The 576,716-nt window shown below is 38.5% G+C and overlaps 3 protein-coding genes, 2 long non-coding RNA genes and 1 pseudogene across 11 annotated transcripts, besides 10 other annotated features; 3 read left to right on the forward strand and 3 right to left on the reverse strand.

Moving 5' to 3' along the window:
- Nucleotides 1-290: 290 nt before the first annotated feature.
- MRPL13 (mitochondrial ribosomal protein L13) lies at nt 291-50,004 on the reverse strand. Its single transcript, NM_014078.6, has 7 exons — nt 49,922-50,004; nt 48,039-48,162; nt 36,884-36,977; nt 30,160-30,220; nt 24,706-24,792; nt 18,845-18,966; nt 291-979 (listed from the first exon to the last, which is right to left on the reverse strand). Exons 1-7 carry the CDS (start codon nt 49,946-49,948, stop codon nt 958-960), a joined length of 537 nt encoding a protein of 178 aa, NP_054797.2. The 5' UTR covers nt 49,949-50,004; the 3' UTR covers nt 291-957.
- Nucleotides 2,037-2,225: a silencer, noted in NCBI's record as "fragment chr8:121409422-121409610 (GRCh37/hg19 assembly coordinates)". NCBI's record gives its function as "represses an EF-1alpha promoter that drives an FKBP-Casp9 reporter gene in an ReSE screen in HepG2 liver carcinoma cells and K562 erythroleukemia cells {active_cell/tissue: HepG2 | K562}" and the evidence as "EXISTENCE:reporter gene assay evidence [ECO:0000049][PMID:32094911]".
- Nucleotides 2,250-2,749: an enhancer, noted in NCBI's record as "H3K27ac hESC enhancer chr8:121409635-121410134 (GRCh37/hg19 assembly coordinates)". NCBI's record gives its function as "activates a minimal SCP1, AML or CMV promoter by ChIP-STARR-seq in naive H9 embryonic stem cells {active_cell/tissue: H9 hESC(naive)}" and the evidence as "EXISTENCE:reporter gene assay evidence [ECO:0000049][PMID:30033119]".
- Nucleotides 49,732-49,911: an enhancer, noted in NCBI's record as "active region_27849". NCBI's record gives its function as "activates an Ori minimal core promoter by ATAC-STARR-seq in GM12878 lymphoblastoid cells {active_cell/tissue: GM12878}" and the evidence as "EXISTENCE:reporter gene assay evidence [ECO:0000049][PMID:35858748]".
- On the forward strand, nt 50,273-128,490 carry MTBP (MDM2 binding protein). Of its 4 annotated transcripts, NM_022045.5 has the most exons (22): nt 50,273-50,442; nt 51,287-51,367; nt 55,857-55,930; nt 56,025-56,176; nt 58,701-58,759; nt 60,289-60,433; nt 61,407-61,524; nt 64,069-64,203; nt 66,015-66,109; nt 68,546-68,615; nt 75,674-75,791; nt 93,013-93,186; nt 95,317-95,424; nt 102,247-102,408; nt 107,346-107,463; nt 111,560-111,715; nt 114,788-114,883; nt 120,779-121,045; nt 122,705-122,954; nt 123,558-123,671; nt 127,508-127,573; nt 128,152-128,490. In NM_022045.5, exons 1-22 carry the CDS (start codon nt 50,325-50,327, stop codon nt 128,188-128,190), a joined length of 2,715 nt encoding a protein of 904 aa, NP_071328.2. In that variant the 5' UTR covers nt 50,273-50,324; the 3' UTR covers nt 128,191-128,490. The 4 variants fall into 4 exon arrangements, 3 of the variants coding, with proteins under 3 accessions (NP_071328.2, XP_011515264.1, XP_011515265.1); XR_928318.3 differs by lacking the exons at nt 122,705-122,954; nt 123,558-123,671; nt 127,508-127,573; nt 128,152-128,490 and adding an exon at nt 120,157-120,284 and having other exon boundaries at nt 120,779-120,857; XM_011516962.3 differs by lacking the exons at nt 120,779-121,045; nt 122,705-122,954; nt 123,558-123,671; nt 127,508-127,573; nt 128,152-128,490 and adding an exon at nt 120,069-120,090.
- SNTB1 (syntrophin beta 1) lies at nt 140,610-416,900 on the reverse strand. 4 transcript variants are annotated; one of them, NM_021021.4, is made up of 7 exons: nt 416,127-416,900; nt 298,546-298,762; nt 237,298-237,505; nt 179,940-180,079; nt 153,616-153,812; nt 146,664-146,854; nt 140,610-143,823 (listed from the first exon to the last, which is right to left on the reverse strand). In NM_021021.4, exons 1-7 carry the CDS (start codon nt 416,695-416,697, stop codon nt 143,731-143,733), a joined length of 1,617 nt encoding a protein of 538 aa, NP_066301.1. In that variant the 5' UTR covers nt 416,698-416,900; the 3' UTR covers nt 140,610-143,730. The 4 variants fall into 4 exon arrangements, with proteins under 4 accessions (NP_066301.1, XP_047278082.1, XP_047278083.1 ...); XM_047422126.1 differs by lacking the exon at nt 416,127-416,900 and adding an exon at nt 407,638-408,286; XM_047422127.1 differs by lacking the exon at nt 416,127-416,900 and adding an exon at nt 320,728-384,937.
- Nucleotides 159,937-161,136: an enhancer, noted in NCBI's record as "CDK7 strongly-dependent group 2 enhancer chr8:121567323-121568522 (GRCh37/hg19 assembly coordinates)". NCBI's record gives its function as "activates an origin of replication core promoter dependent on BRD2, BRD4, P300/CBP, MED14 and CDK7 cofactors, with strong dependence on CDK7, by STARR-seq in HCT116 cells {active_cell/tissue: HCT116}" and the evidence as "EXISTENCE:reporter gene assay evidence [ECO:0000049][PMID:35650434]".
- Nucleotides 230,300-230,829: an enhancer, noted in NCBI's record as "OCT4-NANOG hESC enhancer chr8:121637686-121638215 (GRCh37/hg19 assembly coordinates)". NCBI's record gives its function as "activates a minimal SCP1, AML or CMV promoter by ChIP-STARR-seq in naive H9 embryonic stem cells {active_cell/tissue: H9 hESC(naive)}" and the evidence as "EXISTENCE:reporter gene assay evidence [ECO:0000049][PMID:30033119]".
- On the reverse strand, nt 240,338-243,014 carry NCAPGP1 (non-SMC condensin I complex subunit G pseudogene 1; annotated as a pseudogene).
- Nucleotides 290,136-290,683: an enhancer, noted in NCBI's record as "NANOG hESC enhancer chr8:121697522-121698069 (GRCh37/hg19 assembly coordinates)". NCBI's record gives its function as "activates a minimal SCP1, AML or CMV promoter by ChIP-STARR-seq in naive H9 embryonic stem cells {active_cell/tissue: H9 hESC(naive)}" and the evidence as "EXISTENCE:reporter gene assay evidence [ECO:0000049][PMID:30033119]".
- Nucleotides 366,107-381,686, forward strand: SNTB1-AS2 (SNTB1 antisense RNA 2). Its single transcript, NR_125419.1, has 5 exons — nt 366,107-366,226; nt 370,632-370,718; nt 373,513-374,552; nt 380,129-380,380; nt 381,213-381,686. It is a non-coding gene; the product is annotated as an SNTB1 antisense RNA 2 (long non-coding RNA).
- On the forward strand, nt 416,138-418,213 carry SNTB1-AS1 (SNTB1 antisense RNA 1). Its single transcript, NR_198992.1, has one exon. It is a non-coding gene; the product is annotated as an SNTB1 antisense RNA 1 (long non-coding RNA).
- Nucleotides 450,483-450,777: a silencer, noted in NCBI's record as "tiled region #2819; K562 Repressive non-DNase unmatched - State 24:Quies". NCBI's record gives its function as "represses a minimal TATA promoter and a strong SV40 promoter by Sharpr-MPRA in K562 cells {active_cell/tissue: K562}" and the evidence as "EXISTENCE:reporter gene assay evidence [ECO:0000049][PMID:27701403]".
- Nucleotides 503,429-503,530: a silencer, noted in NCBI's record as "fragment chr8:121910815-121910916 (GRCh37/hg19 assembly coordinates)". NCBI's record gives its function as "represses an EF-1alpha promoter that drives an FKBP-Casp9 reporter gene in an ReSE screen in phorbol 12-myristate 13-acetate-treated (for megakaryocytic differentiation) K562 erythroleukemia cells {active_cell/tissue: K562(+PMA)}" and the evidence as "EXISTENCE:reporter gene assay evidence [ECO:0000049][PMID:32094911]".
- Nucleotides 543,923-544,217: an enhancer, noted in NCBI's record as "tiled region #15420; HepG2 Activating DNase unmatched - State 12:CtcfO, and K562 Activating DNase unmatched - State 12:CtcfO". NCBI's record gives its function as "activates a minimal TATA promoter and a strong SV40 promoter by Sharpr-MPRA in HepG2 and K562 cells {active_cell/tissue: HepG2 | K562}" and the evidence as "EXISTENCE:reporter gene assay evidence [ECO:0000049][PMID:27701403]".
- Nucleotides 561,751-561,800: an enhancer, noted in NCBI's record as "active region_27850". NCBI's record gives its function as "activates an Ori minimal core promoter by ATAC-STARR-seq in GM12878 lymphoblastoid cells {active_cell/tissue: GM12878}" and the evidence as "EXISTENCE:reporter gene assay evidence [ECO:0000049][PMID:35858748]".

The raw sequence follows: 576,716 nt of genomic DNA on the forward strand, positions 1-576,716 counted from the left end.
TTCCTTCCCATCCTACAATAGACTCTTTGATGGGGCACGGAAGTGTTGGGGGCAACTTGTATGATTTCTGTTTTCCCAGGACCTAGCACTGTGCCTGGTATATAGCAGTACTGAATATATGTTTGCTGAATGAATGGGAAAGTTGGTCTGAAATTCATTCCTTGATTGGCTATGGCAAGAGATGAAAAAATACCACCATGAAAATGCTCAAATGCAGTGGCTCAGTATCTTAATTTCTAGAGAGCATATTTTACAAGCAATAGTCATCCCAGCACCCCAATCTAAGTGCCAGTACAGAGATGAATGGAAGCCAACAGGACAGATATGGGAAAACAGTGTGGAGAGTCTACAAACAGAATCACTGGCAGGGAAGAGGGATTTCTAACGAGCAGACAGGCATTATGTATTCTGGTGTCATTGTGGGGCCAAGAGGCTATATGGGACACAGAAAAAGATAGCAGTTTATAAATATTTCAGGGCAAACTTTACCCTACTAAGCTGCAAATATGAATTTAGATGGATGACAAGTTAGATAAAAAAAGCCACTGAAATGAAAAGTGAAGGTAGAGCTTGTTCACAAGGGACAAGAATAGTGACCTGCAAACTTGAGAAAATCTGCATGGAGAGGCATTTTTGGAATGTGTAACTGCAATTCTATACACAGGGTCTGTTTTTTATCATTAAATGCAACACTAAATAGTCAACCAAGTAAGTGATTTTATTATTATCAACTATAACATTCAAATCAGATTACATAAAAATGGTTCTATAAAATTATATTTTAATTACAATTTCCTATTGAAGGACTATACCTTCCTGACCTTTCCCCACAGTGATTCGGCACATAAAACAGGTGCTGAACTGTAGCAGTTGTTTTACTCCATCCTGTAGGTTAGAGAAACTCATCAGAAGAAAGTTTCAATCACTTCACTGTTATTTTCTGCAATTCTTATTCTCTTATAGCCGATAATCTTCAGGTCTGAAAGAAAAAATCAACATATTTCTTCATGAATCATTATTTTGTTTTCTCCTGACTGATGAGGATTATTTTTCCAATTTAAAATAAAAATAACTGTTCACCAAGAAATAGCTACAAACACTATATCTAAATTTTTGGTGAAAAAAAAACATTAACATCAAATCTTTATAAAGTAGAACAGTTAAGTGACAACTCCAAAGTCTTTTTGAAAGTATAAATATAAGCCACCTTGTGCCTATATAAGAATGTATTTAGTAACTTAATAATTTGAATTCAATTTCTCTGTTCCATTTTTAAACTTTTATAAAGTCCTTATTGAAAAGATTACTATAATCTTTAAGAGTTTAAAAATCATACGAAGACATGGATTTATAGTACAAATGCAAATTTTGAGTAAGTGATTTTTCCTATTTATATTATCATATGCTAAATTTAATTTTCATTATGATCCATATACAAAATAAGTGTATAAACATCAGTCCTTTAATATTTATTTACAAACATAACTGGTTTTCCTTATTTATGCAATTATAAGATTAACCACACCTGAGAGCTGCTTTCATTAGTCAATTAAAAAAATTTTTCAGAAGTATTAAATTATAACAATAGACAAAATTAAACATAGGAAATTATAAAATGCAAACAATTTGTCCTGTTATCTTTTCAAAAGTGTATTTGTAGGTGTTGGGTTTCCATATGGAATTTTCTGAAGGAAGTTGGTAACAAACTAAACAGATATTTTGGCAAAGATGACTGATTAGAAGCAGCTGTGGTCTGCAGTTCTCCCAGAGGAATGAAAATGGCAAGTGAATTCAGCACCTTCAACTGAAATATCCAGGTTTTCACATTGGGACTGACTAGGCGGACAACTCGACCCATGGAGAAAGAACTAAGGAAATCAGGATGGAGTGACTGCCCACCTGGGAGTGGCATGGAGCCAAAGAAACCCCCACTCCCAGCCACGGGAAGCAGTGAGTGATTGTGTGACCCCCACCTGGGAAACCACGTTTCTCTCACGGATCTTTGCAGCCTGTGGATCAGGAGATACCCTCGTGAGCCCACACCACCAGGGCCTTGGGTCCAATACACAGAGCTGTGCAGAGTCTTGGCAGAGCAGTTGCTCAGGCTCACACAGAGACCCAGGAGTTTAATAGACTCTAGCCCCAGGAATCCCGGTAAGGCAGGAGATCCATCCATAAATTCTCCAAGGAAGGGAGCTGAATCCAGGGAGCCAAGCGGTGTTGTTCTGCGGGCCCCACTTCCATGGCATCTCACAAGTTAAGCCTCACTGGATTGGAAATCCAGCCAACCAGTGCAACAGGCTGGAGACTGCCTGAGATGGACAAGTTCCTGGGGGGAGGGGCAGCTGCCATTTCTGTGGTTAGGTCGACTCAGCCATTCTAGTCTGCCAGCTCCAAGGAGTCCACTGGACAAGGAGGAGTCGCCCACAATGCAACACAGCTGCTGTGCCAGATCACAGCCACACTGCTTCTTTAAGTGGGACCCTAATCCATCCCTCCTCACTGGGTGGTGCCTCCCTGCAGGAATTTCAACAACTCTAGCCAGGGTTATATGAACAGGACTCTGATCTCTCCCTGGGATAGAGCCCTGGGGAGAGACGGCCCCTGTTTCTGCAGTTCATTTGACACAGCCATTCCAGCCTGCCAGCTCCAGGGAGTCCAGGCAGTCTAGACAAGGAGGAGTCTACCATAATGCAGCATAGCTGCTGTGCCAGATTGTGGCCAGACTTTTTCTTTAAGTGGGACCCCGATCCATCCCTCCTCACCAGTTGGTGCCAGTGAGCACCAGCAACTCCAGGAATTTCAGGAACTCCAGCCAGGGTTATACAGACAGATCTCTGATCCCTCCCAGGGATGGAGCCCCTGGCGGGAGGGGTGGCCAACATCTAAGCAGTTCAGTCGACACAGCCTTTCCAGACTGTTGGCTCTGGACAGTTGAAGCAGTCCGGATGGGGATGGGATCCCCACAGTGCAGCACACCTACTCTACCAAAAAGCAGCCAGACTGCTTTAAGCAGGTCCCTGATCCTGTCTCTCCTGACTGGGTGAGACCTCCCAACAGGGGTCTCTAGACAACTCCTACAGGAGTGTCTGGGCTGGCAACAGGTCAGTACCCCTCTAGGACAGAGCTCCCAAAGGAAGGAACAGGCTACCATCATTGCTGTTTTGCAGCCTTAACTGGTGATACCTCCAGGTAAGGTAAAAACTGAAACAACTAGGGTCTGGAGCAATCCCCCAGCAAACTGCAACAGTCCTACGGAAAAGTGGTCTGACTGTTAAAAGAAAAACAACAAACAAACAAAGTAACAACAACAACATCAACAAAAAAGACCCCACAAAACCCCACTGAAAGGTAAGCCACCTCAAAAATCTAAGACAGATAAGCCCACAAAGATGAGAAAGAATCAATGCAAAAACCTGGAAAACTCTAAAAGCCAGAGTGCTGCTTCTCCTCCAAATGACAGCAACACCTCTCCAGCAAGGGCACAGAACTGGGCTGAAGTTGAGATGGCTGAACTGACAGAAGTAGGCTTCAGAAGGTGAGTAATAATGAACTTCACTGAGCTAAAGGAGCATGCTGTAACCCAATGCAAATAAGTTAAGAATCATGATAAAACAATACAGGAGCCAACAGCCAGAATAGCCAGTTTAGAGAGGAGCATTACTGACCTGATGGAGCTGAAAAATACAACATGAGAAATACATAATGCAATCACAAGTATTAATAGCAGAATAGACCAAGTATCTTTCTCAAATAAGACAGGCAGACAATAATACACACACACACACAAACACACACACACACACACAGAATGAAAAGGAATGAACAAAACCTCCAAGAAATATGGGACTATGTAAAAACCTATGACTAATTGGGGTACCTGAAAAAGACAAGGAAAACAGAACCAAGTTGGAAAACATACTTCAAGATTATCATCCAGGAGAACTTCCCCAACCTAGCAAGACAGGCCAAAACTCAAATTCAGGAAATCCGGAGAACCCCAGTAAGGTACTCCATGAGAAAAGCAACTTCAAGACACATAATCTTCAGATTCTCCAAGGTCAAAATAAAAGAAAAAATGTTAAGGACAGCCAGAGAGAAAGGCCAGGTCACCTACGAAGAGAAACCAGTCAGACTAACAGTGGACCTCTCAGTAGAAACCCTACCAGCCAGAAGAGATTGGGGGCCAATTTTCAACATTCTTAAAGAAAAGAAATTCCAACCCAGAATTTCATGTCTGGCCAAACCAAGCTTCATAAGTGAAGAAGAAATAAGATCTTTTTCAGACAAACAAATACTGAGGGAATTCGTCACCACCAGGCCTGCCTTGCAAGAGCTCCTGAAGAAAGCATTAAATATGGAAAGGAACAACCATTACCAGCCACTACAAAAACACACTAAAGTACACAGACCAGTGATGCTATGAAGCAACCACATAAACAAGTCTGCAAAATAACCAGCTAGCATCATGACAGGATCAAATTCATACATAACAATATTAACCTTAAATGTAAATAGGCTAAATGACCCAATTAAAAGACACAGAATGGCAAACCGGATAAAGAGTTGAGACCCATCAGTATGCTGTCTTCAAGGGACCCATCTCATGAACAAAGACACACATAGGCTCGAAATAAAGGGATGGAGGAAAATTTACCAAGCAAATGGAAAACAGAAAAAAGCAGGGGCTACAATCCTAATTTCTTACAAAACAGACTTTAAACCAACCAAAATTAAAAAAGACAGAAGGGCATTGCATAATGGTAAAGGGTTCAATTCAAGAGTTAACTATCCTAAATATATATGCACCTAATTCAGGAGTACGCAGATTCATAAAGCAAGTTCTTAGAGACCTATAAAGAGACTTAGACTCCCACATGATAATTGTGGGAGACTTTAATGCCCCACTGACAATATTTGACAGATCATTGGGACAGAAAATTAACAAAGATATTCAGGACCTGAACTCAGCTCTGGATCAAACAGAACTGATAGATATCTACAGAACTCTGCACCCCAAAACAACAGAACATACATTCTTCTCATTGCCACATGGCATTTACTCTAAAACTGATCACAGTAAGGTAAAACACTTCTCAGCAAATGCAAAGAACTGAAATCATAACAGTCTCTCAGATCACAGTGCAATCAAATTAGAACTCAAGGCTAAGAAATTCACTCAAAACCACACAACTATATGGAAACCGAACAATCTGCTCCTGAATGACTCCTGGGTCAATAATGAAATTAAGGCAGAAATCAAGGAGTTCTTTGAAACTAATGAGAATGAAGAGACAACATATCAGAATCTCTGAGACGCAGCTAAAGCAGTGTTAAGAGGGAAATTTGTAGCACTAAATGCCCACGACAAAAAGCTACTTAGATCTCAAATTAACAACCTGATATTGCAACAAAAAGAACTAGAGTACCAAGAGCAAACACAGCTAGCAGAAGACAAGAAATAACCAAGATCAGAGTAGAACTGAAGGAGACAGAGACAAGAAAAATCCTTCAAAAAAAAATCAATGAATCCAGGAGCTGGTTTTTTGGAAAATAAATAAATAAATAAATAAATAAATAAATAAATAAATAAATAAAAAAAATAGACTGCTAGTTAGACTAATAAAGGAGAAGAGAGAGGAGAATCAGACACAATCAGAAATGATAAGGGGGTATCACTACTGATCCCACACAAATACAAACCACCATGCAAGGATACTATAAACAGCTCTATACACATAAAGTAGAAAATCTGGAAGAAATGGATAAATTCCTAGATACAAAAACCCTCCAAAGACTGACCCAAGAAGAAATTAAATCCCTGAATAGACCCATAATTCTGAAATCGAATCAGTAATAAATAGCTCACCAACCAAAAAACAAACCCACAACCAGACAGATTTAGAGCTGAATTTTACCAGAGGTATAAAGAAGAGCTGGTACCATGGCTACTGAAACTATTCTAAAAAATTCAAAAGAAGGGACTCCTCCCTAACTTATTTTATGAGGCCAGCATAATCCTAATACCAAAATCTAGCAGAGGTACAACAACATAAAGAAAACTTCAGGCCAATATGCCTGATGAACATCGATGCAAAAATCCTCAATAAAACACTGGCAAACTGAATCCAGCAGCACATCAAAAAGCTTATCCACCACAATCAAGTCAGGTTCATCCCCAGGATGCAAGGTTGGTTCAACATATGCAGATCAATAAATGTAATTCATCAACATAAAAAGAACGAAAGACATAACCATATGATCAGCTCAACAGACACAGAAAAAGCCTTTGATAAAATTCAACATCCTTTCATGTTAAAAACTCTCAATAAACTAGGTATTGAAGGAACATGCCTCAAAATAGTAAGGGCCATATGTGACAAACCTACAGCCAATATCATACTGAATGGCGAAAAGCTGGAAGCATTACCCTTGAAAACCAGCAAATGACAAGGATGCCCTTTTTCACCACCCCTGTTCAACACAGTACTGGAAGCTCTGGCCAGGGCAATCAGGCAAGAGAAATAAATAAAAGGTATTCAAATAGGGAGAGAAGTCAAATTACCTCTGTTTGCAGATGACATGACCCTATATCTAGAAAATCCCATCGTTTCATCCCAAAAGCTTCTTAAGCTGATAAGCAACTTCAGCAAAGTCTCAGGATACAAAATCAATGTGCAAAAATTGCTAGCATTCCTATACACCAACAACATGCAAGCAGAGAGCCAAATCATAAATCAACTCCCATTCACAATTGCTACAAAAGAATAAAATACCTAGGAATACAGCTAACAAGGGAAATTAAGGACCTCTTCAAGGAGAACTGCAAACCACTGCTCAAGGAAATCAGAGAGGACACAAACAAATGGGAAAAACATTCCATGCTCATGGATAGGAAGAATCAGTATTGTGAAAATGTCCATACTGCCCAAAGTAATTTACAGATTCAATGCTATTCCCATTAAGCTACCATTGACATTCTTCACAGAATTAGAATAAACTATTTTAAAATTCATATGGAACCAATAAAGAGCCCAAATAGCCAAGACAATCCTAAGCAAAAAGAACAAAGCTGAAGGCACTTCGCTACCCAACTTCAAACTATACTACAAAGCTACAGTAACCAAAATCGTGTGGTACTGGTACAAGAACAGACACATAGACCAATGGAACAGAATTGAGAACTCAGAAATAAGACCACATGCCTACAACTATCTGATCTTCGACAGACCTCACAAAAACAAGCAATGGGGAAAGGATTTTCTACTCAATAAATGGTGCTGGGAAAACTGGCTAGCCATATGTGGAAAACTGAAACTGGACCCCTTCCTTACACCTAATACAAAATTTAACTCAAGGTGAATTAAAGACTTAAATGTAAAACCCCAAACTATAAAACCCTAGAAGAAAATCTGGGCAATACCATTCAGGACATAGGCATGGGCAGATTTCATGACAAAAATTTCAAAAGCAATTACAACAAAAGCATAAATTGACAAATGGGATCTAATTAAACTAAAGAGCGTCTGTACAGCAAAATAAACTAGCATCAGAGTCAACAGGCAACTCACAGAATGGGAGAAAATGTTTGTAATCTATCCATCTGACAAAGGTCTAATATCCAGCATCTACAATGAACTTAGGCAAATTTAGAAGAAAAAATAACCCCATTAAAAAGCAGGCAGGCAAAGGACATGAACAGACACTTCTTAAAAGAAGACATTCATGAGGCCAACAAACATATGAAAAAAAGCTCAACATCACTGATCATTAGAGAAATGCAAATCAAAACCACAACTGAGATACCATCTCATGCCAGTCAGAATGGAAATTATTAAAAAGTCCAGAAACAACAGATGCTGGCAAAGTTGTGGAGAAAAAGAACACTTTTACACTGTTGGTGGGAGGGTAAATTAGTTCAACCATTGTGAAAGACAGTGTGGCAATTCCTCAAAGATCTAGAGGTAGAAATACCATTTGACCCAGCAATTCCATTTCTGGGTATATACCCAAAGGAATATAAATCATTCTATTATAAAGACAAACGCATGTGTATGTTCATTGCAGCACTATTCACAATAGCAAAGACATGGAATCAACCCAAATTCCCAGACTGGATAAAGAAAATGTGGTATATATACACCATGGAATACTATGCAGCCATAAAAAGAAATGAGATCACGTCCTTTGCAGGAACATGGATGGAGCTGGAAGCCATTATCCTCAGCAAACTAATGTAGGAACGGAAACCCAAACACCACATGTTCTCACGTATGGGAGCTGAAAGATGAGAATACATGGACACATGGGGTTGGGGGGAACAACGCACAATGCAGCCTGTTAGGAGGGGTTGGGGGAGGGAGACCGTCAGGAAGAATAGCGAATGGATGCTGGAGATGGGTTGATCTGTGCAGCAAACTACCATGGCACATGTTTACCTGTGTAACAAACCTGTACAACCTGCACGTGTACCCTGGAACTTAAAATAAATGTTCAAGAAAATAAATATTTTGAAAACACCTGTAAAAATATGTAATAGTTTGAGTTCCTTTAAAAAGTAGATGACTTTGTTTGCCCAAAAACAACTTAATCTACTAGTCCTTTTCTATATTTATAAATTTATAAATGTTTTCTGAAACTGAATACTCACAGGATACCCCATAGCCTACCTAAGAAGACTGACAGTCTACCAGCTGAGTAAAATAACTCTACTAGAATTTTAAATTGTTTATTATTAAACTCTGAGCAACAAAGGCACTGATCTGGGAAACTAGCCAGGTATGCTTTGCCATATCAGCCATCTATAACAATAAGAAGATAAACTGCAGAGTTTTGTCACTTTGTTTGTGAAATCTCTATCCAAACATAAAAACTGCATCCAAAGTCTGGGAAATAACAATCTGATGACAGCTACACGCGGCTCCAGAATATACCCTTTTCTCCTTTGGTATGTGACTCAATATACGCAAAGCAGTTCTTAGTAAAGAGACACCAGTACATTTTAAGAAACAATTTATTATCCTATCCAGCTGGTTCATATAATTACAAAAGAGGTGGTGGTAATGCAATTGGAAAGAAATCTAAGTTAATGCCCCACAAGAAGTCTGCAACTCCACTCAATAGAATTAAATGTGTTTAGTCACAGTCACCAGTTGTTTCCACACAAAAGGTTAATTTATTTAATTGAAATGAAATGACAATACCACCTTTCAGTGGAATTTAGAAGTAAAATTGAATGGTATAATCCACCACATAAAGGAATGTGGACATTGACCTCAAAGCAAATTTCCTCTTTGTCTTTTCTCTGCCTGGCAACCATGACTAATCTTTCAAAATCCACCTCAAACGTTACATTTTCTGTCAAGCTCTTCACAACAATTCCTTTCTAACACAGACTGGGCTCCTTTCTCTAGGATTGCCAGAAAGCTTAATGCATGCTTCTACTACAATGTTTCTCTAATCATACTGGCTCTTCCTTGTAAATAACACATGCTGAGTGCTCATTAGATGCCACAAAGTATAATAAAGACTTCACATGAATTATTTTATCCTCACAACTACTTTGTAAGAAAGACACTGTTATTAGTTTCATTCTACAGTGACAAAACTTAGGCTCAGAGTAGCTCAGTAACTTGGCTAAGGATACACAGCTAGGAGGTAGATGGCAGGGATCTGAGTGTAAACAATTTGACTCCGGTGCTTGCAAGCACCATTTTATTCTATATGATGCCTCTTAGGCTGCCAGTCCTTTGAAGGCAGGGCCCTGATATGATTATCTTATACTCCCAGCAGCCACGGTAATGCCTGATACACAGTGGATGCCTAGTATATCTGAGCACAGTACAGAGTACAGTGACCCCCTTGAAAATGCCACTTCATGTGCAAATTCATCTTTAAATAATCGGGATATTTTCCAGATGGTTAATTTGCTTCCAAAGGGGGAAAAGCAGTATCATGGCCAAAGACTAGATAGTTAAGATAGTGGCACAGCTGGAAACATCAACTCATACTGGAGGCAATTAATGATACACATTTTTCAGGAGGTTCCCCTGTGGGGAAAAGAGAGGTTTTTACACTAAATATGGTTTTACTTCTCTCTGTCTCAAACAGAAATGAAAACAAGCATACACACAACTTTTCTGTATTGCTTATTCCTTTCCACTAAAACAACGAAATTCAAGGTAATATAAGAAAGGGGAGGAGAGGGCTATTTATGTCTGTGTTTCTCAAACTTCAGCAGGCATACAAATTGCTTGGATTCTTATGAGAATGCAGGTCCTGATTTCACTTATTCTGTGGAGGGGCTCACGATTTGGCAATCCTAACAAGTTCCCACTTGATGCATTGCTGGTTTATGGACCACATTCTAATTAGCATGGGTTCCCCTTAGACCAAAGACAGAGCTATTTATAAGACAGAGGAGCACCTTCAGTAAGAAATTACTAATACTATCTAACAGAAGGTAACACACATACTTCTTCCTAAACTAGAGATGACTCCATTTGATACACAGTATCTTTCCTGGTTCTTTTCTCCCAAACTGTAGTTCAAGCAGCTTTAGTACTCAGCAAATGTATTTAGGTTCTTTAAAAGTTGGTAACCCATATATGGTAACATGCAAACTAGAATTGAATTCTCAGATTATGTTGCTTACATACCCTATTTTGTGCTGAGGTGACCTAATCTCTTCACTAGATTAAATAGTTTTTAAAAACAAGAAGGGTGGCATCTAGCACATTACTTTTCATACTATGAATGCTTAAATATTTGAAACTTAAATGAAACGGCTTAATCTTTTAAAAGAGGGATGATAGGTGAATGTATATTGTACATTAGCCCTACTTCTTTGTCACTGTTTCATTGGAAATAACAAATTATGTAGTTTTAAAATGTGCGTTAATGTTATATAAGGTTAATATATTTGTAAATAATAACAGTATTCTAAAATAATCACAGGAAATCTTTAGAGGGATATTTCAAATGCCATTTCTGAAAGCTAACACCTGTCAATTTTTTTCATATAAATTATACAAATTTACTCCTTGACAGAAATATAAGTTGTATTTTAATGAAATTACCATGATTGTTCTTTAGACATGTAATACAAAGTATCCAAAATTGTATATATTAGAGTTGCATTAAAGTAAGGCCTGTTAAGAAAAATGTCTATTTTAGTTATAGTTAGACAAGATTTAAGTAAGGAGCAAAACCCAAAACATGAATTTATCACACTTCATGAACTGAACATCAATTTCCCTTTCAGGGAGGATATGATTCCATTCATGCATTCATTTATTCAACAAATTGACTGGTCAGGTCCTGCTGTGGGCGCCGGGAATAAAGTAGTGAGCAGGACCCAGTCCTCATCTTTATAAAGCAGTTTCTAACAGTGGATTATATATGTGTGCATGTGTGTGTGTGTGTGTGTGTGTGTGTGTGTGTGTGTAATTGTTATCTAATACAGCTATGATATATATTTTATATACAATTTATATATAGTATACTTATATATAAAAATATATGAAACACACACAAGCTTTGATCTTTGAAGTGAAAGACGAAAGTTTTAAATTTTCATTTATGTGCTTAAAATATACTTGGGAGATTAATGAATCATCTAAGAAATAGCTAACATAAAACTTTCCTTAATTCATTCTCTAAATTGTGCTAAACTTTCCATAGCTATCAAATGTTCTGTAACAACTATCTATTTTGCAGATACTTGTCACTAGCAAAAACTGCCTTTATACAAAGTAACTTTCGAAAATAGTATTACATTTTGAGTGAGAAAACAGAACTTTAAAAAGCCTCATCTGAGTTGTAGAAAATATTCTCTGGTGCTTGTGACTGCTCAAAAACAGTTAAAATCACACCACATGCCACATCATTCTGTTTCCTATAGCAAATTCTTTACCATACGCATCCCTATGCAAAACACTGCCTGCTACTCATTAGATGAAACAAGCAAAATACTGCTACTCATTAGGATGAAATAAGCACATATCAAAAAAGCAGATTCAAATTCAGAATTCAGAAATGACAGAAGTCAAAACATTTATATTATCTTGAAAATGGAGTAATTTCTCACCTCTTAACATTAGGAAAAAACTTTTCGGAGATTTTAGTTTGTATTATAAAATGGTAGGAAAAATTTACTTGGTTGTGAATGAAACAAAACATCAAGTTATGAAGCACATGGTTTATGCTACATTAAGATAAGTGACACTTAACATTATTGGTCCTACTTCCCAGCACTTTGGGAGGCCGAGGTGGGCAGATCATGAGGTCAAGAGATCGAGACCATCCTGGCCAACATGGTGAAACCCAGTCTCTACAAAAAATACAAAAAATTAGCTGGGCGTGGTGGCGGGCTCCTGTAATCCCAGCTACTTGGGAGGATGAGGCAGGAGAATTGCTTGAACCCGGGAGGCAGAGGTTGCAGTGAGCCGAGATCGCGCCATTTCACCACCCCAGCCTGGGCAAAAAGAGCAAAACTCCATCTAAAACAAAACAAAACAAAACAAAACAAAACAAAACAAAACAAAACAAAAAATACATTATTGGTCCTACTAAGAATAATTTATTTTTCAAGTAAAAAAATTCCCTATTTCAGCTGTAAGTCCAGGAAATTGAGTGTAGCTTAAGTGTAATAAATCTCAAAAAAATTTTTTTCTTCAATAGGTTTTATGTCTTTTCACTCTTACATAATATTTCTTAGTATAATGCTTATTCTATGAAACATTTAAAAGACTAAAATAATATTTGGATGGTGAACTAATCTTAAAAGCGATAAAAGGTCAGTTTGAGTTTTAAGTCACTTCCATTGAATGAATGAAATTATTTAGAATAAACCATTTCAGGAAATCTGGTGACATCACATATTCTTTAAAGATGCTAGCTATACTGAGAGGTAAAGTAATGGTGCCTTAATACTAATTTTCCTAGGCACTGTAGCACCATCCTGATCCGAAAAAGCTCAACATACATTTAAATAAAATGTTTTTTTAAATCCTTTCTTGATTATTCTTTTTTGTTTCTTCCCTTTCAGATCCAGACCTACAGATCAACATACTTTTAAATAAACTAAACCTGTAAGATTGTTGAAAATTTTTGCCAAATGATTTTTTCAATTAAAATGAACAGAAATTGCCATTACATTCAACTGCACTTTTTTAGTCAAAATCTGTATCAGCTAGGACTTATAAATGATTTGGGTTTTGTTGTTTAAATAGAGACTACTTTTTTATTTTACTAGCCAGTCCTGATCTATTCACATCCAAAAGAACAGTACAGCTTAGAATGCCTAATTTGAGCAAAACCCAGGACTGGAAAGACTGAAGTCTATCATTGAAGTCAATGCTGAACTGGTTGAAATAGGTAGGAAAGTTGGAAAGTAACCTTAGTCCACAAGTCCAGCTAGTAACTGCTGACTGTGAAGAGCAGCAAATTAAGTTAAATTGTGTGGAGAAAATGCCACATGACTAGACTAGAAGAAAATTATGGAAAATCTTAAAGCTGTCCAGATCCCAGCAACTTATGGATTAGAAAAGGTAAAAATCCTTCTACATTGTCTTTAAGTCTCTGATCTGAAGCATGTTTTATAAAGGCATAGGTAAAAATAATCTTTTTCTGAGTATTAAGTAAATCTGAAAATGGGTAGTTTTTAGGATTAACAGCTTTCATATCAGAGAATATGCACTAAGCTTAAATCCGTGCTCTCTTCTAGAGCTATAGACTGAAGAGGATGCTCACCAATGCAGTGCTAATGTTCCCAGCATCTGGAATCCAGCTTTTCTTTTACAGAGCTGAATGGATCACATATTGAACTCCCTAATCCTCATCCTACTTTCGAAGAGACAGTTCTGCATCAGTAATGGTTGTCCTCATACTTCCTTGTCTTCATCCTTACCATCCATCTCTCCTTTGCAGGCACATTTCTAATAGCACACTCTAGAGTACTGAAACACCAGGAACACAGGTTTCTGTTATAAAAACCTGTGTTCAAGCATGTATTGATGCTGAAGCTTTCCATGGTTAGCTTCTCTACAAAGGTGAGAGTTTTGCTTAAAACAAGCATTTCTTACTGAATTAACATGTAAGGAAAAATAATGCAAAGCAATTCAAGTTGAATTTTTTCACATACGTAGTTTTCCTTAGGAAAAGCTCTCCTGCATCATTTTGCAAAACTTGAAAATAAAGTTTAAAATGATCCAAGTTTTATTTGTAGACTACATTTTGAAACATTTCCCTTACAATGAGCATGATTAATTTCCATGATTATTGGGGTTGTGAAATGTGTTGGCAAAACTGCAATAATCATGTAACAATTGATAGTATTAAAATAAATTGACCATTTTAAAGCTACAATCTTAAGCAACAGAATTGTGAAGAAAAGATAGTGCTATTTTTTTCCTTTAAAGAAAAAAGAAAAAAAATCTAAGTATAAACCCCACAGTCACCATTTGCACATTGCAAATACATATCTGCTTTGTACAGTCAAGAAATATAAAATAAACTTCCTAACATATTTTCACAAAATTTATGTATCCATGATTTATGTAAAATATACTAATACACCAAGAATATCCACTAACTTAAGAAGTGAGATGAATGGGCAATAGTACCCATAGTATATATAAAATGGCTTTTAGTTTTAAAAAAGTATAGTTTTGTCATAAATATCAATTTCATTCCTTATCTCCTACCATAGCTTAAAAATGACAATAACTAATGACTGAACAACAACTAGCAAAAGAAAACCTAATGTATGCTGAAACTAGGCCTGAAAGAATATAATCTTTGAAGATGATTTAAAATAATTTAAATAAAATCCCAACAATGCTAGCTTTTAATTAAGATTAAAGCAATTTTGTTAATCATCTACTGGGTTCAAAGCTCTTTGATAATTGTTTCTGCTGCTCAGAAGCTTTTAGTCTCTAATAGAAAAGTTAATAAACTTATATTTAACCAAATATTAATAATAGTTCAAATTATAAGATGTACATTCTAATATTATGAACATATTTTAAGTTTTATTACTAGGGCAGCAAACACCAGAGCAAGCTATTTTTGTGGCTATATACTTGTGGCGCAATGCAGGTACATTTGTTTCAGTCAAGTCTCTGCAGATTCACCATCAGATTTATCTTAAACAAATTCCAGTTACTACATTCCAAAGGAAAATTATATTCTTGGCTTAGCTATGTTGGGTAGAACAAAAGCATATCTTAAGCAAGGTCCTCTCCAAAAGGAGAAAAAAATTTTTTTCTAATAAAGGCAATCCTTTAATAATAAAAACCTCATGTTCCATGAATTGAACTGCATGGCATATCAAATATTTTAATTCTAATTCTAAAGTATATAATATTTAATAGAACTTTATAAAATGGCATAGTCCAATAACTAAAATAGCATAGTCCAATAATGTAGACACTAGCCATATGAAGGTAGCGTAATTTTATTCACTAACACGTAATTTTATTTACTAAAATTACATCAAATAAAAAATTCAGTTCCTTAGTCACATTAGCCACAGTGCAAGGGCTCAAGAGCCACACGTCAACAGTAGCTAATGTATTTGAAGCTCGAATAGAGAGTTACCTCCCTCCCTCCATCCCTCCCTCCTTCCTTCCTTTCTCTCTCTTTTTTTTTTGAGATGGAGTTTTGCTCTTGTCACGCAGGCTGGAGTGCAATGGTGCGATCTCGGCAACCTCCGCCTCCCGGGTTCAAGCAATTCTCCTGCCTCAGCCTCCAGAGTAGCTGGGATTACAGGTGCCCACCACCATATCCGGCTAGTTTTTTTTGTATTTTTATTAGAGATGGGGTTTCACCATGTTGGCCAGGCTGGTCTTGAACTACCAACCTTAGGTGATCCACCGCGCCAGGCTTCCCTCTCCCTCTCCTCCCTCTCCCACTCCCTCTCCCTCCCCTTCTCTCGACAAGTCTTGCTCTGTTGTTCAGGCTGGAGTGCAGTGGCATGATCATGGCTCACTGCAGCTGCAAACTCCTGGGCTCAAGAGATCCTCCTGCCTCAGACTACCAAGTAGCTGGGACTACAGGTGTGTGCTAACACACCTGGCTAATTTTTTTGTTTTTTGTTTTTGTAGAGACAGGGTCTTGCCATCTTGCCCAGGCCGGTCTTGAACTCCTGAACTCAAGAGGTACTCCTGCCTTGGCCTCCCAAAGTGCTAGGATTATAGGCATGAGCCACCATGCCTGGCTGAGAGTTGTTTTCATCATTGTAGAAAGTTCTACTCAAGAGCCTTGAAGTAAATGATCATCTATTTCTTAGATAAGCTTTTGGTTAATCCAAAAATGACTATATTTTTCCTGGTCACACACTTTTCACGTAATAAAGACTAACTGGACTTGATGTCAGCTCAAATGTGCAGGGAGAAAGAAATACAGAATGATTTATATTAAATGACTAGTACACCTATACTATCCATACGTTTCAGTAAACGTATACCTATTTTACTATTTTGAAAATACAAGTTAACATATGCGTGTGACTATTTATGAGGAAAAAATCACAACCTTAATAAAGCATAAAGGAAAACCTAGTGTCTAATGCATATTCCTGCCTCAGGGAAATCTGGAATGAAGAGAGAGGGCAGGAAAATCTATTCCCAGAGTAGTAACTAAAAAATGCATCTAGTGGCTCTAAGTTTCTCTAAAAATCTCCTTAAAAATAGCTATAGAAAAGCCCTTTCTAATTCTATTAATAAAATGAAGGCACTCAGGCACTTTCTAATTTGTTTCAAAAGAAAGCAGAAATCATTCAGCAGAATGAAAATTTTGGTCAGTACTCTGACTATAATAACACTAAATATAATTTGTGAATTATTATATTAGTGTGGTGCCAGTTTAACTGATTTAGAATACACTTTAGAATATTCATGAAATATGACTTCAAGTGTATAATATGTATTTGCACATACATGATTTAACAGCAACTTTATTATTTCTAATTTTAAAAAAAAGAGTACCACACCCCTCTTGGTCAGGAATATAAATTCATTTATGATGGTGTTTCTGTAAGAAAATCAGATACATATTTACAGAACTGTTATAGGAAGGTAACCTGTCAAAACTTCAAGGACAACTTAAAATGTTTTTAGTATATAACTTATCAAAGCTGAATATTTTCAAACTACATCAACTTAAGTACATTTACAATAAAACTCTACACTAGCAAGCATGTTAAAATGGTATAGAATTTGCAATAGCAAAAAAATTCTCCTATTAAAAACTTAGTCAACACTTCAAGTGTGCTAAGTTGCTCACTTACTCCTTCCAGCAATTCTCAGAAGTATGGAGTGGCTCTAATTTACAACTGAAGAAACTGAGTTGAGATGAAGAAACTAAGGCTCAAAATGAAAGATGACTTACTTAAGGTTATAGAGTCAGCTACTATAGAGGCAAGATTTGAACCTTGGTTTGGATTTTTCTAAAACTTAAGCTATTCATGAAAATTTCACAATTAATTTTTAGGGAAAGAGCTCATGTCTTCATTCTTTCCAAAACACTTACTGAGTGCCCATTATGCACCAAGTACTATTTCTAAGGGTTTCTAAGTATTTCTAAGATGTAAATGTTGAACCAGACAATGTCCCTGCCCCCTTGAAGCTGACATGCCAATGCAAGAAGGGGCATTCCAGCAGAGTTAGGAGCATGACCCAGCAGCTAGTCACTCAGGCTTGAATCCTTAATATACCATTTATAACTATGTGATATTAGTCAAGTTGCTTTATCTCTCTGTGCCCATATTTTCTCATTTAAAAAATAAAAATAAAAATAAAAATTGTACTGACTCACTAGATTGCTCTGAGGATTAGTAGATTAATACATGTAAAGCACACAATAAATGCTTTATTAGTGCTTGCTATTTTTATTATTGCCATGAGTGTAGAGAGACAAATAACAGACACACATATAAATGAGAGTACAGTAGATAGTGATAAATGCTGTGAAAAAAATGAAAAGTGGTCTTTGCTTCATATTTTCTAGAGATTCTTTCCTAAAGTCACTTATAAAAGCTGATAAAAGTCTTAATTAATTTATTCAATAAATACTGGCTGAGTGTCTATTTAATTTGTCCAGCACCATGCTCAGTGCTAAATAAGACAAACATGTAGCTCCCTCATGAAGTCTAGCAAGAAAGACAGATAGTAAACAGATAATCACACAAATATATAATTAGAGTAAATCAGTAAATGGAAGTGTACGATGAGAACCCATAATGAGAGCCTAACCCGGTTCAAAGATTACAGGAAGGACTGCCTGAGGAAGTTACACTTAAATGCTTCATCATCTGGATAGCCCTGGCAAAAAAGCCTAGAAACAACTAGATGGGAGAAAGAATGTTACATCTTAGCAGCTTTACGGCCTTAGGTAGAGGAAACTGTACAGAGGAGAGCAAAAAGTATTTTTTTATTTTGTTTTTCTTTTTGGACCAAGACAACAAGTATCCAAAATTAATGACTTTTCATTAGATAATATTTTTAACTTATGAAACAATGTGGAAAACTGAGAATCATTACGTTTTAGATTAATAACAATTCATATATCATTCCTAAAGACTACCATCAGCCCAAACAAAATACTTGATAATTATAGGAACCTATGAACATCCTCGCACTTATCTAGCAAGGTCTTAATGCTTAAAAATTTTTGGTTCTAATACCTACATCTAGAGTTTATTTGTAGGTAGTAGCTGCTGAGTTCCCAGGGGAGCAAAAAAATGAGTTCACTCTTCCCGCCCTCAAGGATCTTATTTAATCATATGGTTGAGGAAACAGAGGATATCAAAAGAAAAAAAAACAAGAAGAAGGGAAACACTTACGGAGTCCACAATCTTGGGAAGGCGTCTATTTCTTCTTGTGTGTACTCATCTAGACGTTTAGGTATTTTTCGTGGTTGAGGAAGCTCCTCTACTAAATTCTTAAGAATATCTTCTGGAATATACTACATTAAAAAAAAATTTAGACTTAATTTTCTTAAAATATCTTTCTTAGCAATAAATTACTAATACTTCATAAGTGTTAAAAAAATAAGCAAAAGAATGCTCGTAGAATAAGGAAAACATAAAATCTTTAAAATAAAAACCTTATAAAAATTCCCCAAAAGTACATTAGGTTAATAATACAAGTAATCCCATTATAATAAGATACCTATTTTTTAAAATGTGCTGTTTATTTCCCTCTTTTCAATTGCAAAAAGACACTGCTATGGCTCATTCTCATGCTTTCTCATCTGACAAGTATATGTACTGGGTCTACCGGGTTTAGTGCCACTACCTTTCAATCAGTGCTCCAACTGTGGCCAGAAAAAAATTTGAAAATGAAAATCTTTGAGTCATTTATTTATCTAAGAAACATTTATTGAACTTCTAAGAACCAAAAATTGTGCCAGGTGCTGGCCATATAAAGGAAAATAAAAAGATCAAGCCTTCTAAAGGCTTATAATTTTTAAAAAGTCACCTCTCAGCTTAAAATTTTTCAGGATAAAGCTCTAACTCCTTTGCTAAATTTGCTTAGCTAGACAGTGTCGTTACCACTAGTCCACCTCTCCAATGTCACTCTCCACAGACACAACCATGGTTTCTGTCTAATCAACCTCCTCAACCTTTCATGTGTTGCTCTAGACTCAAATCATGATATCTTTATTAATTGTATTCCCCTGACCAGGACCACTTTCCCCCTACTATGTATCCAATATTCAGAAAAATGAAGAGTTGGAAGATTGACCTGCCAACAGTAGACACAATGAACTGCAGTGGAGAAAAGCTGGAGACAAGAAGAGTTAAGTGGCTGTTTCAGTAATCAAGGTAAGATTTTTTAAAGTTTGAGTTTAGATACTGAAAGGCACACTAAAGAGTAAAGCACATATCTAAGACATTTTAAAAGAAGAAAGCATTGGAATTAGACAGACTAAGGAGGAATGATAAAATGAAGAGTGTGGGTAACCAAAAGAATGAACATTTATATTGTACTCATGATGCAGAAATAAGGCAGCTGGGAGAATGAACTGTATTGAGACTGGATGATAAATTGATTTTGGGAACTCTTTTTAAATAACGGTAAGATATCAGTATGGAAGTGTCTTATAGGCATTCTTATAAGGAGAGTAGATATAATTCCCTCTTCTCATTATAGTATGTGTACAGGAATTTTCGATAAAAGGATTATCACACAGTAAATTACAGCTCTCTGCAGAGCGCACTATTACAAGTGGGAATCCAATATCTGGCCAAGGACATGGCATCAAATAAGGCAGCACTTTGATCAATTCTTAAGACATGTTGTCTTAAGACATGTTGTCTTAAGAATCAGGATAAAATTTTATAACTTTAGGATCACAGAGCTCTACTGTCCTGTAAGCTTGTTCTAAAACCCAATATAGCAAAATATTTATAATATTTTAGGCAATTTAAATGAATTTTAAAAATTGTGGTTTGGATAGGCTGGGTCACTATCAACATACAGAAAACACAATAGATACTCTTGATAATGTGCTTCTTCACTGAAAAGCATTTAACAATATTTAACATCCTTTCTCCTATTGTTATCACTTTCTCAGTATATTCAAATCTGCACAATAATTACAGAGTCAGGGCAAGCAGAGGATGCCTGGACATATAAAAGATTGTTGGTGATACTTATTTTTTACTTATTGAAGGCGCCTACCTGTCAGATATTTCCAAAGATGTATAAATATTTCATACTTCTTTGGAAAGCCAGTATAAAATTCCCTAGATCAGTTGTAAAGACAATTTCAAAAAGCTGCTAAGTGCTCATTCAGCGTAGAGCATGTGGAACACAGTGGCTTCCTAGCTAATGTTTGCTGAATGGAATAGAATTTTGAATACAATGAGCCAAATTTCTTTACTATTAGAGGATTTTGCTGAATGGTTAAAATCAATGCAAAATGAGGAATCAAAGTTTTTGATTAGGTATTACACATGAAACCAGGAAGAGGGAGAAGTACCTCCTTTAATGTGCATACAGAGAAGGTAACCCATGAATGCTAACTAAATGTGTTTATGGAGATTTAAGAGTTCTCTTTGGCCGGGCACGGTGGCTCACGTCTGTAATCCCAGCACTTTGGGAGGCAGAGGCGGGTGGATCACGAGGTCAGGAGATCGAGACCATCCTGGCTAACACGGTGAAACCCCGTCTCTACTAAAAATACAAAAAATTAGCCGGGCGTGGTGGCGGGTGCCTGTAGTCCCAGCTACTTGGGAGGCTGAGGCAGGAGAATGGCGTGAACCTAGGAGGCGGAGCTTGCAGTGAGCCCAGATTGTGCCACTGCACTCCAGCCTGGGTGACAGAGCGAGACTCCGTCTCAAAATAAATAAATAAATAAATAAAAATAAAGAGTTCCCTTCACACAGAGGTGGTTAACCTAAGGGGAAATGAGGGAAAGAACCAGAGCAACAAACAGAAACAGGGGTCAAGTGATCACTTTTTTTGCAACTTTTTACTTTAGAAAAATTTAAATTTACACAAAAGTTGTGACAATATAATGAACATTAATCTAATCTTTACCTAAGTTCCCCAACTGTTAGCATGACATGTTTGCTTTCTCTTTTGGTCTGTCTATATACAAACACTTTTTGGATGAACCATTTTAGAGTAATTTGCAAAAACTTCAAACTAAATATTTCAGCATGTATCTCCTAGTCTCCCTATAGAACATTAAATTTTATGTTCAGGAAAATTAACATTGATGAAATACTTTTTATCTAATATACAGTACATATTCAAATTTCCCAAATAGGTCTAATATTGTCATATGTAACTTTTCCCAATTCAGGATCAGGTCAAGAATCACATGCATTTAGTTACTATATTATGTTGTTTACTCTGTAGTCTAGTCTCCTTTTATCGTAAGTTTCCTTGCCTTTTCTTTAATATTTCAAGAGTCCAGGCCAGTTATGTTGCAGAATTTCCTTTTATTTGGATTTATACTATTGTTGTTCCATGATTACATTCAGGTTAAGCATTACTGACAAGAGGCCATATAGTTTATGTTGAGTGTTCAGTGCTTCATAGCAGGAGGCACCTGATGTCAGTTTTTCCCACAGTGACCAAAGATTTGATCTCATGGTTACGGTGGTGTCCACCAGATTTTATTAATGTAAAAGCAATGGGAAGATTCCCATCACAAATAATTGAAAAGATGCCCTTTACAAATAATAAATACTCTGTATTGTGGTATTTGGAAACTATAAATATCCTGCTCCACAATAACCTTTTACCCAGTGGCCACAGAATACGCTGGTAATGATGGCTTTTCTAGTTCAGTATTCCTTCCATATTTTTTATATGATATTCTTCTATAGAGGGCTTTTCTATCCTCAGAAAGAAGGGACATCATAATAAATTAAAAATAATTTTTGGATGGTCACTGTAGCCGTATAGATTTTTGTTTTCTTATTCAGTGTAATCCCTTATTATTACCATGTGTTTTGAGGCTCACACAGTCCTGTATTTGGTCAGTGGGCACCACCTAAAGCTGGCTCCATGTTCCCTTGATATTGCTCCATTAGTTTTTGAGTATTGCCTTATTTTCTGTTACTTTCTATTATTTCACTATTATAAATCATGCAGAAATAATAGTCTTTTGCATGTGTATACCCTATAATAATTTAGTTCTCTCTCTGCTCCAGATCGTGAATCAATCAGTTCTCCAAGAACTAAGTTCCTTTTGGTAGGGAATAGCATGTGGAAAACAAGATTTGGGAACTAGTTGTGCTCACTTCTACTGTTGCTGTCATTTTATTTTTCTAATATATAAAATTTTAGCATGATTAACATAAAAAATAAATTTAAAGATAGTCTCTGAAAAAAATCTCATTCTTTCCCTATTCCTTTGTACCCATAGTCTAGTAGTTGCAACTTTCTCTTCCCGTGCTTTACGCAAAAAGTAGCGCACATAAATATATGCTTGTGTGTATGTAAACATACATAGGTATATATGCATACAAATGTAGTATGCCATCTACATTCTTTTTTACCTTGTTTGTTTTCACTTAACAATATATCCTGGAAAGTACAACTTACCAAGTCACAAAAATATCTGTCATTCTTTTTTTAAAAAATTGCACAATACTCGATAATTTATTTCCTATGAATAAGCATTATTTGTTTTTCTTATTGTACCATTATTGAATACAGTGAAAATAATCATGTGCATGTGTATCTTGAAGGTGTATTTTTATAAATGAGATTGCTGGATCAAGGATCAATCTCCTGATGTATGTATTTTCATTATATGTTACCTAATTAATTCCCAGGATTCCAGATGAGATGCACCATGTTGTGCTACCACCAACAATGTATAAGTGTGCCTGTTTCCCCCATCGGCTTGATAAAATGTACTGTCAAGCTTCTGAATACTTACCAATTCACTTTTGGGAACTAGGCTCATTTATTTTATAGTCTGAAATGAAATAATTTCCTATTTAACGGAACTATCGTGAATACTTAAAATATCTACACTCAAACGTATCTTGTAAATGAAATAAATATTATTTTTGTGTCTTTTAGAAATTATGGTTTCTAAAGAAAGTGACAATACAATCAGAAATAGGAGTTCTTAAATTCTTGCAATTTCATCATGAAGTGATCCTTGGATGATGATACTGCTCCCATACATGCTACCTTAGAGGTAAAGTGAATAGTGGGAAATTATTCTACTTATTCACTTATAGCGAAGACAATAAATCAATCATTTTGATAAAGCATGAATAACTTACTCATTATTAATAACTATTCATGTATTGTTTAAAGCTTAAACAGTAAGAGCACATAAATAGCTTGAAAAATCGTTATAACTTGATATTTTGGAATAAATTTCTACAGTATTCCTTCAGAAGGAACAAGAAGGACAATTATAACCATGGTAATGATAGCATCTAGCACTTATTGTGCCAGTTTCTGTTCTAAGCAATCTACAAGTGTATTTTATTTAATCCTTACAACAATCTTGTAAAATAGATACTATTATTATGTCAACTTCACAGATTAGAAAACAGAGATAAGTAACGAGCCCAAGTCCATGCAGTCAGTAAATAATGGGGCACAGATTCAAAGCCAGGCAGTCTGACTTGATAAAATATTATTTTATTATAGAAGCTTTAATATTTCATTACATCATATTAAGGAGAAAAGTTAAGTACTTAAAACAATATAATACTAATAAATAAAAATGTTTACACTCTTTTCCAAGTAATTTTTAGCTGAATCAACTATGAGTATGAACAAGTATTCTAAAGTTAAATCATGGGAAACAATAGCAACCAAAGTTAAGCTATTTATCCATGATTCACAGAAGTTTTGCTACTGGTCACATAAAAAGTGAACTAAATTAACACTTTTTCATAGTGAATGAAATTATCAACAAGTACCTCAATTTAACAGGGTTTCTGATCATAGCTCCTTGTTCAAAAGCAAGCAGTGATTAAAATTTTTTTTAAAAACTTACTTTTAATTTTTAGTCCAATGATGGTTCATTTTACATTTTAAAATATTAATAGAATTATCATTTTTTATACATACATATTCATTTAAAAATACAAAAATATTTCAGAAGTTGACATAAAATTTTTGAAAATAAGTCTGTGGCATTTATTTAAAAAGAAAATGAAACATTTAATTGAAAATTTTGGAAAAGCATTGTTACCAATGACCACTGACTTACCTCATCTGGAAAAAGATGCAACCTTTCCATCATTGTTCTTCTGTGAAGGTTTTTTGGCAGCATGCCATAAATAGCTAGTTTTACAATCTGAAAGATATACATAGGACACAATAAGAAAATTGTGACTTGCGATAGTAAGAAAGCAAACATAATTAGAGATGATGATGAAAATGAGGGGTTTAGATTCAACACGAATATAGGAAAGAAATAGACCTAAGTGGATATGTGGAAGCAACAGAAAAGAAACTTTTATTACTTTGTACATTACTATTTTCTTTTGGCTCCATTTATTGTTTATTTAGAAAAAGAAAAAAGATTAAAAGTAACCCGTATATGTGCCAATTTTAGATAGAATAATTATCATTTGCACTCATATTTCAATATAATTTGATGTGTGTTAAAGCTAAACCCACTAAAACAATACATGTTAGAATAGGGTTACTTTGTTAAGAGGCCTTCCTCTTTTATTCTCTCATCAAATCAGACCACAAAGCCTCATTACATGCAAAAGCTAATGGGTTACCATATACATTTTCCATCTATTTTCTATTAGTGTTAAGACTTTATGTTTTTGAGGTCATTTAATGTATGTAAATATATATAAACATATATATAAACATATATAAATATATATAAAATATATATAAATATATATATATTTATGTTGTTAAAATTAAAAGCAATTAAAAATTTAGTTCCTTAGTCATGAAAGCCACATTTCAAGTGGTCGGTTGACATGTAGCTAGTGGCTACCATGTTTGACAGTGCAGACACAGAACATTTCCATCACGGCAAAAATTTCTACTAGACAGCACTGATTTAGTTATTAGCACTGAAATTGTTCAATGTTTTAAAAGTTGTAAATTGAAACTGACAATGTTAAGACTATCTTTTCTGGATAAGCAAGTAATTATATCCTCTGAATATTATCATAAAGGCATTTTATTGTATTAATAGTGTTACACGGCATTTGATTTTCATGTTTCTAAAAAATTTAGTTGTATTTATTTGAATTACTAAGTTGGTATTTTAAAAATCTGCCCTATTAGAAAATGCAAACTCCACACTCAAATTTAAAAAGGCTAGAAAATGTGAAAAGATTATAAGCTAACAGGGAAGAAAAAAGACAGACATACAAATGTACGTAAACAAAGGTGAAACAACATGTACATGCAAAAAAGTAATTCTAGCTGTACAGACATTAAGTATAAGTTTTAAGAAATTCAGAAAGTAAAAAAAATAGAATAAGATAAAGTTAGTAAATATCAAAGACCTTCCTCATATAATCTATATCCCAGGGTACGTGCCATTTGTGCCATAGAAGTAACTTATTATTTATAGGAAGGGGAAAAATCAAATAGAGGAACCATGTTAGAAGAAAATATAAGGACATAGAACCTCTTAAAGAAGCTAAAACATACAACAGAGAGAAAAAGAACATAAGGAAAGGGCTAAATCGATATATTTATTTGAAATTAGAATAATCTACATCATTATGAAAAATTTTAAATATTTAACAAACTATTACCTATTTAACTATTAAATATTAATTAAGATATTTCACAAATAGTATTCCAATACTGTACTAATAATCAGAAAGCTGCATTGTGAAACAAATTCTCCGATAGGCCACACACAGTAAGAACTGATAAGCAAATTATGTCTACTGGCAGAGGCCTACTATTCCAGACAAAAACTTAGGATTTGAATTAAAAGTAAATAATAAATCTCTTCCTTGACGAGCCATTCTTTTTCAAAACATAGTAAAAATTAAGACTTAAAAAATTAAAATCCTTTAATGAGGTAATAATCCAAATGGATTTAACTCTGAAATATTTCCTAAGCCTTCCTCAAACATTTTACAATCCATTTCAATTATTGCTCATAAACAATAATTTGAAACAATTTCTACAAAAGTTACCTAAGACCAAATTTTTAACATGAAAGTTATACTATACTGCCTCCTAGTGTACAGTTAACATAAAATAGAAACTTTCATTTTAACATTTAAAATATTTATGAAGTATTAAAAGTATAATTTATTGTTAACAGCTGTGATATATATTATCAGGAGCCTTATAACTTTTAATGCTATTATATACAAAGCATATTAATATTCAAAATATAATATTTTGACCTGTAAGGCTTAAAAACACACTAGTTATGAAAAAAAAATTAAATATTTCCTAAGAAGCAAATTCTGAGCACAGTTTTATAAAACAGATATAAACAATACAAAATAAATAGTAAATCATGAAACTTTTAAATGGTATGTCAGGTCTTATTATAATAAAATATCCTTCCCCCCAACCTTACCAAGAAAATTTTAGGCAGTATTATACCAAACAAATGGTTGTATCCTGACAATAGATATTTATTTTTATTATTTTAGGGAAACAAAAAATGATATTTTTAGGTCTAGCACTTTGCTAATTTATTAATGTATTGCAGCAAAAAGATAAAATAGTCTCTAATAGGAAAAACATGCTATCTAACCTATGAGTAAAGTTGAAAGTTTAGGTCTATCAATAGCTAAAAGAAAAAACAACAGGAGACTTTGCCTTTAGCAATATTGGTGACTAATGTATGAATTAGAACTTCTCCCAGTATAATACACAAAGAAATAAACATTAATGAACCATATAAATTTTCCATCTGTTTTCTATTAGTGTTAAGACTTTATGTTTCTGAGAGGTCATTTAATATATGGAAATATATATATAAACATATATATAAACATATATAAACATATAAATATATATAAACTTATATATTTATGTAGTTAAAATTAAAAGTAATTAAAAATTTAGTTAATTCGTGAAGTTAATTAATATTGTTTATAAAAATATTTTTTAAAGTATGAAACAAAGCTGACCTCACAAGGCTTTGAGGCCCCAAATTCATCCTTCTTGTGGGGATCAAAATCCTGTAAGTCTAAAGTTCAGCTCAAAAAACTTAGGTTGTTATAGCCCAATTCACTTAGCCATAAGCTAAGTGAATCTTTTTTGAGGAAAGTCATTTTTAACACAGGTCTTAAAGAATTCCTGGAGATGAAGTTTCAAGGTACATGAGCCTACCAAGTAAGTACACTGAGCAGATATTATAAATTGCGGACCTACAAAGGCCACAAATATTAGAATCAGATCTAAACTCTAAGAATTATGTTTAGTATGCATAAAGAAATATAAGAGTGAACCAAAACATGATAAACAGAAGACTATTGAAACTGATCAACAAATTTGTAAAAGAACCAAATAATAAAACTTTAAGAAAGGGAAAAATGATAATTGAAATTAGCACCTCAGAAAAAGGTCAATCAGATTAGACACAGGTGAAAAGATACAGAACTGGAACACAGATCTGAAGAAATTACTGAGAATGCCCCACAGAGACAGTGAGACATGAAGTATGAAAGAGAGGTACTGAATCATGTACAATCAAATGCAACTGTCTACTCTTATTATAACCAGATTTCCAAAGGGAAGAAACAGAGAATAAAGAGACCCAATATTAGAAGATTTAAGAGCTAACACATTTCCAGAACTGAAGACACCAGTACTCAAACCAAATAAATAAGACTGTAGTAGGAAGATATGAAAACCAAAGACAATGAAAAGGTCTTAAAGGTATCCAGAAAAAAAAGACAAGAGTACACATAAAGAAACAATTAAATCGACATCTGATTCATAAAAGCAATAATACAAGCTAAATTCCAATTGAATAATAGCTTCAAAAAGCTGAGGGAAAAATAATGGAATAATTGTTATCTTAGAATTCCACATATAGCAAAACTATCTTTCAAGAATGAAAGCACAAAATAAAGAAAACAGTTGTAGACAAAAAAGGTGAGTTCAGTATTAAGAGAATGTGGCTTGAAGAATGCCAGCAAGAAGTACTTCAAGGAAAAGGAAATTGATACCAGAAGGCAGGCTGAGTCACAAGAAGGGATTGTAAGAAAAGAAAATTTAAAAAAATCAGTAACAGAATAAAACAATAACAAGAATGTTCAATTGGAAGAGTTTTTTTAAAAACCTGAACAAAGAAAGCTTGTAGATTGGGAGGGAGGGTGGTAGTTAAAAATCTTCTAAGGGCTTTCATTGATTTGGAAGTAAGGTAAAAATACTGATGAACCTTAGAGCTATAATAAATCAATTCAACCAATCCAAAAGGCAGCAAGAAAGGAGAGAAAAAAAAATCTAGTTACATGATGTTTACAATAAAAACATCTATAACAGAATAACTTAGTAAAGTGTAAAAAATGAAATATATGAGGCAAACACTAATCAAAAGTCAGCTAATGTAGCTATATTAATGTCAGAACAAATAGACCTCAAGGTAAAAAGCATTATTGGAGATTAAGAGGATCAGTACATATTGACCCTGATCAATTGTTTAGAAAGATTCCAATTCCAATCTTAAATTCATCTAACACTAAACCTTCAAAATATATAAGGCAAAAATTGACAGGAAAAAAAATAAAAAATAAATAAAACATAAACAAGCAGGGTGCCTATAGTCCCAGGTGTTTGGGAGGCCAAAATAGGAAGATTGCTTGAGCCCAGGAATTTGAGTCCAGCCTGGGCAACATAGCAAGATCCTGTCTTTAAAAACATAAATTAAAAACAGAGTAAAGTCTGAGTGTGGTGGCTCTCGCCTGTAATCCCAGCACTTGGGAGGCCGAGGTGGGAGGATGGCTTGAGCCCATGAGTTTGAGACAAGCTTGGGCAACATAGGAAAACCTGGTCTCCACAAAAAATAAAAAGTTTTAGCAGGGTGTGGTGGTGTGTACCTGTAGTCCCAGCTGCTTGAGAGGCTGAGGTGGGAAGATCCCTTGAGCCCAGGAGTTTGAGGCTGCAGTGAGCTATCATTGTGCCACTGTGCTCTAGCCTGGGTGACAGAGTGAGACCTTGTCTCCAGAAAAATAAATAAATAAATAATAAAATAAAATGAAAGTAGTTTTGTTTTTAAGAACTTTACTATTTTTTCCAGAATAAAATGGACAGACCTGTAAGAAGAAATTAATCTACAATTGAGATGTTAATAAACAAAAATAAACTCAGATAATACTCGAGTTAACAAAAAAGTTAGAATATAAGAAGAACACACTTAGCATGTTTGAAAATATATGTACACACATACATACATATATCTCTCTCCTTTCCAAGACATTTCAGCAAACTCATCATATACTAGGTGATTATGCAGGTATCAAAAATTAAAAAGAAAAACATCAGAATTCTTCGACTAAATGCAAAACATAATACATAGCAATTAGAAAATACATAGAGTTGAATATTAAAAATAATACTTATCAAAACGTGTGTGATACAGCTAAAGTGAAGAATTTATATCCTTGAATGCTAACTATATTAAAATAATGAGAAGGGAGACTGACAAAACAGTATCTGAATTGGTCTTTCCAAAGATGATTAATAAAAAATACAAGAAACTTACTGCCACTGGATCCCTCAGGTGAAGCTGAGCAGCTGTTACTTGTCTAAATCCACCTGGGTAGCTGTTAAAAGGAGAAAAGACATTAAAACTGGGCATAGGCTGATACTGTATTCTTAAACTGATCATTCTTTTATAAGAAAACTATTTTAATAAATTGTTTCTCGAAACTGCTTTTCATTAGTGTTTTCAAAATTAAGTAGTAATCTACGCTTTTTGAAATGCTATTCTCTTAAATGGTCAACTACCATTATATCATAAAAAGTTCTACTTCTTGGAAAAATTTATTGGCATAAGTATATTTCTATCTGAATTGTAAGTTATTAATTCACTCACTCATTATGGGGTATTTATTACTACTTGATTTAACAAAGAAATAGAAACAAGCCAGACTATTTCATGTTCCTTACCAAATTAGATAAACCGTATAAACTACGGGTTAGGTCTGGGGAAAATGTTGGTAGTCCACTTGGTTCTGAATTAAGTTCATACTCTAGACAGCCAGTAATCATGTTTCTTCTTAGCAGTTTGTAAAGGTCTCTAAGTGCTACATATTGGCTCTAAGTAATATAATATTTCATTGTGTTCAGATCGATTATTCTTTATAAAATGAAAAAAAGTGGCAATTACAAAATATACATTGAATAGTACTGGAGGCAGCTTAGCTTCCAGATACCCTAGATGCAGGTATGGAATCTAGGTTTTGTCAGTGACTCCCAGTGTAATATCAGGCAACTCATTTTACCTCTCTGCATATAATTTTACTCATATGAATAAATAATGCTATCTACCTCAAAAGATTTCTGGGTCAAATGAAAAAATATTTGTGAAAGGGATTGGGAAATTTAAAACAAAAATAATACATATATAGATGTAAGGTTCTATTTTCCTAAACAGATGAAGTCCAAACGATTTTCAAGAAAGGGGGAAGAAATTGGAAAGTCAGTGTGGAATCTGCAAAAAACCTTAAGATTACCTAAAGGTGATTTTTTCCATATGTTCCCTTCAATAAAATTTGAAAATATTTTAAAGATGATTTAAGAAAACACATTTTAGGAATAAAACTTGTCAAAGTTAGAAGTTTGCTGAGAAAGATGGGTAGTTTTAAAATTGATATTCTCTTTTTTCATGGAATTTCAGTTTTAGAAAAAGAAATGCCTGTCTAGACTTCTATTCCTGCATTCTTTCTCTCCATGGAAAAAAATATTTTACAATTTCTATGCTGAAAGATGATCTTTCTAGTTTGAAAATTGAGATGGCAAATTCTAAAACATACCATTTACAATATATTTCAGAAGTCTGGACTTTATTCTGACGTATTTGGAAAGCTAATGTAAAATTTTGAGTGGAGGATGACTTGAGTAATGCAACACTCAATTGATTTTTACTAGTAAGAAAATAACTCATTCTTTCCTCCAATATGGGATGGAGTAAGAGAACATTTGTTTTAAATGCTAGCCAAGGGTTTTTCATTGAAATTAATTCAATAAACACTTAAATGTGTATCATGCTGGAACTGGGGACACACAGATAAATATGACAAAATCCTGTCCTATTTAAAATTAAACAATTCTGTTGATACAACTAGTTGTTAAGTTGTATCTCTAACTCATGCCAATGTATTTTAGATGACTAAAGACTTAGATGTGAAAGTTCAAGGTGCACACACACCCAATTCAACCAACCCCTAAAAAATTAGAAGTAAATGTTTATGAAAATCTGAACAAGAAAGAATTTCTGAGACTGGAAAACAGAAGAAATTACAAAGGAAAAGGCATGTAATAATATAAAATTAAATAACTACAGTAAATGACATAAAAATTTTGTTAAAAGTAAAAAACAAAAGTGGATTAATAATCTTAATAGATAAAACGTCCATAGAAAGTGATAAAGTAACACTGAAACTTCATTATTAAGTAAATGTAAATATTCAGCTGCATATCAAAAGACAACAGCCTTATTTTTAAAGATAATACTGTGCCTGCACAGATTTGGGATAACAAACATTTGTATGCTCTTCTATGGATTAGAAAACTCATGATTGAAAATACCTATCAAAAGACCTATAAATGATCATTCCTTTGATATCAAAACACATTACACTTCCAGGGATTTATTTTAAATAATCCTACATATATGAAAAAAATCAATGGACAAAGACATCACAGGATACAAAATCAATGTGCAAAAATCACTAGCAAAAAGTCACTAACATTCCTAGACACCAGCAACAGTCAAGCGGAGAGTCAAATCAGGAATGTACTCCCATTCACAACTGCCACAAAAAGAATAAAATACTTAGGAATACAGCTAATTAGGGAGGTGAAAGATCTCTATAATGAGAACTACAAACTACTGCCCAAAGAAACCAGAGATGAAGGCTGGGTATGATGGCTCATGCCTGTAATCCCAGTACTGTGGAAGGCTGAGGTGTGAGGACTTCTTGAGCCCACAAGTTCAAGACCAGCCTGGGCAACACAGTGAGCCCCCATCTCAAAAGAAAAAAAACTTTAATAATAAAAAGCAATCAGAGATGACACAGACAAACGGAAAAACACTCCATGCTCATGGATAGGAAGAATCAGTATTGTTAAAATGGCCATACTGCCCAAAGCAATTTATAGATTCAATGCTATTCCTATTAAACTACCACTGAGACTCTTCACAGAACTAGAAAAAAATATTTCAAAATTCATATGAAACCAAAAAAGAGCCTGAATAGCCAAGGCGATCCTAAACAAAAAGAACAAAGCTGGAGGCATCACGCTACCCAGCTTCAAACTATACTACAGGGCTACAGTAACCAAAACAGCATGGTACTGATAAAAAAAAAAAAAAAAAAAAACCAGACACATACACCAGTGGAAAAAAACCCAGAAATAAGACCACACACCTACAACTATTTGATCTTTGACAAACCTGGCCAAAAAAGCAATGGAGAAAGGATTCCCTGTTCAATAAATGGTGCTGGGAGAACTGGCTAGCCATATGCAGAAGATTGAAACTGGACCCCTTCCTTATACCACATACAAAAATTAACTCAGGATGGATTCCAGACTTAACTGTAAAACCCAAAACTATAAAAACCCTGGAAGACAACCTAGGCAATATCATTAAGAACACAGGCATGGGCAAAGATTTCATGACAAAGATGCAAACTGCAATTGCAACAAAAGCATAAATTGACAGATGGGATGTAATTAAACTAAAGAGCTTCTGCACAACAAAAGAAACTAACAGAATAAACAGACACCTACAGAATGGGAGAAAATTTTTGCAAACTATGCATCTGACAAAGGTCTAATATCCAGCATCATAAGGAACTTAAATTTACAAGAAGAAAAAACAAACCCCATTAAAAAGTGGGCAAAGGACAGGAACATACCCTTTCCAAAAGAAGACGTACATATGGCCAACAATCATGAAAAAAAGCTCAAAATCACTGATCATTAGAGAAATGCAAATCAAAACCACAATGAGATGCCATCTCACACCAGTGAGAATGGCTACTATTAAAAAGTCAAAAAATAACAGATGCTGGCAAGGCTGTAGAGAAAAAGGAATGCTTTTACACTGTTGGTGGGAATTTTACACTGTTGGTGGGAGTGTTCAACCACTGTGGAAGACAGTGTGGCGATTCCTCAAAGTCCTACAGACAGAAATACCATTTGACCCAGCAATCCCATTCCTAGGTACATACCCTAAGAAATATAAATTGTTCTATTATGAAGACACATCCACATGTGTGTTCACTGCAGCACTATTCATTATAGTAAAGACATGGAATTAACCTACATGCCCATCAAAGGTAGATTGGATAAAGAAAATGTAGTACATATATACCATGAAATACTACATAGCCATAAAAAAAAGAACAAGATCATGTCCTTTGCAGCAACATGGATGCAGCTGGAGGCTATTATTCTAAGCAAACTAACACAAGAACAGAAAACCAAATACTGCATATTCTCACTTATAAGTGGAAGCTCAATGATGAAAACACAAGTACACATAGAGGGGAACAACACACACTGAGGCCTATTGGAGGGTGGAGGGTGGGAGTAGAGAGAGGAAAATAACTAATGGGTACTGGGCTTAATACCTGGGTGATGAAATAACCTGTACAACAAACCCCCATGATACAAGTTTACTTATGTAACAAACCTGCACATGTAACTGAACTTAAAAGTTAAAAAAAAAAAACAAAAAACAAGAATTGAAAAAAAAGATGTTTATCAGCCCCTTATAAAAGCCAAAATTTTCATTTCAAAAAACAGAACAATGATCAAGTATCGTAAATCATTTTGTGCACTACTACTTAGTAACCAAAAATAATACTTACAAAAAGGTTCTCTGAGAATTTTCTATTAAGTGAAAAAGGATATAAACTTGTATATACAGTTATCCCTCTCCATCTGTGGAGGACTAGTTCCAGGACCTCCTGAGCATACCAAATTCCAGGGATGTTCATATCCCTGATATAAAATGGCATAGTAATTGCATATAACCTACACACATCCTCTTGTATACTTCAAATCATCTCTAGATTACTTATAATACCCAATATAATGTAAATGCTATGTAAATAGTTGTTATACTATATTGTTTAGGGAATAATGACAAGAAAAACGTCTGTACATGTTCAGTATTGACACAATTAAATAGAAAAAAATTACACGCCGGGTGCAGTGGCTCACGCCTGTAATCACAGCACTTTGGGAGGCCAAGGCAGGCAGATCACCTGATGTCAGGAGTTCGAGACCAGTCTGGCCAACATGGAGAAACCCTGTCCCTACTAAAAATACAAAAATTAGCTGGGCATGGTGGTGCACACCTGTAGTCCCAGCTACTCAGGAGGCTGAGGCAGGAGAATTGCTTGAACCTGGGAGGCGGAGGTTGCAGTGAGCCAAGATCGTACCACTGCACTCCAGCCAGGATGACAGAGCAAGACTTCATCTCAAAAAACAAAACAAAATGAAAATTTTACATTTCCACAATGTGGAATCCATAGATATGGAGGGCTGACTGTATATTAAAATGGTAAGTCATGGGATCAGGAGTGAATTTTAATTCCCTCTTTAAACTTCTCTATATTTTCTAAAATTAGTATGTCCTAAAAATTTTACAACTAGCAAGCTAAATTTTGAATATGTAATTGTAATACAGTGTTATGAGCATAATAAAGTAGTATGTCCAAAGTGTAAGTGAAGAGTCAACAGAAACAAAAAGCAATCAACTCTTTGAGCGATGAGGAAATAGCAAAGGTATCCCAGAAACTGTGACATCTGAGTCAATTTTTAATGGATAAATAGGAGAATTCCTCACTGTCAGGGGAACAACACATGCAAAGGCAGAAAGGAATGAAATAGCAATATGTTGTCTAAGAAGAACTATGAAGCAGCAGTGGGAACTGGTTTCCAATGACTTGTAAAGGAGTTTGAATTTTCACCTATCAGTGAGAAAGCACTACTGACAGGGACACTACCAGCTGACGTACACATTATGGTAGCTGTTCACTACTGGCTGTGCTGTCATTTTCTTTCATTTGCAGTAATACTACATATTATTGCTATAGTAATTACCATAGCATTTTGTGTCAATACTTCCCTTTATGCTTTTATCACATTATGTTATTCTGATTTTTAATATTTCTTTCCCAATTACCTCTCAATTTTGTAGAACTTGGTTTATACATAGAGATCTGCCAATAGCTGAAATTACTAAAGACGGATGTAAATTCAGTTTTGTTAAATTATATAAAGATTTCATGAATGTATTTTAAGGGGAGGAATGGGCAAAGGCTGGCTCAAGGAAGCAAAACAGTTGTTCCAAATATTTAAGATGCACTTGGGGAAAGAGATGAAAAGTAACAAATGGGAACATCAAAGGCGAAGATGCAGTTGGAAATAAAATAGTGATTTTGATCAAGAATAAAAGATAACATTTCTAACCATAACTTGAGTAACAGTATAGAAAGTACACTTAATTAAATGTGCACATGACCTGAAGCTATGGGTTAACTAATACATGAGATGATAAAATCAGGATCTTAAAAGGCTGGAGATAAAATTTAACATGGAGTAAACTTAAGGTCTTGCAATTGAATTAAATTACAACTAAAGCACACAGGAAGGAGAAGACATGATTCAACAGGAATATACCTGAAAAAGACTTAGGAGTTTTAGCTGACAGTAAACTCAAATACAGAAATACTATGGCCTTGAAGAAAAGTTCTATTGCAACAGAAGATTGCCTAACTGAAAAATGGAGGAGAGTCACGTTGTATTTGGAAACCAGCAGAACACACCCAGGTGAGTGTATTTACTTAAGAGAGATACTGACAAACAAGATTTTATCTAGAGAAGAGTGACCATTCCTTAAACATCTTGTTAACTTTCAGATGGTTTGGGATGGTTCTGAAAACAGCAGTAAGATGAATTACAGGAAGCAGAAATACAAAGTAAAAGAGTGACTAAAACATGAGAATAATCTTGTCCACAGGTTATATGAAACACTTGTAGGATAAACAAATACTGTCAGGTAATAGCTATATTTGGTATAGTTGTGTGGTTTTTAAAAATTGAGTAAATTATATACATGGCATGAGTAAAATTAGTAATAAATGCTGATTTTTAAAAATATCTTTTTTCTTTTAAGTAAGAACAACTGTATTCTTAAAGTAATATATTTTAACTACCTAATTTCCCTGACAACAGCATTATCTTACCCAGTATGCGAAGAGTATACTTTTTGTTCCCATTTGTTTCCAGAAAATGCAATGTGTCTTGTGTTCATTATAACAACATGATCCCCACAGTCACCTACATTTTAAAAAGAAACAAGATTTTGTAAGAAAAATAAAAACCTTAAGAAAAAGTGGCCTTGGTTATTTATAAAGCTTATCAAAGTTCAAACAACATATTAAAAAATAAAAAGCAAGTTACAGTGCAACATCAAAAATCCTTGAATAGATTTCTGTTACTTTTTAATATAACATCTAAGTATAGAAAGAGTTGGCTGGCCATTTGGAAAATCTCAACACTGCAAAGTAAAAGAAATTTAATAAGGTTGCCAATAACAACAATACATCTTTTAAAGGCAAATTACTGTTATTCTTGTGACTTTTCCCATTAATAATTACACTTCAGTAAAAATGTTTGTATTAAGTGCCTTTAAATGTCTGATACAAAATTTCCCTGAAAAATAGCCAAGAAAATGAAAACAGTATGTATATAGATATAAAAAAGTATGTTTTACCTACAGGTAAATTGAAAACATATGTAAAACATTACAATTATTATTTTTTGCAAATTTAGGGAACAGACTGCTTTGATCTTATTAACTACCATGGAAAGGTTTCTTTCCAACCATGTTTATAGTAAATTTAAACTGCTACTCTCAACTATGACTACGTAAATATATTTGACAGGACAGATGACCTGAAAATCAAAATATGTGTATCTGCTTCATTTTCTATCCCTAAGTTTGGCTGTTCATCTAAAAACAAACTAAAAAGTTAACATGTACATTTTCAAATAACTGACTATACATAACAAAATCAAGTAATTAGAAACATTTATAAAATACCTATTTTACTAATAGAAAAAACAAACCAAGATATTCTAGAAGCTCAAGAAAAAAGTACTAAAAATAAGAAATACAAGTACAATATATATGAAAACTAAAGATTATAAGATTCTATGCAGAGCCCTAAATTTGAGTGGCAGAATTTTCACAGACGTTCATAGTCTATATAGGATAAGAATAAAGAAAAGAAGATAATGCAAGTGGGTTTTCATCACTAGAGTGAAAGGAAATTCAGAGGTATGAATGAAAGACCTGGGAAGCTTGCTGTTATTAGATGGAAAAGAATAGTCTGACAATGTTTAATTAAATGGTTGAAGTTCCTAAAAGTGACACCCTGTTGGCTACTGAGGCAGTTGGGCGAATGCAGCAGAACAGCAAATAAAGAAGGTGGGAAGATAACCAGACAACCTCAAAAAACACTGAAATTACTTTAGCTCACATTCAGACATTTACAGCAGAAGAAGATTAAGTGATTTGCAGAGGCTCACACGCTAAGTTACCTAACACCCGGTGTAGGCTCTTTCCATAACATCTATTTGGAGGAAAAAATGGAATCTTTAAACTTTCCATTAAAACTGAATTTATTTTTAAATTGTTAAGTTTTAAATATAGGTAAAGCATCTCGAGCCACTCAAAAAATATCTACAGAGAGCAAAAAAGATCTTCCAAGGGGCATTAGACAGATTGCCACAAAGCAACTGAAAATCATATTCTTTCAGTTCTAAGGTATCACATCTAATCTGGGAAAAATTGTTCTTCCTCAATAATATATGCCAAATCTCTAGTAAATTCATTCTAAGAAGCATTTCTCTACTAACTCTAAACAAAAACTAACCAGCAATTAAATACATGCTTTTAACTGTATTTCATTAACACTAAAGTCAGTATTACTGTAAGACTGTAACCCTGGATATAGCACAGTTGTTTCTGTCTAAATTTCTATTAAGTTAAATACATATAGTTTCATTTTATAATTTTTAATTTAAAACTGCACATTTAATATATATGTACCAAATGTAAATAAATCATAGCTCTAGTGCTTGATCAAGAGATGTTCTGAAGAGAAATTAAGTTGAAAAATAGTAAGCAATTTTTAGAAATAGGAATTGTGAGTTTATTTACAAAAATTCTAACCTTAAACTTCTAACTTTATCTGACTCCTCAGTATAATACTAGGTGCTCAATTAAATGGCCAAATAAATTCAAACTAATTCAGACAAAGTGAAAACTCAACAGCTTCATGTCAGGAAACCTAAGGTCTCAGATAGGTTACACCATCAGGGGCAGCTCTTAGTCCTACACCGCCTCAATGTTTTGGCCCACCTTCTCCCTTAAGCCAGAATGAAGTCATAATTTTTCCTCAAAATTGCCTGGGAGGAAAGGAAGTAATAATTATTCAACATCTTCTACATGCAAAGCACTGAGCTAGGCATTTTATACTCACTTTTAACACTTAAAGTCTCACAACTATCTTATTAGGTAAAGCTAACGTACTCCCTCTGCCTGCTACCACTTTTACTATTTAATAATGTTTACGGAGAAAACAGAGTCAGAGGTTCAACTCAGCTAAAATTATATGGCTAATAAGTGGTAAAGTTAAGTTTCAAATACAACTCCAGTAAAACTTCAAAGGCAGATCTTACCATTTCTACCACAACCAGATGGCAAAAAGTGGTAGTTAAAATGCCATAAGGAGACAATGATATCATTCACTAATTGATCACGTATTCTTTTCTGCTAAATTCTAAGATCTCAGAAGTCCTTCTCAGCAAACTGCTCACAGGTTACAGTTATTTGCCATCTTTGTACTTCCCCATGTACCAGCTCCTTGATTAGGGATTCAAGGAGACCTAGAGTATAGGATAACTTTTTGTAGCCTTATTTACCAGTTTTTCCAACACTACTGTCTGGGCCAGGTAAGCCATGCTATTTAGGTTGGTGCAAAACTATTTGCAGTTTTTGCCACTGAAATGGCAAACTCTACTTTGTTCTAGCATTTGTATAATTTTTTTGGTCCTAGATCCTTGCTGCAGACTCTTAATTATAGATCCCTCACATAGAGTTATCAGACACAATAAGTGTTTACAAAAATCCCTAGTGTTCATTTTTAACTATGTTTGAGATACTCAGATTCCATGCAAGGGCAGATTCAGATAGAGACACCAATTCAGCTTGCTGAGAGTCTCCAGCTCTTTTAAAATTTGCTTTATAATCCTTTTCCATTGATGAACAAATCCACTTGCTATGTATTACATACTTACTAATGCCATGTACCATTCTTGATGTTGGGAATACAGCAATGAATGTAACTGAAAAACCTCTATTTTTTTAAACTTTTATTTTAGGTTCAGGGGTAAATGTACAGGTGTGTTATATAGGTAAATTGCATGTCATGGGGGTTGAATATACAGATTATTTTGTCACCTAGGCAATAAGCATAGTACACAATAGGTAGTTTTTTGATCCTCACCCTCCTCCCACCCTCCACCCTCAAGTAGTTGTCTGTTGTTCCCTTCATGCCCAGGAGTACCCAATGTTTAACTCCCACTTATAAGTGAGAACATGCAGTATTTGGTTTTCTGTTCCTGTGTTAGTTTACTTAGGATTATGGCCTCCAGCTCCACCCATGTTGCTGCAAAGGACATGATCTCATTTTTTAATGGCTCTACAGTATTCTATGGTGTATATGTACCACATTTTCTTTATCCAGTCTACCACTGATGGGCACTTAGGTTGATGACGTATCTTTGCTATTATGAACAGTGCTAAAATGAACATATCTGCATGCTTTAAGTTCTTTCAGAAATCACCAAATTGCTTTCCAGAATGACTGAACTAATTTGCACTCCCACCAGCAGTGTAAAAGCATGCCCTTTTCTCCTCAGCCTTGCCAATGTCTATTATTTTTTGACCTTTTAATGATAGCCATTCTGACTGGTGTGAGATGGTATCTCATTGTGGTTTTGACTTACACTTCTCTAATCATTAGCGATATGGGCATCTTTTCATTTGCTTGTTGACTGTATGTAAGTCTTCTTTTGAAGTGTCTCTTTATGTATGTCCTTTGCCCACTTTTTTATAGGGTTGTTTTTTGCTTGTAAATTTGTTTAAGTTCCTTACAAAGAAATTCTTGTTAATCAATCTTATGCTCTAGTTGAAAAGCCAGACAATAAACAAACAAATAAATGAATATGCAATATGCCAGGAGCTGATGAACATGGGAAGATAAAGAGTAATAGGGTGAAGCGATTAATTGGTACAGGTTTTTCATGAACTTAATTTTCATTTCTCTGGGATAATGTCCAAGAGAAATGAAACTGCTGTGCTATACAGTAAGCTCATGTTTAGTTTTAGAAGAAACTGCCATATTCTTTTCCAGAGTTGCTGTACCATGTTACATTTCTACCAGCAATGCTGAGTAATCCAGTTTCTATGCATCCTCATCAGCATCTGTTGTCACTATTTTTTATTTTAGTTATTTTGATAGTTGTGTAGTATTATCTCACTGCGGTTTTAATTTGCATTTCCCTAATGGCTACTTATATTGAACATCTTTTCATGTACTTATCTGCCATCTGTTCATGTATTCTGCCCATAGCCTAATTAGATTGTTTGTTTTTTTACTGTTGAGTTTTGAAAGTTCTTTATAGTTTAGATATGTCTTTTGTTGATGATGTGGTTTGCAAATATTTTCTTCCAGTCTGTAGCTTGTTTTCTTCCCCTTTATAGGGTTGAATCCTTCCTTATAAGCTGTTTGATTTAGCATAGTGGTTTTTAAAGTGCAGGTGATTCAGTCTTAGGCTTCTAAAAGGTGACTCAAGGCACAAGGATCCAGGTTCTTTTTCCTTCAACTAGGACAGTACTGCTTTTATTTATTGGGTTTCCTTGAAGATTTAGTTTGAGAAATGTTTGAAAAATAGCTATTCTGAATTAGTGATAAACAACAAAGTTTGGCTTTGGCCTTTATGTTTGTTTCTAAGTTTGGAAGGACAAATGTCCAAATGGCTACTTCAGTGTTATTTTTGGCATCCCTGAACTTGTGCACAGCCAAGGTGATGAATGATCAGATAGGTTACCATAAAATCTGCTGAATGTATAGATACTGTAACATGCACCAAGGCATATTGTTTAATTTATTGACAATATCAATATAGTCACTTCCAAAGGAGATACGTATTCTAGATATAGCCTGAAGCAAAAATCTCCTTCAGTGCTTTGTAGGATGATATTCTAGGAGTGAGGTGAAGTATAAATGTACAATTTAGATTGCAAAATTAAAATGCTGTGATATTAACATTTGAAATACATTTTTACATTTAACTGAATAGTAAGAGAAAAATGTTAGCTAAGCAACTTTAAGAACAGCATCATAAACTTACAAGGCAGAATACTAGAGATCATAAATCTGATCTCTGTTGAATTGTTTGGTATGTTAGCATTCATAGCATTAATTTTTATAAACTGAGTGCAACTTTTGTTTCATTCAATGCAGAACAGAAATATTTTAACATAATCTAATTTTAGCAAAGCTAAAGAAAGGTTTTCCTCTGCTTCCTTTAAATACTCCTATAGTCCTCCTCAATGAATATTAATTCATTAATTCAGTTGGCAGTGAAAGGAGTAGAATCCTCATAAAGAATAAGTCATACTCCACTAATCACCATATATAACCTATTTTTTGATTTATCAGAAACACGTTCAAAAAGTTCTCAAGTCCCAAATTCAAGAGGGCAGCTCTAATTAGAAGGAGGGATTCCTTTACCAGTTCCACATCCTTTCTACCTTAACCCACATTTTCCATAAAAAATAACCTTATAATGAAAAGTCGGTTTCCACAACACTTCACAGACATCCATTTGACAAATAAGGTAGTTCAAATATTGTATACATTATGTTCAGTACATTATTTGTTAATTTTTACAACCATTTGTAGAACAATGATCATCATTTGTAATATTATTTTTCTGGGAAACTGTAGGTCAATTTTCAAAAAAAATATGTTTATAGTGATTATAAGCCCATAATATTTGCTCAATAAATGCTTATTAAACCACTAAATGTTAGAATGAACTCTTAAAACACAACATATTTATAAATTGAAAATTGTTTGCAATTTAAGTTTTGATTTTAGTGACATCTTCTGGACACGAGAAGTTTTGCTAATATGTTACATATTAAATACACTGAAACATGCCCAGGCAAGGTGGCTCACATCTGTAATTCCAGCACTTTGTGAGGCTGAGGTGAGTGGATCCCTTGAGCTCAGGAGTAAGACCGGCTTGTGCAACATTGTGAAACCATGTCTCTACGAAAACTACAAGAAACTTAGCTGGGTATGATGGTACACGCCTATAGTCCCAGCTACCTGGGAGGCTCAGAAGGTGGAGGCTGCACTGAGCTGTGATGGCTCCATTGCACTGCAGCCTGGATGGCAGAGTAAGACCCTGTCTCAAAACACATAGTGAAACAAAAATGCAATTCAGTCTTTAAAAAGTAAGTTTCTACTTTCACAGAAACCTAATAGGCAGCCACAACAGCTCTTCTGGTATCCTAGCCGAATGCCTATTCATCCATATCTAAGGTATGCTTTTGCAATGATGACCTGGTTATAAGGAAGCAGAACTTTGAGTGGACAGTTAGTGCTATATTTGGAGATGGAAATTAGGTGACTGCTACTAATTGCACTTTTCCTCAAATTTTGTATTATTTGCATTTCTGCAAAGACAACCTAAGAGATCTCATTTATTATCTGCTGATACCATTGCTAAGGAAAAAAGCAGCAGGAAAACTCAGTACAAGTGGTTAAGAATCACCAGACTGAAGTGGAATGGGGAATTTCCTACATAAGAAACAGGTGCCTAAGTTCTAGTCCCAGTTCTACTATAATATAGCTGAATAGCAATGAAATCCTGATTTTAGTTTACTCGACTGTCAATGAAGAGATGAGGTGGTTAAACAAAATATCTAAAGTCCTAAGGAATTAAACAACTCTATAAATCGGTAATTCTATGACTATTTTTCTGGTCTGCCAAAAAATATTTTTAAAGTAAACAGGTTTATAAGTGAAAGTGTAAGTCTCCTGATCACTATTTACTTTCAAAATACAGTTGATCTCTTTATTCATAGATTCCATATTTACAAATTTGCCTACTTGTTAAAATTTATTTGTTACCCCAAAATCAATACTCATAGTGCTTTTGCAGTCATTCATGGACATGCTCAGAGTGGAAATAAATTTGTGTTACTTGACGCACATGTTCCCAGCTGAGGCTGAACAAGGTGATGCTCTGCCTTCTTTCACCTTTCATACAACAAACAAGCATCCTTTTCATTTTCTATGTAGTGCTATGTTTCTGGCATCTGTGGACTTTTTCTTAGTGACTTCACTGTTTAAAATATCCCCCAAGCTTGGTATACTGAGTGCTATTTAGTGTTCCTAAATACAAGAAGGCTGTGTTGTTGCCTTATAGAGATAATATGTGTGTTAGATAAGCTTGTTATTATACTGCTGTTGGTCACAAGTTCAGTGTTAAGATATCTTTAAACAGAAACACACATAAAACAAGGTTATGTATTGATTGGTTGATGAAAATGCTGTGACCAGAGGTTCAGAGGAACCTAACTCCGTATTTCCCCCCAGAAGCAATGGTTCGGTATTCACTAATCCAGTGTTCACAGGATAACTACAGGGAACAAGAACAGGCTACTCACAAAACATCTGTTTGAAAGTGTCATTCTACAAATGATTTCTGGCAAGCATCTATTATGGGCCAGACATTGTACTGGGTGCTTGAAAAACAAAGATTAAAAAGACAAAACCTCAGATTCATATTCTATACTCACAGATTTCAGAGTATGGGTTTATTTTGATATCTTATTGAAATTTTCATTAGGTAGAGAAAAAAGGTTAGAGCAGCAAGTATAAGAAATTACAGAAAATCCTTGCTCTTGCTCAAATCAAATCATTTGGAATACTCTTCCTCTTAGCTCCATAGATCCAAAAATCTGACTTAGCTTCAATGCCAGAGCCCTGACTAAAAGTATTTTCTTCATTTTCACAACTGGAATTCATAAATGCCAGTATTCACTTAACAAACATTTCTTACATTCCAACTATGTGTGAAGCACTACTACAGGTACTGGGGATACAGCTGTGTACAAAACCGGCAAAATTTTATGTGCTCTTGGAACTTAGTCTAGTGAAAGAAGGTAGATAATAAACAGATACTTACATAACATTTCAGGTGATACATGAACACTATTTTTTTTAAAGCAAGGTAAAGGTATATAGAGTGAAAGGGTGAGCAGAGGAATCAGGCGAGGCCTCTCTCAGAATATAAATGCCTGAGCAGAAATCTGAAAGACATGAAGAAATAAGCTATGCAGATATCTGGTAAAGAATATCTAGGCAGAGGGAACAGTGTGTGAAAAGGGCCTAAGGGCTGGGCATGGTGGCTCACGCCTGTAAGCACTTTGGGAGGCCAAGGTGGGTGGATCACCTGCGGTCAGGAGTTCCAGACCAGCCTGGCAACATGGTGAAACCCTGTCTCTACTAAAAATACAAACTTAGTCAGGTGTGGTGGCATATGCCTGTAATCCCGGCTTCTCGGGAGGCTAAAGCAGGAGAAATGCTTGAACCCAGGAGGCGGAGGTTGCAGTGAGCCAAGATTGGGCCACTGCACTCTAGCCTGGGCAACAAAGTGAGACTCTCTCTCTCTCAAAAAAAAAAAAAAGGCATAAGGCAAAAATGTGCTCGGCAGGCAAGTTAATGGAACAGTATAGGTCTGAGTGGATTGACAGAAACAATTAATAGTAAAAAAATAAATAAAATAATAATAAATAAATAAATAAAGGAAAGAAAGTCAGAAAGGTAACAGGGACCATATTATTTAGGTTCTTGTAGGACACACAGAAATTTCATTTGGAAAAGATAACTGTAGTTGATCTACGGAGAAAGAATTACGTGGAGGCAATGGCAGAAGAAAACAGATCACAGTGAGGCAGTTTTTGGAATAAAACAGGATGGAGTACAGCAGCTTAAAATCAGAGTAGAGGGAGAGATGATGAGACGTGCCAGAGTTCAGATATACTTTTTTCTAATATATTTTTAAATATGTGTGTGTGTGTGTGTGAGTGTATATATATATGTACTTTTTTTATTTTTTTGGTTGAACAAAGAGGAGTCACAGATAAGGCAAAGCCTTCAAACCAGAGCAACAAAAAGAACAGTGATGCTATTAATTGAGACAGGGAAAACTGGGAAGGAACAGGTTGGTTTGGGTGAAGTAGATAAGAAGCAAGACATCTCCAAATGGACTTATTCATTGGAGATGTCTACTAGACAACAGATGAATTTGCTTAATAGAAATGTGTATATGTGAGTCTAGAATACAGGGAAGCAGTCAAAACTGGAGATTTAAATTTGGGAGGCATTAGCATATAGATGATTTTTAGATACATGAGACAAAATGCAATCATCTAAGGCATGAGAAGAGGTTCAAGGACTGGGCCCTGACGCACTTCCAATTTTTGGTGAGAAGAGCATTTGAGAGTTTAGAAGGCTGAGGATAGCCAAGGGTACTAAGAAAGGGAGAAGAAACAGGGAAACAAGTGAATCCAGGGAAACAAGTGAAGAATGTGTTTCAAGAAGAAAGTTCTCCAGATGAAAATTAGCCTGGACTCCTCAAAAGGTTAATGAGAAGAAAATAAAAGAAGGATTATTCTAGATTAAGAGATTAAAGGAACATAACAACTAAAGACAATACATAAACCTAGGTTGCATCCTGGTTCAAAAAAATAATAGCTGTAAGAAACATACTTGGGAAAACCAAAGAAATTTAAAAATGCACTGAACATGAGACCATCTAAATAAAGTACTGTTTCTTTTCTTACGTGTGTCAATGGCATTCTGGTTACATAGAGAGTATCTTTATTTTTAGGAGATGCATGCTGAAGTACTTTGGGGGAATTATAATGGCATCTGCAGCTTATTTTCAAATGGTTGAATAAAAAATATATGATAAAATGTTAACTGTATTTAGGTGGAGAGTATAAAGAAATTCATTGTACTATTCTTTGACCTTTTCTGATAGTTTGAAACCTTTTGTAATAAAAGTAAGAAAAAAGCAAAGGACAAACAACTCAGTGAAGAATTGACAAAAGACATGCACAGACATTTCACAGGACAGGAAGCTGTAAAGGCCAATAAGTGGTAAGATACTCAGCCAGCCATATTTGTCATCGAGAAAATGCAAATTGAAATCACAAAGCAAGCATTTTATTTCTACCAGAATAGTCAAAACTAAAAAGAACGAACATATCAAGTGTTATTGAAGATGAGGAGTAATGGAAACTCTTGCATGCTACTGGCATGATAAAGACTCAATAGTTGCTATGCACCTTAAAACCCAGTAATTCCTGTCTTTTGGGCATACCTTGGAAAAATTCTTCCATGTGTGCTAAGAAAATGGCACAAGAATATTGATAGCAACATTAATGTAATATAACATAATGCCAAAAAAATTGGAAACAAACCAATGCTGAGTATATTCATTTCACCATTATAATTGTTATGGTTAATTTTCTTTAAAATATCACATATTTTTATATATACATATTTGTATGTTTAATATATTGCACAATAAAAGCTAAATAAAAATGTGATCAATTGCAGCAAATGCTGTTGACAAGTCAACCAGTATGAGGACTAAAAACTGACATCTGGATCTGGCCATGAAGTGCTGGGGTAAATGAAGTCTATCAAAAACTATCTGTAAGCAGAAATCTTCTAGAACGAAAACAACTTTTTAATTTTATTTTGGAAAAAGGATACAGAAAAGCAAGTCTATTAGTCTTATTAGTGAAAATAAGCTTCCCATACCTAGCTAGCACCATATATTTTTCTAGGGGAAAAGATTTTTTAGAAGAGAGGGCAAAATTATTTCCCTTAAAAACTCTTTATATGGATGTCATCACGTGAAAAGACATATATAAAAGTGAAAGTTTAAGTCATGGGGCAAATCAGGTTATTTCTGAGTGTGAAAAGAAGGGCTACTAATAATTTCGCTGGGCAGTGGCATAAAATAGGCTTGTTCCGGGTAAACTGATCCATACGGTTTTCCAGTGAATAAGCCAAATTCAGTTTTGGGCGCTAGTATGGTTTCAGCAAGAATGGAATACAGGATCCTCAGGAAAAATAAAAAGGGCCCTTAAACTCAGCCCTGTTAAACTTCATCAAGATTCTATTCTGGCATGAAAACTACAGTGGTTAATGACAGGTCTAAAATAATACTTACTCAGTGCATGGTACACAGGTTTATGTAATCCCTGAAGTCTTATAGATGCCATAGCAGCAAGTTTGCCAGGTGGCTGCATTTTCCCATCTAAGAGATACCATATTCTAGCAAAAGTGGCCCATTGCTTGGGGGGGAAAAAAAAAAAAAAGAAGAGGAAAAAATAAAGATAATTATCATTAAAATGGAAATACAGTAATTAAATTTATTATCATATATCATCACGTTTCTACAATTAATGTCAACAATTTCTTTGAAAAATAACTCTATTGCTAAAGAATTTTTGTTTTCATTTCTATTTCTGGAAAAGGGTTGTTTTTTCTAATCATTCTGCAAAGACAAACACAGTAATTATTCCTTCCTGGTTTCCTGTTAGCAATATGACTTACGTTTTGTTATAAATATCCCAAAGATATATTTCCCTTTACGGTATGACTTTTTTTTTTTTTTTTGTATAACACATAATAGAATCTGGAGGGGCAATGAGAAGCTTGTAAGAAAGTAGAAGCTGTTTATGAAGGTCTTCAAAAACATTTAGAGATTATTAGGTACATTATATTGAAAGCTGAGTGGCCAACTGGAAACTGAAGACGATTCAGGAGTTCAATTCCTGGGGAGAGTTAAATAGAACAATGTAGTTGGGAAAGTACAGATGGGTGATGTGGAATAAATTTCAACTTTAAAAAGTTGCCTGAAATAGGTATCTTTAGGTTGCCTCAGGAATAGAGCATTGTTTTTACAGTCGTCATCAATGTATTCAAATTCTTAGAAAATTCTAGGCCAGAAAGATCTCCACCAGATGCTTTCTCTATGCATATACACAAGAGGCTAAACAATGCTGGAAAAATAGAACGAGGCTAGCTGGTCTTATTTTAAATTTACTTATCACAACCTCAAACTAGTCTACATATAAGAAAAAGGCCAGTTTTTGTCCCCATCCATTGTAGACTAATAGTTTGATACTTAGAAAAAAAAAATTTTTAATGAAAAAAATACAAATGCTGGGCGATGTCAGATTGCTGAAAAAGGTTTTAAAATTTTTATTTTACTTCCTGTATTTATCTCATCACAGACAGGCAACAAACAGCCCAAGGAAGGAACCATACTTGGAGCGGCACTGAGTTGAGAGTCATCTTAGACCGATATAACCCAAACTAACTCCTATTCTTCCACCTGAAACCTGGTTCAATCTCAGCCTTCCCTATCTCAGTTGATGACACACCCTCCAGTTGGACAAACCAAAAAACCTTGGGGTAATCCTTGTTTCTTCTTTTGCTGTTGGCCTATACTCAATATTCAGGAAGTCCTACTGGCTCCACCTTCAAACAAAACCTGACCACTTTCAACACACTCCATAGTATTTCTAGCGTGGCCTCTGCACCATCACGTCTCGCCTGGATTACTGTAACACCCTCCAAACATATTCTTTGCTTCTGTCCTCTACTAACCCCTATTTCTGAACAGTCTATTCTCGACCCAGCAGCCAGAGTGCTCCTTTTGACACCAGGTCAGATCCTGTTACTCCGTGGATCAAAACCCTCCAAAAGGTCCCCATTTTACTCAGTCAAAAAACAAATTATTGCAAGGGCCTACAATGCCCTATGTGATCCACCTTATTACCTCTCCGATCTGCTCTAATCCTCTTCCCCCCGCCCCCCCAAGAAAGACATGAAAAGGGCAGATTGAAAAGAAGAGGGGACGAGTAACAGACGAACGACATTAAGTGCTTGCCAGACTGACGACCCTCTTGTGCTTTCCCAAGTCACCTCTTGGCCGAGGGTCTCGGCTTCCCTGCCGCCCCAGCTTCACTACTTAATCTGCCGGAACCAACGCTCTCCTTCTGCCAGTATAATGAACCCCATCAAGCCATAAGAGTCCGAGCTCACCTGGGGCGCCCTAGAGAAACTCGACATATTCCTCTACTAGCAGGACCGTACGTCCTTCTCCTAGTAGCCACGCCGGGTCACTCAGCCTTACTGGCCCGGCGGGAAACGCTAACACCCAAGCAGGACAGTTCCTAGCCCGTCGAGCACTTGTCGGCTTCTCCCTCTTCCTCGAGTTTCCTCCAGTCTTCTCCACGGCAGCAATTTCGTCATGAAAGGAGCATATAATGCAGTTATTTAGGGAATAACTCCCAAAAATATCTCGCTTGGTGGAAAAACTGCGGAAAACCGACGGAGGACATAATTTCCAGCCGACCTAAACGAAGGGAACCGGAAATGCGTCATAGCGCGCGTCTGTTTGGATGTGGAAGCCGAGACCTAAAGTTGGGGGGTGATCTCTGAGGAGATGGATCGGTACCTGCTGCTGGTGATCTGGGGGGAAGGAAAATTCCCGTCGGCGGCCAGTAGGGAGGCAGAACATGGGCCAGAGGTGTCGTCGGGTGAGGGTACTGAGAATCAGCCGGGTAAGCGCTGGGATGAGAAAGAGCGGGAACGGCTTGTGGAGAGGGGAAGAAGTTTGAGTTTTGTGATCAAGTTCTGCTGAAGAGGGATCAATATGTAGTTGTCCCACGAAGCTGGGACTCTATCTGGGATAGAGTTAATGAGGGCTGCAAAAATAGCATCTTCATGGAAAAACAGGGACAAATTTGTGGATGCAAGATTCCAGCCCTTAGAAGTTCTTGGCATAGTAAATGTTTAACTTAATAAATTTTCTATGCCTTAGTAATGGAATTTCCTGCTTTTTGGAAATATATGCATTTATTATTTCTGCTCCTGTGTTTCACATGCAAATAATACGGAAAGGAGCAAGATGGACAAAGATCTTGCTGTCCTACAATTTACATCTAATGGGAGGAGACATCCCACATATAACCTAAGTTTTAAAAACAAATGATGAATTTTAAATGATTTTAATTGTTTGCGATTGCACTGCTTTTTGGTGCACCCGTCTAGATTCAATATTGCATTTTATGTGTTCATTTGTTTCGATCAAACAGGCATTTTGAGGAGTAAATGTATGTGGTTGTGTATAAGGTATTGTCACAGAATTTCCCTTCTCTTTAAAATTATTCTTTTGAGGGGAATTTTGCATTCGTGCTAACTGACTGGCATGTACAGATCGGGAGCCTTTTCTATTTTCTCTGATTGCTTTAGATTTTCTGTATCAAAACTTGAACAGATCTTGAGCAGCGTTTAGTACTTTTATGTACAACCTACTGGTCTTGAGAGTCTCTGATGGTGAAATTGGACTAAGTTAGATTATGTAAATCTAGAGCCCTTTGAGTTAGTCTATCTTTTCTTTTTCAGACTTCACAGCAGCAAATGTTTATCACCTCTTGAAAAGAAGCATTAGTGCTTCAATTAATCCAGAAGATAGTACTTTCCCTGGTAAGTATAATAAACTCCTCTTTTCTCTGGCACAGCATTTGTACTGGAAATTAACTTAATTAATTTGGACCCTAAGGAGTACAAGGAAATACTTCTTGACTGTGTACAAGGCACTGAGTTACAGAGATAACTAAGGGAGTACAAAACTGAAAAATAAATTACCCCTTTCTTCTAGATGCTTGAATATAGTAAAGTTATGAAAATTATTCTAGGTTCTCAGCTTGAATTTTGCTCCTTTTATGAAATTTTCTTGCCTATCTTAGTTCTGTATAACTAAGGGGAGTGTGGCTTTATGAGGATGATTTTATCATGAGTAAAAATATGTAAAGCTCCCACACGGATTTCCTTACCATTTATTTATTTATTTATTTCTGTTCTTAATTACCTATTTCTGTTCTGATTCTCTTAAAAGTACTTAATAATTACTAAACACGATGAGCTTTTCTCAGTTCTTATCTGCTTTGACTTTTTGAAGTATTTCGCTTTTTTGACCAACCGTACTTTGTAAAAATCTTTCCTCCTTTAGCTTCTACTGGCATTATACAAATGCATTTACTGACTTTGATAGTTATCTTTTCTTTTATTCCTGCTTCTTGTCCTTTACTGGAGAATGTCCTTTAAACGTTCTGAAAATGGAGATGCCAAAACAGACCAATACCTAAAAACTGAAGGAAGTTTCTTTCCATGCAAGGAAGGGTCTGCTCCTTTTGATAATTTTGTAGTTCCCGTGACTGTACAATCTGCACCTTTCTCTTCTTTCATTAGAGAACCTCTTGTCTCTCGGTGTCAAATAACACCATTGGGGAATGATTTCTAATATGTGTATGCTACTCTAGCTTGTTTTCCAAGGCCTAGTAATACTCATTAATTTTCAAGTTGGTATAATTTTAGTCAATACCACTATTATTGCAGGAAAGATTTTCTTTGATTTGTACCTCAAATGTATATGTAAAAGAGCTCTTGGGAGTATTCCAGGGGTTCTCATGATAAATTTTACTTCCCCCTTGCGTGTTTAGGGTTTCTTATACACACGGTCCTTGTTTTGTATGATAGTGTTGTTCTTTATAATTGATTGTGCAAAGCAATCCTAATATAATCAATGAGAAAAATTAGAATTGTCCCATGACCTTTAATATCTTTTGTCAAAACATTAAAAATTCTCTTACTGTTATAAAATTTTATGGAAATAAAAAAATAGTAAAAATAAAATTTATTTTGTACCCTGTAATTTTAAAACCTTAGGTACATTGAGAATTAAAGTGTTTTATTTCTTTGTAAAAACCTTACCAAGAGTAGTTTGAGCAGTGCTTGCCACCTTCACATCATCACGTAACTTATGATACAGAATGAACATCTTTTATTGGCGAATTATCATATTCCAGTTGTATCAACTTCCAATGTTTTATTCTTCGATTTTTTTTTTCTTTTTTTGAGACAGGGTCCCACTTTGTTGCTCAGGCTGGAGTCCAGTGGCTCAATCATGCTTCACTGCAGCCTCAACCTCCCCGGCTCAAGTGTCACTATCCTCCTACCTTAGCCTCCTGAGTAGCAGGGACTATAGGCATGAGCCACCACACCTGGCTAATTTTTTAACTTTTTGTAGAGACAGGGTTTCATTATGTTGCCCAGGCTGGTCTTGAACACCTGGGCTCAAGTAATCCACCTGTTTTGGCCTCCCAAAGTGCCGGGATTACAGATGTGAGCCACTGTGCCCGACCTGGACTTTCAATGTTGTGAAATATCTCTGAGTTCCTTTAATATTAAGGTTTTTGCTAGCCTCATTTTCTCTGGGACATCTTCACCTTTTTGATCAAAAGGTGTTTGTCACAGCAGCTATTTTTAGAACTCTATTTACATTAGCTTTGAAGATTGCTTTCAGTGTTAGCACTTTTTGTTTCTTTGGTGTTTCTTTATCTCTCTCTTTTTAAAAAATTCCCTCATCCATTTATCCATTTTTATAAAATATCACATGGGTTTACACTGGGAAACCAGAAGGCAACACAATTACATCCTTTGCTACCTGTGTGTGAACTGAATGGCACTTGCACAGTGACCAATCAATGACGTACTTTAAAAGTAGTAACATGATTGGTTACTGATCATGACACACATCTTTTATGTATACAGTGGTTTTGTAGACTGAGAAGCTTGCAATGAAGTCTTAAACTATGCAGTTATAGTTAGTGAATATACCATGGTAACTGAAATTTGAACCAGGTTGTTGGGGAACTGGTGTTGTTTAAGCTACAGTAACTGGAATTTGTGCATATCAGAACCATGCAAATGGAAACTGCCTGCGCTGAATTTCCTGCCATACTAGGATTATTGATTTCAGTAATATGGCAAGTTTGAGGGACGGAAAGTACAATATGATTATAATTGGGATAAGGGTGGAGAGGTAGGCATGGCTATTTAGAGGATTTTGTAAATAGTGTCAGGGTGTTTGGATTTTTTCCTAATGGTAATCAGCAGCCATTAAAAGCTTTAATTAAGGAGGAGACATGATCAGATCTGTGCTTTTGAGGTATTCTCCCTGCAGTATAGTAGATGGATTAGAGAAAAGTATAGCTATTTCTGTACTGGGGGATTCTGTAGAAGACCAAATGAGGAATGGGAGAGGCAGCCAGGGTGGAGGAAAGTGGATAGATCTGAAGGAAATTATGGGGGTAGAATTCACCTACCTTAGCGTTGAATTGGTATGATGTAGAAGAAGGAAAGGATGAGAAAAGAATCAAGGATGACATTAGGTTTCTGGTGTGGGTAATGGCATGATGGTGGCATTTAGTGAGAAAGAACCAGATTTGGAGGGAATATGACGTGTTCAGTTTGGAACCTGTTAATAGTTGCCTGTAAGATGCAAAGTAAGAAGTAAAAATGTAAAAATGTTTTACATGTTTACTAAAATAAAATGTAAAAATAAAGTAAAAATGTTTTATAAAAGTTGGATATTTGTGTCGGGAACTCAAGATGTAGGAGAGGGCTGGAGATATTAGGTTGGTGCAAAAATAATGGCAAAAAAACCCAATTATTTTTGCACCAATTAATACAAATTATAGAACCAATGTACAGATGTCAGGTGAAGGCATGAGAAAGGATGGGATTGCTTACGGATAGTAGGGAGAACAGAAAGCCTCAAACTGAATCCCAGTATTTAGAAGAACTGAACACCAGTTTTTAAAAAGAATAAGGAGCAGCCAGAAGGATGGGTGCCACAGAAGCCAAGTGTTTTAAAGAGAAAGTAGTAAAATGTGTCATCTTTGATTCTTCTCTTATGCTGAGAGGTCAAATAACAACAGAACTAAAAACCGCTAGATTTAGTAACAAGTCAGTTATTGGTGACTTTGGTGAGTGTTCTTTCAGTGGCATATTGGAGACAAAAAACAGATTGAAATGCATTTGGAAGGAAGTGGAAAAGTTGATGAGGAAATGGAGACAGTCAGGTGTGGACAGTACCTTCAGAAGTTTATCTTTGAGGAAGAGCTAAGAAAGTGAAGTGAAGATGAATTTAAAGGGACCCCTTTTTTTAAAAAAGAAATACTTTGAGAAACACTTGTGTGTATTTAAATGGCAATGACAAAGAACAGACAGAAGGGAGCAGACTGAAATGCAGGAAAGATGATCAGTGGACTAGATAATAGAATCAGTGGTCTCAGAGGAGGTGTGGGGGATAACATTGAATTAGAAGGACAGTGCTTCTTACACGTTAAAGGGGAGGAAAGAGGAAAGATTAATGGCAATACAAGTTGAGTTGTATCTTTCCTGAGAGGATGTTACAGGGATTATTACCTAATAGCTTCTATTTTGTTAAGGCAGAAGGAGTCTTCTGCTGAGATTGTTGGAAGAAAGTGGTAATAAGAATTTAGCATCTTACCTAGCTTCCTTCCATTAGTTAAGCCTCAGTTACCTTTCTTCTTCCTGTTTTGAGTCTAATTTCTATACATAGCTCTAAATTCTTTATGACTCCTTGACACATACCCTGGGGTGACCCTTAATTTTATATCCTCATATAATACTCCATTCTCCAAGAAGAGCATCTTCCTTATCTTTAGACTGGGTTTGCTCTTTAACGCCTCTGTCTCTAGTCAGGCTGAACCAACCTGCATAGTCTTTGGAGAGGGAATTGCTTTCACTAAAATGACTTACATGGTTTTGCTTTACTCAGTAGTAATTGAGTAGCTGTATTTTCAACATCTTTATGGTTGATTGTAATCTGTGTGAAATGATGATTAAAATAATAAAAAATAATAATACGAAATTCTGAATTGTGACAAATGAAAGGCAAGTATTTATTGTGAGTAAAGAATTTTGCTCTTTAGGTAGATTGTTGTATTTGAATTTTTAGTAGGGATTTTTAAAAGATCCACATATGTATGTTGGATAATTATGTAATATGTTTCAAAAGTTATGGTCTGTAAGTACGGTATATATGCTGTGTCATCTGCTTATTTATGGTATGCCTTTTTAATAATAATGTGGTTTTATTTTCAAGCCTGTTCAGTGGGAGGTATACCTGGTTCCAAGAAGTGGTTCTTTGCAGTGCAGGCAATATATGGATTTTATCAGGTAATATAAATTTAAAGATAGCTACTAATGAATGTCTTTACTAATATAAATAATTTCATGATCCATTATTTAATACAATCTTTTGATTTGTTAGTTTTGTAGTTCTGATTGGCAAGAGATACATTTTGATACAGAAAAAGATAAAATTGAAGATGTTCTTCAAACGAATATCGAAGAATGTTTGGGTGCTGTTGAGTGTTTTGAAGAAGAAGACAGTAATAGCAGGGAATCATTATCCTTGGCTGAGTATGCTTATATGGTTTTTGTATTATCATTAAAATACTTAATATTAGACAGTTATTTTAATCCATGAGAATGAAGATTATATATTTTAGCATCTTTACTGAAGAAACTCTAGTTAATTGAAATTTTTGACTCTCAATTTGGGCCTTTTATTTGAATAAAATTCTTTAAAATGCATGTTTCTTAAGCTTACATAATGTCAAGAATCATAAAAAGTGATATTTTAATAAACATGTTCCTTTCTTGAAGATAAATTCTGCCTAATATTTTATTTTATTTTTGAAACAGGGTCTTGCTGTGTCACCCAGGCTGCAGTGCAGTGGTGCAGTCACGGCTTGCTACAGCCTAGACCTGGGCTCAAGCGATCCTCCGACCTCAGCTTCCAGAGTAGCTGGAACTACAGGTGTGCACCACCACACCCAGCTAATTTTTGTATTTTTTTTTGTAGAAATATCATTTCGCCATGTTGTTCAGGCTGACCTCGAATTCCTGAGCTCAAGCAATCTGCCTGCCTTGGCCTCCCAAACTGCTGGGAGTACAGCTGTGAGCCACCGTGCCTGGCCAATAATGTATTTTAAAAGCTTGAATAGAAATGTTATTTAATGTTAATAGCTAGCATTCATACCAAAGTATCATTTTCATTTTGCTATTTGAGGCTGAAATATGTGACTTCTTTAATTTATGTGTATTTGCAGCATTTCAGGTACCTTTTAAAATCCATAGAGTTTGTGAGGATTATATGTACATGATTGAGTTCACTTTTAGGTTTTTTTCAATTGTGGTACAATATGTAAGTTGATCCAGGTGACATAAGTTGTGATAATAATTTTTCTCTTGATGAAATATCCCACCTCTTATAGTTAATACCTTTTATTTTAGTCTTTCATAACATTTCATGACAAAACTGCTCTTATTTTAGTATTCACATATTATATCTGTAAGTAGCTGTAGACTTAAAAATTTTCATTTTCCTTTTTCCAGATCATATTTGTTTGTACTGATTAATAAAAGGAGACCTTTCCAAACCAGAGAAATATCATTGAACCAGGGATTAGTAGAGGTAGACTTTATTTACACAATCTTAGGCCAGTCACGTAACTTCTCTGGTCGTTTGTTTTCTCATCCATAAAGTATTGAAGTACTTTTAGATAATTTCTTAGGTGCTTTCATTTACCCTTAAAAACTCTTATCATCCCATATGTTTTCCTACCACTGTTAAAGACAAGTATAGCCAGGCACAGTGGCTCACGCCTGTAATCCCAGCACTTTGGGAGGCCGAGGCGGGTGGGTCACAAGGTCAGGAGTTCAAGACCAGCCTGGCTAACATGGTGAAACCCCTTTTCTACTGAAAATAGAAAAAATTAGCCGGGCGTGGTGGCAGGTGTCTGTAATCTCAGCTACTCGGGAGCCTGAGGCTGGAGAATTGCTTGAACCCGGGAGGCGGAGGTTGCAGTGAGCTGAGATTCTGCCACTGTACTCCAGCCTGAGCGACAGAGCAACACTCCGTCTCAAAAAAAAAAAAAAAAAAAGAAAAGGCAAGTATAAAAGTTTCTGATAAGTGACCTAATAATTATTTCCACAAGGGGGAGCCTGAAAACTAGAGTTTACATAAGATGCCTTAAGTTTCTAAGACGGTGGGTTTATAGTAAAGGATTTAAGTACCTTTATGCTATATAATAAACTTTTTTGAGAAAAAAATTGCATCATATAGATAAAACTAATAAGTTTTGAAGAATCTGAAGAGGGCGTCATATTCTTTAGTCAAGACTGTTAAATACCATTCAGAGAAAAATCATGTCCTTTTTTATTAAACACTTAGCATTTTCTTACTTTTAAGATTCAGAAAAATGGCTGGGTGCAGTGGCTCATGCCTGTAATGCCAGCACTTTGGGAGGCTGAGGCAGACGGATAACCTGAGCCCAGGAGTTTGAGACCAGCTTGGGCAACATGGCAGAACCCCGTCTCTACATTAGCCAGGCATGGTGGTGTGTGCTTGTAGTCCCAGCTATCCCAGCTATGCAGGAGGCTGAGGTGGGAGGACCTCCTGAACCTGGGGGATTGAGGCTGCAGTGAGCTGTGATCATGCCACTGCACTCCAGCCTGCGTGACAGAGTCAGACCCTGTCTCAAAAGAAACCCAAAAACCAAAAATAAATAAATAAATAAAAGGTTCCAAAAAAAGTTTGGTCTGTTAGTTATGATTTATATTTAATATGCTAGTTATAATTTAGGGAGTTTTATTTCCTTTTTTTTGATTGTTTTTGGGGTGTGGGTAAGAACTTGTACTCAGGGTTTGAATCCTAGCTTCCATACATACTAATTATGTAACTTTAGGGAAGTTATTTACAGTTGAGATAATAGTATTATAGTAGTACCTCCTGGAATTGTCATAAAGATCAAATGAGATTATACATCTAACATGTTTAACAGTGTCTGTACAACAATCTTTTTAGTTAATATTACCTATTATGATTATATATAAATATATTTATGGGGTTTTCTTTCCCTAACTTACCCTTTTATTTTAGTCTCTATGAAGAAGCTGCAGAAAATTTGCATCAGCTGTCAGACAAGCTTCCTGCTCCTGGTAATATTTTATGACTGCTTTCAATAATTTGTATCTTATCTTATTACACTTTATGAATAAATGATAAATTTGTTCTTTATGTTAGTGTTCTCACTCTAATCTTTAAATTAAAAAATGCAAAACAATTTTTAATTGAAGTTGATACAGAATGTATCCATGGGAGTACATTACCGAGATGTAGCAGTTCTTTTCATTGTTTTCATTTAGTTAGGCAAAAATTAGAACTTTGGACATTAAATAACTATCTCTGTTTCTTTAGTTATTGCTGAAGAAGAATCTTCCTGCTACAGACTGTTGCTTTTCAGAGTATGTTCTATAGAAGACTAATCCTATAAACAGCTCTTTAAAAAGGAGATTATTTAGCCTTGATGATTTGGATAACATTCTTTTATGGTGAAGTTACTATATGCATTGTCAAATGGAATGTCATACCATAAAAGAAAGTGTTTCCTCAGCATTTTTTTATAGAACCTATTTTTTTCCCCATAGTGGAAAGAATACCTGTGACATACTGTATCATAATATTCCTAAAACTGGTTTTTTTCTTTTTTCCTTTGTGTTAATCAAGTAGCTGTCATCTAATATTTGGTACAGTTGGTATCCGCAAATACTTTGAAGAGTATTCTTTTCTGAATGCTTTATTGAAGGTCATTAGTAAGTAAATATTTGTACTAGGAGCCAAGTGTACCATGATGAATAAAGCATCTGTGATTAACATAAAGGAGCTTTTAGCTTATAGTCAGCCAGATCTCTATATTCAAGGAGATCATATATTAGTACAAAAAGCCCCACATAGAAAAATAACTGAATGAGTTGACAAACGTATCAACTTTTAAAATGAAATGTGTTGAGGTCAAAGTATGCACTGAAATATTACATAGTTGTTTTGGCAAATTAGAATACTTTCATTATCAAATTTATCTCCAGTTTGTTTCATTTTGATTTTTGTAGTCCTTCAGGAAATGTATAATTTTATAAAATTTAAAGTTTTGTGAAGTTATTTTTTCTCAGGATCCAATGATGATGTCAGTATAATTGGTTTTCAGAGTGTTTTATTGTCCTTTATAAAAGAGACATCATTTATTTGAACATTACAGTTTTGCACTTATTCATTCTCTTTTGGATAACAAAATTATGTTTAGAAAAATATAATGAAATTGCACAGGTTTTTTTTTTCTCTGTTGAGTACAATAGCATTGATGATCATGAGAGTGATGTGTGTAATTAACCACTGCTGCAGAATTGGCAAGTAATTATGATATAGTTTATTGTTTTCTAGTATATGCTAGCTATTTCAAGATAACATGGCTTTCAATAAATGATGAACATTTAAAAAGTTTGAATTCCTAAGGGCGTATATTGTTTTGGAGAATTTCAGAAATTAAAACTAAAAGCTTCCTTTGTCTTCTAAATAAATATAAAACTAATTTTTCTAAATAAACATAAAATTCAGTTCTTCAGGGTACTATTTTGAGACATTTCAGATCTAACTTTTTAAAAATTACAAAAATGCCTTTTTCTCTTTCTAGGTAGAGCAATGGTAGATATAATACTGTTGCTTTCTGACAAAGATCCTCCTAAATTGAAAGACTATTTACCTACTGTAGGAGCATTAAAACATTTGAGAGAATGGTATTCAGCAAAGATCACTATAGCAGGAAATCATTGTGAAATGTAAGCTTCTTTGTTCATATTTGATTATTGTCTGCCTTGTCTGTTTTCACAATTAACATACTATTCTCTTTTCAGACTCAGCGTTTGAAAATTATTTTAATATGACAACATAAAATTCTATGTTATACCATGATTGCAAATTTGTGTATTGAGAAGAATCTAGATGTTTCATATTTTATATTTATGTTTCTGAGATATTTAAGTTTTTAGTAAATATTATTGATGCTGTTTTACAACCATTATTGAGGATTAATTCTATAAGCACACTGTGTGCTTTTGAACATAGATACACTGGATTTGTCATGTTGTATTTGGTTTTCTGTTATGTGCCAATGTAGGAATAAATATACACTGTTGTGTTTTATGATATTCTAGCAAGGATTAATTGTATATTACAATTTTGATCCTTAAACATTCAGTTGGATTTAATAACTTCATGATTTGTTTTCATTCAACGAATGTTTATTGAGCAATACCTTTATGGCAAGCATAGCAATAGATGCTTGTAAGTTAAGAAAGTGAGAAGACATGATCTTTTTCATTGAAGTGCAGGGAGAAACAGGAATGCTAACAGTCAAGAAAGTCTGTGGTAAGTGCGTTACAGAATTCCATGCAAAGATGTATGGGAACAATATAGGAGAGCAGTTCTCTTTTTGAAGATAAGGAAGTGACATTGTGCCTGTGTGTGTGTTTATGTACATCTGACACCTTTAAGCCAATAGTAAGAGGAAAGTCTATTTCTTCATCCTTAGTACTAAAGATAATTACTCTAAATTTGTGAGGATGTTGGGACTAAATGAACATGTGTCAGCAATGCACTTAGAGACTGACTTAATGGGTGTTTCATATTAATAGGAAAAATACAGCAATATAAATTTTGCAATTTTGCCTCTTAGGCTTGTAGTTAACTATAATGATTAAATCAGTGAAATATAAAACCCTGTGTTTAATTGTTGTAATCTTTTTTTTATAGAAACTGTCAGAAAATTGCAGAATACCTTTCTGCTAATGTTGTATCTTTAGAAGATCTCAGAAATGTTATTGACTCAAAGGAATTATGGAGGGGGAAAATACAGATATGGGAAAGAAAGGTAAATGGATTATTCACAGTTTGCCAAGTAGGCCTTTCAATTTTATTTACAACACAGATATTTAAATAAATCTTAATGAAAATGTACCTTATAAAGATATTCTAGAATAGCACTAAGTAGAACTTTCTGCAATAATTAAATGTTCTATATCTGTGCTAATACACTAGCCTACAAACCACTTATTGCTACTGAGCACTTTATATGTGAGTAGTTCCACCAATGAACTGAATTTTTATTTGATTTTAATTAACTTTAATTTAATCACATAATAATGTGATTATATTCAAGTGCTGTTTCCAGAATGTAATGTTCTTTTAAAATATAGAATTTTTAATCGAGTTCATGTTGTTTATCCAAACTGCTTTATTTTATTGCATGTGTAAACTACTAGAAAAAACTACTTAGAGCATATTGTCTTCCCATAATACTACCTTAGGTGATCTTTGCTGTTTATTAACCAGCCCTCAGATTTTGAACAAATTTTTTTAACCTTACTGGACCCCAGATTTCTCAATTATAAGATGAGAATGTTGTATTAGGTGGACTCTTCTAATCCTGAATTTCTATGAAATTTCTATTTCATTTTGACGTCTCTTACTATGAAAGAATGTTTGTGGGTTTTGTAAGTTATGTCCATTTTGAAATAAGTGTTCATAGTAATTTATGTATTTTTGTAGATAGGCAAAACTAAACTAAGAAAGTTTCTTAATGTTTATTTAGGGTAGCATGGGAGCATGAGTAGACTTTTGAGTTCCTCTAAAGTTTTGTTACACTAGTTACTAGAAATTTTTCTTCCTTTTTAATTCACCCTTAATAATGGTTTAATAAAATCTCTGATTAGACAACAGGAATCAATGTGGCTGGATTTGTCTTGTTGATTTGCATGTTTGCTCATCCTAATCTCAGACAGGTTAAATCTGCAGGTGAACTTTCTCTGCAAATGTTTTAGTATAAAGAAATCCCACATAGGCTGGGCGCAGTGGGTGGCTCACGCCTATAATCTCAGCACTTTGGGAGGCCAAGGCGGGCAGATCACGAGGTCAGGAGATCGAGACCATCCTGGCTAACACGGTAAAACCTCGTCTCTACTAAAAATGTAAAAAATTAGCCGGGCGTGGTGGCAGGTGCCTGTAGTCCCAGCTACTCAAGAGGCTGGGACTCTTGAGGCAGGAGAATGAGGCAGGAGAATGGTGTGAACCCGGGAGGCGGAGGTTTCAGTGAGCTGAGATCGCGCCACTGCACTCCAGCCTGCGTGACAGAGTGAGACTCCGTCTCAAGAAAAAAAAAAAAAACCCAAAAAAACCCCACATAGCCAAGTGGAAGAGTGGAAGATACAGTTTGCTAGAATTGCTTTTGTATGTTTTCTGAAACTGCATGCTTACATACAGAGAGATAATGGCAGAGTTCTTTTCATGTGATTCTTTTATTCTCTTGAATAGGAAATTAAATGTTCGTATCTCCACTGGATGCATTTAAAACTTGAAATCACTTTTTTTGGTAGAGAACAGCTTTTTAGTCAAGAGGCATCATGGTGATTAAGGACATAGATTCTAGAGTTATATTGCCTACAATCAAATCCCAACTCTTTTTTCTTTCTAGTTTAACGTAGCATGTTGTGCAACACTTAGCCTCTTGGTGCTGCAGTTGTCTTCATCTGTAAGATGATGATAATAGTTCCTATCGCATAGATTTTTGTGAGAATTAAATTATTTAAAGCACAGAGTAACCACTCAGTAAGCATTAGCTATCACTGTTGTTGTGCCTACCATTACTATTATTAGCATCCTTACTATTACTACTTCTGCAGCAATTGATCTTATCAGCAACATTTATCAAAGACAAACTATGTGAGACACTGTGCTAAGGATCTAGTAAAGAATAAGATAGAGCCAGGTGCGGTGGCTCACACCTGTAATCCCAGCACTTTGGGAGGCTGAGGCAGGTGGATCACCCGAGGTCAGGAGTTCAAGACCAGCCTGGCCAACATGGTAAAACCCCATCTCTACTAAAAATACAAAAAATTAGCTGGGCATGGTGGCAGGTCCCTGTAATCCCAACTACTCAGGAGGCTGAGGCAGGAGAATCACTTGAACCCAGGAGGTGGAGATTGCAGTTAGGCAAGATTGCGCCACTGCACTCCAGCCTGGGCCACAAGAGTGAAACTCCATCTCAAAGCCAAAAAAAAAAAAAAAAAGGAACAAGACAGACAGCTTCTGTCTTTGCATAACTTACAGACTGGTAGGAAGCCAGATATTGAACAATGCAAAAGAGGTTGTTTGGTCCTGTGGCTGCATAGAATGAGCTTAACATACTCTTGCCAGCTGGTGAAGGACCAACGAGAGCTTTTCATGAAAACCTGAAAAATTGATGTCTAAGTTAAAACAGGATGTGTACCTAAATGTGAGAAGCACACTTTTGAGCTGAGGAATCAAAAATAAATTTATACATGGATTTCCCCTCAACTTTTACATTGTAATAAGATGTATTAATCTTTATAGCATTATTCATGATACTTGTAACTGTGTTTTCTTGGTCTCTTTTCAGTTTGGATTTGAAATTAGTTTTCCTGAATTTTGTTTAAAGGGAGTCACACTTAAGAATTTTAGTACTTCTAATTTAAATACTGACTTCCTTGCCAAAAAGATCATACCATCAAAGGATAAGAATATTTTGCCAAAGGTAATCGTGTTTAATTTTTTTGTGTGATCATTCATGTGTATTTTTGTTCCTATAAAATATGTTTGAATCTTGACTTAATATTACTAATATATGTGCTTAAGTGTGCTCACTAGCATAATTTTTAATATAATTAAGTACTTAAGTTATACTATGTCATCAACATTAAATTTTGGTGAAAGTGTCATTGTTTTAGATGTTTAAAAAAATGTAATGCTACTAAATGTGTATAGTCCTGAAACCACCTTTGGTTTGGACTTTACTATGTGACCTTTCTAAGACTCAGTTTGGAGAGAATATGACATAGAGAAAAGAGGATATGTTTTGATGTTAGGTAAACCTGGGTTTGGAACCTAACTGTGTCACCTATAAGTTGTTTATAACCTTGGGTAGATTGATTAACTCATTTGTGAAGTGGAGGCAATAGTAACACACTTATCTTACAAAGTTATGAGGATTAAATGAGGTGAGAGTTTAATATGTGACATAGTACCTGACATATGCTTAACTTATAGTGTAAGAAGTATCAGTTCTTGCCCTGTATCTCCTATACATTTATTCTTAAAATGCAAGTAATTATAAAATATAATAACTAGGAAAAGGCTTAGTTGGCTTTTTAACATTGGAAAAATAACCTAAGAAGAGATATTTATATGAAGGTACCTTAGAATTCACTTTAAAAGAACTAATTTAAGAACATGGAAAACAGTGGGCATGAAGTTAAAGGATGTCAAATTGATGGTTAATATTTTCTAATCAAAGGGTGGTACAAAAAGAGGGTATCATTTGATTTGAACTCATTTCTCAATATTTGTTTAGAATTGCTTACTTTAAGTAACTTACTATGGCCATCTTTCACAGGAATATTAAATTCTTTTCTAAAAATTAGAATCGTAAGATTCATGACCTCAACTTTTCTTCAAGTATGAATAATGTGTCCAAATTTTTGCTACTGTTGAAGAGAATCTTAGGGTACAACTTCTTCAATAATGTAAAATTCATATTCTCTCTCTGTATATGTATAGACACACACACTGTATAAACACATATGTTTATGATTATAGATATATATACACTTAATCATGTATGGTGAAATTACTCTGCTTTTTACAAGTCTAAAACTTTGTGTAACCTCTTCAAGAAGTGTGCTCTTTTCTTTGCCTTTCATGTGAAGCACCGTGGCTCCAACTACTGAAATAGCCTCCCTTCAGTAACAAACTCTAATTTGGTTTTAGGCTTTACCCAAGAAATACAGTACCGAAATTTTATTTTTTCTGAATGGAGCTTTCTATGTTAATTAGCACATGCTGGCTTCACTATCTCTCTCTGTAATTTATTTAGTCTTTTCACTAGAATTTTTTTTTTCTAAATGTCAGTGTACCACTCAGCCTAAGTTCATCCTGGAGTGTCTTTTCTTTCACTTTTTTAGTCTGCAGATTCCACCTGCAGAGGTAGGTTGCTAATTTGTTTCTTCAACACTATAGCCTATTGTATCACCTGTCTGTCTCGTTGAAGATAAACAGCAAAAGTTGAGAACGCTTGTCCTCTGTTGCTTACCTCTTCCCATACTTATTTTCTCCTGTGAAAGCTCTTCCTGGTTACTAAGTGATCTCCATGTCTGTTTCTGTACCCTGAAAGGTAGAATTGAAATTGAAGAAATTCTGGTCTGCTATAGAGGATTAAATGCTAGGCATGCTTAATGTGTAAAAAGTTGCTTTTTAAGATCCATTTTAAAGTTTTAAACCCTTAATCACTAATTTGTTTACTTTTGTTTATGGTATTTAAATATTACACAATTTTAATTTCTTTTCTAGGTTTTCCATTATTATGGCCCTGCTTTAGAATTTGTGCAGATGATAAAATTATCAGATCTACCCTCCTGCTATATGTCGGATATTGAATTTGAGTTGTATCCTTTCATTTACATGTTCATTTTAGATTACATTTTCTGTGTCAGGTAGAATGTTCTGGTATTGTCAGGTAAATATACATGTTAGGTATATCTTTTTCATTATATTCACTGTTTTAATGTTGATGTTCAAGTAGGCTGCTGGACTCCTTATTTTTGGAGTTGCTGGGGAAGGAAGTTCTTGCTTTTCCCACCACCTGGATCCTATACCTATTTTATCAGAAATCTTCCTCCCTATGCAAGCATCTTTATTTTTGTTCAGTATTGTTGAGACTTTTCTATGGATAGGGCTATGGAAATAATACAGAAGTGATTGAGCCTTGCTTCTTTAATGCAATTATAATGTTCTCTGCTTGAGCACAGGACTGATCTACTCTCACACCTAGCCTAGCATTAACTGCAACTTTGTCCTTCCCACCCACTGCCCAGACACCACCACGTATATATTTTATGTGCTTTTGTTAACTTTACTATTATTTTTTATAGTTTTAATGCTTTTTGGAAATAATTTCCCTTTTCCTGAAATCCAGGAATACATCTCCATGACTTCTGTGTTTTACTCAATATGTTTCTGCTGAAGAAGTCTGTAACTGCAATATATCATAGCATAGAGTAAGCACTCAATATTGTCAGATGAATGACTTTGGATTATGTCAGCCTAAATCAAAATACTCATTATTTTCTTATTGAAAGTTCTTTGCTGCAGAAAAGATAACATATACAAAGGTGTAGGAGAACGTTACCCAGCTGAGAACTGTTTGTAGTCTAGAATCATTAAAGAGTAGTGGTTTTTTGGCTTGGGGGTGTTGAGGGCAGTTGCTAAGTGATCAGATTGGAGAGCCTTTTCAGATTAATCAGGTCCTAAAAGACCTTACGTATCATGATTGGGGTTAAATTCTATCCTAAAGATAATGAGGAATCATACAAGGATTATAAGCCAGACATAGCTTAATGAAAAGTAAATTTTAGATCATGCTGGTAGGATTTTGGAAACCTGAGCAAAGCTCGAACTAAACAAGTGGCATTTGGAATGGAGAGCCAGGAAAAGTACACGATGTGTTAAAGATGTAAAATCAACACGGTATTATGATTTATTTATTACATGCGGAGAAAGTGAGAAGGCCAGAGAGTGTAGTTGATTCCCTATGTTGAAACTGGTGTCACTAGTTGAGATAACATGAGGTGAGCCATTTTCGCAGAGGAAAAGGAATTCAGGTTCGGGTAGTTGGAGTGGTAATGTACATTGTAGTAAAAAGCATAATAGGTAGTTTAAAAAATTTTTTATCCATTATACATTACTGTTGAGAACCATTTAGCCAGCATGCTACCTGGCAGTATAACTAGACGTTACTTTCAGATATAATCTATTATTAATACTTCTTTTCTCTGTCCTCATCTGTTAGCAGCTTGTAGGTCAGAAGCTATTTGATGTTTTTATCTTATATTAGATTCTTGTCTTAGACCAATGGTTTTCAAACTATCTTCCAAGGAAAGTCGAGGACTGAGTTCTTCAGATAATGGGATTGAAAGATAAGTTGAGTGGGCATGGCTCTTGGCCCCCTCCTACTGCAACCAGAGCAGCACCTGTTCTACCCTAAATATTGGGTTTCCATATAAAATGTCACTTGCAAAAAGTTGCTGCATTAAAAAGGTTTGCAAAGTGCACTGTAAACTGTTTTCATGGTACCACCCAACACTTAGATGTTTGGCCGTGTTTTTACATAATATTCAGTATACTTTTTGCTACCATTATGTTAAGAAAAGTTCTACAACTTGAAAAAAAAAATCTTCCCTCAAATACTGTATTTATGCTTTTAGAATAGGCAGAGGACTTCCTGGTATATGGTGTAGAGAGGAGGGAGAAATGTTAGGAATCTGTGGAAAATAAAACAAGTAATTTATAAACTTAAAAAATGTTTAAATGTTTCTCCTGCCATCAGCATGAAGAAACCTAAGAATCAGTCAGCTGATGTATCATTTTATGTATTTAAGTAAATATAAATGGTATCACATGTATCTGCAAATATATTCAACATATTTTAAACTCTCTTTTAAAAATATATAAGCATGTTTAGAAATACACCTAAGAACAGAACATTTTATATAAAAAGAAATTGTTATTGGCTGGAAATGAAACACTAGCATAGTGTTTTTGAATTTTTATTTAGGAGCTACAGTTTTTATAAATTTCTTGTTCTTATAGTTTATAGTAATGCTCTATATAGTAGCACTGTTTCTTAGCATATTTTCAGAATCAAACAAATAATTGGAAAAATACTTATCCTTAGGGAAAGGCGTAATTGTTAACTGCTACAGTTAAATTTTTTAATAGATGAATTTAAGCAACTGTGGAAGAATTGAAATAATGAAACTTATTTTAAGGAGTACATTGTTTCATGGGTACCATTACATCATTTCTTTAACTCCTTAGTACAGAGGATTGACAAACAGTACCAAACAGAATTCTGTGTTGCTGTTGGAGCAGATTTCTTCTCTGTGTAGCAAGGTATTGAGGGTTTCTTGGGGGTTTTTTGTTTGTTTGTTTTTATACTTGCCATTTAAGGATGTGTAAGAAAAGGGAATGTAACTTATTAATCTGTTTGCTTGATGACTTGGTTTCTTTAATGTAATATAGGATAATTTTGGTCCTAACTCATATTAAGATACTTTGGACTTTTCATAATAACTGTAAAAGTACTCTGCAAACATAAGTGACATTTTGTTTTTAGGAGATATTTTCAGAAATAAGCTTTATGACTGGTAATTGCTTTAAAGTTTTAAAATTTTATAACATGTTATTGTTAACCTACTTCTTCAACATGCGATTTCAATTTTATGAGAAGACATTCATATACTTGCATTCTTTTTCTCATTGTAGGGCAGGGGATGAAAGTGGAAAAAGCTAAAGTTCTACTAAATTGTCATTTGGGAGTTTTCAATTTTTCTTTCTAAATTCTGATGATGTTTAGGAGATTTATGGCTACTTTAACAGTTATTTTGTATATATAATGATGTAAAATTGGTATATTTTTAACTTTAAAAAAATTACAATATAAAGAATTTTAAGTGGACTCATCTATTTGAAATCAAATTCAGTTTCTAATAGGAAAAAGTGAAAGTTTGCTTTTTTTCTAGTTATTTATTCAACTGTTATGTTTCTGTGAAAACAATTTTTAATGCACAAAATCTTTATTGGCAGTACTTACATTACATTTTCTTATTGTTTTAATAACAAGTAGACTAGCAAATAGTCCTGCAGGGAGAAAGTGATTATTATAATTATAACAGTTTCCCTATGGTGCTAAAATCAAGTCTTGGTTATAATTCCTATAGAAAATCGATATAGTAAAGGAAAAATGATTTTGACCTTAAGATGTATATTTGACTATATAGTAACTTAAAATTTTGGCTTCTGGCCTCTTTTTCCATAAATTTAATAGTCCTTTGAATAGGACGACAAAGTATTTATTTGATGAAGTGGCCTTTACCAATATTAACCTGGCTTTCATCCTCTAAGAATAACTAATTTACTAAATTTTGAAATTTTAAAATTTATCTTTTATCATTTATCCAACATATATTCTACTGTGTATGAGGTACTATACTAGATTTCGGGAACCCAGTAATGAAGTGTACAGAAGAAGCTTCTGTATTTGTGGAACTTACATTTTAGGGGACCAACAGAAAATAAATAACTACAGACATAATAAGAATTATGAAGAAATAAACAGCCTGAGATAGGGAATAAGTCAAGAGACCCTAGTTTAGATAGAGATTAATAAGGCCATACATTTCTCCAAACTATTTGCAGAGACAGCTTATGAATTAGTATATATTTTTTAAGTGCACTGAGAATAAAAAATACCCTGCTTCTATTTTAATCCAGGTAGCCAAGTAGCTCTCTGTATATCCCTGTCCAGTCACCTAATTTTTTGGAGATGCTTCCTTGTATGGATTGAGAAAATTGTTATTTATCATTAATTATCTATATTGCCAAATAAGGGAGGAAAGGAATATAGATGGTATAGTAGAAAGTCTTAAATAGAAGAGCATGTTTTTTAGAAAACTTGACTTTAAGCCATAGCTATGCCACTCACTGGCTTACAGCTCTTAATATTGTAAACTGGAAATAATAATCCCTCTGTTACCTATTTCAGAGTTGTAATAAAAACCAAATTGAAATGTATTTTATAAACTACCAAGTATGATATAAATGATGGTTGCTAACTAATTTTTTATTGTCTTTGAAGTTTATGTGGCCCAAATGATGGACACACATATGTGAAGCAGTTTCCTTAAAAGTATAAAGCGCTAGATATTAGATATTCTCTAAGTAATTTGAAGGTATGATGAAATTTATAGAAATTTTACAGAGAAATTTGTAGAAATCTTATAGAGACTTTTTTTTTTTTTTTTTTTTTTGAGACGGAGTCTCGCTCTGTCACCCAGGCTGGAGAGCAGTGGCGCGATCTCAGCTCACCGCAACCTCTGCCTCCCGGGTTCAAGTGATTCTCCTGCCTCAGCCTCCCAAGTAGCTGGGATTACAGGCATGTGCCACCATGCCTGGCTAATTTATAGAGACTATTTCAAGTCAAAATGAGATCTGTACCTATAGTTTAACACAGGTGTAACATAAGCATTAGTCCATCTAGTTATTGAAGATAGGCAACACTAATCCTAGAAGCACCCTAAACTATTAATGTTTAATAATATATTTTCAGTTGTTTTGTTTTAAATTTGTTGTATTAGATTATCATTTTTTCTTCTCAAACCATGATTGTAAAATATTACAACATACTTTATTAGTAAGAAATAGAGACTTTATAACTATGTTCCCAGTTCAATGCAGCAAAAGGGATTATTTTTGAAGCCATATATTATGTAACTTAGAAAACAAATCTAAATATGAAGTAATTTATTTTTCTTAAACATTGAGTTATGATTTGTTTTTTACTCTTTTTTTTTTTTTTTTTTTAGACGGAGTCTCGCTCTATTGCCCAGGCTGGAGTGCAATGGTGTGATCTTGGCTCACTGCAACCTCCGTCTCCCGGGTTCAAGCAATTCTCCCGGCTCAGCCACTCAACTACCTAGAACTACAAGCATACACCACCATGGTTGGCTAATTTTTTTTTGTATATTTAGTGGAGACAGGGTTTCGTCATGTTGGCCAGGCTGGTCTTGAACTCCTGACCTCAAGTGACCCACCCACCTCGGCCTCCCAAAGTGCTGGCTTTACAGGTGTGAGCCACTGCACCTGGTCATTTTTCACATTTTTGAAAAAGTGTTTAATTACATACCAGTTCTTTGAAATCTAGTGCTTTATAACTTGGGTTTCAGCTGGGCGCGGTGGCTCACGCCTTTAATTCCAGCACTTTGGGAGGCCGAGGCAGGTGGATCACCTGAGGTCAAGAGTTTGAGACCAGCCTGGCCAACATGGTGAAACCCCATCTCTACTAAAAATACAAAAAATTAGCCGGGCAAGGAGGCGCTTGCCTGTAGTCCCAGCTATGCGGGAGGCTGAGGCAGGAGAATCACTTGTACCCAGGAGGTGGAGGTTGCAATGAGCCAAGATCACGCCACTGTACTCGAGCCTGGGCAACAGAGCGAGACTCCGTCTCAAAAAATAAATAAATAAATACCTTGGGTTTCATTTATTAAACAATTAATTTTTTTAAAAATGTTTTTACTGCTGCTATCTGCCAGATGCTTGTTTGTAATATTGGATAGAATAAGATGGACAGGCCCTTTCTCAAGAAACTTTCATGGTGCTTAAATTCTATTGCTTTGTGTGATCTTCAGTCAGCATCTTAGCTTAAACAAATTATTTATCTATGTAACTATGATTAGCCCCAGAATATAAGTAAAAACTTCTTGGAGTAAAGCTTATTTTACTAATAATTAAGCTAGATTAGGAAAAGACAAGATAGGATTGTTAGGGAGTTATGATGTTCACTAATCTTCTGGCTGGGAAATATTTCTTCAGAGAGAGGAATTTGCAAGCTAGAAACATGATTTCCACAATGACTGCTTGTTGGAGAGGACCTACTGAAAAGATTTAATCAAGATTTTGAAACTCAGGCCAGGTGCAGTGACTCACGCCTGTAATCCCACCACTTTGGGAGGCCAAGGCGGGTGGATCACTTGAGGTCAGGAGTCCAAGACCAGCCTGAGCAACATGGTGAAACCCCGCCTCTACTAAAACAATAGAAAATATTATCCAGGCGTGGTGGCATGCGCCTACTTGGGAGGCTGAGGCGGGAGAGTCACTTGAACCAGGGAGGCAGAGGTTGCAGTGAGCAGAGATCACACCACTGCACTCCAGCATGGGCAACAGGGTGAGATTGTCTCAAAAAAAAGATTTTGAAACTCAGATTTGAAATGTTATTTGGCGTTTATATTCTGGAGATAGAATGATAGCTTGAACAGATCATCCTCAAGTCTCTCAGAGGTTATCTAATGATTAGTGTATGGGTGAGAACAAGTTATCAGCACCTAAGTGTATTAAGAATGCATTATAAACAACTGACAATTTTATTTTGTAGGGAATTATAGTTTGTGTGATTTAGAAATACTTATTTTCATATTTGTAGCAAATGTCTAGTCAATTTCAGTCTGTCTCAAAAGTGTGGCCATTTCAGCTAATGGGTCCCACCACATTTATATTAGGTTATAAGTAATGCATTGAACTGCATTTAGCATCCCTAAAATGTTGAGAAAGCTATAACTGGGACTCAGTCTGGCATACTCACATTACAGCCTTGTCCACCTTTTTAACCGTACAGTCTGGTCACATTTTTTGGGTTATGAAGTCTTATGTATGCAAGAAAGAACTAGGATTTAGTGTCGAGAAAATTAGATATATTTTTTATATTTAATGATTATTTTCTATTGCTAAATATTTTTATTTTTAATTTCTAATTCTTAACTACATAAAATATATTTGACTTTAAAAAGATTATGGCTATAATAATAAAGAAAAATAAGCATATTTCTTTTAACCTTTCTTATTTTGTTCCTAACATATTAGGTTGGTGTAAAAGTAATTATGGTTTCAGACCATGAATTTTAAGTCATTATAACTAGGCTCAAACACATCTTTATGAATAAAAATAGAAACCATTACAATCAACACATTTTTGCCAATGATAATTAAGTTTTTTTATTCCTGTAGTATAAAAATCCATGCTTTGGAATTCTACGAACTCTTGGAAAGCGTTTTCTGCATCCTGCCTTGCCTGTGGAAGCATTTTCCCTGCAAAAAGTTGTTGAGATGCTTGAGGAAGTGGCAGTCAGTTGGTGAGAGGTCAGGTGAATATGATGGATGAGGCAAAACTTTGTAGCCCAGTTCATTCAACTTTTGAAGCATTCATTGTGTGACGTGTGGTCAGGCGTTGTCATGGAGAAGAATTGGGCCCTTTCTGTTGACCAATGCCGGCTACAGGTGTTGCAGTTTTTGGTGCATCTCATCGATTTGCTGAGCATAAGTCTTAGATGTAATGGTTTCACCAGGATTCAAAAAGCTGTCATGGATCAGAATGGCAGCAGACCAGGAAACAGTGACCATGACCTTTTTTTTAGTGCAAGTTTGGCTTTGGGAAGTGCTTTGGAGCTTCTTTTCGGTCCAACCACCAGGCTAGTCATCGCCCACTTTTCATCACACAATCTGATCGAGAAATTGTTCGTTGTTGTGTAGAATAAGGGAAGATGACACTTCAAAACAACAATTTTTTAAATTTTTGCTCAGCTTATGAGGCACCTACTTATTGAGCTTTTGGGGGTTTATTTATTTATTTTTTTGTTTTGTTTTTGAGATAGAGTCTCACTCTGTTGCCCAGGCTGGAGTGCAGTGGCTCAATCTGGGCTCATTGCAACCTCTGCCTCCCAGGTTCAAGCAATTCTCCTGCCTCAGCCTCCCAAGTATCTGGGACTACAGGCGTATGCCACCATGCCTGGCTAATTTTTGTATCTTTAGTAGAGACAAGGTTACACCATATTGGCCAGGGTGGTCTCGAACTCCTGACCTCAGGTGATCCACTTGCCTCGGCCTCCCAAAGTGCTGAGATTACAGGTATGAGCCACCATGCCTGGCCTTATTGAGCTTTCTAATTTGCTTCAAATGCCAAATGACCATAGAATGGTCGACAATGAGTTCTTCTGCAACTTCTTGTGTAGTTGCAAGAGGATCAGCTTCGATCATTGCTCTCAATTGGTTTTTGTCAGCTTCCTATGGCCGGCCGCTATACCACTCATCTTCAAGGCTCTCGTCTCCTTTGCAAAACTTTTTGAACCACCATTGCACTGCATGTTCGTTAGCAGTTCCTGGGCCAAATGCGTTGATGTTGCAAGTTGTCTCCACTGCTTTATGACCCATTTTGAACTCGAATAAGAAAATTACTCACATTTGTTTTTTGTCTAACATCATTTCCATAGTCTAAAATAAACATAAACAGCAAGTAATAAGTTATTAGCCAGAAAACATAAAGCGAGAAATGCTCATTAAAATGATGTATAACATAACCACACTTATTTAAGAACATATTCCAATATCAAACGGCAAATTTCAACAGTGCAAAAACCACAATTACGTTTGCACCAACCTTAATATTTATTTTTATATCTGTGAATTAAGAATGCATAAGTAAAAATAATAGCAACAAAACATTAAAATATTAGTGATCATGTATTTCATGTAACTAGTCCATCAATATAGGACAGTTAAAAGTGGTTTTGCACTAGCTTTAAGATCTTTGGCAAATGCTTTGCCTAAATTTTCCCAAAGTTTTAAAATGAAATACTTTTTACTGAGATGTGATTGATATAGCTGCATTTCTAAAATAACAGGAAAAATATAGCTTTCAGAACTGTGGTTTGTTTTATTCAGCCCTTAATAAACTGAGAATTTACCTAAATAGATTATGGTGATTTTGTTGAACCAATATTTAATAAGCATCTGTATCCCCAGCCCTGGCAATACAAAGATGAATAAGCAGAGTTTGCTCATAAATCAGTCAGAAGTTGCTGTATGTTTTCTAGCATATAATTCATTGTCTTCTCCTCAGTTTTTACCTATTAGCATTAAATCTCTGATTTCCAGGAACAAAGTTTCTGAGTTGCCTTCAAATGTATTTTAATTTTGAAACTAGAACAATAATACATCTAGTCAAGAAGTTATAAGATGATGGTTGAATATAACAAAATATTTTGGTGCTAGAACTCAGCCTTACACTGTTTTGTATATATACAAATAAATTATGTCCACAACCTGAACTTGAAGCAAATATTGTGTATTTTTCAGAGATGTATACCTCAGTGGAAAAGGGAAGCCTGTAGCTTTGAATGCCTTTGCTGTTTTTGTTTGTCTGCATTTTAGCTTTTATTTTGTTTTGTTTTGACAGAGGGTGGGCCATTGTTCTTACTTTTTAGTTTTTATAGTGGAGTTTTTGGGAGAGGGCATTACTAAATGCATGTTACATTGGTGAAATATGAGTGGAAAATTGTCAACTGGCACTATTCAAGAATGAATCTCAATGTGCAATCAATAAAAATATGGTCTGTTTTATTCAGGTTGGTGCTCTTTTTGTATTGCCATGTACCATTAGTAACATACTGATTCCACCTCCCAACCAACTCAGTTCAAGAAAATGGAAGGAATATATAGCTAAAAAGCCTAAAACAATCAGTGGTAAGTATTACATGTTTCGGTTGTTTTAATGATGCAGCATAGTTAATGTATGTATCAAATTTGAAGTGAAGATAACATTTCTATATGAGAAAACAGGATTTCATATTATTGCTACTGATTACCAGGAGTCCACATCATTTTAAGATTTTTAATTGCAACCTACTGTAACATAAAGTATCTCTAACCATATTCATTTAAAATGCTAGTGATCTAAAGGCAGAACTCTTGGTTCATTAGATAGCTAATTATACTGAACATGGGTTTTTTAGAGACATTTCAGGAATCAAATTTGTGAAAAGAGCAGTTCATTTATTATATGGTACATAAAAAACCTGTGATAATTTTTTGAAGAAATTAGTAGAAGTTATTTATTTATTTATTTAGAGATAGAGTCTCGCTTTGTCACCCAGGCTAGAGTGCGGTGGCACGATCTTGGTTCACTGCAACCTCCACCTCCTGGGTTCAAGTGATTCTCCTGCTTCAGCCTCCCAAGTATATGGGATTACAGGCACCCACCACCATGCCTGGCTAATTTTTATATTTTTAGTCGAGATGCGGTTTCACCATGTTGGCCAGGCTGGTCTCGAACTCCTGACCTCAAGTGATTCACCTGCCTCCGCCTCCCAGAGTGCTAGGATTACAGGCGTGGGCCACCGCACTTGACCTAAAGTTTTTTATTTAACAGTTTAACTGTATGTTACACAGTATTCCAAGTATTCTATTTTAGAAATATTGATTCATTTAATTTTTGTAATAACCCCATATACTTATTTTTATCCCCATTTTACAGATGAAGGAATTGGAGCTTAGAGAAGTGACAGAGCTGTTAATTGGCAGAACCTACGGCTCTGTCACTTCTCCAAGGGTTTGAATCTGTGCTCTTGTGCTCTTTACCACTACACTGTGTTTCCACTCTGTTCCTCTAGTATGTTCAAGATGTCTTTATCCAAATGAAAATTTCTGTTATAAAATCAGAGATTAAGTCCAAACCCTAGTATTTCATGAGGTGATTCTGGCTTAGAATGTTAAAATTGCTTTCCCAAAGTCACATTGGTGAAGTGTGTTCCATCATACTTTGGCCTTGATGTGTGTTTTTTAAATTGAACAAAAATTGTTTACTTTTTTTTTAGCTTATAGTTTTTGTGACCCATAATGTGATGGGACTAAGAACTGTAATTGAAACTATTATGAAGAAATCTGTAGAAATACTCCACAGCGCCCTTGAATTTTGAGGAATACAGTTTTAAAATCAGTAGCTTATACAGTACAGATTTTCTATTTTTCTGTATAAGAAACAGGAGAGATACTGAATTCTATTTTAGCAGATGTTGAATTTCAAATGTAGGTAAGATATCTATGTGGAAATTTAAATGTAGAGTTTGAAATTTAGATACAGATCTCTAGGTAATAGTCAGGGCTGGAGATCTAGATTTTGAGTTTTCCAGCAGTTTTGTTTATCTATTGCGTAATAAGCCACCCCGAAACTTAGTGGCTTGAAAGAGCAAACATTTTATTTGCTTATAGTTTGCAGTCTGAGCTGCCCTCAGCAGAGTAGTTCTACTGATCTCACGAGAAGTCATTGATGTGGGTGTTTTGAACTTGCAGATGATTTGGAGGCTGGGTTCAGTGGAGCTGGCTGGCTTTCTCTCTCCGTTTAGTCTTAGAGCCTTTTCCTTGCCACATGGTCTTCTCAGATGATCTCTCCTGCAAGTTAGCTGGAATTTTTCCATGGTGGCTCAGGACAAACATATAGAACTTGAAACTACCAAGACTTTTTAAGGCTTAATCCCAGGACTAGCCCAGTCTTACTTCTGTTACATTCCGTTATTTAGAGCTAGTTACAAGAATAGTCTAAATTCAAGGGGGAAGTACCTATCCAAAGGTGTGAATAATAGGAAGCCACCAATGTAAAAAGTCTACCATAGGTGCCTGTAAGTTAGGAATGTAGAATGTTAGTTAGGAATGGTTGAAAACAACAATACATAAAGAACATGGCTAGAGAAGAGAGCCAAGGATAGGGTCTTTAGAAATATAGTCATCCCTCAGTATCCACTGGGGATTGGTTCCAGGACCCCTGTGGATAACAAAATTCCTAGATGCTCAAACCCCTCATATAAAATGGAGTAGGAGTTGTATATAACTTCTGCACATCCTCCTGTATATTTTACATCATCTCTAGATTACTTATAATGCCTGATACAATGTAAATGCTATGTAAATACTTGTTATGCTATATTCTTTTTTTAAATTTGTATTCTTCTTGGTTATTAATTTGTTATTTTTAAATTTTTTTTGGAATATTTTCAATTCGTGGTTGGTTGAATCCACAGTGTGAAACCCATGGATGTAGAGGCAAATTGTACCTGCATGTAAGGTGAAAGTGGAGAAAAGTTAGGAAATGATATGGTAAATGGTCTTTGGAAGACCCTAGCAAGTTATCGTTAACATCAGCATTAAAATACCATTTATACAGAGCGTGGTGCAAAGTGTGGGAAATAAAGGAGCATCAAACTGGGTTTTTACACTTAAGGAAGTAGATTCATTGTCTTTTTCGCTGTGAAATTTATACTCAAGTGAGGAATGTACCTAGGACAATAATTATAAGTCTGTTTGGCCAACACTGTGAAGGCAAAATGGAAGGTACTTCCAGAGTGTATGACCTAACATAGCCTTAAGAGCTCAAGAAAAGTTTCCTATAGGAGGAGACATTATTACTGTAACTTACTGCACCATACTAATACATGAATAAGTGCAGCTTTTAACCCTTCTCATCTCACAGGGAACAAATATATATTTGGTAATTTTGGCACTTGCTAAAACAAAATCAGAAATAGATTTTCTGAGTGGCAATATAGTCAATTTCGCTTATTCTACATATAGTCATGGGATAATACTGATCCATTTCTCAGCTTTACATATGTCTAAAATTGATTAGACATATGTAGACATATGCAATCAGTTAATCATAATATTAACATCTCCTTAATAAACTTGAGTGTATTCTGGCAACCCATTCATTATTTATTTTTCCTCTCATAACTTTCTCCAACTTCAAACTACCATTATGTTGGAACTTCTGATTTTAAGGTAATTTACTCTTAACTTAGGCGTGGGGGTTTTTTTGGCCTGATTTCCATTGTAATTTTAAGAATATATCATGTGGCTTGATTTGATTTTTTAAAATTATCTCCTCTTGAAATCTGAGCATTAATATTGGTAACTTGTGAATAATAATAAGACACAGATCACATAATCTTTGAAACCAGATTGTTGATTACTGATTAGGCTGGATCATTAAGGGCTGATTAAGCTGACACTTAACAGTATTTAAAAAAAAAATCTTAGAAGTAGAAATAAAATCAAACTGGACAGTTGATTATTCAGTTCTATTCTACCCATAATCCTCTCTGTAGGATAAATTCTTACCCATTGATGGAACTTTTTTTTGTAAAAATAGAGAAGCTGAGTTTTAGTTAATGTAAAAGCTTCAATAACTCACACCTGGAAAACTTCCTATCCCTTCCTAGCATCACTAACAATACCCTTTCTCACTATCAGACTCTCAGATCATTCTCCTACACCATGACTCTGTTTCTCCACAATCTACTGAATTATGCCCAACTGTCCTCTATTGTTGCCACATATATTCCAGAATCTTCATTCTAACTTTGTACTGTTTCCTAAAAGTATTCCCTGATTTTATTCCTTTGTGACTTTATTATTCATTCATTCATCTAGTCAGTTATACCTTTTATTCATTTATTTGAATATACAGCAGATATTGTGTATCAAGCATGGTACTGTTATCTTGGGATTACTGATCCATGAGATAGACTTGAGTCTTCCTCTAATGGAATTTACACTGTACCACAGAAAATAGATATTCAGAAGTTATTATAACATTGTATTTAGTAGTCACTGACTAGAAAAAATCCCCAAGACATAATGAAAAAAGCAAGGTATGCAATAGTTATGGTATTAATGGTAAAAACAAGTTTGTGTGTATTTAGCATTTAAACATATTTGTATATGCATTAAGTATCTGCTTTTTCAACAGATATTTTTATCGAGCACTTACAATATATTAGGCACTGTTTTACATGCTGGACAAGCAGTAAATAGAACAAAATCCTTTCCCTAATGGAGCTTACTTTATGGTAGAGGTCACAGGTTTAGTTTTTCCCCCAGATAGCCATATGACTAGTTCCTAATTTTTTCAGGTCTTTACTCCAAAATCATTTTTCTCTTTTAGGACCTTTTTTGCCAGCCCATCTAAAGTTACAAACAGACTCTTCTCCTGACCTCTTATTCATCTTCCTAGCTTTATCTTTTTACCTTAGTACTCATGCTGTCTATTATACTAAATGTGTGTCTACCTGATGCTTAACAGTTACTCAAAAATATTTGTTAAATAATGAGTGAAGTATATATTTCTAGTTAGTAATAACTGTTCTCCAGACAGATAAAGAAAGACTTTGAATGGACTCCATCCATGTAGTGTGAACCAAAATTTGTGCTCCAATTTTTATCAGTTTCCTAGGTTTCATCCTTTGATGAAATAAAAAATATGTGTATTAATTTGAACCATCTGATGTTTTTTTATATATCAAAAATTGTTACTTATCAGCAATTTCACATAGTTTGAACTTAAATGGACAAACAATGCCCAATTTGAAGTATGGTTTAATTATAATAGTAAATGAATGCCTTTTAAAATTGGTATTCAATAAAATACCCAGAAATTATGATGATACAGGAAAAATGCAAAAGCACTGTACAAAAAAATGAAATTAAGTCAACCTTATTACATTTCAAAAGAAAAATGCCTATATGTAAAACTTTTATTGAGAAGACAGATGAATAGTGAAAAATGGCTGGCTTGCCGTGTTTACAGAGATATTTTATGAAATTGTCAAAAAATTGAATGATCATCTGCAACCTAAACAAATCATAGATAAGTAATAAAAAATTGTATCTCCCATTATTGAAAGCCTACTATGTGCCATATGCTGTGGATTCATTATCTTTAATTCTCGAAACAATACTGAGAAGTAGGTTTTTAAAAAAACCTTTATATTACAATTGAGAAAAATAAGGTAATCAAGGAAACCAAGAACCTTATCTAATGTCACAGGGTGGAATTAGAATTTCTACCTAATTTTGAATGTATCTAAAGGCCATGCATGATTTCTTTTGTCACATCATGTATACTTTTGTTGAAAATAATTTTTAGAACTTGGTCTTTTCGGCCTTCGATAAACTTAAACACCCCTTCATGCTAAAACTCTCAATAAGCTAGGTATTGATGGAACATATCTCAAAATAATAAGAGCTATTTATGACAAACCCGTAGCCAATATCATACTGAATGGGCAAAACCTGGAAGGATTCCCTTTGAAAACTGGCACAAGACAAAGATGCCGTCTCTCACCACTCCTATTCAACATAGTATTGGAAGTTCTGGCCAAGGTAATCAGGCAAGAGAAAGAAATAAAGGGTATTCAGATAGGAAGAGAGGAAGTCAAATTGTCTCTGTTTGCAGGCAACATGATTGTATATTTAGAAAACTCCATCGTCTCAGCCCAAAATCTCCTTAAGCTGATAAACAACTTCAGCAAAGTCTCAAGATACAAAATCAATGTGCAAAAATTACAAACATTCCTATACACCAATAATAGACAAAGAGCCAAATCATGAATGAACTCCAATTCACAATTGCTACAAAGAGAATAAAATACCTAGGAATACAACTTACAAGGGCTGTGAAGGACCTTTTCAAGGAGAACTACAAAGCACTGCTCAAGGAAATAAGAGAGGACACAAACAAATGGAAGACTATTTCATGCTCATAGATAGGTAGAATCAATACCGTGAAAATGGCCTTACTGCCCAAAGTAATTTATAGATGGAATGCTATCCCCATCAAGCTACCACTGACTTTCTTCACAGAATTAGAAAAACTACTTTAAATTTCATATGGAACCAAAAAAGAGCTCATATAGCCAAGACAATCCTAAGCAAAAAGAACAGAGCTGGAGGCATCACGCTACATGACTTCAAACTATGCTACAAGACTACAGTAACCAAAACAGCATGGTGCTGGTACCAAAACAGTTATATAGACCAATGGAACAGAACAGAAGCCTCAGAAATAACGCCACACATCTACAACCATCTGAACTTTGACAAACCTGACAGAAACAAACAATGGGGAAAGGATTCCATATTTAATAAATGGTGTTGGGAAAACTGGCTAGCCATATGCAGAAAGCTGAAACTGGACCCCTTCCTTACACCTTATACAAAAATTAACTCAAGATGGATTAAAGACTTACACATAAGACCTAAAACCATAAAAACCCTAGAAGAAAACTTAGGCAGTACCATTCAGGACATAGGCATGGGCAAAGACTTCATGAGTAAAACACTAAAAGCAATGGCAGCAAAAGCCAAAATTGACTAATAGGATCTAATTAAACTAAAGAGCTTCTTCACAGCAAAAGAAACTATCATCAGAGTGAACAGGCAACTTACAGAATGGGAGAAAATTTTTGCAATCTATCCATCTGACAAAGGGCTAATATCCAGAATCTACAAGGAACTTAAACAAATTTACAAGAAAAAAGCAAACAACCCCATCAAAAACTGGGCTAAGGATATGAACAGACACTTCTCAGAAAAAGACATTTATGCAGCCAATAAACATATGAAAAAAAGCTTATCCTCACTGGTCATTAGAGAAATGCAAATCAAAACCACAATGAGATACCATCCCATGCCAGTTAGAATGGCGATCATTAAAAAGTCAGGAAACAACAGATGCTGGAGAGGATCTGGAGAAATAGGAACACTTATACACTGTTGGTGGGAGTGTCAATTAGTTCAACCATTGTGGAAGACAGTGTGGCAATTCTTCAATGATCTAGAACCAGAAATACCATTTGACCCAGCCATCCCATTACTGGGCATATACCCAAAGGATTATAAATCATTCTACTATACAGACACATGCACATATATGCTTATTGCTGCACTATTCACAATAGCAAAGACTTGGAACCAACTCAAATGCCCATCAATGATAGACTGGATAAAGAAAATGTGGCACATATACACCATGGAATACTACGCAGCCATAAAAAAGAATGAGTTCATGTCCTTTGCACGGACATGGATGAAGCTGGAAACCGTCATTCTCATCAAACTAACACAAGAACAGAAAATCAAACACCACATGTTCTCACTCATAAGTGGGAGTTGAACAATGAGAACACATGGACACAGGGAGGGGAACATCACATACTGGGGCCTGTCAGGGTATGGGGGGCTAGGGGAGGGATAGCATTAGGAGAAATACCTAATGTAGATGGTTTGATGGGTGCAGCAAAGCACCATGGCACATGTATGCCTATGTAACAAACCTGCACATTCTGTACATGTATCCCAGAACTTAAAGTATAATAAAGAAAAAAAAAAACTTGGTCTTTTCAATTTTATGTCTTGATATTTGTGGAAATAATTTATCCTCATGTAGCAGAATAATAGTATCTGACAATTTTATAATTCTAGATGTTTGATAATTTTAGAACTCTAAACTCCAATATTGCCTTATATTTTTAAAATTGGAATTCTTTTGAAAAGAAACATGTTAAAGGCACTCTTGGAGAAAATCATATCTGATTGTTTTGTTGACTAACAATTCTTCTAATAAAAATATTTTTAGAGGGACTAGATAATGACTGATAAAATGTTTTGAAATGATGAAGCATGTGCCTTTTCCACATTCAAATCACCATGGTGAAAGTATTTCAAAATAGTGGGCTGACATCAACAGTGGATTGGATAAAGAAAATGTGGTACATATATACCAGGAATACTATGCAGCCATAGAAAAAGATCGTACACGTATGCTACGGAATACTATGCAGCCATAAAAAATGATCCATAAACACCATGGACTACTATGCAGCCATAAAAAGATGGTACATATACACCATGAAATACTGTGCAGCCATAAGAAATGTGGTACATGTACACCATGGAATACTGTGGAACCATGTCCTTTGCAACACCGTGGATGCAACTGGAGGCCATTATCCTAAACGAATTATCACAGAAACAGAAAATCAATATCACATTTTCTCACAAATGGAGGCTAAACCCTGGATATACACAAATATAAAGATGGGAACAGTAGGCACTGGGGACTCCAAAGGAGAGAAGTTGTGTACTATGTTCACTGTCTGGGTGATGGGATTAATAGAAGCACAAACCTCAACATCACACAATATACCCTCATGAGAAACCTGCATGTGTACCTCCTGAATCTACACTCAAAGTTCAAATAAAAAATAGTGGGCTGAAACAGATAAGGTTAAAATAGCACAGTACAAGTGATCTATAAATTTCATCTTGAGAAATAAAGGACTGATAGGATTTTGAAAGAAATTTTACTGACAGAGACAAAGTATTCTTTTAGTCAACAAATATTTTTCTGTGCCTGCTGTGTGCAAGGTATTACTGTGGTGCTAGGAATACAGTGGTAAACCTTTCAAGTAACTTGACTACCAACCTTTATTGTACACTTAACTTTATACTCATTCTTTTCAAGCACATATGAAACATGCTTCAGGACAGACCCGTATACATGCTAGTCCACTAAATGAATCTCAGTAAATTTAAAAGGATAGAAATAATACACACGATATCCTCCAATTTCAATGGAATTAAGTTAGAAATTGACAACAGAAAGAATCCTGAGAGATCTCTCAACTATTTGGGAATTAACACACTTCCAAATAACCTATAGGTCAAAGAAAAAATCAAAAAGGAAATTACAAAATAGTTTTAACTGAATGAAAATAAAAACAAAACATAAAATGAATGGAACACAGCTAAAGCAGTACTAAGAATATCTGAAATGCTTATCTTAGAATGGAAGGAAGATCAAGAATCAATAATTTAACCATCAACCTCAGTAAGCAAGAAGACCTAATCTAAATGAGTAGAAGGAAAGAAATAGACCAGAAATTAATGAATAAAATATTGAAGAATGTCTACCAAAAGAAGTAAAAGAAGTACACTGAAAACCCCAAAACATTACTGAGAGTAACTAAAGAAGATATAAGTAAATGGAGAGATGTACCATATTTAGAGTTTGGAAAACTCAGTATTATTAAGATAGAACTCCAAATTGAACCCAATGCCTATCAAAATTCCAGCAGGACTTTCTATAGAAATTGACAAACTGCAGGAGTTCAAGACCAGCCTGGCCAACATGGCGAAACCCCGTCTCTACAAAAAAAAAAAAACAAAAACAAAAATTAGCCAGGCGTGGTGGCAGGCACCTGTAATCCCAGCTGCTCTGGAGACTGAGGCAGGAGAATCGTTTGAACCTGGGAGGCAGAGGTTGCAGTGAGCCGAGATCACGCCACTGCACTCCAGCCTGGGCGACAGAGCGAGACTCCGTCTCAAAAAAAAAAGAAAAGAAATTGACAAACTGATCCTAAATTTATATGGAGTAGCAAAGCAACTAGAATGGCCAGAACAATTTTGAAAAGGAAAAACAACATTTGAGAACTTATGCTACCTGATCTCATGACTTATTATAAAGCCACAGTTATCAAGACATTGTGGTATTGGGCTAAGAATACATAGATCCATGGAACAGAATAGAGTCAGATGCCAATGGCGAAAGGACAGTTTCAACACACTGCTGGAAGAATTGGATATGCATATGTAAAAATTATGTATATATATTTATATATGTATTTAGACTTTTACTTTAAATGAAAATTAGCTCAAAATGGATCATATAACTTAATTCAAGAGCTAAAATTATAAAGCTTTTGTAAGATAACATAGATAACAAATCTATAAATTAGAAAAAGAAAACAAATTTATAAAGTAGAATTCACCAAGGTTCAAAATGCTTACTTTTTGATAAACACTATTAAGAACATTTAAAAACAATCTACTTAAAGAAAATAGTTCCAGTCGTATATCTGACAATGGACAGATAATATTTGAAAAATTCTCCCAATTTTATATATAATAAAACAACCCAGTTAATAAGTGAGTGAAATGCTTGAATAGACATTTCACCAAAGAAGATACACGAATAACTAGTAAACTCCACGAAAAGATGCCCAACATCATTAGTCTCTTGGGAGATGCAAATTACAACCAAAATGTGATTCTACAACACACTCACTAGAATGGCTGTAATTGAAAACAGTGACTATCAAATGTTGATGAGGATGTGGAGAAACTTCACATCTCACACATTGTTGCTGGGGATGTTCAATAGCACAGCTAGTAAGGAAAACAGTTTGACAGTTAAACTTGCACTTGGCTGTACAACCCAGCCCTTTCATTCCTAGATATTTACCCAGGAGAAATGAGAACGTATGTTTACACAAAGGCTTATATGCAGGTGTTTATAAAAGCATTATTTGTAATAGCCAACACTTGGAAACTATGCAAATATTTATCATCTGGTGAAGAGATCATTTTTTTTTGCATATAATGGAATACTGAGGAATGAGAAGGCATGAAAAGTTTGGAGTGTACCTGAAAAACATTGTGCTAAGTTTATAAATAAAGTCAGACAAGGTTAGATTATTTATTGTCAGATCATATATATGAAATTTCTTCAAAAGGCAGAAGGAGACAGAAAGCAGATCAATGGTTGTCTGAGGCCATGGGTAGAAGGGAGATTGACTGCAAAGGTGTGATGGAAGTTTCTCAAAACTGGATCATAGTGATGGATGCACAGTTGTTTACATTTCCCAAAATTTGTTAAAGTTAGACTTTAATATATATGTACATACGTAAATACATATGTAATTTTACATCATTAAAGGTTTTTGTTTTTTATAAGGATCACTTTTTGTAAGAATCATTCGGGTCCTTCAACCTAAATGCAGAGTTTTGTTTATCTCTCTAGTTTAATGATTCTTAACACCAGCTACAAATTAGAATCATTTTGACAGTTATTTAAAGAATCACTTTTTTTCTAAGAATCATTTAGGTCCTTCAATCTAAATGCAGAGTTTTGTTTCTCTCTCTAGTTCAATGATTCTTAACACCAGCTGCAAATTAGAATCACCTTGACAGTTATTTAAAAATGTCAAGCTGAGCTCCACCTGAAAATAATTCAACCCAAATCTCTGGGGTGGACCCAGGGTGTCAGTGGTTTGTTAGAGCATCCTTGGTGGTTCAAATGTATATCCAAGATTGAGAACCTCTGCCCTAGGTGGTGCTTTCCCCAACACGAGGTGAAATCACTGTCACTGAAGAATCCTTTAGATGCTTTGAGGCAGAAAAAAAATTGAGAATCACTACTTTAGGCCTTTAATTCCTTATCTAGAAAATGAGAGTACTACTACTTCCTTATTGTATCTCAAACTTGTTTGAATCAAATTGGTAATGAAGGTACACACTTTCTAAATTCTGCAGTAGCTTTTTGTTATTCGGTCCAATCTTCTATGCTTCTGTGTCTGTTGAACAATAAAGAAATCATTGCTGTTCATAATGAGTAAGATCTGGAAATATCTTCTGAATGGCTTCTCTATTCATTGTAGCTTTCAAATTGTGTATTTTATTATATAGTAATTGAGAGGAAATGTATATAGTTTATGATCCTAATATTACTTAATTGTTTAAAATAGTCATGGTGGAATTTATAAATCCTGTGTTTTTATAATTTTCACAGTAGTGAGTTATACACCTATTCAACAGTACTATTCTTCTTTTTTTTTTTCTTTCTTTCTTTTTTTGAGACGGAGTCTTGCTTTGTTGCCCAGGCTGGAATGCAGTAGCGTGATCTCGGCTCACTGCAACCTCCACCTCCTGGGTTCAAGCGATTCTCCTGCCTCAGCCTCCCGAGTAGCTAAGATTACAGGCACATGCCACCACGCCCAGCTAATTTTTTGTATTTTTAGTAGAGATGGGGTTTCACTGTGTTAGCCAGGATGGTCTTGATCTCCTGACCTCGTGATCCATCCACCTCAGCCTCCCAAAGTGCTGGGATTACAGGAATGAGCCACCGCACCCGGACAGTACTATCTTTTTTTTTTTTTTTAACTATTTTAGATTCTTTTTAAAATTGAGCCACAGTCATTTTCTTGAACAATTTCAGTGGCAGCCTAGTTTTACCCTAAATTGTTCAAAGCTTAGTCTGATGAATAGGGTGGGGTATCAGGCTAGGAAATACATTTTTGAAGATGATTTATGAATATAAAGTAATTAGATTTATTTTTTTTTTCTTCTGCCTCCCCAGCTGGCACTAAGGGCTGTTTCAAAAGTTGAGTCTAGAATTAAACAGTGATCTCATTGTTGAAAAGAGTATAGCCTCCTAAGATGCCTACATTGGAAACTAGATTTTGCTTTATTATTTCATTTTTGGAATGATTATTAAAATAATTGGTTATATTATTTTGCCATTTCTTTATGAACATATATAATAACTATCAGTAAGTCGGAATATTCACTTACCCAGAATATCCTGTTTCCCCCGTAGTCCTGGGATATATTTTTTCCTTCCATCATGTGGAATATTATTTATCCTTTAGATTATTATAATTTTGTTTACATATTAGCTGTTAAAAATGAGTATTATAAGGTTTTAAGAACAACTAAGAAACTTATTGACAAAGAATATAACTTGATTTTTGTTATATAAGAATTTTTTTTGCTAATACTAATAAAGACATAAGACTTTATTGTGGTTTATGTGTTATCTGTAAACTTTGATGCAACTAATAGACACTTGGTAGTTTCTGCTTCTCCCATTTTATCTGTATAGTATATCCAAAATATACGTATGCTTTTGGTGGAGAGGGGCATACAAGCCAACACCTTATCAAATAATAATGTAAGTAAACATAACAGTTGAAAATAGACAGACTTTTTTTTAGTAATCATTTTCCCTTATTACTTTAGGAAGAGTGATGAGGCTGGAATAACTACGCTAATTGTAAATCTGTTACTCTCTGTGGCATTTACATAAAAGTTATTTAATAAGTCTTCAATTAACACCTGCCAAATCTGGAGCAACATTTTTTAAATGACTGCAGAGTCATTATGGCTAAGAGAGTTGTTTACAGTAAATATTTTTCTTTTGAGGAAAATAAGATTGTTGTAATTACAAGCTTCAGTGATTAAAATGCAAATAAAGGTGATGAGATTTAAAATAAATGTGGAAAGAATGTCATAGATTGAAGATATATATATAAGTTGAATCAGCAAGCAGCTAAAATGGTAAATGAATTAAGGTCACTGTATCTTTTGGCAAACCTTAATTTCTAATAAAACTGGTAACAACAAGTGTTTTTCTTTTCTAATAACCTTTATTTAAATTCATGTTCTAAAACTGCAGTTTATGAGCAGAATTAATGTCACTCTAGCTATCTAATTGTAAAAATTGTTTTTGTTACTTCATCATTGTTTTTGGGAATAGACTATAACCCACGGTATCTTCCTATCTATGAAATAAACTGTAGCTATTGTAATAAAATTACAGTACTTTCTTAGTATTTTGGGATGTATATATATATATGTGTGTATATATTACATTCTATATACTACATAAAAGAATCTTTTATTTGCTGTGTGGTTGTCTATAAAGAACTGAAGTACTGTCAAGAACTTTCTTTTTGTGAGCAGAACTTTACATTCCTAAGATAATTTTTAAAAATACAGTTTTATTGAGATATAATGCATACCATACATTTTACCCTTTTAAAGTTTACAATTCAGTGGCTTTTAAAATATAATCACAGAATTGTGCAACTATCACCACAGTCAAGTTTAGGGCATCTTAATCTCCCCGGAAAGAAACCCCATACGTGTTAGCAATCATTGCGCATTTCCACCACCCATTCCTCCTCCCTACCCCTAAGCAATCTATTTTGGTCTGTATAGATTTGACTGTTCTGGACATGTCATGGAAGTGTAATCATATAGTATCTAGTTTTTAGTGACTGGCTTCTTGGACTTAGTATAATGTTTTCAAAGTTCATCCATGCTGTACATGCTGTAGCATATGCCAGGACATCATCCTCTTTATTGCTGAATAATATTTCATCACTTAGATATACCACATTTTATTTATCCACACATCAGTTGATGGACATTTGGGATGTTGACACTTTTAGGCTATTATGAATAATGCTGCTCTGAATATAAAGGTACAGGCTTAAAATTATTTTCAGTATAAATCTAGGAGTGGAATTGCTGGGCTTCGTCTTTTTTTCAGTGTCTTAAGGTAGAAGGTTAGCTTATTGATTGAGATCTTTAATACTACTTCAGCTATATTTGATAAATTTTATATCTTTCATTTATCTTAGAGTATTTTTAAATTTCCATTGTGATTTCATATTTGACCCATTGGTTATTTGTTGGTGTGTTGTTTAATTTCCACATATTTGTTAATTCCCCAAATTTCTTTGAATTATTAGTGTCTAAAAGGACTAATGATTTTACTCCTTTTAAGTTTATTGTACTTTTCCACTCCAGTGTTTCCATTGGGTTTTTATTTTATATCTTTTCATCTATGTTCTCTATTTGATGAGACATTGTCATCATACCTTTCATTTCTTCTTTAAGCATGGTTTCCTTTAGTTCTTTAAACGTATTTATAATGTTTGCTTTGAAGTCTTTGTTATATTTAACTTCTGGGACCTCTCACAAGTATTTTCTGTCACTTGCTTTTCCCCTTCTGTAGGTATTACACATTCCTGTTTCTTTGTATGTCTCATAATTTCTTGATAAAGATGACAATTTAGGTAATATATTGTAGCTATTGGTTAATAATTTATCTCCCCCCTTATTAGGTTTGTTTTCTTGTTTGCGTATTTATTTGTTGTATGAGTTGGCTAGGCAATTTTAATGAAGTCTGTTTGACTTCGGTGTCACTCTTCAGAGGGTGCGGCCTTCAGTGTGGCCACATTCACCCTGGGAATCCAGTGGTCTCAACCTGACTCACTTTGCCTTTCCCTGATACCTTCTTTGTCTGCCTCATTTGCTATCACATGTAGCTACTTTATACCTCACTAATTGCCATCTTCACTAATTGCTTTATTGTTTTTGACAATGCACTGGGGCTTAAATTGTTCCACATCCATTTAAATTTGATTCATTTTTGTGGCCATTCTTCGATTTGAATTCTGACACCAAGATGACACTTCTTAGCTGTCTCATTCCCAGGTTCTCTCTAATGAACTAGATCTTTTGCTTGTTTCTCTTAATTAAGTGAACTACCAGCCTCCTTTTATTTGCTTATTACCAAGTCTCCATAGTTTTTGAGACCACCTTTAGGCTCCAACTTACCCGCAATCTGAGTCAGATAAAGTCAGTTTCTTTGGGTAGTGCTTAGGGCCTTCTGTTTTAAGGTCTCTTCCCCTGGGCAAAATCTCTGAGCCACTACTTCGGTAGCTGGGCCGGCATGTAGCTTCTGGTCTTCTTTATATACCTCTCCCAGTGTAGAAACTGCCCTGTGAATGCGCTGAGGTGAAGACATTTGGGTGCCTATTTTCTCAGCTTTCCTATCCTGGGGTAGAACCTCTGCCTTATGAGTAGGGGCTAGGTGGAGAAAGGAAGTCCCTGAATTCTCATCATATGCGTCAGGAATTTAGTCTTTTCAACTCAGAATGAGGGGATGAGAAATTGCTGACAGCCTGCTCCTTCCCATGAGATGCTGTAACCCTTTATTGGAAGCCGAGGGAGGAGGGAGACCCATCTTTTTGGCCACAGCCGCTTGGATTGGAGTTTCTGTCCATCTGTGTTGGGAATGGGTGGGGAAAAGCAGGCTGCGGCTGAAGTGCTTCGGACTCTTAAAAACTAAGCCACAACCTGCTTCTTCCCAACCCATTCTCAACTCAATGGATAGAAGCTCCAATCTGTCCAACGTGCTTCTTCCCAATCCTAATCTTAGTATATTTTCCTGAATAAATGTTTCTTAATTTGGTATATACCCTTAGGATCATTTCACCGGTTGTGCTTGTATTGCTGGGGAGTGGGTCCACAGACTTTCTCACCCTGCCATCCTCATAGCCCCTAAAATAAACTTAAGGGAAATAGAGACATAGATAACTTTTTAAAGTGGTAAGCATTCACTTTGATTCCCTGATAATCAATCAACCCTTAACTCTGCCTTATATATCTCAAGCCAAAGACACTTTGTTTTACCCTCTCCAGAGAATAAGCCTCTAATCTTCTGACAGTCATTTGCCTGAATAGAATAAGGGATCAGAAGGCCTGTTTCTCAAGTTGACTTTCAAACTCTGTTCCTATTCCAGCTTCATTTTGCTTCCAGTGCCATCTGGGGTCACCATTCCAGAGCCTCTTGAGGACGCGTGTATAAATTGTGTTGCTTTGGGGCTTTCTCTGCTGTTTTTCTCAGCTCCTTAGCAGTGGAGAGATTGAAGTTTGTTACCAATTGTTCATATGCTTTTCTGCTTTCAAATTTTAGTTGTCGTTGTCTCTTCCAGATATTAGTTCTTGTAGATTTATGCTATTTTTAAGATTTCTTTATTCTCATTTAGTGGAATTTCAGGAGATAGTGAATATAAATGTTTATGTCCAACTCACCATCTTCAACAAAGAAAGATTCTACTTCTATTTTTAATCTCAAAGGCTTCACAGTTTTTCTTCAACCTTCACTATAACCCTCACTTGATTTGCTTTTAAAATATACTAGACGCTGTCTTAACTGACCTTCACATAACTGGCATGCCAGATTAATGAATGCTCTCCATTCCCTCTGTAAAATACATTATGGATGCCCACTGCAAGAAGCAAAAAGGGCAAGAAGCGAAAAGCTTCCCAGCTCCCAAGTATAGCTGTATCCTTCTGCTCCCACCAATTAAGTTGGTGTTTGTAGGAATCAGTTTATTCCTCTTTAAAGAAATGGAAGCTGTAAACATTATTGATGTGGTTATTTAAGAAATATACTGTAGATATGGTAAGCCATATCAAAAGTTAAAGAATGAGTACACATACTTTTAATTTAAAATAAAAGATTTATGCTTTGTAATTGTTATGATTTTTTGCTTTAACAGCTTTCTCAATTAAATGAACAACTACTAGCCCTGAATGTATTAACAGCTTGTTTTAAAATAACAAAAAATTTTATTATATCCTATGGATCAAATGTATGGTTCTGTTGTGTTGTGTGCTGAATTTTCACATACTTAACAAGATAATTGTTTTTGTTTAGTTCCAGATGTTGAAGTGAAAGGAGAGTGTTCTAGCTATTATCTCTTGTTACAAGGTAATGGCAATAGAAGATGTAAAGCCACATTGATTCACTCAGCCAACCAGATCAATGGCTCATTTGCACTCAATTTAATTCATGGAAAGATGAAAACAAAGACAGAAGAAGCCAAATTGAGTAAGTGTTAACTTCAGGTAGAAAAACATGTTTACATTGTTTGTGTGTGTGGTTAGCATATGTGGCTTTAAGTAGAAGAAATACTAAACATTTAATGAATTTATTTTCGCCAAACTCCATTCTCTTTCATTAATTTACCTTTTATTTAAAACATATTATGACATATTTTTACAATTTAATGTGCAAAGAGCAAATTGCTTTTACATTATACCTAGTAAAGTTTAGTAGATCAGCCTTCAATTCTAAAAATGAAATTTTTAGTATTTTCCACTTTAAATACATATATTTTGCTATATTTCCCATTTTCATTTATATCGTCTGAAGCCACATGTTCTATTTTATTGCCCATCTTTCCCTCTTCTTCCCAGGCTTTATTATTTAGGTTATTGATTGCTGCATGACAAACTACCCCAAATTTGGCTTAAAAATAGGAGTTTATTATTATCTCTCGTGGTCCTGTGGGTTGAATGAGCTCAGTTGGATGTTTCTATTTTGAGGTCCTCCATATGATTACAGTCACATACAACTGTGGCTCCAGTCATTTGAAGATTCCACAGGACTTGATGTCTAAGATAGTTTCTTCACACCCATGTTTGGTGCCTGGGCTAGGATGACTGGAACAGATGAGGTCTGATTTTCTCTTCACAGGCGCTTTCCTCACAGCTAGCTTGGGCTTCCTTACAATATCATGGTGTTAGGGCAGACTGACTTCTTTTTTTTTTTTTGAGACAGAGTCTTCCTCTGTCACCAGGCTAGAGTGCAGTGGTGCAATCTTCGCTCACTGCAACCTCTGCCTCCCAGGTTCGAGCAATTCTCCTGCCTCAGCCTCCCAAGTAGCTGGGACTACAGGTGTGCACCACCATGCCCAGCTAATTTGTGTATTTTTAGTAGAGACAGGGTTTCACCATGTTGGACAGGATGGTCTCGATCTCTTGACCTCGTGATCTGCCTGCCTCGGCCTCCCAAAGTGCTGGGATTACAGGCGTGATCCACTGCGCCCGGCCTAGGCTGACTTCTTATATGGTTGCTGACTTAGAGCAATTGTTCTGTGAAGCTACAAGGCTTTCTGTTTCCTAGCTAGAAGTCATTCAGTGTCACGTTTACGTTACATTATTTGTTACATAGTGTGAAGCATGTCCAATAATTAGCAGTCTTAAGGGAGGACTGCCACAGCGTGGAGAATAGGGAAGATCATCACTATGCCAGCCACCAGTAACGGGAGTCCAAATACATCTTTATGTTGCCCCATGGGCTACTATTTAGGTCCACCATGTACTGGTTACCAATTTGTCCTAGTCCGGTGTGACAGAACACACTCACATGCAAGTTATATGAAGCAGATTTATTACTTACAGATAGGCAGCAAGGAACAAAAGAAGCCTAGGATCTGTTGTGAGCCAGGCCCCCAAGGCTCACGAAAGCTTCCCAGGGCAGATGGTGTCTTGACTGCATGTACGCCATTTGCACCACAGCTAAGGGACCCCAAAAGGCAGCCTGACCTGGCTTCTATATTTCAGGGGCCATGTGACTCATTGGGCAACGCTTTGAAGGACATCCTGCTTTTAGGGGACAGAGGAAAAAAACCCAAGCTATCCTGGGCAGTTCCTCCCTATTTCAAGATAGTACATTTCCAGTGCATTCTGCAGTTATTCTGAGTAAAATGGGCATGAAGAATGGGGAGAGAGACACGGCTAAGGCTATCATGGGACCATCCAGCACATTTATCTAGGTTGGATTCATTGTGGAGGGGACTGCACAAAAAGGAATAACAGGAGATGTGGTTCATTCAATGGCTTTTGGGGGTATCTTTACAGACTAGCTACCATTCCCTATCTGTGATTTCTGATCAGGTAGAAGAAAATGTGATTCAGGGAATTCTACTTTGCTATCTAAATTCCCTCAATTTAAAAATCAGGTCAATGTTTAAAATGCAAAATAATTGAGTATGCTTATTTTCTGCTGCTTAATTATTATTATTATTTACTTTGAAATATGTAAGGTCGAGAGAGGTGAGTGATTGACTTTTATTTTTTGTTAAATCCTTGCTATAACACATTTCCCAGGAACTGAGTACTAATTGTTGGCAAAGGGCATCATTAATGTTGACCTTTTTTTTTTCTTATTTCTCAGGTTTTCCTTTTGACTTATTATCACTTCCACATTTTTCTGGGGAGCAGATTGTACAGAGAGAGAAACAGTTAGCTAATGTTCAAGTTTTAGCTTTGGAAGAATGCCTAAGTAAGTAACAATTTGTGTATTTTATCCTACCCTAAAAATGTTGACTTGTTTGGACATAAGCTACCTTTATTTGCACACTTTTTCATATATAGTTTATCTTTTAGTTATGCTACTTAATTATAGAACTATTTTTGAAAGCAATGATGTAGAGTAGAAGAGATATTTTCACTAGATTCAGAATATTTCTGTTTATTTGTACATCACTGTTAACATTTGTAAAAGTATTTCAACAGGCAAATTTTGTATTTCAAAATTTGTTTTTAATTGTATGCTAGAGAAGGTATGTAAGTTTTATTTTTCTATGTATAACTCTTGATAAAATATCTTTTTATATATTTTTGTAGCGGAAGTTGGGTGCTACAAATAGGAAAAAATGCAAGTCTTAGGGAAATTAATGTGTTACCTTGAGCATTGATTCTTAGAGTTTAATAATGATCATCAATAATAAGTAAGAACATTTCATGTACTAAGTGACATTGGCATAGATTTATCTTATTCAGAAAAGAGTCATAATTTCACATTTTTTCTCTTTTACAGTTAATTTGGCTATCAGTCTTATTTTTTAATACAAATTTTAAGCATTCATTTGTTGCCTAATTGAACTTATTTATGGTTATGTAATTTCTAAGAAATTGATTCAAATTGTGAGTTCTCCTTAGTTGTATGTAGAAAAAAAGTTATTCGAATTATATATTACATATATTATAAAATAAGAACTATCATTCTTTTCTTTAAAAACGTATTTAAAAATTGTGAATTCAGTAGCCTACCTATTCAATAGAAGATAATTTTAGAATAGTTGGTCTCAATTATTCATGTAAAGATTGCAAACTTTTTCAATTGTAAAAATCCAGGGTAATTGTTTAGTCTTGAGCTCCTCTAACCATTGGTGTGTTGTTTTTTTTAACCACGAAAATGATGTTTGCTCAAGGAAGGTGTAATTAGAAAGGCAAATCATTTTTAATAAAGTGTAGTACATGCTATAACCAACAAATACATAAATACATACACACACATATATACTGAAATACCAGTATTGTTATGGTTATAAAATGTTTATTTCAGACATCAGCCAGCTGTATTATTCATTTTTTAACTTTGCTCTATTCCTGCCAAAAACCCGTCAGGCCCTGATTTCCTTGCCATATGCCTCTGGCAGCTTTTTATAACTCAGTTCCTTCAACATCTCCATTGATTCATCTTCACCTCTGTTCCTCACCTTTCCAAACACAAAAACTATCAGAAGAGCAGGGACCTCTCTAAAGCTGGTGCATCTCTTCTTTGTGAAAGGAGAAGACTTAACCCCAAAAGGGCCATCCCTCCTGGTTGTGTGGGAAGGGAAATATGACAGCTATAACTAGGTTGCTGCCTAGAGGTGTGAGTGAAAAGTTCAACAGAGTTGGTGAGAGGGCAGGAGAGAGTACAGAAATGCTAAAAATAAAAAAAATTAAAAAAATAAAAAATCGCAGGGATGCCACTAGACTGGGCAAAGAGTAAGGTGGGAACCTGAAACTGAAGACAACCTTAGAGCTAGTTGCTGCTAGAGACACTGGCTCTGGGTATGTCCATGAAATGGCCAATTTGCGATCAGAAGCATTAAATCTTGATTCAGATAAATGATCCAGTTAATCTATTTATGATGAAAATACTTACTGAACAAATCTCTTCTCTACCCAGAGAGTTAATACTGGATTAAAAACTTGGAGACAAAGATGCATCTGTTTAGAATGCCTGTGTCTCAAAAGGCATTTGCAGAGGCATTTGCAGAGGCAAACGACAGCAAAAGAAAGTTTCCAATGTAAGCATGTCTTAAGTGTCTACTTCAGTGATTTGCAAATAAGTGAAGTGTGAATATAAAAGTACTTAAAGTAATGCAGTTAACTTATTTGTACATGATAAAAAGTAAAGAATATAATGGGAACAGCTCTCTTTGGAAAAAAAAATAGTGGTTCAATATCCATACAGAGATTATAGTGTTTACAGAAAAACAAAATTTGTTCAAAAAGATTTCCTCAAATTATCAACAAAACATGGGGTAGGCTTGTTACTCTTTTTCCACTATTTCTCTAATACTAAATTAGAAAGAATAGCTAGAAAAATTTGCACAAAAATTTACTCAAAAATGTACTCACTAATAACACTATTGAGGCACTTTGTTTTTTAAAATAACACGAAATAAAATTTGTTAGGGCTTATTTTTTAAAATTAGTTTATTTTCATTAATTTTATTTTGAAAATTACATCTAATACTATTTAATTAGAATGATATTTAAAATTTGTAAGCTTGTGACTTATATTTTACCAAATTTGTTGGTAATTTATGACTTTTTGTATTTGGAAATATTAAAAATCTTGTTTCACTGATTTTTCAAGAAAAGGCTGAAGAATGCTGAACAATTTTTAAATAAAAGACTGTTCAGTATGATGCAAGATAAGTATGAAAACAGCAGTATTATCATTTTGCTCCAGTATTGCAGTCTCTACTCTGAGCTCCCTACATCTTTGTTAAATTTATAAAACACAGTGCAAAGCTTATGCTTGACCTGCTGATTCCTTTGGATGTTCTGCTTCTACATTTTTCTTTAATAAATCCTTAGTTATTACTAGCTTTCTTAGGAAAATAGCATTCTTATGCTAACTCATTTTTAGACTTTAGTCCAATGTTTTTCTCTCAAATATTTATCTGCCACTTATATGCAAACTCATTTGTGTGAAGACTATGTTTTACCTAGGTAAATTATCCTGCTCATAACTTGTAAACTTTATCTGTTTTCTGTCTCCATTTCTTAATCATTAAGGTCAATATGGATTCTTACTCTCTTCTTCAAATTGTAATATAATTGACAGGTTTAATAAATATAGGTCAGGTTCAGGTTCAGATTTGAGTGTGTGTGTGTATGTGTGTGTGGGGGTGTATATATATAATTTTTTTTTTTTTGAGACAGAATTTTGCTCTGTCACCCAGGCTGGAGTGCAGTGGCATGATCTTGGCCCACTGCAACTTCCACCTCCCAAGTTCAAGTGATTCTTGTTCTTCAGCCTCCCAAGTAGCTAGCATTACAGGCATGTACCACCACGCCAGGCTAATTTTTGTATTTTTAGTAGAGATGAAGTTTCTTCATGTTGGCCAGGCTGGTCTCGAACTCTGGACCTCAGGTGATCCACCCGCTTCGGCCTCCCAAAGTGCTGGGATTACAGGAGTGAGCCAACACACCCGGCCAGATTTGAGTATATTTTTAACATTAATAAAAACATAGGGGCTAATTTCTGAAGCAGATTACTGCGTACATCTTCCAGATAAAACCAAACCATCGGTAACTTTTTGTCTTAGAATGGCTCCCAGCAGATTGTGCACAAAAAGACAATGAACCTTATGATTTTCTCACTAAGAGGATGTAATAGAGGCAGAATATATTACAGCTCTCATTTTACTGTTACTAATATTCTTGATTGTGGAAGGAATGTTAGTTATCTTGGGTCAGATTTGGAAGGACCCTACCAATGTCCACATTGGTGATGCAGGATTTTACAGAGGCTTGTATCATGAAGCTGATGTTCTAAAGTAGAACCTCGACATTGGTTGCCTCCTTCTTATTCTACTCCCTTGCATTATTTATGTGCTGACCTCAGGTAGTGTAATGTAATAATGCTTTAATCCTCTGTGTCTAAGGACACAGTACAGTGCTTTTTAGGCAGTAAGCTCTTAAAATTAATAAATGTGCGTTTTGTTGAATTCTCTATGAACTTCTAGGTTAGTATTTTATTGTGGAAGAAAATGTTACTAGTCTAGAAGTGTTTTAAAATGGACTATTTTTATCAAAGTGATACATGGATATAGTTTGAAAAATCAAGTGATACTGAAAAAGCTTCAAGTGGCAAACAGCAATGCACTACCCATGCCTCCCCATCTTTCAGTCCCTGTGTTTATAGACAGCTATCCTCAGCTCTTCCAGGTGGACCCCTATACAAATAATGTACGTATGCTGCTATTTCTTGATTTACTAGTTTCAGGCATTATCTTAACATCTAACTATGGAAGATAAAAACTTCACTTTCCCACATAATCCTCACTTTCTCTTTCTGCTTCTTCAAGTGAAGTCATGAATTTTGGTTAAATCAGTGGTTGGCTTTAATATTATTATAATTTTATAAATAAGTTTACTGTTGAGCCATGTAATAAATGATGATGATCAGATCTCTCTTATATAATTCTTTGTTTCTCTTATGGTTGATAATCACCTTATTTTAAATTTGCCTACTCTTCTGTATAGACAGAACATTGTTATGTTTTTCCAGAGGCTCCAACATTTCTGCTGCACTCCTATCATTAACATTCATTGTGTATTCAAATACATCAGTTCCTTTTTATTTCTCTATTGTTTTCTTTCCTGGAGTGTTTCATATTTTGCTCGACTATGGACTGATTGCTTATATCTTGCTAATATCTTGAAGATTTCCCTTTCCTCTTTTCTTCTTTCAGAATGTTCTTTTTCCTAGACCCCTTATTCTCCTTTTTCTTGGATTATGCCTTTGTTTGGTTGGTGCACTTCTTCCAGTCACTTTTTGAACAAAAGTTCATGGAGCATAAATTTTTTGAGTTCTTGCATGTCTGAAAATTTATTTACTTCACTAATAAAATTCTAGGTTAAAAATCATTTTCCCTCGGAATTTCAATGATACTACTTCATTGTCTTCTGCTTTGCTATGTTTCTGTTGCGAAGTCAAATATAATTCCTATTCTTTGTGGTAATCTAATTTTGGTTTGTTTGGTTTTTACCCACTTTCTGGAAACTTTGTCTCCAGAATCATTGTCTCTAGAAGGTTTACTCTGAGTCACACTGTGTTTATCTTTCCCATCTTCCCCACCAGCCCCATTTATTGAACTGTGTAGTTGATTGGCAATTTAAATGGGAGAGTCATATCTTGAAATCTGAATTTTTTTTTATCTTTTTAATAATTTTCTTCCTCCCATTCTCTCTCTCTCTTTCTCTCTCTGGAGCTCTGGAGCTCTTACTAGATATTGACTTTTCTGGACAGAATGCCTGATTTCCATTCCTAGTTTCATATTACTATGTTTTTGTTCTAGTTTTGGGGGGATATCTTCCATTTTATTTTACAGCTCTTCTATGGAATTTTTGAAATTTGATGTTTCGTGTGCTTAATTTTAGAGTCATTTTTTGTTCATTGATTTTTTTTTCTTTATCAAAGCATCCTGTACTTATTTCATGGGTGCAGTATCTTCTCATTTGTCTATGAGAAAATTATAGCAAACTTTGTTTAGCTTTCTACAATGCTTTTGTTTCTGCTGGACTCCCTTTTTTCTGTTTGTTTGCCTTAGTCTCTCTTTTGGATGCTTTTTAGTTTGGGATTCCAATGAATAATACCCACTTCTCCCCCCCAACATTTGAACCAACTGAAAAATAAGTGTAAGAAATATACAGATGGAGAGAAATTATAGATGAAAGCTGTACTAAAGGATATGGCTTTTTAGATCTATGGCCAAGTTGGCCTTCTTATACATACACCCAGCATCGAATTTTGCCACTGAATGGCTGTCAGAGCTAGGCAACTGCAGACCAACCCTGCAGCAGAAGTCTGCAGAGAAAATACATCCTGAAGACTTGCTCACTCAGATGAAAGTCAGAAGAATCTATCAGAGCATGCTTTGTTCATGACTAGCTCAGTGAGTGATGGGAAGGAAGAGGGGAGCTGAAAGTGTTAACTGAATCAAATCTTTGCACAGGGAAATAAAGAGCTGCCTCTCCCCCTCAACACCTTTCCTTAAATGTCTGGAGATTCTTTTGTTTCCATCCTATTTTGAAATGGAAGTTTTGTATGCTTACTTCTAAAGTAATATCTGTCAAGCTTCACTATAGTATGGTGAAGTGACAATTCAACATTTTGTTCATGAGCTTCTACCCCTAACTCCACCCCTTGCTATCTAGAGTTCTTTTCTCTGACAGCATTCAGTTTAACCAAAGGAGAATCCTCTGATATTTCCAGTGGGGCATTTGTGGATGTTCACTTTCTGGTATCAAAGCTTGGAGTCCAACCTTTCAATGAATAGATTTTTCCTTAATCCCTTGGTTTTAACACCAGCCTCAATACTATCTTTTCGTATACCTGATGTTCCATACAAAAAAAAAAAAAGAAAAAAAAATGCAAGCAGTGTTGCCTATCTAATAGGAATAGCTTGCATAGGGGAAGGACCTGCAGTTCTGACTTCTTGTGCTATATCCAGTCCTGTTTCAGTCCAGCATCTCACCACCAGCTCTTATACTCCTCGGTAGTGCCTCTCTACAGGCATCCAAGGTGGCTCTTCCTCTGCTTTGCAGACTCCGTTACCACTCGGTCATTTATGTCTTCCAAAATTTGTTGAAAAATGTCATTATTTATCATTCCTTCTTTTGTTCTCCCTTTTTATTTCTTTGCTGTGATTTTAGGTTTTGAGAAGAAGAAACAGAAGTGGCCAAGCTACCATATTTAACTGAAAGTCTAACAGGTTTTATTTCTACATAACCATGAACATAAGACCATTTTAATGCTCTGCAATATATTTCTGAAGGCTTTAGTAAACCTGCCTTTATCTGTTATCAACTTATAGTATCAATGAATTACTTCTGTTTATCTCACATAACTGGAAATTCTCCCATTATCTACAAATAGGATTAAAGTGAAAGAAGGCCTACAATCCTGAAAACAGGAATGTTGATTTACTAGAGAAATTCACTTGTTTTACTTCTGAAAATATTTTCCACAAAAGACTAGTAGATGAGCTCCAGAGAATACAAAATAAGTCAATTGTATTGATTTGTCTTATAGAAAGACGAAAGTTGGCAAAGCAGCCTGAAACAGTTTCTGTTGCTGAACTCAAAAGTCTGTTAGTACTCACAAGGAAACACTTTTTAGATTATTTTGATGCTGTGATTCCTAAAATGATTCTAAGAAAGATGGACAAAATTAAAACCTTCAATATATTAAATGGTAAGTTTTTTATTACTTTAAATTTTAGTTCGTGTGTGTGTGGCAACTATGACATTTATTATTAAAACTTATAAAATGTATTGGTCAAATCAAAATGTATTTCACAAATTTAAATAATAATAGATACTTATATAGATACAAGTATGTATGTATATGTGATGAACTGTATTACTCATTATTTAAACATTATAAATTTTCTAGTAACTTTTTTCATTAAGTATGTTCAGTGTAATTGTTTTTGGGCAGAGGAAGAAGCACTTTAAGATGATGCCTCTCTTTAGTCTTACTAAGCTGCTGAAATGTGTGAATTTCTATTAAGCTACATTTCCATAAAGTGTGGAAAGCAAAATCTACATAGTAAATTTAATAGAGGTAAAAGTCCATATGATAAGATGATGCATATTTAACATTCAATAGGGGAGGAACAGTCAGACTTCACTGAGACAGCTGGAAATCATTTCGTTATTTAGTTGTATTTCTTTCCGCTTTCCTGAGTTCCAGTGTTGTGATGAATTTGAATAACCTTGTTTAAGGACACAGGCTGTGGAGCTAAATGGTCAGGGTTCAAATCTCACTTTTGTTACTTGCTAACCAAATGTCTTTAGGCAAGTTATTCAACTCTTTGCCTGTTTCGTCATGTTTAAAATGGGAATAATAATATAACCCACTTACTAGGATTATTGTGAGGATTAGTAGGTTATTGTGAGGATTGAATGAGTTGATACCTGTAAAACACTTAGAACACAAGTACCAAAAAAGATGTTATTTGTTTTATCATTATCATCACCATCGCATATCAGTACCCAAGTTAAATAGCATACAGAGTTATCTGAAAGGTGCTGGAGACATTTTTAGATTACTTGTAAATGGGGCATGTGTTCAATAAGTGAGAGACCATAGCTCCATGGTTATAGCATGGACTCTGGAGCAAGACTAGCAGCTTACTTGCTGTGTGACCTTGGGCATGTTTTCTGATCTTTGTGCCTCTGCTTCTTTATCTTTAAATTAGGGATGACATAGGTAGTTATGAAGATTAAATTAATTATTCCTAAATTGCTTAGGCAGTTGCCTAGTATAAAGTAAGTGCTGGTTAAATAAATATGAATTTTGAGGAGAGAACTACAAGTAGGGTAGAATAGTCATGAAGGCTGATTAGGAGCCAAGGAAGTTGATGTAGGTCTTGAATGATGCATAAGATCTGGATAGAGGGAAGATAAGATTTGCCAGGTAGAAGCACCATATTCAGGGTCATGGAGGTAAGAAAAGGCAAACTGAGATCAAGAGAGAGATTGGCTTACCAGAGGATGTGTATGGGAGATAAGGGTTGAAAGATAGGAAGGGCTCAAATAATTGCTAGGGCTTTTATATAAGTTTAAGGGTATGTATCTTAGGGTTACCTGTACAAAGGATACTTGACACACTGAGCTGCAGGAGAGCTCATCTTAAAATCAAAAAGGTTTGAGCAAAGGATGAACACAATCTACAGTCAGATTATGTCACTCCTTTGCCCAGACCTTCTTGATTGCTTCTAATTGCACATAGAATGCATCATCCTTCATATGGTTTGTAAAAACCTTAAATGGTATCTGGCTTCATACTTATTCTAGTACCAGTACATTTCTGTTTCCTTTTTACCACAGGAAGTCCTTTCTTTCCTTGGACATGTTACATTTCTTTCTTTCTGCAGTGTCCTTTGCCTGGAATTCTTTTCTTCCAGCCTTTAGCTGATTAACTGACGATCGTTCTTCAGATCTTGATTTAAATGTAACTTTCTCAAAGAGGCTTTCCCAGACCTTCCCCAGTTTCAGTTGTTTTATGTTATACTTTCTCCCTGTAATTTTTTTTTCAAATTATTGGATCACATTTTAAGATTGCATTTATTGAATAAATGAAAGAAACTTGGAAGATTTTTAGAAACTGAACTGAAATTAGACAGGCTATGCATTTGAACATGACTCCTAAGAATGAAGTTGTGATTTTTAACATCTTTTGTTGCTTTGATTTGAAGAAATACATCTACTTGTAAATTACATAATGAAAGAAACACTAAGGCCAATTAGATATCATATTCTGACGACTCATTTGCAAGCATGCATATTAGGAGTTATTAATAATTAATAAAGTTATTTAATCTGCTTATTTTTTGGTAAAAACTCTAGCATGTATAACAAGTGACAAGACAGTATGTAGAAAATGGCTAATATAACGATTTATTTACACATTGTCACAAAGTTGCTAAAGACTTTGACAAAGTCAAATGTGATATCTGAACTCATAATACAATAACTACAATAACTGTCTCCTTTGCATGGGCCCATTGGACACATCAACACACTGCATAAGTAAGTTTTCCAGGTAATTCTATCAGATCGTTATTTTATTACTTCAAACACTTAAAAAGGATCTTCTGGCATTTATTTATAATTCTTGCTTTATTAATTTGCAATATAACATTTTCTTTGTGATTTATTCATATTTAAGTATGTAAGGTTATAATGGCCTCAATTCATTAACCACATAATGTCATCTCTTTTTGTTTGCTGTGATTTGTGATTTTATAGGTCAGTTTTCCCTATTTCCCTGTTGTGTTGGTTCTATTGTTCTATTTCTGTGTTTCCTGTAAAATGATTTTTTTTTTAAAGCAGTGTTCTTGGTTTCTCAGAGAGCCTTTGTGCTTTTTGGCTGTCAGCATAGCCCAGCGTTTTGACTGCCACATAAATGAAATGTGTTTTATTTTATTGTAAGAATTGTATTAAATGATTCCACAAAAGACATGAGACATATGAATGTTTTCCCACCTATTTCTTAATATTTAGCCTATGTAATTTATTTTTTAGGTTGTATATTATATTGTAATATTTAGGAACAATTTAATGTTTACTGTTATTTAAGATTGCTTATATTCTTTTATGAACTCATGGCATGAAGCTGTGCAGAAATGCAAGTGATTTTTTTCTTTATGCTTTTAGTGGAAAGCCGCATGAACATTCAGCAGCATGTTATTTTATTATAAAGCTCATTACTTTTTAAAATAGCATTTCACCACCTTTACTAAAAAATGTGAAGTGTTGTATTTGGATGGTTAGATAGGGCAGTTCAATATAGGTATTGAAAATATTTTAAACTATTCAAGGTTAAATAGTTTAATAAGTAAAAGGAAAATAAGATGCAGTTTGCATTAATTTTCATTTATGTTTCTTGTTTAAAAATTCCTTTAACAGGCCAGGCGTGGTGGCTCACGCCTATAATCCCAGCACTTTGGGAGGCCAAGGTGGATGGATCACTTGAGGCCAGATGTTCGAGACCAACCTGGCCAACATGGTGAACCCTTTTCTCTACTAAAAATACAAAAATAGGCCAGGCGCGGTGGCTCACACCTGTAATCCCAGCACTTTGGGAGGCCGAGGTGGGTGGATCACGAGGTCAGGAGATCGAGACCATCCTGGCCAACATGGTGAAACCCCGTCCCTACTGAAAATACAAAAAATTAGCCGGGCGTGGTGGTGCGTGCCTGTAGTCCCAGCTACTCTGGAGGCTGAGGCAGGAGAATGGCGTGAACCTGGGAGGCGGAGCTTGCAGTGAGCCGAGATTGCGCCACTGCACTCCAGCCTGGGTGACAGAGTGAAACTCCATCTCAAAAAAAAAAAAAAAAAAAAAATTAGCCGGGCGTGGTGGCGGGCACCTGTAGTCCCAGCTACTCGGGAGGCTGAGCCAGGAGAATGGCGTGAACCTGGGAGGCGGAGCTTGCAGTGAGCGGAGATTGGGCCAGTGCACTCCAGCCTGGGCGACAGCGAGACTCCGTCTCAAAAACATAAATAAATAAAAATAAAATAAAAATACAAAAATAAGCTGGGCATAGTGGCATGTACCTGTAATCCCAGCTACTTGGGAGCCTGAGGCAGGAGAATTGCTTGAACCCAGGAGGCAGAGGTTGCAGTGAGCTGAGATCACACCACTGCACTCCAGCCTGGGCGACAGAGTGAGACTCTTGTCTCTGGAAAAAGAAAAAAAAAAAAAAATTCCTTTACCAAATCATTACTTTCTCAGTCCTCTCAAAAATATAAAATGAATATTTTTGTTAATGTTGATAGTTAATCAAATAGCTAATGTTAATAATTTTCAATGAGTTTATTAGAACAATGTTCAAAACAATTCTAAAACCAGATAGTTTTGCAATCCAAAAAGTAGCACAGTTAGTAATTTTGCCAGTGTTAAAACAGTTTGAATATATTAATACTATTTATAATAATTTCTAATAAGAACAGAAACTGTCCCTTTAGGTTTTCATTGAAAATCCCAATATTAACAGCAATCTCAATATAGTTCACTGCAGTGTATTATCTAGAAAGATAAGCACACTCTTACACATAATATTTGATTAGTAGAAAATAACACTGCATGTTAGTGATTTGAAGGTGTGTATGTTTAACCATCTTGGTTTCTGCGAGAGAACATCAGAACATCATAACTTATCTATTATTATTGTAGTTTTGAGAATAAGGTAATCTCTTTTTAAACAATGTAATTTTTTGGTCTATTTGTGCTAATTCCTATTTCTAGTATGAAAATCACACAGAATATCCAATATATTCTCTACAGAGTTATCTTCTTTTCATTTAGAACTGTTTTCACCCAAAATAGCAAAGTTATGCTTTTATTCCATAGGAGTCCTAAATAGTGCTAATTCAATTTTGTGAATTTTAGCTTATGACATTTATTATGAAGTGATATTTTATTTTTATTTGCAACAAACATTTCTATGGCCTTTTGTACAGTTTAGGCCATCAGAGAGGTCTTTAATAAATGCCTAAGGTAAGTATGCCTTTATAGACACACATACACACACACGTATGTATGTGTCTGTAAATACACATTTTTATTAGCAAAATTCAGTATGATAATACTTTTCAGACTTATGTGTATTTCTTTCACTTTAGATTTTAGTCCAGTGGAACCTAATTCCTCAAGTCTAATGGAAACCAATCCTCTGGAATGGCCAGAAAGGCATGTTCTTCAAAATTTGGAAACTTTTGAAAAAACTAAACAAAAAATGAGGTAATATTTGAATCTGTAGTAAAGCATGTGATAGCTCAGTAATTTGAATGAATTTTTTAAAATAGTTAAATTATGTTTATGAGATTTAAGCAGTTTATTGTTTTATTATAAAAGAAATACATACTTACTGTGAATAGATAGTTAATCACTAGAGTAGTATATCAATTAAAAGGGAAGGGCTCATCTTGCTCTGCCCTGCACTTGTACTTTCTAGGTCTGTGTCATCACAGTGAACATTTTGGTATATAGCCTTTCAGACCATCTTCCATAGACATACACAGTATATGAAGATATAAGAAAATCTTACTACAAGAACATGTAAAACAAAGTAGAAGTACTTGCCTCATTTGAACCACTTTGATCTTTTCCTGTTTTACATTCATATATGTTTATACAGTGCCTATGAATGAACTGTATGAGGCAGGATTTTTTGTTTTATTTTGTTTTTGTTATTTTGGTTCAGTACATAGTAGGCCCTTAGTACATAATTGTTAAATGATGAAATAAAAGAGGAGAAGCTAAGCTCTCTTACATTACTTTTCTCCGAAATATTACAAATCACATTTTTATTTTTAGCTTCTCCATGGGTAGTATTTTATTACTTGCTATAGCTTTGTTTCATACACATGAAACAGGCATTTATTGAGTACCAACCATGTGTCAGGCGCTGGGAATATGAGGAATAACAAGCTGTGCACTGCCCCTCTCATCTAGAGCTTAGCTTTTAATGACAGCAGCAATCAAAACAAGTAACCAGACAAGTAAATGTAATAGTTGTAAATTATTCTGTGTGTAATGAATGAAATAAAAAGACTGGGGGAGAAAAATTTTATTTGTTGTGGGGAGGGAAGTGGTAGTACTCACTTAGATGAGGTGGATGGTCAGGGAGACCTCTTAGAGGACGTTACATTTGAGCTGAGACCTAACGGATAAATGGGTGAAGTACATTCAGTCACACAGGACCAAATAGGTCCTCATACACAGTTCAGATTTCATTTTAAGTGCATTGGTGGGAGGATTTCATATGAAAGAGTGATGGGATATGATTTTGCAAAAATTTTGCTTTCTTACGGCAAATAAATTGCAGGAGGGAGAGATTAGAGCAGAGAGACAGATGGCTCTATCTGTAGGCTAAGTGAGAGATGACTGTAATTTCAAACTAGAGCAGTAGTAGTGGAAATAAATTTGGGAGATAACGTTAGTGGTAAGCTGGTGAAAAGCTTCCTATGATGCATTAGATGTGGAATAGAGGGAAAGGAAATGTTGAAGATCATTTAGATTTCTGGCTTCAGTCGAGTGAGTGGTGTTCTTCTGGGGTAGATGGGTGGAAACTTAGGGTGAGGACAGCTTTGGGGAGAAAAAGTCAAGAATTCTTCTTTAGGGATGATACGTTTGATCTATCCAAGTGGAAATAACAAGTGGACTGTGGGGATATCTGGAACTCACTCAATTTGGAGTTATCATCAGTAGGGATTTCCAAATACATGATGGTTGATGAGTTACATGGTGAGACTATGAGGCAAAAAGAAATGGAGGCTAAGACCACTCCTTAAGAATCCCTGGTGTTTATAGGTTAGGCAGGAGAAGACAAGAAAGAAGAGTGAGAAAAGGACAGGTTCCCCATGAGAGAACCTCAATTTCTTGCCTACCAATTTTAGATGATATCTTATAACTTCCCACTGGGAAAGATGAGTAATTAACACCCTTATTTTTCTTCCCTTTTTATCTTCTATCTCTAAACCTTATGCTATTTGCAGTATACAAGTCTTAATTTTATTTTTCTTCTCTCTGAGTTCCTACTCTAACTTGGCTGACTCTACCTGCATATTTGTTATCCTGGTATTTCTTTTGATTACATTTTAGATTAGTTCTGTATTTTCTTGGATTTCATATATTAAAGAGAAGTCTGATGCCACATCGATTTTTGTTCCTCAATAAGTATTTTATTTTGTCTCTAAAACTTTTACAATTTTCTATTTTCTTTAATGTTCTGAAATTACAAGAGGCCATGGTATGAGATGTTTTAGATTCAAGTCTTTTGTCTTTTTGTGGCTCTGAGAAATATCTTATTATTTCTTCAATACTATTCTTCCCTTCATTTTCTTTTTTTCTTTCTCTCTGAAATACCTATTTTAATTAATATTAAACATTCTGGATTGATGTTTTTTAATTTGATTTTTTTCTTAATATTCTATCTCTAACTTTTCTGCTCTATGTTCTGGGGAATTTCCTTTACCTTTGGTTTCATCTTTTCTGTTAAAATTTTTGGTAGTCATATTTTAAATTTCTAATAGTTTGCTCTTGTTCTTCTGCTGTATTTTTTCTAGCAACCTATTCTTTTATTAATAAGACTTGAGATGATACTGTAAGGATATTAATTAGAATTTTCTTTAAATTTGTTTTATCTGTTTCTTGAATTATCTCATTTCCATTTGCAGCTGTTTTATTTGTTCTTCTGGTGTTTTTCTCTTATGTGTAATTTTTCTCCAGTGTCTGGTTGTCCTTGATTGTCTCTTCATAACTAGGAATATAGGGCCCTGTTGCTTTCTATAGGTAGTTGGCATGTATTTTCTTTCCATAGGTTTAGTCCTGTTCCCCACGTCTCTCACTTATATTAATGTTAGGAGAAGGGAGAGCCGGGGTAGAGAATGTTTGTCAGGCTTCACTTTAGGGCATACTTTAGGGTATCAGCAGGCAGGAAGCATTGGTGCTTCACCCAGCACTAAATTACAGGGGCTTTATTCTGGGCCATCACCACTGACACTGAGACAGGCACTGTATCTTTACAAATTAAAATCATTGTATAGCTCCCACCCTGCTGGAGTATGAAGTCCGGAGAGAATTTGAGTGTTTTGTTGACTGTTTTTATTAGATTAATATTTTCAGTTTAAAAACAAAGGAATAGGAAGAGGAAAGAGGCACTGTCAGTATTTTATTGACCCTTAATATACAGAAATATGTTTAAAACTGTAATGTCAACATTTTAATCATGTAATTATCAGTAATTATGCTTAATTTGAGTAATAATCAGGAAATAGTTGAGTTAATATGAAGTTAGGAAATTAATTTTCTGTGCAGACATTGAAATATTTTATTTATGCTATGGTAACAGAGCTAAGGTGATCTGATTCAGTGCATAGTGAAACCTCTAACTGAAACCTCTAACTGGAAACATCTAACTGAAACTACAGTGCTTTTCACTTGCCGGTATTTAAAACTTTCTGTGAGTTTTTTTTCATTTATAGGGTCATAGAGTAGAAATAATAACTAATTTGGAGTTAGTCTGGTTCTATCATTTTAAATAGCTGTATCACCCTGCGTCTGTAATGTAACCTTTTGTATGTTAGCATCTTTACTTGACAAGTCGGAATAATGATTGCTTTTTAAGCTTGGCATGCCGATTTTCACTTTACAAAGTACTTATTTTTAGTTATTATTTCATTTTGAGATAAGACCTATTCCATCTTTTTCAAGGAAACTTGTGAGGATTAAGAATATATTATATGTAAAGTAGTTTGAAAAATATAAAGTCCTGCATGTATTTCAGGTATATAATAATGATTCAGTGCTTATTCATAATGTCATCATCATGGCTACAAGAGACTTTGGGGAGATTTCTGATTATTGTCTCATTTCACGGTTGTGCTTCAAGTAATCTTTCCAGTTCATGGAAAATTGGAACATTCAGTCACTTCCCTCAAAAATTTATAGTATTGTGGGGTTTCAGAACATACAAGAGAATTTAGATTTAAGTTTTATAGAATTGGTAACTTCACACCACTGAATAATAGGCCATCATTAATAGATAATGTAATTATGTTTCTTTTAAGTAGTTAAAATACTACTTCTTGACATGATAACTGCAAGTTTTATTGTGACCTAAAGATTTTTTAAAACATAGTTAGAAACTAAGTTATTTGCAAATATTTTACTTTATTGTCTGTCCTAAATGTTTAATTCTCCCATGTTGCTGGTGTGTTTTTCTGGTTTCTGCTCACATCTTCTTTTCCCGACTGTGCTTTTTTTTTTTTTTGACTCTGGCTTCTCTCTGGATTGAATCCACTTTTAATAAATCTGCATAACATTATTTTCCCAGAACTGGTTCATTACCTCATTCATCTGAACAGTTGCTGGGCCACAAAGAGGGTCCTCGGGACTCAATCACATTGTTGGATGCTAAAGAATTGCTGAAGTACTTTACCTCAGATGGATTACCCATTGGAGATCTTCAACCTTTACCGATTCAAAAGGGGTAGGTTATAAACTTATAATTTCCAGTTAACTTTTTAAAAATTACTTTTAAATAAAATTGTGTCTCATTTCCTTATTAATTGATGTCCTATGCTACTCAGGGAAAATTTATAAGTTTGATCCCAATGTTTGTCTGTTGGCCTTAATCTTCACTTTTTACCTTATCAAAATATCCTACTGTTTTGTGGTATTGAATATAAGAGAAACAGGAATAAGAAAAGCAAACTCACCATATTCCCTGTAGAAGTCAGTAACTTCTATTTGGTATGCAAAGGACAATGCTTTCTAAAAAAAATAGGAATTTGACTTACAAAATTTTTTTTTTAGTTCTCTTTTCTGTGTTACTGTAGTGTTGATATTGCCACTACTCAGCATGAGCATTGTCAGGCATGCCTAATAGTAGCAAAAAGCATGGCCTTTCACCTGAAGAACAGGAAAATGTAATAAAAATGCTTTGGAAACTATGACATTGCCAAGTAAGAATTCAGTGTCTACGTGAATAAATTACAACTAATTTGACTTCCAAGACAGTTTTCACTAAGTTACTAGTTAATAAATGCTGCATGTTGCTGACTTTGACAAAATTGACTGTAAAATTGTGACATCAAATACCTGTGAGAATTGAATAATTTACTAATTACTCTAATGTCTTTTTAATTGTTAATTCATTACTTTGAAAACCTTCCAAAAGACCTTAAAAATTGTAGATCACTTTGATCACTTTTATAAGCTTAATCGGAATTATACTGTATAAATATTGCCTTTAAAGGTGAATTTTGCAAAGGAGTTATTTGAAGGCAGTTATATCTCAGAAATATTGCTGGAACATTATTGCTTTATGTGCATGTTCACTAGAGAGAGATAAAGAGCAACTGAAAATTTGAGAGTCTTAATGACTTAATGATTTTAATGACATAAAAATTATATAATTTTGGAGTAATTTTTTTCCCATAACTTTGAAAGATTGATAACCTTTTGTTGTGGGAATCAAGAAAGTAAAGAAATATACATGTTTTCATCTATTTAGTTATTGGATTACTGTCCTTTCAAATCATTAAGCACAAACTGGCAGAGTCAGTTGGTTTGCCTAAACTGAATTATTTATGTAAGTTGTACTCTTTTTACAGAATGTCTTTCTAGATGCATTGTAGGGGAGATAAAGTTAGTTCTTTCTGGAAACTAATTGTAGGTGATTTATTTAGGAAAATTTGATGTGATTCTTCAATGTTAGTAAAGAACTGCATGGCTATCAAATGTATCTTCTGTTAACATTAGAGTTGAAGGATGAGTTTTCATGGTAATAAATCAGGAACCTATATGCTCTTATTAAATGTTTACCTGCACAAGAAGCCATCCAAAATACTGTGTTAAACAAAGTACAAACATGACTCCTATGTATATACCAAGGAAATAATAAACATTGACAAAACACATATTTATCAACATGTTTATTTTAGAAAGAAAAACTTGTGAGTGAAATTAAACAAAAATAGGTAAGGTTGCTGAGGGCGATTGATATGAGAAATGAGAGACAATATGGTAAAGGAAAGAAGTAAAATGCTAGATAAAGATTTCCATTTTACAAAATTATTTTAATAATCATCGAAATACTGGGGTCATTGTAATTTACTAATGTTACTTTTTGTGGAATAATTTAAATGGATGCATTTGAATATAATGTCTGCTTTTTAGGATTCATTAATTGGCATGAATTTTACATTTTAATGTAATAATTTCGAATGCTTATCATAGTACCCTAGATAATTTTCAGTGGCAGGACAGTTTTCATTACCAATGCCATAGGGGGGAAAATGTGATAGCAAATTTATTCTTAGTACTCTACTATTTACTTACCCTTCTACATACCATTTCCAACTCTTCTGAACTCAAGCCCCTGGTATTTCATTTTACCTAGTAACTATTTAAAGACCACTGTTGCATAATTTCCCCATTTCCTGAACTTCTGAGCTTCAGGACCATGATCCATTACATTACAACAGTGGTTTCCAGCTCAGAGAAGGACGGCACCTATCGGAATAATCCAGAGAGCTTAATCTAATTGCAGTGACCCTCTTCTTTCCCAGATTTTGATATATCGCTGTAGTTCTAGGTGTGGAAAGGCTTGAACATGAATATTTTATGTAAACTCGACATATGATTAGTTCTAACATGCCAGTTGATTGAAAACCTACTTCAGAAAAAGAACTGAACTCAGCAGTTAGTCTCTATACCCTCTGATATTTAAAAAGTTGCTGACTCTTAAAGTAGGTGCCAGTGACTACATTCTCAAGCAAAGAAAGATCTGGGTCCCACGTGTTTTAGTAGGAAGTAAATACTTTTATTGTTACCAAAGATTCAAGTTGACTTTAATTATTCCCCTGCAGAAAAGGATTTAACTAAATGCCTAAACATTAGTTTACTCTACCAAGGAAAATCTTCCAGAAATAAGGCTGCCTCTTGGCTGGACGCAGTGGCTCATGCCAGTAATCCTAACACTTTGGGAGGCTGAGGCCGGCGGATCACTTGAGGTCAGGAGTTTGAGACCAGCCTGGCCAACATGGTGAAACCCTGTCTCTACTAAAAATACAAAAATTAGTTGGACATGGGAGCGGGTGCCTGTAATTCTAGCTACTCGGGAAGCTGAGGCAGGAGAATCGCTTGAACCTGGGAGGCAGAAGTTGCAGTGAGCTGAGATTACACCACTACACCCCAGCCTGGACGACAGAGTGAGACTCCGTCCCCACCGCCCCCCCAAAAAAAGAAAGAAATAATACTGCCTCTTGAATTTCCATTATAAATCATATTGCATTTTTGTTTTACCCATTTCTCAGAATAGTTTTGTGCAATAAATAACATCATAACTTATTGAGGTACAGAAAATTTAAGTAATGAAAGCCAAGGCCTAACCTTGCTTCATTTCCTTATTATACTTTCTGGTGTGCCTTAACCTTTGTCCCATATAAAATTCCAATTGTAGAGGAAAAAGTCAGATTTGTTTCATTAGATACTTTCTTTAACTTTCTTTTTGTCAGTAAATAAACTTTGAATACAAATGAAAAATTTTTTGTTTCAGGGAAAAGACTTTTGTTTTGACACCAGAACTTAGTCCTGGGAAACTTCAGGTCTTACCTTTTGAGAAAGCCTCAGTATGTCATTATCATGGAATTGAGTAAGTTTTTATTTGTACTTTACTCTTCTGTATGTTGTTGATACAGCCTGTCTTGTGTGAAGAGTGACTTTAATAAAATGATATAAATTGAGACAGAGACCAAGAGGATATGTCAAAAACCTCAAAAAGCAAAGTAGTGCATACAAAAATAATTTGTCTTCTGTTGAAGAAGTTATTTGATGATTAATCAGCTTAATAGCATTTAAGCATCCTATTATTAGTTACTATATATTTTAATCAAAATTGTTTTGGTCCCTATGTTATAAATGTATATTCACACTATGGGTCACATTAATATTTCCTGGTCACCAATTACATTGTAGTTGCTCAGAAATTGTTAGATAGGGCCCAGCATTTCAATACTAGATATTTTTCCAAGAGGAAGACTTATACAAGTATGCACATAATAGTTTAATTCTCAATATCCTCAAACTGGAAAGAGCCTAGGAGGATATCAATAGGAAAATAGATAAACTATGGTATATTTATATAAAGCAATACTATTCAACTATAACAAGGAATGAAATATCGATACATCCAGCAACATTAAATATCTGTCTGTGTGAAAAATACTTGAAATAAGGATTTGAGGCCAGACACGGTGGCTAACGCCTGTAATCCCAACACTTTGAGAAGCTGAGGCAGGTGGATCGCTTGAGCCCAGGAGTTTGAGACCAGCCTGGGCAACATGGTGAAACCCTGTCTCTACAAAAAAAATATAAAAATTAGCTGGGCATAGTGGTGTATGTGTGTGCCTGTAGTCCTAGCTACTCAGGATGCTGAGGCAGGAGGATCGATTGATATTGGGAGATTGAGGCTGCAGTGAGCCATGAACATGCCACTGCACTCCTGCTGGGTGACAGAATGAGACCCTGTCTCAAGAAAAAAAAAAAAAAAAAGAATTTGAAGACTTTGAAATTAGCAGTATGAAGTATAACATTCAATAGTGATTTATTTCTAAAAGAAATCCTGTATGAAATGCTAATTTGAATCTAAATGGTAAGATAAGATTTTTAAATTGTTTTGTGAACAACAGATCGGCAACTCGGAGATAGCTACTAAATTATAAAAAGATAAGATATGCCACCCGATCCATGTTTTTAGTTCTGCTATTTGACTAAAGGATTCCTTGTTTGAGAGGATTATTATTCTCCCTTTAACATGAAAAAGGTAGGGATGTTTCCCAAATAGCCTTAAATTTAGCTGAAGCTTTTACTTAAACTATATTTTTAGCCATATACCCTTCTGTGGATTGATTACAAAATTTTACTTCTCTTTTTTCTTTTCTAGACAGTCTCACTTTTTCACCCAGGCTGAGTGCAGTGGCACAATCTTGGCTCACTGCAACCTCCGTTTCCCGGGTTCAAGTGATTCTCATGCCTCAGCCTCCCAGGTAACTGGGATTACAGGCATGCACCACCACGCCTGGCTAATTTTTATATTTTTAGTAGAGACAGGGTTTAGCCATGTTGGCCAGGCGGTCTTGAACTCCTAACCTCAGGTGATCCACCTGCCTCAGCCTCAAAAAGTTCTGGGATTACAGGCATGAGCCACCGCACCCACCCCAAAATTTTACTTTTCATTTATACTAAGTTCATTAAATTTAAGTGGGAACATCTTGTTCTACTATATAAACATTTGATTAATAGGATATATTTTTCTGTTTTCCCCCTTCTGATTTTATTAAAGACTTAGAAATTAAACATTATAGAAAAGTTTATAATGAAAACCAACAATTCCTTTCCTTATTACTACCTAACTGCATCCCAGTTTTTAGAAAAAAACAATATATATATTATTTGTTTGGTTTAGTTTCCCTGGTGGTTATCTCTCATTTTAAAAAATACCCTTATGTCAATATTTTTAACTGTCACAATATAAAATATTGACTCTGCTATGAAGATTTGGTTCTTCTTCTCAAGTTGAGCTCTCCGCTATTTACTTTCATGTTTTTAAATATATACACATTTAAACTTCTCCTTCTTATTCCATCAGCTATAAAGCAGTATCTCCCCCACTTTGTTTGATAAGAATTTTAGGACCTGTTAATCTGTTAATCTGTTAAAGGAAACTAATTAAAAATTTTAGGTATTTTGTATTTAATTTGAATGTGAAAGTTGAAACCAGTCAACAGTGTTTATATTATTATTATGAAAAGTAGCGTTCACTGTTGAGAAAATGTGCTAGTATTAACATTTGCTTTGCTACATGGCCAGAATACCCCAGGACACATCTGTTTTTCTCTTCTTCAGCCCTATAAACACACTGAAGCACTGATTTGAATAAAATAAGCTACAATAATTACATTTTAACTGCTGACTAAAGTGTCCATCATATAATCTTATTTAGATTATTTCTCCCAAAATTTTAATTTAGTTTTGTTTATTCTGTGTCTCCATCTCGCTACTCTTTTTTTTCTGCTGTTTTTAATTTACTATAGAAGAAATCTTGATATATACAAATTTATAAAATTTGTCAAGGATATGTTCTTCATGATCATTTATCAAAATATTAAATTAAGATTTATTTGAGTACTGTGTCCTGAAGGGCTTAAATCTACACAGAGCTTTATTAACTTATACACATACAATGTTATGAAATTCTGATTCACTGTAAAAAGTATTTCTCTTCTCCACTACCTACCTACTCCCATAAACAAATAAACAAATCTATCTGTGACTCACTTTTTTTTACTGTAAATTTATGCTCATTAAACTGGGGACATTGAGACTAGGCTGACAAAGTTGTAGGAGGTGAGCACCATGAATTCAGAAACATGTTTTTTTCAAGAAGATTTGGGTGTATAGTATGAGAACCGATTTATGTTCAACATAGATTATGGTGTAGAAACAAAGTCAAGTAACATTTTAAAGTAAATATGAAACTACAAAGAAAGTTCTCTTACGTTATTGTGGGCCTTTAGAACCCTGGAGCTCTTTCTCTGATACAAAGGAATATTTGGAAAGAATGTGTTAATGGCATGGGAGCAAAACAATGTTTTTTAAGGCAAGTTAAAATATTAACCACTGTTGGCTTGTTTGTTTTTTCACTTATTTACCCTATCCTGGAATTTAAGATGCCATTAATTGTAAAATACACTGTTTTATTAAACAGCTAATTAAACTCTGCTGTCATACTCTGACAATCATTTGATCACACCAGGCTCTCATTGCTTTGAAACTTCCTTCATCTATTCCAAGAGATTTGGCAGTTCCTTCTGCCTTAATTGGTATTGGTTGGTTTGTGATAGGCAGTATTTTGTGTATTTCTTAGTTACAAAACAAAAACAGCTTCATTGTCTTATGGGTGTTTTTCTTTGTTAGGACCCATAAAGCATTTGCTTATTGTTTTGTAAGAAAATATGGAATTGTGGTCATTCATCCAACAATAAATTTTTACTTCACTAATATCAAATATACACCCTGCCCCTTGCCTCTCTGTTTCTTTTCTCTAATTTACAAAGTAAATTTTTGTTCCGATGGCAAATCATAGTATAATCATTTTAAAGATATTTTAAATGGCAATTAACATCAACATGTACAGTGTGCATAATTCAGTTGAAGCTATGACACTATGAACAGCTGTGATCAAGAGATGTTAAAACCGGAAGAAAAAAATCTGCATCTTAGAAATAAAATCTTAAGGTAGAAAGAAATATTCATCTTAGAATCAAAATATGCATCTTTTCTCTCAAAAATTTTCTGTATTCAAGCTCATCAGGCATTATATTGCCTCTTGCCAGACTCTTGAAATTCACATTTCCAATTTTACTCTAGATTCTACCAATTACCCATGATAGAAGTCGGACTCATCAGTAACCCTTAGGGTTGCTTCTGGTTTTTAATGAAATATGTTTCTTAAGCAACAGACTAGAGAAAGAATATTAGCTAGAGAGATGCCAAGACCTAGGTTCTACTCCCTACTCTGCCACCAACTCACATTCAGATTTAGAGATCAATTTTGTCACCGGTTAAATTAAACTGAGTAGATCAGAGATTTTTCAGTCCTAGTTATAATTTAGAATCATCTAAGTAGACTTTTTAAAAAGTGTGTATTTTTAATATTTAAATATAATTAATTTTAATATAATAAGATGTTTTGATGTACGTATGTATAGTGAAATGATCACTGTAGCCAGGCAAACTAACATAACCATCATCTCACATAGTTACCTCTTGTTTTGTGTGCCAAGAGCACCCAAAGTCTAGTCTCTTAGCAAATTTTCAATATACAGTACATATGATTAACTATAGTCCTTGTACTGTATGCTAGATTTCTAGATTTATTCATCCTACATAACTCTGCAACTTTGTACCCTTTAATCTACATCTTTCCATAACCTTCCCCATCCCCATAACCACTATTCTACTCTGTTTCTATGGATTTGAGTAGTTTTTTAAGAATCACCCAGGCAGATTTTTAAAACTGTCAAAGACAGAGTATTACCCTAGACCAATTAAATCAGAAACACTGAGCAAGTAGTATTTCTTGAAAGCTCTTCAGATGGTTCTAATGCTCAGCCATGTGTTGAACAGGAGTAAGATGATTCTTACACTTTACATAGAGATAGTATACCAAAATGGTTAAAGTCAGGCTCTGAAGTCACCAACCTGGGTTTACATTCTGGCTGTGCTACATATTGTCAGCATACTGCCAGCTTTACTGTGGTAGAAAATAAATCTAATGATGATGATAACAATAATAGTAACATACATTTCTTGACTGCCCTGTTTGCATGTTTCAGGCACTGATTCTAAGTGTTTATGTGTACAATTCAAGAAATTATCACAATAGCTTTTTCAGATAAGTACTATAATTCTCATTTTGCAGATGAAGCAACAGAATCATAGATAAAATTAAGTAATTTGGCCAAGTTCTCACAGCTAATAAGTAGAGGAGCCTGGATTTAAATCCATGGACTCTGACTCCGTAAGTCTGTATCAAATATGTAAGTGTCACAAGGGAAAGATAAGGTTCTTAAAACCTCCATCAAGCAGTCAGATGTTCAGGAAATGATAACACTCCTTGGGAGTTGAACTAAATCTTTTGGATACAAAAATCTGATTTTAGGCAGTATCTTAGAATTTTGCAGGTAAAAATGACAGGTCACAGAGAAAGGTTTTAATTTGTACAGTGCTACCATCACATATGTGAAGCCATTTGTGTTTTTTTAATGCTGTTGTAGATAAGGAAGAAAGTGAAGAGTTGTCCAAGGTCACACAGCTCCTAGGTGATCTTCCTGATATCCTTGTTTGTTGTACTTAACAACCTAGGATTTCTTTGAGTCCAGAAGCATTCACTGAGCTGACATTTCATTGATGCCCTGAATCAGATTCAGCTAGAAACCACATGCACAGACAGCCGAAGTGTTTGAAGGAAAATCTGTCAATTAGTTAATAAGGTGGGAACTGAGTTTCAAAGAAAAAATTCTAAATGTTCTAAGCTGTTTGGTGAGCCAGTTTAGAATGCCTTTATACCCTTTTAATCTTTGTGTTGAGAATAAACTTGCCCTTTCTAACAGAAGTCAGCAGTTCATGTTGTCATATATCAGCCATACTGAGAAATCAGGGGTTGGTAGAGTTTTAAAAAGCATTAAAACAGCAACTGTATTATTTTGAAAATAAGCCAAAGGATTAACTTAATCTGTTGCCCAGAAACACAAGTGAAAGAGAAACACAAGTGAAAGACATTTTTTAATCTTTTGCCATATCATATAGCAAACTAGAAGAAAACTGAACTTGGGAGGGAAATAGGCCAGCCACTCAACCTTCCAGCAATTATTAGGAAATTAAACAAGAACTCTTAAAGTAAATGTCCTGCTATTTTCTCATTGAAAGGGGAAAGTCTGTTGCTCTCATGGAGGTTTACATTTTAATGCTCTTTCACTCATTTTAGATATTGCTTGGATGACCGAAAAGCTTTGGAAAGAGATGGAGGATTTTCTGAACTTCAGTCTCGTCTTATTCGTTATGAAACTCAAACTACCTGCACCAGAGAAAGTTTTCCAGTACCTACTGTGTTGAGCCCTCTTCCATCTCCTGTAGTTTCGTCAGATCCTGGAAGTGTCCCTGACGGAGAAGTTTTACAAAATGAACTTCGAACTGAAGTATCCCGATTGAAACGGAGATCTAAAGATCTGAATTGCCTTTATCCCAGAAAAAGGTGATATATTACATGCACATAAATAGTATATTGACAGAAAGTATTTTAGTCTCGAGGATTTTTATTTTATTTTATATTAGTCTTTCAGGTTAATTTCTTCATGGCAAGAAGTTTGTTTTATGAGCTGTTGATAATTTTGCTTATAAGTTATAAAAATAAATGATTTGGGAAAAAAACACAGTTTCTTGCTTTATATGCTAATATACAGTCCATTAGCACAATGGATTGTAAAGTTTTTAAGCCATGGAACAGTGGAGATTTCACCCCATAGATTAAGCTGCTGAGCTGCCCTGTTGAAGAGACTGTTTGGGGATGGGAGTTCTCCCATTAGCTCTTCCTTTCCTTTCCCCTCAGTTTCCTGCCTGCATTGTTCCCTTGAGCAAGAGATTCCATGAGGTACCATTTTTAAAACACCTGTTACATATAAAATATAGCTTTAAACACTGCATAATGATAGAATATATGAAACTTTTCTGGATGCGTTAGTTTGCTAACTAAATGAAATATCCAGATACTTGATCAGAAGTTAGAAGTTTATGTAGTGAACACTAATTTTTATTGAATTTATGTTATCTTTAGAACCTTTGTCAAACTTAGGTTCTTGGCATCTAAAGCAAGGCTTGAATTCTTATTGTATTTAAACCTTGCAAAAAGTATGAACTATATGAAAACATAACTTTCAGATCTTTTTTTGAATAGTTAAGAAAGTTAGAATAAGGTTACCCTGATATGGAAGAACTCAGTCATTTTTATGAGGACTTTATAAATTCATGGTACTTTTTATACCTGATAAAATTAAAAAGCAGCAGTTACATTTGGGGTACTATATTTATAGCCATATTTCTTATTTCTGACCTATGGCTAATAAAAATATATGTGTTCCTAAAAGGAATGTATACTGTGGCTTCTGGGTCAGCAGAATTGAGGGCTATAAGACCCTATCTTGTAAAGGGAAAAATTTGGGCCTTGTCAGGAACAAATGTAAACATTTTAGGAAGATTGAAGTATGAACCAGTTTTATAGTTTATTTGTATTTGTTTTAACACTATGACTTATTTTGCAAGGGAGTTCCATGGGTATAAAAAGATACAGGTTGTGGTGTTTCTGTTCAAATTATCTTAACAGAAAAGTATAAATATTTAACAGATTAGTATTAAATCTATAAATAGCAGCACTCTTGGCATGCATAGCTGATTTATTTGAGAAATTGTAAATTGGAGGGATGGGAGAGAGTATAACAATATTGTTTGTTGCTTTCTCTATTAGCCAAAATCCTAGTTTGCTATTCATTACCTTCTATGTGTTAGTTACTCATCTGAAGAACTAAGGAACAACTTTATAATATGATGTTTATTGCTTACTTAAGGCAGTAATAGCAATAAATTTTGTTTGCTTTTCTTGAATTTATGTTATAATGGATATAGTGGTAACACTATAACATAGTGGTATAGTGTTATATATTATGTAATATATTATGTTATATATTATCTATTATGTAATAACAGTGGTATAATATAGTGGTAACACACTGGTAAGACAGAAAATGAACTTCGATGTTGATTCACTTAATGGATATAGTTGTAATATTTAAGACAGAAAATGAACTTCGATGTTGATTCGCTTAATCTACGTTCTTGATTTTTTTCCCCTGCTATATAGACTTGTGAAATCTGAAAGTTCAGAGTCTCTTCTTTCTCAGACAACTGGTAATAGTAATCACTATCATCATCATGTGACATCCAGAAAGCCACAAACAGAACGGTCCTTACCAGTGACTTGTCCATTGGTTCCAATTCCTAGCTGTGAAACTCCAAAACTTGCTACAAAGACCAGTTCAGGTCAAAAAAGTATGCATGAATCAAAAACATCAAGGCAAATTAAGGAATCAAGATCACAGAAACACACACGGGTAAAGATTTATTTCCCATTTTTCTTAGTTCTACATAGGAAGACTTTTTAAATTTGATTACTTTAAAATATATGTCTAAAAAATTTTATGAATGAAATGAAACGATGTCTAGAATTTACTGGTGTAAGAAGGATGATAGGAAAGTAGGTGGGGATATAATTGAAACAAGATTAGCCACAGATTAATCATACTTGAAGCTGGTTAAAAGATATATCAAGATAGAAATTTGTTATAAAATATTCTGTGCGTGTCAAATATTCTCTACTTTTCTATGCTTGAAATTTCCCATAATAAAAAATAAATATACACTTACATATCCCTGCTGTGTGTAACTTTAACACTCAGATTTCAATTCAGAACTCATGATTTGAGTTCCTTTCTTAAGACACTGTAGTCATTTCCTGCTAACATATTATTCCTGTGACACTTCTGACCATGTAAATGTTAGATCTTTTTTTTCTCAATCATTTTGTCTTAATGAACCTGTCTGTCTTTTAGCACAGCAAAATGAATGTGTAATTCACAGGATTGAACTCTAAAGCTGAAATAATAGGTTTGTGCCTTTTCCAAGAAATATTCGTCATATGTTATGTTCTGTTCAAGATACTGAAAGAAGTAGTTACTGAAACCCTGAAGAAACACAGTATTACCGAGACTCATGAATGTTTCACTGCATGCAGCCAGCGTCTCTTTGAAATCTCTAAGTTCTATCTAAAGGTACGGTATCTTCTCTACTAATGGCAAAATTTAGTTCATGTTCTAATGTTCCTGTTTGACATAAAAAAAAGTTTGAGTATTTTTTATACTGAGAGCGTATACTTGCTGCCAGATTTATTAAATGATGGAGATAGAAAAATTGAAGCCAAAATACTTTATATTTGATTTGATTTGAGTTCTCATATATAGAAAGCTACATTTTAACCAATATCCTATTTCCCCTAATGTGCATTTGACTTACAGGTAATAAGCTTCATAACATGTTTAATTATTAATTTTTTAATACAGTTGGCCCTCCATATCTGTGGGTTCTATATCCATGGGTTCTGCATCCATGGGTTAACTGCAAATTGAAAATGTTCTGAAAAAAAAAAAAAAAGGATGCTGCATCTGTACTGAACATGTACAGACTTTTTAAAAAGTATATGGGAAAATGTGCATAGGATATATGCAAATACTACACCATTTTATATAAGGGACTCGACTGTCAGTGGATTTTGGTATTCTCAGTGGGATCATGGAATCATCCTTCGCAGAGACCAAGGGATGACTGTGTAGTAAAAAGGCTACTGGACTAAATATCAAAACACCTAGTTTCTAATTTTGGATCCATTATCAGCTAGTTGTAAGACATTGGACAGGTCAGTCACTCAAGACGATGGTTTTCTAAAACTTAGACAATGTTAGATTATGTCCAGCCTTAGGAGTTTCTGACCTGAATCACAGTTATCTGTGGGTTTCTGGTTAAAACTGCAGATCTATCACATATCCAAGAGAAAGGACAAGAAAAAACTGGAAATGTTTTTAATACATATTGAACAATAACAAAAAAGCACATGGAAGTGTGGTGTAACAGAGTGAAAAGAGTTACAATTTAATTGGGTGCCTAGTGGAATACTAGTGAGAAGCATGTTAATTCCACAGAAGCTGAGGTGCTCAGGATTTGAAGACACCAGCTATCATGGAAAGCAGGGGCGAGGGTCCATGTAGAAAGCAGGGAAGTTTAAATAAAGATCTACAAAGTGACCTGGAGATTGTCCAACTTGCTTTGCATGCTCTTCTCCCCAAATGTTCACTACAAGGTCTATCATGCATAGGTTTTTCCACCCACCTCAGTGACACTGTAGGAAATAGTCGCTGGGGAAAATATTGGAAGCTGCAGTGGAAAAGCTAACTGGCCATCTTGTCACTCTACCTTGAAAAGAAACCAGTGACAATCTCTGCACAGAGTTTCCAGTCAGATTTTTAGTGTCTCACTTTTAAATATGACTAGACAGCCATGGATTAGCAGGCTTTGAGGAAAGCTTCTAACACAATTGATGCCAAAACATATAGGAATAAAGGGAACTCTGAAGAAGCAGGAAGTTGAAGAAAACTTCATAAAAACTATAATTCTCATAGAAAGAAGATAATCGCATCCATAAAACTAGAACAGGATGCTGTTTCCAAAAAAAGCATAAAACATGAAAGCTCCATAACTTTAAAAATATGATAAAGTCAATTAAATAGAAAGGCTGAACAGTTGAGATGAAAAAAATTTACCAGAAATTAGAATCAAATGACAAAAACATTAAATCCAGGCTAAGAAAATTGGAGGATTAATACAGAAGATCCAAAATGCTAATAATATGAATTTTGTATTTTTTGAACAATTTTCTCTCCTTTGTTCTCAAAGTTTAGAAGAGAGAAACTTGTTCAAAAATATAACAAAGTTTTCCAGGAGTGGACACAAGCGTCCTAGCTTGTCCAAGCCAATGAATGAAAATTCTTCAACGAGTCACATAATTATGGAATTTCACACCTCTTAGCATGGAGAGAACATTTTCTAAAAGCTTCCCAGGAAATAATCTAGTTTATATATAGTGAATCAATAATCAGAATGGCATTGGACTTCTCCACAGTAACACTGTATGCTAGAAGATAGTAGAAAAGTATCTTCAAATTCTGAGGGATGTGCATTTCTAGAATTAAAAAAAGAAAAAAGAAAAAAGAAAAGAAACTTCTGAGGGAAGGTGACTTACCTAGTATTCTATACCCAGTCTGGAATGCAGTCAGGTATGAGGATTTAATGAAGATACATTCAAACATGGAATATCTGAAAAAGAATTTATTTTACCCTTTTGAGGAATCTGCTAGAAGATGAAGTTCAACAGAACAAGGGACTAAATCAAGAAACAAAACAAAAACTAATCTAAAATGGAAAAGACAAGTCCTAATAGGACCAGGCCTAGGCAGCAACTAGAACAAATTAGAGGAGGCTATGGGAGAAAGATCTCCAGGTTTAAAAAATTTAATTAAAAAGACCAAAAGCAGAAAGGAAGCTGAACTGAGAGATTATCCTGTATACTTCAGGGCTTGAAAAAACTTTGCTGTACATTTAGCCCATTTATTGCCAGTATTTAGGAGTGAAAAACCCAGAATTATATACATGGAAAGCTGAGCAAATGAAAAAAGCTAACAGGTAGTTAACAGGATAAATAGAATATTGGAAGAAAGATAAATTATAACCATAATACATTAATTAGCACACAATTGAAAGTATTTACATAGATACAATAGTGTAAACACTGCCTATTTACAATCAAAAATTGTGGTACAACTGTTCTTCAAAGGAAGAGAAGGAAGGTTTTGTGTACGAGACCTGAATCCATCCATGACGTTCTCCCTAACATCAGTTCTCCCTAACATCAGTAGTCAGTGTCTAAAAGTGTTTAATCACCAAGTAGCAACATAAGCATAGTAGTTAGAAACATTAAGGTATAAATAAGGGAAAAACCTGAAAGAATTGAAAGTGGCTGCCTTTATGGAGCGTAACTTGGAAGTACAACAGATAACTGCTTCTTATCTTTTTAAATACAATTCCATTTCTTTTACTTTGTAATAATCACTAAATTTTTAAAAGTGAGACATCAGCTTCCTTTTGTATGTCATTCTTCTTTATGATGGAGTCAAATAGCCAAAATGAAGAAAAAATATCTTTTACCTGATAAATAAATACAAACCATATGTTTGTTTCTGGAGTAATGCAGCATTAGTGGATGCTCACGGTGGAGGATGGGAGAGTAATGCAGCATTAGTGGATGCTCACGGTGGAGGGTGGGAGAGTAATGCAGCATTAGTGGATGCTCACGGTGGAGGGTGGGAGAGTAATGCAGCATTAGTGGATGCTCACGGTGGAGGGTGGGAGAGTAATGCAGCATTAGTGGATGCTCACGGTGGAGGATGGGAGAGTAATGCAGCATTAGTGGATGCTCACGGTGGAGGGTGGGAGAGTAATGCAGCATTAGTGGATGCTCACGGTGGAGGGTGGGAGAGTAATGCAGCATTAGTGGATGCTCACGGTGGAGGGTGGGAGAGTAATGCAGCATTAGTGGATGCTCACGGTGGAGGATGGGAGAGTAATGCAGCATTAGTGGATGCTCACGGTGGAGGATGGGAGAGTAATGCAGCATTAGTGGATGCTCACGGTGGAGGATGGGAGAGTAATGCAGCATTAGTGGATGCTCACGGTGGAGGATGGGAGAGTAATGCAGCATTAGTGGATGCTCACGGTGGAGGGTGGAAGTTATTTTAGGTCAGCTCTATTGGGAATAGGAGAGGAGAGTGAGATGGACTTATGTATATGTGTATGTATTTTGGTTAGAGTATTTTGATATTTCAGAATGGAACTAAATTATAATCTAGTACTTAGATTTTTTTTGTTGTTGTAGTCTGTCCCTAATCACATTAATACGTGTAGAATGATTTAGAATAATCTCAAGTGTATTTAATAATAATGAGTTGTTCTTTGTAATTTAATGTGCAGATTGTAAAATGCTGTATTTTATTATGTTTAGGATCTTAAAACTTCAAGGGGTCTATTTGAAGAAATGAAGAAAACAGCAAACAACAATGCTGTACAGGTAAAGAAATTATTCCCAAGAAACTATATTCAATTAAATTGGTATTTTATTTCAGGGTTGCTCTGATGCCATTATATATGCAGCAGTAATCAGTTACTGGTCTTTTTCAACTCTGTCCCTATGAAAACTCTTTAAGAAACTTCATAGGCTTATTTAGGCTGAGTATTTCATAGTATTTAGTAGATTGCTCTGTCAGCAAAAGAGTTTCTAAAGTGACACTAAGAAAGCAAAAGAAAAAATAAATTAGCTGGAAAAACCAATCCATTTTGGTTAGCTGTTTTCAAAGTTTAGTTTAGTTTATTTGATTGACCATTTGAAACATATTTTCATATAAAGGTGAGAAAATGGAGCAGAATCTTCATTTCATCCAGTGAGAACATTATTGTACTCAGTATTGGAAGTCCAACAAAAATGTTCTTCCATTAGAAAATAAAATGTGTATTTAAGTATAAGATTTCAGTATCTTCCTTTTTATTTGAAATTTTCTACCATGTTCTTTTGAAGTTTTTACAATATATTTTTCTATTACTTGTGTTTTCAAGAGAAATCTTCTGTAATCATATTTTTTCTCCCCCTAGGTGATTGACTGGGTATTAGAAAAGACAAGCAAGAAATGATACATAATCATTCTCTTTAAGACAATTATAAATTGGATGGAGCTATTATTCACTACTTCTTTTCTTAGTTTGAAAATTATAAACAAATTTTAAGCTTTATTCAAAGAATAGATGTTATATTTCTAAAGAATTTCATGAATATATATTCTATATTTGTATAGTTTGAGGGATGCTATGTTAATGTATTTTTAATTAGATACATATTTTGTAAAGTGTTACTATATTTTAAAGTTATTTTTATATGTTTTAAAATGTTTACTCTTATTTAATTATTACAATAAACAGAATTTTTTTTTTTTACTTTTTGGATTTCATGTCTTTGTTGTTAGGTGTACTAAGTTAGGCCTGCCTTACATTTCTTAGACTTAAGTAAGATATTGCCAGTGGCTTTTCCCATGTGTTCCAACAACATAGTTTATTGGACTGCTCCCAATTTAGAGCGTATTGGCAAAAAAAATGCAAACAGGCCTCAGCCCTAGAGCCACCATTGTTGGGGCTATTAATGTTCATTTGGTATCAAAAATGAAGAAACAAGATAAATTGTGAAAATAAGACATAATGAAAATGACACTAAGTACAGTCTCCCAGGAAAAAAATTGTCTTTTCCCATGGTAGAAAATTTGGAAAATGCAGAAAATACAAGGAAGAATGAAAAAAAATTACCACATTCCCCCCTACTGTCTAGACATAACTGCTGTATTTTAAAAATATATGTAATTATTTTTAAATACTTTCAAAATTGGAATCATATAATATGTTGTTATGCATATGTGTGTATGTGTGTATTAATTAATAACCTGCTTTTCACATAACAATATGTTGTGAATTTTATGTCATTATTTTAATAACTGCCTAATGCAAATGAACCACAGTTTGTTTAATCACCCATTATTGGACATAAAGATTCTGTTTTTCCCTGTAACACATAACACTTTAATGAATCTTCCCAGTATGTCACTATTTTCCTAGTATGCTTTTTTAGGAGGGGAATTTTTGGGTCTTAAGCTTTTTTGTAAATGTTTTTAAATTGCCCTCCTGAAAGACCAATATGAACTCCCACCGGCAGAGTCCCCATTTCCCTTTTTGATGACTGAAAATAGTAAGGGTGAATTTTTTTAAAACATGTTGGCATCTCTGTAACTGTTTATTTCTAGCTTTTGCCCATTTTTCTTTTGAACTGTTTTTGACTTTTTCTTACTTGTTCATACATATTCTTATATATTAAGGATATTGGCCCTTTGTCTTTTTGTTTATAGTGTTCTGAAATTTTTCGTTTTTATGTAATCAAATCTACCATCTTTATAGTTTCTTCCAATTAAAGAAATTTGCTTATCACATATGCTTTGCTTGTCTATGTTGAATTCAAAGTGAATGCTTTCAAAAAGCATTTCTAGGGTTCCGTGGAATTGCTGATTTGAAATGCTCCTTTTTGTCTGAATTGTTCACTCTCATAGGAATTGCAAGAGTGAGCCAATATTTGAATACTCTATTAGGTTAGCAAAATTGTCTTTTGAAATGCTGTACCATGGCTGGGCATAGTGGCTCATACCTGTAATCCCAGCACTTTGGGAGGTTGAGAAAGGAGGATTGGTTGAGGCTAGGAGTTTGAGACCAGCCTTGGCAACATAGTGAGACCCCATCTCTAAAAAAATTTAATTAGCTGCACATGGTGGCACGTACCTGTAGCTATGTAGGAGGGGTCTTAAGCTACTTAGGAGGCTGAAGTGGGAGGATTGCTTGATCCTAGAAGGTCAAGGCTGCAGTGAGCCATGATTTCGCCACTGTTCTCCAACCTGTGAGAAAGATCGCGACCCTATCTCAAAAGGAAAAAAAAAAATGCTGTACCAATAGGCGTTTTTAAATGTAAATTTATTTAATCAGACTAATAAACATTTATAACATGAGAGGAGCCAGTTGGTTTTAAAGTACAACAGATTAGATCAGGCAATTTGAAAACATTCCTGGGAACAGAGTAATGGTCATAGGAAAGAAAAACTCTCATAACGTCCATTTGCTCTTCTAAAAATGGGGTAAACAATGCTGACTTCACAGGGATCATGAAAAGATGATAATCATGGCCAACATTTATTAAGCACTATATGACAGACATTATCTTAATCATTTTACATGATCTCACTGAAGCCATATTAAGTAGCTATTTCCCATTTTATAGGTAAGAAATTGAAGTATAGCAAGATTAAGTGTCATATCCAGGATCACATAGCTCAGCAATTACAGAGCCAGAATGAGAACTTACATTTGTTGAACCACACTGCTTCTCCAAACATAGGATCTCTGCAAGTGTTGGTGTATCCATTTTTTTATTTGTTTTTATTCCTTTCTTCCAAGGATCCTGGTTTTCTGCCGTACTTAATAATATACATGAAAACAAGTTTGAAGATAACCTGTAAGCCTGATACCATTTAAAATATTTCTTTTTGTGAACATGCTGGATAAACTTTTGTAATGTTGTTTGAAATTTAGCATATGTAAATTACATCAGTTAACCTGATTGAAAGCAAAAGTATAAATGAAAAAACTAAACTGATGTAATCACTTATTAAAAGGACATAGGATAGCCAAATAACTTTGTAACAAAAGAACAAAGTTGGGAGACTTGTTTCTTCACTTTAAGACTTACTATAAAGTTACAGTAATGAAGACAATTTGCTATTGGAATTAGAATAAGCATATAGGTCAGTGGAACAGAAGAAAAGCTTATAGGTATACCTATATATCAAACTTTTCATTGAAGTAAAAAAGGTCTTTTAAAAAATTGAACTTGAATAAGGGGATATCCATCCATATGGAAAAATAAGTTACCTTCAACCATAACCTCCTACCATTTGCAACTATTAATGTGATATGGATCATAATTTTATATTTAAAATCCAAAACCATAAAACCTACACAGGAAAACACAGAAAAATCTTCATCACTCTTGGAATAAAACAAGGATTCTTAGAAAGGACACAAAAAGTACAAACCATAAAATTAAAAAAAAATAAATTTTACTTCAAAATCTAAAAGCTCCTCTTGGAAAGGCACCACTAGGAGAGTGAAAATGTAACCCACAGACTGGGAGAAATTATTTGCAATGCATATATCTGACAAAGGACTTTTATCTAGAATATGTGAGACACTCTTAACAGCTTAATGATAAGACATAACCCAAATTTTTTAAATGGGCAAAATATTTGAAAAAAACATTTCATGAAAGAGGATATAGGAATGGCAATAAGCACGTGAAAAGATGCTCAACATCATCAGTCATCAAAGGAATGCAAATTAAAACCATAATAAGATGCCTCTAAACACCAACTAGAATGAATACAATTTTGAAACAGACTTTACCATGTCTTGATGACTATATGATGCATTTGGAAATCTCTTTTTATTGGTGGGTGGGGTTGGAAGAGGGTCTTGCTCTGTTGCCTAGGCTGGAGTGCAGTGGCAGGATCACAGCTCACTGCAGCCTTGACCTCCCTGGCTCAAACAATCCCAAGTAGCTTCCTGAGTAGCTGGGATTATAGGCAAGCACTGCCTTGCCTGGAATTTTTTTTTTTTTTTTTGTAGAGATGTGGTCTTGATATGTTGCCTAGGCTGGTCTTGAACTCCTGGCCTCAAGTGATCCTACTGCCTCAGCCTCCCAAAGTGCTGGAATTATAAACATTAACCACCTCAACCATTTGAGGCCATTTGTTTGGGAAACAGGGAGTCACTGGGCCCAAGTAGCTCAGATGTGTTACATAGTAGTGGTACATTTAGCAAACTGTTGCCTAAATAACCCAGAAAAGAGAAATTCTTCCTAATGAACTCATGGATCTAATTAGGGATATTCCCAGACAATGTTGGAAGTATCAATGGCCATTTATTTGTTTGTTTAGCTGAATATGATAAGGTATAGGAAAAGATAGATAAACAAATTCAAGAAATGTTCCATTTTCTGGCAGAATTTAGAGGAGATATGAAGGGCTTAGGATATTCTGGGTTGGAAAATAAAATGATTTTCCACTTTCAGTATCCCCAGTGGCAAAAAATTTTCTAAGTCAGAAATAGCCTCAGAAAAAGAATCAAGCCAGAGGTGTGGCTATATAATCCTTTATTAAGACATTTAAAATACTTAATGATTTAAAAGTAGACCCTCTCAGCTAGACAAAAGAGCTTTTAAGAATCTAAAGGGTAGTGTTTCACAGCACCCGACACTGTCAATAAAGAGAGACCTGTCATGAAAAGAATGGTGGGTATGGCTTTCATCAGTAGACTATAACTTGGTACACAGAAAGCCCACAAAGTCTCTTTTAGTTGAAATGTAATCATATACACTAGAATTCGTCCTTTAAAGTGTATAATTCAGTGGTTTTAGTCCATTCACAAAGTGTGCAATCATCACCCACATCTAATTCCAGAACATTTCATCACTCCAAATGGAAACCCCGTATCTGTTGGCAGTATTTATTATTTTTCTTTCCATCATTCCCTAGCAACCACTAATCTACATTTTTTTCTTCAGCTTTATTGAGGTATAATTAACAAATAAAAATTGTACATATTCAAGGTGTACAACATGATTATTTGATATACATATACATTGTGAAACGATTACCACAATCTGACGATTACCACATCACACATTGGTGTGTGTGTGTGTGTATGTGTGTGTGTGGTGAGGACATTGGTCATTAATCTGCTTTCTGTCCCTATGGATTTGCCTATTCTAGGATATTTCATATAAATTGACTCATACGGTATGTACAATATATGGCCTTTTGTGTCTGGCTTCTTTCCCTTAGCATAAGGTTTTCAAGGTTCATGTTGTAACATGTATCAGTTCTTCATCCCTTTTTATAGCTGAATAATGTATGAATCTGCTACATTTTGTTTATCCATTTATTAGTTGATGGGCATTTGGGTTGATTCCTTTTTTTGGTATTATTAATAGTGCTGCCATGGATATTTGTGTTCAAGTTTTGCACATGGGCAAATATTTTCTGTTATCTTGGGTTTATACGCCTAAGAGGGGAATTGCTGGGATATATGGTGACTCCACGGTTAAGTTTTTGAGAAAATGACAGACTGTTTTCCAAAGTAGCTATACCACTTGACATTCCCACCAGCAATGGATGAGGGTTCTGGTTTCTCCACATCTTGCCAACACTCGTTATTTGTCTTTTTTCACAAGACAATGATATGAAGTAGTATCTCATTGTGGTTTTGATTTGCATTTACCTGATAGCTAATGATGTTAAGCATCTTTTCATGTGTTTTCTGGCTGCTTACATATCTTATTTGAAGAAATGTTCACTCAGATCTTTTGACCATTTTTTATTTGGGTTATTTGTCTTTTGTTGAATTGTAAGACTTCTTTATATATTCTGGATTCTAGTTTCCAATCAGATATACAATTTGCAAATATTTACTCCCATTCTGTGAGTTTTTTACTTTATTGTTTAGTTCCTGAATTTAGGTCTATGACCCATTTTGACTTAATTTTTGTATAGACTTAATTTTGTGAAGGGATACAGCTTCATTCCTTTGCATACAGATATCCTGTTGTTCCAGCACTATTTAGTGAAAAGACTATTCTTTCCCCATTGACTTTTCTTGGCACCAGAAATCTCGTAAAATGGTAAGAAATTTGTATCAAACTGAAAAGAGGCCTCCAAATTTCAATGGACAGGAAGCAGGATAAGAAAACTCATCAGCTGCATCCTTGGACTACAGTAAATCCTCAAGTCATTGATAGGTTCTTGGAAACTGCAACTTTAAGCAAAACCACATACAGAAGATCTCGAATAAAGTCGTCCCTTCCTAGCTGGATTTCAGAATTACTGTGAACTAGTGACTAGTCCCATCTCTTGCAGTTATCCTATCTCTGCCTCACCATTGTATTTCGGATGTATGGAAGGCAGTTAACTTGGTTTTTGTAGGTCACAATATTGTAGATTTTAAGAAGCCACACCCTAAGAGAGTTATCCCTACCCAATGGTCATGAAATATTGGACTTCAGGCTGTATTAATTATTTTTCATGTGGAACAAATGAAAATAATTGTGTCCAAAGGGTAGAATATGGTCAAATATAGCCACAAAGCTTTGAGCTCCTCCCACCAAGAGATGGAATCTGTTCCCCTAGTCCTTGCATCTGAGCTGGCAATGTGACTTTCTTTGACCAGTAGAATGTGGCATAAATGACATGCTGTGAGCTGGAACCTAGGCCTTGAGGACCTTATAGCTTCTCTTTTGCTCTTGTAGAACCTTGTCCTGCATATAAGGGAGCCACATAAGAGAACTGGTCTAGCCTATTAGAAGGTGAGAGGCCATATGGAAGAGAACAGAGGTTCCCTGACAGCCACACCAGCTGGCAGGCATGTGAGTGAGGCATCTGGGATCTTCCAGCCTAGTGCATGCTCCAGACAAATACGGCCACATGAGTGAGCCCAGGCAAAACAGTAAAGAGCTGCCCAGCCAACCCTCAGAATAATGAGAAATAATATGTTGCAGTGTTCTAAGCCACTAGATTGTGAGGTAGCTTATTGTACATAAGCATTAACTTCCACTCACATCCAAAAATTCATTGAGAGGCCAAGTGCAAGAAAGAAAGTTTCAAAAACTTCATTTTTTAAGGCCTTAGTTTGAAGGCCGTAGTTGAAGATAAATGAAATTGCTTACTTTTTGGACTGCGTTTCCCTTTTTCATGAGACCCAGAAACTTGCAGAGGAAGAAGTTCCTTACTCTCTTGTGCGGCTGAGAATTAGGAAGCAGGGGAGCTACAATTCATTAATGAAGCATTATTCTTAGTGTTTCCTGGAACTGCCTTTGAGTTCTTGGGAGTAAATAGGCTTTATTCATCCAAAGAATTATACAGGAAAGTTGCTGAAAATATCACTGGCTTTGTTTCTTGAGAAGAACGTTTTCTTTCAACATTCCCAGGCCCTGGTCCAAGCCAAGGCAGAATCACAGCCATGAGGCCAAGCATGAGAGCAGGAGCGTCTCCACCTCTGAGATCAGAGTCAGCAGGAGGGGCTTTGTCCATGGGATGCCTTTTCCTGACCATGCTGCCAACAGGCAATGGATGGTCTGATTGTGTGTCAGTTTCCTATCCTGCCTCTTGTCTCCATAGGGCTTTCTTATTTTTCACCATCTCCCACCTCTGCCCAGCTCTTCTTGCTGTGACACTGTCTGAGCAATGTTCCCTCTATGGACTCTTACACTCTTCCAAGAAAAAGCCTCATTTATGTACAAGGAAAAAAATAATAGAGAATAAAAGGCCAAAAGAGAGGTTCCTGCGGCTTTTCTGTTATCATTCAAATGTGATTCCATACTCTCCTTGGACATGGTTTAGTCATTTTAATGAGGTATTAGACTTGCTTCCCCCAGTGAAATCAAATTTAGTGTAATTTAGAGGACTGTAGGTGACATGATAATTGATTTCTGGTCACACATTCAAATAGTTCTATTATTCAGGATTTTATAGACAGGCTAAATATATTATTCACCATATCAGAACATTAGCCATAAAAAAAGAACCTTTTTTAAAAGGGAATTTTGAAATGCACATTTAAGAAGTTCATGTAATCTAGAAGGGTATTAAGGTCATACCCATCATCCCTAGTCCCATTTCTCAGCAGTAACTGATAGTAAGAAGCCTTTTTACATTTTTTAAATGTATCCTTCCAGACATTTTAATACATGTACAAGCATATTATATGTGTCCATTGTTTCTCAACTTATCAGGCCCAAACACCCCTTCTATAAGCAGTACTTTTAATGTCTCCTTTGCCGTCACAAGGTGGAATTCATAAATAATGGTCTTAGGCCAAGTTTCCTAGAAAACAAAATCTGAGGCAAGGATTTGTGCTAATGCTTTATTTGGGAGACATGGAGATGATGAAAAAGGGGGAAAAAGGCAGGGAAGGCAGGAAAGCAAGGCAAGGTGACATTAGTGCTTCATGAGGCCCAGAGAGACACAGCCAACCACTAAGTAGGCATCTTCTCAGTCACATGGGATGTCTCTCAGGATAGAGGGTGTACAGAGAAATCATGCCTCACATAAGTACATAAAAAGAGGAAGAAGAGGCCGGGTGTGGTGGCTCACGCCTGTAATCTCATCACTTTGGGAGGCCGAGGGAGGCAAATCACTTGAGGTCAGGAGTTTGAGATCAGCCTGGCCAACATGGTGAAACCCCGTGTCTATTAAAAAAACACACACACAAAAATTAGGAGGGGGCGGGTGGTGGCGTGTGCCTGTAATCCCAGCTACTTGGGAGGCCGAGCAGGAGAATAGCTTGAACCCAAGAGGTGGAAGGGTGCAGTGAGCTGAGATTGCACCACTGCACTCCAGCCTGGGTGACAGAGTGAGACTATGGTCTCAAAAAAAAAAAAAGAGGAAGAAGAGGATTATTTATTTGCTCGGCTTCTCCTTGTTACTGACTCCTGTTTGGCCCCACAAAGATTTAAATCCCCTATAGTTCTGCCTTGCTCAGGTTATTACCCAGCAGCTGCTCTGGAATCCAGCTCCTGTGCCCTGCAGTGTGCTGTCCATCCAAGTCTGGAACTGATGATAGAACTCAGAAATTGAAGTATGTGTCTCCTCTGCCTGGCTGCCTGGCAGCCACCAAACAGAGATGGGAGGGGAGGCAACATTTCCAGGCAAGCAATTGGTTGGCTCTAAGTGGCTAAACAGTTAGGTCAAGCAGATCCAGCTATGGTGGTGCCTAAGGTTGGGTAAACAGCTGGAAGTTTAGGAGACGCCATGATGGCACTGAAGGAATCTGAGGATATACGTAGGATGTGTCCTATACAGTAATCTAACCTATACATACTTAGGCTCTTAAAAATTGCTATCTCTTAACCATAAGGTAAAATTTTTGGAAAAGCAAAGTAATTATAATAAAACAGTATGCATTTCAATATGGAGATGCTGGAGTATGATTACACTAAAAGACAAAATGAAGTAGTCAAATGTTTGACTTTTACACCAATTAGCCATGACTGAAGTGGTACTGAGTCAGTTGTTTGTAACTCAGGTACCACACAGACTTGTTTTTGTAAAATATTAATACCTTTTGATAATGCCCTGAGCAAAATGAAACACAATCTTTCATATACATGGTAGTTGCATATCTAGAAAATCAGAATATATTGAATCTGTCAAAATGTTTTCATATATAAAAGGTAGTCAAGGTCTAGACTCGGATTATCAAACAGGTTTTTCACCAACACAAATAACCCAGGACACTCAAAAATTGTGTGGGAAATGGTTCCATTGGATGTAGGGCTGTCATCAGCATTATATCTACCAACTCTGGGTCTTCTTCATTAAATGCCAATAATGTTCCCCCTTCCCCCAATTATTGTGACAACCAAAGAGCATTACCACAGATTTCCAAAATGCCCCCATGGAGTGTGTGGAGGGTGTAGTTTGACTATTCTGGAGAACCATTGAAAACAAACAAAAAACGGGAGATATGCACCTCACAGAGCTAGCACTTAGAGATTTTGCCCATATTAGCACTTAAAGATCGACCATTCTTTGTAACAGTTGCAGAATATTCAAGCATACCTCTGTACCAGGATTTATTTAGCTAGTGATGGTCACACTGACTTTTTCAATGGTCTTGTTGCAAGCAACGCTGCAGAGATGATCGTTAGACATTAGCCTTTGTGCACTCATACAGTTACATCTCTAGAATAAATTCCCACAAGTCAAGAGGTACATGTCTTTTTAAATTTGTATGGATATTGCCAAATTGCTCTCTCAATTATTGCCAGATATTTCACCACTAAGTATTGTAGAAGGTTTTAATCTTGGTAACTGTAGTTCTTTAAAGATGAAAATGAAGAATTTTAAATGCCCTATTGAAAGCCATTTTCAGATCACTTTACATTACTTAGTAGCGTCCAGCCTTGACTTGTCTTTTTATATAGGATATTCACGTGGACAGGAAATTGGACTTCCAATATTTTCTAGGGTAGAACCAGGGTCATGACTGAAAGTTAGGCAGACAGAAATTTGTTTTGTTTTGTTTTGTTTTAAAGATGCAGTCTCGCTATTTTGTCCAGGCTGGTCTCGAACTCTTGAACTCCTGGCCTCAAGTGATCCTCTGACCTTAGCCTCCCAAAGCATTGGGATTATAGTCGTGAGCCACCACATCCAGCCAGAAGTTTTGGCTCTAACAATGTAAGAACTTTCAAACATCTCTACCCATCCAGCAGCGGAATGACCTGCCTGGGAAGATGAGGTAATTCCCGCTCATATCTGGAAATTTTCAATTTCAGGCTGGATGAATAATTTCAAGAGATGTTCAGGAAAAGATTCCTGAGTTTTATGGAATATTATACAAGGTCAGTGTTTCCAAAGATGTAGTACCTGGGCCATGGTGTATGTGTGGGATGACTTTAAGTGCTACAAACTTTAAAAAGCTTTAATTGGTTTATATTTAAAAAGTTTTAATTGGTTTATATTCATTTTTATATGTGTATACAATGTTGCTATATTACTAGCAAATCATATACCTTAAGTTAGTACTGTTGAAATAATAGGGTAAAGAAAGCTTTTTACGGCTGTGCGCAGTGGCTCACACCTGTAATCCCAGCACTTTGGGAGGCAGAGGCAGGTGGATCACCTGAGGTCAGGAGTTTGAGACCAGCCTGGCTAACATGGTGAAACCTTGTCTCTACTAACAATTACAAAAATTAGCCAGGCCTGGTGGCAGGCGCCTGTAATCCCAGCTACTCAGGAGGCTGAGGCAGGAGAATCCCTTGAACCTGGGAGGTGGAGGTTGCAGTGAGCTGAGATCATGCCACTGCACTCTAGCCTGGGTGACAAAGTGAGACTACGTCTCAAAAAAAAAAAAGAAAGCTTTTTACAGTTCGAATCTTCTGGAAACCTCAGAGAAAGACTGTCCTTGCCATCCACACTACAACAAAACTTCAGGACCTTGAACTTTGGGTTCATGGTCTTGCAACTGAGAAGGGTCCCGCCACACTTTTGGAACTGTGCACCCATTGGAACCCCTAAGAGACCATCAAGCTTCAGGTGATCAGGCAACAAAGGCTCCAGCCAGTTCCAGGTGAAGACATCACCCCTGGCCATCAAGAAACTACCCTGCCTCCACTAGACAGAGCAGTGCGAGGGTTCCGTGATCCCCAATAGATAGAGACTATGCCTTAAGTCAGCATGAAACAGTTACGGAAAAAAAGACCATCGGTCCCTCTGCCTCCCGTAAAGATTTATGAGGATCACATCTCTAAGTGGAGAGATGAGGCAGGAAAATAGAGTCTGGAGTCAGGGAACATAAGGCTGATTCACACTTCAGCTATAACAGGAAATAGCCTCTCCATAGGGTGTACACCGAGTAAATGACTTTGTAACTTTACTTCATCCTCTTCATTTACATAGGGCGTACCCCAAGTAGAGGGTATTTAAACTCACAAAAACTCTGTAACAGGGCCTTTGACCCCCTATGCTCAGGCCCACATTGTGGAGTGTACTTTTGTTTTCAATAAAACCCTTCATTCCTTTAAAAAAAAAAAAGAAATAAATAATAAACTTTGGGCTAAAATATGGTTGATAGCCTCTAAGATCTCTTCAAAATTGTGATTCTATAGTTCTAAATTTAATCTTAATATTACTAAAGTTTCAACTAGTAAAAAGACTTTGAAACCCCAGTCCATGACATTTATTACAAGCAATTTAAACAAAACCAAATTCTAGTACAATAGATAATTTGTGTATTTGGAGCTTGGTGTATGTATCAAATCCCATGAAAAATTAGTTAAAAATGGGAGCCCTAAGCCCTAGGTGAAGACCCATCCTGAAACTATATTCAACTTCATAATTTGGGGACAATATTAATATTCTAGGGATCTGTTAAACTTTGCTGCAATGGGGAAAAAAAAAAACTTTTTTTTTTTTTTCGAGATGGAGTCTTGCTCTTGTCACCCAGGCTGGAGTGCAATGGCATGATCTCGGCTCACTGCAACCTCTGCTTCCTGGGTTCAAGCAATTCTCCTGCCTCAGCCTCCTGAGTAGCTGGGATTACAGGCACCTGCCACCAGGCCCGGCTAATTTTTGCATTTTTAGGAGAGACACGGTTTCGTCACGTTGGCCAGGCTGCTCTCGAACTCCTGACCTCAGGTGATCTGCCCGCCTCGGCCTCCCAAAGTCCTGGGAATACAGGTGCGAGCCACCGTGCCTGGCCAAACCCGTATATTTTTAAATGAGTTCAGAAAACCAAAAATAAGTGAACACACAAACATGTTGCTGGTGGCATCTCGTTTATCCATCAGCACTTCATGGAAGAGAATAGTAAGACTTGTCTTCATAGTCCCATGCTCTTCTATGAGTATTGTAAAACCACTGTCCAGGTCACCCTATTATATATTTAGAATATAATATAAACTTCTGCACTGGAAATCAGAGGTGAATATTTATTTAATTCATATATAAATTTTACATAATATTCATGGTGCTATAAATATAGGCACATTTTTTAAAAGTCCAGATACATCCAAAAATTACCCCCTCACTGTAGCCTACTCCAATCCCCTCAAGACGGAATATCTAACGTGTTTGGAAAACAGGGTCCAGAAAGGCCCTGCCCATTAATTTTAAAACTTTCTGACCATCAAGACCATTCTTTCCTGCTTCAACCAAGCAGAGTCAACAAGGATCATGTGTTTTCAGGGTTTTAATTGCACTAGTTGATGAATTAAGTAAATGCCTCTGCCTGGGTAGTTTGTAATAGGTTTATGGTTTGGTTTCTCCTACTTAGTTCAAGTCAGAGAAAGAAAAACCAATATCTATATTCCTATTGGCCTTCTTTAAATCCCTATGAGATGGCTTAAAAGGATGTCACTGCACCAGAGGACTCACTTAACCACATCTACTGACAAATAGGCAACTTCCCATAAAGTACAGATTAAAACATCATTCATTTATATTGGTTTTCATTTGGGGACAAACATTGTAAATTTAATAATTCATGGGATTGAGCACAGAGCAAATTGGACAAAAACAAATTCCTCAAAGTGACTCGGTTGATTCATTGACTGTACCCAAGCATGATCCAGACTTATGAGTTTGTGTCATACACACCAGCACACATCAGACAAGATTAAAATCTACAGTGTAAAGTCATTGTAACTTGAATTCAAAATAAGAAAGAAATGAGTATTGGAAATTGATTCATTAGAGCCTCTCTATTATGATACATTTTAACTTGGGGGAAAAATGATTCATATACACAATTATCTTAGTCAAATTTTCTATTTCTTGCTAATAACATTTTAATTTACTCTAGAAAATGCATTAATTTTATTCAAATATATTTTCCTAAAATATAAATAATTAAATTAAATGTTTATAAATGTAGAGAATGTAGTTTCCATTGACCCCCACACAGATATTAATCAGCCCAAAGCTTAAGTGATAAAGAAATCATATTTGTAATTATGATCATTTTAATTTGTCTATAAATATATAATAGAATCTTGGCAACTTAATTATGAGCAGTTAACTCATACTTCATGTAGAACCGAGCACCTTAGATTACATATTGTTGAATTTAACTATTGGCATTAATATATGTATTTTAATATGTTATTTACAATACACAATTATAATTCTCTTGTATAACAACATTCCAGTGATTTTGAAAATATATAGTGAAAGAGTGCAATATAATTTACAAATGCATCAAAGCTTTTCTATGGTATTCAAACTGGGACTTGACTTTTCAGCATTTGAAAATAGAAATAAACAAAAAGTCAATATCCTAAAGCTGTGTTTTCTAAAGCATTAAAAAAAAAAAACAAATAACAACAACAAAAAAACCCACTAGCTTCACAAGATGCTCCATTAGAAAAGAGTCCTGTAGGTAAGTGTGAGGAATGGTTCACCGGATTTCGCCTTGAAGAACCACAATGAACTTTAAAATCTTCAAGGAGGCAATCGTGAAATCTATTTAACATTTTTCAGCTCAGTATTTAGTAAAGTGTATTAACAAACCCCTGTCTCCCCCCAGCAAAACACCACTCAGTCAAGCCCCTTGGAACTAGCGTCATATGATATATTCTTTGGGGAAATGCTGATTTAAAATAAAACTTTGCAATTCAATAAACAAATATGTCTGAGTGAGAAAAATTGTGTTCCTTTAACACGGTTTCACTTTTTGAAGCTCTTTGCATGGGTATTTGTTAACATATGATTCTTTAAAAACACACAGGTCTAACAACAGATGTCTGTCTATGTAAACTACAGGAAAAGTGTTAGAAATGTTTATAGAGATCCTAGAGCTCATTTTCAAGGTTTGAGAAAAGTGACTTCAAAATCAATAGGTGTTATTTTTAGTGAATTTGTTTTGAAAGATAAAAGTAAAAGCATTAAATCAGTAATGTGCTATATAATGTCTGAAAATATTCCTGTAGAAAGATATCAGGTCGTTATATTATTTCCCTGGAATTCTGAAAGAACTGCAGATACTGTCAATAGATTTGATTATAGCATTCAGTCTATATGTAAAACCCAGCATTATCCAGAATTAAATGAGGCTGCTTTATTACTTGCTTGAAAATGCATGCATACAAGCACAGGCAAAAACAAGGGTCAGTAAGTTGCCACTGAAAACCATGAAATGGGGATAATTAGTTAACTCCAACAATGTGAGTTGTTTTATGTGTATATCAGATGACAATATTTTCTGAAAAAATACCCATAATTCACTCTCTATAAATAAAGCTGTAATTCTTGGCTATAAGACAGCAGACCTTGGTGTGAGTATAGTCCCAGAATTAATCATCCTTTGTGCATACAACTCTTTAGCAAAGCTTATCAATTTAAGCAGTCTACTTTGGCTCAGATTCTACCAGCTTACAGCTCAGATCAGTATCTGATGCTTTATTTAATTCCTGCTCAGTATATGCTAATGGAGACACTTTGGAATCATTCTACACCATTGAAAGATAATTCATTTTTTAAAAAGTAACAGCTGCTTCATACTTAAATAAAAGGTGGGTTTCTATTTGAAATATTTTTCTTTTCCTACAAGGGAAAGTCAACTCAGCAAGAATTAGGAAATAAATCACAATAAGAAAAGGGATCACTGTTACTGGGGATAGGGGGCTAGGAGGAGTAGGTAAGAATGTCCATTTCTCAACTATTCGGCCCTTGCGTACCTGGTGAACAAGTTGCCTAGGAACTGGGATGATTAAGATCTGCACATGCTGTTCTAATGGTCATGTCCTTGGTTGTCATTATTTCAAAGCTATGCTGTGTATTTCCCGTCACCTCACCTCTTTAACCTTGTACTGTTCTAGAAAGTTTTACTCTGATATTTCTCATGGTACTTTCGCAGGGTATCCCTTGTAGTTGCTGAAACTGACAGAGGAGTCTGGGACAGTTACATACGACTCTTGAGAGCTAAAGCTGACTGTAGCACGCTACATCTGGTGCGCTGCTCACTACAGATGGTGTCTGACATCACGTTCTCTGGTGGCATTGCAGCCCTTCTTTTCTCAAAGGCAAGTCACCCCTGTCTTCAGGCCACCAAGCCCAGTCTTGTAATCTTAGCTGACAGGAAGGAATGAATGATGAAAACAATTGGCTTGGGGCAGGAATGAAGGTCCAGTTGCTGAAATTTAAAAAGAAGAGAGCATGAGCGATTTTAAATTAATGCTTGATGTAGATGGGTGATTTGCACATCAAACGAATCTATATGCACTTCCTTCTTTTAAATGTTGACTGGAGCAATTATGCTCTAAAATCACTGCCCCTCAATGAGATAAAGGAACAACTCTTTGAACTTATTCCTTACATCTCATATATCTTTTTTCCGAAATAGTTCCTGTGAAATTTAGATATACCAACACCATAAATATTGATGTTGCCCTTCTTGACTGTCTAAGCCATTTATTTTTGGTACCACAATAGTGATATTTATTCATGTTGGATTTGACACAGTATGAAGCAGTACTAAATTTCACATCTGAAGATTAGGTTTGAATCCTGGTTCTGACGCTTTTTAGACGTACCATCTTGGATAAGTCTCTTAAAATTCTTCTCAGTCCTACTAATTCACAGAGTCATTAGAGGGTTAAAGGAGCTACTATATGTAAAACCTCCTCGTAAACTGTAAAACACAGAACGCATGCTAAGCAGCTGTGTTGTCACCATCCTCTAGTCTTGAACTGTTTAAGCACGTATGCCACATCTCTGGGAAGGCACCATCTGAAGTCTTATGCTTCTTGATGTGTTCCTTGAGAACCTGGCACATGCAAGACTTACAGTCTGAGCAGGAGAGTCCTTCAGAAGTTGAATTTTATCACCTGACCTAATTTAGGGAAATTGGGAGAGTTGTTCTCAATTCTCTTCTGCTGTCCCCAGTTTTGTTCTGATGATGACACTGTTGGAGAATCAGAACAACCCGAGCATATTATAGCTACCAAAGTTAAGGTGGTACTCATTATGAGCCAGGTACTGTACTAAATATCTTCTATCCACTATCTTATTTAATTCTCTCTTACAGCATCCCAATGAAGAAGCTATTGTTATTATCTCCATTTTTTTGTATAGGGAAACTAAGATTCAGGGAAGTTATGAAACTTTCTGAAATATAGATCTTACAGTAAATAAAAAGTGTGGACTCAAATGCAAGTCTGTCTAATGCCAGAGCCAGGGCTTAACCACAACATTCTATGTCACTAACACAGAAGGAAACTTTTGAAAAAGGGACATTAAAGATTAGCTACTTCAATCCGTGTATTTTATGGATGGGGAGACTGAGATAGAAAGAAACGAAAGGACTTCCCCAACAGAGTTGGTGAGTTTGTTGCAGACTCAGAAAGAGAACCCAGGTCTTGACCCTCAGTTTATTGCATTTCCTACAGCTCATCTCTGGTCCCTTCCCCCTCCACACTGGGAAGGTCTGTGGCCCACCTCCAGGATTGCTTAAACAGACATAGGGGGTAGAGGAGAAGGAGGCTGTGTCTGAATTTGAGCTCGTCAACTAAATGTACTGGCAGTAAAAATCAGTTCTTCCTAAATCTTCCAAGTCAGGCTGTAATTATAGGCAGAAAGGCTGAAATTTAGACATAAGTGATTTTCCTCATGGGCAAAAATAGCCTTGAATTTTTAAGCCAAGGATAAAGCAGGAGACTGATTCTTGTTCTTTTCCACTTTGCTAGAGAGTAGTCACCTTTAGGAAAAAGTACATGATGGGTGATTGATACAGCAGCAACTGAATTAGAAATAGTCTTAGTAAAATGGACTTTCGAGTCACTACTTTATTTCCAAGTGGATGCCTCACACTGAACCTACTGATTGAAACATACAAACAAAATTTGATAAAAATTCTGTAGATCCATTTTGAAAGTTAGAAAAATGCTTGGCTAGAAATAACTCTCAGAAAGTGAATGTCAGCAAACCAAGTGTCAGCCACGAGGAATGGCCTCCATCGTGGCTGCCTGTGGCGCTCATGGCAAGAAACCTGGTACTGTCTTGGTGCCAGAAGTATGGCATCATTTAGAAGAGTGGGGCTGCAATTCTGAGAGATAAAAAGTCCCTAGGGTCTGTTAGGTGTGTTCTGCCCTTTCCTTCCTGAAAGCCAACAAATCCATTGAGTAAGCCAGTGGCTAGGGAAGACCTAAACAGAGATTAGTCATTACGAAATCAAAGGCCTCTTTGAAGTTCTACATTTGACAGCTTAAATGAGATGCTATGTTTTCCTGAAATGCCAAGGATGACACTTGCTAGAGAGCATAAGAATGTGCAATTCTCACCCTTCTGTGCAAGTGAAGTCATATACTTTTTCATTATGGCAGGCAGAAACCATCTCAGGAAATTATGAATTTCAACACATGGACTACTTGCATTGAGACGAGACGTATGTTACTTTAACGGATAAATTTGCTAATTTTGTTGCATATTGTTTGACGTCAGTTCCATGCTTCTGTGCCCTCCTCTGGCCCTCTCTCCACTCCAGTGGAGTTGATCAGTTTCTTTTCATTTTCCTGCTGCCCTTTTGCTCTGCTCCTCATCTGGCCCCTCCTGTCTCTTTGCTCTCTGTCCTCTCCTCGGAGACTTCCCTGACGGTAGGGACCATGTCTTTTACTTTGCTGCATCCCTAACGTCTAGCACAATGCCAAGGTTATATGAGACGCTTGATACTTTTCAAAACTGCAGGGTACGTTTTTTAAGCTGGTGAGACCCTATTTGATAAGAATTTAATCTAACTTTGTAAAGGATTCTTTCCTTTGACTCAAATATTTATGTAGTCTTCTAATGGAAAATGAGACTGAAGAACAGAAGTTTGAAATAATTGAACCTAATCACCGTTTTTCAAGGATCAAATAAAACATGGGCTTGCAAGCACATCATTAGCAGTCAAATGCCGAATAAGAGTAAGGCAGCATTATGTTGCATAATGAAATATTAATATATGAAATCACACTGTCTAAAGAAAAGTACACTTACAATCTCTCCATCTTTGCCTCCAAAATCTAAATACAGCATCCTGATTCCATCATCTGAAGACATTTTGAGCTTTTCATAAGGAGACTGTATGATGGTCTTGGGAAAGGCACCCTCCTGTGGTTCAGTGGTAATAGAAAATCCATTCTCATAATGTATGGTCAAACGGCACTCCTGGTTTTTGTAGGTGCAAGCTGAGAGAGAAAGAGAGAGAAAAAGAGACAAGTATGAACCATGGCAATCAATCCATTTTCCCAATCACTCACTTCTTGCCTCCTCAGTCCCAGCGATCAGCTACGAATTTCTTGCTAAAATAAAAATATAGTCATTGTTCATGAAAATATTCTGTTTGGATTTATTTTGGTGTTGTAATTTTAAAAGCCCCATAGAACTAAGGAAAAATAATGGAAAGAAATTCCTTTTTCTAGGATCTACTGAATGTTATCTGGGTTCTAGTCCTTATCCAGCCATCTAACAACACACAGCTCTATAGGTGTACTTGCCTTCCAATGGCCCTGTGGGCCTTGTCTCAAGCCAGAAAAAACAGAACTTTGATTTAAATAAGGCCAGTGGGCATGCTGGCTCACACCTGTAATCCCAGCTTTTGGAGGCTGAGGTGGGCAGATCACTTGAGGTCAGGAGTTCGAGACCAGCCTGGCCAATATGGTGCAACCCCATCTCTACTAAAAATACAAATATTAGCCAGACATGGTGGTGTGTGCCTGTATTCCCAGCTACTCTGGAGGCTGAGGCAGGAGAATGGCTTGAACTTGGGAGGCAGAGGTTGCAGTGAGTCGAGATTGCTCCACTGTACTCCAGCCTGGGCGACAGAGCAAGACTCTGTCTCAAAAAAAATTTTTTTTTAAATAAATAAAGCCACCTTTGAATCACCAACCTTATCATCCACACACACACACACACACGCACACACACACAATTATATCTACCACTTGGTGAAAGAAGACAGCATACACCCATGACATCAAAATTAACTAACGTAAATACATAAGTCAGGAATGAGTAGTTTAAAAATAGTCTATTTTTTAATAGTATAAAAAATCTCTTTTTAGAAATTGAGAGGGGTGCTCTTTTAATTTTGCTGATGATTTTGGATCCTGGAAAAGCTGCTGTTGCTGACAGACCTCAGATGTGGCATCTTCCATGAGGAGCACCCTGAGTGCGGCATCCAGGAATCTCATGGGTGGTATCCACATGGTGCCCTCCCATCCAAAGAAACAAAGCAAAAACCTCTTGAGCAGGTGCGGTGCCAGCTTTTATCTGGGATTCTCACTATGTTTAGGAAAAGAGTCCTGCTCTTTAAGCTTATGAGCTGGGCAAGGGGACTGCCACAGCATCCTAATTCCTATTTAGGAAGACTTGTGAATGTTTAAAACTCTTGATCAAAGAGTTCTGAAAAAGGTTATTAAGGATCAGATTGGATTTTTTTGCTTCACAAAACACCACATTTAACAGACCTGACAAGTAAATTGGCTCAGGTTTTGATCTACATCTAAAAGTTATGTAGGGAAACCAGCACACTCACTGCTGGGGATGGGGCTTGGAGGCATAAGAGCAAGAGCTTTATTGATTCAGAACTTGCTGTACATCATCATTTACTCCACTCAGCTTTATAAACCACACACTTCTGAAGCTGGAACACGGCCCAATATTATAGGTGGAAAAAGGAAAGCTCAGAGAGGTGAACACATCACTACCCGGGTTGTTTGGCTTTCAAAATTCAAATTCTTTCCACTCTGTCCTGTGTCCCTTCTCATGCTCTGGCACTCAGGACAAGGAGGGATGTGGGGAGAGAGCTGGGCACAGAGTCGCTCAGCTTTCCTACCTCATGAATAATGACAGTAGGCGGGGAGGCCTCCAAAGTTTCCGGGAAGAAATAGAGATTTCTATTGTTCACAGAATGCGGTGGCTGTTAATCGAAGCTCTGATTAAAACATATGCCCCTTCTCCAGACTGACTTGCAGATATCTTTCGACTTGTAACTAGGGCTGATCTTTTCATCTAACAGGTCTATAACTCCTTCTGCGCACAGTCCCTGAACCCTGCCCTCCGCCAGCCCTCCCATTCAAGGATGTCTAAGGACAGTAGCATAGAGATTGTGCTGATAGCACTGCCTCCCTGTCTTGACCCCTCCATTTTTTTTTTTTTTGAGACAGGGGTCTACGCTATGTTACCCAGGTTGGTCTCAAACTTGGGGCTCAAAGGATCCTTCCGCCTCAGTCTCCTGAGTAGCTGGGATTACAGGCATGTGTCCCATGACTGACTCCATTTTGATACTCTTCATTTCTACAACCCGCAGACCATGTGGGTGAATGGGCTGTAAAAATGATGTTCTTTTCCCCAATGTTTAAATAAATGTTAAAGCTATACCTTCAGATATTCTGAATTAACTGATTGTGATTACTTTTAATTCTAGTTGACTTCAAATGGTATTTTTGGAGTATCTGACCTCAAATACTCTGGTTGACCTCAAATAGTATTTGGGGTATTTGTGATCCCATTCTACATAGGATGGAATCGGTTATCTGAATATGTTCTCAACCTATACAGAATAAATTGAATACATTATCAAGTTAATTGAAGCCCTGATTAAAACATAGACCTCTTTCCCCAACTCTCTGCAGGCATCTTTCAAATTATAACTGGATCACACTTTGGGTCATTTCCATACTTACTTCTCCACCACCCAGCTAGCTCACTTCACAGAATTATTTCCTATTCTCCACTGATTAGTCTATCAATAGCTCGTGTTTTCTTGTCAAAGCAGAGTTCAGCTTATTAGAGAAAGATTTTACAAAATTTGTAGAATGTAAATTAAGCCAAATCCCTTTGAGCATCTTCATTCTTTCCTACAACACTCCCCAAATGGTTGCACAGGGTCTGAACTTCTCTGTTATTACACATGTAACCTTATTAAACTTAGTATTCAGGTGGCTCAAGCTTCTTCCAACTCTCAAATTCAAAACTTTTTTTTTTTTTTTTTTTTTGCCATTCAGAGTAGGCATCAAAAATAAAAGCTTCCAAGATACTCCTACAAGACTTCAACAATGATGGGAAACATTTGAGGACACTAATTAGTTTCAGGATAATTACAAAAAGGCACTGATTATCTTGGATATGTTGCAATAGAAGTTCTGCAAAACATCTCATTTTTCATGATTGCATAAACAGAGGAAATTTGGAAAAACCCTACTACATGTTAACACATGCCACATCTTTCAGAATACTACTGGGTGGGACCAGATGCAGTGGCTCATGCCTGTAATCCCAGCACTTTGGGAGGCCGAGGTGGGTGGATCACTTGAGGTCAGGCGTTTGAGACCAGCGTGACCAACACGGTGAAACCCCATCTCTACTAAAAATACAAAAATTAGCCAGGCATGGTGGCAGGCATCTGTAATCCCAGCAACTCAGGAGGCTGAGGCAAGAGAATCCCTTGAACCTGGGAGGCGGAGGTTGCAGGGAGCCGAGATCATGCCATTGCACTCCAGCCTGGGCAACAAGAGTAAAACTCCGTTTCAAAACAAAAAAAGAGTACTCCTGGGTGACCAGGAAGTTGCACCCTGGCGTTATACGACTCAAAGAGTGTTCCCATGGGCCAGCAGCATCAGAACCACCTGGAATCTTGTTAAATGCAAATTCTCAGGCCCCACCCTAGAACTGCTGACTATGAATCTCTAGAGGTGGGACTGGGGGTTAGCAAATTGAGGCTTTTAAAAATGAAACAAAATAAAATTGTTATCATTGTTTCCAGTGCAGCTAAAGCTTGGAAGCATGGTTCTTAAGATGTCTTGTGGGAAATCCTGTTCCTCTAAAGCAGAGCCGTACAACAGGGCTTTCTACTGTGATGGAAATGTTCTAGATCTGTACTGTCCACTGCCCAGCGAAGTAGGCGTTAGGCCCATGTGGCTGCTGAACACTTAAAATGTGGCAAGCACGACTGAGGAACTAATTAAATTTTAATTAATTTAAATCACCACCTCTGATTAAAGCTAGCATATTGGGCAGCACAGGTCTAGGGATAATAATTACAAGAACAACAACTAATAATCGTACTTATTGACAACAACCCTGGGGTAGGTACTAGGTACTGTTATTCCTATTAAACCTATGAGGTAGGTCTTATTACTTTCTCCTTTTTGTAGATGAGGAAACTAACACATTCAGTAAGTGATTATGAAAGAAATAGAACTGGAATTTGAATCCAGGCCTATCTGACTTTAAAGCCCCTACTTGTGACTATAACTTTGTACTGCTTCCTCAGAGACAGAGAGAAATGAAAGAATAGGCAAGAAAGCATAATAGAAAAGGGAAAACAGCAACTATTATATGAAACTCAAAGTTAGATTTACTGGAAGACTTTTGTTGAGGGTACTAGCCACTATGACACCTGATGCCCTTTGATGAATGTCCGCAGGAGACCTGGAAGAGGTTGGCCTTAGAGCTCAGAACCAGAAAGAATTTGTCTTAGATTTCAGGATCAAGAACAATAACATTACAGACATTGTTAATTGTATAGTTTCCTGAGTGATGAAAAACACCGGGTTAAATATGGATGGAGTACAACTTAGCAAATGTGTAAGATTGCATGGTATGCGTTTACCTAGTAATGTTACCTAAGATTTGATATTACTTTTCCATTCTCTTTTTTTTGTTTTGTTTTGTTTTGAGATGCAGTCTCACTCTTTTCACTCAGTCTGGAGTGCAGTGGCATGATTTTGGCTCACTGCAACCTCTGCCTCCTGGGTTCAAGCGATTTTCCTGCCTCCCAAGTAGCTGGGATTACAGGCACATGCCACGGCACCTGGCTAATTTTTGTATTTTTAGTAGAGACGGGGTTTCACCATGTTGGCCGGGCTGATCTCGAACTCCTCACCTCAGCTGATCCATCCACCTCAGCCTCCCAAAGTGCTGGAATTACAGGCGTGAGCCACCACACCGGGTTTCCAGTCCCTTATTTAATCTTTGCCCAATTAAAAATTTTAAATTATCTATCTATATACCTATATATGTAAGTTTGGATGTCTATCATCATTTCTCTCTGTATGTTTTGGAGAGTGGCATGAAAGTTATTGATCACAGCAGCCTGAGCAGAACTGATTTTTGTTGGATCAGTGGCATAACTGTGGGAAGTTCCTTGTCTCTGTAGAAACTACAGTGGACAAAGAGTGGACTTCAGAGTGACACAACCTAGAGTTGAAGTCAGATCTGTCATTTATTAGTTGTGTGATCTCGTGCAAGTTATTTGACCTTTTTTGAGAATTTGCTTCCTGATTTGTCAGGTTGACAAGGGAAATGGAAGGATTGGATGAGATAGGCAAAGTATTGTGACACACATGGGGTACACACACAGTGCAATCAAAAGTTCTTCAAAACAATGAAACAATATTTACACCCATTATTCTATTCTACTTTATTTCATTTTTAAAATGCTGGTCTTGCCTGAATCAATTAATTGATTTTAGGACCCATAAAAAGTTTGTTTTTCAGGATGGGTGAGGTGGCTCATGCCTGTAATCCCAGCACTTTGGGAAGTCAAGGCACATAGATCACTTGAGGTCAGGAGTTCGAGACCAGCCTGGCCAACATGGTAAAACCCCATCTCTACTAAAAAATACAAAAATTAGCTGGGCATGGTGGCATGTGCCTGTAATTCCAGCTACTCAGGAGGCTGAGGCAGGAGAATTGCTTGAATCCGTGAGATGGAGGTCGCAGTGAGATCACGCTATTGTACTCCAGCCCAGGTGACAAGAGCAAAACACTGTCTCAAAAAAAAAAAAAAAAAAAAACAACTTTGTTTTTCAAAGTATGAAACTACTGACACATTAAATGACTGGCATATAGCAGGTCCTTAATACATACTGTACTATAGAAGGGTTCTTCCTTCTACACACATCTCCCATTTCTACCACCGACTTGCCCTTTCTAAGAGCTCTGTGTGAATGTGGCCTGTGCTCACTCAGCACTTCCATTCTGCCTCTGCCTCTTCATTCACACCAGGGCAGGGGCACTGGTCACTCTTCCCAGAACTGTCCCTTTGCTCCGCTTATCCCCAGCTCAATGCCTTTGGCTCCTGCTCTTTTTTACTGCCCTGGGTCTCTAGTTGATATAGTTTGGATGTTTTATCCCCTCCAAATCTCATGTTGAAATGTAATCCCCAGTATGGAGGTGGGGCTTGGTGGAAGGTGTTTGGGTCTTGGGGGCGGATCCTTCATGAATAGCTTGGTTCCCTCCTCCTTTCAGTAATGAGTGAGCCCTTGCTTTGAATTCATGAGAGACCTGGTTGTTTAAAATAGTGCGGCACTTTCCTCTCCTCTCTATCTCTCTCCCCTCTCCTATTGCCATGTGATATCCCATTTGCCTTCCATCATAATTGGAAGCTTCCTGAGGTCCTCACCAGAAGCAGATGCCAGGACCATGCTTCCTGTACAGTCTGCAGAACTGGGAGCCAAAGTAAACCTCTTTTCTTTATAAATTACCCAGCCTCAGGCATTTCTTTATAGCAGGCCTAAAAGACTCACACACCTGTTTTCTGATCAATCCTATTAACTGCCTAATATATTTCCAATAATTTTATTCTGTGATAGATTACTCGGAATCAGTTTCTGTTGTTTGTAACCAAGAGCACTACTCATTCATGCCTCAAAGTTCATTCCTCCAGGAAGCCACCCAGAGGTTACAGGTAGGAAAACTGTAACTGACTATCCAACTTACCAACTTTTCTTGAATGAAGGTAGGATAAGTCTTTCTATAATCAAAGCCTTAGGTTACATTTTAGTAGGGTATAGACCTCCTTAATTTAGAAGAATTTAAATTTGCTTCTGGAATTTTAACTATCCCCAGAGGCCAGTGATGAAAACTACTTTAAGGCCCCGGTGGAGTAGAGGGTTCATCTTCCCGTAACAATGTGTCCTTGGTAGCTCACTGCAGTACTCACCAGTGCTGATTTCAGCAATGAGTTCAGCAGAATTGTGGCAACCCTGTACTATGCTCCTTGTCCAGTGGGAGAGGTCCCTGCTGGTCTCTGCTCTGAAGAGATGTGTTTCAATCCCTTGCCTGGTACCAGTTCGCGTTGCAAAGGACAGATCCACACCAGCCTGGGGTGATCCCTTTCCTGGACCTGAATGGACCAGCCTGGAGAGAGAGAGAGAGAGACATCATCAAAATGGAGACTAGTTTATTCACCTGGCATATCACCTTGTATAAGACCCAAATTGGTGATCTGCTCTCATTTTTCTGGTCTGGAATCAAAGGGCTCCACTATACCCTGCTCTTCTGCCATCTCCTCTCCAATGAGGTTAAGATAGCACCCAAGAGCTGGGCATCTGGACAAATATGCAAGGGAGTTCAATAACATGACTTTAATTTGTGCAAATTCAACTATAAGAAAAATAAATAAATGTGACGGAGAAAAGAATTTAAATACTGTGTAAAATTCTCTCTGAATATTCCTTTCCTGAGCATCTATATGTCCCAGCACAAGCATGAAATAAGACTGAGAATCTATTATTTCCTGGGTTAGGCTTCACTCCCCTGTGTCTCTTGTAGTTTGAACATCTGGCTGCATTGAATGTACTTCTGGGTATGGAATTTTTCATGCACGTAGCCCCTAAATGCAAACAAACAAGCTGAAACTCAGTTGAAGCAATAGCCAGTGGTGTATCTGATAAAGCTCAAGGAAGAACTGGCAATGCTGGACTTCTTGAGAAGTGGTATGGAACTGCACTTTAGGGGAGATTTTCAAGAGAGATTTTTACCACACAAGATTTTCACACTGACTTTTGAACTTACACTCAGCATAAAATGTGACTTCCATAGTAAATATTTTCTGAAAGGCCAGACTTGAAAGAAGAAGAATCAAAGTGCTCTGAGGGCCACCTTCGGAGCAGGGGCTAGGTCCTACTTCTCATTCATTGCTTTTAAACACTGGGATCTTTCATGTCTCTCCTACTCCTCGATATCTCAATCTCCTTTTGGGAGAGACTTTTATATCAACCATTTGCAGGGTAGCATAAGTCTAATTTAGTAAATGTGACTTCTTTCTAGGGTATTTGCATTTTCAATCTTATCTTTTAATCCAGAAAGCAACACTTTACAATTTACTAGAGAAATGCCAGGTGTCTAAGCATATGGTGGATACAAGAGTTATTTTCTTAGGCAAAAGGCTTGTTACCCCTAGATAAAAATTGCACAGAGGAAATACAAAAGCTTATGTTCTCTTATAAACCTAAATACTGTAGGAACAAAATTATCAGTAGAATAAAGCATATTATTACCTGTTGAATTTCTGGCAACAAGCTTGTTGTATAACTTGGAGGAGCTTTCTTTTACTTACAAAGTTAAAATTAGGCAAGAGGGGCGGTTTGCAATGCCAACTCAAAGAAAAAGTGTATTTGAAAAGCCTTTAGGTTGGAAGAGTCATTAAAGATATGGAAGGCCAGGCATGGTGCCTCACACCTGTAATCCCAGCACTTTGGGAGGCCAAGGCGGGCAGATCACCTGAGGTCAGAAGTTTGAGACCAGCCTGGCCAACATGCGGAAACCCCGTCTCTACTAAAAATACAAAAATTAGCCTGGCATGGTGGCATGCACCTGTAGTCCCAGCTACTCGGCAGGCTGAAGCAGGAGAATGGCCTGAATCTGGGAGGCAGAGATTGCAGTGAGCTGAGATTGCACCACTGCACTCCAGCCTGGGCAACAGTGCGAGACTCTGTCTTTAAAAAAAAAAAAAAAAAAAAGAGAGATATGGAAGTTCTGTGAATCTCATTGAGAGTAGAGTCTAGGACAGTGTGAAGGGAAATGACTGCTGGCATGGGTGCCCACACAAGGGGATTTAACATGTAGAGATTAAGCTCAATTCATTCAGGAGGGAGGAGGGCATTTTATAATAAGTGAGCAAGAGTCACTGAGAAGCTGCTAGAGGATTCAAATGCAAGTGAGGCTAAAGAAAACAGAAAGCATTTCTCTGAAGCCTAGCATAGGCTTTAAAGGGAGTAAGGGTAAGGTAAAAATTCATTAAGAAAAGGTATCTACAAGGAGCAAAAATGTATACTGTGTTTTCTTATTTGCTCAAAAGTGTTTGTGTTTCAAAAAAAAGTTTTTAGACTTGAAAGTGTTTAAGCTTTAATTACTTTAAGAAATTAAATAGCTCGGCCAGGCGCGGTGGCTCACTCCTGTAATCCCAGCACTTTGGGAGGCCGAGGTGGATGTATCACGAGGTCAGGAGTTCAAGACAGCCTGGCCAAGATGGTGAAACCAACGTCTGTACTAAAAATACAAAAATTATCTGGACATGGTGGCACGCACCTGTAATTCCAGCTACTTGGGAGGCTGAGGCAGAAAACTGCTTGAACCTGGGAGGCGGAGGTTGCAGTGAGCCAAGATCGTGCCACTGCACTCCAGACTGGGTGACACAGTGAGACTCCATCTCAAAAAAAAAAAAAAAAAAGAAATTAAATAGGTCATGTGAGGTGCCATGGTGTAATGGTGAGCACTCTGTACTCTGAATCCAGAAATTAAATAGCTCACCCTGCCTTTTTAAAATTTTAACATCTGTATCAGTTGAGCACAGCTGTCAGACTGCATGTTAAACTGAAAAAGGACATGGTTTGGGAGGCATACAAAGCTGTATTAGAACCCCATTTTGTCTGACATTTGTTAAACTTTTTAAGAATCACTACTTCTTAAAAAGTAAGGTCGTGACCATCCTGGCTAACACAGTGAAACCCTATCTCTACTAAAAATGCAAAAAATCAGCTGGGCATGCTGGCATGTGCCTGTAATCCCAGCTACTTGGGAGGCTGAAGCAGGAGAATTGCTTGAACCCGGGAGGCAGAGGTTGCAGTGAGCCAAGATCGCACCACTGCACTCCAGCCTGAGCGACAGAGTGAGACTCCATCTCAAAAAAAAAAAAAAAAAAAAAAAAGTAAGGTTGTGTTGTGAAGATTAAACAACCAATGCACTGTACCTATCACAGAAACTAGCATATGGTTTGTGCTCCATTCTTACACCTACCCTTAGTTTCCTCATTTTAAAAATATAATACCTACCCCATAGGATTAGGATTAAATATAGTAAAATATACAGAGCACTTTGTTCAGTATTTAGTACATTATAGTCAGCATTCAATAAAAACTGGTTCCCTTCCTCCTTCCCTGGCCTAACATGCTCTCATTTTCCATACCCTAAATTTCCATCCAGAGGACATCAACTCTGTCACGATCCAGAGCCAGCATAAATATATTGTAGAGGCAGAAGCAAAGTGAGAAAAAGATATGCCACTCTCATGGAGAATCTTAGGAGTTTCTGTGAATTTCCTACCAATATTTATTTTTCTCCAGAGAGACTATAAAATTGAAGTAAATAATAACTGGGAAAATGCAATTTGTTAGAAAATACACATTTGGTAGCTCAGGGTATGAGGAATGGAATTACTAAGAGAAAGGAATGAGGTCTAAGAAAACCTGGAACCAAGCTGACCAATACCCTGAACAGGGAGAGCTTAATGGGGAAGTCCAGTGTGTTCGAGAAGTAATAATGAAGAAGGCTTTTATTTATTTATTTAGACAGAGTCACCCAGGCTGGAGTGCAGTGGTGTGATCTCAGCTCACTGCAACCTCCACCTCCTGGGTTCAAGCGATTCTCTGTCTCAGCCTCCCGAGTAGCTGGGATTACAGGTGTGCACCACCACACCCTGTTAATTTTTGTATTTTTAGTAGAGATGGGGTTTTGCCATGTTGGCCAGGCTGGTCTTGAACTCCTGCCTGCCTTGGCCTCCCAAAGTGCTGGGATTACAGGCATGAGCCGCTGCACCCGGCCAAAGGAAGCTTTTAGAGCAGCAGTGCCAATCTTTTTGGCACCAGGGACTGGTTTCCCCACCTTTTGGGATGAGATGGGGAATTGGGGATTGGTGGGAGATGGTTTTGGGATGATTCAAGCGCATTACATTTATTGTGCACTTTATTGCTATTATTATTACATTGTAATATATAATGAAATAATTATACAACTCACCATAATGTAGAATCAGTGGGAGCCCTGCGCTTGTTTTACTGCAACTAGATGGTCCCATCTGGGGGTGATGATGCCTTATGAGAATCATCAGGCATTAGATTCTCATAAGGAGCAATAGAGTTAGAACTCTTGCGAGAATCTAACGCTGCAGCTGATCTGACAGGAGGCAGAGCTCAGGCGGTAATGCGAGCAATGGGGAGCGCTGTAAATACAGATGAAGCTTTGCTTGCTAGCTGCTCACCTCCTGCTGTGCAGTCCCATTCCTAACAGGCCACAGACCGCTACAGGTCCATGGCCTGGGTCTTGGGGACTCCTGTTTTACAGGAAGGACTGTTGGTGTTCTGTATTATTCATCTCATCATAAAATTCTCATTGATTAATAAAAACAGAGAAGAGGAAAATTGATTTTTCAACTAACCAAGTGTAAATTCTCTAACATTTATATTAAAGAACCTTGATTTGCCATCTGAGGAACAGCAGACATGTTGAATTATGTGTCCTTTTGGATATGATGATATTGGCTTAATGAAACGTATAGTACTGTATGTAAACTCTGAGATAAAGCAAATTGTCTTTTCACTACCTGGTGGGTATGCTGTAATAAAAGGATACTTTTCCCAGATAAAACTCAAGTGAAATACATGAGCTATCTGCTGTATCCATGTGTGTGCATGTCCTCTGGATACAGCATTACACACCTTGAAATTATAAGTACTATGTGTAAATGTGGGAAAATGCATCTATATTCTGGAAAAGCTCTGTAAATGTAACTCAAGGATGTTAAAGAAAAGCTTGAAAACAAAACCATTAAAATGTAGAGCAATTTTATGGCTGATTTTATTTCTTCTTTTTAAAAAATTCTTAAAATTTTCTCTAAGAGGCTGGACAGGGTGGCTGAAGCATGTAATCTCAGCACTTTGGGAAGATGAGGCAGGTGGTCACGTGAAGTTAGGCGTTTGAGACCAGCCTGACTAATATGGTGAAACCACGTCTCTACTAAAAATATAAAACTTAGCCGGTTGTGGTGGCACGTGCCTGTAGTCCCAGCTACTCGGGAGGCTGAGGCAGGAGAATCGCTTGAACCCAGGAGGCAGAGGTTGCAGTGAGTTGAGATTGTGCCACTGGACTCCAGCCTGGGGAACAGAGCGAGACTCCGTCTCAAAGAAAAAAAAAATTCTATAAGAAACATATACATCAGGTCCTTAAATATTTTCATTCCATTCAACATCATTTTATTATGACATTAGTGAGAAAAGAAATCGATTCCCGGGGAGGTCCACTGCCTGTGTGGAGTTGGCACATTCTCCCCATGAGTGCCTGAGTTTTCTCTGGGATCTCCAGTTTCCTCCTGCATCCCAAAGATGTTCCCGTTCGGTGACAAGGCGTTTCTACATGGTCCTGGGGTAAGTGTGAATGTGGGTGTGAGCGTCTGTCTAGGGTTGGTTCCCGCTTTGTGCCCTGAGCTGCTGGGACAGGCTCCGTCTGGCCACCCTTGACTCTGAACTGGAATAAGTGAGTTGGAAAATGAGTGAAGAAATGCATACAAATTAGTATAAAAAATCATGACATCTACAATAATCATCCAGACGTAGGACAATGAGCGCTGACTGAAAGCGCTCAGCGAGCCTGCCTCATCTGTGATTGGTTTTGACCTGCGTGGTGGGCGGGGGGTGCTCCTTATAGTTTTCACTCGGCAAACATTAATTCTTTAATGAAACCACCACCACTACGACTGCTGTCACTGAGTCACCAAAAATTGGGTAAATAATTATTTTACTTGTTTTTATTCACCTTTCTTAAATGCATGAGAAACACATTTATTTCATTGTTTAATATTAGAAGTGTTTCGAGTCTAACACCTAATGCCCGCAGGCTATAGCTATGGAGTAGCCCTTCTCAGAATAAAGTTAACTGATCCACGTGGGATGAAACCTATACCTGTGGCCTCATTAATCCCTTACACTGACACACTGGCCTCCAGCAAAGCAGATAGCAAAGATGCTGAGACCCGCCAGTTGAAGTTATAGGATCTTTTTGGACTCAGGGGTACTCTCAGAGGTCACAGAGAAGCTTCTTGCTTTGTTCAAGTCCTTTCTCCCTTCCTTACAAAAGAACACCAAAAATCACTCGCTAATTCATTCATTCATTCAATCAATCAATAAAGATTTCTTCATTCACCAAGTGATATACTCAACAAATATTTATGGAGCACTGTTATGGACTGAATTGTGTCCTCATAAGATGCATATGTCAAAGCCCAATATGACAGTATTTGGAAATGGTGAAGTGGCTACCTTGCCTGGGGTATATCCCCGCCAGGAATATCCGGGGTTGTCCCGCGCCAGGAAAATTTAGAACACGGACATACACTAGGAGTTTAGGAGTGGAGGTTTAATAGGTAGAAGAGAAAGGGAAACAGCTTCTTCTATAGAGACAGGGGTCTCCGAGCAGAAAGGACCGGTTGGCAGCCAATGTGCTGAATTTTATAGTCCGGTTTGAGAAGGCGGTGTCTGATTTAGGCAGGACTCACAGATTGGTTCCATCAGGTATGACTTTTACATACTGCAGGGAAGGGCTGCTTGCCCTACCCTAATCTTCTTATGCAAATGGACTTTCCAGTTGATCTGTGCCATCTTGTCTGCTTCTTGCTGTACACGTGGCCGGCAGAGAAGGGAAGATAGAGCCGCCATCTTGAAAATGTCTAGTCCGTAGTTCCTGCCGGCATTCACCCCTGAAAGCTCCCAGCTTGCTTGTTTATGTCTGCAGTTCAACTTACAGGCTGCTCTTTGTTAGAAAATGATTTGGGGCAGCTTTTCATTAAAAAGAACAGCCTTACTGAGGACTCCCATGCCCTTGCTATCTGCCTAAATAATTCCTTCTTAACCCCTATAGCAATAGGACCTACAAGGAGGTAATAAAGGTTAACTGAGGGGGTCCTAAGAGTGGGGCATTAATCCAACGGAACCGTGTTCTTATAAGAAGAGGAAGAGAAGCCAAAAATCTCTCCCCCTCCCGTGCACTCACAGAGGAAAGACCACGTGAGGACACAGAAAGAGGGCAGCCATCCGCAAGCCAGGAAGACAGTCCTCACCAGAAATCAATCCTGACAGCACCGTGATCTTGGACTTCCAGCCTCCAGAACTGTGAAAACTAAATGTCTGTTGTTGGCACCACCCAGTCTGTGGTATTTTGTTATGGCCCCTCTAGTAGACTAATAAGCACCTACTCTACACAAACCCAAGTCTAGGTACGGTGTGAACAGAATAGGCATGGATTAAGCCTCAAGGAGACACAGCTTAAAAGGAGAAATACTGTCTCCCCTCCTAATTCCCATGGCCTGTTTACTCCAAGTTAAGCTCCAGTTTTGGGGAGACTCATTGCTGGATTATGGAAGAGAGTCGGAACCCGCTTCTGGTAGATGACAAGCAAAGAACATGAGCCTGGTAGGGTGGATGGGTGGAGAATTATTCCTCCTCACTGGAGCAACCCGATCATTATAAAGATCTTCCTCCAGAGAGGGAATCTGAACTTTCAGGAAAAGCAAAATGGAGATCAGTGATTATGGCACAAAGACAAAGAAGGAATCTCACATTTATCAACATATTTGTTATTTCATTCCTATTAAGGTGTTGGAAATAATAGATTTCACTTATTCTTTATATCATTCCCAATGAATTGCTTCTGATTATCAACAATAATAAGTTGGGGATGAAACATAGGAATGTGGACATTCATCACTATACTACCTTATAGTGACTGAACAGACAGCTGATTGCTGTACATATTATGGTATTGCAAAGATGAGTCAAGGCCATCAGACAAGATAAGATTAAGATCCTTTCTCTTTTGTTATGTGAGCCAGCAGGGCAATAGGAGTAGCGCCTCCAGAAAGAAATAGAGAAAACTAGTGGAATAATTCAATTTATAAATGCTCTGTGAAATCTTTCTCTTGAGATTAATTTGCATTGGCATATTACCAACTCCCAGCCAATAAATAATACTGGATATACAATGTTGGATACTGTCTATCTAACAGCCTGCTTACTGATCATCTCCACTCTGATGGCTCACAGGCATATTAGACTCCAGATAAGCTACAGTCATATTGCATAAGGCCTTTAAGATCTTAAGAACCCAATACTTGAGTTCTAAGTTAAGTAACACCAGGATTCCCAAAGGGCCATGTCTACTGCAAAGGAGAGGAAGTTTATACAGGGAGTCAAAACAGTATTCAAAAGAAATAGTCATTTAGATTGGAAATTGAGGGTCTATATACGGAAAGGTTTCCTAACAATGCCAAAGACAACATGAGTTTGTCTGGAAAAGAGAAGATTTTGTGTGAGGAATGGAAAAGAGGAAAGGGTAAGCATAAATGTTTGCATTATCTGTGGAAGTGTTCAAGCATGGGTTAGATATTGACTTCCCCAGGGATGTTAAGAATATTCTCCCCTCAAAAGCCCGTGTTTCCATCAAAGCCATCTCTGGACCTTGGCTAATCTAGGCGAGAAAACCATACTTGGAGCAGATGTCTTGCTTCTTGGAAGCCAAGATGAAGTAAGTGCCCTTCCAGCAAGTCTGAGGTTGCCTAAGCTGGCAGCCAACAGAGGTTCTTGGGTGCTTACTCTGTAGGGGTTGTTGCTTATGTATCAGAGTTGACAGCTCCTGGGTAAGAAGATAGATGTTGGGGAAAACAAACTTCTGTTGCCAGCAAAGTGATCTACTGGAGCTCAAGACCATTTGCCATCTGATCTCCTCTTTGATCTCTTTCTGGAGATAGGCATCCCTCCTCTGTATTCCCACACATCATTATCAATCCATTTACCTTACTGTTTCATAATCACCACCTGATCTCTCTTACTAGACCTTGCTGTCTTTCAGGGTAGGAGCCTGGTCTCCTCTCTCTTTAACTCCCTGGAATCTAGCACATGGTAGGTGTTCAATAAATGTTGGCTGGGTAACTGCATGAATACATGTTTTTCAAAAGGTTTTTAACATGTGAATTCAGTTTTGCAAAGGAAAGTATACACATACACAAACACACAACACAACACAATTCTGAAATATTCTGACATTCAGGGCCAGTGAATTGGCCTCCTAATGTGCTCTTTATTTGTAGATCATACTTGGAAACACATTACTGTAGCCAGATTCTGGGAACTAAATACCAAGTAAATGTCAGCTGGACATTGAGATTTCACAAATCGTCATTTGGACATTTGAAAAGGTAAGGCTAAAACCTGTCTGCCTGGCTTTTTCCCATTCTGCCAGGAACAGTCTTTTTACATTCCTTCCAAGATTCTTCCCAATGATCTGTCTTGATCTGCAGTCTCAGGGGGACTCTGAAATTGCTATTATTTATATTTCAATTAATTTACATTTTAAGCTATGTGTGTATCCTTAAAAATATGACCATCTGTCTCTTATATGTGGCAAGAACTATACTATAGTAACCAAGAAAATGCTGTCTCCCAAGAGAAGATAACTTTCTTACCCAGCCAGAAGAAAATACTGGCACCCTGGGACGGGGTTTGAAGCTGAATTTGAAGCTGAATTCACACCCAGTTTCTAAGTATTATCTGAAACTGCTTGAGAAACCCAAGGACATGCTTTGTTCTTCACAAAATTGATTAGTTACAAAATTCAGAAACACATTCCCATGGTTGGAAGCAAAGCTACAAATCCCAGAAAGATTTTACATTTCCTATTAGCCAGGGGTGTGAATAAGTGAAAAAATAAATAGGACCGTATAATATCAGAGAGGGGCAACAGAATGAAGCCATAGGTAGGAGGAGGTAAAGCAGAAATTCAGATACCTGGATTCAAATCCCAGCTCTACTACTCATTATGTGACCTTGGCAAGTTTCTTAAACTCTCCATGCCTTAGCTTCCTCAACTGCAAACTGGGGATAATAATATGGTCACCTCATGGTGGTGTTGTGAAAATTAAATAAATTAATAAATGAATATTGCATGGAGCAGTGTTTGGCACAGAATACATAGTAATAGTCATTATTGTCATTAGAACATAAGTTTGATCAAGGTAGAAATTTTTATTTGATTATTCCCTGCTGTATTCCTAGCACCTAGAACAGTTCTAGGCACATAGCAGGCACTCAGTATCTGTTAAATGAATGACTAAATGAATAACTAGAATATAAAGAGAACAATTTCCCAAGAAGTTTGTGATTAATGACTACTACATGACTCCTCTCCCACTCTCAGCCCTTCAACCAAACAAAGCAGTAACTAATGCTAAATCCAAAGAACTTGGGTTTATGTCCACTACATGCTAATTTCCAGATTAATTCAGCCCTGAAAAAAAGTGATCTTGAAAGGTAGCTGAGATTAGATGTTTTATGAGAACAGCCTAACATCCATTTCCTGCTTCTTCTTTTGAATCTATCTTTAGTGACTGGTGTTTTCGGTAGTAACTTGGTTGTTTAGGGAGGTAGAGTTACCTTCTTTTGGTCTGGGGGATAGAAGTTGCCTATTTTTTGAAAAAGTGAAAGTTGTTAAGATTTTACATTCATGGTCAGCATGGATCCAATTTGAAGACTTGTACATAAATGCGTCCCTAAGCAAGATAAAAATAATTTATAAAATGTCTTTAAATTACTTTAAATGCCCAATGTGATGAATTCCATGAGGCTTAAACTGGCTGCATGATAGGACCACTTGTGGGTCAAATCTTTATGACATTGGGGAACTCATTCCTGCAGGACATCAGGCCAAGTGTTTCTCTCTCCACTGACTACTGAGGTATCAGATTGCATATTGTTTCTGGATCTTCAAATATGCCCCCTTAGCCTGACTAGTTTTGAACAAAACAAAAAATCCCCAAAAACCTGTCTTTCAAGAAATGCTTTTGCATTAATTTAATTCTGGAGAAGTATCAGAGAATGTTGCATAAAATGTTCCATACAAAAGCATTATTATTAATATCCTTAATTAAAACACAAACAGTTACAGCACACAGATTCAGCCAAATTAGTAAAATTACATATTAGGTAACTGGGTTGCTAAGCAATATTACATCCTCATTTTACTTAATTGCTGTAATTAGCATCTCCCAGCAGATGCCACAATGCAAGCCACAAAAAAAAGAAAAAAAAAACAACTGGCCAGATTGCTTACATGGTTCTGGCGAGCTCAAATACTTTCATCCACTGGCCACCCCTAATGGAGTCTGGGCGTCAAGAGACCCTTCAGGAAAGAAATGAGGGTCAAAGAATCACTAACAAGTACCAAATTGTCAGGTGAGAGGGGTTTCCCAGGAACACTCTCTAACTCCCTGCATCATTTCCCCCAGCTAGGAGTAGCCAATCAATTGCCTCATTTATATCTTCTAACCTCCTTTCATCTGGGCCGGGTGCGGTGGCTCATGCGTGTAATCCCATCACTTTGGGAGGCCGAGTCAGGCAGATCACCTGAAGTCAGGAGTTCGAGACCAGCCTGGCCAACATGGCGAAACCCTGTCTCTACTAAAAATACAAAAATTAGTCAGGCTTGGTGGCGGGCACCTGTGATCTCAGCTACTCGGGAGGCTGAGGTAGGAGAATCGCTTGAACCCTGGAGGCAGAGGTTGCAGTGAGCCGAGATTGCGCCATTGCACTCCAGCCTGGGCGACAGAGCGAGACTTCGTCTCAAAATAAATAAATAAATAATAAATAAATAAATAAACTCCTTTAATCTGAATATGGTAGTGAAAGGCAAGATCCCATGTCTCAGAAAGTTGATATTGAGGGATATTGACTATAAGAAACGAACAACTTAGTACAGGTGAATAAGCAGCAAAACAGCTTGGAGTCAATTCCTGACTATTCAGTGGCATTATCCAGGTAGATTTCTGGAGACAAGTGACTGTCCTCCATACCTTTCTTTGTGCCCTTGTGACCTGCCACGACCATCTGCCAGTAGTATTATGGACAGAGAAAAGCGGATGTTCACCAGGTGAAAGGTTGTGTGGATGCATTATCTTGTTTAATTGCCGCAACGCTTCTTTGAAAGTGGTATTATGAGCTGCACTTTATAAACAAGGAATCCATGGTTCTATTGCAGTGAAATAACTGCTTAGGATCCCACAGTTAGTGTCGAGAATTTGAACCCACGGCTATATGACTACAGAGTCCATACTCTTTCTATCACACAAAAAAAGGGCCAAGCTCCAGCTCACCATCTATAGGTGGGGAAGGAAACAGAAGGGAAAGAGGCTGGGCGCAGTGGCTCATGCCTGTAATCCCAGCATTTGGGGAGGCTGAGATGAATGGATCACTTGAGGTCAGGAGTTCAAGACCAGCCTGACCAACATGGTGAAACCCCATCTCTACTAAAATACAAAAATTAGACGGGCATGGTAGCACATGCCTGTAATCCCAACTACTTAGGAGGCTGAGGATCGCTTGAACCCAGGAGGCGGAGGTTGGAGTGAGCCGAGATTGCACCACTGCACTCCAGCCTGGGTGACAGAGTGAAACTCCATCTCAAAAAAAAAAAAAAAAAAAAAGAAAAAAAGAAAAAAAAGAAACTTGAAAGGAAAGATTACAATGCAGACTTCAGGTCATCCATGGGTTTAATTTATCCCTGTGCTGCTCTTCTCCAGAGGTAAACAAGACTTATAATCTGATGGATATTCTCACGTCATGACAGTCCAACATCTTGGGAAATTTTTCCTTTGAAGTTAACTTTTTTTTAATTATTTAGCAGTCTTGGAGCTATACTTTTTAAATAATTTTTTGAATCTTTTAATTAACTCATATATTCTCTTGTCTAACTGTGCTTTAATTAGTTCAACGTATGTCCCATTGTGTGTGTAGAATACACAGTATAAAAAGATCTTTAGAAATGTCTCCATGTATGGTAATGACTAAAATCAGTCCTATTTTAATGGAAAATTGAAACCATGAACAAATAACCTGAACAATCAGCTCTTATAACACTCGGCTTTTCCTCTATTTCATACCGCCTCCAGATATTCTCCTACCATCAGCCCTGGCTACTATGTTGGCCACTAATAGGAGCCTATCAAGTTTCTCTAACTGAAATGAACATTCCTACCCCAAAGAGGAAGGCATCTGCAGGCCTCCTGTCTGTGGAGCTGTTACAAATAGCATTTAGAGATAGCTCTGTTGTGTGTGCCAAGGAGTTCCAGTCTCCCGACTCCATCCTACCCTCCCCAAACCCATCCAAACAGCCAACAAGTTCATTAACCTCAGTCCTTAGAGCTCGATTACTGTGATTTAAGACACTGGGATTCCCAGATAAAATGCAGAGTCAAATATGTCAAAGTACTTACTTTAATTTCAATTATTTTCTCTGGTCTTTAACAATTGCTAACATTTATCAATCACTTATGTTTCAGTCATATGCTTAATATTTACATATGCTATCTCAATCAGTCCTATCAATCACTGTATAAAATGGAAGATACTACCGCCCCCTTTGTTCAGATGAGGAGACTCTGATTCTGAGAGACTGGTATTTTGCCCAAGAGCGCATTGCAAGTAGAAGTCTCAGGATTCAATACCTGGTTTGTCTGATTTCAAAGTCCATGGACCTCCTCACTCTTCTTATATCCCACCCACCACTCCTGAGGGGCTCCTGGTTAGCAGAAGGGAGGGCCAGAGACCAGACACTGGAAGATCACTAGGTATATGGGGACAAATGGGATGGCTGGGTGTGGAAGGCAAACCCCACACTTTTCAGTTTGACAGCATGTAGATTATTGGGCATGTAAATTTCTTCATGTCACCCCAGGCAATGCCCATAGAATATGCCCCACATTTTCTACCAGTGAGGATGCCTCCCAGGGTTAGCATGGAAACCACAGGCTGATTGTAATTTAATGTTTGACAAATGCAATTGGCCAAACTTTCTAGTGAAAAGAATTCCTAAAATTTCTGAGGCTGGCCTGAGGCAGCTACTACTTTTAGCACTTAGAAACGGGTTAATTGTGGGCAACCTGGTTGGGTCCCCATCCACCCTTCCACGCTGTGGAAGCTTTGTTCTTTCACTCTTCACAATAACCCTTGCTACCGCTCAAAAAAAGAAAAAGAAAAAGAAAAAGAAAAAGAAACGGGTTAGTTGCTTAGGCACCAAGGATTACCCATCAGGTTTAGCAGAAATATTCAGCATGCCTGGTTCCCAAGCCATCTGGGAGTAGAGAAGTGCACATTCTTCAATTCCCCTTTCAAGGCAACCCCACACCCTTCCCTCAGGCCCATGGGACAATAAACTGGGCTCAGAGCAGTGTCGCCCTTTTTACAAGCTCTGTGTTCCCGAAACTCCCCACCAGCCACTGGGACTGGGTATGCAGAATTTCTGGGTTAAACCTCCTCTATAACTCCAGAAATAATGTGACCTTAATCCTCACTCTCTGTAGACCCATCTCATTTGCCAATTATGATGACAGTGACCAAAAAAACCAACACTCTTACTCCATACAAGTGAGCATACCTTTTTTTTTTTTAATGTTCAGCAATATCAAATAAACTTTGGCTAAGCAAAAAATGTTCTCCCAAGGACTCATAAAAAGCTGAGGAATGAGAATTGCTAAAATTACAACTTGTTTGCAAACTTCCTGAGCGCACTGCTATAAACTGTACCACCAATGGACTCATAGGGGCACCATTGAAGTTTGGCAGTGGAAGAGGAGAGATGACTGCTCGTAAACATCTCTGCATGGCAGTCGACACCAGGAACATGTTGTGAGCATTTCTGGTGCCACTTCTATGAAACACAATCAAATTTTCATCCTCCAGAAAAATATAAATTAGATGTGCCTGGGCCTAAAAAGAAAAATCCAAGCAAAGAAATGCATCAACTATGAACTCTTTGAGGGCATAACTTGATTTAGAAGAAAACTGTTTCCTACTGGCTATAGTCCTGGCCATTCCCTCTTGTGCTGAACGAAGCTCCCTAGCTCTGCTACAGGGAAGAGAAGGGGACTGACAGTCACCTGGCCCTACTACGTGTGTTTATGAAAAATAAGGCTGGCCGGGCATGGTGGCTCACGTCTGTAATCTCAGCACTTTGGGAGGCCAAGGCGAGTGGATCATTTGAGGTCAGTTCGAGACCAGTCTGACCAACATGGTGAAACCCCATTCTACTAAAAATACAAAAAAATTAGCCAGGCATGGAGGCTTACACCTGTAATCTCAGCTACTTGGGAGGCTGAGGCAGGAGAATCACCTGAACCTGGGAGGCGGAGGTTGCAGTGAGCAGATATTATGCCATTGCACTCCAACCTGGGCAATAAGAGCAAAACTCTGTCTCAAACAAAAAAAAAAAAAAAGAATTATGTACATAGGTCATTGAATGGCATTGTGCCTCTTTCCACCCAATTCATGTGTTGAAGCCCTAACCTCCAAGGTGACTGTATTTGAGATAGGGCCTAAGATGAGCTGGTTAAAGCTAAATGTGGGGCCCTGATATGATAGGATTAGCGTCCTCAAAATGCTAAGAGACAATAGAGAGCTTGCATTCTCCCTCCATGCACGCAGAAAGTACAGGTCATTTGAGAACATTAAAATAGGGCAGCCGTCCCAGGAAGATGGTCCTCACCAGAAACTGATCATGCTGGCACTTAATCTGGGGCTTCCAGCCTCTAGAATTGTGAGAAAATAAATACCTGTTGTTGAAGCCACCCAGTCTATAGTATTTTGTTATGGCTAATACATTCATCATATTTTAATTTTCATAACTGCCCTGCAATAGATACTATTATTCTGGTTTTTTTTTTTTTTTTTTTTTGAGACAGAGTTTTGCTCTTGTTGCCCAGGTTGGAGTGCAATGGCGTGATATCGGCTCACTGCAACCTCCGCCTCCCAGGTTCAGGTGATTCTCCTGCCTCAGCCTCCCAAGTAGCTGGGATTACAGGTGTGAGCCTCCATGCCTGGCTAATTTTTTTGTATTTTTAGTAGAGATGGGGTTTCACCACGTTGGTCAGGCTGGTCTCGAACTCCTGACCTCAGGTGATCCACCCGCCTCGGCCTCCCAAAGTGCTGGGATTACAGGTGTGAGCCACTGCGCCCAGCCTATGATTCTATTTTTTAGATGTGGAAACAGATCAGAGAGAAGACGTCACTTGCTTGTGGTCATAAACTGAGGCTTGCCTGGGCAAAACTGCAGTGTGCACCCAGGTCTGTCAAATCTGATATGATGAAACATTGTTTTCTCTCTCTACCAGCAAATCCAATGGTCTTCCATTTATTAAGGAGATATTTTTGGAGACATTTTGTTGGCTTATTTCTTAATTTTTTAGTTTCTGCTAACAGGATGGATTTTAAAAGTTTTTTTTTAGCAGGTGGTATAATGATGACCTGTGAATTTTAGTTGGTTACAAATTTTCAGTGTGATGGAGTTGTTTTAAAAATGTAGCCAATGTATTTATAAACCCGAAAATAGAAGAGGGGTTAACAAATTAGAAAATACTAAATTTATTTAGCACTTGCCATGTGTCAAGCACTATTCTAAGCAGTTTACATGATCTAGTGTAATCCTTATAACAACCCTATTAGGCACGTATAGATATTGGGCACATATTACTGATGAAGGACTTGAGGCAAAAAGAGATTACAAAACTCGCCCAAGGCTCCAAGGCTTGGTAAGTAGCAAGGCTGGGATTCGGAGCCAGGTTGTCAGTTTCCAGAACCCACGCTCTGGAGCATTCGTGTGATGGACACTATGCAGCCATGAAAATAAAGCTAGGAAAGAATGCAAAATACCAGGGAAAATGCTAGAAGGTCATCTAAGTGAAAAGGAAGGGCAGCAGCACATCACATTTTAGGAGCTGTTGATCACTCTGTGAGGGCCGGGACCCAGGACAGCCTTAGAACTGATCCACTGGTGGTCATCACAGCTTGTGGCCAAACAGCGCTTCTGAAGAACCACGGGGTAAGAAGAACCACATAGTTGCTGTGGAGTTCCCCACCCACCATGCTGTGGTTTGAACGTCTGTGTCCCCCCAAAATTCATGTTGAAACTGAAGCTCCAATGCAAACGTATTAAGAGGTAGGACCTTTAAGGAGGTGACTAGGTTATGAGGGCCCCACTCTCATGGATAGGATTAGTGCCTTATAAAAGGACTTGGGGAGCCAGGTGTGGTGGCTCACGCCTGTAATCTCAGCACTTTGGGAGGCTGAGGAAGGCGGATCACCTGAGGTCAGGAGTTCGAGACCAGCCTGGCCAACATGGTGGCCTATTAAAATACAAAAATTAGCCAGATGTGGTGTCTGTGTTAAATACAAAATTAGCCGGTGTCTCTATTAAATACAGAATAGAGACAGGTTGTGGTGTCCCTATTAAATACAAAAATTAGCCAGTGTCTTTATTAAAAATACAAAAATTAGCCAAGTGTGGTCATGGGTGCCTGTAGTCCTAGCTACTTGGGAGGCTAAGGCAGGAGAATCACTTGAACCCGGGAGGTGGAGGATGCAGTGAGCTGAGATTGCGCCATTGCACTCTAGCCTGGGCGACAAGAGCAAGACTCTGTCTCAAAAAAAAAAAAAAAAAAAAAAAAGGGTGGGGGAGGCTTGGGGAGTCTGTTAGTCCCTTTTTGCCCTTCCACCCACGTGAGAACACAGCAACAGGCTCCATCTATGGAACCGAGAACACGACTTCACCAGACAGCAAATCTGCTGGCACCTTGATCTTGGACTTCCCAGTCTCCAGAACTGTGAGAACATTTCTATTATTTATAAATTACCCAGGCTAAGGTATTTTGTTATAGCAGCCCCAAATGGACTCGGACACACCACAAACCCCTGAGAAGATGGGAGGCAGCAGCACACAATCTTCTAAATCAATAGTTCTCAAACTGTAGCCTGTGTCAGAAACACCTGGAGGCTTGTTAAAATCAAAGATGGACCGGGTCCCATCCCCAGAGTTTCTGATTCAGTTGGTCTGGGGTGGAGTTGAACATTTGCTTGTTTAACAGTCCCAGATGGTGTTCCCGCTGCTGGGCAAGCCAGAAACTCTAGGTCTCTGATTCTATCCACAACTCTGTCCTCACTTTGCATGATTAGGGGTAACAATTCCCTTGATTGTTAGCTGGAATAAGAGGCCACCTGTTGCATGATTTATTTGTCAGGAAAGAAAACTTTTATATATGATACACTCAGCCAATTCTAAGAGCCATGGAAACTCTAGGAAATAAGGACATGCTCTTAGGAAGCTGCATAGAATAGTGGATAAGAATCAAAAGGTAGAAACAGAATCTCAGGTCCATCTCTTACTGTTACTGTTGCATGACTGTGGTAAGTAACTTAACTACTCAGTTCCTCAGTTAACTGATCTGTGAAATAGGAATAAAACCTTAACCTTATGGGGTTGTGAGGGTTGAATGCGGTAACCCTGAGAAACATTTTCCTGATGTTTGTTAAAAGCACATTCTCCTGATCCCCAACCCCAGCCTAAGCCAGAATATCTAAGGCAGGGTTCTGAAGACCTGAATCTTAATAAACAGCCAGGTAATTCTCATATTGGGCAAGGTTTGCAAACCCTAATAGAATCCACCTAAAGCACGTAGCCTTGATCTATGCCAAATAAGGGCCAGCCACTACTTCATTACAGGGTTGAGCTCCTTTTTTTTTTTTTTTTTTAAAGAGACAGGGTCTTGCTCTGGACCCAGGCGCTGGAGTACAGTGGTGCCATCATAGCTCATTGCAACCTTGATCTCCTGGGATCAAGCAATTCTCCCACTTCAGCCTCTTAAGTCACTGGGACTACAGGTGTGCACCACCATGCATGGCTAATTGTTTTTTATTTTTTGTAGAGACGGATCCTCCATGTTGCCCAGGCTAGTCTTGAACTTCTGGGCTCAAGCAATCCTCCCACCTCAGCCTCCCAAAGTCCTGGGATTACAGCCCAGCTTGATCTATTTTGAAAATAATATTACCATGGCCTTCTTGATAATATTACCCAAGGTGATTAGTTAGTAGACACAGTATAATAAATTTTTTAAAAACATAGCTCTATATCCATAAGTAAAAATTACACCATACCTTTATGATTTGTGCATATTACTATTTATAAATTAGACCTCAATACAAGATTTTTAAAATAAATTTTTAAAAACAGGAATGGATCCTCTTCTTTAGAAATATACAAAGACAAATAATACTACTAGACAGATTACATACTTATGTGGTCATATATAAAGGACACGGTGCTGTATATGGCTGTATAGAATGCATCGGAAGTAAATGAAAGAGTCACTTGTTGAACTTAGATAAGTGGCTAAAAAAGCAGTCAATGGAAGTGCTGGGGTAACCTCTGCAATGGAAGGATTCTGTTTCCCTTTGAATGCTACCATTTCTGGCATGGACCATCCCCCACAACCCGCCAGAAACCAACAGCATCAGCCCAGCTTCCCACCTCAGAGAGCCACCTTTATCCACAAGGAGATAAGAGTTTCTATTTCAGCTGGGGTGGACCCTGCCTCCTACTGCAATTCATTGGGAAGCTCAGCCTGGAGCTGCAAAGGGGCTACATCTCCCTGGCATCATCCCACAGAGAAGGCAGGGGACATTTTTTTCCCATTGTTTGCTTTCTAAAAGTCTTTTTCTAGGTACATCCACAGGGTCTTGGAGAGAAGTTGATCAGGACTGATGCTCTGGTAGCTGATGCTCAAGCCAAAAGGTCAGTTAAAAATCTATTTTACCAAAGTATATTTTCCTTTGGCTTTGGAGACAATGGCATTCCAGTGAGTGTTTCACAGATAGGGATTCTGACAGAGGGAGCTGGGGTGATGAGGCTGGGGTTAAGCACTCTTCTGGAGGAAGGAAGACTAGAATGCAAACTCCCAGCTCTGCCATTTCCAGGCTGCCGCCCAGGAGCAGGCAAAAGCTCACCTACTACTTCGAGAGGATAGAGTGAGAATGAATAGCCAGTGCCACCTAAGATCCCGGACATACTCTGCCTCATGGGCTACCAGCCAGAGACCAGGGCAATCCTTACAGGCCTAATTGTATCATTCCTCATAGGGTTAATATCCACACAGAATAAGATTTCCTCTTGCAGTTCAGTGGTTAAGCTGGGTAATTTGGGAGAGGGACAGTGAGTTGAGGGGACAACTATTACAACTGGGTCTGCTTTATGGTTGCATCATAGACACTGATTTTTTTCTTTTTACTACATCTTCTGTTTTGTTTGCTTGTTTGTTTTTGAGATAGAGTCTTGCTCTGTTGCCCAGGCTGGAGTGCAGTGGCGCGATCTCGGCTCACTGCAATGCCGCCTCCCAGGTTCAAGCGATTCTCATGCCAAAGCCTCCAGAGTAGCTGGGATGACAGGCACCCACCACCATGCCTGGCTAATTTTTGTATTTTTAGTAGAGACGGGGTTTCACCATGTTGGCCAGCTGGCCTCGAACCCCTGACTTCAGGTGATCTGCCTACCTCGGCCTCCCAAAATGCCAGGATTACAGGTGTGAGCTACTGTGCCCAGCCCGCATCTTCTATTCTAAATGATCACAGTGATGCACTGAAGAGGTTTCCATTTCCTGTTTGCATATTGGATGCAGGCTTATGGGTTTAGGCTATTCATCTGCTTTACTCTCAGTTCAGACCTGGCACCCCTGTCACTTGTGAACCTGTAGCAGACACTTTCAGTGCTCCACTCAAACCTCTTCAGTTCCCATTTACTGTTTCTGCACATCCATCTCTCCTTCTGGGCCTTTGCTTTTAAGGAATCACACTTAGGACTTTCCTGCTTGTGCAGAAGCCTGAAGAGCCTGCGAGACGACATCCCTCCAGGCAGCCTCAGCTGTCCATGGACTGCTGTAGGAATGTACAGCTCCAGTCACTTGCCTGAGTCGGGACAAACTTGGAAGGAGTCATTTACATGCTCTAGGAAAGTGCTGTCTGATAGAATTTTGGTGGTGATGGGGATGTTCTAGATCTGTGCTGTTCGAAATGGTAGTCACTAGCCACAGGTGGCTATTGGACCCTTGAAATATGGCTAAGGAGGGTGAGGATCTGAATTGTTAATTTCACTTAAATTTAATTACTTTAAGTAGCCACATCTGGCTAGTGGCTACCATGCTAAGCAGTCTAGCTCTCAAGACCCCTGTAAGGTCAGGCTGAGGCTGAGACTTTGCCTGAAATCCTAGCCTCCTTGGCTCCTCTCTCTTTTTGTCCTTCCCCTCCTCCTTTCCAGGCTTCTCCTGGGAGCATTTGCTTAAGAACTCACTGCCACTTCAGTCCTTGTTGCCTTCTCTGCTTCTGAAGAACCAGACCAAAGGCAGAGCCTTTCTCAGTCTCCTCATCTTACCAGGGGGTTGAAGTCCCAGGGCTAAACCTGGTTACAGGATAGGAAAGCTGAGAAAAAACCAAAAGAGGGGAGACTCCTGGGGAGCAACTTATCTCTTCCTGTAGCTAAGTACTTTGTGTCCTCACAGAAATTTGGTTTTATTTTTATTTATTTATTTTTCTTTACAATGGAATCAGGATCACTGCAAAATTGGATTCAGCAGTCACTCCTTGGACATTTGTTATTTGACACCAAATATAAAAATATCTACCCAGATCACATCCATGACTCTTATCATCCCCAAAGACTCCTGCTGTTCCCCATGGTTCCAATTTCAAAAGGTAGAAAAGGATACGCTAGTGAAAAGTCTTCCTCCCCATCTCCCACCTCTGTGTCAACCCCCTGTGGTACCAAGGCACAGGTATGCAAGTGACACACAGTCCCGGAACTGGAATCCCACCTCCATCTCTCAGAAGCTACACCACCTGGGGTGATTCCTGAACTCTTTTGAGCCTCAGGTACCTAATCTGCAAAATGGGCACACTAATACCGGCCTTGCAGAATGGATACACACGTTGTAAGTGGTAACTTGTGTCAAGTGCTGGGTACTTAGTGAGTATCTGATTCATTTCCCCTCATTCCCCAGGGCCGTATGTGGTGCTCTAACTGGGCCATGCAGCAGTGCACGAGCTCTGTGCTTGGATCTTCCCTAAGTCTGGAATGCTCATGCCCCTCTCTGGGCTCCCTTCCCTTGTTCCTCTGGTGAGTTTTCCCTCAGGCTTCAATTCAACATGACTTCTACTGCAAGGAGTCCTCCACCACTGTCCAGGCAGAGTTTGGCATTTTTTGTTGTCTTTACTGCAAATGGTTCCTTATGTGTTCCTGCACATCAACACACTTTGTTCCAGATAATGCTAGGTTCACAAGTTTGAATTTTTTTCACCTCTTTATCCCTTGTCCCAATTATAACTCCTGGCACATAGTAGATGATTTATAAATGTTGACTGATGAATGAATGAATGAATGAAAAAGCAGTCCCCATTGTTCATAATGCCCAGAAACTGTGAGAACAAGGCTATGTACGAGGGTAAATTTTATTTTCATGTTGCCTGAGAGTTGCAGAAACTACCTTATTTCAACTTTTGTTTCTGAGAATCATTTCAAGATGCTTGGGTCCAACTTTGCTTCTTAGTAACTGGAATCCAGTGACTGTGGTCTAATCTTTCTTTGGTTTCTGTTGCGGGAATGTCTCAGAATCTGAAGATAATGTTCACGGATGAGGACTGTGGATGCAAAGTACAGAAAGCAATAGCGATTGGGCCGAATTCTCATGGACCCCAAGGCACAGCCTGAGTCTTTGTGTGCAGTTAAGGATGTTTACATTCTGACTATTGAGGGTTTTTTTTTTTTTTTTTTTTTTTTTTTTTTTTTTTTGAGACAGAGTCCCACTCTGTCACCCAGGCTGGAGTGCAGTGGTGTGATCTCAGCTCACTGCAACCTCTGCCTTCCAGGCTCTAGTGATTCTCCTGGCTCAGCCTCCTGAGCAGCTGGGAACCACAGTTGTGTGCCACCACACCAGGCTAATTTTTGTATTTTTAGTAGAGATGGGGTTTTGCCATGTTGGTCAGGCTGGTCTCGAACTCCTGATTTCAGGTGATCTGCCCTCCTCGGCCTCCCAGAGTGCTGGGATTACAGGCATGAGCCAGCATACCCGGCCATGATTACTGCAGTTTTATTACAAAGCTGTATTTTACTTTAGTAGCCATTCTGCCAAACATTTTGAAGCTTGAAAGCTTCAAATATTAAATTACTTTTAAATTTTATTTTTTAAAGGTGATCTAGGCCTGGTTCCTCACCCCTGAAAACCTCCTCTATTCACCTCTGGAGCCAATAATTTCCATCTTTAGCTCCCCACCTCCCCGGCCCCACCCCCGCTGCTGGTCTTCATTATCAATCATGACTGGAAGTAAGAAGGATTTTTCTGGAATTTCAGCTCTATTCACTACTGGCATTTTAATCTTGTGTTAATTCTTGCTCTGCTACTGGGTCTCATTCTCCTCCTTGCAGCCAGCTGACCCTTGACCATAACCTGTTTGGCAGCTCAGTCCTTCCTAGATGAAGAGCCCACCTTATTTCTGTCTACATCTTGCTCAGGTCAGATGCTCCAAAACCTCTGTCCACTACGCTTTGTCTCTTGGACCAAACTTCTTCCAGAGTTTGTCTCACATTGTTCAATAATTCATTCAACAGACATTCAAGGGCACAATATTGCCAGGCACTGTGCCAGGAAGGACACAAATATGACTTTATCATGCCTAGCTTGCAGGTAAAGAAACAGGTGTAGAAGGAATACAAACAGCTCACTGTCATAAAGCACAAACAAAAAGAGCTGGCAAGAGAAGTCAGGCCTGGGAAATGTCAGCTACTTGAAAGCAAGACTTGAGTTTGATTCATTTCTGTTTTTGGGATATAAGCTTTCAAAGAGGGGGACAAGGATACAACACATTAAAACTATTTCAGGCCAGGTGCAGTGGTTGAGAAGAACGTCCATAATCCCAGCACTATGGGAGGCCGAGGGAGGAAGATCACCTGAGGTCAGGAGTTCAAGACCAGCTTGGCCAACATGGTGAAACCCTGTCTCTACTAAAAAAACAAAACGAACAAAACAAACAAACAAACAAAAATTAGCCGGGCGTGGTGGTGGGCGCCTATAATCCCAGCTACTCAGGAGGCTGAGGTAGGAGAATCACTTGAACCCGGGAGGCAGAGGTTGCAGTGCGCCAAGATAGCACCATTGCACTCCAGACTGGGTGACAAGAGTGAAACTCTGTCTCAAAAATAAATAATTAAAAATCAAGCTGTATTTCATGTCTTGGTTGCTGTGAATAATGTTGCAATGAACATGGGAGCGTAACTACCTCTTTAAGACCTTAATTTCAGTTCTCTTGGATATAGACCCAGAAGTGGGATTGCTAGCTCACATTAGAATTCTGTTTTTAATTTTTGGAGAAATCTCCATACTGTTTTCCAGAGTGGCTGCACCATTTTACATTCCTATCAACAGTATACAAGGATTTCCTTTTCTCCATTTTACATTCCTAACAACAGTGTACAAGGGTTCACATTTATCAAATGATAAACAACACTCATTATCATTTGTCTTTTTGACAATAGCCATCCTAACACACATCCTAAGCACATCCTCACTGTGGTTTTGAATTGCATTTCTCAGATCATTAGTGACATTAAACACCTTTTGGACATCTGTATGTCTTCTTTGGAGAAATGTCTATTCAGGTTCTTTTTGAATCAGTTTTCTTTTTTTGCTATTGAAATGTAAATCTTTATATATTTTGGATATTAACCTTTAATTAGATATGAGGTCTCCCATTTTGTAAGTTGCCTTTCCATTTTGTTGATTGTTTCCTTTGCTATGCAGAAGCTTTCCAGTTTGATGTAGTTCCATTTATTTATTTATTTTTGCTTTTGTTGCCTGTGCTATAGGTGTCATATACAATAAATCATTGCCAAGGCCAATGTCAAGAATATTTTTCCCTATGTTTTCTTCTGGAAGTTTTACAGTTTCAGATCTTACCTTTAAGTCTTTTATCCATTTTGAGTTTATTTTTGTGTATGGTGTAAAATAGGGTTCATTGTTTTGCATATGAATATCCAGTTTTCCCAGCACCATTTATTGAAGAGAATATCCTTTCTCCATTGTGTATTCTTGGCACCCTTGTCAACAATCAGATGACCACAAATGGGTGAATTTATTTTTGGGCTCTCCAATCTGTTCTACTGGTCTCCGTGTTTTTATGCCAGTATCATAAGGTTTTGATTATTATAGGCTTGTAATACAGTTTGAAATCAGGAAGTGTGATGCCTCTAAAGGTCCGTCTATAGATGAACGGATAAAGAAAGTGTGGTATTTACATATAATTCAATATTATTCAGCCTTAAAAAAGAAATTCTCCCATATTTGACAACATGAATGAACCTGAAGAACATTATGCTAAGTGAAATATGCCAGACACACAAGGACAAACACTACAGGATCCCATTTATATGAGGAATCTAAAATGACGAAGCTCTTAAAGCAGAGAGTAGAATGGTGGTTTCCAGCGGGGAGAGGGAAATGGGGATGTGTTGGCCAAAGGGCACGAAATTTTTGTCATGCAAGTTGAATAAGTTCTAGAGATCTACTGTACAGCATAGCGCCTATAGCTAACAACATGGTATTATATACCTAAAACGTTGCTAAGAGGGTAGATCTTATGTTACATGTTGTTATCACAAAAAATAAAATATAGAGGAAGGAGGAAATTTTTGGAGGTGATGAGTATGTTTATGGTATAGACTATGATGATGGTTTCATAGGTGTATATTTATCTCCAAATTTATCAAATTGTATACATTAAATATGTACATAACTTTGTATGTCAATACCGTGATGAAGTGCTTTTTAAAGACATATTTCACATGAATAATAAATGTGCACTGAAGGACCTGAAAAACCGAGCCTGGCAGCCACCCTTCCACAGGAAGCGTCATGGAACTGAGAAATAACTTGTTATGAGATTTCCTGCTGAACAAGCCTTAAAAAGCACAGTGGAGCATTCCCACATAACATTCTTTTGTGCCACTAAGTGAAGACCCTTGCTTGGTGATTCTACTTGGACTTCAAGACTATAAACACATATGTCCAGTTCATTTCAAAGGGAATGAGATGGAGACCCAGGAAGGCGGCTAGATGAGGACCATCTCGCAGATGTCACTGTTTCTTGATGATGGACGGTATTTTGTTCTTTGTCTCTGTGTTGTTGCTTCATGTTTGGCCATAAATGATCATTAATCTATGTGGCTAAAAATGTGTGGCTATATTCTTAAGGAGCTCTCAGCCCCTGCTGCAATAGTGAGCAGTAATATAACGTATTGAGCTAATTGTAATTCATTAAATAGAATCCACCTGCAAACACATCATACCAAACACAAGGCCATGGCTACCTGGTGGCAAGAAGAGGGTATGTGTGAACTGGGCTGAACCAGGCTTCCTTCCTCCGTGGCATGCTGTCATAGATTAAAAGGTCTTTCTCAGTCAGCACAACCAGGGCTGGTTTCCACTGTTTCTTGCTCTCCCCTGGCACCTGAAAAAGAAAGCAGAGAACTGTCAAATGACAGCCTGAGGAAAGGATGATTATGAGAAGTTGGCATCCCCCTAATCAGAGGACTCAGCAATACATTGAGTGTCTTTTGGTTTGGTTGCAAAATCAAAATGGAAAGAACCTTGTCTTTATCCCATGCTTCCTGATCCTTGAAAATATCTGTTGTCTCAAGGGCCCTGAAATGTATAGTCAGGACAGCCAAGAAGCAGCCCAGCTGCCACACATCTGTCACTGTTTCTCACCTGCCAGTCAGCACTGAATCTTTATTTTATAGTGGGAGGCAAATGCCTGGGGGAATAAGTACTTCCAGCTGATTCACTGGTACAGTAGCATTTTTTTTTATTATGAAATGGTAAGGTCTAAAAAGTTTTTGAATAAATATCTAAAGGCTCTGAAAAATGTACTATGGTGGCAAATGTCTACCCAGACAGAGTGAGATATCACAGCCTCTTTCCCTAGTCTTTTGCTCTTAGATTGGTTCTGTGATTCAGGCATCATCTTGAAACTTCTCTGGTTCTGTTGAATGTCCAGTTCCATTCACCACCCATAATTTATTAACTCAAGGGTTGAGATGACCTGACAGGAATGTGAAAGGATTGTGATAGTCATCAGTAATGATTGGACCAGATGATCTCTGAAAACCCTTCTAATCTGGAGAATCTGTGTAGCTCAGCTCTTATCTCATGAGCCATCCCCTTGGCCTGGTGTTTGCCCTTCCCAAACTTCCTATATGTTCCTCTGTCTATAAAAATGCTCTCCTTCCCATTTGATGGGCCCTAGGATACATCTTTAAGCTCGGTTTAAAAACTCAGTGAATGCTCAATTCTTGCTACTCAAAATATGGACTATGTTCCAGTAGCATCAGCATCATTTGGGAGCTTGCTAGAGTCTCAGGCCCATCCAGATCTGTTGAATCAGAGTCCGCATTTTAACAAAATCTTCAGGTAATCCCTTGGCTCATTAAAGAAACACTGCTCCAGATGAGGTTAAGATTGCTTTTGACACTGACAACTATCAAAGATTTAATGTTGTCATAATAAGTCACAACTCAAAAATCTATTCAGAATCAAAGAAAATTAGACAGTAAGCTAAATAAGTGATAAAGCTAATTTCTTCCCTTTCTAGTCTTATTATTACTTTATCTTAAGTGACACAGTGGAATCCGTATAGAGATAGAAGCATGTGTGTAGCTCTTGCTTTAGGCTAACACCCTAGTATGAGGAATGAGTGATCAAAGTAGAGAAGATTTACAGAATGATGTACGACTTGAGTTCTGTAGGTCCTACATGTAGGCTGCCTAAATCTGAGTCTGTTATTTATTGCCTGTGTGACTCTGGTCAAGATATTCTCTGTGCTTCTATTTCCTTACTGATAAGGATAATATCATATACAACAGTGGTTTTGAGTGCTGACTCGGGAGCTAGCAGGCCTGAACACAAATTTGTGTTACCCAGTTTACTAGCTGTGGGGGTCTTGGGCAAGTCAACTAATTTCTTTGTATCTCAGTTTCTGGATCTGTAAAATGAGAAATAATAGTACCTATAGCAGAGGGTGGTTGTGAAGATTAAATGAGCTAAAATTTGTAGAAATGCTTAATACAGTGCAGAATAAGCATCATGTAAGTACCTGTTAAGTAAAGTAGCACTTACCTCATCATGCTATAGTGGGGATTGAGACAGTGTGTGTAATGTGTTTGGCATGGTAGCTGGCAGATGGTAACGCCCTCAGTAAAACACAGGATGGGGAAATTGTGTCAGACACCAATTTTTGAACATGTCAAAAATGGTGTCCTTTGGAAATGGCATCACTATGACAAGGCAATGACTTTCCTTGGGAAAAATTATAAGACAAGCCAAAAATAAGCTTGGTGCTAACAATTTCAATACCTTTTCTTCCCATCCTTTCCAAAGTTCTCCCAGGAAGAACTCATTGCTTGATGATCACCTTTATATTTTAATGCCTCCCTTCCAGCAATTCCAAACAAAAACTGTGCTTCTGAAGAAGTGCCCTCCCCGACTCCGCTGCTGTAAAGCTATTTATGCTGGAACATGAATGACTGTTGACATATTCCTCATTTTGTGTATTTTATGCATATTTTAAAAGCTAGCTTTAGCTTGTTGCTTTTGTAAAAGGACTTTTTCCAACAGAACAACAGCATCTTCAATAGATCAAAATGAATTGTTAGAGAAGGCAATGTACCAGACTCTGCAAGGTGAATAAAGTATGGTCTCAAGGCATAAAGTGTTTGGGGTAGGGGGAAGGGGGTTCAGAATAAATTTTTTCCAACTTCTACATTAAATTTAGTAAATTACTTTTCCAGCTCATTAAATAGGACTGGAGAAGCTACAAATGATCCTCCCAAAGTGACTAGCTTACTTACCTAGTCAGATGCAATCCATTAACTTTGACCAGAATCAGTCATTTAAATGTGACAGCAACTAAGCATCATTCTTCAAAAACAATATTAAGTTTGAAAATAAGACTCAACAGTAAATACCAACAGTATAATGCAGACTTCTCTACTGGTGGAATCACAAACTCACCCATGTGTCAAGTGGTATATGTAGGTTTAAATAGTCCCAAAGCCCTAAAACATTTTGCAGTCTATTGAAGAGCGCTGTGTGGATATGGTAAACTCTGCTGTGAGAATACTTGGAGTGGGCACATTCCACTATTCCTGTATGCAGAGCTGTTATTTTAATACTAATGTAAATGCTTAGAGGTAGAAGGCTGCCTATGGGGACAAACAACTTTCCAAAGGGGGGAAAAATCATGTGGAAGAACAGGGATTTGTTTGTTTTGTTTTTGAGATAGAGTCTTGCTTTGTCGCCCAGGCTGGAGTGCAGTGGTGCGATCTCGGTTCACTGCAAGCTCCGCCTCCTGGGGTTCACGCCATTCTCCTGCCTCAGCCTCCCAAGTAGCTGGGACTACAGGCGCCCGCCATCACGCCCGGCTAATTTTTTTTTTTTTGTATTTTTAGTAGAGATGGGATTTCACTGTGTTAGCCAGGATGGTCTCGATCTCCTGACCTCATGATCTGCCTGCCTCGGGAACAACAGGGTTTTAAAAGCCATACCTTGTGCTACATACGCTTCATTATTTCAAGCCTTTGAAGACCAGTTTTTGTCAGGCTCAAATATTGGTGCTATTGTTCTAGTGACAACGTGCATTACAAATCCAGCTTTCCTGGCACCCAAAGGTATTCTGATATGAATACGACAGTTTTGGAGATGTGTCTGCATTTTGTTAACACATGACTCCTGAAACAGATGTGATTTCCATCTCTGCCTGGCTTCCTGCCTTGAGTGCTGCAGTCAGTTTCTCAAGAACTGATCAGATTTCTAATGAAGAAGGTGAAGAAAGGCAACAGGGGAATAAAACATTCAATTCTGAAATTATTCTGAAGCACAACTTTGGTGAGCTGAGTTGTGTCCCTGTAATCACTTCCACAGAGCATGAGAGGAAAGGTTTACAAAATGGCAAGAATTTCAGAGCTGGTGGTAAGAAGTAATTGGTAACAATTATGGAAGTGTCCTTAATCTGAGACAGGTCTCCCAAATCATCTGGGTCAGTGGCTTCCAAACTCTTTAAATTCAATGATCTCTCTGTTCAGATTAAGTCACAAGTCCTAGAACAATATGTAAAAGAATTGGACGGGCGAGGTAGCTCAGGCCTATAATCCCAGCACTTTGGGAGGCCGAGGTGGGCAGATCACCTGAGGTTGGGAGTTTGAGACCAGGCTGGCCAGCATGGTGAAATGCCGTCTCTACTAAAAATACAAAAATTAGCCAGGTGTGGTGGCGGGTGCCTGTAATCCTAGCTACTCAGGAAGCTGAGCCAGGAGAATCACTTGAACCCGGGAGGCAGAGGTTGCAGTGAGCCAAGATCGCGCCATTGCACTCCAGCCTGGGCAACAGAGCGAGACTCTGTCTCAAAACAAACAAACAAACAAACAAACAAACAAACAAACAAAGAGCAAACAAACAATTGAAAGAGACTTTATACGGGGTTGCCTCCCAGTGGGGATCTTGGCCCCTCTGAGACTTTATGTCTTCATCCTAGCACCACCCATGCCTCTAAGTGGGGTTGCTACTAATCTTTGGAATATAGTTTGAAAACTGATCTTGTCTCTTCTAAAATATCTAGAATCTGGCAGGGCACAGTGGCTCATGCCTATACTCCCAGTGCTTTGGGAGACCAAGGTGGGTGGATCACTTAAGGCTGGGAATTCAAGACCAGCCTGGCCAACATGGTGGAAACTCTGTCTCTACTAGAAATACAAAAATTAGCTGGGCATGGTGGTGCATGCCCTGTAGCCCCCAGCTACTCGGAAGGCTGAGGTGCAACAATTGCTTGAGCCCAGGTGATGGAGTTGCAGTGAGTCAAGATTGCACCACTGCACTCCAGCCTGCGTGACAGAGTGAGACTCTGTGTCAAAAAAGAAAAGAAAACAAACAAACAAACAAACAAAAAACCTAGAATCTTCACATGATTTCCAAAGGGACAGTTTTACCAGAACTTTCAGTGCCTTTTTTGTGGGTTCTTCCAAAGAAAAGAATGATACTGTTGTCACTTAGGCAGAATTGTAAGGATTAAATGAATTCGTGCACATATAGGATTTACAAAGCTGTCTTACAGACAGTAAACAGGCAATCCTTAAAAATCATAGCTATTTTTTACTATTAAGGAGAGTGCACATCAGATTAAAGATCTGAGTGAGCTTGGGCAAGAATTACTTGCCTTTGCTGGGTCAAAATTTCCTCCTCTGCCAAATGATGGGGTGGGACTAAATTATTGCTAGCACCTCCTCAACTTCAAAATCCAATCATCTGTTAAAGTTTAAAGTTATCTGCTACTAGGCTGGAACTGCTTCAGCTACTGGGATTCTTGCTTTACAGCTCTTTGTTCAGTGCACTCTTTTCCTGAGGCAAAAAGCAATACGGGGGTCTCTTTTTCTCGCTTCATACCAACTCACTCTTCCTAACATATTTACTTTCCACCTTCTACTTGAGCACGCATGGCAGGAAGAGCTCACAGTCTTTAGAGCCGAACAGCATGTCTTCAAAATCTGGCTTTGCCACTTCCCAGCTGAGGGACGTGAACAGCTTACTTAAGTGCTCTAAGCACTTGTTCACTGATGTGTCACATGCTGAGGATGGCCTCCCATGCACGTGTCTTTGAGGATCAAATGAGACAATGTATATAAAACTTCCTACATGATGGGTACTCAAAATGGTAAACTGCCCCAGTTGCTCACCTCAAGACACTGTTTCCCCCAGCTCCCATGAGCAGGAAGGAAGGTCTAGATGTAAGGGACAGAGAACACAAAGTGAAAACGTTCACGAAGGAAGAAGGGCCATCATGGCTTTTGTATTGCAGATCGTGTTTATCTCGACAACTTTTTAATTGAAGTCTGTTTCGCCTCAGGTTGCTAGGTGTTTAGCACAAAGGACAAGCTATCGGTGTAATAATAATAATTAGCATTGATCAACTTCTAAATGCTTTACAAACATTAGATAATTAATCCCTGCATCAACTCTCAGGGAGGCTGATAAAGAAGAGAAACAGCATTTAAATGTGGCCACAGGCACATAGGGACAGGGCTAAGCAAGGCCACTCAAATCTCCAGCTCTCTTCTAGCTTGCCCTGAACAATCCCCAGGACCCAGGAATCAGGAGTCAGACAAGACGTCTAGAGCTGGTTGGCATGCTGGCTCACGTCTGTAACCCCAGCTACTTGAGAGGCTGAGGCCTGAGACTCATTTTAATCCAGGAGGTGGAGGTCACAGTGAGCTGAGATTGCACCACAACACTCCAGCCTGGGCAACAGAGTGAGACCCTGTCTCAAAAAAAAAAAAAAAAAAAGAGAAAGAAAAAGACATCTAGGACATCTAGAGCTGAATGCAAAGGAGAATGAAAAGGAAGAAAAGGCAAAGGAGAATGAGAAAAAAGGCCAGAAAAAGAAGAAAAGTGCTCTATGGGAGCCTCAGCTTTCTAGGACTAACTTCTCTCTTCTCACAAGCTGTCTAGTACCAGGATCACCTGCTGAATTCAAGATTGGTGTCAAGAGGGGAGCAGAGGCCAGGCACGGTGGCTCAGGCCTGTAATCCCAGCATTTTGGGAGGCCGAGGTGGGCAGATCCCCTGTGGCCAGGAGTTTGAGACCAGCCTGGCCAACATGGTGAAAACTCGTCTCTACTAAAAATACAAAAATTAGCGGGGCATGGTGGTGCACACCTGTAGTCCCAGCTACTCGGGAGGCTGAGGCATGAGAATCGCTTGAACCTGGGAGGCGGAGGTTGCAGTGAGCCGAGATTGCACCATTGCACTCCAGCCTCGGCAACAGAGTGAGACTCTGTCTCAAAAAAAAGGAGAAGAGCAGAATGAGTGATGTATCATGTGGATGGATGTTAAGATAATGATGAAAAATAAAGTGAGGTGAAAAGGATGGCAAGAAAAATATGGTCTGATCATGGGACACTAAAGAGCGTGTCATTTTAATTTTAATTTTATTTTTACTTATTTATTTTTTTAGACAGTGTCTTGCTCTGTCTTCCAGGCTGGAATGCAGTGGTGCCACCTTGGCTCACTGCAACCTTTGCCAGCCTGGCCAACAAGATGAAATCTCTAGTAAAAATATAAAATTAGCCAGGCATGGTGGCACATGCCTGTAATCCCAGCTATTTGGGAGGTTGAGGCAGGAGAATTGCTTGAACCCGGGAGGTGGAAGTTGCAGTGAGTCAAGACCATGCCATTGCACTCCAGCCTGGGCAACAAGAGTGAAACTCCATCTCAAAAAACAAAAATAAAAAACAAACAAAACAAAAAAACCATAGCAGAACACCCATTCATGTCAAGTACACATAGAATTAACAAGATAGACAGTACTCTGGGCATTAAATCTAGTTTCGATAAGTTTAAATGTATTCAAGTTAAACAATGTATGTTCTTTGACCAAAATGGAATTAAATTAGAAATCAATAATGGAGATCTATGGAAAATAAAAACACAACATATCAAAATCCTCAAGATGTTGCTACAGCAGGACTAAGAAGAAATGGGCAATTAATGCCAATATTAGAAAAGAAGAAAGGATTCAAGTCAATGGTCTCAGCTTTCACCTTAACAAACTAGAAATAGAAAAAAAAATTTAAAATCAAAATAAGCAGAAAATAGGAAATAATAAAGACCAGTGCAGAAATCAATGAAAATGGAAACATGAAAGCATCAGAAAGTTCAACAAAACCAAAATCTGTTTTTTTGAGATCATGATCAATAAACCTCTAGCCACCCAGACTGACCATGAAAATGAGAGAGAAGACACAAATTATGAATATCAGAAATGAAATGAGTTCATGTCCTTTGCAGGGACATGGATGAAGCTGGAAACCATCATTCTCAGCAAACTAACACAGGAACAGAAAACCAAACACTGCATGTTCTCACTCGTAAGTGGGAGTTGAACAATGAGAACACATGGACACAGGGAGGGGAATATCACACACTGGGGCCTGTCGGGGGATGGGGGACAAGGGGAGGGAGAGCATTAGGACAAATACCTAATGCATGCGGGGCTTAAAACCTAGATAATGGGTTGATAGGTGCAGCAAACCACCATGGCACATGTATACCTGTGTAACAAACCTGTTCATAGCATGTTCTGCACATGTATCCCAGAATTTAAAGTAAAATTAAAAAAAATGAAACAGGGGACATCACTACATAGTCTGCAGATATTAAATATAAGACTGGGTGTGGTTCTCTCATCTATAATCCCAGCGATTTCGTAGGCTGAAGTGGGAGAATTGCTTAAGGCCAGGTGTTTCAGAACAGCCTGGGAAACATAGTGAGATCCTCTTTATAAATAATAATATTAATAAATATAGCATTAAATGTACGATAATGGGATGTATGAAGAATTGACAAATTCATTGAAAGACAAACTACTAAAGCATATTCAAGAAGAAATACTGGAACAGCTGGGGATGGTTGCTCACGCCTGTAATCCTAGCATTTTGTGGGGAGGCCAAGGTCGGGGGGATCACCTGAGGTCAGGAGGTCAACACCAGCCTGGCCAACATGGTGAAACCCCATCTTTAACTAAAAATACAAAAATTAGCCAGGCGTGGTGGTGGGTGCCTATAATCCCAGCTACTCCTACTCAGGAGGGTGAAGCAGGAGAATTGCTTGAACCCAGGGGGTGGAGGTTGCAGTGAGCCAAAATCGAGACACTTCACTCCAGCCTGGGTGAAAGAGGGAAACTCCGTCTCAAAACACACACACACACACACACACACACACACACACACACACACACACAAAACTGGAACAGTACTATCTCTCTTAAAGAAACTGAATCGGTAGTTTAAAATGTTTCTCCCCAAAATACTGAAGGGCCAGATGACTTCACTGAGGAATTCTATCAAATAGTTAAGAAATAATACCAATTATATATAATTCTTTCAGAAAATGGAAGAGTAGGGATACTTCCAACCCATTCTATAGACTAGACTTACGCTGATCCAAAATAAGACAAATATATTACAAAAATAGAAAACTATAAACCAGTACGCCTCATGAACATAGATCCAAACTTTCTAAACAAAATTTTAGCAAATTGAGTCTGAAATTATATTTAAATGGTAATACATCATGACTAAGCAGGGATTAATCCAAAAAAGCATTACTGTAGCTATCTAATAACAAATTAAAAATCAATCAATACTTAAAATACTTTAAAAAGTAAGGACAAAACCCAACATCTCTTTCTGATTTTAAAAACACTCAGCAGGTCTGGCGTGGTGGCTCACGCTTGTAAGCCCAACACCTTGGGAGACCGAGGTAGGTGGATCACTTGAGGTCAAGACCAGCCTGGCCAACATGACAAAACGCTATCTCTACCGAAAATACAAAAATTAGGGCACGCACGGTGGCTCATGCCTGTAATCCCAGCACTTTGGGAGGCCGAGGCGGGCAGATCACCTGAGGTCAGGAGTTCGAGACCAGCCTGGCCAACACTGTGAAACCCTGTCTCTACTAAAAATACAAAAATTAGTTGGGCCTGGTGGTGGGTGCCTGTAGTCCCAACTACTTGGGAGGCTGAGGCAGAGTTGCTCGAACCCAGGAGGCAGAGGTTGCAGTGAGCTGAGATCGCACCACTGTACTCCAGCTTGGGTGACAGAGCGAAACTCCATCTCAAAAAAAAAAAAAAAAAAAAAAAGTGTAGTAATTTAGAAGGAGCAGTTAAGAGAAAAAAGTTTAGGGAAAATGTAATATATTTGATTTTGAGTCATTTAAAGCTGGTGGTTTAAAAATCTACGTGACAGGGAAAGAATTCTCTCTATCAAGGGAGGAAAGGGCTGAGGGAGTGAACATGTATGACAGTCTACTCTGATGAGCCTTATTGTGGGTTAAACTGTGTTCCCCCAAATTCATATGTTGAAGTCCTGACCCCAGTACCTCAGAATGTGACCTGATCTGGAAATAGGGTCGTCGCAGATGTAATCAGTTAAGTTGGGATGAGGTCATATTGGAATAGGTTGGACCCCTAATCCACCTTGACTGGTGTGCTAATAAAAGGGGAAAGGTGTACGCAGACGTGTACACAGGGAGGAGGCCACGTGAGCATGAAGGAAGAGACCAGGGTGATACGTTTCCATGCCAAGGAATGCCAGAGATTGCCAGCAATCTGGTGGTGACCTGAAACTAGGAGACAGGCATGGAACATATTCTTCCTTATGTCGTCAGAAGGAACCAATCCAGCTGACACCTTAATCTCCTAATTCTAGCCTCCAGAACTGTGAGACTATACATTTCTGTAGTGTAAGCCACCCAGTTTATGGTACTTTGTTATGGCAGCCCTAACAAGGGCATTCGAGCCCTATGCTGTAGTTCACCACTCTTAATCCTTTCAGCAACACTTTAAGGTATTTATTATTATCCCCATTTACAGAAGAAGAAACTGTGGTTCTGAGAGGTTATATCCTGGCTAAGCATAGGCAGTTAGAATCATAAAGCCACTCATGTGGCTCATGTGTGGAGCTCAGCTGGACTGTCTCCTCTCAGCTGGAGTGCACAGGCCCAGCTCAGTGCAACTGTGCAGCAGGCCATGCTTCTCTTTGGAGCTCTTCTTTCTGTCGTTCTTTCCTGCCTCCTGGCATGTGAGGCTTCACTCAGGCCAGATGTCAATATTTTGATCCAAATATCTAAATTTCCCTCTTAATAATCAAAACTCTTTATTCCCTAAGCCTCACATCTGCTTAAAGTAATTCAAGACTAAGGTGGAAATGAGTCATAACCGTTAATATGTTGTTCCAGTAAGAGACCTTTCTATTTATAACAAGTAGCTGGGGCAAAATTGGTCCCTTATGTTTACTCTTTATTGCACAATTGAAGGGCTAGTAAATGAAACATAGTCTGTTCTCTAAAGGAGGTGAAACATTTCCATCATTCTATCAATTCAGTTTGCATGATTCTGTTACTTTAGCAAATCCTGTTTTTTTTGCTGGTGTTTTTTGCTCACCCCAGGGCAGATGTTTGCAAGTTTCTAAAACAGTGAAGCCAATGTAATATGCTGTGCAGTTTAAAATCAAACATGTCATATGTTTAACAACATATAACATGAATACAGTGGGTTATGAAACAGCATTGGAATAACTACCAAAGTTAGGCTGTGAAACAGCATTTGCAACTCCCAAACTTTTCGAGATATTTGTAGTCTAGGAAGTTAAGTGGCTCTTGACCTTTCCAGCTCATGGGATAGAAAACACTGGACACAAAACACATCCCTTCAGCAGTGTTACACTAGCTACATTAACCACAGAACCTTCTAGAAAAGGAGTCATAAATTCATATTATTACAGAGGACCAGGTATACAAAGAGAAATCACCTCCATTTCACTTATGAGATAAACTCTTTTCAGGAATTAGCCAATTATTACCAAGAATGATTGTGGGCATGGCATCGCCAAATCTTCCAGTGTTTCAAGAGAAGCCAGGAATCCGAATGTTTTTATGTAAACTTTCCCTATATTTAAAAGCTAGTGTATTCGTTTCCTATTGGTGCTGCAAGAAGTTTCCACAAACTTGGTGGTATTTGCTATCCTATAGTGCTGGAAGTCAGACGTCCTGAAATTTTGGTGTTGGCAGGTCTGGTTCTTTCTGCAGGCCCTGGGGAGAACCCTCTTCCTTGCCTTTTCCTGCTTCCGGGTCCCCCACATTCCTTGGCTCTTGGCTCTGCATCATGTTACCTTTTCTCCTGCTGTTTCTGTCACCACGTCACCTTCCCTTGCTTCTGACCCTCCTGCCTCCCTCTTATAAGGACACTTGTGATGACACTGGGCCCATCTGGATGATCCGGGATCCTCTCTCCATCTCAAGATCCTAAACTTCATCGCATCTGCAGAGTTCCCTTTCCCAGGTAAGTCAACACATCACAGGTTCTGGGGGTTAGGATGTGGACATCCTTGTGGGGAACATTATTCTGCCTACCTCAGTTGGCAACGAGTTTAAGTTGAAAAATAACGTATGGAGCGAAATGACAGGAAATATGGAATTTGCTTTAAAATCCCTCCCTTGTCTCTTCTAAAAATGGGCAAATGGGGGAAAGAAGGTAGATAAAATAGTGACAATTGTTGAAACTGGAGGTTCATTATTGTTTTTTATTTTCCTCTAGGTAAGTTTTAAGAATCCCTAAATGGCTGAGTATGGTGGCTCACACCTATAATCCCAGCACTTTGGGAGGCCGAGGCGGGTGGATCACCTGAGGCCAGGAGCTCAAGACCAGCCTGGCCAACATGGTGAAACCCTGTCTCTACTAAAAATACAAAAATTAGCCGGGCGTGGTAGCGCGTGCCTGTAATTTCAGCTACTTGGGAGGTTGAGGCAGGAGAATCGCTTGAATCCAGGAGGTGGAGGTTGCGGTGAGCCGAGATCGCACCACTGCACTCCAGCCTGGGCAACGGAGCGAGACTCTGTCTCAAAAACAAAACAAAACAAAACAGACAAACAAACAAAAAAACCCAACAACAACAAAAAAGAAAACTAATGTTTTATGGGAGGAAATTTGTATGTGGCAGCTTTAAGAGTTCAGCACCTTTCAAAGTTATTGAGGCACAGTTCTTACAAATTATAAAGATCTCCACAATAATCCTCTGGCCCCAACCCACTACCCATTCCCCACTCCTTTACTAATTCCTTCTAGTTTTGAAAAATCAGCCTCTGGAAATTCTCACCTTGTGTGGGATGCCTGTCCTTTGTGTATCATGGTTCCATACTTTATATATCCTTAGACCCTGTGGAATGACTGGAGTACAGTGGTGTTCAACAGATTCTTGCTGAACTCTGAGCAACTAAAGTCACACCTAGTCAACTGTGCCTTAGGCTCCCCCAGTGAATGCTGTAAACCGTTTAAGCATCATTGTTTGAAGAGCTCAGAGGCCTGAGATCTATGTGCTCTCTCACGGACCTTCTTCGCTCACCCATGGCTCCAATTCCCATTTCCCTTCATTAGGTGTGAGCGGTCCATACTCAGCTTCCAGAAATGGATGAAAGGCTGCTTCTAATCTGTGAGCTCACAGATAATTAAATTAGCCTCCTCTCGATGTGGTGGGGGAAGCTATTTTACTTTCATTAACTCCAAAGGGCCATTTCAGTTAAAGTCTCTATTTGGTAAACAAGTTATCTTTGACTTACAGACTTTACTTCCTTAACTTTCAGGAAAGATGCCCTTTAAAGGGATGCTGATATGCAGAAATTGACAATTTTTTTAAAAAAGCTATCTTTTGAAAGGGAGATAACATTATTGCTAAATCCAAAAACAGCAGGCTCTTTGGGAAAAAAAAATGTATGCTTCAACATCCTGTGTTTTGTTTCCAAAGGATAAAAGGTGGGGTGTGTTTGTGGGCTTCCTTGTCTACTTTCTCATTTTATTGTTCCATCAAAAAAGAAAGCCAGAAGTTCTTTGAAGGAAGAAAATGTTAAAATGTAGGGAGTGTCTGGCCTCAACATCACACCAACATTTCCTAAACTCACGGCCTGGCATTATGGCTATTCAGTAATGTCAGACACCATAATACCATTTACCATATGAACAAAACATCAACATGCTTGCTTTCAGTGCGATCTACCAAAGCTTTATGACTAACCAACCAAACAAAAAAAAAAAAACAAGAATTGATTTTAGAGAAATTGTAAAACTGTGTTCCAAGGACCAAGTGAGAAACAAATTCTGAAGCCCACTTATCCTGCTTTAAACTCCTTCGTAAAACCTGCCCCAACTGGGAATAGCCATTTTTTTTTTTTCCTCTGACTTCCTGGCAGCAAGGAGGGAGTCTAGTAGTAAGGACATAAATCTTATCTGACACTTCTAGTTTGCAACTCAGCTTAGTTATTTTCACTGTGATCTTGAAGAAGTTACTTATCTTCTCCATGCTGCTGTTTCCACATCTGTAAAATGGGGATATTACTTCTTCTCTGAGACTGTTAGGAGGATGGAATTAGGTAATGTATTTCAAGGGTATTTCTCAAAATTTCATTGGTAGATTATCTGCTTCAGAATGAGTGGCGCTGCCAGTTACAAATTCAGAAGCCTGCTCCTCCTAGGATCCAATTATTCAAAAGTGCTGTGGGTGTCTCCCAGAAATCTAGATCTATAGGGAGGGGCCTGGGTAAGTCTTCTGCATACTATTGTTTGAGCATATCTGTCATAAGCATCGATTACCATCACTACCATCATAATGTATATACCACTCATTTTCTACCAGTGACCAGTCTCCTTGGATTCCGTGCCTTGTATCACTGGGTATTTGCTATAAATAGATTCTTGAATCCCTGATTCACTGAATCCTGGTATCCAGGAATTGAGACTACACATCTGTATTTATACACCCTCTTTTGAGGACTCTGATGTGCAGCCTGCTTTGGGAATCACTGACCCATGTAACTCATTCTGATACTGGATTATAGCCCTTTATTACTTAACCATTTAGCCAGTGTCTACAATACTATCATAAATGCTCGCTGAGATCGGTTGACCTGAATAAAGGTCCATCTGCCAAAGTAAACCTCCAAGCTATGATAAGCTCTGCTCAGGGATTTCCTCCTCCTCATTTCTTTCTAATGTTATATTTATGAACATTTGATTTCACTCACAGTAATTTTTCCAAACTCTAAGTCACTAATGTACCACTGTCATGATTTTTGTTGTATCCACTTGTACTGCTATGGGAATTGCCAATTGCCCATCCATCTTAGTCAATCCTGGCTGCTATAACAAATTACCATAGACTGAGTTGCTTAAACAACAACATTATTTCTCACAGTTCTGGAGTCTGGTAAGTACAAAATCAAGGGACTGGGAGACCTGCTGTCTGGTGAGGGCCCCCTTCCTGGTTTGTAGATGGCTATATTCTCATTGTATCCTCATATGGTGGAAGGAGCTAGCTAGCTCTCTTGCCTCTTCTAAGAGAGGGGCATTCATGATGGGATAGTTCCTGTCAGGACCTAATGACCCCTCATAACCTAATGACCCGCCCTCATGACATAATTACCCTTATGCCCCCTGAGGCCCTGCTTCCAAATATCACCACATTGGGATTAGCATTTCAATATATAAATTGTCATGCAGACACATTCAGTCCATTGTACTACCCAGAATTTACTCTTTCCTTCTATTTCCTAAAATAACTCCAAAATTATTAGAAGTGATAATATATCCAACCAGAAAATTCCATTTTCCAGCTCCATCTTATCTTGCACATTCACCCTCCTCTAACAATTCCAACACATCAGAGTCTTCCACCTCCACCCCATTAGCCTCAGTCAATATCCAAGTTCACATTCCTATGGACAGGCTCATCCTACACTGCAAAGAATCTGCTTCATGCAGCTGTCTTTATGGCAGCTGGCAAATTCTTTGTAGTTATCAAATAGGAAATGATATAAGTGTGATTTCCAAATAGAAAAGTAGCTGTGAAAATGTGGGGCGACATGCTTTGTTCCTCTCTCTCACTTTACTTTTCCCCCTCAAAATTCCCTTTTGCCATGAATGATACATAGGTGGCCAACATGCTCCTTGCTGGAGTTAAAGAATCATGAGGCTTCTTTCTTCTGTCTTTCAATTTCCTGCCAGTACCTAGTATCAGCCTGATTTAAGCAGATAACAGTATCTATTTCATAGGATTATTGTGACAATCAAATGAGTAACAGATGCAAAGTAGGAAGCACAGGAAACATTATATAGAGTACTTGCAAGAATGTGTGTTGTAAAAGTGCAGGCCATAATGATTAATGCTTTCTGGAATCCCCACACTCCCTGCTGGTCTTGCAGGGCCCATCACATATGAAAAGACATCCGCTATCTTATCAGCATATCCTTACACAAGTCTCATCTTTGCTTCTCCTGTGTTCATTATAGGTTTCTTTCTTTTGTTTTCTTTTCTTTTCTTTTTTTTTTTTTTTGAGACAGAGTCGCTCTGTAGTCTAGGCTGGAGTGCAGTGGCGCGATCTCGGCTCACTGCAACCTCCACCTCCTGGGTCCCGGTTCAAGCAATTCTCCTGCCTCAGGCTCCCGAGTAGCTGGTATTATAGGCATGCACCACCGTGCCTGGCTAATTTTTGTATTTTTAGTAGAGACGGGGTTTCACCATGTTGGCCAGGCTGGTCTTGAACTCCTGACCTCGTGATCCGCCGGCCTCGGCCTCCCAAAGTGCTGGAATTACCAACGTGAAACACTGTGCCCTGCCTCATTATAGGCTTCAACCTAACACATATCACTTTCATTCTCTGGAATGAAATACCTGCAAGGCATTAACATTTCCAAGAGAGAGCATCTGCAGAAGTAGGTACCACACAAAACATATACCCTAACCAGCCTAAAAGTCAGCATCGTGGATTCTCAGATGCTTCCCTCCTAGATTTTCCTCTGTCCTTGGATCATCAGCAAGTTCTGAAAATTAGCCACACCAAACTCCTCCTCAAGAACATGCTTTTTGTCTTTTCATATTTCACATCTAACAATTTACTTCTTCCTTCAGCATCTTCTTATGTGTTCCTCATTTACCAAGCTCTGTGAGATTTAGCCTACTTCATCCTGCCTTTTGACCCTTTGAAAATTGGTGACTTTTTCATTATAGTCACCTTTTTCCTCTATCCATGTTAAGATCTAAGGGTCAAAGGTGTACATGCTATTCTAGATAGATTTGTCAGAGATGCATAGCGACCCGGGACCTCCTTGCTTTCTGCCAGGAAGGAATGTCTGGCATAAAACTCTGGTTTTATACCTCAAAATGTGAGGAGTATGAGGTTTTGGACAGAAAACACGTTATCCATGACAATGCTATGGGTAGTAGATGTACTGCAGCTGGTATCAACAACTGCCCTTTTTTATGGCTCAGTAAATGCTTCTTTTGCACCTATTCTGGCATCTCTTCTTTTAGCCTCATACTAACCTCACCCCAACAAATTTCTGAGTCCTTTAGAGACTTGTTCCCCTGGGTGTCCTATGCAATCCTGTTCCATAAAAACTCAGTTCTCCTCTTTTCCTCACTGTGTGCAAAGAGTGTGATTTAGGATAAAGAAGGTGATTTCCTTGATATGCAAGCATTTCAGTCTCAGTGGCTACAAAGATCCATTTTCATTAAATTGCAAAAGGGACAGCTCAGTTAAAGATGATGATGATGATGATATCACAAATAAAAAATAGACCACTTCAGTTTAATTTTTTACTACTTTCTCATAAAGGGAATAGTAAGGGTCAAACTTTTCCTACTGCTTCTATTATGATAGTCACTAATTATATACAGTTGATCCCATTCATGAAGAAAGCTAAATCACCTATGAAAATAAATTTCATTTTATTAAAAAGTATGAAAAAGGCTAAAAGCTTTGATAGAAAGCTACTAAAAATATAAATTAGCAGTCCAATTTCAAGCTAATAAGCAGAATTTTTTTTTTTCCAAGAGAGAGGGCCTAGCTCTGTCACCCAGGCTGGAGTGCAGTGTCGTGATCACGGCATGCTGCAGCCTCAAACTCTTGGGGTCAAGGGATCCTCCTGCCTCAGCCTCCTTTAGCTGGAACTACAGGTGTGTGCCACCACACCAGGATAATTTTTTTTTCTTTTTTTTCTTTTGTAGAGTGAAGCTGTTGCTACATTGCCCAGGCTGGTCTCGAACTCCTGGCCTCCAGCAATCCTCCTACCTCAGTCTCCCAAAGTGCAGGTGTGATCCACTGTGCCTGGCCAAGCAGAGAATTTTTTAAAAAATTCATTTGTACCATTAGAACAGCCTATTCCAACTAAATGAGATAATATGTATTCTTTCATGCTATAAATATTTGTTAAGCACATGCTATGTGCCAGACACTGTGCTGGGAGCTAGGCACTTTGTGACAAGCAGAAGTAGACAAGCTTTCCCTCAGATGGAGCTTTTAGGCTGGCAGAGAGGACAGGCATTACATAAGCCGTCAAATAAATAAAGAAATATATCATAAATGGTGGTAACTGTTGGTATTCATCATGAGGCATATATAAGAGCTCTGTTGAGTCAGTTTCCCTTTCTCCTACTCTGGGGTCTCTGCAATTCCTAATTCTGAATAAGTGAATTAAATGCCACTGGGGAGGTAACAGGGCCGGTGAATCTGCTGTATACACCTGGAATAACGCTGCCGGCGTTCTGTAAATATTTCTGCAAACAGCAGATTCCTTTGCATATGATCCTTTCCCCACACCCCGTTCCCATGGCTTTTTTTGTTGTTGTTGGCTAAATGTTTACACAGCTGTTAAAAAGAAAAAGGGAGAATAAAACAACTTTGAGGACACAAAACAAAAACAAAAAAACTCAGACACTCCTATCTTGCTTTGATTTTCCATCTTCTCAAACTTAAAAAAAAATCAGTTGTAAAGTTTTGATTCACAGGGTAGATCATGAAGAGAACTATGAGGTCAGTAAAGTTTAATCGTGGTGCCAGGGACGATATTCAAAACATTTAACAACCGGCACAGACTCCCACTGAAGCAGGCACCGAAAGGAAAGATGCCCTGAGCCTAGGCAGTACACAGCAGCTGAAAAGCCATCCAGTGGCAGCCTCGCATGCTCACACCACATTTCTTCTGCCTTCCATTCTGTCTCAGCACCCTCGGGTCTCATGTCTGAGTCCATTATCTCAAGGTCTTGCAGCCAATCAAATACTAATTGAGTATATCCTGTGTCACTCCATCCCAGGAACTGGACAGTGAATAAGGCTCAAGTAGTCCTTTACCTAATGGGACTCAGAGTCTCTGTTGGTGATGGACAAAAGGAAGGAAACAAACAAATGATGAGATAAAGGAGAAAGAAGAAATGAGTCCATTTAATAAACTCATTCTTACAGGAGGGTTAGGGCTTTAAGAGTTAGTCTTATAAGCGGTATTTGCATCTTAAGAAGGGACAAATCATTAGGCCAAAGAAATGAATTGTTAATGATAGGATTTCAGCCATAAAAAGGCATAATGAGAAAATTGTTTGGGGAGATGGCACATTGGACAGAGGTTTTTCCTAATTGCATAAATCACCTCATCTGGAAAGCTATCTGGGGATTCTATTTTTAAAGCTGGCCCAAATTCACAAATACAAAAGGTCCTTGTCTGGAAGAGGGGACATACCAAACTCTTCAGGGGATCTTTCTTAAAATGGCATCAGGCAGGGGAGAGAGGAGGGACTTTCATTGTTCACTTCACTCAATTCAATTCTGTATTGTTTGAGATTTTATGGGCCTTTGATACTTTTGTTATGTATTATATATGTAACATATCTCTTCTAAGGAGCTCAGTACATGTCTTTATTTATTTATTTATTTATTTATTTTGAGACAGGGTCTTGCTCTGTCACCCAGGCTGAAGTGGGGTGGTGCAATCATGGGTCACTGCAGCCTTGACCTCCTGGGCTCAAGTGATCCTCCCCCCTCAGCCTCCTGAGTCGCTGGCACTACAGGGGCATCCCACCGCACTGAGCTATTATGTATGTATGTATGTATGTTTTGAGACAGAGTTTCTCTCTTGTTGCCCAGGCTGGAGTGCAATGGTGCAGTCTCAGCTCACTGCAACCTCCACCTCCCGGGTTCCAGTGATTCTCTTACCTCAGCCTCCCAAGTAGCTGGGATTACAGGCATGCGCCACCAAGCCCAGCTAATTTTTGTATTTTTAGTAGAGGTGGAGTTTCACCATGTTGGCCAGGCTGGTCTTGAACTCCTGACCTCAGGTGATCCACCTGCCTCGGCCTCCCAAAGTGCTGGGATTACAGGTGTGAGCCACCGCACTCAACCACTAATACTTATTGTTTGTAGAGACAGGGTCTTGCTATGTTGCTTAGGCTGGTCTGGAATTCCTGGCCTCAAGCGATCCTCCCACCTCAGCCTTCCAAAGTACTGGGATTACAGGTGAAAGCCATGGCAACCGGCTGCTCATGTCTTAATGTATAAATCTCAAATGATTTCAAGTGAATTATTTCAAACTTTGAGTTTCCTCGTGTGTTGTTTTAGCACCTCAGAGGGATATGTCTGCCCTTTCTATAGCTCATGTGCAAAAGTAAAGGCAAAAGAAGACAAGGGTAATGGGAATACTGTTTGATAGGTATGGAGTTTCAGTTTGGGAAGATGAAAAAGTGCTGTGGCTGGATGGTGGTGATGGTTGCACAACAATGCAAATGTACTTAATTGAACCATACAATAAAAAAAATAGTTAAAATGGTCAATTTTATGTTATGTATATTTTACCACGCATTCACAAAAAAAAGTGAAGGCAAGAGTCAAGCAGAAGGCCCAGAGGCTAAAATAAACCTCCTCAGATGTTAACTCTCCTTGGTCCTCCTTGAGGCTTGACTGCACAGGTTCCTGGGCTACATCGCTGTGCTTTGTCTCTGCGGTGGACTTGTCAGAGCTGTTTGAACCAGAGCAACTCCATCTTGAATAGGAGCTGGGTAAAATGAGGCTGAGTCCTACTGGGCTGCATTCCCAGATGGTTAAGGCATTCTAATTCACAGGATGAGACAGGAGGTCTGCACAAGATACAGGTCATAAAGACCTTGTGGATAAAACAGCTTGCAGTAAAGAAGCTGGCCAAAACCCACCAAAACCAAGGTGGCAACAAGAGTGACCTCTGGTCATTCCTCACTACTACACTCCCACCAGCGCCATGACAGTTTACAAATGCCATGGCAACATCAGGAAGTTACCCTATATGGTCTAAAAGGGGGAGGCATGAATAATCCACCCCTTGTTTAGCATATCATCAAGAAATAACCATAAAAATGGGCAACCAGGAGCCCTAGGGGCTGCTCTGTCTGTGAAGTGGTCATTTTTTTTTATTCCTCTAATTTCTTTTTTTTTTTAGACAGTGTTTCACTCTTGTTGCCCAGGCTGGAGTGCAATGGCTCAATCTCAGCTCACTGCAACCTCTGCCTCATGGGTTCAAGCAATTCTCCTGCCTCAGCCTCCCGAGTAGCTGGGATTCCAGGCATGCACTACCACGCCCGGCTAATTTTGTGTGTTTAGTAAAGATGGGGTTTCTCCATGTTGGTCAGGCTGGTCTCGAACTCCCGACCTCAGGTGATCTGCCCACCTTGGCCTCCCAAAGTGTTGGGATTCCTCTACTTTCTTAATAAACTTGCTTTCACTTTACTCTATGGACTCACCCTGAATTATTTCTTGCATGAGATCCAAGAATCCTCTCTTAGGGTCTGGATTGGGACCCCTTTCCTGTAATGGACTCACTTTCTTGATCAATATGTTGAGCTGCTTTTTCATGCATGTGTTTCTGTGTGTGTTCAATGACATACGTTCAATGCCCCTGCCCATGTTCAATGACATACGTATAATCACATACATCCATACCCCCCAGGGGTAGGGGATAAAGCAGAGGGATGTGGATGGTTTCACAAGCTTCTCTTCTTAAATTTTTCTATGCCTTTTAAGCTAAAAAAGCATTTTCCAGTGTCTCTCTACATAACATGCATACATTAAGGCACACATTCACAAAGGTCGACATTCACTAAACCAAAAATCTATCATGATATTTTCTCTAATCAGAGACCAGAATATCAACATTTATTAATTTTGAGTATATCTATATGTCTGTTATTTGATACCAAAAACTTTAATAAACTGAGACCTCCTCTGTTTATTAAACCCACTGTTTACAGTGGTGTGTTAATTTTCTATTGCTACAAACCAATCATGACCCAATGCAGATTTATAGCTGCACAGGTCAGAAGTCTGACAGAAGTCTGATCTGGCTGAAATCAAGATGTCAGCATGGCTGTGCTCCTGTCTGGAGGCCCTAGAGGAGAATCTGTTTCCTGGCTCATTTAGGTTGTTGGCTGAATTCAGTTCTTTTTGGTTATAATACCAAGGTCCCCATTTCCTTGCTATCAGCTGAGGGCCATTCCCAGTTTCTAGAGGTTGCCTGCATTCCTGGGCTCTTCTCCACCCTCCCTTCCACCTTCAAAGCCAGCAATGGTGGATAAACTCTCTCTCCTCCTTCACATCCCTCCTGTGTCTTTCTCTGTGCTCTCTCTGACCACAGTCAGGAAAGCGTCTTTTCTTTTAAGGGCTTATGTGATGAGACTGGGCACATCTGGATAATCCAGACTACTCTGTTCATTTCAAGGTCCATAACTTTAATTACATATGCAGAGGTTTGGTGCTTAATGCATAGACATCTGTGGTAGGCTGAACAGTGGTCCCCCCACAAATGATGTTCATGTCCCAATACCTGGAACCTGTGCTACCTTATATGGCAAAGACTTTGCAGAGGTCTCGAGATAGGGAGACTAGCCTGAGTTATCTGGATGAGCCCTAAATGCAATCACAAGCCCTAAATGCAATCACAAGAGGGACATTTCAGATAGATGAGCAGAAGGCAGTGGACCATAGAAACAGAGACTAGAGTGATGTGGCCACAAGCCAAGGATACCAGTGGCCATCAGAAGCTGGAAGATGCAAGAAATAGATTGTCCTTTAGAGCATCCAGAGGGCACGTGGCCCTACCAACACCTTGATTTTGGCCCAGTGATGCTGATTTTGGACTTCTGAATTCTAGGTCTATGAGAGAATAAATTTCTGTTTTAAGCCACTGGGTTTGTGATAATTTGCTATAGCAGCTATAGGAAACTAGCACAACATCCCCCAGGGAGCCATTAATCTGCCTCCTACAAGGGATGCGATGGATTTTTATAAGCACGTGTGATTTGCACACTCTTGTTCCATAGCCAGGGTTCCTGCTGAATTGGCATTTTCATAGGACAGCAGTTTTTAGGAGTAGCAGGACATCACATTAGTGAAAAATGAGTATCCTTTACAAGAAAACCACAAAGAAGGATCCTAATGCATGTGTTTGCTAATTGATTGCCATTTTGGCAAGCTCTTAATAAGGATATAAGTCATCAGGTAATTATACAAAGTAAGAATATGGGAGCAGCATTATGGAAGGAGGCGGAGCCAATGAATTTGCTGATCTGTGCATTGCAGACTGAATATGTTCCCCTAGAACTGAGTCACCCTGGCAGCATCAGGACACAGGCCCCGGCCAGGGATGAATCAGGCTTCTGGCTCATCCTGCTGCCCCAACGACTTACAATCTTAATCCTTCAGAGGCCTAAAGTCCTGGAAATGTTGCAGTTTTGGTGACTTACATATAATTCCAACAAAAATCAAGACAAATTTAAAACAGAACATACATTGTATGTGAAATTAAGAGTTTCTTGGTAGATTTTCCAACTACAAAAGTCTTCATTAATTCCTCAAGAGTAAACTTTTTTCTGTTTGGGGATGGGAAGATGCTTTGCTGGCGCTTATTCTGCTCACTGGGAAAACTATGTGCACACAAGTCCAGAGCCATCCAGCCTGAAGTCCCACTTCTGGCTCTCACACATCCCTTTCCATTCCAATCCATTGTTTTCCTCTTGGTTTTCAAAGTTCCCTCAATCTGGCCTTATGTCATCCCTCCAGGAAGAGTCTCAATTCTTCTCAAGGGAACTCAGGGCTTATCTGGTCATTTCTTCATTGGGTCTCCACATTTCCACATGACTTCTTCATCCTCATCTCTGCACATTTGCATATAACAGAGCCCCTATCTGTAACACCAGCCCCACTTCTTTATGCGAGGCCAAACTTTCTTCATCCTTTAGCATTCACAGACTTTCTCCAAACAACCTTCTCCTGAGTGTCATTTATGGCTGAATCACTTAGTATACATTTACTCTGTGCTAAGTACTGAACTGTGGATAGCAGTGAAGAAGTCAGACAAGGTCTCACCCCCAGGAGCTTAGAGTCTAGTGAGGGAGATGAGAATAAAAGCAGGGAAGCAAACAAAGCATTCAGATTGTAGCAGGCACCATGTTCATTTCCTATGCCCCTGTAACACATTACCATAAACCAGGTTGCTTAAAGCAATACGTATTTATTCCCTTATAGTTCTGGAGGCCAAAAGTCTGAAATTCGAATTAATGGGGGAAAGTCAAAGCATCCTCAGGGCTGCCCTCCCTCCTGATCCTCTAGGGGAGAGCCCTTTGCTTTGCTCTTCCTAGCTTCTAGAGCTGCATTTTTTTTCAGCCCTGCATCTTCAAAGCCAGAGCCATAGCATCTTCTCTCTCTGACTCTGCTTCCATCGCACGGCTCCTCCTCTGTGTGAAGTCTCCCTTGGCCTCCCTCTTATAAAGATACATGTGGTTACATGTAGGACCCAGTGAAATAATGCAGGCAGGATTATGTCTGCATGGCAAGGTCTTCAATATGTACAACTACCCTTTTTCCATATGGGGCAATGTTCACAGGTTCCAGGGCTTAGGATCTGGATATGTTTACAGGCCATTATTCGGGCTACCACAGGGCTCTGTAGAAAACAAGCCAGGCAGGAAGAAAGGTGCTACCTCTATATAAGGCGGCCAGGAAAGGTGAATGTCATCAGGGAACTTTAAGTCAAGATTTAAAGAGTGAGAACAAGCCTTGGTCCTTGATTATTCATCAGTGGCCGTAACAAAATAGAAATACACATTAAAAGTTAATAAAAATACCGCACAAATAATTTGTATTAACAGTGAGCTGTATAATTGTGTGATTTCTATCTCATCAGAACCTAATGATTACCTCCAGAAAATGTGAGGTTGACAAAATGACCTTGTGTGCACATGCAGATTTTTTTAAAATATTTCTGAAGCTAATTGCTGCTTGATGCTTTTGCTATAAATCCAGGTTTTATATTTATTCATGCCTCATTTCAAAATAAATCTGAAGAATTAAATATCGTTTTGACAATGATAAATGCTTAAATAAAGATATACACGATCAGTCAGTTCACCAAATATTCAGACTGGCCATTTCACTGTTGGAAAATCCCACTTCCATTCATTTGCTGGAGATTGTTGGAGATTAGCCAATTGAACCCTGAAATCTATAATTTGAAGAATAATTAAGAGTTATTTTATATATGTCAAAGAGATGTCGTAGTTGTAAAGAATAGAAGATTGGAAATAACTGTTTTTTTAAAATGATAGATGCTTCTCTTTAAATATTAAGTGCTTTTCTCTTTGCAAAAGTCATAGCTATTCAAGGTTTCTAAAATGCTGCTAAAGTTGTCTTTCTTAATGTGGATGCTAGTGACATGGATAGGTACAGTTTGTTAAAATTTATCAAGCTATACTTATAGCATTTGGATTATGCATAAGCTATACTTATTACATTTAAAAATAGCAATTTATTTGTTGTTAAAAACCAGAAAATGCCGGGAAGTAACAAGAAACACAGAAAACATGATCTAGCTCCTCAAAATTTTAGTTGGAATATTTCAGTTCACCTCTTCTTTATCTGTTTACCTGTCTGTGTGGCAGTTTAAGGAGGGCCACAAATCCATCAAGAAGTAGAGTCTCTTTCTCTCCTCTGGGCAGGCCCCATGACTTGTTTTGACTAACAGGATGCAGCAGAAGTGATGCTGTGCAACTTCTGAAGCTGGGTTTGAAGACATTCTGCACCTCCTGCTTTCATGCACTTGGAACACTGCGCCCCTGGGATCCAGCCACCATGCTGAGAGAGGCCCAAGCCATACAGACAGAGAACATGGAGAACAAAGGTGCTCCAGTTGACAATCCCAGCTGAGGTCCCAAATGACAACCAGGACCAATTATCAGCCATATGTGTGCACCATCTTGGATGGTACAGCTCAGTGCAGTTTCCAGATGACTGCAGGTCCTGCTGACAGAACATGGAGCAGAAGTTCTTTCCGGCTAAACCCAGTCAGCCCACAGAATTGTGAGAGATGTTAAATTGGCTGTTGCTTTTAAGCTGCTGCCCCAGTGAAAAGGCATTTAATTGAAGTAGCTATTACTCAGCAATAGGTAGCTGGAATTCCTTACTTGTCTTTTATTCCATGTATCAATTTGTCATTTAATTTATCTATAATCTATCTTGGTCAGCATAGTGTGGTAGCTCTACAGTCAGACATATAGTTTTGCAGTTCAGTTTGAGGCTGACCATAAGATGGGGCAGCAAGAGAAAGAGGGGAAACTGGGCTTAGTCCCAAGGGAATGGGATGAGGCACAGCTGCAGGGCTGTGGGGTGAAGGAAGCACAAGCAAAAGACACAGGGCAGGGCCATCCTGGGAAATATGAGTGAGGAGATGGGGCACAATGAGAGTCCAGCCCAGCCTTGCTCATCTTGACTCAGCCTGAGCACAGGGGAGTGGTTAGACTCTGATGGGAAGGAAAAGCAAACAGCTCATACAGAGGACAAAACACCACTTCCCCACACTCATGTAGGTGAAAGAGCTTGGTGCCCAGCAGACCCAGACAAAGAGGAAGGCAAGGCAGCTAGGCTGCCTGGAGTTATGTCAAGAGGTGCTGTCTGCTAGCGCTGCTGGGAATCTGGATGGGTCAGACACAATGAACACTTTCACTCTGCGGAATAATCCAAACCCCAGCAAAGAGATTTGCTATTCCTGGAGTCATCATCAGACTGATCTCTAGTGGGGAGGGGGAGTGGTCAGCATAGGGGGAGGGGAGGTATGCACGCATTACATACCTAAGGATGGTGAATTTAGATGGTAAAATTTAGATTTCGTTAGTCTCATGAGGATGAAAACATCTGATATTCTGAGACAGCTTACTTGGATGAGACCGTTTGAAATTATCTTCAAAAACAATTTAAACTGTGTTTTCCAAAAAATACCCCATGGACATCCTTACCCCGTACCTGAGCCTAACCCCATCTCTAATCCAGTTGAGAGTTTCACCATATCCTTCGTGCTAAAAAAATTCAAAGACACAGTTTTAAAGTCCTTTACAAAACAAAAAATACAGAGTAATGTGTATTGGAGACAACTTCATCTACCTCTTGTGTCTCACTCCATCCCTGACTCTCATTGTGTGCCCTGCTTGTGTCTGCAGTGGGAGGTCAGGACTGTCAGCTCTGCACCTGACTGGTTAAGAAATGGCAATATTTTTATGTCTTTGAAGCTGCCATGCCAAAACAGCCTCCTCCAAATAAATTGCTTGGTTGCAGGTTAATGAAACAGTGAGGCTTGGCTTAATCATCCCATTGTGTCTACAAGACGCGCATGCCAACCTACACGTGTTTTCCACTTGGTTCAGTCATCCCGGGCTTGGCTTTACAGCCCTCAGACAGTCACCAGCATATGGCTGTCTACGGTAATAAAGGTGAGAGCCACATAGCCAGATAAGGCTCCAGAAACCTTGAGACTACTTTCTTTCTACTAGGTCTTTAAGTTAGAGGCAAAACAAACAAAAAACAAAAACAAACAACAACAAAAAACTTGATTAAATTTCATTTAGTATGCTTTCACCAAAAGTACTAAAGCAGCCTTTTTGTTTGTTTTGTTTATTTCATAAAGTTTTTGGTACAGTCATCTGTCTGCATATGAAGATGGAAAGCAGAGGCTTTTGTATTTTTTAACCCATGACTCACAGTAATGAAGGCATTGAAAATCACAAGCCAGTTCACACACAGGTGAGTGTGCAAATGGAAACAAACTTTTCACAAAATGCTATTTTTACTCTGTGTGATGGTAAATTTTATGTGTCAACCTAGCTAGGCTATGGTATGCCACTGTTTGGTCAAATATCAGTCTAGGTGTTGCTGTGAATGTATTTTTTAGATGTGATTAACACTTAATCACATTGACTTTGAGTAAAGCAGATGACCTTCCATCAGGTGTGTGGGCCTTGTCCAATCAGTTGAAGACCTGAAAAGACCGAGGTTCCCCCGAAAGAAAGGAATTCTGCCTCTACACTGTCTTTGGACTCAAGACTTTAACTTCATCTGTTGCCACAATTTCCAGCCAGCTAGTCCACCCTGCAGATTTCAGATTTGCCAGCCCCTATAATCATGTGATTATCTTTCCCTGTGTTTCTATGTATCTATCTAGATCCCTCTCCATCTTACACACACATCCTATTGCTCCTGTTTCTCTGGAGAATCCTGATACACTACATAAACACAATCTAATATTTTCTATTCTATTTAATTAAGAGAAAAATATTGTTTGCAATCTATTAAATTAATTTTTAAAAATTATATATATAAATTATATAATAAAAAGCATTTAAAAGTCATTTTAAATGTCAATTCTGTGTATAAGCTATGTAACAAAGCTGTTTCAAAGTCATTAAACTTTTAAAAAGCGTTTAAACATTAATAGCTGTTTAAAAGTCATGTTAAGATGACTTTTACACAGATTTGCTATCATGTAATTTATATACCACCATATTATCTCATTTAAAATGTACAATTCAATTATTCTCAGTTATTTTTGTGGGGCTATCGCCATAATATAGTTTTAGAATATTTTCATCATCCACCCCCCTCAAAAAAGTCTCTAGATTTTTTTTTTTTTCTTTTTTTGAGACGGGGTTTCGCTCTGTCGCCCAGGCTGGAATGCAGTGGCGCGATCTTGGCTCACTGCAACCTCTCCTCCCGGGTTCAAGCAATTCTCCTGCCTCAGCCTCCCAAATAGCTGGGACTACAGGTGCGCCACCATGCCCGGGTAATTTTTGTATTTCTGGTAGAGATGGGGTTTCCCCATATTGGTCAGGCTGGTCTCGAACTCCTGGCCTCAAGTGATCCACCCGCCTTGGCCTCTGCAAAGTGCTGGGATTACAGGCGTGAGCCACCGCGCCCAGCTACCCTAGATTTTTAGTTGTCTTTCCACACTCGTCACTTTTCTTTTCCTTTCTTTTTTTGACAAGAATTGTTCTAAAGCAGTGCTTCTCAAAGTGTAATTCAGAACCAGAATCATCAGCATTGCCTGGGAACTTGTTAAAAATGCAAATTCTTGCATCACACCTCAAACCTACTGAATCAGAAACTCTTGCAGGGGAGTCCAGCAATCTATGTTCCAACAAGTCCTCCAGGCAATTCTGATGCATGCGAAAGTTGAAACAACACTGATCTGTAGGACACGACACTGTGCCCATATGCTTTCAGGATGAGAAGGGGAAACTGCTGGGTCCTATGTCACCCACAGGTCCTGTGGGATTCAAGTTTCATTCAGAAGTCACCTCAAAATGTTCAGACCTAATATTCAGTTCATGATCAATTCACTAATCAATCTTGGGAGGAATAAAGCTCTTTCTAATGGAATTGGAAAGTGGTTGAATGAAGTTTCCATCTCCCCAGAGGTACACTTTGACCAGGGATGATGAAGAAGAGGTGTCTGCAGCCCTTCTCAGTAGGGACTAAGAGACTTGTCAGGCCAAGGCTTTGTCAAAAGGAATCCTGCTCTTCCAGGGTTCCATACCCAGGTGTCTGCGAGTGAAAGGTGGCATTGGTCCAGATCCTCTGATTACAGAAAAGGAAAAATGACTGATATGGGCCCAAATAAAGAGGAAGGTGTAAGTTGAGGATGCCAAGGTCTCATGGAATGCACAGATCAAGAGAGAAACTGAGCCAGGCCTCCTGGGAATTGGAGAGCCATCAGAAACAGAATTAGTTATCTCTTCTTTTGATATCCCCTTGGCGTCTCTGTCAGTATAGTCATCTGTCTCTGCCTATGAATGTCCTCTGCTTTCTCATGGCTCATGGTGGTGCTCTGAATACCTGAATCTCCATCAAATGTCATTTCGGGTTCCACAGCTAAGTGGTCCACTCTTGCAGCCTTTCCATATATCAATTCTTCTCAGGTGGTTCATATCAAAGGCCACTAATTAGCCCATGGCTTGGAAGCCTATGGCTTTTGCTTCTTTTTTTTTTTTTTTTGAGACAGTTTCTCTCTGTCTCCCAGGCTGGAGTGAAGTGGTGTGATCTCGACTCACTGCAACCTCTGCCTCCCGGGTTCAGGCAATTCTGCCTCAGCCTCTCAGGTAGCTGGGATTACAGGTGCGCACCACCATGCCCAGCTAATTTTTGTATTTTTAGTAGAGACGGGGTTTCACCATGTTGGGCAGTCTTGTCTTGAACTCCTGACCTCAGGTGATCCACCCACCTCGGCCTCCCAAAGTGGTGGGATTGCAGGTGTGAATCGCCATGCCTGGCCAACTTTTGCATTTTAAATTCATACAGACAACTATTCCAAAAATAGAAGCATCAGACCTAAAGACTGAACTATATAGCTCAGTAACCATTCCTGGTAAAAAGATATAAACCAGAATTCAAAGCCAGGCAATTGTTTCCAGTAAGATGTGCTGCTTCTTCAAGCCATTGATGTTTCAGAGACTATTAATACTTATAGTATTTATAAGTCATTGCTGGATGAATGAAAATACTTGAAAAATCTCAGAAGTAGTAGCATCCTGAATCCCCAAGTAGAGGTCCATGTCATATTTTAATCTCCACTCTCCCATTACCAAGAGTGTGGTCCTGAATTGGTCACTGCATATTCCTACACCAATGTGCCTTTGTGTACGAGGAATGCCGAGTGGATGATGTATAAGCTTCCTTCCACTTTAATAATTTGATTCAGTGGTGCTGACTCTGCAGTCCCCTTTCTATAGGGCTTGGAGGAACAGCAAGAAATGGGCTTAGTCCTTTGCAGTGCATCAATGCACAGGACATTTATCTGCTTTCCAGAGTCATTGTGCTACTCCCATAATTCACAGCTTGTCTCTGAAAGGAGGTTTTACTTACTCCATTTCCTATGGAGACATCAAGCTCTCCAGAAGTAGCTACAAGGCTAACAGCTGGGAATCTGTAGTTTCCAGTGATATTACCACGTCTAACTGTGCTTTTTAAGAAAGTTTATTTGAGACAAGAGTAGTGTATGTTCACAAGCCCAGCCATGACACGTATCTTTGGTTAGTGTTTCTTAAGAAGCCATGCTAAGTTATGTGTTCACCTCTTTTTGTATCTACTGTGTATTAGTGACTCCTGCTTGGTAGGTGTCCAGTAGATGTTTGCTGTTGATGGTGATGAAGATGACATATGTCTCAAAACTGAGATTTATATAATGGGAACCTTCTGAAATGATGACCTCACATTTGTTAAAACAAAGTCCAGATAGGGCAAAGCCCCAGTGTAATATTAGTGTGAGGTTGCGCTCTGACTCCCGTGAGCTATGCACGGAATTATGCTTTAGGGAAGTCAGTGCAATCCATGGCCTGTGGTGTCAGCCTTATGGAATCTTTAAGTGAATGATGAAAAGGTGCCCCCTTCTGGGAAAATGCAGCCCTGCAGGTACAACATTTAGCTACAGACAAAAAGGGGCCTGTTCTGGTGAGCCATGACCCTGCCAAGGTGGGAGGCTTGGCAAGTAGAATGTCAATTAGATTTCGCCCCTACTCGTCCCTGCATCTGGGAACCTTTGTGGAATGCACAAACTGCACAGTCTTGCAGAGTGGCCCTTAGTGAATGCCACCAACTGTGTAAGTATAAATAGATCAGACTAGGGCTTTGCAGTGCTTTATGCAAACATCTTAAAGTAATAGCTATTACCCTAAAATTATATACTGATATGTGTATCTATATATATAATTATATATATCATATGTTATATGATATGGAATTATAATATAATATAATTATATATAATATAATAATATATAATTATTTATAACATAATTATATAATTATATATAATAATGGTAAAGTATATATAATACTATATATACTGTATCCTGTATAAATATGATATACTTTATAAATATAGTTGTATATTTATGTCAGTATAAAATACTATGTCAGTGCGTGTGTGTATATATGTGTGTGTGTGTGTGTGTGTGTGTATATACACACACTCCAAATCATTACACAGCTTCTTAAATTCTTCTCACTTGCTTTTTAGTAAAGAAGACAAGATTTGAGTTTCAGTAAGAAACAAACAATAGGAAGTTTGTGAATAGGCAGGTATTATCACTACATTTGGTAACCAAAAGTGGATAAAATTTCCACCCGCAGGTACAATTGAAGGTCATTATTCACTGAGGTAAAATTTTCAGTAAGTTGTCTTTAAAAGAAAATTGAGCAAGTTGGTTTTGGTCTCACAGAATCAAGTGGTGGTGAGAATTCAAACATGACCATGTAGAGAAAAGTGCTTTTAAATTCTAAAGACCTATACAAATGTCCATCACTTTAATTTGCAAGGTAGCCAATGTGAAGCTTAACAAGAAACCACAAAAAACATTATTGTTTCTTGACAACACAAGAAACGTTCCTGTTTAAGTTAGGGAAAATAAAAGAATACTCTTTATCCCCACAATTACATACCATTGTTAAGAAACATCAATCCAGCAAGAGAATTAAATGGAGACATAAAATATTAGATGAGAGGGGTAAAATTATCATAATCTTGAGATGAGAAGACTGTATCCCTGGAAAAGCCAAGAGAGGCAGTTGGAAAATTATCATAAATAAAGGAATCCAACAAGTAGGCACAGAATTAGTATACAGAAATTATAGCCTTTACATAAACAAAAAACATTTAGTAGAAGTTAAAATAATAAAGATTCCAAGTATAATAGTCAAAGGTAATAAAAGTGAATAGAAAATAAAATGAAGTACAAATTCACACAAGGAAAAATTTAAAAATCTTACAGAGGAACACAAAGAGTATCTAAACAAATATCCAGTTATTGAGAGGGAATATTCACTATTTTAAGGCTGGTGCGTCCACCTACATTAATCTATAAATTTAATGCAATCCCAATGAACTTGCCATTTAACTTTTCTTTTTTTTTCTTTTCTTTTTTGTGTCTGGCTTTTTTTAAAAAAGTATACTTTAAGTTTTAGGGTACATGTGCACAACGTGCAGGTTAGTTACATATGTATACATGTGCCATGTTGGTGTGCTGCACCCATTAACTCGTCATTTAACATTAGGTATATCTTCTAATGTTAAATGGCCATTTAACTTTTCATTCCAGCAATGAAAGACTTGTTATCTTGAAAACCCTTGTACTACAGATACCTAAAAATGAAGGATAACATCTAACTTACATCATTTTAAATGAGTAGCTGAAAGCCACTGATGCAAGAAAAAGAAAAAAGGGAGTGATGCAGTGTTGATGCTATGGCCCAGCTGGGGTAGAAAGTCTTGGGGAAAATGAAGATCTCCATAATCCCAGATAGGTTTCAGCATGACTTGTGAATAGCTGAGTGCTACAGAACTCCACAGGTGGTTCCTGCAAGGTGAAATGTTGTAACTGATGTCCACACTTAAGTCTGGACCCTTGAAAGAATGCACAGTTCGTGAAAGGATGAAAAGAAATGGCTTTATTGCCAACAGCTGTCATTTGGATAGGATAAAAGGTCTCTGATCATTTACAACCACAGGCTTCTGCCTCGTGAGGGTCTGGGGTTAGCACTTATATTGCCTACATGATCCAAGAAACCGCAAGCTTGGTAATTATCATAAACATTGAACAGCGTCTTTGAAACTGTGGCAGCACCTGGCAGATCCTTTGGGATAAAGCTGCTCTGTAGGAACCCACCTTTGACCCAGGTACACAGAATTCCCAAATTAAACACCCAATGAAGATGAGCTCACTGTCCAAAATTTCAAATTGCAAAAGATAAAAATTCTCCATGAGAACTAGTTAATGAACACATCATATAGGATTATTAGAAGAACATGAACAACAGTTATGGGTGAAATTGTCGCTCCCCACCCCAATTCACATGTAGAAGTCCTAACCCCCAGTTTCTCAGATGTGACTGTATATAGACACAGGGTCTTCAAAGAGGTATTTTAAGTAAAATAAAGTCATATGTTTGGGCCTTAATCCAATATGACTGGAGTCATCATTAGAAGGAAAGATTAGGGCACAGACACCCACAGAGGGAAGAACAGATGAAGACACAGAGAGAAGACGGCCATCTACAAGCCAGGGGGAGAGGCCTCTGAACAAACCAACCCTGCTGGCACCTTGATCTCAGACTTTCAGCCTCCAGAACTGAGAAAATAAATTTCTGTTATTTAACCCACTCAGTCTGCAGTACTTTGCTATGGCAGACTTAGCAAACTAATTCAGCTTCTATAATACAATAAAAGGATAGAGACGACACTAGAAATCTGTTTAAAATACTAGAAAAATACAGGAGAACACATTTTGGAAGAAAGAAAAGGACTCTTCTGAAAAAGAAAATTACTAAAAGGAGTACTTTATGAAGAAGGAAACTGAATTCCCAAGGAAGTAGTGGGACATAGAAAGCAAAGGTGAGCAAAGAAACCAACTTGTGTGTGAACCTAAGTGAGTATTAAATGGATTTTTAAAAAAGTAATTGCTACCTTGGGGAGTGTAAAATAAGATGATAAATAAGACACTGAACAAAATAACATGTTAAGATAGGAGTGCAGTAAAATCCTGCTGAGATCCTTAAATTTAGGGGGAATGAATTAGAGATATTAGTTCTGTTTAGATTTTAGGTCACATATGTGTCTAAACAAGTAAAGGATGACTACTAAAAGAGCAGATATAGACTGCATAGTAAGTCTTATTCCAAAATCCATAGAAAGGAAAATAAAACAAAGGAAAAGAACAAAGGAAAAGTAATAAATCTAGTTCCAGGCAAGAAAAAATATCTTAAAAACTAGACAAGCCAAAGATTCTGAGGTAGAAAGAGTTCAGTGTGGAATTGCCCCCTTCCCTCCTGTGTTAATGTTCTGTGTTCCTTAAACTGAAGACAACAATGAGTAGACCAGGCGTAGGTCCATACTAGAGTTTTTCTTTCATTGTCAACATATGCTGGGGATCAAATGACCACCTACCAGCAGTAATCCTGCCACCAGGCAGCAGGGGCTGGGGCAGGACACCCCGAGCCATCAGAAGAGACTGCTGCTGCTGGTGAAGTATGCAGTTCCCTCCCAACCTGCCACCTGAGGGTGTTGGAGAGCCCTGTCAATATGAGAGTATCTTTGGGGAGCGCTGCCAAGCCCTGCAGAACCACCTTTAAAAAATTTGTAATCACATTGAAAAAACAAATGGAAAATAGTTTTTACAATGAGTACAGATTACTTTTTAAAAGAAAATTAACATTTTAAAAAAACCAACAAAAACAAATAAAAAACAAACTGTGTCAAACCTCTCTTTCTGCCTGAGAGGGGGAGAAATGAGAGATGTCTCACTTTGTTATTACATATTACATGGCGGTACACACAAGTATTCCAGCAGTGTTGGCCACTGTTCTGTCTGATGTTTTCCAGGCTTTGTAAGAGACCGTGGCCCAACACTTCCTGGGAACCATAGCATAGACCTATTGCCTCATGAAAAGGTGCGCATGCAATTCCTAAGGGTACCACAGGTGAGATTTAATAAATTCATATTCTCCTCCCAAATCTTGTGCTTTGGGATCCATGAGGCTAGATCAATGTTCTTAATTCTCCTGATCTCACATTTTTCTAGTTAATCACATAAAGATATAGGCACTGGCTTAATCAGCAAAAGATTATTTTGCTTTGCACACACAGTTTCTTTATTATTCACTATTTGATTTTGAAACTTTTTTTTTTGAGATAGTCTCACTCTGTTGCCCAGGCAGGAGTGCAGTGGCGTGATCTCGGCTCACTGCAACCTCTGCCTCCCTGGTTAAAGCGATTCTCTTGCCTCAGCCTCCCAGGTAGCTCGGATTATAGGCACATACCACTGTGCCCAGCTAATTTTTGTATTTTTAGAAGAGACGGGGTTTCACCACGTTGGCCAGTCTGGTCTCGAACTCCTGACCTCAGATCCTCCCGCCTCAGCCTCCCAAAGTGCTGGGATTACGGGCGTGAGCCACTGCACCCGGCCCTGATTTTGAAACTTCTTAACTGATTGTTTCATTCATTAATCATCTTATAAACCTGGAGGATAGGGTCATGGTTTGCATTTGCAGCCCACTGAGCAGGACTAAAGTTTTTTGTTTGTTTGTTTGTTTTCCAGAGCAGGAGTGGAAGTTTATTAAAAAGCTTTAAAACAGTAAGGAAAGGAAGAAAAGTACACTTGGAAGAGGGCCAAGTGGGCAACTTGAGAAACCAAGGGCCCAGCTTTACCTCTTGATTTGGGGTTTTATACTTCGGCCTACTTCCGGGATCTCGCATTGCTTCTCCCTACTCCTGAGATCTTGTTGGGAAGCTGCTGATCAGTTTCAGGTGTTTTCTCTCTGTTAAGAGACTGCTTTTCCCTGGTGCCCGCTGTGATCAATTATTACTTTAGAGAGGCAATTAACAACGGCCTAACCATCACCTGATGATCAGCCAACACACCTGCTGTGTGTGGGTGGGGAGCCCGCTCCTGCCCTGCTCATACCTGACTACTACCTACTGTAACACTTCCCCCCTCAAGATTCCAAGACCCCAAAGATTTGGGGGAAAACAGACAAAGGTTAGTCTTCTGTAATTGCTTCCTGCTGACACAGAGGTGGTGGTGGCAGTGGTTCTGTGGGTCTTGACCTCTTGCTGGCCAAATAAGAGCCCTGAGCAGGTCTGACCCTAGAGCAAGCACCTAATCTAAATGTGCTGAATTTTCTTGATAACGCTAAACAGAGTGCATATGAAATTGATGCTGGTTGTTAGGCTTATCCACCCTTAAGCTTTGGATTCCTTAGATCTCTGTTCAGGGTCACTTTTGGCCAGCTGGTGGCCAGTTAAACCTTCCCCCAAGAGTGCAGAAGAGGGAGAAAAGGGAGAAGAAGCAAAATCAAAAGTTGGCAAATAGCAATTAGAAGCTCTGGAAAAAAAATCGTTAATAAGGAAACTGGGACTGTTATTTTAAATTATTTAAAAATATTTGTGGAGTTATATTGTCCACATTCCTTACAGCAGTCTGTGAAGAAAATTAAGTTGGAGAAAGAATAATTACCTCTGAGACGAGAGATAATGGGAAGTCATGCCACACAGCTATCAAGAAGGCAGTGCCAGGCCAGGTGCGGTAGCTCACGCCTGTAATCCCAGCACTTTGGGAGGCGAGGTGGGCAGATCACAAGGTCAGGAGATCGAGACCATCCTGGCTAACACGGTGAAACCCCATTACTACTAAAAATAGAAAAAATTAGCCGGGCGTGGTGGCGGGTGCCTGTAGTCCCAGCTACTCGGGAGGCTGAGGCAGGAGAATCGCTTGAACCCAGGAGGCAGAGGTTGCAGTGAGCCAAGATCATGCCACTGCACTCCAGCCTGGGTGACAGAGCGAGACTCTGTCTCGAAAAAAAAAAAAAAAAAAAAAAAGGCAGTGCCAGACGTGTGGCAAATTTCCTTTGGGTTTCCTGGAAGTACTCTCAGTATTACTTATTTTTCTGTGTATAGGTGAGGTTGGTTCTTACCTAGAAGACACCTACTTCAAGATCGGCTCACATGTCTTCTCTGGTGAGCCTTCCACAAGTCCCTCCAAACAGAGTGAGTCACTGAATTTCCATTTGATTTCATTCACGTCTCCCCTGTAGTGTACATCATGGTGCCTGCAATTAGCTGCTAAAATTTAACACTGGCACTGAACAGTGAGCCTTCGAGAAAGCCATCGTGTTTAACTGATATTTCCACTTTGCGTAGTGGTCCTTATAATAACAATAACAGTAGCCATTACTACGAATGAGATCTTATAATATCAGATGTTATAACAAGCACTTTGCATGTATTATATCATTTAATCTTCACAAAATATTTGCAAAGTAGTTATTACATCCCTTTCACAGATAAGAAAACTGGAGCTTAGAAACATTAAAGTAGCTTGCCCAGGTCACAAGGCTAGTAAGTCATAGAACCAAGGGGACTAACTCCATAGCATGTGGTGTTCCACAATGCAGTATACAGTGGTGGTTATTAAACACTGTTAGGCATCGGAATCTCCTGGGAGCTTGCTGAAAATATAGATTTCCAAGCCCTAGCCACTGGGGTGATTCTGAATTAGTGGGTTTAAGGTAGAGTCCCCAAATCTGCTTTTATTTTATTTTTTTGAGATGGAGTTTTGATCTTGTCACCCAAGCTGGAGTGCAATGGCTCGATCTCAACTCACTGCAACCTCCGCCTCCTGGGTTCAAGCGATTTTCCTGCCTCAGCCTCCCTAGTAGCTGGGATTACAGGTGCACACCACCATGCCTGGCTAATTTTGTATTTTTAGTAGAGACAAAAGTACAGCTGGCCATAATTTTTTTGTTGATACAGAATAATTATACATATTTGTGGCACACGTGGTATTTTGATAACATGCATGAAATGTGCAAAGATCAAATTAGGGTATTTAGGATAACCATCACCTCAAACATTTATCATATCTTTGTGTTGGGAACATTCCAAATCTTCTCTTCTAGCTATTTTGAAATATATAATATATTGTTAACTATAGTCACTCAGATGGAACTGGAGGTCATGATGTTAAGCGAAATAAGTCAGGCACAGGAAGAAAAATATTGCATTTTCTCACTCTTATGTGGGAACTAAAAAAGTTGATCTTGGCTGGGCATGGTGGCTCACATCTATAATCCCAGCACTTTGGGAGGCTGAGGCGGGTGGATCAGCTGAGGCCAGGAGTTCAAAACCAGCCTGGCCAACATGGTGAAACCCTGTGTCTACTAAGAATACAAAAAATTAGCCAGGCATGGTGGTGGGCGCCTATAATCCCAGCTACTTGGGAGGCTGAGGCAGGAGAATTGCTTGAACCCAGGAGGTGGAGGCTGCAGTGAGCCGGGATTGTGCCACTGCACTTTAGCCTGGGCAACAAGAGTGCAGCTCCATCTCAAAAAAAAAAAAGTTGATTGCATGGAGGTAGATAGTAGAATGGTAGTTACTAGAAGCTGGGAAAGATAGTAGAATGGTAGTTACTAGAGGCTGGGAAAGGTAAGTGAGGTATGAAGAGTGGTTTGTTAATGGGTACAAAATCTGCATTTTTAATTAACACCATCCCACCATCTCCTCTCCAGGCAACACTCTGGAGATCAACATTACAGTACTGCTAGTATACAGTAATGTCATGTACTACAATAATGTACCAGATGCTCAGTGACAGTGAATGAATAAATATAAGGTTTACTGACATTTATACAGGAAAAAGTACATGGCATTCTTTGTTTCTGTCTTTTTAAGGATAAAATGTAGAATTACCATGTATCCGGTAGTGGTTATTAATCTTTGTTGGGTATCAGAGTGGTGAGATTGATTTAGGATTCACTATATTAAACAAATTCAAATGTATTTGTTTGTATCAGGACATCTCACTTTTCAGTTATTTGATTGTGGACTCTTCGTTTTCTTTTTCTCATATAAACTGTAGTGACAGAGTTGGGGAAGCAGTGTCTTGGAAAATAATAATAAGAGCTTATCTTTATATGGGGATCTAAAGTTTATGCAGTGCTTTCACGTGCATTATTTACCATTTATGAGGCAGGATGCAGGAGCTCAGAGAGACTGTCAGTGGTTTGCCCAAGAAAAAACAGAAAGAGCAGTGAGGATGAGAATTGGTTCTTTAGGGCTCCATGCACACTGTTTATCCACAGCATTACAGCAGGCATCCTTCTTTCTCATATAACATACATTCTTAGGGAAATCAGTGCAATACAGTGCAAAGTTATTTATCCTTTCTGTGTCTCGGTTTTCTCATCTGTAATATGAGGCAGCTGAAACAAATTTAAGAGAGATACCCTGTCCAAAGTAAAACAGCTATCCTTAGTAGCCTGGTGGAGTGTATAATCAATTTTCATGACTCCTTAACCAGTTCAACCAATCTGTCTTAAACTAGTGGCCAGAAACACAGTGGTAGGCACTTCAGGTGCAGGAACAAATTAGACACAACTCCTTCTCTGGCATATTATGTCTTTCAGAGTGTGCTGGTAGAAATTCTTTACACCACTGCCTTTTGAAAACTTGTTTCCAAGGCCAGAGTAGCATGCCCTTCTATGCCTTAGCTCTGGCCTGCCAGCTCTTGAAGAAAACAGACAACACAGCACTGTCTTGAAATGTCACCAATGTGCCTGTGGTCAATGCCACATGGCCACGCCTGGAGGTCTTAAATCTACTGTTACTCAACAGCAGGGCTGGACATCAGTTTCCCCTTGGTAATAAAAGCCATTATCGGACTCTTCAAACATTTCAACTTTTCTCCCTATTTCACAGTTCGTAAAGCACCTCTCTGAGGTGGAGGGATTTTTTTTTAATTTGAGAGGAGAGATAAGACAGTATGTTTTTTCCACCTCTAGATTGCATATTACTTCCCATAAGCCATGAAACAGGCATTCTACCAACACGGCTCTTCTAATTGCTCACGTTTATTAAGATGATCCCAGCTCTTTGGGAGGCTGAGGCAGGTGGATCACGAGGTCAGGAGATTGAAACCATCCTGGCCAACATGGTGAAATCTCACCTCTACTAAAAAAAAAAAAAAAAAAAAAAAAATTAGCCTGGTGTGGTGGCACGCACCTGTAGTCCCAGCTACTCAGGAGGCTAAGGCAGGGGAATCACTTGAGCCCAGGAAGCGGAGGTTTCAGTGAGCCGAGATTGCGCCACTGCACTCCAGTGTGGTGACAGAGCGAGACTACATCTCAAAACAAAACAAAAAAAACAAAACAAAAAGATGCTAGTGCACTGGGCATCTTGCTTCCCTCCCCACAACTCCAACTCACTGTGCATCTGGCATTAGCGTCGCCAGAGCCGGGGTTAATATGTACACCATGAACTCATTAGCTGCCCATTAGTATCAGAGCCAAGAATCAACATGACGGATCCAACAATATGTCTGATCTTAGGTCAGATTCTCAGCTGAGGGCTCACCGAATGCAAAGGTCAGCAGCTTGGCATCAGCTCAACAGCACACACTGAGCACATCTTGCTCAAAGTAGCCATTGGGGAAGATGATGAATATGGGGCCTCATTAAAAACTGAGGGGAGGAAAAATCCCTTTGCAGAACCCACAGGGCTTCATGGTTGTCAATTTGCCTTTCTGCTTACATGAAGAATTTATTGGATTTACCACCAAAATAGGAGAAACTGAACGTGCAAATGGCATTATCATATTTCCAGGAACCAAATACCATTCATTAGATGGCCAAGTGAGCAGCCTCAAGGTCAGAGCTGAAAGTTTTAAAGCAAGTCTCTTTAAGTGCAAACGTTATTTCTGCCATCTGAATAACATAAGCCAGTTTGAATCGAACGGAGGTAAAAAGATTACAGCATGTCTTTCTCCTTCCTTAGTTTTCTTCCTTTCCTTTCATTTCCTTTCCTTCCTTTTATCTTTTCTTCTTTCTTTCCTACCAATTTCTCTCTTAACTGGATGTAGCTCTTTAAAAACTAACTGTTCTTCTCCCTTTATCTTTTCTTCTTTCTTTCCTACCAATTTTTTCCTTAACTGGATGTAACTCTTTAAAAGCTAACTATTCACCTCAGGGTGGGGCCTCCTAAATTATCCTCTGTAATTCATCATTCAGCACCCACATAGTGCCTACACACCTCTTATCACCTTTTCCTGGAGGACAACAAACTCTTGTAGGAGTGAAAAAATAATATTAGGAAAGGAAGCCTTCCTCACATCTCCAAGTCGGTAATGATTCAAGAATAATTATTTAATAGTACATTTTGGGTAGTATCATCAACTTTCCTTTTCTTTAAGGGTGGACCAATGAGGAAGAGATTACTAGCAGTTGGTGATTTTAGATTCGACTACTTGACTCAACACTGGTGCTTAAGATTAGCTTGATTTTTTTTTTTTTTTTTTTGAGACAGTGTCTCACTCTTTCACATGGCCTGGGGTACAGTGGTGTGATCATAGCTCACTGCAGCCTTGAATTCCTGGGCTTAAGTGATCTTCCTGCCTCAGCCTTCCCAGTAAGCTAGAACTACAGGGGCACACCACAACACCTGACTAACTAAAAAAAGTTTTTTTTTTTTTTTTGTAAAAATGGGGGGCTCTTGATACATTGCCCCAGGCTGGTCTCAAACTCCTGGCCTCAAGTGACCCTCTCAACTTGGCTTCCCAAAGTGCTGGGATTGCAGGCATAAGCCACCATGCCAGGCCTAGCTTGATTTTTGCAGTCCTGGTTTGAAAAAGAAAACCAAACAAATATAATATTATGTTTAAAATTACACAGCATGCAGCACTTCCATTTGCATAAAGCCACTTAAAAAATTAAAGGTCAAACTAATCATTTCAACACCAAGGATCAGCTTTCTTATTAGCACAATTCAAAGAGTAGTTTTTATTCTCAATGATCACATCTTTTCTGGCAGAATCCCAATAAGCACTTTGCACCATGACAACGAGGAGGTGCACACAACATTGCTGAAGATGCCTGTGCTCCTCCTGAAAGGGAACGTGGCTCCTGCAGAGCGAGGCCAGCAGCCTGGTGCACAGGCATATGCTCACTCATCAAATCATCTGCTCTGGCAGATAATGGTGTAGAACAAGCTTGTCCAACCCATGGCCCATGGGCCACATGTGGCCCGGGACAGCTTTGAATGAGGCCCAACACAAATTTGTGTTGAAAACATTATGAGTTTTTTTGCAATTTTAAAAAGCTCATTAGCTATCGTTAGTGTTAGTGTATTTTGTGTGTGGGCCAAGACAATTCTTCTTCTAATGTGGCCCAGGAAAGCCAAAAGATTGGACACCCCTGGTGTAGAATCAGTGAGCTCTTACCATGTTAAAGGCAGTAAGGAATATAAAATCACTCTATAAAGCCCCAAGCAAATATTTAATTTTGCTATTATAACTCATGTGGTTCTTAGAGTTGGGACACCAAGGAAGAATATTTTTGTGGAATGAGAAACTGGAGTGTTCACTTCTAAATCCACTTTGGTATCATACATAAAGCTCTAGGCTATATTTCACAAAAGCAATTTGCTACATCTGTCTAATTTTTTAAAAGAAAGATAATCCACAGATTTATAAATACTGGGTGAAGACTGAATTGATATGTAAAACTCACTAGAACGAGTGCTAAGGTAGAATAGAACACCTACCTGACCCAGTGGTGGGGACTCAAAAAATGCTGTTGAATTATTTTCCAAAGGAACTTACGGTATTGGGCTTCCTCGTGCATTTTGGATGAGGTGTTTTGTTGGTCAGCCTTGGTGGGCATAATAGCGTGTCCAACCTTGCTCCATACTCAGAACTCGCCTCCAGATCCCTAGCTCTGAGACCGGAGGTCTCCTTAGAATAGGTACAAGGTGATCAGTTAAGCCAAACAGGGTGAAAGTGAAGAAGAGAGAGAAAATACATTTGGACTAAGGGGGATGCCCATGTGACTGTAAAGTAGATTTTCATATACTGCCTTTGAAGGCGATTCCAAAGAAGAATTCTAAAAATGCAATACAGCAGCAAACGAGTGAAGGTACAACTGCCTAAGGGTGTTGCTAAGAAAGGCAGTATCACCTGAATATATGTATATATATATATATTTAGTGCTCTAGCCACCTAAGATTAATGGCTATTCTTAAACGAGGCCATGCATTTTGCGTCTTTATGCCTTTGCACATACTATTTCTGCAACCCGGAAAGTCTTTCTCTACCTGATTTTTAAGATTCAGTTTAAGAGCTTTCTTAACCTCTTAGTCCAAGTGAGCTGACTTCTTCCTTTGAGCCCCCACTGATTTAATATGGAAATAAATTATAGCATGCACAGGTCTGTATTTGAAATTCTTAGGTTCCATGTTTGTCTTCCTCATTTGTTTGTGAGTTCCCTGAGAATATCTTTGTATCTCCAGCTTACTGCCTCACCTATTATAAACAATTATCTAAAATTAATTTCCTTGTCCCTTACATTCATATTGCCCATTCTCTTTATCAGCACATATCACAATCTGAATTGTTTGTTTTCTTACAAATTATCTACCTCCCCTGCTGAAAGTAAGCTCCAGTGCAGCAAGGAACTTGTCTGACGTGTCACCATCATAGTCCCACTACTTTCACTTGCTTGGCATATTGTATGTGCTCAATAGTTACTTACAGAATGAATGAATTATAGGTGCTGAATAGTGTTTATCAAATGGATAAGAAAATGACTAGTCATATATTTGTTTGTTTAAAAAATCACTTGATTATTTATAAGCAAAAAGATGTTCAATCCCTAAAAGATGAGGGATAAATAAAAAATAGATTTCTGTGACAGTTCCATTCTGGTTTCTGGCTGTTGGACGCTGGATGAAATTACCTTTCAACCCAGTTATTATTCAAGTTAAAGCCTTGAAGCTTGGCAAGGAGGAGAAACAATATGGTAAAAGGGCAGAGGGTGGAAAATCTAGAGCTGGGAGAAGTTGGTTTCCACATTTCTGAGGCCCATTTTCTCAGAAAAATATCAAGGTTCATGGTTAAGCTTCCAGAAACCTGTCTTTTTCAAATGCACCATAATAACTAGCAATTATGTTTAAGGTTCTAGTTTGTTAGAAGTTTAAATAGAAAAATGAGAAAACAATAAAATCCATATCTATGGGTTAGTTTCTACTAAAGCCATCAAGAACCCTAAAATTCCTAAAAATACTTCTTCCTTCAATTTCTGGTATCTTGCAGTGAAAAGAAATACAGCAATTATGAATACATTATTTTATGCTTTTATTGAAAGATCATTTTTATACTAATTTAAAATTGCCTTTTAAAATCAATTTTATATAAACTTTAGAAAGGTGTTCTTATAATTTACAGTTCATTAAATATGGAGTTACTTCTACAAGATTCATAATGGGGTATTGGTGAAAATTATACATATATATATATAGAGAGAGAGAGAGAGAGAGAAAGAGACAGAGAGAGAGAAAGAGAGAGATTTCATTTTCAGGGAACTTGGAATTGATTTACGTTAACTCTGACTTATGACCTCTTTTCCAGACATGAAGTAATATGTTCTTTATTTCAGGACCTTGTGAAATTAGACAGCAGGTCATCTATGATCCATTTGAAGCTTTTAAATCTTTCCCCTTTTGAAGACTATTCAGCCTGATTTTTCCCATCAAGCTCTCTTTGGAAACCCCATTTCACACAGTGCATTCTGCCTCCCTAATTTTGTCAGCACTATTGTTAAGTATTGATTTTGATTCTTTATTAAGTTCAGTTTTTACTCTACCATTTACGGTAGATCTTTGGCCTTCATGATTTAATACAGTTTTTACTCTGTGTGACCTTGAATGCTGATGACTTGCACTAATTTGTCATTGTGTTAAGGGCCAGTTTTGAAGTGTGGTCTGACACTCAGACCTGGAGGAGGCCCAGATAACCCCCTCTCTAGGCATGTCAGCATGGCTCTGCTGTCCTACCCTTGCATGAAGGCATGAAAGACACACACATTTTTGTAAAATGGCCTAAAAAGCCAAACGATGGTGTTGATGGAAGTTCTGTGAAGATGATAGTTCTTTGCCAGAAAATAGAAGTTAGGGATAAATTAAAGAATAGAATATTGGATCAGTAGTTCTGAGCCATTTGGTAAATCAATATTTCAGTAAAAAAAGTCCAGTACAACTCATTTTTATTGCACTTAATAGAAGAAAGTGTGTGTGTGTGCACACACACACATATAGTAGCATTCACAAATTTGGAGATTTCTAGAGGCCTCTATACAAACTCCATTCCAAAAATACTCCAAAAGTAACTGCTACTTTTCTAATAAGACATGCAAGCTAGAGAGCTGACTGCCCTCATCTGCTGGATTACATTTATTGGATGCTATGTGCTGGCCCTGTGCCAGCCATTATACAAAAACAATTTCAATTAAGTTGTATAAATTATCTTTTGCAGTAGGTATTAATATCTTTTTTTTATAGACACAAAAAGTGAGGATTAAATATTTTTTAAAAACTTGTCAAAAGTCACTCAACCAGTAAGTAGCAAACTGGGGATTAAAATCCAGGTAGGTCTCCATGCAAAGCCCCTGCTCTTCCTTCTATAGTATGGTACTTCACTGCCCTTCCCTGCCTCCCACATATTCATTCGATAAGTTCTTATTGCACTTACTTGACCCCAATTTTATTTCTAGGTTCTCCAATTCACCTTAGCCAAAATGGTTGATGTTTGAATTCAACAGCTAATATACAGCCAGTTAAACTGTGCAGCACAACTCCCCCCACCCCCACCCCCACACACACCAGGGATATTCTTGTGTTTTCAGCACTGACACTATTGACTTCAGGTTATCTTATGGTGTGTTCAGAGATCCAGGCACACAAAAGTGAATGTCTGCCTGAAACTTTGTAAAATACACAAACATGCCTACTGATGGAATCCTCTAGCACACTTTTTTCCAATGCCTCTTATGAGAATCCAACTGGGTTAAAATGCATCTTCCTCCTCCCTCCCTCCCTCCCTTACCTCCATCCTTCCCTCTCTTCCTCCCTCCCTCTCTCTCTTCTTCCCTCTCTTTTCTTTTCTTTCTTTTTTCTTTCTTTCTCTCCCTCTCCCTCTCTCTCTACCTCCCCCAGGCTGGAGTACAGTGGTGCAGTCTCTGCTCACTGCAACCTCCACCTCCCGGGTTCAAGTGATTCTCCTGCCTCAGCCTCCCAAGTAGCTGGGATTACAGGCACCCGACACCATGCCCGGCTAATTTTTGTATTTTCAGTAGAGACGAGGTTTCACAGTGTTGGCCAGGGTGGTCTTGAACTCCTGACCTCAGGTGATCCACCCACCTTGGCCTCCCAAAGTTCTGGGATTATAGGCGTGAGCCACCATGCCCGGCCTTTATTCCCTCTTTCATGCCCACTGGTGGAGGTGCTACTGAGCAGGAAAGTGACCCTATAAGTGGACAGCTAACTAGGGAAAAGAAGATGCAGTAAAGTGTCTAGGGAACCTGCAACTGAGAAGATGCCAAGATTAGTTCAGGGAAGATTTAGTCTGTTTGTATACAGAGCAGAGAATAAAAGAACAAGAAGTGAGAAATGGGAAAGTGGAGGGGTAGGGAAGGGAGGTCAGAGAGTACAATGAACAGTACAGCCACATGTTTTGTGAGCCAAAATAAAGTAGTAGGTTGGTGCAAAAGTAATTGCATAATTAAAGTAATGGCAAAAATCACAATTACTTTCGCATCAACACAATAGATCAACAAACAAGTGTAGTAATAGGCATTATGAGTTATATTTCAGAAGCTTTTCAGAACAGAAGGAATGTGTCAATTCTACACAGGGCAAGAGAGAGCTTGGTCAATGGGTCACCGTGACCAGAAACCAACTATCATTCCATCTTCTTTCTCCTTTCATGCACCCCCAGGTTTCACTCTTTCATTCTCTTTCTCATTTTTCCAGAGATCTCCTCCACGTTTTGACTCAGACCAAGTGCCTGGGTTTCCCTCCCTCCTCCCCGATCCCCAGCAAAGCCACTTTGAACCAATAATGTGAATTGTACCTCATTCCCAGAGAAAATGTGTTGCAGTGTCTACTGCCAACAGGGAATCATTTTCTGGCTAACATCACTGGTCCACCATCTCATGCATTCAACAAACGTTAAGTTGACCCCTTACTATTCCCCAGACACTGTCTAGGCACTGGAACTGTAGAACTAAATAAGAAGCAGCCTCTTTTCTTGGCAGGGTTACAAGCTGCGGGGCCAAAACACATGGAGAAATATTTTAGGGCCTCTCTCTCTGAATCACTGTGATAAAGTGACTAACGTAATTCTGAGAGTCCTGCTTGGCCTCTCCAGCTCCGTAAAGATCTCTGTTTTCACCTTGATGCAGCCCATATGTAGATATGGATGTTCTTAAATCAGATTCTAGAATTACAGCTTCACCTATATTTCTAACCCTAATTATAAATAAAATCAATATTTTAAAAACTTCACACTGACTGACTTGCTAAACCAGAAAATGAATTCAGCTTACAAACCTGAAAATACCAACTTGAGAGAGTTTCAGGATGGAAAATGAAATGTGTTCATTTGCATTGCATAGCAGCCCAGTACTATTAGAAGTAATAAAAAGCCCAAACCAAACATATAAGGATGCAAAGAAACTCTGAAAATGATGTTTGAGAATTTCAAAGCATTAAAAAAAATAATTATTCCATGATGTGAGGGACAAGGGAGCAAGTAAATGCCAATGTGAGTTATCAGAATGTGAATACAGCTGTAAATAAAAGTAAACTTCTAGGTGGTGGCTATAACCTTCAACATGTCACAGTACTAGCCATTATATTTAAGTCTGTCCCACCTAAAGGTCCCATATACCTAAAGGAATCCCTGCTGGAATTCCTCCCCTCATGGGAACACACCAGTGATTATAGTAGATATTGTTGGTCCCCTGCCAAAATTCCCTTTGTTAGGCCAGTGCACTCTAGCCTTACCTGATGTGCATGTTGACTGGTCACAGCTTAACCTTTTCCTTCTCTAGAGAATTGCCCTTGGCTGATGGGAATGGCCACTCTTTACCTCTATGGGAGACCACAGCCAGTGGCTGCCTTATATGGGTGTACAAAGTCCTGGCTCCCTTGGCTTAAAGTGGGAGAACTCTGTGCTGCTATTCCTACTCCTGAGCTTCAGTGGGATCAGGCTGAAACTAGATTTCAGCTAATACTACATTTCTGTTTACCTTCCTCTGCAGCCTAGCCTGCTTCACTCACTTCCTTACAGGTTTCTCCTAAGAGCCTCACTCAGTTGATTGCTCCCCAAGAATCTCCGTCTCAGACTCTGCTTCTAAAGAATTTGGAGACATTGATCAATGTAAGGCCTCATGATCATTGTAAGGCTTAAAACTTCATGTGTTGCCTTGACATATTTGAGCCTCACATGTTTCCAAAAGCCTACTGGTGAGTTAACCTGGTTCCATTGATATGCCTGCCACCCAGCTAGTTCTCTTATCAGCTGGACCAGCTACACTGCACCTAGTCCTCAACCTAGTGGGTTTTATTTCCCTAACAGCCTGTGAAATTATTCAAAGAATCCAATCACATCCTCCCCTAGGAACCAGGGCACACCTCATCCTCCTATTACTGCAAAATATGCTTCCCAGTGCTTCTGCTGTGTCACTCTGCTCCCTAGTGCAACCCCAATGTGGTCCTGCACGGCGTGCAGTGTCCTTCTCCCAGGCTGTGAGTATATGTGACTAATAAACTGCTGCTAATCTCATCTGTCCAGTGCTGAGTAGAGTGCGTTCACCATCTCATCCTGTTTCAGGTAGGGAATATCTCCCTTACCAGTGGGGCAAAGAGGAGGTGACCAGAAAAATCAAATAATAGAAATTAATAGGAAAATCATTGTGTTTTGACCAAAGTCAGGCAGCTCTTCTGGAACACATCTATTTCATAAAGAAAGGGCAATCCACAATGCCCAATAAGATTAAAGTAGGTTCAACAGAGTCTGCTAGCCACGTGCATTAGTCTGTTTTGTGTTGCTGCAACAGAGTACCGTAGACTGGGTAATTTTTTGTTTGTTTGTTTGTTTTTTTGAGACAGAGTCTTGCTCTGTCACCCAGGCTGGAGTGCAGTGGTGCAATCTTGGCTCACTGCAACCTCTGCCTCCGGGGTTGAAGTGATGCTCCTGCCTCAGCCTCTTGATTAGCTGGGACTACAGGCATGTGCCAACACACCTGGCTAATTTTTGTATTTTTAGTAGACATGGGGTTTCACCATGTTGGCCAGGCTGGTCTCAAACTCCTGACCTCCAGTGATCCACCCATCTCAGCCTCCCAACATGCTGGGATTACAGGCATGAACCACCGCACCTGCCCGACTAGGTAATTTATAAAGGAAAGACATTTACGTCTTATAGTTCTGGAGGCTGGGAAGTCCAAGGATGAGGGGCCTGCACCTGGTGAGGACCTTCTTGCTGTGTCATCCCATGACAGAAGAAGCAAGGGCAAGAGAGCATGCACATGAGAGAATCTGGAAGGTGGTCAAGCATCCTTTTTATCAGGAGCCCAGTTCTGCAATAGCTAACTCACGCCCATGATAATGGCATTAATCCATTCATAAAGACACAGCCCCAATGACCTAATCATCTCTTAAAGGTCCCATCAATGGAACTCTGTTGCACTGTAGACTAAGTTTCTAACACATGAACTTTGGGGACATATTCAAACCACAGCATTCCACGCCTTCCCCCAAAAATTCATGTCCTCCTCACATGCAAAATATATTCATTCCATCCCAATAGTCCCAGAGTCTTAACTTGGTCCAGCACCAACTCAAAAGTCCAAAGTTCAGAGTCTCATCTACATCAGATATGAGACTCAAAATTACAATTCATACTGAGGCAAATTCCCTCCAGCTGTGAGTCTGTGAAATCAAAACAAGTTATCTACTTCTGAAATACAATGATAGGACAGGCATAGGATAGACATTCCTGTTCCAAAAGGGAGAAATAGGCAAGAAGAAAGGGGTACCTGGTCCCAGTTAAGTCCAAAACACAAAAGGGAAAACAACATTAAGACTTAATGACGGAGAATGATCTCCTTTGACTCCATGTCTCAAATCCTAGGCACAGTGGGACAGACATGGGGCCTCTAGTGCCTGAGGCAGCCCTGCTGTCTGCGTGTGAACTAACAGGAAGTGGGCTGAAGTCATCCTTTTTCTCAGGACCCCACTTCTGAAATAACTAATCCATTCCTGCGATAATGGCGTTAATCCATTCATGAAGGCAAAGCTCTCAAGACCTCATCACCTCTTAAAGGTCCCAACTCTGTTGCATTAAGGACTAAGTTTCCAACACATGAACACTGGGGGACACGTTCAAACCATAGCACCATGTGGCCAGGCACAGGGGGCTTTCTATCTCAAGTTCTATGGTTCTCTCCAAAGAGATTGAAGCAGGCCCATATGAAGTTGTATGAATCAGCCTACAAGAAATAAAATGTACACACCCCCCTGTCTTACATGGGCAGCTCTGATGTTTCCACTTTGGTGAGAACAATTCACTTTACTAAATTCAATTTACTAAATTCAGATGACTGTGAAGGCATGCAGAAAAGTGGGCATATTTCATACTGCCTCTGCCACCCACCTACTCACTCATCCCAATTTAAAATCTCTGATGTTTCATTTGAGAGAATAGATGATGGAGGCAATCTGAATGAAATTCATACTGGCACATTTAGTTTAAACACTTGTAGCAAAAGACTAATGGGAAGATTCCCAAGCTGCTGCCAGATTTTTTTCTTAGTCTTGCTCCATCTCAGAGGTGATTCACTCAGGAACTTGATGACTCTCTTTTAAAGCAACACAATAGGACTATTAGCACTTAATTGCATTAACAGCCTGTGTTTTCTACCATAACCAATAGTCTTGATTTAGGGATGATGCAAGCCAGGGTAGCTTGGACAGTAGTTCTATTTCTATCTCTTATCAGATGGGAGTTCCCTCAGGTCAGAGACTATTTTCTCCCTGGAAGAAGCAGTGAGAAATTCTGACTTAGGTAATTTTTTTAAGGCAGATGGTGGGGCTGATATATTTAGAGGCTCCAAAAATATCATTCTGTTAATTACACTGTCAAGATCTTGATTATAGCAGCCTGTTTTACTAGGGCCAGGGCTATTTTACATTCACACTGAGATTCTTCTAATGTAGGTGGGCAATGTAGCTAGAGAATGAAATCACTTGGTTGGTTCTAGTTACCTAGAATTGGGGGGGATGAGTAAATTGCTATTGTTGGAACTGAAAATTAATGGTGATCTAACAAATTATGTAAGAATATAGACTATAGTATGTATATATATATAGAGAGAGAGAGATCAATATAGTCACATAGATAAATAGGTAATTAGATAGGGATGAATAGATAGATACAGGGAGGTAGACAGATTGAGAAATCTCTCAGTTCTGCCTTTGCACAGTAGTGCTGGGTAATAAAAATGACTGTGAAAGCTGAAACCACACTAAGCAATCTTAATCAGTTGGAAAAATTAGGATCATTACATGACCTTTAAAATTTTTTATCAAAATGTTAAAAACTGCCTTACTGTCAATTATATATGCATAGGGAGATGAAAAATAGAGTAAATGTTTATTTAGTAATCTCTAATTTAAAACATTAGAAGAATTGAGGATTAAAGTGAAGAGTAGTTTGAATAGACCTTTTTGTCTTCTCCTCATCTAACTTATAATATAGAACAAGCTTTTTTTTTTAATGCTTTGACAAATTGTCATCATCCTTTCTAAGTTTGGATCAGCTAGCAACATTTTATCCTTTGCACTTTCAATGATGTGAGCTATCTTTGAGAGTTTCTTTAATGTGAAGTTTTCACAAGTGTCACCTCCTCTGGGGCATCTTCATCCTTCATCACAGCTACAGTCTTCACTTACAGGTTATAAGTTTACCTTCCCTAAGTTCTTCTGGTTGCTATCTTGAACAGTATCAGTGTGAACATTTCTAAGGGCAGCTATTTCTGCTATCATTCCATTTATGTTTGATGCAAATTTCATTTCCAGCATTACCACTTTTTGTACCTTTGCTGCACTGTCATCTTTGTGGGACAACTGCCTCTTTCTAGGATCCATTCTTGTGAAGTGTCATATGGATTTGTCACTGGGAGACAGGGAGGAAAGGGAGTTATCTCCTTTGCTGTCTGTGTGTGAACTGATTAACAGAGGTGCCATGGCCAATCACCCATAGATTTTGAAAGAAGCGATGTGATTGGTCACCAGTCAGGATGTACATCTGCTAATTACATGGTGGGATTTGTGAACTGAAGACTTAGCAATGAGGTCTGTACTTATGAAATTACTCACAGTTACTATGCCTTGGTAGCAGAAATTTGAACCGTTTTGTTGAGAGACTGGCGTATCTAATTAAATAATGATAACTGAAATTCATGGATATGTGTGTGTGTGTATGGGTATATACAAATTGCCTTCCCCTAATCTGCCCTATGAAATGTGATTGCAGTCTCTGTAGGACCTGTTCTTTGAAATTTTATAGTACAAAATTAGGAAGGAAGAGAAGGGAGGAGGATTACTCTGTGGAAGATAAAAGAAGGAACCTAACCAGAGAGGTTCAGCTGATTGACATAGTCAAGAATGGAAGAGAAGGACAGAAAGGAGAGAATGTCTTCTTGTTTTTCTTCTTTTAGAGTCATGAGAAGAATGGAAGCAGTTGAAGATATAGGATGGATATGGATAGGAGAGATGAGAAGATCTTGGTAAGTGTTGCCCGGCCTAGGTATACAAATTTCCCTTATTTTCATAATTTTAAAGGATTTGAATTACCTTGGTATGTCTCTTAGCTCTGAAGCTGTGCTTTTGGTCTGCGATACTGCTCTAGATGGGATTGTTGGAGGCATTACTCATAAGGACAGATGTTTCCTGGGCCCGTTTATTATCTCAGCTTAGTGGAAAGTGCTGGACTTTGGAGTTAGAAAGAGAAGCTCAAATTCTAAATCTACCACATACTAGAGGAGAGATCTTAGAAAAGTGACTCAAATACTACAAGTTTACCTCATTGGATTTGGATTATTTGAAGCATATTGCTCACAATAAGTATGAATTACCAACTTCCTTTTCTCCAGTAACACCATGGGGAGGCACAACTACATAAACGTTCCCATTTGAAAGAATACGAAATGGAAATGAATAAAGCTGATACCTGAACTTGCATCTCAGAGCTCCCAACTGGGCTTTTGTTTTGCTGTGTTGTGTTTTTGTGTATTTAATCTACAAGAAATAGTTTGCAAACCGAGATAACAAGGGAAAGCAAAGGGAATGCCTGATGAACTGAGCACAAAATATAACTCAACAATTCTGCTGTGTCCCTGTTTATTACTGTTTTTCTAAGTAGCAAGAGAGCTAGAACTTAGCTTGTTTTTCTCTTATCTGAAACGTAATGATAACTGTAAAAGGATTAGATGAACTAAGAAATAAAGATTGGGAAAAATGTGTTTGGGGCATGACACATTTTACAATTCACAGGAGTTAGTATTTATGGGTCATCTTGGGCCAGATGGGGGCTTGCAAGGAGTTAAAAGATGTGAGGCTGGCTGGGCATGGTGGCTCACGCCTGTAATCCCAGGACTTTGGGAGGCCGACGTGGCCAGATCACCTGAGGTCAGGAGTTCGAGACCATCCTGGCCAACAGAGCAAAACCCCATCTCTTCTAAAACTACAAAAATTAGCTGGGTGTGGTGGCATGCGCCTGTAATTTCAGCTACTTGGGAGGCTGAGGTAGGAGAATTGCTTGAATCCGGAGGCAGAGGTTGCAGTGAGCCAACATCACACCACTGCACTCCAGCCTGGGAGACAGAGCGAGACTCCATCTCAAAGAAAAAAAAAAGAAAGAGTTGAGGCTAATATGGTCATGGGAAAGGCTTTACATTGATGTGCATGACCCATCTACAGGTGACAGTGCTCACAGAGGAAAGCAGATTGTCCATAATTGATAGCCAGGTGCAGTGGCACACACTTGTAGTCCCAGTTACTTGGGAGGCTGAGGCAGGAGGATTGCTTGAGTCCAGGAGTTCCAGCCTGGGCAACATAGTGAGACCCTGTCTATTAAAAAAATAATCTTCCACAATCAAGTTCCAGTCGAGGTGTCAGGTCCGCTTGTCACTTTTCTCCAGGATGAACTCTCGCTTCACTTTAGATCAGTCTCTGGTCTTCCCCTGACTCCCCCAACAAGCTGTACTGACACAGGCCTTCCTTCTTTCTCCTCTCTTGGAGTGCAGGGAAATTTCTCCAGTCACTCAAATCCCTGTCATTTCTCAGAAGCCATTCTTCAAGTCTCCTGACTATCTCATGAAGAAAAATAATGTTAATATTAAACTTTCCTCCTGTGTAGTGTTGAGGAGGTTTTAGGATTTGCACTAAATGGAATTTTAAAAAGGAAGTTGTTGTTTCATATTGTTTGAGTTCATATAAATGCCGCTTTTAAAAATTTGAAATTAAATTAAATATAATCTGTACAACCTTGTCACAGAGTGACTGTGACAAATTTACAAAATCAAAATATAACAATATAGGAAAAGACAAAGAACATCAATTTAAGATCAATTACAGCTAGATATATACAGGGTCACATTTTATGTCTTTACAAATACCAAGCAAATTCATGATATTTGTGATACTATAAGAAAGGCATCGTATTAAGGATTTGCCATTCATTATAACATTTTGCTAAAAACCATTCATATATCTGCACACCAGGATTCAGTATTAAATATTTATTCAAAAAAATCTAGTTTGGATTTGTTCCCTTAAACTTGATCTATGGTAATCTTCTGAGAAGTGTGAAAATGAAGGCAATAAAAGACATTCTTGCTTCTCATAATTATCCATGATCATTATTGCTCTTACAGATTCTCTGCATAATACCCTTAAGGAGACCTCTGGAACGATGATCTGAAATTACACCATAAGAACAATCATATGCTAAAAACAGGAAGAGCTTTATATGCACATTTATTGCTGTTCCATGAGAATGTCTAATAATATGTCTGCTAATAATTTGGGATAAGCAAAAGGCATGAGACAAATTATAGGTGAGAAAGAGTAACTTTTGGAAGATTTTTTAATTTCATGAATAGTGGTAATGATTTTAAACATAGCTTGTGATTGAAGAGATGAGAGAAAAGTACCTTCAAGAATTAAGACCATCAACTTGGTAGATGCAGGGTTGCATGTGTTGGCCAGCCTCCCTTTGCCCCTTCAGATCCAGTCTCTACCTTTCCCATCCTTCTCTGTACCCTGGAAGACTCACTTTAAGAGTGCATCCGTGGGGCTTCTTACCTCTGGCTTCCAGCCAGCTTCAGCCCGTGGAAGACACTAGCAGGGGGTCAGTGGGCAGGGGTTGGCAGGGGCTGCATTTCTCTTCCAAAGACCACAGCTGGTAGTGGGTGGCACTTTTCTACAGCTACAAGCCTCCCTAGTCTCAGGTAACTGCTGCTTCTCCTTGCCCTTTCTGGTCAAGGGATGGTAGTGGCTTCTTACTACTGTTGGCCCTGGAGTTCTTCTCTATCTCTTATTGGTTTCCCAAACCTTGGCTATACCTTATAAATTATTCCTGCATTAAATCCTTTCCAATGATCCCTTTCGACCTTCCCATCCATCTCCTGCCAGGATCCTGAAATATGTGCTATACCTCCAAGTCCACTCAGAAACTTAACCAAGTGAGAGCATTTTTCATCCCAATCAGCTCCTTCTCTTCTACAGTAAATGTTTGCTTTTGCTTCCCTGGTATCCATTCATTCTTTTTCTTGCACAGCACCTGATTTTTTCCATTAGAGAACCACCCCTCCTCATCTTCACTGCAAATGACTTAGGTGAGGCTGATTTCAGCACTAAGACTGAACGGATTATCCAAGTTAACCCAATTAGACTTATAATCTCAGGACTTGCATTGAAACAATTGGGGCAAAGAGGCCTTTCTTCACTGAGACAACCAGGAGCAAAGAAAACATAAGCCTGGAACCCTCAGGCCAACTAGAGAGGAAGCCTGGTAATAAACTAATGAAAGGACAGGGAAAGAAAGAGATGGAGACTTAGACCTAATACATTATTTAAGTCCCTGGATCCCACCATGCCTGAAGCTTATCTTTGGACATTGCAGTTATCAGAACCCGGGCATGCTCATTTTGCTCAAGCTAAATTGAGTTGAGTTTTCTGCCACTTGTAATTGAAAGATCCTTGAGTATCAGGCCTTTTCCTAATAAAAACACATGCATTTGGAGAGAGTAGAAAGTGGGGAGTGATAGAGACGTGACTTTCAAAATTATATCAGCCATCCAGATTTATGCTCTTGTTTTCTTCAGGAACCCTAACACATAAACTCATGAGGGCTACGGGTGGTTTGTGTTTATTATGAATTTGGATGCTCCTACCACCAGCATTGTCCCTTTCGTTCTTTGAAATCTTTGAGAGATAGGACAATACCAAGCCCAACAACCCATTTGGTGTTAAATTTTTAGGCTAAGACCCGCGCATGATCTGCTGCAAACAAAGAACAATGGTGGAAAACCTGAGTATTATTTCGGGTGCCATTTGACTGGGCCTTCTCAGATGACAGGGTTCTTTGGCAGGAAAGGTGTTATTGTGACGTTCCCTATTCCCATTTACTGCCTATTAGAAAGTGAGTCACTGGGAGGTCAGATTATTCCCAAAGTCCAGTGTTCCTGAGCACTCCAGGTCAACTTCAAGGGACAGCAATCATGTGTAAGGACAATGGCAAAGGCTCGATCCTTTGAAATAGAGAGAAAGAGTAACTCCCAAGAGATGGCCACAGAGTGAGTTTTACTATCTTTAACATATCACATAACTTGGGAAAAAAAAATCAGGGACTGTGTTAATATGACCCAAAGTCTTTTCCACAGCAGCTGTCCTCTCTGAGACAGAGGCTAAGTCTTTATTATCTTTTCACTCCCTTCCCCACTCCTGCCTAGCACTGTGCCTCACAAAAGTAGGTGCTCTTTAATGATGACATTAAAGAGTGGCTGGCTTAAGAGCATAAATAAAATATAAGGTAACATAAGAAAAGAGCCAGCATATAGTAATTGCTCAAGTAATTCTTGCTGTTATTTGTAAATGTATAATTGAATCATCTCAATTCAAACAAACAGGCTCATCAAAACCCACACAAACCCTTTTTAAGCAATAATTTTGACTTCCTTGCCTCCCAAAGCAAGAGCTCTGTTCTGAGTTTGAGTTATTTTCCCTTCCCTTCATACATAGATGTTAAAATAGGATCAAACTATTCCTCGACTCACTCATTCATCCATCCAACAACCTGGACCCCGTGCAATTTGCCACATGTTTGACTAAGTGCAGGTAATCAAAGTTGATTAAGACAAAACCCATGTATAATGTAAAGGCCTGTAGCCTGCTGGAGAGGAATGAGAAATCCACACAGACTGTGAATGAGAGAATCAGCCTATGGGATGAGATAGTTTTAGTGGTTATGAGCGCTGGGGGAATCTCGGGGAGGACGACTATTACAGAGGAAGGTATTTTCCTTACCTTTTCTGCAAGCCAGCCAAGATGCCTAATCTCTCGGCTCCCAGCAATGCCTGTTTTCCCCAGCTGCTCTCTGACCTCAGCAATCACTCGGGTCAGCAGGTCATTAACGTTGGAATGGATGGCACTGAACCATGCCTGGGCCGTGGCTGAGTCCTTGCTCCTTAGGATCACCGTGTGCTTAGCATCTGGAGAGTGGATTTCAAGCTGCCTAGAGGAGCACAGAGAGAAGGGTTAGAAAGTTTCCTGGCAGGTCCTGCTTCGTCAAGATCTGGGTCACAAAGGTGAATTAATTCTTTACTCCTTCTTTTAGACTTTGTCAGTTTCTAACGGGATGCCTTAACAGTCCCGCCATCCATTCGTTCACTCATTAATTCATCCACGCATATTTACTGGGTTCCCAAGTACTGGTCTACATATTGGGAACACAGCTGTGCAACCACCAAATCACCTAAATTAAGGTTATCTGATTTTCTTGTTACTCAGCTGATTTGCTGATTAGTAGTATCATATGGAGACTTCCAAACTGTGAGCTGATACTAATTTGCTTTACTTCTTAATTCACAGAGGATTTTAATAATATACTCACACATCCTTGCTGCTGCTGGCAGGAAACAGATTGAAATATATCTAGCCACATGCTTAATCCTGCTGCTCAGTGTTAATCAATTAAGCCACATGCTTAATCCTGCTGCTCAGTGTTAATCAATTGAGAATATTTTAGAATCGAAGATGACCAAACTTTGCATCTTTTAGGAATTTTATCTGTAGCACATTTAGCTTCCACTTAATCCTCAAACCTGTGGTGTAAAGGCATGAATTGGCCTAGGAAGAGGTAACAATGGGGAGAGAGATGCACTAAATGTATTCTATTTAAAGTCCAGGCCCACCACGCTGGCTCATGACTGTAATCCCAGCACTTTGGAAGGCTGAGGTGGGCAGATCACCTGAGGTCAGGAGTTCAAGACCAGCCTAGCCAACATGGTGAAACCCCGTCTCTACAAAAATACAAAAATTAGCCGGGCATGATGGCGGGTGCCTGTAGCCCCAGCTACTTGGAAGGCTGAGACTGGAGAATTGCTTGAACCCGGGAGGCAGAAGTTGCAGTGAGCCGAGATCAAGCCATTGCACTCCAGCCTGGGTGACAGAGTAAGACTCGGTCTCAAATAAAATAAAATAAAATAAATTAAAATAAAAATAAAAGTCCAACACCAAAACTTAGGCCAGAACTGTAATTGGATTACTGGAGAAACAGAGAGAGAGAGATCTGTATACTGTAATTGTGGTAAAAGAAGGAAATTCTCAACAGATACTTTATGTCGTTAACTTCTTATTTTGAAGTAGTTGTAGATTAGCATGGAGTTGCACAAATAGTACAAAGAAGTCTGGGATGCCCTTCACCAGTTTCTCCCAATGGTTATATTTTACCTCCTATAGTACAGTATCAAAACTAGGAAACTGACATAGGTACAATGTGAATGTATAGTTCTATGCCATTTTTTTCACGTGTAGATTTGTATAAACCCCACTGCAATCACAATGCAGAACTACTCCATCACCACAAAGCAGAGATCTTTAATCTCCCCCGCAACTACCCCTTTTTAGTCATGTGTTCCCCCACACCCACCACTATCCCAAATCCCTAGGCAACAACTAACCTGTTCTCCGTATCTGTAAATTTTAGACAGATACTTTTTAATTGCATAAAGAAAAAAAACCCAATATTCATTCACGTATATATGCAATAAATATCATTTATTCATTCATGTTTACATTAGAAAGATACAGGGATTCGGAAATTCAAAGCTCAATAGAATTATCCATTTATTAACTTCCTTTCATCTCTTAATAATCATGATATTATTCACTGAGAATCTACTATGTGCCAGGCAAACTTTTAAATCATTTTATAGTATTACATATAATGCTTCTAATAGCCCTATGACTGATATTATTAACCCCCCTTAACAGAGGAAAAAATGGAACTTTGGAGAGAGAGAGAGGAAGAAGTAATTTACCCAAGGCCACACCGTTGGTGATGCTGGGATTCAAACCCATGTTAAATTGGCTCAAAAGCCTGTGAATTTAAATACTATACCACGATGCCTCTCCTTGAGATTGGACAATGTCTTATGGGGGGCACTCACTGTCTCCTGCAGTGATGTGAAGTGTAGTACTACTCATCATCAACAACTATGCCCAGTAATGTCCCACCTAGATCCTGAGTTTCAAAATAACAATTTTGCAGATGGCCTGAGAGTTAGAAGACCCAATGCAACTTGGCCTTGTTAACATTTGAAACCAAACTTTTACAGTGACTAAACCGTCTTACCACAAGCATTAAGTTGTAGAAGAGAGATGATTTGGAAAGTGAGATGTCACTAGGGGAACTTTAGCCATAATTAGTATTCATTTTTTTTTTTTTTTTTGAGACGGAGTCTCGCTCTGTCGCCCAGGCTGGAGTGCAGTGGTGCGACCTTGGCTCACTGCAAGCTCCGCCTCCCAGGTTCACGCCATTCTCCTGCCTCAGCCTCCCGAGTAGCTGGGACCACAGGCACCCGCCACCGCACCCAGCTAATTTTTTTGGTATTTTTAGTAGAGACGGGGTTTCTCCGTGTTAGCCAGAAAGTATTCTTTTTAAGGAATTTGCAAAGCCAGTCTCCCCAATAAGATACAAAAATTTTATGTGATGGAACAGGGAATTCTTTAGGTGACAACTGTCCTCGCGCAGAAGAAAAAAATCTCATGCCTCTTAGGCACTTTTCAAAAAAATGGGTAATAAATCTAAGGTGAGAGTTTCCATTCTCTCCCTAAGTTCTCACTCTTCAGTAAAGCTGCAGAGCAGAATACAAACTAGCATTCTCAAGAGCATTAATGAGAGCTCAACGTGTTTTTCTTCTATTTCTTGAAAACTTTATTTTTAATTGACAATGATGGTTATTAACTGGCTTTTCAAGTTATTCTGCCAATATTCATTATTCTAGGAATTTAAAACATACAAATACTTCATTTACAATATTTTCTTTTGAAGGCCTTTTTAAAAATTTTGACAAAGGTAACTTTATTAAAGCAAAGAACTGAAGATAATTTTAAAGAACTCTACCTCCACCATCTTTCCTAACTTCTATATTCATTGAGAAATTGTGCAAGATTAAGTTTACTTTTTTCCAGCACTGCTGTTTTGGCTTGTCTTGCTAGTTTCATCTTCATTTCTGATTCTGGTTCTAGAACTTCATGGTCACTTTCAGAGTCAGCCTCAGCAATGTGATGTCTCCTCTTCATCATAGTTGAAGCTATCACTTTTCTCTGTCCCCTGTTAGTCTTTTGTTGAGTAGATTTTGATGCCAGGGTTGCTTTTACATCCCTAAGAAGAGTCATATGTACTTCCTTATTCTTTTCATCTTCATTTTGAAAAATAGTTGTAGTCAAGCTGGCATCCTTTGCTGCTTCAGGCTGGTCACCAAATTCTTTATTTCCTTTTTGCTAACCGAATCTTGATTTTCTCCAAAGCTTTCAGATATGCCCTCTCCTTTACTTGCTCCAGAATCCCATTCAATAGAACCAGAAGATCTTTTGCAAGATGGCTACTGAGTTCTAAAGAACTCAAGGCTTTTTTTTTTATTATTTTAAAAAGGAATTTATTTCTTATAGTTATGAAGGCTGAGAAGTCCAGTGTTGAGGGGCTGAGTCTGGTGGGGTCCTTCTTGCTGATGCAGACTCTCTGCAGAGTTTCCAGGCAGCACAGGGCATCACATGGTGAGGGTGCTGGCTCAGCTTCCTCTTTCTTCTTCTTCTTTTTTTTTATTTTTTTATTATTATACTTTAAGTTTTAGGGTACATGTACACATTGTGCAGGTTAGTTACATATGTATACATGTGCCATGCTGGTGCGCTGCACCCACTAACTCGTCATCTAGCATTAGGTATATCTCCCGATGCTATCCCTCCCCCCTCCCCCCACCCCACAACAGTCCCCAGAGTGTGATGTTCCCCTTCCTGTGTCCATGTGATCTCATTGTTCAATTCCCACCTATGAGTGAGAATATGCGGTGTTTGGTTTTTTGTTCTTGCGATAGTTTACTGAGAATGATGATTTCCAATTTCATCCATGTCCCTACAAAGGACATGAACTCATCATTTTTTATGGCTGCATAGTATTCCATGGTGTATATGTGCCACATTTTCTTAATCCAGTCCATCATTGTTGGACATTTGGGTTGGTTCCAAGTCTTTGCTATTGTGAATAATGCCACAATAAACATACGTGTGCATGTGTCTTTATAGCAGCATGATTTATAATCCTTTGGGTATATACCCAGTAATGGGATGGCTGGGTCAAATGGTATTTCTAGTTCTAGATCCCTGAGGAATCGCCACACTGACTTCCACAATGGTTGAACTAGTTTACAGTCCCACCAACAGTGTAAAAGTAGAACTCAAGGCTTTTATAGAGACCCGAATTTCTGGTGAGCATGGACTTCTTAAGATCTCATTGCAAATTTTCATAGCCAAATTGTCATGTACTGTTAAGGCCTGATAATCTTAGGAATTCTTGGCCTGAGGATTTAATCTACTTGTTCTTGTCAAATCTATAAGTAACTGAACAACATTTCTGATATCAATTTCAGCTAAAGGAGAAGATGCAGGAGCATTGGCCAGTGTTTGCAGGCTTGGAAGAGAAACTTCTTTAAAGTATTCCTGATTAGTCCTGTTTGCATAAGCAAACATGGGGGAGAGCATGCCTAGGCAATGTCAAAGTCGAACATCCTCTTCAGTCACAGGATTCTACCATAACAAAATAAGATGGGAAAAAGTCTGCTGCTGACCAAAAGCCCAGAGAACATCAGCTTGGCTAGTCCTCCTGTGGCTCCTGTCCTAAGTGTAGATACCTCACTACCTAAGAAATCAGAAAGGAGTTTCAGAACATTCTTCGCTGTAAGGGCCTTTTCAACTTTTTATGACTGTTGCTCATAAATCACTGTTTATCTCTGTACCTTCATATTAAAAGGCTTTGATTTTTTAGGTTTAAGTGGTTCAACCTCAAACATTATCAGTTAGTCAAAGATTCACTTTAAAGTACTTATTTTTATTGTGACATCATCAATTTGCAAAACCTGCAATAATAACACAAAGTGTTATGTGCAAAATTCTGATTCTGTAGTCTGCAGCTCCCAAGCATAAAACAGCCAGGCTTCTTACTATAGGGTAAACATTTATTATTTTAGGAAGAATAAAAATTCTATGATCCCATTCATGGCTGCACTTATGCCTGTTGAAATGGACATCTGCTTCAACAGTTCACAGCATAAGATAAGACATTCTGTAATGTTTCTGCGTCATTCTTCTCTACATGGACTTCTTTGATTTCAAGTTGCTCTGTCTCTTGCAAAAGGTTTCTTTTGACATCTTCTAATACTCTTATTTCTTCTTTTAATTTTGATGCCGAGTTAAAATCCTGTAAGGTAATGTAATTTTCTAAAGCTTCTTTGGCTTCAATACGCTTAACTTTTATTTCAGCCATCTTGAGTCCTTCCTTTCTTGCATCAGCTGGGTCATTATTAACACCAACAGTAACAATGTATGCCCCAATCTCTGAGATAAATTCTGTTCTCTTATTATCATCTACAATAATGTGGGGCAGCCTTTCAATAAGAAAAGGAACCAGGGATATTGGGGTTTTGGGTAGAGTAGGAATCTCCTGTCAAATAGCCAGCATTTTTGTGTGTGTGTGTCTGGGTTACCAGACATCCCTTTTATCAATAAGAAAGGTTGGATTTTCATGGTTGGTGGATAGGCTGCCGCAAATCTGCCCTTTCCTACATCTTCAGTGTGGAAGAAGCGGGAAAACACAGTCTTCTCCACTCTCCCACTATCCGTCTCAGTGCCTCTCTGGACACTTCATACATCTTGATGGGTTAAGGCATGACTATGCTACAGAAAGAGGAATGAGTATTTTCTTTTTTTTTTCTTTTTTTATTATTATACTTCAAGTTCTAGGGTACATGTGCACAACATGCAGGTTTGTTACATGTGTATACATGTGCCATGTTGGTGTGCTGCACCCATTAACTCATCATTTACATTAGGTATATCTCCTAATGCTATCCCCTCCTCACTCCCCTCACCCCACGACAGGCCCCGGTGTGTGATGTTCCCCTTCCTGTGTCCAAGTGTTCTTATTGTTCAATTCCCACCTATGAGTGAGAACATGTGGTGTTTGGTTTTTTGTCCTTGTGATAGTTTGCTGAGAATGATGGTTTCCACTTCATTCATGTCCCTACAAAGGACATGAACTCATCTTTTTTATGGCTGCATAGTATTCCATGGTGTATATGTGCCACATTTTCTTTATCCAGTCTATCACTGATGGACATTTGGGTTGGTTCCAAGTCTTTGCTATTGTGAATAGTGCTGCAATAAACATACGTGTACATGTATCTTTATAGCAGCATGATTTATAATCCTTTGGGTATATACCCAGTAATGGGATGGATTTCTAGTTCTAGATCCTTGAGGAATCGCCACACTGTCTTCCACAATGGTTGAACTAGTTTACAGTCCTACCAACAGTATAAAAGTGTTCCTATTTCTCCACATCCTCTCCAGCACCTGTTGTTTCCTGACCTTTTTAATGATCGCCATTCTAACTGGTGTGAGATGGTATCTCTTTGTGGTTTTGATTTGCATTTCTCTGATGGCCAGTGATGATGAGCATTTTTTCATGTGTCTGTTGGCTGCATAAATATCTTCTTTTGAGAAGTGTCTGTTTATATCCTTTGCTCACTTTTTGATGGGGTTGTTTTTTTCTTGTAAATTTGTTTGAGTTCTTTGTAGATTCTAGATATTAGCCCTTTTTCAGAAGAGTAGATTGCAAAAATTTTCTCCCATTTTGTAGGTTGCCTGTTCACTCTGATGGTAGTTTCTTTTGCTGTGCAGAAGCTCTTTAGTTTAATTAGATGCCATTTGTCAATTTTGGCTTTTGTTGCCATTGCTTTTGTGTTTTAGACATGAACATGCCTGTGTCCTGAATGCTATTGCCTAGGTTTTCTTCTAGGGTTTTTATGGTTTTAGGTCTAACATTTAAGTCTTTAATCCATATTGAATTAATTTTTGTATAAGGTGTAAGGAAGGGATCCAGTTTCAGCTTTCTACATATGGCTAGCCAGTTTTTCCAGCACCATTTATTAAATAGGGAATCCTTTCCCCATTTCTTGTTTTTGTCAGGTTTGTCAAAGATCAGATGGTTGTAGATGTGTGGTATTATTTCTGAGGGCTCTGTTCTGTTCCATTGGTCTATATCTCTGTTTTAGTACCAGTACCATGCTGTTTTGGTTACTATAGCCTTGTAGTACAGTTTGAAGTCAGGTAGCATGATGCCTTCAGCTTTGCTCTCTTGACTTAGGATTGACTTGGCAATGTGGGCTCTTTTTTGTTCCATACGAACTTTAAAGTAGTTTTTTTCAATTCTGTGAAGAAAGTCATTGGTAGCTTGATGGGGATGGCATTGAATCTGTAAATTACGTTGGGCAGTATGGCCATTTTCACGATATTGATTCTTCCTATCCATGAGCATGGAATGTTCTTCCATTTGTTTGTATCCTCTTTTATTTCCTTGAGCAGTGGTTTGTAGTTCTCCTTGAAGAGGTCCTTCACATCCCTTGTAAGTTGGATTCCTAGGTATTTTATTCTCTTTGAAGCAATTGTGAATGGGAGTTCACTCATGATTTGGCTCTCTGTTTGTCTGTTATTGGTGTATAAGAATGCTTGTGATTTTTGCACATTGATTTTGTATCCTGAGACTTTGCTGAAGTTGCTTATCAGTTTAAGGAGATTTTGGGCTGAGACAATGGGGTTTTCTAAATATACAATCATGTCATCTGCAAACAGGGACAATTTGACTTCATCATTTCCTAATTGAATACCCTTTATTTCTTTCTCCTCCCTGATTGCCCTGGCCAGAAGTTCCAACACTATGTCGAATAGGAGTGATGAGAGAGGGCATCCCTGTCTTGTGCCAGTTTTCAGAGGGAATGCTTCCAGTTTTTGCCCATTCAGTATGATATTGGCTGTGGGTTTGTCATAAATAGCTCTTATTATTTTGAGATACATCCCATCAATACCTAATTTATTGAGAGTTTTTAGCATGAAGGACTGTTGAATTTTGCCAAAGGCCTTTTCTGCATCTATTGAGATAACCATGTGGTTTTTGTCTTTGGTTCTGTTTATATGCTGGATTACATTTATTGATTTGCGTATGTTGAACCAGCCTTGCATCCCAGGGATGAAGCCCACTTGATCATGGTGGATAAAATTTTGATGTGCTGCTGGATTCAGTTTGCCAGTATTTTATTGAGGATTTTTGCATCATTGTTCATCAGGGATATTGGTCTAAAATTCTTTTTTTTGTTGTGTCTGCCAGGCTTTGGTATCAGGATGATGCTAGCCTCATAAAATGAGTTAGGGAGAATTCCCTCTTTTTCTATTGATTGGAATAGTTTCAGAAGGAATGGTACCAACTCCTCCTTGTACCTCTGGTAGAATTCGGCTGTGAATCCATCTGGTCCTGGACTTTTTTTGGTTGGTAGGCCCAATAGCCAGCATTTTTTTTTCTTCCTCTTTCTTCATTCATAGCCAAAGACTTAATAATTACAATCAACTGTCAATCAAAAAAAAATCTCATGACTTTTAGGTTCTTTTCAAAGAAATGGGTAATAAATCTGGGGTGAGTTCATTGTCTCCCAAAGTTCTCACTGTTCAGTAAAGTTGCATAGCAGAACACAAACTAGGATTCTCAAAAGCATTAATGAGATCTCAGCTTGCTTTTCTTTCCTTTCTTTAAAACTTTATTTTTAATCAACAATGGTGGTTATCAACTGGCTTTTCAAGTTATTCTATCAATATCTATTATTCTAGGAATTTAAAGCATGCAAATACGTCATTTACAATGTTTTCTTTTGAAGGCTGGCATTTGTTTTCAAAGAAACGACATCTTGGGAAACAGCCACTCCACAGGTATTACACAAACAAAAGTGATGCCAGCAAAAATGAAAGAAAGAAAAAAGGGTATTTTCTTTGTTGGGTTGCCAGCATGGCCCTAGGATAAAGCAGACTTGCAAACAGAGGTACAGGTTGGTGTTGCAGAGGCCCATTTTCTCCAGGTTTTGACAGCGCTTATCATTATTATTAATTTTTAAGTAAACTTTAAAAGTGTAACATACAGACGGAAAAGTTCACAAATTGTAGGTGTCCACCTCAACTGTATTTTTGCAGAGAATATATTCGTGTCACTGTCACTCAGATCAAGAAATAGAATATTACAGTCATCCCAGAAATTCCTTTTGTATACCCTTTCCAGTTCCTGTCCTCTCATATAATCACTATTCAAATTTCTAACACTATGGATTACTTTTGCCTCAGGCAAAAATGGATGAATTTTTGTTTGCTTTCATTTTTTGTTGTTACCTGAAGTGTAGGGAGGATCTAGGACAATTTCTGAGGCAAAGTTGAAATACCAGGTCCCATACTTTTTGGCAGCGATTCTCAAGGCATGGCCACAGACCAGCAGTATTTGCATGCAAATTATAGGTTCCCATCTCAGGCCTACTTAACTAGGAACTCTGGGGGTGGGGTCCAGCAATCATCCTCCAGGAAAATCTGACTCTAGTCAAGTTTGAGAAGGGCTGCGCCATAGGTTCATTTAAAAAAAGGACTGAGCTTAGTTGTTTGCCAGGCTTCCCAATGGCTGAGAGGGACATGGAATGGTGAACTGAGCTTCCCCTGTCAGTTTTCAGAGAAAGAATACAAAAGACATAGAGCAGAGAGGCCTGTTGCTTTTTATCATCAAAAAGAACAGCAAGGTTCTCAACCAAAAGTATTCTTCAGATATCCTTTAATAGGCTTCTTTTTAAAAAATCATTCAGTTAAATATAAATGGTTGGACCCTGTCCCAGTCCTACTGAGTAAAAATCTCCAGAGATTGAAGCCTGGGCTTATGCTTTAAATGTTCCACAAATTATACAGATTGAAGACCACCACAGGCCTCTCTGAGGCTAAGCTGGAGCCCCTAAGGAGCTGAGCCTATTGATAGTTGTCCCCAGAAGGGCAATACAACAGGTGGCTTCTGGAGAGTATGTTAGTTATGGACTACTGACTAACAAATTCCCCCAGTTAAAATATGGCTTAAAATTCCAGGCCAGCCACAGTGACTCATGCCTGTGATCCCAGCACTTTGGGAGGCTGAAGTGGGAGGATTACTCGAGCTCAGGAGTTTGAGACCAGCCTGGGCAAGTAGGGAGGCCCCAACTCTACAAAAAATTTAAAAATTAGTCAGGCATGGTGGTGCACACCTGTAGTCCCAGCTACTCAGGAGGCTGAGGTGGGAGGATTGCTTGGGCCCAGGTCAAGGCTGCAGTAAAAGCCATGATTGCACTACTGCACTCCAGCCTGGGTGACAGAGCAAGACCCTTACTGAAAAACAAAAAAACAAAACAAAACAAAATTCCAAACATCTGTTATCTCACAGTATCTGTAGGTCATGAATTTGGGAATGGCTTAGCTGAGTGGTTCTGGCTCAGGAATTTGCAGTCAGGATGCTGACAGGGGTTGCAGGCATCTGAAGGCTTGACTGGGGTTGAGGATCCACTTCTAAGATGGCTCCCTCTTATGGCCATTGGCAGGAAGCCTCAGTTTCTTGCCATATGAGCCTTTCCAAAGGCTGCTTGAGTGTCCTCCTGACATGGCAGCTTGTTTCCTCCAAAGAAAAAAAGGAACTGCTATGCCTTTTCTGATCTGGTCTTCAAAGGCACACACCATGTTTGTTGTTATTGTTTCTCTGATTTTTAGATTTCAATAGTTTTGGGGGAACAGGTGGTTTTTGGTTACATGGATAAGTTCTTTAGTGGTGATGTCTGAGATTTTGGTGTACCCATCACCCGAGCAGTGTACACTGTACCCAATGTGCAGTCTTTTATCTCTCACCACCCTCCCACCCTTCCTCCTGAGTCCCCAGAGTGCATTATATCATTCTTCTGCCTTTGCATTCTCATAGCTTAGTTCCCATTTATAAGAACATGAGATATTTGGCTTTCCATTCCTGAGTTACTTCACTTAGAATAATAGTTTCCAACTTCATCCAGGTTGCTGCAAATGCCATTATTTTTTCTTTTATATGACTGAGTAGTATTCTGTGGTGTATGTATATCACATTTTTTTATCCACTCATTGGTTGATGGGCATTTAGGTTGTTTCCACATTTTTGCAGTTGTGAATTGTGTTGCTATAAACATGAATGTGAAAGTGTCTTTTTCATATAATGACTTCTTTTCCTCTGGGTAGAGACCCAGTCATGGGATTGCTGGATCAAATGGTAGTTCTACTTATAGTTCTTTAAGGAACCTCCATCCTGTTTTCCATAGTGGTTTTACTAGTTTACATTCCCACCAGCAGACACACCATGAGTTCTGGTTTATTCTTTTTGTTAGAAGTGAGTCACTAAGTCCAATACACATTCAAGAAAATGAGAATTAGGCTCCACTAGGATACAAGGAAGAGTACCAAAGCATCTGTAGACATATCTATATCTTAAAACCACCATAGAGAAGCTTTCAGATGAAGTAAAGTCCTGTAAAAAGCCTGTTAGCAAATGTAGAGGGAGAGTTTTTGAAGCTGTGTACCAGTAGCCTATGATGATCTTGCAGATCCAAGTAAAGAGGGAAATCATTCTTTTTTTTTTTTAATTATACTTTAAGTTTTACGGTACATGTGCACATTGTGCAGGTTAGTTACATATGTATACATGTGCCATGCTGGTGTGCTGCACCCACTAACTCGTCATCTAGCATTAGGTATATCTCCCGAAGCTATCCCTCCCCCCTCCCCCCACCCCACAACAGTCCCCAGAGTGTGATATTCCCCTTCCTGTGTCCATGTGATCTCATTGTTCAATTCCCACCTATGAGTGAGAATATGCGATGTTTGGTTTTTTGTTCTTGCGATAGTTTACTGAGAATGATGATTTCCAATTTCATCCATGTCCCTACAAAGGACATGAACTCATCATTTTTTATGGCTACATGGTATTCCATGGTGTATATGTGCCACATTTTCTTAACCCAGTCTATCATTGTTGGACATTTGGGTTGGTTCCAAGTCTTTGCTATTGTGAATAATGTCGCAATAAACATGCGTGTGCATGTGTCTTTATAGCAGCATGATTTATAGTCCTTTGGGTATATACCCAGTAATGGGATGGCTGGGTCAAATGGTATTTCCAGTTCTAGATCCCTGAGGAATCACCACACTGACTTCCACAATGGTTGAACTAGTTTACAGTTCCACCAACAGTGTAAAAGTGTTCCTGTTTCTCCACATCCTCTCCAGCACCTGTTGTTGCCTGACTTTTTAATGATTGCCATTCTAACTGGTGTGAGATGGTATCTCACTGTTGTTTTGATTTGCATTTCTCTGATGGCCAGTGATGATGAGCATTTTTTCATGTGTTTTTTGGCTGCATGAATGTCTTCTTTTGAGAAGTGTCTGTTCATGTCCTTCGCCCACTTTTTGATGGGGTTGTTTGTTTTTTTCTTGTAAATTTGTTTGAGTTCATTGTAGATTCTGGATATTAGCCCTTTGTCAGATGAGTAGGTTGCGAAAATTTTCTCCCATTTTGTAGGTTGCCTGTTCACTCTGATGGTAGTTTCTTTTGCTGTGCAGAAGCTCTTTAGTTTAATCAGATCCCATTTGTCAATTTTGGCTTTTGTTGCCATTGCTTTTGGTATTTTAGACATGAAATCCTTGCCCATGCCTATGTCCTGAATGGTAATGCCTAGGTTTTCTTCTAGGGTTTTTATGGTTTTAGGTCTAACGTTTAAGTCTTTAATCCATATTGAATTGATTTTTGTATAAGGTGTAAGGAAGGGATCCAGTTTCAGCTTTCTACATATGGCTAGCCAGTTTTCCCAGCACCATTTATTAAATAGGGAATCCTTTCCCCATTGCTTGTTTTTCTCAGGTTTGTCAAAGATCAGATAGTTGTAGACATGCGGCATTATTTCTGAGAGCTCTGTTCTGTTCCATTGATCTATATCTCTGTTTTGGTACCAGTACCATGCTGTTTTGGTTACTGTAGCCTTGTAGTATAGTTTGAAGTCAGGTAGTGTGATGCCTCCAGCTTTGTTCTTTTGGCTTAGGATTGACTTGGCAATGCGGGCTCTTTTTTGGTTCCATATGAACTTTAAAGTAGTTTTTTCCAATTCTGTGAAGCAAGTCATTGGTAGCTTGATGGGGATGGCATTGAATCTGTAAATTACCTTGGGCAGTATGGCCATTTTCACGATATTGATTCTTCCTACCCATGAGCATGGAATGTTCTTCCATTTGTTTGTATCCTCTTTTATTTCCTTGAGCAGTGGTTTGTAGTTCTCCTTGAAGAGGTCCTTCACATCCCTTGTAAGTTGGATTCCTAGGTATTTTATTCTCTTTGAAGCAATTGTGAATGGGAGTTCACTCATGATTTGGCTCTCTGTTTGTCTGTTGTTGGTGTATAAGAATGCTTGTGATTTTTACACATTGATTTTGTATCCTGAGACTTTGCTGAAGTTGCTTATCAGCTTAAGGAGATTTTGGGCTGAGACAGTGGGGTTTTCTAGATATACAATCATGTCGTCTGCAAACAGGGACAATTTGACTTCCTCTTTTCCTAATTGAATACCCTTTATTTCCTTCTCCTGCCTCATTGCCCTGGCCAGAACTTCCAACACTATGTTGAATAGGAGTGGTGAGAGAGGGCATCCCTGTCTTGTGCCAGTTTTCAAAGGGAATGCTTCCAGTTTTTGCCCATTCAGTATGATATTGGCTGTGGGTTTGTCATAGATAGCTCTTATTATTTTGAAATACGTCCCATCAATACCTAATTTATTGAGAGTTTTTAGCATGAAGGGTTGTTGAATTTTGTCAAAGGCTTTTTCTGCATCTATTGAGATAACCATGTGGTTTTTGTCTTTGGCTCTGTTTAAATGCTGGATTACATTTATTGATTTGCATATATTGAACCAGCCTTGCATCCCAGGGATGAAGCCCACTTGATCATGGTGGATAAGCTTTTTGATGTGCTGCTGGATTCGTTTTGCCAGTATTTTATTGAGGATTTTTGCATTAATGTTCATCAAGGATATTGGTCTAAAATTCTCTTTTTTTGTTGTGTCTCTGCCCGGCTTTGGTATCAGAATGATGCTGGCCTCATAAAATGAGTTAGGGAGGATTCCCTCTTTTTCTATTGATTGGAATAGTTTCAGAAGGAATGGTACCAGTTCCTCCTTGTACCTCTGGGAGAATTCGGCTGTGAATCCATCTGGTTCTGGACTCTTTTTGGTTGGTAAGCTATTGATTATTGCCACAACTTCAGCTCCTGTTATTGGTCTATTCAGAGATTCAACTTCTTCCTGGTTTAGTCTTGGGAGAGTGTATGTGTCCAGGAATTTATCCATTTCTTCTAGATTTTCTAGTTTATTTGCGTAGAGGTGTTTGTAGTATTCTCTGATGGTAGCTTGTATTTCTGTGGGATCGATGGTGATATCCCCTTTATCATTTTTTATTGCGTCTATTTGATTCTTCTCTCTTTTCTTCTTTATTAGTCTTGCTAGCGGTCTATCAATTTTGTTGATCCTTTCAAAAAACCAGCTCCTGGATTCATTAATTTTTTGAAGGGTTTTTTGTGTCTCTATTTCCTTCAGTTCTGCTCTGATTTTAGTTATTTCTTGACTTCTGCTAGCTTTTGAATGTGTTTGCTCTTGCTTTTCTAGTTCTTCTAATTGTGATGTTAGGGTGTCAATTTTGGATCTTTCCTGCTTTCTCTTGTGGGCATTTAGTGCTATAAATTTCCCTCTACACACTGCTTTGAATGCGTCCCAGAGATTCTGGTATGTTTTGTCTTTGTTCTCATTGGTTTCAAAGAACATCTTTATTTCTGCCTTCATTTCGTTATGTACCCAGTAGTCATTCAGGAGCAGGTTGTTCAGTTTCCATGTAGTTGAGCGGTTTTGAGTGAGTTTCTTAATCCTGAGTTCTAGTTTGATTGCACTGTGGTCTGAGAGATAGTTTGTTATAATTTCTGTTCTTTTAAATTTGCTGAGGAGAGCTTTACTTCCCAGTATGTGGTCAATTTTGGAATAGGTGTGGTGTGGTGCTGAAAAAAATGTATATTCTGTTGATTTGGGGTGGAGAGTTCTGTAGATGTCTATTAGGTCCACTTGGTGCAGAGCTGAGTTCAATTCCTGGGTATCCTTGTTGACTTTCTGTCTCGTTGATCTGTCTAATGTTGACAGTGGGGTGTTAAAGTCTCCCATTATTAATGTGTGGGAGTCTAAGTCTCTTTGTAGGTCACTCAGGACTTGCTTTATGAATCTTGGTGCTCCTGTATTGGGTGCATATATATTTAGGATAGTTAGCTCTTCTTGTTGAATTGATCCCTTTACCATTATGTAATGGCCTTCTTTGTCTCTTTTGATCTTTGTTGGTTTAAAGTCTGTTTTATCAGAGACTAGGATTGCAACCCCTGCCTTTTTTTGTTTTCCATTTGCTTGGTAGATCTTCCTCCATCCTTTTATTTTGAGCCTATGTGTGTCTCTGCACGTGAGATGGGTTTCCTGAATACAGCACACTGATGGGTCTTGACTCTTTATCCAATTTGCCAGTCTGTGTCTTTTAATTGGAGCATTTAGTCCATTTACATTTAAAGTTAATATTGTTATGTGTGAATTTGATCCTGTCATTATGATGTTAGCTGGTGATTTTGCTCGTTAGTTGATGCAGTTTCTTCCTAGTCTCGATGGTCTTTACATTTTGGCATGATTTTGCAGCGGCTGGTACCGGTTGTTCCTTTCCATGTTTAGTGCTTCCTTCAGGAGCTCTTGTAAGGCAGGCCTGGTGGTGACAAAATCTCTCAGCATTTGCTTGTTTGTAAAGTATTTTATTTCTCCTTCACTTATGAAGCTTAGTTTGGCTGGATATGAAATTCTGGGTTGAAAATTCTTTTCTTTAAGAATGTTGAATATTGGCCCCCACTCTCTTCTGGCTTGTAGGGTTTCTGCCGAGACATCTGCTGTTAGTCTGATGGGCTTCCCTTTGAGGGTAACCCGACCTTTCTCTCTGGCTGCCCTTAACATTTTTTCCTTCATTTCAACTTTGGTGAATCTGACAATTGTGTGTCTTGGAGTTGCTCTTCTCGAGGAGTATCTTTGTGGCGTTGTCTGTATTTCCTGAATCTGAACGTTGGCCTGCCTTGCTAGATTAGGGAAGTTCTCCTGGATAATATCTTGCAGAGTGTTTTCCAACTTGGTTCCATTCTCCCCATCACTTTCAGGTACACCAATCAGATGTAGATTTGGTCTTTTCAAATAGTCCCATATTTCTTGGAGGCTTTGTTCATTTCTTTTTATTCTTTTTTCTCTAAACTTCCCTTCTTGCTTCATTTCATTCATTTCATCTTCCATCGCTGATACCCTTTCTTCCAGTTGATCGCATCGGCTCCTGAGGCTTCTGCATTCTTCACGTAGTTCTCGAGCCTTGGTTTTCAGCTCCATCAGCTCCTTTAAGCACTTCTCTGTATTGGTTATTCTAGTTATACATTCTTCTAAATTTTTTTCAAAGTTTTCAACTTCTTTGCCTTTGGTTTGAATGTCCTCCTGTAGCTCAGAGTAATTTGATCGTCTGAAGCCTTCTTCTCTCAGCTCGTCAAAGTCATTCTCCATCCAGCTTTGTTCCGCTGCTGGTGAGGAACTGCGTTCCCTTGGAGGAGGAGAGGCGCTCTGCTTTTTAGAGTTTCCAGTTTTCCTGTTCTGTTTTTTCCCCATCTTTGTGGTTTTATCTACTTTTGGTCTTTGATGATGGTGATGTACAGATGGGTTTTTGGTGTGGATGTCCTTTCTGTTTGTTAGTTTTCCTTCTAACAGACAGGACCCTCAGCTGCAGGTCTGTTGGAGTACCCTGCCGTGTGAGGTGTCAGTGTGCCCCTGCTGGGGGGTGCCTCCCAGTTAGGCTGCTCGGGGGTCAGGGGTCAGGGACCCACTTGAGGAGGCAGTCTGCCCGTTCTCAGATCTCCAGCTGCGTGCTGGGAGAACCACTGCTCTCTTCAAAGCTGTCAGACAGGGACATTTAAGTCTGCAGAGGTTACTGCTGTCTTTTTGTTTGTCTGTGCCCTGCCCCCAGAGGTGGAGCCTACAGAGGCAGGCAGGCCTCCTTGAGCTGTGGTGGGCTCCACCCAGTTCGAGCTTCCCGGCTGCTTTGTTTACCTAATGAAGCCTGGGCAATGGCGGGCGCCCCTCCCCCAGCCTAGCTGCCACCTTGCAGTTGGATCTCAGACTGCTGTGCTAGCAATCAGCGAGACTCCGTGGGCGTAGGACCCTCTGAGCCAGGTGTGGGATATAATCTCGTGGTGTGCCATTTTTTAAGCCCCTCGGAAAAGCGCAGTATTCGGGTGGGAGTGACCCGATTTTCCAGGTGCTGTCCATCACCCCTTTCTTTGACTCAGAAAGGGAACTCCCTGACCCCTTGCACTTCCCAAGTGAGGCAATGCCTCGCCCTGCTTCGGCTCGCGCACGGTGCACGCACCCACTGACCTGCGCCCACTGTCTGGCACTCCCTAGTGAGATGAACCCAGTACCTCAGATGGAAATGCAGAAATCACCCATCTTCTGCATCGCTCACGCTGGGAGCTGTAGACCGGAGCTGTTCCTATTCGGCCATCTTGGCTCTGGTTCCCGGAAATCATCCTTTTTAACTAAGCTTTGGCTCTGGCTTATAAGATGAGACATATGTTAGACTTAAGATAGGAGTCAATGACAATAGGAGAGTTGAGAATGAGCCTCTCACTGACAACACGTGAGAGCAGCATGAAACCACTAAATATGATGGTGGGCTAAGAATTGTTGGGCTGATCTGACAAAACTTTGGCATGGAAAAAGTGCCAAATTATTTGTCAATTATTTGTGCACTGAGTAATTAAAAGAATTCAGCAACCTACCTTCCCCCTTTTTTTCCCTCACCCCCAACAAAACCCAAAGGGAGAGAAGAAAGGTCTACAAAATTCCTCTTTTAATATCAATGAGCTCTACTAGCTAAGGCAAACGATAGGTACTTGGTGTCCCTGAAGTCCTTCAAATCCCTGGGTGACAACTCAAGATTCTCAACAAGGTCATGGGGTGATTTTATACCTATATATCTCCATTGCCTGGCATTAACTGAACTTCAGATACACGCATTTTGACCTAATTTGTTATTTGACCTCATTTTACCAAAACGTGATCCAGTGTAATGCATGTTCCAGAAGAGAAAGTGATAGAGAGTAAAGACATTCCATTCCTGGCTGGCTGTGCAGTAGTTCTTTCAGCAGCCCATATTCTCACCAATTGAAAAGATGCATGCTGGAATGCACACTGGCTTTATGACTTTCAGATTGGCTTTATGACTTATTGGATTCAGATTGGCTTTATGACTTATTGGCTGTGAAGCATTAGGTAAGTTACTTAAACTCCCTAAGCCTCGATTTCTTTATCTGTAGAATGCCTCAATATACTTGTCTATTGAGATTATTGAAACGATGAAATGAAGTAACATGCATGAGATGTCACAGTGCCATGCTCATCTTGATGAGTCTTCCTAGTTTACAATGAACAGTCTTTCCAAATTTGTGCACAATAAAATTGTATTGTATTGGTCCAATGAAGCATGGAGAGTCCTCCAGGGCAGGTGGGCTATAGTCCAACTCCCTTCCAGAGTACTGGGATTTGCAGAAAAATGCAAGCCCCAGGAAAAACTAAAAGGTTATACAAAGGCTCTTTCTACTATCCTGGAATGGAAAATAAAATAACTTTAGGGAAAGATGCATGAGTCTTTTGCAAGATACTGAAAGATTTGGGGCAAACCTGATAACATGTCACCCTTTAACCCATCTACCTCTTTGTTCTAAAAACAAAAAAGAGCTATATGAGGTTCCTGTTAAGGGGCACAAGTTAATGAGAGTTGTGGCCGTAACTAGAGCTACAATTAGCTGTTGAAGTCTCTTTGCTTTCTCATAGCCTGAGCTAATCAGTGACTCTGTGGTGAAAAGAGATGAGAATGGTTTCATTTTTTTAGTAGGTTTTTGCTGATAACATACCCCAAAAGAACCATTTTGTAGGGTCAAATGTTTAGTATTATGTGTTTTTTTAAAAAGGTAGTTTCAACTTCAACAATTACATAATGAACATATGGAAGGAGGTAAAATGAGGAAATGCAGTAAGAAGAGGGTAGGGAGAAGGAGAGAAAAAGGAAAACGGAAAAAACTCAAGAGTGAAAACTAAGTGGTGTGTGAAAATGTCATTGTGCCTGGGTGGTTGAAGTCATTAAAGTCAGAGAGCCAAAAATACCTAACAGAGTGGAGCGAAAAAAGAGCCGGACAGAACAGTGAGAATAATATATCACTGATGTAAAAACAACTCATATGATGCTTGTAAATGTGGAAACTATAACTATCCCTGGAGGGGTATAGAGATGAGTTCAATTAGGAGGGAAACTGAGTGACAGGAGGACAAAATTGGAAGGGAGATTTTTACTGTATAACTTTGTATCTTTTAAATTTTGTTCCAGGCGCATTTATCATGTATTCAATGCATTTAAACAGAAGAGGAGAAGGACGGGCCATAGGATAGAACTATTGGTTAAAACCATCTTGTCTCAAGCCCAAGCTGTCATTTGTGAACTATGCTTCTTATGGATATCTGTTGTTTGTCTGCCATTTCCATACCCTGCTTTTCTGGTAACAGGCTTTATCCTCAATCTCATTCTAAGTGGTCTGGGGGATTTGATGGCTTGAGGGTTGTAGGTGTGAAACAATTTGGACCAAAGAGATCCAGGCCCAGAGTTTCTACTGAATGCAGTGTAATGCACATTCCAGAATAGAAAGTGATAGAGAGTAAAGAAATTCTATTCCAGGAATAATTGTTAAGGAGACTTTTTCCCCCTCATTGTAAATACTGGGGGGTTGGATGGAATCACGGATCTGTGATGACCACCTTGCCATCGAGAGGGAAGGACTTGGTCTGCTACATTCCTTTTTTTTTTTTCTTAAGCCAGTTCAAATTGGGCTACTTTCAAAATACAACCAAAAGTCCTGACTCATACACTGACCTCAAATAGGTCTTTTCATTTTTCTGAGCCTCAAATTTCTTCATCCCATGTAAAATTGAGATGGTTGTGGTAATGATCAAAGTGGTGATGATGATGATAATGAAGGTGATAACATTCACAGGGTTACTGGAGTATCAAATGAGATAATAATTATGGAAGTGCTTTGTGACCTGATGTTAGTAGTTGTCACTTATGTTTTTAGCATTTTAAGACTTTCTGTTGACTCAGTAAATGGGGGAAAAAACTACATTAGTGAACATAATGTTTTCCTATTATCTATAGCTATAGGTCTCTCTTAGAAATTCTATTAGTAAAGAGTCAAGGCATGCATATTGAAACAGAAAATCCCAGTAAATCTCTTGGGTTACAAAACGGAGTAAGAAACATGCAATGCTGTCACAGCTAATTAGCAAGTGTTCTAGAACACTGATGAGGTGTCTGGCGTGTGTCATGTGCTGTAGAGGCAACTGGAGTACATGGTCTCTGCCTCCAATTAACTCACCCTGTGCAGTGCATTGAATAGTATCCCTCCAAAATTCATGTTCCTGGGGAACCTCAGGATGTGACTTTATTTGGAAATAGGATCTTTGCAGATGTAATTAAGGGAAGGATTCAGATGAGATCCTTATCACATTATCTCATTATTCCACCCAGTGTATTAGGGTGGGTCCTAAATCCAATGAGAGTGCTATTATAAGAGACAGAAAAGACATAGAGACATGCAGAAAAGAAGGTGATGTGAAGGTGGAGGCAGAGTTTGGAGTGATGCAGCTGCAAGACAGGGAATGCCAATGAGGGCAGGCAACCACGAGAAGTTAGGAGAGAGGTATGAAATGGTTTCTCCCTGAAAACATCTGGAAGAAACCAACCCTGCTGACATTTTGATTGCAGACTTCTGGTCTACAAAGCTGAGCGAGGATAAATTTCTACTGTTTTAAGCCACCCAGTTTGTGGTACTTTGTTATGCCAATCCTAGAAAACTATTACACAAATACATCATGTAACTATCTTCCTGGGTATAGCAGAACCAGGACTGCACTACTATTTAAAATATATGGGCGCTTAAAGATATTCATAAGATGAATTTAGATCATTTAGAGCTGTGGAATCATGTGTCCATTTTAGCTCACTTTGGAGTTAAAAAGTTGTCTTCTTAGGGCCGGGTGCTGTGGCTCACGCCTGTAATCCCAGCACTTTGGGAGGCCGAGGCGGGCGGATCACAAGGTCAGGAGATCGAGACCATCCTGGCTAACACGGTGAAACCCCGTCTCTACTAAAAATACAAAAAATTAGCCGGGCATTGTGGTGGGTGCCTGTAGTCCCAGCTACTCGGGGGGTCTGAGGCAGGAGAATGGCGTGAACCCGGAAAGCGGAGCTTGCAGTGAGCCCAGATGGCGCCACTGCACTCCAGCCTGGGAGACAGAGCGAGACTCTGCCTCAAAAAAAAAAAAAAAAAAAAAAAAAAAAAAAAGTTGTCTTCTTGGCAATAAATCTTACTCCCACTAACATTCAGTTTTATAGCCCAGAAAGAAAACGGGGAACCATTCTGATGTAAGGAACATACATAAAGCATGCTGGCCCAGGGTAGGTCTCCACTCTGTAAAGGACAGTACCCTCGACTTCCTTCTTGGGGTAAAGAAAATCTAGACAACTTCCTTGCTGGCTGATGAGCCCTACATTTCTGGAACTAGGAAAAAAGAGGGAGGGAGGGAGTAAAGCAGCAATAAAGTCAGGATGGCTGATTGGAGCTATTTTCAGCAGGCCAGTCTTTTATAACTCCTATTTTGTTCCCCAGTTGAACTGACCACTGCTTGATGAATTGTGTTTATCTGTAGTTCAGCGATAAAGTTCTCTTTTAATTCCCTGCTGAATAGAAATATTTAGGGCAATGCCACAGCTGTGTTTATTCTCACCCTCCACCACAGTTATGTAAATACTGCCTATGGAACTATTTCTGATAACAGCCCATCCCAACCCCAAGGAATTATACGCTCACTCTCGATGTCTGCCAAGATGAGCCGTTTCGATCCAGCTTGGCACGGCGTATGAATGATATCACAGCTTCTCAGAGATCATTTGGCAAAACTCACAATAAAAGAGTAATTTTCTTCCCCTCTTGCTCTCTCAAAGGCTTTCATGGAGCCAAGTGATATTTCCCAGCATCCTCTACTTCCTCTGTTTAGAAACATGAGGCTAATACATAAAACTTGAAGCCTCCTACTACGAAATTAATAAATAAAACAAAACTCACAACCTGACAACAAAAGTTTCAAGTGACCTTTCCCCTCCAAGTGACTCTGGAGAAAACACAGATGAAACTAGTCAGGAGGATGAAGTCTTGCTGGCTTGCAGCAACTTCGGGGAATCCAGGAGAATTCAAACCACATGGTCATTATGGTCGCCTTCAGTTCCTCAAATCTGTGATTCCTATGGCTGATGAAAAATACTTCTCAACAGACAAATAAATAACAGTGGTTAACTCTAGATCATGACATTTTGGGGTGTTTTTATTTCCACCTTTCTGCTTTTCTGTAGTTTCTAGTTTTTTTCAGCGTAATCAGGAAAAAATTAGAAAACTTAAAAAAAAGAATACTTGTAAACCTTTTGCGATAATGTCATTGATGAAATGCTTCAGTAAAAAGAAGTATTCTTATGTGAAAAAGATAACATCAAAGCAAAAATTAGATTGTTTAAAAAATACTAAAATGGGTTGTAACTACAAGATGTAAAAGAAAGAGGTAAAAAGATTGGTAGTAATCACATTTGTAATAAGGATAAGTACTTGTTCCATGAAGAGGCAAACTCCACCACCATACTTGTTCACTTTTCTCATTTTATCCTCACACCATCCTATGAGGTGAATGGTATTAATGTGTCTATTTCACAGATAAGAAGATGGTGTCTTAGTGGGGTAGCCCATCCTGCCTCTTCCCATTAGTAAGAGGTAAAACTGGAACTAGAACCAAAGTTCATTGAACTCCAAAGCCCATGTCTTAATCATTATGCTCCATCTAGCAGGATGGTTATAAAATGTGGTGTTTTGAAAGCAGGGAACATATTTTATGTTGGTTGCTGTTCAATATCTTTTGAATACCCATCCTGTGTATTTGGAAAATTTTCCAAATTACATGTTGAGCTTCCCAAAGATAGAAGCCAGAATCCAAGTTCCCAGCCTTCCTTGTTGCTCAAGGACAGAACCACTCACACTGAATGGCAATTCTGAAGGAGGCAACATCAGGAAGTAAATGTGCATAGACATGCATAGACTCCATCATCTGGAAGGCAGGAAGGAGGAGGCACCCCACTTTTAGGTAGAGCTTGGCCAATCTCAGGTGTCATTGGTGTGGGCTTAGGCAGTGTGTGAGTTGTGAGACAGTTGTTAAGGAGGTGACAACAGGGGTATTTTCCCTAGAGCAGCATTCACAGTGTGGTTGGTGTTGAGCCTGTTTTTTTTGAAATTTTGAGGAAATCCGTGAACACCATAATATCCTTAACTAGAGTTGGAGTTGATTCTATTGCCTGAAACTACAATCCTCAGCTAAGAATGTGGATTTAGGAAGCAGGTTGCCATGATGGGGGCTAAGGAGATCATTTAAGGAATGTGTCAAGTGTGAGCAGTTAATGAAAAAGAAACCAGAAGAGGTGTTCTGCTATTTTTCACAAAATCCCATTTCAAAAACAGGTCATGCATGATATAGTATTCTGCTAAGCTCTGAGGGAAACTGACAATATCTCTTGTGTTGGCTAGATTTCAGTTTTTCAGTGACACATACATTTACAAAATATGTGGAGAATTTCAGCACTTTGACCTTTCCTGGGGAAATGATATCATTATTAGTTTTAGATGAAAAGTCAGCTAATGTCAAAACTAAAGAAAATATTTTGTTTTCTCACTATGCATATCATCTATACCTCCCAAAATATTCTGTGGTTTTATCTTGCTCAGCTGATTTAAAAAAATAATAAGGCATCTAAATAGACAAGGTGCTATGCAGGGCAAATAAATGTGCATTTGTCTTATAATCTTAGTACTTACATTGATAAATAATCTATCCTACAGCCCAATCTAGATCATAGCATTTAGAGTCTGAGGGCCTATTTTTGCTTCTTTTGAATTAGATTATTTTAAACTAGGGTTGCCAGAGTTAGCAAATAAAAATGTTTGATGCCCAGTTAAAATTGAGTTTCAGATAAACACGGAATAATTTTTTAGCATTAGTATGTCCCATGTAATATCTAGTGGTGGAGATGGCATAAAGTACATGAGTTAGAAAAAGGTATAGAAAATAAAACTGACAGGATGTTATGATAGATAAACTGTGAGGTGGCAGGGAAGAGAGAAGTGTCAAGGTGATGCCTAGGTTTTGAGCTTAGACAACTAAATTAATGACAGTGCTATTTACTACGATAAAAAACTGAAAATGATTCAGAGTTGGAAAGAAACATTGTGAGTTTGGTTAAATATCTCCATTTTCATTTGGATGTCTTTTTACAATCTCAGACTTATAGTATATACATGTACAAGCTACTCTTCAAGAGTCTGTTTATCCTATGGTTATTTTGTTTTAATGCAATCAATATCTTTCCAATAATTGAAGTTGGATGACCCAACATCCTTGATGCCTCTTGTCCTCTTCTCTAGGCCCCAGTGTACAATTTTATCAGTATTATCTTGGCAGTATCTCCCTTTCAGAAGAGCTAGCCAGACTGCAAGTTACCAAGTTTTCTCAGTGGAGTTGGGGCAATCACTAACCTAGGATGAGATGTAAGTTTTATTTTCTAGGCCAACTTTGATTAAATGGTAGCGGTTGCCTGAAATGATGTCTTGAAAGGAATCTGAGGCCTCATTCCAGGCTCATCTAGGATAAATGTCATAATCATTTATGGATGTTTGCTGTGGGCATGGAAATGGGAATTGGCAGCACTCATGCTGCCTACTTAACATTTCTAGAAAGCATTTTGACTTATACCTCTCCAAAAATAGGCCACTTTATCTCCTCATTGCCCCACTCTTGGATTGAGTCCTGGATTTTTTCATCTAATAATCTCTCTTTCAAGTACAATCTCTCATTATGTCAGAGTTTCATGTAAAATAATAAGATTTATCTGTCTGACCCATTTACAAAATTGTGAGAAAAATTCCTTTTCATTTATTGACTTATCAATTATTTTTTAGTGCCTAGTACTTGCCAGACATGCCAGGAGCCATGTGAAGAGAACTCAACACAGATATTGTTTCAATAATCACTGAGATTATACTCAAGCAATCTTGAACAAGCACACACTTTCTTAAATTTTCAAATAACTCAAGAAATTCCTAATGTGAGAGAATCATTTGTACCTATTTTAGGTGCAGAGAATCATCATTCTATTCTCAATAAATTATTAAAGCAGTTATTTAGTATGTGAAGTTAGCAGTGCTTCAACATAATAACAGTACTTCACCATTACCAAAATATCACTCATCCATTCAGTTGTAATTTCTACTAAATCTTTCCTTAGTGAGGGTACAGGAGGAGAAAATGGGAGAGGATACAGATAAAAGCATTGTGTCTCAGGCTTCTATATAAATAAAGATGTGTTACCTGTAGAAGGCAGTAAATCAAGCTATTAGTATCCAAGAACCTGTTAACAGGAACTATCAGTAGCTGCCACCCAGCAGAGAAGAGGGCCAAGAGAGTATGCTGAAGAGGAGATAGAAGCTGGATGGGACAGGAAGGATTTAAAGAGAATCTATCACATAAAGGGACTAGAGAGTAGCCAGGGAATTTGGGTTCAGGAAGTAGGAAACACCATAGGCAATTTAGTTAGTACAGGAGAACTAGATACAGACATAACTCAGAGATATCATGGGTTCAGTTCCAGACCACCACAATAAAGTAAATATGACCATACAGTGAATATCACAATAAAATGAGTCTCAGGAATTTTTTTGGTTTCCCAGTGCATGTAAGAGTTATGTTTATATCATACTGCAGTCTATTAAGCATGCAATGGCAATATATCTAAGAAAACAATGTACACACTTTAACTTAAAAATACTTTAATGCTAAAAATTGCTAATGATCATCTGAGCCTTGAGCGAGTTGTAATCTTTTTGCTGGTGGAGGGCCTTGCCTCAATGCTGATGGCTGCTGACTGATCAGGGTGGTGGGTTTTGAAGGCTGGCGTGGCTGTGTCATTTTCTTAAAATAAGACAAGGAAGTCTGCCACATCAATTGACTCTTCTTTTCGCAAAATATTTCTTTGCAGCATGTGATGCTATTTGATAGCATTTTACTGTCTGCAGAACTTTTATCAAAATTGGAGTCAATCCTCTCAAATCTTGCTGCTGCTTTATCAACAAAGTTTATGTGATATTCTTTTTTTTTTTCTTTTCCTGAGACAAAGTCTCACTCTGTCTCCCAGGCTGGATTACAGTGGCCCTATCTTGGCTCACTGCAACCTCCACCCCCTGGGTTTAAGTGATTCTCCTGCCTTAGCCTCCTAAGTAGCTGGGACTATAGGCGCACGCCACCATGTCTGGTTAATTTTTGTATTTTTAGTAGAGACAGGGTTTCACCATGTTGGGCAGGCTGGTCTCAAACTCCTGAACTCAAGCAATCCACCTGCTTCGGCCTCCCAAAGTGTTGAGATTACAGGTGTGAGCCATCATGCCTGGCTATTTTATGTAATATTCTAAATCCTTTCTTGTCATGTCACCAATTTTACAACATCTTCACCAGGAATAGATTCCATCTCAAGAAGCCACTTTTTTTTTGCTCATCCATAAGAAACGACGCCTGCATTTGTTCAAGTTTTATCATGGGATTGCAAAAATTCGGTCACATCTTCAGGTCCCACTTATAATTTTAGTTCTCTTGCTATTTCTACCACATCTGCAATTACTTCTTTCATTGAAGTCTTCAGAGTTACCCATGAGGGTTGGAATCAACTTCCAAACACCCATTAACATTGATATTTTGACCTCCTCCCATAAATCACACATGTTTTTAATGATATTTAGGATGGTATATCCTTTCCAGAAGGTTGTTAATTTACTTTGCTCAGATCCATCACAGGAATTACTATCTATGGCAGCTATAGCCTTATGAAACATATTTAAGAAATATATCTGCCTGTATCTAGTTCTCCTGTGCTAGAAATACATTTCATAAGGCTATATGATTCATGCCTTCACTCATGATCACATCTTAAATAATGAGACATAAGAGTTAAAATTACTCCTTGATCTATGGGCTACAGAATAGATTCTATGTTGGCAGACATGAAAACAACATTAATCTCCTTGTATATCTCCATCATAGCTCTTGGGTGACCAGTTACAGTGTCAATAAGCAGTAATATTTTGAAAGGGATCTTTTTTTGCTGAGTAGCAGGTCTCAACAGTGGTCTTAAAATACTCAGTAAACCATACTATAAACAGATGTGCAGTTACCCAGGCTTTGTTTTCCATCTATAGAACACAGGCAGAGAAGGTTCAGCATAATATCTTGTGGTCCTAGGATATTTAGAATGGCAAATAACCATTAGCTTCAACTTAAAGTTACGAACTATATTAGCCCTTAACAAGAGAGTCAGCCTGTCCTCTGAAGATGTGAAGACAATGACTTCTCTTCTCTAGCTATGAAAGTCCTAGATGGTGTCTTCTTCCAATTCTAGGCTGTTTCATCTACATTGAAAATCTACTGTTTAGTGAAGCCACCTTCATCAATGACCTTAGCTAGATCTTCTGGATAATTTGCTGCAGCTCCTACATCAGCACTTGTTTCACCTTGCACTATGTTACAGAGATGGCTTATTAAGCCTTATGAACTAACTTCTGCTAGCTTCACACTTTTCTTCTGCAGCATCTTCACCTCTCTTAGTCTTCAAAGAATTGAAGACAGTTAGGGCCTTGCTCTGGATTAGGCTTTAGCTTAAGGAAATGTGGTGGTTGGTTTGATCTTTTATCCAGCACACTAAAACCTTTTCCATATGAGCAAAAAAGCTGTTTTGCTTTCTTATCATTTGCATTCACTGGAGTAGCACTTTTGGTTTCCTTCAAAAACTTTCCCTTTGCATTCACAACTTGGCTAAGTGTTTGGCACAAGAAGCCTAACTTTCAGCCTATTTCAGCTTTTGACATGCCTTCCTCACTAAGCTTAATCATTTCCAGTTTTTGAATACAAGTGAGAGACGAGACGTGTGACTCTTCTTTTTACTTGAACACTTAGAAACCTTCAAAGAGGTATTCACTGGCCTAATTTCAAGATTGTTATGTCACAGGGAACACGGAGACCTGAGGAGAGGGAGAGAGATGGGAGCAAGGGAAGAACAGCCAATCGATGGAGCCGACAGGATACATACAACATTTATGCATTCAGTTATCTGACTTACATGGGTGTAGTTTGTGGTATCCTAAAACAATTACAACAGTAACATCAAAGTTACCGGTCACAGATCACCATAATAGATACAAAATAATGAGAATGTATGAATTACTGTGAGAATTACAAAAATGTGACACAGAGATACAAAGTGTGCACAATGTGTTGGAAAAATGGTGCCTGGAGACTTGCTCAAGGCAGGGTTGTCACAAACCTTCAATTTGTTAAAAAAAAAAAAGAGTATGTGCAAAGTACAATAAAGCAAAGTGCAACACAATGAAGTATGCATGTACAGAGGAAAAGCAGAAACCAAAGTTATCCTAGTTAAATGCATGAATGAATGAATGACCAAAGACAATTAATAAACTAAAAGGAATTTCGAGGCCATTTAAACAAATCACTCATTTCACAAGTGAAAAGCCTAACTTCCAGAGAAGAGAAATTATTTGCCCAAGGTCACACTTGCAGGTACTATTATTGAGCCTAGAGTCCAGATTTCTTTTTTTAATTATTTTTGATTTTTATTTTACTTTAAGTTCTAGGATACATGTGCTGAACATACAGGTTTGTTGCATAGGTATACATGTGCCATGGTTGTTTGCTGCACCTATCAACCCGTCATCTAGGTTTTAAGCCCCACGTGCATTAGGTATGTGTCCTAATGTTCTCCCTCCCCTTTCCCCACAACGCCCCATAGGTCATGGTATGTGATGTCCCCCTCCCTGTGTCCATGTGATCTCATTGTTCAACTCCCACTTATGAGTGAGAACATGCAGTGTTTGGTTTTCTGTTCCTGTGTTAGTTTGCTGGGGATGATGGCTTCCAGCTTCATCCATGTCCCTGCAAAGGACATGAACTCATTCTTTTTTATGGCTGCGAGTCCAGATTTCTTAACAACTAAGTTTATGTATGTTCAGAGAATGGGGAAGGAGTAGAAAATTCATGGTGTGCTGGAGGCAATTTTAACTTTTTAAATCATTTTCCAGAGAGCTGGTCCTAAATTTGTGACTAGTAGCTCTTTCTGTATTTTAAACACTCACTGTACTTTGTAGATATTTCACTGTCAAGGTCTTTATGGAAATGACAGCTTCATAATTATTTTCTCTGTGGAAGCCTTTGCTCAAAGACACTTTCACCTCTTTTGTAGATAGCAATAATCATTTTCATTACCTGACTGATTTAAACAAGCACAAACAAATAAATCAGCTACCCACAAAATTGCTATTTAAAAAAATCTATATCTAAACTATCTAGACAAGTTTTAAATTGTCATGCAATTCTGCAAAGAAGGACAAAAATCAGAATAATGCAAATGTTCAACTCAAGTTTTAAAAGGTCACACTACATGAAATTCAATCTTTCTCATCTTATAGTAAATGCCAAGGTGCCAGACAAGTTGGGAAGAAAGTCAGTCTCTCTGTGAGGCAGCAAAACTATGGGGTTAGACTTGTTTTGTTTCGACTTCATTAGTTCCTGTTTTTTAAGATAATGTGTATTAAAATAGTAGAACAGAAAAATTGTTACAGATGAAAGAAATTAACCCAAAACTTTCTACTTCTTGGCATCAAGGTGCATGGGGTGGGTTGGGAGGAGCAGGCAGTGGAGAGCGAGAGGAGAATGCTGTGTGTGCTGCCAGGGAGACCTTCTGAGCTCCTAGGTGGTCAGATGTCTGCCTCTGCCTCACAGCATTCCAAACATTTGTTCCCTCCAGATGTGTGAGTCAAGTGATTAAACTTTACATCCAGCAGTGTACCCTTGGGCAATTTGTATGAGGGGTGTTTATCAATTATCATGAAAGCATGGCCTGAAAGCAAGACTTAAATGTACCTTCTACAAAAACATAAACTGAAAGAGGTTAGATTTTTGGGTGCAGCAAGTACAAACAACCTTAATCATGTTTGAATCATTCATTCAAAAATATTCCTTGAATGTTTGTTTCCTGCTAGGCAGCCTGCTAGGTACTGGAGATACTGAGGCAGAAAACATAGCCATGGACTTCAAAGAGCTCACTGTCCACAGAGGCTGAAGTGTGTGTGTGGGGGTGGGGGGGCTGGTGGGGGGGGTATTTGGGTGGTGGCAGATACAGAACCCAATGACTGCCGTCTAGGAGAGGCCGCATAGCACAGAAGTTAGAATGTCGTTAACAGAGCCAGTTTGCCTAGGTCCAAGTACTGGCTATGAGCTAAGTGGCCCTGGAGAAAGAAATTACCTCTCTGCATCTGAGTTTCCTCATCTGCAGATAGAAATGGGCTGAATTACATGTATAATGACTAGAACAGTGATGACCCTAAAGCTTACTTTTGAATGAAGAGGAAAAGTTAACTAAGCCAAAAAGGAAGAGTAGAGGCCAAGGGGAGAGCATCCCAAGAAGAGCAGCAGCCTGAGGAAGAGACATAAGTATGAGAGTACATTGCACATGATGGAATGTGCAAGAAGTTCTTTTTCTCCTGCCTCAGCCTCCCGAGTAGCTGGGATCACAGGCATGCGCCACCATGCCCAGTTAATTTTAGTAGTTTTAGTAGGGATGGGGTTTCACCATGTTGACCAGGCTGGTCTCGAACTCCTGACCTCAAGTGATCCGCCTGCCTCGGCCTCCCAAAGTGCTGGGATTACAGGCATGAGCCACTGCACCCGGCCACAAGTAGTTCTTGAGTGGCTTAGAAGTGTAGGGGAAAGGTGGGCAAAAAAGCAAAGGGACAAACAGGAGGCAGCGTGAGGACCCATTGACAGAATTATTCAAGCAGAGTGACCTGATCAAGTTTGCATTTTAGTGATATCATGCTGGGGAAGACAGATTGGAGAAGACAGAGACGGGGCAAGGAGACCAGCCAGAATGTCTCTGCAGCTATAATGGGGGTGCAGAAGTGCAAAAGAGAGAATGCTTGAGATACTAAAGATCCGATTACAGCAGAGAAGGAGGGCATTCTATTATGACAGTTTTATTTCCAAATTAATGCTTGTATATTTAGGAAATTGCGTCCTCCAAATACTGAACTCAAAAATTACCCATCCATGGTTACAGAGTCTGCTAGGCATAGGAAGACAGGGGATACAAAGATAAATTAGATGTAATCTAAGCCATGTATAGCTTAGTGAGGCGGATGGTACCAAAATAATTATAATACATGGCAGAACAGGTGTGCCATTCAGGAAGCACAGCATATACAAGGAAGGAAAGCCATGATATGTGTAAGGATCAGGAAATACTTCAGGAAGATGAAAGCATTTGACATGGGGCATAAGGAATAACAGGATTTTGACAGGTGGAGAATGAAGAGTGGGTATTCCAGTCTGTGGGAACATGATGACCAAGGACAGAAATGTATGAAAGCTGAGGATGTTCAGGAATAGCAAATAGTCCAGTTTATCTGCAAGACTATTTCTATAACTGCATTTCTAATAGCTTTATTGAGGCATAATTGATATGCAATAAATTGGACATACTTTAAGTGCACAATAATTTTAGACATACATACCCCCCATGACAGTCCTTTCTCCATTTCTCTCATTATAAGATTAGTTTGCATTTTCTAGAATTTTAATAAATAAAATCATACAGTATGTCTTCCTTTTGTCTGGCTTATTTCACACAGCATAATTGTTTTAAGATTCATCCATGTTGTAGCATGTATCAATAGTTCATTTGTTTTATGGGTAAGTAATCCATTACGTGGATACAGCACTGTTTGTTTATTCACCCTTCGATGGGAAAGTGGGTTGTTTCTAGTTTTTGGTTATAGTAATAGCAGCAAATAATGCTGCTATGAACATTTATGGTTTTGTATAGACACATAATTTCATTTCTCTTGGGTTGATAGCTAGGAGAGGAATTGCTGGCTCATATGGTAGGTGTGCCTTTAACATTTTAAGGAATAGCCAAACTGTATCAGAGTGACTGTACCATTTTTCATTTTCAAACTGAAGTATATGAAGGTCTGAGTTCTTCCACATCCTCGCCAATACCTAATATAGTGATCATTTTTAATTTTAGCTAGATTCATATGAATGTAGCAGTATCTCACTGTGGTTTTAATTTGCATGTGTGCATTGACTAATGAAGTAGATCACCTTTTCCTGTGCTTATTTTCTATGCATCTATCTTCTAAGATCAAGTGTCTGTATACATTTTTGTCCTTTTAAAAATTGCATTGATTGCCTTTTTAGTATAAATTTAGAGATTTTTTAAATATATAGACTCTTGGCTGGGCATGGTGGCTTACACCTGTAATCCCAGTGCTTTGGGAGGCCGAGGTGGGTGGATCACTTGAGGTCAGGAGTTCAAGACCAGCCTGGCCAACATAGTGAAACCCCGTCTCTACTAAAAATACAAAAATTAGCCAGGCTTGGTGGCACGTGCCTATATTTCCAGCTACTCGGGAGGCTGAGGCAGGAGAATTGCTTGAACCTGGGAGGCGGAGTTTACAGTGAGCTGAGATCGTGCCACTCCAGCCTGGGCAATAGAGCAAGACTCCATCTCCAAATAAATAAATAAATAAATAAAATATATATGTTCTGGATACAAGTTATTTATCAATACACACTTAGCAAATATGTTCTCCCAATCTTTGGCTTGTGTTTTTATTCTCTCAATAATAGGTTTTTAGTTTTAATGAAATCCAATTTATCAATTTTTGCTTTAGTTATTGTGTTTTTGGTGTCTTATCTAGAACCTTTTCCAAACTCAAATTCAAAAATGTTTTGTTTTCTGCTAGAAGTTTTATAGTTGTATGCTTTACTTTGAGGTTGATGATACATTTGAAGGAATTTTTGTATACAGTGTAATATAAAGATTGAAGTACTTTTTGCATTTGGATATTCAATTTTTATATTTTTATAGCACTGTTTGCTTAAAATACTATTTTTCTTGAATTGCCTTTGTACTTCTCTTGAAAGTCAATTACCCATATATATGTGAGTCCACTTCTGGACTCCCTATTAGGTTTCATCAATCAATTCGTCTATCTTATTGTCAATACCCCACTGTTTTGATTGCTGTAACATTATAAAAAGACTAGAATGAAGTGGCGTTTGTCCTCTAGTATTGTCTTTTTTTAAGCTGTTTGGTCATTCTGAGTCCCTTGTATTTCTATATGAATTTTAGAATCAGTTTTCCAATTTCTATTAAAAGATCCACAGAGATTTTGATTAGTATGGCATTGGATTTACAAATCAATGAGGAAAGTGTTACCATCGTAACATTATGTAGTTATTCCTTTCCGCAGATACATATTTCTATTTGATGTAATTTTCTCTCTGCCTGAAGTCTTCCTGTAGTATTTCTTGTAGTGCAGGTATGCAGGTGATGCATTCTTTGAGCATTTGTATGTCTGAGTAAGTCTTCATTTCACCTTAATTTTTGAAGGATATTTTTGCTGGGTATAGAATACAACTTGGCAGTTATTTTTATTTCAGTACTTGGAAAATGTTGCTTAAATGCCTGCTCATTTGCATTGCTTCTAGTGAGAAATCAGCTGCCACCTCTTTGTTCCTCTTATTATAGATTAGTTTGCATGTGTAATGTGTCTTTTTTCTTCGGTGGCTTTTTAAAATTTTCTTTTTAATACTGGTGTTGAGCTTTGTGATTACAATGTACTTTGGTGTCATTAGTTTCATATTTCTTGCACGTATGGTTTATTGAGCTTCTGTGGACCTGGGGGTTTACAGTTTTTATCAAATTTGAGTAATTTTCAGCCATTATTTCTTCAAATGATTTTTGATTCCTTCTCCCCTTTGTGGACTCCAACTACAGGTGTATTAGGCTGCTTGAATTTGTAGCATAGCTCATTGATTCTCTGTTCATTTTTAAAAAATTATCTTTTCTATGTTTCATTAGGAATAGTTTCTATTACTAGGTATTTTTTGCTATGAATGCCATTTGGTATGTTTTCCATCCACACATTGTAGTTTCATATTCAGAAGTTTGATATTAATTTTTTTTTAAATTTCATGTTTTTACTTAACTTTTTGATCATAAGGAATACCATTATATTAACTATTTAAAGGTCCATGTTGGATAATTCTAACATCCATGTCAGTTCTGGGTCAGTTTCAATTGATCAGTTTTTCTCTACATCATGGGTCAGATTTGCTCCTTCTTTGCATGTTTGGTAATTCTCTCTCTCTCTCTCTTCTTTTTTTTTTTTAAGAGACAGGGTCTTGCTCTGTTACCCAGGCTTTGCTGCAGTGGGACCATCATAGTTCACTGCAGCGGCACCATCATAGTTCACTGCAGCCTCAAGCCTCTGGGCTCAAGCAGTTCTCCTACTTCAGCCTTCTAAGTAGCTGGTACTACAGCTGGCTCTAGTGTGCCACCACACTACAGCTCACACAGGTGAAAGCTGGCCCCTGGCTGCCCCTCCCCTGCCCAGTAATGTACCTGCCTCAATGGTTTTGTGGTCGTGGAAATGGAGAGAAGTGTTTGGAAATCCACATGTGAGGAAGAATAGACAGGACTCAAACAGTTTGTTTAGGACACAAAAAGATACAGGAGGAGAAAATTTCCCAGAGTCTTAGACTAATATGCAAGTTAAAATGTGCATCACACCTGGTTAATTATTTTATTTTATTTTATTTTTTGTAGAGCTGGGGCTCTTGCTTTGTTGCCCAGGCTGGTGTTTGGCCTTAAGCAATCCTCTTTCCTTGGCCTCCAAAGTGCTGGGATTACAGGAGTGAACAACTGCGTGTGGCCCTGGTAATTTTTTCATAGGTGCCAAACATTGTGAATTTTACCTTATTGAAGGTTGGATATTTTTATATTCCTAAAACTATTCATCAGTGTTTTTTTTTCTGGGACACAGTTATTTGGAAACCATTTGGTCTTTTCAGGTATTGCTATTAAGGTTTGTTAGGCAGGACTGGAGTGGTATTCCATCTGGGGCTAATTCTTTCCATAGAGGTGAGGCCCTTATGTGTGCTCTACCCAATGTCCCATGAATCATGACATTTTCCAGTCCCACTGGCAGGACAGGCATTATTTCTGGCCTTGTGTGAGTGCTCAGCACTATTTCTTCTCATCCTGTGGTGTAGTTTTTGCCTCAACTCTGTGTAGTCTCCTCATACACATACACTGATCGGTTCTCAGCTAAATGCTAGAGGACCCTTTTCAAAATCTCCAGGATTCTCTGTGTAGTTCTCTCCTTACTGGTATCTGCCTTGTGAACAGTGGCTGTTTCGGTCTTCCAGACTCTCAGCTCTGTCTTCCCAACCCAGGGAGTCTGTCAGGCTCTCCTGCGGTTCCCTCTCCCTGGGCCATGGCTTGAGAGATCAAGGCAGGGGCACTTCTCAGAGGGGCATCTCATTTGTTTCCCATCTCTCAGGAGTCATTGCCTGATGTCCAAGGTTTTGAGCATTGCAGTATCACACATTTTACCTGCTTTTTTGTTTGTTTCAGGAAGAAGGGTAAATATAGTTCCCGTTACTCCATCTTGGTCACAGTGGAAGTCTTCTACCATGCTTTTTCAGATAAATCTTTAAGATATTGTCTTTTCAGTGTGACAGTCTCTATTCTGAAGGCATTATGGCATTTCCTTTGATGTTCTAAGTGACAGATAATTAGATTGTATTTGCTTCAGGTTAGTTGAAAGGTATTTATTGGGCAGCTTCTATGTACCAGTTACTGTGTCTGTAAACAGGAATCAGTCCCAAAGGTTCTCTATATTCCTGGCATCAGTTTACAAATACAGATAATTGGAAGGGACCAATTATAGGGTCTGTATATTATCCATGCTTTTAGTACTCTCTCCTTTCTTCTGGCGCCTGCCAACATCACCACTAATTTTGCATCAAGAACAGCTGGAGAAAATAAGAAATTCAAACTAAATGATTTTACTAATTCTAATTAGCCTTAGTAAAAAGACTTAGGGGCAGAAGTTGAAACTCTGGGGAGAAATACTTTATGCCGATGAGCTGTTGCTTTCTCTGTTTCATGCTATTACTCTATTCCCATAACCATAATAGAAAGTTGGCTCAACTTCAGATAGGAGAAAATGAAGCTTCAAACGGCTCCACCTTAGAAGCTGAGGGGATGAATCAGGCTGGGACAAGGGCATAAGACTGATGACATCATGGGGTTGGACTGCATACAACCATCAACCATCTCCATGGGGGCTCCAGCTTTGAGATGAGCATTTCATAAAATGTTTGAGGCAATTCATTGACCTTTCATGAGTTGGAGCAGTTGACATTTTGCCTGGATCTGAGCCAGAGTGGGCGCTATTCTAAATGAGAAAACAGTTATCCCATCTGCACTAAAGGAACTTTTTCTGATCCTTTGTTCAAGCTTTATTTCCAAGGCACTGAGTGAATTTAATTAATTTCACTAGCACCATCCCCTCCTTAGTAAATTCCTCACACATGTGGATTCACTAAGAAATTGAATTTCATCTCTAGAAAATAACAAAAAAAGGACATTCAACTAAAGGATGAGAGATTAGTTTGGTGAAAGCTCAGTGATCTATTCAAAATGAAAATGCTTGTTTTTTTTTTTTTTTTTTTTGAGACGGAGTCTCGCTCTGTCGCCCAGGCCGGACTGCGGACTGCAGTGGCGCAATCTCGGCTCACTGCAAGCTCCGCTTCCCGGGTTCACGCCATTCTCCTGCCTCAGCCTCCCGAGTAGCTGGGACTACAGGCGCCTGCCACCGCGCCCGGCTAATTTTTTGTATTTTTAGTAGAGACGGGGTTTCACCGTGTTAGCCAGGATGGTCTCGATCTCCTGACCTCGTGATCCACCCGCCTTGGCCTCCCAAAGTGCTGGGATTACAGGCGTGAGCCACCGCGCCCGGCCGAAAATGCTTGTTAAACTGTAATGGGATGAATCATATTAAAATGCAGATTCTGATTCCACAGGCCTGGAGTGGGGTCTGAAACTCAGCATTTCTTACAAATCCCCAGGTGATGTGATGCTGCTGGTGTCCCTGTAATACACTTTGAGTAGCAAGAAGCTAGAAAACGACAAGACATCATTCATTGTCTCATTTTGATGCTAAGTCACTGTTGTAGCCTGGAATACCTTCTCAATTTGACTTTAGTATAAATTTTTCTCTAAGGTTCCTTTCAACTCATAAAAATGTATCATGTCCTAGAAAGTATAGGTCTAGCTTTCTTGTTATCCATACATTCCTCTAGTCTATTGTCAGACATTTGTTGAGCACCTATTATGTGCTTTAGGACACAAACGAAATATGGGATTGTGCTTCAGCATGGATAACAAGAAGGATTCATAGTTTGGTGGAGGAAATAGGCTTTCTTTCCCATAAGCCATACAATGTGGTTAGGGTAGCTTTGGAAGGGGTTTGAAGACAGTGTAATACGATGGTTCCATGACACATGGGCTTTGAAGTCAGAAAGGGCTAGCTCAAACCCAATTCTGTCACTTAATACCTTCGTCTTCATACGGCAAGGGCTGGAAAATTGATAGCCAGGGTTTCTCAGAAGAACAATATCAACAACTCTGGTCTTGAAGGAAGCAGACAGAAACGACTACTCAGAGTAGGTAATATCCGTATGAGGACTGAAGGATGACCACAGGCTTGTGAAGTAGATGTTAGGGGTTGGTGGGTAGGGAAGTGAGAGGATGATTGTAAGCAGAAGATGTCACTAAGGTGTCAAATAACCTATTTCTCTATTTACTTAGTATTTTGTAATAAGTGTGCAAATATTATAGCTTTGTAAGTAGATCAAATTAAAACTCTCCTGGGGGAACCTAGATCTTTAAATGAATCCTATGGACAATTCCTCTTTGAAGTCAAAAGGAGGGGCAAGATTTCAGTGGAAAGTGCATAGTGGACATGGACTCAGAAGCTCTGGGTTTGAGTCTCAGGTCTGCTCCTAGCAGCTCTTCATCATTCGGAGTAGATGGACACAATGTTCTTTCCATTTCTAGCAGCCCCATAATGTAGGTACCATTACTGTTACTACCATTCTATGAATTAAAAGACTGAAGCCCAGAGACATTAGGTAAAATGCTCAAAGTTATCAATTAGTAGAAGGCAGAGCAAATGTCTGACCTCAAGTCCACTGGATCAGGTTTTGTACTTTGGGATGTTTGCCTTTGTTTGATTATTTCAAAAGAGCATTTCTCATACTTCCCCAATGATTACACTTGCCTAGAAAACCTGCTGAAACTGCAGATTTCCAGGCCCCTTTTTTTGGAGGTTCCAATCCTGTGGATCTGGGATGGGGCCAGGAATCTATATTTTTATCCACTGATATTACCCCCATCTCCCTATATAAGTCTTATTTTTAGAGGAATTTGAGAAGCAGCATGGCCTGCAATAATGGGTTGAATAGTGTCCTCTCAAAGTTCATTTCTACCCAGAACCTCAGAATGCAACCTTATTTGGAAAAAAGATCTTTGCAATGTAATTAGTTGAGATGAAATCATATTATAATAGATTAGGTGGACTCTAAATCTAATGACTGTGTTCTTATAAGAAGAGGAGAGGACACACAATGATATACACATACAGAGAAGGCCAGTAAAGACTGAAGCGGAGATTGCAGGGATGCAGCTACAAGCCAAGAAATACCAAGGATTAAAATACCAAGCCAAGAAATACCAAGGACACTAGAAGAAGGCAAAGGCAAGGAAGGAGGATTCTTCTCTAGAGGCTTCGAAGTGGTACCTTGCGGTTTTGGCCATCAAGACATTGGCCCTACCAATGCCTTGATTTTGAACTCCTAGTGTCCAGAACTATGAGAGAATACATTTCTATTGTTTAAGACACCTGGTTTGTAGTAATTTGTTATGGAAGTCTAGAAAACTAATATACCTGCCATTTGGAAGATTGGGGAAATAATTACTGTCTTAAATTGACATTTTAACATAAAAAGCTGGCAACAGTATTGCTTCTTTGAGAGGAGAACCAAGTGGCCTGGATGTAGGACTTAAAGATAGACTTATTTTTCACTGCAAGTCCTCTGTACCTTTTGAATATTAAACCAAGTGCATGTACAGATGGTCCCCAACTTATAGTGGTTCGACTTAGGATTTTTCAACTTATGATGGTGCAAAAGCAATGTGCATTCAGTAGAAACTGTACTTCAAGTACCCGAACAACCTCCCTGCTTTTTCACTTTCAGTACAGCATTCAATAAATTACATGAGATATTCAATACTTTATTATGAAATAGTCTGTGTTAGATGATTTTGCTCAACTGTAGGCTAATGTAAGTGTTCTGAGCATGTTTAATACAGGCTAAGCTAAGCTATGACGTTCAGTAGGGTAGGTGTATTAAATGCATTTTTGACTCATGATGTTGTCAACTTATGATGGGCTTATCAGGATGTAACCCCATGTAAGTTGAGGAGCATCTGTGTTACTTATTGAAAATATAAACGAATAAATCATGAAATATTTTAAAGTGATACCCTAGAGCAACATGTAAGTTACTTGGGACCAGAAATCTGTATGTTTCTTGCACTCCACCAAAGAAATAAACAAATCACATTAAAGCCATTAAACATTATGGTCCCATTCCAAAGAATGACTTTCAAGGTCAATCCTGGGGGTGAGGATGATTTAACTCACTGATCAGAATCTTGTACAATGATAATAAAACCTCTGCAAGATGGCACAGAGCTCCTGAAAGACACCAAAGATCAGAATCCTCTACTAGTTAGGATAAGAATGGGGAACACATTTTTATCTCTAGTTTATGTCCAGAAATACACTCAAAGGCACGAAGTGACTTATTTCACATAACTGAGAGAGTTAAGTATCAGAGCCATTCAATCCATTCAGTGTAATATTTATTGAGAACGTATTGTGTACTAGGAAGTAAAGACATAGGGAAGAATCAGATGCCTTCCTGTTGCTGTCCTGGGACAGTTTGCCATCAAATCCATTCCTTGCACTTTTCCTGAGTTTGGTCAGTTATCACAGGGGGATGATTCCCTGAGGCTTCTGTGTCACATGGCTTCTGCCAAATAGGAGGCACTGAAGGAGACTGGAGGGCAGGAGGAAGGGAAAACCATAGTACCTCAGGTCCCCCACTTGACCTAGTGTGGAATCTCCAGCAGCAACAGTGTCTTCTCTGTGGCTCCACTAGCTGGCCAGGTCCACTGTGGTTCTGGCTTTTGCAAAGTGGCTCTGCACCCTGGATGCTGGTAGCATCTTCCCTCTTACTTTGCCCCTGTAGCCTAAGAGAGGTGGAGCTTCCTGTTATTGCTAACTTCTAAGTGGCCTCATCATTTCCTGCTGGATTCTCAGGTCCTTCATCAACAGTGAACCAATTGCCTGCATTCAATTCTCTGCTAAAATGCCCCAAAGTAGTCTGGACCCTGAAAGGCCTCTGCAGACTTTGTTTTCCCATGCTTTTTTCTTTCTTTTTTTTTTTTTTGAGACCAAATCTCACTCTGTCGCCCAGGCTGGAGTGTAGTGGTGTGGTCTCGGCTCACTGCAACCTCCGTCTCCTGGGTTCAAGCGGTTCTCCTGCCTTAGCCTCCCGAGTAGCTGGGATTACAAGCATGCATCACCATGCCCAGTTAATTTTTGTAGTTTTAGTAGAGGCAGGGTTTCACCATGTTGGCCAGGCTGGTCTCAAGCTCCTGACCTCAGGTGATCTGCCCACCTCAGCTTCCCAATATGCTGGGATTACAGGCGTAAGCTGCTGCACCCAGCTGATTTCCTGTGCTTTTAAGCCACCCTCTCTGCTTGGGCTATGATGGACAACGGAGCAGCAAAAACTGTCAGATTCCCAGAAGTGCCTGTTTCAGGGCCTCTTGCTCTACTATGACTGGTTGGCACCAGGGCCTCCTGGATGGGGAGGGACAATGTCCCTCCCAAAGGCCAACCCCCATGCCAACCTCTCCTCCCCAACAGCCCCTCTGGTTTAGAATTTAAGGGTCTTCAGGACAAGCAGTTCTAAGCTGAAAGGCTGCAACTGCAATTTAAAATATCTGCCACATGGAAGTAGGGAGTCGACCTAAGATAATCTTAAAGCTATGCAACTCTTACAAGTAGGCCTACAGAAGTCACAGTTCTGGTTATCGTGAAAAAAACAAATATGCTGTACAGTGGCCATAGTTGGAGAATATTTTCCCTCATAAGCAGAGCCTCATGGGTTTGGCAAACTGTTATACTGACCGAGGCAATCATTGTAAAGGAGAGTTTTTTTCATTTAGGGACCAGGACTTGGGAGTTCTTGGGGAATATCCAAGGCACCATTAAAAAATCATTGCTGAAGAAATTCTAAACATCTGTTTGACCTGGCCCATAGCAACATGTAGACTGCAGGAATGCTGAATGGGAAAACTGAGAAGCTCATCTCTATTTCCTGGGTCACCCTTGTGTTCCCTTTGCTTTATCCACTCATCAGTTCATCCAGCCATCTATCCATTCCTTCAGGGAGTATTTATTCACTGTCTACTCTGAGCCAGTCACTGGGTTGGACACTGGGAGATGGAATGAAGAGCAAAAGCAAACAAGGCTGCTTTACTCATGGAGCTGGTGAGGAAGACAGATGTTACTAAAAAGAAAAGATAAAATGAAATGTGAAACCACTACATGGTAACAGATATAAGGAGTTGAGGCATTGAGACTCAAGTTGGCAAAGCTCATAGCACACAGTTGCTGAACAGCAATAGGCTGTGGGTTTCTTATGGGCCTAGTGATGGGGCAAGGACGTCTTCAATGCGGTTTGTTTTTTTTCCTTACATTCTTATAGCATCATAGTTTATGAAATGCTTTAACACATATTGCCTCATTGGACTTTCACACCAATGCTGTAATGGCAAGATTGGAGAAAAAAAGAAGGTTGAGAATTACTGTAGCAGAAGTTAATTCAGATGAAAATATGACAGAAAGGGTACAGAAGTGAGGGCAAAAAGAGAACAAAGTGTTTTCAAGTCTCTATTCTTTATTTTTCAAAAATTAGCGGCCTTGTCTAAAAAAAATCCTAGTAATTATAAGCTAGGAAGGCAGAAGGAATGTCACAAACTTACATTCTAGCATTTTAGCTGTGGCAGAATTTGGTTATGCTACAGTTACACTTAGTTTTGCTGAGGCAAACAGAGACAAAGGTTCCTTTTCGAACAAAGGTATCTTTAGACCCAGAAGGAAAGAAAGTCAGCTGCAAATAGTAAAGGTCTCTAAAAGCAACAGCTAAAATTGCAGTAACAAATAACACTTTTCACATGTTTTAAGTGTGAAAAGGCCCAGTGGTCTTCATCTGGGACCTCTGGGTTACAATCATTCACTTGGATGGCTTCAAGTAAAAAGAAAGTAACATGGCAGCCTTTGGGGCTCTGTATTAAGAACTATATAAAGTGAGGAAGAGAAAGAAAAAATTTCATTTACAAAACAGGCTAAGCTTCCTGAGAATTACTGGTGTTTCTCAGAAAATATTAATCAGCTTGATGAACTCTTAGTACATTTACATGATGATCCTATTAGTTACAATAGGATAGATTTATACTGTGGTATAAAATGCTCCTGAAATCTCAGTCACTTAGTACAACAAAAGTTTATGAAAATAATATGCTGTATGTCCACAAAGGGTCCTATGTGTCAGAGTGGATACATGCTCCATTAGATCACTGGAGAAGCCAGGCTAAAGGGAAGCTCTGTCATTTTGTACTTGCACTTCCAGGAACACACATACTTATCATTGTCTCAGCCCAGAAGTGCACACATCACTTCCAGTCATATTTCATTAGCCAAAATTAGCCACAAGACCCAACATAATTGTGGGAAGGCCTGGAAATGCAGGGGAACAAAGGGACTATTTGGTGAGCACTACTCTCTCTGCCACAAGAACCTCTTTCCAGAATTCCACAAAACTGATCACAGGAGGTAAACTATCTTTGCCACAATTCCCCAAACCATAGTCAGGGCACAGAGTTTCCTTTAAAATCTTATTTTGAGTCTTTAGAAGAGATGAGAATTAGCATTTCTTGAGCTTCTACCATGTAGCCAACACTTTGTGCAATGGATACTGTGAACTTACTCAACCTCATTGCATCTTCTTTGTGATGTACCTTGCTGTACTACAGAGGATAGAATGCTTAAAGATATATCCACCTTCCCAGATTTCCTTGCAGTAAATCTTTCACTGAATCTGACTGTGATAACACTTGCTAAATATTGTTATATACATAAGTTCTTTTAACAACTTTCTGAGAACTCTTGATTGTTGAAATAAGTAAGCTTGTGACTATGGGTAGTTTAAGTTTGACCTTAAATAACTACAAGCATAAATTTGTTTGAAGTCTCATGTTGTACTTTGTCATAAAATGAACTCTACAATAAATTCTATCCTTCCAAAATTCAGAGTAAAATTCATGTTCCTAGAAGGTATACCTTTTCATTCAGTGCTTTATATATTCCCTGGTAAAACTCATCTTATTCAAGAAGTTATGCACTTGAGAGGCATGTAAACTGGCAATTCTGAAAAGTAGATCTTATTATGCCCATTTTACATATGGAATAACTGGGGCATAGAGAGGTAAAGTATTCGAGATCACAAAGAGACAGGATTCAAACCTAGGTCCATCTGATTACAAAGCCACATGCTCTTTCCACTACAACTTGCAGACTGCTATGAGAGCAGCAATTCATTAGTTCTCAGCTGCTATGAGCATTGGTTTTTAATGAAGTTTTCATTAGTTCATTTAGCTAAATGCTGGTATATAGCAGTTAGTTTTCTCTTCCACAGCTGAAAAAAGCTCAAAATGGTGTACTTCTCACCCTATGAAGGATTCCAAAAGAAAAGGTGGACAGAGCACAACAGAAATAGCTGGATAACTAGGAAAAAAATGACCAAGGTACATGTTCTAAATTGCTGGTGGCACAATTAAAACTAAACAGCTGGGCATGGTGGCTCACATCTGTAATATCAGCATTTTGGGAGGCTGAGGTAGGAGAATTGCCTGAGGCCAGGAGTTCAAGAGCAGCCTGGGCAACATAGTGAGACCCTGTCTCTACTACAAATAATTTCAAAAATTAGCTGGGCATGGTGGGTTTTGTGCACCTGCAGTCCCAGCTACTCAGGAGGCTGAAGTGGGAGAATCGCTGGAGCCCAGGAGGTCAAGGTTGCAGTGAGCTATGATCATGCCACTGCACTCCAGTCTGGGTGACAGAGTGAGACCCTATCTCAAAAAAAAAAAAAAAACTTTATACACAGAGATAATAATAGATTTGTAAAGGCTGGAAACCTGATGCATATGGAAGTCAACAGAACCTTGGGATTGCTCTGGTATCCACAGAAATATTTTGGTCCAAATTTCCACTCTGGCTCATGCACCTTGTTTTATTTGTCACTCTTCTTTTCTACATATCTGACAGCAGGCCAGAGAACTGTGCCATATAAATTTATTGGAATATTTCTATAAAGCCATACATGGCCTTGGAAAGCTTCTACACTTTCTTAGTGATTCAAGGCCTGTCTCTGTGTTTTCTGGAGAAATTAATCTAAGGATGCTATTTGCAAACTGACCTAGTTCTTCAAACTGTCAGCTACTACAGATGCAGGATTAGACAGAAGTATATAAAATCATGATGTGGTTTTCGTTTACCCAAACGGCTGTTTTATACTTTTCAACTGAAAATACGACTTTCCCAGGACTTAATAAAACCCTCTAAAAAATTCTTAACACATCTTCATGATACTGAAAGAATCCTTTGATAATCTTAGTAGGGCTGGATTTTTTTTTTAAGTGGGAGATTGGAGGATTTTACATTTGCTAAGTGTCTAGTATGTCCCAGGCATTAGGCAGATGTCAACTTATTTAATTCTAAAAATAGTATATTCATAGAGATACTATCATCCTCATTTCATATATTCAAAAAATTCAAAGAAGTTAAGTAAATTGCCAAAAGTCACCCAGATAATAAGTAGAAAAGATGGTAATGAAATCCAGGTTGGCCTGGTCTGAAAGTCAATTATCTTTTCAAGGCTGCACAACGGATTTGGTAAAAAATATTGATGGAGTGCTTGAGAAAATAGCTCCAAGAATTCTAACTTCTGGATCTAGGGTTTGGTTTCCAGGTAACATGAAGAAACATTTTCCGATTGTCTGAATGTTTAATAATACAGGCAGTGAAAAGAAATTGCACTGCTTGGCCTTTATTGTGTGTTTCATAACAGAGATCTGGGAGAGGGTTTTATTCTAGGGTGAAAAAAACACCACATTATAAGTGAAAGTGTGCGCATAAAGGGTAAGTGATTTGGCATTTTAAATGAAAGTAAATTAATGTTAAAAAACATTTTTGCAGCCTAGAGTTTTGACTTCCACTGAGAACAGTTACTGCTCAAATGTGCCCCCTTCCTCTCCTTATATCCCGTCTGTCTCTCTGCTGCCTTTTTATGGATATGTCACTATTAAAACCAGCTTGGCATTGTGACAACATTCTTACTGGTGCCTTCTCTAGTCTCCAGTTTTGTCATAATGGAAGAATATGGTCCCTGTAGACCTTGGCCACTTTCTGAGAAGAGTAAAAAACGAATGTCCAACCCTATTTCAGAGCTAAGCTGCCCTGTTCTCTCCCTGATACATGGCTCTTTTGCAACTTCCAGCTTGACCAAAACCAACTCTGTCTTCCTCTGAGCCTCTCAATTGTCACTTCCCTATCCAGCTCATATCACAGTGGCTAAAAGAAATCTTTATCAAAACTCTTTTATTAAACAACTTTTATTAAACAGGAAGCTATAAATACTGATTTGGGGCTGCCCAAGACATTTTTCTCCAACAGGGTCAGGAAATGAAGTATGTGGATTAACCACATTTTCTTATAACTAGTTATCACTTGTATTATACATATCAGACCTATTTTCAAAGAGGCAGAATGTAAATACAATTTTGTGACTTTTTTTTTTTGCCTCCAGATTCATTATTTGCCACTCTTTGCCTTGCTCTGTGCTCCAAGAGGTCAACCTCTATGGGCTAAATGGCATCACTCAGGCTCCTCCCTCACCTCTGGCTTCCAATTATGCATGGCCAACCAGAAGCCCCAAAGGGGATTCCATGGCGGAAGAAAAAGGTTGGGGTACTGACCTACCTCCAACCCCAGCTGGGCCACTGTTCCCCTCCCAGGGCTATAGTCCTCTCCAGGTGGTAGTAACTTGCTCTTTTTGCTCCTCAGACCCAAGGGTGGGTAAGAGCTTCCCACTGGGTGCTAGGTCCTGGGTGCTTCCCCACCACTTGTTGGTTCCCGAGACAGCCCCTTCCTCTGTCTATAGTTCCTGCATTATGCTCTTTAGCTGACATTTCAGGGATGACACCTGTCTCCTGACTGATACCACTCATTTATCCTTCTGTGTTTAGTGAGTGATTTCTATATACCATTCTAAAAATTGGCAAATACAAAAGAAAAACCATACATGCTGCTGTCCTTAACAAGCTTGGAAATCCAGTAAGGAACACAAAACTCTCAAAATGCAGTCGTACTCTAAGTCTCAATTTAGGCAATATCTCCAAAAGCCTAAACCTTTCCTCCACCTACCTCTGCCCTCCATCAAGACATACCTGACCTGAGTCCCATTGACTCAGGACCAGTGCAGTAAGCTAACTAATAGTGGCCAAGTGTGTGGCCGACTATGGCTCTGAGCAAAATTAATTCCGGAATACTTCTTTTTCCTCATCCCTCCAAGCCCATTTCATCACCAACTCCTGCCAATTCTATCTGTTTAAGTCTTTCAAATGTATCTAACTATTCTTCAGAATCACTGCCCTAACCTTATAAAAGAAGCCAGGATTAGTTCTCACCTAAATTTCTGCAACAGCATCCTAGCTAGTCTCCCAGCCTCTAGTCTTGCCTCCTATTGATCTATGCAGCCAGAGAGATCTTTGCTACATCACTCCATGGCTTCAGACCCCTCCTAGAAAAAAGTTCAAGTTATAAAGTGGCTTAGCTCTCATCATGATGACTTCTCCAGACTCATCTCTTGAGATATTTTTTTTTTTGCTTTCTTTTGAATTTTAATGTTTGTGGGTACACAGTAGGTATAGACACATTCTTCTTATGAATTGCTCCAAACAAACTAAACCTCCCATTCTTCAAGGAACTATAGAACTATATTTTTTCTTGCCTTAGTGTCTGTACTTACACTAGTTCCTTTGCTGAGAATACCCTCCCTGTCTTCCTATCTCAACCTTTGACCTGGCTAACACTTACTTTATTATTCAAGTCTAAGCATAGACATCACTCCCTGTTGACAACACCCAGCCTGCTTTAAAAACAGAACTTTGGATGCAGTGTCCTTCCTGCGAGGAAGACTCCATAGCATCCTGTACTTTCCTCATTGTCTTTCTATGATATTGTTTGCTTAATTACCAACTTACTTGTAGATATTCCCTACCTAATGGGAAGCTATGTCAGGGCAAGGACTCTGTCATTGATTGATGCAGCCTCAACATCCAGCAAAGAACCAAGACGACTGAAACTATCTATTGAAAAGTTGAAATTTAAGAAAGGGAGCAATATCTCAATTGCTAGTTCAACACACTAGCAATGTCAAAATTCCTGTTACAGTATTGTTTAGGATCAAAGGGAGTATCAGCCAATAGATACACACCTTATATGTCCACACAGGTCTTGTTTTAAGTGTATCTGCAGTGCTGTGTCCCAAACTCATTCTCCACTAAGGAAATCCAAATTTCACATGTGTCAAAAGAAGAAAGAGCAGGGGTGTCTTTGTGATGCCCCCATTTCCACTGTAGAATCTCCAGGCTAGGTGATGCCTGCTTGAATAGAGGATGCCTGCATGATAGCATTGGAGTTATTTTCAGAGGCATCATTATCTCTGCTTGAAAATCCTTGGGCAGCTTTTTGCAAACAAAATAGAGTTCAATTAATGTATCAAGAACAAAGGATCAAGACCTATATAGTGAGTCAAGATTAGCAAAAATCCTTCAGCACCCAGATGGTCAAGTTTAACCTCTCAGAGTGCACTTTGGAAACTAAAATTTTCCAGGAATGGTGCTGACAGGTACGGACATGGGCTAAAATGAACTCATAAAGAGCTCTGTATTGATGAAGTCATAGAACCATGCTTGGTGAACCCTCTCCTCAACTCTTTCTTAAGGTAAACTGGAGGTACTTAAATTCATTTTTTAACTAGCTTACCACTGCCAGTGAAACCTCATTAATTCATTCACACTGATTAAAAATGTATGATAATTAGGATGAATGCTGAAGTTTATCTAGGAAGAAAACAAATTTTCTTAAAAATAACAAGACTAGAAAAATATTTTTTAAGCTCATTAAAATGAATCTTTTGTGTACTCTGTTATATACCAATATGCAAATTATGCAAGGATTCTCTTCGGGAAAAACGGTGGTTTGGCTATTCATGTTGATCTCCTGCCTTTTGTAAGATCCAGTAAAAAGACAGTAAAGGAGGTCTAAACTCACAGGAGAACAAGACAGGCACAACATGTTTGGAGGACAGACAGCGATGGAGCTGGGTTACTGACTCTGCAGAGTGGAGGAAGAGTATAAAATGCTATAACCTAAAGGGCCACAAAGAGAATTCCATCCAGATGTGAGTCCCTTGGCTCTGCACAACCTGCATGGGCTCAGAACCTCCAGAGACAGGGTAGGGGGTGATATGGCCCTGAAAAGAGGGCCCTAAATGAAGTCTGTATGCTGAGTGTTGGGACTCTCAGAACAGTGGAAAGTGGGTATTCTCCCACTATCTACCCCCAATCCACACTCAAAAAGACAGAATGATTCTCCCATAAGTAACTGCACAGACCCAGGTAAAGCTTCTAAACACTGATATTTGCAGAATTGGGAAGGATCTCTTGGTAAGGCTTGGTTCACCAAGCAATAACTCTATGTGAATTCTCACCAGTTGACATCCCCCTCCCCACTCCCCACATAGGTTCCAACATGTTTTACTCAGTGCAAGAAATGAACAGATAGCAATGGATCACCAGACATTTGAGAAAACCTCCAGTAAAGAAGATGAAGATAAAAACAAACAAACAAACAAACAAACAGAAAACAGTAAATGGAGGAAAAAAGAACACAAAGAAAAGTAAAAAGAGAGAATATTCTCCAAGAATTAACGGAAAATATGACATCCAAAAAAGAACAAAATTCTATAAAAAAATTCAGAAAACAAAAAGCTAAAATATGACAGGTAAAAGGTGAACAAAATATATTCATGAGAAGGATTAAAAAATAAAGTAAAAAAAAAGGTAATGTAAGCAATAGAGAAAAAAACCTTACAACATCAATCTAGAAGCCTCAACATCCTTCTAACAAGACATGTGAAGAGAGATAACAAAAAAAGAGAGGAAGACATTATAAGATTAATAAATTCCCATTGCTTTAAAAAATAAATCTTTTAGATCTATTTGAGTTTTAAATTATCTGTCTTATCATTTTGATAACATTTAAAATTTCACTTAAAATAATTTTAAAAAGGGACTGTATGAGATCTATTTTGTTAGGTCTGTTATGAGTGCCACCAGGCAGTACTTCTTTACTTAGTCTCATTCACTATATATGCTTAAAAATAATACAACCATTTAGTACTTGTTTCCTATTTCAAATTTCTGACTAATTCAACCCAACCTCTCTGAACTTCTCCTTCCCAACCACCATTAAAACGATTGCTGAAATGTCAGTATGTATTCTACTTCCTAAATTTCTCAAATGCAGAGTGCCCACACTGTTGAATCTAAGGCTAACATCACCTCTTTTTGTATGTATACCCTTTCTACCATAACAAAGTATTTCACATGGGTTGCCTAAGTGAGAAGCAAATACTGACATGTATGTAGGTGGGTGGGTACGTAGGTAGATAGACGATAGATAGATAGATAGACAAATAGGTAGATACATAGATAGCTGAAAAAGCATGACCAAAATGGTGGTTCTGGTGGTAGAGGGCAGTCCATAATTTCAAATGAAGGAGGTAAATTATCCAAAAGATAATACTCATAGTTTTTTGTTTGTTTTTAGTTTTTTTTTTTTTTTTTTTGAGATGGGGACTCGCTCTTTCGCCCAGGCCAGACTGCAGTGGCGCTATCTCGGCTCACTGCAACCTCCGCCTCCTGGGTTCACGCCATTCTCCTGCCTCAGCCTCCCGAGTAGCTGGGACTACAGGCGCCCGCCACTGCGCCTGGCTAATTTTTTGTATTTTTAGTAGAGACGGGGTTTCACTGCGTTAGCCAGGATGGTCTCAATCTCCTGACCTCGTGATCCACCCACCTCGGCCTCCCAAAGTGCTGGGATTACAGGCGTGAGCCACCGCACCCGGCCTGTTTTTAGTTTTAAATTGAATGGTAAATGTTTAACTTCTTATGTTAAATTACACTTGAAAAAATAGAATATTGACTTTTGTTGATGATATACACAGCCGATTACAAGCAATTCCACTGCTGTGTTTCAGGAGGTTTCCAGTTCCAGCAAAACAATGATCTACATAAATTCAGGAATGCTTCTGCCACTGACACCTGGGTTTTCTAGATAAAGTATAATAAGAAAAATGTGCTTGTTTGTGTAATGCTGATCTTACAAGAAAGAAAAGGAAACTCCCAGGTGTCAAAAAAAGGGGGTGGGGGCGGCATTACAAATCAGAATGGTGAGTATTTAAGCTAATCATAAAGCATCCCTGGGAAAGTGGGTAGGGTGGTGTGGTGACTGCAGTGGGTCAGGTAGTGGTGGGTGAGTTGAGGACTTGGAATTTGACAAATAAAAGATAGTTAAGGTATTGAGAACCCATGAGTTGGGAAAATGGAACTGAGGTCCCTACAAAAAGCCAGAAATCTCAAAGGGCTTAAAAATGTCTGTGAAAGAATGTCTTACAAAATAATCTCTGCTTGACAGCTTGACCTTCCAGTTCTCTCTCCTGGACTCTGAGTACAGAGAGAAAAAAAAGTCCCCTTTTCTTGCACCCAGCAATGAGGATATTTTGACTGAAAGCTACATTTACCCCATAGTTATCCTGCCACCAATTAGAGGATGCCAACATTAAGTCATCTAATCATAATAATCAAACATGATTATATTATTGGCCACATTTTATAGATAATGTCTTAGTCTGTTAGGTAATGTCTTAGTCTGCTATAACAAAATACTTCTGACTGGGAAACTTATAAACAACATACATTTATTGATCACAGTTCTGGGGACTGGAAAGTCCAAGATCAAGACACTAGCAGATTTGGTGTCTGGTTAGAGCCTCACAGTGCCTATTATGTGTCCTTATGTAGCAGGAGGGGCACATAGGCACCCTTGGGCTCTTTTATAAAGGCACTAATCCTGTTCATGAGGATGGAGCCCTTATGACCTAATCATCTTCCACAGGCCCCATCTCTTAATACTATTACAATGGAGAGGAGTTTTCAACATATGAATTTTGGGGAGACACAAACATTCAGACCGTAACATTCTGTCCCTAGCATGCCCAAATTCATGTCTTTCTCACATGCAAAATACATTCATTCCATCACAATAGCCCCCAAAATTCTTAACTCATTCCAGCATCAACTCAAAAGTCTAAAATCTGAAGTCTCTCTAAATGTCGTCTAAATCACATGTAAGTGAGACTCAAAGATATGCTTCATCTTGAAGCAAATTTCCCTCCAGATGTAGGCCTGTGAAATCAGACAAGTTATGCATTTCAAAATGCAATGGTGGGACAGGCACAGAATAGGAGAGAAAGGGAAAAATAGGAAGAAAGAAAGGAATAACAGGTCTTGACCAAATCTATACCCAACAGGGCAAAAATTGAATTTTTTTTTTTTTTTTTGAGACTGAGTCTCATTCTGTTGCCCAGGCTGGAGTGCAATGGCATGATCTCGGCTCACTGCAACCTCTGCCTCCTGGGTTCAAGCAATTCTCCTGCCTCAGCCTCCCGAGTAGCTGGGATTACAGGCATCTGCCACCACACCCAGCTAATTTTTTGTATTTTTAGTAGAGATGGAGTTTCACCACGTTGGCCAGGCTGGTCTTGAACTCCTGACCTCAGTTACTCCACCCGCCTTGGCATCCCAAAGTGCTGGGATTACAGGTGTGAGCCACCATGCCCAGCAAAAATTGAATCTTAATTCTCCAGAATAATTTTCTTTGACTCAAAGTCCCACCTTCCAGACACACTGGGATGGGGGTTGGGCTCCCCAGGCTCCAGGTAGCCCTGCTCTTCATGGCTTTGATGGGCACAGCCAATGTGGCAGTTCTTATGGGTTGAAGTTGCATGCCTGCAACTCTCCCAGGCAGGAGTTGCACACTGATGGCTCTACTGGTGGGAGGTCTTGTCCCTGAGGTGGCTCTGCCCTTATGGCTCTGCTAGGCACTGCCTTAGTGGGGGCTCTCTGTGATGATGCTGGCCTCACAGCCCTAGTGGACATTGCCCTAGTGGGGGTTCTCTTTGGTGGTCCCACCTCTGTTCTCTTTCTGGGCCCCAAGGCCCCACACGGCGTCCTTTGAAATCTAGGTGGAGATAGCCATGTCCTCACTGCTTGTGCACCCTGTGTATTGGTGTAGTGGCACCTTGCAGATACTGCCAAGTTTTACTACCTGTGCCTTCCAGAGGGCAGCCTAAGCCATGCCTGGGGCCACTTGAGCCACAACTGGGGCAGCCAAGGATCAACATAACACAAGGCACAGAGCAGAGTCATTAAATTGTTCTGTTCCCAAGGCCCTGGCAGCCTTAAATCTCCAAATGCCTTCAGGGTCATTCTTCCATTGTCTTGATGAATAAATAGCATTGGGATTTCACCTACTCATCCTAATCTCTTTATCAAAGGTTACACTCTTTGTATTCTCTCCAGAACACATTTTTTTCATTATTTACAACAGGCTGGGAATTTTCCAGATCTTTAAGTGTTGCATCTCTTTTGATTATACATTCCATTTTTAATCATTTCTTTCTTCTTGCCTTTTACTGTAAGCAGTCAGGAGAAGCCATGCCACACCCTCAACACTTTGCTTAGATATTTCTTCCGTCAAATATTCTATTTTATTGTTCATAAGTTCCACCCTCCACAAAACTCTAGGACATGAACACAATTTAGCAAAGTTCTTTGCCACTTTATAATGAGGATGGCCTTTCCTCCATTGTCCAATACCATGTTCCACATTTCCATCTGAGACCTAATCAGAACTGCCTTTACCACCATATTTATACCAATATTCTGACCATGGCCACATAAGATAATTTCGAAGAAGACTGAGGCTTTCTCTACAGCTCTCCTCTTCTGAGACCTCACCAGAATTCTCCTTAAATCTCCTTTCACAGCATTGTACCTCAAAATTCTTCCAGCCTCTACCCATTACCCAGTTCCAAAACCACTTCTACATTTTTAGGTATTTGCTATAGCAACACCCCAATTCTGTATCAATTTCTTAGTCTATTCAGGCTGCTATAAAAAATATCTTAGATTGGGTAGTTTACAAACAATATAAATTTTTTTCTCACAATTCTGGAGACTGGACAGTCCAAGATTAAGGCACCACAGATTTGATGTCTGGTGAAGGTGTGTTCCTCATGGCTGGTACCTACTATATGTCCTTGCATGGTCTAAGGGGAAAACAGGCTCCCTTGAGCCTCTTTTATAAAAGGGCACTAATCCCATTCATGAAGTATTAACCTCATGACCTAACTGCCTCCCAAAGGTCTCATCTCTTAACATTATTACGTTAAAGATTAGGTTTCAATATGTGAATTTGGGGGGTGGGGGGACACAAACATTAAGACTATAGCAAAGAAGGAACCTGAAAATCAGAGAGATTGGATAATTTACTTAAAGTTAAAGGGAATAAGTAACAGACTTGGGATTTAAACCCATATTTTCCAGAATAACTGCAACTCTAGAGTTTTATTCACTGATACAAGCATGCAGTTAATCTGGACCTGTTTTTACATATGTAAAACATGCCCACTTATTACAGCACCATATACATATACTTTATATATATTTTTTTCTGTTTCCAAAATTTAATGACAATCATGAATTCTGGCAATAGTTTCCATTATGAAGCCACCATGACGTGCCCAACAAAGAATGAAGAAACTACATTCAGAAAATACATATTTTGTGGGCTTCTTAAAAAGAGATGTACTTTTCACAAACAAAGACTTACAGAGGAGAAAAGACAGGAAAAAGTACCTCATAAATCTTCATTCTCGATGCACTAAAGGAGGAAATGTTTCAATAGTATTCAAAGTTTAATAAATTTGAGAGTTCTATATAAAACATGAGGGGGCAATAATGTACCCCCAAACACTGGGAAAAAGAGGAGAAAGGCTGAACTGGTAAAATGATTCCTCCCTTGTTTGTAGCCACCAAAGACCATCTGTCTATGAATGTGTAACTAAAGTATTTGGAAACATCTAAAACTCAAAACAGGGTACTATGAGAACAACTTCAAGGAGCCTAGAATGAAAAGTGATTAAATTTGATAAGCAAAACCCAAATCCACTGTTTCGTACTCACAGGAAGAAAGAACCATGTTAACTGAAGAGGATAAATTAGCCATCAAAGGGCAGGGAAGGGCCACATGGGAAACCTCAGGCTATTTATGTACAGCTCAAAGGAGTGGGAGTGTTGGCAAAGCAGAAATTTACATAAGGGTTACCTCGGCAAGGCTCTCCCCATCCTGGAAAGGAGGGTTTTCAGCTTACTTGCCTAAAACATATTTCCTAAGGTCTATTAGCACACCTTCTATTGATTCCACACTCACCAAATCACTTTCATGACAATTTAATTTCTTGTGTAGCTTATCTACTCAGAAAGAGTGCATCACTATTCTTTGAAAGTCCACATTGTTTTGGGTTATTAATACTTAGTGTTCTGGCATTCTGCTCATATTCACATTTGTCTTCCAATACAGCCTGCTCACAATGAGAGGGTATATAAATCCTCCCACGTGGGCATTTCCATCTACTTGACAACTGTGTTGCTCATCATAAACAAATTTTGCCTATTTGGTTAATGTGAGTCAACCCCTTAGAGATGGATCTGCTAACACTATGCCCACTAAATCAAGTTTCTGATCTTCTGTGGCTGAAACTCAAGCACTGGATTGTGGTGACATCACTAAGGGTACCTTGTAGCAACATATCCAGGCATCTTACAGGACTTAACAGATGGCACCTCTCTGAATCACAGTGCAGCCTAGCACAGGTTTTCCATTAGAAACCAAGACAGCACTTTCTGTGAATGTTTCATTTGTGCACCATTAATAGAGATGTACACTGTTTCCCAAGAAAGATGATGTAAATCTTTCCATAATTTAACCATGAAAATCTACAGTGGACTCTGTTACGTAGCAGTACAGGGTCATGACTTAAAGCCTCATAAACTACCCATTGTAGCACAGCTGCTCACGATCCAGTGACACACTTGGTTAATGGATTGTCCTGGTTTCTTTAAGCTTCCTATGTCTGTCAGAAGAGAACTATGCTTTTATTTATTCCCTTATTCCCAAGACTATTTAGTGGAATATTTTTTCAAAAGACATTTTTAGAGAAGAATATGAAAAGCGAGCAGATAAATATACTATTTATCATTTATGAACGAAAATAGTTTTGAATGCCAAAGTTCTAGATATCTGGGGTAATAAAATAAAAATATGGAGTGTCTCAGAGCTCAAAAACCTTATGACTTAGGAACTGAGTAGGCATGTAAGAAAAAAATCACAAGTTATTATGAAGCATGCTATAATGAATTATTTGACACAGAAGGTATAACAAGACATTGATATCTGAGAAGACTGTTTACCCTGAGGCTTAAAGGGCAAGTAGGAAGTTGTCAGGAAGGCAATTGTAGGAAGTATACAAATTATTTAAGGGATGCTGGAACAGAAACGATGAGGTAAAGAGGAGCTGGACAATTACGGACTATTTAAAGCCTAAAGGGGTTTTTATGTAATACTGAGGAGTTTAGATATGAGTGCAGGTGACAGGGAGCCATTTTGACAGAAGGAGTAAATTTCAGATTCCCTTGGCTAGCTAGGTGTAGAGTAGACGGTGGGAAATGGGGAAAGAGCAAACCAGCAACAAAACACCCTGTAAGAAACATACCCAAATACTCTCAGGGACTAAGGATGTGGGCCTGGCTCAGGGCAGTGGCTGTGAAGGCAAAGAGCTGAATATGAAAAACAAGAGATATTTAAGAGGTAGAATAATAAAAATATATTGTAATTACTGACAGCCACTAGCATTGACATATTCTTGTGGATTCAATGCCTGCTGGGTGACCTTTTTCACAGAAAGAGCAGCAATCCTGCCTGCTGTTCTATGGCTGTTGTATTTGAGAAATTGAACATTAGAGTTTTTAATGCAGACTACAGGCACCTGTGTGTCACCAACTGAGGGGATTAGCCCCAAGATGCTGTGGCATTTGTCATTGGTTCTCAGGTTTTAGCTCCCAGGACACCATTAACTCCTGGCCAAGGTGCTTATAGTTCAGGCGAGCTGCTCTGCTAGGTGCTGAAGTTAGAGGCAGTGTGTGTGATGATTCAGAAATTGGGCTTGGGGTCAGCTAGGCTTGGGTTTGAATCCGAGATCTACCGTTTGCTTCAACTCTCATTTCTCAGCTAAGCATCACTGTCTATAAAGTAGAGAGGAGTTCCCGCTACCTATGATGGTTATTTGAATTAAATGAGATTCTTGCTTAAATTCACATATAAGGGGTAGAACTAAGATTCCACTGTGGGTCTAGCTGACTGCACACTCCACACTCTCTCTTTATCATTCCTTCTCTTCATATTTAATGGATGCATTATTTTCATTATTATTTATTTTTGAAGAAATGCAACAATGTCAGTTTATAGTTCCCTTTTGACCCAAGAGTTATTTTACAGAGAGCTTTAAAAAACCCATGAAAAAAAGGCTTTGTGTGGTTTGGTTTTGTTATTGATTTTCTAGTTTTATTCCACTGTCATCAGAGGCTGTTGTTTGTATTATTTGTACCTAATGGAACTTATTGCATTTTCTTTGTGACCTGATCTGTGGTTAATTTTGTCAGTGTTCTTTGTGGACTTGAAAAGTAAGTGTATTCTCTATTATCAGAGTAAAGAGTTCGCAATGTATTCAGATCTACTTTATTTATTTTGTTGTTTGGGTCTTCCATATAATTATAGTAAGTCGACCCTTACTTATGGTTCCACTTTCCATGGTTTCAGTTATCTGAGGTCAACTGCAGCCCAAAATAAGTACAATAAAATATTTTGAGAGACAGAGAGACCATATTCATATAACTTTTATTACAGTATATTGTTATAATTGTTCCATTTTATTAGTATTGTTGTTAATCTCTTACTGTGCCTACTTTATAAATTAAACTTTATCATAGTATGTATGTATAGGAAAAACACAGTTATAGAGGAGTCAGTACTATCCATGGTTTCAGGCATCTATTGGGGGTCCTGTTACATTCCTTCTATGAATAAGGGGGGATTACTGTATTTATCTGTGTCCTCTACTTGCCCTTACTTGGATGGAAAGTGGTATATGTTGAAATATCTAATATGAATATGTTTCTGTCTATTTCTTCTTGCATCTTCTGCAGTTTCCGCTATAAAAGTTGCTGTTTTGTTATGTGGTATGTATTCATAACTACTGGATGTTGCTTGTGAACTCTTGCCTTCAACATAAATCAGTCCTTCCTTGTGCTACTTTATGGACATTTTACCTTGGACATTTTTCAGCCTGCATTTTACCTTGTCTTATATCAAGATCAAAATCAATGCTTTCTGTTGTTATTTAATAGTTTGCATTTACCTTGTAAGCTTTTGCCCATCCTTGTATCTTTCACCTTTTAAAATCACTCTGTTAGATGTGTCTCTTGCATTCAGCATAGAGTTGGGTTTTGCAGATTCCACATTTCTGATGGTACACCATACCCTGCTCAGCCTGTACCTGGAGTTTCATAAAATATTTGTTTCCTTTTTATTTTCTTCTCTTCTTCTACCATGGGCAAGCCTCACCTAGGCCCCCAATCTTCTTGTTAGAAGCAGTTTGGGACCTGTCTGGACCTGAAGTCCCTTCGGAACCATCTGGCTTAGCTGGATTCTCATGTTTGATTCTGCCCTGCTGGTTCTCACACCACAGCAGAACAGGCTCTCCCTCTCCCACAGGGGAAGCCCTATGTATAATCGTCAATGGTGGACTTGACGAGCACCAATATAAAAGTTTGAAACTTATTCTCCTCTACTGGCTTGATATACAGACTGAAGTTTCCAATATCTAAATTAAGGTCTGATGTCTCCCAAAATATTCTTTAAAATATAATTAAATGACCTGGGAGTGCTGTTGTAGCATATAAGTCTACTTCTGGAAGAAACCCAAGAAATCATCTATTCAAATTTTCTCCCTAGTGTATGAATTGCTCCTACAATGTCTCAGTAAGCTTTTGTCTCAGTTTAGATTTTTCTGGAAATGATTAACTGACACTGTCACCCATTTTATAGGCATGAGTTTGAAGCCCAGCTAGACTATATAACAGCTATATAATGTTGAGAACTTACATAAACACTTTTTGTCTAAATTTTTTGTCTGTAGAATGGGGACAATGAAAGAAACTCAGAGAGCTGTTAAGAGGACTAAGCAGGGTTACAAATTCAAAGATTAGGCAGGTAATTAATTGTATTCCATAGTAGAAGGTAATAGAAATGATGAGGAGAGTTCATTCCCTTATCAAAGGAGAAAACTCTACTGAGCTCTGGTATATAACTGCCCTGCCTGCAACAATGTGGGCCCAATAACATCACCAGTTCTTCCCACTTTTCTAGAAAAGCAGAAACTGGCTTTTTAAATGTGAAGTTTTTCAGTTATTGAACATGGCAACTAATTCCAATTTATTTAAACACTTAGACTATTTAAAAAAAAACATATCTGTAGGCTGGGTATACCATAGGCTGCCACTTTGCAGTCTGTGGTCTACATTAATTAGCATAATGCACATGATAGGCACTCAATACTACATCATGAATTCATCACATCTGAAAACTTTGACATCAGATCATTGGGAGATGGGACTTGTTTGATTGGGTGGGTAAAAGCCCAGGGAAAAGGAGACTTAGAGTAACCAGGATATCGACTGCAGGCCCAGGAACTCTGCAGAAATTGTGGGGAACAAAACAGAGAACAGGGTGAGAGTGGACCAGCTATGAGCTCTGTGTCCTTCCCAGTCTGTCTGCTCTTACCCCTCTTGCCGATACTTGCTGGCTTTCTTGTACAACTGGCCAATCCCTGTACAGAAATAACTAATACAGGAGGAGTAGGGAGAGCGGGGTAGAAAGATCCTGCAGCTGGCCAGAGCCAGAAGGGCCCTGGCAGCGTCCTTAGAGTGAGCTAACTGAGATGAGAACAAAAAAGACATTGAGCTGGGAGCCAAGGAAGCAACTTTCTCCCTGCCCCTATTCCCGATGGCTTTTCCCCATGAGCAACTCTGAGCCTAGCCAAATACTTTCTATTCGGGTGGGTTGCAGCTGTCCCACACACATTCTAAATAAGGGCCAGTCGAGCGGTTCCTATTTTTAGCACTTTAATGTGGATGCAAAGGTCACTAAGATTCCCCATTTGCTGGCTCGATCCCTCGCTTTCTTTATTTCTCTTATTTTCCTCCTAAAATATATGTTTTCTCTTCTACTGAACTAAAGTAAGAATTCTGGGGGATGAGGGACCCTGAATTTTACTTCCTCTTGGCTGCATTCCTTATAATTGCCATGGGTTGGGTGATATATCTAGCCTGTGGCGTGCAAAGTCATGTACCGACTTTGGGAAACAGCATTCCAGACTTGGACCAAAGCCACTCCTTTTGCTCTCTTGAGCATAAAGAGATGCTTAAAGTAGAAAATAGCCTTAAAGCAACTCTCATCTAACCCTCCAAGTATACAGTTGACAGCACTGAGGCCTAGTAAGGTGAATTTGTTTATTACTATCTAACATTAATAAGAAATATTACTATTGCTTATATTCATGGAAGGTTTTCCTGTACTGAGCACCTTACATGGTGCATTGATTTATTTTGTGTTGCTCTAAAGGAATACCTGAGGCTAGGTAATTTAAGGAAAGAGGTTTATTTGGCTCACGGTTCTGCAAGTTGTACAGGAAGCATGGCACTGGCATCTGCTTCTGATGAGGGCTTCAGGGAGATTCCACTCATGGTGGAAGGGGCAGGGGGTGCCGACAAGTTACATGGGAAGAGAGGGAGCAAGAAAGAGCAGGGAGGTATTTCATGCTCTTTCAAATAACCAGCTCTCACTTGAACTAATAGAGCAAGAACTCACTCACTGCCTCGGGGCGGGCACCAAGCCATTCATGAGGGTTCTGCCCCCATGACCCAAACACCTCTCACTGGACCCCCATCTCCAACATTGGGGATCACATTTCAACATGAGATTTGGAGGGGACAAACATCCTAACTATATCACATGGATTTCCTAATTTAGTTCTCACAACCAAACAAGGCATCTATTTCAATTATTCCCATCTTAGAGATGACAAAACTGAGGTTAAGCGGTTTAAGAAATGTGGCCTAAGTCACATGGACTGGTAATGAGCCCTAAAGACATTTAGGATGCTGATTCCAGTTCTTTAACTCTTTCCAGAACCAGTGCTCAGTGTATAGATTCTCTCTCTCCTCTGTCTCTCTCTCTCTTTCACACACAGACACACACAATTCTCAGCATGGCCCTTTCATGCTTTTCTTTGGAAGCCATGATGTGTTTTCAGAACATGAGGGCAATCTCGTGAAAGCCCCCATTTAGCCTGAGAGGCCGAGGAGCTGCTTGATACAGTGGAGAGTTTTGACCCTATTTACCTGTTCTCAGGGTCGGCCAAGGCCATACTCCGAGTGACGTAGCACATTTTGAGGGGGATGCTTTTCCGGTCTCTGTGGAAGGAGAAGGACTGCGATGACGGGGGGTCTGAGGTGCTGCCCCCTAACCGAGGGGATTCAGGCGGAGGTGTTTCCCACCCAATCTCGGATACTGGGGATCCTTTCTTCACATAGGGCGTGGCTTCTCGCATGTACTTCACTGCAAGGAAAAAGACAACAAGTGCTTTTAATACATCACGGCTGAATTTCTGGGAAGTCTGATTGTGTTTCTGAAATAGACTTGCTTTGGATAAGCTCTTAATACTGAACTTCTTAAATTCTCAACGAGATTTTGAATTTTTGTTCCACTCAAGGTAATTATCTTATTATTTAAATTATATAGCTCTGTGCATCTTAGAACTTGCTGTTATGATGTCCTACAGTTGAGAATTGTGTCTAGCTTTTTTCAACTGTGACAACTTTTGCACTTTCTGATTTTAAGTTTTGCATTCTGGGAAAAAGGCTGAAAACATGGGCAGAGAGTGAGAAAGTATAACTTAGGCTAAAAGATACGTTATTCAATATAGATGTAAGGAATATGGCAGCCACATTCATTACACAGGATGCCATTTTTCTGTTGAGAAACAATCATAGGGTTTTCAATTTAATAGTGTCAAGGAAACACATACAAAGAAATATATATAAGAACACATTTTGTAGTGGCAAAAATGTGTAATAGCAAAAAAAATTATTTGTAAGAGCTGAAAAGTAGAAACAATGTAAATATCCATTAAAAAGGAACAGATTAAATAAATTGTAAGACATTTATATCATTTAAAAAATGATATATATATCATTAATTCTTAATATATATCATTAATTCTTTATATATATATCTCTTTCTCTCTCTCTATATATATAGATGTAGATGTGTTGATGTGGAAAGACCTGTAAGATCTATTATTAGTGGGGATAAAAGGAGAAAGCAAAGCATATACTATAATATCTTTGTATATAAATTCATAAATATATGTGCTTATATGCCTACAATTATTTCTGGGTAGAAATATAAGAAATTATTAACACTAGTTAGCTGTGGGAAGTGGAAATAAAAGCCATAATGATTAAGAAATAGGCTTTTACTATTTATTTATTACTCTTTCATATCATTTTCATGTTTAACCATATGTGTGTATTACTTTTATAAATCTTAAGAAAACAAAAATAACTTAAGAAAACAAAAATAGCTTAAGAGCCCAGTGAAGCAGACTGAAGTTCTGCTCTTTGATATATTTGCCTTGGTATCAAGAAGTATTTTTGCCTATTCTGAATTTGAGCATTTGGTCTTTAGGCAGCTTTTGGGTTAACAGGGCAACGAGATTCTTGGAACATGCAATGTAAACTTGCATATTCTTCTCTCTATCACCCACATACTCTGGTTCACTGCTGCCTCAGGAGATTGGGCTAAGTCCCTCACAGGTGTTTGTTATTACAAATGGCAGTGAATTGGAATGAGAGCCAACTAGGGGGCATTTCCTCCAGATCTTTGATGAATCGGTTCCACCAACTAGTGCCTTCCCTGTGCAAGACATCAACAGGATTATAGAGACTACAGAGATGAACAATACACTCCAAACTCAGAGTTACAAAATCATGGGTGACTACAGTGTATGCTGTTGGTGTCCCATCTGGGACCCTTTTCCTATAGCCTGGTTGCTGTGTGTTGGGTGAGAACAACTCATAGCTGCCCCACAAATCTTGGCCCAACAGAAGCCGCTAAGCTCAGGAGGCTGCAAAGTCACTACCCAATCCCCCAGACAGATGCTCTGCTTCTCAGAAACCCACCTAAGATAGGACATAAGACAAAGTACACAAACTACGGCACAAAGTAGAATGAGCTATGTTTTATAAAAGGAATAAAATACCTTGGAAGAACCCATTAAAAAAAGGATCTAGGAGCACGAAAGACAGTTCAGGTTCACAAAAATTTAATTAGCAGTTCAAATATACCCAGATGCATGTAATATGGACCTTTATTGAGGGACTCAATCATATCAAAAATAGCCATATTAATACAAGACAGAGGAGCAGTCATTTAACACCAACACATATTTTCAAGGAAGATTTCAGGGTTTTAGTTGAATATAAGTGCAATTAGAAGAAAAGAGCTCCATGGTTGCTCCAAACCTGTTAGCACAGGTTGCAGTTACAGAAGGAGAAATATTATTCATGGACTGTGTATTTTAATAACTATTATTTATTTCTGGGCAAAATATTTAAAGAGGAACACAGACATACTCATGAACAAATGCAGAAATTTAGGGGGACATATTGAAGCTGTCCGAGGCTGGAATAAATATACTTCTTTAGAAGATCCTAAACTTTTTCATCTGTGAAACCATTTTAGTAGAAGCTAGTACACTGCTTAGCTTTGTATATTGTAGAATTATACTCATGGAAATATAGAAAATTCAAGTATTAGCTGAGATGAATTGAAGATTTTCATTTGATTGCATTATTATCCTTCTGAGTGGAGTAGGGATGAGTGTTGCAGGAGTGAGAATCCAGGGATGCTTCATGGGGAAGGTGCCATTTGAACTTGGCCTTAAAGAGTAGCTAGGACTTTAAAAAGTAGAGATAAGAACAATAATCCTTCCTTTACGTAACATGCTCTGCTTTATAATTTTTATTGCAATTCCATAGAAAAGGTAAGTCAGGTCTCAATTTGGAAGAAGGATAGAGAAAGAACATTTACAATATACTTAATGATGTGCCAAGTATTGAATCAGGTGCTTTACATATCTACCCACATTAAGTTTCAAATGACCATTTAAGGTCTCATTTTATATACAAGGAAACTAAGGTCTAGAGAAGGTATGGATAAGGTATCTTTTATTTACCGAGCATCCATGTGTCCACGAGTTATACAAGAAAAATATTGCTATCTCTTTCAGACCTGCTAGAAAGAAATGCCTTGTAGGGCTATTCTTATTGAAGTGAACACTAGCAGCATGACATAGGTGATCCCTTGTAGGTTAGTATTATTGTACACATCAGCACACTGATGCTCAGAATTTTAGCTTATGTAAAGTTATATGGCTAGTAAGTGGTGTAGCTAGAATTTGATTTCCCAGAGATAATATTTTCTCATGAGATCTGGCCATACCACCTAGATGAAGGATGCAAATGACAAGCTAATAGGTTTGAGCTTTATTCTACAGGCAGTAGTGATAGTCGTGGTGATCTGTGAGTGAGAGAGTGGCAGAATCAAAGGTTAGCTTTAGAGAGAACTCCTGGAAGGTGAGACTGGGTGTACTTAAGAGAAAGGATTAGAAGTAGATCCACCATTTCCAGGGCCATAGGGGTTAATGTCAGAGATAACCCAAGTAACACTCTAAATCTCCACATAAGGGAAGAGTAATCCCAGAAATGTGTGGCTTTAGCCATTCCTGGGAAGAAGCATGGGGAGTATAGCAAGTCTTAGCCTAGAAACAAATATTTGCCAAATAACCCTTTCCTATGTGACACAGCACTAGGGGAATTTCCAAAGGACAGAAGACATGGCACTGCCTTGAAGAAGGGATATCCCATTGGGAGTAATATTCTGCATATAGTAATCCTTTTAACTGGCCAATTGCAAATAAAGACAGAAAAAAATAAGGTAGGTGTGATAATTTTAAAATTTCACTCATTCGGTCAAAACTTATCAGTCAATTTTCATGTGCTAAGAACAGTGCTGTCCATGAGGTATAATAAGAAATGGTCCATGATTAGAAGTTTAAGCCAGGAAAAAGGGAAGTATGTAAATGATATGAGTGCTTATGTTAAATCTCAAAACTGGATTAAGGAAATCTCAAGCTCGACAAATCTCTAGAGGCCTTGAAGAATCAAATGCAAGTCCTTTCTGGAGGAAGGCAACTTCATCCTAAGCTTCAAAGAATCCCCATGAATCATTTTAAAATGCAATGAGCAGGCATAAAAATCAAAGGAAATGTTGCATACAAGGAAACAACGTACCATGTGCAAGAACCAGCACTAAGGGCAGTAAGTCTCACGCATACTACAAAGCTATAGTATGTTTACAGAGACAAATGAAACCTTGAGAGAATCTTCCACAAATTCTTTAAAAGTGATTTAACATAGTGATAAAAAGAACCAAACAGAATGTTTAGTAATATTACCAGAATTGAAACTTCCATAGATAGACATGTCAGAAGAAGGAATTAGGGAGCTGTAGATAAGAAATTTTACAGAATGTAGCACAAATATACAAAAAGATGGAAAATATGGGATAGAGATGAACAGATGTGAAGGATAAAGTAAGAAAATCTAAATATGTTTAACTGGGCCCTTGGAAAGGTAAGGTATAGCGAATATGGCAGAGCCGAAGAATTTTCCCGATGCCAAGACACCAACCCAAAAATTCAAGAAACCTAATTTGGCTTTGCTGAACAATGCCTGTGAACTTCACCACCAAGAAAAATAGAAATAAGGTATGATTCTTCTTTATACTTTGGATGGGGTAATGGCTTAGGTTTTTCTGTGTTTCTTCTGAGAGCTTTAGATATCACCTCTGCTTTTCACTAGTATTGGGAGGAAATCTTAGCAAAATCCCTAAATGAGTCTTGAAATCTCCAGAAAATAAATTTTCAATTTCAAGGAATTAAATGAGGCTAAAAGACTATCGTCACTGTCCCTAAGGAAGATATACTGAGGTTCTGGTAGTTTTTTTCATATCTATCCTGAGGGAGAATAAGTAACATCCACACATCCGTTCTTAAAATCCCTTTGTCCATCCAGGAGTCCTGATTTTTTTTGATATGTATAGAAAATGAAGAAGTTTGTTATTGTGTATAATAAAAAAAAAAGCAAAAGAAGATTGCCATTGGATTTCTTCAAGAACCCATAATTTCTGGTACAGAGGAAGTAATAAAATGGTCAAGATGGTCCTTCTTGCTGGAAGAGACTCCAAGTCATTTTTACAAGGCTTGGCTATCAATTGTAGACATAATTGTACTGCCAAGCACTCCTGTCCCCAATCACCAGTTGAGGTCTGAGACTAAGCAGCCCCAGGCAGGGAGTGAAAGCAGGGTAGCCATGCTTGGGTGTGGTAAAGCAGTGGCTCTAATTGGAAATAGAGTGTGTGAAAACTTCATGGTTCTCTGTTCATTAGTGTCCTGAAATTTCTATACCTGGCAATCAAAATAGTTAGGATATCATCTAATTCAGGGAAGGGAAGGTGTTGCCTAAGAATAGATTTATCTATAATAGGCAGCCAACATTAGTGTATTAAGCAATACAGGAGTTTGTTATTCATTTGTCAAAAGTCTAGAGTGAAAGAAAAGGGCTGCTAGGGCAGCTCTGCTCCCTGAAGTTGTCAGGGACTCAGGCTTCTGCTTCCTGACTGCTCTGTATCCCTGGTGTGCTGTCTAATGATCCAATATGGCTGCTGAGTTCCAGCCATCACAACCAAATTCCCATTAGTAGGAAAGACGAAGAAGTGAAAAACACACCATCCTTCTTGCTTTAAGGCCACTTTTCAGATATTGACACGCTATTTCTGCTTACAACCTGATATGGTTTGAATATTTAGCCCCTCCAAATCTCATGTTGAAATGTAATCTCCATTGTTAGAGGTGGGCCTAGTGGAGGTATTGGATCATGAGGACAGATCCCTCATGAATGGCTTAGCGCCATCCCCTTGGTAATGAGTGAGTTCTCACCCAGTTGGTTCACTTGAGATCTGGTTGTTTAAAAGAGTCTGGGACCTCCCCCTTCTCTCTCCCTTTGTCCCATTCTTGCCATATGATGTGCTGCTCTCCCTTTGCTTTCCACCATGAGTAAAAGCTCCCTGGGGCATCACCAGAAGCCAAGCAGATGGTGGCGCCATGCTTCCTGTCCAGCCTGCAGCACCGTGAGCCAATTAAACCTCTTTCCTTTATAAATTACCCAAGCCCAGGTATTCCTTTATAGCGATGCAAAATGGATTAACACACAACCCATTGGCCAGAACTTACTCACATGGCCACTTCTAGGTGGAAAATAAATTTTTTCTTTATTCTTGACAGCTCTATGTCCACCTAGCTAAAAATGGTAGGGAGAGGTGGCTATTACTGGGGAAAATGAAGAGAATAAATATCTGGAGACAACAGAGGAATTCTCTCAGGACTTATTCTCTCAGGACTTAGCATAAATAGATTTTACAACACATAAATACAAAGAAATGTGTTAGAACAATCAATTAAAAAAACATGACTATGTTCCATATACTTTGCCAAGTGTTTTTTGTGTACTAACTCATTTGAACCTCACAACAATATAGGCATTATAATCATCCCCCTTTGGTCATTCGCCCAAAGTCAGTGTTGGAAAATGGCAGAAGCATGAGGTGAATCCGGGTAGACTGGCTCTACAGTCCTTAGGTTCAACCAGGAAGCAATACTGATTCTCGCTCTGAAAAAAAATTGCGTGTGTGTGTGTGTGTGTGTGTTTGTGTGTGTGTGCGTGTATTTAAGTCAATATTTTTATGTGCTGTGAGAAAACATCCAATTAAGAGGCTATTGCCTGTAACATGAGAGAGTTTGATTTTGTAAGCTTGAACTATTAAACTATGGCATTTCAATAAATGCCTTTTAAGACACTATAATATGTATTCATAATAGAGGGTTTAACCTGGCAGAACTGAACCACTAGTGTCTGCATAATTATACTTCCATGTGCTTACCGGCAGTAATTTCAGGCAAAGAGCTGTTGAAACTGATTTGAAGCAGCCAGGCCCAGGTTCAGGGTGCCTAGTAATCAGAACTAATTAATAAACCATGTCCTTTTTGGGCATCATGATTTAAAAGCTGTGCTTTAGAAATTAAAATTCCAATCTTCAGTTGTAAGAAAAGGGGCGGAGAGGAGTCAGAGGTGCTCTTCAAACCAATAATCCACCAAGCCACTTTCAATATGTTTGTGTTTTTCATTTGAAGGACAGGCAGTTGTGAATATTCCAAAAGAGCATTCAGTAAAGTACAAATTTGCTAAGGCTCCAAGTTGCCACAACTAAATCTTTGTTGGGTTGGCCAGATGACATTTGAAAGAAAAAGCACACAGGCTACTAATGAGGAAATGCTTTAGGCAAATCCAATCAACTCTCCTACCAGACTGGTTTCTAAGGAGCCGGAAAGTCCGTCTGATGTGTTCAAGTTTTCTTAAAAATAACAACAAACACAACAACAAAAAAAGAATTTCCAGATTACAGGAAGGAAAAAAAATTCATTGCTTTAGAGGATGTAAACACAAATGTGGAGTTTTAAAAATGTGATTAAGGAGAAAGGGGATTAGCTGGAGGCAAGAAACCTGGGTATTCAGACTTCTGGTGAAATGTTCAAGCTGGGGACAGGTTGGTGACAGTGGGAATTGCCAACAAAATGCAATATAAGATTTACCCTCAATGGCATTTTCCCAGGTCATCTTAGGGAGGAAAGATGCAGAGAGAGATCATCAATATTTTCAAAAAGACCAAGAAATGATGAAAGAGGTACTATGTTTCTCAGAAGTTATAGCTAATGTCTCGAGAGGCTGAATGATGCAGAGGAAGGAGAATTGGCCCTGGGAGTCTGAGACCTGGATTACAGTTCCAGCTCTGCCACTAACTAGCTCTCCAGCCCTGGGCAAGTCACTTCCCTTGCCTGGATCTCATTTTCTTCGCCTGTCAAAGGAGGGAAATAAGGTCCCTACCCTTCAAACATTCTCTGATTCCTTGGGAAGCTGCCTTTTCTGACAACATTAAAAAAAGAATGTGTTTTACCTCATCTTGCTACTTATGTCATCACCAAGAAATAGCCCTGTTCAAATGTGTGCCACATTCTAGACAGAGGCCTTAAGCAGATGTGTCTTCTCACTTTTTAACCAAAACCTACAGGCACCTGACAAATAGGAATATAAGCCCACATTGAGATTATGTTCTCAAGTTACTTTTTCTTAGGTTTGGCAGCATTATCTAGAAGAATCATTATTTTCATTCAGTTACCAATATTTATTTTACTTCCATTCTGCCAGCTGAATCCTGGCATAAATACATCTGGAAGGGAAGAAGCATTTGAAGGATGGCCAAAATGTTCTGAAGAAGTCATAGGACGTTCTTGGAGAGGGGATTGAGTTTTAAAATGTGGAGTTGAGAGTAAAATAAACTAGGTATGAATTTGTTAAGTAATCTTCCGCCTCCAAAGAAAAGATTATCTCAAAATTGTCCTATTTTAGACTAATCCACTCATTCAATGTGACCTACCTTGATTCTTCAACAAAGCAAGATAATTGATGCCAAAGTAAGGCAATGGACCCACAGAAAGTATCCTATCTCATGAGTAATCCTATCCATCCAGAGCACACTGATTGGTTTAGTTATTAATTAATTCAACAAATGTTTAATGAGCTCTTTCTGTAGGGAGGGCCCTGAGTATTGGAATAGTCACAGTGAATAAGACCGACTGGCTCCCTACCCTTAAGGTGCTTGCATTCCAGTACACATGTGCCTGTTGCGGCACAGGGTGGAGACATTAAACAAGCAGACAATATAGGGCATTGCTCAGAAAGTGACATGCACTAGAGGACAGGAGCCCGTCCCCTTTCACACAGAGCCACTCACCATCTGGCACCTGCCTACTTCCTGACCTAATCTTAGCTGACTTGTTCTGCACAGTTCACATGCAAGCCACAGAGAAGTACTGTTTAATTCGCTGAACATGCCATGTTCTCTCCTGCCTCTGTTCTTTGCACATGTGGTTTCCTCCACGTGGAAACCTTTCTGGAAAACTCCCTACATCCTTTAAACCTCATGCTGGGTAAGACCTCCTTTTCAAAGTGCTCCTGACACCTCAGGCATGCCTCCCTTAAACACCAGCTGTGCTTTGTAGCAGCTTCCACTGATATCAACAGCATCAGGACCATAAACATCGTGATGATGGCTTATTCCACGCCAGGCACTGGGCTGATCAGCTTACAAATATTTAAAAGAACCCTTATATTTATATGCAATTGTTTGCATAATAAGTCTTTCTAGTAAAACCATAAGGTCCTCAAAGTTGAATGACTACTTTACAAACTCTGGACTCCGGAGCCAGACTATACAGTTCACATCCCAGCTCTGTCACCTGCCAACTATGTAAGCTTGGGAAAATTTCCTTACCCTTTTGATACCTTCACTTTTCCATGTGAAAAATGAGGATGCATAGCCATTCTTACCTCAGAGAATTGTTATAAGGTTATGAGGATTAAATGACTTAATACACACAAAGGGCTTGGAAGAGTGTTTAGTACATAGAAAGTACTCATTACTGTCAGAAAAAATAAAAACTCAGGGACATGCAATTAGCACAACTGTCTGGCTACAAAACATGGAATTGTGAGCAAATGAACAACAAATAGAATCTCCACAACATAGTTTCTCATATTTTTTAATTTTTTTTGAGAGATGGAGTCTGGCTTTGTCGCCCAGGCTGGAGTGCAGTGGCATGATCTTGGCTCACTGCAACCTCCGCCTCCTGGGTTCAAGCGATTCTCCTGCCTCAGTCTCCTGAGTAGCTGGGATTATAGGTGCGCAGCACCACACCTGGCTGATTTTTGTATTTTTAGTAGATACGAGGTTGCACCATGTTGGCCAGGCTGGTCTCGAACTCCTGACCTCAAGTGATCCATCCGCCTTGGCCTCCCAAAGTGCTGGGATTACAGGCATGAGCCACCGTGTGTGGCCAGTTTCTCAGAGTTGTTCTCTAGGAGCAGTCTCATAACCAATCTTTATTACAGATCAAGTAGCAGAGGCCAGAGAGTATCAGTCACTTGCCTAAGGTTACAAGACCAAAGAGTCACAGATGAGGGTCAGGAACCCTGCACTCTATCCTGTAAAATGGAGGTAGGCAAGATTTTTCCTTAAAAAGCCAGAGAAAAAATGCTGAGGGCTTTGTGGACCTTAGAGTCTCTGTCATAACTTCATTTTGCCATCGTTGCACAAAGAGGTCACAGGCTGTATACAAATACACCAGTCTGGCAGCATTCCAACAACACTTCATTCACAAAAACAGGCAGAAGGCCAGGGTGGACCCACGGGCTGTAGTCTGCCAACTCCAGCTTTAAAACAATAACAACAACTAGCAATTATTGATTACTTACCACGTGTTGAACCTGGCTCTAAATGTGTAAAGTATGCTCATTAGGGAGCAATTCTATGAAGTAGGCATACTATTACGCCTACCTTATAAGAAAGAAAATTGTGGCATGGAGAACTGAAGTGACTTGCCCACAGTCACACAGTAGCAATTGGCAGTGCTGAGATTTGAATCGAGGGTGTCTAGCTCTACAGCCTCAACTTCCAATCACTTTACCATGCTTTTTTCTTGCATCCTGGATGCTGCCTCTAAACATATGCAAATGTTCATGTCTGAAACCTGTTTGTACAACGACAAAAATTTTCGAAGTCATGTTTCTAAAAACATCTTTTGGCTGAGCATGGTGGCTCACACCTGTAATTCCTGAACTTTGGGAGTATGAGGTGGGAGAATTGCTTGAGGCCAGGAGTTAGTGACTAGCCTGAGCAATACAGCATGACCTCATTTCTACAAAAATAAAAATTAAAAAATTATCCAGGCATGGTGGTGCACACCTGTAGCCCTACCTGCTCAGGAGGCTGAAGCAGGAGGATCACTTGAGCTCAGTAAGTTGAGGCTGCAGTGAGCTATGATCATGCCACTGCACTCCAGCCTGTGCAAAAGAACGAGACTTTGTGTCAAAAAAAAAAGAGAAAAAACAAAAAACGTTTAATCTGCAGTGTTTTCTTTTCATCATCTCATAAACTGATAAAATATCAGTGTTTGTGTTTTCATAAAGAAAAAAGATAAGCCAGGGTAAAAAGAGGCTGGAACTACCGAGATCTTGCTCATTTGACATCCAGATATTACAAAGCAGCTGGCCCACACTCCTTCAAAGCCTGAAGGTGGCGATGGCTGAATCTAATAGATGAGGTACATAATAGGTGTTGGTTTTATTACTTCAACTTACTAGATAGCTTCTAGGAGGGACACCTAATGCTTATGATGACAAAATTGAGATTTTAAGAGTTTCACACAGGCACTAAATAAAAAGATGAAATATAATAGGGATAAAGTAGAAAGTTCTGTCATTGCATATTCAAAATAAAAATCTCTGTAACATGTAGGACAGGGAGAACTGTGTTAAAAGCTGTTGATAAGAATACAGATTCTAGGGATTTTCATGGCTATGATTCCCATAAGAAAGTAATAGGATATTAGGCTCCACTGATAGAAGTATGCCGTTCAGAAAAGGAGAGAGAAGTCCTTCTCTTTGCCTCCTCGATCAGCCTATACCTGAAGTTCTAACAGGTTAGACGATGTTTAAATGAGGGTAAAGCAAATGATCAGCTTGTTGAAAGGCTCAGGAAATAATTAAACCATACATTAAATGACAGACATTAGCACAAAAGAGTGACGTGCATAAACTTTGGAGTCTGACCCTGGGGTCCAATTCCAAGCTCTTCTATTGCCTAGCTCTGTGGTCATGAGCAAATTACTTGGTTTCCCCAAATGCTTGTTCTTTCACTCACTCATAGAACTGTTGTGAGGATTCACTGAATCAATGTAAGTAAAAATCTACAAGAAACGGGATAGTAAACACTGAAAGGTACACTACAATTATTAGAAGTTATTCAACCTAGAAAAACAATGTACAGGACTTAATAACTGGGGATTTGGTTAACTTCACTTTGTGTATGTCTGCAGAATACAGCCATGATCAGTGAATACAATCAACAGGGGTAAGATTTGGGTTCAATATAAGAAAAGACTGGGAGGTGGTGACTTCCCTATGCTAGTGACGTTTCAAGCAGAAACTGGATGAGCTATCTCCCAGTCACATTGCAGAAAATAATTCTACTTTGTGGAAGAGTAGATTGTTTCTAAAATCTCTTCAAGTTGCCATATTCTGTGATTTCTGGAATGTGGTTAATTGAGATGCCTAATCCAAAGACTCCAATATAGTGAGATCGATTCACAGATACATTACCAAGCATAAAATTGTGCTGTACATTTCTTCATTATTATATGCTTATTAGCTACATATTAGTAGTGTGACAATGAGACAATCTGTTAAGCTATCTGGGTCTTAGAATCCTCATCTGTATAATGCGGAAAACAATGTCTTCCTTAGATAGGCAATACAATGTAGTGGTTTAAAATATGAGCTCTAGAGTCAGAGCATCTGGGTTGGAATCCCAAATCTTCCATTTACAAGGTGGACTTCTTTAAGAAGGTATGTAACCTCTGTGCCTCAGTTTCCTTACCTAATAATAACAGCACCTATCTCTTAGGATTGTTACAAGGATTAAATAATTTCAAAAAATGTATACAAAGCCCTTAGAACAGCATCTAGCACAAGCTTATCACTCAAATTTAAATATTACTATTATGTCATTGCTGTTATTGTTGCTATGAAATTTCAGTGAGAAAATGCATTGCAAGGATGTCTCTTTTCGGACTCTCAGAACTGTCAAAATAAAAAGTGCTTGAAAATATCATTTCTTTCATTCATTTCTTGCGCATAAATTAAGCACTTACTCTGTGCATTGTGTGGGACTAGACATTGCAGGATAGATAATCAACCGGATATACGAGTTACTGCTTCTGAGAATTTTATAATCATGCCAGGCAGAAAAGGCATAGAAACCTAAAATACCAAAATTTCTACAGAATATGATTCAATACACACGAAAAGTAGTCTAAAGTTTATTCATCAGATATTAATAAGTACTGAGAGGACCTGGATTAATTTGCCAGCAATTTGCCCTCACCACCAAAAATAATAATAATTTCTCTTCCCTGGGAAAATAAAGTAACTATTTTAACAGCTATACTCTAACATCTGAAGACAGGAAGTGAGTAACAGGCAGAAAGGATGTCTGAATGCTCAACTCCAAATATTGTTTTTACTCTTTGCTAGACAGAAGATCACATGTGAATGAAACTTTACGTCAAAAGCAGGAAGTGTGTCTCTCTCTTGCCCCTTACAGGTATCTCTGGAAGATAAAACTCTATTATTCCAGGTGTAGCTTCATAATAACATCCTGCAAATCAAACTTGGGGCTCAGTAAATTTGCAGTTATTTTTCAGTGACAGAAGCCCAGAGTCATAAAGCTTTTCCAAAGGAAACCACATTAAGTAAACTAAATATCATTACCAAGGGTAGAGTCAGGAAAGGAATGACATTTTTCCACCTTACTCCGAATATGCTGCAAATCTAAAGTACTTGTAGAGGCATCTGAAGGTAAGGTAGATGGTGACGGGTTCTTTGAAACATCAGAGTCTGGCAGACTAGACAATGCTATGGATACCTCCTATTTTGAAAGTGCTTTATAGCACCTCCTTGCACACAGCCTCATTGCATGCTTATTGTCACCCTCATCTGAAATATGCATAAGTTGCAGGGCCTTTTAGAATCTGACTATGCATCTATTTTTTTGAGACTTCCATGACCCAGAGAGTGAAAGCCTAACAACTTTCCCCATCAAATTTTACCTCCTCCCCCAAACATATGTGCACACACAAACACATCTTGCTCCGTAGAACTAATGCCTTTAGGACTCAGCTCAATGGGACTTCACTGCGCTTCTGCACTGGATTTTCTTCAAGAGGCCAAACTTAGCTTGGCCTTGCTTCATACTCTCTCAGGAGAGTAATTCCTAAGAATTACATCAGGATGACAGAGGAAAGGCCTAAGCAAGCTTTAAGGTTCTATCAGAGTCAGAAGAATAAAACCTCACAAGATTTAAGGCTAAACCTCTAGAAGGTTCACTTGAGGCATACCAGTCAAGATAGTTGGGCCTTTGTTGTTTTTTAAAAAGGTAGGAAAGGAATGATGGTGAGCATCAGTGAATGGATACAACTCTTTCAATAAATAAACCCATAGAAAAATTTAACAATAAAAAGGTAGGCAAATCGAGGTTCATAGAGTTTAAATATCTTACTGCAATAGATATTCCAAGCACCAGACCTGGAATTTGATCCCACATCTTATAAATCTAATTTGAAAATCCCTTTCACCATAATCACAGATGTAATAATACATCTACTTCAAGTAACATGAAGACATGAGCTAGATTATTGCAGTTAATGAGCAATGAATTGCTACTGATGCTGGGAAAATCTATGGATATTGGAAAAGGGGACTAAATTAATAAACATACTCTGTGACAATTACATCAGAATTGATGTTATCAAAATATTCCACATGTGCCATAAGAAAAAATCTAAAGGTCATATAGGAAATCCTAAAAAAACATACAAACTGTCACATTTGATGAAAATAAAAAAATTGACATAAAATTTGTATTATAAACAAAAGGGGAAATGACATCAGATATAATATATATTAAAATAATAAATAATCTCTAAAACATAAAAGAATACTTTTGACAGTTTTATGGTAATAAGTTTGAAAACCTGGAGTGCACAAATTCCTAGAAAAAAATAAACTTAACAAAACTGACCTAAGAAAATAGAGAGCATGGTTAGTCTTGTAACTCTTAAAGGAATGGGAAAATTCTTTAAAAATAATTTTAAAATTTATTCTTTAATTTTAAAGAAAATTTTTAAAAAGAAAATACTAGAACCAGAGCTTATTAGTGAATTCTACCAAATCGTTAAAGAACAGCTCATTCAAATCTTAATCAAACTATTCCAGAGACTAGACACAAAAAGAGTCTCCCCAAATTATTCCACGAAGCTAATATAACTTTAATAACAAAAGAAGTCATGGAAAATTTTTAAAAGGAAAATTGCCCATCCATTTTCCTAAATATAAACATAAATCCCAAATGCCAAACAAAATGTCAGTAAACCAAGTCCAACAATATATATAGAAGACAGTAGTACAGCATGACCAAGTTTGGACTGGTGAATAATCCAAGATTGATTCAATATTAGAAAATGTATTATTGGCATTCAATATATTAACAGATAAAAGGAGAAAAGTATATGACTACTTAAGTGAGGAAAATACATTTTATATTTTATAAACTTTAATAGACAGTTATAGGAAACAAAAGAAGCCCTTAGTAAACCAGAAATAGAAGGTAACTTCCTTAACTTCCTAAAGACTATCCACTAGAAATAAAACCAAATTGACATCAAGCATTCTGAATAAGGAAATGCTGTAAGCATCTCCTTGAAAATCAGGATGGAATTAACAATACCCTCCCATTACCCCTCTATATAATGTTGCACTGGAAGTCCTAAGCTGTGCTAAATGACAAGAAGAAGCAATTCAATGTATAAGGATTGGAAGGTTAAAAATGTTAAACAAATGAATGCATGAATGAATAAGTGAGAGAGTGAAAAAATGGAAGGAAGGGAGGAAAGGAAGGAGGGAGGGAGAAAGAGAGGGAGGGAAGGAGGAAGGCAAGAAAGTGTAGGATAAAGCACCTAGAACTTGTTATACCTGAATTTCCATCATGGCTGGGGTCCTAATTTTCTGAGTAGTTGTTAGCAAATCATTTAATCCTCTAGTGTTCTTAAATTTCCTATTCTATAAAATCAGGGAAACTACCTTGGTTAATTAATTCCATTAAAAAGGATAGAAAATATGGGAAGAAATACAGGCTTCTGGGATGAGAGTGAACTATTTCAGTTTTGGAGATGTGAGGTTTGAGCTGTGGACAGAACATCCATGAAGAGATAAAGGTCAACAGACAGCAGAATTATGAGTCTGAAGCTTTGAGAAATGGTCAGAGGTTCATCTCAGTTCCAGTGGAAGGAGATGTTTCATGACAATTGTAATGGTTAGCACTTATTGAGCACTAACTAAATGTCCAGGGTTTTACATAGATTACATCTTTTAATTTTCACAACCACCTTGTGAGATCATACTGTTATCATTAACAGTTTACAGATGAAGACACAGAAGTCAAATAACTTACCTAAGACCCTACAGCCTCAAAGTTGTGATTCAAGCCTGATTCCAAAGCTTTTCCTCTTTCCCACTGTGTTGGGAAAGTCTGCCTTTTGGAATCAGATCTGATTTAGAATCTTTTCTCCCCAAAGAGCCTTGAGATCTGGACAACTTGCTACAGTTCTCTAAGCCTGAGATTTCTTCTCTTGAAAAAGAAGAAAATAATACTAAAAGCATGGGGTTGTTGTGTATATTTTACCAGATGATATATGTAAAGTGTCTGGTATTTAAAAAAAAAAAGGTATGCCATAAATAGTAGTTCCCTTTACCCTTTCTGCCCAAGGCAAACCTCCCAGAAGCAAACTAGAGAACAAGGACAGAGGGAGATAGCAGGTATGTAACACCCTAGAGCCATTTTCTTATGTTCCAAGTTATCCATATCCTCACTATCCCCCCTCCGTTTCCGCAGACAGCCCAGGGGCAAGCAAAAGGGCAAAAGGCAGACATCAAAGCTCAAAAGGGAAATAGATGTTGAACTGAACAGATGACTTAAACCCTTCCTCCTATTCTAAAACACTATCTATGTTCCCTGATCTAATCTTGGAGCAGGGAAGAAGGGGGCGGAGGTTGTGGGTGTTGTGAAGGGAAAACTCAAACTAAACAACAGGAAGCTTATTGGCTTATTTGAGTACCAGTATAGTTGAGCTAAAAGATCACAGACTTTGAGTCAGATCAATCCAGCTTATGTGGCTGATAGCTGCACAAATGGCTATGAGGAACATTTCCTGACCTCTCTAAGCCTCACAGGGCCTGTTAACATGTAACGCACAAATTTGCTATTAAATTAGGTAACACTTGCTGTGGTTAGAATGCGTCCCCTCCAAAATTCATGTTGAAATTTCATCCTCATTATGATAGTATTGAGGTGGAACCTTTTGGGAAGTGATTAGGTCACGAGGGTTCTGCCCTCATGAATGGATTAGTGCCTTACCAAAGGGCAGGAGGGAACTAGCTTAGGCCCTTTTTGCCCTTCTGCCTTCTGCCATGTGAGAACACAGCATTCATTCCCTCTGGAGGACAAAGCAAGGTGCTCTCTTGACAGCAGGGAATGAGATCCTCCCCAGACACCAAACCTATTGCTGGCTCAGTCTTGGACTTCCCAGCCTCCAGAACCATAAGAAATAAATTTTTTTTTCTTTATAAATTACCCAGGCTCTGGTATTCTGTTACAGCAGTACAAATAGACTAAAACAATAAAAAATATTAAAGGATATTTAACACACATTCTGAAATGTGTTAAAACGCAACTCTTCCTGGGTACTGATATGAATCTCAAAACAATCACCAGAAAATATTTTAGGGCATATTGACCTGCACTTGGAGAAGAATCCAGAACAAAATCTTTTTGGCTTGTGCAAAAACCAAAAACCAAAACAAAACAAAACCCTACTTTTTGGTGTTGTCTGTGGTAGAACATTGAAACCCAGGTATTCACTGGCAGGAAACAAAACGAGAGTTTTAACAAGCCTGGGACAAGTAGCCTGAAAAAATCTCAAATCACTTCATGATTCATTTTGTTGTTTAAATGGTGATATGGTTAACTGAATCTAGGTATGAAACTTAAGTTTCCTCCAGGTTGAAAGTGGACTTGAAGTATTTCAATGTAAATAACACCTTTAAATATTACATAATTTAAAAAATCATTAAAAAAAATCTTTATACACTCTAAATTGTGTTGCCCTAAGGTAAAGTATACTCCACATTTCAAGGCCTCACAGCTCCCTGAGATCAAAGCTCTAGGTTAGCTAAATGGGAAATCCTGGCTGTGTGTTACAGATGAACACTCTTATTATCCATTGTCCTGGGCCTCCTCGCTTCCCTCCATGCAAGACTGTTTACTGTGTAAACAAACAGTAGCTGTGCAGGCCGTCAGGTGTTTTGCACCAAAGAATTCAACATATTTCTCCATGAAAAAATACAAGTGTTTTACTTTCTGTCAGAGTCTAAACTCTTCACTCCTTTTTCTTTTCTGTTCAACGGATAATTCATATTTAAGTATATGACCTCATTAGACAAGCCTACAAGTCATGCAGGATTTCTGATTCAAGCAGGCTCTGAGGACCCTAAAACATAATAAAGTACTTGTAGTCTAACATGCTATCAATTATAACAGGAGCAGAACCCAAAAAACAAACTTTTATCTTTAGAGTAGTATATATTGTTTGTCAATATAAAAAAGAAAACATTCATTTTCTTTTCTTTTTTAAATCCTTAGTAATATTCAAATATGTTTTAAATGGAAGCTTCTGCTTTAAGAAAGTCCACCCACATTATACACACTATAATATTCTAATTACTTCCAAGAAATGCTTCCTTCCAAGTTTGCAATCATTTACAAACATTAAGACATACTTCAGTGAATCACACTGAGAATTCATGGAATTGTAGATTTATAAGTGAATTACACTTGGAATAAATTTTCTTTCAGAACTTAGAAATATATGACAGGCCCGGCGTGGTGGCTCACGCCTGTAATCCCAGCACTTTGGGAGGATAAGCCAGGCGGATCAATGAGGTCAGGAGATCGAGACCATCCTGGCTAACACGGTGAAACCCCATCTCTACTAAAAATATAAAAAAATTAGCCAGGCGTGGTGGCGGGTGCCTGTAGTCCCGGCTACTCAGGAGGCTGAGGCAGGAGAATGGCATGAACCTGGGAGGCGCAGCTTGCAGTGAGCCGAGATCACACCACTGCACTCCAGCCCTGGTGACAGTGTGAGACTCCATCTCAAAAAAAAAAAAAAAAAAAGAAGAAATATATGACATTATTCATATAGTGAATGAGGTACACACCATCCTAAATTTTTCAACAATTCCTGTTACCAAACAAGGAGGTCAAGGATAGAAGCACTATTAAGTCCTAATTTTATATGCATTTTTTATATGATGATAAATTAATTATGTAGCAACTTAGAAAAGCTCAGTGCAGACGAAAATGTCACATTGTAAGCCACTGTAATAACATGGTAAACTTATTAATACCACAGGGGCTTTTATTTACCCTTTAACCAAAACTGTGAAGAAGCATCATAGCACTCATTCAGTGATAGTTCATAGGCAACTATGAACTGTCCATGAATGATCAGATTTATGCCTCACTACAGTTTATTTTCCATATGAAGAAGCTGAATCTCAGGCAGGTAGACTCACCCAACTTCTTATGCTGCACAGTAAGTGGCAGAGCGGGAATCTGAAGTCAGGCTTTATGATCCAGCCCTAGCATTACCCATTACACATGCCGCACACCTGTGACACCGTCTTCTCCTCGTTACTATTGCCAGTACCCCGTCATGTGGTTTCAGAGACCCATCTCTATTCCCAGGAAGAAAAGCATCTAAAATGCATTGACTCCATAGTGGAGTAATATAAATATTGTCATTCTTGGAAATTGTTTTAGAGTGGAAAAACCTGAGCTAAAGAGTTACGATCATCTGGGTTGAGGTTCAGTTCTCTTTCAGCTGCATGAGAATGGACAACTCATTTCATCTTTCTAAAGTTCAGCCTCCTCATCTATAGATACACCTGATAGAATATTTTTAAAAATTCAGGCATAATCTAAAACTTCACAGAGTGAAGTACTCAGACCTTACATGCATCTTTCAGTCTGGATGAACACATATTACATGCATTTCATAGGTTTCATTTTCATCTGTCTAGACATTACCCTCATGCACCTTTTCAGTCACCCCCACCCCGCAGAAAAGTAGCTGCTGATCTGTTTTCTGATTTGCTTTTTCTATATTTTTCTATAAATTGAATCATACAGGCTGGGCATGGTGGCTCATGCCTGTAATCCCAGGACTTTGGGAGGTCAAGGTGGGTGGATTGCGAGGTCAGGAGTTCAAGACCAGCCTGGCCAATATGGTGAAACCCCATCTCTACTAAAAATACAAAAATTAGCTGGGCACAGTGGCATGTGCCTGTAGTCCCAGCTACTTGGGAGGCTGAGGCAGAAGAATCGCTTGAACCTGGGAGGCGAAGCTTGCAGTGAGCCAAGACTGTGCCACTGCACTCCAGCCTGGGCAACAGAGAGAGACTCCATCTCAAAAAGAAAAAAATTGAATCATACAATATGTACTTTTTTGTGTATGTCTGGCTGCTTCTTTCACACTGTGTAACATGTTTAAGATTCACTTATGTTGTGGTGTGTAATTACAGTTCATTCCCATTAATAATAATTGGATGTAGGCATTAAAAGAGATAATGTACATTATTACCTGTAAAGGGCTCTATAAAAATACTCACAATTATTATTTAAAAGAGGAAGCCCAGGAACAAGAGAGTGTTAGAGCCAGGAAGAGGAATATCTAAGACTGTCATAGGCTAGAGTGTATTTGGAGTAAGGGGTTCATTAATTAGTGTCTGCCATATCACATTCTTTGTATGTTTAAGGTCATCCCATACCAGAAACATGTAAATTTGGCTTGTTTGGTCAAGCTGAGTTGGATTTAGTCTACCAGACCAGAATTTATTTTTCTGCTCAGCACAGACACCAAGAGTGCCTTCCACCTGTATTTCTGAAACACTCTCTTTTGCCCACCACAGAGACAGAACCCCTCCTCTGTTAGATTACATTTAAGAAAGCAGTGCGTGCAAGCCATCCATAATGCTGTCTTCAGAAACAGTCAAAACTTGTGGTGACAATTCCAGCCAGCTGTGAAATTCAGTTTTCCCAAGAGAACTTGAGGCTGGCCCTCATGAGTAGGATACAAATACTCCATTTCACAGAAGGTGATTTGGCCACAAAAAATAAATCCATACTCCAGAAAGAAATGGAATCATGGAGATATATAAAGTCCTTTTTTTTTTTTCTGGCAAAAACATTCTTCATTAGAAGCAGGATCTTCAAATCTAGACAGGAAGCAGGCACCATTCCCAAAGATTATTTGCAAGAATTACTCTAGAGGATGAGATATAAATATAAATGCTGAGTCCCCAAGCAAAAATCTCAGAAGCCTGTTAATTGAACTAACAGATGGGCTATGGAGACAGTCTCTTGTCAAGGTGGTAACTTGGGCAAGAATGATACCCTTAAAGGAAATATCAAGATATAGAAAGTTTATTAAAATATCACGGCGGAAGGTTTCAAGTCACATTTAGAGGAAGGTATAGAAGAAAGTCTCCTCAAAGTTGCAGCAAGCCAGTGGGTGTAAGTTTCCATCCTGCTTCCTGCAGAAACAACATCTGTTCTTACATTCAACACAGGCCACCTCTGATATTTATTGCATTTGCTGAATGCTGAAAGGATCTGAAATGTGAAACCTCTTGATCTGTCAGTAGTCTTGGATTTCTGTGAAAAGACGAGCTACATAATAGCACAAATTGGAGAAATTTCATTTATCTAAAAGACATAAATCTCCATCACAGTCGAATTCCCTTTCAATACACAACTGTAGAAGTTATAGCCAACCTTTGTCTTGTAACTTCCCCTTATTTTCATTCTCCTCTACATGCACAGCTCCATTTCCTTCAAAAAGATGCATTCCAGGTCATTCAGTCTTGACTTTAACCCATTCACTTGTCCAAAGCAAATTTAGCCTAAATGAGTGAAAGTCAAAACATGCGTTTTTTGGTCTCATTAAGCTCACAGTATCCTTGTGAGAGAAGAAGGAAATTTGGTTCATTAGCCTACCTGTGAATGAAGGATAACTTGCTTGTATTTCAGTGGAATTTATATTTTATTTTTATACAATGCTCAGGTTTCTTGGTTCTCATCAAAAAGTGAGGCTGGTTACTCAACAGAGCCCAGAAAACGATAGCAAATTTTAGTTGACATCACATGAGTTGTTTATCTGGGGAGCATAAATGGTTAAAAACAAAAAAAACAAACTTGGGTTTCATAATTTAAAGGTCTCTTTGAAAGAAGCAATAAATAAAAGAGGATGCCTAGAAGGTATTATAAACAAACAAAGTGGGTGAAAGGGTGGGAGACTCGATAAAGTTTCTGTGACGATTTCATGTGATGTCAACACTGAGACAGTTACTTAGCACAGACCAAAGGGTCCAATTGCCAGAGGTTAAAGTGACAGGCAATTAGAAGAGGTGGTATTCTTCTCCTTTCCTTTTTTTCCCCCTCCTTGTTTCATTTATTGAGTGCGCCCTTTATTCGTGATGCCGTCCCACTCACACAGCAGTGGAGAGACTGTTTTGAGAAAGTAATCCGAGTGAAGGTTAGTAAAAAAGCCAAACCTCTAACTCATCAGGGAACTGGAGATTCTGGAGGAGGCAATGAAGAGAACCAGCTGATATCAATCTGCGATGTCCCATTTACCCTGGGAAATTCCTTCTGAGTTAATCCAGGTGCACATCCTGAGTTCCACAGAACCCTTGGCATCTTTTCTCAGTGTCATAATGAGTGGTTTACATCATCATCTTTCCCACTAGATTCTGGGCTCCTTCTTAGGGGAAGAAACTCCAGTCTTTCATCCCGGTCGTTTTAGGGCTGAGCCCATAGTTGGTAGTCAATAAATATTTGATGAATGTATACATAAATGAATGAATGAATGCAGGCATAAATTTTTCTACCTCAAGCATGTCTGCCACAGACTGACTGCCTGAGAAGAATATATTCTGTGCAGAGTTCCATTATTATTATCATGATTATTGACAATTTTCACTTGAAATATACTTCAAAGTGTTTTCATGCATTAGTAACCTGAAATTTTTATCCCTATTGAAACTATTCACATAATAAAATGTTATTTTCTTCACACAGCCACACACAAAACAAAACTGATTCCTTAGCCAACATTCTAGGCAAAATATTCTATTTTTGTGAAGGTCAATTCTTGCAGTATGACATCTATTCCAGCAGCTGACTTTGCAAATACACATCCTCCCTCACTTGGGGAGGATGCTAGAGGTTAAGATATAGGTCTCTGTTTTTAGACACTTGATGTTCAGGATTTTGATACTAATGAGAACTTTTAGTAATCAGAAATGTCCACAGCTACAAGCAGTGAGTTCCCTCTCCTTGAAGGTGTCCCATGGAGGATGAAAGTCAGCTTGGCGGTGCCTTGCAGAGGAACTAAGCATCACACTGGTATTCAGTTTAGATGTCCTTGCTTTTCTCTTCAACCTAAACTTATCAAATTTCATGATTTAACATGGGAAATAGAAGATTTTTTTCTAGCAGTATTAGGTGGTTTGGGATCTGCAAAATAATTCACATGAGGGCAAAGGCTAAGACTAGAATCTTGGTCTCTCTGAACAGAAATTTCCTTACTGGTCTTTCAGCAGTTTTCATGGATTTTAGTACTCCAGCCAAATGAGCTACTCCTCTCTGCAGAAATCCTTAAGTTCCCCAGAAGTGATCCTTTTATTCATAGCACAAGGCCCTTTAACTTGTCACTGAATCTCTCCTTGGCTCATCACGCTCCAGGCATTCTTGCAGATCACTTTTCCCTTAAGAAAGGTGGTTCAGACTTCCTCTGCAAACTAATCATAGGCTTGTAGGAGGCTGCCCAGGAAAATATTAGGCAGACTGATTAGAATGCTCGGATTCTGATCCTCAGGCCACTACGGACCTCACTGATAATGGAAATGCAGCTTAATGTTCCTTTCAGTGCTGCCTAGGCGATATGAAATATCACCTGCTATCCCAGAGTCTGTGGTGCAGCCCATTGAACACCACTCAAATGGGCCGCTGTATATTAAGACTCTTCTCCCACTGCACGAGTCGAGAGCTAGAACACAGAGCCCTTTGCAGAGAGACAGCCCAAGCTGAAGGAATGCTTGGGTGACTCCAGTGGCCTAGGGAATGTGACAAAAACTCATGCTCATCAGTTGTTGTTTTGTTCCAACTTTGCCACAATGTACTCTATAATTTCAGTTTTCCTGATGGATTCTGGGGTGGGCAAATAGTGCTAAGCCTCCGAAGCACTGAGGTTGCCTTTCTTCATCACGGGGAAGCTTCCAGCCCTTGCAGCAGAGAACGGGCAGGAGTCCATACAGTTGATTTGTATTGACAGCTTCACCCCTCTCCTGGCACAGATGGGAAATGGCCAAGAATGATGTGCAGAGTGGAAGGCAGTCCAGGTCAAGGCAGATGTTCTATTGTGTTGCTCCAGATACAGAAACAGGGCCAGGGTCAGAAGCTGTTTGTTCAGTCCCCACACTGTTAAAGGAAGGATCTGCAGGGCATGTTTAGAGAAAGCAAAAATAAAATGAAAAACAAAGCCCTCTTTCCTCAAAAAAGAGCCATACAGTAGTGCCACGGACAGGCTTGAGATGGAAGAAAAGAGGTACTAGATGTGTCTCGTCCATCAGCCCTGAGCAGTCCTGCCCTTTGAACCAGGCTAGGGAGGCCTTTGTCCCTTTTATTCTTAGAGGGCTGTGCTCTGGTATTTTGCTGGCTGTCTTTCTTCCCATGTAAGGGAGAGTCCTCCAGGCCAAGGGGATAGGCCCAATTGGAGCCTACCTTCCCCTTCTGCACCCTGGAATTGTCTAATTGGTGTGATGGCTAATACTGAGTGTTGATTTGATTGGATTGAAGGATGCAAAGGCTCCAAGCTTGGGCCCAGGGCCTGTGAGCATCTGTCCTCCCTGTCTGTCCTCCTGAGGGTCACTGTGCCACTGCTTTCAGAAAACCTCTAGGCTCCAGGAGGGCAAAGGGAGCCACGTTTACAGGGGCAGGGCAAGGATAGAGCTTGCGAGCTGAGCTGTCCACACATGTGAGCAGGATTCATGTTTCAGTGCCTATGGAACCAGGGGTGGGAAGAGAAGAGGGGATGGGCTTCAGGCCAGGGCCACTTCTCCCCCTGGTCTCCTACCAACTTCTCTTCATTAGGCTCTGGCAAAGAAGGTGGCCAAATATATTTTATTACATGTTTGTAAATTTGATTGATAATGTTAACATATTTAGACCTATAGTATATGGACCTCCATTCATACTCATGTTTTGGGCTCTGAAAATATTAGAAGTGGGTCTGGTTCTGACCACACCCCCTTCCTCCTAACTGCTTCCGGAAGGGGAAGGGAAATAAGGACTTGGGGTGGTTTGACAGGTGGGAAGTGAGGGTGTTGGGGGGCTGAGTAGGAGGTACTTTGCTGCTACTGAACCAAACAAAAAGTTTAGAGAAAGTAAAACTACCAGGAAGAAATCAAAATAGAGTATGTTTTCTCTCTGTGGTTCCCTATAAACTCCAAATGTTACAAACACTAAGGCAAGAGTGTCAATTCTACACACACACAAAAAGGAAAGATGCTGTCTCTTGGCTTGACTTGGTAGGTTCAGAGCGACTGTGATACTGTGACTAGGAAAGTGTGGTGAAGGTCACTGATCAGCATCTGCTTCAAACCCAAACTCTCACTATCTCAGAAGCAAACAGCAAGGTAAAAGTTTTGTCCAACAGCAGAGGGACTGAATAGAGAAGGAACTCATTAACCTGGTGTGATGGCTAATATTGAGTGTCAATTTGATGGGATTGAAGGATGCAAAGTATTGATCCTGGGTGTGTCTGTGAGGGTGTTGCCAAAGAAGGTTAACATTTGAGTCAGTGGGCTGAGAAAGGCAGACCCACCCTTAATCTGGGTGGGCACCATCTAATCAGCTGCCAGTGTCGCTAGAATATAAAGCAGCCAGAGAAACATGAAAAGGTCAGACTGGCTTAGCCTCCCAGCTTACATCTATCTCCAGTGCTGGATGCTTCCTGCCCTAAAACATTGGACTTCAAGTTCTTCAGCTTTGGGACTTGGACTGGCTTCCTTGCTCCTCATCTTGCAGATGACCTGTTGTGGGACCTTGTGATTGAGTGAGTTAATACTATTGAATAAACTCCATTTTCTATTCAGGCACACTCCTAGTTTCTTAGAAGCATGGACAAGTGGTTGGTCTGAGTCTGTCTAGCTTGCCCAGGTTGAGATGGCTGATCTGATGGGTATCCTTGCCATCCATCATTGCTCCATGTAATTCTCCCCCAAAGCTATGACGTTCAGCTGAAGAAGGTTGAACTCGCTGTCTTAGTTTGGCTTCCCCCAAAAGCAGAACCCGAGACAAGGACTTGAGTGCAGGTGGTTTATTTGAGAGGTGAATCCAGGAAGCACAAACCAGGATGTAGGGAAAGAGAGACAGGGAAGACAGAAAAGCCAACATGGTGTGCTGGTGTCTGCTCTACTCACTACACTTACTCTCCCAGATTTCACCTTTGCTCACATCAGTCCTCATGCCATGGAATGAACCTAACCTTTCTGTCTCTCATGAAGAATTCCACTTACATGAATGGCGGGCAAGGCTCAAAAAGCCTCGCCTTCCTATTTGTAAAATGACTTCAAACTGTCTACATAGTTCAATTAAAATTTTATACTTCCTTCCAGGATTAGAACACAGCTTCCAAATTCTCTTAAATGCCTGGGCAGCCATCAAACCTTCCAGTGATCGGTGATGCAGTAAATACATGGGTTAGGGCAAAGGGGCTGGCAGCAAGATGAGGAAAAGCTCACTATCTAACATAAATAACCTATGTCATAAGACTGTGGAGAAAATTCCCATATGCACTTTGGGGCAGCCCAATCCTGAGCATATTAGACCTTCCCTGGCACCCCAGATGGTGAGGCTGTCCTCTCCCTCCAGCTCCCTCCTTGGCCCCTGTCTGAAGGCCCAGTATCCTCCCTGTTCTCACACGAGTCTAATGTGGGCCAGAAAGGATAGATTTACGTGCCTTCAGCACAATGCATGGCCAGTGAGTATCAAGTCCTCCTGACTCTCTGGCCCTATGACCCTATTCTGACAACTGAGTCTTTTCCGTATGCCTCAGATCTGCCTACCATCTCCTGTTTTCATCTGCCGCAAATGAATCCAACTCCCCAGACAACTATTGAACATTCAATTACTGGCTCAAGTGGACAACTCAAATTACCGGCTTTCCCTTTCTGCCTGACCCAGTGCAAAGACCTCTATCCTATACTGACTTATGGCGAGAAGTATTAGAGCTTCACATAAGTGCTATGAAGAGCATTGATCAGTATCTTTTGCAAACCCACACTGTAAAAATGTATCAAGCCAAATGTTTTCTATGCAGAGGTGACTTGCAGAAGTCATTACTGTTTTGGCAGGATGTTGGGCTAATCAGAAAATGATGCTGCCTAATCGTAGTAATCACAGTACCAAGTCAGGAGTGAGTGGGAGACTAGATCATATTTATTTGGTGAGAAGAAGAGTGGCCAACCACCTACCTTACCCTTCCACAGGAGCCTCCATCTGTCAGTCAACAAGTCTTTTCCAAGAGCCTTCTATATACTATGCTAAGCTTAGGCACCAGCTTAGGAAACTCAACTCAGGCATGAGAAGGAATTTTCTGACTATCATTAGGGGATTTAAATACTTGGGCGTATTCCTGAGACAGCCTGGGTAGCCTCCCTGTTTTGCAGCTTTTATTAATGTGTTAGACTTTTAGGGAAAGCTAAATCAGTGATTTCCTAGCTGAATTTCAGAAAACCCTAGGGTGTCATGGAACCCTAGACTTCTATAAAGTATGCTTTAAGGGATTATACACATATTTGGTTAAGATTTCACTTTTTAATGAGAATTTACTTTTGACTATTTAAAAAATGGTAAGAAAAAGTGGCACCCATGCATTTAAATGTGTCTTATATAAAACTTGGATATGTTGGAACACCAAAGTTTGGGTGCTGCTACAAGGTTAACTCATTTTTGTGCAGACTTGAAATCAAGCTTCTCCTGTGGCATGTATTTAGCTAATTGCAGGGGCATCTGTTAAACAATGATGTTACAAATACCTGTGTGGACCATGATCCCCTGACTCCTACACAATGAAAACAAGATACTGAGGCTTACATAAAACTTCAACTGTTATCCTAACTTCCAGTTAAAAATTGCTGCCTAGTTGAATGAGCCTTACTACTCTAATTGGCTGGCTTTTTAATGAGTAAATGTGACAAAGCTGTACTTACAAAATAAATTCATATAAATATAACCATAATGCCATTTTTTATTTATGCTAGCTATTGATGTTTTATATAGGTTTCCTTAGGGAAAAAAAATGAGTCATAGTTAAAAATAACTTTGAGACCATTAGTTTATTTTTTTCATTTTTAAATTATTTATTTATTATACTTTAAGTTCTAGGGTACATGTGCACAATGTGCAGGCTCGTTACATAGGTATACATGTGCCATGCTGGCCTGCTGCACCCATCGACCCGTCATTTACATTAGGTATTTCTCCCAATGCTATCCCCTCCCCCTGCCCCCCACCCCATGACATGCCCCAGTGTGTGATGTTCCCCACCCTGTGACCAAGTGTTCTCATTTTTCAATTCCCACCTATGAGTGAGAACATGCAGTGTTTGGTTTCCTGTCCTTGTGATAGTTTGCTGAGAATGATGGTTTCCAGCTTCATCCATGTCCCTGCAAAGGACATGAACTCATCCTTTTTTATGGCTGCATAGTATTCCATGGTGTATATGTGCCACATTTTCTTAATCCAGTCTATCATTGCTGGACATTTGGGTTGGTTCTGTGAATAGTGAATAGTGAACTGTGAATAGTGCCACAATAAACATACGTGCACATGTGTCTTTATAGTAGCATGATTTATAATCCTTTCGGTATATACCCAGTAATGGGATTGCTGGGTCAAATGATATTTCTAGCTCTAGATCCTTGAGGAATCGCCACACTGTCTTCCACAATGGTTGAACTAGTTTACACTCCCATCAACAGTGTAAAAGTGTTCCTATTTCTCCACATCCTCTCCAGCACCTGTTGTTTCCTGACTTTTTAATGATTGCCATTCTAACTGGTGTGAGATGGTATCTCAGTGTGGTTTTGATTTGCATTTCTCTGATGACCAGTGACGATGAGCATTTTTTCATGTGTCTTTCGGCTGCATAAATGTCTTCTTTTGAGAAGTGTCTGTTCATATCCGTTGCTCACTTTTTGATGGGGTTGTTTTTTTCTTGTAAGTTTGTTTAAGTTCTTTGTAGATTCTGGATATTAGCCCTTTGTCAGATGAGTAGATTGCAAAAATTTTCTCCCATTCTGTAGGTTACCTGTTCACTCTGACAGTAGTTTCTTTTGCTGTGCAGGAGCTCTTTAGTTTAATTAGATCCCATTTGTCAATTTTGGCTTTTGTTGCCATTGCTTTTGGTGTTTTAGACATGAAGTCCTTGCCCATGCCTATGTCCTGAATGGTATTGCCTAGGTTTTCTTCTAGAGTTTTTATGGTTTTAGGTCTAACATTTAAGTCTTTAATCCATCTTGAATTAATTTTTGTATAAGGTGTAAGGAAGGGTTTCTACATATGGCTTTCTTTCAGGTTTCAGGTTTCTACATATGGCTAGACAGTTTTCCCAGCATCATTTATTTAATAGGGAATACTTTCCTCATTTCTTGTTTTTGTCAGGTTTGTCAAAGATCAGATGGTTGTAGATGTGCGGTGTTATTTCTGAGTCCTCTGTTCTGTTCCAATGGAGACCATTAGTTTAGATAAAGGTGTGTAATGACTTCAAAATTCCCTTCCAATCTGATTATCTAATCACAACACTTGTTCTGACTATATTGCAGCAATGATACTTTTATTGGAAGAATACTCATGGTGTTATGTTGTTGCTATATGAACAAAGCAGGTTTAAAGGAGCTGTATATGACATATTATATATATATTGCATATTCATACGTACATATACACATATATACTACATACGATTTATACTTAGAAAAGACTAAAAGTAAATATGCCAATGCTACAAACTATACAAAAAGCCAATTAAAATTATTTTTTGAAGGCAAAAAACGTGGCATTTCTTCAGTGTAGATGGATGAGTGTGATTGGCATTATTTCCAAATGCACAAAGTAAATAAATGTGTGAGATGAGCCTAGAGTTTGCTAAGCCCACTCTGTATATCCCTTCATTCACTGCTAGTTGGTTTCTTGGCCAGGAGACACATATACTGAAGCAGTGAAGGGGCTGTACAGCTCACCAGTTAGGTGCACTGGTTCAGATAGATAGGCGACTGGGCCCAAATTCCTCTTCTGTCCTTCAAAAGCTGTATATCCCTGGGCATACTTGACCTCTCTCAAATTTTCTGATTTACAAAAGGGGATGATAATATCTGCCTAGCAAGACTACCATAAAGAACATGAAATGTGTTTAGAACCCCAGGACAATACCTAGCACATATTAAATGTCCAGTAAACGGCAGCTATTGTTATTGCTAGGAAGTGGCTCTTGCCACAGGGTGTTTCCAGTCTAGTGGGGAAGGCAGCAGACATTTGAACAGATGAATTATACTACATCCCAATTAGCAATGCTATTGAAGCAAAGACTGTGTTGGGAACTCAAGGGAGGCATGCTTAATGGAGTTAGAGCTAGAGAGTCTGAAACTCAGCTCCATGAAAGAAAAAGATTACTTCAGGCTCTGCCAAGATCTTTTCGGTCTCTGAAGCTACAGAAGAAACCTATGGAAGAGAGCAGAAGGCTTTGGAGGTGTGCCAGCCTTTTTGCTGTAGGTTCAAACTGGGTACTCTGCAAAGGAGCCCTGTTTCAGGGGACCTTGCCCAACACATGGGTAATATGGCCAGTCCCAGCTCTTGTACACTCTGACAAAGTTTGGGCTTTGAGATGAGTGAGAGCCATGGGCCCAGGCCTGCCTGCTTTAATTAGTTCCATTACATGCCTTCAGTGCTGCAAGAGAACACAGAGCCCTTCATCTTGTGTCACCTGCCAGGTAAGGGGTATGTGTCTCCTGAGACTGTCAGAATAAAGTTGTCTCCACGCATGCACAAGTTGAGCTCCTCAGCCCACACCACATTACTGCTTTCAAACACTGAAAGCTATTTTTAGTTGAGATTCCCTTTTAGGGAACATGGAGTGGGGAAGAAGGGTTGAGTAGTTTGATGGAAAGGAAGCACCAGATTTTAAAGATTCAGCTGCAAATTAGCCCACAAGGTTGTGTACAAATCTCTAATCTAATGTAACATTTGACCTTTGGAAACTACATTTGTTTTTGTTGTTTTAATGAAATGGAAAGCCAGATAAGAAAGATGAGGCTTCTAAACAAAGATGATTTTAGCTAGAGAGGAAGGAAGAAAAGCCAGGGTGGCAGAATTGCACCGTTGAACTAGGCATGCAGGAGGGAGATGGAGCTGGGGATGAGGAGAGAGGCAAGCTGACTTAGAGGGGCCATGGAAGACTGTGGGTGAAATGCACAAGGCAGAGTGTGAACAGGAGGGAAGTAGGCTAGGAGGTGGAGATGCAGGGTAGGGGAGTACAAGCAATTAAAAATGTGGCAGCTGCTCATGGGATTCCATGGCCCATGCCTTTGACCACTCCTGACTTGAACCACATCTTATTTTAGCTGCAGATGTGATGAGCAGTTCCTTTAACCAGTGAGGACTTCCTGTCTTAAGGCTCCTCAGCTCCTCTGCTTCAGAACTTTCTGCAAAACTGCAGAACCCACTTGGCCAAGTATGGAGGAATTAATGTGAGGCTGGGAAGAAGGAGGTAAGTGGAAAGAGGATGGGCGAGGTGAGGGGTTGTTGGATAATGCTCCAGCCTTCAAACCTATGGGAGGTGGGGGGCATCATTATTCTAAGTGCATTCTGAACAATTCTTCAAATTGTCCCCAGTCAGATTCCACCCCAGTTGCCCAAAGTGGTAACCAGCTCAGTATTCATTCTTTAAGGACTCTCCATTCTTCCCTGTATCAATCTCTCTGCCCTTCATTCCACTTCTTGAGATCACCTCCGAAATCAACTACCTGCACCTAGGTCCTTGTCTCAAATAGACTCTGCTTTTAGGGGAACCCAAACTTTGAGTAATTTGATGGAAAGGAAGCACGAGGTTTTAAAGATTCAGCTGCAAATTAGCTCACAATGTTGTGTACAAAGCTCTAATCTCCTGTGAGATTTCAGCTTTGGAAGCCACTTTCTTTGTTTGTTTGTTTTTGAAAGTAATGGCAAAAACCACAATTAATTAATTTTGCACCAACCTAATAAAAGAGGATTGAAGGAAATGAGTTGGTGGCAGCAGTATCTACAACAGAGAAAGGACAGATTAAATTATGCCCGTGGAAGTGTTCCACCATACACAATATTCCTCATCGTAACATAGGGCCGAAAGGACTTTTAAGATACTGTCTAATCTGTATTCTTACCTTAAGGCAACTCCTTCATCTCCCCAGACAGGAGAGCTTTCTTAAGAGTTGCTATTTGAAAATTTCTCAATATCATTAGCAAAATGTATGAAGTTGATAATTATCATTAGTACTGATAATAAATTAGAACACTGCCACCATAAACATAAAGTTATCACTGTTGACTTGTTACAAACCAATCTGATCAATCTGACAGATAACCATGTGGGAGGTAAGCCTGGGTGTTCAGTGCTCAATATATTGAAACGACTGCCTCTCTCCCTTCCCACCTCAATGAGGATTTCTGTTTCTCCCATGTATTCAACAGGAAATAAATTTTTCCCCATTTGCTGGTGCCGTATAAGCAAAACTATTTTCCTCATCATTGTTTAAGAACTATGTTTATTCAGTTTTGAAAAATCTATTTTTGTACACATACATTTCTGAAGAAATCCTTAGATACCATTTAAAAACCTGAATATTATTTTAGCACTAAGATTATCTTCTCCAGTTTCCTAGACATTCTCAGAGACATTGCTGACTGGAGAGGATACATTTTTTTTTTGGGATAAGGATTAAATTTGTTTCTCCACAAAAGAACCGCCTATTTCTGTAGCAATGCTATTTTCTTGACAAACTCAACCCTCTGTGGATTAAACTCCTCTTTCAACATTGACATCAAATATGTAATTCCCACAATTTTTCAAATGGCTAAACAAAATTATGAATGAATCTTCAGATAACATGTGAGATGAATGTGGACATTTTGAAATAGACTCCTGTTTAAATATCATTACCAGGAAAATTACTCTTCAGCAGAAAGAAAACAGTTCTGTTTTCATGGTACATGGGAAAAAAATACAAGATTTAAAAGGGAAATTTAGAGCCATTATCTGGACTATTTCTGCTAGTGCCATAGAATACAGAAAGCTATTAGAGATCTACAATGTAGGAAGTGCATGTAGCTGGTTGTAATCGACACTGAACTTCCAGTAGGGTTTTGAAGAGGCACATCCTGGCAATGTGGGAGAGTGTTGGTAATTAAACAGTCACAAAAATCTGAAACTGGAATGCTGACAAGAAAGCATCCTGGCATTACTAGCACTAATAGTCTAGTAGTGTCTAATAGTCAATCTGCAGTGCTCCTCTTCAGCTTAAATAATGTTTGCCAGAAATCTCAGTCAACACTTTTTTCCCTCCTTTCTTTTTGCATTATGCTGCAGGAATTATAGGAAGCCTGCTGTGATGGCAAGAGATTAGAAGGCAAGGATGTTCTCCAGGATAGGTTGGTTGGGAGACAGAAGTAAGAGAAACCAGAAAATGCACCTCAGTAAAAACTCTTGCCTGCTGGCCAATGCAGTAAAGAATAATACAGGATCTCTGACATGTGGGGTCAAAGGCTGCCTTGTCCTGTTATTTGTAGTTGTCATGCATTAAAAAGCTGCCTAAAGCTTTAGGGGTGTGTGCCAGAACTGAGCTGAGGTGGTAATAACTCCGTTTCTCTTCTGGGGTGTCCAAGGGTTATGTCTACAGAGAATAAGACCATTTGATGCAGACAAGAGGCAGGCAAGGACTGTGAGGAGCAGACACGTTGGGGTCAGCCAGATGAGAGTCTATTTACTTGAGGGAACAGTGAGCAAGTCATCTTATGTTTCTCTTCAGTTTCTGGCCTAAAGATAATAGCAAGAATAGTCACTACCTTGAAGGGTCGTGATGAGTATTAAATGTGATCACATTGGCGCAGTGCTTCGTACAGTGCCTAGCAATAGTAATACTCCATAAATGCTAGCCATTGCTTTCAGAGAAGAGGAAAACTACCACCAGGTGTTTTTTCATCATATGTAGACTATTGCAACAAGACCCAAGTTGAAATTTAGCCAAACTACTGTAGAGAAGATTCATGAAAGAGCAGAAGTTTTTATCATTCCTGTGTAAAATTTACCATGTGCTCAGCACCAGGCTGTGTGGTTGCCTATGAGAATTTTCAGTTCATTGATTGCTGGGCTAATAAATATGGAACACATTCTGTGTGAGTTTGACTCCAAGCCCTATGGTCTTTTTGCTATACCATATAGCTTCCTATCCTAGACCGGAAGAATTCACACAAGATTAGAACCCTGGCTTCCTAGGCAAGTCTTTCTGAGTGTAACTGTGGTACGGTATTACTATGCAGATATTCCTTCTCCCACCCTTTCCCTCTTGCACGTTGCCTTTGTGATTTATTTTGTATTTTTCATTTATTTATTATTTTTTCTTTTTTTCCTGAGATAGGGTCTTGCTCTGTCGCTCAGCCTGGAGTGCAGTGGCACGATCTTGGCTCACTGCAACCTCCACCTCCCAGGCTCAAGTGATTCTCCCACCCCAGCCTTCTGAGTAGCTGGGACTACAGGGGTGTATTTTTGATAGAGATGGGGTTTCACCACGGGCTGGTTTTGAACTCCTGAGCTCAAGTCATCTGCCCGCCTCTGCTTTCCAAAGTGCTGGGATTACAGGCATGAGCCACTGTGTCCGGCTGTGAAGTATTTTTTAAACAAAATATTTATTATTTTTTCTCCTTTTTCAAAATTTGTTTTATATTCAGGGGGTACACAGGCAGGCTTGTTACCTGGGTATATTGTGTGACGCTGAGGTTTGGGATATAAATGATCCTGTCACCCAGGTACTGAGCATAGTACCCAACAGTTGATTTCTCAACCCTTGTCCCCACTCCCTCCCTCCCACGGCTAGTAGTCCCCATTGTCTATTGTTGCCATCTTTATGTCCAAAATCACCCAATGTTTAGCTCCCGCTTATAAGTGAGAACATGCAGCATTTGGTTTTCTGTTCCTGCATTAATTCACTTAGGATAATGGCCTCTGGCTGCATCCATGTTGCTGCAAAGGACATGATTTCATTCTTTTTTATGACTGCATAGTATTCCATGATGTATATGTACCACATTTTCTTTATCCTGTCCACCGTTCATAGGCACCTAGGTTGATTCCATGTCTTAGTTATCGTGAATAATGCTGCAATGAACATATGAGTGCATGTGTCTTTTTGGTAGAACATTTTGTTTTCTAGGTCAAGTGGTAGTTCTATTTTAAGTTATTTAAGAAATCTCCAAACTACTTCCCACAGCAGCTGAACTAATTTACATTCCCACAAACCGTGTATAAATGTTACCTTTTCTCCATAGCCTCTCCAGCATCTGTTGTTTACTGACCTTTTTTTTTTTTTGAAATGGGGTCTCACCCTGTCCCCAGGCTGGAGTGCACTGGTGCTATCTTGCCTCACTGCAACTCTGCCTCATGGGCTCAAGTGATCCTCCCACCTCAGCCTTACAAGTAGCTGGGACTTCAGACACAAGCCATTAGGCCCGGCTAATTTTTGTATTTTGTTTCAGAGGCGTGGTTTCTACAGCCATGTTGCCCAGGCTGCTCTCTAACTCCTGGTCTCAAGTGATCCGCCCACCTTGGCCTCTCAAAGTGCTGGGATTACAGGCGTGAGCCACTGCACCTGGCCTGACGTTTTAATAATAGTCATTCTGACAGATGTGAGATGGTATTTCACTGTGGTTTTGACAAAATATTTATTAACAGGTCTGTATGTGCTGGACACTCTTTAAAGAAAATCTTATTTTCCAAGCAATGTACAGAATTGTTCAAATATGTTATTACTCCTTGTGAGAAAAAATAATGTACGAATATATATGTGCTTGTATATGTCTAGATATCTCTGAAATATTCTGGAAGAGACTGTCTGGGTGAATGGAAGTGAGGGCTGAGGGTGAGAGTTTTGGTACTTGTTGAATTCTCTACTCCATGCATGCATTGATTATTCAAAATTAACTTTAAAAATAATATTTCCCTATGTAGCTATAATTACAATTGCTGTCATTTTGATTAATAGCTCTATGCTCTGCCTACAAGAATCCAAGTTTGTCTAAGAGCCTGAAAATGAGAGTCCTGTTGCTTTCAGAGCAGCTGATAGAGCAGAAGAAGGACTATGCCTAATTTACCATCGACCTCACAGGATAGTGATGCCACTGAAAAACATGCCAAAAGGGACACTCAGTTTGTTAGATGCAGTCTTTCCACTAACATATTTTTAAGGACAGAGTGTGAGTTAGTGTACCAAGACTTTACCAGAACTGCCGCTCCTAAAGCCACCATGCACATGACTGTGGCATCAGGTCAACTGCAAACACAGAGCCTGCGAAAGCAGTTGTCTCACTCAACATACAACAGGTGCACTGATAATTCTGCCAACAACCCGTTAGTGATGTCCCACACATAAATCTCATTTTTATAAATCCAAGTATCTGTTCAACCAAATTAAGTACCCACCTATCCTATGCCAGGAACAGTTCTAATGAAATTTTATTTATTTTTTATTTTTATTATGATTATTTTTTTGAGACAGAGTCTTGCTCTGTCGCCTAGGCTGGAGTGCAGTGGCACAAATCTCAGCTCACTGCAACGTCAGCCTCCTGGGTTCAAGTGATTCTTCTGTCTCAGCCTCCCGAGTAGCTGGGATTTCAGGTGCACGCCACCATGCCCGGCTAATTTTTGCATTTTTAGTATTTTTGTAGAGTATTTTGTATTTTTAGTAGAGTAGGGTTTCGCCATGTTGGCCAGGCTGGTATCAAACTCCTGACCTCAGGTGATCCACCCTCCTCGGCCTCCCAAAGTGCTGGGATTACAGGTATGAGCCACTGTGCCAGGCCCAGTTCTAATGAAATTTAAATATTCAAGTGGTAAGCTTAAAACATACCTCAAAATGAGTTTGATTTTACAACAAACTGTTTTACAAATGAAAGCATTACACCTTCTTACGTCTCTTCAAAATGATTTAAACATATTGTGATTAGGATCTTTGGGATGAATCGGAATCTCAGGTCCATCGCTTAGTAACCCTAAGCAAGTCACTTAATATTTTTGAACTTTAATCTCATCTTCTGTAAAGTGGGAACAATAACACCTATTTTTCATGGTGATTTGAACCTTTTAAATAGTGTATCTTTAGGGAGAGAGTTTAGCACAGTGCCTGCCATGGGTTTGCTTAATAAATAATAGTGGCCGGGTGCAGTGGCTCACACCTATAATCCCAGCACTTTGGGAGGCCGAGACATGTGGATCAGTTGAGGTCAGGAGTTTGAGACTACCGTGGCCAACATGGTGAAACCCCGGTCTCTACTAAAAATACAAAAATTAGCCGGGTGTGGTGGCAAGCACCTGTAATTCCAGCTACTTGGGAGGCTGAGGCAGGAGAATTGCTTGAATTCAGAAGGTGGAGGTTGCCATGAGTCAAGATAGCACCACTGCACTCCAGCCTGGGCAACAGAGTGAGACTTTGTCTCAAAAAAGTATAATAATAAAAAATTAAACAAATAATAAATAATAGCTAAGAAGAAAAAGTACAAGTATTTTCAGTTAAATGAATAAACTGCCGTTTTATAAATCCAAGTTAAATTATACCCTGCCCATTTCAGCTTGCTCAAGAGGAAAGAAAAGAAAAAGAATTCTTAGCTCTCTTGTTTTTTCTTTCTTTTCACAAGTCAGAGCAAAGAAAGTATACAACCACAATATACAGGAAACACACGTGTTCTGTAAAAAGGGGCAGCAGCTCTTTACTTTCAGAGAGAGTGAAAGATGTGAAAGCTAGTCAATGGCGGAGCATTAGAAACAGGATCAATAGGAACAATATCACCTCTCTGGGTCAGCTGATGAAAGCCTGGAAGGACTGGGCTTGAAGAGATGACTTCCAAGGCGTCTAGTCCTGATTGCTTAATATTTCATTAGAAAAGGTTAGCTCCCCTGCCTTGCCCAGAGTCATAGGAAGTCAGTGCAGGAAAACATCTTGGTGATCATGCAGATATCAGGCTCATTTTACATGGCAGGGGCAGAAAACTGGGGCTCACTGAGAGAAGACTGGCCCTGAATCACCTAGCAAGTGAGTACCAGACCCAGAACCAGTAGCCAAACCTGCAGATGTCTACGGCAGAACTCGTTCCTCTCTATCACCCAGACCCCAGCTGTTGCTGTATACCATGGGCTTAATTCTGGGTTATGATTATGACTTGTTGAATTTTTAAGCTCTCTAAGATGAACTTCAACAGAAAACATTCAGTATTCCCGAATGCTATATAACTTCTGCAAAGGGGACTAGTATGACAATTTTATTTCATGGGAATGGGGGTAGTGTATAAGCAGTGAGCAGTGTTTCAAAACTGGAGCTTCCTTTGAAAGCCCTATAAGGCAATTGGGCTCTTTTGAGGATGCTTATCTCTCCATGAGGGTATGAAAATTAAAAGTTGGAGGCACAATACCTTTGTAAAGAGCTTTATGACTGACACTTTTAACAGGGTACTGTGGCAGTGTTTGTTTCTTCAAAGTGCTGATATGACTTGCGGGTAAATCGGCTACTTTTTCAAGTCTCTTTCTGTCATCAAATGCTTCCTACAACTTGTAGGTTAACTCGACTCATTTCTGCAATATTGAACAACCAAGAGGAAGCCAGCATTACAGTTTATGATTAAAATAAAGTGAAGGTGTCCAAAATAATGTTAGCTGTGCCTACCAGAGCTCATGCTTTAAAGTAGACTTTTCCAGTTAATACTCATGTTTAACCAGAAAAGCAGAAACCTCACTCTGAGGATGTGGGTTCTGCCTTCTTGAGCATGAAAAGTTTCCTTTCTGTTCTTCAGGTAATTATATCATTTACTTCAGTTAAGAGTTAATCATTTCTATTTTGAACAAAGAAATATTCTATAAATAGGTAATAAACATTTCTTTGAGACACTTGCAGGCGGCCACTCAATAGAAAGGGCATGATAGACTTTGGGAGGCCAAAGTAGGCAAGTCACTTGAGACCAGGAGTTTAAGACCAGCCTGGCCAACATGGGGAAACCTCGTCTCTATTAAACGTACAAAAATTTAGCTGGGCATGTTGGCGCATGCCTGTAATCCCAGCTACTTGGGAAGCTGAGGCAGGAGAATCATTTGAACCCACGAGGTGGAGGTTGCAGTGAGCTGAGATCACGCTGTGCACTCCAGCCCAGCCTGGGTGACAGAATGAGACACCATCTAAAAAACAAAAAGAAAGAAAAGAAAGAAAGGACATGATAGCTTACATAACAGGCATGAGCCAACTCTGCCTGTCTATGCTTTAAGGAGTTTATACTTTGGGATAAAACACATCTGTTGCAAGGAGCAATATTATTAGACCATTTTCATTAGAACTGTTGCTATTAGGTAGTATCCAGAATGCTAGTCCATGTAACAGACATCACAGGGATGATTGATAGAGGAAACTAATTTCATTCAACAGGCCCTGACTGGGAGTACAAATCGTGTATATGCCAAGTATGAGGTAGACAAATAGCCTTTCTAACAAACACGAAATGGTAAAATATTACAATAATTTATTTCAGAAGCATTGAGTAGTCTGTTTCTTTCCTCCTCCTAGAGTGAGTCATCACACTTGAGGTATCACTTTGTATGAATGAGAAGGTCTATCCATGTTAAAAATCTGGCTGTGGTTTTAAATTGAGGGCACCAAAAGGTATCCTTGGCTGGCAATTGGTGGTCCACGCATAGGCGTCTGTGTCATTTTCCTCCATACAACATTGGTTTTGTGTTCAGCACACTGCTCTGTGGAATTACAGGGCCCAGGCTCAATGATTCTGGAGCTCCAAGCAATAGATCTTTTCCAAACTCCAATTAAGCCAACCAAGTAATATTTGTCTTTCTTCAACTGCCTTTTATCAGGATGTTGTCTGAGATTTCCAAACTACTTGGTCCCTTCTAAAAGAAGGAATGAAGCATGAATATTTATCTCCTGCTTACAAAGTAATTACAAATAATTAGCTCTGACATAACAAACAACCATATCCCTTCCATTTGTTTCCATCTCTAAGATTTCAGGGTTTTCATTGATAAGACTCTTAAGGAATGCAAAAGTTGATTATATAATTTCACAACATGTAGTGCTTAGCAATAGTAAGGAAACTCTATTTAAATTCCAAGATCCAGTAATAACTATAGGAAAGTAGGTACTGCCTCAAGGAAGAGTAGGCTGCTATAATTATTGTATTATAATTATTAGTTTAACATAAGACTTTCTCACGGTATTGTAAGATCTGACAGGAGTGTATAATATCTGTCTTGTTCAAGGCTAAATTCTCAGGATTGTAAAGTTTTGTTAGTAATAATATCAGCCTTAAGGCTTATGGTGAGGAATTAAATAAGATCAACAAATGTAAAGAACTTAACGCAGTGCTTAGAAGATAACAGATATTCAATAAATATTTTGTTTAATGCAAATTATAGAGGAGCACAAACAGGAGAAGGAAAGCTTATGACCGAAGAAGTTCCTGCCTGTCACAAAGTTTTATTTGCAGGCCAGGCGCGATGGTTCATGCCTGTAATCCCAGCACTTTGGGAGGCCGAGGTGGGCAGATCACCTGAGGTCAGGAGGTGGAGACCAGCCTGGCCAATATGGTGAAAATCTGTCTCTACTAAAAATACAAAAAATTATAGCCAGGCATGGTGGCAGGCACCTGTAATCCCAGCTACTCAGGAAGCTGAGGCAGGAGGATTGCTTGAACCCGGGAGTCAGAGGTTGCAGTGAGCCAAGATTGCACCATTGCACTCCAGCCTGTGTGACAGAGCGAGATTCTGTCTCAAAAAAAAAAAAAAAGCTTTATTTGCAAAATTGTCACGAAAGCTAACATTTATTGAATGCTTGCTATGCGCCAGGCTTTATGCCACCTTACTTCATGTCTGACAGCAAGACTAAGAAGTAGGTGTCATTATCACCATTTTATAGATGAAGAGGATAAGACCGATGGAAATAATGCTCCTGGGTTATCGAACAATTAGATGGCAATTCTAGGGTTCAATCTAGGGTTTACCCCAGAACCAGAAGGATGAAGCCCTATGATGCATGCTGAAACACAGCTTGGTGGAACCTCCTCCAGAAAGAGAGCAAAATTGCAGCATCTATGTCATGTGGCCAGCACTAAACTGGATGATGGCTGCCTTTTAACTGTCTGCAAAGTCTTGAGAGGAAAAAGAGCCCTCCGGCTTAGAGATTTCTGAGAGGGTCCAGATGGTTAAAGGATGACTGGCTATAAGTGGATGAGAAAGCTTTGGAAGTGAACACATCTCAACTGTTTTTCAAACCAGCCCATAAAAGAACTTGTGAAGTTCTAAGAAGGAGAGGACATAAAATAGGAAGAATGAGTCAGGAAAAGCAGTCAAACTACTTAGGGGCACTTAAGAAAGAGAATACAAGTCTGTACATTTTGTGTCTTATGAAAAGTGTCATTGCTCTGGTGCAAGAGGGCTGTAGCACAAGTCAGCAGATGAGGCTATGGGCATGTGACAACCCGAGGTCAATGCCACAAAGTTTACACAAACCCCAAAGGCAGCTTGAATGTCAGCAAATTTTTGCAGGAGAATAGGAGAGTGGCTTGGAGGATGACACAAGGGACTTCCATAAGGGGACCTGGAGCCCTGAAGTGAGACCAGATGAATGGAAAACAAGACACCAAAGAAACCAAAAAGGGAGGCAGCAAGGCATGAAGGGAGCAAGGTGACAAGATGTTGTGGGCTGAGTTGTGCCACCTCTTACACAATTTATATGTTGAAGCCCTAACCCCCCAGGACCACAGAACTGTACTGTATTTGGAGATAGACAGCCTCTTTAAAGAGGTGATTAAGTTAAAACGAGGTCATTAGGGTGGTCCCTAATCTAATCTGCGTGGTTGGTGTCCTTATTATAAAGTGTTATTAGGACACACATAAAAGAAACACCAAGGTTATATGTACACAGAGAAAGGCCATGTGAAGACCCAGGAAGAAGGCAGCCGTCTGCAGCCAAGGAGAGAGGCCACAGAAGAAACCAAATCTTGACCTTGGACTTCTAGCCTCCAGAACCATGAGAAAATAAATGTCTGCTGGCCAAGCCATACAGACTGTGGTATTTTGTTTTGGTAGCCTTGGCAAACTAATACACCAGGGAACAAATGAGCCATCTTTGGATTCTCCTAGGAAGGAGGAAGAACAGGCAGGAGGCAGGAAGAGGTTGGTTCAAGCAGCACCATGGGTGGCTCACAATAGTTCACCAAGTATTTTTATTGTAAACTCTGTTCTTTTGAAAGTATCCCCTTCTATTAGTCTGTTTTCATACTGCTATAAAGAATTCCCCGAGACTGGGTAATTTCTAAAGGAAAGAGGTTTAATTGACTCACAGTTCAGCATGGCTGGAGAGGCCTCAGGAAATTTTCAATCATGGTGGAAGGCAAAGGGGAAGCAAGGCACCTTCTTCACAAGGCGGCAGGAAGGAGAAGTGCCGAGTGACAGTGGGAAGAACCTCTTATAAAAACCATCAGATCTTATGAGAACTCACTATCATGAGAACAGAACTGTCCCCATGATTCAATTACCCCTACCTTGCCTCTCCCTTGACACGTGGGGATTATGGGGATTACCATTCAAGATGCGATTTGGGTGGGGACACAAAGCCTACCCATATTACCCCTCAACTGGTGAATCATGGAAAATTGGAGAGATAATAGCTAAGGCCCAGGACAAAAGTTGATATTCTGAAGAGACCTTAGACAAACGTAAGACTCTGCAACAGGCAGGTATCAGTGAAGAGAACTAAAAGTATGGCAAGGAGGCCAAAAAGAATAACAAGGAGCCAATGACCATGAACCTGCTTACTGCCGAATTCTATCAAGAGCTGGTTTTGCTGGAGACCAAAGCTTCAGGTGCTGGAAATAACATTTCCGTGATGTATGCTGGGAGGTCAAGAAGCAAAGTGGATATAAAAAGGCTTCACAAATACCTTCAACTGAACCAGCTTGGATTTTATTGCAGAGGACCTCTCCCTCACCCTGGGCTCCCCAGGGATTGCCAACCGTCTATTAATATGCAAAGGCTGGTGTGGCAGAACTCAAACACTGAAGCCTTAGAAACAGGAAGCTGGAGGAAAATTAAATGCATTTCATTCCCACAGCCGTTTTGATTACATAACCACACCTGAGCCACAGGCACACATCATTTTTACGTGATATCCTAATCACACCTGGGGGAGGTATTCAACATGTCTTACCTGTGTCTTAGCCCATCAGTGTTCTTAAACTCCTCTCTCTCCATCTCTCTCTCTTTCCTTCTTTCTGTGTCTCACTTTCTTCCTCAAAAGTTTGTAACATGGAATTTAAACCTAAATATCAAATGGTTTGACTGTTCATCAACGTGATATATTAGCATGATGGAGCGGCAGTCCAAGTGATAGATCCATCTTCAACTTGTTGTGTGACCTTGAGCATATCACACATCCTTTGAAATTGTTTCTTCATCCATAAAATATGGGTATTAAAAATAAGACTTTTCTCTATGCCCAGGGGGTTGTGAAAAGTTATTTACAAATGTTGTCCCATTTAATCCTCTCAACCTTGCAAGGTAGGTATGTATTACCTTAATTTTCCTAAAAGTATTGGGGTTACCTACTTCATAGAGTTACTGCACTAAATAAATTATATACAGCATGAAAAAACACTTTGTCGACTATGAAGCACCAAAGAAATGAAAGACAGCTAGATATTTGTTCTCAGTTCAAAGAAATCTCATGACTGTATAGTGTATGTTACTTCTAAGGAACATACTAAGAGAGGAAGAAAAGTCATTTGTCATTTCTAAGAGAGGAAGAAAAGTAATTTGTGTCCAACTCTGACATATCTTATGAACTAGCAATTTTTGATAGAAGAAAATGAAAACCAAAACAAGCTCAGAGAGATCTAATCACAAGCAATATGCAGAGATTAGAGTTCAGGAGTCACTTAGGAGAACACAGCAGCTGTTGATTTGTATGGCTGAGGGCAAACCTGGGGCCAGCCATGTCAAGGTATGTCTTGGTGAAGTCTGGCTTCAGCATGCTCTCCACCTACCTTGCAATGCAAACCTCATTTCTTTTCTGTTATCCTCCAATTCAGAGCTTTTATCCACCCCTTTCAATTGTCATAATGTATAATCCCATTTTTCACTCTTCTTAGGTCTCCTAAGAAGGCAACATATAAGTGGCTGAGCCAATCCAGTTGATATGTCCATAAATGCTATAGAGTTAGTGTGTTATTTTCCCAAAGTGAGAACTTTATAGCACAGTAGGCCAGTGAATGAAACAATTTTGGGTGGACCAACTGCTATGGTCTGAATGTTTGTATCCTCCCCAAATTCACATATTGAAATCCTAACTCCCAGGGTGATAGCAGTAGGAGATGGGGTCCTTGGAGGGTTGACTAGGTCATAAGGACCTCATGAATGAGATTAGTATTCTTGTAAAAGAGGCCTGAGAGAGAGTGCTTCCCCCTTCTACTATGAGGACACAGCAAGAAGACACCTTCTATGAACCATAAGTGGGCCCTCACCAGACACCAAATCTGCCTTGGACTTCACAGCCTCCAGAATCATGAGAAACAAATTTTTGTTGTATATAAGCTACACAGTTTATGATATTTTGTTAGGGCAGCCTGAACAGATGAAGACATCAACTTTTCCTAAGTCATAATAATGTAACCAATAACACCCACTAAAGCTTCTAAAGTACTCTTTGGATGAAGCAATACTTTAATGTAGAGTCAGTCTACTGCAGGTGATCGAAGACCTTACGGGACAGATAGGGTAAGAGTTATTATTATCTTCATGTTTTAGAAAAGGAAAGCAAGTCTTAGAGAGGCTCATTGACCTTTTCTACCTACCTACCTCCCTTCCTTCCTTCTTTCCTTCCTTCCTTCCTTCCTTCCTTCCTTCCTTCCTTCCTTCTTAGTGTAACAATGTTCCTCCCTATAACTCACAATCATCCATCCTAGCACTATCTTCTACAGCTGTTACTGGAGGTTATCAACCAAAAACCTCAAAACAAGTACTTTAAAGCTGAGAAGAAAATGCACATAAAAGTCCTATGAAAATTGCAAAGCACACTACAAATACAAGCTATCTAGCCTCAGATTGCATGTATCACCATTAAGGTTTCTGGGGATTTTTCTTTTTAAGCAAAATGGCATGGTTTTTATTTCTATTTTTCACCATACACATGGCAGCCTCAAGAATTCCTGACTCTATTCTCTGCTCTGTTCCAATAAACAGTCACTAAAACAACTTCACTCATCAACCATGTCTGCAATTTAGAAATAAACTAAAACTGCAAAGCAAATCACTGTTAATAAGAATTGTTCTTCTGTTTGACAGTTGAAGTGGGTGTGAGATGGGCATAGCAATGAACAGTGGGAGCCAATGAGGTCCTCAGAATGCGGCAAACTCCTCTGTGAAAATGTATCCAGGCAAATGTTTACTGAAAATCTCTAGTAATTTCAAGAGAAAACAGAGTTGCTCTGGAAAAACCCCAATGCATTATTTAAAAGCCTTCTCTTTTTTACCTGTTTATTTATACTCAATTTACCTAGACCCCTCCTATCAATCAGCAAACCTTCCTCAGGGGAACAGGTGCAAAATCTGCTTAGTTTCAAGGGCCCAGTAGGGTTGTGAAGTTGAAAGAAAATTATTTGAGCCTTTCTGTGGAAACGAGCTAGCCTAATGAGAAGTGAGGACTTCCAACAATGGGGGTTGTTCTCAGACAATGGCATTCAGTCCTTTTCAAACACAAAGAGGTGTTTTTGTCAAAAAAGGGAATTTCCCAAGAAACCTAAGTTTTTCTGTACAAGCATTTAGGAACTCAAAGTGGAGAGCAGCCCATGCAGGATCCTAATAAACTAAAATTATCTTTTGTAGAGGAATTCGAATGAACTGTCATTTAATGGTAGATGGGAAATATTTGGGCATAGTAGAAGAAGAAAAATAAGACAAGGAGAAAGGGTCAGAAAAGTTCAGGGTTCTCTGTGTTTGGACTGGGGAATTAAACACATCTAAAGAGCTGTCATAACAAAAAGATTCATGTTGGGCTCCACATTCTCCTGACATTTACCTCAACTACTAAGTATTAAATATTTACAAAGCACTTGGGCTTGTCGAGTGCTTTTTAACTCTTCTTTACATTTTTGCCTTCTGCACAGGTGGGGAAGTGTCGCTATTACTCCCATTTTATTGGTGAGGAAGTGGAGGATCATAACTACCATGTGACATATTCAAATTACAAAGTTAATGGAAGAGTCAGAGCTGGCATGATTAAAAATGGCACAGCCATACATGACCCCATGTTCCTAGAGTAACCTGTCTATACCCAGGGGAAATCAGTCAATGGCCCTAAGAGAAATTCAGCAGGAAAGCAGTTACTTGCTTCTTTTCCATGATCTGTTTTTGCCAGAGGGTGGATACTTAGATTCTTTAAATTTAGTGACAGGAGGAGAGCTGGAAGAAAAGTGATGCACCTCTTATATATTTGGCTGAAGACAAGATGGTCCATAGCAGCTGCTGCCCTCATCACTTCCTCCACCTTCTGAGCCATGAAGCTGTCACAGTCAAGAACTTGGCACATGTTATATTTTATATAGAATGAAGCATCCAGGTTCAGATCCTCCATCACCTTGGCATCTTTCGTCTAGAGTATGATCTCTCAGAAGAAAATTATCCATTTCCTTTCATTGATTTTGCAGTAAAACAAAAAGAGTAATCACAATAATAATAACTAATATTTACGGAGCATTTCCATGTGTCAGACATATTTTAAGGACTTGAGGTAGAAGGAAAGAGGATGCCAGAAGAAATTTTAGCTCTGACATCTACAGTTACAGCAAACAATCAACACAACCTAACTCCTAGGCAAATAAAGAAAAAAGAGGTGGGGAACTGGAACTGGCTTACAGGCCATGGGTAATTAAGCCTTATGTTAAGCAGCTCCAGGCATTCCACAACAGTCTCCATAGCAGCAAATAGGAAGCTCTGGCCCAAATGGAAAAACTGATTTAGACTTTGTCCGGAAGAGAGAATGATGGGCGGCCTGTAGGCACATCCAAACACAGTTATTTTCTTTTCTTCTTCTTTTTTTTTTAATCACTTTTTGTTATTATTTTTTGCAGCACATAAAATTGAAAAAGAAAAAGAAAAAACTTTAACACATTCTATTACCCAAATGTATCAAGCATTTTTAATCTTCTCAACAGCACACAACCACTAGGAAGTGGTTACAATGATGACAGCCATTTCACAGATGTGGAAACTGAAGCCCAGAGAGCTTAAGACTGGTTACCTCCCAGCTAGTCAGTGGTTGAGCAAGGATTTGATCCCACAGCCTGTGACTTTAATCACTAGCACAATAACATCACATCAGTCCTGTCCACACGCTAATGTCAGGCAGTGCGTTTGCACAGAAGGATGCATCTTCTTGGTGTCCAGTGTATCCACTTCTACTTTATACAGCTCTCTTCCTTTTGGATGAGACATTAACCTCACATGATCATATTAGAGATTCATGTCCAAATTTACTAAGTCTTCATGGCAACGAGTCATTGATTTTCTTTCTTTGTTTTAAGCATTTCTAGGCAATTTTGATTCATGTTCTACGAATTCAGACTCAGATACATGTGGTTAGAAGTATAGTGTTTTACGGCCAGGCACGGTGGCTCACACCTGTAATCCCAACACTTTGGGAGGCCGAGGTGGGCAGATCACCTGGGGTTGGGAGTTTGAGACCAGCCTGGCCAACATGGCAAAATGCTGTCTCTACTAAAAATACAAAAATTAGCTGGGTCTGGTGGTGAGCCCCTGTAGTCCCAGCTACTCGGGTGGTTGAAGTGGGAGGATTGCTTGAACTTGGGAGGCGGAGGTTGCAGTGAGCCGAGGTCACGCCACTGCACTCCCACCTGGGTGATGTGACAGAGCCAGAGTCCCTCTCCAAACAAACAAACACACAAACAAAGAAACAAACACCCAAGAAGTATGGTATTTTACCCCCTCCTAATTTTTAAAAACATGAATCTAAGTGTCTTCTCCACTTTCATTTTTCTATATCAGTGGTCAGCAAACTATAGCCAATCTGGCTCTTGGTCTATTTTTGTAGGACCTACATGCTAAGAATAGTTTTTACATTTTTAAAGGTTGTAAAAAAGAAAAAGAAGGAGAAGAAGGAGAAATAGAGAAGGAAGAGGAGAAAGTGGGGAGAAGGAGGAGGTGGAGTATGCCATAAAGACTGTATGTGACATGCAAAGCCTTCAACTCTATTCTCCAAAGTATTCCAGGGTCAGTATTGAGTTAGGGTATGTGTAAGAGATACAGAAGTAGCCATATAAATATTGTGTTTTATAAACAAAGTTGAGGAAGTAAAAGTTTAATCCATAGGGGATGGGCAGGTAGAATACACAGGTGAATGGGCTGGATGAACAACTGTAGGAAATAATAGGGCCTCTGAAAACAGGAGAACAGAAGCAAAGACATTCAACTTAAAAAGAAAAATCAATTCCTCTGACAGCCAAGCAAAGCACTGCCTGCCATCTTATGGCCCCTGGCTTAAGTAAAACCATTTTGAGTTAGAAAGCTGTGCCTTTAAAAAAGATTTTCTTGATTCTCTTGGATGTTGTGTTCCATTGATTCTAAAAGCAATAAAAAGAATTTTCATGAGATATCAGTAAAAGTGTACCAACCCAGAATGACTAAGGGATAAGTTACTGAGGCAGGTGACTGGCTCGCCTGTTCTGGAGGATGTAAGCAACTGAAAGCATCACATTTGTCTGAGGTGATTTATTTCTGATTTATTTCTTACAGGAAGCAAAGGGATCGAGTCACAGGATGGCACCTGAGCATCCCTGTCTCAGCTCAGGACTCCTTGCTGAGCTTCCTCCTACAGCTGAAGGTACAGCATAAGTTCTCCACCTTTCTCACATTGGTGAACTCTTCTAAGTCATATGGGCAGTGTTTCATTCAGCTGTTCTTTTCAGGAGCTTTATTTAAATGGTGCCTTTACAGACTGGAGTAATGAATTTGCCTCTTACAGTAAGACATTTCCTTCCTTTTTCCAGAAATTAACAGACTGATAGGTATCTTTTAGATAGGGAACTTTACACAAAGAAGGTGCTAAACACTGCATGCATCTCTAAACACTAAACTAGGGCTCTCTTCTGGGTCTTGCAGAGAGTGGGGAGGACAGATCAACTCACACCTTGGGAGTGTTGGTGAGGAACAAGTGAAACCAACAGTGATCTCTGGGGACCAGCATAAAGCCAGATACGAATTTCAAAAATTCATATTTTTGAAAATGAGAAGAGGAGAGGTACAGAGACTTTCAAGTGTGCAGAAGTAAGATATTTAGAAAAAAGTAAAGTGAGGTAGGAGTCTACTGCAGGGAGCTCTCTGGAGGATCTTTAGAGGTCACCACAGGGACTACCATTTCTCTGAAAGCAAGTCAGTGACTGTACTATAGAACAGAAATTCTTCTTTATGGGTTTTTCTGCTCAATTGTTCCACAAGGAAACTTCTGATTAGTAGAGACCAAATATGTGAGGACAATCCTAGTGAAGTTTAATCTTCAAAGGACACAGATCTCATAGACTGGCTGACTGTGTAATTGGATGACTGTGTTTTATTATCATTTGGGGTCAGGAAATTGCACGTAGCACAGAGGTAATTATAAAACACGGTTTTGTAATTATAAAACACCCTTTCCTTTGTTTCTTGATTGACATTCTTGATATCTGGCCAGCATTACTCATGTTAACTGATATCCGCAATGCAGGCAGGAGTGATCGGACTGTATTAATGGAAAGTTGCATAAGGGGTCATGCAAAGACCTGTGTTTAAAGGGTTGTGCCTCAGTGAAGGAAGATGAAATTCTAATGGAGTTTGATTTGCAGCAAAGGTAGAAGTAGTAATTCCCTGTTTCCTGATAAAGTAAAACCCCCTTTCAATCTATGAATGAAACATTCAATAAAAAGCAGGTGGTCTAATGACAGAGGCACTTTTAGAGGTGTGGGGTTTTTCTGGGTGTCATCATTACAACGTTGGCAGGTGGCAATGAAATAGCCAAAATCTGTTCCTAAACTTGTGTATCTCACACTAAAGTACGGAGCCCACTACTATTATATCACAGGGTCCAATACAATAAAATGTCATTTCTTTATAAAAATTTAATTTGGGTCTGGGTGCAGTGGCCCATGCCTGTAATCCTAACAGTTTGGGAAGACAAGGCAGGAGGATCGCTTGAAGCCAGGAGTTCAAGACCAGCCTGGGTGACATAGTATACTTTGTCTCTACACAAAATAAAAATTAGTTAGCCGGCCATGGTGGCATATGCCTGTGGTCCCAGTTACTTGGGAGGCTGAGGCAGGAGGATCGCTTGAGCCTAGGAGTTTGAGGCTGCAGTGAGCTAAGATCGTGCCACTGCACTCAAGCCTGGGTGACCCTGTCTCAATTTTTTTTTTTTTTTGCAAGGGAATCCCTCATACAAGAAGGTAATGGGATGGGGAAATTCAGGTCTTCACTTCGATTTATTTCCAGTTCCATTGGGAAGAGAAGCTGATTAAATCAATGCTTGGAAGAGTACATCTACATCTCTTACTCTAAAAATTAACTAGCACCTCTCCTTTCCTTCTAAGAACTAATGCATCCATTTAAGCAAATGAAGATCAATGTTAGCAATGCAATTTGCTGCAACAGAAAAACGTACAAAGATTCCTTGAGCTACACAAGAAAACAATCATTTGTCTTAGCCCCTCTACCAACCCTGGAAGCTGACTCATCTGCAGAAGATGGATCATTCTCACCCCCTCAGAATACAAATGCAAACCTTTCAGTTACTCTTAGTATGTTTGAAGTGGCATAAATTCAACTTCATTTTTACCAGTAAATATAATATATTGCTATCATTGCAGGGGAACTCAGTGGGAATAATTTTTCCTTCTATTTTAATATTTTATTATTTTTTAGTGTTGGTAGGTTTTTTCTGGACAAAGGAAACTTTGAATAGATACTAAACATGGATTAAGTTGGAAAATATTTCAGACTCCTAAAACCAAAACAAGCAGCAACTGCAAATCACATTTGTATGATTTGTATTTGTATTGCTGTCTCTTCTTCTATGTCCAAAGCACCTAATATTGTTGTCACATTAAAAATAATAATACAATCATATATTACATGAAATAATATAATACCATAATTTGGTAGATTTTAAAAATATAGATATCCCAAGTTCCACAGCTTTCTTTTATTATCCAAATAAAATGGCTGGTTACTCTCCATGACAACTTCTTGCCCCCAAATCCATCGTCTTTCTTGATGTCCTGAGAGACTGACCTCTGTGGGCTTCATTAACCAGTCTTGCTTGTCCTCTGACTTCTATTTGGTGCAGACATTAGGACCATAGGCAGAAGAACAAATGTGGAAAAAAAGAGGTCTCGGTGGTTATTTTAACTGTCCTGCCCAACTAGGTTCCTCTCTGCTCTTGGCTGCACAGAGCCACAAGTGTTAGCAGTGGGGCAGAGTGGAGAGTCTTCCCTGACTGCAGCTTTCATCAGCCCCTGTTGATGCATCTCCCTCTCCAGCCTCCCATGCTTGGGGTGCTGATGGCTCCCCACTGTCACTAGTCCCTGACATCATCCCCATCGTGGTTGGTTACATAACCTGGGTCACACCTCTACTCCAGCATTCCATCCATTTCCTGCCAGGACCTTGCCCGATATAGCCCCATCCTACAGACGGAGAGAAGCCAGCATTCCCCAGGGGACTTCTGAAAATTCCAGAAGAGAAGCAGAATTACATTCTGCTGTCACAGTTTGTCTGGATTCCCTCACCTAGATTAATTCTCAGACACTCCATTCACCATGACACCTCCTGGGGATGTTTCTTTTTCCACCTACTCCTTGGGAGGAGCCCTTCCTAGCTCCCTCATTTGTCAGTAACATTTTACTGAAGGCTTTAGAAACATGGAGGAGAACTCTTATTTGGAGCAAAACAGGAAATATCTTAAAATTAATTTTAGACATGATGCAATTCCTCAGCTGAATTTCTTCAGCCACCCACCCAAACCATAGTGAATTTCTCTCTGGAAGGCTTTCTCTGTAATCCTTAACAGCTGCCATGACGCTGGACACTCTCTCTCACCCCAAAGTCTTGTCCCACTGCCCCCGTATCTTTACTGCCTCTAACTGCTGCCTCTCCTCCCAAGAGTTACTCCGTCATGCACCCTATTATTGCTCTGTTTTGGTCTGAATCTAATCCTTACAGACCATGCCCAAGGGTCTATCCCAGGGGTTGGTTCACCCCAGCTCTGTGGGTCCAATCCACCTGTGTTTGTAAATAAAGTTTTATTGGAACACAGTCACACTCATTATCCACGACAGTTTGGTGCCACTGCAGAGTTGAGCAGAGTTGAGCCTTGAACAACATAGGTTTGAACTGCATAGGTTCACTTATACTTGGACTTTCTTTCATCTCTGCCACCCCAATGCAGCAACACCAACCCCTCTTCTTCCTCCTCCTCCTCAGCCTACTCAACATGAAGATGATGAGGATGAAGACCTGTATGATGATCTACTTTCATTTAATGATAGTAAATATATTTTCTCTTCCGTATGATTTTCTTAATAACATTTTTTTCTCTAGCTTACTTCATTGTAAAAATACAGTACATAATATATATATAACATACATAATATATGTTAATTGATTATGCTATTGGTAAGACTTTGGTCAACAGTAGGGTATTAGTGGTTAAGTGAGTACAGAGTCAAAAGTTATATGTGAATTTTCAATAGCGCAGAGATTGCTGCCCCAAGCCCCGTGTTGTTCAAGGGTCAACTGTGGTTGCAACAGAGATCTTATAACCCACAAAGCCTAAAATATTTACTCTTTGGCTCTTTACAGAAAAAATTTACCTACCCCAGCTTTAGCTTTTCACATCTAAATAAACCAAGTGGTCATTTTTCTAAATAAAAGTTACAGTCTTTCCTTAAGATTAACTGTGCCGTTTACTATGATATCAAGATGAATAGACAGGCAGCTTTCAAAATAATGATTTCTTTCCGTTATTCAGTATAATAAACATTCAGTATTACTGGACATGGGAGAAATGGCATTTCCTATATTCAGGCTATAGACTGAAACCATGTTTCCAGGGACAGTTTAATCATCTTGAAAATGTGCATGGTGTTTAGTCCATTCATGCAACTTTAATTAATTTATCCTAAGGAAATCAGTAAGTATTGAACAAGGATTCAGTCAGTCACAAGGATGTCATCATGAATAGTTTGTAATAGGGAGCAACATGCACAGCAACAACTGTTGTAGATCTAGGCACGGAATACTCGGAAGCAATGAATTGTTTTTTCAGAGAAAAATGTCCATGGTGTATTTTTAAGTAAAAAAGAAAAAAAAAGGCAGGTTAAAATACAGAATATATCACATGGTCTTATTTATTATTTTTGTTTAAATAGGCATACCCCATATACACCATGGAATACTATGCAGCCATAAAAAAGAATGAGATCATGTCCCTTGCAGGGACATGGATGGAGTTGAAGGCCATTATCCTTAGCAAATTAATGCAGGAACAGAAAACCAAATACCACATGTTCTCACTTATTTATTGATTTATTTTTAAGACAGGGTCTTGGTCTGTCGCCCAGGCTGGAGTGCAGTGGCACAATCTTGGCTAGTTGTAACCACCATCTCCAGGGTTCAAGCGACTCTCATACCTCAGCCTCCTGAGTAGCTAGGACTACAGGCGTGCACCACCATGCCCGGCTCATTTTTGTATTTTTAGTAGAGATGGGGTTTTGCCATGTTGGCCAAGGTGGTCTCAAACTCCTGACCTCTATTGATCCGCCTGCCTCAGCCTCCGAAAGTGCGAGGATTACAGGCATGAGCCATCACACCAGGTCCATGTTCTCACTTATAAATGGGAACTAAATGATGAGAACACATGGACACATAGAGGAGAACAGCACATACTGGGGCCTTTCAGAGGGTGGAGAGTGGGAGGAAGGAGAGGATCAGAAAAAATAACTAATGGTTACTAGGCTTAATACCTGGGTGAAGAAATCTGTACAACAAATCACCATGACACAAGTTTACCTATATAACAAACCTGCACATGCACTCATGAACTTAACATAAATTTCAAATTAAAATATAAAAAAATAGGCAAACCCATACACACATATGTATATACACACAAAATAGTCTAGAACAATGTACTAATTTTTAAACATGGTTGTCTCTGGGTAGATATAAAATTATTATTTTTCTTCTTTCTTTCTTTACTCTTTCGCCATAGAAAAGATATATTATGCATTGCTAGTTATTTTCTGTGTGATGAGCTCTTGAATGGACTTGTTTGCCAGAGTTTAAGTGTTTGATGCCTGCTAAAGAATAACTGTTTGCTTTTCTAAATAACTCAAACTTTTCACTTCCCTTTCTCTTGTGCAACCAGGCATCCTCTCAGATAAATTAGTTTGACTCTACTCAAATAAGCTCTGTTGTGGCAACAGTGGACATCCTGTCCATTCTACTCATGGTAAAGTCTCCTGTATCCTCTGTATTAGATCAGGAAGTTGTTTGTTTTGGAGTGGGTTTTTTTTCCTCCCTCCTTTTTAACTTGTTCTAAATATATATCTATCCACATAAATAGAGATGACAAAATATAAAAAATTTGGTCGTCATCCTTCCGTAGTCTGGGAACTGCAGTGTGGAAATTCAATACAAAGGATCTGTTTTCTGAAGCATCTGGCTCACGCAGGAATTGTAAAGACTAGAGGGAAAGGGATGGTGAAGTGATTTGCTGTCTGGAAAAGTCAGATTCATGGATCAGGGGGACTTTGACTTCACAGGACCCATAATACAGTACATAACATACAAAATATGTATGTTATAAAGCTGCCCATAGAAGAAGAAATGTGTAAGCCCTTCAATTTACTATGAACCTTCAAGGCAGATAATTCCAAAGGAAAATAAAAAATGGAAATTTCTTCTAGGGGTTATGCTGTTAATGCTTCATTACCCAGCAAAAGACTAGAATGGCACTAAAGACATATCCTTGTTTTATTGTGTAGGGCAGCATTCTAGTTTCATTAAACATGGCATAGTAAGAAATAGCCCAGGCATTGCAGCCAGGCAGACTCAAGCATTTAAGTCCCTGGCCATGCAACTTCACAGCTGTGGGACTTCCAGTAAGTCATTTGCACTTGTCTGAGTCTAAATTTTTCTCTTCTACAAATTATAGGAAGAATACTACCAACCTTGTAGTGATTTTTGTTATTGTTACTGATTATACAGGCAACGGGTAGTATGACACCTGGCACCCAATAAGAACATAATACAAGTGAATCAGTAATCATATAAATCTAAATTATAAAAAATTATAATGACTTATAACAGTGGTTATAATAATAATCTTCTAGTTTGCCTGATTTTTCAAAATTGAATCAAAGGAAAGCCTGGAAAAGAACGAGAAGACGTCCTTCAACAGATTAGTTAGGAGGTCTCGGCTGTAGCCTATTTCTAGCTAGTTCTTCCAAAGACCCGTTTTCTCCAATTTTTAAAATTTGCTTGGGCAAACCACTGATTGCAGGAGGTAGTAAAAAGGAAAGGGAAAGCATTCTCTTTCTTCTGTACATGTTTGCAGAATCTAGTTGTGGCCAAGGCTAAATCTTAAATTATTCCTTTCACTGTACACTAGCAGTTGGCCAAACTGCTTACTGAAAAGTCAACTTATTTTAAGGAGGCTACTTAAATATATTGATTTTTCCATGTCTAGAAGTTGGATCAATATACTCTGCATAAACCACTACAGCCTCTCTATGTATCTACGTGATGTATCTTATTCTATTTTTTTCTGGTAGTATCTTGTGGCTGTCTGTATGCTGTGAAGAGGCCCTCTCTTGTGGTTGCCTGTTGAGTTTTTTGGTTATTGAGAAAGTCTTATGAACAACTGTTGATAAAGGTTTGCAAAAAAGGAAACTGAAACAGACTCAGGGGAAGTTAGAAGCCAAATATCTTTCTTGTCTTTACATTTCCGCTGCAAGTCTAGGTGTGGCTCAGCAACTGCAATATGTGGGTTGGCTTGAAACATTAGTACGGAAAGGTCTGTGCTGCTCTTGGAATTCCTGTCTGCTAATTCCTGTGAACTTACCTAACTCCTCATGAGTCTAGATTCTGTTTCTTTTTCAGGTGCAAAAACTGTCCAAGTCTTTGACTCAAAGCCATAACATGGTTCTTTCTAAGTTTTAAAGTTTTTGCTTTATAAACCTCTAGCAATCACAGAACATGAACAGAAATTTCCACCTGCAAATTTTTAGTCATATAGCCCAATTATTTTAATTATTAAGAAGTACTAAGAAAGCTTGGTTGAGCTTGCAAGGCCAGCCCTTCCTGTCAGAGACAAATTATTCAATTACTAAAGTGAATAATCCCTCCCTCCCTCCCTCCTTCCCTACGTCCCTCCTTCCCTCCCTCCCTTCCTTCCTTCATTCATTCCTTCCTTTTCACCATTGCCCGCTTCCTTTACTTATTCCCTTAAACCTTTGTATCTCCAGCACCCTGTGCCCAGGGTCTGGTGATAGCAAAAGCTCAACAAGTATCTTGAATTAGTGTATTTATACAATTAATCATTTTATGGAGAGTGTCTACAATGTGAAATGAATTGCTGAGCTCCTAACTGCCCCAACACCGATTGATTTGCCTGAAATTCCTTCATTGGTGATTTATTTGTTGAACTGGTTTCTCTAGGTTTCACCTTATGTTGATAACACACAAAATTCTTATCATTCATCAAAATCAAATTTGTCTTTTCATATTCACTGTCTCTTAAATCGCTGTCCTCAGATGCAGGTCACTGTGCTCTGACTTGTAATAATGTTGCCAATACAGTTTGTAAAGGGACCTCTGACTCTTGGGAGAAAGATGCTGCCGAAAAGGGAATTGATTATAAAATAATTGAATACACTGGGGTGTATCTGGCCTTCTGTTTAAATGAAATTGACTCACCAAGGGTCATGAATGCTCATTTGTTCAGAGAAGAAGGATGCTGAGAGATAAGAAAGAGAAGAGGAAGGGACATTTCCATCTATCATGAGGTGTCAGGTGGAAAATGAAAGGCTGGCTTCCCTCTTCCAAGCAGAATCAGCTTTATGCATTAGGAAGGAATTTAAGTATGGGGAAAAGCTCCTGCAGAATCTAAAAGAATCCCCCTTCCCCAAGCTACCCCCCATCTGGATATATTACAATTCAGATGTTGAAAACACATACAATCAGCCTGCTACTTAACTATTATGACGTTGTCTTCTAAGAAGCAGAAAAATCCTATTATCTATGGCTAAAGGATTCCATCTAATAACTGACCTATGATCACCCACTGTCAGCTTTAGAGAACAAGGTATCAAGGAACAGAGAGTCACAGAATGGAGAAGTTCTGATGGAGGAGAGATGATGAAGTGAGATTCAGTGCTTAAGTAAAAAGTGGAGTGAGGACGCTAAGTTATCTCAGGAGAGGGAAGAAGGGGGAGTAAATGTGAAAAGACAAACTGAATTTTGATGGAAATCTGATATGTGATGGATGTTGTCCACATTAAGATGACACCTAAAAAAACTATGCAAGGATATTAATTACTAAGGAAGGAATTTCTGACACGACAACTGGGTAGAGGATATCCTTTCAGACAGGAGGGTTTTGTGAAGGCTCTGAAGTTACTTATTCTATGTGTCTATTCCTACTTCTTTTTATTACTGCACATTCAAATAGCCATACGAATTAAATCTTAAAGGATACTTTTTTTTTGTGCAAGAAATCTGTCCCCATGATCATTTCTGCACCTGCTATGGTGACAATATTGTTATTGGCACTGGAAGTAAATGTCTGGTCTTACAACTGGCCCCCAATTTTTCTTTACCCATAAGCATTTGACTTATGTTGAAAGCTTCCTTCTAATGAACTATTATATATACATTTATATATAGAAATTCCTGACCACCAGCTCCATCACTTACTAGTTATATCTTCTCGAGTCACCTACTTAACCTCTATAGGCTTCCATTTATTTCTCTGCAAAATGGTGATAACAATAGTATGAGGTTTAAATGAAAAAAAATATGCAAGGACTGAGTACAGTGTCTGCACACAATGGGTGCCCAATAAATAGCAGTCATTATGATCAGGTCGCTTTTTCAACCCATTCTCACTTGTTCATCTTGTTCTGGCTGAAAGCAGTTAATGGAAAATGGTGCAACTCAGCACACAGCTCAGCATGTCATTTAAAATGTTGTAGACGATCTTGGCATTATAACCTGCTGCCAGTTGTTAGTGATCGTCTTATTTTTCTTCTTGCCCATAAACCTCTCCCAAACACTGGTTTGTCTCATTAAAAATGACATACACAGTGAGAAGAGAAGAACATCAAATTGAGAGAGATAATTAGCAAGAGCCAAGCCTAAGAGAAGGGCAGGTGTATGTGGTTCATTAGGCCAAAAGGGAATGAAAATCCAATTGGATCTCAGATCAGGCACCTTGGCTAAGTTAAAGCTCACAGAAATGCTGAAGTTAGCACATTATAATATATCTGTGTATATGTATATATGCATATATCATATATATTGTTTCATACCTATTATATATGTAATATTTAAAAAATCACATTTTTGTGTCTTAGCACATGAACATCAATTTCCTCTTCAGTAAAGTGAGAATAACTTCCCTGACCACCCTCATAAGAATTTGATCCATCAATCTCATTATTGAGTATATATCTAAAGGAAAATCAATCATTCTAGGAAAAAGACACACTCACAACTATGTTCATTGTAGCACCATTCACAGTAACAAAGAAATGAAATCAACCTAGAAACTCATCAATGGAAAACTGGACAAGAAAACTGTGATACAATGTTATTCCATACACACTACAGAATACTACACAGCCATAAAAAAGAATGAAATCATGTTCTTTGTAGCAACATGGATGCAGCTGGAGGCCATTATCCTAAGTTAATTAGGATATCCTAAGTTAATTAATGCAGGAACAGAAAACCAAATACCACAAGTTCTCACTTATAAGAGGGAGCTAAACACTGAGCACACATGGACATAAGTAAAGGAACAATAGGCACAGGGGCCTACTTGAGGATGGAGGGTGGGAGGAGGGTGAGGATTGGTAAACTACCTATTGGGTACTATACTCGCTACCTGGGTAATGAAATAATTTGTACACCAAACCCCAGCAACATGCAATTTACCCATGTAACAAACCTGGATATGCACTCCCTGAGCCTAAAACAAAAGCTGGAAGAAAAAAAAAAAAAAAAAAAAAGACTTGTTTTTACTGGAAAAGAAGCAATATGTGCTCCTTTCCAAGATTTTCCTTGGGGTTGCTAAGCCTGATGGCACAGGGTGTTTCAGAGGCCCTGGAGGAACATCACAGTTGGGCCATCACAGGCAGTTTGGGCATAGAAATCACCTGTGTCAATCCTGAGGCACCACATTAAACTACTGTTTGAAACTCATATAATACACACCAAGGAAAAATGGTTAAGTGTATCAGACCAGTCCACCCACATGCTAGGTTCCTTCCAGCATCATGCCTTCAAGATGGTTTGAAACATGGTAATGATATAATTGCGTAACTTTAAAAAGTTCTTCCTTTATGCTGTCTTTGGTCTTCCAATGCCCACTCCACCTCCCAGACTTGTAACCCCATCTCTTTACTCCACCAACAAAATCCAATCTCCAGTTCAAGTCCTTCACCTTCTCTGAAAAATCTACGCTAAATCCTCCTCTTAAGACCTGCCCTATTTCTCAATAGCACTACTGTGTAGCTCCAAACTGTCAAATAATCCCATGTGTATAATCTTGTCACCTCAACAAAATGGGAAGTTCCCTGAGGGCAGGAACAGAACTTCGGTCCCACAGTGCTTGGTACATTTTCCCTGTGAACAGTAAGGGGAGAATAAGCAAGGCAGAGAGTAGCAGCAGATAAGATCAGAGAAGCATCAGGTGTGTGCGGTCAGCAGAACAACGATCAGATCAAATTCTTCTGGGAAGCAAATAAATGCATACTAGAGGGACTTTAATGATGAAACAAGCCACACATTTAACATTTTAACCAGTGGATCCACACATGTGTCTTATCTTATGCCTTAGATATGTGCCTAAAAATTTGTGTATACAATGAATTTTTCCTAATCAAGCTGAAATATCAAAAGATAGGAGCGAATTATTCTATCAAGGAAACCCTGTGACTGATCCTGCAATCATAGATACATTCATTCTAATTTGTCTCATCAATCTAAATTTGGGAGTATGATGCCTACTTACATCAGGGACTAAAGTTTGTAAACTAATACCATGGATAAAAGAAATTTCCCAAAGTCTTCTACTTCTGGCCTGCTGATAGTAACTCACTTTCTATTTGAAACTATAAATACATGGCCAGAGGCTGCATCACAGAGAATAGAACCTGAAAAATTATCTCACTCTCACTCAGGTCCTGATGGAATCATATGGGGGAATAGTTAAGAAATATAGTTAAGAAATAAAGTTCTCCCAGCACTTTAGGAGACTGAGGCAGGTGGATTGCTTGAGTCCAGGAGTTGGAGACCAGCCTGGGCAACATGGTGAAAACAAGTGTCTACAAAAAAAATCAAGAAAAACATTAGCTGGGTGTGGTGGTGTATGCCTGTAGTACCAGCTCCTGGGGAGGCTGAGGTAGGAGAATTGCTTGAGCTATAGTGAGCTGTGATTGTGCCACTGCACTCCAACCTGGGCAACAGAGTGAGACCCTGTATCAAAAAAGAAAGAAGAAGAAGAAAAAGAAATCTAGTTCTGGGATTGAGATTCCTTGTCTAAGTCTCAATTTTCTTATCCCTAAAGTGGGGATAAGAATTGTTCCAAATTCAGAGGGTGATTCTGAAGATTAAATGACATCATGCATGTGAAGTGTAGATGTAGAGAGTATATGAAGGCAAAGCGAATGTGTAATAAATGTTACTCACTATTATCATGAGAAAAGCAATGGGAGAAGCTGGTTTGAAGGCCAGTCCTTCAGTGTACTGTCTGTGCCCAGGGCACAAACAAGATCATAAGCAAAGGCTACAGAAAGGTACATGAGTTTAAGAATTCAATTACTACTTTCCTTCCCTAATATTAGGCTGGGAACTTGCATCATTTAATACATTATGGACTGTAGAGTTGTAAATGAGGAGGAAAAGACGACAAGCAAGATTATGAGTCAGCAGGAACATTTAAAAAAGACACAATTTTGACTTGCACATGGAAGAAACTGGTATAATAAAAGATGCTCCAGTGAAATACAAGCAACCTTTGTATCCGAGGCAATGGTGTTGGTTCTCATGTCACCCAGTGTGGTTGCAGTGGCCTTCACACAGTAGTGACACAGTGGCCTTGACACAGTGCGTAAATGTTGAGTCTAAGCTATGCTGTGGTGTTGTGTGTGTGTGTGTGTGTGTGTGTGTGTGAGAGAGAGAGAGAGAGCGAGAGAGAGAGAAGAAAGAGAGAGAGAGGGTTCCATCCAAGGGGATTATAAAAAGAAAAGGTAGGACAATATCCTGCCCTAGAGCACTTATGTTCTGGGTGTAGATTGAACTAAACACTAACATAATAAGGCAATAGCTATCAGAACAATAAATGGTAAGGGCCAAGTGAGTGGTATTAACAGAAGTGGCTTGGGGATTTCAGAGGAGGAGGGTGTGCCATGGGCTGTCATGATCAGGGAGAGCCAAACTATATTGGGCTGGATGCTTAGCTCTGGAGGTTATGGTAGACAGGTCCATCTGGGACCACAAACTAAATATTTATGTGAAGTACATTTGAGTTCAATGTGAAAAGGGGCAATTTAATGAACAGACTGTCAAAAAAGGAAACTCATAAGACGAGGAACTTCCCATCTTAAAAGTCTTCTGTCACTAGAAAACAATAATAAAAATAACAATTATAATAGTAGTAGTGGTGGTGGTGGTAGTGATACCAGGAACTATGCCAAATGCATTTTCTCACCTATTACTTACGCTAACTCTATGAGGTAATAAAGGTAACAACAGGTAACACATAGTAAGTACTATGTTCCAAGTTATGTTCTAATAGCTTTACAGACATAACTTCATTTAATTCTCCCAACAACCAATAACTGGAAGAAATAGTGCTATTATAACCCCCATTTGCCAGATAAAGGATAAGAAGTCTCGAAGATGGTAAATAAGTCAACCAAGGTCACATTGTTGAGCTGAATTCCAGCAAGTGGTTGAGCTAGAATTCAAACCAAGGTCAATACAGCTCCAGGGTCTGTACTCTTAAGATCAACGGTGCATCATCTCCATGGATTGCTATCTTTCAGAGGTACTGTGAAAGAGATGCCTACATTGGAGCATTCTGGACAAGATGACCTTCCCTTCTGTGAACCATAATGAGCATATCCAACATAGTCAATCTCTACCCTTCTACCTCCAACATCATTTTCTCTTTCCTTATTTGTTTTAATTTTTAATACACTTAATACAACTGACATTAAAGCATCTATTTATATTTGTTGTCTGTTTCTTACACTGGAATGTACATTCCATGAGGCCAGGGACTTGGTCTTGTTTACATCTGTATCAATGCCTAAAATAGCAATTTTTTTCAATGGATGGATGGACAGGTGTAAAGCGATGGATGGACAGCTAAGGTGGTAAAGATGGGTAGGATTTAGTTTGATGCAGGACACTCACTGGGGTAACGATGTGATAAAATATTCAGAAGTGCTTATTCACAGAGTGGGCTTTGGGAGGGGGAATTAACCTGATCTGGATGGGTAGAAGGTGAGTACAACAGAGTAAGGAAAAGTAGACTACAGCCAAAATTTGGGGAACCTCAAATGCCAAGACATTTAGCCAGAGTAAGAATATAAAAACTATGTTTCTTCAATGGAGTTGAATGAGTTGAGCTACCACTTGCAGTAAAGCCCCCAGAGAAGAGTCATCTCTGCCTTTATACCCTCTAATAGCTGACCTGGATGGAATTAACGTTCTAATTCCCTAGCTTGGGATAATGGGGCTTTTTATATCCCTCAAGACAATTGGCTTAAAACTGGAGGTAGAAAACAAGAGAAAAGCCACTGCTACATTCCCAGTGGCCTAAGTGCTGGGATTGACATCTGAGGCTTGCAAGAAAAAGAAATTGAAGTCCCAAGGTCCAATTTTTGCCCATGTGGTCAAGTCACCTCTTCATGCTGGCTTTGCCAGGATAGGAAGAACCTGATCTTTTGCTCCATGGGCATGGGATGGAATATAAATTCTCTAACCACATTTTCCTTTCCTTTGGGGTGCCAGGAATTGATATAAGAATAATAATGACAGTAACCACAGTTACTGTTTATTGTACATCTACTATACGCCAGGCCTTGGGCTAAGGACTGTGCATAACTAATCCCTAATCCTTACAACAACACTGAAAGAGGCTGAGTCAATTTCTCAAGGTCATACTTTTACTCAGTAGGAGAGACACATGAATCAAAACAGATCTATCGGGTTTCCCAAACCTGTTTGCTGCTGAAAGGACTGCATTCCTACATGATACTGGGTGATTGGTCTGCAGTAACCAGGCCAGCTGAGCAATGATTAAGGGGAACTCTGTGGACTAAAGCAGGGTGAGAGATGGCAAGGTGATTACAGAGGTTAAAGAAAAGGAGGAAATAAGAAGTCTACAAGGGTCCTGTTAGAGCTGAAAACTGGAATAAAAGGTAACTCAGAGACAGGAGACCTGGGTCAGTAGAATGTTGTAATGTGCCAAGTAGTCAGACATGACAGCTGCATTTAAACATCTGAAAGGTCACAAATGAGAAAGAACTGATTCATTTCGTGTTTCAGGAGAAGATCAAAGTAGGAAGCACGAGTATTCAGTTTAAATTTATGAAAGCACTCCTAATCACCCCAGATGTCTCTAGCAGTTTCTAGTTGTGTCAGCTTAACAAGTCTTCCCTTCTTCTGTGAAAAACTTCCCTCTATTCCAACTGTAATGTTCTAGTGAGGGTATCTTTCCTTCCTGGCCACTGTGACCACAGAGGTATAGACACTGGATTAAAGTTAAGCTAATCAGATTTCTCCCTACCATGGGGAACTTAAGAAACAGAAAGAAGACATCCCAAATGTTTTCTAATTGTGAAGCAGGGACATGTGAGCTTGGAAGTTAGTGATGGCCATGTTTTTCGCTAAGTGGGAAAGACACTCTGAAAGATTAAAGGAGAAGAACAGAGAAAACTGGAAAGAAAAGTAGTAACAGCAGTGGTATTGGTGGTGATACCAGGAACCATGCTAAATGCATTATCTCATTTATCGCTTCTGCTAACCCTATGAAGTAATAAACGTAAAAACAAGTAACACATATTGGGCACTTACTATGTTCCAGGTGATGTTGTAATAGCTTTACATAGAGAAAAGGAAGGAGGGAAAAAGATGAAAAATTAATTATTGATTTCCAATATTTAAATCTTATTTATATTCACTCTTGAAATTTGCACTTCTCAAATTTTGTCAAGAGAGCTAATAAATATTGTTTTTGCTTAAACAAATTGATTGTGTCACTTGCAAACCCAAGATCCCTGACTAATGCAGTGTCTAACACTGACACACATGGGTTGAGGGGAGGATATGAGTTTCTCACCTCCAGACATATTCAATAAGGGCCTGGATGATGATAATAAGAGACAGATTTCATTAAGGTGACTTTACATTGAGTTAGAGGTCCTCATCAAATCTATACTCTGTGAGAGATTCAAGAGAGTCAATATCATGTTCCTTATTTGTGCTTTAGTTACTTTTGCATGGGTTATTTGCTTCACTATTTCTCCAGCTCCATTAATATGCAATGTAATATACTGATGGCCCATGGACAAGATCTGCTGGGTGGATTTCACAATCACTCTGATAAAAAATATAAGGTGGCAAGGGAATATACCTGTTTCCAGGCCAAACCACAACATAGTGTACAGTCAGAATTGCAATTTGGGGACACAGCCAGAGAGACTCAAGGACACTACTCAATTGCAGACTAGGCAAACCTTAATATACTGTGGCCTACACAGGGGGCCCAAGAGTGGTCACCTAACTTTCCTAAGGAATCTGGACCTCAGGGAAGTTGTGATTAATTAATAAAGAACTCCATATTGTATATTTCCTTGTTGTCTGCATCCATCCTATCATCTAAGTCCAGCATGGACCCTCCTTGGCAGCAACCCACTTATTTATTTATTTATTATTATTTTATAGAGACGGTGTCTTGCCATGTTGCCTAGGCTGGTCTTGAACTCCTGGGCTCAAGCAATCCTCCACCCTCAGCCTCCCAAAGTGCAAGGATTACAGGCATGAGCCACCTTGCCCAGCCCCAACCCACTTTAGCTAAGGAGGCATTTCTGACATCTTATAGCTGTTGTTAATAACAACAAGGACTGAAAGAATTTCCATCCAGGCCAGAGACAAAGTTCTGAAGTTCTCCTATTCTCCACAGAGATAATAACATACATGTATTATAGGACATACATGAGCTAAACAGTTTGTGGTTTATCTTTCCTTTTACTTGAAATACCTTCAGAGGGCAAAGCAAGTGGGTGAACACTGCTGGCAGAGTTCACGATCAACCTAGAAATGTCCAAGCATTCTACCCTTTATAAATGTTTAGGAAACTCTCACTGGTCTCTACTTTCTGAAATTAGGTTGATGGTTTGCTTTGAATACTTTTCTGATACATGAGTCCACTCTTTCCTTAAATTAGCATACTTCTTGATAACTGAAGAATAAAAAAAATCACAATGAACAAAGTATGCGTGTTTGAAAGTGGCATTACAGTACTGAAGTGGCCACAGCAGCCATAACTGTTGGAAGGATTGGAGCTGAAACTTCTCAGTTCTCAGGAAGCGCAATACATCAATGTCCACCTGAGCCTGGCACTCCTAAAAAGATCCAGCCCTTGGATCATCATCAAGAAGTTCCTGTTCTACCAAATAGGATGAGCTCCAATGACTTCCTGTGGCCCAAGACGAACTTCATAGCCTTTCATTCTGAACCACTCCGTTAAATTCTTATTTGGTTGGCCCTCTAGTGTTCCCCACAAGCCTAGAGTCTCCTTGAGAGAAGGCCTATGTCTTCACTCATCTCTAAATGTGAGGATCCTCTCCAGCCCTTGACAGGTGCCCATCATTTGATTTTCAACTCAAGCACAGTGTCAAGGGATTCAAACTTAACCAGGACCTATGTCTAGAGTGTACTAAAAAGCAGCCATTTCTGTAAAGGGCCAGATGATAAATAACTTAAGTTTTGTTGGCCATACAGTCTCTGTCACAAATACTCAATCTGCCATAGACTACATAAACAAATGAGAATGGCCATGTTTTAACAGAATTTTATGAACACAGTATTGAAGTTTGATATTGAATTTGATATAATTTTTACATGTCACAAAAAATTATTTAAAATTTTTTCAATCATTTGGTAATGCCTGAAAACATGCTTAGCTCACAAGCTATACAAACACAGGTGGTAGACTTTGGTTTCTGGTTCTGTAAATAAAGATCATGGTATTTGTCACTCCTGTCCTCACAATAAGAAACAAGCCAAAAAAAAAAAAAAAACCCTGAAAATCAACAATTCTTAGGTCTATCAGAGAAGTGAGGTTACAGATCAAATCACCACTGCTAAAACCGAAGAGGGGGTAGATACAAAGAATTATATCTTACTTGGGGCAGAAATCTCACTGGAGCCAACATTGGGTAGACATATTTAAAGGATAATTTACTAATTACTGGAGACCGAGCCTGGCCTAGCTTCAGAAATTAAAAACTCCTGGAGACCCAGCCTGAGAGAGGTGGGTGAGGCACATTTGTATGAGTTTTACCTGCTGAAGCTTAACCAGGTTTGCACTGTAAAGGTCAAAGAAAAATCCCCTCATCCTTCCTGCAGGGGAGGGGAAAAGTAACCATTTTTAAATACACCCAGACTGTTCTGTTCTCCTTAACACGACCTGTCTTTGAGGGAGACTATTTTACCAGAGCCTAACCTAGTAAGATTTTATCAGAAAGAGCCCATCTGACCTGGAAAAAGGGAAATACCCAACTCCAGCCCCATCTAGCCTTCCTGTCTCATTTACTAAGGGGTGAAAAAAACCCTGAAGACCTTGTGAATAATTTTATATAGTAAAATTTATTGATATTTAAAATTTTTTCTGCATGAAAAAATACCGTAAACAAAGTCAAAAGACAAATAGGAAACAGATTTACAACTAACAAGAGGCTAATTTCTTAAAACTATAAAGAACACACGCAAAAGTTAAGCAGTCCGACAGAAAAATGAGCAAAGACTATAAACAAGGAAAGGAATTAAAAGGTTCTTAAATCTATAATGATGGAGTCATTAAAGACTGAGAGCAAATCATAGGGTTATTGGGTGCTTCCCCATTACCACCACCTCCATTTTAGCGCCATATCAATAGGATTCCCGTATAACAGAGGATGATAGCTGAAAAGAACTGCAAGGCTCAGATTCTATTTATAAAGGAGTCTCCAGGGAAACCCAAGACAACAGGGACCCCCTAAAAACAAGGACACCAGCAGAAATTTTAGCCTCTGACACCTACAGTTACAGCAAACAATAAACACAGACTAACTTCTAGGCAAATAAACAAACAAGAGATGGTAAGCTGGAATTGACCCACAAGCCATAGTTAACTCCTATGTTAGCAGCTCCGAGCATTCAACACTAATCTCTATAGTTGCAAATAGGAAGCTCCGGCTCAAATGGAAAAATTGATCTAGACTTTGCCCAGAAGGGAGAATAATGGGTGGTCTGTAGACATACATACCTAACCACAGTTCTTTTATTTTTGATCATTTAAAATTATTCTATAGCACATAAAATTGAAAAAGAAAAAGAGAAAACTTGGAACACATTGTATTACCCAAATGTATCAAGTATTTTTAATAGGAGAGATCTCTTCCGCACCTTGACCATATACATATGGGGTGATCATCAGGTAGATGCCAGCTGGAAGAAAACTGCTTTTTTCAGTCATCACTTCCCAGACATTTTCTTACACTATGGTACAAGTTCTACGATTATAACATTGAATAGATATAGGATACTTGATGGGGCACCCAGAGACTTTTAATAGAAGTATTTCTTTTTTATTAAAATAGTAACTCAGACTAAGATGCAGGATTCACATCAAGGCTGGGTTCCAGCAGTCTGTGTATTTCAGCTCATGGATTTCTAGTTCTTAATAAAAATAAAGCCACTGGAAGAGGGCCAATATGATTCTTTACCAAAAATGTCTCTGATACATTTTCAAGAACAACCTGTTTTTCTTAACTTCTCAGTTTTCCATTTCTGGTGGGGCAATACCCACGTTTAGAAGCCACCATTGCAATGAATTCCAGAGGACTGAATTTGATTACTCATTATGTCCTGGCTTTCCTTTAAAGATTTATTACAGTATATTTCAAGACACACATAAAAGAGCACTAATAGCACCAGCTGGCACGGGGCATGAGACACACCAGCATTTTTATAAATGTCCTCCCTGTCACTACAGCTCTATTCACTGACAAAGGCCCTGCTGTTTTCAACCAACTGCAGGTCCAGCAAATTGCACTTAAATAGGGTGGCGGTTCTGCAAAGCAGGCAAAATGTTTACCAGGATGAGACCAGCCAGGAAACCCATTTCCTTTATCCTCTAATCAGAATGAAAAGCAGGACTGGGGCCATGAAAGGCTGTGCATTAGGACCTGATCCCTGTGCTGTCATCTCTTGTTACCTGATGAAAGAAGGGGATTGTTTGGGTTCGGAGGGTAGGGGAAAAGCTTCTCCTTGATTTTGCAATCCAGCTGCTATTCATTCATAGGCTCGTTGCCAACATGTTACTTTGCCATATGTGCCATTCATACTCTAGATTACAAATGCATGGTGCTTTGGGGCCTTATTGATTTAACAAGTAAATTTTATTAATATCTTGCCTCCATACCTCTGTAAAACCTAAGGCTATGGTCTTTGGGAACAGGTACCTTGTTTATTCTTGTTTATACCCCAGAATCCAGTACAGTGTTTAGTAGACAGTGTGCACTCAATAAATGCTTGCCGAAAGAAAAAAAATACTAGGCAATGGAATTGCATCCAAATAGAGTAACAACAAAATAACTAATATTTATCGAAAACTTAAACTTTCAAAAAATGCATAGAACTTTAAGACTTTTAAGAGTGCCTGTCAAGAATCCTATGTAGTAGGTAGTATTACTATCTCCATTTTAAAGATGGGGAAGCTGAGGCTCAGAGGTTCATAGCCAGGCACAGAATTGGATCTGAACTAGCCTTTCTGACTCACAAGCTCAGTCTCTCACCACTATACTGAACTATCTCAAAAAACTTCTTCCTCTAGAACAATTTATATGATTTCCATTAAATTTCTTTTGCTATTTATTAATAGATATCATGAATCTTATATATCGCATTACTATATGTGCTTATTTTCCAAGAACTGCCTGGTAATGATGCCCATTGTGAAAAGTAAATTTCTTCTTGGAAAGTAGATAGAGGACTGCAGAAATAAGAAATACAGGCTTCCTGGAATACTCTTAAAAATGGTTAGCTTACCAAACCCTGAAGAAAACTACAACAAGGGGTTGATTTCATTGTTAGACTAATTGTTAAAATGTTCTTTCTTCCAGGAGAAGCTGAAATTGGCTTCCTTGTAGCTTGTAGTTACACTGGTCTTTGTGCTACCCTTTGGAAAAACAAAACTAACTAGGAAAAAATTGACCTATTAAAACAATCTTAATGTGAGATATTAAACTTTCTACATATGACGTAAAATCTGCATGCCATTTAAAAGTCAATAAACTTGACTACATAACAGTTAAAAAATTTTTTCTGCATGAAAAATACCATAAACAAAGTAAAAACCAAATGGGAAACATTTGCAACTAATAAGAGGCTAATTTCCTTAAACTATAAAGACAACCTATAAGAATTAACCAACCCAAGAGAAAAATGGGCAAAGAATATAAATAGAAATTTTTTTTAGCTCTTAAATTTACAATATGATACTCAACCTATGATTTTTTTTTTGTTTATTATGTGAGCAAACACCAAAATATTTGTTTGTTTTATAGAGATGGGGTCTTGTTATGTTGTCCAGGCTGGTCTTGAACTCCTGGGGTCAAACGATTCTCCTGCCTTGGCCTTCCAAAGAAGACCAAGTGTTTGGTCACACAATGTAATGAGCAAAAATATATCATCAGAACACTGTTAGTGGAGTAAAAACTGCCATAATACTTATGGAGAGTAATTTGGCAATGTTCTCAAAGTCATAAGGTCAAATGCCTTTTGACTCAGAATAAATTCTAATTCTTGGAGTACTTTTACACAAACACAAAATGACATATTTCCAAGGTTATTCATTATAGTCTTACTTATAGCGCAAAATATTGGACTCTACAAAATGTTCAGCCAAATAAATTATGGTATATACAGTTCATCAAGAGAATAAATAATGGTATATCCATGCAATGATATACTAGCCAGCTGTTAAAAACAATGAGGCAGCTTCTCAAGTATGACTTGGAAAGATATCCAAGAAATACTCTTAAGTGAAATATTCCATGTGCAGAGAAGTATGTCTGATACGGTCTCATTTGCTTAAAAAAATAAACTAGATTACATACCCATATATGCATTATAAGCAGTGACTTTATCCAGAAGTCTACACAAAATTTAAATAGTGGGTAGTCACAGTGGTTACTTCTAAAGACAGGGGCTGAATAACTGAGAGCCAAGGGTGAAGAAAAAATTACTTTTTAGTTGTTTTTTCTTTTGCCCCTGTTGATTTTTCTAATGTTTGTATTACCAGTCAAATAAATTAATAAATACCCTTCAGTAATCCCTAGCCATTTTCAATTGCCCTACTTTCTAAATTCAACCTCTCAGAGAATATATAACAGATAAAACTCACAAAGGAAAGCTCCATCAGTTACTTTAGGACCCCACCCCAGGCCCTGCTCAGCTGAAGTAAACCCACTAGACATAAAATTATTAAATACATAAGTGTAGACTTTAATAAGTGATGCAAGAAGTTCCCATCCAAGAAAACCATCAATCATTTTGACAGATTCTTTGTTGCCTCCCTAATATCAATTCTCTCTTTCTTCACAAACATTAGAAACTCTATTTTATATGGAGTGGCTATTTTATATTCCAGTTTAAAAAAAAACTCACAGCTGGGGGCAGTGGCTCATGCCTGTAATCCTAGCACTCCAGGAGGCCGAGGTGGGCGGATCACCTGAGGTCAGGAGTTTGAGACCAGCCTGACCAACAAGGTGAAACCCCATCACTACTAAAAATAAAAATTTAGCCGGGCATGGCAGCAGGCACCTGTAGTCCCAGCTACTCAGGAAACTGAGGCATGAGATTTGCTTGGACCTGGGAGGCGGAGCTTGCAGTGAGCCAAGATCCTGCCACGGCACTCCAGCCTGGGTGACAGATCAAGACTCTGTCTCAAAAACAAAACAAAACCAAACCAAAAAAACTGAAAAACTCACATTTCTCTGTCTTCCTTATAGGGAGTAATGGATGGTATAAGAGATAAGTAGAATTTGTGGGTAGGGATTCCAGGAGAGTTTTTGAAGAGAGATAAGTGAAGTGGAAGAAATGTCCTTGACTGTTGCCCTTCCTCTTCCTATAACGTAGACTGTGGTTGTCTGAGTCCATTTTGTGCTTCTGTAAAAGTATATCACACGCTGGGTGACTTTTAAGAAAGGACACTTATTTTTCATGGTTCTGGAGGTTGAGAAGTCCAATATCAAGGTGCTGGCATCTGGTGAGGGCCTTTTTGCTGCATCATCCTATGGTGGGAGGCAGACAGGCAAAAAATGCATGCATGCAAGAGAGCAAGAAATGGAACTCACAGCCTCGAGCCCTTTAATAATTGGCATTAATGCATTTATGAGGATGAAGCCCTCATGACCTAAACACTACCCACTAGGTCCCACCTCCCAACACTGTTGCACTGGGTATTAAGTTTACAAAACACATTTTTTTTCTTTTTTTAAGGAGCACATTCAAGTCACAGCAGTGGCCATGATAGCTAGAGTTTCAGAAGCCATTCTGTGACCTGGAGCATGGAAAGAAAGTGCTAAGGTTGGTTGAACTGAAGGAGAGAAGGGGGTTGTGTCCTTCATAAATTCATGGAGCCACACCTGATCACCTATGTCTCAGCTTTATGTAAGAAAACAAACCCCTAATTTGTAAAGCCACTACAGTTAGATTTCTGTTTTTAAGCAAGGAAACAGTTTACGGCACTCTTCTTTTTAAAATTATTCAGTACTCAGCAGCCATTTGAATGTTTAATAGAACAAGGCATTATACTGGCACTAAAGAACTGTGAAAATGACAAGAAGAGGGTTCTCACTCTGGGGATATTTATTGACCAAATGCTGCATAACCACTGAGAACAGGATACATCTCTCCCTCCTTCACTTTTACCTACATTTCCTCACTTAATCCTCACAATGAGGTTAGTCTCATTTTTGTAGATGATGAAAATAAGATTCAGAAAGGATAAATAATTGGCCAAACTACTAAATATCAGAGCCATGATTCAAATCCAGGTATGACCGATTATAAAGCCCACACTCTTACCACCAATTTATCTTTGTATTTCCAATAGTTTTTGCCCCAAGTGGTTTATAGCAATGCTCTTTGGCACATAAAGTTTCCATTTCATTATGTCTTCACTATTGATTATACATTTATAATCACCCACTCTCCTATATATAATATTTTTTCTTTAAATACTATTTTCCTTATATTGTTATCCACTCACTTTCTAAAAATTCATTAAGTCATTTAACATAAATCTGAGCACCAATCATATGCCAATTATATATTGGCAATACCAAATTGAATAAGACATAGTGTATCTTCCAAGTAATTAGAGAAGATGTTAACCTACAAAATACTGTATAGCGCTATAATTGGCTAGAATATTTTTAGTCATTAGGTAATGAATGCAAATCACTGCATATCATTGTTAAATCTACTTTGGTATATTTTATGTTTTAATAGAAAAATGTAAAGCTATGTATTTGCCATGGAGCTTACACATTGGGGTTCATTGCTGTTGTTCATTTGTTTTCTTACTGTTTCTCTTCCACTATTTCTTTTCCTAAATAGGCTATGTTTTATATTCTATGCCCATTTAGAAGCCAGGCATCTTATTTCTAATTATATGAATGATTATCCCAGAGTTTTTTTCACAAACACAAAATATTTATGTAATCAAAACAAAGAGTTTAACTATGTTTTACAGATGGCCAGAAATCTAGTGCTTACACTTCTCTCATCCTACTCTCCTCCATTTTCCAGTCTTTATTAATTTATTTTGGTTCCCAAGCCTAGTCACTACCTTGTGTGTGTATGGTGAATTTCAGTTGTCTTTTTTTAATTCTCTCGTAAGAACCTTTTTTTGTCCTCTGTATTCTAGTTTGTTTCCATAGTTACAGCAATTATTAGCATCAGCGCTTATGTTGACCCTTAGTATTTTTATTCATCTGATTTTAAAGTTCAAGGAAAGCTGAATGATGATTCTCTGGGGACCCCTGCATTGGGTGGGAAGCTGAAATAAACTTCTAAACCCCCTCCCACTCCAAAGTACTTTATAATTGTACAACAGTGTATATAAAGTGTTCATACACACACCATGCATATATATTTCAATAACACAAAGAACTTGCAAGTTAGTTGGCTTGCTTATACACTCTTTAGACCTTGAAAATGTTAACAACAAAACACCAAAAAGGTAGTAGAAGGATCTAGTGGTATAGCTGTTTAGAACATAGGCTCTACAGCCAGACTGTCTTGGTTCAAATCTGGATTCTGACACTCATTACTGTGAGACCTTGGGCAAATCACTTAGCCTCTTTGTTCTTCTTCCTCCTCATCTGTGAAATGGAGATTATCGTTCCTTAGAGGATTGTTCTGAGCCTTAAATGCAATCAGACACCTAAAGCCATTGCAAGAGTGCCACAATCAAAAGTTCTTTCGATAGTAGTCTTTTATTATGCTCGGTTGTTTCTTCAGCACAGTGGCATTTTTATTAATATACTGGTAACTGCCATGTATACCTTTCTGCACATTCCAAGACTAACCCTCTCTCATTCTTGATAATTCCTAAATGATGATTCTGATGGATGAAATGGGAGATGCCACTTCTTTACTTCCCTCAAAAGTCCTGCAGGGATTATCCAGGGAAGATAGTCACAACCTAGCCAAGCAACAATATCTTTCTGTGGCTCAGATTTTAAAATTGCAACTGCATTCAATTGGTTTGTTGATCTGCCCAAGAGCCAGTTTTTTTGAGGTTCTAAGTGCACTGCTGGAAAGGCAGGCAGTTGATTCTGTCCACAAAACTTGTCACAGAAAACAGCAGCTAAGCCAGGAACATCTTACCTGGAAAAGAAACTTATCCCACCTGTACATGATGTTACCGCAGTCTCCTATGGAATGCATTGACCTCATGCTGTTCAAGTCCCAGCGAATCAACACCAGCACTAGAACTTCAGCCATGTGCGAGTACCCTACAGCCAGTAGTGATTGGTGCATGGCAGCCCATATCTTCAGAGCTTTATAAAGGGGACATTCTAAAGGCAGCAGGTATTAACTGAGTATTATTTGGTACACAATGGTAAATCGTGTGTGCAAATAACACTAGCTACATTGGTACCTCTTCCATATTCCAATGATATCATTTATATTTGATCCAATTACAGTGGGAGGAGGGGCAGACAGCAAACACATGAATGAGTACACATACACTATGCAAGATGCTAATGTAATAAGGGATATGGAGAGAAATAAGTAGGGGTGGGTCTTGGGAGTAGTGTGTTGGGGAGGTAGTAAGATTTGCCACACATATATTTGTTTGATTTTTGAGATGTTGAAAGAGAGAGAGGATGACGTCCTGTGAATGTGCTTCAAGTCCTTATCAGCTTGTTACTCTGGAAACGTGGTGAATCTATTCCGAGCCTCAGTTTTCTTCTCTGCAAAAGATGGCCAATAATCCTGGAGTTTTGGATGGTATGGGGAAGAAGAAAATGCCTGATGCATCCCTGCCCTCCTCACATTTTTAGAAGAGACAGAGACTTGATCTACTTCTTAGGAAAGGGCAAGACTGAAAGAAAATTCAGGTCCATCTCAGTGGCTCCCCACCACAGGTGGAGAGGCTACTACTAATCAGACTGATGCACACTACCAGTGGGTGCCTTAAAAGAACGACAGACTCCCAGCCTCTCTCTTGGCCTGTGGACATAGACCTGTTTGCCTCACCTGGCAGGTCCAGCCAGGCGTCTTCTCTCTCAGTTCCAGACAAGGCATCTGACGGTGTGGATCAGCCAGTTTAGACCCAGGGTCCCTCTATTTGAAATTCAGGGCAAAAGGGGTAGAACAAGCCCCCATTTCAGCTGGAGGAAGTGTGGCTTTTGGCACAGTTTTAGCACCAATAGAGTTGATTATTTTGATCATCATTTGGCAATAGTTCCTTATATCCTTTTTTCAAGCAGATTTCTGGACAAGAGGAACCCAGTCAGAACCTTTTCCAGAAGTATTAAGTAACATAGTAAATATGACCGCACCTGCTTTGACACTCCTCCTATTGACAAGTGAGTCAATTTCTCCTCTTCTTTAATCTGGAGGAGCTCTGAGACTGCTTTGACCAGTGGAGCACATGGCAGAAATGATGTTGCTCCAGTTTCTAGGCCCAGACTTTCAGAGACTAGCAGCTTCCACTTCCTGTCTCCTGGATGCTCATTCTGGGTTGGGGGGGCGGTGGTGCCAGCAGCTATGTAAGAAGTCTCACTATCTGAGATCACCATGCTGGAGGAAGCCCAGGTCAACCACATGGAGACACTGTACAGAGGGAGCTGCTCCAAGAATCCTCAACTGATCCAGCCATCTCAGCCTAGGGGTTGCAGTCAGGTGAGTAGAGCCTTCCAACGACTGACAATTTAATTGCAACCATACGGAGGTATCCCAAAAAGAGCTGCTCAGCTGTGCACATTAATCCCCAGAATGGTAAGAAAGAATACTTTTTTAAAGTTATGAAGCTTTGGATGGTTTCCTACACAATAGATGATCAGCATATACACAATGCCTAAAGAATGCTCACTGTATGCCCAATACATAATATTATTATGTGATTTACTCAAACTCAAAAACAAGTTTGCTGTTGGACAGGGTCAAGAACAAAAACAGGGTTGAACTCTTAGCTCAGAGTTCTCTCTGCTACACGTAGTTCTTCTCTTACTAATCAATGGGAGTTGCTTGTAACCAGCCACTATATTTTCTGGGAAACATTTGTATGCATCCTAGCTGTCTTTTCTATCAGGAAATGCATCTCTTCCTACCAGTTTATGCTGATAGCTACTTCAACATCTGACTCCACAGTAGTCATGACTGTGATGCCTTCTCCTATTTGTTGATCCTACATTGCCAGGTGGCTTTTCCTCCCAACAAATATTGATGCTGGTGGAGGAACTGATACAAAGTAACAAGAGAAACCACCACCATCCACTTTGCAGGAAGTGAGGTCAGTGTGGATCCTTTCCTTGGCTTCACATTCCCTACAGACGACATCCACCTCTCTCCTTAAGATATGAGCTAGGTCTAGTAATAAAGCATTTTTTTTTTTTTTGCCTTATTTCAAGTGCTTATCTGAAAACCAGATCTTACAGAAATTTGGTCTCCAATGTTAAAAAGGAGAATATAAATATGGTTTGAGAGAGGTATCTTTGAAAGTACACACCTTTACGCCGGGTGCAGTGGCTCACACCTGTAATCCCAGCACTTTGGGAGACCAGGGCGGGCAGATCATTTGAGGTCAGGAGTTTGAGACCAGCCTGGCCAACACTGGTGAAACCCTGTCTTTACTAAAAATACAAAAATTAGCTGGGTGTGATGGCAGGCGCCGGTAATCCTAGCTACTCAGGAGGCTGAGGCAGAAGAATCACTTGAACCCAGGAAGCAGAGGTTGCAGTGAGCCGAGATTGTGGCATTGCACTCCAGCCTGGGCAACAAGAGCAAAACTCTGTCTCAAAAAAAAATTTTTAAAAAGTACAGACCTTTAATGATGGAACCATCTAATTTCAATGGTCTGTGCTTATTTTCTTATGCAGTTTATGTCTGGTCCCATGTTTACAGACATTTTAATTAGGCTAGGGAATGGGTAGAGGTGTGAAATAATGATCTCAGAATACTATAGCAAGAAGAGTCGCTTTGGATCATCTATTTCCTGGATTGTCATTTTTTACCCAGGAGGTTGGTCACTCAATGGAAGGGTAAAATATCACTACGTGGGAGGAGATCAAAGAGACTTTAGAGATGCAGCAACACTGGATTTGTGGGCGGAACAGAATAAAACTAGCAGCTGTGTATCCCCAGGAAGGGAAACTGCTCTGTCCCAGAGGGAGGTGAACAAGGTTTTGGGAAAAGAGAAAGGTCCAGGTACCCAGACAATAATTAGAATCTCTGAATCCAGAGAATGAGATAAAAGATCCAAATTTATAAAATGGAAGAAAATGCTAGGTGGTGTGTTCTCTTTTCATTTCTACCATTTCTGTCATCTGAAGAGCAGAAAAATAATTATTCTGAAGAAAAATGCACCTGACAAATTTCTGTTTCCATGTGAAAATGAAGAAAAAGACAGATTTAGGAAAAACGTATAAAAAATTTCTGTTCCATTGCATCACAAGTGTTTAAATTTCTTCGCTAAGAAAACAAATGCATTAAGATTGTGAAATGCAAGTGTAGTACGTTTACAGCTTTCTTCTAGTAGTCACTCCATTTGGACTGGAGAAGCCCTTAATTGGTTTCTGTCTTCTCCCTAATCAAAAATCACTTCAGCTCGAGGGTGTGACATGAAGACAATAGAAAAACATGCTTAAAACAAAACGAAACCATGCCTCTTTTTTTTTTTTTGAAACTTAAACCCAAACAGAGAGCTTTAATTTACATCAAGCTCTCTGAGCCTCTTTATAATATAACTTAGCCCTACTAACTGAAATCTAAAATATACTGCTCTTAAGAATTCTGTTAACAGTGTTTCAACACATTTTGTATCTGTTTTATTTTATTTTATTTATTTATTATTTATGTATTTATTTGTTTTGAGACAAGGTTTCACTCCCCTTGCCCAGGCTGGAGTGCAGTGGCACGCACTTGGCTCACAACCACCTCCACCTCCCGGGCTCAAGCGACCCTCCTGCCTCAGCCTCCCAAGTAACTGGGTCTACAGGCATGTGCCACCACACCCGGCTAATTTTTGTATTTTTAGTAGAGACAAGGTTTCACCATGTTGGCCAGGCTGGTTCGAACTCCTGACCTCAAGTGATCCACCTGCCTCGGGTTCCCAAAGTGCTGGGATTACAGGCATGAGCCACTGCACCGACCTGTATCTGTTTTATATCTGTCCTCTCCAGAACCCTGTAGATTGTCTCTCACATATGGGGTTAGGGTCACACAATTTTTTCTTCTTTTTTTTTTTTTGAGACAGAGTCTCACTATGCCGCCTAGGCTGGAGTGCAGTGGCGTGATCTCGGCTCACTGCACCCTCTGCCTCCCAGGTTCAAAGCATTCTCTTGCCTCAGCCTCCTGAGTAACTAGGATTATAGGTGCGCACCACCACACCCAGCTAATTATTTCTATTTTTAGTAGAGACGGGGTTTTACCATGTTGGCCAGGCTAGTCTCAAACTCCTGACCTCAAGTGATCCACCCACCTAGGCCTCCAAAAGTGCTAGGATTACAGGTGTGAGCCACCATGCCCAGCCAGGGGCACACTTTTAAAATGTGTGTGTGTTTGTGTATGTGTGTAAAATAAACAAGCAAAGGAGGAGGATAAATGTTTCCTGGCATCCAATACCACTGGAGTCAACTAAGCTGAAATGAGAAGGGTGAGGAACAACCCACACTGTATATACCTGCCACAGATAGGAAAGAGGAGAGAACAGGTTTTAAATTGATGGACTCTGGCATCCAGGGCAGAAATGGAAGTTCCTCTAGTCTAAAACAGGGATCACAACACTCATTCAAGGCTGGAGGGGCCCTTGGAGAGAACAGAAAGAGAAGAAAAAGAAAAGAAGATGGGGAAAAAAGATGCTGCCATGAGAGGCAACCCGACCAGGTAACACACTATTCAATGAAAGCCCCCACAACAAGTGTGCTACTGTTGGTGGCAGCAAGATCACTCACAGATCACAGGAGGGAGGTAGTCCAGTCCCCTATCATTTACATGTCAACTATGTAGCCCCCAAAATTAAAATTAAAAATAAACAAATGAAATAATTTAAGAACTGAAAAAAAAGCCCACTGAGGACATACGTGTGAAATAATAATTTTAAAAAATCAGCAAGGCAACTGGAACTGAGATTTAAAAGAGAGCTCTGAATGAACTTGGGGTAATATGGAGGAAATCTTCTTAGAGAAGCCTATTTTGAAGTGGGTTTTAAAGAGAGATTGAGGCCGGGCATGATGGTTCATGTCTGTAATCTCAGCACTTTGGAAAGCTGAGGTAGGAAAAATTGTTTAAGCCCAGAGTTTGGGACCAGCCTGAGCAACACAGTGAGACCCCATCTCTATTACAAATAAATACATAAATAATAAAAATAAAGAGAGATTGGCATGGATGTGAGCATGGAGCAGTACCCTGGAAGAATTCCAGATTGTGTGGCTGACCACAGTCCAGAAGTGAAACTTCAGATGAAACGTACCAGGCCTTATCCATTTGAAGAAGTAACTTCCGAACATTTACACTGTGTTCCATGGTAGCCCCTGAGGATACAAGTATGAGTAAGGCACCATCTGGTCCTTTTAGGAATCCCTAAGTTAATAGGGAAAAAAATGTGTAAACAAATAATTATGATACAGCAGGGCAAGTATGGGAAAAAAAAGATTACCGCCCAAACCCACTGTGTGATTATTGTGTGCCAAATACAATAACCTTATATTTATCTCATTTAATATTCCCAAGCACCCTATCAAGTAGGTACTATTATTATAGAGATAAGGACATTGAAAGGAGAATAATTTGCTCAAGCAAATGTAATCGTTCAAGGTCACTCACATAAGTATGTGGTGGAGCTAGGCTTTAAAGCCACATCTTCTGGATTCAGGGCTATAGACTTTTAACCACCATGCAATTTTCTATGTAAAATTTGCTATAGAAAGGAAACTAATATTTATCGGAAACCAAGTGCTTCTTTGTTTAATTCCCTCAATAGTTCTGTGAAGCTGGCACTGTGTCTGTGTTATGGTTGAAGCAATGACATTCAGAGTGGAACAGGTTCTTAAGTTTTGTTTGTGAAACTCCAAAGCCGATGTTCCTTCCAGTAAATCAAATCCAAGTGGGAGGATGATGCAACCAACTACCTGAGAGGCCTTGGAAGACTTAAATGTGGAGAGAGTGAGCTGAATCTAGAAGAAAGAACAGAATGTGACCAGTTGAGAAAGAATATTGCAGGTGGTGTGATTAACTGGAGAAAAGATGCAGAGGCATTCATGAGCACACCCCATGAAGGTGTGGTCAGACATCCAGTGTGGCTGCAGCAGGGCTACCTCACTGAGCTGCAGCCAGGGCCATGTGGCTATCTCATGCTTAAGAGTGTGCATGTGTGACTCTGAGTCTAGGGAATGCACAGAGCTTTTTAAGGAGGAGGATGGTACTATCAGATTTGCATTTTAGACAGATCTCCCTGGCAGCTGTGTGGCATACGGAGTGGAGGGAAGGCAGTAATTGGATTCGTTTAGGTGGCAGAATTGACAGAATGTGGTGAATGAGAGAGGAGTGTAAGGTGAATTCAAGGTTTCTAGCTTGGGAGCCTGGTGGCAGATTACAAAAACCAAAGAAGAGGAGGGTTTGTTGGTTTGTTTGCTTGTTTGTTTGTTTGTTTGTTTGTTTTGAGATGGGTCTCGCTCTGTCACCCAGGCTGGAGTACAGTGGCACAACCTCGGCTCACTGTGACCTCTGCCTCTGGGTTCAAACCATTCTCCTGCCTCAACCTCCCAAGTAGCTGGAACTACAGGCACCCACCACCACGCCCTGCTAATTTTTGTATTTTTGGTAGAGATGGGGTTTCACCATGTTGGCCAGGCTGGTCTCAAACTCCTGACCTCAAGTGATCCACCTGCCTCAGCCTCCCCAAGTGCTGAGATTACAGGCATGAGCCACCACGCCCGGCCAGAAGAGCAGGTTTCTAGGGGAAAATGTTAAGTTCGGGCTTGTTTGAAGTCTTTGGCACATTGAGAAGTACTATCTATGAGGCGGCTCAAAGAATTTAGAGACTTCAGGGAAAATATGGAGTTAAATTTTTGTCATAACATACTTGTCTAAAACTCAAAGAAGAGGAATAAGAACAGGATGAAACAGGAAAATAGTCAATCTGGCCTAGTTTGTCTTCTTTGTGTTTTGAGGGGAGAAGGGAGATGCTTGCTTTGTATGGGTTTTTTCCCTCTCGCTCTCTTTCTCATATAGTTGGGACTTACCGAAAAAACTCATTGCAGGCTTTGAATCCCAGCGACATTCATTCCGCAACATACTAACCACATCCTGGTGATCCCAGCTTCAGAGAGGAGAACACGGGGACTTGAGTTCACTGTTGCGGTGAAGTCCTGCTCTGGCCCCAGGCAGAAGTCAAGATCAAAGCTCACACTGCAAATATTGTGCTGATTAAAACCAAACTTTCTGCTTTTGATGTGGGCCAACCTCCATTGCTGGTAGGAACAAAGGAGGAGTATAGCAAAAAGATACTAGCAGTAAGTATAAAACCAGGATGCACTCAATTTAAAAGACAGAGAAAGAAAAAAAGAGAGCGATGAGGATGGGGGTAGACAGAGAAAGGAAGAACGAAAGAAAGAATGAAAGAAGGAAGGAAGGAAAGAAAGGAAGGAAGTAAGGAGGGAGGGAGGAAGGAAGGAAGGAGGGAGGGAAGGAGACAAGGAAGGAAGGAAGGAAGGAAGGAAGGAAGGAAGGAAGGAAGGAAGGAAAGAAGGAAAGAAGGAAGGAACAGAAAGAAGCTGACATCAGCCCATGCCTAGGGAGTGGTGCAGAGGACCATGTAACAGGGTAAAGCACAGTCTAAGTGCCATTCTTTTGTCAAGGGCCCGGTTCTTTTTTTATTATTATTATTATACTTTAAGTTCTAGGGTACATGTGCACAACGTGCAGGTTTGCTACATAAAAATGTATACATGTGCCATGTTGGTGTGCTGCACCCATTAACTGTAAACTAGTTCAACCATTGTGGAAGACAGTGTGGCAATTCCTCAAAGATCTAGAACTAGAAATTCCATTTGACCCAGCCATCCCATTACTGGGTATATACCCAAAGGATTATAAATCATGCTGCTATAAAGACACATGCACATGTGTGTTTATCAAGGGCCCAATTCTATGGAAGAAACAGCAGAGCTCCTCAGATTACCAATCCTCCATTCTAGTCTCACTGTGCCGTGAACTGCCAGTGGGTCTTAGGGATGTCCCCCTGCACCTCTTTCAGGTCAGTTTCCTTGACTGACACATAAACACTGAAGGCTCTCTGTGGCTTCTTCCAGCTATCTAACATTTATATTCCATGGCTGCTTCCAGATGTTTTCTTATCCTGGGTTACCACCTACATTGTTTCTTGGGGAGAAGGATGCCTGACTCCTACAGAGTAATGAGACACAAGGAGGGTGCCTGAGCCATTTCTACAGACTCCAAGAGGTTCTAACCAGCCCAGGTCACTTCCACTTTTGAGACCTGTGGACACGTTATGATGTTATGAAATGCCAGAGCAGGATTACCAAAACTCTCACATATTTGTAAATGCTTGTATTTTGCAAATGACCCTTATTTACAACCAAAATAAAACTTCGTTTGGGAACAATGTCAAGAGTCTTAATGTGAGGCCTTTTATGAATACAAGGCCTCCTGCTAAATGGCCCACCTGCTTCCCCCTCATAAGCCTGGTCATATCAGTACCCCCAGGAGCTTGGCACATGGTTTTCACATGGTGAATAATGAAAAAGTACTTCCTAAATGAATAAGTGCACACATGGATGAATAAACAATCTACATGTCCTTGGGCTCTGCATACTTCATTGGGAAAATAATAAGGTGGCAACAGGGTTCTCTAAGAAGCGTGCAGATTAAAGTTCCCCTCTATGGTTGGCCAGAACCCAAAAAATCACCTCACCAATAGATCTAAGGAACAGAAATGAGGCCTTTTAATTAGAAGTAAGAATTAACATTCCAGTTTTAATAGTAAGCATCTAATACCAATCTTCAACTAGGATACATTTCTACCACTAGATTTAGAACGGGGAAGGACAGAACTTTCCAGGAGCCATAGACTGGGTCCTTTGAAAGAATTGCTACTATGGTTTCAACTGCTGTTGTGTACTTCATACATGTTTTTGCAAGGATTAGGAGGAAATAGTTGGTTAAACAAATCCTTACACCATGGATAAATAGGGGCCTCAAAAGACTGACAAACATGTTGAACTTGGAAAAATCCCAAGACCATGCATCACAATCTTGACACTACAAGTATCTGTTCCCCACCCAACTGAGCAGATGTTATTGCTCTCAAAGCTCCATTTTTCAGCCAATGCCTCCTGCTAGATTTACCCACTGAGGATTTCTGATTGATAGCTATAGAGAGGAGAGCCACCTTGAAGTTACAATTTTTAAAAAATCAGCCGCTAGATTTTGGGTTTGAACATCTCAAAACGATAGGCCCCTTTCTCCCAATTTGCCATGGATATGTCCCAAACAGTCTGTGCAAGTCTGTGCTTCAGATTCACAGCCCTTAGAAAGAGGAAAACATAACTTGACATCTACCTTCCTCACTGGCTTCATGAAGAGGATTAATGAGTTCATAAGCATTAAGTACTTTGCAAGCCACAGGTGACTGGAAAACATTATTAGGACCACATTTTTCCTAACAAAGTGGTTCAAGCTTTGAACAGAAGGTTAAATCCCAGGAGAAATATCTACTTTTAATACAGGAAGCTGGATGCCTACTGTCAGGTAATAGGATGCCTGTTAAAATGCCCTGGGTTATCCAGTCACTAGTGACAGGGACAGATTTAGACAATATGAGGGCAAGAGTATCCCCCAAAGCACTGTTGAAAGTAACTGAAGTAATAAGCAATTCCAATTAACAGTGGCATCTGCAGCAGCAGCAGAAACACTTTGGTTAGACTGATGTTTCTCTGAACTCACTCCCTTTCTCCAGTCTGAAAACCTTTGCTGTTTTGCAAACCACAGCTCTGTTAACAATGTCCAGTCATTTACTTCTGCCACATCCAAACTTTGTGTGTGCACAAACATGACCTAGTTGAACTGCAATAATTGTATTTATTTGATACAACCCAGGTGGGTTCCAAGACTCCTGTTAGCAGGGAAAACACAAAGTCATTAAGTTCACTTCGGGCTTAGATATGTCTCCTTCCTGTTCCCAGGAACATTTCTTCCTGAATCTATATTTACTCACAAAGTACAAATAATGTGAAATGGCTAAGCAGCTAAAAACTTACAGAAAGATCTCTACTACCCCCACAAAATGATATTCTATTTATTTCGCAACCCAGGGTGCCTAAAACTCTAAAACAACTTTAGTCACCAAAAAAGGTGGAAACTTCAGATGCATTTAGGAAGGCAATGACCTCTAAATCAGGAATCCTGACCTCTAATTTCATCAGTGCTCTGGCATTTCTGCAAACTTTTCATTTTCAGAACAAAAGGATTTGTCTAGTAGGACAATGAGGAGGAGATTTTAGGATGAGAATGGAGGTAGGGAAAACACTTATAAAGCTATTGCAGGACTTCAGGAAAGACATAATATGACTGAAAGAAATTAGTGGTGGTGGGAATTCAAACATGGATTGATTTCCGAAGAGCATCAGGCTTTTTGCTAGTAGCTGAGTCTTCATTGCCATCAAGAGTCCCTGTCTCTGTGAACACCCAACACACATATAAATAACCTTGACATATATTAACTGCTACAACTGTAGCATGAATAAAATGTCTCAGAATCACAAGTTGAGAAGCAATTGATTGAGACTGGAATAGTCTAAAAAAACTGAAAAAACAATGACATATTGAATAGGATTTCACCTATATCAGAAGGAGGGAAATAGCTTTCTTGGCAGCATGATGCATGCATCTGTTTGGCAGGCTCAATGCCTAGTGAGTCATTTATTCATTTATCCACTCCATCATTCATTTGTTTATTTATTCATTTATTTATCAGGCCTCTGCAGTATGTTAGGCTCCACGTGGGGCCCTGGATATATTATATTGAGTAAAGAGCAGTGGGCACAGATGAAAAAGTATTGGATGTCAGGCTATGAAGTTTCAGTCATATCCTGATAGTCATAGGATCTAATCAAGGATTTTTGAGCAGGCAAATGACATGATCACCACCTCTATTAAGTAAAATAGCTCTGGCCAAAAATAAACTGTAAGGCTGGGCGTGGTGGCTCATGCCTGTAATCCCAGCACTTTGGGAGGTCGAGGTAGGCAGATCACAAGGTCAGGAGATTGAGACCATACTGGCCAACATGGTGAAACCCCATTTCTGCTAAAAATACAAAAATTAGCTGAGCGTGGTGTTGTGTGCCTGTAGTCCCAGCTACTTGGGAGGCTGAGGCAGGAGAATCGCTTGAACCTGGGAGGCAGAGGCTGCAGTGAGCCCAGATTGTGCCACTGCATTCCAGCCTGGCAACAGAGTGAGACTCTGTCTCAAAATAAAATGAAATAAAATAAAATAAAATAAAATTGTAAAGTGGAGAGTTAGAAGCTGATGACTGAGAGCCCAACTGTAGAAGATATTGCTGTAATCTAGAAACAGGATAAGATCTGACTAGGACAAAGGAAGAGGGCATAAAAAGAGGAATAAAAATTTGCAAGCTGTGGGTAAAACGAACTTTGAGAGATAGGCAGGGACAGAGCCGGAGCGTTAGTTTTCTGGCTTGTGTTAATAGATAAAACATTCGTCTGTTACCTAGAAGGGAGTTTGACAGGAGAGTGAAAGATGATAGTTTTGGTTTGAGGTATGTCACGTTTGAGAAATTTCTGGGTCGTCCATGTAGGAACATCCAGTGGACATGCCTGAAGTTCGGGATAGAGGCAAAGGCTAGAGAAAGGGATTTGAGGGTTGTCTGCAAAAAACAATATAATATATCCACGTAGGGCTCTAGATATATTACATTGAGTAGAGACCGGTGGGGGCTGATGGAAAAGTGGTGGATGTGTTGCAAAAAAGTAACAGTGGATGACACCTGATTAAAAGCCTATTGATGACATATAAGGAATGATGATCTAGTTAAAAAAAAAAAAAAAAGATCCGTGTCAGAGCAGGAGAACCAGGAAAGAGTGCTATCACAAAGCCAACAAGGCAAGAAAGAATTTCCAGAAAGAGGGCTGGTATGCAGCAGAAAGTGCTGAAAACACAACTCCTTCTACATTTCTTTTCACCCCACCACCAAATTGGCTTGCCTCATTTGCAGACATATCCTTGAATATCTCTTCTTAAGCTATGCTTTAATATTTATCTGTGACTATTGCATATACAGTAGCTAAATATGAAACTCCATTAACATCAGTGTTTTCTGACTCCACTTTGGTGAGTCATTCAACGTAATCAGGACTTAGAAATGAGCAACAGATGTGTCACATTCTTTGAGCAGTGCTCAAAGAAACCCAAAATGGTCAACATGTAAACTTTTCTAAAATATGTTTTCCTGACATTATGGATGATAATGAGGTTTTCTAAATTATAAGTCAAAGCCATTTACTTTATAGCATTTCCAGAAAAATCTGAATTGCAGAAATGCCATGTTTCCAAGAAACAGTAATGGTTTCAACTCTGTTTTCTCTCTTATGTCTTACTCTTTGGATAACCAATAGCAAATTTCTGGAAGGGGAAAGCTGCAAAACCAAATCAAACTGGCACCACAAATGATCAACTGACATCTTCATAGCAGTTTAGTTCATGTTTAAAATTGAAGAATAAAGCACCATACCTGTTAACTATCTCTTAATAAGTGGTACTTCTTAAAGAAATGAGCTATCAGGGTAGATAATTTCCCTTTTTATAAAAGTAACATACAATATTTTAAGTTCACCTTTTGTTTTAATTTTATTTAAAATAAATGTGGTCAGACAGAAAAATATAAGAGTAAACTCATTACAACTCAGGCCCAATTTGACCTTGAGTAATTAAGCCAAACACCTTCTCATCCTGTGCTATGCCCCGTGATCATCTAATCCCTGGTTTCCTTAGAGTGAAGCAAAAGCTCTTTGCTCAAATTAGATCCATAGAGAATGAGACTCCAAAAGAGGTCTGTGGACCTACAGGCTATGGGGAATGTCTGCTGAATCAGTGATTCTAGTAGTAAGTGGTGGGGAGCAAAGAGATAATGTCTAGAGTTGATCATCAAGGAAATGTAACATAAGCATATTTTTAAAGTTAGGGTGGTAACCACTAAAAGAGCTAAATATGGAAACTGTTAAAAGTGGTTTCCTCTGGGAAGTAAGCTAGGCATTGAGGAGGATGGGGATGGCTGAAGCAGACACTGTGCTTTGCATTATAAGACATCCTGTATTTTGCCATTTTTTTTTAACCAAAGATATTTTTCACTTGGATAATGTATGAAAATGGTGAGAAAAAGAACCATGAAAACTATTAAGTGTTATTACTACATATTCACTTACTTTGGCTTATGTAATAAAGATATTTGAATTTAGACTCACAAAGTCACAAAAAGACTAACTTCTATCTTACAAATAAAAAGACTGAGACTCAGATAAGTTAAGTGGGTGACCCAAGGCCATGGAGCATAGAGTCAAAGCAAGAGCCCAGCATTCCTACTAGGTCTGTGTATTATACGTGTGTGGCCAACCTACCTCTTTTTATGAATTTCACAAAACAGAGAATGGACTCATTCTTATTCAGGAATTTTCAGATGATTCTATAGGTCCTCCTGGAAAATTATATCACAGCTCAACCTCAGTGGACATTAGAAATGTCTAATGTTAAAGAGAAGAACAAGAAAAGTCCTAGAAGCTGGGGCATGGAGTTGGAATTTCTAACATAAAGTCTGTCTCTAGCATGGGAGAGACCATATCATTCTGTGTGGCAGCCACTACTGACATATAGCCAGGTGTATTAGTTTGCTAGGGCTGTCATAACAAAGTATCACAAGCCAAGTGGCTTAAACAATGGAATTTTACTGTCTCATTATTCTGGAGACAAGAAGTCCAAAATCACAGTGTGAGCAGGGTTGGTTCCCTCTAAGGGGCTGTGAGAGAAGGAACTGTCCTGGGCCTCTCTCCATGGCTTGCTGGTAGATCACCTTCTTGCTGTGTCTCTTTACATGGTCTTCCCTCCATGCATGTCTGTGTGTTCAAATTTCCCCTTTTTATAAGAATACCAGTGATACTGGACTAGGGGCTAATCCTACTCCAATATAACCTCGTTTTAGCTAATCATATTTGCAACAATCCTATTTTCAAATGCAGTCACCTTTTGAGATACTGGAGTTAAGATTTCAATATATGAATTTTGAGGAGACACAATTCAACCCATGAAACCAGGAGAAAACAAAATCCTTGAAGCCTTCCCTCGAACATTTAGAGTTTCTTTTTTAAAAGAAACCTTTTTTTAAAAAAAGTTTTTTAAAAGTTAAAATCAACTGAAATACAACATTTATTGGTTAGAGATTTCCTGCACATTTACCTATTTTTAAAAACTCTATTAAATAAAATGGAGAACAGAAACCACATTATCTCCCAGAATGTAATAATAATTTAAATTAGGCATAAATATGTATACATACATACCTACACACACACACATATATATGTAAAATGTTATAGTATAAACGTAACAAATGTTATATAACAGAGTTACCATCCAATAATGTAAAAACATTCACCTAACAGATACACGAAAAAGTTCTACCCTCAAGTGGATACGTCACGTTTTAAGAGGTCTTGTCAATTATAACTGAACCACTAAATGAAATCTGAGCACCTCAAACTGGGAAAACACACATGAAAATTTAAAATCCAATTTACTTTTCCATTTGACCATGATATTTACCTTTTGCTTTTTCACTCAGAAAGAAAAACAAGGAAAACAAGTTTCTCTTTGATTTCCAGTCAACTCTTCATGCACTGGTCTTTATACTAAGAATATATCTCTTCACAGGAAGTTTAAGAGAGAAAAAGTTTCTCTTAATGAGTGTGTCTAATCAATAGTTGGTCTATAATATGCAATTGTATCCTAACCTAAAAAGCTTCTGCAAATATGTTTATCTAACTTGGCTTAACTATTCTGGTTAATTTTGAACACAAGTTCTGCTAGCAATCTAACAGAATAGCAAGTATTTCTCATGGAAGTAAATTATATAAATTATATATCACTGATATTTTCCAAATACACTACTTCTCACTCTCAGTTGGTTGGTTTTCACTAACTCATTTCACCTACTCACTCACTTTTACTGAATCATTCAACAATTGTGGGAAAATCTCAATCTAAATGTGGGTTGCTTTTTTAAAATTTATAATATTGCTGCTTGGACTTGGAATGCATTGTTTAAAATGAAAGTTATGTTATACATGTAGAATATGCACTGAATATTATACTGAATACACATGTGCATTCAATAAATGCATATTTAATCATGAGATGAAAAAAAATAATGTCAATACCCCTAACCAAAACCTAAAATAATATGAAATGTTTTCTTATGGAAAAAGTTTTCTCCTTATTTTTCATCTTTTTTCAAATTCTCCCTCCTCTTCCTCCAACTTGCCCTGATAGAGTCCTGGCTTTCCCCTGAAAATACCACTTTGTAACCCCTTTTAGTCCTTTCCAATTCTAGACACTGCTGCTTCAATCTCTGTCCAACTTCAAGGGCAAAGAAGAACAATCAGTAAACTCTTTGTTCCCTACTGCCCCTTCCAGATCCAGTTGGTCCTTCCTATCCGTAGGTTCTGCATCCGAGGATTCAACCAACCACAGATGGAAAATATTCGAAATAGATAAAACAAAAATTTTTTTACCAATAAAATTATTTTAAAATAACGCAAGTAAATAATAATACAGTATAAGAACAATTTACATAGCATTTAGATTGTACTAGGTATTATAAGTAATCTAGAAATGATTGAAAGTATATGGGAAAATGTGTGTAGGTTACATGCAAATACTCCAGTTTTGTTTTGTTTTGTTTTGTTTTTTTTGAGACAGAGTCTTGCTCTGTTGCCCAGGCTGGAGTGCAATGGCACGATTTCTGCTCACTGCAACCTCCACCTCCTGGGTTCAAGCAATTCTCCTGCCTCAGCTTCCCAAGTAGCTGGGATTACAGGCACCCACGATCACACCCAGCTAATTTTTGTATTTTTAGTAGAGACAGGGTTTCACCATGTTGGCCAGGCTGGTTTTGAACTCCTGACCTCAAATGATCCGCCTGCCTCGGCCTCCCAAAGTGCTGGGATTATAGGTGTGAGGTACTGTGCCCAGCCTGCACCATTTTTTTTAAAGGGATTTGAGTATCCAATGATTATGGTATCCAAGGGAGTCTTGGAACCAATCCACCTCAGATACAGAGGGATGACTATACTAGATCTCCTATAATATCTCAATAAATCGCATTTCATAAGCTACTCCACGATGTGGCAGGTCATAACCATGAGCCACTTCTCAGAAAGTGTGCTCAGAGTCCTGGCTGAGTGGGCATCTAGCCACATGGCCTGATTTCCTGGACACAGCTGTCCGGACAAAGGAGAGACACCTGACCCGAGCCACACTAATCAGATCCCTTCTCTCTCCAGAATTTGGAATTGGAATATTCTTGGTGTGGAATGCTGTGGAAAAATGATGTTAAAAATGGCAATGATAGCTTTTTCTTTCCAAGATGGTGGATTGGAGGCATTGTAAGCATGCCTCTTCCACTTGAAAAGACAAAATAGTGTATTGAGATTCATGCTGTAAACAGTTTTCCAAGAAGCAACACAGGAATTTAAAAGAAAAACGGAAAGAAATTGCTGACTCTTGGAAAGAAGCAGTGGGCAGCAGCCTACACTGTGAACCAGGAGAAAAACTGAGTCTGCAGAGTTTAAGGAGGGGAGAGACTGCCTCTATGACACAACCCCACACTGGGGAGTCCAGGACAAGGGGGAAGGCCTCAACCCTACTAAGTGCTGGAACTAATTTAGTGAGTGCTGGGGAATATATGAGAAGGAGTGGCATCAGGATGTCATCTGAGTGCACCCTCAGACTCCAGCAGGGATGGAGGGAAACCGTTCTTCATTCCACCTCACAGGGGACCTTGCAGAAGTCTGTCAGCTAATTCAGGCAGTGGTCACGGGTTTAGAGAAACCCCCAGCTGAGATTCATGATATAATCTTGAGTAGGAATGAAACCCTATGACCAGAACCATTGAGAGAGCAGGAAGTGTGCTACAGCCATGGGCACAGGAGTTGGCATTTCTGTTTCCTGGGTGGACCAGGAGGGGTATGGCCTGGAAACCATGATTTCTGTCTCAGTCAAGAAGGGTTATGGCCCGGGGCAGTTTTGGGTTCTGAGTACAGGCTGCCTGGAACCCAGCTAGCTGCTGCTAGCAGAACACTGTGGGTGTCAGACCTCCCTTGCCAAATGCGTGGGAGCTGAGTGCAGCTTACTGCCACCTGCTACTCCCCGATCCCCACGCAGATCATTTTGTGCAGTGGAGGCAGCTGTGCTCCTCACTGGAACATTACTGCAGCAGCCTGAGAACTGCCCTCTGATCCCCATTGGGGCTGCTGCTTGAGCCCGCACATGAGAAGCCAGTGCATGGACTTGTCTGACCTGGCCCCCATGTGGCTTTGCTCCTCCACCCACTCTGGTAGTGAAACACAATTAACAGGGAATTTTGGGTGCTCCATGGCCCCGCCCACTGCCTGAGACCCCAGAGTACCTACTCTGGGAAACACAAGGCAAACACAAATCCCACTGTTACTACCACAGCTGGAGCTCTTTTGCAAGCATCACCTCCTGGCTGGAAGCCAGCCATCCCAGCCCATTACAACATCTGCAGGCACAATAACACAGCACTCAGGAAGGAAAAACTTGCACAACCTCAGCTATTGCCATTGCCTGCATTACGCTGGCTAACCAGGAGGTCTTGAGTCTGTCCATGTGCCCAGTACATTACTACTACTGCTGGCATTTGAGAAATTTGAGAAAGCCAACACACTAAGGCTATTTATAACCAAGGAAATCTCACACAATCTACGTGACTTCCCTCCTACTCCCATCAGAGCTGACGCAGTACCTGCTGCTGGGAGACTAGAGGACAGGTTATACCACTGAACCGTCTGCAGATATTCCCCAGCAACAGTCTGGGGTGCGGAAGCCCCACTGGGTGGCTAGACTAAGAGGAGCAGAGGGATTTCCAGTAGTCTGGCCCTCAGGGATTGCTACTCCTAGGGAAGAAGGCATGCACCACATTAAGGGAGCACCCTGTGAGGCAAAGGAAATCAGGCTGCAGGCCTTGCACCCCTGCACTTTCTACTTGTGGGAAGTCTGTTTCAGCAGAGATACAGGTGCAGTGCTGGGTTCAGTGAGAAGAGTCTGGCGCTCTAGCCCAACGATCAGGCAGCCCTGGTGCTCATGAAGGGTCTTAGAGAAGGGACTTCTCCCCCTTGCCCACCACTGCAGACACAGCTGGGGCTTTTACCACAGGAGTTCAGCATGGGAACATCTGTAGACAGCCTTTCTGGAACACTTCAGGGTGACTGCATCCCTGTAGGAGGAGTACCCTCCAGGTTCAGGCTTGCATGAGAGGTAGAGTCACAATCCCTCCCTACACAGAACATCAGCATTCCTACAGATGAAAAGAGGTACTGGTCTGATCTGAATAGCCAGAATACCAGGTCAAGAGTGTGACTGGAAGGAGGACTGCTTTCCTGCTGGCTTGCAATGGAGGCTGTTGTGGCTCCTTCCCTTCCCCCTGAAATACCTCATTGCATTTCACTGAAAGCTTCCCCACCTACCTCTGTCAAGTCTGGGACCTTGGCACACTGTTAGGGTAATGTGTTTGTCCACCCGCTTTAGCCACTGCCAGATTTTACCCATAGCCATCTCCCACTCGCCTGAAGCCTGAACTGTTCAACCCAATGAAGAAAGTACTAGGGAAAAAACGTTTTTTAAATGCATACCACTGGGGAATAAGATAAGCTTCATGAGACCTCTGCCATTCCAGCCCAACAGGAGACAGTGAACCTGCTCACATACCTAACACATCACTATTACAAACAGCATCTGAGAAAGCCATTACACAAGGATTCTCTATAAACAAGAAACTCATACAGAGTATTCACCATGGAAAATACCCAGAGCTGAAGCTAGGTGACAATAACCTATAAACATTAAAGTCACATCCTCAAGAGAAAAATAATTTTTAAAAAAAGTTGAATCAAAAATAAATTTTAAAATAATTAGATGAAATAGTTTACCTAAAAAAGAAAAAAATGAGAAAAACAATTCACGCAATATGAAAAGAAAACAGCATTCTCTAATATCCCTAGAAGAGTATACTAACTCTACAGCAGTGGATTCAAACCCAAATGCAATCTTTGAAATAACCAGATAAAAAATTCAAAAGGTTGATTATTAAGTCACTAATGGAGATACAGAAGAAAGGTAAAAAAAACAACATAAATAAATTTCAAAAACAATTCAGGATATGAATGAAAAATTTTCTAAAGAGGTACATATTTTAAAGAAAAACCATCAGAATTACTGGAAATGAAAGACATATTTAGGTAACTATAAAATGCAGAAGAAAGCTTTAACAATAGACTAGATCAAGTAGAAGAATTTCAGAGCCTGAGGACAAGGCTTTTGAATTAACCAAATTAGACAAAAATTACAAAAAAATTAAAAGAAATGAATAAAGTCTCTAAGAAATATGGGATTATGTAAAATGGCCAAACCTATGAATCATAGGTGTTCCTGAGGAGAAGAAAAAGCAAAAAGTTTGGGAAACCTATTTGAGGGAATGATGAAGGAAAACTTCCCTGGCCTTGCTAGAGATTTAGACATCCAAATAAAAGATGATCAAATAATTCCTGGAAGATTCATTGCACAAAGAAAATCATCAAGACATATAGTCATCAGGCTATCTAAACTCAACCTGAAAGAAACAATTCTAACAGCAGTGAGACAAAAGCATCAGGTAACCTGTAAAGGAAAATCTATCAGACTAACAGGAGACTTCTGAGTAGAAACCTGACATCTAGAAGGGATTGGGGTCCTATCTTTAGTCTCCTTAAATAGAATAACTGTCAGCCAAGAATTCTGCATCCAGCAAAACTAAATTTTATAAATGAAGAAGAAATATAGTCTTTTTTAGGTGAGCAAATGCTGGGGGAATTTGTCAATTCTAGACCAGCCCTACAAGAAATACTAAAAGGAGTTCTAAATCTTGAAACAAAAGGCTGCTACACATTGGAATAGATACTCCTGAAAGCTTAAAATTAACAGGGCTTATAAAACAATAAGACAAGTAAGAAAACAAAGTCATTAGGTAACAATTAACATGATGACTGGAACAGTCATTCACATTCACATCTTCATATTAATGTTGAATGTAAATGGTCTAAATGGTCCAATTAAGATATACAGATTGGCATAACTGATTTAAAAATCATAAACCAAATATCTGCTGTCTTCAAGAGATACAACTAACATGTAAGGAATCTTATGGACCCAAGGTAAGGGGGTGGAAAAAGATATTTCATGCAAATGGAAACCAAAATCAAGCAGTAGTAACAATTCTTATATCAGATAAAACAGATGTTAAAGCAAAAACAGCACAAGGAAAAGACAAAGAAGGTCATTACATAATGATAAAATGATCAATTCAACAAGAAGATCTAGCAATTCTAAATACATATGCAACTAACTCTGACGCTCCAAGATTCATAAAGCAGTTACTATTAGATATATGAAAAGAAATAGTCAGCAGCACAATAATAGTGGAGGACTTCAACACTCCATTGACAGCACTAGACAGAACATTGAGGCAGAAAATCAACAAAGAAACACTGGACTTAAACTGTACTCTAGCTCAAATGGATCTAAAAGACCCTTACAAAACATACTACCCAAGAACTTCAGAATACACATTCTTCTCATCAGCACACAAAACATTCTCCAAGAGAGACTATATGATAGGCCACAAAACAAGCCTCAATAAATTTTAAATTATTGAAACAGTATCAAGTATCTTCTCAGAGCACAGCAGAATAAAATTAGAAATCAATTCCAAAAGTAACCTTCAAACCATACAAATACATAGTGATTAAACAAATCTGCTCCAGAATGATTTTTGTTTTAACAACGAAATAAAGATGAAAATTTAAGAATTTTCTGAAATGAATGATCACAGTGAAACAAATGATCAAAACCTCTGGGATATAGCAAAAGGCGTGCTAAGAAGAAAGTTTATAGCACAAAATGCCATCCAGAGAGTTTGAAAGATCAAAAATTGATAATCTAATGTCATGCCTCAAGGAAGTAGAAAAAAAAAGAACACACCAAACCCAAAGCTAGCAAGTAAAAAGAAATAAAAAGGATTAGAGCAGAATCTAATGAAATTGAAACCAAAAGAAAAAAAATCAATGAAACAAAAAGCTGGTTCTTTGAAGAGATTAATGAAATTGAAAAGCCACTTGCTAGATTAACCAAGAAGAGAAGAAATTCAGATAAACTCAATTAGAAGGGAAAATGGAGACATTACGACTGACACTACAGAAATACAGAAGATCATCTGAGACTACTATGAACACCTCTATGCACACAAACAAAAAAATCTAGAGAAATTGGATAAATTCCTGAAAACATATAACCCCCGACCTTGCTTGAATCAGGAAGAAATAGACATCCTGAACAGATCAATAAAAAGCAATGAGATTGACTCAGTAATTTTAAAAAAGCTGCCAACAAAAAAAGCCCAAGGCCAGACAGATTCTCAGCCAAATTCTACCAGACATTCAAAGGAGAATTGGTACCAATTATAATGAAACTATTCCAAAGATTGAGAAGGAGAGAATCCTTCCTAACTCATTCTACAAAGCCAGTATCACCCTGATACCAAAACCAGGAAAGAATATAACAAAAAAAGAGAAAGCTACAGACCAATGTATTTGATGAATATAGATACAAAAATCCTCTACAAAATTCTAGCCAACCAAATCCAACAGCACATCAAAAAAAGTAATTCACCATGATCAGGTGGGTTTTATTCCAGGGATGGAGGCCTGTTTCAACATGTGAAAGTCAATAAATGGGATTTATCACAAGAACAATTAAAAACAAAAGCCTTATGAACATTTCCATAGACACAGAAAAAGCATTCAATAAAATCCAGCATCCTTTTATGATACAAACCATCAAAAAACTAGACATACAAGGAATATACCTCAAATAATAAAATCCATATATGACAAACCCATAGCCAACATCATACTGAATGGGAAAAAATGGAAAGCATTGCCCCTAAGAACTGGAACAAGACAAGGATGCCCACTTTCACCACTCATATTCAACATAGTACTGGAAATCCTAGACAGAGCAATCAGGCAAGAGAAAGAAATAAAGGGCGTCCAAATTGGAAAAGAGGAAGTCAAATTTTCTGTTTGTCAATGACATAATCTTATAAGTAGAAATCCCTAAAAACTCTTCCGAGAGATTACTAGATCTGATAAATTAATTCAGTAAAGTCTCAGGTTACCAAATCAGTGTATACAAATCAGCAGCACTGCTATACACCAAAGACAACCAAGATGAGAATAAAACCAAGAACACAATTCCTTTTACAATAGCAAAAAATAAAATAAAATAAAATACTTAGGAATTTACTTAACCAAGGAGGCAAAAGATGTCTACCAGGAGAACTACAAAACACTACAGAAAGAAATCATAGATGATACAAACAAATGGAAATACATCTTGTGCTCATGGATTGGAAGAATCGGTATCATGAAAATGGACATACTGCCCAAAGCAATCTACAGATTCAATTCAATTTCTATCAAAATGTCAACATCATTTTTTAAAGAATTCGAAAAAAATCATCCTCAAATTCCTATGGAACTTAAAAAGAGCCCAAATAGCCAAGGCAATCCTAAGCAAAAAGAACAAATCTGGAGGCAACATATTACCTGACTTCAAATTATACTACTATAGTATATAGTACTATATACTATATACTATATATAGTTTTGGTTACATGTTTTGTAACCAAACATGTATACTATAGCAACCAAAACAGCATGGTGCTGGTATGAAAGTAGACACATAGACCATTGGAACAGACTACAGAACCCATAAATAAAGTCAAATACAACCAACTGGGCTTCAACAAAGCATACAAAAACATAAATTGGGGAAAGGAGGCAATAAATGTTGATAGGAAAATTGAATGGCCACATGTAGAAGAATGAATCCGGATCCTATTTCTCACCATATACAAAAATTAACTCAAGATGGATCAAAGACTTCAATCTAAGGCCTGAAACCATAATAATTCTAGAAGGAAAACTAAGGAAAACTCTTCTGGACATCAGCCTAGGCAAAGAATTTATGACTAAAACCCCGAAAGCAAATAAAACTTTACCAAGTAAATGAGACCTAATTCAACTGAAAAGCTTCTGCACAGCAAAAGAAATACTCATCAGAGTAAACAGATAACTTACAGAATGGGAGAACATATTTGCAAAATATGCATCTGACAAAAGACTAATATCCAGAATCTACAAGGAACTCAAACAAATCATCAAGAAAAAATCCAAATAATCCCATTAAAATGTGGGCAAATATCATGAATACTTGAAGCTATGAATTTCTCAAAAGAAGATATACAAATTCCAACAAACATGAAAAAATGCTCAACATCAATTATCAGGGAAATGCGAATTAAAATTACAATGAGATACTACCTTACCCCAATCAGAATAAACATTATTAAAAATTTTTTAAAACCCACACAACAGATGGTGGTGTGGATGTCATGAAAATGGAACACTTATACACTGCTGGTGGGAATGTAAATTAGTACACCTCTATGGAAAATGGTATGGAGATTTCTCAAAATAGATCTACCATTCGATCCAGCAATCCCACTACTGAGTATTTACCCAAAGGAAAACATTAACTATATTAAAATGACACCTGCATGGGTATGTTTATTACAGCATGATTCACAATTGTAAAGATATGGAAATGACTGAAATGCTCATCAACCGATGAGTGGGTACCACTCATATATATATGAGTACTAAAGAAGCACACACACACACACACACCCACACACACATACATACACCCACACACACCATGGAATACTACTCAGCCATAAAAAAGAACAAAATAATGTCATTTGCAGCAACTTGGATGAGACGAGAGGCCATTATTCTAAGTGAAGTAACTCAGGAACTGAAAACTAAATACTGTATGTTCTCATAAGTGGGGGCTAAGCTACAGGTACATAAATGCATACAGAGAGGGATAATGGATATTGGAGACTCAGAAAAGGGGAGGGTGGGTGGGGGTAAGTGATGAAAACCTGTCTATTGGGTACAATGTACACTAGTTGTGTGATGGGTGCACTAAAATCCCAGACTTCACCACTATAAAATTCATCCATATAACAAAAATCTACTTTATCCCTAAAGCTTTTAAATCTTTTTTAATTGCAATGGAAGAAGAAATAATTCATGTTAATTCATTCACTCATTCTTCTCCAAATATAAACTAGTTGCTTGCTGCTAGCCAAGTACCGTGGCAAGTCCTATATTTTACAGTGTTTTTAGATGGTAAATTGAATAATTTAGCTAAAGTATAGCGTTAACCTGGGAAATGGGAAAATTGGTTTGAAGCTAAAATTGTAGCAAGTTTTGATGGTATTTCAAAGGTTTGGGATTTTATTTTACGAAAAGGTAGCTGGTTGTACAGGATGTTGTACACTACCTGATTCACATAAGAAGTCCTCTGCTTCTCCATCATTTCCCTCTCAAGACTCATACTTTTAATGGAATCAACATTGCCTGAAATATAATTTCAACCCTTTTTGTTACTAAGATTGAAGTGTCTATTACACTATGGTTCTCCCTGACTCTAATTCAAGGCAAACTCCACTGGAAGAAAAGAAAAGAAGGTGGCCTCTCTATAGGTCTGTGTGTTGGTGCTTTGTTAATACGTTTCTATCTCTGGAATCTACTTTAGGGCTCCATACTAAGAGGTGCTCAATGTGTGCAAACCTGAAATGAATAAGAAACATGTATCATGAGCTTGGAGATGCAACTGGGATGGAATGAGTTAAAAAAAAATCACTCAGGATTTCTGAAGCAATACCTTGCTGGGTGTGGAGAGTAAGTCTGGGAAATGTGCCTTATTTGGCATAAGGAGAGGGTGGGGGAAAGAGAGGTGGAAGGAGAACCAAATACTTTCAAAGAACAACATTGCACCCTAAGAAGAGAGTGATTTAACGGTATGCAACACATCTGTGCTTGCCCAAAGGCACAGTGATGAAGAAATACTGTTATCGCCTTCAAAAGCAAGTTTTCTGAAACATTAAATACGATAACCTCCTGGTGGATTTTTCCACAGCAGTTGCAGTAACCACTTCTAATCATGCTGCTAAAAAGATAAAGCAAGTTGAGATGTAAGAGAGAGGACACAGGCTGCCCGTGAAGAAATGCTGTTCCCAAATGTGATCTATCAGGATACAATCTATGAAGTATTCCACTCAAGGAACCAGCTCCAGTTCAAAATCTTTTTTTCTTCCGGTGTCCTGGGTTTCTGAGAACCGGAATTATGAAGATTTGGGTGCTTAGGGTCTAAGGAGTTGTGTAACTGCAGATCAGCCTATTAAACTTAAAACTCTACATTGTTCTAACTAGTCAAATACAGGTCTTCCTAAAGTGATTTTAAAAATCCTATTTATTTAATACAAGATTCTAGAACACATTAACAATTAAAGAATTAATCTGAATTTTAATGTTGCTGCCAAAACCCCCCAAAATTATTAAGAGTTTTTGAAATGTTCATATATTTGTTATCTGAAGCATATGAAAGAACTTTTATAGTGTGACTAGCTCACAGTGTCTTTCTCAATGGTAAAATATGTCTCAGCTTATTTTTAATATAGATCAAGTGTGAATAAATGTTTTTATACTGTAGAAGGAAAAAAATCCTGCAATTGGTTTAGTTATGACAATAATAGGGTGAGATCAGGAAAATCAGGCTTTCTTTCCACATGGCTCCCTTCCCCTTCATGAACAAACTGAAGGAATGGGCAGAGATGGTGAATTCAGTATTAAGAAGGTAAGCTTCAATACCAGTCAGCAAGAAACTGGAGAGACTTCGAGAAGTCCTTTAGACCATACAATATTCTGAAGGATGACACAATCCAGTAACTTGGAATGGAGCACTGAAATTTTTTTAAGTGTATTTCCCTCTCTAAACTTCCCGTACCAGCATTCCCAGCTCCCATCAGCTCAAGTTAATTTATGACAGCATTAAATTTCTCAGACCTTCACATACAAAACTCAGAAGGTAAGCCCCTTCCTTCACTTCTTTCAAATGACTAACTAGAGGGACTTCTGTAAAGTCTGTGTTACTTAGAGAAAGCTATTCAATATATCAGTAGTGTATGTACTATTTTATATATATATATACACACACACACTCAAGTATATAAAAATATGTACTATGAGGTGCAAGGTAAATATATAAAGAGGGGCTGTTATTAATGATAATCTTGTTAATTAGTTTTACAACAGCATCAAGAGACCGATTCTTTGATTTTCACTTGGTAAGTGCTTTAGGTTATTTGGTAATATTAGTTTTTATTAGTAATTCAGTCAGTACTGATTGAAGATTTACTGCCATCTCATTCCTTATCCTTTTGCCCCATTTCTTAGTTGCTGCTCTAAGCTCTGGTTCCTCTAAAATTGGTGAGAGGAGCCAGGGCTTTAGAGAAGGAACCACACCTTCCATCAGCTGTTCTTCAGTCTTCTGAGAAGGACCATGGCCATACCTTCCCAAGAGCTTCTTGGTTTACCATTATCTTTACAAACCATTTTAAAACCATCTACTTTCTGGTCAGTCTATCTCTAGTGACTCCTGGTTTGCTGCAAACCAGAGTCTCAGACTGGCTGAAAGGCTATAATTTTGAAAGTCACATAAATAAAATTGCCAGATTCAGCAAAGAAAAACGCAGTTGAATTTAACTTTCAGATGAATGACAAATATTTTTCATCATAAGTATGTCCCATGCAATATTTGGGAAATACTTATACATTTAAAATTTATTTGTATCAAATAACTATTTTATTCAGCAATGATACGTGTAAAGATTTTAGCAAATCTATTAATTAGTTCAGTTGCATAGGTATCAGATTTTGACTCTTTTAGCAAGTGGAGAAGTTAAAAAAAAAAACAAAAAACAAAACAAAAAGAAAATGGAGAAGTTGCTCTCTGGTAACTGTACACATAGCAAGGCTGGCATGCATGAGAGCAAAATTTAGTGGTGCTGTATGTACCAGGGGACCTGGTCCCACCTATTTAATAAACACAAATTAATCTGAACAACCTTTGCCATTGCCCAGCTCTCTCTGTCCTGACCACACACCTAGAGGTGATCAAGAATTCATCTGAACACTTAGTAAAGACAGGTGGTGTCATTAGATATTTGACAAAGAGAAAAAATATCTAGAATGCTAGAATTTAGTTACTATTTACTCATTTCATACACTCCCTATTAACTTCTAATGAAATTTATTCTAAATCCTCCTACAGTGGGTGTTGGTTTCCTAGGCCTGCTATAACAAAGTACCACCAACTGGATGGCTTAGACAACAGGAGTTCATTGTCTCGCAGTTCTGAAGGCTAAAAGTTCAAGATCCAGGTGTCAGCAGGTTTGGTTCCTTCTGAAGACTGTGAGGGAGACTCTTCTGTGCCTTGCTCCTAGTTTCTGGTGTTTGTTGGCAATCCTTGGTGTTCCTTGGCTTGTAGATGCATCATCCCCATCCCTGCCTTCATGTTCATATGGCCCCTCCCTATGTGCATGAATGTTTCCAAATTTCCCCCTTTTTTATAAAGCCACCAGTCTTACTGGATTAGGGCCCACCCTAATGACCTCACTTTAACTTGATGACATAGTTTGAATCTGTGCCGCCGCCTAAATCTCATGTCAATTTGTAATCCCCCAGGTTGGACTAGGGTCCTGGTGGGAAGTGACTGGATAATGGGGGTAGATTTCCCCTTGCTGTTCTCATGATAGTGAGTGAGTTTTCAAGAGGTCATTTCAAAGTGTGTAGCACCTCCCCCTTAGCTCTCTCTCCTGCCACCGTGGTAAGACATGCCCGTTTCCCCTTCTCCTTCTGCCATAATTGTGAGTTTCCCAAGGCATCTCCAGCCAGGATTCCTGTACAGCCTGCAGAATCATGAGCCAATTAAACCTCTTTTCTTTATAAATTACCCAGTTTCAGGTATTTGTTTATAGCAGTGCGAGAGTGGACTAATACACTTGATTACTTCTATAAAGACCCTATCTCGAAATAAGATCGCATGTGAGGTACTGGCAGTTAGGACTTCAACCTATGAATTTTGGGGTGACACAGTCAATCCAAAAAATAGAGATTAAAAAATGCAAAAGTAGAAAGCCTGGAGAGGAGAGCCATAAATCAACAACACAGGTCTGGAGTTAAAAACTGAAAGAAAGCACATTTGAAGTGGGAGGTTCCCAGTGCCTGGGACGTGCTCCTGAGAGTCTAACTAATCCGAACTGGTGGGAAAGTGCTGATGAGGAGACTTATATTAAAGCTTCTTTTAGGGAAAGCATGCTGTTTTCACACAGCATGAAAATAGGCAGGGGCAGACAGGAATGAATTATTTTGCATCCACTTTCCGCCCTGGCTCTGCAAGAGAGCATTCCTTCCCATTCCTAAGTCTCAGGATTCTTCCCTCGGTCTATGTGTATAGCATTTCTATTTGAACACTCACGTGGCAAAGCTGTCATATAGTATTATGTGTGTTTTATATGTATGCTCTTTCTGTACACCTATAAAAGAAAAAGTTTCAACCTTCCCAAAGTATATTTTGTGTGCATGTTTTACATTATATGCACACAAATATTAATATATAAAGAGGTATACATTTTTTAAAAATACAGTAGCTGAGAATGGAATTTTACAAACCATTTTCTAAGATTCCTTCTTTAAAAAGTTTCTTTCAGATAGTTCTCCCAGGCCTATGGCCATTTTCAAGGAATATACGATTTAATTCAGTGTTTGGAATAGCTGTAGAAACTTATATTTATTTTTTCTCTGATAAATACAGAGTGATAAACACACCGTACAAAAACACGGTGTCCTGTCATTTCATATCTGAGGCAAAGATAAATTTGCAGAGAATACACGTTCTAACAAAATGAGAAATACTGATCCTGTGACGTTAAAATTTTAAATAAAGTGTACCTGTATAAAAATTGTGAAGTGTTTATAATATTTGAAAAGCAGTAAATCCATTTCAAAATTTTATTTTTCTACTTTAGAAGTAAGGATCGGGACAGCACATATGACTTTGTTATTCAGGGGTTGATATTCAATCAGGAGTTGACATAACAAAAGCCCATGGCCTGGCAACATTTTTGAGTAGTTGTTGACCCAAACTAATGCACATTATTTTACAGCCAGTAAATATCATTAACCAAAGCAACTTGTTTCTCTTTTTTTTTTTTTTTTTTTTTTTTTTTGTCCAAATCCTTCTATGTGAAGGCCATGGCTAATGACAAACAGAGAATGGGTTAATTTTGCTCAGTTCACTGAAGTTTTAAGATGGATAAGACCTGATCTCTTAGGAGCATACACTCAAGTGGAGGAAGACAAACAGTTCGTAATAAGAGTCAACACATGCTGACCTCTATGCGCCAGATACTGTACTAAGTTCTGTATTAACTCTTAATCGTCACCTCAGCCCTATAAAGAAAGCATCATTGCTATTCTTATGTTATCAATGAGAAAGTTGAGGCCAGGCAGGTGCAGTGATTGCACAAGGTCACAAAGCTGGTTTGTACACCTTTATTCCACGCCTAGCTTTTGATCGTCACTCTGTGGCTCAGTAGTTCTCTTGTCACACAAGAATAGTACTTGCCACACAAGAATAGTACTATTAAAAGAGAGGTGTGCTAAAAATGTCTTATGTTTGCTACAAAGCACGAAAAAAGAGAAATAAATCCGTAAGAAGAGAAGATCTCTTCTATATGGCAACAAGATGCCCAGTTTAACACAGGCCTCACCATATCTGATTGTCTTACACTCAGCAATTTGCTGCCCTACAGTTAATGACCAGCCTTGATTGTAGATTAGAACCACCTGGGGAACTTTTAAACCTTCTAAGGCCCCAGACTAATAAAATCAGGACCTCTTGGGGAAGGATCCAATCATGAGGGCTTTAAAAGCTTCCCAAGTGACCATAATATGTGGTCAAGCATGAGAACCAGAGCTGTAGGCTGTACACCAGTGCCTCTCAACTGGGGACTTTTTGCCCTCCAGAAAACACTTGTCAATGTCTGAAGACACTTTGGTTTAATACAACTAGAAGAAGATAATGCTACTTGCACCAAGTGAGTAGAGGCTAGAGATGCTGCTAAACATCCTATAATACAAAGGACAGCCTCCACAATGAAGAACTATCTGAACCAAAATGTCACTATCTCTGAAGTTGAGAAACCTTGATGTACACAATATCCCTTTTTAGTTCAATGAATCTAACTTGTACATAATCTACTCACAGGAACTGTGCAATCAGCAATCGGCTGGATTTCACAAACACTCTGCTAGCCATGCATTCCAAGAAGTTTTTAAAAATCTGGTATAGGTGGCCCAAAATATTGTCTTGCAAGTCTTCCCAAGGATAATATATTCAATCTTGATTGTGTCTGAACCAGCTTTTTATAAAAGATTTGAGATGAAAATGTGTCTAGGGCTGCGTGCAATACACCTTCCACCATGATTTCTTCTGAACTCTTTTAGAATAAGGAATGTGATTATGATGAAGCCTAATGTTAGTATATTATGTCTCCTCTGCATTCAACTCCACAGGCTGCAGGTTGCTTACAGAAAATACCTTCAGTTCTCTCCCTGAAGGCATCTTTTTGTTGGGAGTACACACAGCCCTCATAGAGATGCTGACCAGGGAGTTAATGTCCCAGAAGCAACCCTTAACGCAAAGATGGCTGGAGAGTTGGTAAATCCATTTTACCGGCTTTCTCACTCACTTTCAATTGGGACATGCTGAGCTCTAGAGGGACTGAGCAACTAACAGTACGGCCTTTATTGGTTCATTCCCTTCACTGTCTCATGTCTGCACTTTACTGCCAGTGTTTTCTAGAATTACATCCCAAATAAACTTCTTGCACTTAGATCCTCATTTCAGATTCTGTCTCTTGGGGTACACAAAGATGGAACAAATCTCAAAATAGATGAAATTATCAGATATGCATAGCACACTCAAAAACAAAGTAGAGAAAAAGGAACTTGGAGACATCTGAGTCAATACTGGTGCAAAATAGTCTTCAAAAAACTATTATAATATGCTCAGACAGACAAGCAAAGATAATGTGTCTACAAAACAACAAGAGGATGCTATATAAAAAAGGAACAATCAAAGAACAAGAAAATGGTTTGGGAACTTAGAGATATGATAGATGGAATGAAAAATCAATACAAGAGTTGTACATAAAAATCTAGTTCTCCAGAATGAAAAAAAAATGAATAAAAATGAAGGAAAAGTGGAGAAATAGCAACAAAAATCAGTTTATTAGTGGGTCAATATGGGGAGAGTCCAATGTTCAGTTAATAGGATTTCCGCATGCAGATAGTGTAAGAGTCTTCAGTTCAGAGGTCCCAATTTTCTGGGTAAACGGTGTCCTTAGTGACTTAGTGATTTTTTCATGACACACTTGGGGACCAAAGAAATACCTAACAAATCTATTTATTAAGTAATGAGGCCCAAACAACAGTAAGTATTTATGTCCTAAAAACTTGACACCTACTGGGCATTATGCAACTTTTCAAAACTTGAAATTATACTATAATAGATATTACCACTCTCATTTCCTGTTCCATACTAATTTTCATGACTTTTTGAAAAATCACAGCTACTGCAGAAAACTCACTTAAAAGATATCACATTATTGAAGGAATGTAGCAATCTTATGTTGAAACTCAAGTTATGATTTATCTGGTGTCCAAAAGATGTTACTACATCTTCCTTGAAATTGTAAAACATTCCCTGGCATCCTGGCAAGTTCCTTGGGGCACCCTATGTACCCAGGGGAACCTCCAAACATAGGTTAAGAGTCATGGCTTTAGCTTATTAGTACCTATCACATGCTTAGCAAATTGATTAACAAAAGCCCCACGCCAACTTTATATAACCTAGACAATTAGTGATTTAATAAAAGGTTATTAAAAGAGAATGAAAATGCCATACAATTTCTCACCAGTAACTCTGGAAAGTGCTGAAGGAAAGCAACAGCTAATTTAGGATATCATATTCAAATTATCCATCCAGTGAGAGATTAAAGACATTTTCAGATATTTACCTACCAAGCGTCTTTCTCAGGAAGCTACTGAAAAATGTGCTCCAGTGAAACTAGGGAGTAAATTCAGAGAAAAAGTAACAATGGATCCAGGAAAACAGACCCAGGAGAAAGTCAAGGACAGCCCAAGGAGGATGGTCATGCATCAGACCTAGATGGGACCAGTCCAGAGTAGCAGCGCTCCAGGAAAAAAATTATACAGAATGGGTGGATTGTTTGATATGCATCAGCATTGAAAAAGTAAAATCACTGCTGGAAATTTAATAAATCTATTGTTGTATTCGAAAGAAAAAAATTGGGATAAGTACAAAAAAACTAAGCAAACAGGAAAAACAGAAGTGGTTAATAACTCTAAGAAATCTAATCATAGATATTACTTGGCTAAAAAATGGAATGATACTGTCATGGTCATAATTTTGTAAACATAGCCTGATTTAGCTAATAATGCCTAGAATTGATATATCAAGAAAAAGCAGTATAAGCATATTACTTAGAATATTAAAATATATTCTAGTATGAATAGAGTTTAAAATATTAGAATATATGTTTTAATATTTGAATATACATTTTAATACTCTAAGTTTTGTATTCTGGGAAATATATAGTCTAATATCCTTGGCAGAAGAGGGTGTGGAGAAAGGTATGCAAAGAAATGCTGTAATCATATGTTATTTTGATTTAGAAAAATTCTAAAAATGAAGCAGAGAACAGAGGAAAATATAGGAATATTACAAGCAAGCAAGAAAATATCATTAACCTTGATTTTCATTGCAGATGAAAGAATGTTTCAGATGAAAGTATTTGAAATGCAAGGCCTCAAAGAACCAAATAATTACCTATATTTTAAGTTTCACTTTGCTAATGTAACTCTACTACATAAGTCACCTCTTCTGTGAAACATTCCATTCAATTTCAGATATCCGTAATGGCTTCTCTGGTCATTCTGTAAGTTCTGTGGCAACATTCACTCCTTTATAATTTATTATTGTTTTATAAAATCTATTTGTAACTTATATATATGTAATTTATTACTCTACACCTGTCTCTCCTCCAGACTGTTCTATTTTAGAAGGAAAGGAGTTTAATTTCATTCCTGTAATGGAATGAAAATTTTGCTTCAATCTATCAATAAGATCTCACCTAACAAATATTGTCAAAATTCATGATTTTAACAATATTGTATGACTATTATGCACTGTATTTAATCAATTCAAACTGTCCGATTTTTTCATATTTTATCATCTCTGATTTTGAGAATGTCCTTGAAAATTGCTGCCATCTTAAAATCCCTGGAGACTTGGATGGACATAGAGTTCTTCCAAAGAGTATTCACAGCTGCTCCTATCGTTTGTCCGGGGGCCTCCCCACCTGAGACCACTTTAAATTAAATTATCTATCTAAACTTTTTTAAAAAAATTCACAATGACATTGTAAAATCAAAATCTCAGGGAAGACATTTGTCCTTCCTTCTACTAGGACCAAATTCGAGACCTGCAAGTTCCTTTGTTGCAAGTTCCCTTTCTGAGTGATGGGTCTATTTCTCATTTTTCCCTGCATTGAAGAGATAACCCTTTGGTGTCCCAACTTTAAGCAATTATCTTATTAGACTCCCCATTGAAGACAGTTTTTTCTTTCTTAAAGATGAATAAACCATGATATATCTTCCACGGGATGGCCTCTGGGATTTCACGAAGCACAGGACTAAATAGAGAATAAAAAACTAAAGTATAGTGTTGGCTTAATAACAATTATGTTATTACATTTATGTAAACTTATAGAAAGAAGTTTTATAAATTAACAGTCAATAAAAGAAACATTTTGACTTTTTTCGGTTAATAATATTTCCACATTTCCATAATTACTGGAAGATTGAAGTAATTGAAAATTCAAACTTTCAAAGAAGTTTGAAGTTTGCTGTGTAGGTTAAATCTTTATGTATTGGCTTTCCCTTTACAAAACAGTTTCCTGCATGTTTCTGCACAACCAGCATTTTAATACAGATTTCATATTTGCCCACCAAAACCCACAGCAGCCTACACTGTGGTCTGGTTGATGGAAAACATCTGATGCTGCTTAAAAATCATCAAGGAAATACACCCGTGTGGAATCATAACTCTCACCTCACAAAGCAAACAACCTCGCCTTGGTCATTCGTTACACTGTTCCATTCCCTATATGGCAAATCACAAATTGTTCCTTGTACCCCTAAACAACTTTATATAACATATGATTAAAGCCTGTAACTGATACAATTGAATGCTATTGTATTATTGAACTCTAAGTATTATTGGGAAGTAATTATTGGGAAATAATACTTAGCTAAGCATGAAATGTGACATATTATATAATTTAGGACTTACCAAATTCCGGGCAATGAGTTAACTGTTTTACATACTTAGTCCCTTTACTCCTCAGAACAAACCTACAAAGAGGAAAGTTAATTTACTGATTAAGAAATTGAGAGTTGTAGTTAAGTAATTTGCACACAGTTAGAAATAAATGGAATAGGAATTGAAGCCCAGACGGAGTAAATCTAACACCCATCCTCTAAACCACTGCACTAACCTGCTTTGAGAAGAGAAAAAAACAAAAAACAACAAAAAAAAAACTGTGACAGGAAGAAACAATGGCAGTTTGAACAGCAATGCAAATAAATAGGATATGTCAAATGCAGTGATACTCACCAACCAGTCAGTTTAGATATATCTTTCCACACTCACCAACATGCAAAGAATGATGCTTCAAACCACAGGTAGATGTAGTCGTTTATAAAAAAGTACTGAGCTAAAAAGTATGGGTCATCATTTTAATTTCCAACATAATCACTATTAATCATAAGCTTTTCCATCTTGTCTTTCCCTGTTTGAGAGTGGCGCTCACTTGCATGAGTCTGTTAGGGCATTGATTTTGTGGTGGGTATTATATATTTTTGTCTTAAGTCTTAACTCTGCAGGCCAGAGCTAAAGGCAAGCATCATTATAGGTCAAGGCCAGTGAAGTGGGTAATGAGGTTTGGTATATAAAACACTTGGTATAAATGCAGGGGAACTTCTGGCTTTTAGAAAACATTAACAGCTTTGAAGTGCATCATTTGAAATGGAACGCTTAGTAGGCCAGTAGCTACCACAGAATAATTTTCCTTCACCAAACAGACCACTGGTAGATTCAGCTAGAAGCTTTTCACAAATATGGAGCCATGTGGAGTGAGTTATTTTTAATACACACTCCATGGGGTGACTGCTAAAATGCACCACTGAACATGAAGAGCATTTCCCAACCACAGCAGAAATAAGGAACTGAAGGGCTGTTCTGACCAGCTTCACGGAAGGAAAATGGTCTGAATTCTCACATTGCTACATATGCTTAAAAAAGAAGCAATTAAAATATCTAAGCAGACAGTTTTCATCTCCTCAGGTAGAAAGCGTTCTTACATATTCAGACTTGTAGGTCCCTGAGCCATAGGGGGTCAAAAGAAAGGTGGTTATGAATACCTGTATAACATTAAAAGGATAATTACACTACCTATACCTTTTGTAATCATGTCTGGCTCCTCTTTCGTCAACCATCTTTAAAGACTGGCTTAAATTAAATGTTTCCTAGGTCTATAAAGTCATTCTTTATTCCTCTACAGAACAAGGTATAGCTTTCATTATACCATGTCTAATGTTTACCACCACAGTCCAGTAGTATGAGTGGTGGATGATGTGAGTCATAAAACGGGCAACTAATCTTCCAATTCTTTCTCTCCCTTTCCTCCTTCTTTTCTTTCTCTCTTCCCCTTTCCTTTCCTTCCTTCCCTCCTTCCCTTTCTCCCTCCCTTTATTCCTTCCTCTTTCCTTCCACCCATCCATTCATCCACCCTTTAGCATTTTTTCCTTTCTAACACATTTTAACAGCCTAATATGTTCCAGGCACTGTGCTAAAGGCTAACTTGTATTGCTAATCACCGGCTCAAGTACTTCATAATCAGCCTCAAATACCCTACCTCCTCAATTACTTGAAGCTCCCTGAAATCAGAAGCCATGCCTTATACCGCTTTAACTTCCTTTTGTCCACCCACAGTGTCTTCAGTTTGTGTAGTATACAGCAGGATGGGCCTGATGAGGTGTTAGATCATCTGATTTCCAGCACCTGTTTGGAGAGTAGGAAGTCACCTACTCTCTGGCACTTCCATTTTACTAGAGCCTTACCAACCTCATGTTACTCTAGAGGGTGATCTACCTTAAATGCAAAACTGAGCATGACATTTCCCTGCTTAAAACTTTACCCTCAATCTGAAATTAATTCTGTAATACGCCCCCCCAAGGCATGGTCCTCAATTCCTTACTTTTTTTTCCCCACTCTTCCCCCTCAGTAGTCTGAAGGTCACATTCTGCCCTCTTAGCCACACTGAGCTACACATGAGGCCCAGACTCTTTCTTAGGCTACCTGAAGGCATTTGCCTTCTATAATGCCCTGTCCAAGAGCAGACCAGATACCCTTCCCATGGGCTACCACAGCATCTCATAATGCCCATAATGTAGCCATTTTTCCTCCCTCTTGTAGGTATCTGCATGGTACTTATCTGTATCTGTCAATAGAATGTTGCTTCTTTAGGGCAATGTTCTAGTAGAGTATAGTACATAAAAGACACTCAATAAATTAGTTGTTAAAAGAGCAAATATATAAATCGATGAGAAACTCTCTTGCAATGAGAGAGGAAGCGATTATTTATAAAGGTGCGGTTCATCATCTAATGACTACCCAGGACATTTCTTACCATTACAACTTCAGCAAACTAGATTTGGTAGGCAGAAGAATGCCCACCCTCTCCTCCAAACACACCCACGTCCTGGTCTTCTCCAGATCGTGTGAATATGTTAACTTACGTGGCAAAGGGGAATTAGGGTTGAAGATGGAATTAAGGTTGCTAATGAGATGACATTTAAATGGAGAATTATCCTGGTGTGTTTCTTAGTGACCAAAGTAATCACAAGGGTCCTTAAAAATGAAAGGGAAGCAGAAAAGAGACTGGAATGATTTGATGTGAGAAGGAATTAGACCGCCATTGCAGGCTTTCAAAATGGAATGGGACCAAAAGCCAAGGCATGTGGGTGGTCTCTAGCAGCTTCTGGAAAAGATTTAAAAATAAAAATTAAAAAAAAAAGGTTCTCCCCTAGACATCCAGAAAGGAATAAAACTTTGTTGATAATGTTAGTTCAGTGAGACCTGTGTCAGACTTCGGACTTTAAAAACTGTAATAAATGTGTGTTGTTTTAATTTACTAGGGTTTCTAGTAATTTGTTATAGCAGCAATAGAAAACTAGTACACCAGAAAAGAAAACAGAAGACCAATGCTGACAAATCATTCCAACCTTTGGAGCTTCACTTTCCTAATCAACAAATTGGGGATAAGCATCCCTTATCTACTTATCTCCTAGGGCCATTTATGAGCATTAAAAGCTATAAGGCCTGTGCTTGAATCTAAGACTCAGCACTTATTCACGGTGTGTTTTTGGCAAGTGACTTAAACTCTGTGCCTCAGTTTTCTTGTCTGTAAAATAGGGATACGAATAGCATTGGGATCCAGGGAGTTAATCCGTGTAAAGTGCTTAAAACAGCATGTGGCACAATGTTTTGCATGTGTTAGCTATTATTACATTCGAAAAAGAGTTTGCAAAAGGTTAGGCACTACAAAGTGACGAGGCAGAATTAGCATTCTTACAGGACACCAGTTCTCAAGAAGGTGGGGGGGTCCACACCTCCCTCCAGAATGGCAGTTCAGAAATTTATGAAGGCTTTTTAGCAACGAAGTGCAGAAGGGGTGTCACACTGCTGGCATTTAGTGAAGGAAGCCAGGGAACCTGGAGATCCTGGAACACCTGGGGTAGTCCTTCACAGTGAAAGGCTTGTCTAGCTCCTAAATGTAAATGATGCCACACAGCCCTACTCATCTTCATGTGCAGCCGTGCATTGGTAGTGATTTAACATAAAGGTGCGAGCATCTAACTCTTTCATTATGACCTCTGATGTAGTTGTGTCCATGCATTTATCTATTGAAACATGGTTTTTGTTTTAACAATTTATTTTATTTCTCCTTTATATTACTACTAGGGCGTTCTATTGATGTTTAAACTTAAAGTAGAGTTAGGCTATGTTATTTGTGAAATTCACTTTACAATAATAAAAGGGGTGTTAAAATTTTGTTATTAGTGATGTGCACTGGGTCTGAGTTTATAGGATTTAAGACAGAATAAGGTTAGAGATGGCTTAACCCAGCTCCCTATGCTTTCCAGTAAAGAAAACTAAGCCCTAAAAAGATGAAATTTCTTGTAAAAGTGAAACTAGTAGAAGATAAAAACCTAGGTTTCAAGACTTGAATCCCAGGGTATTGGGTATTCTTCAAGAATCTGTACATCCTAAATAAAATAAGATTCCTTAAAATTCAAATTTTCTTCCAATCCTGATATTTTATTCCAGAAAATCACTGCCCCTCCCTTGCTCCCATCTTCCTCCTCGATCATTCCCACTTCCACCCTTGGAGAAAGTGATTGTGACAGCGAGGTTCCAGACCATCTCAGGCAAACATTCCAGGGGAGCACTGCTGAAGGGGAAGCTCTAACGGACAGGGTTAATGTCAACAACTGTCCTTGACTTTCTTCTTTGAGTTTCCACTGTTTCCAGTTCAGTTCCATAGGAGACCTTTGGGATCAAAGGATTATTCAGTGCACTCCACCTCCATACTCCAACATGAGTCTTCCAGAAGATTCTGACTCCTTGATCTCAACAAAGTTATGGATAAATTAATTTCCTTGTAGCTTCAGTTACAAAAAAGTCGACCTATTTCAAATTACTATTTTACTATCAATCCAAGAGCAAAAAACTCCTCTGTCCCCCCTGACCTGGAGCTGCCAAGGACGTTTGTGCAGGTGCACTGTGCCCAGCTCCAGAGGGTGCGATTGACACTATGGTCTATGTGAATGCTGTTGCTGGAATTACAGGTCCAATACCTGCATGGCTGGATGCGCAGTCCCTGCCCCTACTCCTTAAAATGAGAAATGAGCTTGTGATGTGAAGATTCCTGATCTTAACTTTAATGAAAATTGTCTAAACACCGGCTTAACTGGCAGAGTTTATTCACGATATAAGTTTGGATTACATTTAGTCTCCTTGCTGGCCATGTGTTTAACCATGGTAGGGCTGGGCCATGTTACAGCAGCTTCGTTTTGACAGCAGACATTTAGTGCATTAGGTTTTTAAGACTCACTCCTCCTTCCCGTCCCTCCCTTTTGAGTGGCCCACACAATTGCTGTTTCCTGCTGATTTGTCCCCAGCACTTCAGGAGTGGGGCAGAAGAATGCTTTGAACCCAATAACTCCAACCAGTTCAAGTACACAGTTCCAAGTGGAAACTCAGAGCATCAGTATTGCCTAGAGGTTAAAAGTATAAGCTTTCATATCAGATAGATTTGGAATGCTCCTGGCTATGTTACATTATTTATATTTATATTTTTTATTTTTTTATTTTTTTTGAGATGGAGTCTTGCTCTATCGCCCAGGCTGGAGTGCAATGGCACAATCTCAGCTCACTGCCACCTACACCTTCTGGATTCAAGAGATTCTCCTGCCTCAGCCTCCCCAGTAGCTGAGGTTACAGGCATGGGGCACGATGCCTGGCTAATTTTTGTATTTTTAGTCAAGACAGGGTTTCACCATGTTGACCAGGCTGGTCTTGAACTCCTGACCTTGTGATCTGCCCACCTCAGCTTCCCAAAGTGCTGGGATTATAGGCGTGAGCTACCGTACCGGCCACTATGTTACTTTATGCAAAAAACTTAATGTCTGTAAGCTTTAATTTCCTCATCAGGAAAATGAATAATAACAACAGTACTGGCCTCAGTTACTGTTAAGTGTAACAGGTAAAGCCTGGCACATATTAAGTGCTCAATAAATGTTAGCTATTGTTATGATTCTCTTTCTCCAGGTTCTGTTTAACTCCTCTGGTCTCACAGGAATGGTCTCCCAGCATTACACCATAGTACAAAAAAAGTGTTATAAAAATGAGAAATATAAACTCCAGTAAAGGAAAAAGATAGAACTGTCCTTGAGAAGGGATAGTTTCATGTTCATTTCATTTGAATTGTAAAACTAACTACTTCCAGCGGATATTTGATATACGCCTTTCATTCTCATTGTGTTCTTCCATACAGCAGCCCTGTAAAGTAAGCAGGTCCAGCAGATTTCCTTATTCCCATCTCGCGGATGAAGACACTGAGACTCAGGGAGGTTATGTTAATTCTGTGGCGGAATCTATGCCTAGAATGCAGGCATTGAAACTTTTCCAGGGTTTCACTTTACAGGGTGTTCCACTTGTAGAGGTAGTAACTCTCCACCAGGGGGCGCATGTCATGCGGTGGGGTGCATACAGGCGGTGGTTGGAGTACTAAACTAATCTCCATTTACTCCCCCAATAAACAAACAAAAAGGAATCTAGGTTTTTTTAAAAAAAAGGGTGCACTTGCTATATAAATGTACCTTTAAAACATCTCCCTTTGCCCTGCCATACAACCAGATTACATTTTCAAAGCCTCTCCTATGTAGAAACTCTGGAATCCACACTGCATTTCAGAATACGAAGAAGTAGGTATGTCTTCTTAAAAAGCCCTTGAGGTGATCCTAATAAGCCCCCTCAAATGGGAATCCCTGTATTAGACTAAGCTACAAAAGAGAGGATTGTGATATTTGACTTGATGGTATTTGATGACTACCATTGCATTGAGAATGAACACTTTGGCTCAGAATAAGAGACGCTGTTTTGAGCAGGGCCTCCGCTTCTCTCATTAGCAGCTGATTTTGAAAAACTTGGGCTGAGGATAAGGCTGCTACACTGAGCCAAAAAGGTTCATATCTCAGAGACCCACAGGGTTTCTCCAGAGGTCCTGCCTGTGACAAACCACAAAGTGTTCTAAGAATGTCATATTAGAGGTTTTTACAAAACTCACTTTTCAGTTTCTGTTTCAAGAAAGTCACATAACTGCTTGATTTTTTTTCTTTCTCTAAGTTTATTTTCAATTGCAGAGAAATTTCTTCCTCTTTTTGGGTGAGAGATATTTTTTACCTCTTTGCCAAGTCATTATTCATTAAAAGAGGAAGAAAAGAAGGGACATTATAAAGTATGGTACCTAAAATAAAATGACCCGCCTTCCGCCCCACCCCAACCCCTCCTCCAGTATTTACAGTAAGTATTGCAAACCGAGCAGGTGCCCAACAGTTTATAGTCCAAATAACACTTGCCCCAGATCCCACCTGCCCCTTGTCACACAAACCAACACACACTTGAGTCAAGCAAACTTTTTTTCTGTTATGTTAATCATCAAGCCAAAGCAAACAGCTTTCCACTTTCTGGGTCCAGGGTGGCAATTGACTATGAAGACATCGCAAATCCTCTAGACAAACAAGGTTGGTGGGGGAGGATTTCTCTGCATTGTGGGCCAGGAGGTGGACCGTGACATACCAGGGAGTTGCATCAGCTGTCACACACTAGTGATGCTGGCACCCTTACTTTAAACTTTCTCAGTTTCACACACTAGTGCCACGACTCGGTAAGCAGGAAATTGACTTAAGTCCTTAGTTTAGGGCTTAAATCAATCACCATATTACAAGGTCTCAGCTGAAACAGTCTATTTCAATAGCTACGGGCTCATTTATTCATTTACTCAGCATGCATGTCATGGAGCAACTAAGCTCAAGAGAGACTCACCACTAAATAAAAGACTCCAGATACCGCAATCTACAGCTAGGCTAGGCTGAGTAAATAGATAAAATAATTACACGTTATTAGTGCTGACAGAGGTATGTACACAGCACTAAAGAGAAGAGAAACAAGTGAGAAATGCAGCTGTAGGCAGACAGGAGAATTCAGTTTACTACCATATGCCCTTCTCCCCCACATAACTCAACATAGCCATGAACAGTGCAAAACGGTGGTTCCTATTCTATTCACATTCAACAATGAGGGGACTGGGGACATCAGATCTCAAGAGAGAGAGTAGTTTCTAGGCTCTTCGCACGCAGGGGAAACTGTTTACAAATGCAAAGTTGTTTCCACACCACTCAGAAAGGGCTCCAGAAAACGCAGACAGAAAAATCACTTCACCAGCTCTCAACCCAGAGGAACCTGGAATCCAGACTGACCGGCCAGATGCCCGGCAGGGAGAGCGAATTTTTCCCAAAACTGCAACATATTCCCCGGCCCCTGACATAACTCTCCAGGCATAACCCTAGTCCCCCATTTGCAGGGGGAACGTCCAGAAGGATAGTCGGAGTTTTAGCATTCACAATATTGCCACCTCTCTCTCACCCCTTTATGAGTCAACCCTCTTCTGCTGGGCTGCCCAGGCTTTGGAGTGGGAAATTTTGCCAAAGCGGAAAACTATGAGTTGCAATTACGCAGTAGCCCTGCTTGGCAACGTTGGATGTAGGAATATTCTAAGTTCACCCTTCATTCTCAATTCCATATCCCAGTCCCTACACTCTACCAGGATTATCCGCAGATAAAAATGAAACAACGTATACTAAGCAGGCAATCCGGCTGGGAAACCCTGCTAGCCTCGCTTTTCCATACACCCCTCCTGGATTAAAGCCTGGAAAGACTGCGGGCTGGAGACAAATTGCCCCCAGGGTGGGTAAAAGTTGACAAAACTCTATGCTGCCACCCCCTGCGCCACCCTTCCCCCCCCCCCAACACACACACACCCGGCCCCCTGGGGTGTGTCCGCATGTGGCCGAGTGAGTGTGAGTGTGAGCGTGCGGGTGGGAAGCCGAGCAGGTGTGTGCGCGCCCGGCGCGGCCCGCGCGCTGTTAACCCCTTACCTTCCAGCAGCACTTCCTTGCCCGCGCGCTTCAACGCCTGCACCGCCTCGTCGTGGGTGGCGTCCCGCAGGTCGGCTCCGTTCACGGACAGGATGGCGTCGCCCACGTACAGGGCTTGGGTCTGGTCCGCCGCCAGCCCCTTGAAGATCTTGCTGATGAGGATGGGCATCTTGTTCTCCTTGCCCCCCTTGATGCTGATCCCCAGCCCGCCCAGCTCCTGCTTCAGCACCTTCACGCCACGCTTCTGGTTCGAGATGGACTCGGGCACCTGCTCGGGCAGGTCGGTGAAAGCGGTGCGGACCCCGGCGGGCGAGTCCGGGGGCTGCGCGCCGCCCGCGCCCGGGTGCCCAGCCCCGGCGCCCCTGCAGAACGAGCCATTGGTGGCGGTCCCGATGCCGTTGTACGCCGCAGCGCCCTCCTCGCTGCTCAGAACCAGGGCGTCCTCGCTCAAGTTCACCAGAACTTTGTGCCAGCGATCCCGCACCAAAACTTCCAGCAGCCCGCTCCGCTGCGCCCGGCCGCCTCCCGCGCCAGCCGGCCCAGCCGCCGCCGCCGCCGCCGCTACCGCCATCTTTCCGGCATTCTTAAAATGCCATGTGATTGGAAAAGGGGGGAAAAGTGGGGAAGGGTGGCCGGGGGGAGGACGCGGGGCCCGGGGGAGCGAGGAGAGTGCGTCCCGCGGGGAGGTGGCGGCACGCGGGACTCCGCTCCGGGAGTTCGCAGACGCACTCGGCGGGAGTTGGCAGCTGCACTCAGGCTGGTTCCCCCTCGCCTGATCCTGACCGGGGTGGAGCAACCTAAAAGAAGAAGGAGAGACCGAGACAGGGGAGGGGAAAAAAGCCAGCAGCCAGTTGCAAAACCCCAAAGCAAGGGGAGCCGCGGAGCAGCTCAGCGCTGGAGAGAGTCCGTGGGAGGAGGCACGCTGGCGGTGAAGGGCGGGGACCCACAACCCAGCGGCCGCTCACCTGTTCCAGCCGCCGCAGCCTCGGCGGTCACACGCCACCCGCCCGCCCAGACCTCCCCTCCTCTGTCCCCAGAGCGCACGACGCCGCGGGGACAGCTTCCCGAGCGCCTTCCCCGTCCCGCTTCTCTCCAGCCCACCGCAGCCCCCTTTCTTCCCAGCTCCCCCACTCCGTGGGCGCCCACACTGCACCTTCGCCGGGTGCGTGCGTCCCGCCTCGGTGCCCTCACTCGGTCCTCCTGAGCCGACTTCCCTTTCATACCCAGCCCGTAGAATTGTCCCTGGGTCTTAACAACTCATTTGTAACTGATCCAGGTCTCCTCCCTCTGCTTCCTCAAACCCAGGCTTCGCTGCCTCTGCGGAGTTCTTACCTGTCTCTCCTTTCCACCCGGGTTCCCTGGAGGAAGCTAAACTCAGACCAAGGCCCTGGGCTCCCCAGGAGTTAAAAGGGAATACGCTGTCCCAAGATTCTAGAATGAAGAGTCAACGTAGCCCGAGTGGCTTAAACCTCCTGTCCTTAAATGCAAGAAATGTTTTCTATCGAGCCCTGGACAGGTGTCTCTGCTGGCCTGGGGTTTTCAACAGGTCATGCCTGCCTCAGACCCCAGGGACAAATGTTCTTCCAGCTCTAACTCATTCTATGCTTTAAGCTTTTGACCTATCTTTGTTTTCCCAGTGCCACACCAAATGCTGCCTGGGGATCTCTCTTTCTTCCTGAGTTCCCATATAAGAAGCCCCCCATTTAAGAATTCAGTTGGAATGGGTTGTATTTCAAAAGTTGCTTTGCAAGTTAGTTATTTGGATTTCAAGTTGCATTTTACCAGGGTAACAATATTATAATGATTGTTTACCTTCCCAGAGCAATCCAGAAATGCCCACATAACCCATGTCACACCTGAACCACCCTGAGTTCTTCTATCCTTGAACCTCTCAAGCTTTCCCCTAACTCTAAGCAGGTCTCATGGTCCACTCAAGGTGTTTCATGCTTCTCAGTTACGTCCCCTTCCCACTGCTGTCTACCCTCTCTCCAAACACAACACAAAACAAACCCACAACAGTTCTGTTAATTCCTGAAGTAAACCCAACCCAGCAAGGTGTTGAGAGGAAATAAATCTTATTGAACACATTCCCATTGATGTGTATCATCGTTGAAAGTTCTCTAAGTCTTTTAGAATGACTCACACTTTTAATCAAGGAGGCTTAAAGGCTCAGATGACTCCCTAAAGAGCGGAGTCCCAGCCAGGTCAAGGAATGAAATGAAAACATTTGGACATTTTCTTGAGAAGGCGGAGTCACTGCAGGTGAGAGGGTGCCCTGGGTTAATGCTTCTGCTTGTAGCTCTCCCTTTTCGTATATTTTTAACTCACCCATTTTCCAAAAACTCTTTACTCTTTCATGCAAAGATGGCCAGAGCAGGGATGGCAGTCTCAGGGGCTCTCCAGCCCTTTGTGATGTGCAGAATCAGACAAGGAGCTAATATAGATGGTACCACCATCCACTCTCAGGATGGAAAAGCAGCTGAGGCTGGCCCCTTGCTTTAGAGACTGAGGACTCACGTGCATCATTCTTCAGTGAAACCAGAGCCTGAGTATCTGCGTTGAAATCCAGATACACTAAGGTTGAGATAGGCACCAGAGTGCCAGTGTGAAGATTTACAAATCAAAACAGATCCACTCCTGGAACAGAAATCCTGCATCAACATCATGCCTGCATCTTGCCTCTGTGGACAAGCAATGTGGGAGGCCCAGGCACAACCACAGATTATGTATCGATTTGCCATAAGAAATTGTAGGCTCTGGGATGAGAATTTCTCAGAATCTCTGTGATAAGCACATTTTTTTTCTATGTAAGCAAACCTACATGGGAAGGAGTATGTTGCTTTTTGAAAGTTGCATCGGAATGAGAGGAGACAATTATTCAGCCTGAGGCATGTATGTTAGCCAGAGATGGCTTTGCCACTGGAATCATAATTACAGCCCCTATTCTAAATGCTTTACACATATTAACTTAATCCTCCCAGCAATTCTTGAGGATATTTACTATTACCGTCATTCCCATTTCACAGGTGAAGAAGGGGACTAAGTTAATAAGTTGCCCCTGTCATGTAATTAGTAAATGGCAGAGTCAGGATTTAAAGCCAGCTGTGAGAGTCTAGACTCTAAACTGTTGCTCTTACACTCTTGAAAATCCTCAAAGCCTGTTAGCTACAGCCCCTGTGTTCATCTGCACACTGAAGCCAGCCTTTCCACTGGGAGGGAGACACTGAGGAGGAAGGCCCTTCCCCTAGACCATATGGAGAAGGGTGGAACCAGCTGATGCCTCTGGCCTTTCCTTCTTTCCAAGGTTGGAGAACACCCTGCCCTCCCCAAGTCGACACATTTTTTTTCTATAGACATGTTAACAAGTTGAAACTGGTGACTTATGGTCTTATTATACTTCGCCTGTCTTTTTTTTTTTTTTTTTAAAAACTTATGGCTAGGCGCAGTGGCTCACGCCTGTAATTCCAGCACTTTGGGAGGCCCAGGTGGGCGGATCACCTGAGGTCAGGAGTTCAAGACCAGCCTGGCCAAGATAGTGAAACTCCGTCTCTACTAAAAATACAAACATTAGCCAGGTGTGGTGGCGGGCACCTGTAGTCCCAGCTACTTGGGAGATGGAGGCAGGAGAGTTGCTTGAACTCGGGAGGCAGAGGTTGCAGTGAGCAGAGATTGTGCCAGTGCACTCCAGCCTGGGTGACAGAGCGAGACTCCGTCTCAAAAAACCCCAAAAAACAAAAAAAAACTTTTTAATTTTAGGTTCAGGGGTACATGTACAGGTGTTTTATATAGGTAAATTGCATGTCACAGGGTTTGGTGTAATAACTCATATAATAAGCATAGTACCTTATAGGTAGTTTTTCAATCCTCACCCTCCTCCCGTCCTGCACCCTCAAGCAGGCCTGGGCGTTTGTTTTTCCCATCTCAGACAACTCCACATATCTGGCCTCTGATTGTTAATGCTGACTCTCAAAGGCGTACCTTATTGACCTCATTTTTCAGTTCAGTAAGGCTGGGACAACTGCACTGCAGCCCCATACTGTGTATAATTAGGAAAGCATGTACTCTCTTAGGTGTCCCCTTTCAGAGAATGGTCACTGGAATGGTCTGAAGCGACCTCCAGCTTGCTTACTCATAGATGTGGCATTTGAAGCTCAGAGCAGAGCAAGGAAGGATTCAAGGCCACACTGTAAGTTTGTGTCAAAGCTGAGTCTAGGAACAGTCCAACTTCAGGATTCAGGAAATTATACCTAAAGCCCCCTTTTTACCAGATTTCTTTCACTGAGCTCTCTTTCCCCTGTTCTGTATCCTCTTCCAGTCCTAACTCTGATTTCCATTTCCCACCCAGCCCAAACTGGGATCCTTCTGTTGCTCTTTCCCATGAGATAGCATTTTCCTACAGATATTTGGATGGATTTAGCCTTGTAAGAGTAGGTCACACAATCTTCAGCCGCACAGTAGCCACAGATACATAACAGAACAGTATCATGTGGGGAAAGAACCATCTTCTGTTTATTCCATAAAATTTTGTTGTGCCCCTACCATGTCCCAGGCACTCTTCTTGGTGCTGGGATACGGGAGTGGACAAACCAGCAAAGACTCTCTCTGTGAAGCTTGCATTGTAGGGTAGGGTGGAAGTGGAGATGGACTATAAGCACATCAGATACTTTCATGTAGAAGTAAATGCTAGGAAGAAAAAACAGTCATAAAATTGAGAGCTGCTGAGGACCAGGGGCTACTGGAGATGTTGGCTATTAAGGAAAGCCTTTGTGAAAAGGTGACATTTAGACTGAGACATGAATAATAAGAGGCAAGCCTTGTAAAGAGCTAGGAAAGAGGGTCCCAGGGAGAAGGAAAATCCAGTGCAAAGCACCCGAGACAGAACCAAGCTGGTCTGATTCAAAAGACCCAAAGGAGGTCAATGTGGCTGGGGCAGCCCATGGGAGGAAAAAAGAGGTAAGAGAGGAGATCAGAGAGATAGGTTTGACCAGGCCACAGCTTGAGGCCTTGGAGGATCATAACACAGACCATCTTCCTTGTCCTCTTTGAGTTTCAACAACCATATGTTTTGGGTTTTGAAGAACAGTGCTGTTTTCAAAAATTACTTTCAATTACCTGCTAAGTAAATTTCTACTGATTAGAATATGTGCTCCAATATTTCAGTTTGGAAAATATGATCACTGTGCTTTTGATAGTGTTTTGTGAATAACAGATTGAGCATCTTTAAGGGGATTTTTCCAGTGCATATAGAATGGAGAGTGGATACAGTGTGAATACTGGAGAAGAGGAAATGGAGAGCTCTTTGATATCTATGGGTATGTTAGAGACCAGAATGAAAGCGGAGCAGGAGGGGTTCTTGAGATGCAAAACTCCCAAGATGAGGCCTGCCTATTTAAACAGGTATCAACCCACACTTTCTGAGCATATACTTTGGTAAATAACTTAGGCAGGTGCTGGAGACAGGCACACCCAGGGATGCAAAGATGATCAAGACAGGAAGACAGACATGTACACAAAGAGCCCACAGGGAGAATTAGGTAGCTGCAGTGCTGAGAGTGAAATGAGTCTGGAAGCAGCCAGCCTCCAGATTCCAAATCCCAATGCTAGATTAGTGATTCTTATTTTAAAGGTAAAGCACTGAGAATGGGGGATGGCACATAATTAGAAGGCTGAGTGGTTTCTTTCGTCTCTGGTGTGCCCCAGTTGGCTAGCAGGTATGTCACCATTTTAAAAGGATTGGGAAACTCTCCCTATTGCATATACCTGCATAGACCTGGGCAAGTCCTTGGTAAACTAGATAGACCATCACCCAGACTCTCAGCCAACCAGTCAGTCAAGTGAGAGTTATTTGACTGCTCACTATGTTTAGAATTTGATTGTGGGGATGTTTTCAGGCTTAACCTAAGGCAGAGTTGTAAAGTAATTAGTTGTTTATCCTTCATCGTCTGTTATTGATTTCTACTCTTTTTACTTCTCTTCTATAACAATCACTGTTGAAACAAACTTTGTACTAGTATTTTGATATCTATGGTATAAATTTGTCATTTTTCCTCAGGGATTATACATTTGAAACTGTGGAATTGTAGATTCCATTTGGCAGACATGTCAAACATAACAGATCTGTGAAATCCTAATAGAAATCTATCTCACTACATACTAGAAACTTCAGCAAATGGGCCTAAGTAGGTATATCAGATGTGGAAAGTAAAAAGGAATAAGAAATCAAAGTTTCACCCATATGCATCTTTAAAATAATATGAAAAGAAATTTGAAATAACTATTTCAGGGCCTTGCTAAACTATTATTACTCTTCAGATTGCAAAGGAGATTGGTTATTAAATTACTAGGAGAACATTTGCCATCGGGGTCTATATGTGAGGAGACCTCTGCATCCTTTCTCTACCATCTCTACTTCCTTTATGGAGTCATTTCTGTGTCTCTCCCTTGATTCATGAGAAAGGGCAAATTTCTTTTCTTACTCTGTATCATAACCTGCTGGCTCAGTTTTGTTTATAACTCACCTGACCCACTCCTCTCTGCTCCAGCAGTTTCCTTCCAGACACCCCCGCCCCATCCCTGGTTACCTCTTTGTACTGGACTCTTAGTCCATCAGTATGACTAGCACGAATTCTCTTATATCCTAAATGGATATCTCTGCCTTCTGTTTCTTAACTATAACTGAAACTTGGAATAGTCCCCAAATACCACATCCTTATCCCACTGCCTTCTCTGGCAAGGGCCTCAAGTTCTTCTACTGCTCTGGGAATCTCTTAAAGGTAAACCAAGACTTTTGCTGCCTAGGAATATTTCCAGATCATGGAATGTTTAGGGCCTTTCATTTTTCATCACTGAACGAACTGTAGCACTTTCTTTAAATTATTTTTTGTCTTTCCCCCTACTCTTCTAACAACATAGACATTTTGCAGTGACTTAAGGTACTGGCTCATGCTTTTCCTTTTCAGTGCATTCTTCACTATTATCAGTCAGACGTGAGTATCTTTAAGTAAATTGTAATGCATTTTACCTGAAGTGGTTTTGTGATTTGGAACTATCTCTTCACTTCTGGACTTTGGTTTCTTGCCTATAAAATGATAGAATTTGATTTGATGGTTTCATTGAGCCCATAATTTTGATTCTAATTTGGTAGAAAGGAAAGACATAGCAAGAATTAATGACCTAATAATTAGAAATAATATGAGATGATTTCAGTACTTTCAGGCTTTAGAATCTAAACTTTAGATGTCCAGCTTGTGCTTATGGCAAACAAATTGAGTTTCATGGAAAAGGTAGGCTTTGAGTTGAGTCTTAAATAAATTACAGCCTTGGAGCATAACAGAAAACATTCCTAGTAGGGAGACCAACTTGGTCAAAGGCAAGAAGAAAAAGGATGTGTGTTTTCTTCATTGAGCAGTGGGTTGACCAGCTTGGATGGGTTTGGGAAAGAAATAAGACAGTGATCTGGTGAAAAGATAGTGTTATTAGTCAGAATACTTGGCTCCAAATGATGGAATTTCAACTGACACTAAATGCCAATGGGAAATGCATTGGTTCACATAGCCAATCTGCTAGAAGATCAAGGGAAAAACGAGCCTCAAGTACAGCTAGAACGTGATACCAGCACACTGCATTTTCTTAGGCTGTACAAGGCTAAACCATGGCCACTGGCAGCTTCCAGGTTCATGGTACTCAGCTTGGCTTCCAGGAAGGAAAGGACCCTTTTCTCCTAATCTCAATTCGAGAAAACTTTCATGAAAAGAGAGGAGTTAGGTGACTCAGCTTGGGTTACGTGTCTATCCTTCTGAACACAGAGAACATGATTGACAGCCAAAGCCTCATGGCTAGAGTGGGGGCAATAAGCAATTCACCAAAAGAAAGCTATGTGTTTACCAGAACACATCTGGAAGCAGACTGGGCCAGATTAAATGATAGTTCTTCACTATGGATATGTTGGAACCTTACTGTAGAATTTATTTAAAAGCACTGAGAAGCCATTCATTCCTACTAATCAAAAGAGAGGTGTTATCAAAACAGATACTTGTGACAGATTGAGGAATACGTAGTTGGGAAAGACTGAGATGCTTTAGCATGATTCCTTGCACACAATAGGAATACAAGCCTTTGGCAAACTGAAGCAGGAAAACTACTTAAGGAGATTGTTCAATGGCCTAGGCAGGATGGCTAAAAATCAGTATTTGTGTGGAAATAAAAGAGATGGTTTTAAAAAAAGATTGAACAGCTCGTGATGATTTATTTGATAGAGAACTAGGAAAAGGAGAAGAAGCCAATGAAATAATAATTAGTTTTTATTAAACCTTTACACTGTGTTAGACTCTGTGTGTACTTAACATATACCATTGATTCCAGACAGAAATTATTTGAGGTAGGTAATATCATCCCCATATTACAGATGAGAATGTTGCACTCAACAAGTTCACACTTCCTATAAGCATTGGAGTTGGGGTTCAAACCTAGTCTAACTTACATCTGTTCTCCTCCAAAGCTTATGCTCATAACTGTTACAATATACTAGGCATGAACTTAGGTAGTCAGAAAGAGTGTGACAGAACTTGTCAGGAGATGATGTGAGTTCATTTTAGATTTGTCAAGTTTGAGGGAATAGTGGAACATGAAACAGGTCATGGCCTAACGGCATTATAGTCGAGGGCCTAGATAAGGGCATTTAGGTATTTGTTATGGTTTGAATGTATGTGTTCCCCCAAAACTCATGTCAGAATGTAAGACCCAATATGATAGTATTAAGAGGTGGGGCCTTTGGGAGTTGATTAAGTCATGAGAGTAGAGCCCTCATAATGCAACTGGCGACATTATGAAAGGGCTGGAAATAACTAGGTAGCCCCTTTTGCCTTTCTATCTCTTCTGCCATGTGAGGACACAACATTTGTCCCTTCTGGAAGATTCAGCAACAAGGTGCCATCTTGGAAGAAGAGACCAGTCCCTCACTAGGTGCCAAACCTGCCAGTGCCTTGATCTTGGACTTCCCAGCCTCTAGAGCTGTGAAAAATACATTTCTGTTGTTTATAAATTAGGCAGTCTGAAGTATTTTGTTCTAGCAGCACAAACAGATTAAGACAGTATCATTTACTTAGATGTAAAACTTGGAGGCCAGGAGGAAGAACACACATTTAAAGGCAAAATGCAATTGCTGTACTTCACTTCTGAAATGAAAATTCAAGCCCTTTGAGGTATCACAAAACACTGCATTTACATACAGTGTCCACTGAACTAAACTCCAAAAAGGCAACTGGATGTCTGAAAGTTCTCATCTGCCTGGTGAAGGGACAAAGAAAACCAAAGCAAGCAAAAGGCAGAGCTTGGAGACAGTCTAAGGCAGCTGCCTCCTTTTCCCATCTCCATGAGTATAAATATTTTGCACCACAGAGGAAGGAAATTGTAGTGGAAGTAGAGAGGGGAAAGAATTCTCCCAGGAACATACTACAATAGAATGGCAAATTTCAGGAATAGCCAGACTGACCAGTATAGAGAAGAGTGAAGAAAAATGCTTTCAGAAGTAATTTAAAGGAGAAAACAAATTATCATTGGCTAACTAGAATCTCTGTTTTTCATATGTTTATGTTGAATATTATTTATGCAGGGAAGGAACTATGTTTAAAGTTTTATGGCTATTATAGAATTAAAGAGCTTCAAGGTAACATCTAGAAGTTGTTCCCAAACTTTGGAGGGAATCAGAACCACATGGGGAGCATGTTAAAAATGTGAGTAACATATCTAATAATTCCTTCTACATTTATCAGCAGACATACTTCTGTAATGAAGAGCTTTCTCCCATATACAGCTATTTTTGTTGCCGTCGTTTTTACATTTCACTTCAACATAGATTCTTCCTTAATGTGCCATATTCATTACTATCATTCTGTTTGTTGTTTTGATATCCAAAATTTGGCCACTATGAGCCTCTTCAAGCTGACTCCTATATTCTTTTGACAGGTCCCCTTTGTCCTTAAGCATTTTTTGTTTGTTTGTTTTTTGCCTTCTGGCAGGATTAACTTATATTTTATCTGCCTAGTCCTGGTATCAGCCATTCCTTTAAAGATCCCTGATTCCTTTTAGTAAGAAAGGTCACATAGGAACCAAGATCTGGAGAACAAGTAAGAAAGGTCACATAGGAACCAGGTAAGCTTATTGCTACTAAGGAAGACAGAAGGCGTTCATACTTATATCACCAATTCAAACCTAACATCATAAGGTACTTCCTTACCTTTCCTTATTCACATTTGTATCTCCCAATAAGTGAGAAATTTGGTTTTCAAAAATACCAATAGATTAATTCAGTTTTCTGCGTTCTACAGTATAAAAGGAAATTGTTTCAGAATTATTGTTTCAATAGCAATACCAACAACAAAACTACCGAACAAGTTCAAAATTTCTTTGCAGTTTGTTTTGTTCTTATATATCCCAGTAAAAGTGCACAAAGTACCACATAGATGCTTGATCTAATCTACCATCTAAATACAGGCAAACAGGCAGATTCAGACTATGGGATATTCAAAAAAGCAAGTGGCTTGGGTTCTTCAAAAATGTCAAGTTATGGAAGACAAGAAGCAGGGTGGAATTGCTTCAAATGAAAGAAAACTAAAGCAACATGAATACCAAATAAAAGGCAAAATCTTGGATTAAATCATCAAAGAGGAACTACAAGGACTTTTGTGTGTGATGAAGAAATTTAAATATAGATTATATTTGAAAATATAATTGCATCAAAGTGAATTAAATTTCTTAAGTGTGATAATAGTATTGTGGTTGTGAAATGTCTTTGCTCTTAAAGTATATGTGCTGATGTGTTTAGGGGTGACATGATGTCAATAACTGACTTTCAAATGGAGAAAGAAAATAACTCTCTAGGAAATATGGTAAACTATAAACTAACTTTTAAATATAGAGACAGAAACAAAGAGGATGTAACAGCAAGAGAAAGAGATCCAAATGTGGAAAAATTAGCAGTAAGAGAATCTAGTAATGAATAAATGGGTTTATGCTGTATGATTCAACTTTTTGTAGGTTAAATTTTTTTTTTCAAAATAGAGTTGGGGATAATAATGCAGAAACCTGAGCCCCACCTCAAAACATTCTGATGATTGCGATCTTAGTGTCTGAAAATGTAAATTTTATCAACAGGATTCTGATGCAGATAAGATAGCATTTTAAGAAAGATTAAGAAGATACATCATGGAAACTCAAGGCCAAAGACTCTTCAGGATCATATATCCTTGGCTAAAGAAACAATTTCTTTTGCCAAGCCAACACTGAAATTTCCTCTACCAAGGAATCAGTGGTTCTAGATCAGTCAAACCCAAGAAGATAGAGGGTACTCAACAAATATTTAATAAATGGTTGGGCATGTTGTCTCATGTCTGTAATCCCAGCATTTTGGGAGGCCAAGGCGGGATGATTACTTGAGGTCAGAAGTTCAAGACCAGCCTGGGCAACATAGCAAAACCCTGTCTCTACAAAAATAAAATAAAATAAATAAACATTAGCTGGGTGTGGTGGCACAAACCTGTAGTCACAGCTACTTGGGAGGCTGAGTAGAAAGGATCACTTGAGCCCAAGATGTCCAGGCTGCAGTTAGCCATGATCACACCACTGCACTCCAGTCTGGGTGACAGAGTGAGACCCTGTCTCTTAAAAAAAAATATTGCTGGATAATTGTGAATGCTTAGTAGACTAGAAAAACAGAAAGGAACTGATTTAGTGCCCCATGATTGTTACTCAGGTATTTTCAGATACTTTCTCTGTTGTAGTCTTTCCAAGAAACCAGTAAGATATAGAATGATAATTTATTTTTATGTATAATAAAACTCAGGTTGAACAACTGTGAAGTCAAACTACCTAGATATAAATTCCAGTTACTTAATTTACTGACTCTGTAATACTAGGAAAAGTAACTTTTCTAAGCTTCCATTTACTTGGCTTTAAAATAGTGTTTCCAAATTATTTTTATCTCATAGGATTATTTTAAAGATTAAATAAAATCGTGCATGTAAGGCACTTGACACAGGACTTACCTAGAGTAAGTGATCAATAAATATTAACTAGTCTTACTATGTCTGAGATCACTGAGCTAATAAGTGGTAAACAGCCTAAAGTAAATAGCTTAAGACAAGTGGAAAGATTATTTTCTCTATATTTAGTTAAAATAATAGTGTAATGAATATAAATTCACATTGAATTCTTCAGCTATTTCTTTTCTCCCTTTTCCCTTGCCTCCCTCTCTTTCCTAAAACAAACTGAAATTTTTATCCTAAGGCATTACAGTTTCAATGTGTACAGGATGCTGAAGTTTCATAGTAAAGTGCAAAGACTGGCAAACTATTTTCCATGGACTAGCTACTTGATTTCATAAAGTTTCATTGGAACACAACCACACACATTCGTTTACATGTTGTCTATGGCTACCATTCATGCTACAATGGCAGGCAGGGTTGAGTAATCCTGACAGAGACCATAAGGCCTGCAAAGCTTAAAATATTTGTAACTTGACCATTTACAAAAAAAGAATAACACCTGCTCCAATGTCTTAAAATGCTTAGAAAAGGACTGGAGCAACTTTAAAAGCAGGTAAATCTGGAAGTTAGGGTAAGGGGCGCCAGTCTGGCAAATACAGTCAGGTATCACTTAATGATGGGGATATGTATTAAGAAATACATTGTTAGGCAATTTCTTGTGCAAATAGCATAGAAGGTACTTAAACAAATCTAGATGCTGTAGCCTACCACACACCTAGGCTATGGACTAATTCCTAGACTACAAAATTGTATAGCATGTTAGACAATTATAACACAATTGTACGGGATCACTGTCATGTATGTGGTCCTTCCTTGACTGAAACGTCATTAGATGGCTCATAAATGTAATAGACATTCCAGTCTATGCTATGGTGGCTATCATAATTATAAACAAAGGAAATAAAAAAGAGAATCTGAACCAACATTTGAGAGGGCCTGCAATTAACCAGTTTGCCATATCTTCTCATGCAAGCCTCATATCAACTCTGTAAAGCAGAAGTCATCCCAGTTTCATAAATGGAGACTTGGAACACAGAGAGATGAAGAAACCTGCTCAAGGTCACATTAAGTGTGAGTGGAAGGATTGGAATTCAGACTTAAGTTTGACAGAGTCCACATCTTGTCCCCTTTCCACTGGGCTTCAGTCAATTGAAACTCAAATTTTACATTCCTGATTCTCTGAGTCAGGGCCTTTAAAATTATTTTTAAAGGGAAGCCCCCAAGAGGATTAACTTCTCTTCTGAAGAGTGAGTCTGTCAGCCTTACATGGCTATGCTTTAAATTCTGTCCTTTAGGCTTCCTGAAAGGTTAAAAAATTGTGGCTGTTCCTCTTAGTCACCAACCCCAATGCCCCCAAGTCCGATCAGTGTTACATTGCAGTAGAAATTTCAGTAAGATTGCAAAACCTTTTACTGCCTTTTACTTTCTTTCCAGAAAGTTAACCAACTGAAAAATTTGTTTGGGGATATTGGGGATCCCTTCCTTCCTACTCCTCTCTCTCCTTTCTTTTCTTCATTCTCTCTTTTTTTTTAAGGGAGTGTTTCGTTTTGTATTTTCTACAATAAAATCCACTTAGAGTGAACTTAGATTTTGTCACAAAACATCCTTTAAAACCAGTGAGTTCTGAAATTCTTTCAAGGCAAAAATTATTATGATTCTTTGGCAAATGTGGAAGCTTGTAACCGAAGGAGAATGACGGTAGGTACATATTATATTTACATACATCACATATGTGATTATATCAGAATTTTGTTATTTATTTATTTATATTTTTTGAGACAGTGTCTCATTCTGTCACCCAGGCCAGAGTGCAGTGGTGTGATCACGGCTCACTGAGGCCTCTACCTCCTGGGCTCAAGCGATCCTCCCCACTCAGCCTCTTGAGTACCGAGGACTACAGGTGCATGCCACCATGCCCAGCTATTTTTTGTATTTTTTGTATAGATGGGGTTTTGCCAGGTTTCCCAGGCTGGTCTCAAATGCCTGGACTCAAGCAATCTGCTTGCCCCGGCCTCCCAAAGTGCTGAGTTTATAAGCATGAGCCACTGCACCTGGCCAGAATGTTTATTCTTTGCCTTCAAAAGGAAACATGTCCTCTTTCAATTTTCTTGAAACAATCTTCCCTCTAGCCTTCTATTCAGTTTTCCAAATTTTGATAGAGTCATAACTATAGGAGAGATATGTCTCTATTACAAGAAAACAATGCAAGTACCATAACAAATGGCCCCATGTTTGGGGAATAATCAGAAATGGTGAGAGAGATGTGCAAAACTAGGGAGTACAAACTTCACATAAAGGGGCAGCACTGCTTAGCTCCAGCCAGCAATTGCTGCCATTCAGGAAAGCACAGGGTTCAGATCTTCCAATTTTCTATGATTGTCAAGAAATATACTTTTAATTGATTTTTAAAAATTGCTCAAATTGTAAAAAATATCATTTGGCCCCACAAATAAAATAAAAGGCAAGCAAACCAAAAAGACTCTTGCAGACTGGATTTGGTCTTCAGATCATGAATCTGTACCTCCCAATTTAAGTAAGTGAATTGGAGGTCTGGATTTCTGTATGAGTCTCCAGGCTGTTTGCATAGGGCAAGTCTTGCCTCAACACTGTCATCCAGTCTCATGTTCTGATAGAGTGAAGGCCCTGAGTTCCAAGGACCACCCGCCCCTGCTCATACAATTAATGCAACCCTGCAACCCTGCAAAAGAGGCTTCTTGGCAGTGAGCCAATTGGCCTTCCTTCTGCTTCATAGCATGCTCCATTGACCTGCACCAGTGCTCCAACGCTCGGCAGAAATAAGGATGGCAGACACTTTGTTTTCTGCTGTATGATTCCACGTGAGACTAACTGCTTTTATATTAGGTTCTTTCAAAAAGGCAAGAAACAACTATCAGATAGTAATTTTCCACCTTTTTCTGAACTCCCAGTTGTCAAGTGACGAAGACTTCCACAGACTAGCAGTAGAATCAAATGTAAAAAAAACAAAACAACATTATGGAAAAAGCTTTAAAAATGGCACTTGGATAGAGACGAAGTTTGGGTTTACTTTAATCTATAGGGATGCTGGAATTCTCCTGATTTGGTTTGGCCATGTCCCCACCCAACTCTCATCTTGAACTGTAGCTCCCACAATTCCCATGTGTCATGGGAGAGACCTGGTGGGAGGTAATTGAATCATGGGGGCGAGTCTTTCCTGTGCTGTTCTTGTGATAGTGAATAAGTCTCAAGAGATCTGATGGTTTTACAATGGGGAGTTTCCCTGCACAAACTCTCTTCTGCCACCATGAAAGTCAGGCTTTTGTTCTTCCCTCACCTTCTGCCATGATTGTGAGGCCTCCCCAGCCACGTGGAACTGTGAGTTCATTAAACCTCTTTTTCTTTGTAAATTACCCAGTATCAGGCATGTCCTTTTCAGCAGCATGAAAAGGGACTAATACATCTATGCACTTTTAATTTTCTGTAAACATAGTCAACCCAGAGAAAAACATTTCTGGTTAAGCACCTGGCTTTGCTCCCAGAAGTGTTCCTAGTATTCTAGAAATTAACTTTAGCCACAGCAGGCTTAAGACAGGTGCAGGGGTTGAGTTTGGGAAGCAAGAAGACCTGGCTCATAGTAGCCTTGGGAAGTGCAGCTTGACCTCTGGTCATCCTGGAGAGGATGAAATTATGTCTGCATTTCAAGGCTTCAAATCCTAACAATGCTGGGAAACTGGGAAGTTTCCAGGAGAAACAGCCTGCCTCTTTCTTCCTTTCCTAGGTAATTACAAGAAGTGTAAGTTATCCAGCCATTCTCTGGTCTTTTGTTTTTATATTAATTTCTGTTTGAAAATGTTTTCACTTCAAATAGTAATATGATGATGGCCATTGATCTTTAACAATTCTTGGAAATGCAGGCAGGTCAGGTGGTTTTCTAACGAGGACATAAAAGCTTAGCAGAAGGTGTTGGACTTTACCAAGGGTACTATAACTCAGTTTTTCTGAGTCGAACTTCGGTGTTTTTTTTTTTTTTTTTTTTTTCAGTGTCTGGAGAATCACCATTTTACACAATACTGCACCAATTCTGTTGAGGCCATCAACTTTTAAACTTGATTCATAGGTCTGTCATGACTTTGACCTCAATATTATATAAACGTTCCAGTAATTTCAGAAACAATTATTGACTAGTCCATAAACAGCCTGTACTAGACACTTTTCTGGGATTAAAAAATAGGTCTCAGTTTCTGTTGTTAAGAAATGGGCAATTTGCAGTTTAAAAGAAAATATTTAGGTGAAACTCCCAGGAAACAGAGGTAAAACTGAGAAAGTAGGTCTCATAGCATGTGTCAAATGGAGAACTAAGTACTTTATATATGCCATCTGATGTAATCCTTGCAACAACCCTCCCAGGCCACTGTGATTATTCACCTGACAGTGGAAGAAACTATTGAGTAACTTGCCCTAATGATAGAGCTGAGATTCAACCCCACTTCAACCAGAGGTCAAAGTTCTGGAGAGTGTCACTGTGCTATTCTGACTCACCAAACACACACAGAAGCCCATTGTGCTGGGGACTGAACACTTAAATGTCCAGAAAAATGTGGAAGTTGGGCATTCTTAGGGAAGTGCAGGTCCGGAGGAGTGAGCTGTTGAGTTAGATCTTGAAAGCAATGGTGGGCATGGATTGGTGAAGATTGGGTGGTGGTGAGAAGGTCAAGGATGGATGGGAAAAGCATGAGGAATTATGGAAGAGTAGGTTGGTACTGTGTAATGCAGTTGTTCTCAGAGGTCAGATGGCTTATCTGGTGGAGATCTATAGGGATAGCACAGTGGTGAGCTCTTGAAGCTGGATTTATAACTGTGCTCTTTGTTCTGAAGGAGAATGTGTTGCTTTTGCCAAATGCCCTCATTTCCTGAGATCAGGTACTTCCTGGGGTAGATGAAAAGCAAGGTTTTGCAAGATCTATGGGAGGACAGTGAAGGGGCTCACCTGAGTAAGGAAGAGTGGGCTGAACCATGCCTTTTCTTGAGAATTGTGAAGGCAAGTTTAAAGGGCCTCTTGAGGGTGTTACACACACTTGTTTCACAACACAAAGCTTTGTACACATTCTTGAAAGAGTGATTCAAATTTTGTACCTTTCAGAATCATGGCCCACAGATATATTTTATTTGATTGGCATATTTTGAGGAACTGGGAAATTTCATCTAAAAATTAATTGTTTAGTTTCTCTTGGAAAAAAAATCAGATGCTTGTCAACACTGAGTCCATATTCACTTATAATAATTGCTATATGTATGCAGTGCCTACTATGTTCCAGGCACTGTTTTGATGATATTAGTTTTCTTAAAAATTACATATGGTAGTATTGATGGTTGTCCCCATTTTTCAGATTGGAAAACTGAGGCAGAGGGAGCAGACTAACTCAACTGCAGTGATCAAGCTAGGATTTGAACCCAGGTAGTGTGGCTCTAACGTCCGAGCATTCATCAAGAATTGTACTACATTTCATGCCAGCTTGCGCTAGAGCTGATCTGCTCTTTTGTATGTGGCCAATTTTAAAACTGGCCTTTAAATTAGCCACAGATTGTTTGCTGCTCCTCCATAAAGAGGTGGAGGTCCATGTTCCCTCCTGTTCAGAAAAGAAGGTCTAAGGAGAAACCTTAGTGGTACTACTATAAAGGTATCTTAGAGATGCTCCAAGAAGGTCAGAGAGAAAACCAAGTGGCATTCAGTTTATATGTTCATCCATTCAGGCATTCAATTAGTCATTCAACAAGCATTAAGCATTTGTTCAGGCAAAGACACTGGGCCGGGCCCTCGTTAATATATAGGTGCATAGGATACAGTCCTTCCCCTCCAAAAGTGCTCCTGAGGGACCACCATGGAACTTCTTCTGCCTTTGAAAGCTATTGCTATAGAGGAGTAAAGAACTACTTCTCTACTATTACCGCTACTGGTAGGACAATTACTACTATTAACAATAATAACATATAATAGCTATAAACATAATTGTACAGCCCTTTACAGTTTATAAAATATTTTTACAATATACACTCTCATTTGATCTCCACAATAACTCTTCTGAGTAGAAAGGACAAATCTTTCCTCATTCACAGATGAAGAAGTAGAAGATGAGAGAATTTAAGCCCAAAGTCTTAAATTCCAGTGCCAAAGTGTGACACTAACAGGTGGTGGAGCTGGAGCTGGTTTCCTGACCTCCACTTTCTCTACTACATCCTCAGTATTTTGGAGCTGCAGTTGCTGCTAGAAGGTGATTCCCATCTTGTGAACTAAGCATGGCCCCACGCTTGGGAGACCTTATTTCCTGGAGGACTTTGGCCCGCTCAACCATTCCCAAAGGGATTCAATTCTGACATGGCATGACGGTAGAATGGTAGGACTTATTGGGCTTTCTGTGTAGTCCTCACTAAAGAGCAAGCATTTCTCTCCAGGATATGTTGTGCTGTTGGAGACGCAGGACCTTTGGGTGAGGACTCGTGGCAGCTTAGAGAGGCCTAGAGCCACATAACTGATCCTCTCACCTCATGGATGAGCCAAAGCTTTGGAAAAGAGGAGCTACGATGTTTTGTGCTGTTGCTTAGAGATCCCAGATTGGTGTGTCTAAATCTGCCCCCTCAATTCCCTCCCTGACCCATTTAGGACAGGGCATTTGGAGCCAGGACTCTCAGGCCAAGATGACAACTGAATGGCCAATGTCAGAAACCAGAAATGCAGCAGGAGTCTCTATGTGAGGCTGCCCAGAGCACAGAAACCCAGAGTCCTTGAGGAAATGGCAAGATTCAAATACGGGAAAAACATAAATCAAACACATTCCATAAAAAAAGAAATAAAACTGATAATAAATTTTCAGAAAGGTTCTCAGCTTCATTTGTAATAAAAATTAAAACAATGAAAACATTATTTTTCATCTCTTAGGTTGGCAACCATTTAAGAAATTTGAAAACATCCAATCTTAAAGATAGAGTGGGGAGACAGAACTCCAATTCCCTATCAGTGGACTGCACACTTCTTTTGGAGAGCTTTATAGCAACATCTATGATGAACATACACTTTGACCCAGCTACTCTATTTTGGGGAATTTTTCTGACAGATGTACTCATACAAGTGCACAAAGATACTGTGCAAGGAAGTACATTGTAACAATTTTTTAATAATAGTAAGAGTATGGAAACAATTATGATGCATATGGTATTCCCTAATACCAGGGGAACATTTTCTAAAATGTCCAAATGATATTGAGCAAAAAAAGCAAAAAGTAGAATAGCACATATGCTAGGAACTTTTTTGGTATAAAACAACAAAAAGACATATCTTACTCAAAGGAATTTTCCTCTCTCTCTCTCTCTCTCCATGTCTCTGTGTGATTCTTCATGGATGAAACATATCTGAAAGGATACATGTGCAAGAGTTAACAGTGGTTGCCAATGGGAGTGAGAGTGGGAAGACCAGTGTAGGAAGGGGTTTTAGTTTTTACTTTATTGACTTATACCCAACTTGAATATTTTTAACAGTTAATGTTTATTTTTTATAGTTCAAATAATATTTTAAATAAACTACTAAAGGGGTAAAATAAACAAGAAAAGCTGGCCGGGCACGGTGGGTCACGCTTGTAATCCGAGCAATTTAAGAGGCCAAGATGGGTGGATTGCCCGAGGTCAGGAATCCAAGACCAGCCTGGCCAACATGGCAAAACCCCATCTCTACTAAAGAAGTATAAAAATTAGCCAGATGTGGTGGCACACGCCTGCAAGCCCAGCTACTTGGGAGGCTGAGGCATGAGAATAGCTTGAACCCAGGAGGTGGAGGTTGCAGTGAGCGAAAATTGTGCCACTGCACTCTAGTCTGGCGACAGAGTGAGACTCTGTCTCAAAAAGACAAATAAACAAACAAACAAAACAAAACCCTGTAGTAGGAATATCAACTGTTATCAACATCAAGGCCAAATTGTCAAAGGTACTAATGATAATAACATGAATAATAATAGCACACACTTAGGGAGCATCTCTTTGTGCTAGATGATGTTTTATAATAAGCATGTTATATACATTTACTTATTTAAGACTTACAATAATCCTATGAGGTAGTTACTATTCATGTCATCTTTTTTATGCTGGGGAACTCAGGCATAAAGAGGTTAGAACTAATATACTCTAAGACACACAGCTGGGAAGTGGTTAAGCAGGTATGGGCGAGGGAAGTCTAGAGTTTGTGCCCTTGACCTTTATCCTACCTTGTCTCTCTAGGTAAGATAAAGACCCCTAAGTCCAGAATTGAGCTGAGGATTGACCTGGAACTGACAAGTAAGAGCCAGGAAATTGCTGTAACAGCCTTGGAGGTTTCTGTGCTCATATTTACCAGCCGCTGAGTACCTCATGGTATATAAGTTAAACTGCCTCAAAAAGCCAGAGAGATAATATTTCTTCCCACATGGGTTTGCCTAATTTGATTATTGTATCAAATTAGAGTTAGAGTTAGGTGGAGCCATATAATAGGAACCCTCTGCAAATTGCTTAAATAAGATAAAGGTTTATCTTTATGTTTTTGCCCATATAAAAGAAATCTAGAGTAGTCCAGAGCTAACTTGTGGCTGTATGAAATCAGACCAACTTTCCTTCCAGCTCTCCATCCACCATCCCTTGCATCCGTCCTTCATATTCACGGTCACAATGGCTATTGGGAGCTTCAGCCACAGCATCCATACTCCAGGAAGAATGGGGCAAAAAGAGAGGAAAGAGGGGCTGCATACCAGATATCTAAATATGCTTCTTGAAAGCTGCTAAACAGAAGTTTCCCTTAAATGTCATTGTTTAGAACTTAATCATTTGCTCACAGCTAAGGAATCTCACAGGTAAGGATGCTGGGAAAGTATATTTCAGACAGTCACTTGCCTGGGTAACAATGTAAGCTTCTATTACTAAAAAAAAGGGGGGAGAAGGGATTTTAGAGTAGGCAACTAGCAGTTCTGTCAGAAATGACCCATTCCTGGATGTTAAGACAGCGTTCTCATCCCACAGATTTGAAAGACAGAATACTATTCTGCTTATGACTTTGATCTAAGTAGCTGACAAAGGGTGCTTTGAGGACACTGGGCACCTAAGGGTGCAGAGTGGGTAGGCAGATATTGAGCAGGCATAGGGACTCTAGGCAAGGATGGAAAGTGCTGAGAAAATAAGTTCCACTCCCTCCACAATTTTTACAAGGGTCAAACTTGAGCTTTGACAATTTTACTTTATTAGAGCCTTTCCTACAAGAGGGCTTCCGTGCCACAGTTTCTACAAGGGCTTTTAACTTCTCATCTTTGGGAAACTAAGGAATGTTCTCATGTTCACTGCACTTCCATATGGTATGAAACTGAAGGGTCATTTTCTGAAGTCATCATTTTACTTATTGGTTTTCTCATCTGTACCTATAAAGGAATGGCTTTCTTAGAGGGATGTGCTGGAGAATAGTGAGGGGAAAACCAAACGGAAACCAAACAAAGTTCAAGGCTGAAAGAACAAGAGGTAAAGTTTTCCCAAATATTTCAGATTAATGGCAGGGCAGACCTACTGTAATGAGTTCTAATTGGCACCCCCATAAGCTATAACATTCTTACTTTGAGCTAAGTGCAGTCTAGGAAGACAAATTATTTTCTACCTTAGAAGACATCGAAGAAAATCCAGTAACTTATACTTTAGTAAAAACAAAGACAACAAAGATCTCAACCGTCACAATTGAGGAGAAAAACTGCAGGAAAGAATCAGATACTTGGGCATAAAATGACTCAAGGCAAAGACAGAGAATCACTGGCTCATGGGCCAAATCTGACCTGCTACCTGTTGGTATATAGCCTGCTTTTGTACAGTTGAGAATGGCTTTTACCTTTTTAAATAGTTGGAAAAAGTCAGAAGAAGAAGATTTCAGGAAGACACTGGAAAATAATAGGAAATTCAAATTGAAATTATCTGTAAATAAAGTATTATTGGAACACAGCAATACTTATTGATTTATGTATAGTTTATGGCTATTTCCACACCACAGCATCAGAATTATGAGTAGTTGCAGCAAAGACCGCATAACCTACAGAGCCCCAAATATTTATTATCTGACCTTTTATAGAAAAAGTTTGCCAGATCCTGATTTTAAGCACCAAAAAAATGCATGCCTCCATCGTCATCACTTAAAAGTTGTGTGACTCGAAAAATAATTTTTAAGTCTTCATTTTCCCATTGTTCTGATGCAAGTAAGAACGTATTTTACAGACTGTTGTGAGGATTCATTGAGCTAGGTTATGTAAAGTGACGTACCATGCATCCTGGAACATGGTAATTGGTCAATAAATGGCAGTTGCTGTTTACTATTTTGGTGGCTAACTTTTAATTATCACTGAACACTCAGCTTGCTGCTTGTGCATTCCCTGACCTCCCCAAGCTGGATCAGGTGACTTTCTCCTGTGCTTGCACAGTGCCCATGCTTATTTCAATCATTACTCACCACATTATGTTGTAATTATATATTCATGTGTCTGGCCCCTACTGCGAACCATGAGTTTCTTGAGGGAGGAGACCATATGGCTGTCGCAGTGAACATGATGTAGCAGGGCTGGAGTTTTAGGGGGTCCCACAGGTTGAGGATGTTGCTTCCTAATGTTGAACTCCGGAATTAGATACAACTTCCCACTCAGTCACAGGTACTACTGGGGCAAGACAGGCCTCCCCCAACAGCAGAGCTTGCCCCGTAGCTGTTAAGGAATAGAATAGGCTTGTGCCTTCTCCCAGACTGCTCAGTTAGACACATCACTTCTTTCCTGGGGAGGAGGTTGCAGGGTGGGGAAGGCGGCCAGGAGGGTGACTTTAGTGTTTCTAGTGGGAAACATGAAATAGTGGAGAATAGTGCTCCCTCTTAGCAAGTAGTCACTCCTTATATAAAAACCAAATGAATGACTCTTATGGGGTATGTTTCAACATTATCTTACTGTCTTTTCACTGTGCCTTAGAATTTGCCATCGTTGCCATGTGAAAATCAGTGGTACCTTTAGGCTGTCTCCTAGCTATATGGTTCTATGGGAAATACTGGGAAAGGCTTCATGTCATTCTATATTATCCCGATATTTATCTTTTCAAAGGCCAGAGCTTTGCTTAACATAAATGAATATATGTCACACATACACACACAGACATATTTTAAAAGACACTTCCTTCTGTGCTGCATATATTTTTCTTCTTTTACTTTTTTTCTTAAAATTTTTTTACTCTCATGATATCTTTTTAAAAGGCAAATAAAGGGAATTTTCTAGATTCTTGTGTTCATTCCTCTTCAGTTCACTTCAACAAATCTTGATTGGAAACTCTACTGCTGTGTAAGTGCTGGGTCCTGACCAGACCACATAGAGTTAAGAGCAGAAAGTCTTTCCTTTTCCATGGATGCTCCCTGCCCATGCAAGTGTCAGTGAAGAACAATAAAAGAAGAAAAGAGATAGAAGTTCTGATTAAAGGGATGGAATGCTCCTTCCTTTAATCAGAAGGAAAGATTAAATTTAGGGACATTCAGAAAATTTTTCCCACTCCAAGTGATGTCTGAGCAGGGTTTCAAAAGTAAATGGAGTAATAATCGTGGGGCAAGACAGGGAAGGGCATTTATTACAAAAGTCAGATTGCCGATGACATGGAAGCAAGAAGCAGCCAGGTGAGTTCTGGGTGTTCCAGATAACTTGTCCTGGCTGGCAGTAGACTCTAAGGGGTATGCTGTTAGAGGATGCAGGATAGACAGGTGGGGCCTGTGTGCCATTTCAGTGTAACCCACATCCTTCCAGGCCTCATCCCAAACAAGCATAAAAACAGTTACATTGTAATTAAAACCCACATTTCCTGGTCATGACACCCCTTTGCAATTCTGTGGTACCTCAGGTCTGTGCTCCAAGTGACATAGTCTAAGACTCCCCACAATGTCTCACAAGAGATGAACCTGTCACGTTCTGCCTCTCCATCTTCTATGTCTATGTGCACTCATCATGATAATGCTGCTTCCTTGCTCGCCTAACATCTTGGGGCATCCCTGAAGCTATGCAGTACCCATTGACAACATACTCCTCACTGTCCTCAGGCCACAGCATATCCCTTGAAGAAATGGAAAGACTGCCTATTTTCCTAACCCAGGAACATCATTTCTCTAGTGGGCACCAAACTGGTTGTGCCTGAGGTTTAACAAAAATCTGATAAAACTTCTTTAATTTTCATTTATAGCCCCCTTTTTCTTTGTGCTCAGGCCAAAGGCCTGGTGTTGGATTGGATTTCCGAAAGCTCATTGTCCCTTCCGTTGTCTTCTTCCCTGGACACACCCTCTTGTATATATTTTTCCTTAAATATCCCTGACTCCCAAAGAGAATAAATTCATGTTATTTGAGTTATGTGTCCAGGTGAGAGTTCAATCTAAATAAGTAGATTAGATTCTGGAGAGAACATGTAGCTACAGTAGAGAAAAAAGTAGTGAATAAAATCTTGGTGTTATGGACTGGATTGTGTCCTCTGCAAATGCGTATAACGAAGCCTTAATGCTCAGCACCTCAGCATCTGACTATATTTGGAGCTAGGGTCTTTAAAGTGTAAGTAAGTGAAAATGATGCCATTAGGGTGATCTGTAACCCAATATGACTGATGTCCTTAATGGAAGAGGAAGAGTTGCCAAGGATGTGCAAGCACAGAGAGAAGGCCATGTGAGGACACTGCAAGAAGGCAGCCACCTGCAAGCTGAAGAGAGAACCTTTGGGAGAAACCAAACCGAATTTTGGAAACCTTGCCCTTGGACTTCCAGTCTCCAGAATTGTGAGACAGTAAATTTCTATGCTTGAAGCCACCCAGTCTGTGGTATTTTGTTATGGTAGCCTTGGCATGTATATGGAGAACACCAATGATAAAGAAATGGATGTTGAGGGGGACAGAGGGTGGGGTGAGGGCAGAGCCTCCTTCACCCTGACTCATATTTCCACACTGAGGGACTTGCAGGACTTCTGTTGGAGTAACAAGCCTGACCTCTCATTGCCCTGTCAATTAGAGGGCAGAGGAGTTGCTTATCAGTTTGGTGCCTTTGAAAGGAGGAACTGTCCTTTCAAAGCTGGGAAGGCTCAATCCTTTCTTCCCCATCCCATTTGGCATCTGCCTCCCTATAAAGAGCTCTTTGAGAAGCAATTAAAAATTTTCTGCCCCCATAAGGAGGCCTATGAGGGTTTACCACTGCCTGCAACTCAGTAAACATGTCTACTCTTGAGTTTCAGTTTTAGGAAATTCATTATCGTTGCACAACTAAACCACATCTCCAATATAGCTTTCATCAGTAAATATAGCTTACATTTTTATCTCCACTTGCCTGACTTTCCTGTCTGTCTTCCAGTTGCAAGAAAAGAAGGTATTATTTATTGGGCCCCCACAAACCCACAACAGGAGGAAACACAGTTTCCAAAGGATACTTAGAGTTTGCATCCATAAAAATAGGAAGCAAGCCAGGAGAGCATGTATTAAAGTCACTAGGAGTGATAGCCTCAGCAGTGGTCAACAGCACTTCATCTTGGCAAAGAGGTCAAGGAAGATAAAGACTGAAAAAGTGCTCCCTGGACTTAGCAACTAGGAGAGTATTGGTTACCTAGGCAACAGCCACTTCAGGGTTTTGTGGGTAGGGTGGGAAATGCCACAATGCAGTGTGCTGAAGAGGGAAGAGAGATGGGAGACTTTGATTGCTCTTAAAAGAATCTTGAGGGGGGAAAGAGGAGTAACTGGATAATAGAGGGAACTTGAATTTGAAGGATTAATTGTTGTTTATTTTAGTGTAAAAGTCCCAAGCTTGCTTACATATGGAGGGAAGAGAGTGACGCGAGAGACAAGTTGGAGATACAACATAGAGAATACCGTTGATGGATGGGGATTCCAGAAGAAGCAAGATGGATCCTATGGCAAATTGCATTATTATGCAAAATTAAGAGGATTATATATCTCCATCCCATTGACTTTGGGCTTGGCCATTTGACATGCTTTACTCAGAAGAATATGAGTGGACTTGACATACATCATCAGTTCTCTTATTCTTCCCTTTTACTGTGAAGATGATGTGTTCTACCTGGGGTCTGCTTTCTCTGCCTGCATCCTGGAATGAGAAGACTTGTGCAGTAGAACTGTAATCTAGAGGAAGTCATAGCTGTCCCACCGATGACACACATACAACAAAGAAGTACAACTTTAAAATTGTAGGTCACTAAGATTTTGGGGTTTGACATTATAGGAAAACTAACTAATACAGATCCCAAACAGAGAAGAGCTTGCTTTCACAAACGGGGAATCAGAACCAGAGGAAAGGTTTAAAACAAACAAAAAAAGAACAAAAAGGGAGGAAACATTTCTTATATGGAAGAGGGATTGAAGGAGGGAAGGATAGTAATGAGTGCAGATCATTTTTTAGTGGGTAAGGCAAAAATTGAGTCCTGTCAATCTGAGGACATGTTGAAGGCATCAGAGCCTCACTCACACTCTCTCTTATCTTTTCATTTATTTTTCTCTACATGGAAGCTGATTTTGCAGGGGCTTTTGGCCTAGCAGTCATTTGCAGACTCTTTTCATATTAAAATTGGAAGGAGATTTACCAGTTTTGCCAACAAAGTTCCTCATGCAAAAATGGAAAGACAAGAGGCCCACAAACTTTTTGCTTGTTGAAGACGTTTGAAATGTCTGAGATTGCATCTTGCTAGTCTGACACGTGCACCACTGAAGGTTCAGACCGTAACAACAAGGTCTATTTCTTTTATATTGAGATAGTTGCCACATTGATAGACCAAATTAGGTGGGCATCCTGAGAAAATGATGGAGATAGCTTAAATTTGATATGCCTTAGGAAAGGTGGGTCAATATAAATCTCATTGAATATTCATTCACTCATTCAATTATTCATTTATACAATCTGTGTTTGTTGAGCCAAGTACTACACTAGCTATTGGAGATAGGGTAAAAAAACAAAGAAGCCATTGTCTAAATCTGTGGTTTTTTTATAGTGCTTCTTTCAGCTTCATTGGTTAAAACATCCATTTATGCTTTTTTTCTCCTTGTATTTTCTATTCTTACCTCTTGTACCATATCTTGCTTCCGGTATCTGGTAGAAGCCAGAGCCTTAGTAAAAGCAACCTCGAGTCAATAACTCTTTTTGTCTTTTGTGAAATCCTATGTGTATTTAAAAAGATCATGTCCCAGAGAGAGAGATGAAACAGTGAAGTCTTTGAGGGCAAAGAAATGGAGAGAAATTCCTTTGAATGGAAAAGAGGAGAAAGATTTATGTGTTTCCAGACTAGCATAGATGTGTATACTATATACTGCTATGTGGCTCCCTGTATCCTGAAGAGGATACAGAACTCAGAAGTTAAGACTATAATGAGTGCCTGGGGAGGTGGGACCTGTATCATGAAGGTATCCAGCCTTAGAAAGTGTTTCCTGACACTTGAGTGGCACAGGAGTTAATAAACATGAGAGGCTGGAGCTCAGAGGCTTGGACTCTGAGATATCAATGGTCATCACATAAAGATTAGAAGGCCATATCTTTTCTTTTTTTTAAAAGATATTGTTTATGTATTTTATATCCTGATGGAAACCTGGGAGACAGGAGACCCATATAATGTCCGAGATTGAATATTCTGCCAGCCTGGTTGAATGGAGTAGAGAATCAGAATTAAATTGAATTTAAAAAAGACAAGGGAAGTTATGTTTCTTATAGTTTTTAGTTTATGCATTTCACATGATGTGAATCTTCTTCCTCAGCATCCCACTCTTCTGACCAGAAATCAGGTTACTTTTTAGATTCTCAATAACTCTCCAAAGCTCCTAACCACCATGAATTTTGGGCATAAACTTTTCTGCCTTCTTGTAGGGAGTATGAAAATGTTATCTGTGGCATCCCCAGATCAATGGGAACCAATGCCCATTTCATTAGGAATGATTCACACTTCTCAAAGGCAAAGTGCTCAAAGCAATAAAGTCTTCTTGGCCTAACACCTTATGTTTCTGTGGGTACAATTTAGAATTTGCTAAGAAGGCCAAGAGGCCAAAATTAGGGTATGATTCCCTTACCCAAGGCCAGAAGGGGAAGACAATCAAGATCTAGAGTAGCATCAAACATCAAGGTTAGCAAAGCTAAATATTGACTTCTGTCCAAAGGGCAGAAGATCCCAAACAAGGCAGGCAATCAAAGGTCAGAAGCTGAGAGCCAACTGGACTGAAATGGAAGAGGTTTAGAAATAAGTTGTAGAAGGACCCGGAATACTGCTTCTGAAGAAGCTCCCGATGTTTGATAGAGGGGGGCTATTTTCCATTTTTCTTATTGACTATGCTTCTTATTTACTTTATTTTATGAAGGTTTAATAAAAATTCATGGGCAAAAAATACTAGTTAAAGAAAATCTAGCCAGGTGCGGTGGCTCATGCCTGTAATTCCAGCACTTTGGGAGGCCGAGGTGGGCAGATCATGAGGTCAGGAGATCGAGACCACCCTGGCTAACGCGGTGAAAGCCTGTCTCTACTAAAAATACAAAAAAAAAAAAAAAAAAAAAAGAAAAGAAAGAAAATCCTTTTATTGACACCCCCACCACCCGCCAAAACTGAGAAAAGATGACTATTATTATCTTTCAGTAGCGGATCACACCATATCAGTCCAAGAACACCACTGTTGAGTGAGAAATCATTTGATAACAACTGCCTTCACTGTGTTACAGAATCTTCCACAGCTCTTCTGTTTCCTTCTGTTGTTTCTTGATGAGTGTGGTATTAAACTATGTGACAGGAACCATATTAGGCACAGAAGGTGCAGAAACGAGAAGCCCATAGTCTAGAGTGCTGCCCAATAAAAATATATAAATATATAATACAACCCCCAAGTGGGAGCCACATGAAACAGGTGAAATTAATTGTAATGATATATATTTATTTGTATATTTGTGATTCAACTCAATGTATCAAACCATTATTTTTATTTGTTCATTTTTTAAAAATGACTGAAATACTAAAGTGTAAATACACGCACATGTGTGTCTTTGGAACCTTAATTCACACCACCTCCTTCAGTACACTTAACGCTCCAATCCTACTGAAAGTACACAGTTCCCTCAAACTGCCATTATATTTCACGTCTCTGCTGGGACTCCCCTTGTCCTTCTTGTCTGTGGAGAGAACTCCTACTCATCTTTCAATCTTGGTGCAAACATCTCCTCTGGAAGTCTTCTCGGGGCTTCCCAAGTGGAGTTGATGACTCCTTTCTTTCTGCCATTAAGGCACTTGGAAGAGTGTCCTGTCATTGCACTTGTTATGCTGCTTTATAACTGCAGATTCACATCCGCCTCTCCTCAGACCTGGGACTATTGAGAGCAGAGGGCATGTCACATTCACCTCTTCCTTACTCCAAGTCTTAAATTACAGACATACGTGAAGCCCCCTAAAATACTTCTAAATACCTTCCTTGATGGTAGAGAGTTTCTTTGCCCAGCTATTATAAATTTCTTATTTAGACATAGTGGATAAACTATGGATAATAGGATTGTATAAAAACTAGTAAACCAACCTGTTTTATTTTCAAAATTAAGAAATAAGACTGCTTTAGAAGCCAGATTCTCCACATTATATATCATCAGACTTTCAAAGATTTCAGTTAGACTCATTCTATGTATGAACCAGATAGATTAGCCTGAGATAGAATCTGGTTGAGAATAATAATTTAGGTGCTTTTCAGTGCTCCCTTGGCTCTTCTGACTCTGGGGTGTCATTTTACTGAATGAGTATTTCAGTTTATTCAAGGGTACCTTGGTCCACAAGAGAAGTAACCCAGAATCCCCAAATGTTTGCAACTAGTGAATTGCACATGTATCGGGCCATCTATTATGGAACAAAGGCTTCGAAACTAATTTTTAAAAAAGAGGCATTTGAATTAAATTTATTTCTGTAACTCACTTTTCAAGCAAGTGTCATGAACATTTTACTTTTAGATTTAAAGCTTAAACAGCTGTGGAATACTTGGTGTTCTATGATAGTTTTTTTATAGATCTCTCTGTTTTCTCAGATGACAGGGCTATTAATGTTGACTTCCAAATAGTTTTGATTCTGTAAGAAAAATTTATAAAAAATAATTTTAGTTCCTGGGAAAAAAATTAACTCATTTCAAATGCCCTATCAAACATCTGATATCCAAAAAAATACAGCATGGATAAAAATATAATTTAGAAAAAATGCCAAAGAATATTTGGGTAATGTTACAGAGAACATAATATTTTCTCTTTGCATGTTATGGAAACGAACCTGAGAGAAATCTTTTCATTACTGTTCAGATTGCTAAATACTTACGTTCTTTAAGTCTGGCTTTTGATATTATTTTTGAATTTGTGTTTTTATTAGATGGGTGCAAAAGTTATGGAAATTTTGGCCATTTCTTTTAATGGAAACGACTGCAATTACTTTTGCATCAACCTGATACGATCCAGGTTTTATTTAAATGCTAAAAATACAAACAACTCTTTCCCATCTATAAAAATAGAATAGAAATGGCATAAAGCAATATTCATAGGACAGTTGTTGAGATTGGACTACTTCAATAAGGTCTACTCTGCTGAGAAATATGGAAATATTTCTCATATATTTAGAAACAATGATATGGAAACAATGAGAATAATGGGTTTTCCCTTGTGGCACCCACATAAGCAACATTCTGTTTTCAGGAGGTACACAGCGTTGACAAAATGCCCTCCTTCATTGCAGTGAATTTTCATTGCTATTATAACAGTAAAAGTGTATATTTCTTGCCTATGAAGTTTTAACTTGTGAATTAATAAATAGGATGCCTAGGTATGTTGTCTCTAGTCATTAAATGCAAAGGTGAAGTTGTTCTTTCATGGCAGGTGGGCCAATTAGCATCTTTAAAAGGTGCTATCATTATGATAACAAAAAAAACCCCCAGGTTTGCTGATGAATAAAGATTTCATCTCAAAAAGCATTTTGAAAACATGGACTAATTAATCTGACTCAGAATGCTCAAATAAAAATATGTTCTCTGCTCTTAGACCTCTAGCTTAACAGAAGTACATTGAGAAACAAAGAGGGATAAACAGGAAAATTATATTTCCCCTTTGCCAGTTGTCATCCAGTTGCAATACAGCTTTTCAATGGCTATTTGTGTCAGAAAGAAGACAACCTATATTTTACCATGGAAAACATATTTTTTTTTTTTTTTTTTTTTTTTTTTGAGACGGAGTCTCGCTCTGTCGCCCAGGCTGGAGTGCAGTGGCGGGATCTCGGCTCACTGCAAGCTCCGCCTCCCGGGTTCACGCCATTCTCCTGCCTCAGCCTCCCAAGTAGCTGGGACTACAGGCGCCCGCCACTACACCCGGCTAATTTTTTGTATTTTTAGTAGAGACGGGGTTTCACCGTTTTAGCTGGGATGGTCTCGATCTCCTGACCTCGTGATCCGCCCGCCTCGGCCTCCCAAAGTGCTGGGATTACAGGCGTGAGCCACCGCACCCGGCCGGAAAACATATTTTTTAAAAAAATAGTTACACTTTTATATCTGGAAACATCGTCAAATAGACAACCTGAAACTCTCCTAACAAAAACACCTCATAGTGCTAGTTATATCTTTTGAAAGCATAACTTAGATTATCAGTAAATAAGGGAAGACACTGGATGCCCAGAGAGCTATAAAAGAGTGTGTCAATATCGTCAAACTGTGCAAGTCCTAGAGTGGGTGCTTCTTGCCTTGGTAACCTAGGGTGCTAGGCTTACACACTGGCTCAGGAGAAAATGGGCTCGTATGAAACAAAAGATTGTAGCTGAGACCATTGTGTAAAGCCTGAACCCTTCAAAAAAACCTTAAAACTTCAGAAGGTTTCTAGCTTCAGGAGGGCTAAATCCAGTTGTGCAAATAATGCCGTCAGGAAATTGCCTAGTTCTCTCTCTTTCTCAGCTCTGTCTTCCTCACTTTGGGATTTACTCTCAGGAAACCATTTCTAATTGATGGTTAACATGGTCACCAGAATTTCCAGGTTTACCTCACTCTCACAGATAGAGATCACAATCACAGAGAACATAAATTCCTTTTTCCTGAGAGTTTCAGCAAACGTTGACATTCTCTGACCTGCTGACATCAAGTGTTGATCCCTCAGCTGATCCTGTGACCCAAGGATGGAGTTCTCTTCCTGTGTGTCCTCCCTGATCCAAGGGGATGAAGTTCTATCAAACCGTATGAACCAAGAGTTAAGGAAATAAGGAAAGGCATGGTTCTAAAACAAAACAAAAAAAAAAAAAAAAGAAAAAGAAAGGCTGGGAGGCAAACAACAGATACTATTTCCTAAAAACATTGCCACTTTAGTAAAAATGATGTAGAGATTACCAGATGATTTTTTTTCACCTGGCTTTATTCTTAATCAGGGAAACCAGATCTAGCAATGTTTATGATATAAAGTAGTAGAAGATGACTACTCTTTTGTCTCTATCTCTTGTCCAGTAGCAGGAGTGAAACTGAGACGTTAATCTAACTTGGATTTACCTTTATACATAGTCCTAGTTTGTTGTTTTTTCCTCCCAGCATTTCCAATCATGCTGCATTCTCAATAAACATACATTGAACTAATAACTAGCTGCACTCCTAGCACTCCCCGTACTCCCCTTACTTAGGATCCTAGTGGAAGAGGAAAAACTGCAAGACCTGTGTGGAGTCTAGAATGGAGGTGGCTTTCCCTTCAGCCCTGTATCCAGTCTTTAAGAAAAAGGAGAAAAAGTAGGAATGGAAAGAATGAGAAAAATTGAGGGGAGACCGAGAAAGGATTCTGCTGTTTTTTACATAGCTCATGAGCTACTTTAACTGAGAACCACATGGAATTAGGTAAAATTCAAAGGACAGTGAGACTAAAACATCATACATTGAGATTGTATCAGTGAAGTATTTGATTAACTGTAAGTTACTACATAAATGTGAGAAATTCAACTGCATTTTGTCCCAAGTTCTTGTCTTTTTTGTTTCTTTGCAGATGTAATTGAGCAAACTGTGTTCTATAGAACATTCTGTGAAATAGATTCTGAGAAAATGTTTCCACAGTCATATCCATTTGGTAAATCCAACATATCTGTAGTCGTCTTGTCTATCCATTCTTATTCACATATTAAAGGTCATATATATAGAAATTCTTAAATTTTATTTAGTCCAGTATTGACCATTGGACCTTCCAACCCCCTCTCTCTCTCCTGTCCCACTCCCCTTTTTTTCTTTTTCTTTTTCTTTTCCTTTTTTTTTTTTTTTTTTGAGACCAGGTCTCATTCTGTCTGCCAGGCTGGAGTGCAGTGGCGAGATCATGGCTCATTGCAGCCTTGACCTCCCCAGGCTCGAGGGATCTTTCCACCTCAGCCTCCCTAGTAGCTAGGACTACAGGCATGCACCACCATGCCTGGGTAACTTTTTTTTTGTGGAGATGGGGTTTGGCCACATTGCTCAGGCTGTTTCAAACTCCTGGGCTCAAGCAACTGCCCACTTTGGCCTCCCAAAGTGCTAGGATTATAGGTCCCATTTTTTTTTCTAGTAACACTTGTTAATATCTGGCAGAACTAGCATGTCTTTCTGCATATCCTAAGAAAGACTAATTTTTTTCTCCTCTAGGAGGAACTACATGTGGAAATCAGTAATTGACTTACAGACACATTTTTGTAGGTTTCCCATGCTACTGCTTCTCCTTCTTCTTCTCCTATCTCTCTACATCTCCCACTTCCCCACCCACTGACCTTTGCTAATGATATTAATCATAAAAATGCTGATTGTTTTCAGACACAGTCTTATTCAGCCTTTACATTAAGGCAACTGGGTATGTTTCTTCACTTCCTGAACGAAGAATATGGGGGTCAGAAGCTTGCTTGGGGCCATGTGATTAAAGACATCAGTTAAGACTTAGCATTGTTGCTGACAACAACAACAAAAAACAGTAGTTGGATTGTAAGGGAGTTGAAAAAAATGGTGGCTTGCTGGAACCAAGGGGGTGAAACTGCTGTCACTTCCCTTTTACAGGCTCCCCGGGAGTCATTCTCATACATGGAACTCTGCTCAGCTTTTCATTTACCCCAAACATTGTTTCCTTAAATCATTGTTCTCAAGGTTACTTAGAGACAAAGAATACTTAAGTGATTATGACAGTCACAGTTATGGTACAAATTATGTGTACCGCACTATTGAACAGCATACACATTTATTCACAATAGCCAGCAAAATACCTGTAGTAGCTAAGATGTAGGATAAGATCAGGTTTTGGGTAAGATGAAATGGAGCTAAAATTTCAAGTTTGACACAGGTCACGTTTGGGATTATTGTTTTTGGATTATTGGAAAAGAAGTAGTACCACAGATTTGCCAGAACCTAATGTCTGCCTGGCTTAATTCAAACAGTTGGTAGTTATTGATTGCTGGGGAAAAGTGGAGAATAGAGGAATGGAAAAAGAGAGGAAGGAAAAGTAGGTGGTAAGTACAAGGTCCACTCAGCTACAGAGTCCATCTTCTTCCTGTAACACCTCACTGAACCTACTAGCCTTTATCATGCAAGTCATTGAATCTCTTGAATCTTATTAATAGTTTTTTATCTGTAAAATGGGAGTGATGGTATCTTTTTCAGCTACTTTGCAAGGTTGTTTTAAGGCTAAACAGAAAAAGATAGAACATATACAGGGTTCACTATGAGTAAGAAGTAATATAAATGTCTTTACACATTTCACAACACAGTAATGAACATGTATAAATCCAACTTGGGACTATGTGACATGATAAGTATGACACACATGCTGCATATGTGGGGGCCAAGTGAGCTGCATATGTTCAGTGAGCCTGAATGAGGCTCTCTGCAGTTTGGCAGATGGACTACACAAAGCAAAGAAAAAAAATCTGAAAAATAGAAATGGCATAATTGAATTATTCTAATGAATTAAATCAAAGTCACTCTCAGAATTGGGAAAGAGTGTCGTTAACACTGGTTCTGAACAGTTATTTGGAACCGAGTTCAACTATTGCTCTGTGGCCTTGGCCCTTTGCTTCAGTCTTTGTTTGCTTTTTTGCTCTTTTCAGTTGGTGTGTTCCTAACTTGATGACCTTGTTTCAGGCTCCGGGAAAATGCCAGTGGCCAGAAAATCACATTTGAGGGGTTGATTTGTCTCCCTTAACCTCTCTCTGCTACCTAAGACGTAATGGAACTAACATTTCAAGGTGGCCCCAGGTTAGGATTTAGATTATTACTTGGGAACAAGAGTATGGCCACGAATTTGTCAGGCAAGTACTGAACAAAATGTCCTACTCACTTAAAAGTCAAAGGTGCTTGAGAGGTTGATTTCAGCTTTTGCACGTAGGACCACTGATTTACCTTAAAAAAAAAGGAGAAAACCCCAGAAAGTTTTGGGTCCTCATATTCTTCTTGGATGTTTAATATTCTAAAGAAATTATTGAATTTGAAATTTTGTTAGTGTTTCAGGCTTTTGTTTTCATTTTTTTGCTTTTGATAGAAAAAAAATACAAGTGTCTAGGCCTGAAAATAGGGTCAATTCCTGAAATTCTTTGTAGGAGCCTCAGGTAAACTTTATTTATCTGAGTTTATCATGCTAAAATGTCCTGGCCCTAGACAAAAAATTCTTTTTGATAGTAGAGACCAAACATGTCTTGATAAAGCTGTCAAATTTGTAGACTGATTGACCTGGAGATATGATTTCCATTATTGCTTTTGATGGTTCTGGAATTTATATCAAGAGATAAGGCATTTGGCCTTGGGAGACAATTTCTATTGCTGGGGGCAGGGGATGTACATCATTGTAAGTGCATGAAATTTTATGAACCAGTTGGGTTAGTTTACTCCAAGAGTTTCATAGCCATTTATTCCCTCCTGCTCAGTGGTAGTCAGGACTGTTTTGTAGAAGTCATATATGTATGACTTTCCCACTAGAGCCTTCAGAGTCAACAGTGAACAGACATGACTTGATTCCCAGATCCTCTGTCTCCTAGCGTTAGGAATTTGGGCAAACACTTTCCCTTGGTACATCTCAGTTACTGCTGGTTTTATGAAAATAATATTGCCTACCTGGGAGGATTCAGGAAGGCATAAATGATCCTAGTGTGCCCCCCAAATTTATATGTTGAAGCCCTAAACCCCAGTGTGATAGTATTTGGAAGTGATGTCCTTGAGAGGTAATTAAGTTTAGATGAGGTGGTGAGGGTGGGGATAGGATTAATGTCCTCATTCGAAGACAAAGAGAGACCCCTGCTCTCTCGCTTTCTTCACCATATGAAGACACAGAAAGAAGCTGGCCTTTTATAAGCCAGGAGGAGATCCCTAACCAGGAGTCAAATTGGTTGCCACCTTGATGTTGAGCTTTGCAGACTCCAGATTAGAAATAAATGTCTATTATTTAAGCCACCCAGTCTGAGGCATTTTATTACAGTAGTGCGAGCTGAGACACTAGTACAAGTGCCTGGCACTTTACTATTATTTATAAACATCCTCCAAAAGGATTGATTATACAGTATTTACAAATCTTTGTTTTGATTTGAAACTTTTACAGTTTGTAAAGTATTAACATTTTGTGTGTTAAGATCTCGAGGCAAGTATTAAAATTTCTCACTTTAAAGATGAGGAAACTGAAGCAAAGAGATAGAAAATGAATTTTTCAAAAGTCACACTGTAAATCATGGCAAAACTGGAAATCTATTTTAGCTGAAGATTATTCCTTATTGCCTAGTATAGGGCTTGGCTTTTAGTAGGTCTTAATGTTTTTGTTGAATAAATGACTGAATGGAAGTCCTTAAAAACAAAAATTATCTACATTTCAAGTTCATTGCAATTTTTTATGTGCTAAAGCTTCCTGTCTAAACCAGGGTCATGTTTACCGGTAATCACAGCAGAATTATGGGCATTTAGATAAAGTAGAGTTTGCTTAATCTAAGTGGGGACTGAATCATGCTTTTATTTTCCAGATTGTTAGAGGAATTCTCTTTAATTTTTTTTTCTTTTATAGAGCCAGAGTCTTGCTAAGTTGCCCAGGCTGTTCTTGAACTCCTGGACTCAAGAGATCCTCCCACCTCAGCCTCCCAAAGTGCTGGGATTACGGGTGTGAGGCACCAGGCCTGGACTGGGATCTTCTTTTAAAAAGAGGCTTATTGTGTGTGCAGTCTTCAGGGCACTTCATTCAGATGGCTGAAGCACCCTCAGCTATCTGGAAGGAGTGATTTACCAGCAACAAACTGCTCATCAGGTTACCTGAAAAGGATGAACTCATGAATCTTTAGTCTTGAGACCTAAAGTCCACATAAGCCACAGAACATGCTCCACCAGGAAACATGCCTCCAACTAAAGGAATACATTCCTTTGATTTCCCCTAGGCTGTCCAGTGTAGGACATCCCTTGCTTGAGTGGAAAAGGTAGTGTTGATTCAGTGAGGAGAAGGCCATGAGAAATCTTCCTAGATTTCATGTTTGAGCAGTAAGAAAATTTGCTGGAGGAAGATACTTACTTGGCACTCATTCATGGCAAAGAAAATTTGATGGTGAATTACAGATATTGCTAACAAATATTTCTGATGGCACAGCCTGCTATAGTGGAAAGAAAGCAGGATGGAGATGGAAGAGACTGGGTCTTAGTTCCAACTCTGCCATTCAGCAGCAGTGTTGCTGTTACCAAGTGTCTCAGCCTCCTGGGCTGCATTCTCTTCTACACATGAGTTGGTTAAATAAATAATATCAAAAGTTCCTGGCAATTTTAAAATTCTGAATCTGTATTTTCATGAGAAATGTTTTTGGTCCACTATAATTAAAATTAAAACCCCTCCTTCATTTTTCTAAAAGGAGCTGGGTGACAATCAACATTGAAAGAGAAATTAATTTCATTAGCATTTTGAAAATCTCAATGGCAATATTTCTCGAACAACGACTCCCACTGATGGCTTGAGTGGGCCATTGTGCCTTCTGCCAGTTAAACAGACACCACTTTATTCTTAGCAGCTGTGATCCCTAATTGGAAAGGGGACTGGTCCAAAAATGTAAAAGGAAAATCACATCACAGCAAGGAAATCTGTGTGGAGCTCAAGGTCTTCGGCCACCCTGGTCACTGTTCCTCCCTTGAGCTTCTTGTTGAGGAATTTGCCCTTTGGAGACCAAAGCCCCACAATAGCTTAACTTTTAGTTTTGGGGTATTTGTTTGAAAAGGTTCCCTTTCCTGTCTTTATTGGTTAAAAAAAAAAGGGTAAAGAAGAGTCTTATTGGTAGAACCAATTCCTCATCAAAGCAGTATTCCCCATGCTCCATTCTACTTGGAATTAAACAAGCTCCATTTTCCATTTCCAAAGCATTTTGAAATAGAGCAAAGCAGAAGGAAATACATAGATTCTTTAATCAAGTTATGAGAATAGCTGATTCTCTAGATTTACTGAAAATATTGGCCATCAGTGCTGCTGTTCCCTGTGCTTGGGAAGCTCTCTAACCAGATGTCCATGGCTCTTGCCCTTCTCCACTTCAGGGCTGTGCTGCAATTTATCTTCAGTGAGGCCTTCTTGTCCAAGCATGGGCACTACCACGCCTTCCCCCAACCTCGTTTCTTATTCCACACCCCCAATGTATTTTTCATCACAGAATGTTTCTTCCTAGAACCCTGTGAAAAATAGAATCTTTCTGGATTTTGTTTACTATTAGATCTCAAGCACCTAGAATGGTGCCTGATACACAGTATATTCCTCATACATATTTGTTGAATGACCGACTGTTGAATAGCCCTCTAATTTCATGAATGGATTAATGAATTATTAAGAAAGAAAGTTCTTTGAATTTCTGCTGGTCCTTTCGTTTCTATTCTGGCAGAGCACAAAAGTAAATTGGCTGACCATTTGATGCAGTTCTTCTGGAAGTCACGTATATCTAAAATGTTTCCTTACTGTTGGGGGAGACGATTACACCCTCCCCAGGAGAGGAAGGCTAGCAAATACCAAGGAGAAAAGCTAGATTTGCTCTGGTGCCCTCTAGCTTTCTTACATACCACTCAGTCTTCTCTTGGTTTCTCCTGGGTGTTTTTTCTTTTGTCTTGTCTTCTCTAGTAATCTCTTATCTCATATTCAGACCGCTAAGCAAGTTAGATGTGGGAAGGACCATATAGGCTAGTCTAGTGACTCCTAAGCCTGGCTGCACCATTATAATCACTTGGAGAACTTTTATAAATACTGATACTCAGGCCTCACCCCAGAGTATTAAATCAGAGTCTCTGGAAGTGGCCCCTATCAGAATATTTCATAAGCTCTCCCACTGAGTCTCTTGTGTATACAGAGTTGAGAATTACTGATCTGTTCTCCCTTTCACCTCCAATTCAGAAAATGGGAAACTTGGACTCAAAAGTATGTATTAGTTTCCCAGGGCTGCTATAACAAATTACCACAAACTTAAAACAACAGAAATGTATTCTCTCACAGTTCTGGAGGCCAGAAGTATGAAATCAGCAGAACTGGGCCAAAATCAAGGCATTTACACAGCTACACTCCCTCTGGATGCTCTAGGGGACAACTTGGGTCCTTGCCTTTTCCAGCTTCTGCTGGCTGTGAGCATTCCTACTGTTGATTGTCTCATGGCCCCTTCCTTCATCTCATGGCCAGCAGTGTAAGCATCTTTGAGTCACTTTCTGCTCCATTTTCACATCATTGTCTTCTCTCCATGTGTCTGAAATCTCCCTCTGCCTCTGTTTCATAAAGATATGTGTTGCTATGGTTTGTGTCTCCTAAAATTCATATGTTAAAACTTAATCAAACCCATGTGATATATTAAGATGTGGAACCTTTAGCAGGTGATTAAGTCATGAGGGCAGAGCCTTCATGGATGGGGTAAGGGCCCTTATAAAAGGGCTTTAGGGAGTGGGTACACACCTGTCCATTCCTTCTACCATGTGAGGATACAGCATTTGTCCCCTCTGGAGGTTGCAGCAACAGGCACTATCTTGAAGGCAGAGAGCAGCCCTCATCAGACATCAAACCTGCCAACACTTTTATCAAGGACTTTCAATCCTCTATAAATATGAGAAATAAAATTCTGTTCTTTATAAATTACCCAGTCTCCTCACAAATGGACTAAGACACTTGTGATTGCATTTAGGGTCCTCCTAGATAATCCAAGATAAACTCCTCATCTCGAGAACTTCAATATAATCATACCTACAAAAATCCTTTTTTCATATAAGGTAACACTTATGGATTCAAGAGATTAGGACCTGATATCTTAGGGGGCTATTATTCAGCCACCTACTGGTGTTCAGGGATCAGCCCCAGATTACACAGCTGATACTAGCAGGGCAAGATGGTACCAGGTTTCTGCTCCCCACTGGAGCCTCTGTGACTAATTTTACATTAAATGACCTACACAGAGTGAGTTTCACCTTGTGATTTTTGCCTTATAATGTAGCAAAAGTTTCTCCACTATGAATTAAGTATCGACCAGAACTTCAAGTAGTTATAATACTTTGAAGTGTCAACATATATGTTTCCCTCAGTCCATTTCCCTTGAACCTGAGGTCTGAAGCCCTTCCTGTTACCAGGCATCTAAATGTGCATTATCCATTAACTCGAGGAATGTCAACACAGAGGGTCAGAGAAGAGCGCACTCAAACTCTTGACTCTTTAGCTTTGAAAACTTGGAAATAACTGGAAGATTATTTGGTCCAGTGTAACTTCTCCAGGCCTTCCCTGCTTGAGAATAGATGAAGATTCCATAGTATAGAAGAAAGACGAGGGAGGAGTGGCATGGATAAATTAAAGTAACAATGCAGGCCTGAGCAAGGAACATCTAGAGTTTGCATCAGGAAGCAGGATGGGGACCAGTCACTGTTCCCAGACCATCTACTCTGGACAGGTTCTCCCATCCTCAGCCTTCTCTACTCATACTGGTCATCCAGTAGAATGTGACCTAAGTGTGCCTCACATTTAGTCAGTCTTCCTCTTACCCACTCTATGTGGACAACACAGTTTCCATGAGAAGGATATGGAGGAATAGAGGAGAGTGCGCAGAACGCCTAAATGGTTGGAGGCAGTGACAGGGCTAGAAGTGGTAGCTAAAGTGCCCAGTGGGAGAGTGGTGAAATATACTTCCCGTTACACGAAGAACTAGTATTTGTATACTGCTTTACAATTTATAAAATGTTTTATATGCATTTTGATGAGTCCCATTATATTATGAGATTATGTTATTAAATCTGAGATATTACTTACAGCTAGTACATGGCCAAGTGGAGCCTGTGATTTTTGGTTTTACCTACCAACTCTCTGGTTTGCCCCTGTGGAAGTGCAGAGATTTCATCAGCTAGATGCCTGGGATAATCCTGTGACTCTGAGGAATTCAGAGCTTGAAGTCCAGGGTCAACAGCCTTTCAATTTGTCTCCAAGAAGACTCGGAACCCAGGGTCAATTTCTGTTAAGGGTTTATCTTGTTCTTCAGACCAAATACAATGACAAAGGATCAAGTTGGAATTTTTATAGGCAGAGAAAGCAGGCAAGACTGAGTAGCTTTTAAATATTCAGTTTACATGGGAATTAGAGTAATGGTAATAAAGACATCTTTAGAAAAATAAATCATGTATGCAGAAGAAGCAATAAAATATAGTCTTGGAATAAAATCAGTGTCCTTGACAGTAGGATACTTTGAAACTAGCATTGGTAACTGATATGGTTTGGCTGTGTCCCCACCCAAATCATATCTTGAATTGTAGTTCCCATAATCCCCATGTGTTGTGGGAGGGACCCAGTGTGAGGTAATTAAATCATGGAGGCAGTTTCCCCCATGCTATTCTCATGATAGTGAATGAGTTCTCATGAGAGCTGATGGTTTTATAAGGGGCTCCCCACTTTGCTTGGTCCTCATTCTTCTCCTTCCTGCTGCCATGTGAAAAAGGACATGTTTGCTTCCCCTTCTGCCATGATCGGAGGTTTCCTGAGGCTTCCACAGCCATGCTGAACTGTGAGTCAATGAAACCTCTTTCCTTGATAAATTACCCAGTCTTGGATATGTCTTTATTAGCAGCATGAGAATGAACTAATACATTACATATCTCCTGTCCTCATATTTCAAAACACAACCGTACCTTCCCAACAGTCCCTCAAAGTCTTAACTCATTCCAGCATTAACCCAAAAGTCCAAGTCCAAAGTCTCATTTGAGACAAGGTGTATTAGTCAGGGTTCTCTAGCAGGACTGAACTAATAGGAAAGATGTGTATATAAGGGGAGTTTATTAAGGTGTATTGACTCACACAATCACAATGTGAGGTCCCACAATAAACCATCTGCAAGCTGAGGAGCAAGGAAGCCAGTCCGAGTCTCAAAGCTGAAGAACTTTGAGTCCGATGTTCAAGAGCAGGAAGCATCTAGCACAGGAGAAAGATGTAGGCCAGAAGACTAAACCAGTCTAGTCTTCCCACATTCTTCGGCCTGTTTTTATTCTGGCTGCACTGGCAGCTGATTAGATTGTGCCCATCCAGATTGAGGGTGGGTCTGCCTTTCCCAGTCCACTGACTCAAATGTTCATCTCCGTTGGTAACACCCTCACAGACATTCCCAGGAACAATACTTTGCATTCTTCAATCCAATCAAGTTGACACTCAGTATTAACTTTCCACCTATGAGCCTATACAAACACAGTTGTGAATTTAGGAATATCACTTATGTTCTCTCTGCTCTTCTTACCTCACATCTATAAAATGGAAATGATACATAATCTACCAGGAAAATATATAAAGAATATAGAAAAGGATACTAGTATGATGTGAATGCGATGTAGCAGTATATTTTAAAATGAAGGAATCTGGAATATATGTATGATGGGTTGAATTATGTCCCCCACCCCCAAGTATATATATTGAAGTCTTAAATCCCCAGCACCTCAGAATATGACCTTATCTGAAAGAGTCATTTGGAAACAGGGTCTCTGCAGATGTAGTTAGTTAAGATGGGGTCCTGCTGGGATAAGGTGAGCCCCTAATCAAATATGACTAGTGTCCTCATAAAAAGGGGGAAATTTGGACACAAACACACACACAAGAAGAAAGCTTTGTAAGGTTGGATTTATGCTGCCATAAGGCAAGGAACTACCAGACACTAGAAAACAGGACTGCAGAAAATCATTTCCTAGATCCTGCACAAAGAGCATGGCCTCGACAATACTTGACCTTGGGCTTCTACACTCCAAATGTATAAGACAATAAATTCCTACTGTTGAAGCCACTCATTTTGCAGACCTTTGTTACGGCAACCCTAACAAACTAATATATAGTGTCCCTGAAATGGTGTTCCTGTAATGAGGAATACCTGGATGTACCATTTTTGTCGTCATTTCACGAGGGAGGTTCGATAATTCTGTTAAAAATCTAGATAGTGAACATATAAACATCCTAGTAAAGATCAGGAAGAAAGCTTCTTTTTTTTAATATGCAAACTTCTTAATTTTTACAGATGAAATTAAATATTCGGGATGTAATATCATTTTTCAAGGTCCTCTAAGGACTATAGTTAAATGTGTCAAATTATTGGGCCCCAAAGAGTAGTTGACTGAAAGCCTCTTCTATTGTCAGGGGTAAGTGGCATATAGATATGTGCCTTGTTCATTCATTCAATTATTACTTATCGAAGTTTTTGAACATATTGATTTTGTAAGGTCTTGCCTCCTCTTCAGAATAGTGAACCTTTTAATGGTAAGAAATTTGTAGTCAGAAGCTGCCAACTATCATTTATTCCCACATTTGGGCATCCTGAGTACAGACAGTAAGGAGGAGGGCAGGATAAATCACTGTATCCTACTTCCTTTCCTCTTCTCCTTACTTCCTTTTTAAATTCAAGATTTTTTTTTTTCCCCACATATCTTACCCTAGATTTGGATAAGAGAGACCGTGGTGATAGGACTCCATTTCAGAAAGTTTCACCTAGCACAAAAACAGTTCAGGCCCCAGCCAAACACTTCTCCATATCTCAGTCCTGGGTGGGATAATATTGGAGATGGATATTAGAATATGGAAAGAAATTGACTGGTAGAATTCTTATGTAAGAATAAGATAAATTAATGAGCTTTATAGATAGCATGAAGTCAATAGATTTTGCATAGTGAAACATGGTTTCCAAGTAGGGACAAGGCAGAATTCAGAAATTCTTACAATATTGGCAACATTGGGATAAGTTCAGAGAAATATTTTGCAATATGATAAATTCATATTACTTTTAAATATATTCAAATGTAAGTTGAGATCTCTGCTGTCCAATATAGTAGCCACTAGTCAAAAGTGTCTAATTAAATTTAAATTAACTAAAATTAAACAAAATAAAACATTTAGGTCCTCAGTCATACCACATTTCTAATGCTTAACTGCCGCATGTGGAGAGAAGCTACTGTATTAGACAGTTCACATATAGAACATTTCCATCACTGAAGAAAATTTTACTGGACAACACTGATCTGGATGTAACAAGTGTGAAGCATGATACCAATTCTTTACATCAGCCATTACACTGGTACTAAAGCTGAAATTGTAAATAATTTTATTTTCACAAAAATATTCAATATAATTTAACAAATTCTCAAAAAACTAAATAAAAAATATTCAACTTTATTGAAGGGATTAAGAGACCACTGACAGCAGGCCTAGGATAATGGCACAAACTTGGTAGTTTAAAAAGATTGTCACAGTAGAATGTTGGCTGAAATACAAAAACATTTTCTGTACTCTGAAGGATACATATTTTCAATTCATTTTCTCAACTATGCCTATAGAAATGACATTGGGATCAATTCAGAGATCGTATTTTTTTTTCTGGATTTAGGAAAAGGAGAGATGTCTTAATGAAACATGTCAAGTCTGACATAATAACCACTCTCAGATACCCACTGAGAATACTGACTAAATGCCATCAACTAAATTAAGTTCCTACAGGACACTAGAAGAGAAAAATGAAACACATTTATCTTAAGAAATACTATAGAATTTGAATATTTTCTAAAGAGGTGATAAAATTAAAATGCAATTGTGCCTTATTTATGTGATAAATTAAGATTTGTAATGACATTTCTGTGGTTACAGTTTGTGACCTCATTAAAATGTTTTAACATGATATGTAAAATAATAATTAATTTCTGAATCTAAATATTGTTTAAAGAGTTTGTTGACAATTCCAATTGCTTATTGCCTCAGAATTTCTCCTAATTGAAATTAATTTTTAAAAACTAAGAACTACAATGACTCAAGAGAAGTGTATGTAATTTGGCTTTACTCTCGGTAGCACACAAATTATGAGAGGCTCTTTAACAACATAGTTATGCACTGAAATAAATGAAAGAAAATATTTATGTGGATGGAATATATAATAGTTAAAAATTTTTATGTCTTTAGAACTCATCCTAACATTGACATCTTTCCAATAGAACACCCCAACTTGAATTAAATTTCAGTTTTCATGTTTTCATTGATATTATGCTGGCTTCCAGTCCTTTAAAATAAATGATATTAGAAATATTTTCCAAATTTTGTCATTATGAAGGTATACTTTTCAAGGAAGGACAACAGAACATATTTCAATGAGCAGTGTGTTAGCTTGGTTTATTCCTTTAAAATACATGGTAAACTATTTAAAATATGATAAATGGGCCTCAATTTGTCACCTTTGGTCTAGGAACGAAAAGAGTAGGCCTGACCTGGGTATCCTTCTAGAGGAAGTAAACATTACTTTTTACACAGGGTAGTTAGAGTCTCCTATTTCTGGCCCTCAGGGAGTCCACTGAGATGAATGCGTGGATTCTAGTTCAACTTTACGGCTCGCTCACCACAGCCACATAGTCCCAGACATTTGAGAGTTGGAATTATTTAGAGAAGGGAAGACTGTGTTTGCAATGTGTTATACTGTAATTTAGTGGATACTGACCTGTCTCACAACATCTCTACAAATACAGAACAAGAGAAGGAGGGACCATTAAGCTGTGGTTTGAGGGATTTCATTGACACACCAGGGAACATGTGTTTGGCAGCAGATTATTCTTAAACCTTGCAATGGTTGATTGAGGAAAATAGTGAGAGCCTCTGCCTTCTCTTCCTTTGGGCTACAGCTGGATTTCTCCAATATGAATGTAATGACCCAGGTGTAGTGTAGCCTTGTCTGAAAGCGGAGGAGTGGGGCATACAATGATATATAGTCCTTAGAGCTCTAGAAGGTTAGGATTTCATGGCCTGCTGTTTAATCATTACACAATCAAACATAACTGCAGCTCAAAGGCAGGAAATGAGTTTTACCACAATTTCCAAGCAAGTAAGGAAATGGTCTGCATGGGCTGCAATGAACTGTGCTCTTGCTGTTTTGCATTCTTGCTGAATGCCTAAGGGAGCCCTCTCACGCATGGACCTCTGGTAGAGGAGGAGGGGGGCTTTGAATTCTGTTTTGCCAGTGACACACTCCATTGTATATGACCACTAAAAGGGCCAGACTGAATTATGCTCATACAGGATGAAGCTGCAACATGTTGTAGTAAGGAGCAGCTTCCTGAGTCATGTGTCCTAAGTGAAAGCCACCCTCATCCTGGGCTGACTGTCCATCCCAGGCCCAGCCTGTACCAGCAGTCACAGGGGAGGGTCATTCATGGAGCAGTCTGCTTGAAAGGGCTCCTGGCTCAGGTTTCCCAACAGCAGCTGCTTGTCATGTAGGCATGTGAAACCTTTGAATAGAGTATGTGAGATGTCTGTCTGACTTACAAGAAAAGCTCTGCAGCTCTGAACTCAGGGAATGAAATGGCTTTGGAAGGGAGCAAGAAATGGCAGAGGCCACTAGATAGAAGGAGCAGGCATCTGTGGGCTGAGATAACAGAAAGAGGACCACACTTTTTTTAATAGAACCACTTCAAATTAGTATTAAATATATATATATTTATATATAAATATATAAATAAATTATATTTATATATAAATAATGTTTATATATAAATATATAAATATGTAATATATAAATATATATATAATATATAAATATATATTACATATTTACATATATTTATATTTATATATAAATATATGTAGATACACACACACATATATATATATACATATATATATATATATATATATATATATATATATACATATATATATATATATATATAGCTGGGGGAAATGCTTGCAATGATGGCTGTCCAAAATGAAGGTCTGGAGCCCCTTAGGATGTGAGCTACATGAAGGAAAAGCTTTTTCATTCCTGCAATGCCAGGGCCTATAAGATTGCTGGGTATGTAGGTGGTACTCATTAAGTATTGTTGAATTAACCAATCAGTGGATGGCTCAATACATCTATAAATTTCACGACAGGCCACATGGCCTAAGTGGAAAGAGCTCGAAGGCTGGAAACAGACATTTACAAATTTGAGATTAGCTCCCTCTCTTTGTGCGTGATCTCAAAGCTATTAGCCTCAATTTTAAAAATATTTTAGATGTGTTTAATAATAACCACCTTGTTTGGTTGGGTAAGAATCAAATGAAGTATCATATTGCAGTTCCAGGTATATGTTTACATTGAGGACTTGATTCTCTTAAGTTCTTTATTTCTTTTCCTGGAGTTGGGGAAGTGTAGTTGCAAAAGAACAACCCACAGAATCTGCTTCTTATTCCCCAAATTATTCAATACTTAGAAACAAGGCAAAGACAGTTGTGTGTCCTTTCAGTGTCATTCTGAAGCACTGTATAACAGACTTACCCAAAGACTACTTAATAATTGAGGCAAATATGTCTGTGTTTGCTATCCTATTTATTAGATAGCAAATCAGAGCCCTGACTTTGTAATGCCACATTTTAACTTGTAGGTTTTTGTCCAGTAGAGATGCAAATAATTTCTATCTAGTAGAAAATGTAACTGCAGAGGACAGCTTACTAGTTTTATATAGAATATTTTATTTGAATATTCTTTCTTTATTCCCTTCTTTCTTTCCAGAAATTTTACTTGAATATTCTTTCTTTAATCCTTATAAATTCTCTGTTGCTTAAATGCTCTTTGATAATATTTTATGATTTCACTGATTCCTTCTGAAGTTAATATAAATTAATCATTATATATTGTATGTGAGTCATGTTTTTGTCTTTTTGAATATTATACTTTGCTAGTACTTAGCGATTTCCATTTTTTGCTAGCAATACCTATACATATTAGATACTCAACTTCAAAAAGTTTGTTGAAAAAAATGAGCAAATGAATACATGAAAGCATGAGCCGCAAAAGGAAGGCTAAGTGAGCCCTGAGTACTGTTAGCTTTGGACCCCACCTCCTCTCTAGAAGCTTCACTGGCAACTTCAGACCCAGCCTTTCCACTTCATACCAGCTGCACAGAAAGTTTGGTTTAAAACTAAATGTTATGTCACTATGAAGGGAAGTTGGGTGCGCTCTACACAGTGGAGTGTACTATCAGCAGAGTTCATGCTGTTTTACGATGTTTAGCTTGGATGGGAAGCCTCCATCTGCCCTTGGATGCGGCCGCTGATGTTAATTCAGTCTAGGCATTGATGGCTGAAGCTCTGTGTTTTCAACTATTTAATACCTAGCACCTGGTCCATCTCTTCACCACTCTTCATTCTGATTCATGATTTCCTCATATCTCTACTTTTTGCTCTATGTTTCCACCTTGGAGGGTATCCTACGTGCTTCTTTGGACAATTCCTAGTGCCTACATTTGAGCATCTAAACTCTTTACTTGACACTCTCATAATTTCTTCATGTATAGCCACATTTTCAATTTTTTATTTTTATGTTTTTAAAAAAGATATGGTTGTATCAATGATTCATTAGGGATTGTGTTCTGCTCCATGTCATGAGAACTTGAAAAAATGGTTCCTTAATAATTCAGGGATCTGTTTCTCTTTCCTATAAATAGAAGTGCTGAGAGGGGCAGTTCGGACTTCATTTTGTAGCTGAACAACACTCCCAGTAACCCAGGTTTCTTCTGTGTTTCCATGGAGACTCCATTGGCATGGGGTTTTTATTTTCAAAAATGTTTGGTGATTGCAAAATGAAAGCCCCTTTTCCAGTGTCAAGTTCACAATCTACATAGAATAAGGGACAGAGGTGAAGGGCACAGCACTTATTTTAGTTAAGTGTGTCTTTTTTTTATGGAACTTTCCCTGAATCCCTCCTAGTGATATCCAGTTACATCTCGTCAGCCACACTATGTGATGTAGCTACCCTTAGCCACAGTGGAAGCTGAGACAAAGCCAGCTACCCTGAACCAAACCTTGGTTCTCTTACTAAGGAAAAAGGGGAAACTAAATATAGGGTGCACTTTAAGTCCAGTGATTCTTTGTTGACTTTTTGCCTCGATGATCTGTCTAGTTCAATCAGTGGAGTGCTGAAGTTTCCCACTATTGTTGTGTTACTGTATATCTCTTTTCTTAGGTCTAGTACTAACTGCTTTATGAATCTGAGAGCTCTGGAGTTAGGTACATATATATTTAGGATTGTAATTTTTCTTTACTTTTTTCTGATTGGGTTAATTTGAAAGCCTTGTCTTTGAAGTCTGAAGTTCGTTCTTCTACTTGGTCTAGTCTATTGTTAAACTTTTACACTGCATATTTTAATTCCCTAAATATGTCTTTCATTTCCAGAAATACTGATTGATTTTTCTTTAAAATATCTCTTTATCTCGTTTAATTTTTTTTTCATTCATATCCTCCATTTGTTCCCTTCTCCAAGACCCTTCATGAGTGGGAGGGCTGCCTGACTGTCGGGGTAGATCTGAGACTAGACTTTCCCCAGTGAGCCTAGCAGTGTGCCTATGCCTCTGCTGAAAGAAACTGCCCACAAGTGGAAAGCTCGGGGACTCAGGGCTTGCAGCCTGATTTCTTTTGTCTCATGGGATGCTCCCTTGAGATGTCCCATGAGACATCCCATCAGATGTCCATGGCGCATTCCCTCTACCCTAGGAGTAGCAGTCCCTGCGGGGGCAAGACTACTGTGAATCCTGCTGCTCCTCTGGGTCTAGCCACCCAGTGGGGCTGCTGTACTCCAGTCTGGTGCTGGGGAATGTCTGCAGGGGATCCAGTGATGTGATGTTCCTAGTAGTGGGTAACAGCATCATTCCTGATGGGGGTCAGAGGGTAGTGCCATAGACTCTGGGATTTCCTGGATATAAATAGGCTTGTCATAGTAATATACTAAATACGTGGATAGACTCAAGGCCTCCTGGTTAGCCTGGATGATGCAAGCAATTGTGATCGCTGAGGTTACATAAAAGTATTCTCCTTCCTGAGTGCTGTGTTATTGTGCCTGCAGATGTTGCAATGGGCTGTGCCAGCTGGCCTCCAGCCAGGAGGTGGTGCTTGCCAAAGAGCACCAGCTGCAGTGGTAGCAGTGGAATTTGTGCTCGCCTTATGTTACCCACTGCAGGTACTCTGGTATCTCAGGTGATGGGTAAGGCCATGGAGCTTCCAAATATTCCTCTCCATTGTGTTACACTACCAGGGTAGGTGGAAGGGCAGAGCCTGGTAGGGCCTAGGTCAGGCAAGTTTGTACTCTGGCTTCCCAAGTGTGGACACAAGCAGTGGCCCCACTGAAGATCAGACAGCTGTTCCCTGGCTGCTGGGAGGAGCACAGCTGCCTCTGCTGCACAAAAAGATCCACGCAGGAAGCAGGGGATAGCAGGTGGCAATAAGCCCCACTCAGCTACTCAGCTCCTACTTATCTGGCAATACAGGTCTCACACTTGGGTTCCAGGCAGCCTGTACTCAGAACTCAAAACTGCCCCAGGCTCTAGGCCTACCCAACTGAGACAGAAACAGTGGCTTTCAGGTTATACCCCTTCCAGTCCATCCACAAAGCAGGCACCCAGCTCCTGTGCCCATTTCTTAGCACACTTCCTGCTCTCCCCTTGGTTCTGGGCATCAGGTTTCATCCCCCTTGAGATTATATCACAAATATCAATTCGGAGCTTCTGTCAACCTGTGACCACTGCCTGAGTTAGCTGGCAGACTTCTGTAAGGTCCCCTGAGACAGGATCAGGAATGGCTTCCCTCCACCCCGCTGGAGTCTGGGACTGCACACAAAGCATATCTTCATGCTGCTCCTTCTTACATACTCCCCACCACTCATTAAATCAGCTCCAGCACTGGGTAGAGTCACAACTTTTCTCCAGGGCCTGGACTGCCTGGCTCCCCAGTGGGAGTGTGTCACAGAGGCAGTCTCTCCCCTTCTCACACTATGCAAACCCCCAGTTTTTTACCTGGTTCGTGGTGGAGGCTACTTCCTCCTGCTTCTTTCCAAGAGTCTGTAGCTCCTTTCGGTTTTTCTATTAAGTTCCCGTGTTGCTTCTTGGAAAAAATTTCAGAGTGAGAATCTCGACACACTATTTTGTCTTTCCAAGTGGGAGAGGCATGCTAAAAATGCCTCCAATCTATCACCTTGAAAAAAAGAAAAACCCATTTACTTTTTAAGAAGAAAACATTTTTATTTGTATAAGTTGCCAAATTTCATACATGCTTACCTCAGCTTCTGACTATAATGGGGTAACCGTGATGGGACTTAATCCTCTCATAGTAAACAACTGGATAACTGGATGAAATACACAAGGCAACTATTTCTGGACAGTAGACAACAGGCAGTGCAGGGCTGTAATTTATGAGAGAAGGGAAATAAGCAAGGTGAATGCATTAGTTCCTTCTCACACTTCTATGAAGAAATACCCAAGATTGGGTAATTTATAAAGAAAAGAGGTTTAATTGACTCACAGTTCTGCAGAGCTGGGGAGGCCTCAGGAAACTTACAATCATAGCAGAAGGGGAAGCAAACACATCCTTCTTTACATGGTGGTAGGAAGGAGCATAATGATAACTGAGTGAAGGGGGAAGCCCCTTGTAAAACCATCAGATTTTGTGAGAACTTACTCACTATCCCGAGAATAGTACGAGGGAAACCGCCACCATGATTCAATTACCTCCCACCGGTTTCTCTCATGACACGTGGGGATTATGGGAACAACAATTCAAGATGGTATTTGAGTGGGGACCCAGCTGAACCAAATCAGTGAACATTATGTTCATCTGACTTTCTGTCCAGAAGCACTTTCCAGATAGCACGTAGAAGGAGAGCAATTGGAATTTAGAAAGAGTGAGACATCTGGAATTTAACGAGTAAAACCAGAGATTGAGGAGCTGCCCAGAGAAAGAGCTCCAAAATCTGTATGAAGACCCCCTTGAATACTAAACCACAGTTGTGAAGGGTGAGACTACATGAGACTGGGTAAAGAACAAACAAGAAATCGTAAGTTGAAGAGTTTCTAGAGTACACGCAGGGCTAGGAGATGTTTGTGTTCTGGTCAACCATAGTAAGGAGCCCTTGTTAAAGCTTTGAGGTATTCAGGGGGAAACACTAGAGGGTCATGCCTTTCAAGAGTGAAAATCTAGTTCTACAGTAAAGGACACTTGAAACCTGCTGTAACAAAGCTTATAGGAAAAGTTTGAAAAGCTCAAGCTGATCAACAAGTAACTTAAAAGTTTGCTAGAATAAAAAAAAAGGAACATTTGATGTGTGTGTGTGTGTGTGTGTGTGTGTGTGTGTGTGTGTAGGGAATCCAGGGATGTGATGTTCCCTCTAGGCTCTTAGTAGTGGGTACCAGCGTCAGTTCTGATGCAGGTTAGAGGGTAGTGCCGCAGACTCTGAGATTTCTTGGTGATAAATAGGATTGTAGTAGTAATGCACTGGATATGTGGACAGACTCAAGACTTCCTTGTTAGCCAGGGTAATGCAGGCAATGGTGATATCTGAGGTTGTGCAAACGTATTCTTAGCAGTGTAACATGTACAATGTCCAGAATCTAATTAAGAATAGTAAGCATTTGAAGAAGTAGAACAACTCAATTGATTACAGAAGCATCACAATTTATATTATAATAAAATAACAAATATTATATTATATATTATACAAATATATTTAATTAAAATGTAAATTAAAGTCTATTCTATTACAAAAAGCATCAGTCACCAGAAACAGATTTTAAAAACTGGCAAAGGCAATGGAATTGACAGAAAAGAACCTTAAAAGAGCTTTACAAATACCTTTAAAATTTAAAGGGAAACATAGCCTAACAAGGAGTGGGATGAAGGATTAAAACTGGAACTTCTAGAAATGGGATAATACATGAATGGAAAATTTCACTGGAGGAGATTAACAACTGATTAACACCAAGAATGCAAGAAAAAAAATTACTGAATTTGAAAGCATAGCAATAGAAACCATGCAAACTGAAGCACAGAGGGAGAAAAAATTGAACAAAATAAACAGAGCCTTAGTGACTCAGGGGACAACATTGAATGTCAACGTATGTGTGATTTAAGCTTAATAAAAGGGGAAAGATAAGTTCACACATAAAATTATTTGAAGAAATACTGGCAAAAATTTTTGCAAATTTGTTGAAAATGGTAAATCTATATATCCAAGATGCTCAACAGAACCTTAAGCAGGATAAACACAATGAAAACCATATCAAGGCATATTATAATAAAATTGTTGGAAGCCTATGATAAAAAATAAATCTTGAAAGCAGCCAGACACTGTATACAGAGTAAATCATAATAATAGGCAGACTTCTAGTCTGACACATTGTAGGCCAGAAGACAATAGAATGGCGTCTTTAAAGCCCTGAAAGAAAAAATAAAAAAGCTATCAGCCTAAAATTCTTTTTTTATTTATGATGGTGATGATGATGATGATGATTATTATTATTATTTTGAGGTGGAGTCTCGCTCTGTCACCCAGGCTGGAGTGCAGTGGCGTGATCTCGGCTCATCGCAACCTCCACCTCCCAGGTTCAAGGGATTCTCCTGCCTCAGCCTCTTGAGTAGCTGGGATTACAGGTGCGCGTCACCACGCCCAGCTAATTTTTGTATTTTTAGTAGATACAATGTTTCACCATGTTGGTCAGGCTGGTCTCTATCTCCTGACCTCGTGATCAGCCCACCGCGGCCTCCCAAAGTGCTGGAATTACAGGTGTGAGCCACTGTGCCTGGCCCAACCTAGAATTCTCTATTCAGTGGAAATAGCTTTAAAAACAAAGGCAAAATAGACTTTTTCAAATGAGCAAAAGCTAAGAGAATTCATTGACAGCAGACTTGCACTATAAAAGATATTAAAAGAAGTTTTTCATCTGGAAGGAAAACAATACCAGCTGAAAACTTGAAATTAAGAGAATAAAGAACAGTGGAAATGGTAAATATGCTGTTTTATATATTATCACTGTTTTCTTTACCAACATGTAATAAATATATAAAAATATTTGGCCGGGAGCGGTGGCTCACGCCTGTAATCCCAGCACTTTGGGAGGCTGAGGCGGGTGGATCACGAGGTCAGGAGATCGAGACCATCCTGGCTAACATGGTGAAACCCCGTCTCTACTAAAAATACAAAAAAAAAAAAAAAAAAAATTAGCCGGCGTCGTGGCGGGCGTCTGTAGTCCTCGCTACTTGGGAGGCTGAGGCAGGAGAATGGCATGAACCCGGGAGGCGGAGGTTGCAGTGGGCTGAGATCGCACCACTGCACTCCAGCCTGGGAGACAGCGAGACACCATCTCAAAAAAAAAAAAAAAAAAATTATGAGGTCTTTTACACTCTGTTTTTCCTATTAAATTTTTTAAATCCATGTGTTTTACACTTATATCACTTTTCAGTTTGAACTAGCCACATTTTAAGTATTCAGTAGCCATATGTAGCTAAGGGATTAGTCATCTGAAAATAATGTGTTTGTATTTGCGTTATTTACTTTGTCTTACTCTACTAGAATGCAAGCTCTGAAACAGCAATTACGTTTTCTTGTGCACACCTGTAGCCTCTGTAGCTGGAACAGAATCTAGGACATGGTAGGTACTATTATTTATTTCTTGGATTAAAAACGTTTCAAGGAAGAAGACATGGATACTGTATACAGCAGATAGAAATTATATGTGTTTTGGGAGCTAAAATGGTTCTTAAAGGAGGTTTAGTCAGTATAGACTTTCACATTTGATGGCTGTAGGTTTAAATCTCAGCTCTATCACCTGCAGTTGTGTGGCCTTAGGCAAATGTTTTAACCTTGATTCGGGGTTGTCAAAAGTGGATAGGACCTGAAAGCAATTGGTCCCAGGAGGGTTTTTTTTCTTAATCTCTGACATTGTTTTGAGTTGCTGGAGCATGATGATAATAAAAAGTCTCGCTGTTATTATTTTAAAAATTCCCAACAGACAATGCACCCCCACCCCTTGTCTGTGCTTGAGTGTACCACTGTCATTGCCTCATCCTTGATATGCTACTGCCTCCGTGGGCTTGCATTTTCTCACCTTTAAAATTATTTTTGTCATTTTACCTAGAAAATATTTTATTGCCCTTATTACATGCCAGGAAATTCTCAATGATACACACACACACACATACAGACACAGACACACAAACATATGTGTGTGTGTCTATATCTATCTATATATCTATCTATATATCTATCTCTATTTCTATCTCTGTTTAATTCTAGCAACAATTCTGGGAGAAAAGCAATTTTTCTATTCCCATTTTACAGATGAGGAAACAGAGGCCCAAGTTTACATAGCTGGGAAGAAGCAGAGCCAGGTTTTTAACTCAGGAAGTCTGACTCCAGAGAACACACTCTTATATTGCCTCTCCATAATCAGACCTACCAAATAAAGTTGGAGATACTGAATGGAAAGTAGCCAGCATAGCGTCCAGCCCACAATAGGTATTAAGTGGACAGGAGCTATTCTTATTATAACTATTAATAATGTTTTTATTGGCTGAGAATCTGAAATCACAGGGAGGGTAACTAGCACCCCAAGTGTACACCACTATTCAGAAGCAGACAGGGCTTAAAGTGTATTACCTGCTGATTTCCAGTCATGCCACGTCTGTCCACTGTTAACCCTTATGGGAAACTCAGAAGGGAGGAGTAAAGAAGAAGTGTCGACATTTTAATTAAATACACGGAGAGTTTGTTTTTTTCTTGTGTGGTTTGAAGTCTTATTCTAGCTGATCCTGGGAATTCGCTCATACACTCCACAAGGATTTTTATAAAGAGAATATTCTAAAAGCATCCTTTCCCTGCCCCAGCTTCTTACCCACAGAGCAAGAATAGTATTCAATATTCTAAGGCTATTATATGTCATGATCTTTTAATCTTTATTTACACTTAAATGTTTCTATACATTTTTAAAGCATGATTTAAACTTTCAAAAATTTAAAAATTATGGTGAAATTTACATAAAGTGCACCAATTTTAAGTGTGCAATTCAATGGATTTACAGAAAAAATGTGTATGCAGCCATGTTACTACCACCCACATCAAGATAGAATATTTGCATGGTGCAGTGACTTGTGCCTGTAGTCCCAGTTACTAAGGAGGCTGAGGCGGGAGGATCACTGGAGCCCAGGAATTGGAGGTGGCAGTAAGCTATGATCACACCACTGCACTCCAGTCCGGGAGACATAGCAAGACCTTATCTCAAAAAGAAAAAAAAGAAAAAACAGAAAGATTTAGAATATTTCCAGCACTTCACAAGGCTGTCTCATGTCCCTTCCTTGACAATACTCCCACCAAAAATAACACCATTCTGACTTCTATCAACTTAGATTCATTTTACCTATTCTTTGAAAGGAATTTAGGGTCTGGCTTTTTGTTGTTGTTGTTTATTTAACATGATGTCTACAAAGTTCATCTGTATTGTTGTGGGTAGCAGTAGTTAGTTTTTTATTGTTGAACAGTATATTTTGTGACTATACCACAATTGATTTCTCCATTTTTTTGTTTTTGGACACTTATTAGTTTCCGGTTGGAAGTATTCTAAATAAGGCACCTATGAAGTTCTTATATATTTTATTTAATGGACACAAGACCTTATTTTTATTGGATACATACTCACTCATGGAACTGCTGTGTCACAGGGTATGTATATGATTAGGATTAAAAGTTAATGCAAGGAGTTTTTCAAAGAACTTGTACTAATTTACAGTTCTTCAGTGTGTATAAAGGTTTTAGCTGCTTTATGTCCTCAACAGTTGGCATTGCTATCATAACTCTTCAGAATAGTCTGTATTTTGAATATTCTGTTTCATTTTTATACCATGTGTTAGATTATATGTAATTAATTAGCAAAAGATTAAATTCTTATAGTTTAAGAAATTCCCACTGACAATTACAGCATTAGGGCCGTAGGCGTTTTTGTCTGTAGTGTAATTTTAAAATCAGCATTGTTAAAGTAAAATTCACACACAACAAAATACGCCCATTTTCAGTGCAATAATTTGTTGTGTTTTGATAATTGTATATGGATATGCAACTGTATAAAATTACCAATTGTGTCGTCTCCATAGTAATCATAAAATGGAATATTTTCATCATCCTAAGAAGTTCCTTATGTCTCTTTAAGTTGTTAAAAGAAAAACTTCGGCGGAATTAAACTCAGAGTTCAGCTGAGCAGCGAACTATTCGGGAAACGGGCCGCCCCCAGAATCACAGCAGATTCAGAGAGACTCCAGCGCAGCCACGTGGTGGAAGATTTACAGACAAACAAAAGAAGAAGAAAAAAAAAAAGGAACTGAGGTACAGAAATCGGAAGTGAGGTACAGAAATAGCTTTATTGGTTACAGGTTGGCGTTTGCCCCATTCAAACACTCCGCGGTGTATGAGTGGTTGATGGATGGCTGCTGGGATTGGCCAAGACTCAGCTATTGTTACACACTCCTAAATTAGGTTTACAAGTTTGTCTGCCTATTAAGTTAGGTTGCAGTTTCTCTACAAGGACTCAAATACAGAAATACGGAGTCCTTCTCAGGCCATAGTTAGTTAGCTTTAACAAAGTCAGTACCCTCTCCCCAACTCCAGATTTTTGGAAAATATTGATCTGCTTTTTAATTTTTATTTATTTATTTATTTATTTATTTATTTATTTATTTATTTTACTTTTAAATAATTTTCCATGAATGAAATCACATGGTATGCAGTCTTTTCCTTCACTTAGCAAAATGTTCTTGATATTATTCACGTTATTGCTTTTATAGTGGTTTATTCCTTTTTATTGCTGAGTTGTATTTCATTGTATGTGCATACCACATTTTGTTAAACCATTCAGATGTTGATGGAAATTTGAATTCTTTCAAATTTGAGGCTATTATGAATAAATCTGTTTTTTGAGTACAAGTGTGTACTAATATTTCCATAACTTGGATGAATACCTAAGAATGGAATTTCAGGGTATATGGTTAAAGTATATGTACAACTTATATAGAAATTACCACTGTTTTTAAGTGTGTATTCTCACTAGCAATGAAAGAAAGCTCTGGTTGTTCCATTACTTGTTGATAATTGCTATTGCCAATCTTTTTAATTCTAGCTATTCTAATGGATGCATAACGGTATCTCATGGTTTTAGTGTGGATACATATATAGGCAATGTATATACACATGCATATATATACACATATGCATATATATATATATATTAGGTCATTGCCCCATTATTGTATTGTGCGATTCCTTGTATATTTTAGATGAAAATATTTTATTAGCTACATGCATTGTGAATATTTTCTGTCATTTGTGATTATCTTTTTATTAAGTGTCTTTTGAAGAGCAAAAGCTAAAATTTTAATGAAGTCATATTTGTCCATTTTTTTCTTTTATATTCCATTCTTTTGGGTTCTACTTAATTCTACTTAATCCTTACTAAATTCAGAATCACTGATATTTTTATGTTTTTTTCTTGTGGCTTGTTTTGGCTCTTATGCTTAGGTCTACGATCTGAATTAAAAGTTAAAAATGATATAATGTAAGGTTCAGGGTTTTTTTTTGAATTTGGATATTCAATTATTCAAAAATTATTTCTTGAAAAATATTATCTTTCCCCACTCAATTGCCTTAGCTACTTTGTTAAAAATCAGTTGACTATATATGTGTGTGTCTATTTCTGAGGTCTCCTATTTAATTGATCTGTGTATCTATTTGGCCCCAACACCGCACTGCTTTGATTACTGTGCCTTAGGAGTAACATTTAAAGTCAAGCAGAGTAAATCCTCTGACTTTGTCCATCTTTGTCAGTGTCGTGAATTATACTAATTCCTTTGTCATTTCATGTACATTTTAGAATAAACTTGCCAGTTTTTACGAAAGTGTTGAAATTTTGGATAAGATTGCAACAAATTTATAGATCAGTTAGGGGACAATCGACACCTCAACAATAATTAGTTTTCTATATCTTTCCATTTATGTAGATCTTTAATTTTTCTCAGCAATATTTTACCATTTTATATTAAAAGGCTAGCCTTTTTAAAAAATTTTTTTCTAATTATTTTAAATTATGCTTTTGCAAATAGCCCATTTTAAACTTTTCAATGTCGAAAGAATATAGGATATGTAATTGATTTTTCTTTACTGAGTTTGTTATCTACAACCTTACTAAACTCACTTGTTAGTTTTAACATATTCTTTTGGAATATTCTACATAGACAATCATGTGTTCTGCAAATTAAAAAAAATTACTCCTTCCTTTCCAATTTGTAAGCATTTTATTTTTATTTCTCGTTTTATTGCATAAGCAGGCATCACCATTACATGTAGAATTGATATAGTGAGAGAAGGCATTTTTGTCTTGCTCTAATCTTCAGGGTAAAGTATCTGTCCTTTACCATGAATGATGATGTTAGTTTTAGGTGTTTTGTAGGTACTCATTATGAGTTTGAGAATGCTTCCCTCTATTCCTAGTTTGCTGAATTTATTTTTATTTTTATTATGAATTTGTGTTGAATTTTATCCAATGCTTTTTCTGCATATATTGAGAGGATGTGCTTTTCTTTTTTAGTCTAGTCATAGGATAAATTATATTCATTGATTTTCAAATAGTAAATCAACTTTGCATTCCTGGAATAAATACTAGGCCATGATGTATTATGTTTTTCATATGTTGCTGAATTCTACTTGCTAAAATTTTTAAAAGAATATTCACATCACTATTCTTAAAGGGTATTGATACCTAGTTTTCTTATAGTGTTTCTGTCTGATTTTATTTTTGGGGTAATGCTGACCTCATAGAATGAGTTGGGAAATGTTCCTTTCTTATCTTATAAAAGATCGTGTAGAATTGTTATTATTTCTTCCTTAAGAGTTAGTAGAATTCTTCAGTGAAGCCACGTAGAGCTGGATAATTTTGTATGAAAAGTTTCTGAAGAAGAAATTTAATTTTTTGAATATAAGGTATTTGAGTTATCAATTTCTTTTGGGTAGTATGTGTATTTCAATTCATTTTCCTGTTTCATCTAAATTGTTAAATTTACTAGCATAAAGATGTTCACAGTTTTCACTTATTTTTAAATATCTGTAGGGTCTTTTGTGATGTTCTCGCTTCTATTACTGATATTGGCAAATTGTGTCTTCTCTCTCTCTGTCTCTCTCTCTTTTTTTTTTTTTTATCAATCTGGCCAGAGATTTATCAATTTCATTTATCCTATCAAAGAACCAGTTCTTGGTTTCATTGATGTACTCTATTATTTTTATATTTTATATTTCAATAATTTAAACATTCCCTTTATTATTTATTTCTCTGTTTAATTTACGATTTTTTTTTCATTTTCTAGTTTCTTAAGGTGGAAACTTACATCATGATTTGAGATCTTTCCTCTTTTCTAATATAAGCATTTAAAGTTATAAACTTCCCTCTAAGCACTGTCTTAGCTATATCCACACATTCTTATGTGTTGTATTTTTATTTTTATTCAGTTCAAGGTACTTTCTTATGTTCTTTTTGATCCATAGTTTATTAGGAAGTGTGTTGCTTGATTTCAAATAATAGAGACTTTTCAGATATCTTTCAATTATTGATTTCAAATTTAATTTGTTATAATCAGAAAACATAATTTACATGATTTGAATTATTATTAATCTGTTGAGATTTCTTTTCTGGTTCAGCATACGATATACATTGGTTAGTGTTTCATATGTACTTACGAAGAATGTGTCCTATGCTTTTATTGGGTGGAGTGTTGGAGAAATTCCAGTTAAGACCAATATACTGTACAGGTCTTCTAAATCCTTATAATTTCCTGCATATTTGCTCTATCAAATATTGAATGAAATATCTCAAAATTTCCAACTGTAATTGTGGATTTGTCTATTTATACTTTTGGTCTAACAACCTTTCTTTGTGTATATTGCACCTGTTATTAGGTGTATACACATTTAGAATTGTTATGCCTTCTTAATGAATTTGTTAATTTATCATTAGATAACATCATTTTATATTCCTGGTAATAGTTCTTGTCCTGAAATATTAATATAGCCACTTCAGCTTTCTTAATCAGTGTTTATATAACATATCTTTTTCATTCTTTTACTCTTTTTACCTATGTTTAAAGAGTATTAGTTATAGATAACATAGAGTTGGATTGTCATTTTTAATTTTTAAACACAATCTGACAATCTTCCTTTTTTGAGGGGCAGTGTTTACATATTGCGTGATTTTTAATTTAAATCTGCCGTGTTAATATTTTTCTCCTCATTCTATCCATTCCATGTTTTTTTTTTTACTCTCTTCTCGCCTTCTTTTGGAGTGATTACATGTTTCATAATTTTATCATATTTCCACCATTGGCTTATTAGGTGTGCTCTTTGTTTTGTATCTTTATTAGTATTCTTATTAGTAGGCTACTTTTCTGATAGTTGAGAATGAGTATGAAGGCAATATGTAAGGGCTGCAGGTTTATGGATCAAATTCTTTTTCAATGTAATTATAATATGTGTGTTTGGAGACAATTAAGACAATCATAAATAATAATATTATGTTAGTACCTAAGCAATGGAAAAAATGGCACCCAGCAGTAATGTCAGTATGGTTTAATGGGAAAGACAGTGGACTGGTAGCTCTCCTTATAGCTATATTTTTGTCCTAATCATGCTTTATGAATGTGTCTTTAGCTTTACTTTAGCATTGCTTCTCTCGGCCTCAGTTTACTCATTCACAAAATGAGAAATTGTAGGCGAATATTTCAGTGGAGAAAAGGTTCCAGTTTAATATCTCCTTGGTTTTGCTCCTGTTCCCTTAACATCTTCAGATCATCCAGTCTCTGAGATGTTTCTGCTTAACAATTATTCCCAAACACAGATTGTACTTGCATTTCACTCTTCCAATAGCCATTTGGAGTTAATGGTAGACATCATCTTTCCATGGAAAACTTGTTATCTTACCAGTCTCTACCAAAATCCAGAAGGACAGCCTTTGGCCTTCCTGCTTTAAATTTGATATTCTTTTTGGAACAAATCCAAATTTGTTTCCATTCAGATGACATCTCTAGCCCTCCAAACATTTGCAGTGAAAATACGGCTAATGTATTCTGTCCCATTCCCCCAAATCCTTTACTTGACTTTGACAGGCTGCTCTTTAGAACACTAGTCAAGGCTGAGGTCATCCTTTGGCCATCACCAAAACCTACTTGGTTTTCTTTAAACCTACTCTCAACTCACTATTTTCATTAAACTGTCTTCAGTTAAACTTTTTGAGCCTGCCTGTCCATTGACTGATACAATCAACGTAATCAAATATCAGTGAGGATTCAAGACTTACTATGCTATAGTTATTATCTAAATCTGTTCATTAAAAAATACTCAAGTTATCTGGTCTTAAGGGATAGGTGGATACTTCTAAATACTACTTTTTACCTCTGCCTTTATACTCAAGCATAGATTTTGTCGAGCAAAACCTGCAATTTGCTTCCTCTTCCCCAGCCCCCTATACGATTTGAGCAAAGAGAGAATTTAGAAATTTGGACTAATTGGAGTGTTATTCAACCTTTCTTTGCCTCTGTATTTCTCTATAGTATAATGGAAAGGGTTGTTTGTGGGCATTAAGTGAGAGAACATTTGAAATGCATTTGCTATAATGTCTAGAATATGACTATTGTCATTTAGAGAACCTTTTAGTTCAAAAGCCTGATGATTTTATTCTAGTCTCTCTTGACCTTCATTTAGTTTAGGTTAGATCCTTTTACTTTTTTTCTTCTAAATTGTTTCTGTAATCAGATAGCTTGTTTGCACACATAATCTTTAGATGTGCCTTAATGAACCTAAAACTTCTCTGCTTTGGGAAATAATGCAAAGTGTTCAATAGTGTATGTTTTCTAATTTTCTCCTCCCTCTGCTTGTTCATTTATTCCTATAATACAGTATTAAAGCAAGTGTCCACTGTGCTTTTGGGAAGTGTTGTCTGAGTACTTTTGATTAAAAGAGAGGGGTAATTATTACAGACTATATTTTTTTAATTTAGTTACATAAATCAGTCCTTGAGACTATTATCTGCTATTGAATCTGAGTTCACCCTGCTTAAATACGCAGGTCTGCTTTATTTTGTAATTTTTCTTGGTCATCATCTTCAGTAATTTTGTATTCCTTTCATTATGGTTGAACACATACACGTATTTAAATTTCTTTTGCATTTCAGCTCTTAAATGTTTAAAGCAGAAATACAAGCAAAATTATAGGGAAAACTTAGTGCCATGAAATCTGTGGAAATAAACTATAAATTACAAGATGACATCAATGGCTGAATTAGGTTTGTTTGTTTGTTTGTTTGTTTATTTTTGAGACAGAGTCACGCTCTGTAGCCCAGGCTGGAGTGCAGTGGCGCCATCTCAGCTCACTCCAACCTCTGCCTCCTAGGTTCAAGTGATTCTTGTGCCTCAGCCTCCTGAGTAGCTGGGACTACAGGCATGAACCACCACACCTGGCTAATTTTTGTATTTTTAGTAGAGCTAGGGTTTCGCCATGGTGGTCAGGCTGGTGTTGAACTCCTGACCTCAGGTGATCTGCCCTCCTTGGCCTCCCAAAGTTCTGGGATTACAAGCATGAGCCACTGCGCCCAGCCCTGAATTAGGTTTTAAGAGAATAAAGCTTCAGAATCACTTCATACTTTCAGAAAGTGAGACATATAGTTCAAAATTAATTTTTTCTTTTCTTTTCTTTCTTTCTTTTTTTTTTTTGAGACTGAGTCTCGCTCTGTCGCCCAGGCTGGAGTGCAGTGGTGTGATCTCGGCTCACTGCAAGCTCCGCCTCCCAGGTTCACACCATTCTCCTGCCTCAGCCTCCCGAGTAGCTGGAACTACAGGCACCCGCCACCACGCCCGGCTACTTTTTTGTATTTTTAGTAGGGATGGGGTTTCACCATGTTAGCCAGGATGGTCTCAATCTCCTGACCTCGTGATCCGCCCGCCTCGGACTCACAGAGTGCTGGGATTACAGGGGTGAGCCACCGCACCCCGCCAATTTTTTCTTATTATAAGGATCATATATACATATATACGTATATTGCGGAAAAGATTTTTAAAATACTCATACATAAAGGAGATAAACTCATAAATAAGAGTTTTATTTTTACTAAAAATATTCAACATTTATCTTAAAATGTATATGTAGACATGTCATTTTGCAACAATTTATAAATGTGGTCAAATCACATCTATACATTCTTTAGTGTTGTTTTTGCCTTTGGGCCCTTTCTCCCTCTCTCCTTTCCCCATAAAACCACTGAAATAATCTCTGCTCTTTCAAAAAATTATTATTTTTATTTAATTTTATTTTTTAACAAATTATAACAGTATATTATTATGGGATACACAGTGATGTTACATGTATATACTGTAGAATAATTGAATCAAACTAATTAACCTATCCATCACTTTAAATACTTATCATTTATTCCTCTTAACTGCAACTTTGTACTCTTTGAAAAACATCTTCCGATTTCTCCTACCCTGCAGCCTATGGTAACTACCATTATACTCTCTGCTTCTATGAATTCGATTTTCTTAGATTCTACATATGAGTGAGAACATACGATATTTATCTCTCCATTCCTGGCTTCTTTCATGCAACATTTCCTTCAGATTCATCCATGTTGTTGCAAATGACAATATTCCTTTTTTTTTTTAAGATTGACTAGTATTCCATTGTGTATATATACCACATTTTCTTTATCCGTTCATCCATTGATGGGCTTAAGTTGATTCCATAAGTTGGCTGTTTTAAGTAATGCTGTAATCAATATGGGAATGTAGATACCTCTTTGACATACCTATCTCATTTCCTTAGGATATATACCCAGAAATGGAACTGCTGGATCATATGGTAGTTCTGTTATTAGTTTCTTGAAAACCCTTCGTACAGTTTTCCATAATGGCTATACTAATTTACATTTCCATCAACAGTGTACAAGGATTGCCTTTTCACTAGATGCTTGCCAAGACTTATCTTTTGTGATTTTGATAATAGTCATTGTAACTGGTATAAGCTGATATCTCATTGTGGTTTTAATTTGCATTTCTGTAATAACTGGTGTGATGTTTAGCATTTTTTTTCATATATCTGTTGCCCATTTGTATGTCTTGAGAAATGTCTATTCAGATACTTTTCACATTTTAAAATCAAGGGGTTTTTTTTTGATATTGAGTTCTTTTTTGAGTTTTTCTTGTGTGTGTTTTGGCTATCAATACCTTATCAGATTATTGATTGCAAATATTTTCTCTCAATCTATAGGTTTCTTCACTCTATTAATTGTTCCCTCCACTGTGTAGAAGCCTTTCAGTTTGAAATAATCCCATTTGTCTATTTTTGCTTTTATTGCCTGAGCTTTGAGTGCCAAATCCAAAAAACCATTGCTCAGATCAACATTGTGTAGTTTTTCTCCTATTTTTTCCAGTCTTTTTATAGTTTCAGGTCTTATATTTAAGTCTTTAATATGTTTTGAGTTGATTTTTATATACAGTATGAGATAAAAGATCCAATTTCATTCTTCTTCATATGAATATCCAGTTTTTCCAACATCATTTATTGAATAGAGTGTTCTTTTCCCACTGTATGCTCTTAGCACCTTTACAAAATCAATTAACTGTAAATGTGTGGGTTCATTTCTGGGCTATTTTGTTCGTTGGTGGATGTTTCAATTTATATGCCTATACATGCTGTTTTAATTGCTACAGCTTTGTAATAATTTAAAGTCAGGTCGTGTGTTGCCTCCAACTTTGTTCTTTTTGATGAAGAGTGCCTTTGCTATTCAGATTTTTTGTGGTTCCATATTTATTTTGGATTGTTTTTCTATTTCTGTTAAAATGTCATTAGAATTTTGGTAAGGATTACATTGAATCTGTAGATAGCTTTGAGTAGTATGAAAATTTTAACATTGATTATTTCAATCCATGAACACAGGATGTCTTTCCATTTATTTGTATCTTTTTCAATTTTTTTTATTGTTTTATATTTTTCAGTGTACAGAACTTTTACCTCCTTAATCTCTATTATGGCTAAAGTTAGGATTCCTAACCTTTCTTCATGCTTGTGTAATAATAATATAGAACAGTTATATACATATTTTAAAAGCTCACATATATTCAACATTTACAGTATATTAAGTATTGTGATAAATGCTTTATATCAATTTTTATATTTCATTTCCATAAAAATGCCCTATGACATTTGTGTTATATTTCTGCTCCCTCCCCTGCCTCCATTACATGGATGAAGAAATTTAGTCACATAGAAATTAAATTATTTGGCTGGGTACAGTGGCTCATGACTGTAATCCCAACACTTTGGAAGGCTGAGGCAGGTGGGTCACTTGAGCCCAGGAGTTTGAGATCAGCCTGGGCAACATAGCAAGACCCTGTCTCTAAAAAAAAAAAAAAAAAAAAAATTAGCTGGGTGTGGTGGCCCATGCCTATAGTCCCAGCTACTAGGAAGGCTGAGGTGGGAGAATGACTTGAGCCCAGGAGTTCAAGGTAGCAGTGAGCTATAATCGCACCACTGCACTCTAGTCTGTGTGATAGAGCAAGACCCTGTTTATAAAAAATAAAATAAAATAAAATAAATTATAAAAACAAAATAAATTAAGTTACTTGATCAAAGTTACTCAGTAAGTGTAAGAACTGAAATTTGTAACTTAGTCCATAGGTATATATTTTTAGGAATCAAAATATTATACACTACATAGTGATATTTAATTAAATAGATATTTGTTATAATGCTACTAAATCCCTACTGCTCTAGGGAATTTCTCCTTAACTACTACATCAATCCATCACTAAGTACTATTAATTTTATCTCTTAAATATCTCCCAAATTCTTCCCTTTCTCTCCTTGTCCAATGGCACCAACCTAGTCCAAATCACTATCATCTGCCATTGAGATGATGGCAGCAGTCTCCTCACAGATATACAAACATTCATTTCTGGGTCCACCCAATCCATTGTCTGCTCTGCAGTCAGAGTGATTTGTTTCAGAGCAAATACCTGCTTATATCATATTTTTGTGTGAAATCCTTCAAAGACTGTAGAATAAGTATTCAAATCTGAATGTCTGGACTTTTAGCTACTTGTACAGTCTGCAGTTAATCTCCTAATTTTTTTCTCTTAGTGCTTCAATCACATTGAATCTCTTTCAGTTCCTTTAATCTCTTCTAGAGCTTTGACACAGGCTGTTCCTTAAACTGGAGCATATCCCTTTCTTTCTGTCCTTTAATTACCTTCGGTGTCAGATCTCCTATTAGTTATCACATCTTCCAGAAGCAAGGAAGCCTTCTTTGCCCTGGCTGTCTTGAATAAGTCAATCCCTTCATTGCAGGCTCTCATAAAACCTAACTTTCCTTTGTGGCATTTGCCAGAGTTAATTTTATGCATGATCATTTGATTAATGTCTGCTGTTTTTCAATTAGCTGTAAGAAATATGAATGAACCTACATGTCTGTTTTTCCTCACCATTGCAATTCTAGAATTAGTATTGCAATACTATTTGTTGAATCAATAAATGATGAACATTGACACAATATCTGTCCTCAAGAATTTTATAATGCAGGATACAGGCAAGTAACAGAAATTACAATGTCTTAGGTTAGGTGTTACAATAGGGTTACTAGATGCTGTGAGATCAAAGAAGGGCACTCAAAGTGGACTTGTAGGCATGAGAAGGATACCTGAATGAATCAATGTCTAATCTAATATCTGAGGTATGAGTAGACATTAGCCAGGTGTGATTGACAGGTATGAGAGTGTGGTCTTGGAGAAAAGGAGAATGTTACAGGTAAGGTGAACAGAGTAAGCAAAGACCAAGCAATGTGAAATAGAAGGTTCACTTGATGAAAGCAGAGATTTTCAGGATGGCAAGGGCATACAGAAGGAAGACAGGTAGCATGTAAGAGACAAAAATCATGGAGCTAAGCAGATATTATAGCAATCTGGAATGGGGAGTTCATTATAATATTGTAGTTTATTCTGAGGGCAATGGCATAGCACTGAGTTTTCAGTAGGGACATAATCTTCCCCAGAGCATTGACACAGGCTCTGTATCTATCTAATACGCACTAAAAACACAGTGTATTTTAGAAATGACATGGTTGTTGTAATCTAGGGAAAGATTAGAGTGCAGCATGACTGAGGCAGGAAAAATGAGTTGTGAGATTGTTTCAGAAATCCTGGCAAGAGGTGATAGTGGCCTGGAGTAGGGTAGTGTCAGTGGACCTGGAGAGAAGTTGGTAAACCTGAGAAATATTGGAAAGTGGATTCTACGTGATAAGGTGACTGGGTGGATGTGGAAGGTGAGGAGAGGGAGGTAATAAGAATGCCATCTGAGTTTTTTACTTGGATGGCGGTGGGGCTGTCCAATGAGAAAGGAAGCAGAAGAGGAGAATGCTGGGTGTGGTAGAATGGAGCACTTCAGAAAAATGCTGGGAAATGGTGCCTGCAGGACAGCCTAATGGAGATGCCTGTGAAGAAGTAGGGTGTGTGAGATGGGAGCTGAGGAGAGTGATCTGGGTAGAAACCATAGGTCCCACCTGTGAGTCATCAGCACCAGGATGGTAATTGAAGTTACAGTGGATGCAAATGTTCATAAGTAATGTTTTGAATGAGAAGAGAAGAGGACCTAGATGCAGCCTCTGAGAAATACGTAAATTTAATGGATGTCAGAGGAGGGGAAGCTCACAAGGGGGAACCAAGGAAGACAGAAGCAAAGCCATGTGAAGTGCAGTTGACAACGGGAGAAAAATGTACTGTAAAGAGGAGCTTTGTCCAAATGATCAAGCAACTGCTTAAAGGTTGAAGTACTCAAAGGCTCTAGTGAGAAGTAGATAAGTGATGATTTTGATGAATTATTGTCATTATTTTTATTTGGTGGTGGAGAAGGAAGCTAGATTTCAGTGTTAAGGGAATGCACAGTAGATGAAATTCAGGGAACAGAGAGAGAACTGGCCCCATCAGGTTTTTTATGCACAGGATCCAGCGTCATGTGAGGTGATTATTTTTTTAAGTACAAATACATGAACACTTAAAAATGCCCTTGGGAAGGACTCAATAGAGAGGAAGTGACTGAAGATAAAGAAATTTGAAGGAGTAATCAATACAGCAAGGGTAGAAGAAGAAAGACAGTGGGGGATAACACTGAGCACATGGAGGGAAATTAGTCTTAAAGCAAGATGAGTAAAACCTCTTTCAGGGTAACTGTATGGAAGGACTGGATGGATACACACACAGATGAGTTTGTATGCTTCGTGTTAAAAAGTTTTGTTTTAAAAAAACCTAAATCTGGTTGTTTTATCTGCTCTGTGAATTAGGAGGTAAAGTCATCTGCTGAGAGTAAAAAGAAACATGAGTTTGGGGGTTTGAGATGATATAAGCAGCTTGAAACAGCTACTAAGGAGAAAAGAAGAGTGACAGCCTGGAAATCTCTTCTAAGTCACCATTTTTCATGGCTGCATAGTATTCTATTTTGTGGATGTAAAATAATTATTTCAGCCATGATTTGTTAGTGGACCTCCAGGCTGAGTTTGCTTAGCTATTATCATTCATTGCAATGGCTAGTATCAATACATTTATTTAAAATGTTTATTAATTGTCTTCTATGTATAATATAGAGGCTACAGTGATAAGTAAGACATTATTAAAGTAATGAGCTTCAAATATAATAGAATATGTGACATTATTGTCTCTGAAATAAGAATGTGAAACGTTTCTAAAGAGAGGATCAAAACCAAAGTGTTACAGGAACACAGAGGAAGAAGACTGTGATTATGGTTTTGGAGGTCCTCCAGCGGCTTAGTAGACAGGATAGCCTCTGATAATGACACCAAAGAATGGGTATCATTTTAAAGAAAAGAGTTTGAAGAAGGGCATTCATGTAGAGGGGTTGCCCGAGGCAATGCATTCCAACAAGAATGTGCTGACTTCATATCATAATGGGGCATAACATGGCTGGATTGTCATAGAGAGAAATGAAAGAGAAAGGTGGGGATGGGGCTGGAAAGATAGGTTGTTACAACATCATGGAGGGAGAAGACTCAGATCTTTATTTTATAGACAAAGGTGTGCCATCATTCAAGTCCTCAAGAGACATAGGCTCTTGTTGGAAGAAAGAACATAACGGATATTTGATTACATAATAAGGAAAAATATGTCACCAGTCAATAAGTACCAATCCTTCGCTTTGACCCATCACAGTTACACAGTGAATTCTTGTTGAATGAATAAAGGTCAAAGGTAGAAATTGTGAATGTAACTCTTATTCGGAATAGGAAGAGCTTGGCTACAATAACTAAGAAAAACTTCCCAAGTCACTTTTTCATATCTTTAAGGGAGTGGCTTGACATATTAATCCCTTCCACTCTTGTTTTCTTTCCCTTAAAATGCAAGCTGGCCACTGAAGATTGTTTTCTTCATTTTCGGAGACTTTATAACCATGATATACTTATCATTACTGATGGACACATGTAGATGCTAACAAAAGGGTCTTTCTTTCTTTCTTACTTTTTCTTTCTTTCTTTCTCTTTCTTTCTTTCTTTCTTTCTTTTTTTCTTTCTTTTTTTCTTTCTTTCTTTCTTTCTCTTTCGTCTTTTTCTTTCCTTCCTTCCTTTTCTCCTTTCTTTCTTTCTTTTCTTTCTTTCTTTCTCTTTCTTTCTTTTTCTTTCCTTCCTTCCTTCCTTCCTTCCTTCCTTTCTTTCTTTCTTTCTTTCTTTCTTTCTTTCTTTCTTTCTTTCTTTCTTTCTTTCTTTCTTTCTTTCTTTCTTTCTTTCTTTCTTTCTTTCTCTTTCTTTCTTCCTGGAAGTTGATATAAGGAAACTTGACAATAGAACCCAAGGGTCTTTTCATAGGTGAAATAGTAGGAGAAAAGCTGTTCTTTCTCATCCAAACACCTTCTTCCTGAGAGGCTGTATATCATAGTGATAAGAAGGGTTTATTTGTATTGGACCAGTATAAAATGAGTAGTCATGCAGTAATGATACATAAATATATAGTATGATTAGGACTTGATTCAGTCAAACATTTCACTGGCATTTATGCCAGAAAATTCTAGCTGGAATTTGGCCTGTCTTGAAATGTCCCTCTGTCTTACTTATGTCTAGCATCTCCAATGATGTTTTTGATATCTCCCTGGAATTTAGTAGATGTGTGTGACATCTGCTACTGAGGTCAAAACGTCCACATTGAAGTCAAAGAAATTACTCTGGAGCCTGTGTTTCTGTTTATTATGGTCCAGCCAACTCCTACCATTATAATGAATGTTGCTTTGTAGGAGAGTGGAGGTCCATACTGGAATATGTGCATTTGCCACAATGAATTAACCAGTAGTTGAGGTAATTGTGCATTCTGAAGTTTAATTCATTTCACGGAGAAGTAATACTTTGATGTTTCACTCAGTTTGACTTTTATTTTCATTAAATCAGATTGTAGGATTGGGTTTGGGAGTCCTTTCTCCCTTTGTGTTAATAGTCTGAAAAGATATCATCTACCTTTTTTTTTTTTAACAAAAGGGAAAGCAGACTAAAGATGGTCAGAGAACAGCTTGCCAGGTAGCAAATTGGAGAAGATGAAAATTATGTCAGACTTCTGTGAAGCTTTTGCTGCTCTGGCCTTAAAATCCCTCATCACCTCAGGGCCCTCCACTTTTCTGTTATGGCCAAGTGTACATCCATAGTTAGACCCAATTAGCTCCCAGAGAGGACAGATTTTGTCTCTCTTACCCATTCATATAGCTCCCCAACCCAAGATGAGTAGAGTTGACCCACTCCCCTCTGACACTTGTTTCCATGGAAACCCAACAGGGAACAGGAAGAAGAGTCCAAAATTATGCCTCTTTCAGGGGGCAGAATCCATTAGGCCTGCACATGTGACTGTGGGTTCCTTCACATGGTTATTTTAAAGTAATGAACCTAAGCCTTTCCTGGGTCTGATTCATGCTTTTAAAAGGTAATGAGAGAACGCTTTCTGAGAAAGAGGTTACCCTTAGTCTATGTTCATCACTAAAGGTAGACTTTCAGATCATGCACTGCTAGATGAGGCCCTGTCATTCTGCTGTCATGTGAAAGCTGATGTCAACTTAAGGCTTTGGTTTTACAGGATAAATGCAGAGATGCTGCCAGAGTTTCAGAGGCTTCTAAGTTTTCTGCCTGATTTATTCTCCTTCCCAAGATTCTTCTCCATCCTTGTTCTTGGAGCCAAATCATGTTAGATATAGAATAGTGTGTAGTAGTGTCACATACAGAAAACGTTGTATAGGCAAGAAGGTGACCAGTATTATCTGAAGATCTACTATTTCCCAGGCCTTCTGACAGGGATACACACACACACACACACACACACACACACACACACACAAATTGAATCCTGACAGTAACATTTTGAAGTAGATATTATCTCTGGACAGAGCTAATATTTTTGGTATATGTACTAATAATTGTCTGGTATATGTACTTCTAAAGTATCTCTTTCTGTTTTTTTTTTGTGTGTGTGTACAGGTATGTTGAAAAATATTTGCAAAATTTGCATGAATTGGATTATATTGTAAAATATTTCTGCTTAAAAAATGGCATCATAGTGTTTCATCATCGTAACCCACCAAAGTTTATTTTCCAATCTTATATTGTGGTTATTTAGGTTACTTCCAATCTTATATTCTTGGTTATTTAGGTTGGAAAATATTCCATCATATGTGCTATCACTGATTAATTTAACCACAGCTTTTTTTATATTTAGTAATATCCTTTTATTCCAACTCAAATAATGTTGTGACAAACACTATTGTGGTCACTTTTTGTATGTATTTGATAATTTTCTTATGGTAAATTACTAGAAGTAAAATTACTAGATTAAAAGGCAAGAATATTTTTAATGATACTTAATACATATTTCCAAGTTGGCCTGAAGAAGAATTATTAATGCCTTACATCTGCCCTAGAAGTATACGAGATGGTCCCTTTCCCACACCCTTGCTAAACTAGGTACTTTCAATCCTAATTTATTAACCTGATGGGCAAAAGATAATATTTCATTTTAAGTTGAATTTTCTGACTAGAGTTTATCCCAAGTAAACTTTATTGGTCGAGAACAACAGAACTAATTTCTACTAAAATAAGAAAAGTTAAGGATTGTCATGTTAGTACCTAGGATGTATTTTGAAACAATTAAAAACTCAAGTGAGTTGATTAGAACTTTATTTTGGCTGTTCATGGTATTTAGGGACTCTTTTTCCCTATTGAATCATACTGTGTATAATTGCATAAAAACACAGCAGGAGATAGATGTTTTTGAAAAAAATTCAGAAGCCAAATTGGAAAGGCAGCCCTCATGATTCACATCCTTCTGACTTTATCAGTAATTATTTTGCAAGCATTTCCACTCAGTTTGAAACTTCATAGAAGTCACCATTTTTTTTTCTGGGTATCATAGAACTATGCACTGGAAAATATGAATGGAGGAGGATTTTTGAGTTGTTGCATAAAAATTGGAAGATTATGAGACCTGAAAATATCCCTTTTTAGTTTACAATCGTCTATTTGCTTCTACATTAAAAAAAAACTTAGGATGTAATATGTACACAATTTGGATAATGGTATACAATGAAAAAAGTACTATACTACCTGGAAGGAAATTTGAGTTTTAACCCAAGATTTATTCAATAGGAAGCTGTGTAACTTTAGCTAGATTATATTACTTCTCTGGTCTTCAATATCACAATGCACAAAATGAAAGAGATGGAATAGACAGTGTTTATAGCCCTTTTCCAAACCCAATATTTAGCTCTATTATTTTCTGGGTGGGAAGAGAGATATCTTAGTGATTAATTTTTGCATAAGTAACCAAATTAACAACAAATCTGGCATTTTCCATTGAATATTCATGAATAACAGGAGGTATTGGGCAGAGAGATAATATCTTTTACTGTCTATCTACTGTTCTATATTTTTGACTTAAAGAGAGGAAGGAAAATGTCCTGAATTTTCATGTTGACTCTTAGGCTGGAGGTGTATACTTCATGTATCAGGTGGCTGAAATTTTAGTTGTGCATGAAAAATGCATTCCATTTCTTGAATGTTTAATATCATTTTCATAGCCAACAAGCAGAATGGACTATGACAGCTATTTTTCTCTGCTCAGCATATTTTGTAGCCCTGTTTCTGGTTTCTGGAGGAAATCCTAACCCACTACTTGTAGTTCTGATGGAGCTGTCAATCATAGTGTCTGCTCCCCTACCTAAATCCACGCATTGAAAAGCAGGTGACTGAGCTAGGCCAGTTAAAGCCCACTCTGGGACAAAATTTTCTGCTGCAGTTGGAGGGAAAGATTCTCTCTTCCCTTTGAATCTCAAGTTAAAATTTGTAGAGCTGACCTTGCCAGTGGCCATCATTCCCAGCAGGTGGAAGTATCTTGCCTGCAAGAAGACGGAGTCAGGCAGACCAAGAAAGAGAATTATGGCTAGCCAGTTTTCCCAGCACCATTTATTAAATAGGGAATCCTTTCCCCATTGCTTGTTTTTGTCAGGTTTGTCAAAGATCAGATAGTTGTAGATATGCGGCGTTATTTCTGAGGGCTCTGTTATGTTCCATTGATCTATATCTCTGTTTTGGTACCAGTACCATGCTATTTTGGTTACTGTAGCCTTGTAGTATAGTTTGAAGTCAGGTAGCGTGATGCCTCCAGCTTTGTTCTTTTGGCTTAGGATTGACTTGGCGATGCAGGCTCTTTTTTGGTTCCATATGAACTTGAAAGTAGTTTTTTCCAATTCTGTGAAGAAAGTCATTGGTAGCTTGATGGGGATGGCATTGAATCTATAAATTACCTTGGGCAGTATGGCCATTTTCACGATATTGATTCTTCCTACCCATGAGCATGGAATGTTCTTCCATTTGTTTGTATCCTCTTTTATTTCCTTGAGCAGTGGTTTGTAGTTCTCCTTGAAGAGGTCCTTCACGTCCCTTGTAAGTTGGATTCCTAGGTATTTTATTCTCTTTGAAGCAATTGTGAATGGGAGTTCACTCATGATTTGGCTCTCTGTTTGTCTGTTATTGGTGTATAAGAATGCTTGTGATTTTTGTACATTTATTTTGTATCCTGAGACTTTGCTGAAGTTGCTTATCAGCTTAAGGAGATTTTGGGCTGAGACAATGGGGTTTTCTAGATATACTATCATGTCATCTGCAAACAGGGACAGTTTGACTTCCTCTTTTCCTAATTGAATACCCTTTATTTCCTTCTCCTGCCTAATTGCCCTGGCCAGAAGTTCCAACACTATGTTGAATAGGAGTGGTGAGAGAGGGCATCCCTGTCTTGTGCCAGTTTTCAAAGGGAATGCTTCCAGTTTTTGCCCATTCAGTATGATATTGGCTGTGGGTTTGTCATAGATAGCTCTTACTATTTTGAGATATGTCCCATCAATACCCAATTTATTGAAAGTTTTTAGCATGAACCATTGTTGAATTTTGTCAAAGGCCTTTTCTGCATCTATTGAGATAATCATGTGGTTTTTGTCTTTAGTTCTGTTTATATGCTGGATTACATTTATTGATTTGCATATATGGAACCAGCCTTGCATCCCAGGGATGAAGCCCACTTGATCATGGTGGATAAACTTTTTGATGTGCTGCTGGATTCGGTTTGCCAGTATTTTATTTAGGACAGCTGAAACTGGATCCCTTCCTTACACCTTATACAAAAATTAATTCAAGATGGATTAAAGACTTAAACGTTAGACCTAAAACTATAAAAACCCTAGAAGAAAACCTAGGCGTTACCATTCAGGACATAGGCATGGACAAGGACTTCATGTCTAAAACACCAAAAGCAATGGCAACAAAAGCCAAAATTGACAAATGGGATCTAATTAAACTAAAGAGCTTCTGCACAGCAAAAGAAACTACCATCAGAGTGAACAGGCAACCTACAAAATGGGAGAAAATTTTCACAACCTACTCATCTGACAAAGGGCTAATATCCGGAATCTACAATGAACTCAAACAAATTTACAAGAAAAAAACAAACAACCCCATCAAAAAGTGGGCAAAGGACATGAACAAACACTTCTCAAAAGAAGACATTTACGCAGCCAAAAAACACATGAAAAAATGCTCACCATCACTGGCCATCAGAGAAATGCAAATCAAAACCACAATGAGATACCATCTCACACCAGTTAGAATGGCAATCATTAAAAAGTCAGGAAACAACAAGTGCTGGAGAGGATGTGGAGAAATAGGAACACTTTACACTGTTGGTGGGACCGTAAACTAGTTCAACCATTGTGGAAGTCAGTGTGGCGATTCCTCAGGGATCTAGAACTAGAAATACCATTTGACCCAGCCATCCCATTACTGGGTACATACCCAAAGGACTATAAATCATGCTGCTATAAAGACACATGCACACGTATGTTTATTGTGGCACTATTCACAATAGCAAAGACTTGGAACCAAGCCAAATGTCCAACAATGATAGACTAGATTAAGAAAATGTGGCACATATACACCATGGAATACTATGCAGCCATAAAAAATGATGAGTTCATGTCCTTTGTAGGGACATGGATGAAATTGGAAATCATCATTCTCAGTAAACTATTGCAAGGACAAAAAACCAAACACTGCATGTTCTCACTCATAGGTGGGAATTGAACAATGAGATCACATGGACACAGGAAGGGGAACATCACACTCTGGGAACTATTGTGGGGTGGGAGGAGGGGGGAGGGATAGCATTAGGAGATATATCTAATGCTAAATGACGAGTTAATGGATGCAGCACACCAGCATGGCACACATATACATATGTAACTAACCTGCACAATGTGCACATGTACCCTAAAACTTAAAGTATAATAATAATAAAATAAAATAAAATAAAGATATATTTTGCTCTCTCACACATACACATACAATTGAGCATGAACTGTTTATAGCTTTCTGAATCTAGATGGGACAGCACTGTGATGAGAGCTCAGGTGCTGTGGCTAGATTGTCTGGGTGTGAGTCAGGGCTCCATCACTTTCCCATTACCTGAGCCTAGATAAGTTGATTTAAACACTCTGTGCCTCAATTTTCTCACCTATAAAATAAAGATAATAGTATCTAAAAAAAAAGAGAGAGAATTAAAAGTGGATAGACATGAATAACTCTGATGATACTGGTTGTATCCCTGAATCCTGCAATATACACATGATTCAATGATCCCATTTTGAAAATTAAGCTTTTTGAATTGTTTTCCAATGTTAGCAATTGAAATGATCCTAATATAGCAAATAAAAGGGAAGTTAAAACCAAAAGCAAAACTGTCTCCAAATACTTCTTTTTGGAGGCTTGTTCAGTGCATACATGCATTCTGATGAATATTGAAAAATAATTATAATGATAGTAGTTCAAACAAAGAGCTCTGGGTTCTTAGTTTGGACTAGAGGCATGCTTATCAAATATGTACTTCTTGGGTCAAAACTACCAACAAAATATGAGACATTATTTTAAAGCCATAGATAAGTAAAAACTGCTTGGAAAAATTGCACATTTGTAACAGATTTTAGCATGTGCACATTTGAAATAATGGTACTGTTGGTAAGAATACTGAAAAGAAAATTAAGAGAACTGGGCTGAAGTCCCAGTTTTATATTTAAAGGTGTGCTGCCATGGGTAGGTGGCTTTACCCTGGGACTTAGTGTCCTCTTCTGTGAAATGAGGTGTTTGGGATTTGTTGCCCTATGGGTCTTTTCAATTCAGAAGCTCTCTCTTCTCCTCTCATCCCCTCTCCTCTCATCTCTGCTTTTTCTTCCACTATGGTGTGTAATTCTGATATCTCAAGTCGTGAGAGGCATAACTGAGCTGGAGAATTTACAAGGAAGGGTGGTGAAGTAATCAAGGTAAGAAAAACACAAAAGCAAAGGATTCTTCAAATTGGAAAATAGTTTGAGAAGGACCAGATCAATAAGATTAAATGTACTTTGTGGTTCACCAAACCATTTTCCCTTTTGCTTCTGAGCACATACCATATTATATTATATTATATTATATTATATTATATTATATTATATTATATTAATTATATTAATTATATTATATATATATACTAGATTGCAGTGACGTGTGGCCTTGTGACTGAGATATTGCTGATAAGATATTAGAATAAATGATGTACACCACCTGTAGGTCTGGACCCTAAACTTCCCACTAAGTCCTCTACATTCATTCATTTCTTTTCTCTACTGATTGAATGCAGAGGATCCAGTGGTGGACTCCAAAGGCTCTCAGGATAGATGGAAAGAGCCTTGGTCCATGAATGACTGCATGGAGCAAAGCCATGAGTCTTTTTCTTTATTGATTTATGTATCCTTCCTTACCTCACTTATTTATTCATTTATGTAACATGGGCCAACATTACCTTTCATCAAAATACCTTTAATAGCACTGCCAAGGACAGAATGCTCAGCTGAATAGACTTTGACCCTGACTCATTGTCTTATTTTTATTTTTTTCTATTTAAATAAAATGTAACTGATTTTTTCATTCTGTACCCAGACATTTAGCATTATGTACCTGTTACAGCCTGATATGGTGTGTATCTGTATCCCTGCCCAAATCTCATGTGAATTTGTAATCCCCAATGTTGGACATGGGGCCTGGTGGGAGACAATTGGATCACGGGGGCTGAGTTCTTATGAATGGGTTAGCATCATCCCCTCAGTGCTGTTCTTGTGATAGTGAGTGAGTTATTGCAAGATCTGGTTGTTTAAAAGTGTGCAGCACCTCCCTCTTCTCTCTCGGTCCTGCTCCTGCCAAGTAAGATGCCTGCTCCCACATTATCTGCCATGATTGTAAATTTCCTGAGGCCTCCTCAGAAGCAGAAGCCACTATACTTTCTGTACAGCCTGCAGAACCGGGAGCCAATTAAACCTTTTTTCTTTGTAAACTACCCAGTCTCAGATATTTCTTCATAGCAGTGTGTGAATGGACTATTACACAGCCATTGCAAGTTTCAGCAACTCAACACCTCTTTATTTGTTTTATCCATCATTATGGTTCTGATGCCTGTTGTGCCTTTCTTAATCTTCCTAAAGAGAGCTCCCAGAGTCTGTGATCGCCTCCTGAAAACTTCGTTGACTCTTTTGTCTTCACTCTGCAGCAAGAGGATAAATGTTCTCTTGAATAGCAGGGATTATTTATGGCAAAGGTTTCCTCAATGTCAATTTGTCCACAGAGGGAAGTACAACTCCAAGGGCATGTTCTTCTCTGGATGCCAGATTCAACTCCCACTAGCACTAACGAGCACTACATGTGTGACTGTTGCCGTTTCTGGGCCACTGCAGCATAGAGAGAAGCCTTTTCTCATCCATCACATCACCATCAACCCTTGCTCACTCACTTCCTTCTTTTCTAAGTAGCTTTCCAAACGAGAAAGTGGAAACACTCCATTATTTATCTCTGACCAAAATGTTCTTTTCAATAACAGTGATAAGGTCTTCCAAAGTCCAGCACCATCCTGTGTCCTGTGCTCTCCCTGGACACAGGACCGTGCTAAAGGACTTGGCCTCATTGAAAGGTCAAATCTTGATTATTTATAGGGCTGATTGTAACCTCTTGAAGCTGAGGAACTCTGACTTCTTTGGATCTAACACAGTACTTGGCATCCTGCTAGGTGAGCAGCAGATGTTCCATAACCGTAGCCGGGTACTTGCTATGGCCTTACAGCTGTGGTGGAGGCAAGACTGCCCATGAGTAGCAGAGGTGATATAGACATATCTGGCCCTGGCCAGGGATGCTGTGAGACATTCTACAGTGCTCAGAGCAGCCCGTGTCACAAAGGAGTCTATCCCAAAGTGTCAACAGTTGGGAGGCTGAGAAATCCTATACTAGAGTCAGTTTCTATGGCTCATAATTAATAACTTTTCTAAAATAGGTGATATTATTAACCCTATTTTACAATGAGGGAAGAGATTGAATTAGATTAAATAAAATGTTTAGGAATAAATACTAAAGATAGCCTGGTAAAGGAGAGATTCATGTTAGTCCAGATTTTAATGATCTTTTGTTAGGGAAACTATTGGTGGTTTTTGACAAAAAGCACAATTTGACTTTGTGGTGGCTTTGTAACATGTCAACTTGGCTACAGTGACCTACATTTTCCCCAAATCCCTATTTTTTGCATGTTTCTGGATAGGATTGAACAAAAGAGATATTTTTGGGTGAGATGTGGGGCAGACGTGATGCAGCTGCCGTTTTGTAGTTCACACATATTGTCACTGACTTGCAGGCTCACCTTTGGTGTGAGGCCGGAGACAGCCCACAACCATTTCACTTTCCCTTGGATCTGCCTCCAATTCTTGCAACTCTTGGGTCAGATGTGTGTGTAGTTCTGTGAGGGAAATGCCTAGCTTCTGTAGGACACCCACTGTAAGAAGAACAGACGGGGGTTTCTGTCTGTGCTTGTGGGCTCCGGCTTGTGACTGTGGTTCTAGCTTGATCTTGCTTACTCCCACATAACATTCATCTTCTCTTCCCGACTGTCTGCCCTCTGGACTTGAAGTTTCACCACCAGACAGGATGACAACCATCCCACAGTGACTGCTTAAGCAGCTCTCACAATTGTAGAAAGTCAAATCGCTGTAGCAAATATATGTGTGTGTGTGCATATAGACAGACACACAGATACAGACACACACACCCCCACATATATATGTGGTTTTGCTTCTCTGATTGCACCTTGATATAACTGGTAACATTTTTGATAAAAGTTATTATTATGAGAAAGTCATAAATTAATAACTACATAAAAAGTTTTGAATAAAGTAAAAAAGCCACTTATAATCCCCTCATCTTAAAATAACTACTATTCAGTTCTGTAATCACCTTCCTCTTTCCACAGGTATACACTAAAACAAAAAAGCAATTGTCGTATAAATGAAAACGTGTGCATCTCTAGGTATCAATTTATTTGTTGCCTTAGCTTCCTCACTTCTATCATATTCATATCCAGTGTTCTCTGCTGCCAATGAGGTGGACATTGGTATCTCTATTCCTCGCTTTAACATCTAACATTGAAATAGGGAAAATACTTCTTACACACTCTTGTACTATGCTCTGTTATAGCATCTTGTGCTGTACTATGTTATAGAAAAAACATAACATTCCTTGGGATCTCAATTTATTAGTGATATATATTTTTAATTTTTAAATGTATTTGTGTAATATTTTCAACAGCTTGGAGGACATCATGAGGTATAGGATGAAAGGCAATTTGAGAAGTCCAGTGCCTCTTGTCCTCAAATTTACTCTTTCCCTGCTTTAATGATTCATAACCCTTTGCAAAGGGAATGGGCCTTCATCCTCTCTTTCCTTAGGGTAAAGTTTCTTTCCATGAGGAGGATGGCAATATAATTTGTTGTCCATTCTAGGACCTTCTTGAGAGAAGAGGGAGTATGACTAACAATTATGCTGGGACAGTAGGCACGGATATTATCTTACTTATGAGGCTGTCTGGCCTGTCTTGAAACAGACCATTCTTATGTCAAACCCATCTTACCTGGGACAGAGGCATTTTAACCTATTTATAGTCATACTCTATTTGCACTATTTTACAGACCACCAACAATGTATGAGTTCCAATTTCACTACATTCTCACTAACACTTGTTATTTTCCATTTAAATAGAAAATTCTAGCCATAATAATGGGTGCAATATGACATCTCATTATGGTTGTAATTTGCATTTCCCTAATGACAATGATGTTGAGGATATTTTCATGTCCTTATTGACTAATTATTTATCTACTTTAGGGAAATGTCTGTTTAGGTTCTGTATCCAAGTTTTAATAGGGTTATTGGGTTTTTGTTGTTGAGTTCTTTATATATTCTTTATACTAGGCCCTATGGTTTGCAAAAATTTTCTCCCATTATGTAAATTGTCTTTTCACTTTCTTCGTAGTGTCCTTTAATGTACATAAGTTTTTATTTTTGATGAAGTTGAATTTATCCTTTTATTTTGTTGCTTGTGTTCTTGGTGTCATTTTTAAGAAACACTATCTAACCTTAGGTTAAAAATATTTAACCCATATTTTCTTCCAAGAGTTTGAGTTTATCTCTTAAATTTAGGCTTTTGATTCTTTTTGGGTTAATATTCGTATATGACATGTGGTTGTAGTCTAAATTCATTCTTTTGTATGTAGATATCCAGTTGTTGAAAAGACCATTCTTTTCCCATTGAATGTATCGGTGCCTCTGTCAAAACCCAACTGACCCTAGAGCTATGAGTTTATTTTTGGTCTCCCAATTCTGTTTCATTGATCTATATATCTATCCTTATGCCAGTAACATACTGTCTTGACTATTGTGACTTTGTAATAAGTTTTGGAGTTGGGCAACGTATATCTTTCAACTTAGTTCCTTTTTTATAATTCATTTGGCTATTCAAGCGCTCTTGCAATTCCATATGAATTTTTGTTTCAGCTTGTCCATTTTCATGTCATTCATATGTAGATAGAGCTAGTCTTAATTTCTTCCTTTCCCATTTAGGTTCTTACCCTGCCCGCCAACCTACCTTCCCTCCTTCCTCCCTGCCCCCAATTACCCTGACTGGAACTGTCAGTAAAATGTTGAACAGAAATGGGGAGAGTGGACATCCTTGTCTTGTTCTTGATTTTAGGACCAAAGTTTTTAACATTAAGTATGACGTCAGCTGGTGGTTTTTCATAGATGTCTTTTATCAGGTTGAAGAAGTTCATTTCTGTTCCTAGTTAGTTGAATGTTTTTTATTATGAAAGGATTTTGGTTTTTGTCAAATGCTTTTTCTCTATTTTCTGAGATAATTATATGGATTTTGCTTTTATTCTATTGACATGGAGTATTAATTTATTTTTAGATGTTAAACCAACTTTGCATTCTCACTGAGTCATGATTTGTAATCATTTCAATATGCTGCTGAATTTTGTTTGCTCATATTTTGTTGAAGACTTTTGCATCTATATTCATATGAGATATTAATTGGTGGTTTCCTTTTCTTGCAGTGTTTTTGTCTGGCTTTGGTATTAATAGTAGCCTGATATAATAAGTGAGAAAGTGTTTCTTCCACTTCCATTTTTTTAGAAGAATTTGTGAAGGATTAGTTTTAATTCTTCTTTCTGTGTTTGGTGAAATTTACCAGTGACTCCATCTTCACTGGGATTTCCAGTGATAAATGGAAATTTTGATTACTAATTCAATCTTTTTGTTGTCATTATAGGTCTATTTATATTTTCTATTTCTTTTTGAGTCTGTTTTGGCAGTTTGTGTGTTTCTAGGATTTGCCAATATCATTTAGTTTATTCAATTTCTTATTATTTTTTCATTTCTGTAAGGTCTGTAGTAATGTCCCCACTTGCATTCCTAATTTTAGGAATTTGAGTATTCTCTTTTTTTCTTGGTCAATTTAGGTAAAGCTTTGTTAATTCTGTTGATGTTTGGAAAGAACTAAATTTTTGTTTTGTTGATTCTCTATTCTTTCTTACTCTTTATTTTGTTTATCTCCACTGTAATCTTTATTATTTCCTTCTTTATGCTGGGTTTGGGCTTACTTTGCTATTGCTTTTCTAGTTTCTTAAGGTAGAAGGCTAGGCTATTGACTTCAAATCTTCTTTTTAAATTGAGTCATTTATAGTTACATATTTCTCTCTGAGCACTACTTTCACTGCATTCCAGTTTTTGTATGCTGTGTTTTTATTTTCATATATTTGAAATTTTCCTTTGATTTCTTCTTTGACACATTGGTTGATTAAGAATGTGTTGTTTAATTTTTGTATATTCATAAATTTTCCGGATTTTATTTTGTTATTCATTTTTAACTGCATTCCATTGTCATTAAAGAAGGCTTCATATTATTTCAATCTTTTAAAATTTATTGAGACTAATTTTATTGCCTAAAATATAGTCTTTCCTGGTGAATTCTCCATGTGCATTTGGGAAGAAGAGTGAATTAAGAAAGCATAAGGAGAAAGCCACAATGTCTTTTGTGACCCAGCCTTGAAGTTATTTTTCCATAATTTTTGTAATCTTCTATTGGTTACACGACCCATCCTTATTCAGTGTGGTAAGGATTGTATAAATGCATGAACACTACAAGGTAATAATCATTCAGGGTCATGTCAAAGCCTGACAACCATAGTCTTCATTCTGGTTCCCAGTGATTCACAACCCTCACACGTGCAAAATATACTCACCCTCTTACAAGTCTCCAAAAAATCTCACCCTACTACAATATTACACAAAGTCCAGAATCTCCTTATCATTTAAATGGTCCAGACATGAATGGGGCTTCTAGGGTAATCCTTAAGAACATTTCCTTGCATATGGTTTCTCTCAAGCCGAAGACCTGTGAACTAAAACTTAAGTTATTTCTTCTACTCACACCCAAATAGAATCATGGCATTCCCATAAGATAGTAGCTATAAAATCTCCTGTTCAGGGGCAAGAAGCCTGGCCAGAACCAGGGGAAGGGGGCAAATCAAATCAGACATGCAGATTTCACAGGCTGGGGAAGAACTAAAGCCCTTTTTTCTCACAACTGGGAGTCAGATAGCCTCAGGCAAGTTTCTAAGTCCATCACCCTCCACCTGGAAGCAGACTCCGGGCTGTTGGTAAGGGGCACAGTGTAAGTAAGAAAGGCCTTTTGGATTGCATGGGAGCTGGGTGAGGCCTGTGACTGCAGCTTTCCCCCACTTCCCTCACAACCTGCATGACTCAGCAAAGACAACCATAATCCTCCCCTACACAACTCCAGTGACCTGGGAATCTTACCCCCATACCCCACAGCAGCCTCAGCCAGACATGCCCAAGGAGAGTCAGAGCTCAGACACGCCTAGCCCCATCCCCACCTGATGGTCTTTCCCTATCCACCCTGGTAGTGAAAGATAAACGGCGTATAATCTTGGGAGTTCTAGGGCCCTGCACACCACCAGTCCTTCTCCACACTACTACAGCTGATGCTTTCTGGAAAGTACCACCTCCTGGCAGGAGACCAACCAGCACAAAAATGGAACATTAAACCATCAAAGCTAAGGGCCTTCCCAGAATCCATTGCACCCTCTGCCACCTCCACTGGAAAGGAGCTGGTATCCATGTCTGAGAGACACATAGACAGTTCACATCACAGGAATTGTGCAGACAACCCCCAGTACCAGCCCAGAGCCAGGGAGACATGCTGGGTGGCTAGATACAGAAGCGAGACAACAATCACTGCAGTTTGGCTCACAGGAAGCCACATCCATAGGAAAAGGGGGAGAGTACTACATGAAGGGAACACCCCATGGGCCAAAAGAATCTGAACAACAGCCTTCAGCCCTAGATGTTCCCTCTGACAGAACCTACCCAAATAAGAAGGAACCAGAAAACCAACCCTGGTAATACAACAAAACAAGGCTCTTCAGCACCCTGCCAAAAATTACACTAGTTCACCACCAATGGATCCAAACCCAGAAGAAATCCCTGATCTACCAGAAAAAGAATTCAGGAGGTTAGTTATTAAGATAATAAGGGAGGGACCAGAGACAGGCAAAGCCCAATGCAAAGAAATCCAAAAAATGATACAAGAAGTGAGGGGAGAAATATTCATGGAAATAGATATCTTAAAGAAAAAATGATCAAAAATTCAGGAAACTTTGGACACACTTTTAGAAATGCAAACTGCTCTGGAAAGTCTCAGCAATAGAATTGAATAACTAGAAGAAAGAAAATCGAGCTCAAAGACAAGGTCTTCTAATTAAACCAATCCAACAAAGACAAAGAAAAAAGAATAAGAAAATATGAACAAAGCCACAAAGAAGTCTGGGATTATGCTAAACCACCAAACCTAAGAATAATCTTCTTCTGAGGAAGAAGATAATTCTAAAAGCTTGGAGAAACATATTTGGGGGAATAATCAAGGAAAACTTCCCCAGCCTTGTGAGAGACCTAGACTTCCAAATACAAGAAGGATAAAAAACACCTGGGAAATTCATCGCAAAAAGATCTTTGCCTAGGCACATTGTCATCAGGTTATCCAAAGTCAAGACAAAGGAAAGAATCTTATAAGCTGTGAGACAGAAACACCAGGTAACTAACTTATAAAGGAAAACCTATCAGATTAACAGCAAATTTCTCAGCAGAAACCCTACAAGCTTGAAGCGATTCGGGACCTATCTTCAGTGTCCTCAAACAAAACAATTATCAGCCAAGAATTTTGTATCCAGCGTAACTAAGCATCATATATGAAGGAAAGATACAGTTGTTTTCAGAAAAACAAATGCTGAAAGAATTCACCATTACCAAACCACCACTACAAGAACTGCTAAAAGGAGCTCTAAATCTTGAAACAAATCCTGGAAACATGAAAACAGAGCCTCTTTAAAGCATAAATCACACAGGACCTATAAAACAAAAATACAAGTTAAAAAGCAAAAACGAACAACAACAAAAAAAAACAAAACCAAAGTACACAGGCAACAAAGAGCATGGTGGAAGCAACAGTACCTCACATTTCAATACTAACGTTGAATGTAAATGGCCTAAATGTGCCACTTAAAAGATACAGAACTGCAGAATGGAGAAGAACTCACCAACCGACTCTCCGCTGCCTTCAGGAGACTCACATAACACATAAGGACTCACATAAAGTAAAGGGGTGAAAATGGACACCAAAAGCGAGCAGGGGTACCTATTCTTATATCAGACAAAACAAACTTTAAAGCAAGAGCAGTTAAAAGAGACAAAGAGGGACAGACAGTATATAATAGTAAAACGTCTTGTCCGACAAAAAAATACCACAATCCTAAACATATATGCACCTAACACTGGAGCTCCCAAATTGATAAAACAATTACTTATAGACCTAAGAAATGAGATAGACAGCAACACTGTAATAGTGGGGGACTTCAATACTTCACTGACAGCACTAGACAGGTCATCAAGACAGAAAGTCAACAAAGAAACAATGGATTTAAACTATACCTTGGAACAAATTGACTTAACAGATATATATAGAGCCTTTCATCTAACAACCCCAGAATACACATTCTATTCAACAGCACATGGAACTTTCTCCAAGATAGACCATATGATAGGCCATAAAACGAGCCTCAGTAAATTTAAGAAAATTGATATTATATCAAGCACTCTCTCAGACCACAGTGGAATAAAACTGGAAATCAACTCTGAAAGGAACCTTCAAAACCATGCAAATACATGGAAATTAAATAACTTGCTCCTGAATGAGCATTGGGTCAAAAATAAAATCAAGATGGAAATTAAAAAATTCTTTGGACTGAATGACAATAATGACACAACCTATCAAAACCTTTGGGATATAGCAAAGGCGGTGCCAAGAGGAAAGTTCATAACCCTAAATGTCTACATCAAAAAGTCTGAAAGAGCACAAACAGACAATCTAAGGTCATACCTCAAGGAACTAGAGAAACAAGAACAAACCAAACTCAAATCCAGCAGAAGAAAGGAAATAACCAAGATCAGAGCAGAACTAAATGAAATTGAAACAAAAAAAATACAAAATATAAAAGAAACAAAACCGATTCTTTAAAAAGATAAATAAAATTGATAGACTATGAGCAAAATTAACCAAGAAAAGCAAAGAGAAAATCCAAATAACCTCACTAAGAAATGAAACAGGAGATATTACAACTGACAGCACTGAAATACAAAAGATCATTTGAGCCTACTATGAACACCTTTATGCACATAAACTAGAAAACCTAGAAGAGATGGATAAATTCCTGGAAAGATAAAACCCTGCTAGCTTAAATCAGGAAGAATTAAATAACCTGAACAGACCAATAACAAGTTAGTGAGATTGAAATGGTAATTTAAAAATTACCAACAAAAAAAGTCCAGGACCAGACAGATTCACAGCAGAAATCTAACAGACATTCAAAGAATTGGTACCAATCCTTTTGACACTATTCCACAAGATAGAGAAAGAAGGAACCCTCTCTAATTCATTCTATGAAGCCAGCATGACCATAATACCAAAACCAGGAAAGGGCATAACCAAAAGAGAAAACTACACACCAATATCCTTGATGAATATAGATGCTAAAATCTTTAACAAAATACTAGCTAACCGAATCCAACAACATATCAAAACGGTAATCCACCATGATCAAGTGGGTTTCATACCAGGGATGCAGGGATGGTTTAACATATGCAAGTCAATAAATGTGACACACCACATAAACAGAATTAAAAACAAAAATCACATGATCATCTCAATAGATGGAGAAAAAACATTGGACAAAATCCAGCATTGCTTTATGATTAAAACTCTCAGAAAAATCGGCATACAAGGGACATACCTGAATGTAATAAAAGCCATCTGTGACAAACCCACAGCCAACATAATACTGAATGGGGAAGAGTTGAAAGCATTCCCTCTGAGAACTGGAACAAGACAAGGATGCCCACTCTCACCACTCCTCTTCAACATAGTACTGGAAGTCCTAGCCAGAATAATCAGATAAGAGAAAGAAATAAAGGACATCCAAATTGGTAAAGAGGAAGTCAAACTGTCACTGTTTGCTGACAATATGATCGTTTACCTTGAAAACCCTAAAGACTTCTCTAGAAAGCTCCCAGGACTGATAAAAGAATTCAGCAAAGTTTCTGGACACGAGATTAATGTACACGTATCAGTAATTCTTCTATACACCAACAGCGACCAAGCAGTGAATCAAATCAAGAACTCAACCACTTTTACAATAGCTGCAAAAAAGAAAAAGAAAAAGAAAAAAAATACGTAGGAATATACTTAACAAAGGAGTCAAAAGACCTCTACAAGGAAAACTACAAATCATATTCTTTTCACGACACAAACAAATGGAAACACATCCCATGCTCATGGATGGGTAGAATCAATATTGTGAAAATGACCATACTGCTAAAAGCAATCTACAGATTCAATGAGATTCCCAACCAAATACCACGATCATTCTTCACAGACTTAGAAAAAACAATTATAAAATTCACATCTTTCCAAAAAACAGCCTCAATGGCCAAAGCAAGACTAAGCAAAAAGCATAAATTTGGAGGCATCACTCTACCTGATTTCAAATTATAGTTTAATGCCATAGTCACCAGAACAGCAAGGTACTGGTATAAAAATAGGCACATAGACCAATGGAACAGAAAAGAGAACCCAGAAATAAACCTAAATACTTACAACCAACTGATCTTCAACAAAGCAAACAAAAACATAAAGTGGGGAAAGAATACCCTTTTCAATAAATGGTGCTGGGATAATTGGCTAGCCACATGTAGGAGAATAAAACCGGATCCTCATCTCTCACCTTATACAAAAATCAACTCGAGATAGATTAAGGACTTAAAACCTGAAACTATAAAAATTCTAGAAGATAACCTTGGAAAAACCCTTCTAGACATTGGCTTAGGCAAGGATTTCATGACCAAGAACCCAAAGCAAATGCAATAAAAACAAAGATACATAGCTAGGACCTAATTAAACTAAAGAGCTTTTCCATAGCAAAAGGAACAGTCAGCAGAGTAAACAGACAACCCACAGAGTGGGAGAAAGTCTTCACAATCTATATATCTGACAAAAGACTAACATCCAGGATTTACAACAAGCCCAAACAAATCAGTAAGAAAAAAAAAATCCCATCGAAATGTGGGCTAAGGACATGAATAGACAATTCTCAAAAGAAGATATGCAAATGACCAACAAACATATGAAAAACTGTTCAACATCACTAATGATCAGGGAAATGCAAATCAAAACCACAATTCAAAACCACCTTTTCCCTGTGAGAATGGCCATAATCAAAAAATCAAAAAACAGTAGATGTTGGTGTGGATGCAGTGAACAGGGAACACTTCTACACTGCTGGTGAGAATGTAAGCTAGTACAGCCATTATGGAAAACAGTGTGGAGATTCCTTAAAGAACTAAAAGTAGAACTACTATTTGATCCAGCAATCCCACTACTGGTTATCTACCTAGAGGAAAAAAAAAGTCATTATTCGAAAAAGACACTTGCACATGCAGGTTTATAGCAGCAAAATTCACAATTGCTAAATTGTGGAACCAACACAAATGCCCATCAATCAATGAAGTGGATAACGAAACTGTGATATATATATATATATATATCACATATATATGTGAAATATATCACATATATATGATGAAATATATGTATATCACATATATATGATGAAATATATATATATATATGATGAAATACTACTCAGCCATAAAAAAGAGCGAATTAACATTTGCAGTGACCTGGATGAGATTGGAGACTATTATTCTAAGTGAAGTAACTCAGGAATGGAAAACCAAACATTGCATGTTCTCACTGATATGTGGGAGCTAAGCTATGAGAACGTAAAGGCATAAGAATGACACAATGAACTTTGGAGATTTCGGGGAAAAAGTGGGAGGGGGCAAGAGATAAAAGACTACAAATATGGTGCAGTGTATACTGCTTGGGTGATGGGTTCACCAAAATCTCACAAATCACCACTGAAAAAGTTACTCATGTAACCAAATACCACCTGTACCCCAATACCCCAATAACTTATGGAAAAAAAATCTCCCGTTCAAAAAGGGAGAAATAGAAGGTATATAGGAATCATTAGTCCATAGCCATTCTGAAAATTATCAAGGCACAGGTAGTAGTTTCTTAAATAGGACTAAAGACTTGAGAGTAATTCCTTATGGCTGTTGACTCTGCCTTCTAGGCTCTTGTCTCTATTCTCTGTCTCTGAGTTATTTTCATTTTTATTTTTTTGTAAAAAGTAGCCATATTTTCAGGTGTGCAGTTTTCTCAGGGATGCCAAAGACCTCTTTTCATTTTATCTGTATCTGTTCCTTTCAATCCAAGCTAGTGGCATTTCTGCTAATTCATTTTTCTTAAAAACCTTTGTGACTGTCCTGGGAATTTTACTGGGGTTCATTTCACTAGACAAAAGTTATCTCTATGAATCTCTTTAAGATAACATCTTTTTTTTTCCTGTAAGCTTCTGCTGAGACTATCATAGAACAACATTCTTCAGTTCCTTTGAAGCTCTAATATTTTACTGGATGAAATTACCTTAGATCTGTATGGAGTCTTAATCAAAGGAAAGAAGCATGCACAAAAAGCAGCATCTTAGAATCCAGTAAGAGGCTGGGGGATGAGGAGGGTCTATCCTTTGAATAAATCAGAACTATAGGGTCTCTGGTTTCTACCACACATAACTTATGAGGCTTAATTAGTCCTGCTGCTGCCAAAATAGAGAGGTTCCCCAAGTGGAAAAGAGAAAAGGGCCTCCTTGTTAGCACCCACCTATCTTAGTTGAATGTTGTTTTGATTCACATGTTCAGGCATAGCTGAAAATTTGTTGAAATTCTAAAAATTGAATAATGTATGATACATGCTGTGTCCCAGGATTTGCTTTATTATCTAAATTTTGCACACTTTAATATGCCTCCCAAGAAGGTGTCTTGTTTATTAAGTATCACAATAAAACAAAAGAGATACAAGAACTGCAGAGAAGAGAAAATGATTTTGCCAAATTATTTCAATGCTTTGGTACATGAATTTAAATTAGTAACTGAATCTATTTCTGTATAAATTTTATTTAAAGACAAATGTTTTTTTCCTTCCCAATGAAATGAATATCAGACATTAGTGTGAAATAGCACCCAATTATTAGCTACTGAGAGGACCTGATTGTCATGGTGTGAACCTGCATAAAAATCAAATAAATAAGCAATGAAACAATGGAACAAAATATTGTGGACTTGGTCCTATACATTGGGTGAATTATAAATCACGCCTACATGGCTAGGGTCCCTGAGAGCAAAGACCACACTTAAGACTTCATTTTAAAAAACTGTTTGCTATGGACTGAATGTTTGTGTGCACCCAAAATTCATATGTGGAAATCCTAACCCCACTGTGATAGTATTAGCAAGTGGGGCTTTTGTTGGTAATTAGATTATGAGATGGGAGCCCTCATGATGGTATGGATGCTCATGAAAGAAGAGACACAAGTGAACTTATATGCCCTCTCTCTCTGCTCTTTGCTCTGTGAGAAAACAAGAAGACAGCTGTCTGCAAACCAAGATGGATGCCCACACCAGACATCACATCTGCCTGCACCTTGACCTTGGAATTCCCAGTCTCCAGAACTCTAAGAAATAAATGTTTGTTGTTTGAGCCACCAGGTCTATGGTATTCTGATATAGCATCCCAAACTGACTTAGGCACTGTTTCTCCTCTTCATGTGAACACATGAAAGGATTGTGTGTTTGTTTGTGTTTCCAAGAAGAAAACAGGTTTTCAAATAAAATTACTCATCCATTTATTTTGTCTTTTTATTAATTTAAGAATAGTTATTTATATACCTCTGATGTACATAATTATCCTAACCAGTTGCGAATTTTACCTTTGAAAAAGAAATGGCTTATATAGTCATATACTTTCAAAAATTAATTGAGAATCTTTTATATACCAGGTTTTATGTTAACTGCTGAGTATACACAGATGAATAAGGGACACTCTCAGCTCCTTAGAGAACACATGGTAGAGTTTAGGAGACAATTTCAATATAATACAAAATTTGCTAATGGGTAAGATGGGTGTTGGGGCACAAGAAATCATGAATGTGATGCCTGGTTCAAATGCTTCATTCAGCAAAGTACTAAGCGAAATTTGTCACCAGGTCATACCCCATGGCCATTAATATCTCCCAAAGTTCAATTCATACACATTAGGTTACTTTAAAGACCATATTTAATAAATAATTGGATAACCCAGTAGGTGACTAATAGCTTTTTGCTTACTTTGGGATAAGCCCTGTGTGATTCTCAGAAATCTCTTAATTGTTTGATTATTTAACAAAAGGTTCCTGCTTCTTAAGACTTCAAAACCCATTAAAGTCATAGTAAGAATTAGTTTTGCATGCTCCCAGTCATAGGGTGCTCATTTCCCCCTTGTTCCCAAGAGGGGTGATAAGATAGGTTTGTTTTCAAGGTAGCCATTAATAAGCGAGATGGTGCCTGGTCTAACTAGGCCCTCAATCTAAAGCAGGACATTATCTCCCTTAATCTGTGTTCTAGTTATTCCAAATAGGGTCACAGTGATTATTAGCTCAGTAGGTGATCAATAAAGGTTTGTGGAATGAATGAATGAGTCATTTGCTGTGGTTCAATTTCCAAAGTTGATTATCTGATTCTGTTACATTCCCAGTGCTATAGCTGCACATCTTATTCAGTATGCCATGCAGTTTAGTTTTCGTTTTCAAGGACATAAGTGCTGTGCTTTTGCCAATGACTCACCTAGTGCTGTGATGCAGAGGTAGGTATTATCTTGAAATGATACATTTCTATATTCCACAAGGTACAGTCCTAATCATTAGGTGACACACTGTGAAGATGAATCTTTCTTCTAAATAACCAGCCATTGGAGTAAGCAGAAGACCTTGCCACTGAATGACATAAGACTCTTTTGCACTTGTGGTTTACTTTTTATTTAACATTCCACACTTCATACTCTTTGTGCATCAGATTATCCACAGTTTACAGTATCTGGAAACCAAATCAAACCCTTCTAACTCCATCTGTCATCAGTCTCTTTAGCAATAATAGTTGATAAGTGCCCTGTTGATCACCTTTTTGGAGAAGTTCTGAGAACCGTATATTTTTGCTTTTTGAGAAAATAGTTCAAACATCCTTCTGCTTATAGCTTAAAAATGGATTATAAAAGGTATATTAGCTTGTCAATTTCAACTAATACAAGAGATGGAGACAATTACTGTTACTTAAATCTAATTGGACACCTTATCAGTGACTATAAAATAGACGTATATTTGCCTACCATATTGAGAGAGCAGCAGCTGAAATGGCCTGGTAGGGTAGCTGGCCTCTACCTTGAATAATCATTGTTCTTCCCACCGTGTCCTAAAGCCAGTCAAGGAGGTATATTGCCAACTGCAAACTTGATTGTTACTTCTATATCTTAATAGAGAACATTACTCCTATCAAAGGTGCTTAAAGGAAAACTATAGATTCTTGTTCCAAGCAAGCAAAGTTCTTACATGCAAAAACTTTGGAGACACAATGACCGAGGCTCTAATCCTATCTCAAAATTTGGGGCAATTGTAACCTCTCTAAATCTTAGTTCCTCATCCTAATGTGAAGCTAAACATAACTTGCAAATAAATAACTCATTATATAACTGATATCTTCTCCTCCATCCCTGCCTTGGTCAAGGATTGGCTCACTCAACACAGATTCTCAAATACCTTCTTTGCTTTTCTCTAACATAGGGGATAGAGGATGAAGTACTCATTTTTCTCAGAAGCAGCCTAGCCAGCAGTGGTGATATGCCACAGCTCTGCCCAGTGATATATAAGCTTACTTCTGATGAGAGGAGTTTTCATTAAGTATAAGGGTTTGGACCCTCCTCCCTTCCTCTTGCTTGAAAAGCAAGTGTGATAATTAAAGGTGCAATAGATCTCCAGCCACCGTGAAGAAAAAGTCATGTGATAGGATGGTGGGGCAAGAAGATAGAAAGAGCCTGGCCCCTGACCACATCATTGAGTAGACATTCAAAGGTATTGGGCAGGAAAAAAATAAAGCAACAACTTTAATTCAGGAAAACTTTTCTCATCTTTCAGAAATTAGTTTTCTTCCTATTAACATGACATTGAATTCATTTCTTATAAAATAGTAATCTAGTTTTGCTATCCTACGAAAGAATGTGCTCTCTAATTGCCTTGAGTGAATTATATTTCAGGATGATTTAATGCTAGAAGTATCATGTGGTTCAACTTTAAGTATTTAACAGAGTCAATACTCAGACTCAAGTCTTTCTGATTCTGATGCCCCTGTCACTAATCACTGCACTCACGTGGTGCCCCAATGCCAGCTACTCAGCAAAAGCTTAAAGAAAGTAAAAGTTGTTGATTGATTAATTAAATAGCCCCTCTCTACTTATACATTAAAACTCCTCTTTCAACACAATCTCATACTGACACTGAAATTAAAGGTTTCCATTAGCTGACTTTCCTCTCTATAGACGTGAGAACTGAATGGAGAGATAGTTGAAATAAATTTTGTGTGGCATTGGCCTTGAAGGGACTGATAAAGGGCGCATACTGAAGTTCTTTGGCTGGGCCCTGTGGGATGCACACTTGTGGCCTTGGAGGCATGGCACTGCAGAAGCACTTAGAGGAAACTGCCAAGTGCACGTGCAGCAGGAATGAGCCTGCGCCTCTGATCGTCACGCTTAGCTTCATGTTTGCAGTCCTTTTAGGGGGATGCTAGCAGAGACAGCAAATTCCACATTAATCCACTATTTAAGAACAGAACAGATATTGTTTGGCATTAGCCAATAAGATCTGGTGACTCATAAATGGGTCACAGACATTGCCTTTTGCCCAAGTTCATGGCCAAAAACATACTGGGCATTGTGTCCAAAATGTGATTAAACTAGTACCAGCTCAGATAGCTTACAACCTAGATTAAATGGCTTAGTAAAACACTGTTCACTGGAAACAGAATCTAGGCTTCCCCCTGAAGTACTTGTTTCAGACATGGAATGTTTGGGACAGCTATTCATTTTCTGTTAAATGCTCTGTTGCCTATTTCCAATAACATAATGAAGAAAGCCCCAAGAAGGCATTACTGGTTGTAATTTGAAAATCAAGATAATATTATGTACTCATGGTTAAAATTTATAGAGTATTCAAAGATGAAAAGCAAAAAATAAAATTCCCCTGATCTCATAGTCTAACACCCTAGAAGGTGTCACTGTTTATATTTTCTTGACTACTGTGCAGAAATCTTCTGTGAATGACAAACATATTGTATGGGTTGAATTGTGTCCCCACAAACGATGTGTTGAAGCCCTAACCCCTAGTACCTTAGCATGTGACCTTATTTGGAAATAAGGTCTTTACAGAGATAATTTAAAATGAGCTCATTAGGGTGAATTCTAATCCACTATAATGAGTATTCTTATAAAAAGGGGCAATTTGAACATAGAGACAAACACACCCAGGGAGAATGCCATGTGAACATGAAGGCAGAGATTGCGATGATGCTCCTATAAGCCACGGAATGCCAAAGACTGCCAGCAAACTACCAGAAGCCAGGAGGGAGGCGTGGAACAGTTTCTCCCTCACAGTCCTCAGAAGGAAACAACCCTGCCAATATCTTGATTTTGGATTTCTAGCCTCAGGAACTGTGAGACGATAGATTTCTGTTGCTTAAGTCACCAGTTGATGATGTTGTTACAGAAGCCCTAACAAATGAGTGCACATATATTGATATTGATATACAGATCCAGGTATACACATAACATTGTCTTATTTTTCCATTTCATTTCTGTGTAGAATCACAACTCATTCTGGTCCTTCCTTGCGTCTGTCTGGTTTTAGTAGCTCTGTGCTGGATTTTTTCCCAGTTTAATGACAGTTAAGATTTCATAAGTGCTGCTATCCTCATAAATCTTTCACACTGATTAGCATACATGTCTTTCGGTCTGAAATGTATGGTCACTATTTCATAGTTTTTCATAAAGTGCTAGATGGCCAGTAGGCACTAAGCATTGGGTGAGGTTTATGAAGATGCAGAAATAAGGAGACAGTGTGTTGGACCTCTGCTTGAAGGTAAAGAGATCACAGCAAAAGAGCATGCCCAGGATAAAATACCATATTTATGATCCAAGTGTCTGGTGCCAGCTCTTTTTAAGGTGACATACTAGATCAAGAAGGTAGAAAGATGTATATATCTACCCAGCAGATAATAAAATTATTATTGAGATCATCAGATTCTCTTTTCTCTGGTTTTATATGCAACATGCAAACTTTTTTATTTTTATCAAGTTCCCATAGAGACTTTTCCATTAAAGAGGCTTGCCTGATCATGATATGATAGATTTACTTACCACTGTATCCCCCATGCTAAGTTCAGTGCCTGGATCACAGCGTATGCTCATTAAATATTTGTTGAGTTGACTAAATATTATGCATAGTCAGCAAATATGGTTGCATGCCTACTGTGAGTCAGAAATTAGGCTAAGCATTTTTGAGTGCTAAAAGTTAAGTTTTCTCAATGTAAATTAGTAATTTGACACTGATTAATTAATCATTGATTAATTGATTAATCATTGATTTATGAGTCAGGTTAATATGGGTTTAGACCCTCACATCTCATCACTCCATGTAAAATGTAGTTCTTGAATATGTAAGCCCAAATTTGGACACTTCTGTAAGTCTTTAAGCACTTTGAAAAGCCCTATTGACTTGGCAAAGATTTCATGATGAAGATGCCAAAAGCAATTGCGACAAAAACAAAAATTAACAAATGGGACATAATTAAACTAAAGAGCTTCTGCATAGTAAAAGAAAGTATCAACAGAGTAAACAGTCTACAGATGGGAGGAAATATCTGCAAACCTTACATCTGACAAAGGTCTAATAATCAGAATCAACAAGGAATTTGAACAAATTAACAAGAAAAAACAAACAACTCCATTAAAAAGTGGGCAAAGAATATGAATATACCCCTTTCAAAAGAGGACATACATACAACCAACAAGCATATGAAAAAATGCTCAACCTCACTAATCATTAGAGAAATTCAAATCAAAACCACAATGAGATACCATCTCACACCAGTCAGAATGACTATTATTAAAAAGTCATCAAGTAGCAGATGCTGGTGAGCTTGCAAAGAAAAGGGAACACTTATACACTGCTGGTGGGAGTGTAAATTAGTTCAGCCATTGTGGAAAGCAGTTTGGCAATTTCTCAAAGGACTCAAAACAGAATTACCATTCAACTCAGCAATCCCATGATTGAGTATATACCCGAAGAACTATAAATCATTCTATCATAAAGAACATGCATCTCATGTTCATCACAGCACTATTTACAATAACAAAGACATTGAATCAACCTAAATGCCTCTCAACGGTAGACTGGATAAAGCAAATATGGTATGTATACACTATGGAATATTATGCAGCCATAAAAAAGAATAAGATCATGTCCTTTGCAGCAACAAGGATGCAGCTGGAGACTATTATCCTAAGGAACAGAAAATCAAATAGTTTATACTCTCATTTATAAGTGGGAGCTAAACATTGAGTACACATGGACACAAAGAAGAGAACAATAGACACCAAGACCTACTTGATGGTGGAAGGTGAGAGGGGGTGAAGATAGAAACACTACCTATCAGTTACTACGCTTATTACCTGTGTGATGAAATAATCTGTATCCTAAATCCCTGTGACACGCAATTTACCAATATAACAAACCTGCAGATGTACTCTTGAACATAAAAGTAAAATCATGAAAAGCCCTATTGAACTGTCCTTCAGACTCTTATTTATTCATCATTCAATTATTCATTTGGTTATTTTTTCAAATCTTCCCTTCATTTGATTTTTCTATTATTCTTTTGATTAATGATTATCAATACCTACAATGTGTCAGAAGTTATGCTTGGTATCGAGTGGAGATTTAAAAATATTAAGACAAGGCCGGGCATGGTGGCTCACACCTGTAATCCTAGCACTTTGGGAGGCCGAGGCGGGTGGATCACCTGAGATCAGGAGTTCAAGACCAGCCTGGCCAACATGGTAAAACCCCGTCTCTACTAAAAATACAAAAAAAATTAGCCAGGTCTGGTGGTGGGCACCTGTAATCCCAGCTACTTGGGAGGCTGAGGCAGGAGAATTGCTTGAACCTGGGAGGTGGAGGTTGTGGTGAGCCGAGATCATGCCACTGCACTCCAGCCTGGGTGACAGAGTAAAACTCCATCTCAAAAAAAAAAAAAAATATATATATATATATATATATATATATACATATATATAAAATTCTTGTGCTGAAAGAACTAATACACCATATAATCTTTAAAAAAATTGCTGGGAGTTACACCCTCTGGCCATTTTGAAGGTAACATATAATACTGAGAGCCTCTTGCTTCCTACCAAGCCAGTTTTCAGGTTAAGGGAAATGAGTGCAGGCACCTGGATTCCCAATCCTGGTTGCAGCCTCTCTTCTCTCCACACCAAATTCCAGGCCTGTCACTGAAGACTTGCAGCTTGGGAGAAATTCTAAAACTCACTCAACTACAGAGAAGTTTAATGAGGAATTCAGGACAGGAAGTTAAGTTTACTATTATGTTTTCAATCATGAAAGGGAACGGTTTGGATATCTATTTTGAGGCAAACACTATCATCTTCTGTTTTACAGTAGTGTTTTTTTAGAAGCTATTTAAGACTATATGACTCCTTTTATAATTATCAAGATTTCAGATAAGCACTGAGCTGCTCCACTACATAATTGTAGCAGTGAGTGTGGGTGCCCCACCCACTTGAAGATAGACTGGAGTCAGCCCACATTTATATATTTGATGTGGTTTTATAGGAAGAGCCCCAAGTGAAATTCTTCCATATGGTGGCTCTTTGGGACCTAATCCAGGTGTCTTATTCAAAATCAGGGTTTTCAAGTCTGAAGTGAAGTACAATGGAGTACTTTAAAGAATTCAGCAGTCGGCAGTACTTTGATGATTTAAAATGCATACCTTAATGTAACCAACATTTATTGAGTGTTTATTACATGTACTAGATATTTTCACAGACATTAACTTGGTTACTTCTCAAACTAATGTATTGAAATAAATATTTTTTTATAAATGAGAAAATGGAAGTTCAGAAAGTTTAATCAACTGCCCCCAATTCAGAAAGCTATTACACATTGGAAACATGTCTAGTTATAAATGTTTTCTCCCTTTCATTACTAATGAAAGCAATGCTCCTCAGGTTTGCTTCCTTCTTCAGTCTCTCCTTCTTTTTTTTTTCTTCCTTCCCTTTCCTTCTCCCTTCTTTCTCTATTGTATCCCTTCTCTCAATTACCCTTCCTCCATCCTTTCTTTCTTGAGTGTCTGCTATGTGTCAGGCCCTGCCCTGGGACTTGGAGATTCAGACGCCATGATCTAGCCCTTTGTGAGAAACAGACGGGATGGTCACAGTGAGATATTTACTAAGAAATCAGTTATATAATCCTGGAGCTTGACTGAAAGAAAATTTGGGGCAAGAAATACTTTGTGAAATCACACATGCTTTTAAGACCACCTAAAAGTCTACTTAGAGTTACAGGAGGGTCAAAAACAGGGACCCAGGAAATACTGACCTTCATGAAGATTCATGGAAATCGAGGAGCCTCTGAGAGATTCCAAGGAGGAAATGGCCTCAGTGAAGAGAAGAAAATTGAAAGCTATTTTTGTCATTAAAAGTGTCACAAAATTCAGAAAAATTAACACAACTGAGCTTCCATGGTTGGAAAGTGGAAGGGTCATAGGTAAATATCATTATTAGGAGGAATATTATTCCGCATTCATATATTTCCATATAGAATTAGTGGCTCTATTTCTGTCCCTTAGACATGTCATCTTGGTGGAGAGAGGTGATACTCTATTGATGACTGTGGGGGAGAAACAGCCCTGCATAGCTCCCTTGTCTTTGGGATCTGCCTGATTGAATAAAGCACAATTTTTTGTCTCCCCTGGGTCGTAATATAATCTTATCAGCAAAAGCCCTATCTAAGGTAGATCAGAGCTGCCTGTGACTGGGAGTGTGCAATCCAGTATAGGTAAACCCAGTGTAGCGGCATACTTAAAAGCATTTCTGTATCAGCATTATCAGTATTACATCTGACTTCTTTTTTAAGAGACAGGGTCTTGCTGTGTTGCCCAGGCTGGTGTGTAATGATTATTCACAGGTGTGATCATAGTGCACTATGGCCTCGAACTCCTGGGTTCAAGCCTCCTGCTACAGCCTCCTGAGTAGCTGCGACTACAGGCATGCACCATTGTGCTAAGCTAAATCTGATACTTTTTCCTTCATTTACCAAACTCTTTCTCTTTCATTAGAGTCTCACCTTGGATAAGAAAGAAGGATGATACTATTTTGGGCCCCTTTAACTTTAACAACCATAAACAGTTCCCTTTATTAACAAGCAACAAAGAGCATATTCCAATAATATAGTTAGATGTAAAAATTGGCAACAATATATTAATATCTGAGGACTGCAAAATATAATTTGGGACGCCATGTCTTCTCAGTTGTTGCCAGGTATGCAATGTCCTCCTTCTGGCTTTCAAAAGTACCATGTTAGTCCTTCTCCATGGAAATTTCTACACTTATCTGGGAGCAAGGGATTGGAGGAATGGAGTAGCAAGAGTTCCCCAAATGAGGGAAACAAACTGATATGGTTAGGCTTTGTGTTCCCACACAAATCTCATCTTGAATTGTAATCCCCATAATACCCATGTGTCAAGGGAGAGATCAGGTGAAGTTAATTGAATCATGGGGGTGGTTTCCCTTATGCTGTTCTCGTGATAGTGAGTGAGTTCTCACGAGATCTGATGGTTTTATAAGGGGCTCTTTTTGCTCAGTACTTCTCTTTCCAGCCGCCCTGTGGGGAAGGTGTCTTGCTTCCCCTTCACCTTCCACCATCAGTGTAAGTTTCCTGAGGATTCCCCAGCCGTGCTGAACTGTGAGTCAATTAAACCTGTTTCCTTTATAAATTACTCAGGCAGTTCTTTATAGCAGTCTGAAAATGGACTAATACAGTAAATTAGTACCACAGAGAGTGGAGTGCTGCTATAAAGATACCCGAAAATGCGGAAGTGACTTTGGGACTGGGTAACAGGCAGAGGCTGGAACAGTTTGGAGGGCTCAGAAGAAGACAGGAAGATGTAGGAAAGTTTGGAACTTCCTAGAGAGTTGTTGAATAGCTTTAACCAAAATGCTGATAGTGATATGGACAATAAAGTCCAGACTCAAGCGGTCTCAGATGGAGATGAGGAGCTTGTTGGGAACTGGAATAAAGGTGACTCTTGCTATGGTTTTTTTTTCTTTTTCTTTTTTTTTTTTCACATGTCAGAGACTGGTCTAAGAGCTTTACATATATTAATTCCTATAATCTTTGTGATAGCCTCATTTGATAGAAGAAAAAACTGGGGCATAGGGAGGTTAAGTGACTTGTCAAGATCACATGGTCAAGGGAGTGGCACAACTGAGGTCTGATCTCAGGTGATCTGTCATCAGTTCCCATCCTCAGCTGCTACACTCTTTCTCCTCCCGTGCTCTACCCACTCCACCTGCTTCACCATCTTCCTTAGGGCAGGGCACCATAGCAACACCTGTCCTAAATAATTGCCGAGAAATGTAAACTCGAATGGTCAGATAGCTCCTATTTTAGCCTGTCTCTAAGTCATTGGGTGGTCTAAAACGTATGAGGCCCTAAAAGGGGTACAGGGGAGGCTTTAATTGCAAGGCAGGGTGAAGAAGAGCATCGGCAGGGACTTTTCATGTTTCCATGTTTTTCCAGGGAGGAAACAAGCTCCTCCAGTGGTGGGAGATGGAAGGAGTTGAGAAGGAGCGGAGGGGCATTCTCCACCTTTGGGGGCCTTGGCGTTTTGTCCCATGAGAATGGTTCTGCCACCGTGTGCTTTGAGTTGGGAAACATTTTTAAACTCGGCTTTGTTGGATTGGGTGTGTGATTTGTGAAAGTGGATGATTGTAAGTGTCTGTTAAAGGAGCTGGGTAGCTTGAAAATCTGTAAAATCAGAAGCTGAACCATGAGGTGGGGGCAGAGGATGATGCTTCCATAGTGGTATTTACCTCCTGGACCCACAGGGCCTCTCCCTGCTTTCATGATGTGTGTTTGCTGACCACAGCAGCTGCACTAAGCTGGGCACAGCCTGCAGGCTCCGGGGCCTCCTGGGTTTCATAGTTTAGGGGCATGTGGCAGCATGGTGGGATGCTTTGGTAATGAGTTCACCACTGAGGCCACGTGGCTTTCACCTTAAGACATTGACAGCTGCAGCAGGTTTGAAAAAATGCAGCCACTGGTAGGACTGATCAGATCTTCTCTCTGGAAAACCAGGACAAAGCACTTGCATTACAGAAGGCCTTCGGGGGGATGGGAACCTGAATAAGGCAAGAAGAAGCTTCTCATGATGACAATATGAGGGCTGGGGTGAGAGAGGTTATTTTAATTTAAATATTAAAACAGCTGAGTTTGAGATTGTTTCATTCCCTAAAGGGGTGAAGAAGTAAGTGTACACCTTCATTGTGTTTCATCCTCAGGGTATCCACTGAAACACATATTATCAACATTTTGTGGATAAAGAAATTGAAGCAGGAACAGATTAAGTGACTTTCCCAGGATCATATGGCTGGTAGATAGGTAGACACCAATTTGGCCTGTAAAACAATGATTTTTACCTTACATTGTGTGGCATCTCGTCTCAAGAGAGAAGCATGAACGTACTAGTACAACAAATGTGAGTGTCCAATTTTACCAGCATGAGGTGTATCTACCCCTCTGGGTCATCTGATAACCAGAAGAAGCATGCAGTTTGGCAAGGATATGCCATTATTACTGTGTTTTGTAATAGGCATTATTAGAGCAGAGAAGAATGAACTCTAAGATGTGACATGGGATTGGGCCAATGTGCTAGAAGGCCTTCCTTCCTCTATCCTTGCCTCTTTTTTAAAATGCTTAGGTCACATCTGGGTTAAGCTATGAGGATAAGTAAAGGATCAATTGCTGTTTAGGCAGCAGCTTGCAGGGACTCTAGCTAGCAGCATTGAGAGGCTGTCTCAAAGTTGCTCTAGGAGCTGCCAGCAGTGATGAAATCACACTGGCCATAGTTTCTGAATCTACAATTGGTGAAGTACTATAGGTGGTGACTCTTCAAGTGGCTGCCTCCCCATAAACTCCCTTTTGATTAAAGTAACTGCACATAACTCCTTACCTTAGCATTCTCCAACTCCAGTGCCCACAAGGGTCAGGTAAGTGAGTGAAACTCTTTGACAGGAGCCCGACGTAGGGACTCTGGTGAAGAGCTCAGGTGCTTTTTAATGGCTCATATAGTACTCAGTATCTGTTGACTGTGGCTAGTGTTTCTTGGCTTTCTAATTTTTCAAGGAAAGCTGGAAATCTGAGTTTTTATGTGAAATTTCCCTATTCAAAAATCATTCATGCTTAAACATTAAACTTAAATAAGTACTGTGTGAGCCAATGTTGTGCAAGTCAAACTAAATATATTTGTGGCCAGTTCTAGACTCCTGTTGGCAATAGTCACCTTGCACAAAGCTTGAGTCCTTTATTCAAAGCGCCACTGTGTTGCCTTCAGCAGATTGGAGAAAAAATGGAACTGGAGCAATGGCAACCCTCTTTAGGTTATCCCTGGAGACCTTGAGAAGCATTCTCCTCAATAGGGAAGCCTAAAACCACAGGGCAACTGTTCCAACAAGTCCTTGCTCTTAGGGAACTGGAACAGAAGATACAGAGAGAGTTAAGTCATAGTAATAGAAGTAGAAGCAGAGCCATGGACTCATCAAGAAACATTTAATGGCAGAACATTCCAATTGGATAACTGTTGCCAGGTTAATCACAGGACCAAGTGGCCAGAACTTTTGCTGTGTGTAGTAGATGTTGGTGCTACTGCTGTTTTCTGAATAAACTTCTTTTTCTGTAAGACCTGGCTCCAAGCCTATTAAGTCAGCTTCAGGGTTTATTTTATTTTATTTTTTTTTGTCCCGTTTTATCTTTACAATAAAACTCAGTGACCCAGGTAAATCTGAGTATGTCTGGGAATCTTGTAATTTCAAAGATGCTGGTGAGTGCAGCAATCTGTGGTCTAATACATATATTTGCAGTAAACCCCTTTTTCTTCACTGATGGGCTCCGGTGAACATGTGACCCTGCCCCCTCCTGCTGATTGGATAAGCGTGAGATACCTCAGCCAAGTTGAACAAATCAGACTCTCTACCTTGTGAGTTTGCAATCCTGTTTGTTCATCCATGATAACTGCTTGAGGTAAGAGGTGATGGAAACTCAGGACTTGAGCTGCTGCTTGCGGGATGGCTATTCCCTGTAAAATTTATTAACATCCTTTACAAGGCCTAGCATGATGTGGCTTCTACTTTCTTTTCTAGTGTCATTGCTCACCAGTCTCCCTGACACTCTCTCTGCTCCAGCTATTCCGGGCTTCCTTCAAGCCCATGTGGGGCTGTGCAGGTGCTATTCTCACTTTCTGGTGACTAGCTAGCTCTGATATAACCTTTTGATCTCAGCCCAAATGTCATTTCTTCAGAATGATCTAGTTATGCTTCTGATTAGATTAGATCTTCCTCCCATTCCCCACATCACTGCACAAGCTTGTGGCACTACACATTTTCTGTTTCTTCATAATTTTAGTTTACTATGACCCTAACACTGTATATGGCTTTTCTTCCTGCATCTGTTTCTTGTCACACAGGTGGCTAAGAGCCTAGACTCAGGAGTCAGAATCATTGGGTTCCAATCCTGGCTTTAGATACATGAGTTTCAGCATGTTACTTGATTTCTCTGTCTTAATTTGGTCACCTATGAGGTAAAGACAGTAATGATACCTACTTTAAATGATTGGTGTGAGGTTTAAATGAAATATGCATATAAATCAATTAGCACAATGCTTCCCACACAGTATCTGCTCAATACATGTTTTCTGGTATGATTATTATCTGATTGTTGATTGTTCCTCAGTTTAAACTTTTGAAAGCAAGAATCTGCTTGGTTCAGTTCATCTTTTCACAGTGGGTCTTATTGCAGATATCTAGTTACCAACCAGTGTTGCTGCAGAAAGGTGTGTGTATAGGTGTGTGTATGTATGTGTGTATGTATGTGTGTGGATATGTGGAGGTGTTATGGAGTCTATAATGTTGTTTACTAATTCTGCCAGTCAGTTTTTTTCTGGGCCACAAGGAAGTGACATGCACAGATGGTTGACAAAGATAGGAGTTTATTGCAAGAACATAGATGGTGAGATAGAGGAAGAAAAGGTCACATTAGCAGTCAAGTCACTTAGGAGAGCCTAAGATGGTATGTGAGGCACATTTCTTATGAAACTAGACGACTCCCTCCATTGTCATTTGGTGAAGCCATTGGACTTGAGTGAATCTTCCTATCTTTGTGTGTGCCCTGAATTTATGCTTCCAGAAGACTAATGTTTTTTGGATAGCAACTTAAATGATTTTTTATTCTTACAATCTCTTTTTGCCATTTAGGTAATAGAAAGGAGGTTCTAAGCTCATCGCAAGAAAATAATGGCACACTGAAAGGAGAAACAAAGGGTCTTTCCTTGATTTTTGTATTTCAAAAGTTTGGGAATTCAGAGGGAGCCTAAGAGGGTGTGTGTGCCAGAGATTTGGGAGAATGCAAATTAAGAAAGAGACACAAACAGCCTTACGGAGTTTTTGTGGCTCTGTGTGGCAAGTTGCAAAACATATCATCCCAAGTGCTTAGGAAGAATAATCCCAAGTGTCAAGAGAAGGCCTGTGTTCAACAATTGAGGTGACATATCCCAAACCCAAGTGCAGCAATGACTGAAAACCAGGAGGGGACCCAAGGAGGAAGACAACTTGATAGATGCTGGTGAGGATAAACGACAACCCAAATCAGATGCGCTCTCCCCAGCAAAGCACTGGCACTCCATAAACTCCCCCAAACTAAAGGTAACTTCTCCCAAAGAAGGGAGACCTTTAATTGCCTGAGATTAATCCCCAGTCAAATGGAGACTTGCACTAAAATTAAAGTTCACAAGTTAAAACAAATACAATTCTCTCACACAATGGAGCTTGAAGACTAACATTCTTGCATCTAAAAAGAATATACGATGAGGTTGCTTTGGCCCCATTTGATAAGAAGCATATATATATATATATATATATATATATATATATATATATATACACATATATATATATATATATATATATATATATACACATATATATATATATATATATATACACATATATATATATTTTTTTCCCCTGTAGTTAATAATAGCCACTCCAGAGATGATCAGTTCATGTGCAGTTACTTGAGTCATGCACCTGTTCCTGGTTGGCCTCATCAGCAATGGCAAGGGTAATGAGTGACTGTACCTTTTTAACAGTAATGACAAATTAAGCAAGAAAAGCCTTGGAGTACGAGCCTATCTCAGAGATATCGTGGGCTTGGTTACAAATAACCACAATAAAGTTAATATCATGATACAGCAAGTCAGAAATATTTTTTGCTTTCCCAGTTCATGTAAAAGTTATGTTTATAAGATACTGTAGTCTATTAAGTGCAACAGCATTATGCCTAAAACATGTACATAATTAATTTAAAAATACTTTGCTGCTAAAAACTGCTAACAATCATCTGAGTCTTAATCTTTTTGCTAGTGTAATCTTAATGTTTTTGCTAGTGTAATCTTAATCTTTTTGCTGGTGTAATCTTTTTGCTGGTAGAGGGTCTTGCCTCATTGATGGGTGTTGGTCACTGATCAGGGTGGTGGTCACTTAAGGTTGCGGTGGCTGTGGCTATATATATATATATAAAACTATATATATATAAAACATATATATTTTTTATATATAAAATATACATAAAACTATATGTAGTTATATTTAAATAAATATATATAAAACTATATATAGTTACATTTATATAAATATATATAAAACTATAGTTATATTTATATAAATATATATAAAACTATAGTTATATTTATATAAATATATATAAAACTATATATAGTTATATTTATATAAATATATATAAAACTATATATAGTTATATTTATATAAATATATATAAAACTATATATAGTTATATTTATATAAATATATATAAAACTATATATAGTTATATTTATATAAATATATATAAAACTATATATAGTTATATTTATATAAATATATATAAAACTATATATAGTTATATTTATATAAATATATATAAAACTATATATAGTTATATTTATATAAATATATATAAAACTATATATAGTTATATTTACATACATATATATAAATATGTAGTTATATTTACATACATATATAAAAATATATATACTTATATTTACATAAATATATAAACATATATATTTATATTTACATAAATATATATAAATGTGTATAGTAATATTTACATAAATATATATAAATGTGTATAGTTATATTTACATAAATTTATATAAATATGTATAGTTATATTTACATAAATATATAAATACATATAGTTATATTTACATAAATATATATAAACATATAGTTATATTTACATAAATATATATAAATATAGTTATATTTACATGAATATATAAATATATTTACATGAATATATAAATATAGTTATATTTACATAACTATATATAAATATATATAGTTATATTTACATAACTATATATACGTATCTATAGTTATATTTACATAACTATACATATATAGTTACATTTACATAACTATATATACATATATAGTTACATTTACAAAACTATATATACATATATAGTTATATTTACATAACTATACATACATATATAATTATATTTACATAACTATATATACATATATAGTTATATTTACATAACTATATATACATATATAGTTATATTTATATAACTATATATACGTATATATAGTTATCTAAATATAACTATATGTAAGTATATATAGTTATGTAAATATAACTATATATACGTATATATAGTCATATTTACATAACTATATATAAGTATATAGTTATATTTACATAACTATATATATAGTTATATTTATATATGTATTTATTATATATATAATATATACTTATATTTATATATATAATATATATAATATATATAAATATAACTATATATTATATATAAATATATAGTTATATTTATATATATAGTTATATATGTATATAACTATATATATATTTTATATATATATATAAATATAACTATATAAATATATAAAGTTATATTTATATACATGTATATAAATATATATACATGTATATAAATACATAAAGTTATATTTATATAAATATATATAAATACATATATTTATATACATGTATATAAATACATATAGTTATATTTATATATATAAATATATATAAATATAGTTTATAAAAATATATATCAATATATAAATATACATAAATACATAAAGTTATATTTATATAAATATATAAATATATATTAATATATATAGTTATATTTATATCAATATATGTAAATATATATAAATATATAGTTATATATATATTCTCTGTGACATGTGAATTTTTATAGCATTTTACCCCCAGTAGAACTTCTTTCAAAGTTGGAGCCAATCCTCGTAAACCCTGTCATTCTTTATCAACTAAGTTGACGTAATACGCTAAATCTTGTCTTGTCATTTCAGCAGCGTTTGTATCATCTTTACCAGGAGTAGATTGCATCCCAAGAAACCAACTTTCTTTGCTCATCCATAAAAAGTAACTTCTCATCCATTCAAGCTTTCTCATGAGACTGTAGCAATTTGGTCACACCTTCAGGCTTCACTTCTAGTTCTCTTGTTACTTCCATCCCATCTGCAGTTATTCCCTTCAATTAAGTCTCAAGCTCTTCAAAGTCATCCATGAGGATTGGAATCAACTTTCTTAAAACTCTGGTTTATGTTGATATTTTGACCTCCTTCCATGAATCACCAATGTTCTTAATGGCATCTAAAATGGTGAATCCTTTCCAAAAGTTTTTCAATTTACTTATCCCAGACCCATCAGAGAAATTACTATTTATGGCAGCTATTGCCTTACAAAATGTATTTCTTAAATAATAAAACTTGAAAGTTGAAATTAACCCCTTGATTCATAGGCCGCAGAATGGACGTTGTGTTAGCAGGCATGATAACAACATTTATCCACTTATACATCTCTATCAGAGCTGTTGGTTGACCAGGTGCATTGTCAATGAGCAGCCATATTTTTAAAAGAATCTTTTTTCCAAGAAGTAAGTCTTGACAGTGGACTTAAAATATTCAGTAAATCATGCTGTAAATAGATGTGAGGTCATCCATTGTGTTTAAATAAAATTTAAAACAATAAAATCTCATTGAGCACAGGCAGAGCAGATTTCTTAAGGCCCTTAGGATTTTCAGAATGGTAAATGAACACTTCAGTTTAAAATCACCAGTTGCCTTAGCTCCTAACCAGAGAGTCAGCCTGTGCTTTGAAGCTTCAAAGCCAGGCACTGACTTCTCTCTAGCTATGATAGTCCTTGATGGCATCTTCTTCCAAATTAAGACTGTTTTGTCTACACTGAAAATTTGTTTAGAGTAGTCACCTTTATCAATGATCTTAACTAGACCTTCTGTATAACTTGCTGAGTCTTCTGCATCAGCTTTTGCTGCTTCACCTTGTACTTTTATGTTATAGAGAAAGTTTCTTTCCTTAAACCTCATGAATCAACCTCTGGTAGCTTCCAAATTTTCTTCTGCAGCTTCTTCACCTCTTTCAGCCTTCACAGAATTGAAGATTAGGGCCTTTGTCTGGCTTAAGCTTTGGCTTAAGGGAATGTTGTGTCTAGTTTGATCTATCCAGATCTCCAAAGCTTTCTGCATATGCTGTTTCTTATCATTATTCATATCACTTTCTTATCATTAATGTGTTCAATGGAATAACATTTTTAATTTCCTTTGCATTAACAATGTTAATTTTCTTTGCATTAGCAGTGTTGCTAACTGACTGGTGCAAGAGAATGAGTTTTGGCCTATCTGTTTTTGGCATAACTTCCTCACTAAAAATCATTTGTAGCTTTTGATTTAAAGTGGGAGATGTACAACTATTCCCTTCACTTGGACACTTAGAAGCCATTGTAGGGTTATTAATTGGCTTAATTTTAATATCGTTGTATCTCAGGCAATAAAGAAGCCCAAGGAGACAGGGAGAGATGGGAGAACGGTCAGTCAGTGGAGCAGTCACAATATACATAACGTTTATCAATTAAGTTCACAGTTTTATATGGGAGTGGTTCATGGTACCCCCAAACAGTTATAATAGTAACATCAAAGATCACTGATCACAGGTCACCATAACAGATATAATAATAATGAAAACATCTGAAATATTGCAAGAATTACCCAAATGTGACACAGAAACATGAAGTGACCACATGCTGTTGGAGAAATGGTGCTGATAGACTTGCTTGAAGCAGAGCTGCCACAAATCTCCCGTTTGTAAAAAAAAAAAAAAAAAAAAAATGCAGTACACGATCAAGTGAATCACAATAAAATGAGATATGCATGTACTTTCCTGGGAGAGTAACTGGGTTTGTGGCAGACATTTAAGGATTTATAGACTTTTTAAAGATAGAGGATGCTTGGACCATGAGGCTTTAGGGAGAGAAGCAGGACACTAAAGTGGATTAAGTTTCATAAAATAGAGTCCCATTGGGTGCTCTGGTTAATTTCATGTAGGATTTGCTTTGCATTTTTAGAAGAGGACTGTTACAGATTTGACATTGTGTGTGGGGTCTGGGGGACTCTGAGGCAAGGCTGCATTCCCATGAAGTATAGATTTAAAAACAGGATTGCTGGGGAGGAGAGAAATTTTAATTCAGTCAATGCATTAATAGATTGAGGGTGGTAAGATTTCTGGTCATCTTAGGGAGGCCAGACGAAAGCTGAAATCTTATGAGTAATACTGAGCCATATTTTAAGAGGAAGACATATACGATAGAAAGTAACCAAGAAAACAAAACCGTGTTATAGAAAAGATGGCTGAAGGACCTGGGAATATTTACCCAGGCTCCAGAAAGAAAGCTCAAGGTGACATGATTACCAGCTTTTAATATTCAAAAGCTTGTCACTTGGAAGAGGGATTGCACTTACTCAGAAAGGCCTCAAGCCAGACCTAGGATCACTAGGCGGGAGTTACAGAAAGACAACTTTTAATTCACTGCATAGAGTAGGCAATTCAAATAGAGATGTCTGAGGATGGGATAAACTGAGTTCATGGACTGGTTCAAAAAAGGAATTCAAGCATACATTGGCAGGAATATTATAGAAGTGTGGTGGTGCATGTAGTAGTTAAGACATAGAGATAAAACTGGGTTCCAATTTTAATTCTTCCACTTACTAAATATGGGACCTATGGCAAGTTGCTTAATTTTTCTGCTTCAATTTCATAATTTTTAAAATGCAGTTAATATCCACTGCAGAAATGTTGGCAATAATTAAAACAATTAACTTTTGTCCTTAGTGTCTAAAGAGAGACAGGTAGGGGTGTGTGTGTGTGTGTGTGTGTGTTGCACATACATGCAACATTTCTGGTTTCTCCTAACCTGAAGTGTTATGATTCCAAAGGCTTTGGGAAAGAAAAGTTTTAAAAAACTAGCTATCCTTCTGCATTTCTTAGATAGTCCCCAGTATTTTGATATGTCCTTAAAGCCTTTGAAAGTGCTCCAGTTTCTTTTTTTTTTTTTTGAGATGGAGTCAGTCTCAACTCTGTTGCCCAGGCTGGAGTGCAGTGCATGATTAAGCTCACTACAACTTCCACCTCCCAGATTCAAGTAATTCTCCTGCCTCAGCCTTCTGAGTAACTGGGATTACATGTACATGCCACCACACCCAGCTAATTTTTGTAATTTTAGTAGAGACCAGGTTTTGGTATGTTGGCCAGGCTGGTCTCGAACTCCAGACCTCATGTGACCCGTCCACCTCAGCTTCCCATAGTGCTGGGATTACAGGCGTGAGCCACCACACTCGCCATGTTCCAGTTTCTTATAAAATTGTTTTAATATGGTATTTCCCCATCAAAAATTCAGTTTAAAGCAGATAGAAAATATTTGATGCTCATCTTAATGCTACCCAGAACTGAGAAACGCCTCTCAATTTGCTTGTACAGAATGAGGTATGAGGATTTTTTTTACAGAGGAGTGGAAAAGACAGAGAACGATGAGCAATGACAATTCAGTTCCCTAGTTAACAGCATGATTTGATTGTGTTTACATATGAGACTTGTGTTTGGGGACCTCTGAGCCTTGTGCACGTTTATCAAATTGCAAACAGCACCACTTATGTGCTGCCTATGATAAAGCACTACCACACAGCCGAATAGCTCTCCCAGCAGAAGATGATTATTTCCCAAGATAAAAGCTGACTACCTGACCTACCTGATGCCAAAGCAATTCATCAATTCAGTGACAAAGAAAAAAAAATTAGAACAACCACTCCTTTGGTGTAATGCAGAGGAAACAATCGGTTGATTGACTGTGACTGAATTTTGGCTGCAAACACAGCCAAAGCAAACCTAAAACAGTATGAGATATTCCTCAGAATTTCCATTATAATGTAATTGTTTCTGCTCAACTTTGTTTTCCAATTTGCTCCCACATTAACTGTAGGGGTAGAAGTTAAGTGGTCAATCATCATTAAGGGAACTAGATTTGTTTGCTAACAAAAATTGTGGTATACATTTTGAATTTGATGTCACTGGGTAGTTTTTCAATGCAAACTTACGTGGCGGGGAACTATTTTGTTTGTAACGGAAGAAATACTATCCTAATATCAATACACTGCATAGAAGACATCTCGAAATCTAAGGGCAACCACTGTTTGAGTTTTGTTTTTCCAGCTACAAGCAAGATGAAGTGGAATAACCCTGGGCTTTGAAGTCAGAAGGAACTCATTCATTTGTTCATTTATTCAATATATTCTTGTTGAGCTCCTTCTATGTGTCAGGTACTATTAGGCTGGTGCCAAAGTAATTGCAGTTTTTGCCATTGAAAGTAGTGGCAAAAATCGTAATTACTTTGGCACCAACCTAACATGTTAGGCTCTGGGGACTTAGCAACAGACTGATGGGCTGCTTGCTTCCACAGATATTATAATTTAGTAGGAGGGTGGAGGTGGAGAGGTCTGACAACAAACATATAAATACTCCTCAGCTCCCAGCCTCCATATTTTCTATTTTTGTGATATAGGGTAAGTTATTAATTACTCGGTGATATCTCACACAGCAGGTGCTCAGCAAGTGTTGGTTCTCTACCTTCTCTACTCCTGACCCTACAGGGTGCAAGTGAAAAGACAAACTGACTCTTTCTCAATGTGATTGATGCCTTTTTTGAAACCAGGGAAATGAAGATCCTTGTCATCTCCATGAACCACAGATAGATTTGGAATGAGCTGGCTTCATTGTCTAATGTCCCTGTGAGTGTCTTTCTTTCAAGTCTGAGAGTGAATCATCCTCTTATATTTTACTCTCCGTTTTGCCTTGACAAAGAGAATGCTTTGGGATAAACAGCTCTGAAACTATAAATGTTACTTTAAAAAAAAAACTACTGCAAATTGCTTGTACTGACTTATTCTACCTTTTACTGAATTCTGCCAATTAAGGTGTTTAAGAAAAGCTGTGAAATGTAATGGTTCTTAGAATCACTTTCTAGTAGATAGAGCTCCTCTTGGGTCAGCTTGACTGTATGATCGCGTCACTAGATTGGGACATAGAAGACAGAGGGTGAATTTATTGATAAGGAAATATCATCATTAATTGTTATAATTTTAATGCAAATACTATTTATGATGGATTAAAAAATGTAGTCTGTAATGATGTTTCTCAAAATATGTCCAGAGTTCCAAACACTTGAGTTCAAACAAATATTTACACTATAGCTTGCTGGTGTATTGAAGGAATGGATATGATGTGAATTGAATAGTCCTTTCACTCTCTCCCACTACCCTTCTCTTGCTCCAGGCAATTGTAATACATATTTTATCCTTAGCATAGATTTTATATGAGACACCAACATCTTTTCTTCTTGAAGAAATAACAGTAAATCTATACTATGTGGCAGAAAAACTGTTAACAAATAGCTTCGTATATTAACAAAACTCCCAGTCTCCCAACAAAATGCATATGTTGCTCAGGTAGCTATCAAGTAGTTCTTCAGTTGTGTGTTAATTGAGGACAGGAACCAAAAGAAATAAAAGACAAAAGGGTTTTTTAGTCTTTAAGTTCTGGGATACATGTGCTGAACATACAGGTTTGTTACATAGGTATACATGTGCCATGGTGGTTTACTGCACCCATCAACCCATCATCTAGGTGTTAAGCACCACATGCATTAGATATTTATCCTAATGCTGTCCTGACAAGAGGGATTTTTGTTGGAAAAGGCAGAGAGTTACTGGCAGGAGGAAAACAACAACAAAAAGAAAGGACAAAGGGACTAGGAGGCCGAAAGTATGTTATTGGAGATCTTGAGAGCATGGAGGTGGTTAGGAAAAAGATTTGATTTTGTGAGTAGCTGCCATATGTGACATATATAGACAGGGAGAATGATAACGGAAAGAGGCTTTAAGAAGTTTGGCTTTGCATTATAAATGTAATCTACTCCTGGCTCCTTTTTAGGGAACTACAGTAAAGACATAAATTACATTCAATTATTGTGTCTGCAGGATCTTTTTTTTTTTTTTTTTGCATGTAATACTAAAGACAGTTGGGGCCTCTGAATGGCTTTATAAAGGTTAACTTTGAATAAAGCATTTGAACCATTCTGCCATTTTTGTGCCTTAAAACTCCCTGTTTCTCCAGGCATCCTATGAGATATATCTTCAGTATTGAGAAGAAATAGCTGAAAATCCAAGGGCTTGAAGTTAGACAGATCTGGGTTTGACTTCTAACTGCTCACTTGCTAGCTGTTTCTCATAGCGCAATATCACCTCATAGGGCAGTATTACCTCAGCTTCCTTATCTATAATATGGAGTTAAGAGTATCTACTCTGTAGGACTGTTGTAATCATCAAAACAAAACATCTAGCAAATATCATAAAACAACTGGGGCTTCATCAGTCCGAGTCCTGCCAGAAAACATGGCCCATTCAAATTAGGAAAACTTGAGGAAAATGTAGAGCAGGGCAATGTGTAGGCAGGGCAGAGGAAAACTACAAGATATAGTACAATATTCTGGGGTCACCAACTTTAGGCCTGAAGATGTGAGCAGAAGAAGTGTTTCCTGGGATCCAGGGAGAACCTAAGAAGGCTGTGTAGGGAGAACTATCAGGCAGGTGCTGAGACCTTTTGTGGAGAAATGTGCCCAGCCCTTGGCAATCACTGGGGAATTGGGAAATGAATTGTGTAGCTTTCTTCCCTCTCTTTTCGTCCCTCTAGTTTCCTCCAGGGTCTTCTATTGGTTAAACCTAACTTGAAGCCATTTGGTAAGGAAGTCCATTAAGGTCACAGGAGTCAGCTGTGAAACAGATTAAATAAGGATTGAGAGTGGATCTGGGGCAAACTAAACAGACTCATCGTGCTCAGTAAGTATCAATTCCCTTATTTTTCTTCCCAATAGTGTGGAAAAGAGGATGTCTTTCCCATGGAAGAATAATCATACAGTAGAGGTGTCAATAGTCCCTGAAAGACTATCCCTTATATGTAAGTTCTTCAGATTGTGATACATCACAGACACAGCTCTGGAGTTGGAAATCAACACCTATCAATCTTTGTTCAAAGGATCAGCAGGAAGAGCATGGCTAGTCTAGTGGCCGGCTCTCTGAGAGTGAGTGATGCAGAGAACTTGCTATGCTGGTCAGAGATAAACAGGAGCTCTTGTTTCGACAGTGGCTTTTCAAGTTTGCCTCTTGGCATGAAGCTGACTTTGGCAGAGGGTATCATATAAACAGGGCATATGCCCAAGCATGTAAGCCAGGCCCAACTTGCTGGATATATTCTCACCTCCAGCGCAAGACTCATGGCTATCTGACAAAGCTGATGGTAGGGAATTTTTTCAGAAGACTGACCTCTTGGACTTTTTTCAAAATTTGTACATAAACTGAAGACTCTGTTTGGGAAAGAGAATGCTTGGTCATCACTTTGGCAGAGCTTTGATTCACTTCACTTGTTAAGCTCCTGACCTTTGAATGAATAACTCTTCTCCTTTGCTTCCCAGAAGATATATTCATATCCTAGTCCCCAGAACCTGTGAATGTTGTGATGTTTGGAAAAGTGTCTTTGCAAATGTCATTAAGTTAAGGATATTGAGAAGAGGCGATCATTCTGAATTATCTGGATGGGTCCTAGATCCAATAGCAAGCATGCTTATAAGATACACATGGGGGATAGATACAATGAGAAAAAGGCTATGTGAAGATGGAGGCAGAGATTAGTGTGATGTAGCCACAAGCCAAGAAAGCTGGCAGGCATCAGAAACTGGAAGAGATGTGGAACAAATTTTTCCCTAGGGGTTTTGTGGGGAGTATGACCCTGGTTGTAGACTTCTGGCCTCCAGAATGGTGAGGAAATAAATTTCCATCATTGTAAGACACTAAGTTTGTGGTAATTGGTCGCAGCAGCCCCAGGAAACAAATATACCTCCTATAAAACCATCTATGTTAGCACTGTGACTGCTAAGCACTCTGAATATTAGCAGCCTGAAGAACTATAGAAATAGTGCAGATTTTATATACTTGAAAATTTGGTTCTTATCACAAAAAAAACTGATAAGTATGGAGGTAATGCATATGTTAATTAGTTTGATTTAGTCATTCCACAATACACATATTTCAAAACATCATGTTATACACCATAAATATTTAAAAAACCACATTTTTATTTTTCAATTAAAATATGAATAAAAGAAAAATAGTACAGAGTATAAATATCTTGGAATGTATTTTTCTGAAGTTTCTGAGAAGTCATCACAAATCCTGAGAAGCTGTGCTAATTTATACCTTAAGCACTTGCAATGAAACATTACATTAAAAGAGAGGCAGAAGGAAGAACATTGGAAGACATGTGTTCTATACTGGTAGCTACTCACTGGCCACTTGACCTTGGAAAAGTCATTCAAGTATTCTAAGCCTAGATTTTCTTACCTCCAAACCACTTGTCTAACCAACTTTACAAGGTTGGCAAAAATATTAAATTATAAAATGTGCTTTGAAACAAAGTGCTATCCATTAAACTAACATATTACACAATTTGTTGTTCACAATATATGCAGAACATATATTTATTGAGTTAAATGAAACCTAGTAACTCAGAGCTTGTCATGATTTAGAAAAAAGTCTACATAGAAGTCAGAAAATCAGGGATTCAGTCCTGGCTCTGTCATGAAATAACCAGTTAAATGACCTTGGACAAGTTATTATATCATTTAGGACTACAGTTTTCTTAATTACTGAATGAAGGAGTTGGATCTGATAATCTCTAATGCTTCTCCAAGCTCTCCGATTCTATAGTATTTTAAGAATATTAGGATTAGCAGGGTGGTTCTCTCTCTTGGTGAGCTTGTCCCTCTCAAGGTTTAAATTTTCACTAAATTCTGATAATCCTGAATTTGTCCACTGAGCTTCAGATTCATATAACCAATTATCTGGATGTCACAAAGTGTATCAGCTGAGATTCTCTGAATGTAAAAGAAAGGCAATACAAAATTTATTTGCACCAAATCACAAAAATAAAGAATATAAAGGAACTTATTGGCTCACTTAATTGAAAACTCTATGAATAGAGTTAGTTTTAGCTACAGCTAGATTTATGGCTTATATAATGTCATCTAGATTTACTTTCTTTTAGTCTCTCAGATCAGCTTTCTATAGGGTTGGCTCTAGCCATTAACTTCACATGGTGCAGTAGCTGCATTGCATCATCTCGTTTATATGTTGAGGAAAAGGAAGTTTTTTCCCATGATATATAGCAAGAGTTTCCTTGCATCTCATTGGCTCTCATTGCCCATCTCTGAACCAATCACCATGACCAGAAGTTATTCAGTGCACTGACTGGCTTAGGCTTGGATCATGTGCTTTACTGCTAAGCACGGGAGATAACCAGTAGTGTGCTAGAGTGAGCCTGTTAACTACATTTCAGTATTTTCTGAGCTGGTTGTTAAATTGTTTGTAGCATTAAGTTGGAAAAGTGGGAATATTTAAATCACAACTTAGGGCTTTACTTATTTTAGAAAGTTTGTTTACCAGCACACCACTGGGTAGAGCTCTGTGCAAGATAGTAGGTATGGGTAGATCGCCCTCAACAAAAGGAGGTTGTTATCAGAATAAGGCAAGAACACATGCTGTAGTGGTAAATGAGTATCCACTAGACTTAAGAGCTCAAACTCAGAATATTCAATGGTGAACTCATGCTCTTATTCCTCAACCTCTTTGTCTCTCATGGATTTTCTATCTTGAAAATCAATTCAAATTTAAAATATGACATAAAATTTTTGCATTTTTCTGCCTCATACAACAATTTTATCTTTTTACTATTTCTCAAATACATCTATTTTTCTATTGTTTGTTTGATCTCACCCTGGGCTATTTCAGGATTCTTTGAATTTGTCTGTCTGCTTTCAATATGCTCATTTTCAAATCCATCAGTTTATCAGCACCAGGGTGATTAACCTAAAATACAACTTCCTACTTCCTAAGTCACTTTTTGTTGCTTGATGGATAAGGCCTATGGTGGTTTTAAAAGCTATTAACAAATTCTCCAAAATATTTCCCTTTGATAAGTAGAGTTTAATTCTCCTCCCTTTATATGGGTTCGGTAAACAGAAAATAACAGAAGTGATGGTATGGGACTTTCATGGATAGGTCATAAAAGGCATTACAGGTTTTTCCTTGCTCTTTCTCTTGAATCACGCACTCTAGGGGAGGCTAGTTGTCACTTCGTGAGAACATTCAAGCAGTACTATCGAGGGGTCCACATAGCAAGAAACTGAGATGCCCTACAAAAGCCAACTTGGGAGTGGATTCTCTAGTCCCATTCAAGACTTTAAATGACTAAAGTCCAGGCTGATGTCTTAATTGAAACCTCATAAAAAGTTCTGAACCAGAACTACCTATGTTACTCCCAAGTTGCTGATCCATTGAAAGTGTGAGATTGAAACTGTTGTTTTAAACTGCTAAATTCTGGGTGCAGCAATAACAGCTAATACATATTTACTTAATCTGGTCTTAGCCTACCACTGTTGTGTTTCTTCATCCTTTTATCATCATTGTGTTTATACTTAAGCACCACCAAAGTGCTTATCTTTTTCTACTTATACCATTCTACTTCTGGCCTTTGTGCCTTAGCTCAGGCTTTCCCTCTTTGCTCCTTTCTTTTCTTTCTTTCCTTTCCTCTTTCTTTTTTTCTTCTTTCATATCAGGCATCCTTGGCAGAGAAAACAGCAAGTACAAAGCCATGAGCTGGGAAAAAATGTGTTGTGTTGGACAAAATAAAGGAGGTCTTTATGAATGCAGAATAATGAGTTAGGAGAAGAAATCGATGGGATGAAGTTGAAAAGATAAGCAGGGACCAAATCATGCATATTTAGAGACCCATGGTAAGGAGTTTAAATTTAATTTTAAACAAAATTGATAATTATTTAAAAAGTTTAAGAGAGTGCCATGGTCTGGTTTGCATTTTAAGCTTACTCATGCTGCTGTGTAGGGAATGGTTTGTAGGTTGGCAAGAAGAGGTCCAAGGAGATCATTAGTAGGAAAAACCAGCACTGGATGATGATACCTTGGATTAGGGTGGTAGTAGTAGAAATAGGCAGAAAAATGTATATATTGGAATAAAATTTGTAGTTATAACTTATAGGACTTGCTGGTGACTCAGATGTGGGTGCTAAAGGGAAGAGAGGATTTCTGCCTTTGGTAAAAGACTTGCACTTTATTTTAAAGCAATAGGGAGCCATGGAAGGTTTTAGCAGAGGAGTGTATACTCCTATGTTTTCCTGCAGGAGGCCTTCCTAGTTTTCCTGCAGGAGGCCTTCCTAGTACCTCCTGTTGACATTAATCTCTCCCTCCTCTGTGCCTAATGGTTTTGACTCTTACACAAAAGGTGGCATAGGTACAGGTTAAAAGCATAAGGAATTTTGTGGCTGAACCGATGCAAGTTGATTTGCGTTCCATGTCTATTTTCTATGAAATGTATGACTTGGATAAATCTATTCAACTCTGTGCCATTCTTCTTCAAGTATGAGTAGCATCTAAATTAAAGTTTTGTTGGATTAATTAAATGAAACACTGGGTGAGAGAAATGTACTTTAGGAAGGGGAGGGAGAACACTTAGCTTTAAGTTTAGGGGAGTGGCACTTAATAATTATTATATCTAATATTTGTGGAGTAACTACCATCTGCCAGATACATTCTAAGTGTTTTACTCTTTATAACAATCTGATGTAATTACTGTTGTTATCCTCCTTTAAAAGTGAACATATAGATGCCCATAGAGCTTAAAAAATATACCCAATGTTATACTGTAATGCTTAACTCATATGTAAGTATTTCTCTGTATTTTTATTTATCTATATCACTCTCAGACAGCAGGGAGTGGTGTATCTTCTCCATCTCACTCTCTTCTCCATCGCTGGCACATTGCAGAAAATAAATTCACATATGTGGAGTGAGTGGACTTCCAGCCTTTGACTCACATGTCAAACTTCCTGTTTTGACTAGATGGAGAGCAGAGTCTTGGAGTACTGGCTTTGTTGAGCACGTCCATGCCGCTGAGCTTGGAGTGTCCTGAGTGCAGCTAGCTAGGGAAGCTACTCAGCTCCCTGATGAAATCAGATCCCCACATGGTCAGCCAAGTGCTCAGCTGCCCAGTCCATGGTGCGATGATCTTGTGGCTAATTTGCTTGTGCTGTTTGGTCTCAGAAGCTTAGCAATGACACAATAAAACCTTTATTAACAAGACTATTCAGTGACTACTGGGGCAGAAAAAGAAAGCTGCTTTGTTTAAACCCTTTTGCAAAATCTCTAAAATGTAGTGGCTGTCTCCTTCTGCCTTGGTTAAAAACTGTGCAGTGAAAATGATTTGTGTCTTGAAATTGAAAAATGAATGATCCTCATATATCTTGTAATGATTTCAGTGATGATTTTGGAGAGGAGGATGTGGGAAGAGATTGGGCTAAAAGTGCTCTGAGATGAGGCCTTAGCTTGAGATGCTCATTTTAAAATAACGTGATTGGGGTGTATTTTCCCTCGGAATTAATCTTTTCCCTTAAAAACATTGGGTGGATAAAAAGGGAAAATTAATGAAAGTTTTTGGTTATTGTCCTAAGGCTTCCTCCAAATCTCACTTAATTTCTTCTCTAAAAAGTATGTAAAATGGTTTTTACTGACCCAAAGCTGTGCTGCTTTGTTTGGTTTGGTATATATAATTGTTCACTGGTCTGTAGGATAAGAAGGAAGAAGAGGGAAGTCACTGTTAAGAGGCACAGTAGAGAATGGATTGTTCTCTATCCTTCAAAGGGAGTTTTGGTGAATTTATTAGGGGAGCACCAGGGTTCAGAGCACGCTGTGATAGAATTGACATGTTGTGATTTACCAGACACTGAGAAGATCCCTCTGCCCAAAATAGACACACCTGCTTGTGGATGTCTGGCAGGCCTTTAGCTGGGGACAAAGCCAGAATGGCCAGCTGTTCCCTCAGACACCCTCCCCACAGGCTGGCTCAGGCCTGAAATTCCAGCCTTGAACTTAAGGCTAAATTTTTCTCCACAATCTACTGCAAAGCACATACTTACTTCTCCCTCCTCCAACTCTAAAATAAAGGTGTCAACAGACATTTTCAATGTAGTATGAATTACATGGACTTGTGCAAATAACAGAAATTATGGAAGCAGGGGAATTCTTCTTTCCCCTTCTCCCTGCTTAATTCTAAGACTTTGGTCAAGTCTTTAACTGCTTATATACCAGTTTCCTCCTTTTAACATGAGAATAGTAAGCCAAACTGACAAAACTCTAGGGAGGACTAAATAACACAAACGTAGAAGACCACCTAGCAAAAGGCCAGAAACCCAAATGTCTATCAAAGGGACATTAGGTAAATAAATTGGGATATTTACACAATGTCATATAATGTATCCCTGAAAAGAAACATATCTGTATGTCCTGAAATACAGTAATGTCCAGGACATATTGTTAAGCAAAATAAGCAAAATGCATAGCTGTATTTATAGTATACTACAGTGTAGATAGGAAAGGAGAAGAAATAAGAAATACATATTTGTTTATGATTGCAATATCAAGATAAAACAAAAATCAATAAAAAATGCTTACCTATAGTTGGATGGAGGAAGCAGGTGAGTAGGGGATACAGAAGAGTTATGCTTCTCCACATACTTTATTTTATTTTTTGACTTTGAAATTATGTAAATGTTTTACATGATTAAAAACAAAAGAGAAAACCACATCAAAATATAACAATTTCTAAAAATTTAAAACTGAAAACGAAGAACTTAGGCATACATCAATTCTGTGGCATAATGATCTCAAGACTTATTTTAAGTGACTTTAGAACACATATTTTGATTGTACGTCCTTAGGGAGATATATCCTAAGGACAAAAAGAAGTACAAAGACATCTTAGATTGAATTTTGTTGGCTAGTTTTTAGTGGTGATATTTACATTCTTATTGAGTTTATTATATCTAAAATAGGATAAAGCAATTAAACAATTAAATTATCCTTAGGAGATAAAATTTTCAGAGCAAGAAAAGATGAACTTAAAAAAATCGTTAAAAACTCTGTAGTCCTTATTTTGAATTAGAAATATTGGTATGAATTTATAGTTTATTTTTCTTTTTCTTAAAACTACAATTTTCTCAGTCATGTCTACTGACAAGGCCTAGAACTGTGATCAGTTCAGTAGCAATAATCACTCCAAGTACCCAGAATTTGATATCTACATGCCATTTCCATGTTAAAGGAACCAGGTCTCCTTGGAGAAATGGCTGATTCTAGCATGAGCAGGAAGTATTTGAGATGAGCCTGAGATATGCTGTTATGCCCCAATGCATAAAATATATGAGGCAGCTTAAGGAGCTGATATGGTTTGGCTGTGTCCCCACCCAAATTCATCTTGAATTGTAGCTCCCATAGTTCCCACATGTTGTCGGAGGGACTGGGTGGGAGATAATTGAATCATAGAGGCAGTTTCCCCCATACTGTTCTCATGGTACTGACTAAGTCTTACGAGATCTGATGGTTTCGTAAGGGGTTTCTCCTTTCACTTGGCTCTCATTTCTCTCTTGCCTGCTGCAATTTAAGATGTGCCTTTGCTCTTCCTTTGCCTTCTGCCATGATGATGAGGCCTCCCCAGCCATGCTGAACTGTGAGTCAATTAAACCTCTTTCTTTTATGAATTACCCAGTTTTAGGTATGTCTTTATTAGTAGTGTGAGAATGGACTAATACAAGAGCTCCCACTGGGAAAACTTGCGAATAATTTAAAAGCAAATAGTGACTACAATGTTTTGAAACATGTTAAATATGCAAAATCCACAAGTTCATTTGAAGGTTGTGTGGGCACTAACTCACTATTCTGAAAAAAGACAAAAGGAAAGAATCAGGCATTAATCTGGCTTTTGTTGTTGTTTTCAGATAAACGATGAGGAAAAATTGTTCTTTATTAAAGAGTTCCAACTAATAAATACTGGAGGGCTGATAGAATTAGGAAATATCCATTTTGCTAACTGTGATGAAATAATGGATCCAGGAGGTGATCATCAACGGCTGCTAAAACTGTGAAGACTGATGAGAAACTCTGCAATGAAGGGATCAGATAGACATCACCAAAACCCACTAATCAGTACTAAAGTCAGCAAACATATACAATTGGGAATCCTGGGACTCTAGATTTGCTATATAGGTAGTGTATTCAATACCTATGAGAGATTCTTATTACACACATAAATACATCCTTTGGACCTAACTACATGACATAATGATAAACAACACGACAAAAAAATCAACAAATAAAGAATTTAGGACAATCTACAGGTCGAATAATTCATCTTGACTTGCAAACAGATGACATAAAAATCTTGGGTGGAAATAGGAGAAAGGGAACTGTCGTGGATCACAAGAATCTTAGGAGACTACCAACCAAATGCAGTGGATGAAGCTTATTGCATCTCAGTTTAATCAAACCAACTGTAAAAATGCATTTTTGAGCCAATAAGGTGAATTTGAGTGTGGCCTATTTATGAGATGATTTTATACATTAATTATTAATCTTATGTGTGATAATGACATTATGATCATGTTTCTGTAACAGCCTCTTACCTATTAAAGACACATAATCAGGTATCTGGACTTGAAAAGATGTGATATCTGGGAGATGCTTTAAAAATATGAGGGATAAACAAAAGTGGTAGGCTCTTGAAGATTGCTGAAGCTGGAGATGGGTAATGGGAGTTATCTTCTGGTGTTCTTTTGTGTTTGAACTAAAAATAAGCAAAACATCTGTTTCTAACACATAGCAGATCTTAACGAAAGATTTCTTATCTTTTTATTTTTAACCCAAATTATGTTTTGGAGGTCAGACTTTCTCCCTGGCTAATGTTTATGAGCATGGGGGAACCACTCGCAGCCTGGTTTGGGTGGCCATGGGAAGGGAGGAGAGAAAAGTGTTTTAAAGGAGAAGAGTGGTACAAAACTAGGATGTGCCTGGGCATGCCAAGGTGATCTTTGTTATTTTTCTATTTTGCTGGCCCAGATCACTGGCTATCTTCACAAATGTATGCAGTGTCTTCATGTAAATTAGAAATAGACTTGCCAGGATGTGTGGTGAAGAAGAGGATTTTGTAGGATTTTAACTCCTCCTTACCCAGAAAGCTGGTTAAGAGGCATAAACAATACAGACACATGAAGTGTGGACCCCGGCCCTATTGTCAGGTGCAGAGAAGAAAAACAGACCGTTGAGATTTTTGAGTGGTCTGAGAGAGATAGCTCACCCTTCATACACACCCTTCTTACATACCCCTGACTCTGTTTTCTACTTCTAGAGGTGAGAAGCTGTTGGGGATTTCCATATTCTTCCTTCCTTTTATTATTATTATTATTATTATTTGGTAAAACAACAGGATAAATAGCAAGAGAAGTTTTGTTGAAGGAATCTATCATTTTTCCATAAGTTAGTGCCTGAAATACATCAATAAGATTCCAGGAATGTGGGCCTGGTGTTGGAGGATTGTGTTGGGGATTGGGGGGCAGGGGTGGAGGGTGCTTGGCCTTTTTGCAGAGACATGAGTGTAAGGGGCAAACTGGGAGTTATTTCCAATCAGGAGAAAGGGTTCCTGGGGTATAGGTTAACTTTAAGTTCATTATCTGAAGGTATATCCCAGGCTTGGCCTGGAATTGGAAGTAGCTGCTGTGTGATGCTCAAAACAAAAATAAACAGCAGGTGGCTCAAATATACTATGAGGGAGACAGTGTAGTAGGACAAAAATGGATTTCTCCACTGTGAATTCAGACAGGAGCATGCCCAATTGTTGTGGGTGGAGGTAGGGAGTAGTTGCAGAATTACTGGGTTGATTTTGGCAGGGGGTAGGACACATATTGTCCCACCACCCACTTTCTGATCCTTTGTATCAGCTGAGCAGGATGGGAAACTGTCCTTTGTGTGTACAGGGGCAGGGACCTGGGCTGACCTCAGCATGTGGCCATGAGTCTTTTCCCGCCTTACCATGTCTGTAGCCACTGAGGAGGAATGTCTTCCCTTGGAGTTGGCAGTCCTCCACCACTTAGTAGTTGTGGGACCTTGGGCATGTTATTCAATCTCTCTGAGCCTTAGTTTCCTGTCTATGGACTGAGGATGATAACATAGGGTTCTTGGCAGTACCAAGTGAGATAATATAATTCAAGTGCTTAGCACATCAAATGCCTGGAGGAGCTGTCCCCAATGCCAGAAACAACTTGTGAATCTTAGTTCATTCAAAAAGGAGAAGGAGCCTGGAGCTGTGTAGCTGTTTCTATGAAGGCTTTATTTGCATGCTCATTTCTCTCTCAGAGGGACAACTACAACTAGTCAATTAGAGCAGAATGTTGGCTAAGAAAATTCAACCCAGCTCAGTAGAAGTGAATGCTGTGAAAGTGTTCTTCCATTGCCGTATCACAGCCTTTTTACTGTTCAAATGATATTGGAAGTTAAAAATACTGGGGCAAATATGCTCTTGCAATGGATCATGCCGATTTGATTTAAGGTGAGTGAGGTAATGATTTTAGGTAAATCACTAATTCATTTTGCTCAAGACATTTCACCAAAATTTGACATAAATAGCTTCATGAAATAAGACTTAAGTTTGCGGCCGGGCGCGGTGGCTCACGCCTGTAATCCCAGCACTTTGGGAGGCCGAGGCGGGTGGATCATGAGGTCAGGAGATCGAGACCATCCTGGCTAACAAGGTGAAACCCCGTCTCTACTAAAAATACAAAAAAAATTAGCCGGGCGCGGTGGCGGGCGCCTGTACTCCCAGCTACTCGGGAGGCTGAGGCAGGAGAATGGCGTGAACCCGGGAAGCGGAGCTTGCAGTGAGCCGAGATTGCGCCACTGCAGTCCGCAGTCCCGCCTGGGCGACAGAGCGAGACTCCGTCTCAAAAAAAAAAAAAAAAAAAAAAAGACTTAAGTTTGCTCACCTTACATGGAGCCAAACGTCATGTCACAATAGGGGAAGGAGGCATTTTCAGTAGTAAAACTTGAACTAAATAAAATGCTTTTTAAGAACTCCTATTGTTCCATTGTTTTTTGGAATCCTTACACACTGAATACCCAGAGGAATTTTTTTCCCAGAGAACAGAAGGGTCTATACAAAAACAAGCTATCTTATGGGGAATGGTAGGAGAAAATGAAAATTTAGGCCTATTGAAACATTATTCCAGGAGTCTGACTCATCTTCCACCGTACAGACTGCTTTACTTTCCCAAGTGCTGCTCTAGTCCGCCTAAAAACTGAGTCAGGATGACACAGTCACTTGTCATTGCTGCCATCTAATGGTGTCAGGTCATATCACAGGACAAATTTAAGACCTCAGGTGATTTGCTATTCCCTGGAATACCAGTGCTCTTACAGGTAGACTAGGCTTACATTAAGAAGAGGACGAGACTGATTATATGGTGTGATTTTAGGGGTGAGAGGAAAGCTGGACATTCTTCAACTGCTGATATGGTCTGGCTCTGTGAACCCACCAAAATCTCATCTTGAATTATAATCCCCACATGTTAAGGGAGGGACCTCGTGGGAGGTCATTAAATGATGGGGGCAGTTACCCCATGCTGTTCTCATGATAGCGAGTTCTCATGAGATCTTACGGTTTTATAAGGGGCTCTTCCCCTTTGCTCTGCGATTCTCTCTCCTGCCACCTTGTGAAGAAGGACATGTTTGCTTCCCCTTCCACCATGACTGTACGTTTCCTGAGGTCTCCCCAGCCATGCGGAACTGTGAGTCAATTAAACCTCTTTCCTTTATAAATTACCCAGTCTTGGGTATTTCCTTATAGCAGTGTAAAAATGAACGAATACAATAACCATTATCTTTGAGAAGAATAACTCTAGGTCAATGCTACTCTAAATGTCATCTAAGCACGCATGTCAGCTGAAGAGAGTAAGTTTCTTTAATATTGGAAGACTAGGGTGAGATGAATACGATGTCCTGAGGAAACAACCTTGACAGTTCTGTGTGACACCAGAAATATGTAAAATGACAGTGAATTGTCACTCAGGGATGCGAATGATGCTGAATATACATAACATTCTTCTGAGTAGCACTTTTATTTTTAGGGCTTTTTAACATGTATCACATCATCAATTTTGCCTCTAGATGGGAATTAGGATTTCCTGGTAGGATTGAGGGGTTGTGGGAAGCATAAACTACAAATAAGCAAATTAGTAATTAAAGACTATTTATAACCATGATTAATTATAATGGATAAACAATTCTGTGCTTCAAAATTTTGCATACCTTCCTTGTGGTTTATTGTTAAATAGCCACATAGCATTGTTTGCAGAATATTTTGGTTATGATGTTGAAATAGCTGAATTGTTTGATAAACTTACTCAAAACACTTTATTTAGTTTTTCTATCTGAAAGCAAACTTAATGGAACATAGTTAATATGTTTCTTCTGCCCGCCATTTTAATAATTATAGCAAATACTTATTAAATAACTAGTATGTGTGAAGTACTATTCTAGGAACTTTGGATATCTTTTAAATATAAAAGGTGATATAGTCTTAGTTATTCTGAGAAATTGTCAAGTGACGTGGTGTGTTCCTTTGGAAATCCAGAGAGCGGTTTCCATTCAAAAGCATAGTATCCATCTCCTTAAGGTTAATCAGCTGTTTAGGAATTAGATCCTGGACTGAATATTTGAATAATTCCCTTCCTTGCTGTAGGTTCTTACTGAAAACAGTAATGTCAAAAAGAGAGTTTTTACTTAAAGGATATTTGTGATAGCAGAAACGATACCTGCCACAGGTGCACATTAGCACCCTTGGCCAATCAGTAGTCTTACAGCTTCCCTGAGAAGGTCCTGCATAATTAATAGGGAGCTGGTATCCAAACTCCGTCCAATGACAAACTAGTCAGCAGTGGGTGATCTACTGATGAGGGGATGTATGTGTTTAATTTTGTTTTGTTTTGAGCAGGTCGGTTGTAGAATTAGGAATTGGCAGCTAAAATGACCTTTGCCTTCTTTTACTCATTTGGCAGGACAAGTCCTGTAGTCATTTTCCTAAAAGCATTATCAAGTAAGGACAAGGTGTTTAAGCAGCTATTAGAGGGACTTCAGCAGTATCAGAGGTTTGAAATTAACTACTGACAATGCAGCCTTGGTTGGCAAGAGAGAGCTAGGACAGTGAAGAGAAGGCATTGATCAAGGGATTCAAAGAATAATATATCTGTGTTTTTAAAGTCTTCTATGGAGATACCTTCTCACAGTATTTAAGGCTAAGGGACAGAAACATTATCCTGGTTACAAGGTCCTTTACTAGGAAAAAAGGCAGGGTAGATGCTGTCCTTGAAATTCACAAGAGCAAATTGCGTTATATGGATTTGTGTACATTTGAGTGTTGTTAGATTTGGAAAAAACATCCTTTCAGTATATGTTATCACAGTTCACCAACATTCATCTCTGGGAAGACAGAGTATAACACATGCTTTAAGAAATGTCAAGAAGTGTGGTGTGAGAGGAAAGTTTTCCCCTATTGTGCCATATGTGTTCATCCCAAGAATAAAAGAGCCTGAATGGATTAGCCAATGACCATTTACTAACCTGCCATTTCACTAGCACCTATTATGTGCTAGAAACTTTGTATAATCATCTCTAATTCTCAAAACAGCATGTACCTCATTTTTTACTATGAAGACAGGAAAACTCAGAAAGATTAAATATATTGGGTAGGAACACGCAATGTATAAGTTGCAGAGTTGCTTATTCTAGGGGATCACATGAGTTTTCTACATTTATTGTCATTAATGGGCAGAAATCTAGTTGCTACCCCCAACCACCAAATAACCACAATATATATTCTTTAAATTAAACCTATGCTTTCTTCTAAAAGAAACTCAAATAATGTTCTCCCAGTGTACTGCTGATGTTGGGGTAAAGCAGATATTTTCTTCAGATGGTATTCTGTGCCTTTTATGGGCATTTGAGTGAGATTACAAAGAGCAGTATCATTAATCATGCAAGTTGTTCCCATCTGTAAAGTGTCAATGAATTACATTCTTCAGAATGCAAGTGAGAATGGCCATCTCTGGCATTACGTATTGTGAACAGTTCTAAATTAGTGTGAAACCACCTACTCCTAGTAATCATGACAGTGTCAGGAAGTAATGAGGCATTTAATTGAAAACAGCAGACAGTATCCAGATCTTTGATAATTGCTTTTGGAAAATATTATAAAATTTGGACGGGGGAACATTCTATTTCATAATTATTTTATTAGGCTTATGTAAAAATGATTTTTGCACCTTTTTGATTCTAGGAGAATAAAAGAAGTAAGTGGCCCAGATACTCTGCTAAGCAAGAAAAAACGCCCAAGGTTAAAATGCTGGGCTGCATATGAAAACATAAATTATAGCCAACCTTCTATATCTTAACATCACTTTCCCCAAGGTTTTTCATTGTTTATATTTGGTGTGTGCTAAGTATTTATAAATGCATTAAAGTTATTAACCATTTTTATTCAAGTTGTTTTGCTGAACATCTTTAATCAGTATTTTCACTCCATATATGTAAATAAAAACACCATGTGTTCAAATAGACACTCCAAATGTATCTGAAAAAGTTTGTTCTCTTAAACAGCATAAAGCATTCTTCCATAGTTCTCTTCTCCAATTCTGGTTTTTTGAGTCGGAGTCTCATTCTTGTCACCCAGGCTGGAGTGCAATGGTGCGATCTTGGCTCACTGCAACCTCCAACTCCTAGGTTCAAGCAATTCTTCTGCTTCAGCCTCTCCAGTAGCTGAGATTACAGATGCCCACCACTGAGCCCGGATAATTTTTGTGTTTTTAGTAGAGGCAGGGTTTCACCATGTTGGCCAGGTTGAACTCCTGATATTGGGTGATCTGCCTGCCTCAGCCTCCCAAAGCACTGGGATTACAGGAGTGAGCCACCGTGCCCAGCCCCCCTCTCCAATTCTTGCTAACCAAATTTGCTTAATAGATATATTCTTTCTTATGATCCAAAGGCAAATGTCTTCTCCAAGTTTGGCGAGTTATTATGAATTCTACATCAATGTAGAACAACTTGAAGTTTTACTGTATTAATTAATGTATTTGTAACAAGTAAGTACTGGGTATGCAGTTATGTGTGTATGTAAATGGCATAGTTGTAGGTATGTGTTTGTAACATATATATGCATTGTATATTAAATACATAATACATAGATGCATATATGCATGCACCGGTTGTTCTGTGTAGTATCTATTGAATTTTTCATTTATTCTTTTACCGATAGAAGTTTTTTCCCATTGAAGAGTAGTGTTTTATAAACACGAAGTTAAAAACAATCCTGAGATGTATTGACTAGGAATTCATGAAGGTAAAATTCAAAAATTTATTTGCTAGATTCTAACAAGTTAGCATAATTCTAATACTAGAATTACCAGGTTTTAATATTGGGAAATATGTAAATAATTAAAATTTTCAATTTTTACCAAGGTGGGTGGTAAAATAATAATAATTTAGAACACTATTTATAGAACACTAGAGCTTATTCCTATCTAGCTGTAATTTTGTATCTGTTAATTAACTTCTCCATATCTCCCTGCTTCCCAGCCTCTAGTAACCATATCCTAATCTCTGCTTTTATGAGACCAAATTTTTCAGCTCCCAAATATGAATGAAAACACGTGGTATTTGTCTTTCTGTACCTGGCTCATTTCACTTAACATGATCTTCTCCAGGCTCATCCATGTTGCTGTGAATGACAGGAGTTTTTTCTTTTAATGGCTGAATAGTATTTCACTGCATATATATATATACACACACACACACACACACACACATATATACATATATACACATATGTGTGTATATACATGTGTGTATATATACACGTATATACGTATATGTGTGTATATATATGTATGTATATACATATATATGTGTATATATGTATGTATATACATATATATGTGTATATATGTATGTATATACATATATATGTGTATATATGTATGTATATACATATATATGTGTATATATGTATGTATATACATATATATGTGTATATATGTATGTATATACATATATATGTGTATATATGTATATGTTTACATAGATACACACCACATTTCCTTTTCTTTTGCTGGACATTTCAGTTAATTTCATATCTTGGCTATTGCAAATAGTGATGCAATTAACATAGGGCAGATATATTTTTGACATATCAATTTCCTTTCATTTGAACATATACTCAGTAGTGGGATTGCTGGGTCAGATGGTAGTTCAATTTGCAGGTTTTTGAGGAACCTCCATACTGTTTCCCCTAGTGGCTATGCTAATTTGCATTCCCACCAACAGTGTATAAGGATTCCCTTTTCTCTGCATACTCATTAGAATTTGTTATTTTTGTCCTATTTAAATAATAGCCATTCTAACAGGGGTAAGATGGTATCTCATTTTGGCTTAATTTGCATTTCCCTGATGATGAGTAATGTTGATCATTTTTTCATGTTGGCCATTTGTATGTCTTCTTTTGAGAAACGTCTATTCAGGCCGGGAGCGGTGGCTCACGCCTATAATCCCAGAATTTTGGAAGGCCAAGGTGGGCAGATCACCTCAGGTTAGGAGTTCGAGACCAGCCTGGCCAACATGGCGAAATCCCGTCTCTACTAAAAGATACAAAAATTAGCTGGGCGTGGTGGCATGGCATGTGCCTGTAATCCCAGCTACTTGGGAGGCTGAGGGAGGAGAATCACTTGAACCTGGGAGGTGGAGGTTGCAAGTGAGCTGAGGTCGTACCACTGCATTCCAGCCTGAGCAACAGAATAAGACTCTGTCAAAAAAAAAAAATCTAGTCAGATCATTGCCTATTTTTATTTTATTATATTTTTTATTTTTTGAGATGGAGAATCGTTCTGTCACCCAGCGTGGAGTGTAGTGGTGTGATCTCGGCTCACTGCAACCTCTGCCTCCTGGGTTCAAGTGATTCTCCTGCCTCGGCCTCCCAAGTAGCTGGGATTACAGCATATGCCATGATGCCCAGCTAATTTTTGTATTTTTAGAAGAGATGGGGTTTCACCATGTTAGCCAGGCTGTTCTTGAATTCCTGACCTCAAGTGATCCTCTTGCCTTGGCCTCCCAAAGTATTGGGATTACAGGTGTGAGCCACCACACCCAGCCCATTGCCTATTTTTAAATCACTTTTTTTTTTTGGCTGTTGAATTGTTTGAGTTCTATATATATTCTGGATATTAATCCTATTAATCCCTTGTCAGATGAATAGTTTGCAAATATTTTCTCTCATTCAGCAAGTTTGTCTTTTCACACTGTTGGTGGATTTCTTTTCTGTGCAGAAACTTTCCAATTTTATATCATTTGTGTATTTTTTTTCTTTTGTTGCCTGTGCTTTTGAAGTCTCATCTATAAAAATTTGCCCTGACAAATGCCTTAAGGGCTTTGTTCTATATTTTCTTCTTGTAGTTTCCTAGTTTTGCATCTGACATTTAAATATTTAATCCATTTTTAGTTGGTTTTTGTACTTGTGAGGGATAGGGGTCTAGTTTCATTCTTTGGCATAAAAATATCCTGTTTTATAGTATCATTTGTTCAAGAGACTGTCTTTTCCCCAGTATAAGTTCTTGGTGTCATTGTCAAAAATCAGTAGCTGTAAATACATGGATTTATTTCTGGGTTCTCCATTCTGTTATGTTGGTCTATATATCAGTTTTTATGCCAATACTAGACTGTATTGGTTACTTTAGCTTTGTAGTATATTTTGAAGTCAAATGGTGTGATGCCTCCAGCTTTGTTCTTTTTGCTCAGGATTGCCTTGGCTACTTGTGGTCTTTTGTGGTACCATTATAATTTTAGTTTTTTTTTTTTTAATTTCTGTAAGAATGTCATTGGTATTTTGAAAGAGATTGCATTGAATCTGTAGATCATGTTGGGTAGCATGATCATTTTTACAATATTCTTCCAATCTATTCACATGGATGTCTTTCCATTTTTTGTGTCCTCTTCAATTTCTTTCATCAGTGGTTTATAGTTTTTATTGTAGAGCTCTTTCACCTCCTTGGTTAAATTATCCCCATGTATTTTATTTTATTTTTTGTAGGTATTGTAAATGTGATTGCTTTCTCAGTTCCCTTTTTCAGACAGTTTGCTATTGGTGTATAGAAATGCTACTAATTTTTGTATATTGATTTTGTATCCTGTAACTTTACTGAACTTGTTTTTCTGTTCTAATTTTTTTTGGTGGAGTCTTTATGTCTTTCTATACATAAAATTCTGTTATCTGCAAACAGGCATAATTTACTCCCTCCTTTCTCATCTGGATGCTGGTTCGTTCTTTCTCTCTCCTAATTGCTTTGGCTAGGACTTCCAGTACTATGTTGAGTAAAAGTGGTGAAAGTGGGCATCCTTATCTTGTTCTCGTTCTTAGAGAAAAAACTATTAACTTTTCCCTGTTCAGTATGATGTTGGCTATGGGCATGTCATATGTGGCTTTTGTTGTGCTAAGGTATGTTCCTTCTATACTTGGGTGGTCGAGAGCTTTTATCATGAAGAAATGCTGAATGTTATGAAGTGCTTTTTCTGCATCTATTGAGATTATCATATAGTTTTTGTCCTTCATTCTGTTGATATAGTGTATCATGTTTATTAGTTATATAGTGTCTATTTTGTTTAGATCTAAAATTGAGGATCTATTGATTTCACAAAAGATTTGAGTGGTGGTTGTTCAGTGGGGAAAAACACTTGCAATGGGGATAAGCTAGATTTCTCATGACTTGGTCATATTAATCATAACTATTTTATGCAAGAGAAGCTATTGGTTCCCTTGTTATGTAATACGCTGTGACCTTATATTCCAAACCATAAAACAAAGCACATTGTATGACACTGGATTGTTGTTCTGTTTCAAGTGCCAGGGATAGTCTAAGATACAGAACTTGAACCCCAAAATATTGGTCTTAGACAATATAATGGTTAATGATAAGAAGGACAAATACATTTAATCCATGTCGACACTATTCAGTTGGTAGTGGTTGCAGTGTGGAGGGGAATTCTGAAACTATACCTGGGCTACCCAGATAAATGTTATCTGTCACAGAAAACGGTTGGTGAATGAATAGCACAATTTTAACACTGTTTCTGAGTAATTATATTTTATAAAGAAAATTCTAAAGTTACCAAAGCATCTTCTGACCTATTACTAAAAGATTAAATTTATGTTATAAGGAAGGAAGCTATATTTTTTAAATTGAATAGGTGTTTTAAATTATGTAAGTTTAACAACAGTAATAAAATTTTATTAGTGTCACATGATGTTTTGTACCCTTAAATTTCAACCACTTGAATTACTTAAATGAATTATTTTAGGAAATAATCTGACCATAATGTTTCAATTATTGTCAGTGCCTTCCAAATAAATTATATAAATGTATGACATTTTCAACTCTGAAAAATGCGTAAGAATGGCTGAGCATGTGGTCTATGAACTCACCTGGTTGTCAAAAACCAGTTTGTCTCTTTAAGGCAAGAGATTTTTTTTTTATTTTTTATTTTTTTATTTTTTATTTTTTTTAGTGTGTGACATAAATTTCATACTTAGTAAATTGAGGTGATATATATTTGATGCTAAAATAACTTGTCTGCTCAATGAAAGAAAAATCTGACAGGTTTTTTGGGAGAATCATAACCACTAAAATAGTAAAAATTTTTACACTTGATCCAGGTTTTCTGACACGTAGGTAAAGATATCATCTATCCATGACAGCAACATGTTTGAACAAAGAATGAAAACTCCATTTTGATAATTTATCTTATAGGTACATGATTTAAACAGACCAGCCTGGAAAGCAAAAGGCATAAGTGGGCAACAAATCATATTTTGAGAGGATCAAAGAGTATCCCCTACATCAGTTTGTTTCAAGGTATTTAGATTAAAATCCACTGTAAAAAGTGCATTTTTATATCACACACAGAGCATACGCAGTGCTCACACACGCACATACACATAACTGAACCAAGGATTTACTTAAAAATACATATCCTTACTGTATTAATTCGTTCTTACACTGCTAACAAAGACATACCTGAGACTGGGTAATTTATAAAGAAAAAGAGGTTTCATGAATTCACAGTTCCACGTGGCTGGGGAGGCCTCACAATCATGGCGCAAGGCGAAGGAGGAGCAAAGTCATGTCTTATGTGGCGGTAGGTAAGAGTGTGTGCAGGGGAACTGCCCTTTATAAAAACATCAGATCTCATGAGACTTATTCACTCTCACGAGAACAGCATGGGAAAAACCCGCCTCCTGATTCAATTACCTCCTGCTAGGTCCCTCCCATGATGCATAGGAATTATGGGAGCTACAATAAAAGGTGAGATTTGTGTGGGGACACAGCCAAACCATATCACGAGGATTTACTTAAAAATACTTATTCTGGGCTGGGCACAGTGGCTCATGCCTGTAATCCCAGCACTCTGGGAGGCCGAGGTGGGCAGATCACCTGAGGTCAGAAGTTCAAGACCAGCCTGACCAACATGGTGAAACCGCATCTCTACTAAAAATACAAAAAAATTAGCCAGGCGTGGTGGCGTGTGCATGTAATCCCAGCTACCTAGGAGACTGAGGCAGGAGAATCACTGGAACCCGGGAGGCAGAAGCTGCAGTGAGCCGAGATGGCGCCACTGTACTCCAGACTGGGTGACAGAGCAAGACTCCATCTCAAGAAGAAAAACTTATTCTGGCTGGGTGCAGTGGCTCACGCCTGTAATCCCAGCACTTTGGGAGGCCAAGGTGGGTGGATCACCCGAGGTCAGGAGTTCGAGACCGGCCTGGCCAACATGGTGAAACCCCATCTCTACTAAAAACAAACAAACAAACAAAAAATTAGCCGGGCATGGTGCACTTGTAATTCCAGCTACTTGGGAGGCTTAGGCAGGAGAATCACTTGAATCCAGGAGGCAGAGGTTGCAGTGAGTCGAGATTGCACCACTGCACCTCAGCCTGGGTGACAGAGCAAGACTCCATCTCAAAACAAAACAAAAAACAAACAAAACTTATTCTTACTGTGTGTTATTGACTGTAGTGCTTCCTGTTTTTATCCATTCCATGTTTCAAAAGAAGTTGATTACAGTGGACTAAATTGATTTCACATCTCCATAACAAGTTGCTCTCTATGGATGGAAAAACAACTGGACCAGGCAATTTGAAATCTTTACAGTGACCACTTGTTTTGGCAGCATATATGTGCAGTTTTGGTGTAACTGTCAAACTTGAATTGTAGCATGATTAAATCAGGTAATTCTGAGTGAGCGTTAAGCAGAGTGGGAAGAAATGGAGGTATGAGTTTGGGTTTTGGCTTCAGACACTTGGTTTGCATGCACTCTAGTTGAGGGCTAGTTTTGCATCCTGGCGAACAGTATAGATTCTGTAGTCAGACGGCCTTTATCTAATTTCTGGCTCACAGTTAGTTGTGTTCATGAACATGAACAAGCTACTTAACTTCATCAAGCCTCAGTTTCTTCATCTATAAAATGAAAATAATGTTACCCTTTTTTGACATTGTGAGGTTTTAAGACGTACAGAGTAAGCATTCAATAAATGTTAGCTATTATTGAAAATCCCATAAAAATGAAACAAGAGTGTTCAAATATCTATCTACATGTTCACGTGGTCAAATTGACATAGGTGTTGGCTACAGTTGCTGTACATTTGTCATGTGGCTGGCCCTGTGAAAAGCACTCTATATGCATTTAACCTTTGCAACATCGGATAATGCATTATTTGTCTCATTTTGTAGATGAAGAAATTGAAGCTTAGGGAGCTCAAGTAACAGAGTTGGTAAATGGCAGAGCTGGGATTCTGGCTCAGGTATATCTGATTTCAGAGCCCAAGCACCTCGTTTATTAGCTGCTTTTGGTTCTACCTTCTTCCATAGCCACATGACTCACTCCCTTGCTTATTTCATGTCTCTGCTTAGTTTTCACTAATTTATCCACTCTGTAGAAAACAGCAGTCCCCTCCCTCATCCCTACACTTCCTGTCTGCCACACCGCTTTATTTAGCATTATAACATCTTATATCATATGGCACTTTACAATTACTTGCTTCTTGATCATTTGTCTCTCACTGGAACAAAAGCTCCTTAAGGCCAGGGCCCTTGTATTATTCACTGGTGTGTCTCCAGCACCCAAAGTGGTATCTGGCAGCTTCACAAAACAGGTAAGTGATTTGAGTTCACTCTGTCAAAGAACAACATTTGTTTGACTGTAGGAGTAAATTACAATTTGTTTTTATATCATATGTACAGACTGATCTGTGTGGTACAGAGACCAAGCAAATAGTGGTAATCCTTCACAGAACACATTTTATTCATATATTTTAACAAGGATGATGTACAAATATTTATCAATGCAAATTTTTATCTTTATTACACATATTCAAAAATGTCCCAATGAGTTCTGCTGCATTTTCTTTACAAATACATGTTTTGATAATAGCTTTATTTATATATAATTTATTTACCATAGAATTCACCCCTTGAAAGTGAATACTCCAGTGACTTTTACTACATTCATGAGCTTTGCAACCATGGCAGCCATCAATTTTTTTTTTTTTTTTTTTTTTTTTTGAGATGGAGTTTTGTCTTGTCACCCAGGCTGGAATGCAGTGGCGTGATCTCAGCTCACTGCAACCTCCTCCTCCCGGGTTTAAGTGATTCTCCTGCCTCTGTCTCCCGAGTAGCTGGGATTACAGGCACGTGCCACCATGCCCGGCTAAATTTTGTATTTTTAGTAGAGATGGGGTTTCACCACGTTGGCCAGGCTGATCTCGAACTCCTGACCTCAGGTGATCCGCCTGCCTTGGCCTCCCAAGCAGCCATCAATTTTAAGACCTCTTCATCACCCCCAAAAGGGTACACTTCCAAAAGGAAGCCTGTACCAATTAGCCATCATCCCCACCATTTGCTCCCAAACCTCAAGCCTAGGAAATCGTTAATCTAATTTCTTTCTCATGGATTTTCCTATTTAGACATTTGACATAAATGGAATCATGCAACACACACACACACACCGCCATAGTGGTATCTGGGGTATATAACATATACTCTATAAATATTCACATTCAAATAAATACACTAATTAATTGAGATCAGTGAAACAAGTCACAGAAAACTTAAGATTAAGACAGCCTCACTTATAATTTCATTGCCTTTAGATTTATTCTGAATGTTTTCATGTGTGTCTCATATTTGTGATGTTTTGAAGACATTCTATGAGCCATTATTTCCTCTAAGAATTGGGGAACCTGCAGTCCATACATTGGGTCTTGTTCCTCTACTTAATTTCACTTGGTTCATTGGAAAAGTACCAAGAAAGTGATGTTGCTGTTTACAATTGTTGCATAGTTGAGAAGATGGAGTAAGGCATCAGAAGCCTTCAGCTGCAGTATCCTTACCTTCCACAAGATGGTGCTCCTATTCTATAGAAGTCACTGTATTGCTCAGGTTCTGTGATGCTTGTTTTTCTGGGTTTGACTTTTTAATTTCGTTGTGCTTGTCTCTGCCTTTTTCTTAGAATTTTTGGTGTTTCTATCTCTTTCTACTTTTCTTTTTTTCTCTTATATTTAAACCTTTACCTGGGCAGTTTATTATATAGAACAAAGTAGACATCTTTATTGTTTAACAAAATAAGGTTGAGTTTTATGTTCCTTGATGTTATCTTTAAAATCTAATGAATGCACAATAATGTAGACTATATACTTATTTATCTAAGGAAAATCAAATATGTAAAAGTTGTTTCTGAGGTCAGTTATGTGGCTGTTGACTATTCTTTTCTCTCTCTAGATTAATTTTGTAAGTTTTTTTATGGTTTTTAAAAACAGGGTTTTACTGTTGCCCAGGCTGTAGTGCAGTGGCATGATCATGGCTCACTGTAGCTGCAAACGCTGGGGCTCAAGTAATCTTCTTGCCTCAGCGTCCCAAAGTGCTGAGATTACAAGTATGAACCATGGTGCCTAGCCCTATTTTGTAAGATTTTTAGAGTTGTGGCTGGGCGCAGTGGCTCACGCCTATAATCCCAGCATTTTGGGAGGCTGAGGTGGGCAGATCACCTGAGGTCAGGAGTTCAAGACCAGCCTGGCCAAGATGGTGAAAACCCATCTCTACTAAAAATACAAAAATTAGCTGGGCATGGTGGTGGGCGCCTGTAATCCCAGCTACTCAGGGGGCTGAGGCAAGGAATTGCTTGATTCCAGCCTGGGAGGCAGAGCAAGACTCCGTCTCAACGAAAAACGAAACAAAACAAAAGACTTGTGAGGCTTGGAGGTATTGAATTGTTTTTGAGGTCATTCATGTGGCTAATGACTATTTTTCCCTCTTTTAAGGTTAATTTTGTAAGACTTACAGAAGTTTTAAAGCTTGGAGATATGAAGTGATTTGTCACAAATAGTACAGGTTGCTGGAAGAACCAGGAATTAAATTTACATCAGTTTGCTTTAAGTCTACCTCACGTTTACTCTGCCTTGCTGACATCCTGCTCCTTGATTCTCTGAATCAATCCTACTATTCAAGAAAAAAAGTTTAAAAAGTAGGTTAGTTTAAAAGGCAGAAGTAGATGATTTCTGACAACTGACAACAGAACAAGTAAATACGGGTGTGCTGATGTGGTAGGCCACACGTTTGGTATTGTAAGGTCCATCTTTTTTTTTTTTTTTTTTCTTTTTCAGCATCCCTTCCTTTTGGGAAATGCTTCTTAACCCTCTACTTGATTACAATAGAACCAGTAGGAACTTCAATCCTGTGGCTTTGTCTTCAATTCATGAATGTGTGCGTGACTCAGACTGACCAAGTAGAGAAACTCCTCCTTGCAGGAAGGGATTGGCTTAAGGAGGGCACGGAGCTTGCATGGAGAGCCTCATACAGTGCTTTGTGTGGCTCAGGGAGCAGTGGGGGCAGAGGTCAATATTAATATTGGTATTAATATTGGCTGTTGGGACTATGAACTCTCAGTACCATGTGTAACCATTTTCTTGCTAGTATTAATTGGGTGCACAGAAAAAATGATAACATCATTTTTTTGCTACCTGCTGCCCTCTCTGATCCACTGACTCTCACTTTCCTGTCCTGTGATAATCTCTTAGGAAAATCCTATGACTACCAAGTCACTTTCAACATCAAAAATGTCTCATTTCAGGTATTGAAAAATCTAGTGTGGTCCAAGTCAAAACTTTGATCTCAGATCCTCATTAGAGTTTCTTCCCTCCACCAAGGTCAGGTCTGAGCTGTAGTTCACGATCATGTGACCATGAAGAGGTGGGCCCTCCCATCTCACTGTACTGCTTACCAGTTTTCCTTCATTTTCTTCCAGGGTATGGCCCAAGGAGAAGAGGATGAGGGGGGAGGAGAGGGAGGGTGTCACCTATTTGGTGCTGTCTCAATCTGACTTCAGTATTTTCTGTCGTGGCAGGTGTTCAAGTGTAGGTTTTAGGGAGTAGAGGGGCACTCGTGGGTTTATCAGAGACCCCCCCCCGCCAACAAGGGTGTTCACCTGGCTGTCATTCAAGTGTGTTCCTCCTCCTTGCCTTTGTTCTTTTGGTTCCAGTACCTCTCTCAGGACTTTCCAAGGGGCTAATAATTTCTGAATAGCTTTAATTAAAATAAAATTTATACTTCTGGGTTAAAGATTCTCCTCACCATTTTCAAATTTCTACCCCACTTAATGCTATTTGACAGAATTTAAAATCACTCTTCTGTTGAAATATGTAGAAGAGGTAGGTTTTAGGGAATGCTGTAATTTTTTTGAGTTGCCGTATGTGACACAACTGATTAGATCATGATGTTATTTTATAGCTGATGGTACAAAACATGAATTCTGTTATTTTTTTCGTGTGTGTGTGTGTGTGTGTGTGTGTGTGTGTGTGTTGTCCTATCAGTTCAGACTCAGAGAACCTTGACATCAAAGTAGGTGGTTTTTATCCCATGTACAGCCATTATAATCCTTTTATAGCATGATTTAATTGCATGGAATACTTTAAATGGTGGGTGAAATCACTGTTATGATTTTCATTATTATACAGAAAGTCTGTCAAGGAGTAGTTCTCCTATAGCAGATGATGTGCGTCCTGTTTCTAGTGCTGGAGTCATAAAAGACCCTCTAGTCCAACTGTTCACCTTATGTTCAAATTTCATTTCTGGGCTTAAATATTATTTTTCTTAAAGTGGACCCACATTAAAATAACAAAACGGGTTAAGCAGGATAATCCAATAACCAGGTTGTTACCTGAAATTAAAAGTCTGGCAATTTTTTCCACTAAGATAACTGATTATTGGGCAGGCTATTTTTGAGTCACTGTGACTCAGCCTGACTGACTCTTTTTACTCCTGGACTCTGTTGACTGCCCTCCTAATGGATGCCAGTGACTTGCCTTTGGCATGTCACCTGCGCCAGCATGAGCTGCCATTCAAATGGTTCTGTGCTCTGACAAGCTGCACTCCGTGAATTGCCAGCTGGATAATTCACAAGGTGCTGCCGTGTGCGAGCCAATACCAGCACCTGGAGGCCTTTATAGATGCTGCCACTAAATGCATGAAGAAATCTCAAGTAAAAGTTTCACTTTTTTTATTTTAATGCATGTATATAAACCTGCAACATTAACTACCTCTTTGGTTTGAAACTGCAGATGTAACCAATATTTCTTTGCCTAAATTATGCCCTATATGCTTTGGGGGAAGGGAGACCCAGTCATTAAAGATAAAACATCAAGTCATATAAAATGTCATGTAACAGTAAACTGCAGGCTTCACTGCAATTGCTTGGAACATGGGATGTTATGCCTTCCTAATTGTGTTAAACCCAGAGGCTTGGCGTGAGTGTATCAGGAATCAGGGGTGCAATATCCATGATTATAACTTGAAGATGGGACAAATCCTGACTTGGAAACTATTCAGCAATCTGGTTGGTTCCATTCAGTTCAAAGCAGTTCAACTCAGTTCAGTTCAATTCACCTTATTCATTTTCATAAATGTTTCGGACACACCGTATGTACTGGGCACTGAGAGGATATGGGGCAAAAAAAGTTGAAACCTGCCTCTGCTAATGCAGTGCTGGTGCTCTGATTCTACTCCTCTCCATTCGTCTCCACCCTGCTCTGCACACTGGAAGCCTGGTTTATGTGGACCCATCACTGTGTTCTTTTGCTGTTGAATTTGGTTTGGTTCAGGCCATGGATGCCACCAATAGGAGATGCCAGTGGGTAAGAGAGAGAACTTGGAGTATTTATTCCCCAACTCCCTCCTGAGCTGCAGGCTTATGTCTGGTTTGCATCTGGCCAGTTATCCTTCTCCATCCAGTTCTGTCTCTGGGTAGATCCTGACTACCCACGGCTCCCTTCTCTTCCCCTTTACACCCAAGGTGTGGTGAGTGCTCCCTGGTGTCCCTGTCCCCAGGATGCTGCCCCGGCCTTGTTGCCTTCCATAAGCTCTGCTCACTCTTTTGAAAATACTCTTTTTTTAGTGTAATTCTTTCAGATTATTCAGTTTGCCTGTACCCATCAGTGCCTTGCAGAGGAGCCCAAGAGATACCCAGAAGTAAGCTTCCATCTGAATTAATTCATTTATAGTTAAGTGCTTATTATGGGTCAAGTGACTATGTGCTAGGTCCTGGGGGTATAAACCTCTAACTATGAAAGATACAATCCAGCTTTCAGTGAAAGCATTGCCTATTAGAGTGCACGGAAATTAATGATTGCAAAATAGCAGTGAGTGCAGGGCAGCTGATGTTACGGGACATGACAGCTTGCCTTGTGTTCGGATGGGGGCCCTGTAAGTGTAGCTTGAATCGAAATAGAAAGCAGGATGGGGGCATGAATTAGGTAAGGATATGACCATGCTGGGGTGGTGGGGAGTGCGGTGGGAAGAAGGAAGCACCTCCGTGGAGACCTTAGGGTAAGCAGGAGTGAGGCCCTTTGGAGGGGAGTGAACATTCAGTCTGTCCAGAACTGGAGAGGATGCAACAGGGAGAAGGAGGTAGAGGGTGAGGTGAAGAGAGGCCAGTTGCCAATCTTGTATCCCCTGTGTGTAGGTTTGGAGCTTATCTTAAGGATATGGGAAATCAGTGACCACAGGTCTTTAATTGGATGTGTGTTTTAGGAGTCTGCTGGCTTGCAGAGTTGAGATTGATTGGGGTTGGGGGATTAGGAGGCAGGGAGCTAAGAGGCTCTTTGAGTAATCCAGGCAGAAGATAATGTTGGCCAGAGCTCACAGTGACAGGAATTAAGAGAAGCAGATGTGTCAAGAGGGATTCAGTTGCTTTCTCTTTATTCTCTCTTTCTTAGCTACCCACATGAGGTTGTTAAATCAAGTTTAGTCTAAAGCTGCCTCCTTTCATATTTTAAGCTCAGCCTAAAAGTTTCTCTGTACATAGTGAACTATAACTTAATGGAGTTGTAAACAGATTGTAACCTACTCTTGTGCCAATCACCGAGTTTTGGCCAACGGGGGTCAGTTGTTCAAACAGCATTCAAATAAAGTAAATGCGGAGCTGTAGCCAAATGGCGGTTTCTGTACCTCACTTCCATTTTCTGTAGGCCTCTTTGTCTATAAATCTTCTTCCACCATGTGGCTGTGCTGGAGTCTCTCTGTGCCTACTCTGGCTTGAGAGGCTGCCCCATTGAAAACTCGTTTTTTGCTCAGTTAAACTCTGTTAAATTTAATCTGCGTCTGGTTTTTCTTTTAAGGTGGTCAGCTCCAGAGGTCTTTTTCTGAGCGACGTAGTTGCTTGGGTAGAAATCCCAGCAGCAAAAGGCTCCGAGGGAACATCAGAGTGGTGGGAGAGAGGCAGGGATGTGGGGGAGATGGATGCACCGCTGAGTCCTGCAAACAGGAGCCCTGGGAAGGAGTCTGCAGGGCCAGCTGAGCCTCTGGAGCACCACGCAGGGCACCACTGCCCCCTAGTGTTCCCAGGGAAAAAGGACCTAACAACCAGGTGAGGCAGGGAACCCCAAGTCTTGGTGCTTCCTTCTGCTCTCCTCTTTTTAGCCCCCAGGGTGGAAGCGCTAGATCCAGAAAGGAGGGAGCAGAGAGTGCTCGAAGCCCACAATGCTCTGTTCCCACCCAAGCTTTAGAAAGACAAAGCGTAGACCACACCCCGCTCCCTACTTTAGGTTCCAAGCTAGGAGGCTGCTAGGTGCTGAAACAGGAGGTTGAATCAGGGGAGAAAGACTGCTTTAAAACAAAAGGACTGTGTTTTTAAATAACTGAAGGTGTTCAGGAATCCTGGAATATGCCTAAGGTGTCAATATGGAGGGGAAAAGGAAATTTGACAGAGGAGAATGAGAATAAAATGATTTCTTGTTTATATCACAATGAGTTTAAACTTCTCAGCACGCACACGTGCTTAAATGTATATAAACTTAAATTCGCACAAATGTTAAAAAACCTTATATATGTATGTATATATTTATATATGTGTATACACACAATTTTATGCTTATACATTTATATTTTTACTTATAAAAACATGTATGTATGTACACACACATACTTTCCTGTATACATTTATTGTGAAAATTTGGAAAGTATATATAAAAGAAGGTGAAAATTATCTTGTCACTCAATAACTTCATTGCATTGTATTGCATAAAACAAATGCCTTTTGAAAAGTCTTCCCCGTTGAGACGAGTTGTACGGACATTGTTTAAGACATTTGATAGATAATATGAAAGTGTTTTCTGTAGAACTTGTGCCAATTTAGTGTTTCTGACACCCTTCACAGCATCTGGCATTATAATAGTGTTGACATGACTAATACAAACTTTTGTCAATATGGTAAGTAAAAAATAGAAGCCTATAATTTATTTGCTTTGTGTTTCTTTTATTAGTGAATCTAAATTTATCATTAGATGTATTCTGCTCATGCATATGACTTTTTCTGTAATTTGAGTGGTCATGACTATTGCCTATTTTTAAAACTCAAAGGATGGGTATGATGGCTCATGCCTGTAACCCCAGCACTTTGGGAGGCCAAGGTGGGAAGGATTGCTAAGCCCAGGAGTTCAAGACCAGCCTGGGCAACATAGGGAAACAAAAAATTTAAAAAATAGCTCGGCATGTTGGAGCACACCTGTGGTCCCAGCTACTTGGGAGGCTAAAGTAGAAGGATTGCTTGAATTTGGGAGATTGAGGCTGCAGTGAGCTGTGAATACACCAATGCACTCCAGCCTAGGTGACAGAGTGAGACCCTGTTTTAAAAAAAACAAAAATAAAAGGCTGGGCACAGTGGCTCACACCTGTAATCCCAGCACTTTGGGAGGCTGAGGCAGGCAGATCATGAGGTCAGGAGTTCGAGACCAGCCTGACTAACATGGTGAAACCCTGTCTCTACTAAAAATACAAAAATTAGCCGGGCATGGTGGTGCACACCTGTATTCCCAACTACTAAGGAGGCTGAGGCAGGAGAATCGCTTGAACCCGGGAGGTGGAGGTTGCAGTGAGCTGACATGGCGCCATTGCACTCCAGCCTGGCAGAGTGAGACTCCATCTCAAATAAATAAATAAATATAAAAATATTGAAGGGTTTATTCTCTTTTTGTTTTAGAAAAAAACATTTATATACTAAAAATATTCATGTTGTGTAATGTACTCTGAAAATATTTTTCCTGTTTGTCTTTGAATTCAATTTATGTTACTTTTTATGCTACAGATGTTTTCAACTGATATGCAGTCAAATATATCAACAATTTTCGTTAAGATGCTTACTTGTTTTTCTGCTTAGAATGGCTTTCCTTACCCTGAGATCAGAAAAATTTTGCCTATATTTTATTCTATATTTGCTTTGTTTCATTTTTAAACATGAAACACTTCAAGTTATGCTGAATTAATTTTGATTTAGGTTTTGTGGTAGGAATCTACTCCCCTGTCTCTCACCCTGGTATTACATCGATGATTAAGGAACATTTATGGAATAATTTATTCTGCCTTAAATGCATTAAGAGTTTGTTTTCATAGAGAGTCAACATGATGTAGGGTGAAGATCACAGACTTTACAGTCAAAACTGCCTGGGCTTCATTGCTTTACTTTGTTATTTACTAGCTGAGGACCAAGGCAATTCACTTAAAATCCCCAGTTACCTTGTAATGTAACATAGGCCTAATAATATCTTAGCAGGTTTTAAAGAGGATTAAATGAGATAAGTAACCTGTAATACTTTGGTAGTATGTGTTAAAAGATTTAGTTTCATTATTTTGTGTTCTGTTTACTTGAACACATTCTGAATTGGGAGCCAGAAAATATGAGGATTTCTTTATAACCCCACTATTTTTTGAGCAATCCACTTCACTTTTTTTATTTCAGTTAATAATTTCTATAAAGTATAAGCAATAGTTACAAAAGAACAGTCAGTTTTTATTGTCTCAAATGAGATTGTTTCTCTGTATTATATATATATAATACATATATAGTCTCTATGTGTGTATATGTAGAAACATACACATACACATATATATACACACATATACATACACACATGCACACACACACACATATATATATATAGAGAGAGAGAGAGACAGAGAAAGGATTTTAAAGCCTGTAAACAATTCTAAAATACGTTTATTAAGATTTCCTTGAAGAATTGGAAACATAGTCCATCTTTAGAGGCCAGATTCTTAGTTACATCTTCGAGTTGGCTTTATTAAACTGAGAAAAATTGAAGTTATGATGCAGCTGCTTGATTTCAAGTAACAGAAACTGAGTCTGCTTAACTTATGCAGAGAGGGAGTTTGGAAGGATGTGGAGTTGCTCATGGAATAGGAAGGAGGAATGACAGCAAGGGACTACACCAGCTGTCTGTGTGTGGTTGGGGGCAGTGGGAGCCCGGTAAGTGGATTCTTTATATTCAGAACTGAAAAAAAAACCTTGTCCTAAACACTCCCCCAACCCCAAGAAAAAAAAAATCTGTGTTCAATTTTTGTTTTGAATCATTCTGAAGATGAAAACTTTGGGGAAGAGAACATATGTGGCCCCAGCTTATGTCGTGTGCTCACCTTTGGCTAGAGGTGGGTATGGTGATTTAATGACACTTGCAAGACTATGTTTAGAAAGGGTAGAAGGAATTCCCCAAAAGGAAATTAAGGTGATATTCAATATTTAGATGGATGTGATAGCAGGTGGCAACATACAACAAATGTCACAGTGCAGTGTCAGGCCTGTTTTCCTGCACTAGCTTTATGGAAGCCTGAGTGAAAGAAGCAATCAGGAGAGAATTTCTAGGATAGAAGCCGAGTAACTCTTAACTTGGCTTGTCTAGACAGCTTCACTTCTAGGATGGTAGCCCCGCGTTAGTTGCCCTTGCTGGGCTCATAATGGTGATCTACCTTTTCAAGACATATGAGGACGGGGAGAGGGTCCGTGATGCTGCCGCTACAGGGGCCCTGGAGGTCTGAGCTTAGGGAATATTCAGTGTCTGATATACTGTAGCCCAGAACCTTAACCGCAAGCAAGTGCCACATTCTTCAGAGACAATAAATGGCAGAGGACGAACACAACTAACTGCTCTCTTAGTCCTAAGACTCAAGACTTTTCTGTTTTGGCATAAAATTAAATCTCCTGAAGTCTGTTTCTTAAGAAAAGAAAGGAAATGGAAACATGAATTCATAAGGCTGCACCTTTCTCTCTCTGCAAATTCCCGAGGGAAGGTGATCCATTAGAAACAGAGGCAGACATGCCAAAAGCAATAAAGGGGCAGGCTCTCTGGGCTAAGCAGCTGTAGTTAAAGGCTTTCCCTGAGAATCTTGCTCATTCATTCATTCTGGGTTTGGAAGTGGGCCAAGCTGTGTGGTTTCCCCACAGCAAGGGGCAAGATCCTAATGATTAAATGTTCTTTGTTGCCTTGCATTTCACTTTTTCTCAGTAATGCACTTTGAAGAATGGAAAATTGAGTTTTCAATACTTTGTTGTTTGCTGAAGCCAAAGCTAGAAGTAATTGAAGCCAGTTGAAAGCAGAAGGGAATGGCCAAGGTAAAACGTACAGCGTGGAGGAGGCCAAGGATTAAAGTTTGGTGCCTCAGTGGATCACGCTGTCTTCTTCTGTGCCATTTCTCATCTTTATTGTGCTGAAAATCTTAGTTGCAATTTGTTTTTGGAAAATCAGGTTATCGTTTGGAAATTACATGCCTTTCCACATTCTCTTTGGATTAACAATACTTCAGTGTAAGTAAAAGACATAGGACCAGAGTAGTAAGAAATGGTTTCTTAGTGGGCTGTAAAGTGTTACCATTCTTTGCTTGAAAATCTCAGGCTGCATCTAAGCAACTAGAGGCTCCTTTTTGACTTTATTTGGCTATTTGGCCAGAACCTTGTTTAAATAAATTAACATCCCTATTGAATCTTTATGAGCACATTTGAGTTATCTTGAAGAAATGTTTTTGTTTGGTAATGCCGAAAATTGATTAATTATTTAAGTAGATTTAATACCTGGACTAGTTCTTGTTACAGTGTAGGTGATCTATACATATTAATTAAATGAAAGAATCAATTAGGTTACTTTCTTCAACCCATAAACACGGAGGAAAAATTCATTGAAACAATGGTATGGCTGACTAAGTAATTAAAATCTTTTAGTCTGGCGACCGTTTATAAACACAGTTCTAGTCTTCAACTGTTTGTTGTGGATGAAAGAGAATGTATTTGTGGGTGGGAAACTACTGCTCTTTTAGGTTGAAGAGCCAGGCTGCGTAAGGTCTAGTTCCTACACCAATATCTATTTGCAGCAAAAAAGTTGGCTACTTTTAACTTCTTTAGGCTTATTTTGGCACTTGATTCAGCTTGATTTAGGGCCAGAAGGAGAGTGAGACTGTGACAGTGGCAGGAAATTTCAGTGGAAAAGTTTGGCTTCTACATTTTGTTCTTTATTCAATAGCTACTTTTTAAATGTTGATAACATGCAAAGCAATATGGAAGCTGTTAGGCATCCCAGCCAAGAACTTATAGTAGATACAATTACCATTACATATATTCCTTGAAACACCTTTATTGAAATGTAATTTATATACCTTAAAGTTTACCCATTTTGACTGTGTAATTCAATTGTTTGTAGTAGGTTTACAGAGTTATGCAGCCATCATTACAATTTAATTTTAGAATATTTTAATCAACAACCCCTCCCAAGTAAACTCTTTACCAATTAGCTCCCCATCTCCTCTCCTCCAGCTCCAGGAAACCACCAGTCTACTTTCTCTATAGATTTGCCTATTCTGGTTATTCTGTATGAATGGGATCATATAACCTATGGTCTTTTATATCTGGTTTCTTTCACTTAGCATAAAGTTTCTGAGGTTCATCCATGTTATAGAATGTATTAGTACTTCATTTATTTTTATGGCTGAATAACATTTGATAGTGTTTATCCATTCATCAATTGGTGGGCTTTTGGGTTGTTTACACATTTTTGAATGTTACGAATACGGCTGTTATAAACATTTGTGTACAATTTTTTTGTATGACCATATGATTTCATTTTTTTTGGGTATATACCTAGGAATGGAATGGTTAGGTCATGTAGTAATCTTATATTTACTTTTTTGAGGAACTGCCAAACTGTTTCCCACAGTGACTTTATTTTACACTCACATTTACCATGTCTTTATTTAAAGAAAAAATGAGAATCTATTGCAAAAGTGAAAAGATTATTGTACTCACTGAAGACAGTATGTTTATAAAGTGTTCAGCACGGTGTCACATCAGATGTAATCCTCATAGTAGGCCTATATGGATGATATTATTATAAAGCCCATTTAGAGATAAGAAAGCTGAGGAGTGAAGAAGTTCAGGACTTGTCCAAGATCACACAGAAAGTGGTAGGTAGATCTGAGACTCTTAACATGTATTCATCTGGCCCCAGACCGGTGCTTTTAAGAGCTGAGTTTCCCTTTTAGTTATGGAGATGAAAATTAGCATTTATACTAATCATGTACTAGGTAATCAGCATAGATCTAATCGAGGGGCTATACCTTCTAAAGCCATGGGGCTACCCTTCTGATCCAGGATGAGATGGCAGATGCCACCCAGAGCTTGGTCATCAGTGTTACATTGATTAAAGAGGTCATGACATTAGAGGAAATTTCTGTTTGATCCATTTTAAGGGGTTCTAAATCTAAGAAAATGGGAAAATAAAGTACCTAATTAGCTTGGTTGAGTTTGTGCCATAATCCCAAAGACACAATCCTAAATGCCATGATCCCAAATGTTGAAATCCCTAAGGATCAAAATTCCTAAAGTCAACAATCCCCCAAATCACAATCCCAAATGATCAAAATCAGAAAGGTATAATTACACAAAAAATTTTTTTAAATATGCTTGTTTACATTTTTAAAAGGCAATTTACCTGAGAAACATATAAAAACACAACAGAACACTTAGAACACTTCATAGGCCACTTTACAAATAAAATAGGCAAAAATAACATACATATTTTTGCAAATATACCTAAACACTCAGGTATACTAATGACAGTCACATGGATATCAGAGTTTTAAGCAGATGAACTGTATTCATAAAGAAATACGTCAAAAAGAGAAATGTATAGATGCATGTCACTATAGTTGGTAACTGTGTGCACCCACCTTTATAACTGTGGTCATCTGAAATACCATGATGGAAAACCTAACTCTTGATAAAAAGAATCAAAAACCATAATGAGTCACCACCACCTATTGCAGTCGCCCAAAGAGATAAGATCTTGAGGAATCTTATCATCTTTCACAAATGCAGATATACAAAAAGAACACTTCTTCATTCATTAAGGAAGTTTCAATGCTTTTACATACACATACAATGCTTACACAGAGTCAATGTTGTGATAATGTGCTTTTGTGGAGTCAAATTTGCAAAAACTACATAAAACAAATTAGAACTTTTTAAGAGTCTACACATTTTCATGCTGCTGATAAAGACATACCCAAGACTGGGACGAAAAAGAGGTTTAATTGGACTTACAGTTCCACATGGCTGGGGAGGTCTCAGAATCATGGTGGGAGGTGAAAGGTACTTCTTACCTGATGGCTGCAAGAGAAGAATGAAGAAGCAAAAGTAGAAACCCCTGATAAACCCATCAGAACTCATGAGACTTATTCACTATCATGAGAATAGCATGGGAAAGACCAGCCCCCAGGATTCAATTACCTCTTCCTGGGTTCGTCCCACAACATGTGGGAATTCTGGGAGATAGAATTCAAGTTGAGATTTGGGTGGGGACACAGCCAAACCATATCACTACGTAATTTATAACTCCAGTATTGGAAATGATGTGAAGATAAAATACATAGCACAGTGAATTGGTGCTTTGGCAAAGGAAAATTCTTCATTTTTCACCCTTTGTTTTCTATGATCTTTGAAACACTTGTTGTATTTTGAAAGCAGTTGTGGTCTACAAGTTTTATAAGTATATGCAGTTCCATTTGAAAGCCTAGCTATTGTTTGGCTTTTGGAATTAAGCAATTTTGTTTTGCTTTTGCAGCACCAATAATAATCAGCTTTTAAACTTTCTTTAAACTACCTTTCACCATTAAGAAGCCTCATACACTTAACTCATAGCCTTTTTGCAAGGAAATAGTTTCACTGATTTCTTCCATTATGTTGTAAGGCATACAGTAGGAAGGAATAATATTCAAACTCCTGAATACCAAATCCGTATTAGGGTTCTCCAGAGAGTCCAAACCAACAGGATATGTGTATAGATAAATGAGAGGATTAGGGGAATTGGCTCATGCAGTTACAGTGTCTGAGAAGTTCCAGGACAGGCCATCTGCAAGTTAGAGACCCTGGGATGTCGCTAGCATGGCTCAATCCAAGTCCAAAGGCCTCAGAACTGGGGAAGCTGATTGTGTAACTCCCAGTCTGAGGCCAACAGCCTCAGGACCCGGGGGGCCACTGGTGTTAAGTCCTAGAGTTCAGAGGCAGGACAGCTTGGAGTTCTGATGTCCAAGGCAGCAGAAAAAAAGGTCTGTCCTAGTTCTCAGAAAGAGACTAATTTGCCTTCCATATTTGTTCTTTGGCCCCCAGCTGATTGGATGGTGCCTGCAAGCCGTAAGGGAAGAGTTTCCCCCACCATATCTACACAGACTAACACTTTCATCTTCTCTGAAAACACTCACAGACCCCCAAAATAATGCTTTACCGGGTTTCTACGCATCCTTAATCCAGTCAAATTGACACTTAAAATAAGCCCACAAGTTCCCACCTTGTCAACATGGCACCCAAACACATCATCTTAAACCATACTTAATTTCCAAATAAAAAACAGCAAGGTAATAGTTCTGCCTACCATGATGCAACTACCCTGAGAATAACCCAACACACAAATTCCTTCCCCAGAATTTGGTTTTCAGGATTTCAACATTCGGGATTTTAATCCTTCAGGATTGTGACTTTTTGGATTTTAGACGTTAGAGATTTTAGACTTTAGGGATTTTGATTGTTTGGGATTTCAACACTTGGGATTATGGCGCTCAGGATTGTGTCTTTTGGAATTGTGATGGGCACTGAGTTAGCTCACACAATCTGGTGAGTGCTTGCTGCAGACCAAGCATTTTGCTGAGCGAGATTCCATTAGACACAGTAAGTCCAGTCTTCACAACAGCACTCTGAAATAGGCACTGGGATTGGCTCCATTCAGCAGATTGGGAAATACTGGCCTAGTGTTAAGTGCTTTTGCCTTGGTCATGTATCTACGGGAGGTGACATAGCTGGGACTTACACGCACGAAACCTGGTGCCAAAGCCTGGGTTCATAAGCTTAACGTCATGAAATCCTTTTAGAAGCAGCAACCACCATGAAATTTACTCTGCTATAAGACCTCACTGTAAAAGATTGGTCTGTGGTTACTTTGAAAATAGAGGATTTAAAATCTATGTCCAGTAAATGCAATTTTAGTTTTCAACTTCAAAGTAATATATGAATAGAATTATAGCTTTTTAGTCTTGACAAATGTCACCATTCTATGGCAAACTTTTGAAGAGAAATGTTGTGTTCCAAAAGCTGCAAGTACATTAAATCTTTGTGTACAAAGCCAAAACCTTTTTCTCTCAGTGGGATGTTTTGTTGTGGGATTCCTGGATAACCCACATTAAGGACTGTCTGTAAAGAGAGAAAATCAAGTGATGGTATCATACAGGCCAAAATAACTGTCTATAGGATGTCTTGGGGTCTTTGGTGGCATCCTGTGGGAGACAGCTCAGTTCTGCTCCTGGGATAACTGGTAGAAGACATTCTTCCAGGCAGCTCTCAGAACTTGGCTTTCAGGCTGCACACAGAACTGGAACAGTACTGGGAAATGGTCAAAACTGTACATTTTAACAAAGCTAAAAGGAGAATTTTGAATGTTTTCACCACAAAGATACATTAAATATTTGTGGTAAGAGATATGCTGATTAGCCTGATTTTATCATCCCACAATGTATACATGTATCAAAATACCACATTGTACTCCATAAATACATGCAATAACTATCTGTCAATTAAACATAAAACAAAGAGTACAAGAAAAAGAGGAAACAAGATCAGGGACAGGGGTGATGTGAGCCCTGATCACACACATACTCTCTCATGTAATTCTCATGAAGGAACTGAACACGCTGCTTAATCCTTCTGGGTTGTGCTTTCTTAGTCTATCTCTTCATAGAGTTGTTTTGAGGATGAAATGATTTGAAACATATACAGCACTTAGGAGCAGTGCTGGGACCATCAGGAGCTCTTATGGTTACCAGTGTTTGTTTAGAAGCATGAGCTTTGTAGTCAGATAAACCTGAGTTTCACTCATGACTTTGGTACTTACTTTCTTGTCTAGAGAGGGCTGAAGATACACAGATATTTCGTCTAGAGAGGGCTGAAGATACACAGATATTTATGCTTCCTGTTCAACAGTAAGGAGTTATACGTGAGAAGTGTCTACCTAGCCAGATTCCACATTTCCCATTTCTTCCTGGAGTTAAGTGTGTACAGGTGACTGCGTTCTAGATTACAGAAACTTTGCACAAGTGATGTGCACCACTTCCAGGCCTGGTTCCTTAACCCTCCCAGATACTCTCCTGCATCCTCTTTCTCCTCTTTATTCTGCTAGAATATCGAAATTGACAGAGCTTCTGGCAGCCAGGTCTCTGCCTTCCTCTTCAACAACCTAGTAGACAAGAAATGAACGTCTATTGTGTTAGTGCCAGTGTGCATTTTTGGGTTTATAGAGCAGTTAGGTATAGCCACACTTAATATATGACCCTGGGCAATTATGTATCATCTGTGAACTTCCATCTGTAAAGTGTGGGTAATGGTACTTATTTTGCAATTTTGTTGTAAGGATTAAATGAAATCAAATATAAAATTTTCAGCTTAATCAGGTTGTTATTTTTATTATTTATATACCACTAACATCTAATAGTTAAAGTGTTAGGAGACATTTGATGGTCCTTTTACATGGCTGCAGTATAAATCCCTTTTCTTTCAGTTATATGACAGAAAAGTTATGTTGTTTTCCCAGAGCTCTGGGAGAACAACAGAGGGGAAGTCTATCTGTCCTCTTTATCATCTATTCCCTTGACAGCTTTACATTGAGATTCTGCTGAGAATCTAAACCCCATAAGGTTTGGGACTGGGTCTTATCTTACATCTCTTCCCCCAGAGTAGCTAGCCTAGTGTCTTGTATATAGCAAGTGATTAACACATGTTTCTTGCATTTTTTTTTATTTTCTAGTATTTATTATTTGCATACTATGTTTCCAGCACTGTGCATGTGCTTAATTTTCTTGCATTATTTTCATACAGAGTATCTCATGTGAAACTCCTACAGTATTATGAGATGAGCAGTACTTTTCTCCACTATAGAGATAAAGTCACATCGCATAGCAGCAACAGGAGAATTAGGATAGGAATCCAGGTAATCTGACTTCAGAGCCACTACAGTTCCTCTTATGGATGAATAATAGTAATCTTTAGCTTACTGAGGACATATCATGTAAGTGCTAAACTCTTTACATGTGTAAACCCATTTAATATTCACTACAGCTGTGTAAAGATGAAATTTGTGTATTAGGTGAAGTTTGTTACATAGATATAAAAAAACTAAAGGATGCCTAACTAAGGCATCCAACCCAGTCTTTGCCGTCTTTGGGGAAAAAATTGATAACAGGAAAAATCTACTCATGAATATTTGATAATTATGAAAAAGAAAATCTGGCTGTGCATACGGTAAAAGAATTATTTAATCCTCACTCATTCCTTCACCATTGAATTAGCACCTACGGTATGTCAGGCACTGAAGGAGGAGCTGAGGTTACAGAGAAGTCAGCCCCTGCCCTCAAGAGCTTTTCTGTCTAGTGGGTGTGGGAGAAACATAAACTTAGTGAACTTAAGACATATTAGAGCAAGAGCCAGCTGAATTCTTGATGCTGGGAACAGTTGGACATAACATGACCAGTTTGTACAGTCAGAAGCAGCCAAGTAGGAGGTAATAATTTTAGTTTTACATAAAATGAATGATTTATGAGTGTTTTCTGTTGGGGGGCAGGGAAGCAAAAGAAATGAGACTTACAAGTATTTGTTGGGTTCATTTATTTTAACATTTCCCATATGCTCAGAAGACAACATAATGAAATATATTTTCTTTGTTAGACACTGAAGAGCTTGGCAGGCCTTCCTATTTATTCCTTGTATTCCAATCTCTTGTTATGATGTCTGCTAATATTTCCTGTGTGTCTTATTTCACTAAAAAAAAAAATACAAATAAAACAGCACATACACAACAACAACAATTCAAATAGGTTCATTCCACATTTTCTTGGGACCATGTTAGTTATAAGGAAGTAAATTAAAACTGTAAGATAAAAAGTTGTAGACCACTGAGATCTGTAATACTGCTAATAATACCCAGGATTTCTAGAGTCCGTTGGAGCCTTCAAAGCTTGTTGTATATCTGCTTATCTTTGCCTGATTTAATACTCTAGGAAGTTTGCAAAGGAAGTAATCCGATGCTTATATTCAAGGTGAGGAAGTAGAGTCTCAGAGAAGCATAATGACTTGTCTCAGGTCAGATCAACTGTATATTACAGAACCATGTCTTCAACCAGGCTCTTTCTATACAATTGTTTCAGCTGTAATATGCTGCAGATATCTCTACTTTGAATTAGAGCAAGAAACCAATATTTTAATGTTTGTCATCTATTTTTTGGTATCAAAATTTTATTTGTTAAAAGTTTCTCCTAAATAAAATGATGCTTTAGATATTTAAATAGATCCTACAAAGGCAATTTTTAAAATAATTTTCTGGTTCTTAACCATCTAATTTTTTTTTTTTTTTTTTGAGACGGAGTCTCGCTCTGTTGCCAGCCTGGAGTGCAGTGGCATGATCTCAGCTCACTGAAATGTCTGCCCCCCAGGGTTCAACCGTTTCCCCTGCCTGGGATTACAGGCAGGAGCCACCAGGCCCAGCTAATTTTTTGTATTTTTAGTAGAGACAGGTTTTCACCATGTTGGCCAGGAAGGTCTCGATCTCCTGATCTCGTGATCCGCCCACCTCAGCCTCCCAAAGTGCTGGGATTACAGGCATGAGCCACCATGCCCGGCCCTCATCTACTATTTTTTTTTTTTTTAGTAATGATTCTAGTGTTTTTATGAAAAATATGTAAAAATAATTTCTGAGTTTTCTTGAGCTTGCCCAGCTCTACTAAACTTGAGCTTTTGGTAAGAACTAGATGTTTCAGATCTGTCTACATCTCAACAGCTCAGAAGCTGGACTGGAACAAGGACACAGTGCTGAGGGCAGCTCCAGGTGGGTCCTTCGGTCCTGGACCGTGACATTTTTGAGTTTACCTTGGTGACAGCTCCCGAGACTTGAACATGTTAGCGTGGTCTGTGCTTGTTCTATTGCTTGACAGGGCCCAAGAACAAGCTTCCTGAGCCTGGCATTCAGTTCTTTAGGGATGCTGCATGAATTTTTATAACCTATCCACCCACCTCACGTCATTATTTCAGAAATATATAAATTCCTGGCAATTTTCCTTTCTTTTTCAAAGGAGGAAGGCCCACTGCAGTATCTTTTATCAATCTCCTTTCTGTCTGTAATACAGGGCCCCATTTTCCCTCCCTAGGCATTGGTGACTATTTTCTCACAATTTTATCTGTCTCTGGCTTTTCTTCTCTGATCCATTTGCCACATTAGCACTGGAGTTATTTTGTTTTACTGGAATTTTAAGACTGAGCGTGTCATTCTCCCACTTAAAAATCTCGGAAGGCTCAGTATATCCAATGCAAGATAAAGTCAAAAGTCAGGGAATTCTGGGTCCCAGGATCACCCAAGTAATTGACCTCAAGTGACTTTTCCGGATCCTCAGTACCGGTGCCAGGTCACCTACACTACCTTACGTTCCAGCCCCTGGGGCCTTTTGGCCTGTTCTCTATTAAACAAACATGTCACACCACCGTATTTTTCTTCTCCGGTTTCCCAAAGATATACTTTGTCCCACGGTATACCTATCAAAGTGTCTTCACTCATTTAATGTCCAGTTTAAATACCTCCTACTGTGGGGTGCTTACCCTGATGATCCCCTAGAATTACATGCTGATAGCCCATTACTTGTGTGAACATTGAACAATCTTTCTTGCTTATAAGGTAGCTGCTTTTGTGTCTGTCTCATCTACTAGATTACGAGGGTTGGCTTCATCAGCATGAGAGCTGTGAAGCTGCACGGTAGCCCATGTTTCAACGGATCCACGTTTGACTCAATGCTTTGCTATTGCCATCTTGAAATTCTTACCGTTTTTCAAGTAAGTCGCTCTCCATCTTCATTTTACACTGAGTCCTGCAAATATTATAGGTGGTCCTGTCTTAAGAACAGAGGCTAATTTGAATTCATCTTTAACTATACCAGCTCTATGCCTTTCACCTAAGTGCTGCCTACTTTAAACTTCTTATTGAAAGAAACTGGAAATGAGTAGCCAAAAATGTGCTTAATTACAACATTTCAGAACAGGAGCCTGACTTGAAACTCACTTGAGAAGTCTGGGTATCCAGAGACATAAAGTTTCCCAAGGTCCTGTGTCAGTGGAAGTCAGTTCCAGGATTTTCCACAAACCACATTTACTCCTTATTGGGGAGCAGCATGTTTCTACCAGATGTAAATAACAGGCTTGACAATGAAGCCACCTCTGAGACTGCCCAGTGGAGCTCTGAGGCGTGGGATTGGAATCTGCTATAAAGATGGGAGACAACGGATTCCCTTCCAAGCTCACATGATGTGAGATTCTTGGCATTCTTCCGGTAGTAACCACAGAGGCCAGCCAGACTAGCCCATGCATTGGATTTCTTACAGAGTCATCTTTGTTTTTTTTCTAGACCAAGTTGCCCCACAGAGAGGCAAAGGGATTGTTTCTAGAAAGGATCACCTCCCGCCGGGCGTGGTGGCTCACGCCTGTAATTCCAGCACTTTGGGAGGCCAAGGCAGGTGGATCACCTGAGGTCAGGAGTTGGAGACCAGCCTGGCCAACATGGTTAAACCTCATCTCTACTAAAAATACAAAATTAGACAGGCGTTTTGGCACATGCCTGTGATCCCAGCTACGTGGGAGGCTGAGACGTGAGAATCACTTGAACCCAGGAAGCAGAAGTTGCAGTGACCCGAAATTGCACCACTGCACTCCAGCCTGGGTGAGAGATCGAGACTCTGTCTCAAAAAATAAAACAAAATAAAATAAGCATCATTATGCTCATCAGATCAGCTTCAGAAATAGAATTGACATGTAGTACTCTTAAAGTCCCAGAACTTTATCCATTTTCATATCCATTTTCTCCCCAATGATAACTCCATGCCTCTTTTAATTGTCCCCTTCCTTTCCTCTGTAGTTCCTCTTTTCAGTTTCACCACCTGTATATGTATCCCTAAATATATGTATCCCTGTTCTGAACTTTAGGATCATGTT

This window comes from Homo sapiens, chromosome 8, assembly GCF_000001405.40.
Source record: "Homo sapiens chromosome 8, GRCh38.p14 Primary Assembly".
NCBI lineage: Eukaryota > Metazoa > Chordata > Mammalia > Primates > Hominidae > Homo > Homo sapiens.

Coding starts and splice junctions, on each gene's coding strand:
- MTBP (NM_022045.5), top strand. CDS start 50,325: ATGGATCGGTACCTGCTGCTGGTGATCTGGGGGGAAGGAAAATTCCCG. Junction 93,187..95,316: donor GACAGAAGAAGCCAAATTGA/GTAAGTGTTAAC, acceptor CTTATTTCTCAG/GTTTTCCTTTTGACTTATTA. Junction 114,884..120,778: donor TGTCATTATCATGGAATTGA/GTAAGTTTTTAT, acceptor CACTCATTTTAG/ATATTGCTTGGATGACCGAA.
- MRPL13 (NM_014078.6), bottom strand. CDS start 49,948: ATGTCGAGTTTCTCTAGGGCGCCCCAG. Junction 36,978..48,038: donor ACCTGTGTACCATGCACTGA/GTAAGTATTATT, acceptor TTTAAAATGTAG/GTGACTGTGGGGATCATGTT. Junction 30,221..36,883: donor GTATACTCTTCGCATACTGG/GTAAGATAATGC, acceptor TCCTTTTAACAG/CTACCCAGGTGGATTTAGAC.
- SNTB1 (NM_021021.4), bottom strand. CDS start 416,697: ATGGCGGTAGCGGCGGCGGCGGCGGCGGCTGGGCCGGCTGGCGCGGGA. Junction 237,506..298,545: donor TTGGCCGACCCTGAGAACAG/GTAAATAGGGTC, acceptor GTGCTCCTCTAG/GCAGCTTGAAATCCACTCTC. Junction 146,855..153,615: donor CATTGCTGAAATCAGCACTG/GTGAGTACTGCA, acceptor TTTCTCTCTCAG/CTTGCACCTACAAAAACCAG.